This window comes from Phodopus roborovskii, unplaced genomic scaffold (assembly GCF_943737965.1).
Source record: "Phodopus roborovskii unplaced genomic scaffold, PHOROB, whole genome shotgun sequence".
NCBI classification, from domain to species: domain Eukaryota; kingdom Metazoa; phylum Chordata; class Mammalia; order Rodentia; family Cricetidae; genus Phodopus; species Phodopus roborovskii.
This window is the reverse complement of record NW_026126485.1, coordinates 1345321-1922036: the sequence shown is the minus strand read 5'-3', so window position 1 is coordinate 1922036 and position 576716 is coordinate 1345321. Positions and strand designations below refer to the sequence as shown.

Genomic DNA, 576716 nt, shown 5'->3' with positions numbered 1-576716 from the left:
GAGATTTTCCCCAATCGCATTAAAAAAAACCCAGCACTGGGCACATGATAAGTTTATAAAGGCTGTCCTAAACAAGGAGGCTCTGACAATATTGTGTAGATTTCAGGGATCTGAGAGTCAACCGAATTCATCTTGACCTTAGAACAGATGTTTCCACTTAATTTTTCAGAGCCATAGATGGTAATCAACTTACAGCAAATCTTTATCTCAAACACAGCCACCTGGCTTCCTAGAGCAAAACGGCAGATCTCTGGGCGGAAAAGCTTTGAGAAATGCAAAGAAACGGGATGCTTTGGAAGTGCCAGTCATTGGAGGTACTCAGAAAGGAAAACTGATTTAGATCATAAAGATTGCAAGAAACATTCTGTAATCAAAGACCTTAGAGGCCAAATGGGATTTGTGTACCAGGATACCCTTAGAAGATAAAACTCAGTCTCCCTTAAGTAGTGTTCACCAGATTTTAAAGCATGAAAATCACTTGTGTGGTGCTGGAGAGAGGGCTCCATGGGTAAAGGAGTTCTACTTTCCCTTCCAGAAGATCTGGGTTTGGTTCCTAGATCCCACAAGGTAGCTCACAATCATTTCTAACTCCAGTTCCAGGGAACTGAATTCCCTCTTCAGGCACTGTACGAATGTAGTACACATACATACACTCAGGCGTACACCTAGCATTAAATGCATTTTTTAAAACTAACCTGCAACCTTGTTAAAATGCAGGTGCTGATTCAGTGGTGGGGCCTGAGCATGCATTTCTATGTATCCTCAGTAATGCTGATGTGTCAAGTCCAAGTTCAGACTATAAAGAGACCCTCAGCCACAAACCCCTGATCTGGAGGGTCACTGCCCCAGAGACCATGACACTTTAAGACTGAGGAGGAATGTGGTCCTCAGGTCACTCCAGGGACACTGACTCATCCACTAAAAAGCAAACTAAATTCACATCCTCTTTCTGATGAGACTCTAGAGAAGCTCATGTTGACATGGGAGAGTTTGCTATTGTGATTAAGCAAAAGAGATTCTACATGATTCAATACGGAATCAAAAGCAATTCTCTTTCTGAGGAAATGTTTAATTCATGCTCTCCTAATTGGTTTGTGGGGGTGAGGGTGAAAAGTTTGAATACAAGGAAGTATTTTTTTCCTAGTGTGATAGGTGCTGGATGTGGGTAGGAACCAGGTGAGCATTCCTTCATAGCCGGTCCTCAGAACTCCTGTGATAATGTGCATTTCTCAAGTCTGGTTCAGTGTTGCCTTGCTTAAGAACCACTAAGCCCAGGGTTGGAACAGCTCACAGCAGGCTTGGTAAAACGGGGTAATCTACTAAGTGGTATGACCAGCAGGGAAAGTCAATTCAAATAAGAATGGGCTTCATTCTTACTAAAAATCTACATAGTGACATATCATTTTTTCAGGCCACTTCTTGAAGGGTGGAATCACATCTGGTCATCAGGGCCTTTCCCTCCTGAACTAACAAACCACATTCCATTGTTTTTCTACCATGCACTTTTTTAACAACCAAAAATTGGTACACATTTGTCTAGCAATTTTCTCAGTGTTTTCATAAAGATTATAATTCTAAAAACGTTGCTGACGTTTATGAGTGGAATATAGAACTCTTCAGAAGCAAGCTAGAAAAACTACCCTGCAGCCCATTTCTTGTCAGCATGCTTAAGCCAGATTGTTAGCACTTTCATGGTATTTTTAATAACCATTAAAAAAAAGAATTAAAGAACTCCACAATGTTCCCAAAGAATATCATTTGTAGCTAACAGCCTTCACAGTAAGGAAATTCTTCTGCCACCTGACTCTGTGTTAAGAATTTGAAAAGAGAAAAGGAAACAAAAGGTCACAACCCAATTGCCATGAACCCTCTTCCAGTGTCACACCTGCTCACACACATCTTTTGCAGCATGTCCCCTGTGGGCCCAGAACAAAATGACAAGACCATTACTGAGTATCTCAGACAAGCCCCAGGGAGAAAAGGAAACCAGCATGAGCTGGTACTAATAGTTTCCAGGCATTCTTTTTCAACCAATATAAATAATATGTATTTTCAAATTTCTATTCGCTAATATTTAGAATATAGGCTTGAACACTCAAAAAAGATACAGGATCATGTGGTCAGTGGTTATCTATATATAAATCTGAAGTCATTGAAGTCAAGTTATATTAACAATTAATTTTTCAACACAACAGCCGTAGTCCAAATGTTGAGTCACTATAAACAGCTAGAAGGTTTCATACATTAGACAGCATAACTCTACAACATTTCATGAGCACAGAGCATCCTACTGGACAGTAGCCTATGTGGACACACACAATATTAATCCTGGCAGCTAGCTCTGGAAATTGAGATCAGAAAGAAGCAAAAAAAAAAAAAAATGCATCACTGTTTTCAGTTTAGTTTTGTTTGCTTTTTTTTTTTACCACAGTGTCATATACTTCTCTTAAACATGCAAACCATGGAAAGCTTGAAATCTTGGCTAGAGGTCTCACTTTTAATTAAGCATGTTTGGTGGCAACATTCCTATGAATCTAGGAACAAGGGCCTTAAGCCAATACAAAATATGCTCATACAAATATTTGTTAAAAAGAAATCACAATGCTTCTAAGTTTCTTAGTTTTCCCCATTTCTATTTCCTAGGTAAAGACATGAAGTAACATGACCTTTGGAACCCATCCTCCCCAAGATAAGTTGTGTTTATCTTAATTTAACAATTATTCCTTGAGCTTGTTTACCTGGGTAGAGTTTGTGTTAGGCAAGTAGTGAAGCAACGAATAAGGCTCTTGGGGATCTTTACTGTCTAGTGAAAAGATATATCTATCAACAGATTATTCCAAGACAGAAGTGATATTGAAAAATCTGTGAGTAGTTTTGTGATTCAAAAATATCTGCTAGCTAACCCCTCATGAACATCTGAAAAATCGAGTTCAGTCACTTAGAGAAAGATACGTATTAGGACAGAAGAGATACTGGCTGTTCTTCTAGAAGATCTGGATTCAGTTTCCAGCACTCATGTGGCAGCTCACAAATGTCTGCAATTCCAAGGGATCTGACACCCTCTTCTGGCCTCCATGAGCACCAGGTATGCATGTGATGCATAGACACACATTCAGGCAAAACACCCACACACATAAAATAAAATAATGAATTCTTTTAAGGATAACTTTTAACCAAGTAGTCTCAGCACTTGAGAGGCACAGGTATGAAAACCAACTTGTGGTCAGCCCAGGCTGTAACATAATGAGACACTATCAAGAAATTAAGAGAGGGAAGGATGGGGAGAAGGGCAGAAGAGAGAGAGAGAAGGAGGAAGAGTAAGGGAGGAGAGGAAACAGTTGAAATCTGAGGAAAGGACCCTGCTTAAAAAGCCCAGATCAGCCAGAAGAAAGGTGTGCAGTCCAGCAAACCACCCCCTCTCCTGGAACCTAGTGGAACAAGCCACCCTCTGGTTGACGGGCTTATGTGCTCTATGTTTTCAGAAGGGAATACATGCTGTACTCTATTGGAAGCAACTGAACTATGGAAGCTCCTGGGTTTGAATCCTGGCTGTTTGTGTCCCAGTTGTTTGCATATTGAAACTGCCATCCATGGGTCTCTTTTTCCTCAATAAAGAGCCCAATGATACCAGCTAGCAGGATGGTGTGAGGACTGAATGAGATGAGGCACTTGACGTCCAGTATATTCTGGTCCAAATGCCCTGTGGGGTTCTTGTAATTTCCTTCTGCATCAGCTAATAGTGTCAATATCCACATCACCAACAGCTGCCTTATATTATAACCTCGATGTTCTCACTGCCCCAATTGATCTCACAGTACTATTTTCTCTCTGAACTAAGTATTGCTTCCCCATTCCATGGAAGGGAAGGTTAAGATGTGCAGAGGTGAGCCATCTTTCCCAAGATCCACACCCTCCTATCTCAGTGATGTCTGCATAGCCATGGGATTGCATAGCATCCTTTCTCTATGACTCTTCAAGGAAGCTGCCAAGGATCTTTGTGTTGTGGCTGAAATATTTGAGGAATAATTTGAATAAAGAACTGGCTTTGGCAATCTTGGTTGGTGAAGGATGGCACACAGGACTGTTTCGATAGATCACAGAGTTTCTCTGTGTAGCCTCCTTACATGACTTTATTCTTTTGTAACTCCAGAAGGGCAGTCTGATTTCAGCTGAGCCCCCAGTTAACAATCTTCAACCAAGCCTGTGCAGTCTTCTGCTTGCTTCTTTCAGCCCTGGGATCTCCTGATAGTTATAAAGTGTCTCCAAGGAGACACCAAGATTCTAGCCACTCACATTCTGATCCATATCTTAAATAATAATTACTCAAATAATAACTGTAAGCAGGTTCTCCATCAATGTTGAGACTATTTCAGACCTCTGCTGTCCTGTGTCAGGTGCTAGCCTAAGCTAGATGTGACCAAGTGAAGAAGCTGATGGTCTCTGAGACTAATGGATTTACACAAACTGCCTACTTCATCCCTGCCCCACCCCATGCCTGCAATGTCCTGCGCGTGGCTTCTCTGGGGCCCTCTGCTTCTGGCTAGTTGCTTGTTTAGAGAGAGAACAGAGGGAGCCTCAAACTGGGAAAGACATTTTTAATCAGTTACCAGACTCCTTTGAACTTTGACAAGAGTTCCCTCAAGGTGCGCTGCAAATTCACAGTGGAGGTTGCTGGGAGAAGCTATCTGAGATAATCCAAACCAGAGTGGCAGTGACCAGGACAGCACACATGTGTCAGCCAGACACAGGACCCTGCCCAGCTGCAAAACTGGGGACTGAACTCGAGGAGGTCCTTCTTCTCTTTCAGTTTGACTTAGAAAGTGACTAGTGTGCTGAGTGGGGATAGGATGAATGGTCCAACTCTGAGGTCCTTCCTTAACTGTATCATAATTGTACACAAGTGCATTGTTGTGCAAAATATTACTTAGAAACGCGTCCCTGTATAGTGAACACTTTACCAATAGCTCCACATTGAATCTTCACACACACACACACACACATACACACACACACACACACACACACACACACACACTGAAATTTTCCAAAATAAATAAAAAATAAAAAGATATAGGTTGAGCTTGCCTAATCCAAAATTCCATAATATGGTGTTTCAAAATCCAAAACTTGTTGAGTACAGACATGATTGAGAGCATCAGCTCACAGTCAAAATATAAGTACACCACAGATGTTAGATGAAATTATGTTGAGACTAAGTGAATAAGGTAAATATGAAACATAAATGAAGTTCAATTTGAGTTCCAGTCCCAAGATATGTACTCACAATTATTTTTTAAAAAGAAAACAATTTCTAGACATGGTGGTGTGTTCCTTTAACCCCAGCAGTAGGGAGGCTGAGGCAGGTGGTTGTCTCAGCATTTAAGGCCAGCCTGGTCTACATAGCAAGTCCAGGCCAACAAGAGCCACATAGGGAGAACATGACCAGAAAAGAAAAAGAGAAGAAGAGGAGGAGCAAGAGGAACAGGAGGAGGAAGACAAGCAGGAGAATGAGGAAGAGGAGAACAATGAGGAGGATGAGGAAGAGGAAGAAAAAGGAAGAAGAAAGGGGGAGGAGAATAAAAAGGAAGAGGAAGGAGGAGGAGGACTAGGGACCCCCTCTGGTCCCTACGGAATAGTCAAGCTTTGCCATTGTCTGCTGCTTAGAGGTTCAGAGGCTTAGAAAAGTGAAATTGCTCTATAGCTCCCAACAGGGCAAGATGGAACGTGTTGCCATCCTAGCAAATAAGGACTACAAAGCAGAAACCTGGATTGAGAGAAAGAGTGTTAACCGCCTCTAAATGACATCTGGGCAATTAGGCCTCATGTTGAACTGATCTTAATTTCCTCTGGGACACAAATGTTCCCTCAGGAAAATGGGACTCACAGCTCTGACCAATAAAGAACACCCCACTAATTAATTGAGTCATCTATATCCTGTAAGTGCAAGGTGAAGCATTTAAATGTGTCTGTTTCTTATTACAAATAGCACTGGACTAAAGGCATGTAATCTGCAGTGTGAGAGTGCTCAAGGGTTAAAATGCACTATCTACCCATTGAGCTTCGCCAGCTCAGGCAGAGCATGGAGTAGTCTGGAAAGCAAATGTAAATGACAGGGAGCTGCAGAGAACACATCTCCTCAGAAAACAAGGAGGCCTTTGTCTAATTGCCCATTTATCACAGTTTTATCTCAGTCTGCCGAGGAAAAGGAAAAGGTGGCAACTGATTTAGCTGTCTTTGTCCACAACTTTAACCAGCATGTGGTTCTAATGAAGTCAAGACTTTCTGCTAACTAAATGTTGTATCACCTCCCCTAATTGAAAAGTAATAAAAACATCACAAGCAGTGTCAATTAGCCAGTGAACGGCTGCTTGCCTCCTTTCAGGACACCAAGTGGCTATGGAAAATACTCTAAGGTCATGCATTTGATGTGCGTGTATGTGCGCGCGCGTGCGCTCGAGCGTGCGCACGCACGCACACACACACACACACACACACACACACACACAAACTTCCCCTCATTCTGACAAGAAAGACAATCTCTGGTTGGTGTCTAGCCACTAAATATCAGTTGAAATATCTAACTTAGGCTTGCATCCAGACATTCAAACACAGAATGGGGGAGGGGTGCCATCCAAATAGCAAGGAAAGAGGGTGTTGGTTAATTATGATCTGAGAGTCAATAAAGTCATCTGATGGCAGATTTAAGGGCACTCGTTAGGGGCTGGAATTCAGCTGCAGAGACCTGCTGGCTGCCAGTGCTCTGAAAGCTGCCCATTTCATTAGGGTCTTCAAACAGGATGAAGGAACCACCAGGGCCATGGCCCCTTATAAGCCTCTAGCACCACAGCTAGAAAAGGAGGCGGCCAAGCTGCCTAGACAGCAACTTTCTTTCCATTCCTCATAATGAAATCACAGGAACAATCAGCTCTCTTTTTAAGAAACCAGCCAAGACTAAATGGCAGCAGGACTGTTAGAGGTGCTAAGTCACAGGCTTCAGGGAGTGACTCGCATGACCACATAGTGTGATTGCTGATGGAAAATGGACAGAGAAAGGCTGCAAAAGATGTCTTCACCAAGTGCCCTGTGGACCCACAGGGTTCATTTTCTTGAGGATGAAATTGGTTTTGTGGGCTCTGGAATTCAAGTCCTCAGCAGGCAAGCAAATCTGCAAACAGAGTGTGATTACCTCTGCTTTCCTGAGGCCAGAAAGCTCTCTGTGGAGGAGGCCCTCTTCTCCCAGCTCTCTCGCCTTCATTGCTTAGGACAATACACCTCTGTCTCTTAAAAATCACAAGGTAGTCTCTTGGTTATCAAGTGTCCATCCTGTAACACCTGGCCAAACCTCAGGGGGTGATAAAAAAGAGGAAGCGAGTTAAAGTATTTGTACAGATTAAGATCATCACCTACTCTTTCTCAGTTATTCCCTAAAATCAAGCCCCTTTCACAAGCAAGGTGATCAGATCTGTGACACACACAATTTAGGCAATATCCATCTTTTCAGAAGCTCACACCAAGACTACAAAGCTTGTAAAACTGAAGCATCTTCTGAAACAGTCAGGGAAAGATGAGAAGAGAGGAACAAGCTATAAAAAATAAGGAGTTTGCACGACTGGATTTACTGGCCCTCCTGGCTGCCAGTCAAGCAGTCCCTGAAAGTCACATTTTCTCTCTTAAACTCAGGTGTAAAGAACTGGAGCTACATACATATCACAGCTCTTTCTTTCCCTCTTAAGTAGTAATATCACAAATCACAAATCAAAATGAAATACAGAGGCCACAATATTTTTTCAAAAACTGGCAAAGGAAGTTTGATCAAAAACATTTTTGATGTAAATGCCCAGAACACATTAAAAGAGAGGAGAATCAATTTGCTAACACTCACACAACTGTGAGTTGTCTTTTTTATCTACTGTTAAGGCTCAACATTGTTAAGGATCGGAAGGCTAGAACAGCTTGCTCTGGAAGTGCAAACTCCTAATCCAGTAATCATAAAACTGTTCATAGCCTTGGACCTGACCATTCTTCCAAGAATGCATCATTTAGGGGGGAAAACTAAGGTGCATTTGAAACTGAACCCAAAAACTTCCATCTATCATCCTCACATATGTCCATACTCCTTATCCAGTCTTCCTGGTGAGGCTTCTCCACCCTGGCAGTGCAGTAAGTGTGTCCCATTGCTCTAGATCTGCTACCCCCACCATGGAAACCATACTTTTCAAACACCCTGAAGGAATCCAGATGTTCTCCTGACCTCCACAATGTATAACCTTGTGCCCTTGTTCTTTTAACCTAAGTTCTAGTAGCAGAATTCTGCATGTGTTTCTGCACTTTGCCTGTACATGGTTCCTTTCCCACTTAGGGTGAGTCATGAGTTGGCCTTTTCTTTCAATTCATTCTCATCTAACAGAAATTCTTGGAGATTTGGTGTGCACATTTCAGCCTTCTCAAGTGTCAGCACTGGTACAGCTTTTTTTTCTCTTATTTTTGTATCTATCAGTCATTTTAATGGGGATCTGGAAGGAAAGAATTAGACACTTGTGCTGACATCACATTCTTAGCCAGACATCCTGGACTGTTTTTTCTAAAAACGAAAGACAGAGAGAGGAAAGGAAGGAAGGAGGCAGGGTAGAAAGGGAGGAAGGGGGAAGATACATTTATAACTGTAGCTAACTGTGTGCAAGATTGCTTATGAATGTGAGTTATTTTAAATGGTTTGCCTAGATGTTAATGAACAAAGATTTGGTGGGGGGGGGTATAGAAGGCAGAAAGAAACATAACTATAGAATTGTGGACTTGTTGGGAAGAGGATAAATCAGACGTAATAATAATGCAAGAGTCTGTTTGTTCTTCAAGATTTTCAAAATCTAGAGTCAAAAATGATGGTATTTGCAGAAGATATGAAGTTAATGAAGTATATTGTAAAGTAGAAGGAAGAATAAAACAGTGTAACTAGTATCCTCCATATAGTGCTACCTACAAATATGATGGTGGCAACAGCCCCACTTGCAATTCCTCAAATGGAAGGTTCACCTCAATAAACTCAGTTGAAACGTGTGTATATATAAAACTGCTTCCTCCAACATTGCTATAGTTAGTAATGCAGTCAGTCTGATCTCACTGAACATTGCATTAGTGATTCACCTTGGGCTTGTACTTGTGTTCTTGTCCATCTTCACTGCGGCATACTCCTGTGATCTGTAGGTGGTTAGCTATGTCACACCATACATAAGTAGAAAGTCCAGGGTTTATTCTGCTGTTAGTTTCAAATCATAGATAATGTTCACATAGATATTATTGTTCACTTTCACAAAATCTCATTGTAATATTAAAGAGATTTATGCATGTGTATGTTCATATATGTATAAGAAATATTTTTAAGCCAGGTTGATTGTAACTGGCAAAAAAAAAAAAAAAATGCCTGAGAAGAAAAAGATGATCAAGGAAATTTGGGTGATGTTTAACAGCTGTTTCATGGGTATATATCTGTTATATTTTTCAGGCCACAATTAAATGTGATTTTAATAATCATTTGGTATTTAAATAATATACTATGATTGTCAAATGGAATTTTAATTAAATGCACATTTTCTTCTAAAATATGAAGTGTTACCACTGCAAAAAGACCTTTTCTTTCCTAAGTACACTTTTTAAAATAATGCTCACTGATTTAGTAAAGGAAAAAAAAATTCTTTACAATGTTTTTTGCCCTTTTCATTAATCCAGCATTTGATGAGTCTTGAGGGAATTAAAGGCAAGAATTTAAACTAAGTAAATGTTCTCATAATGTCTAATGAGGATAATGAAAACAGCACTCAGAAGGATGTCTAAGATAAAACATGCTTCAAGTAAACAGAGAAAGCAAAGCGCAGTTTCTCCCATGCCGTCTCATTTCCTGTGTGCCATGTTTGGGAGGCAGTCACATTCCATCTCTTATACCTTTGTTCTTGCTTTCTTTAGGAAACTTTATATCATGTTACCCACTCCCTGCCCCCAGCACGCAAAGGCTGACTGAGCTCTTAGGCCTTAGTTAAAAGCAAGCTTCTGACTAGAACTCTTTAACTCACCAGCTTACACCGTTCTGTGTTTCACAGCTAACCAAACTGTAATTTAAAGGCTCTCTTCTTCCCATTGTTTAAAAGAATTATTTTTAGTAAAATATGACAATTGTTGTGATATGCCCCCTTTATCCTTACCTCTGCTCTCAAAAAAAAAAAAAATAAGCATTATGTGGACACTAACTGTAACAGGCAAAGGTAAGGATTCACACACTAAAAGGATGACAAATTCAATGGTGTTTTAAACTAAAAAGAAAAAAAACAAATTAAAATGCAAAAGTGTAAGATGTTCCATTTATGCAGTAGCAACAATTCTAATACCCATGTTTTATTTTATTTTTTGTTTTTTTTTTCTTTCCTCTTGTCTTTGTGTGTCAGTTTCATTTCTCATTAGAAACATTAACCACATTTCAGACAAGTTCAAGATGAAAGACAGTTTGTCACAGAGTAGTATAAGACAATTTGTTATTTTTAAAGGCAAGAGCTAGCATAATAAATAGAAAATATTGAGCCTCTACTTATGAAAATGCCAACAACTTTCAGCTATAAAAGCTATGGGAGGGCCATTTCCTCTAGAAGAAAAACTGTTTTCTAAGGGCTGGAAGAATCCCATTAAACATTATTGATTTTTATTCTAACTTCAAGTTTCAATCTATCTATGGATTAAAGATGGCAGAACTGTCACTAGAGATCTGCTACAGTTTGTATCTGGAGTATCCTCTGAAGGCCCCAGTGTTAGAGACTTAGTCCCATCCTTGGTGCTTCTAAGAGGTGTTGGTAACTTTACATGAAGAAGCCAGCTAGGCTCTTCTCCCTTTTCTTCATTGCATGGACATGATGTGAGCATCTTTGCCCTACCAGGCATTTCCTGTCAGATGTGCTGCCTGCTACAGGTTCCGAAGTGACAGATCCAAATGATCACAGGCTGAAAGTTCCAAAACCAGGATTTAAAACAAACCTTTCTCTTTTTTGTAAGGTAGTTGTCTGTGTTGGTTACAGTAAAGGGAAAGCAACCAACAAATACTCAGTGGGTAGTCAGTAAGAATAGCCAGTGGGAACTAAAAGTAGTTACACAGTCTGTTTCTACAACTGAGGGAGGGAATTACAGAAGGAAGGAGGCATGACAAGCAGCCTCATCTAAACAGAGATCCTGTGAGTTTCAGGTCTGGTTAAAGATTGACTCCCAAGACACAGGCTGAACTGACAAGATGTTGCTTTCTGAAACAAACAAGAGTTTTTAGTTCAGAGAACAAAACGGATGCACTGCAGATATGAACCAAGCACTGTGGCTAGAGAGACAAGACTGTGGAATCAAGCCCAGAGAACGCTAGTGTCCCCTGGGTCCAGAGTGGCAGCCTCTGGTCTGCACTTAGGAGCTCCAGAGTTTGGGAAGAGATTGTTGTGGGATATTTTGATTGCATTCTGACACTCCTGAGACTGTCAATAAAGTTTGCTTTGAATCAGAGGGTTGAGCTAGCTACTAGCTGACCAAAATTAGCCACAGAAGTTTTGGAGGACAAAAGTACAGGAAGTAGGGTGGGGCTGAGAGGAAGTCTTGGCCCTTTTGGATTGAGGACCACATGGGGGGGAACAGGGAGGGAGGAAGAAAAAGAGGGAGGGAGGAAGGGAAAGGAAGAGGGGGAGAAAAGGAGGGAGGGAGGGAAAGAGAGAGAGAAGGTAACTGGTAGCTTCTCTGCCACTTCTGTGATCCTTCAGGTTCTTACCCTGATATCTGACTCTCGAGTTTTTATTAATAAAGAATAATTTGATAAACACTTCAGGGGATACAGAAGATAGGATCAGCAATGCAATGGAGGGTAGTGTCAAAAACACCAGAAGACAGAGCCAGGGAAGTGATTCTAATACTGGGATGAACACAGGACTATATTTGAAGCATGGGCAGATGGTTCATGAATCTGAAAAGAGACACAAATAGAGCCCCTATTCTTTTGTGTTCCTCTTTTGCTTAAATGGGAGAATAAATATAGAAAGGTACAAACCTATTCAAATGAAATATAATATATTTTCATCTTTTAAAAGATTGTTAGCATGATCAGGATGGTGAAAACACATGCCTTTAATCCCAGCACACTGGAGGCATAGGCAGGCTGATTTTTGTACATCCACGGCCAACCTGGTCTACAGAATGAGTTGCAGGACAGGCTCCAAAGCTACACAGAGAAATCCTGCCCCCCCCCAAAAAAACAAAATTATTAGCATGAATTCATTGTACAAAATAATGAATCCCACAGTGATATTTTTATTCAAGTACATCATGCACTTTGACCATAAGTACCTATTACCCTCTCCTGCTCTTGCTGTACTTTCTCCTTCTCAATAGTACCAGTTTGGCTTTCGTTAAATATATACATGCATACACACAACAAAGTTGCCAATAGACCTTCTGCAAACAGAATTTTCAATTCTTCTCAACACAGCCATCTAAAGTACCAATGACTGGTAATTGTTAATACACAACTTAAACCAATTTACCATCTCTGCTTCACTCTACTATCTGAGATGTAGAAAAATTAACCTTGTGTCTTTATTATCTTCAATTATAGGAATCTCACAAGAATCAACGGTTTCATTTTCAAGAATCCTATGAGATGGTTCTTGAATCCAACAGTTATAAGTTGAATTATATAAATTTGTAGTGAAATTACTCTTCAGGGTTCTTACCTCTATTATGTGTGTATAGTGAAAATATCACGTGTTACTCAGCCACAACACTCTCTACGTCACCTGTACTCACTGACATTACTGATAGTTTGAATTTATTTGAAATGTAAAAAAAAAAAAAAAAAAAAAAAAAACAAAGCAAAAAAAGAGATAGTGCTGTAAATGAAAGGCTTTGTTCCCATGCAAGATAGTTATTACATATTTTCTAGTAAAGAATTGGGAAGAATACTTCTTCAAGGTATAGAAAAATTGGAAAAATGGAAGTCAGATGTTTGAAGAGATGTCCTATGGTGAGAAGATTCCTGAGACTGACATTTATGCTGTCATCACATTGATGGCACGGGGTGGGATCCATGGCATTTATGGGGTCAGTGAAAAGTCCAAGCCTCCAAAACCACCATTAATCTTACCAAATGAAAAAGTGCATCTCAAATGATGGATTTTTCTGCAGTCATTGAGAACCTTTAAGATGATTCTCACAGGAGAAATAAATTCAATACTGGTGGTCAGAGAAGGACTGTAATGCCATTTAAACCAGTCAAAAGTAAAATGGAGATAGTATCAATGTTATTAAAGAAAGAAAGAAATGATGAAAGAAAGAAAGAAAGGAAGGAAGGAAGGAAGGAAGGAAGGAAGGAAGGAAGAAAGAAAGGAAGAAAGAAAGAGTATTTGGAAGACATCAAAAATAAATGTTACATTAATTCTTTATTGAGATTTTGGGTATTTTACATTATGCACCCTAATCCCATTCACTTCTCACTTCCTCCATAACTAATCCTCACCTCTGCAGTATGCCCCCCCCCAAATTAATTAAAAAGAAAAGAAAACAACAACAAAAATCCACCTCACTCGTCCATCTTTCCAAAAACCTCTTCATTCATCCTAGTGGCAACAGAAGCTGTGGTGTGTCACATAGTATATCCTTTTCTCCATCAGCCCCACCACAAAATATGCATTGCAATGAGTCATTGGTCTGGTTCAAGGCCTCTGGTTTCTGGCACACCATCATCACTGGGCTGGGTTCTCAATGAAACTCCTCTCAGATATCCTGCCACTGCCGGAGTCATGGAGATCGTGTGGTTATCAGTCTATAGAACCAGTGCCTTTTTGCACTCCAATAGGTCAAAAATGGGGCAGCTGTTAGGGTGAGCCAACCCAAAGCCCAGGATATGGGTCTGAGGGTAGTTGAGCTGATCAGTCTGAGTCATTCGGGTCACACCCTCAGGTGAGGGGGCAGCCAGCTATTCTAGGCCTATGCCATCAGAACCAGCTCTGCCTCACATTTGGTGCCTGGTGGGGCTGTCTCTCAGGAGTGCTGGGGTGAGCTTTGCCATGTTGGTGGGGTCAGTGCCAGCTCTCCTGTTATAGTCCAGCAAGGGGCAAGGCCAGCAATCCTAGGGCCAATGATGGCTGGCCCTTGGTTTTCAACCTACTTGGTTCCCATTACCTCGTATGATAACATGAGCTATGGACATCAGCCCAGACCCTGGCTGCAGTTAGATCATGGACCCAGACAGGGCCCATGGCAGCAGCTTGGGCCCAGACCATATGGCTGTGAAGGCTAGTCACATTGGCCTGAACCTCATGGCCTTAGGTAGTGGACTAGACCCCCTAGCATCATCATTGCCTTTGATGATATCAAGTACCATGGAAATCAACACAGATCTTGGCCAGAGACCCAGGAATGTCCCTCAGAAACAGCCCTGGCTCAGAAGACACCATGATCCTTGTGGCAGTACAGCCCTCGGATACCAACATGGCCACAGGATGCAACCTAGACCCCAGACATCTATATGGCATTTAGTGACTCCACAGGCCATAGACATCATAGATCCTGACTGTGGTAGAACCATGGAACCAGACATGGTCCCATCAGTAGCCCAGGCTCAGATGTCATCATGGATCCAGGGAGTGACCCAAAGCCCTGGCTTCAGCATGACCTTTGATGGTTCCAAGAGACACAGACATGGATTCAGACCCTCTTTGGCTGCAATAGGGCCAAGTGATAGACCCTGTGATACCATTTGAAATAATAATAGTAGACAAAAGAGTAGCACACTTGAACTGACATCGCTTAATAATCCAAGGTTTACTAACTTAATGGTTTTTATGCTACTTTTTACAGTTTTGTTTTTATTTTTTAATCAGATGTAACAGGTAACCTGTGGTGAGAGATCCACCCAGCTGCACCTGTGGCTCTGACCATGCTCAAACGGGCATGGTCACAGGTAGGTAGGTGAGTGTGTCCCAGACACAGTCCCTCAATGCAGCCCAGACTCAGATGTCACCATGGCCCAGGATGTCAGCACACACCATCCATATTAGCATGGCCCCAATAGAAGTATGGCTCTCAGAGACCAACATGGACTCAAGTCTTTGACCAGAACCCAGTCATCTGCATGTCCTTCAGTGTTCACCGAAGTCCTGAACATCAACAAAAACCCTGGCTGCTATAGGGGAATGGACTTAGACATAGCCCCCAGGAGCAACTCAAGCCTGATGACATCATGTTTCCTGAGTAGAAGCAAAGTCCATTCAGACCAACATGACCCTGGTGGCAGCACAGCCCATGGATACTACAATGGCCATAAAGTGGTGCTCCACACCCCAGGCATCCCATGGCCTTGATGGCAACATGGATCATAGAAGTCAACATGGGCCCCAGCTATTACAGACACAGATATGGCCATAGACAGCAGCACTCTGGTCCAGGGTGACAAGCAGACAACCAACATCAGCCCCTATCTCATCGTTTCTTCAGACTGCCTCTTATGATAGCACTTGTACCATCCCACCTCTCTTTCTCTCCAAATTCACAACCATGTACTTGCTCATCATATTGACACTCTAATGCTGGGTGAGCATGTAGGTGTTTCAGGCAGCTCAGACCATAAGGACCATAAGGACACAGGCTGTTGTCCCATGGATGCCCACACACAAGGCACCAGGCAGGCCTGTGGTTGCTTTAGACAGTCTGCATCAAAAATAAATATTTCAGATGGAAAAAAAATGAAGCCTATTGCAACACTTTTGTGTGTGTATGTGTGTGTGTATGTGTGTCAGAGAGAGAGAGAGTGTGTGTGTGCGTGTGCGTGTGCGTGTCAGAGAGAGAGAGAGAGTGTGTGTGTGTGTATGTTTCGGGTTTTCAAGACAGAGTTTCTCTGTATTGCTTTGGAGCCTGTACTGGAACTAGCTTTGTAGACAAGGCTGAACTCCCAACTCACAGAGATCCACCTGCCTCTGCCTCCCAAGCGCCGGGATTAAAGCCATGTGCCACCAACACCAGGCTGCATCACTCTTTTAAAACAATGTTTGATGAATTTGACCAGTGGGATTCAGAAGAGTTTTCCAGATGGTTTGGACTTTAGGTCAGAATCAAGACAGGTATCAAGACTTTTCCCTGCCCGACATATTCACTGCACACTTTAAAACTCAAGTTAAAGTTTGTCTTTCTGTTCAATGGTTTCCTAAACTGGTGTAGCCATTAAGAGATGAGGATGTTGCTAAAGAAGTTCCATGTTTCTGCCACAAGAATATTATCTACACAGTCATCGGAAATACTATGAAAGGCCAGATGTGGTAGTGCATGCCTTTCTTAGGAGGCAAAGACAGGCAGGTGTCTGAGTTCCATGACAGCCTGGTATACAAAATGAATTCCAGGACAACCAGAGCTATACAGAGAAACCCTGTCTCAGAGAGAGACAGAGAGAGAGACAGAGACAGAGACAGAGAGAAACAGAGAGAGAATGCTATCCAAAATACATTTAAAGTATAATAACTGTAAGTGTTCTACTCCAAGATCTCAACTAGCACCATCTTTCACATGTTTAAAATCACAGTCTAATTGACAGTTATGATCAATCTACCTATAAAATGTGTTATCTTTTAAAAAAGTATAATTCATGTCCAAAGAGCTGGACTAGAAGAGGTCCAAACATGTGTATCTTGCAAAGTTTGACTCCCTGGGCTCCGTTGAAGTTTTTCTCTGTCTCTGCTGGCCCTGGACTGGTTTGTCTTCTGCCAGTGGGTCCCTGCAGCCAATATGAAATAATAACTTAGAAGCTAATATTAAATATAATTGCTTGGCTGATGTTTCAGACTTATTATCACAATTAATCCATTTAGTTTATATTTTAACATGATAGATACTTGAGTATGTTACCTTACATCTTGCTTCTCTGATGGCTACATGGTATCTCCCTGACTCTGCCTTCTTTCTCTTCACATCCTTGCTTGGATTTTCTACCTGGCTCTATTCTGCCTATTCATTGGTCAAAACAGCTATATTCATCAACCATTAAAAGCAAGACTATTTTCAGCATACAGAAGAACATCCCACATCAGTTTAGGGTGACACAATTGGATCAACACTTCAAAGTTCATCTAGATTCAATACAGAGAGTATATCAAGAGGAAAAAGAACGTCTATAGGAACTGAGGACACTATTAAAATAGCCCATTTTTAGTAGGATGTGATGTGAAGATATAGAAAATAGAAAAACATAAACCTTGGGCTATGTTTTAAACTTGGATAATCTCTCAGCCCTTTCCAAACTCAGAATAATGATGTTGAGCAATTAGCCCTAAGAGGGAATAATGACTTTTTCAGTGAACTAGATTGTTATAGACTATTATTTTGAGATTTCATTTGTTTATGCTATGGAACATTTATTTAATGATGCAAAGATGGGGTACAAAACTAAACAGAGCATTTTCAAAAGATGAAATACTAATGGCTGAGATACTCAAAGAAATATTAAACATTTTAGTCATCAAGGAAATAAAAATTAAAACTACTTTGAGATTTCCTCTCACCTTAGAATAAATAAAATCAATAAAATTAATGATAGCATATGCTGACAGGAATTTTAGGAAAGGGAAACATTTACTCATTGCTGGTAAGAGTGCAAATTAGTTTAGCCACTATGTAAATCAATGTGGAAGCTCCTCAGGAAGCTAAGAAGGGACTTTTATAAGGCAGGCTCTTATGGTTGGCCCAGTAGGCTTGGTAATATTCTGGTGGGCAGTGTCTCTGGAGCTACATCTTTAGGAGCAGAAGGACCAAAGGAGTAGAGATGAGAATGCTAAAGATCACTACAGAATACTCAACATATGCTGACCATTCCCAGAAATGTCCTATAGAGGAACAATTGGTCCAAGCCTTGTCTTTGGAGTGATGAATTTAATATATACCTCCTAACTGAGAGAAAGAGAATCCGAGCCAAAATAAATTCTAACAGACATTTACAAAGTAATGAACATGAATGCTCCTCAAACTTTTCCATAAGATATAAATGGAAGGAATGCCACAAAACTCATTTCATGAAGCTATTGTTACCCTAATCACAAACAGATAAAGAAGTAGCAAGAGAGAGAGAGAGAGAGAAAATTATAGGGTTATATCTCTAATGAACATAAATTCAAGAATTCTTAAACTAAATTCAAGAATATAACAAAAAGACTCTTCTCTATTATCAGGGATAGTTTGGCATACAAAAATCAATATGTGTAATACAAATCAATAAATGAGCTCATGAACAGAAATCATGTCATTATAATCAATAGTTGCAGCAAAAGTCTTCAACAAATTCCAACATACATTCATAATCAAATCCATGGAGAAATTGGAATGAAGTTAATGTACATCTCAATGTATTTAGGTTGTATCTCAAGTAACTTAAAATTGTATATAAAATTATATATATATATATATATATACACATTATATATACTATACATTGTGAATATGTATAGAATGTGTTGAGTATATACATATATTTACACATATTTATAAAATATATGTTATATACATATATACATATATGTATCATGCTAAATGGAGAAAACTGAAAATAGTTCCACTGAGAAAAAGAAATAAGACACAGTGTCCTCTTTCTTTACTTCTATTCAGTATAGTACTTGAAGTCTGTGTGGTTTGGATGTAATCAGCCTCCAATAATCTCATAGGGAGTGGCACAATTAGAAGCTGTAGCTTAATTGGAGTGGATATGGCTTTGTTGGCGAAAGAGTGTCACTGTGAGGGTGACATTTGAGGTTTCCTGTGCTCAGGATAACACCTAGTGTTTCAGTTTGCTTCCTATTGCCTGTAAGACGTAGGACTCTCAGTTAATTCTCCAATATCATGTCTGCCTGCATGCTGCCATGCTCCCTGCCATAATGATAATGGACTGAACCTCTGAAACTGTAAGCAAGCTGCCCTCAATTAAATGCTTTCCTTTATAAGAGTTGTCATAATCATGGTATCTTTCCACGGGAATAAAACTCTAACTAAGGCAAAGTCTACCAATAAGGCAAGAAAGGAAATGAGGATACAAATGGGAAAGTTAAAATAGCCTTGTTTCCAGGAGATATGATTCTACACATAAACACTATAAAGTCTCTACCAGACACTTGGGTCTGACAAACATTTTCAGCAAAGTGGATGGATTCAAAATTAACATTCAAAAATTAGGAGTCTTAATATATGTAGCAGCATACTGGTTGTCAGGTAGGAAATCTCTGAGATCACTACCTGGCATAGTCAATGAATTTTGAACTCTGGAAGACAGAAAACAAAGCCACAGAGAAAGGGAAAATAACTGCTTTACCCCTTTGGAATAAGAGGGGCCCTAAGTTTGGGAATCTACTAAACAGATTCTGGTTTGGGATTTGATAAGACTTCTGGCTTGTCCCCTTCTCTTAATGTTACTGTTTTGGCACCCACTCCTATGTCTTCCTACTGTTTCTCCTCAAAATGTCTCCTGGGATTCAAGAACCTTCCATCTCAGAAAGACTATTTTCACTTTCCTTGTCTGAGAGACAGACCCTGAATGAATGCTATTAGGGGAGAAGGGAATAAGCTTTTTAGCTGCTTCATGCTGAGAGGCGGTAAGGTCTAGAGGGTGTTGGTCCAAGAAGGAGGGGGTAATTTCTATGAAGCAGGTTTCTGTAGTCAGTCCAGGGAACTTTGGTAAAATTCTAGCAGGCAGTGCATCTTAGGTACCATCTGTAGGAGCGATAGGGCTAAAGTAGTGAAGAGGAGGTCGCTATAGTATATTGTCTATAAGAGTATATTGGAGGCCACTAGTATGCACTAGAAATCACTATAGCATATTCAACAGTAGGGTGACCCTTCCCAGAATTGTGTCAAATAGTAGCAATTGTTCCAAGACTGGTCTTAAGAGTGATGAGGTCAGGCTGGAGAGATGACTTGGCAGTTAAGAGCACTGGCTGCTCTTCCATAATACCCTGGTTCAATTTCCAGCTCCCATTTGGCAGCTCACAACTGTCTATAACTCCAGTTATAGGGGATTCAATACTCTCACATAGATATCCATGCAGGCAAAACACCAACGCACATAGAATAAAAAAAAAATAAAGATACCTTATTTTAGGAACTTGGATAGCTGTTAGAGTGGCTAACACAACAATGCAAGATCTCTCTCACAAGGCAGAGAGAAACATGTACAGAGAAACAGAGAGACATAGAAACAGAGAATGAGGGAAAGAGAGAGAGAAAAAAGTAGGTTTTAACCATATGGGTCTGAATCTTGGCTTCCAGTGTTGAATTGAGCCAATGCCATGATGTCCTATATCTGGATAGTATTTTTCTTATCAAGAACATTTCTAGTAAGACATAGTTGTCTAATCTTATATCTAAGATTATGATTCCCTCACACTCATAAAGAAACATACCAATTTGGTTATGCTGCCCTGCTTGTGTTTACGACCATGCAGGTAGCCAGAATTATTTACTCTTTTTTTTTTTTTTTTTTTCTGTCAAGGCCAATTGAGAATCTGATCCTCAGGAGTCACAGGAACCTCTGTCTCCTCTCTCTTTCCTTTTACAGTTGTTCTATTTATATGAGAAAATGTTAAAGGTCTTGCTTGCCCATGGTCTTTCTTAAATGCAAGGAGGAAATTTTTCCCCTGTATTAAAACTCCTCTTTCTAGACTAGACACTGGTTCGAGCTCACTGGATGGTGTCTCCATTGCCCCACCCCAAACAAAAGAACAGGTGATTCCTTACAATTACTGAATGTCTTGAGACATGCTTCACAGTCCCCTGAAACCTAGTTGACCTTGCAGAGCAAAGGTGAAAATATTCTCCCTTTTAATCCCTTTGGCCACATTATAGTATAACACAAGTATAGGCATGGAACAAACACCCAGAAAGTCAGTTAGACCAGTCTGGTACTTTTAGCTATCATGAAATATTTATTTAAAACTAGGGCAAAAAATCAAACAATAAAATAAACTCTGCTTTGACATAAAGTTTTGTTCTTTAAATTGATGTTGAGGAATATTATTTTAAGATGTGTTATATTTTTTAATGCTGTGGAACATTTGTTTAATGATGCAAAGATGTGGTACATTCTTTTATGTTGCATTTGTTTAACTCTGTGAAGCTGTGTTACTTTGCCTGTCTAAAACACCTGATTGGTCTAATAAATAGCTGAATGGCCAATAGGTAGGCAGGAGAAGGATAGTTGGGGCTGGCAGGCAAAGAGAATAAATTGAAAGAGAAATCCGGAAAGAAGATTGATGAGTGGGAGAAGGAGGAGAACTCCAGGGGCTAGCTACTCAGGTACACAGCAAGGCACAGAGTAAGAAATAAAGAAAGTTATACAGGGTAAAGATAAAAGCCCAGAAGCAAAAGGTAGATGGGATAATTTAAGAAAAGCTGGGTAGAAGTAAGCCAAGCTTAGGCTGGGCATTCTTAAGTAAGAATGTCTCCATGTGCATTTATTTGGGGTCTGGGTGGCAGACCCCCAAAAGAATAAAGAACTTAAAGAGTAAAAAAAAAAAAAAAAAAAAAAAAAAAGTCAGTCCTTATTATTGTTACTAAGGGCAGAACAATAATTCAATTGATTTAAGCAGAGGTTTGACATCAGTGTACTCAATTTTGACCTTTCGTATAACCTGCAGGATTTGCTCATACTACTACTGTAACTTAAGCTTTACAGCTTTCTTTTTCATTCTGTAAAACCTTCCAGCCTGCCTTATGAAACACAGTAATATTAACACATCAGCAATCAAGAATCCTAGCTGCAATGATCCTTTCCAGTTGGCACAGCTGATGTCATGACAGTTGTTTGGCTTAGAAGATAGTGCTGTGTAATGTCACCTTGAACCCAACTGCATACATTATAAATTAATATTACCTGTGTAAACACTGTTAAACTGTAAAGTTCAGTTAGTCCTTGGGTCAACCATGCAGAAAATGCAAGACAGTCTTAACTAGAATACACAAAGCAATCTACCATAGCTGAGCTTTTGGTCTTTGAAGGAGGTAAGTAACAGATGGTGACAGACCTTTATCTAATAAGTAATGTCACAACTTCTCTATTTGTTTTGTTTTGGTTTTATTATTGCTTGCCTGTTATGGAATTGGTACTTGAAGAATCAGATCCTCACTTTGGAAGATGTGGAAAGGTAGGATAGCATAGTTTCCATAACACACCAGAATTGGAAAAGCCCTGCCTGTGAGTTAGAGATGGAGCATGGAAGTCCACGAATTGCATCCACCCTCAGAGCCTCCAGAACCCTACCCTTGTTAGTACTGAATTCAGATGATGATTTCACAATAATCTTTTTTACTTTCATGATCTCAAAAGATTAAAGATCCCAGTGAAGGTGGGAAGAGAACTTCAAAAGTTCCTCTCACAACTCTTTTGGATCAAAGGAATTTTATTTTCCTGGCACTGGAGAACTAAAAGGTAAATAAAAAGGCACAATATTTTATAGGGTTCTCCATTGATGGCTATTCTTTAAATGCTAAAGAAGAAAATAAATAATACTCCTGACTATTTAATAATGTGTTTCTAAAGCCAGTACTCTTCTGTGCTAGAGGAACCTCAGATGTGGTAATGACAGGGTCAAAATCATTGCAGAAGGGCACCTTCACAAATAATTCATTAACTACCAGTTGCCTGTCTTCAGCCTTGTCTCCTAATCTCTAGGATGTATATGGTGTCTGAGCAAGCAGAGTCATTAAAGGTACCTGCAAGAACAACTGGAAGACAATGCTAGAAATTAAAATAATTTTTTGGGCAGGGAGAACAGTGATTTTCAATAAGTAAAGCTCTAAAGCAGAGTGATGACTACGTTAGGCTAGAGGAGAAACCAACAGGGCTGTAGAAGCAAGGATTGGCCTCTCAAGATGACCTCAGCCACCTTTCAGGAATATGTTTCCCATCCCTGTGGTCACCGAGCATAGGAAAAGCACTTGTGGACAAATACCTTTACATACAAAGCTCCCCTAGAAAAGAAAACAACATTGTCTTCAGTTGATCTACTCTAATTTGTGCTTCCATCTTACATGAGCCCTCTGCTCCCTAACTGAAATTGCCTTGTACCTCCTCCTCTTTGTCTTTGTAGATGAAAGGCTCTACTCATTTCAACCTCTGTTTGGCTTTAACAAGCAAACTCGTGAGAGCCTACTATAATATCTTCTCCTTGCTGGTTGCCTCAAACAGCCAGCCTCTGAGGATGAAGGGCATTCTCATCTCTGTGCCACAGAGATAATCCCTTTTGACTACTTTTATTCAATGTGCATGCTTTCTGACTGAAGAATCCAGGCATAGACTCAACTCTGTTCTTCTGTTAACTCTTTCCAGGAACTTACAGTACCTGTGACTTGAGAACTTGAGACATTCTGTCATTCTGAGCCACACTTCTTTACATAAATGTAAACTGATTCATCAGAATAACTGACAACATGCTAATTTTTAAACAGTACAATACTGGTAATGTGATCACGGGCGAAAGGTTAGTCACATTGCACTCCAGGCTATAATGAGATGGTTCTTCTTGCTTAATCAACTTATATAATTAACCTTATGTATGAGACTCATGTGGATAAGTCATTCTGGTAAATTTCTAAAGTAAAAGACTTCTAAGTATGATAAAAAAAAAATCCAGCTAGATAAAAATGCAGCTAGAAATGCATCCAGATCACAAGCTGAGGTATTAGGAAACTAACAAGTTATAGCTACTATGAACTGAACTGGTCCCCACAAAACTCATGTTAATCTCCTAAACTGCAGCAGAATGTGTATGCATTTGGATATAGGGAGTTTAAAGAGGTAATAAAATCAAAATAAGGTCATTAGAGTAAGGCCTAATCTATTATAACTGATGCTCTTATGAGAAAACAAGGACTATCTCAGAGCAAAGACCATATGAAGACACAGGTACATAAGACTAAAAACCAGACCTCAGAAGAAACAAACACTCAACCTCTTGATCCAGACCTCTAGCATCTAGACTTATAAAAAAACAAATTTCTGTGAATAATATAAAATATGATATTTGCCATGGAAGCCCTCTCAAGCTAGTATCAGGCAAGAAGAGTCTTCTTTATTTTAGGTTCAGAGTCAGTTGAGAAGCAGAAACAAGAGTGAGACATAACAAGAGGAAAGCACTGTTAATCCAAGTTCACCTTGTTTCTGTGGCTCAGTGAGTTTAAAATGTCTCCTTTCTAAACTGAACAAACATTCTTATTTAGTGGGTGAATGTCTCTATACACATGGTCATATAACCCCAAGCCACAGAAGGCAGTCAGGCCCCTATGAAGCAGAAACAAAACCAGAGCTTGTACTCCTTATAAACAGGGATATCTAAAAAATTGAGAAAGAAGGGCCCATTCTCTCCTAGAATATCCACCATTGAGGTAGGCACAGATGGTGTCTGGAGTAGGGACAGTCATCACTACAGAAGTCTCACCTCAAAATCAGAAAGTGAATAATATAAAACTGAGCTATGGGAGAGAGTGAAGGAAACTGGGAGATGTTGGTGAACACATACCTACATGAGATGAAGTCATATCAGTGACTCAATGTTGTGTGGCAGGGCCAGTATCACTGTATGTGTGCTAAGATCTTCCAGGAGTATGGATCTCCAGAACCTTCATTACATAACAGAGAGGCCTTTAAGTTGCTGGCTGCCTCTCTCTATGTACATGCCTAAAACAACTGAAAATCAATGAAGGCAAAGAAATAATTTAAAATAGAATGTCAATCTTAAAACTATGGGTGGGGGTGGGAACTCAACCATTAAAAGTCTTATATTAAAAAATAAAATGAACTCTGAGGCTAGAAAGATGGCTTAGAAAATAAGAGCACTGGCTGTTCTTCCGGAGGACTCAGGTTCAATTCCCAGCACCCACATGGTTGCTTACAATAAACTATAACTTCAGTTCCTGGAATCTGATGACCTATCTGGGCATGGACCACAGACCTACATGCAGACACAATACCCATACACATAGGTTAATTTCAAAATTTGTAAATGAAATTAAATGAAGGGAAAGAGGGGTCTATGTTTATTTACAAGTGAACAGGAATTAAAATAGCAAGGATCTTATGAGAATGCTAGAGAAAAAATGCATTTCAATAAGCATGAGTTTCAAATCTGAAATTCTGAAGCTAACACACCATCAGGGTTTTTCTACATTCCTGCTCTGAAAAGTGTTATTGAGGGTGGGCTATATACAAATGAAGCAGGAATCCATCAAAGAAAAGGCATAGAATGCAGTGTGTACCTATGCTAAAAGTGAAAAAAAGATCACAGAATAATACCATGTAGCCAGTGAAAGCTAGAAAATATGACAAGTCCCAAAAGTCACTTCAAAAAGGAAGTCATTAAGACACTTAGATCAAAGAAAAAATGTCAAAAGCTTGAGGTTTTTAATCTTATTTTTAGTTGTTAATTATGTGTATGCTTGTGTCTGTGAGAATTTTATACATTCATCCTGGTAACAGTAGAGGCCCAGGAGCTTTCAATCCCCTGGAGCTGGAGTCACAGACAGTTGTGAGCCACCAAACATGAGCACTGGGAACTGAATTTGGTCCCTCTGCAAGAGCAGTAAGCATTCTACAGAGGAGCTATCTTTCTACCCTCAAAAGTTTAACTTTAAGAAGTAAACTTTCACTAGTAAGAGCTGTTTTGTTTTTTGGACAGAAACTGAATGAGTGTACATGTGTCTGAAATGCTCAGAACAGAAGAGTGTAAATAGTTCTGGATATTGGTGCTATGACCGATTAATCTTACAATACTCTGTTTGGTCTTCACACCTGAAGATTTAACAGAGCATTCTCAGTGTTAAGGGGATGATATGGCATAAAACACATAGAAGCACAGGGAAAGTGAGGATTTGTTGAGCAGACAGATACGTAGATGATAGATAGATAGATAGATAGATAGATAGAAAGATAGATGATAGATAATAAAGAGATGATAGATATGATAGATGATAGAGAGATTGATAGATAATAGAGAGATAGATAGATAACAGATGGGTATATGATAGATAGATAGATAGATAGATAGATGACAGATGAGTATATGATAGATAGATAGATAGAGAGATAGATAGATAGATGACAGATGGGTATATGATAGATAGATAGATGGATAGATAGATAGATAGATAGATAGATAGATAGATAGATAGATAGATAGATAGATAGATGGAAGGAAAAAAAGTAGGTAATAGATAAATTCTTTGTAAGTTGTTTTCCACTCTCACTTTAATCCTCACAGTCATATTATAATGTACTTCCGATTATTGCCATTTTACTTAAGAGATGATTCAGTATCTTGTCCCAGATCATAGAACTGTATATGGCAGAATAAGTTTCCTAAACAGGCCCGCTTTTGTTGCTAAACATTCTTGGTTGGCTATTCTCTGCTGTACCTACATGAGGGATATAGAAATCTGATATAAGGAAGACTTCAGTGTTGATGATAGAAGGATGTAAAAAATCATCTTAACATTTTTCTCAAAACCAGAACCCACCCCCCCCCGAAAAAAAGAACATTTCCTTGTTTTGTAAACAACAACAATATTTCTTCAACAATTAATTGCATATATGTTAAAGAACACTCAATAAAATAAGATGTTTCCAGAAGAAGCAATTAAAAGTATCAGTGGGCTAGACAAACTACCACATAAACACAGACTAAAGGGATTGAAATAAATCAGTATAAAAATCATGAAGTCCATAAACATGAACATTCTTTTCACTGAGAAGATATTACAAACTGACTTTCAGTGTGGGAAAGGGATTTATATGGAGGAGGGAATGTTAACAGTGTGACAGATGAAAGCAATTAGAATGCATTTTATACATTTATGCAATGTTAACAAATTTAATTAGTACAAATAACTTTTTAAAAGGAAAAAGTTTTACTTTTTTGAGATTATAATTACATTTCTCCCTTCCTTTTCTTCCCTTCAAACCCTCCTATATACCCTTCCTACTTCTCTTTCAAACTCATGACCTTTTTTATTAATTATGATTGTATGCATATATGTATGTACACATATATTCTTAAATATAACCTGTTCAGTCTATATAAGGTTACTCATGTGAGTGTGTGTATATGTATGTATGTATGTATGTATGTATGTATGTGTGTGTATATATATATATATATACATACATACATACATATATATATATATATATATATATATTTCCAGAGCTGACCATTTGGTATTGGATAACCAGTTGGTGTGCTCTTCCCTGGGGAAGAGTATTTCTCTCACTCCCAGCATGCCTCAATTTCTTGTAATTCTTTGTGTAGGGTTGAGGTCTTGTGAACATTTCGTCATTCACTTTGGCATGTTCATTGATATGGTCCATGTTCAGCTCATGTTTATGCAGTCATGTTAGTGAGACTTAATGGGTGTAACTTCTGACATTACTAGGAGACACAGTCTTAAAACAAACTCCATGATCTTCTGGATCTAACAGTTTTTCTATCCCTTCTCCTTCAAAGGTTCCTGAGTCTTAGATGCAGTTGTTTTATAGATATACCCACTGGGACTGGGATGCTCCACAGTGCATTTTGATTGGCTATGGTTCTCTGTAATGGTCTCCATCTGTTGCAAAAAGAAGTTTCCTTGATGAGTAGTGAAGATAGCAGTTATCTGTGGGTATAAAGACAAGTGTTGAGATTTTTTTTGTATAAGGTTAGGGACTGTGCTATTTTGAGGACAGATTGTTGTTAGAGTTTGTGCTGGGTTAAAAAACAAAAACAAAAAAAAAACTGAAGTGAAAAAATAAAACTAATACAACTTTAAAATGGAGAGGTGATTTAAACATTTCTCCAAAGATGTGCAAGCAACAAATCTCACAAGAAAAGATCCACACCAGCAGTCCCTGAAGAGAGGAAAAAACAAGGTGTAATAAAATACAACTACACATCCATTAGGACACTAATAAAAGACAGAAACAAGATGTGCTGTTGAAGATGTAGAAAACAAGGGACTCTCATATGTCATCAGTAGATATATAAAATGATGTGTCCACTTTGGGAGGGGGAAATAGTCATATTGCAAAATGGGAACACACAGAGTTACCATATGATCAACATTCCATTTCCAGTTACTTGAAACCAATTTGGTCACACAGAAGTCTGTCCATGAAAGTTTATAATAGCATTATTTGGAATCACCTAAAAGTGAAAGAAGTTAAAATAGCTGTTAACTGAGTAAATTAATACAGTGTGCTATATCACACAATGGAATATTTTTGGGAAGTAAAAGTCAATAAACTATTAATAGATGTTACATGAATGAGTTCTGAAAACATTATGCCACGTGAAGGAAGCCAGATACAGATGACAACATAAAATGTCCAAAATAAGCAAATCCGTAGAAAGAGAAAGCAGAACTAAGGGTGATTCTGGCTAGGAGAATAGGATATGGGGGGGATTTCTATTGAAAACAGGTCTGCTTTAGAATGAGAAAATGTGCATAGTTCTGTAAATGGTCTAATACTAACTTGTACACTTTCATGTCTAGACTTTATAGGATGTGAGCTCCATACGTCTGTCTTTCTGAAAAATTAAGGCAATTCCAATGTCTATCCATGACTTAAAAATCTCTCTGTAAATTACAAGTAAAGGGGAATTTCCACACTTGGCCAAAAAAATTCTCTGTGTGTGTTTATAGCTGATATAATTAATGGTGAGGAACTAGAAACTTCCCCACCAAGATCAGAACAAGGCAAGTGTCTCTCCATCAGACTGTTCTCCAACATAAAGCTAGAAATCTCAGCCCAAACAATAAAACAAGAAAGAAGGTTTGAAGAGTACATAGATTTAGATTTGAAGCCCTTTAACCCCATCACTCAGAAGGCAGAGACAGGCAGACCTTTGTGAGTTGGAAGCCAGCCTGGTCTACAAAGCAAGTTCCAGGACAGCCAGGACTACAGAGAGAAACCCATCTCAAAGGAAAAAAAATGTCTTTGCCCGAAACTGACCTGAATATGAAGACAATCCAAAAGAATGAACTAAACTCCTGGAACAAGTATGGGATTGCAACAAGTCTAAATGATACAAATTAATGTTCCAAAGCCAAGAACTTTCCTGAGTACCAGCAATGAACAAATACATTTTGAGATGAAAAGCAGTTGTTGCATTAATACATCGCCAAAATAAAAATGTTTGTGTATAAATTTAACAAAATGTGTAAAAATCTGTCTACAAATAAAACTACAGGATTCTGATGAAGGAAATCAAATAAGTACTAGATAAAAGTGCAAGTATTCCAGATCTAGGGTAGAAAGACTCACCATGAGGCAGTAAATTCTTCCCAACCTAACCTATACAATCAATGCAATCCCAATCAAAACCCCAACAGATTCATTTTGTACCTGTCAGCAAATTGATTCTAAAAACCAAGGAGGGGCAAAAACATCAGAATAATAAGCATAACATTGAGAAACAACAGAGATGGGTACTGACTCTACTCAGTTGCAAAAGCTACATATAGGGCAGGATTCAAGACGATGGAGCACAGTTGAAAAGGATGGCTAAACCAACAACAGAACAGAGTAGAGGCCCAGAGGATAACCACCTAAGTATTACTACCTCATCTTCAACAAAGACACACAGAGAATAATGCTGGGATGACTGGATAGCAACACACACACACACACAAAAAAAAAAAAAATCTGTTTTAAAATGGTCAAGATACAGAACCAATACAAGTTGGTAGAAATGGACAATGAAAAATTGAGTATATATAGATCTAGGGTAGTATTTAACTTTTAAAAATGAGAAAATCTTGTCACTTGTTACAACATGAATGAACCTGAAAGATACCATATTAAGTTAAATAAGGCAGTCACAGAAAGACAAATCAATGTCTCACGATGATATTTGTATGAAGAATTTAAAAGCAGCCTATTCATAGAAGTGGTGAGTAGCATGGTAGATACCAGGGGCTGGAGTTAGGAGATGAGTTAGAGAGAAAATTCTAAGAGATTACATGTCCATTAGAGAGGAGAAGAAAATTTAAATTATCCACTGTACAGTATCTGATGATTACTTTAATAAGAATATACAATTTACTTAATATGGTTAAAAGGAGAGATTTTTTTCAAAGCTCTCACCACCAAAAAAAAAAGTCCTGTATGTCTGTTAGAAATCTTACTGTAATTTATAGTGTAGGACAGTATCTCATAATTACTCTGATTTAACGATCCTCAATTTGTCAAGTTGCACACCATAAACATAAGCAATTTTTATTTGTCATTTTAATAAATAAAGTTAATCTGGGTGTAGGCCTTACAATTCTTACAACAATTAATTTAAATGGACCACAGGAATAAATTTAAAACACACACACACACAAAATCTGCATGATCAGTGATTTGGCAATGACTTTCTAGTACAATTTCAAAGACATGATCTTTTGTTGGGGAAGATAACAACCTGAACCCTATTAAAACTGAAATTTTCTTCTCTGCCAAGGACTATCAAAGTTAGAAAAGGTAAACCTAGCAATTTGTGGCACATACCTTTAATAGGGTGGTAGAGGAAGGCAGATCTCTGAGTTAGAGGTCAGCCTGGTCTACAGAATGGGTTCCAGGACAGCCAAAGTTACACAGAGAAACCCTGTCAAAAAAAAAAAAAGCAAAACAAAAAATTAAAAAGGTAAGTTAAAGAATAGCAGAAAATATTGCAAAAGCCTGAGAATTGTGAGAGCATTGTAAAAACAAAGCAACAAAGCTAACTCAGTGCACACAGCACAAAAAAAAGTTGTTTTCTCCACACTGCTTGTAGTCCGAGCCCTAACTAAAACAAAACTCCAATAAGACTAAGAAAAGTCTTTTAAAAGAGTTTTAAAAGAAAGTATTGCAATCTTATCTTATGAAGGATGGATGGTGATGAACAGTTGCTTGCTTAATGAACATTTAGGTAGTGTAGCTTGCCAAAGTGTCTCACCACCCAGCGGTTTCATGTACGCAGCACAGCCGGAAGTAAAACACACCCAAAAGAGAAAAGGCAAACCACAGAGCTCTGAAGCTGGGGCAGCAATGGAAGCAGTCTGAATCCCCAAGCCTGTCTGCCCCTCTTTTCTACATAAAGATAACATTTGCTTAAATAAACAGTACATTCTTTGCATTTAAATAAACTTAATTTTTAAACAGCAGAAGGGAAAAGGACAATTAAACTAAACCAAATATAAAACAAAACCAGATATCAGTGAGAAGGGGCCTTCAAACCCAAGTCTCATTTTAATTAAGATGATACCCAACAACAGGAATCTGGGAAGAATGGGGAAATCTGTCTTCCAACCACAGAGATCAATCTGAGATGGCATCCACCCACCTACAATAGGGGAGAAGGTGCCCACACAGGCTCATGCACCCAGTGGAAGTTTTATTGCTTAGGAGTTGTGTTTTCTTATAAAAAGCCTTGCTGTCTAACTCAACTAGAACCAGGAGGTTATAAAAACAAACATTCTTCCAAATCTAAACAAACTTCTTTGAAGTGTCCTCCCACCACCGAAGACCCTCTGTCCTTTCTACACAAAGGGCATGGGAAGGTCACAGGAAGACCTCCAAGAGCCAGCACCATGTGTAGCATGCTCTAAGGATGGACCTGACTGGAGTGGTGAGAAAATGAAGGAAGGACAAGTCAATCTGGGTTGGAGTGTACTTGGTTCTTGGATAAAGAATCCTCAGCACCTAGGAAACTCAGTGTTATATTACATATAGTTGAACAGGGAGGTTGAGTTATTGCATACAGATAAACAAGGAGGCAGGGTTTATGGTGTGCAGCTGGATCAAGGAGATGGGTACAGCTAACCTGAGCAGGAGGAGGGAAGCAATCTTCAAACATAAATGCTTGGCTTGTGGGGAGTGGGGTCAGCTCTGGTGGGCATCTTCTGCACACACTATCAACACTTGGAGTACAGGAAGGCTTTGCAGACCCCCTGAGCCTCACCCTGGGGAGAAGGCTTTGCCTTTTCACATCTGCATGGCCATGGCCATGTTAACAGAACACTTTGGGACTTCACTCACTTGGAGATTCTGCTTTCCACAGTGCAGGGCCTTCATCCCCCCCCCCTCCCCACACACACACAGTTTAGAAACTCTGGCTTTTAAGGGAATGTTCATTACCCAAGATGCCAAAGCATGTGCTGCTTCCTAAGCTCTCGCCAAATCACCACTCTATCACCTCCTTCAGCACACAATTCCAGTACTAGTCAGAACAAGCTACTGCCACAATATGTGTTTTACCTTAAGGAAATATAACATTCAGAAACCAGACAGTAGTGGATTCTGATGAGATACCAAGAATTTCCTGATTGCCCCAACCACAGCAATGAATGCTAAAGGAAAGCAAATGTTTGCACAGAAAAGGGGTGGGTATGATTCCCCCCTTTAGATTTGTGGTTTGCTAACCAGCTAGACTTCTAGGTAGCATGGTAGACTAGAAACAGCTGTCCTGTGACCAGAAGGAGAGTCAGAAGAGAAGAGCTTCAAAAGATCCAAAAGGCTGTGATAGCATACCTAAAAAAAACGTGGGGGTTGTGATAAAAGGGGTGACACAAGGGAGAAAAGGAAGCCAAGCAGAACACAGATCTATGTGCATGGCTAGAAGGCTCCATGTGGGAAAGCAAGCTATGTTTGAGTGCAAGCCAGGCAGACATAGTGAAAAGAAACTAACCAGCAGTCCTACCCTCAGGAGAAGCACACAGGGATGGTAAACAATAAATTCAGTTGCAGGTTGCTGACAACCTTGATTCCTCCAGCAGAAGGCTTAGTAGTGGACAAGGATTCCCTGAGGTGGTTTGAATAAGAATGGCCCCCATTGGCTCATTTATTTGAATGCTTAGTCATCAGGGAGTGTCACTCTTTGTGAAGGATTAGAAAGTGTAGATTTGTTGGAGTAGGTACAGCCATGTTGAAGGAAGTGTGTCACTGGGTGTGGCCTTTGAGGATTCTAAAGCCCATGCCAGTCCCAGTTTTCTCCCTCTCTCCCTGTTTGCCTATGGATCAGGATGTAGAACTCTTAGCTACTTCTCCAGCAGCATGTCTGCCTGTGTATCTCCATGCTACCTGCTGTGATGATAATGGGCTAAGCCTCTGAAACTGTAAACAAGACTCCAATGATGTGCTTTCTTTTTTAAGAGTTGTCTTGGTCATGGTTGATCTTCATAGCAATTGCTGGATGGTAACTAAAACAAATTCATTTGGTCATCATGTGACTTGAAGGTCAGTGGTCTTGAACCATCTTGAGAGCAAATCTGGTTTTTAAAAATGAGCCACCCTATGTGCCTGAGAACAGGGAACAATGACAAGGCTGAACTGAACATGCCACAGCAATTCTGGTAGAATGCAAAAGGGCCAGTAGCTTAAATATATAGGTAGAAGAAGACTTGGCTCTGTCATTGAAGCACTTAGGAGAAGATGGCTCCACACTTGGTGGTGTTAGTAGTGTTACAGGGTGCCCACCAGATAAACAAACTATAAACCAGTCTCTAGAGTGGTGAGGGGTGTTAATCTCCTCCAGTGAGGTTAAGAGAATTGGTGGAGGTTTCAGTTTCTCTGGGCAACCTGATGGGCCAAAAGGATTCAGATTCCCACAAGAGGGCACAGATCTTAAGCCAAGAAGGGGGTTGATTCCCTTCAGAGAAAGCCAGAGAAACTGTCAGTTGCAGAGGCCAATTGAAAGTCTTTATTCTAACCGGCTAGGACAACACTAAGACTCAAGTGTAATGCCGAGCATTAAGAGTAAGGAAGTTTTTTGTTGGTGGTGGTGGTTTTTGTTTGTTTGTTTTTTGTTTTTGTTTTGGGTTTTTTTTTTTCCTTTGGTTGGTTTTCTTTTTTGTTGTTGTTGGTTTTGTTTTTTGGTTTTTTGTTTTTGTTTTTGTTTTTTATTTGTTTTTTGTTTTTTTGTTTTGTTTTGGGCAAAACCACATTCTGGGCCAAACAAGCAAGCAGTTTAACAGAAGCTAAGATAAGCAGTTAGCTGAAAGGGGGAAGTTTTGCACAAGTAGTGTAACATCTTGACTTCAGGTTCCCAGAATAAAGTTGAGTAATTTTCCATAAGCTTTCCCCATCAAGAAGTTCAAATTCTAGCTAAACCTAAAATGGCCTCAGCAACAATACCAGGTGAAGGAATTTCTGCAATGCCTTGTTCTGTCACAGTAAGAAAATGGGGATTTTCTCTTTGTAGTTCTTACTCTTGTTAATAGAAGTTTTTAAAAGACTCAAGAGGAAGCTCAAAGACAATTTTATCTGAGCTTCCTAGCAGCAGCCTAACAGAGAGAGATATAGAAGAGGGAATGTCATGCGTTTTGCAATGTAGAGAGAGACATCAGAGCATCAGGGAAGCATGCCCAGGCTTTGTCCAGCATCTACAAAGAAAAGGAAAAGTTAGGCTTTCTGGGTAACCTAGGAAACTGAGCACATTCTGAAATTCATGTGTTGGAAGCTTTGTCAGCACATGCAGGAAGAAGAGGTTTCCAGGGATGATAAATTCAGCAAGGGGATAATTATGCTTCTTAGCATAGCTTCTGATAAATCAACTTTCCTGGTGGTTGACTGGCCCAGTTGGTTGAAGGGAAAGGCAGTAAGTAGTATGAGTTGTTTGGGAAGCTTAGAATGCCCTACTCTTCCACCACCAACAGCGAGAAGTAGAATTTAGATTTTACTCTTTTGACCTAAGGAAGAAGCTTTCTCTTAATGATCCTCAACAAAGCCTTAGTATTTCTACCTTGTAATTGGTAATTTAAATCTAGGGATGGGCAATGTTTATCTTTATATTTTTACTAGGGAAACAGCAGGTGGAATTCAAAGTCCATCATGGATGGTGAGGGCAGTTCATCTTCAATGTCTTCCAAGTCTGTCAATCCATAATATTCCTGTATCTTAAAATCATTTAAGAACCAGACTAGAGACCCAAGTCTCCAAATTCTTCTAACATCTCTGGTTTCAAGATAAAATAAAGGGGGTTTCCACTTCTGACTAAGGACAGCCATGGCCATTTTCCCTAAATTACTTGTCCATTTCTATCTCCTATCCTTATCATTTCCCCATCTGAAGAGATAATCCTAATTGCCATTAGTGAATTTGAGTGACGACTGATCTGGCTTCGTCCTACTGGGAGGAGCCATCATAAGTGGGGCATCTTCCAGTGCCAATCTAGGAGACCTCAAGTGTGCAACAGCGCTTTTATTTGTATAACAGCCAGGTGCAGTGAAGAAAAAAAAAAAAAGCCTTTCAACTGAAGAGAGATCTGTAAAAGAGTAAAAGAAAGGAGAGTTGAGGAGAAATAGACACTGAGCAAATTAGAGAGCTCAGAGGGTTGGGTTCCTTGTAGACTTTCAGGGGTCCAACGTCAGCCATAAGTGTATATTTCATCCTCTCCAGTGGTCTCAGAGGCTGTTAATCCCAATAAGAGTGGCAGTGAGGACACCTGATTAACTGGAAATAACTGGAGTGTAAGAACTAGCTAAAGCAAAAAGGACCCTTCTAAAGATTTTTCTGCAACAGGAACACAGACACTAAACACTGTGAGAATCTGTAAGTGGTTTGTGTCTGGAAATAGACTTAATCACTGTCTCACTCCCCAAGCCCCTTAATTTAAGTAACATAACACCTTTCTAGGAGGAGACATATGATTTTAAAAATTAATATGTTTTACATATGTTTAAATATTATACAAGCAATGAAGAACTATTGAGTTATGAGAACCGACTTCCTCTTGGAAAATAAGCAGCTCAGAAAGTATGAAAGTTGGAGAGCTAAGGAGATAATTATGAGCTATCATGCCAGGGCCTTATTTGGATCTTGGTTTTATGTCCTGGATAATACTTGAAATAATGAAGTACAAGGAAAGTCAGCACAGCCATTGGAAGCAGGCTTTTATTGGAGGTCACATTCTGAAAACGAAGGAACTAGCCTGATGCTAATTAACATTTTTAGTGTCTCACGGAATTGAGATCTGAGTTTAGTGCCACTGGCTCACTCTCAAAACTTGACTTTGGAGCAGAAAGTGTTGATGTTAGACATAAGGATGAAAGGAGAAGCTGGAGAGATGCTCTGTGGTTAAGAGCACTTGTGCTCTTAAAGAGAGCCCAGGCTTGGTTCCTCGCAACCACATGACAGCTCATAACTGTCTATAATTATAAATCCAGGGGAAACATGCCACTCTCCTTTTTTCTTTTATGTATGAGAATAAAATATAATTACAACATTTCTACCTTCCCTTTTCTCTCTCCAAGCCCTCCTATATATCCATCCTTATTTTCCTTCAAATTAATAATCTCCTTTTTTGTTAATTACTATTGCATACACATGCATATGTTTGTATATGTATACAAATACATATATATTCCTACATAAAACTGGCTCAGTCTAAATAATGTTAATTGTGTATGTGTGAGTGTGTGTGTGTGTGTGTGTGTGTGTGTGTTTTCAGAACAAACCATTGATATTGGATAACCGTTGATGTGCTCTTCCCTGGAGACTATTTCTCCCTCTCTCAGAACTTAGCTACTTGTAGTTCTTTGTGTAGGGTTGAGGCCTTGTACATGGAATTTTCCCTGTTAACTTTGGAAACCTGTCCATTGGTATCATTCTTGTTCAGCTCATGTTTAGGCAATCATGTGGGTGAGAAATGATAGATGTAATTTCTGACAATACTAGGAGACATAATCTTGCAGCAAACTCCCTGCTTTTCTGGTTCTTGACAATCTTTCTGCCCCCTCTTCCTTAATGTTCCCTGACCCTTAGGTGAAGAAGTATTTTATAGATGTATCCTTTGGGACCAAGCTCCACAATTCTATATTTTGATTGGTTGTAGTTTTCTGTAATAGTTTCCATGTGTTGCAAAGAGAAGATACCTTCTTCTGACCTCCTTGGGTACCAGCCATGTACAACATGGTGCACATACATACAAGCATGCAGGCAAAACACTCATACACATAAAATAAAATAAATCTAACAAAATCAATAAAGAATGGACTTACAGAATAAGGTTTGTGTTATAAGTTCAATCATGACTGAATTCAGGTGATAAGCTAATACAAGTAAAAATGAACAGTAAATATTGGAATCTAAAATACATGTAATTTGAATTCAAAAGGAGGAAGAGAAAGTGGCTTATTACTATTATTTAAAAATTTAGTGTCGGTAAACAGGTTAAATATATCAAGCCTTCAGTTAAAAAAGCATTAGATGACCCTTTACCAGGATAGAAATATAAGGCTTCACAGTAACACAGAAAACCAAGGACGTAAGAAAACTTGTTGGGGAAACAGAAGTATGTATGGTCGGTAGAGTGCTGCTTTGACATCTAACTTCTAAAAAATGGAAACAGTTAAGATCTAAACTCAATAGAAAAATATACCTGAAGAAGCCAAGGAAGATAACCTCCAGGACATTAATAGTGGACAATTAGCCATCTAAACCTGAAACTAATAAAATTATACAGAATAATCATGAGAGAAAATTCAGCTACTATTAAATAGGCCTATATCACAAATATGGAAACAAACCATTGGGAAGCAAATGAAACCCTGAATCAAAGTGTGTGAACACAAGTCCCAGATCAGGATCAGAGAAATGGCACCAATGACTTCCATAGTTGTATATCTAGATCTTGACAGTGTATGCAAAAAGGATAGACTGCAGCCTCCTCCTTCTGAATATTTACAGCCTGATACTGCTCCACACTAGAGACTGCCTACTGAGACTAACTAACCCTGCCTCCTCATTCAGCCATATACAGTAAACCTGCCTCTTCCATTGTTACATATAAAATAAACACACTGAGTTCCCAGGCTGCTGTTGCATGTCCATCAAAGCACAAGCCTCACCCGATTCCAGATTTTCTGTATGTCTATAGTTTCCTCATTCCCTCCCTCCTTGCCCCAATCACATCTACCCCAAAGCTGTGAAGGTCATCGCAACAATCCCAAAACCTATTTGAGTATGAAATTAAAAAATAAATAAATAAAATGAACAGAAGCAGTACCAATGGGATAAATAAATAACAAATATATAAATGTATATTATATTACTTCACTCAATGAGTAAAGATTAATTAGAAAAAAAAACCACTCTCATAAGTTAATTTGAGTAATAAGTAAAGTTTAAATTAAAAACATTTCTCCCCGAATAAGTCCAGCTTTGATTAGAGAAACACAAAATAGGTCTGAGAGCTGGCTAGACATTGAAATAGTAGAAAGGAAGGGGAAAGAACCACAATGGAGGCTGGGATGTCAGGAAGGTACCACTTTGGGGTAAGTGGTACCACTTTTCTGAAAGCAATAGTTGTATTTTATAGTCTCAGTGGTAATGGGAAATAAGAAATGTTTAGCAGTGAAAATTAAAGGCTTTCATTAAAAAAAAAAAAGCACTCAAATTCAGAAAACATGCAAACTGTTTTCAGAAAGAGCACCTTTTTAAAATTATACTTTACCATAAAATCAAAACAGTGTTCGTAAGATACATAGTAAGTCACTTAAAGCTATCACTACCTGCCTACTTTTGTTTTGTTTATTAAAAACAAAACAGATTATACAGAGCTGAGGTGATGGCTATGTGGTTAAGAGCACTTGCAGAGTGTGGTTCCCAACACCCATATCAGAGGCTAACAACTGCCTGTAACTCCAGCTCCTGGGGATCCAGCATCCACTTCTAGCCTTTGTCAGTGCCTGTATGCTTGTGGTGTATATACATACACACAAGCACATACAACGTAATTAAGTGATTAAATAGTTAGGAAGAATCCTGGCTAAGGCAGTAGTAGCACAAATTCAAAGCCACTCTGAGCTAAATACTGAGTTCTAGGCTAGTGTGTGCTGTAGGGTGAGACTCCGAGTCACCTATCCCCAGGAAGCAATGTTCCAAAATACACAGAGAATACACTAATGACAGTCATGGTAGTAGAATAGCATATAATATCCAGACAAATTGACCCTGTAAGAAAACAGCTGACATACAGAAAACCAAAGAAGACCGTAGAATAAACTACTTATATTATAGGTAGAACATTAAATATTTTAAAAATACAGTGTATTATAAGTTTCAGGAGAGAAGACACAAATGACATGTAAAGACCCATCAGAATGACAGCTGATTTTTCAATGGAAGCTCAAAAGTGAGGATGGCATGGAAGAATGTATTTCAAGTCCTGAAAGATTACAACTGACAGTGTAGATAACTATCTGCCATGATATAAGTAGATAGAGAAATTTTCCATGAAAAAAAAAAGAGCAATTTATGTCATGTCTGCATGGTAGATATTGGAATGAAAACTCCAAATGGAAGAGAATGCTAAACATAGCAAAGAAGCTACAGGAAAATATTAAAGATATTAAGACAATTGTTAAGCAAATGAAGACCAAGAAAATACCACAAAATCAACAAAATGGCAGTAATTAATGCATAGTTTTAATTAATAACTCTGAATGTATACTAATAGACTCAATTGTCTAATCAAAAGACACTGAGAAACACATTGGATTAGAAAGCAGGATTCACCTTTTTGCTGCCTTCAGGTAATACCCTTAACAACTACAAGAGACAGGGTGAAAAGATGGACAAAGTTATTCCAATAAAATGGGATATTTATTCTCATATCTGTTACGTGTAGTTTTCCAAACAGCCTGGTCCTACAACTGCACCAGCCCCAAATAACACACAGAGACATTGTATTAGATATAAAGCTATTGGCCAGTTACTAGCATTTCTTATTCGCTACCTCTGTCTTAAGTATTAACCCACTTCTATCAATGTAAGTATTTCCACATGATCTTATCTTATTGGAGAGAGGGTCCGGACCTCTGATCTCTCAAGTCTCTATATGTTGAATCTCATCTTACCTCTCTCTCAATCCTCCTTGTCTCCTAGTCCCACCTATCTTGCTTTCCTATTGGCCAGCAGTGCTTTATTCATTAACCAATACGAGAAACATATTTATAGAATGGCATCTCCCATCACACATCTTCAATCAACATATATCAGATGAAATAATCATACTTCATACATATCAAGGAACAATACCTTAACAGAACATTTCCATTTTGAGCACATTTACACTAAACATAGATACACCCAATATTGTAAAACAAATACTACTAGCTTTAAAGTCACAGATTAACACAGCACAGTAATAGTAGGTGACTTCAGTACCCTATTGTCACCAATAGATCATACACGCAAAACTAAATTGAAAAATATTGGAACTAACTGATACTATAAATCAAATAGGCTAACAGACATTACAGAACATTTCATTCAAACACTACAGAATATACATTCATCTCAGCAGTCCATAAGATGTCTGTAAAAACTGATCATATATTAGGCTACAAAGATAGTCTAAATAAATGTAGGAAAATTTTAATAACTTCCTGTATTCTATATGACCACAATAAGGATTAATGGTAGATCTTGATAACAAGAAAAACCACAGAAAATATGCAAATCTATAGAGACTAAGCAACAGTATTGAATAATAACTGGGTAACTGACAAAAATCAAAGAAACATAAAAGTTCCTATAATCAAATAAAAATGAAAATACATTTTTATCAAGCATCAAAACATTCAGAAACATACAGACATGCTGTAGTTGCTTCCTCTGCTCTCAGTGCATTTAGAAAACACTCCAGCCAGAACAGGAGTTACCTCAGGGGTTACAACCTAAAGACTCTCAAGAGAGTGGAGAACCTGCCCAACCCACAGACTGCAGAGTAAAGCATTGTCACAGAGACCCTGGTGTAATAAGAAAGGATGCTACTAATGTGAGGACAGCTATGGTGATCACCAGACACTAAGTCAATACACACTCAGTACCCGCTGAAGTCACTTGAAAAGGGAAGTGTGCATGAGTCCAACTGAACACACCTCTCACTCCAACCCCACTCTATGTTAGCAACTTGCAAAGACTCAGAAAGGGGCTGCTCCAGTAGTTCGTTTTTATTTAGTTTTTGTTCTTATGTTTCTATTGCTTTACTTTTTAATAATATTTAGTAATGCTTTGACTTTACAATATTAAAAACTGTTTTTATTTTTTTAAGATTTATTTATTTATTGCATATGTGACAAGTAGTTGTAAGCCGCCTTATATGGATGCTGGAAAGTGAGCATGGGTCCTCTGCAAGGACAGCAAGTGCTTTTACCCACTAAATCACATCTCTCTAGCCTCATGTTTGTGTTTTTATTTTTTAAAGATGGATTTATTTGTGTCTTTTGTGCATGCATGAATGCCTGTGTGTGCACTGCCTATGGAGCCCAGAAAATGGCATTGGATCCTCTGGAACAGAAATTAACAGGTGGTTATGAGCCACTACGTGGGTACTAGGAACTGAATTCTCAGTCTTTGCAAGAGCAACAAGTGCTTGTAACCATTGTGCCATCTGTCTTTCCCTATGTTTTCATTTTTATTTTTATAAATATACTCATTAAAACTTGTTTCCTTGCTGTTCAACAACCTTCCCCACACCCCCATTTCTATCTCTCTCGCGTGTGCGCACACATGCTTTTTCTTTTTTCTGTATTGCCCCCTTTTTTCTATCATGCTGTATTTATTACTCTAACTTCATTTATTTAAAATATGCTTTTACTGCTTTCAGAATTTCCTACCATGTATTTTGATTGTATTCACTCCAAACTTCTCCCTTTAACTCCTCTCTGATCCATCCCTACCTACCAAAGCCCCCAACACTATGTCCTATTTGTTTGGTTTTTTTTTTTTTTTTAAACCCACCAAATCAAATTTGTGTTGTACATGTACTTTTGTGTGTAAGGTTATCCACTGAAGTGTGATCACCTACCAGAATCTACCCTTAAAGAAAACTACCTCTCTTTCCCCTAGAAACCATCATTGTCCATAGCGCATCAGTTAAGCATTGTAGCTCTTGAATGCCTTCTAGTGCCGTGCTGCAATGATGGCGTTATTTCCATGCAGGTCTTCAGCAGGCAAACACAGCTTCTGTGAGTTCAAGAGTGTGGTGCTCCTGCCATGTCCAGAAAACAATGTTTGCTCTTCAGCCTCTGACTCACTCTTACAGTCTTTCTGCTCACTCTTCTATGGTGGACTCAGGACCTTGAGAAGGGGTTGTGATACATATATCTCGTTTATTACTGCCACATTGATTTTCATGGAGGCTGCACCAGTTTGCACTCCCAATAGCAGTAAATGAGAGTTCCTCATTTACCACATCTGTCCCAGCAGGCATTATATTTTATTTTCATAATCTTAGCTGTTCTTGCAGGAATCAAATGAAAATTCAAAGTATTTTTAATTCATATTTCTCTGGTGGCAAAGGATGAACATTTAAAAAAGTATTCCTTGGGCATTTAAATTTCTTCTGAGAACACTCAGTGAAGTTCTATACCCCAATGTTGAATTGAGTTCGTGTTTTCTTGGTTCTCAGTTGTTTTAATTCCTTGTATATTGTAGACACTAATCCTCTGTCAAAGGCTCCCACACACACCCCCCATTCTGTAAGCTTCTTTTTCTCCATATATATGTGTACATATATAGAGAAAAACTAGGCCCTCCCTCCTGCCTCTAGGCTAAGGGAGTATCCCTCCATGAGGAATGTGCTCCCAACATCCTTTTATTCCCCAGGGATATATCCTGGTTCCATTGTCAGAAATCCCTTAGCTGCCCAGGCCTTCTAACTGAGACCCACGTTCAGGGGATCTGAGCCAGTCCCATGATGGATTCCCAGCTATCAGTCTCCAGGTCCATTAGCTTCCACTTGTTCAGGTCAGCTGTCTCTGTGGGTTTCTGTAGCCTGGTCTTGACCCCATTTTCTTATCACTCTTCCCTCTCTGCAACTGGATTCCAAGAGTTTGGCTCAGTGTTAAGCTGTGGGTGTCTGCTTCTGTTTTCATCAGCTTCTAGATGAGGGCTCTATGATTGCATATAAGTTAGTCATCAATCTCATTATCAGGGAAGGTAGCCTTTCTAGTGTCACTCAGATTGTTAGTTGGGGTCATCCTTGTAGGTCTCTGGACATTGTTCTCTCTCTCTCTCTCTCTCTCTCTTTTTTTTTTTTTTTTTTTTTTTTTTTTTGCTCTTGTCTATTCATCCCCAGACTCAATAATCCCACATGTTCCACTTGGCCTGGGGAGATGGGGCCAGCCTCCTGTGTGGGGTCTGATCAAGGGGGTCTCCTTGGTGGGCACATCCAAGACATCCAAGGTGTGTTTCTTTTTACCTCGGGTCTTTTGATGCCAAAAAGAAAAAAAATGTACCCAGGTCACCCATTTTTCTGGTCACCTGCTCGAGTCCACAGTAGGGACAGGGTATCCTGGTGTTCACTTGTGTCTGGGCTTCTTATTCTCTTGACAACTGCTGCTGCAGTATAAAACCTTTTCAATTGCATGAAGTTCCATTTGTTAATGGCTGGTCTTAATTTGTAACTGAGTAGAGTCCTATTCAGATTGACCTCCTGTGTCTGTATCCTGAGGTCTACTCCTTATTCTTTTTGCTAGAAGTTTAGAAGTATAAGATCTAACATGAAAATACTTGATCCATTTGGGATTGATTTGTGTGCAGAATGAGATAGAAGGATCAAGTTTTATTCTACATGTTATTCCATTTTTCCCAATGTAATTCATTAAAGATGTTGGGTTTTTTTCCAAAGAGGTTTTTTTTTTTTGTGTGTGTGTGTGTGTGTTTTGTTTTTGTTTTGTTTCTTTCTTTGCTTAACATGACTGTAGCTGTGTGAACTTATAACAGGGTCCTTGGCTGTGTGTACGTTTTTGCACAAATATCAGCTGCATTTACTACTATGGCCATGTAGAACATTATGAAATCAGGTATTGTGATACCTCTGCTAATGTTTTTATTATTTAGGATTGGAATCTTATAAATTTAAAAAAAAAATCAGCATCCTTAAAGAATTGCCTTAGAATTTTTTTTTTTTAATTAGGATTGTACATCAAGCTGATTCAGACCCAGAAACTTCCTTCTTGAGGACTAGCTCTCATAGTACTGGAATCAAGTTGTCAAGGGAGAAAAGCAAACAATAGTCCCATCCAGCTATGATACCTACAAATCACAGCAATGACTAGTAAAGCATGATATCCCCACAGGTACAGTAGTGACTATAACCAACAGCTATTTAATTGGATTTAAAGCCTTCTCAACAGAAGGGAACCCATGCCTGGTTCTGTAAACCTAGACAACTACCTAGGCCCTGCTCCAAATGGTGTGACAGATTTTGGAGATCCCCTGTGGAAGGCCTCACCCTCCCTGGGGACCAGAAAGGGGATGAGATAGGGAGTTGGTGGAAGGCAGGGGAAGAGGGGAGGGAGAGGGAACAGGGATTGAAATGTAAAACAAGACTTTTTGTAATATAAATAAAAATTTGTAGATTAATTTAAAAAAAAGAGGCCTGTTTACCTCCCAATGGTCAGAAAACAAAGGAAAACAGGTAGGGGTCATGGTCCCAATACTTCCTCAAGGGCTGCCCCTATGAACTAGCACTGTTCCACTATCCCCCAAGTGTGCCACAGACCAATGACCTGATCACATGAACCTTCGATAAGCTCTCACCCAAACAATGTTAATGTAAAAATCTTAAAATACTATGTTCATTTCAACAGAGGAAGTGTAGACTTGCTTAATAGAAGCAGCATTTATCTTGATTTTTAAACACACTTGCAATCACACAGAGTCCTTCAATTTACTAATTAAAATAATTTCATAATTAAAATAATTGAATTATTTAGATGCCTTACTTTTAAAATATCATAACTAAAACTGGGAAAGAAGGAAAGGGACCATAAAGGAGAAACAGCCATAGTGAAGCAGTGTACACAAGGAAATCAATATCTTAGAAATGTTTTAGTCTGAGTATTTATAAATATATTAGATCATATTCCTTTTAATAACAATATTAAACTGAAATAAATATATCATAAATTTCACATTTATTACTAGGATATTTAGATTGCTTTCAGTCATTTACCAATACAAATAATTCTGCAGTGAACATCTTTCTATGACTTTCAGTGATACATGAAAATAGACAAAGGTACATCTCTGGAAGAAATATTAATGGATCATCAGAATCTATTTACACCCTGCCAAGGGTATTTGAGAAAAAGGTTTCTGATATTCACATTCATACCCTATATTATTTCTTGTTATGGTCTTTGTCAGTTGAATATATAAAATCATCCTGTAATTTAAATTTATATTTCTTTTGTTGAAAGTGAATACTCATATTTATTAGGTCTTACCTTTATAAACATGATCTTTTTAATGAATTGTTCATTTATTGACTTTCCCATTTATATTTGGATTAGATAATTAATTTTCTTGGATCAGAAGGCAAAAGTTCCAAATAAGAATGATACAATTAAAAACTTATCTACCACCCCATCTTCCCACTGTTCAGTACCCTTTCTCATCAGTGACCAATTCCACTACCTTTGTGTGTATGTTTCCAAAGAAAGTGATGCATAATCATGAAAATATTTGCATGTGTTTATGCCTGTGTGTGTTTCCCTTCATTTTCCCCAAACTGGTAGCGTGTTTTACACATTCTTCATTTTTCAAGTTAAATGTTTCTGAAAACTTTTGAAGCTTTCTCCCATTCCACCTGACCAAGGGTAAGCGTGTAGCAAGCACCATAATTCTCATCAATTAAATACAGCCAAGGAGGCACCAACTTGCAGCAGGAAGAAACCAGGAGAAAGAGGTCTGTTTCTAAGACATGTTGTTCTTAAGTCTCTGCCCTGAAGCTATTTCTTCCCACCAGAAACCTCAGGATGGATAAACAGCCCCTCCCAAAGTGCAGAGAAAAGTAAACAGCAGATGTGCGGCTGCGATCAGAACACATCCAGAGGCGCACAGCACAGACCTTGGGGAACTAGGCAGCCAGGGAATGAAGGATGGTCCAAGCTGAGGCCACATGAGTGCGTCTAACATTTGGTGCAGACAAGCTGGCAGCAAAGTGGAAGCAGAATTCTGAACACCAAGCTGCTAGGCCTCTTTCTGAGGACAAGGTAATGCCAAGTCAAGAATGCAAAGGCTAGACAAGCCAGGACCTTGCTGTGGTGGAGGGACATGGACATTCACTGAGAAAATCCAAAACTATAGGTGAGGAGTGAAACAGTGAGGGTGGGGTTGAGTCCCACAACAACATACTAACAGACATGGCCTCCGGGGTGCTGTGACTAACCGGGAGAGATTAGTGATTAAACAAGATCTTACCTGTACTCTGCATATTATAATTAGCTTTGTGCATGTTTAAATTAATTAGGAGATAGATTTATATGTGCCTTGCTCATAGGATCATTTGCTTCTGTTTGACTCAACTCCCTTCCCTTCTTTTCAATATCCCTAGTCAAGGAGCCTCATGAGTTGCTTAAGAATGGAAATTTCTAAATAGTCAAACTCACTGTTGAGGTGCAGCCATGAACAATTGTGGCTGCAGTAGAATTAGGTGTACTTTAGCCCCTTTGTTTATCATCCTTCACACATAGAAAAACATTAAGTCCCTACTAGATTCCAGGCAAAGAAGCCTGTGACAAGAGATGTACACCAAGAGCCCCCCTCCCAACATACACACACTCTTAAGGAATCCAATCTAGTGTGGAAGAGAGAAAGAAATAACTAAGCAAATGCTTCATTCCAGTACAAACTGTTATGCCATAAAAATAACAACCAAGTGGTACAAAAGAAGCAGCCATCAGTACATCTGAAGTTCTCAGTAAAAGATTTCCGGAGGAAATGACATTTGAGAAAGATGGATTCAAAGGAGTTTCTAGGGATTGTCTTGGTAGAGAGATGAAGGCAAACATTTCTGGCTCTGGGAAGACTTCATATAAATACAGGGTCAAATGGAGGAAAGACTCTGAAGTTTATTGCCACTGAGGCAAGGCAGCAAAGAGAAGGTAAGAGACAAGAAAAACCAACATCAAAACTGCTAAAGCACTTGATATATGCAAACTATCCAATCCTAATGTATTTGAGTGAGCAGAACTAAGTATCCATGTAAAAGAGTATTGGAGTCACCACTTTGGAGACACATAAATTGTCATCTAAGACCTGAGATAAAATTTTGCAAGCCATCAACTTTTACACAACAAAGCCAGGAAGGAATTCCCTCTCCCACCACTGCCATGCCCTACTGCTTCCCAACCAAGGTTGAGAAGGGCAAATTTATCACAGTAGAAGGATGTCCTTCCATATAGAAAGTGGAGGCCAGGGAAGCTACTGTACACTCTACCATTCATGGAAAATCATCACAACAGAGTCAGTCAGCACAAATGCTAAAGGCGCCAAGTTTAAGAAGTCAGCCCTTCAGTGTAAGAACATTTTACCCACAAGTGAACTGGACAACAGTCCCATCCTTCTTAAAATCCAGTCTTCCCATCATTTACTCCAGCTCCTCTCCTTTATTGGGCTGGACTCTCAACTGTTACTTCAGTTAATTTTTTCTCAAGCTCTTGTCTTGGTGCTCTTTAATTTCCATAACACTGCTTGACATTTGTGTTCCTAATCTTATCTTTACAATGAAGTAAATATGGTGGCACAGTTTGTGTCTAGAATTCAGGCCTTTGTCTTGACTTCTTGAACCAGTGTCCTACACCTACTTGCACTCCATCATGGTGTCTCAAACTTTTTACTTGGTGGTTCAGAGCTTCCTTGAGAGTCTCATTACATGTGAGCTTGTTCATATTTAATGGACATGAGTATTTGTGATGGTTAATTTCAATTGTCAATTTTTTGATCAACAACTAGGGCTTTAAGGAGGCTCATTTTTAATGTGTGCATTAGGTCTTTGGAAAAGGATTAACTGAGATGGTAGTTGTTCTGGGTGTGAGAGGCACCATTACATAGGCTGGATTCCCAGAATGAATAAAAGGAAAGAAAAAAAATGAACCAGCTGAACACAGTTATCCCCAGAGTCTCTCTGTTTTTCCAGTAAAATGTGAGCTAGCAACCTTGAGTATGCACCACCCTGGAGACTCCTGTCATTCCCCCTGCCATGATGGACCATATCCTACTAAACCATTAGCCAAAATAAAATCCTCCCTGAAGCTGATTGTGTCATATATGTGCTCACAGTATCAAGACAAGTAACTAAAACAGTGTTTAATGGTTTGTTGTTGTTTGTTGTTTTAAGAAGTTGAGTCTGGCATACAAATCTTGTTACCCTGCCTGAGCCTGCAGAGTGCTAGGATTATAGACAGACATATGGCACCACATCTAGTTTAACTGTTTTTTATTTATACTCAGGTGAAAAATGATCCTTTCCTCTTTAACATTGCTACAACATTTTGCACTGGCCACATTTATGGATAGGATGCCTAATGAGTAAGTCTCTGGCCCCTGTTAGCTCTTGGTACCAGTAACTTATTCCCCTTATATTGTCAGTGCAAGCCCATATTTTGGAACCAAGTTGGAGAGTCAGAACCCCTTCCCTGGGATTTGATATTAAAGTATGCATAGGATTTAGTATTCCCACTGGTCACTGTCACAACCGTAACTAATAAACTTGGGAATTATTGGTTTCCAACATATTTTTCAAACATATACAGGAGGAAAAGCTAAAAATATAGCCTTCTAAAATAGGATTATAGAGTAGATAAAAATAAAATTTAATTTTTAATAATTTTTGATGAATTTTATATAAATTTGAAACTTGTTTCACATGTCAATCCCAGTTCCTAAACCCTCCTGTCCTCCACTGCAACCTCACTAACTCCCATCCCATCCCCTTTCTGCTACCCAGGGAGGATGAAGCCTCACATGGGAAGTCTTCAAAGTCAGTCATATCATTTGGAACATGGCCTAGGTGCTTTCCCATGTGTCTAGGCTGAAAGAGTATTCCTCTATGTGGAATGGGCTCCCAAAGTCCATTCATACACTAGGGATAAATACTGATCTACTACCAGAGGCCCAAAAGACTGCCCAGTCCTCCTAACTAACACGCACATTCATGGAGTTTGGGTTGGTCCTATGCTGGTTTCTGAGCTATCAGACTGGGGTCCATGAGTTCCTCTTTGTTTAGGTCAGCAGTTTTCAAAGAGTTTCTCCAGCATGGACTTGACTGACCCCCTTGCTCATCACTCCTCCCTCTCTACAACTAGATTCCAGGAGTTTGACTCAGTGTTTAGCTGTGGGTGTCTGCTTCTGCTTCTATTAGCTCCTGGATGAAGGCTCTAAGATGACATATAAGGTAGTCATCAATCTCATTATTGGAGAAAGGCATTTAAGGTAGCCTCTACACTATTACAAGGATTGTTAGTTGGGGTCATCCTTGTAGATCTCTGGACATTTCACTAGTGCCAGATTTCTCTTAAAGCCTATAATGTCTCACTATTATGGTATCTCTTTTCTTGTTCCCCTCCAATTTTTCCCTGGCTCAATTTTCCTGCTCCCTCATCCCCTTCTCTCCCCTCCTCTTCTCGCCATCTCTTTCTAACTCCCTCTCCCCTCACCTCCTGTTACCAATTTACTTGTGAGATCTTGTCTGCATCTTTGAGTTGGGTTTCTTCACCTTCTTCTATACTTATTATTCTTAGGTTTGGCCTTTTCACGGTGTCCCATATTTCCTGGATATTTTGTGTTAGGGATTTTTTGGACTCAAGATTTTCTCTGGTCAATGAATCTATTTCTCCTAGTGTATCTTCAACACCTGAGATTCTCTCTTCTATGTCTTGTAATCTGTGGTTATACTTGCATCTAATTCCTGATTGATCATTTACCCAGCTTTTCTATTTCCAGTATTCCCTCAGGCGGTTTTTTTTTTTTTTTGGTCTGCATTTCAGCTTTTAAACCTTGACAGTTTGAACTGAAGTTGTTTTTAGGATCATTCTCTTTGGCTTCATCTGTGTTGGGATATTCAGGTCTTGCTGGTGTCAATTCCCTAGACTCGGGGGAGGGGGTATCATATTGATCCTTCTGTTGTTGACCTTGTTTTTATACTGTGGTCTACCCATCCCTCTTTCCACTATGTACTGGTGGGGTCCTATCCTGGGAGTATAGCACCAAGGGTTCTATTCTTGTGGGTGCAAGCAGTTCCAATACTCCGATAGCTCTCCTCTTCTAGTGGGTGGAGATGGGGCTAGGGAATTGGCATACTCTGGATGGGGTGGTCCTCTGGGACAGGTTACCCAGTGTGTAGTCTGTAGTTCTCAGGAGGCTCCAAGTAGGGCGCTGGCCAAAAAAAAAGTCTTAAAATTGGATATTAATACTCACCAAGATGAAGCTAAGCTCTTATGTACTCCATGCACAAAATTTAATCAAATGAATCAGAGCACTGAATCTAAATGCAGAGGTGATTTTAAAAATTCTTAGACAAAAAGTTATTGCCATAAATGTCTGTGAACTTGGAGTAGAAAACATTTTCTTGAATATTACAACAAAAGCACAAAGAACAAAAAAAAATAGATTAAATGGTTTGCATTAAGTTTAAAGACTTTTCTGCCTTAAAGGACATCTGAGAGTTCAAATACAAAGCAGAGAATGAAATAAAATATTTGTAAATCGTGTATCTGACATGAGAGCTGCATCCAGAATATATGACAGGACCAGTAAGTGTCTATAATCTGCTTTTAGCCAAAACCTAAGAGATGAGTAAGAATTAGCCTACAGAAACAAGATATGGGCAGGAGTCCTGGCCAGAGGGACCCAGTTTTGTGCCATAAAGACAAGAATACAATCAAGCAGTTTGTAGTCAAGAGTGAAACTCCTAAGTTTGATGGACTTTCCGGAATAAAGAGCTGCACACAGAGGCTAGCTGTGCTACAGAATGAGAGAGTTACTATTAAAGCAAAAACTGATATTGCACGTGGACTCAGGAAAGTGTGGTCAAAGAAATGAGAAAGGAATTGATGACTTCATTATTTTTTCCCAGGAGTTGATAAAAACCAGAACAAAGCTGGAACCATGGACCTGAAGACCATGGGGATGCTGGAAGACCCTCTGAGAGGGTACTATGCAGGAGGGTTGTGATGTAAGCAAAGAGCTTTGACATTGACCCCCAATGAAACTAGCACAACAGGAGATAGTTTCACAGCTAAGGCTATCCTTTTCCAGTAAATACTACCAGGGCCATTTTAACTGAGATAAACCTTATACAATAAAACGCACGTGAATAGTTCTATTAATTTCAACTAATATAAACACCACCACAAGCACAGAAGCACAGTTTATTCACTCTAAAAAGTCTCTGTCACATCCTTGTTGCAGTCACCAGCACTCCCTACTCCAGCTTTGTTTCTGCTCTATGTTCCTGTACTTTGACTGCTCCAAGTGCCACATAAATGGAACTATATAGTGTCTGTGTACTTGTGTATTCTTGACTATGGCTTTCATCTTCAGAATGTATTTAACCTATGTCCAGGATTGTTGCATGCTTAGTTAGGGCCTTTGTTGTGTGTTAGGAACTTAAAAGAGTTATTAGGCCATGGGCAGACAGTAAGCGAGGGAAACTTAAAGGTGGGAGAAACCCGAGCACTTGGGGCAGAGGAGGGAGCCTCTTCGCAGAGTTCTGTGAGGATGGGGGAGGGTTCACAGCAAGAGCCCGGAGCCAGGCTCTCAGATTCCCTGGCAGGAGGCAGGGAAGGGGGTGGGGAGCAGGATGTGTCACATGCCAATAATCCCTTTGATGTTAACTCACTTCCCAGGTGAGAAATAATGGTGAGGGGATTGTCTGTTCACTAGGAACTCACAGACAATGTATCAGCAGGGTGCTGTCCAAGGAGGAGAGAAAGCAGCTGCAGGTATGACGGCCTGCTCATGGTCTAGATACAGGGCACTTTTACATTCCTACCATCACATTCTTACATTCCAGTCATTTGTTTACGCATTACACACAATTACACACACACACACACACACACACACACACAACAGAAAAATGATTTTACAGGAAAGAAGGCAAACCCGAAGCACAGTTGGTGGGTTGGCTCATCCAGCTTCTGATGGGGGTGGAACCTCCCCTCCTCTGGGTCTCCAGTACAGAGGCTGGCATTCGCATCTGCCTGTGAGGAAGCTGTAATTGAGTCCACGTGCTGTATGCTAGACAATATTCTGGGGAACTACATGAGAATGCAGAATAAAGAGGGGCCTACCTATGGATAGACTGAAAAAACAGTATTAAAGAACAAATCACATGTGCCAGGAAATCCATGGAGAATTTTGAAATCATTTTGAGTTGGAATTATTGAGAGAAAAGGGTGGAGGACAAGTAGAAGACATTTAATTTTCTCCCAGTCTTTGACTATTATGAATAAAACTGCTGTCAACATATAAACAAATTTTCTGTAAATAGAAATTCCATTTCTTTGAATAAATGCTGAAGGAAGAGTGGTGTAGCCGGGTAGCACAGTAGTTACATGTATGTTTAAGAAACAGTGGATTTCCCAAGACTTGCAACATTTTGCATCACCAGCAACAATAAGTTAGAGCTCCAGTTGCTCATAATTATCCCACGAAGTCAGTATTATTAACATGATTCATTTGTTTGTTTGTTCCTTGTGGGATTGTTTTTAGCCATTCTCATAACGTATGACAGTAGCTCCTATGCTTTTAATTTGCATTTCCTTAATGCTAATTATGTCTAACATCCTATCCTATCATAATTAGCCATTCATTTGCTTTCTTGTCTTTTTTAATATTGTTGTGCCTAAATTCTGAACCCCAAAATCACTAAGAGGCCCATTCCAATGCAAAAGCAAAGAGTCTTTTAGTATTAACTGTCTTTAACTTGGGCCCTTTGTCTGTTCATCACTGCCAATGGTGTGAAGAAGGACCCCAAGGGGCTTCAAGGCAGGGAATTTATTGGGAGGAGCAGCCAGGGGAGTGTCTAGGAGTCTCAGGATTGGTGTGCTTCTGGACCTGTCCTGTGTTGATTGGCCAACTGGTTGTCTATGCCAGAATCACAATGGGTTTGTTCACACCATCATCACCACAAACTCATGAGTCATGTTTTCCTCATGTTATCATCTATCAAGATACAATGGAACACTTACAGCTCCATCATAATTTTTAGAAATTTCTGACACATATTAGGTTTGACTGTTTTCCAGAGAATGAGATTGTTTAATGTAGACAGGTGTCAACTTACCCCTTTTTATTTTATGAATTATCATACTGTGCTCCTACTTTGTCTAACCCAATATTACAGAAACTTTGTCCCAAATTTTGTCCAGCTTGTTTTATAGTTGAATGTACTCATTTATGTTTATGCTCCACTTTAGTTTGTTTTTATACATAATGCTGTTAGAGTATTTTTAACTAAGGCCTGAAGACAGAAGTTTGCATTCATAGAAATAGTGCTTTCCCTACAAACTGAAAAAAAGAAAATCTTCCTCCAAACTGTCAGCAAACAGGACAAAAGTGGAAGGAATAATACTTGTCTAGTACCAGAACCTGCAGAAATACTTAAGAATTTTAAAACAGAAGATGATTGAATTTTCTAAACATTTTACTCTATATCTCTAGTAAATAGTGAATGACAGTAGCCTTGTCTCTGTAGCTTGTTTCTATGATTCCTATAAAAACATCTTGGGTTAATAGCTAGATTAAAATGACTCTTTAATTTCTGACCTTTAAATTTTCAAGTTTAAGTTAGACTCTAAGCTTTTAAATGTACCCAATGCTCTTCCTGGCAAATTGTTGGTAATTAAATATCATTTCTGACGTTTCTTACAAAAATGCAATGTTTTTTGTTGTTGTTTCTTTGGTTTGTTTGTTTTTTGTTTTTTGCCCCAAATTCTAGGCCCTAGTGATACATTCATTAAAAGTACTGCTGGCTGAAAGTGTTAGGAATGCAGTTTGTGCTTTGTGATTTGATGACTAACTCCCCCAACTTCAGCTAAACAGCAAAGCATAGAGGCAAGAGGTTTGCATCCTTTGGCCTCTGAAGGCTTTTGTTTGTTGTTTGTGTGTGTGTGTGTGTGTGTTTTGTTGCTTTTGTTTGTTTTACAAGAAGGAATTAGGCATTTCTAACTAAATGAGGTGACATTTGAACCTCAGGCATAAGTGGTATGTTTTGTATTTACACTCATACTTACTCTTTCTAATGTGTCGGAATTTATTGGCCTGGTCATTGCCGAGACTTTTAATTGGCATTACCATTAGTAGAGCTAGACTAAGCACAGGCCATAAGATGGCTAGTCTATAGAGGAGAAACAAAACAAAGCAAAAAACATTGTATAACCTCAGACCTGGTGATATAGAAAGATGTGGAGGAATCCTTACTATGTAAGGCTCTTCTGGGAGAAAAGTGTACGAGGTTAGACAAATTTCAATGGGCCTTGTACTGTTTAGTTTTTTTGTTTGTTTGTTTGTTTGTTTTTATCAATTTGACACAAATTCGAGTCTTCTTGTATGAGAGAATCTCAATTAAGAAATTACCTCCATCAAATTGGCTTTTGGGCAGGTCTGTGTGGCATTTTCCTGACCAGCGTTTGATCTGGGAGCCCGCAGTCTAACTGTGAACTGTGCCAACCAGGGGCAGATGGTCAGGAGGTTGCATTAAAAGCAAGCTGAGCAGCCATGAGCAACAAGCCAGTAAACAGTACTCCTCCATGGTCTCTGCTTCAGTTTCTGCCTGTAGGTCCCTGCTTTGAGCTCCTGCCTTCATGGTCATTAATGATAGACTGTAACCCATAAGCCAAATAAACTCCTTTCTCCATGAATTGCTTTTGGTCAATGTTTTATCACAGCAAAAGATAGCAAACCAAGAATGGAGTGTTGCTGTAGTGAATCTGATCATGTTGGCTTTCGTAGGATAGCATGGGTAAGATTATGGAAATGTTCAGAGCTTTAGACTAGAGAAACTATTGATTTCTCAGAATGTACTGGGCCTTTATGTAGGGGAGCTTAGAAGATGAGAATATTGAGAAAAAGAGAAAGATGGATTGTGAAGTTTCAGGGAGAAACAAAAACTATCACAGTTGTTTGTGTGGTATTTTGTTTTAATAATCTGTTGAGTTCTGGACAGTAAAGAATCAGTTGAGATTAACAAGAGATGATTACATCAAAATTTTTGCTCCATTAGAGCAATCAGTGTTAGTTAGCTGGGGCTGAAAGTCAGCTATGGTTAATAAGAGATCAAAATTACTGAAGTGAAATCTTCTGAGACATAGAAGCTCTGGTCCCGAGGAAGCCAAGGATGTACCTAAGGCTGGAAGCTGAACTTGACAATGTGTCAGTTTCCCAATTGGTACTGACACTGCAGCATTAAGGAGTCATTGAAATAACTGAGGTCAGTGAGGCTTGACACCATGAGAGGCTTGAAGTGGCCATTGCTGCAGGTGCAACCTCAATTGCAGTAGAGTCCCCAGTATTGAAGGGGTAATGTAAAGAAGCTGAGGCTTCCTAGGAGTGTCCACTGGTAAAAGTGCCATTTCAGTTGCAGTGAAGACTCTGGCATATTAGAGATGCTAGTATGATGGGATACCCAGCACAGCTGAAGGTGCATAGAGGAGCCAGGTTGAGCCTATTAGACAAGCTGTATGTGCTATGGATAGCAGAACCAAAGAGAAGGGACTATCCAAGTCCTTCAAAGCTCAAAAAGTCATGAATGAGTTCCAGAGTTGGATACTGAGCAATGTATACAGTTGGAGTTTGATTTGCCTTGTATCCAAATGTGTATGTGGCCTTGTTGGAATAAGAAGGTATGTAACTTCTTACTTATTCTAGACAAGCCTACAGCTAAGGGACTTTGGATTTTTTAAAAGAGATCTTGGATGTGTGTGTGTGTGTGTGTGTGTGTGTGTGTGTGTGTGTGTATGTGTTTCAAAAGACAACATATCACTATATAGTTCTGGCTGTCTTGAAACTCATTATGTAGACCAGGGTGAACTTGAGATCTTAAAATTTTAAAGTATGGAAATTTTTCAAAGACTATGGGACTTTTAAAGTTATATTGTACTGTGGTCTATAGTATGGTAATAATGAATGATCTTGAGGACAAGATAATGATACGTTTGTGTGTCAAGGTGACAAGGGGTCCATTGTGCTGGTTAGTTTGGTCAAAAACAAAAAAACAAAACAAAAAAAAAAACAAAAAAAAAAACAAAAAAAAAAAACTAGAGTCACATGGGAAAAGAAAACCTCAATAGGGAAAATGTCTCCATCCAATGGCCTGTGAGTACATCTATGTGGCATTTTCTTGATGTAGTAGGGCCAAATCCACTGTGGATGATGCCTGCCCTGGTCTGGTTGTCCTAGATTGTACAAGGAAAGCAAGCTGAGTAATCCATGGAGGGCAAGACAGTAAACAAAGTTCTTCCATGATCACTTTAGTTCCTGCCTTGGCTTCTACTAATGTTGGACTGTAACATGTATTGATTTAATAAACTTTTTCCCTCTACAAGTTGCTTTTGGTCAGTGTTTGATCATAACAAAAAGCAAACTGGTATAAACCTCTTTCAGGAATATGATCAGACTAAATTACCAAGAAAAAGGAAGAAGGTCTAATGGTACATCTGTAAATATTCTTCTAAGGTGGAAAATCAAACACTATCATTTCACATAGGAGGTGCTTATGTTAGACCCCTGTCCTTTAGCAATCCCTGAAAGCATTCCTTTTTCTCTTTACTTTTTTTTTTGAGACAGAGTCTCATTCTATAATGAAGGCTGGCCTCAAACTCCCAATCCTTCTGCCTCATCCTTCCATGTGTGAACCCACATGCCTTGTTCAAGTACTCTTTTTTTCTTAATGAAGACCTCTGATTGACTACCCCACTTGAGGACTCACATAGCTTTGGGTTTGTCCTGACCTTAAAAATAGCAGATAATAGTAACACTTTAATCTGGCAACCAAAGGACTTTGAGGTAAATTGTCTTGATTGGAGTTTCTATTGCTGTGATGAGACACCATGACCAAAAGCAAGTTGAGGAGGAAAGGGCTTGTTGTGTCTTAGAATTCCACATCACAGTCTCTCTCTCTCTAACAGGGCAAGAACCTAGGAGTAGGTTAGAAGCTGACACAAAGGCCATGGAGAAGGCCTCTTCTGGGTTTTCTCCACATCACTGGCTTCTTAATAGCAATCCAGCATCACCAGTTCAGGGATGGCACCATTCACACTGAGTTGGGCCCACCAACCTCAACCACCAATAAGAAAATTCACAGGCCAATCTGATGGAGGCATTTTCTCAATTGAGGCATTTTCCAAAATGACTCTAGCTTGTATCAAGTTGACATAAGACTAGCCAGCACAGTGATATAGTGAAGACAAAGTATGATTCAAAATCAATATGCAAGTCTTTGGAGCTTCTGCTTTGTAAGTATTGGTTGGGAGAAGCAGAGCATTTAGTTGATGTTGATTGGTTGATTCTTGAGAGTCTCCTAGTTGAAGGACAAGAAAGTTGCTATATTTCCAATCACCCCAAATTACTATATAGAAAGAGTAAGGGTGGATGTCATAGAAAGAACTGATGGAGTATAACCTAAGAGAAAATTGAAATTCAGGAGGAATTCTCTGCATCTCTCTGGAAATTGTAACTGAGGTACTACTTAGCTATCTAAGCCGTGGGTATAAGGGAAAGAAGTTGTTATTATCCCAATTTAGAGGATAGGAAAACTACAGAGGTGGCCCCTGCAGAATCTCAGCACTACCCAACTGTCCAAAAGTCCTCGCAAGTCCCTAAGGGAGGAAAGAGCTGATCCCTTCTGCTTTGCCCACTGTACTCCAGAAGTGCCGAAGGAAAAACAGCTTCCTGCATGAAAGCAGCTGCTTTAGTCAGCATCATATCACTGTAAAAATACCCGAGGTCACTAAATCTTTAAAAGAAAAATCATTTGGGTGAATGGTTTCAAAGGTTTCAAAGTTTGTTGTTGTGTTTTGTTCTGTTCTTCCATTCCAAGGCTGGTTGGTGCCATTATCTTTGGCTTGCAGAGAGGCAGCATTCCATGGCTAAGGGATTTGACAGGGCAAAGGTGTTTATCACATGAGAAGGAATTGAGAGACCAGAAGTAAAAGGGACTAAAATCTTCTTGTTCCCTTCAAGGACACACCACTAATAATCAGAAGACATCTCACCAAGTCCTACATCTTAAACTTTCCACTACTTCCCAATAGCACCCAGGTGACCAAGACTAACACATGAGCCTTTGGAGCACTTCTGAGCCCAAGATATAGCAACACCCCAAAAGCAAGCTGAGGGCTCTGACAGGTTTGTTTGTTTTAATAATTCATTATTAGTTTCCAGTCTCCATTCTATAGCATTTCCTTATCCTGATGGTAGCAAACTTAAACTGTTTCCGTTTGCTTGACACTGATCACATTTCTTGAGAAGAACTTAGAGAAATATCTGTGACAAATTTAAGAAAAAATATGACCTAAGCCATTTAGTTAGGGTGCAATCCATCACTGATAGAAATAGAAGGCAGCTTGTTGTTCCTACTTCCTGTCATTCTGTGAAGCAGTATAAAGCATGTACTAGTGTGTTATTATATGAATCATTCCCATGACAAGAATCTGAATGTGTTGCCAATCCTTGTCCTTCTAATCCTCAGAGACTGCCAGGGAGAGCAGCTACTGACAGCCTGAAGCTGAACTTCAGCAGATATGCACCCCTGATACTTTTTTTTTCTCCATTTGTAACTCCCGTTACCATATCTCCACACATGCATACACACCGAGCTTACTCTGAAGATAAATAACGTGCTGGAATCATTGGAAATGAGAGGTATAAAGAAACATAAAGGAGATTTAGTGAGCCATCTCCCACCCTGCAAACTCTACAAGTCTCAGAACTGAGCACCCATTATTTTAAATATGATTGTCCCTGGACAGGAGCCAGAGCACCCAAAACTCGTTCTGTAGAGCACCATTAAATGCATGAGAATCAAAAGAAGGTAATTTCCCAGCTATAATCAGACCTTCATTACTAGCCAGCTCTGGGGGGTAATTAGCCTCTTCCTCAGAATTGTTTCCTCTCCTTACATCATCCCACCTTACATCTTATGAATTACTCTCCAGGAAGCGCAGCTCCCAGCATACCCTCCCCCATCACCACAGACCTCTGCATTTCCACATTTCTTTACTGGAGATAACAGCTATGATTTACATCTGTCCTTTGCAAATAGTCCTCCAAGTGCCAACTGTTCAAGGATATCATTCCGCTTCTAGCCCCTGCATGCAAATGGATGTTAATCTGTAAGGAGGTTTTAGAAAGGAAAGAAAATGTCATTTGTTGGCATGTCGATGAGGCAGAAGATACTGAGGTCTTCAGTAGGAAAGCCATCCAGCCAGCTGCTCAAGAGTGCCTCCTTGGATGCCACCACCTTAATGGAGTCTACATGTTCTAAGAGCTACATCTCAGCAAATGAGGAATAAAAAGTGGATGTGACAGTTTTCCACAGTATATAGAGCTCCAGGAAAATAACTCATACTAATAAAACTCACACCCACACAAAAATCAAAATTCCTGCTCACTATTTTTGTTAAATAAAAGGGGAATTTCTGGATAGACCCATGTTTCCATCAGCTATCAAAACACATTATCCTCGTTTTAAAAAATACATGTAGGAAGACAATGGGTAAAATATTTTTCACTCACTGGGGCCGGAGAGAAGGCTCAGCTAGTTCAGAGATCCTGGACTCATTCAGTGATGAGTAAAGAAAAACAAATAGGCTGGAGAGATGACTCAGAGGTTAAGAGTATTTGCCACTCCTCAAAGGACCCAGGTTTAGTCCCCAACATCCACATGGTAGTTTACAACCACTTGTATCTCCAATTGCAGGTGGTCAGATGCCCTCTTCTGTCCTCTGCAGGCTCCTGCACAAAATGGTCCATGTATATCTTCTCAGGCACACACACATATACACATAAATAAGTCTTTAAAAACGACTTTAAAATGTTAATGCAGGGCCGTTCAGAGGCAGCTTCTGGAGCTCTGGGCAGCCTTTCAGGCTTCTTGTGCAGCAGGCCAGGCATCTACACTCTGACAAGCTCTCCAAGTGAGCCTTAAGCCTGCCAAAGCCTGAGAGCCACTTGGCTTAATGGGCATGGAGCACAGAAGAAGAGCTGCACAGAACATCCATTCATGGGAAAAACAGTTATGCATCCATCATCTGCAAGAACATGGACACAAACAAAGTCCTCCTCCTGAAGCTGCTCCCTTTACTAGGGAAGTCTGGAGTCACCTTAAGTGTGGTGACAGGTCTTCTACATGCTTATGGTTAGAAACCTGGTGAAAATCAAGGTCGTGCTATAAAAGAAAGTAAAAAAGAAAAAGGGAAGTTGACAAAAGGGTTCCCATGGAGATAAAAAAGTATCATGGAAAAGACTTTTGTATAAAGATGTCTATGTTGATCAGATCCCAATTACTGTAAGAGGCCCATCTTGGCTCACAGATTCAGATTTCTGTCAGTGTTTAGTTGTCCCTAATGTTTTGGGGACTGTGGACACATATCACATTCATGGTAGTTCAAAACTGCTCACCTCATAACCAATGTATGAAAAAGAGCAAGGAGGCCAGGGTTCCACAATGTCTTCTGAGGACACAACTCTAACAAGGTCTGTACCATCTGACAACAGCACCAAGGCTATTCAAATTCAAGACTATGGCCTGAGCACGTTGACTTTTGGGGATACCTATGAACCAACCAGTCTATAGCAGAAAAGTATGAACAGTCAGATAGACAAGATATGGAGGTGTTTATAGCAAGGTATGATTGGTGGCTGGTTAAGCCATGCAAATTGAAATTGCCAAGTTATCATTTTGTTGTCTAATCTATGGATTTGTTCTGTTATGGTTTGAGTTTGAAACGCTTCCCCCCATCCCCCAAGGGATCACAAGTTTGACACTTCATCCCTAATTAATGACACTCTGATGGGAGGTTGTGGAACACTTGGGACATGATGATAACTTGGCAGAAGCAAGTAGGTCACTTCTGGGCGTGCTTTTAAATGTACTGCTTTTGGTTTCAGGTGATGTTCTCTGCTTACTGGTTGGCCACAATGTGAGACATAGTGGTCACATGTTCCAGCCATGCCTTCTCTCCTGTGACAGACTTTATTTTTTGAAACTGTCAACCAAAATAAATCTTTGCTCCCTCAGGTGGTTTCTGTTAAGCATTTTGCTCTCATCTGTGAAAAGGTAGCTAATGCATTGTCTCCAAATAAACATTAAGCAGCCTAATGTAAATTTGTACTGACTAGACCACAGTGAGGGCTCCTAACCACTTACTGGTGTAAGTGACTGGTGGTCACTTACTCAGGGACTCTGGTCAACCTGAGTGTAGGAAGCCATGTGCAAGCACAAATCTTCACTCTGAGCTATTAAGTGAAAGGAACGTATTTAAGGCCCAGGAAGAAACACAATCATTAGGTTGTCTGTCAAGCTTATTTTTCCAGATCCCTCAGCCCAATAAGTGGACAAAGACAGGGACAATTTCTCCTGAGAAATAAAGGGAATGGCTCTAATGGTGATGAAATGGCAGGTGCACTGCAGCCTGAATTCACAAGGAATTGGCAAATCCATTTTGGTTTTTATTTTAAGAACATTATATGAATGGAATTACAGAGTATACTACTTTTGAGAATTTTTTCCACAACATAATTCATTGGAGACTGATAATAATATACATAGTTTGGGTTTTGTTTGGTGTGTGTGTGTGTGTGTGTGTGTGTGTGTGTGTGTGTGTGTGTGTCTGTTTTGTTCAGGAGGATCAAAGCCAAGACTCCAGCATCCTAAGTACATGTTCTAACAATGACTTAAACAGCAAGCTTTGGTTTCATTTTTATTGTTGAATAATATTCCATGATGGAGATATACTATGTCATAAAAGTGTACATCTTAAAGGACATACAGCTGTTCACAGCTAAGACCTTTTTTTTTCAGCTAAGACCTTTTAATTAACAACAATGCTATGAACATTCACATATGAGGTTTGTATAAGCTTTCACTTCTCTGGGATAAACACCAAGAATGTAATTGCCAGGTCACATGGCCATTGCATGGGTAGTTGAGAGGAAACTGCTGTTTTCCAGAGTATCTTCACAATTTTCCTCTACCAACTTTAAGAAAAAGGGCGTGGTTTTTATTTTGTGGGCTCTTGCTTATGTTAGGACATCTTTTTATTGCTTCACATGTATGATAAGCTGACAAGGAAAATATGCTTGTGCCAGAATAGATTTTTCTTGAAAATCTGTATAAACGCATCCAATATCTTCTTAGGATCTATGTTTTAAAGAGATCTGCTCCTAGCTTTTCTTTTGATCCTTTGCAGGCAACCAATGTGTACTGTTGAGATACTATATGTAATATTTTCTTTCCTTCGCTTAAATAAAAGTATTGCCAGATGTGCTTTCAACATCTGTCTTCGGCCATGTTCCATGACACCATTTGTTTTAGGCCTTGTCTTAAGTTCTGGTTACAGCTTCTGTGCTAAGCATCCCCACCCTTTCCTTGCACATCCTGTCTCTCTGTGCTCTGGAGAAATGCCTCAGCTCTTTCTTTGGCATCAAGCACCCTCTTGCCTGTAGTGTCAGTCTAGCTTTGGCCACTTTTAACCAGATTTAAATTCTTCAATTTTGATTCCATTTCAAAATTTCCATCTCTCATACAGCTTCCATTACATATTATCCTGCCATCCTTACCTCTCATTGCATCCCTCTGAAACCGCTTCAAAGATCACAACTTTTCATGTTAAAAGTTATTGAAAGCTTTTTTTTCAAACTATTTAAAATAAATCATTTTCAAAAGCAGTCTTCATCTTGAAATTTCAAAGTGGTATTTCTTTCTCTTGTTCTGCATTACTAAGTTGTTTTTTAATTGAAAGTTAGCATAACAAAAATTTTCACTAAATTGCCCCTTTCCATTACACCATCCAGTGGCTGTCAGCCCATGTAAAATTCTGTGTAATTTCTCCAGCCACTGTTGAACTTTGAACCATTTGCCACCCTAAAAGAAATCCTATACCAACTAAGTGCCTATTTACCTCTCCCCCACTGATCTGCACTCTGTCTCTGTGGATTCACCTGTTCTGGTTGTTTCATATACATTTCATCATTTAATATGTAGGTGATTGTATTTGGCTTCTTTTGATGAGCATGTTGTTTCTCAGTATTTTTATAATGGACATGATTCTGAGTGTAGTTTTAGGTTCACAGGAAAATTAAACTGAATACTCCAGACTTCTAGATAATACTCAGTCTTATCTGCAAGGGAAAATTTCCAAGATGTCAGGGGATGCTTGAAAAATCTCTCGTTACACACCATGCATCATGTTTTTCCCTACACATAAACTTAAATAAACCTCAGTTACAATGGAAAATTTATAGCTTCTCTTTGGCATATCAAAATTGCCAGCATTACTGCTCTTATGCTTTGCAGCTGTTATCAAGTTAAATAGGGGTGATTTGACCACAAGCACTATTAATAGCGTGATGTTTGGTCTGATGTGGAGGTTATTTTAAGTAACTAATAAGAGGGGGTTATGTACAACATGGATATATTGAACAGAGGAATGGTTTGCCTCCCAGGAAAGACAGAGAGGGAACTACTACTGTCCTTCCTGCTTCACCCACTTATAATGAGCTCTGGTAACAACATCCAGCACCTGCATGGTGTATTTACTGCAACTTTTGAACCTATACTGGCATATTTTTTATCATTCAGGACTCCCGGTTTCTTTAAGCATTCTCTCTTGCCGGTGAACTTTGTATGGGTTTGGACATATATGTAAAGATAAGTGCCACTATAGTATTCACCAGTGTACACTTGCTGTTCTAAGGACCTCAGTGCTACACCTGATATAGTCTGTTTATTTGCTCATTGTTGAAACAGACTCTCATTACATAGCCCAGGCTGGCCTGGAACTCACTGTGCAGACCGAGCTGGTTTCAAATCCATGGAGATCCATTCGCTCCTGCCTTCCATGTGCTAGAATTAAAAGCTCAAGTCACTATAGCTAGCATTATGCGCTCTGTGTAAACTTTAAGTTTTTGGGTTATCATTAGTCTTCAATGTATAGATTAATCTGGTCCCTATATTTGTCAAGAAATAGCAGAAGGGTCACCTGGATGCTGTTTGCTTGGCAGTGAAACACCTTCGCTACCCTGCAGTTGTAGTTTCTACAGGTTCCTGAGGGGTCTCAAGCTCATCCTAAGCGCTTGCTCTGTTCCTTGAACCTGCACATTCTGACTCAAAAGCCTGTCATGATTTAGGGAAAAATTAAAGTGAGTTTGGTTTTGTTGTTACCAGTTTAAGTAAATATTTTAGCAAACATCTTTGAAGTTAAGCTTCTTCTGAAAAGGTAGAAAGCAAAAATAAATAAATAAATAAAAATGTAAAAAAGTAAAAGCAAGCTTGTGAAGGAAACATACTGTGTTTGAGATGGAAGGCAGAACAGTGCAGGGCTTGAAATGGAGGCTCAGGGACTAGCAGCCTGGGTTACACTTTACTCTGTCATTTAGAGAAATAACACAGGCAAATTCTTGAACTGTTGTGTATATTAACAGGGGAAAATAATGATACCTCACAGTGTCATTTTGAGAATTAAATGAACGAATATTCATTTGTTAGCCAACAATACAGCACTTAGAACTACCTACATCAGCGGAGGAAGCAGCTCAGTTGTCAAGCATGTGGTTGCATGGAAAAGGCCCTAGGTTCAATTCCCCAGATCCAGGAGTGAGAAAGAAGGGAAAGCAGAACAAAGCACTACAGGCGTCATGGAAGAAATGATGGAACATATTAAATTTAAGCACACATTTCATCTACATCCTAAAACAATGATTCTTTGTGTCCCATATTGTATGGCAATTCAGAGAGCTGTTTTCTTTTTTTTAGATCTCTTTGGCTTTCAATATTCAATACATGAAAGCAGTAGCAACCTGTGTCTGCTTTCTTTCTTTTAATCTTTCTTCTTCTACTCTCAGAAGAAGAGTGCCCAATACTTGCCAGAACTATTTGCCCAATACTACTTGAGTGTCATGTCAGTTCCAGCATTCTCCACACAGCTCCATCAGAAAGGGCTCCTCTCTAGAGGCAGGCAGGTGGATCTCTGTGAGTCTGAGGCCAACCTGGTCTACAGAGTGAGTTCCAGGACAGGCTCCAAAGCAATACAGAGAAACCCTGTCTTGAAAAAATAATTAATAATAATAATAATAATAATAATAATAATAATAATAATAAAAGGTTTCTCTCTTTCTGAATCTTCCACATCAACACAGATGAGAAACAGGAAAATCAGTCCCAGGGGCAAAGCCCCCAAAGCTACAAGAGACAAAGATGCCTTGGAAGGATCAGTTCCCAATGGTCCTTCCAACCCTCCTAGTGTGTGAGGAAAACTTAATTTACTTCCCAGTTGAGCAGGGTCCTTGGCACTTGTAAATGAAGGAATGGGCCTATTGAAGAAGCTGAATTCATTCCTAAATTGCAATAAGACACATTTGGGAAAGATGTCAGCATGTATGTCTTTAAAGGGAAATTAATTTCCAGGACAAAAGTTGAAAATACTTGGAAATCAGAGACCTTCTAAAACTATTCTGGGAGAGTCCAAGCAGGCTATAGAGATTAGACATCCCCCATGTTACAGAATATGAAGTGTGAAGGTTATGGAGGCTTTTAGAGTTTTCTCATTAGGAAGGCATCACTTGTCCTCCTTACTAGATAAAAAGTCTTTTTTTTTTTTTTTTTTTTTTTTTTTTCCCCAGCATCCACATCTTTATTGAGGAAATGGGTATCTAGAGGGGTGGGCCCGGGGCTCTCACTACACAGCTTTTTCATTGGCACTGCCTCCGGAATCCTGTGGCTTCATCACATCTGGAAGCTCTGGAGGGCTGGAGAAGGGCTCAATGTGCAGCGCTTCAAAGGCACCATCTGCTCAGAAGGCCAGGCCCACTGTGGCTGGGGCCTGTGGCCTTGCTGTCTGTCTAGTGAAGCCACATTCGCCCAGAGTTTTTCCATCATCAAGGAGCTGGTCATCCTTGTACAGCTGCTGCTCATCCGGCGGCCGCTTGAGGATGCCCTCGAGGATGCGCTTCAGCTCGAACACGATACTCCACTCCTTGGCGTCGGTGAAGATGGTGGTCTTGTGGCGCCAGATCATGAGAAACAAGTCCTGAGGATGGCTGCCCGCGTCAACGCCAGTCCGTGGCCCTCGGCAACGCCAGCCCCGGCGCTCCCGCCACCCCCGGCCAAATGGTCTTTTATTGACATCAAGAGATGTGACTGGGAAGCAATGCTCCTCCCTGTTTAATATTTTGAAAGGTAAAAATAGAAAAATAATTAAATGGTATATATATAAAAGACAGGTACTATATGAGACCTATTCTGGCCCCTATCAATAGTCTGGCAGACTGATCAACCAGGCCTTGATTTTTATGAGACCAAGTCTCTGAACTCTTAGTTGGTGCTCATATTAACTATCTAATTCTGAAAATTAATGTATAGAGTTAAGTAATAAAGTTACCCAGGTACCATGTAATATTGAATACTACTGCTATATGCAAAGAACGCTGGAATTAATAGTTTTCTTAATGTTTCTTATTTTCATGTTGTGCAATCTCTTAAAAATCTTGTTTTTTTTCCAATAATGGTACATATGCCATAATTATTAGCCAATTATATGAGTAAGTAAATAAGATATGACTTGTAATTCTACCTACCAGTAAGGAATTTGACAAGGAGTATCTCATGATTCAAAATGTTTGCAAACTGAAGAATACCATAAAGTGGAAAATATTTTACTGTTACTAATATTAATAAAATCTGTAATTGATTAAATATGTAAATTCAAAAACCACTTTTTTGGTGCAACAAACAAAGTCACAAAAATCTAAGAAGGTGTTTCCTGGAGTACATTCAGAAAATTACAATATTAATCCTTTTACCAACAAAAAATTCCATATGTATTAAGAACATGTACTGAAATATGATAGTTCTCTACAGGGTAGTATTTTTAAGTTTGTATTAGAAGCAGCAATTTAAAAGGCTAGACAAAGTAGACTGCAAAGAAGAACAAGCTGACAGAAAGAAAGAGACACTGAAAAAGACTATTAAAACTCTATTCAGGGAGCAGATTCTGTAATTTAGAGACAAGTTTTCCACTCCCAGGAAACCCTGTGGCTATCATTTTATTGCAGTGCTTTGCAACAATTGATATCAATAGCGATGACAAAGGCCACTTAACTGATGTGAGAATGATCTATTTAAAAGGCAAAGAAATGATCAGTGAACATCTTCAGCATAATTTTCATTTAAAAATGCTTCTTTCAAATGTGGTTTTGGAAGAATAATGTTCAACTTACATTTTACACAATTCTCTGTCCTTTCCCTTGGGGGTCAAGTTTTCTCTGTCTTTAAAGTCGGTAACAAGCAAGGCTACTAACAAGTTGACAAGCCCTTCTAAACCTCCTAGAAAGGCATTCTAGTTTAACGATTCTCGAAGTACAGCCTTTAGAATCCTTCTTAAGTGTCCATTTGTAAATCCCTTTGGATAACGGATTGATTACTTCATAGAGTCTTACCACCCAATGTTCTGTCTGTAACTTCCTAACATATTAAATATGACTAACACCAACAAGCTCATTGACTTTATCAAAGATTCTCAGTCAACATTCTTATGGAAGTATGGCTGCTATCCAGGGCTCTGACTCTACCAAGGCCCTTTATGCATGTATATACAGGTGGTAAAATTTCCAGTTGGGAGGGGTAGAAGGATGTTATTAGCTTGTCCTTTTTTGCTGCCTTGAATCAGCTGAAATTTTTAAATGCTGCTAATTTTACTTTAGGAAATATAAATTATTCTATTACTAATATGTTGGTGCTGGCTGGTTAATCCTATAGAACGGTGAGACATATTTGCTTCAAGCAATATTTCTGACAGAATTTCCAGTGACTAAGCTGTGGCATGTACTAAATTCAAACATAATTCATTCTTTTCTCAAGATTTGTTTATTTACTATTTATGTGCCTGCATGAGTTTATGTACGCCATGCATGTGAAGGCCACAAAAGGTTTCTTGGATCCTCTAGAACTTGAGTTACAGGCAGTTGCGAACTCCCAGTTGTGGGTGTTGGGAAGCAAACTCAAGATCTCTGGAAAATCAGCAAGTACTCTTAACTGTTGATCCATCACTCTAGACCCCATGGCTCATTCTTTATCACTGAAAAGTGCAGAAACCAGTCCACACCTCACTTGGTCCAGAGCCTCTGAGTGTGTGTATTGTTTGTACTTTCAAAATAACTGAGTTAGTTGCTAGAATTTCTTACCTTCATAGAGCATAATTTATATCATAAAACATAGAAAGTGTTCACTTTAATCCATCCTATAAATAATAATTGTTTCTTAATAAAATATAACATTTTAAAAGGTGCATTATTTTTTTTCATGTGTACGTGTATCTTCATGAGTTTTTGTGTGCTACACACATGATGGTACCCATGGATATGAGAGGCCATGAACTCTCCCACAATTGGAGTTACAGGTGGTTGTCAGACACCTAATGTGGATGCTGGGAATGGCACAAGATCCTGGGCATTTTACTGCTAGGCCATCACTCCAGCTTGTGATAAACAATTCTTTCATGTTTCTCCCAAGTTTATTTCTGTATTTTATCATTCTTTGATTATTTACTATCCTAAAATTATCTTTTGTTTTAAAACAAGTAGTGGCAGAGTGACTAGGAGTTTCTGTTCCTCAAGAAGCTGGGGTCTCCGTAAAGGAGGCAAGTGCCTTTAAAAAGAGACAGGGGAGGGAGTCATAAATGGGTAGTGCTCTAAATCACCGAAGTCGTATTGTTCTCCAGAATGAATCATCCTGTGCAGATGCCAGATAACTAAAGCAGTGCTGTACATGGAGACCCATCCAAAATATTTCTGCCCATGAACTTCATAAACAAGTTGTCAAAAAACATGCATACATAGCAGTTTTCCCTGCAAAAGGAATCTCCCAGCTCCTCTGGCTGCTCATCTGACTCGGCAGAGAAGTTACTGCTGAATAATTTTAATCAGACCAAGCTTCTCTGTTGGCCAAAGGAACACAGGAATTTTCATTCCTCGGAAGAAGCTGTTCTGCCCTCGGCACAGGATGCTCCGAGCAGCTAGCTCCCCACCTCCGAGGTCTACTTTTAATGCTTTGCTTCTGTTCCAGACTGAGTCACAGGCGTATTTTCCGGTATTCTTGTTCTAGCCCGCTGTCTTCCGTTGTAGCATGCTGCATTCTGCCTCAGCTTCGTCTTTCAGTCTTCCCTCTTCTTTTTGATATTTTAAACGAAAACAAAACATGTTCTTTTTTATTTAAAGCCTTCAATTCAGCCTTATGCTACCTTGAAGATTTTCCATAAATAGTCCATTTAATGGTTTAATCAATTTTTATGCCTTCAGTAACAGATCTGTTTTGCGGGCAGAGTTTCCTGTCAGTTTGTGAGAGACATTTGTGTTCAGTTCAGCCCTGACACCAAGCCTGAGAGTCAGTCAGTCCTATAGCTGGTTCTCTGATATTATGAATCATGGGCATATTTAAAAAGAGAAAAATCCATCCGCTAAGATTTAGATGTAGCTTGAGGACATCCCTGCAGGTTCATTGCTAGCTGCCTGGTCCCTACTGTGGCACTGTTGGGAGGCAGCGGAGTCTGTAGAGGCAGAGACAAGAGCACTCAGGCACTGTTCTGGGAAGGGACTAATGAAGTTCTCATAGGAGCTCGATACTTCCTCCAAGAACAGATTGTTATAAAAAGAGCAAGATGGCTTCCGAACCAGAGCAGCGGTCTTTCTTACAAATCTTTTCTATGTATGCTCCAGCCGTGACACTGGGGGCCATGAGGCCCTCACTAGAGCATCCCAAACTATGAGTTAAATAAATACCCTTTTGTAAACTGGCAAGATGGTTCAGCAGGTAGAGGCAATTTCTCCTCAAGCCTGATAACCCAAGTTCAAATTCCAGAATCCATGTGAAGGTAGAAGGAGAGAGACAACTATAAAACGTTGCCCTCTGACCTCCACAAGCATACCAAGACATTCATGCCCCCTATCACACATTGCAGGCGCGGGCACGGGCGCGCGCACGTGCGTGCACACACACACACACACACACACACTAATAATAGTAAATAACAACAACAAAACAATAATAACCTCTTTTCTTCTTAAAGTACCCATATGCTATCATTGTATCTCCCTAGACCTGATTTTGCTATTACTCTACTTCTCGTCTGAAGCTTTAGGATGTGTTGGACAGAAATGTAGCAGAGAAGGACACACAGTAAAGAGATGGCTACCCAATGTTCCCAGAGTCAAATCTTGGTCCTGTGTCAGGGCCCACAGAACAAACAAGAAAGGAAGAAATGAAATATTTGCATCTTTACTTTCTGTCAACTGTTTTTTAGCAGAAATATTGTGTCTTTTGGAATGGATGAATGGGTAGGTGGTTATATTACCAATTCTCTTTCTCAAGTCCATCCCCTTTAACCTTGAATTTTATAAAAATTCTTCATGTGAGCTAATTGTAGGTATGTTTATATATTTCTATGTAATTTTTGACAGTTTAATAAGTTATAATGGATAGAATACAATTGTTTAAAAAAGTATATCTGGGGCTGGAGAGATGGCTCAGAGGTTAAGAGCACTGGCTGCTTTTCCAAAGGTCCTGAGTTCAATTCCTAGCAACCACATGGTGGCTCACAACCATCTATTGTGAGATGTGATGCCTTTTTCTGGCATGCAGGTAGATATGCAGACAGAACACTGTATATGTAATAAAAATAAATTTAAAAAAATAAAGTATATCTGACAAAATATCAAAGACCTTCAATTTTTAATGTTCATCCCAACATCCTGTCATAATAATCAGAAAACTTAAAACGGCACTAAAAACAAGGCTTGCATGTTATCTTTAGCAAATTTGAGAGGCATTCCTAAACATTTCCAACAAGCAAAACATTGGATATGAAATATAAGTTCCTCTCAGAAAGCAGGTAGAGAGAAGGTACAGGCTTCTTCCACAGTCCTCTCCTATCTGAGATGTAATAGTTTAAACTCATGAAAAAGAGAAAAAGAATAGCCATCTAAGGCACCAATATATGAGACACATATTTGCACTTACCAGGCACAGTGTTTTATTATTTGCACACATTTTCTGCACATGTCTAAAGGTTTCATCTCACTGAAGACAACAACTGTCTCATGAGCAGAATTTCCCCTGTGCTCACAAGAAACCATGCATCTAGTTTGGGTCTGACACAGAGCCATCTCAACCTATAGCTGCTTCTCTACCATGTGAATCAGAGGCAGAAAGAAAAGTCATAGGAGAGATTCTGCTTATGTCTGTTTGCTAAGTCAACAGAAGAAGCAGAAGATATTAGAGTTTGTATACATGTACATATTTTTTTCATGTAAACTGCTATAGGGTACTAGTAACAGAGACAATAAGAGTCCTGGGAGTTGTCTGTGCTGGGAGTTTTACCTGTGTATCTGTTGAGACATCCTTTATTTTTTATAGAATGTGAACATTTCCTTAATTCTGGGAAAGCTGATGGAAAGTGGGTGAGCATTCCAACTGAATCCAGGAGAACCAAATAGGAAATGCCTATCAGGAAAAGAGCTGGCTGAGTGCATTGGCTGCTCTCAACCCACAAGAAAGCTGCATGGGCTCAGAGAGACGCAGGTGACCAAGGTCTAGGTGGGTCTCCCTTGACTAAAGCCATTCTTTAACTGCCAATTAGATAGTGGCATGGGATTTACAGGATAGCCCACAAGGAGAAAAGAGCAATGGCTACAAGTGTTAGTGTCACAATTCAACTCTGAAGACAGCTAGGACAAAAAGCACAGGGAAGGTTGAAAGGCTGCCTGGGCTCCTCGGTGAGACTGGAATGTAGAGCTCCCAGGAAAGGAAGAAGAGGCTTTCCGATAAATATGGGACACAAACCCAACAGCCTAAGAAACTGACAGGTATGCACACTGCAGGCTGCACAATGGCATCTTCTTCATAGGATTCTCTGCATCCTGTCAGCACGGAAAGGAAAGAAGCAGCAGGAGTCCAAATGCTGTTGTGCGCTCCCGGGAGTCCTGCGTGCAGCTCTCACAGAAGAGTGGAACAATCCGAGTCAAAATACAAACAGCAAACAGCAGTACGGAAGGTGATCTTACTCTTCATTTTTTTCCTCCATTATCTACATTAAGTTTTGTGTCATTAATAGGAAAAATAAAGGTAATAGATAATACTCCTGTGTTTTAATTACAGAAGCAATATAATAATGTAACTTAAAAAAAAAACAAAAAACATTTTTTTTTTTTTTTTTTTTTGAGAAAGAGTTTTACTGTGTAGCACTGGATGTCCTGGAACTTAACTTTGTAGACTAGGCTGGCCTCAGACTTGGAGATCTGCCTGCCTCTGCCTTATGAGTTCTGGGATTAAAGACATGTGAAACCACATCTGGTTATAAAATCTCCTAATAATAAGAAAGATGTATGCCTTAACTACACTGTTCACATCTTGTAAATGCCCTAAATTCTTCTTCTTTTTTAAGTACTACGCATAAGTTTCAACATAAAATTTCAATTTATACTACTTAGGTATTTAGGTTCATTTTATTTTATTGCATATTCTTTTATTGTTCTTAGACAACTTCACATACTACTCAATGTAAACTGACCACTCTCACTACCTGCCTTCTCGCATCTCTATACCGTTCATGTTCATGACCCCTACTCCCCACAAACCTCTCTAATCTTCATGTGCATGTTGGTGGCTTGAATGAGACTGGTCCCCAGAGGCTCATATATCTGAATGCTTAGTTCTCAGCTAGTAGAACTATTTGGAAGTGTGGTCTTTCTGGGGGGGGGGGCATGTTGCTGAAGAAGGCTTTGTGGTTTCAAAGACTTGTCATTCTCAGTGTGCTCTCTGTTTCCCATCCGTGGTTCTAGATGTGAGCCCTCACTTATTCCTGCCTTCAGTCTGCCACGTAGATTCTAGCTCTTTGTAACTGTAAGCCCAATAGCATGCTTTCTTATGTAAGTTGTCATGGTCATGACATTTTATCCCAGCAGTAGAAACGTGGGGGGGGGGGTGTTTGAATCACAGAGTTTAAACTTCTGTATAACTGTAAGATTGGAATTACCTATTGGAGATGGGTGGGCTCAGCAATGGGCATACAACAGTGATTCCTCCTCTTCAAAAAACTATCAGTAGCCAATAGTTTTGCTCTGATGCATAGAGCACCAAAAGCCCCTCACCTTTCCATGACTGATTGTTGACAGGGCCAGTTTTGCTTGGGCCCAGTCATGGTAACTACAGTTATTGCACATAAACTATTGCAATGGTTTTATCAAGTCTAGAGGATGGCATTTCACAGCAATCCACATAGACAGCAGCAGAAAGTATCCAGGTTAGTTCTTACCTTCTGTCTCTATATCTTACAAAGTATGTGGTATCTTCTGCAATATGATCTTACCTTCTAGTTCTGGTAAGAAATAAAGAGAATTGACAGGAGTTTGTATTGTTTCAGGGCCTCTGGGACCCCACTGACCAAATCCTGTGGAGTTATCTCACTCCTGGGCCTGAGAACTATGTTTAGTCATGTACTGCTTCTAGGAATAGCACCACCAGCCATTACTTTTATAAGTGTTCACTTAATGGTTGCAAAGCATGCCACTGAAAAATGTATCTAGTAGATTGCCTAATGTTTCTATTATTAGTGAACATGACAGACCTTCAAATGTTTTAAATTATGAATGATGATAAATATTTTTACATATATAATATTTTAGTGTTTTAAATTGATTAACTTAGATCTCTAAAATAATTAACAGTCCACTGTAATCTTAATGACACCTCATGCACATTAGATATTAAACTCATTTCCATTTTCCAGAAGAGGAAATTTAGCTTTAGAGGTCATCATTGATGGGTGGTAGAGTCAAGCTCTACAAGCTGCCTGGAAGTGGGTTCACACAGTTCATTGACTTTCCAAAAGTGTCACTTCATTGATTATCATGGTCAGTAGACCTGTCTAATAGTTTCCACTTTGTAGAACCCTACCAGAAATGGGGTATTTAAGTTCTCTTTTGTGATCTATCAGACAGGGAAGAAAGGACACTACATTTTTGTTCTGACTGGCATTATTTTCTTTGCTCTCAAGATCACCAGGAGCAATGTCTAAACACAGAGCAATGCATTCCAAATGATGAGTAACTGGAATCATTCCTGTTTATCACACTGTGCACTCATGTAAGCAGGATCAAAGCAAGATGAAAACACCACAAAACTTAAAGGAATCCCCTTCTCTTATAATACCCAGTGAGCCTGAGGTGAATGACAGCTAAAACAAGAGAAACAATTCTCAATTCTCATTTCCACAGTAAGCTCTTGATACTGGATCAGAAATGATGCTTTTTAAAGCTGAATTCTTTGAAGTGCAAGAGGAAGAATTCTCAGAGAAGAAAAGGCTGGAGAGAACCAGAAAGAGCAGGCCTGGAATGAAAGAAGGCAGCAAGTATATCTATGCCAAAGGAGAGACTGAGCAGAATGTGGAGAAAGACCAGACTCCCACGCTCCACTCCTTCAACACAAATAGAATGAAATTCAACCAGACTTGAGGCTGGAATGACTAATCTAAGGAACTGAAGGAAGCCTTTGGAAGGGATCAGCTGGGAAAGCTGAACCAAGTCCTGCGGGCCATCATGAATCAGTGTACGATGTGCATGGAAGGCAGAAGGCAGCCATCCGCAGAGCTGCCCACACATAGTCCTGATAGATACCCATGGCTAGGGCACTACTGACTCCATTCTAAACATCCCTTGTCAGTGGATATATGATGTGGTAGCTGAGAGAATGATCTCACTAAGACATCCATGCATGACTTTCAACAATGTACTTAACCTGGGCCTGAGAGGAGAATTACACAGAATAAAGTGTTGGAAAATGGGGCTGTAGGAAGTAAGCAGAATAGGATGGGTTAGAGAAGATGGGCAAATTTGTATGTTAGTTGTTTGAATTGTGGCTCTGAGAGACCTCATCCTTTATCTAAGAGTAATTCTAGTAGATACCAAAAGGAAAGTGGCAGTGAGGCAAGATTTAAATAAAGTATCTTAGAATTTACCAGAATAAAGAAAGACATGAGTCTTCCTGGAAAGAGTATATCGCATGCCAGGAATATTCACAAGTAAATCCATCTCAGCAAAACTTCAGGGCTTCAAAGATTAAAACAAAAACATTAAAAGCTATCAGAGATGGAAAATAAAATAGTCGTTTTTTTTAAAAACTGCATATATGGGTTTAACAGTTTCCTTATAGGCAAGAACTAAGGGCAAAGTCTAAGAAGTAGCATCTTTACAGTGCTGAGAAGAAAAATAGGGTGGATGGAAGGAAAGAAGGGAGGCAGAGGAGGAGGGAGGGAGGGGAGAGAGGAAGGAAAGGAGGAAGAAAGAAAAGGAGGAAGGAAGGAAGAAGAAAAGAAATAAAGAAATTGACTTAGAAATCAAATTGTTTAGGAGTAAGAACAAAATTAAGTCATTTCAGTTCAAAAACTAAGGAATCACTAACTGTAGCTCTTCTCTAAGGGAAGCACAAAGGGGAGGAATTGAGCATGAAGTACAGTAAATCAGAGGAAAGAATGGGATGCGAGCAGCAGTGACAGGCTAATGGTGTGATACAGTGCGAAATTCAATGAATGGCTCACAAAGAACATAACAACATGAAGACTTATTTTTTATTAATCAAATAGGTAGGACCAGTGAAATGGCTCAGCAGGTAGCGTTGCCCACTGACAAGCCTGAGAGGCTGAGTTCAATCCCCTGAACCCATATGAAGAAAGGAGAGCACTGACTCCCACAGGTTATACCCTCTGAGCTCTCTGCCCTGCACAAACACAGTGTGAGATGCATTTGTGTGTGTGTGTGTGTGTGTGTGTGTGTGTGGCTGTGTATGTGCATAAATTAAAAAGTAAATAAATAATTTCAAAAGACCACTGGAAAGAATTTTAAATGTAATTATAGCACTAAAATGTTTAGTTTTCCTTAGTGGAAAGCTATGGGCACTAAATTGATTTACATAATATTTAATATGTTACACGCATTATTTAAATGTTTGTGCTAAAGCAAGAGAAATAGTCTTACCCTTGGATGAACACACCAATCTGTTATCTAATGACAAATGGTGAGCTCTAAAAAAATACACAAAAATAATAGTCTGCAGGCTGAGCCTGTTATATTTAAGGAGATATATGTATATGCATATTTGTTTATATGTCTACATGTAATAATAATTGATGAAAAAGGAAGGCCATTAGTTTGAAAAAGACAAAGGAAGGGCATATGAGAGGGTTTGAAGGGAGGAAAGGGAAAGAAGAAATGTAATTATATTATAATTTCAAAAGAAAATTTTAAAAAAAAACTGTAAAAACAGAATCCAAATTATAACTCTGAAAACTAGAAAGATGAGGAAAAGTGATCCAGTTTCACTAATCACAAGTAAAAATATAAGAAACAGAATCAAAAGAGAAAACACTAAAATAGGTGGCCAAAATAATTCTAATACATTAATAATCATAATGGAGGTAAGAAAGCTCATCCATCAAAGATGCAATTCAGAAGAGCTATAAAAGCACAAATAGGATGCAGGACATACATCTATGTTTCATTAGTGACACAATAAAACCAAAGTCCCAGATTAATAAGATAAAACAAGTGTTTAGGTCAGGTATGGTATATCCACTTGCAATCCCAGAATATAAAAGGCTGTTTGACAGGGTCAGGGGTTAAGGGCATCCCTGACTATATGAGATCCTATCTGGAAAAAAATGTTTTTATTTTACAATTTATTTTCTCTTTCAGATACAAAGGAGAAATGCATGCCAAAATAAAACTAATTTTAAAATGTTTGTGCTTGTTTTAGATAACAGAACTAAATAAGAAGTTGTAAGGTTGGTAGAAACATACTAAACATTAAGAAAATAATTTTTGAAAAGAACCAATAGCTGAGTCTAAGCCCTCCTATAAAGTAAATGCCTTCTCCACAGTGGAAGATTTTAAGATATATTTTTCAGAAAGTAAGGGATAAAGAAGCAAAAAAAAAAAAAAAAAAAATGGAGCCAGTCTATGCACTTGGGAGCCAGGACCAGGCTCTATGATTTCCAGGCATGCCTAGTCTATATAAGGAGATTTTGCTATTAAAAAAAAAAGAAGAAGAAAATTGAAGAAACTCTAAGAGTATAATAATGAAAATTATGATTATACATCATGGCTCTCGAAAAGAGAACATTCATTTCTTTTAAAATATTGACTAATTTTGAAGTCACCAAGGATGTCCTATGGATTTTAGGGAATTAGCAGTAATGTGTAAGTATTTTTAAGCAAAAGCAATTACATTACATTTATTTTTACAGTTAAAAGACAAGTGAAATAGATTGTAAACTCCATTTTAATTGGATAGAGCAGTCTCACGTAGCCCATGTTGATCTTAGACTCCTTAATGTCCCAAGTGCTGGAAAGAAAAACTAATTTTAGATAAGGTACAAATTACAGAGGAAATCTGTAACCCACATGCTATAAGGAAATCTTAAGCCACACTGTAAAGCAATATTAAGAAGGAAATTTCTGGCCAGTTTCCAGTGAGATCCCACTACCCTGCAAAACCTTCTCAAGTTCCAGCCCAGCCCTCGTCCTCTTCTGCCGGCTATTGGCCAGAGGTGAGTCTGGGCCCAATCGGGGCTGCCTGTCCCCTTCAACCTCTTTACCCCCTCCCCCGCCTGAACTCCCTGGATTGGCCCCTGATCCTGCTGCTCCTGTCTCCGGTCCCCTTTGAGAGCACCCTTGGAGCTCTGATACACCCCCACCCATCCCAACCTCCAGCCTACCCCCCCCCCCACCCTGTGCCCTACCCCACCTACGGTCCTGCCGCTCTGGTTGAGCACTGGGACAGAGGGTGGAGCCAACAGTCCACCCTACTTCGGAGACCTCTCGGAGCAACTCCGAACAAAGGAGACCTGACTATCCACGTGGGACCACCTGTAATTTCCACCGGCTTGGTCCCTGACCCCGCCTCCAGTCCTCTGCTGGAGTCCCAGGCCCCTCCCAGAGATCCGCCTATCTCTGCGGGTCCACTTGGAGTTCCTGCAGGCAAGATCCTTGACCCCCAAATCCGGGCCCTGCCAAAGAACGAGGTCTCAGCTGGAGAGCGCCAGTTTCCAGTGAGATCCCACTACCCTGCAAAACCTTCTCAAGTTCCAGTCCAGCCCTCGTCCTCTTCTCCCGGCTATTGGCCAGAGAGAAGCCTCCTAGAGAGCTTGGACCACACAGAGATACAGACATTGAATCTTTGATCCACATAAGCCCATCTGGGAAGGACCATAGAGAGAGGGAAGAGACACCACCAACACCTACAGGAAGAAACTATGGGAAGAAGGCAATACAAGAGAACACCTAACAACAGAAAGACAAACATGACACCACCAGAATCTAGGGAATCTACACCAACTAGAATGGAACACAACAACAAAGCAGAGGAAGCAGAAGGGTATGACTTAAAAATCAAAAAAAACAAAAAAACACAAAAAGAACACAAAAAAAAAAAAAGAAAAAAAAAAGAAGAAAAAACAAAAAAAAAAAGAAAAAGAGGAAAAAAAAAAAAAAAGAGAAAAAAAAGAAAAAAAAAAAAAAAAAAAAAAAAGAGAGGAAAAGGAAAAAGAAAGAGAAAAGAAAAGAAAAAAAGAGAAAACAAAAAGAAAGGCAAGAAGGGGGGGAGGGAGGGGGAAGAGGGGAAAAAACCGAAACCCCCCCCCCCCCCCAACCCCCACAAAAACCGGAGGAGGGAGGGGCGCGCCCCGCCGCAGAGGAAAACCAGGAAAAAATAGAACCAACCACCCCACCCCACCAAACCACCCACAACCCCCCCACCCCCCAACCCCCGGAAGGGGGGCCCCCCCAAAAGGCCCCACCCCACAAAAAAAGCCCCAGGGGGGGGGGGGGAAGCCCCGCCCCAAGGTGCTGAAAACATATTCAACAAAATCATCGAGGAAAACTTTCCAAATCTGAAGAAGGACATGCCCATGAAAGTACAAGAAGCATACCGAACCCCAAATAGGCTGGACCAAAGAAAAAAGACCCCTCGACATATAATAATCAAAACACCTAGCATACAGAATAAAGAAAAAAATATTAAGAGCAGCGAAGGAAAAAGGACAGGTAACATATAAAGGCAGACCTATCAAAATTACACCTGACTTCTCCATGGAAACCCTCAAGGCCAGAAGGTCCTGGATAGATGTTCTAAAAGTATTAAGAGAACACGGATGCCAGCCTAGGCTACTATATCCAGCAAAACTCTCAGTCAATATAGATGGAGAGAACAAGATATTCAATGACAAAACCAGATTTTCCCAATATGTATCTACAAATCCAGCCCTACAGAAAGTATTGGAAGGAAAATTCCAACCCAAGGAAGGTAACTACGCCCACAAAAATGTAGGCAACAGATAATCCAACTACACCAGAAACCTAGGGTGAAGCAGAACAAATATATTCACAATACCACTGCCAACAACAAACCTAAATCAAACAACCATCAACAATCAATGGTCCTTACTCACCCTCAACATTAATGGTCTTAACTCACCTATAAAAAGACACAGATTAACAGAATGGATACGAAGACAGAATCCATCCTTCTGCTGCATACAAGAAACACATCTTAGCTCCAAAGATAGACATTACCTCAGGGTAAAGGGTTGGGAAAAGATTTTCCAATCAAATGGAAATAAGAAGCAAGCAGGCGTAGCTATCCTAATATCTAACAAGCTAGACTTCAAACCAAAACTAGTCAAAAGAGATGAAGATGGTCATTTCATATTCATCTCAGGAGAAATCCATCAACACAAAGTCTCAATTCTGAACATCTATGCCCCTAATACAAAGCCACCCACATTCGTAAAAGAAACACTACTAAAACTCAAAGCTCATATAAAACCTCACACACTTATAGTGGGAGACTTCAATACACCACTCTCAACACTAGACAGGACCACAAATCAGAAACTCAACAAAGAAACAAAAGAATTAACAGAAGTTATGTCTCAACTGGGGCTAACAGACATCTATAGAACATTCCATCCAAAGACAAAAGAATATACCTTCTTCTCTGCTCCACATGGAACCTTCTCTAAAATCGACCACATACTAGGAGACATAACAAACCTCAACAGATACAAGAGAATAGAAATAGTCCCCTGTATCTTATCGGACCACCATGCTTTAAAATTGGAATTCAACAACAATACAAATAGCAGAAAACCTGCAAACTCATGGAAACTGAACAATGTGCAATTGCACCACTCCTGGGTCAAAGAAGAAATAAAGAAAGAAATTAAAGACTTTCTAATATTCAACGAGAATGAGGATACAACATACCCGAACTTATGGGACACCTTGAAAGCAGTGCTACGAGGGAAGTTCATTGCACTAAGTGCCCATATGAAGAAAACAGAGGATAGTCACATAAATGAATTAACAGCGCAACTGAAAACCTTAGAACAGAGAGAAGCGAATTCACCCCGCAGGAGCAGACGCCAGGAAATAATCAACTTGAGGGCTGAAATCAACAAAATAGAAACCAGGAAAACAATACAAAAAATCAATGCAACAAAGAGTTGGTTTTTTGAGAAAATCAACAAGATTGATAAACCTTTATCCAAATTAACGAAAAAGCAGAGACAGAACATGCAAATTAACAAAATCAGAAATGAAATGGGGAACATAACAACAGACACAGAGGAAATCCAGACAATTTTCAGGTCATACTTCGAAAATCTGTATTCCACAAAAATTGAAAATTCAAAGGAAATGGACAAGTTTCTGGATAACTATCACTTACCAAAATTAAATCAAGAACAGACAAACAACTTAAATAGACCTATAACCCGAAATGAAATAGAAGCAGTCATCGAAAGCCTTCCAACGAAAAAAAGTCCAGGGCCAGATGGATTCAGTGCAGAATTCTACCAGACATTCAAGGAAGAACTAATACCACTACTCCTCAAACTGTTCCACAAGATAGAAACAGAAGGTTTATTGCCAATCTCTTTTTATGAGGCCACAATAACTTTGGTACCCAAACCTCACAAAGACACAACTAAGAAAGAAAACTACAGACCAATATCCCTGATGAACATCGATGCAAAAATACTCAATAAAATAATGGCAAACCGAATTCAAAAATACATCAGAGAAATCATCCACCATGATCAAGTAGGCTTCATACCTGGATTGCAGGGATGGTTTAACATACGAAAATCTATCAACGTGATCCACCATATAAACAAACTGAAAAAGAAAAACCATATGATTATCTCCCTAGATGCAGAAAAAGCCTTCGATAAAATTCAACACCCTTTCATGATAAAGGTATTAGAGAGGTCAGGGATAACAGGAACATACCTAAACATAATAAGAGCAATATACAGCAAACCAACTGCCAACATCAAACTGAATGGAGAGAAACTTAAGCCAATTCCTCTAAAATCAGGAACAAGACAAGGCTGTCCTCTCTCTCCATATCTCTTCAATATCGTACTAGAAGTTCTAGCTAATGCTATAAGACAACAAAAGGAGATCAAGGGCATCCAAATTGGAAAGGAAGAAGTCAAACTGTCTCTATTTGCAGATGATATGATAGTTTACATAAGCGACCCAATAAACTCTACCAGGGAACTCCTACAGCTGATAAACACCTTCAGCAAACTAGCAGGATACAAGATAAACTCAAAAAAATCAGTAGCCCTATTTTTTTCAGACGACAAAGAGGCAGAGAAAGAAATCAGAGAAACATCACCCTTTACAATAGCCACAAGCAACATAAAGTATCTTGGTGTAACGCTTACCAAACAAGTAAAAGATCTATATAATAAGAACTTTGTGACTCTAAAGAAAGAAATTAAAGAAGATACCAGAAAATGGAAAGACCTCCCATGCTCTTGGATAGGTAGGATAAACATAGTAAAAATGGCAATCTTACCAAAAGCAATCTACAGATTCAATGCAATCCCCATTAAAATCCCACCACAATTCTTCACCGACCTTGAAAGGATAATAATTAACTTTATATGGAAAAACAAAAGACCCAGGATAGCCAAAACAACCCTATACAATAAAAGAACATCAGGAGGCATCACCATTCCTGACTTTAAGCTCTACTACAGAGCTATAGTTCTGAAAACAGCCTGGTATTGGCATAAAAATAGACAGGTAGACCAATGGAATCGAACTGAAAATCCTGATATTAATCCATGCACCTATGAACACCTGATTTTCGACAAAACAGCTAAAATTATACAATGGGGCAAAGACAGCATCTTCAACAAATGGTGCTGGCACAATTGGATGAGGGTGTGTAGAAGACTGCAGATAGACCCATGTCTGTCGCCATGCACAAAACTCAAGTCCAAATGGATCAAAGACCTCAACATCAATCCAGCCACATTGAACCTCTTAGAAGAGAAAGTAGGAGGTACCCTTGAACAAATTGGTATAGGAGACCGCTTCTTGAACATAACTCCAGGGGGCACAGACACTGAAAGAAACAATTAATAAATGGGACCTCTTCAAACTTAGAAGCTTCTGTAAGGCAAAGGACACAGTTGACAAGACCAAACGGCAGCCCACTGACTGGGAAAAGATTTTCACTAATCCTATATCCGACAAAGGGCTGATCTCCAAAATATACAAAGAACTCAAGAAACTAGTCAACAAAACACCAAATAACCCTATTAAAAAATGGGGTACAGAACTGAAGAAAGAATTCTCAATGGAGGAAATCAAAAAGGCTGAAAGACACTTAAGAAAATGCTCCACATCCTTAGCTATCAGGGAAATGCAAATCAAAACAACTTTGAGATACCATCTTACCCCTGCCAGAATGGCTAAAATTAGAAACACCAGTGATGACTTATGTTGGAGAGGATGTGGAGAAAGTGGAACACTCCTCCACTGCTGGTGGGAGTGCAAACTCATACAGCCACTTTGGAGATCAGTATGGCGGTTCCTCAGGAAAATGGGAATTAGTTTACCACAGGACCCGGCAATCCCCCTCTTAGGCATATACCCAAAGGATTCACATCAATGCAACAAAGACATCTGTTCAACTATGTTCATAGCAGCACTATTTGTAATAGCAAGAACCTGGAAGCAACCTAGATGCCCTTCAATTGAAGAATGGTTAATGAAGATGTGGCACATCTACACAATGGAATACTACTCTGCAGAAAAAAATAATGGTATCTTGAAATTCGCAGGCAAGTGGATGGCACTTGAAGAAACCATCCTGAATGAGGTAACCCAGTCACAAAAAGAGGAACACAGTATGTACTCACTCATATATGGATTTTAGACCTAGATCAAATGATCACCAGCCTATAATTCACATCACCAGAGGAAATAGGATACAAGTTGTATTCTAAGAGATTCATATAAAGTCCCTCACAGAACTGGGAAGGGACCCCCCCCCCCCCCCCCCCCCCCCCCTGGGGGGGGGCCCCCAGCCGGCGGGGGGGGAGGGGGGGGAAAAGGGGGGGGGGGGGGGGAAGGCATGTGTGACTAGGAGGATTGAGCCTGGTTAGGAATGGAAAATAGGAAAGAGAGAGAGAGACAGAGACAGAGAGAGAGAACATAAAAGAGGGAGCCAATATTGGTTTGAAGATAAAGTTGAACACAAAGAAAGGTCGAGGGAACTACAAGACTGCTCCCAACTAACAATCTCAGCTTCCGTGGAAAGGCTATCATAAATGCCCTTCCCGGAGAGTGAGATCAACAACTAACTTCTCCATGGAGTCCTCAACTAATGCCTGTTGAAAACAGGAGCAAACACCCATACATAAACACTGAGTCAAACTAGAACCCAGAAGCAGATGGAGAGGACAAGACCATGCGGTAGAAGTACATAGAGACAGCTTACCTGAACAAGGAGGAGCTAAGGGCCACTAGACTGATAGCTGGGAAGCCAACAGCGGTCTGACTCGGACCCCCCTGAATATGGGTCTCAGCCAGAAGGTCTGAGCAGTCTAAGAGACCTCAGACAGTGGAGCCAGGATGTATCCCTGGTGCACAAAAGGACTTTGCAAACATATCCCCCATGGAGGGATAACTGCCTTATTCTAGAGATAGGAGAGAAGCCCTAGTCCCTACTTCACAGGACCTGTCAGATCTACATGACCCCAACTGGATGGCATTCCCCTACATATTGTATTGTGGTGGGGGGTTGGGAGGGGAGGGTGTTTAGAGTGCATGGGAGAGGGTAGAGAGGGCAAAAGGGAGGGAAGGAGGGAGGGAGGGCTTGGGGGGAGGGAGGGGAGGGAGGGAGAGGGAACTGGGATCGACATGTAAAATAATAATAATAAAAAAAAAAAAAAAAAAAAAAACGCTTTGACTCCAAAATTTAAGTTGAAGAACAAGTTACTGGGGAAAAGTATTTCTATTTTTGTTTCCACAGAAAATGAAAAGATGTGGATTCCTTCCAGACTAATGTGGTTTGATCACACCAGACCGCCTGAAACAGAGTACATGCTGATCCTACATTCCAAACAGCTGGACAAAACAGCCCTACAGACTACAGCTAGGATATCTGAATCTTCTTCGAATCCCCCAAGACAGCGCCCCTTACCAGCAGGAAGTAGTTTGGAAAGAACGACGCCCAAATTCCCAAATATTGTGTATAAATGTTTGTTTTCATTTAATTGGACTTTGTTATATAAAATTAAATAAAAAATACTCTATATGCAAAAAAAAAAAAAAAAAAAAAAAGAAGGAAATTTCTGTCCTTATATGAATTTGTGTCAGGCAAAAACGAAGAACCATAAGCTATGTTTTCAACTGAAGAGTCTAGAAAAAAAACAGAGTAAATCCAAAGTAAATGAAAAGAAACAAATAATAAAGGTAGAAGTAAGTTTATGAAATAGAAAAAAATAATTCAGGTAACTGGAAACACTTAAAAGCCATTCATAGATATATCTAATGGAGTAACTACTTCCACATAGTTAGCAGGACAATAAAAATGAGGCTATAGAAGTAGAGGGAGCAAGAGAGAAATGCTGAGCAAAATCCTCATTCTCCTCCTACAATAAGCACTTGACTGAGATAGCTCAAACTTTGCTTCTTACCTGTAAGGAAGATGTAGCTCTTCATATTCCCTAGATCTTATTAATACAGACTCTAAAAGCAATCAAGTGTTCATTTTCAGTAACCACATTAGCTTCAGACTACTTTGCCTAGAAGGCAGATAGAACACAGTTTAACTCCCGTTCTTTTCCAATCTCCCCTGAAGTATAAGGAAAGAAAAGTTTCGTGGTTTTAGCACAACAGTAAAGGAAACACACACACATACACACACACACACACACACACACACACACACACACACACACAGAGAGAGAGAGAGAGAGAGAGAGAGAGAGAGAGAGAGAGAGAGAACAAAACCCATAACAACCCCAAAAATCTAAGGAACATAATTCCTGGAACACTGACCTAGCACACTAGTTGCCCTGTAGAGTCCCCAGGAACTTTCTATGAGGCTGTGCAGAAACAGGCACCTGGCAACACAGCATGGCTGAGGGCTTGAGTCTCTTGTAGCGCACAGAAAGGGACCATCCTGACCCATTCCCCTTTGTTAGGAAGTTTTATTTGATCTGGGTTGTGTTCTTTGGACTGTGTGTCTTAAAGAACAGACATATATTTCTCACCATTTTAGGGGCTGAAGTCCAAGACTAAAGTGCTAGCAAGTTCAAAGTTCATTTCTCCTATTAAAGGCCAACTTCCCAGCATCTCACTATGTTGTCGCTTGGCTGAGAGAAGATGTTAATCCCCTGAGAGGGTCTCCAGTCTCACAACCTCATCTAAACATACCCACTTCCAAATATCAGCACATTGTGGATAGAGTTTCAACACATGAATTTGGGGCACACAAATATTTAGTTTATAAAATGAGTTTCCCAGAATGAAAACAAGAGAACAAATATAATTTATCTTCTTCTGATTTTAATTAAGTTCAGAAGCCCTCAAACCCAAATTGGTTGAGAAAAATGATCCTTTGCCTTTTAAAATGAGTATTACACAAAGATTCCTCCCCCCTTTCCTGATTTTTCCCTTTAGCTCATAAACTAACAAAGAATTTTGCTGGGTTATGACCATGCCTGAGGGCTTTTTGAAAAATAAAGCTTAGGAGCAATGAATTAGAATATCCGGTGGAAAAACTATCTACAGCAAAGTGTTAAGGCTGCTGCCCAGGTGCTGCATGGCTGCCCAGGTGCTGCATGGCTGCCCAGTTAACCACTTGCATTAAGCTGTGAAAGAGGAAGTGATCAAGGGGTAGAATTTGTATGTGAAAGAAGGGCAATAAAGGGAGATTTAGAATGAAGCCCAGGGAATAGAAAAAGAAAATCTTTCCCTAAAATGATTGCTGTGGATAGTGGGAAAATGACCCTAAAACCATTGCCCTCAACATGCTGGCTCAGGGTTCCTGAAGAACAGAACAGACCTGAGCCGGCCTCTAGCTGCTCACTGCTCAGAGTGCCTCAAGTTACTGCTCTCATATCCCAGTGCACTGATATACAACCTTTCCCAAAAGGTCCAGGAGTGGCTCAACTCACTGTGCAGAAGGCATAAATACTAAACCTTGGCTTCATGGTTTCAATTCTGTACAGAATACAAGAGCTGGTAGAGATAGGACTTCATCTGGATTGAAAAGCATGGATTAAGCAACCAGGAGCCCACTCTGGAGCAAGGTGAACAGGCGTTGCTCCAGAGTGCATAGGAACCAGGGCATGGAGTCAAAAGGATGATTCTGGGCTTTAAGACTGAGCCACTTGTTCCAGGCTTGAGATTAGGCTTATTTGGAGCCTCTTACTTCTCCTTTTCCTTGTCTCGTTTTTGGAAGACTGTATCACCTAAGCATATTGGAAATAGACAACTCACTTGATTTTACAACCTCATGGTTGGAGTACTTCATCCAGACATGCTTGGAGTTTAGCCATAGCTGATCTAGATAAGGGCAGATAACAGCCTGGACTCTATGCTTTCTTGTTGTTGCTGGAAGAAGTTAAATGGGACCTACACCCAAGGCTCAGGGAACATGGTGGCAGAAGGAAGCAGAGGACTGCTGTGAAATTGTCCAGACAAGACATGCATTTCCAACAATATGCTTGCCTGCATACAATCATACAGTCAACATCTCAGCACAGATAAGAGGAACTGTATTTTATTGGCATGTTTAAATGATTGTATCAAATTGCCTTCTACTTATAGGAAATACATAAATACATATTTCTTCATATAACTGGCTATTTAGATGTATACTCAACAACTAAGCATAACCATCTTTCTTTTAGCTCTGCCTCAGAGCTTAAAGCAAACCCTTCAAATAAAATATGTTTTTATTTACATACTTGAGCTCTAGAAATCAACGGGTTATGCTCAAATCAACATGCTACTGTTCAAAGTATACTATCTATGGTCCAAGATGTAAGTGGGTCTCTATACAATCAATTATAAAATACCAAACTGCCTTTATCTTAATTTTATTTCTTTTAAAAAATGGTATTTTGTAGCATAAATAATAAAAACCCAGAGGCAGATATTGGGGTTCAGGCTGAAGATCAGAGAAGCAAAGCAGCCAAGTCACAGTGAGTTCTTACCTCTACCAAGGCTGGGGCAATCCTGACTTCAACGTGGCTAGAGACTAATTGGCCAAGACAATACTGAATGCCAGAATGTGAGACCCTTTGCTTCTTCCTTATATACTGCTCTAGTACTGGGATTAAAGGCATGAGCTCTGTTACTCTTTTAGACTAATTTACTCACATGTATCCCAGGGTGGTCTTGGACTCACAGAGATCCAATAGCCTATGTCTCCCAAGTCCTGGAATTAAAGGTGTGTACCACCACTGCCTATCCTCTATGGCTGACTAATGTGGCTAGATTTGCATTTTGATGCCCAGGAAAGCTTTGTTAAATCAAAAACAATGTATCACCACAGTATTTTTTGGAATTCGCATATGAATACAACATATTATCATCATACTCACTTTTACGAACTCCAACTCCTTCCATATGTCACTCCAGAACCCCTCTTAAAGTCATGCCCATCCTCTTCTATAATTAGTATGTATATAAATGCATATATGTGTGTGTGTGTGTTTGTGTGTACATATACATATTCACTTAGTGTTGCTTGAAAGTACATGGGTGGGTGTAGGCTGAACAGTTGGGCATGGACAAATTATTAGGGGACTCATCTTTGAAGAAACTGGCTGTTTCCCTTAGTGGTCATGGACTGCCTATAGTTTTTCAGCTAGTGGTGAGGCTTTGTGAGCCCTTTCTACATCCACATATTGTCCTCTGACCTCTGCACACATTTTCCTTCCCCCTATATGAATAACATATATGTAACTAAGGGAATAAGTAAGTAAGTAAATAAATAAATAAATAAATAAGATTCTCAGCTTTGACCCGCCTCATTTTTATCTACTATGGCTGTGGGATAAATTTGTTACTAGTATCAAAATTCTCACATGTGAATATTTTCTTTTACTTCATATCAATAGATTGAAAATTAGCCTTGTAACTATCACTCTCATGTCAATATTCTAACACGCTATACTCAGTTTTTCCCTTATGAGTCATCTCTCCAGACCCCCTTTTGTTTTTATTTTTGCTTTTGGTTTCTTGAGACAGAGTCTCATTCTATATCATAGGCTGATTTCACACATGACAACCCTCCTGTCTGAGTTTTCTAAGTGCTCAATTTACAATCAGAAGCCACCACACTTAGCCTATGCTTTCTGGGTAGAAAAATAAAGGATAGACTAAATCATGTACTCTGGCACCATGTGAAAGCCATTAGCATTGAGCAGGGGTGGGAAAAGATAGAGCTCCACTGATAGAGATTACATAATGAAACATTCAATGTTCTACAGATAGTCACCAAACCTAATTAAAATTATTTCTTACTCCCACTGTGAGCTCTTCTACACTATACATTTAGGACTTCCATCTCTTCACTTGAAAACATCTTATAATAACAGAAAGAATTTTTTCTTTTCCCAAGGTCAAATGAAGTCAGAGATCATGGGACTTCTCATGAAGACTTCGTTTTACAAACAAGAACCTCTGTACTTAGCTTGTTTGTTTGCTTATTTTTCACTTTGACAAAGTATGTGTCATGAACAGCTTAGGGAAGAAAGATTTATTATGACTTATGGTTCCAGAGATCTCATTCCATGACTAGCTGGCTCTGTCATGGTGGGCTTGAGATGAGTCTGAAACATCATGGAGGAGAGAATAGTTGAGCTGCTCACTTCATGACAGCCAAGAGCAGAGTGTTTGGAGGAGGCTGGGCACAAGATATACTACACCCTCAAGCATGTTCTCCCAGTGGTCTGCTTTCTCCCAGCAGTCCCTACTTCCACAGCTTCCCCATCTCAAAATGACATCAATCAATCAATTCAAGAATGAATCTATTTAATGAGTCAAAGCCTCACTATCCAATCACTTCCCCAAAGCTCCATCCCTAAACACAGGATTTTGGATCAAGACTTAAACACATGAATCTTCTAGGGAAATTTCATATCCAAACCACAAATGAACCACACTTTGTGGGCACTGGGAGTAAAAAAGGAAGTGGGTGGCTAGTGAATGGAAGAAGCAGATTTAGGCTACAATTTAAATGGTTTTGGTAATAAGAGGAAAGAAACAGCAAAGAAAATACATCCATATGAACACTTTTAGCCATTTCATTGTTTCATAGTTGCCAAATGCATGCACATTTAAATGACTGTCCACTGACTGTGAAGCAGCATCTCCCAGAAGGCCCAACAGACATTCTGGAGAAACTCTTTTCTTACATTGGCTGACTTGCAAAAAGGATTTTCTTCTGCCTTTTGAGCTACTTGTCCACTGGTGGCTCTTTCTTCTGCTCTTAGTCTATGCCTATGATTCATGCTCAACTGAGCATGTTGGTTTTAGCACAGGGCAATTTTGTCTATTCAGATATGTCTTTGTACTTGGAGTGATCAAACTGGAACTGACCTATGCTCAGACACACATGCAGGCAAAACATTAACACACAAAATAAAACTAGTTGACATGCCAATGTGGACAGGGGAAATTCTAAGTGGTCCCATCCATAGATGAAGAGCTACAGGTGGTCAGTGCCCATGAGACAGGAAGAATCAGTCTTCTTCAGGGAACATTCCTGCATAGATTGTCAATTCCCAAACTGTCAATCCTACATGCATGTACATACAAGCAAAGTTGGTAGACTCTATACATTGTGTATACATGTGTGCATATATATGTACCATGTAACAATAATAATTAAGTAGAAGAACATTAATTTAGGAGGGAGACACAAGGGAGGCTTGAGGGGAGAAAGGGAGAGGGGACAATGATGGAGATAATTGCACATATAGGTATCTTCACATAAGTGATGCATTTTCAAGATCAAATAATTTCTCCTCTCAAATCCTAGCAAAATGACAGTACTATCAACCCACATCTTCAAAATAGACAACTGAAAACTCAATAATCCTCCCTTCATCTCTATGACCTTGTCTCCACACTCTCAGGTCCTGTCAAAAACACACCATCTTTAAAGTATATCATCTGGTTTAAGCCATCATCATCTTCATGCACCATAGTTGAATGATATTTATATACTCAAAACCGAAGGTTAAGAAAATGAAATTTCTTAAGTTGGCCCACCAGAGGCTTGTGAGACCTGACCAGATCTAGATGAAATCAGGGCTGTCCTTTTGTATTTGCAGAGTGTGCAGTCAACTGGTGTATTTGTCGAAAATACCAAGTTCCATCACACTTGAGGGCCTTGAACCTGGGTTTTCTTAGCCTAGAATTGATATCTAACTTCTAACTGATCCTTAATGACTTCTATTTGATTTGTATGTCTCAACTGAAACACCCCTTGCTCCAAGTACAATCCCATGTTACCTTTCAAGAAGAGTTAAGCAATTCAATGCTACTAATTGAGTTCTTGTGGTGTCCTTTGTTGGCCTTCACAGCAACGATCACAGTTTTTAAGCTCCCATTTATTTATTTGGCATTGTTCTTCCCTACTAGAGTATAAGCCCTGTGAACAGAGCTGACATATAGTGTGTATTACATGAAATGTTTGTAAATAGGTGAACATGTGATTGAAAATAAAAGTGGAAATCCCTTAGCACTTAAAAACCTCAATATTGAATCCATAGCTGCATTCAGTTATTAAATAGGCTATGCTCAATCATGGATTTGGTTCACATTTGCTGAATAACAAGGGTGGGTTTTAAGCACTTCATTTGTGCTGTGTCTTACACATGAGCTTAGAAGTCATCAAATTCACATTCTCAAAAGACACAAGGTTCAGTACGGGATAAACTGGCTTCAAATCTAGGCACTCTGGCTCCAGAGCCTCCAGGCATTGGCACTACTTAATTAGAAACTTCCCAATTTGTGAACCATGAATGAACTACAGATGCACCACCAGTAATTGATTCGTTCAGTCCTGGAGCAGCTAGGCTGGTGACCCCAGGCTAGAAGCAGTCTAGTCCAGGGCACCTGAAAGGGTGGGTGATCAGCCCTGATGCTGTCCCTCTAAACAAGGATGTGGAGTCCTGACTATGCCTGATGCTTCACTGTCAATGAGTCATACACCCTAAACTTGGGTGTCTGTCATGGCAGCACGATGGACAAGAAACCTCTGGAGCTCCTAGAGAAGTTTTTATCCAAAGTGCATGTGTGACACAGACAGCAGCCCTAGGCTCCAGTTCCGTGGACAGAGAAGTAAAGAATGCCTAAAAAGGAATCTCTTTTCATATAATTGGGTACATCTGTCAGGCAGCCACAGACATGCCCTTCAAGGTATAAGTCAGCTAGCTGAAAGGTACTGGGTACTGCCTGGGTACTGTTCATGGATTCAGCTACCATGAGATACATCTTCATCTTGATTTATTTAAAATTTTTTAGTTGGGGAGCTGGAAATATGGCTCAGTGGTTAAGAATACAGGTAGCTCTTCTAGAAGACCCAAGTTCCATTCCTGCTATCCATTCAATGACTTACGACTATCGGTAACTCCAGTTTCAGGGGATCTGACATCCTCACACAGACATATGTGCAAGAAAAACACAAATGCACATAATATAAAATTAAATAAATAAATCATTTTAAAAAATTAAAGAAGTGAGTATTAAACTCTTTTAAGGGGCTAGAGAGATTGCTCACTTAATGCTGTTGCAGAGGACCTGGGTTTGGTTTCCAGTCCCCACATGGTGGCTCACTGCCATCTGTAATTCCAGTTCCAGGCGACATAACACCTCATCAGATCAGACCATCCTTTTGCTCCTGTACCCACATGGTACATATATAAACACTTAGGTTCACACATACACATACATAAACTGAAATTTATACATAAATAGTATAAAAATCTCTAAATCAGAAGCTCTCTGCATCCATTTGAAGCTCTAAATGCTGTTACATAAAGATATGATCATGGAATCAGGCTGAGGTTTTTTCAGCAAAAATGTTGCAAAAAGGTTGTGTCAAGGTTTTATATCATTATCTTTAATAGCTTTTACTTTATTTTCTTGCCATTGTTGGACATTAAAAATATAACTTTTTTTCTGGTAAGTCTATCCAGTTACAGTAAACCTGACCCATCCCTAGTTTGCTTCCTATTACTGTAATAAAGATCATGATCTAAAACATGGGGAGAAAAGAGTTTATTTGACTTACAATTCCCAGTCACAGTCCATCATTGAAGGAAGCCAAGGCAGAAACTCAAGCAGGACAGGAACAAGGGGGCAGGAACTGAAGCCACAGAGGAATTGGCTTGTTCCCTATGGCTTGGTCAGCCTGCTTTCTTATATAACCCAGGATGACCTGCCCAGGTTTGGCGCCAACCACAGTGATCTAGAGCCTCCTCTACCAATTAGCAATCAAGAAAACTCCCCACAGGCTTGCCAACGGGTGATCTGATGGTGATCTTTTCTGGCTTGTACCAAGTTGGTGAAGTACTAACCAGGACACCAACATACTCTCAGGATCATTTGTTATGTGGGTTCCAAAGAGAACAGGGCTTGGAATCCCCTTTATATTGACTTATTTAGAGAATGTTTATTTTGTACACATTATGGAAAGGTAGTAAGTAGGCATTTGTGTGCTGCAGAGATGCAGAACCATTCAGCACCCTAGACCACTTGCAACTACTTTGAAAGACACTGTGTTCTCTCTTGCTGTTTTCTCTTTGTGACAGGTAAGAGTGGAGACTTTGGAGATGGAATGCTTGGTTTTTAACTCCAGTTTACTACTTAGATGTCTGACACTAAGCAGGCACCCAACCTCTCCATTTTGTCATATAAAAGGGGATTGTGACAGGAACCAGCCCGTAATTGAAGCAAGGTATGTAAACATTCCCAAGTGATGCATGGCACATAGTAAGTGCTCCAAAATTTCATTTTTTTTTTTTTTTTTTTTTTTTTTTTTTGCTGCTTCTTATCCCCTCTTTCCCTCTCTATGTCCCACCCCTTCCTTGCTTTTTGCCTAATCCAGTATGATTCCTGGTGACTGTTCCATTGTTCTTTCATTTCCTATCTACCACGAATTAGACCAGAAACCCTCTTAATACCACACAGAGCCCAATGTTAACCTCATCTTAGCAGTTACCACAGAGCATGGCCATTTTCATTTTCTTGTCTGTTCTTTCTTATTTCCTCAGAGGACATTCATGGAAAACTGATTGGCCCATGAATACTTAGTTCCCACTATGGGGCCTTGTACTTAGGTGGTCAATGGATGATACTTGAATGGAGGAGACCATTCTTTCCCACTTCTGCAACAATCGCTTGGAACAGCAAAAGGAAGGCACTATGTTTTCTAATATAAATCAAAGATCTGATTACGAAGTGGGTAGTGGTAGTGAATATCTTTAATCCCAGTACTCAGGAAGCAAAGGCAGGTGGATCTCTGTGAGTTCTAGGCCAGCCTGGTCTACAGAGTGAGTTCCAGGACAGCCAGGGATGTTACACAGAGAAACATTGTCTTGAAAAAACAAAACAAAACAAACAAACAAACAAAAAAAAGTCTGATGCCAGAACTAAGTATAATATTTTCCTTCATTCTACTTTGTCCCAACTTCCTATTGGTCATGTTGCCAAGAAATATGAGTCTCTCCCCTTTGCATTCAAATCCATCCAGTTTCCCATTTGTCACCCTCAGAATTGTGGGTGTGTCAGAGGAAGGTTGGGTATACTTTGGTGGTGACAGTACGGTGGGCAACATGTTAGCAAGAGTTTCCTAATGTTTTATAATGTGTGGAGCTGTTTGTCATAAAACAAAACAAAACAAACAAACAAAAACCAAACTACTCCGATTGTCTGGAGATCAGCTGAGAGGGCTCCAGCAGAGCACTGAACCAATACCTTTCAGCAGATGACAGCTCCAATGACAGCTGAGTTTGTTACAGCTTTCTCATTCTTACCCCGGGAAGTCATCCAAAAGACCACCGAGTTAGTTCCCTGTTTCTGTTTTCTAAGAAAGAATACAGAAGAGAGCAAACAGGTAGTCTATATTACAGAGAATATTGATTTTTTTCCCCAATTATCAAAACATAGTCTGGGTATATACCTAGGTTGGAAAAGGAAAAAAAAATAAAAATAAAAAGGTTTAAAAAGTGTCTAGTGTTCCCTTGCAGATGTGCTTGTATGGGGGGGGGGGGAGAGAAGAAGAGAGTGCCAAGAGGAGAGGTAGCACGTGCGATATATCTGCTGTCCACAGAGTCCTCGGGCTTCTGTGGATGACTCACCTCGTTTTCACACTGCTAGATGAAACTATGTCGGAACACTTACGGATGGACAAATATGACAAAGTAGATAAAAGTTCAGGCATAAATATATTTTGAAGCTAGATATTTCTAATCTGAAACACTCCTCTTCTTTCAACCAAGGATGGGTAACAAAGCCCCAGGCCAAATTTGGTCCTCTGCCTATTTCCTTAGAGTTATAAGTTGTGGATTTTTATTTTTTTATTTTTAGGGAGTTGGAAAAGGATAACAATTTGTTACATATGAAAATTAAGGTAAATATATGAAATTTAAATTGCAGTCTCCATAACTTGAGGGTCAGTAGAACACAATGCTTCCATTCCTTACATGCTGGATGTTCTGACTCTACAACAGGCATGAGTAGCTGGATAGAAATGATCACTGGACAAGTTTACAGAGTTGCCTACAAATTGAGCATCCCTAATCCAAAAAGTTAAGATCCAAAATGTTCCTATATCTAAAACTTTCTGAGAGTTGTCATGGTGCCACAAGTGGGAAGTTCCAGAGTATGAATTAGTGTTTCATGCACAAAGTTATTTAAACTGGGGCATAATATTGCCTAAAGGACATATATAGAATGTGTGTATGAAACAGAAACCAATTTCATGCTTACACATTGCTCTTGTCTTCAAAATATCCCATTAGGTACATGCGAATACCCTGCAATCTAAAGGAATACCTATTCAAAGCATTTCTGGTTACAAACATCAGACAAGGGAGATGCTTCATCTCCATCTGGTCCTCCACAGAGATTTGTCGGCCCCTGCAGCAGTTTGTTTTAAAAAGAGAAAAGGAAATAATTTTGCTCTTGAAAACACTCTCTTGAATTCTAAGAAAGATATCTGAATTGATTTCATATCGAACATATCAATTTTCTGTCTCACATGCACAACACTGTTCTTCCCTTCATCATTTACCTGAACAATTTGCAGGGCTTTTTGCCAACCAAAAATTTAGCAGAGAGTGAGGACAGAGACAGCCCTTTCCTGGATTTTCTAACTAAACAAAACAAGTCACTTCATCTTCTCCCAGTTAAACTTCCTTATCTTCAATCTGTGACCCAGACAAGACAATCCCCATGGTCTCCCAAAGCAGTAAAATTATAGGCTTCTGTGACTTAAAACATCATTTTAGACTGTTAACTGAGCATACAGTTTGATAGCAGCTATGGCTTTGCATTTATGGCAGATCAGCGGTCATATTTGTGATTTATTTTACTCCAGCTCCTTAGTCAGTATCTCAACTCCCAATTATGTCACTATCCTTTTAGGAAATATGAGCAGCTTTATGGTAACTGGCTTCTTGGGAAAATTTCCAGGGATACATTGAGCAAAAACAGTATAAACTTCATAGTTCTCTGGTTTATCGCCGATTTGAAATTTGGAATTTTCTGGGAAAGGACAAAGATGTATGCTGGGATGTGTTTTAAATAGACATTAAAAAATTAAATAATAATACACTTTCAGTAACTGACAGGGACAATTTTGAATTTCTTTTCTGAAGTGTTTAATCCACTGACCACAAATCCAACTACAGATACAAACATACTCATTGTGTCTTGTTGTGGAATCTATTTTGAGCAGAACTCAGTCTCCTCAGACTGATGAATTCCTGTAGGAAGGCTCAAAGGCAGGACTACAATTCCATCTAGTGCACATTTATTCTATTCTATATCAGCACCATGTCACTCCCTTAAGACCACAAACTAATCTACAAAGAGAAACTCTTCCCATATGGAGATGGCCATAACTAGGACCCTGAGCAGATAATACTATATACCTGCCATCCCTGGAGAAAGAGCTGAGTTGTAGAATGCGTGGAGTGTCCTGTAGCCCCTGCTCAGTGCAGGGTCAGTGATTCCTAATTCCTTGTTAATGCTATGGGTTTCATGTTAACCAGCCTCAAAAGGAAGCACAAGGCCACATACTACAACTTTTTATGTGGAATATGAAGAAGCCTAGTGGTGGGCTGAAGAGAAATGGAATATTTCCCATTTTATGTACTCCTTGAAACCACAGATTTTTAAAGATAGGTATGACTTTAGTTTCTTGATCTATAGCACAAATTCTACTTGGTATTAATAATAAAAACCCAGAGACAAATACTGGGGTTAAAGCTGAAGATCACAGAAGCAAAGAGGCCAGCCACTAGAGAGTTCTTATCTCGATCAATGCTCAGACCAAAGAGGCCATCCTTTCCTCAGATGGCATCTCCAGATAGCACTGCTCCTACAACTGCACTGCTCTCCACAAAAATCTCCCTCTGCTCCTGTTTCTTCCCATCTTATATTCTTCTCTCTGCCCAGCCAGATCACTCCTATCTCCACCTCCCTAGTACTGGGATTAAAGGCATGGGATCCCAAGTGCTGGGGTCACCTTTCATGAGCTCTGTTTCTCCTTTAGACAGATTCAATCTCATGTAGCCCAGAGTGGCATTGAATTTACAGAGATCCATCTGCCTCTGTCTCCCAAGTGCTGGGATTAAAGGTATGTACCACCACTGCCTGGCCTCTATGGCTGACTAGTGTGGCTAGCTTTGCACTCTGACCTTCAGACAAGCTTTATTTGTTCCATCATAAACACAATATCAACACATTGGTCATGAGAAGATGACTGTATGTGTCATGGGCAGATAGTCTTCAGCAGTAAATTTAGACACAGACACACAAACCCACTGGGCTCAATGAGCAACTTAACTCCCACTCCCTACCCAGCTACATGCAGCTGTGAGCTGAAGAATGGGCATCATCACAGATGGAAGGAAGGAATTAAAACATCCATTCCTCTTACTTTCTCCCCAGAACACAGTGCTAATATCCCCCATAAAATTATGGAAGCAACTGTATTTACACACAAACTTAGAAGAGTCAGACACTCATGAGTCCTGCCCCTCTATATCCAGTTTAATAAAATCAATTAAGTTTTATTGTTTCAGACTAAATATACTAATTTTAGACTAAAAACAATTCTGGACTAAATCAACAAAACAATAACATATTAACCAATGGGTCCAAGAAATCAGTATCCCAGATTAGTCTTAGATTCTCAAATTTCAAGTCCAGCCTCTTTGTGTTTCTATGTTTAATAGTCATAACCCCAGGATAGAACACATTCTAAAATTCTAAGCAATATGTCTGACCAAGAATGCAAGGGCTCCCAGATCATCTCTCTCTCTCTCTCTCTCTCTCTCTCTCTCTCTCTCTCTCTCTCATACACACACACACACACACACTAAATGAATAAATTTGCAATACACATTTTTAAAAGGTTTCCATTCCTTTCATGTTGCTACAGTCTAAATTCTCACTCACTGGGTTTCATCTATACTCTGACCTCCCTGCCTTTCTTTCCTCCACATCTACTGCCTTCAAACCCTGCCTACAAGAAACTACTGCAAAGACACCAGTAGGTCCCCATACCTCACTGAGTCAGCTGACTCCCTGTGATGATCTATAGCATCATATTATCTGATCCTTGATGTCCAAATGAGGAAGCAGCAATTACCCAATAGTCTTCATCTCTTACTCAACAAGCCAATTACCAAGTGCAAACTCCTCCATCTGGGTGTACCAGGTTTCATCTGAATTGTGAGATGGCTCTGACTGAGACAGTGTCTTTCCTGGGACTGAGGCTATAAGCAATAACAATTTTGCCATCTTCATTCATGTTTTCTACCTTATGAGAGAACGAGTCCTCAGAAAGAAGTGCAGCCAAAGACCAAACTAATATGGATATGGGATGAAGAGAGGGTCCTGATGGGGGACTGATATGGTTTTCTATATATATACCATCCTGGGAGCCTGCTGTTATTTTTAGGCTTCTAGTGAATTACCCTTCTTGACTGCAACTCGAGTTCCAAGAACCCCATCTATATGAGAGACCACAGTCAGAAATCACCACATTTGAAGTCTGTGATTACAGACCGGCTTTCTTGGGAGTACTGGCATATAAAGGACTAGGGCATATTTAAATCTATTCTCTGAAGTTTTAAGAGTTTCACAAAGTTTCCAGAGAGTCCCAGAACTTTGTTTAACTACACAGTTCATTTGAGAAATGTTGGTTGAGACCTGATCTTGGAATGCAGACTCTTTGAAATGAGTGGCTGTGTGCACAGTGCAGAGCAAGTGTCATCTCATTCAATTCTCCAAAGACTCAACTTTAATTATGAGGAAATTTCAGCAGTTGAGTAGGGCAGTTGAGTAGCTTACTCAAAATATTTAGCCAAGAGTCTGGAGAGATGGATTAGTGGTTAAAAGCACTGGCTGCTTTTCCAGAAGAACCAGGTACAATTCCCAGCACCACAAGGCAGCTCACAACTATCAACTTTCTGTAACTCCAATTCTAGGGAATTTGATGCACTCTTCTGGTCTATGTAGGCACCAGGCATGCAAGTAGGGCACACAAACACACACACACACACACACACACACACACACACACACACACACACACACACACCGAAAAAACACTCAGACATATAAAATAAAAATTATTTTAAAAATATATGACCCAAAATGGCAGAACCCAGGCTTTACAATTAACAGAAAGACAACAGGAGGACAACTAAATATTTCTGTTAGTGGTTTCTATTACTGGGATCTTCTGGAAATGGAGAGGGTTGAGAAAGCTGTGTTCTGCACAGCAAAAACTCCTAGGAAGGGAGTTTCCTTCAGGTAGCATGAATCTCAGTGTCCATTCCTGCTACAAAATATGGTGAAGTCCGCAGTACCCTCCATACCTCTTAAAATCTTAAAACTTGTCCTTAATTGTTAAAGGTGCCTCCATCCAAGTGAATACTTTCTTTCTGGGTTTGGGATGCACATAGGACTTTAATTATTGCCTTAGTCTTTTATTTGGGAAAACTTGAATGGTTTTCATGGGTATTAGCTTTTGAGGAACTTTACCCTTGATGACTTTTTTTATCTGGTGCCATTTAATCAATGCTGTAATTACTTAATATTTTTAAAAGGAAAAGTGCTTCATTCTGAATTTTCCATGAAGCTGTCTAGTAACATCAGAATCCTGGATAATCCGGGCTAAATCACCAGCTTTTGCCCTAATTGCCTGGCCCATACTGAGTTGATTTACTAGATTCCCAGCTTCATTTTACATGACTAGATGAAGCCTGACTGTAGTTACTCAGGCACTGTTAACTCAAATTAGCAAGCAACCAAGGTTGTAATAAATTTGTATTTCAGACTCAGCTTTGATTTTTGATGGAAGATGTCATTCTTCAAATATGTTTCTCTTACTGGTTAATGAATAAATCCCTGTTAGCCAATAGGAAAGCAATATAGGCGGGTTTAGGAGACAAGGAGGATTCTGGGAGATGTAGTGGAGGAGATTCAAGATGCACAGACTTGGGAGAAGTCCGGACCCTCTTTCCTGTAAGATAGGACCATGTGGAAACACTTAGATTAATAGAAATGGGTTAATATTTAAGACAGAGCTAGCCAATAAAAAACACTAGTAATAGGTTAACAGCTTTATATCTAATACAGCCTCTCTGTGTGTTGTTTAGGGCTGACACAGCTATGAGACAGGATGGCAGGAAAACTGCTCATAACAAAATGTTGCTGATTTCTGCATCATCTTATGATCTCCAAGACAGCACCCCCTACTAGCAGGAAGCAGTTTGGAAAGAATGACACCTAAATTCCCAAATATTTTCTATAAATGTTTGTTTTCATTTAAATGGGGTTCGTTATGAATGATTAACGATTACAACCAAACTCTTTTTAAAGGTAAAAGAGGATTACAGTATAGAAATGAATACTTCATTTTGGAATGAATTTTCATTTAATGACACAAATTTAAAGTCATTTTTGTGATAAGTATATTTCTTCTCTTATCTAGGTATTGTGTTTATATAGTTCATCTAAAAATGTAATGTATAATTTAGTACAGATTATAGATAGTTAACTATAATAGTCAAAACTTACAGTTAAGTTAATTAGGTTTTCTAGATATACTGAGATATATTTCAAATGGATAGGCATTCTTTGAACCTTTCAAAGACCTACAGAATATGACATTTAAAATGATTTGGGGTTTTTCTTAACAGTGAGGCACAACTGCTCCTGGCAATACCACCTGTGTTAGAAAAGAAGATGGACAGTGAAGAAACTTGATATGGAGTTTACTTCCAATATGGCAAGACTGGCCATTTGGGCAAGATACTGCTCTTGTCTGGACTGTTTGACTTCATGCTGTATAAACTGGACATACAGGACCCACAAAACAGTGACTGCTGATACAAGATGGACACTGCTACAGGGTTTCTGCTTCATGGAAGAGTCTGCAGGACACAGAGAAAGGTGACTGACAAACTGACAACACAATTGCACAGTTTAAAGCTTCCTGTTTTGCTGAGATGTCTGCCAGACACACTATGGCCTATAGGCTGAAGGTGGAACATTACAGAAGAACTTCAGGTGACTGACTAAGCAGCAAGTTGTCATTGTCATATGTTATCCTTATGGTTTTTGAGGGAGTTGCAGACAGATGTTATGATTATAGTTTTCCTTAGATAGGATTAAAGATAAGTTACATATAACACTTTAGACTCACAAAGATAGGATAGATGATGGAATATTTTCTTTATATATTGCCAAATGTTAATGGACTAAATATTGCTAACAACAATTCTTATTTGTTAACTGTTTTGTTATATATTTTACTATGTTAAAGTTAAAACCCTTTTTATTTAGACAGAAAAGAGAAGATGATGGGAGATGTCATTCTGTAAATATGTTTCTCTTATTGGTTAATGAATAAATCCTTGTTGACCAATAGGAAAGCAATTTAGGTGGGACTTGGAGATAAAGATGATTTTGGAAGATGTTGTAGAGGAGATTCAAGATGTAGGGACTTAAGAGAAGAAGTCCAGACCCTCTCTCTGGTAAGATAAGACCATGTGGAAACACTTAGGTTAATAGAAATGGGTTATCCCCCCCCCCAGAGAACATGGGAATTAGGGGGGACAGGTGAGGGGGCAGTGAATGGAGAGAGAAGTAGGAGAAAGTTAAGGGGAGGAGAGGAAAGCACGTGCGACTAGGAAGATTGAGTCAGGGTAGGAATAGAAGACAGAAGAGAGAGAGAGAGACAGAGAGAGAGAGACAGAGAAAGAGAGAACATAAAAGAGGGAGCCAATATTGGTTTGACGAGAAAACAGAACCTAAAGAAAGGTCTAGAGCAATATTGAAGAGATATGTAGAGAGAGGGCAGCCTTGTCTTGTTCCTGATTTTAGAGGAATTGGCTTAAGTTTCTCTCCATTCAGTTTGATGTTGGCTGTTGCTTTGCTGTATATTGCTCTTATTATGTTTAGGTATGTTCCTGTTATCCCTGACCTCTCCAAGACCTTTATCATGAAAGGGTGTTGAATTTTGTCGAAGGCTTTTTCCACATCTAGGGAGATAATCATATGGTTTTTCTTTTTCTGTTTGTTTATATGATGGATCATGTTGATAGATTTTCGTATGTTAAACCATCCCTGCATTCCAGGGATGAAGCCTACTTGATCATGGTGGATGATTTCTCTGATGTATTCTTGAATTCGGTTTGCCAGTATTTTATTGAGTATTTTTGCATCGATGTTCATCACGGATATTGGTCCGTGGTTTTCTTTCTTAGTTGTATCTTTGTGAGGCTTGGGTACCAAGGTTATTGTGGCCTCATAAAAAGAGTTTGGCAATGAACCTTCTGTTTCTATCTTGTGGAACAGTTTGAGGATTAGTGGTATTAGTTCTTCCTTGAATGTCTGCTAGAATTCTGCATTGAATGCATCTGGCCCTGGACTTTTTTTGGTTGGAAGGCTTTCGATGACTGCTTCTATTTCATTGTGGGTTATAGGTCTATTTAGGTTGTTTGTCTGTTCTTGATTTAATTTTGGTAAGTGATAGTTATCCAGAAATTTGTCCATTTCCTTTGAATTTTCAATTTTTGTGGAATATAGATTTTCAAAGTATGACCTGAAAATTGTCTGGATTTCCTCTGTGTCTGTTGTTATGTTCCCCTTTTTGTTTCTGATTTTGTTAATTTGCATGTTCTCTCTTTGCTTTTTCATTAATTTGGATAAAGGTTTGTCTATCTTGTTGATTTTCTCAAAAAACCAACTCTTCGTTGCATTGATTTTTTTGTATTGTTTTCCTGGTTTCTATTTTGTTGATTTCAGCCCTCAAGTTGATTATTTCCTGGCATCTACTCCTGCGGGGTGAATTTGCTTCTTTGTGTTCTAAGGCTTTCAGTTGCACTGTTAATTCTCTTATGTGACTATCCTCTGTTTTCTTCATATGGGCACTTAGTGCAATGAACTTCCCTCGTAGCACTGCTTTCAAGGTGTCCCATAAGTTCGGGTATGTTGTGTCCTCATTCTCGCTGAATATTAGAAAGTCCTTAATTTCTTTCTTTATTTCTTCTTTGACCCAGGAGTGGTGCAATTGCACATTGTTCAGTTTCCATGAGTTTGCAGGTTTTCTGCTATTTGTGTTGTTGTTGAATTCCAATTTTAAAACATGGTGGTCTGATAAGATACAGGGGACTATTCCTATTCTCTTGTATCTATTGAGGTTTGTTATGCCACCTAATATGTGGTCGATTTTAGAGAAGGTTCCATGTGGAACAGAGAAGAAGGTATATTCTTTTGTCTTTGGATGGAATGTTCTATAGGTGTCTGTTAACCCCAGTTGAGACATAACTTCTGTTAATTCTTTTGTTTCTTTGTTGAGTTTCTGATTTGTGGTCCTGTCTAGTGCTGAGAGTGGTGTATTGAAGTCTCCCACTATAAGTGTGTGAAGTTTTATATGAGCTTTGAGTTTTAGTAGTGTTTCTTTTATGAATGTGAGTGCCTTTGTATTAGGGGCATAGACGTTCAGAACTGAGACTTTGTGTTGATGGATTTCTCCTGCAATTAATATGAAATGACCGTCTTCATCAGATTGAGCCTGGTTAGGAATAGAAGACAGAAAAGAGAGAGAGAGACAGAGAGAGAGAGAGAGAGAGAGAGAGAGAGAGAGAGAGAGAGAGAACATAAAAGAGGGAGCCAATATTGGTTTGAAGATAAAATTGAACACAAAGAAAGGTCTCGAGAACTACAAGATTGCTGCCAACTAACAATTTGAGCTTCCATGGAAAGGCTACCATAAATGCCCTTCCCGGAGAGTGAGATCAGCAACTAACTTATCCATGGAGCCCTCAACTAATGCCTGTTGGAAACAGGAGCAAACACCCATACATAAACACTGAGTTGAAGTAGAACCCAGATGCAGATGGAGAGGACAAGACCAGACGACAGAAACACATACAGACAGCTTACCTGAACAATGAGGAGCTAATGGGCCCCCAGACTGATAGCTGGGAAGCCAGCATGGGACTGACTCAGGCCCCCCTGAATATGGGTCTCAGCCAGAAGGACTGAGCAGTCTAAGGGATCTCAGACAGTGGAGCCAGGATGTATCCCTGGTGCACAAAAGGACTTTGCAAACACATCCCCCATGGAGGGATAACTGCCTTAATCTAGAGACAGGAGAGAAGCCCTAGTCCCTACTTCACATGACCTGTCAGACCTACATGACCCCAACTGGATAGCATTCCCCTACATATGGAATTGGGATGGGGGGATGGGAGGGGAGGGTGGTTAGAATGCATGTGAGAGGGCAGAGAGGGTGAAAGGGAGGGAAGGAGGGATGGAGGGAGGGAGGGAGTGAGGGAGGGAGGAAGAGGGAATTGGGATCGACACGGAAAATAATAAATTTTAAAAAAAAAATGCTTTGACTCCAAAATTTAAGTTCAAGGACAAGTTACTGGGGAAAAGGATTTCTATATTTGTTTCCACAGAAAATGAAAAGATGTGGATTCCTTCCAGACTAATGTGGTTTGATCAAGCCAGACCACCTGAAACAGAGTACCAGGTGATCCTACATTCAAAACAGCTGGACAAAGCAGCCTTACAGACTACAGCCAGGATTTCTGAATCTTCTTCGAATCCCCCATGACAGCGCCCCTTACCAGCAGGAAGTAGTTTGGAAAGAACAACGTCCAAATTCCCAAATATTGTCTATAAATGTTTGTTTTCATTTAAATGGACTTTGTTATGTAAAATAAATTTAAAAAAAGAAAAAAAGAAAGGTCTAGAGACCTACAAGATTGCCGCCAACTAACAATTTGAGCAACCCCGTGGAAAGGCTACCATAAATGCCCTTCCCGGATTGTGAGATCAACAACTAACTTATCTACCATCATGGAGCTCTCATCTAGTACCTGTTGGAAACAGAAGCAAACATCCATACCTAAACAGATGCACGGGGAGAGGACAAGACCAGGTTGCAGAAACACATAGAGACAGCTGACCTGAACAAGGAGGAGCTAACGGGCCCCCAGACTGATAGCTGGGAATTCAGCATGGGACTGACTTAGGCCACCCTGAATATGGGTCTCAGCCAGAAGGACTGAGCAGTCTAAGGGACCTCAGACAGTGGAACCAGGATGTATTCCTGGTGCACAAAACGACCTTGTGGACATATCACCCATGGAGGGATACTGCTTTAACCTAGAGACAGGAGAGAAGTCCTAGTCCCTACTTCAAATGACTTGACAGATGTATGTGACCCCACCTGGATGGCATTGCCCTACATGTGGAATTGGGGTGGAGAGATGGGAGGGGAGGGTGGTCAGGGTGCATGAGAGGGGGCAGACAGGATAAGAAGGAGGAAGGAAGGGAGGGAGAGGGAACTGGGATCGACATGTAAAATAAAAAATAAATAAAATAAAATAAAAAAAATAGAAAATGGTTAATATTTAAGAAAGAGATAGTCAATAAGAAATGCTAGTAACAGACCAACTGCTTTATATCTAATACAGCATCTCTGTGTGTTATTTAAGGCTGATGTGGCTGTGGGACCAGGATGGCAGGAAAACTGCTAGCAACAGATTTTAATTACAATTTTCAAAAGTATGTGCTTATTAGTATGCCTCCCTTTGAAATGCTTTCTGTAGGTAAACACTACACAAAGCCTTATATGTTTATGCTCTAAAATATATCTGATGTTTTATGAAAATAGCAGAATTAATGTTTTATTTTTGTTTGACTGGTAGATTCAGCAAAGGATCTCTAGATTCTTATCTTGTGAAATCTATGTAGTCAATGCTTTTGGATATAAACAAGCATTTATGGAAAGAACAATAATATGACATGTGGCTCTACTAGGAACAAAATTATAGCTTAAACAAATGCTGAGGGAGACAGATCTCTGTGAGTTTGAATGAGTTCTAGGACACCCAGGGCTGTATAGAGAGAGACCCTATCTTAAAACAACCCCTCCACACACAACCAACTTACCACCTGCCTACACACCCACCCACCCACCCAAACAAACAAACTAACTAACAAAGGAAGAGAACGAAGCAGGAAAAGGCAACTTGCTTCCTTTGGCTTTATGGATGCCAGCAGTGGAGTCTCATCTTCCTTGACATCATTTTCTTCTCACAGTCACTGTGAGTTGGAAGCCATTTATGAGATATGTGGGCAAACAGAGCAAATTGATTGGCAAATCTGCTAATGATGGATGAAGGATTTAAATCCAGGTCCATCCCATCTTATGTACTTCTGAGTCAGATTAAACAAATAGGACTACTTGTTATTTGCATAGAAAGTAAGAACTTCTGGAACTGAATAGAGATTTTCAAACAAGAGGTAGTTAACAAACACTTTGAAAAGTGTTCAGCATCATTAGACATTAGGGAAATTTGAGTTAGAACTACTTTAAGAATCTGTCCTACCTAGTCAGGATGGCTGTTAGTAAAAAGGCAAATGACAACAGAACAGATGCTTGCAATGTTGTGGGGCAAAGGAAGCCTTATTTCATGCTGGTGGGAATGAATTCTGGCATAGTACTGTGGAAATCAGCCTGGAGGCTTGAAAGAGAACTACCATATGACCTAGATAATCTGGGCATGTAACTCAAGGACTCTAGACTCTAGACATGCTCAGTCATGTTTATTGCTATCCTATTCACAATATCCAGGACATAGAAACAATCTAAATGCTCACCAACTGATGAATGGATAAGGAAAAGGTGGTGCATGTATACAATGTAATTTTATTTGTAATAAGAAACGAAGTCATGAAATTTGCAGGTATTCAAATGTATAGAAGTGGCGAATGTATAACTGATGAGATCATCTAGGCACAATGTGACAAATGCTGCATGTTCTCTCACATGTGGATCTTTCGATATGTGTGTTTTGTTTGGAGTACCTGTAGAAGCCAGAAAGAGAAATGGGTCTTGAGGTGCCCTGAGAAGAGGAGCTTTAAGATGTAACTGAGAGGAAAAAGTTTAAAAATCCATAAGCAAAGCTCAATTGCTTCAGAATTGTAACTGTATGGGAGTTCATTAGTTGGAAACATGATAAGTATTTTGTTTGCTTCACTTAAATCCTTGGAGTGATGTTTCTGTTTTTGAGCCAATCAGAAGAGAGAAATTTTAATTAAGTGATTTTAAAAAGATGGAGAAAGGCTAGTAAAGCATTGGTGGTATGAAAGGAGAGAGAGGGGATACTATGATGGCAAGAAAGGTTTAAGTGGAGATAGGATGGGCAGATATAAAAGATGAAGGGTCGAGGAAGGAGGGCTAACCAAAATGAAGTATGTCTGAAAAAGCCAAATAGGAAGCTACTATTTCCAAACCAACGAAACAAATGTAAATTTAAAAAAAATTAAAGACTTAATGCATGCATGCATAATATAGTTACTAGAAATCTTTGGAAATTAAACCAAAATCCTACAATACAGGCTCTTTTTTAAAAAAGTTTTTTTTTTTTTTTTTTTTTTTTTTGAGAAAGGATCTGACTATGTAGCCCCCACTGTCCTGGAATCTGCTATGTAGAACAGGGTGCCTCAAATTCAGTCTGTCTGCTTCTCCCTACTTCCTGAATGCCAGGATTAAGGGTGTGCATTACGATCCCTGGCTACTGTAACTGGCTCTGACCATTCTTCTTGGGTGCTCATCAGATCAAGGTGGTAACACCTGCCTGCTGAAGACACCACACACTTGGGTTGCACAATAAAGACAAATGAAGCTAAACTGAGCTGGAAGCTTCTTCTGTGGTAGCTAGCTTTCAATGTGCTGCAATGTGCCATGCAGGTTACTGGGGGAATAACAAGGCACCAGTGATATTACCCAACTGCAAATCCCATGAAATGTAATGCTAACCTTCCAGTCAAGGTATCCACATGGGTACAATAGTAGTCCAGCTGTTTTGGGTGCAGCCAATTGTTCTCACCTTGGATTTGAAACTCACTCTAAAGGAGGAACTACATGCTTGTCTGGGGAGGTCATAACCTCTAGTGGGGGAATTCACTCCCGTTACTCAGCTAACTTGACATGGCACCAAACTGCAGTCTAAATATTTATACTTATACCACAGACAAATACCACTTTTATCCTTAATCAGAAAAGGTTCTTTTTGCAGTGAACAGGAATGAATGGAAAGATGCTTAGTTGCTCAGGGTACTTAGAGCGACAGTTGAGGGCTCAGAACTAAACAAGACATCCATTGCTCCCTGACTAATGCTCAGAAAACACTGCAGAAGGAAGAGCAGGAAGAATGTCAGAGCCAGGAAATAGGGGAAAGGGCTATCTTCAGGGCATGATACAGCCATTACAAACATGATCTTACAACAGCCATGGTCCTCTGCATTGGGCATACACACACTGGGCTTGTCAAAAGTCAATCTTGGATAAGGAAGGGGCTCATGGGTCCCTATTCCTCCATGCTGAACATTCATCTATTGATACATAGTCATTCTTTTCAGTTGTGTAAACAACTGTATACCCGACAGTGTATGCCCAACCAGGCTCCAGTGGAGAGTTCCAAACCAGTAGTCACAAGGATGGTCCTGGTTAAACTCAGCAGCTCATAAAACAAAACAAAAGACAAGCAAGAAAGGGACCTGTTAGGGGGTTCTGATAATAGAAAAGAGAGGGAGACTAGACAGGGTGAGGTAAGAATAAACAAAATGTGCCATATATATATGAATGAAATTGTCAAGGAACAAATTTAAGTAATAAGAGAGTAGAGCCCTATGGACAAAGCTAGATAGACAGGTAGATGGTAGATAGAGGATAGCATTTTCCTATGTAGCTTATGCTTTTTTTTTTTTTCAGCTGCATTCCTCCACAACAATGTGTGACAATAGTAAAGATATAAAACATGTACCACAGCACCCCCATGGCCTTCTCTTCTCCTGCTACTGTTCTCTGAGCCCCCCCCCCATTCTATTTGGTGCTCATTAAGTTTCTCTCATGAGTACTACACACGTTAGTCTCTCACTAGTCCCACACATTCTGGCTGCTTTCTCAGCTCTTTAAGGGGTAATACATTGCTTCCCATAATTGTTCCTCTTAACCTCTTACTCTGACTTCAGGGCTTCTCCCCAGAATCTCACAGCACTCAGGTAAGATAGAACCTATTCAAATGAGCATTATAGTTCTTAAGCACGTGGTCACTGCCTGCCTAGCATGCCTTGTCCTGAAATTGCCTAGCTGCTAATTATATTCCCAGGTGTGTAGGCCTGGTATTTCCCAGTTCTTATGTAACAGAACACAGACAATTTTATTCCTCATTGGAAAAATGGCATTGGCAAATCCTTGGATGTGTGAGAGGAGGTGAGTAGTGGGTAAGACTCAAGACAATTCTACTTGAATGTGTCATCCTAAAGCCTCTTCTAGGAAAGACAGACCTAGCCTCCAGGGCCTTCTGCTTTGTTGTGTACCAGTCTCTCAGAATAATCAGTTTGGTAAGATGGGGTAAATTACTCTGCATAAGAGAGGAAAAATTAATGAGGTTAGGCACTGAATGGGAAGACAGTGTGAATAAAAACAACCCTGCAGAGGCATGGCTGGGGAAGGACCAATAGCAGCAACTCCAGCTGGAGAGACTGGATGTGATGGTGGTGATGTATTGACTTCACAACCTTTCTCTTGTAGCCTGGTTTTGGTTTTAAAGTCCATAAAACAGTTTGTGTAAGTGGGTTCTTCAGGACAAAAACAGTGAATACAGAATTCTCTGATGACAAGGCCCACTTTCTGAATGAGTGAAGCTCCACAGAAGACAGCAAGAAGTGACAAAGATTGTGGCCCACCAAAGAACCAAGGTCGTGGCTGGAGACATGTCTAATTTAGCACCACACATCGAATGACATTACCTGGAAAGATTCTTGTCCCAGAGGCCTCTTCTGAATTGCCTGAGCTTTAGGGAATGTAAAAAAAGGGGTGGAACACGGCTGCCAAGTGGATGGAAGATGATCACCAAGGTGGCAGAGCAGGCACTGGGCTAAAAGAGAAGAATCAAACAAATCTTACACGCAGTACACAAAAATGCCCAGCGAGGAAACAGAATGCCACTCACTGCTCACTAAACTGCTCTGCTTGAGAGCCAGAGAAAACTTGTTTCAGTAATGAAAGAGAGGGCTAGAAATATCCATCCCCTAGATGCCTAAATCATAACTTAAATCTACCAAGCTCCCTCATACCCACAGTGAGTAGTTTCCTGTGGTCCTAGCAAAGACTTTAGTGTGGGGCACAGTTCAGTGTCATGTAGCATCCAAAGAGCCTGAAGTTAGCAGAAATTCAAAGAGAGGGTTTTAGATCTTCCCAAGTTGTGGGATTGGCTGGAGTCCAAGCCAATTATAGCTACATCTCCAAGGTGAAGAAGGACACAGCCGACATCTGGGTTCCATTTATAATCCCAATGTTCCAGGAAGATGGAAGAACTAGTTACAGGGGTGTTGAGTGAGAAGGCCTCAGAAGGGCCCATGCACAGTGCCCTTAAAAGCATTTTCCTGTCTGGCAGCTGCCCTGTGACAGGAGGAGGCTGGCCCCTTCCATTGTGTGGTACCTGTAGGGGAGCTCCCATCCTGGGAGTGCTTCAGAAAGGACCAGTTCCTACTGCTCCTCAGTATCTTCCCTGCAATGGGTGCAGGGTGGTATGGTGCTTACTGAATCTCAATGACCAGGAAATGAGTGTGAGCAGTTGGAAAAATGAAAGAAATGAGTCCTGTAGTGTTGTAGGCAGTTTGCTGAACTGTCTAGGAATGGGTTATCATGGCTGGGGATGATTGCAGCAGTTAGAGAGAATGGACAGCTCAAGTCTAGTGTGATCAATTCTGGCTGAATTTTTACATGTGAATTTACCTGAACCCACTAAGATGCTAAGAACAGCAGCCACACTCTATGAATCCTCAAATCTTAAGCATTTAACCCTTTGAACATTTGTCTTAGTGGTTCGTTTGACATAACACGAAACTGGCTTTCTAGTAGCTAGACCTGGAGAGAGAACACTTTCCTTTCCTTTCTTACTGTCAGCTGGTTCATCTTTTGTTGATGTCACAGGAGTTGGTAGAAAGGTTGGGGAGGAGGAAGTGGAGAAATAGGGAAAGACAAAGAAGAGGGAAAAACAAATGTAACCCAAGGAGGGAGAAATGTTGGCCATACATATGCAGGCAGGATGTGTTAAGTAACTATAATGTATTGAGTGTCATGGAGGCGGCAATGAACTGAGAGTCTCATTCCCAGTAGGCAAACTCCTTGATGGGGCAACGGAGCAAAGCCATCAGTGCTGTATCACAGAAGGTGTCTACCCCAAACCAGAAGAAAATGGTGACCATTATGAAGGGTGAGTGATTTGGAAGCAAGTGGCACTTGTCTGACTGCATGCAGTTATTTTCTTGTCTAGCCGAGAGGAAAATGACTTTCTCTTGGAGAAGGTGGTCATTGCAGGGAATACAAATTGCAGGACAGACCATGTAAAATGTACTTGCCTCTACACATCTTCCTTGGTTGCCTAAAGAAAGTTCATATGCACTAAAGTAGGCTTCAAAGATGGGAATAGAGCCTGGCGGTGGTATCACACTCCTTTAATCCCAGCACTTGGAGGCAGAGGCAGGCTGATCTTTGTGAGTTTGAGGTCAGCCTGCTCTATACAGCTACACAGAGAAACCCTGACTTGAAAAAAAAAAAAAACAAGTAAAAAAAAACAAGTTAAAGATGGGAACAGAACCCAGCTGACATAGAGCACCTGGATCCTGTCTTGCTTGAAGCCTACAGACACATTTCTGGACTTTCTAGTTAACAACACACTGAAACATAACATTTTCAATTAGCTTAAGCCAAATTGAGCTAGAATTTCATTATTTTAAATCAGAAGTTTAATCAGTGTCCACGAACCATCTCCTTGGAATTTCCCAATGATTAGCTGTTAATAACTGTACAAGATGACAAAAAAGGCAGCATTGGTGAGAGCAAGAATATTTATGACAGGGAATATGAAAGAGAAAACTTGAAGAAGGCAGGAGAAGCTGTTTTCAGACTTAAAATTGTCCCCTCTGTTGTAGATTCTTTATTCAAATACACTTTTTGTCTCTATTAGAATGTTTCTCATTGATAAAACAAATGATCTGGCCTGGAGATTGCTCATGTGTTAAATGTGGGCACTGCTCTTGCAGAAGACCCAAGTTTGTTTCCCCAGGCTTACAGCTTACAAGTGTCTGTAACTGGGGCTCTGGGTGAGCTGATGCCCTCTTATGGCTCCCAATGGCACCCCAACACACACACACACACACACACACACACAGAGAGAGAGAGAGAGAGAGAGAGAGTGAGGTATCTACCCCCCCACAGACATATACATGTGAATAAAATAGATCTTACAAAATTATCTGAGGCTGAATGCTTTGTGAAATCAAAGGGCTTGTTAGCAGAGGTTTAGAAGCTGAAAATTCAAAGTTGAAAGTCCTCAACGGTTTGACCTCTGTTGGGGGCCTTGAGACAGACAGCTATATGGTGGGAACACACATTAGGCTCTCGCATAGTGAGATAGGAAACCAGAGAATTGGAAGGGATCCCACTTGTTCTTTTGTAAGTTTGATTTTTTGAGAACTAGGGCTATAAGAGCATTAACTTATTCTCTTCCAGAGGCACACCCCAATGGTTTAGCCAGCCCAAATCAAATCCAACCATCTCAACACCATACACTGAGGACTAAGCCTCCAAATAGATACCCCCCACCCCGGGGGCAATTTTGCTGAGCTGAATTTTGCCTTCTACTCCTCAAAAAGAAATGCTAAACCTAGACACTTCAGAATACTATCTTTATGAAATAGGCTGCAGATGCAATTAGCTAAAAGAAAGTCAGACTGAAGTAGTATAAGCCACAGCTCTCAGCCCTGTAAGAGGAGAGAGGAACAAGGAGAATGACTTAAGATGACCCAGGCACAGATAAGCAGAGTAACTGAAAGCCAAGGAATAGCAGATTGGTGACCCCACCTAGAAGCCAGTGAGGGCAAGGACAGCTTTTCCCACACTTTGCATGGAAACACTCTTCCTGTAGACACTGTGACTTAGGATTCTGGCTCTCAGAAATGTAAGTTAGTGCGTGCCTTGTTTAAGCCACTCACTACATAATAGCTTGCTAGAGCAGCACTGGCAAACCACCAAGAGGGTTGTCAAGTCCTGTTTCATTTTGAAAAATAAATCCATCTTAAAGGTTTAAATATTGTGAGATGTTTCAGTTAGTGAATCTGTTGCTGCTATGATAAAACATAATAGGGAGCAACTTGGGGAGGAAAGGGTTTATTTGGTTCATAATTCCAGATCACAGTCCATCATGGGCAGAGGCCAAGGCAGGAACTCAACTCAAGGCAGGACCCTGGAGGCAGAAACTGAAACAGAGGCAATGGGTTAGTGCTGGTTACTGGCTTTTCCCCATGGCTTGCTCAGCCTGCTTTCTTATATAACTTAGACCCATATACCTAAGAGTGGTACCACCCTTAGTGGTTGTTAATCCGGAAAATACAATACAGGCAAATCTTATGGAGCATTTTCTCAATTCAAAGTCCTCGTTTCAAAATGATTCTAGGTTGTGTCAAGTTGACATAAAACTAACTAACCTTGGGGAGCTATGACAATTTCCTAAGATATTTGCTTTTGAAATGATTACTGATGAGAAAAGGCAGGAGGCAATGTATAAGGATGGAATTCAGACACTACCTAGGAGCAGTGTCTTCCCTATGTATCCTTACATAATAACTGCTCATTAGAACAGAAGTTCCTCTACTGTGTTGGAGATGACTTGGGATCCGCTGCAGGACAGGAGGTAGGTGAAGTGTTAATTTCTAAGGCCCTCTCCACCTTTGAATAATTCCTCCTTTCATTTTGGAATTTGTACCCAAGACTTCCATGGGTAAAAGAGTTATGACGCTAACATGGTTTCAAAGTCTATGGCATTATTTAACTCCCAATAAGGCAACTTTTTTTCTTCACCGTTTCTGCAGAACATGCCCATTTTCATGTGTTTGTCAGCAAATCAGAGCCGCCCACCTCTACTAAGTACCCAAGGTGAGCAAAACAAACAGGATTCACAGCCCAGTTCCTCCGCCTTGTTCTCTCAGATTCTGGAAGTGTGATGGGAAGCTTCGCAGGTTTTCTGTTTCTTGGTTCCAGTCTTTTTAGAAACCCAAATCAAGATTCTTATGACTCAAAATGTGCTAGGAGACTGTTAGAAGTAAAAGTCAAAATATATAGTTTATACTTGATTTATGGGCTGTCCTTTTTGCCACTGGATAAGCAAAGCAAACTATCAGGATGCAATATTTGCATTCTCACAGTGGAGGCAGCAGCAGTCCCGGAGTGCCAGAAACAATGTGTCTGACACTGGAGAAATGCACAAGCCAAAGACAAACTTGCAATTCCAAAAGAACATGGTTTTCACACACTTCAACCTTTTATAATTTTACAGGTATGATCTCACTGGAAATCCACAGGCATCTTGGTTCTTATGAGAATTGGTGTTTCTTAAACTCACCCATAGATGGGCTCAGAGTCTAAATAGGTTTAGAGAAGGCTCTAGTTCTGAGCCCAGTTATTGAGGGGAGAGTCAAGGTTACCTCTATTTTCTGAGATTCCTGCATTCAGAGATGAGTGAAGAAGGGTGTCTCCCCCACCTGCCTTTATTTTTGTTTTAAAGAGAGTTTCAGTGGAGAGAAAGCTTAAAATAGACATACAGTGTCCAGAGTACTACTTTATTTCCACTGTTTCTGCCCTGAAAGCTTAAGCCACTCTCCACTTTTGTTTTTGTGATAAGCAACAAGTTCCCCGGAAACAAATAACGAATACCATTGTCAATCATGTTAAATTTTTTTCTTTAGTTAAGCATGCGAATCTCAAAATATTCTTCAAATTATAATAGCTATTCATACACCCACGCTCTGCCTTTAAGACAGCCGCCACAGAGCACCCAGAGCACCAAGGCACTTCTGGCTGGGTAGGTGGGCCGACTGTACTGTGGGATTCTAGAATGTCTCTCCGGTTTTCTTCTTTCTTCCTCCCCCTTGACATCCTCCCATTTAAGTTGCAGGTTGGGATGAGTACCTTGAAAGGAGAGAAAGATGAGAGTGGACTGGCCGGTTGAAGGACAGCAAAGCATTTTGAAGTAATATGGGCCCCGAAAGGAAATCAAGGACAGGCACTTGGCATCTTAAAGAAAAGCACCCCGTTCAAGTCCAGGCTCCCAGCTCGGGTCTTTGTGTCCTTTGCAAAGTGTCCTACTTGGGGGACAGCAGGCTGCGTGGTGAGACTTTTCACTTCCCAAACGCAGATGAAAGCAACGGGTAGGAAAGTCCTGAACTTTCAAAAGCATCATCCCGCGAGAGGAAGTTTCGGGCTTGGCCTAGGGAAAAGTACCAGGAGGTGTGCGGGGGTGGGGCAGTGGTGATCTGAGAGGTCCCCAGGGAACGATGGGGTGTCCAAGGCGAGAGCCGGGAAAGCCAAGAGAGAAGGCATGGGCGCAGCGCCGGGCAGCGCGCGATCCCCGGTTCCTCCGCTGCGCGGGAGCGCAGGCCCGGAGGGCTCGGGTGACATCACCCGCGGGCCCCTTCCTCCTGCCGGGTGGGTGGGGCCTGGCGCGCCGCGCGGGCGCGGGGTCAAGGAGGGGGAAGAGGAGGAGCAGGCCTGGATGTGTCTGTGTGAGGACCCGGGAGGGGCGGAGGCGGTGGAGCGCGTGGCTCCCGGCTGCCCGCGCCAGCCCTGCCCGGCCCGACGCGCGGCCTCAGTGGCGCCCGCAGCGCAGCGCACTGGGATCCGCACGTGAAGCGGGACCCCGCCGGGCGCGGCCTGGAAGGAGCGGGAAAGCAAAGTAAGGCGAGCAGCATTCCCAAGTTTTTCCCAACTTCGCCCCCTGCGGCGGCGGCGGTGTCCCGCTGCTCGGCGCGTCCCCAGCGCTCCCCGGAGTGGCGGAAATTCGAGGGACGGGCGGGGGTGGGGGCGCGCGAAGGAAGAAGGAGCGGGGAAAGAGGAGAGTCTGGCCACATCTGTGAAAACTTGGGGAAGGAGGGCGGGGAGAAGGAGGAGCGCAGGAACGCGCAGAGGGGAGCGCGAAGGCCGCGCGCAGCGGAGCTCAACTTTTGCAACCCCGGCGCTCGGCCTGGACGGGCCCTGATCGCTGAAAGTCGACTTGACGGTCGGGGGCTCCTTTCTTTCTCTTTCTCCTCCCACCCGCGGTTGAACCAAATCAGAACTGTCACTCAGGGCCGGTGACTCAGAGGGATCAGATTACAGGATCCCTGAAACTGATGCGCGGGCTGCAGCGGCGGGAGGGAGCGGACCGGGCCGCGCCGCCGGCGCCCGCACACTCGCCCGCCCGCCCGCCGCTCCCCGCCGCGTCCGCTCGCTCCGCTGCCCGCCTGCGCTACACCATGCCCGCCACGGCAGCACAGTGCGGCCAGCCGGGCCATCCACGGTAGCCCGAGCCGCCCGCCACTCTGCCCGGCGCGGGTCTGGATTTGGGACCTGACAGCCACAGCCGCAGGTACGTCCCGCCCGAAGTTCTTTGTTTTGCGGGCCCCGCAGCCCGCCCTGTCGAGCCGCCGCGCGGCGTCGGAGCAGCTTCCGTGCGCTCGCGCCTTCCCGCGCTCTTGGGGGCTGGACTCGGCGCTCCCGAGACGGACTGCAGCCCTCCTGCCGGCCCCAGGGTGTGCGGACCAAGTTTGCAGCGGCGGCGCCCGCGCCTACTCCTCTCCAAGTGCTGTGCGCTCAGAGCTGGGGCCGCCTGGAGCTGCGGCTGGTCCTCGCGCCGCCGCAATCCGCAGCTCCGCCGGCGCGCACCGCCTGGGGATGCGCGGGGCCCGCGGCTGCCCGGCTCGCCCGGGTCCCGCCTTCACTTCTGAGGGTGGGGGTGCGGGGTGAGCGGATGGAGGGCGCGCCTCCGCGGTGGGAGAGGAAAAGTGAAAGTTGTACCATCTGTGGGTGATTTGGAATTCTGTCTCTTCCTTTGCAGAGAGGTAGGGCAGGCAGAAAGAAAAGAGAAAGAAAGAAAAGTAGCCGTGGTCCTTGCGGCATTCACTTAAGAGCCCGAGTTTGCACAGAGCAGAGTTGGGTATGGATCACTCTACTCTGCTAGAGCTACTTTCTGGAGTTGCAACAGGGGCTGAGGATGTGGAGTTAATATTGATCCTAAACTTGAAAGTTGATGAAGCGACTTTTCAGCAGATGGCCACATGCCCTCACACCGGGACAGGCCTTTGCCTATTATCCCTCGGTGAACTTGGTATCCTTCCCTGAACTTCGTGCCTGTGTCCCAGAGTGCACCTTTTTGAGTACCACGCCATCCCTTAGGCTTTCTTAGCTGTGTGTGTAAAGACCACTTTAGGGAAGTTTGCTGCACCGCGTTTACCGCGTTTACCGCCCCCCACCCCCAACTTGGTTGTAGACTGTGAGATAGATTCTGGCCTCGGGTACAGTGCTTATGGCCCTCTGCCAGTTTATATGTACATATATTTATGTAAAACATTTTCTCCCAGCTCAGTGCCAGCTGTTCCACATTTTCCAGCTGCCACTTCAGTTTGAAATGATGGACTGTCGTCCTCAAGTAAAAGAACCCTTTAGTTCGAGGTATGGAGGGCCGGCCGCTGTGCAAATACAGGGGCAGTGCCATTAGCCCCGCTGGTATTATTAGTTCCAAAAAACACCTCGTACCCTTCTTTTCCTCCCCTTCTCAATTACAGCTTTCCATAGCCCAGTACGTGCACTGCTGAAAATTCAAGTGATTAGGACCCCTTTTTCCTAAATGATTTTGTGCAGAACTTGGGTGAGGCCATTTTCTTTTCTCTCTCACTTTTTTCTTTTTTTAGATTCTTGAAATATGTGTCTGGTGGAAATAACTTCTAGAAAAAGAGTTGCAGCTTGAGAGCATTGGCCATAGCTGGGGGAAGGGTGCTGTGCCGTGCCATCTAAAATCATCCTATTTTAGTCTATTTAAGGGGAAAGCCTTCCTTCATTCTCCACATGTCACAAGCTTGTACTGTTTGGTGTCTTCACGAGTTATAGACCGAATTCTTCAAGAACTGGCCTAAAGTATTAATTTTGAGTATTTATGTAATTGCTCTGTAATTTGAATAGGTGCCTTATTGATTGATTCCCGTAATTATTTCATTTGGGTTTTAAATTAAAAATTAATAATAGTCTGACAGTTTCTTAATTACATGTGTCAAGATTATTTTGAAGCAGGAAAATGCTATGTTTTAAAATAGTGAAATAACCTCAGAATCACTTCATTTTTCTAAGGCAGAGCAGTATTTCAGTTGAGAGGATATATTAAAGCAGTGCTGGTTGGTTTTAACAATGTAAACTGTGCAGAGAATCTACAGAATTTGTTTATGTTAGGAAATATTGGCTTTAACAATCTGGGCCACAAGCTCTGTGGCCAGTTAGATTATAGTCAGACCTTAAAACAAACATGAAATAACATTTAAATGAGCTGAAATTGCATATTTATACAGAGCAGAGAGTTTATTTTACACTAAAAGCTATTTAATTAGAAACTCCCTGCCTAAGGGGAGATCCTTTCAGGGTATGTAATTCTTAAAGTCAGCCTAGGGAAGCTTTTGGTTTAAGAGGCATGAATAAGTTCAATGTGAGAGGTGTCTAGTGAAATTTCACACAGGCAGAAACACTTTAAAAGATATAGATTGCTTTACTGCTAATAGACTGGCAGGTTTAGCTCCAATGCCTACCAATTCCCCTTGCTTTTCACATGTTCTTACTCCCTGATTGAACTCTGGTGTACACACTATTTTTATTGTGTGTCTGATTTGCCAGGGACCACAGACAGAAATGAGTAAATTCAGCACTGATGAAAAATGACCCTTTTGAGTTATTTCATTACTTACTTAATGAAAGAATTGTTCATTTAACAATTGGATTCCAAAGCCTAAAAGTTGGACTCTTCCTTTGTTTCGAAGCCCGTGAAGTTTTCTTAATTACCTGCACGCTGGAAGAACTACAGACTTCCTCTAGGCTTAGCCATTTAGAAGTGAGTCCTGTGTGTAAGGCATGCTGCTTGCTGCATTCCCCTCCCCGAGTTGCTTTCTGAGGACAGTTTGGAAGCCTATGAAAGGAAACACTTTAATGATCATTGCTGTATGCACTCACTTATATGGAGACAGTAATGCTCTAAGAAAAACCAGTCTCGAAGAAGTGAACCAGTGAGTCATGAAATGCTCAAGAAAACCTTAGTAATGGAATGTTAATGCTTTTAGACTATAGTAGATTATCTTAAAAGTCAGACTTCTTTTTTCTGCAATTGTTGTAAATCCCCAGCTGAAGAGTTCTTTGAAGGGGGTTTAGTTCTTCTGGCATTCATATATGAGGTGGGTCTGATTTGTTTTGGAAGATTCAAGGAATTTTCTGCCAAATTTTCTGTCGAGAGACAGTCAAAATGCTGAAATGGCTACAGGACAAATACACATATGTATTTGTTAAACAAAAGATTCTCTAATAATGATTTCAGGTTGTCTTCTTATTAAAGCCTGGGAGGATCTGCTGCCCTTCATCTCATGTTGTCATTTTTCTACGTGGAAATTGATCTGTTCTACTTTCAAAGCAAATAAAGGCAGACAATAAACAACTCTGGGCCCCAGTGCTGCTGCAAACTTTCTCAAGTACTTTCCAGTGTATTTTTCATCTTTACTTTTATTTGATGGGCCTGTGAAATAGAGCTGTAGACTGGTGAAGACTTTAAATGAAATTTCACACTTTGATGATTTTTTTTTAAACTTTGATATATTGACAGCAAAAGGAGCTGCAAAGCTTTTTATATAACTTGAGCAGTAACGCCAAGCAGCAGTCAAATGTCTCCATGCATTTGTGTTTAACTGCAGAAGAAAAACATGTCCATGGGCAGTGGAGGTTCTTATCAACCCCCTAATCCCAGATCCCAGCAAACCTTGAGGGCATGCCTCAGATCTTGCTGAAGTCACTGTGGACTCTCACAGTTTGCAGATTAAATATGCTATGTGTTCCTGGCTCCAGCAACTGTTTTATGAGCTCACTAAGCTTCTTGTCTTAGGATCCTTTTCTTAAGTTTTTAGGGCCTGCTGAAGGCTGTGCCGTCTGAAGTAAGGGGTCCTTGTTAATTTAGAGACTCTTTCCATATTTCATTCTCTCTTTAAAAATTGCCACATTTTACTATTTTTAAACTGCAGAGCTAATTCTGTTGGGGTGAGGGAAGAGAGTTGCTGGAAAGAAGCTGTGTGTGCAATGTCTTTATGAGCTCATTTGTTTGCAAACTTAGCGTGTTGCCTCCATCATTTTACACTTTCTCTTTGCCTAGCCCCAGAAAAGTACACTTTTTCCATTTGAAATTCTAAGTGCACAATAGTTCTGTATACATTTTTTAGCTGCCACTGTGGGGTATGTGTGTGTGTGTGTGTGTGTGTGTGTGTGTGTGTGTGTGTGTGTGTGTGCATGTTTCACCTGAAAGTGTTTTTTGTTCTGGTTGTGTATATTTCAACCCGACAAAATGTCTCAGAAAATCTATGGCTTTCTAAAGAAGCTGAATGAAAAAGCCATTACATAGTTAATAAGGTGGCACTGGGACATTTCAGCCCCCTTCTGAAAGGCAATATTGTATTGAGTTCCTTGTCTGCCTCTGTGGTATCTATAAGCTATATCCTCTTATATGGTGTGCTAGCATTTTGTGTACGAGTCATAATTAAAAAAGAAAATACTTACATCATTGTCCAGCAACATGTCATGTCATTCCCAAGAGAACCCAAGCCAATTTTGTGTTTAAAGGTTATTCAATGAATGAAATCGTGAAAGCCCATTTGTCAAAGTACTGCATGGTTTCTGTTCGTTTTCAAGCCCCAAATTCATTGTCTGCCCTAGCCCAGCCATTAGTCATCAGTGTATTAGTGCTGCCTTCAGGCCATGCTGCCCAGCACTTCTTCACACTATTACAGCTTTGAAAGTGTACTCTGTCGACTTGTAGAATTACTGCTCTGATTTCCGCTTGGCTGGTTTGAGGTAAGTCCCCTCCCTCCCTTCTAGCTGACTGTAATCCTTGCTTTCTTTCAAAGCTCCTTTCTAGAGATTTAGAGGAAAACTTTCTTAAGGACCCTGTTGGCATCCTACCATGGTTTTGTTGTAGCATGCATCATACATTTAAATTGTACCTGAGGTAAATTGGATTGGTTGCAGACCTTAAACAGTTAGAGGGGCTTTGCTTTGCTTGGAGGGCAGGGGTGGTATAACAGTAACTATATATAACATTTTTTGTGTGTCTGTAATTTGTATGTTCTAGAATTCAGCAATAAGAGACAAGTGCCATTCTTAAGTCCCTGTTGAAATCACTTCCAAATGTGTAACGTATTTTCTTATTTTTAAAGCAAATTTTTTTATAGACTATTGCATAAAATGTCTAAGAAGAATCCAGAGTCTTTTATGTTACAAACTGTCATTTAAAAAAACAAAACAAACAAACAAATAAAAAAGATGGAAAACTCACCAATTAGATGAAAGATAAGTTCAAATTTTATCAGTGAAGGAATGAGGCAGTTAAGCCGTGTTACTGATTGCATTTTGTGCATTTTTTAAAAGAACAGTTCATTGCAAAGATTTATCAGTGTGTGGAAAAACCTCATCTAGCAGCTTTGAAATGACACCAGAATGACTAGAGACCTATGGGAACCTGGAGTCTGCTGGCCAGACACGTGGGTCAGACCATGCTACTCCAGGACAAGGCCTCCTGCTTGAGCTGTGAATGCCCAAATAGAATTCCACTGCAAGGAGTTTCATTGAGGGTGTGTGTAGCAGTTGATTCAGGCTAGATTGACAATCTTGTATGTATAAAAGGCGGAGAACGAGTCAGCTGGAGAATGTTGTTTGAATAAGAAAATTTACAGGATAAGTGGCCCATGGGTAACTAATTGTTGTAAAATAGGCTCTACAACTGAAAATCTGTAAAGTTTGAAAATGTGACTTTTAAAATTGAAGATTTGACTATCAAAACTTTAAAAATTAGGAGAATAGTATTGAACGAAAAAAGCTGAGTCTTTTATCATTAGCTTGTCTGTGGCTGATTTTACAATCTAAATATGGGTGTCATTTGTGTGAGTTAATAGCCAGTTGTTGGTGTGGTGTGGTAGCTCATGCCTAGAGTCCGAACACTTGCAAGGCTGGAGCAGGATGGTCACAAGTTTCAGTTGAGTCTGGGCTTCATAGTCAGTTCTACACTGCCTGACCTATCATAACAACAACAAAAATGTCAGTTATTTAATTAGTCCTAGACCATGCAACTTGTCTCCTTAAGCTAGAGGATTCTAGGAACCGTAAGTTATATAAGTTCTATGAGAATGACAAGTTTTTTTTTTTCTGCTGCTATGCAAACATGCTTAGTTCTTAGAAACCTCAGCAAAGAACTCATGATTTTGTGACTCATATGAATGAAATGGGAGGATTGTTTATGTGAACTTACATATAGACTTAATACAGACGTTCGGATTTAGGGTTCTTTGGGAGGTAAGGTCTTCATCCAGCTAATGCACAGGAAATTCTGGTGTTACTTTGCTTCTTTCCCATTACTGCTTCTTCTGTAATGGCTGTAATGGCATCTGCTGTGCCCCCCCCCCAAATAACAGGAGGCTGATGTGTTAAGAGGTGTGTGGGGCTCAGAAGTGGTAGTATTACGTGGAGGCCTCCTACACCCCTCAAATGTTATAAAATACCTGTGGCAGCTGAGGTAGTAGCTTGTGATCTCTGGAATAAACCAGAAAAGGCACACACACACACACACACACACACACACACACACACACACACACACACACACCATTTTGTGATTTTAAGTGTACAATGATTTCTTTCTTGCTGAATAATCCTTTTAGTGATTGTAGTTAAATAGATAAATTTCTTTGTGTAGCCTTGTGTGTTTTGGAACTAGCTCTGTAGACCAGGCTGGCCTCAAACTCACTGAGATCTACCTGCCTCTGACTCCAGAGTGCTAGGATTAAAGACGTGTGCCACTACAGCCTGGTTTAAATATATACATTTCTTAGAAGTTTAGATGTAGTTAATTTATGAAAACCAAATTCATTGAACCCAGGCAATTGTTTCCCTCTTAGAGCAATTCCATTTTGGGATGTCTGTCAGTACTGCTTATATACAGTGAGAAGCATCAGAAATGGAAGGAAGGAAGGGTGAATATAATGAACAGCAGGTTTGAGGGTCCCTTGGTTTTTCCAAAGGGCAGCTTGGATAGATTTCAGCTTTCTTATTCACAGATGAGGTTTTCTGCTCTCTTGACCTTGGAAAGAGTAATCCTATAAAAGTGAAATGATTCCATATTAAAAAATACTATAGTTAAACCTTAATGAAGATTTCATTAAGAACTTACAAAGTTGGGCTTCCTTGTCTGCAGTACAAGGCAGTTCAGACAGGAAGGTAGGCGAAAGCTTAGAACTCTCGGGAAGTGTTGGTATGTCACAGAGGCTATGCATAACTAATTGATTTTAAGTTCAGAAAGATATTTGAACAGGAGAAAACCTCAAGCATATTATAGTCTGCTTACATTTCTTTTCCATGTGTGATTACACAAGATGGACTAAATTCTCTGCGTCTTGTTCATCGAACCTCAAGTCTACTTTTCACTGAGAAAATTAATGAAAAGTTTTAAAATCAGCATTAGCTTTGTCCTTCATGTTGGGAAAAGTTATCCCTCTCTCTGAAGGAATTATTTTCTTTAGGAAATGGGTTATTTAATAGCTCCAGGAAGGTATAAATATTAAATAGGATTTTTTCCCTAAATGGTTGCTTCTTCCATGATGTCTTGGTAGTAGATGAGAGAACCATCACTCTTCAGTGATGGAGGGGAAGGCTGTCCCTCAAATCCCTTCTGAGCCAGGTTCATTGTGGGATTTTGAAACATTAACATATGAGGGAGACCATTCAGCTTAACAATGTGCAGGCAGGTGTGAATAAAAAGCCTTACTCCCTGGAGCAGCAGATGCTTGAGCTACAGGGCGAAATTTCTCACATAGGCCTGCTCTTGGTGTTGCTCATAGCCTTGCTATGCATTCTGGAATGACTTTTCTTTCTGGTCTCTTAGGGCCTGTAGCTGTTCTAATCTATCAGAAACTGATCAGGTTATCATCACTCGAGTCTTGAGCTTAGTTGTTCTGAATCTTTAAGTGCATTAAGAAAACAAGGAAAATGCAAATGCAGACGTATTGCTAAACTTTAGGTAACTCACAGTAAAACACAGAGGATGGAGGAGATAGGGATGGGCGGTGTGCTGTTCAGAAGGGATGCTGCCCATCTGGAACCGCATGCAACAGCTCCCTTCCATACTAGGCTACAGCTGTTCAAGTGTTACCTTAAACTTTGGCTTTAGGCAGCACTGGTGCTTTCTTTCGAAAGAATGTTAATGTTCAAATCATAAGGGAACCTGGAATACCTATGGTTTGGAAGTGTTACTGCAGAGAATTGCAAGAGGAAAGGCTGGTGTATGCAGGTTTAAGAATTGGGATTTAAAAAAGAATATCTTTTCAGGAAGCTTCTGTGTGGCTAAGGTTGAGCTTTATACAGGGCCTTCTGGGAGACCGTGAGGGTCTGTGTGTGTGTCTCAGCCATTCACAGCACTTGCGTTTATTTAGTTTATTTATGGAAACTAAGGAAGGGTCCAAGTTAATAGATGTAGACTATTTTGTGAATGAACATATTTGTTTTCCTTCGTGCTTTTCAAGTGTTCCCCAACATTTTTTTATAGTGTAATACACACACACACACACACACACACACACACACACACACACAGAGAGAGAGAGAGAGAGAGAGAGTGAGAGAGAGAGAGACTCTGAGACTGTTATACCTCTTTGAATTCAGCTAGTTTAGACTACATGGAAGCAACAACCCCCCCCCCACCTGACTACTGGACATTGCTGGACTAACTATAGAGAGAGTTTGCAAGTGTTGGTGAAGTCTTGAAGTGTGCAGGATTAGCCAATCTGATCCAAATTGATAAGGGAAGCCTGTGTGTTCTGCAGAAGATTGAGGTGAACCCTGCTCCTGGGCCAGTTGACCCAAGGCTTTTTAGGGAGTCCATCCTGCCTGCAGCATCTCCTCACCTCTCCCTGGCCCAAGAGCCTTCCCTTGTACCTCTCCATGCCAAGATTGCAGCGACTCAGAGATGGAGCCAGGGCTCAGGGTTGCAGCTCCAGCGCCAGGATGGGCACATGCACAGAGTGCAGTGCTGCCAGCCAGTGGCCCTGGAGAACAGTGGGTGAAGAGGAATTAAGACTCAGCAGTGAAAGTAGTTAAAGGTGCGAAAGATGGATTGTGCTTGATCTGAGGTGTCATGACCAGAAATCTCCAAGAAAGCTTTCAAACTCAACGGGCCACAGCAACCACAGCCTGCTCAAAAGAATTCCCATAGTAAATGGGCCTGTCTTTCTTTCTCTCTGAAGATGATCAGTCACAGTGAGGCAGCCTGTCTCCCTGATGGTGACTCTTTGAGAGGGCTTGAGGCGTTTGTGTGAAAGGGCTTTGAAAACATAGTGTACTCCTCCCCTCCAAGAGTCTCAAATTTGGTAAATGTCACCTCCAAACCTCCTTCGCTTTCATAGGGAACATACACTACAAGCCTTATTCCTCGTGGCTTCAGGAAGCTTTTATTGCACAGTTTTAGGGAGGTTGAGGCAGGTTCACAGTTAGAGTTTAGAAAGAAAAGATGTACCTGCAGGCCAATCACTAGTAGAGGAGGGAGTAGATTTAAAATAGGGTCTGACATTAATTTGTGCTCCAGCCTATGGCCTCTGGGAAATTACCAAAGGTTTGCAATAGTTGAATGAAAAAAGCTTTGGTTGTTTCACCTCCAGGGAGGAGGAGCTTTTATCCCTCTTTTTTTTTTTTTTTTTTTTTTTTTTTTTTAAAACCTGTGAAACTTAAGACCTTAGAAGGCAAATGGTAGTTACAGGCTTCCTGGGAGGCAGGTTTCCCCTGTGTCTTTTGCTAGGACTCAGACTCACCCCCACCCCACCCCCAAGCACAACAACAACAACAACAACAACAACAAAAACCAAAACTAAAACCCAGAAAAAGTCAAGTGGGTTGCCTGCAATCCTGCTTGCATCTGTCAGTGCTGAAAGACTGAAGGGGACAGGCCAGAGCTGTGAACAGGAGAGCTGCCTCACGAGGAAAGTCTTGATTTCATTCATGTCTGAAAAATAGTGGCATGTGTTCTACAGAGAAGAGTATTTGAAGTGAATCGGAATTACTTCTCACCCTCCTTGATTCTTCAGTTACTCTAGGCTCTAAGGGGAATGATAGGGTAGTGCTTCAACCTGCCAGGACTTAGTATTCCAGCAGGGGTCAACTCTGGTCTGTATTTCCAAATCCCTTAATATTCTATGAGAGAGCCACCCTGAACGGAGAGGCAGTCACCATTTCAGCAGTTAGATGGGGTGTGGGCATCCCTGGTATTAAAGCTTTCTCTTTGTGACAAGGATAAAATTGTGTTTTTATCAGTACAATAAGCTGATAAAACTCACAGTGCTGTACAGGAAGCAGATGTCTGCCTTGGCAGGTTGCCATGTTATAGCCCTGCACCAAGCATTGACTACACTTAAATAATTAGTTGCTAATTAATGAGATCCAAAAATAAGTTGTCAAAATAGAAGAAGGGGGTAGACTCTTTAAGTTACCAACGGGCTAGTTTTTAAGAAATCTATTTCAAATGGGTAGGAATTAGTATTCTCCAAGACCATTAATTAGTAGCTTTCAGGCGGTGCCTCTTGGCACTTGAGCCCTTCTCTACCGTGATGAGTTCTGGGAGGGTTATCACTTTTTAAAAATGAAGTTCTTTGCCTTGAGGGGTACCAACCACTGCATAAAATCCAAGTTTACCAAGCAACTTTGATGACTTGTTTGTTCCTACTAGGACCCTCATCTCTTGATGGGGTGGTCTGGTTCCTTTGTGTATTTTGTTTTCTTTCCGCATTTAAACTACCCAAATTTGGATTTTAAACTTTGGTACACTACCCAAATTTGGCTAATAAAACTGTATGAGTTTTGTAGGAGATGGTTATAGTGGCCAAAGATTTGGGAGCTTTGATTACAGATTCCTAGTAAAAGTTTTAGCTTTTATATAATTAAGTTAGTTTTCAGTGAAACATTTAGTATAGAAGAAGTTATATGTAGCTAGCTCAGGGTTGTTTAAAATTCAAGACCCAGCAGATTTAGAAGTCATGGTGTCTCTGGCGAACCTTTATGTACCCAGTAAACATTTGTATGTGGATTAGTTGTTGGAAAACAGAAGCCTTTTCCTTATGAGCTCCCTCCAATCTGGAGTGGGGAGATGGATGTTCAGCAAAGACTTCTTTTCTAGACACAGTTCTTTATCATTACAATTGGAGCTCAGATAGGTTTGTGTGGGCTGTGAATTCAGTGTTGTAGGATACACTTCATTCATTCTGTGGTTAAGGAAGACTTTGAAGAGGTCCTTTCATGAATACTAGCACTGGACAAAAGTAAGTGTGCAGAGCAGTTGCTAGGAAGCTGTAGTGAGCATGACAATCACTGCTCCTTCAGTTACAGACCTCCAGTTGCTGTTCTTCATGACAAATGCATTGTGCCAGAAATAGGGCCGATAAACCAGATCTCTTGGCAAACCTATAGCAATGTGGGTATTAACGGTTACTCAGGGACACTTTTGGAGTAGAGGTGCTATGGATTAGGTTGAGTTGTTCTTATGGTATACTTGGTCTTTGGTTTTTTTTGGGGGGGGGCTGTTTTTTTTTTTTTTTTTTTTTTTTTTTTTTTGGGGGGAAGGAGAGACTGTGTTACTGTGTAGCCCTGGATGCCCAAGAACTTTATTTGGAGACTAGGCTGACCAGGAACTCACAGAAATTCTCCTGCCTTTGCCTCCTGAGTGATGGAATTGAAGTTGGGTGCCATCCCCCCCAGCCTTGTGACAGACTGTAAAGATGATATTTAAAGCTGGATATGCTGGTGCAGTTCTGTAATCTGACTGAGGATTACGCTGAGGGAGGAGGTTGAGGAAGGAGTGTTGGGAGTTTGAGGCTAGACTGGACTGTGTATTGAGACCTCACATGAAACAAACAAAATCAATTTTGAGAGATAGTTTAAAGAGAACTATTCTGAGTTTGTGGGTTTTTGTTTGCTTTAAATGGGATTTCATTCAGAGAATGACTTGGGGGTGTTGGTTCTCTCCTTCTGTCATGTAGGTTCCAGAAACCAACTCAGACTGTCAGGCTTGGAACAGGTGCCTTTTCCCATTGAGCCATCTCTGTGAGAAAAGCCACTTTATTCTGAGATTTTTGTTTTTTAAGAGGTACAAGCAACTATGGAAAATTTCTCTTTAGAGGTTTTTATTGCAGGTTATGGAAAAGTTTTTGAGGGTCTGTGATCTCTTTTACAGTAAGTGTAGACTTCTAGGCTGAAGAGTGGTTTTAGAAAGAAGGTCTTTACTATTTGATTTTCTCTCCGGAAGGAAAGCAGCTGAGTGCTTCTGTTGAAGTCTGTCAATTGAGACTGAGCACAGGTTGCCCAGGGTAGCACTGGACAGCTCCTGGGGCATCCTTAGGTAACAACTGTGTGGGTGCTGTCCAGCTCCTTGCTGTTGAGTTCTTATTTTTCATTGTGTTCTCTAAACATGCTTCTCAATTCAGAGTGGGTCTTACAATTGATAAGTACCTTTTTTTCTTTTTATTCTACAAAACATTTGGGTGTGTTAGAGGGAATGACAGTGGTTACTTTGGAAAGAGAAGGAAGTTAATGGAAGAATGGTGCCTCAGTGTTGTATTTGTAGTGTTTGGTTCTGAAGCCATCATTGAATGGCATGCATTCCAGGTCAAGGAGGATTATGGTGTATGTTAAAGAATTTACAGTTCCCTTGCAAGCATGAGTTAAAACTGACTAAATATATATCCTCTGGAATTTTTACTTTTGCCAGTTAAGCAGCTGTTTATTTTGTTTCACTAATCACTGTTTTGATTGAACCTTGTGGTGTCTACTACATGTAGAAAATAAGCAGATGACTAGACAGATGAAATGCCTTCCATGGGTGTTGCAGTCTAGAGCATTTGAAGAAGACATGCCTGAGAGTGGACTTTCCTTCTTAGTATTCTTTGTAGTTATGGAGCATGACTGTGAAGAAGAATGTGCTAGAGTGGAAATTGATGAATGATTAGTTGAGACTATTATCCCATGGATGAAGCTGGTGAAAGACAGATGACCTGACTTTGCCAGTAGTTGGGTTTTCATATTTTGTTAGTGATACCAGCCTTTGCTCTCCTCGCCTTTTGGCTTTTTTTTTTTTTTTTTTTTTTTTTGGTGGAATGGAACGGTATAATCCTATTACCTTTGTTCAGGAAATTAACACAAATGAATTAATATTTGCATTTTAAGAAAACTTAAAGAACACAGTTTGCATTAAGTTAAGAATTGCATTGCAGTTCAGGAGTTTTAGTGGAAGAAGCAGAAATCACATTCTACTTGGTTGAGTTATTCTCCAGACTGAGCTCTGGGGAGGGTTGCTAGGTGCTCTTTAAAAAGTCTAATTAGTAACTACAAACTTTCTTCTGAGTTGGAAGTTCTCTTAGTGCCCCTTCCTATAAAGGTGACCAATCCACCTGAAGAGAAATGTGCAGACATGGCCTAAGAGTAATGTGACACTAGGCTCTTAAATGTAGACAATTGAAATGTAGATCAGTGGTTCTCAACCTGTGGATTGCAAATCCTTCAGCAATCCTCTGTCTCCAAAAATATTCACATTACAATTCATAACGGTAGCAAAATTACAGCTCTGAAGTGGCAATGAAAAGAATTTCATGGGCTGGGGAGTCAGCACAACAGGAGGAACTGTGCTGAAGGGTTGGAGCATTAGCAAGGTTGAGAACCACTGCTTTAGATCATTTGATAATATGCTTAAGAGGAACTGAGGAAAAACTTGGCTATTGTGAGCTGTTCTGTTTTCCTTTGCAAATGGCAAAGGCTGGATCACCTAGGAGATGTGAGAACTCAACTTCATGCAACTTCAGCTGGCTTCTTAATGACACTACCAAGTATTTTTTTTGCCAGAAAAACCTTTGCATAAATGTCAGCCAGGTTTTGCTAAACCTTTAGCCTTTCTTCAGAGAGGATGCAGGAGGCTTATGAATTAAGGTTTCTCCTTCTGCCATTTTGAGAATTTGATGGCATTGTGGTGTTTTATAGGCATTCCTTTGAGAAAAAAAGCTGAAGGAATGAGAAGACATTATGGAGGCCCAGTCCCACAGCTCCACAACCACCGAGAGGAAGAAAGCTGAGAATTCCATCGGGAAATGTTCCACAAGAACAGATGTCAGTGAGAAGGCCGTGGCCTCCAGTACCACTTCGAATGGTGAGTGACCCCAGAGCTCCCAGCTGGCAAGCCACAGTCATCGCTGTGTTCTCTGTATGTCCTAAATTGAGTGTCAGCATCTGAACCAGTGATTGTCTTAGGACAGGTTAAAGTAGCAAATGGGTCGGAGGATGGCATATGGGGTGGGCAGGCTTCTTGTTTTCTTTAAGAATTCAAAATGCTTTGCATTTCCCATGGAAAGTCTAGCCTAGTCACAATAACACAGAATTTGTCGTTTATGGCAGGATTTCCCCCACCCGAATTTAAAGTTGTCTAATGGAAAAGACTTTAAAATTTAACAACCTTAAGGTAGTCTACCTTATGTCCATGGACTTTGTTACTGGTTTATGTAAACTGAATGTATGTAACTGTTTTCAGAGATAATGTATAATCACCGTTTATTTTTACATTTTAAGCATAGTATTGAGTTCAAACATGGGCACTGAATATTATATCCAGCATCCTCCAAGTGGGGAAACCAGGCTGAAGGGTTGTGGTGACATTCTCTTGGGCCATTAATGTCCTTGATTTTTGTAGCTTCAGCCATTCCTGCTCTCCTTGGATTACACTCTGCTTTTCTGTGTGCCCCTAGGAAGAATATGTTGGCCCAGTCTCCCAGTTCTTGTCCTGCATGACCCAGCTCATTGATCTGCCCAACCCTCTGTCTCCTCTGTGGTTTTATAATTTATATGTTCCAAGAACATTTTACTAGGTTGAACTTCTGTCTGTGTGTCTATTTATCTATTTTAGTTTTGGTTTTTCAAGATAGGGTTTCTCTGTGTGGCCCTGGCTGTCCTGGAACTCACTCTGTAGAGATCTGCCTTCCTTTGCTTCTCGAGTGCTGGAATGAAAGGCCTGTGCCACTACTCCCCGGCTGTTTTACATGTGCAATTTGTTTTACATGTGCAATTGAAGAATGAGCTTGATTTGGAAGCTTACTATAGCCCAGAACCCTCATCTCTGAGGACCAGGATTCCTGAGGAGTCTGGCTGCTGATCCATGCCCATCCATGTGCTCAGCTTTGCTTCAGGTCTACAGCCCTTTATCAAGGTCTTGCTGTAGCTTTGGACTGTGACATAGCCAGAGGGAGGTAGCTGGCTGTCAGTCTTGCAGGCCGATGAATCCAGCTTTCCATTGATCTCCAGGGAGATATATTTGTGTCTGAGTTAAAATAATGGATTCACTTTACCTGTATGTGTGTGAAAATTTGTCTGTATTGTTCCCTTTATTTGTGGCATTTAAAGCCAGGGCTCAAGCTTATTTAATACAACTAGAATACTTGTCTCTTGTTTTCCAGTGTTACAGAAAGCATTTCCTACTTCAGAAACATGCTATCTTGGCTTATTTATCTTTTTGATATATATATCATTGTTTTATAAGTAGGAGCAAATATGAAGTGCTGGTTATCTGATAGTTTTAATACTAATTTTATGAGAATAAGTGCTCTTGCCAATAAGCTTCATGAAACACCAATTTTGTTCAACACATGGCATGTGAGTGAGGATGCCAGTATACAACAGTATACGTGGGTATTTCAGAGTGTAAGGCCTGGCCAAAGCCAGTGCAGGCTGGAAGAGGATGGTGGTATACCATGTGGGGTGTTAGAAGCCACTGCCCCCAGCAGGGTCTCATCTGTGTCCCTTGTGAGGAAGAAGCTGTTGCTTTTGTGGATCTTGCTCCCACACTGAGACATATACTCTGAGGATTCTCCATTGCTGTTCAGCTTGTTGTCAATAAGTCTTTGACCACAGGTTTTTCTCATAACCATGTCAAAGGTGACTGGAACATTACGAACTTGAGCGCAGTGGTGGCCTGGAGGCCTGGAGCAAAAACCTAGTCGGAAAGGACAGTCAATACCAGTTCTGTACTTGGCATAATCACAGGCCTGTTTGCTAATTCGCACACACTTCTGCCTTTCTAACCTGATCAGCCTGCACTCTTGAGGCCCACAACCTGTTTAAACGCGCCTAAGTCCTACTCATTGGTCACGTTTGCGGGGCACATGTCTGAAGGAGAGCTGTGCCAGAGTAGTTTTTCAATATTCCTGTTTTAAGAATTCACTGCTTTTCATTTGGGGACAATAGAAAGACCCAGTGAAACAGAAGACAAAATGGAAATGTTATTTCTAAGACGTGGATTTCCACTCACCAGGCTGATTCCAAGAAACACGAGTGTATGGACTTTAGTCCTGTGCTACTTGGGTTAAAACTTTGTTAGGCAGCCTTGCAGAGTTTGGTGCTCTGTATGTGCTGGCTGGTAGTGGACATGGTTGTCTCTCCCACCTACCCATTTCTCTACAGTTTAGAAGTGCTCAGGTACCTACACTGTGATCATTCACAGAAATTGCAGCCATTGAGTTGCCACAATAGGCAGCACAGTGACTGGGCTCATTTCCAGTTGCTTATGCTTTCTTTACAATTGCTCTGACATTGAGGTAGTAACAGTTAAAAGATTTTATTCAGATATCAAGATTTGTGAACCAAAGAATGTAAAGTATATATTTTCGATTCTACCCATTTCATGATTAAAAGTGTATATATATAAAGTTTTGTTATTGGTGAAGTTATTGGTTAAACTGACTTAATTAACTTTTCCAGTCATTATGTGGTATAATTTGTTTTTGATTGTGAACATCCCAGCCAAACCACGCACATTCCACTGCGTGTCCTTACAGATCTGTTTTCTTACTTGTCTCAGGTGAGTATCTGCTTCTAGAGTTTTGTTTAAACATACACAGACACAGGCAAAATGTATGGCTACATGAGATTGAAATTTTAAATAACATGAGTGAAAAACTGCTCTCAATCTTATATGGAGGAAAGAAACCAAGCCAGATTAGATGTCTGTAGCATTTCAGGGTCCACATACATGCGCATGCATGCCCAATCTCTACTGATCTTCACATAGGAACCGTACTGTGTGCATAGTTTTCTGTGTACATACTTTAAGCATTTAGTGCTAGTCACGAAATGGAAATGTCGCAGAAGAAGGCATTTAGTTTTCTGAATTTTTTTTTTAAAGAATAATTGTGATTTAAGAGATTGCACTTGATAATCTGACAGGATGGCTACCATATATATGAGTGTGTAAGCCTCACATTAAGTTGAGGATGTCCAAGCCTGTTAATAAGGTAAACTGTAATTAGTGCTTATGTTGTGTGTTTTGGCAGTGACTCCTTACCTCCACTCTTCACATTGTGTTTTCTAAATAATGAGTTCTAAATACACATTTCTTCTGCTTTATATGTTCTAATTAGCCTATAAAATTTTTCTCTGACTTGAGTATTTAATTTAAAGTGTTTAGTCTCATTTTTTAAAAAAAGCAGTCCCTTGATAGCACACACTTTATTTGTACATCCATTAACAGAGGTAGGCACATCTTTGTGTGTTAGAGGCTAGCCTGCTCTACTCAGTGAGTTTTAGGCCAGCCAGGGCTACATAGTGAGACCATGTCTCAAGAAGGAGGATGGAAACTTTTCATAAATGATCCAGGCTGTGGTTTTGAGATTGTGGTAATTACAGAGATAATTTTTAAGCTGATAGAAAGAAAGCTGAAATTTCCCCAATTGTGATGAGGTGGGAAACCAAACCAAAGCTGATAGATTAACTGATAGGGTATTCTCTGTGGGTTTTTTTTTTTTTTTTTTTTGGTCCTTTTGCTTTTTTGTTTATTTGACAATGGTGCTTTCAAACTGTCCAGGTCATGGGTGTTAAAGGATGTGATGACCATTGGACTTGTGACTAGGAGTACATAGGTTTTAATGTATGTGATGTCTATTGGTTTTGTGACTAGGATTGAGATGATTTCTTCTGTTGAAAGTTTGAAGTTCATTGCTGTTCCCCAACATACACTTGTATCACCTTGACCTTTTCTCAGTGTTAAGTGTTTGTTTAGAGGCTGGTAGTTTATTCTAGATAGATCTTAAATTTTGAGTATTATATTTCTTTACATTTCTTTGCTTTCCATGTCTTTTTTTCACATGTAAGATGGATGGGAGGGACTTTTGGGTTCTAAAGAGGAAATGCAGGATTTGGAGTTTGAAAGTTTGGGTTGAATTTTGGTACTAGTTATGTGAGTTTAATATCTTGGTTTCCTTATTTACTTAGCAAGGTAATAATTACATCTATTTTTCCAGAACTTACCTGGAGAAGTTCCCTCCTTCTACTATGTTGGTCCCAGGGATTAAACACAGTTCATCAGACTTGGCAGCAAGCGCCCTTATCTAGCCTCTGAGCTACCTCACTTGCCCAGGTTTTCAGATGAAAAGGAAAATGTTTGGCAGAAATAATGATGAATTTGCTGTGTCTAAGATGTTTCCTAAATCACAGATCTAACCAAGCTTGCTCATCTTGAGGAAGGACGGATAAAAGAACAAAGTAAAAAAGAAAGAAAGAAAGAAAAAGAAACAAAGGTCTTTACCCTGTTTCTGAAAGCCCCCTTAACTCAGAACAGAGGAAGATAATGGTTTTGTGAGAACATAATTTTAAGAAAATTTATTTAGATTTCTTAACTCTTGGAAACTCATTGTGCTGATGGTGCATGTTGCCTTGGAAGTAACATGCATGTGTCAGTATCTTCCCATTGTTTTCTGGAGTGAGACACCTCTTCTGAATGTCACACTGCTTACATTGTAGCTTGTGTGCATTAATTACATTTTATTTATTCTACTTGAGAACCTTTTTTTTTTTTTTAAACCCAACTACCTGGTGATATGGTGATGATTAATCTTCTCTTAAGCATGCTGTCTTGGGCTCCAAACCCACTTATCCCTGGGCTCCCTTGATTTTCCCTTTTGGTTAACTACATTGTCTTTAGTGCAGTCATCCAGGCTTGAATCCTCACTGTCTCCTTTTGACCTCCTTCCAGGCTCATGCCTGGATTTCCTTCTGGTCATTCACCCATATTTTCCTGCAGCCCACCATATCATAACAATTTCAGTGGCCTTCTGCTCGTCACCTTGACCTTCTCATGCTTGGCACACGCTCCTGCCAGATTAACCATGCTGTGATTCTCACTGTTACGTTCCTGTTCTGGAATCTTCAGTGACTCACAGCTGCCTACAGGATGAAGCTCAGAGCCATTAGTTTAATGTGTAGATATTTTCTAAAATCTGACACCAGCCTGACTCTGATCTGCTCATTGATTAAGTGCAAGGGCTCTTTGCTTTGTTAATGTACTTCTCCACAGACTGAGAGTTTTGCTAATATCACCATGTGTTTGCTGTCAGTTCTTCTCAAACGTATGTCTTCAGTTTCTGTGTATTTTTTTTTCTGTCCTTTTGGAAATTGCATAACACTTAATTTTTAAATTGTTATTTTTTGATCATTATAATTTTAATTAATAAACTTTGTATGTTAGAGTAGGTTTAGGTTCATAGAAAACTTGAGCAGAAAGTTCCTTCCCCTTACTCTTCTTACTAATATTTCGCATTATGCATTGTCCTTAGAAATGGTGCATTAACCCCTTACTCTTCTTACTAACATTTCGCATTATGCATTGTCCTTAGAAATGGTGCATTAACCCAAATCTGTAGTTTGCATTGGGGCTCACAGGAGCATGAGAGAGGGAGAGAATCAAAGGTGACTAAGAGGTTTTAAGCCTAGGTGATTGCAGGCAAGGTAATACTCTTAACCACAACAGGTTTTGACATGTATTCCACAATTGTAGTACCCATAGAATAGTATCATTGCCCTAAAGATCCTGAGTTTCATGTTTGCACTCCTCTTCTTTCTCTTAACAATTTAAAATTTTCATTCAACTTCCAAAGAATAGCACCTCATTTATCTGCCTTGCCCTCCACCTTGCCCCAGCACAGTGTTTGTGGCTGAGAAGACCTTAGCAGATGGGGACTAATACTGGAAAGTCATTTGTGTAGGCCTGCCAGACCTCAGAGCAGGACAATTAATATTGGCGTGTAAGCTAAAAGCCAAAGTTTGAACATAAGCCCTGCCGCCCTGCCAGAAAAGTATTATGTGATCTTGGGCTAGGGCTACATGTTCCCTGACTGGCACAGTGGGGACACAGATCTTTCCACTGGCAGTAACTGACTAGGTATAATTTGGCAGGATTTAATTTACTGATAAATTTATTTCAACCTTTTCAATATAATAATGTAGTATCATTTTTTAAATCTAGGAATGGCTAAACTTTAATCTGATTTAGAGAATAACCCAATATTTTCTACATAAATTCTAGACATGTGGTCATGGGGTCCTAAACCAGCAGGTCAGTAACAAAGAACAGGGAATGGTCCTTCAAATTATTGTTTCTGATGTTGCCCAGGGTTTAATGAATCAGATGCTCATTTGTAAATACTCAGTGAGAATAGTGGATGGAGTCTAATTTGGTACTGAGATGCTGCATTAAGAGCATGTTCTCCTACTTTTGAATCTCAGTATTAAATTTCTTCTAAAAGAGCAACTTGTAGATGCTGAGGTTGGTCCACAGCAGATAGCACTCCCATCTTGTCCAGTTCTGGCACCTTGGTAGAATAAAGAGCACAGCATGTGGAATGTCCCTGGGTTGCCTGTGATTGCTGTGATCAAGTGGTGTGGGCATTTCATATTTCAGAAACACACTGGTCAGAATCAGAAACAACCACCAAATAGTTGAAGCTTAAGGGCCAGGAGGCCAATTGTGGGAGAAAACTCCCTCTGGGAGGTGGCTAGTGGCCTCCCGCTTCCCACTTGTCTGATGCTGTACCCAGGCAGGGGCCGTTTCATTTCCAAGAAGCTTGCAGGAGGCAGGGTGGTGCTGCAGAATCTCATATGCCCAAATATGCCCGCTTCTGCTTACACTTACTCCCTATATTCTTATGTGGAAAAAAAAATCACACTTTGTGGTGATCTTTCCATGACTTTGGACAGATCCAGTTTATTTAACCACGACTATAGTTAAAGGCAGAATAGTGTCCTCCTCCTTGAAATTTGAACACATATTTGAGCCTTAAAGCCAGCTTCCTAATTAATGCATTTGATGGAGTCACTGGCAAGTGATAGGATGTGTAAAAACTGCAGTAGTTATCGGAAAATGTGTTTCTTTTATGTTTTTACAAAATCCATCTTATAGGCCTGTGAGTAAAATTTACTCTTGGTCTTTTAATATTTTTCACATTTAATTAGAGCAGAACAGTTGAGAAATAAACTTCTTAGTACCTGTCAGCTTGATTCTGTTTTGAGAGCACAGGCCAGGTGTATTTTGGGCCAATTTAAAATTCCATTTTATGTTGACAACTACAAGGAGCCATATCGATGAAGACTTTTTGTTGTTGTTTTTGTTACTTTAAATTATTTGCATGAGGAAACTAGAATCAATATTTAAGACACCTACAACATAGAGGAAAAGTAAAAAAGTCTTCTAAGTCGAAAGGCCAGCCCTCCTTCTCTCTTTCTTCCTCCTCTACCACCCCTTTTTTATTTCTGGAAGCTGCTTTTTCTCCTTTGCTTTTATAGGTAGGACTTCATCTCAGGTAGAGGAATTTTTATATAAAGTTATTCCTGAAACTGCTATTTTTTTCCTATCCTGCACTCCCCACCCTTCCTTTGACTTTTTCCCTCTTCTTGGTCTTTCTTCTTTCTTCTTTTTCCCCTTCAGCTGTAGAAAGTTGAGTTCCATCCTAATTATGAAATCTTCGGAGACCATTCCCACATGGTTCTGTAAATGGTAGCTCCATCCCTGTTCTTTTCATCTCTCTCAGCTCTCCGGCTTGACAGCTGAAAAGGTCTGACTGTGCCACACAATGGTCTGATTGGTTTCTCTGGGGGAGACTTTACCCTGCCTCATCATTCGCCAGGCAGGTGGACCAGAAAGTCTCTTGATTCTTTTGTTGCCTCTCAAAGTCCGAGGTCTTTGACTGAATAAATCCGCCGTCATGGGATAATTTGCTAAAAGGAGACTGAGAGATGCCAGAGAAAAGCCTCCTGACTTGGGTGCTGCATTAATGAAATAACGGAGCCTTGGAGTTTGCGATTGAAAAATCACTAGGAATGCAATGGGTGGAGATGGGCTTCTTTTATTTCCCATAATAAACTTTGAATTCTACCAGTGAAAGCATGGCTATTGTTTTGCAGGCCTGCAGGCCTAAGTGTGTGTGCATTCGTACCCATGTTTAAATGGGCAGCCCTGCCTGACTTTGTTGGGGTGCTGTGTCTACTTAGTCACTAGATTATTACTAGTGGATAGAAAGAATTCCATGTGACAGAGCTAAGGCTGAGTTAACACAGGACGAAAAGTAATTTACAGATAGGCTGTCCCCAGCCATCTTTGTAGCTCCTGATAAGGTTTCATTTCAGAATGGATAGGCGACATTTCCACTTACGGGCCCATTCTGCGACATCTGTGATAACAGCTTCTGGATCCTAATTGAAATTGGTTTCAAAATGGATTTTCACTTTTCTCTGTCGTTGGAAAATATTGAATGGACTCCGAGCTGCCACAGAGAACCCTAGACCTTGGAAAATGGAGCAGGAAGCTAGGCTCATCTTTCATAACAGTGCCGATGATATGACAGTTTTGTTATCTGTCTTATTAATGAAATCATTGATCACCTGATGAGGGAGCTAATAAACTACATTCTACTGTATTCCTGAAGCTCAATTAGACTGTATTACAAACAAGGGTGGGAGAGGACAAACAACAGTGGGTTCAGTTAAACTTTTCATTTCCTAAGTAAGCAATTTGGAGGCAGCATTTGGAAAGCAGCTCAAGTATTGAAATTTGATAAATCAACACCATATTCAGGAGCTTTCTTTTGGACCCATGAAGAATGATTAAACAACTCATTAAGTAAAAAAATTAAAATTCAGAAAAAATGATTTTAAAAATAGTAGTTTTCATGAAGTAAAATCTTTAAGTAGAAATAGAGTTTCTGCGTTATATATTAAGTACTTTGAGATGGGAAAATGGCAAAACACATTTCCACAGGACACGACTTCCATAGGAGGGCTGTGGGGGTGGGTAGTCCTCGTTAGGTGTATTATTGGCTAAGACGATGAAGCCCGGGAGTTCATAACCTAGGCTCTTTGAAAGCAAAGTAGCTTATCATCCCTTCCTCTCTTAAAGCACTCTGAGAGTCCTAGTCAGAGGGCATTAGGCTTGGATTTAATGAGGGAGCTCCATTGTTTGGCATAGGGCAGTCCTGGAATGTCCTTTCTGTCTGTCCTGAAGGGAGGGGAAGGGATGCTGATGACTTCTCCGGTTTCACAGTGGGTTGTGCTCTGCTAGGTGTTTCTCCTTTCTCTGCCCCAGCGAGGATCAATGAAGCCCATCCCAGCTTGAAAGAAGATCTGTGATCAAAGGCATCAATGATGTCACTTATCTGCAGTGATTGATTAGGACCAGAAGTTCCAGAGAATTTGGCTTTTCCTTATAATTTCAAATTCATTCATGTTTACCATTAGGATTACTAGGGTTTAACTAGCAAAACTGCTAAAGTGTACCCATGGCCCTGCCACTGCTAAAGTGTACCCATGGCCCTGCCACTGTGTTTAAGCTTAAGGAAGCTATGATCACATTTTATAAGCAACTTTTCTTTTAAATATACTGTTAAGAAATATTGTCTATGAATTGGATCAAGGAACTTGGAATTCTGTGTGTAAACTGAGGCGGCCATTTGGAAGTAATGACATTCACCTTGTCTCTAAAGCAGTTTCGATATATAGCTAGGTACACACTGATTAGTTATCCCATAGGGCTAAACATTTTCTTGATTTTTGAAAGAGTTTCCTGTGCAGTTTTTAAGGTCCTTTGAGTTAGTTTTATGGGACGTGCCTAGCATTTCCCGTCTGCCTTTTGAGAGGATAACTCCTTTCTCTGTGTGACTCCATCTTTGAAAATGAAAACACATGCATCTTACGCGAGAAGAGACAAGCCGTAGCTGGAAAGGGAGCACAGGAGAGAGAGAGAGAGAGGTCACAGTGGAACTGTTCACAACTGCACAGAAGCCACTGGCTTGGCTCCACCTACAGCAGAGACCAGTGTGAAACCACGGGTTAAGGGTCTGTTTTGGAAAGCATTGATACCTAACAAAGAAGAATGAAATGGAAAATGGAGAATGTTCATTTTTATTAAGGGTTCTGCTATCTTCCACGGTTGGTTGTAGGCTGTCGAAGATGATTGGTATCCCCTTGGTACACACTAGGACACACTTGTTACACTCTTATATATAACAGTTTTATTTCCACAGAAAACTTCATTCTAAGGTCTCATGTAAGCAGGTTGAAAGTATGTTTATTGTCCAATTTTGGGAGGAGGGCAGAAGCGAAAATGAACCTTGGAGAGAAGATGATTCTGTGGCTATGTATGAGGCTACAGTGGCTGTCTGAGACTTCTCTTTGGTGGAATAGCTTTTACTGTAGTAGCAGTGATAAAGCCCTCGGTCTAGATGCTTACCTATAAAGAGAACCTCTACAGGAACAGAATAAACTAATGGGACGTCCAACAATGTAAATAATTCCTGATAAAATAGGACTCTAATCTTCGTTTGAGGATTTCTAGGAATTAAAAGGCACGTAATGACCCATTTCATAGTTTAAACCAAATCTGCCTTAAAAAACAAAAAGACAAAAAGCCCAAAACCCCAAATTAATATACCTAAGATTGTTTTCAAATCCAAGCTCATTTCAGAGCAGTAGAAAAGTTGCTTTCCTGGGGCTGGAGCAATGGTTCAGCAATTAAGAGCACTTGCTACTTTTGAAGAGGACCCAGGTTAGGTTCCCAGCACACATAACCATCTATAACTCCAATTCTGACTTATATGGGCAGTGCATACATGCAGGCAAAATACTCATGTACAATAAAATGAAATAAATAAATAGAAAAAATAAAATCTCCTTTCCTATAAATGTTGATAGCAGTTCCTATAGGCTAACAGTGTTTTATAAATAGTTTACTTAGCAAAAACCATATGTATGCCCAGTGAAATAATCTCACATTTATTTATGTTTTGATTTATAGAAAACATGTGCCCTTGACAAAGCCTTGGGCTTTTTTCCATAATTAAAAGGAATCAAGTTTGAAAACAATAGCTACCATCTTAATGGGAAACTTTTTTATATAAATTCAAAGCATTTTCTTTGATCTATTTTATACAAAATCAGAATGTCCATTAGTTTGACCCATAAAGTGGGTGGGAGGAATGCAAAGTGGAAGAAATGTGTATAAATTTATCTATCTGCCTGTCTGTCTATCCATCATCTCTTTCTTTCAGTGCTCTGTATTCATCACACATCACCATATTTATTTGAGTATTGGGCAAATGCAGAACTCAAAAGGCTGTATACCATGCATCTGGCACTGCCCAGCGCTACAGCAGAAAAGTCACTAAAAGTGTCTGTTGCTTGTTCTTTCTGGGTCTCCTTGGTTTAGCATGAGGTGGTAATCCTGTCACTTTTTTTTTTTAAAAAGATTTATTTTTATTGTTTTAAAATTGTTTGTATATGCTGTGTCTGTGTGTAGGTATGTGTATATGAGTGCAGTGGCCATGGTGTCTGGAAAAGGGTGTCAGAGTCCCTGTTGGTATAATTATAGCTTAGCAACCTGGCAGGGTGCTGGGAGCTGAACTTGAGTCCTTTAGAAGAGCAGTACAGATGCTTAACTGCTGAGCCATTTCTCTAACTCATTTCTCTTATCTTTCTAATGATTGCACCGGGGACAGAGATAATTATTAAATATGGAAACTTCAGAATGCTTGGGCATGTTAGCAGTACAAGTACTAATTATACATAGAATTATATGTTGGTATGGTTTTGTATTTATTTAAACTTGGCAGATTGTTTTTTCATTTTAGAAATGAGAGATTATATGTCTTATAGAACCAAAAAGAACAAGCAGTCTCCTGAGTCTTGGAAAGACCACCTCCTTTAGTCACGAACAAGAACTACTGACCTGGTTAGTAGCAACCTCAAGACTGATGTGGTATGTCAGAGAGAAGTGAGACATTGTAAAAACATGGAAGTTGTATTCACCATCCTAAAAGTTCATGGACAGGTCTCAGATATGGGGGGACCCTTTGCAACCTTCCCCCCATTGCTTTAACTTCCTGGAACCTTAAGGGGTTTTATGACTTATTATTTATTAAGAGCACTGGGTACTACTAGCTTTTCTCCAGAAAATACTGGTGGAGTGATGACAGCCTATCAGATTTTAGGCAATGTGAGGTTGAATCTTCCTTCTGTGCGGTGTTGCAGTGGTGTAACCCTGCTAATGCAGAGGATGCATTATTAATAGTTCAAGAGATTCATACTTGGACATCGCTTATCTCTAAAAATGAGGGACTTGGTCACATAGATGAAAAGAACTCTTCACCTCCAATCTTCTGTTCCAGTAACATTCACTTTAATTCCAGAGGAATTTAGAAGAATGCAGGAAAGACACCAGATATGTAAAAGCTGCTTGAGAAGAATAAATTAATAAGATCTCACTTTAAAAAAGTTATTTTCGAATTCTCTTTAAATTGAACAGGATAAACCCCAAGTTTAGGTCCATCTCAAGTTGAAAATCACATAGGATTTTAGAACAAAACAGACCATCACATTGTTAAGTCAGTTTTGGGTGTTTTGAAAGATAATCTCTAGATGTCAGTTTCAGTTACAAATCCAGAGGGATTGCCCCTAGTTCTGGCTGCTGTGTAGATGATCACAGTAGTGTTGCTGCTCCCAGTTGGGAACTGTGTGTTTCTCTGTAGCCTTGGCACCATCTTACTGACCTGGCATCCTGCACTCGCCTTCCCGGTGTCTGCTTAGAGGCCAGAAAAGTCATGGTAACTATGTGACTGAGGCTTCCAGCCGCAGCCCCTTGAACATCTTCATAGAGTATTTTGCTTTGTCATCTGGTTTTCTGCAGTTACACTTCATCATGGCTTCACTTAGAGTCTTTGAAATCTTCTGTGTTGCTAATTTATTTAGTTTCTTTAAACTTTTTGGAATGAACAAAAGAAACAAAGTCAAGAATACAATAAAATTTGATTACCAGGCTCCTAAACTGTGAACCTCTGAAGTAACCTTTATTTCTATTTAACCTTGAGCAGGAATTCATAGGCAAAGATGGGATAACACTGTGGCTCAACATTTAGGCATCAGTGCTCATACAGCAGGGGAGAGGCTCCAATGTCACTCCTCACAGGGATACCTGGAGCAGGGCTGCACTGCTCCTTATGTGGGAGTTGCTATAATAATTCATTTGAGAACACCTCTCTGCCCTAGCTGAGGATAGTGCCCCTCTATTCACCCCAGTGGCCAGGCACTGTAGAACCATCTGTGTTGGTCATTGTTCCTTGATTTCCTCTAACTTGGTTTATTCCATCAAATGAGTTCTTGCTCCTGGGGAAATTAAAAACTTCACAAAGACAATCATGGACATAATTTTTGCTATTTACTCTTGTTTATTTATGGTGTCTCTTTTCCATTTACTTTCTAACTGACTGCCTTTAGGTTAACCGATGAGGGAAGCATTTTCCTTATTATTGGTTATGTTTTCTTTTTCTTTTTTCCTTTTTCTCTTCAGTGAATGATGGGATGAAAATCATTCTCAACAAATCTGTTACTGTTTGAGTACACTTTACTGAATTAGCTTCAAGAAATGTATCAGCTTGCATTTCCATTCAGATGTTTGTGTGAATGGACATTTTTAGAGATACCAACACCAGGGAAATATCTTTTAATGAGATATGATTGGTTAAAACCTCAGCTGTTCATTAAACCATTAATTGAAGTATGGCGCACAAAATTATATGCTGTGAAAGTGAGCAGCTTGATGAATTTTCTTAAGGTGAGCACACAGATGAAGAAACACTGGCTTCTAATTCATCTGGGCACTGGTGGGTATTTGGCTGGTTTTCAGTGCTTGTTTGTTAGGAAAATAGGCTCTCAATGCCCATCTTTTGGTAGACCTGGCATGTCTTCTCTGTTCTCCTTTGTGTGTAAACTGAAGAATGGTATTACGGTGTCTTCAGGTGTGTGAATATTTAGCTTTATAGATGTTACCTGACCATTTTCTTGAGTGGTTCTGTGCTTTGTTGCTCATTCTTGCTAAAATTACTTGTTTCCAAATTTAGCCTTTCTGTTGTCCACACAGCACTAACAAGTTGCGGTCTCAATTCGTTCTTGATGAATAAAAGACTTAATTACCTTTTAAAACTGTCATTGGCCATGTCCACATTTGTCGTGTGAAATGGCTATGAAAATCTCCTGCATAGGTGAATTCATGATAGGTAGACAGTTAGATGATAGATAGGTTATAGCTCTTTAGGATAATAGTTACCAAATCTAGCACTGAATAAATAACATGACCTTTATCTGATCCTTTCTTGATATATCAATTTGCCACTTTTTCTGAATGAATAATTTTATTTTGTTGATCAGCCTTATTGCTCTTTTGTCAGTACTGTCCCCTCTCGGATTTTGTGTATGGAATATATTTTGTTAAAGAGTGTGCATTTTTCTGTTGCTATTTTCCCTTTTTAGATAGTTCATGACTGTAATTTAGCTGAACTTTAGAAAAACCTTTTCAGAATCATTTATGAACCTATAGTAAAAGTATAAAAATTTGGATTGATGCAATCAATATCAGCAATAGTTTGTAACTAACTGTGAAGTATAGAAAGGAAGTAAGATGAGGAGGGCTCACCTATATCTGTACCATTTTATTTCTTTGAAGAATAGTATTTCCAACCAATCTGAGTAAGCATTAGCATATATTAGGTCTTGGAGTCAGTGCCTGCATGCTTATGCTACCCTCTGAAAACAGTCATGGTACCTCTAAGATTCTTTTTTGGAATGATAGTAAGCATCTGTAGACTTTATTATAATTATGCCATCTGCAGGAAACAACCTTAGTTGTTTTTTGCTACATGTGCATGCAGTTGCTCTCTTCCTGGGCAGACATCAGAGCCACACAGGCACACACTTGCTTTGGTGTCAACCTTCTGCCTTCATCTTCACAAGAGCTTCTTTATTTATTTTTAAATGTCACTTATAAGAAAGTACATAAGAAATAATGCTGGCAAGACCTACCAGGTTAGCTCTATTTTCACCTGTTATATTTTAACATATTCTGGAAACACTTTATGTTTACTTTTGTCTCATCTGTCTTGACTTGAGTGTTGCACGTACATTGATAAGCACTTTCGCTGAATTGAATAACTTCTGTTCTCTCAGGAAAATGCAACACCACCCTCCACAGCCCCTCTGTTCCACACTGCATTTTTATCAGTTCACAGTAGCTACCTTGTGGCTTTTCCTTCTAAGATCTCCTAGGAATGGGAGCATGTTGAGGCTCTATCACTGTTGGAATTACATTGGCATCAACAAATAAGGCCAAAGAACTATTGGAATGGAACTTTCTCGAGCTTTGGGGTGACCTAAGTGGACCGGTGACTTGGAGATGCTAGTCTGAAGATTGTACATGTCACAAGCAGCCCGAAAGAAGCTCATATGAAGGGTGCAGCTTTCCTTTTGTGTGTAATACATTGCTGTGATTATAACTTTATAGAGATGGATCACACAATTCTTTGAGACTGCTAAGCAGCATCTGTCTAAGCTTTTGATGGTAAGAAGCATTGCCAACTAAGGTGTAATTTCTTAAGTCCCAACCTTGCAACCTGGCCCACAGTCTGCTCTCAGCTTTTGGTAATAATAGAGAGACATGACTCCTATTTATTCCAGATCATCTAGTATTTGGTTGGTCTTTTGTTAGGGGAGATACGAATTCACCGCAACTATGCCAGTGAGTAAGGAAGACGCCAGCCTGCAGAGAAATTCGAACTTCCTTCTTTCCCTGCAGGAGTGTCTCAGGGAAATCACACATAAAATAGAACTTTTCATGTCTAGACCATGCCCAGGGAATTTCTGTCTAATAAGAACCTTTTTTTCTTCTTTATCATACTCAGAATGAAACAAAGGCAAAGGTTGTGGATGGAGTGCAGGGAAAGAACATGTAGCAAAGCTTGGACCATCTATCTTCTTGACACCTCCACTCAGACTTACAGGCATGCTTGTGAGCATAAGGCTCAGTTTCACGGGTGTGCACCATACTCAACAAACTCTGTAAAGGTCATGCCAAGTGTTGCACACTGTGTGAACTCCATAGGTCAATAAACTATGGATGGAGTCTACTTTCATGATACATGTAATGGGATGAGTTAATATCCAAATCACGGCACACTCATTTATGCAGTGTGAATAGTATCTCTAGAGGGCAAAGGAAAGCCTCAAAGAACAGGTACTATGCAAGTTAGCATCTTTGTATGTCAGCAGTGAAGGCAGGGGACTTGGAACTGGCTGTAGAATAAGATGAAGAAGAAAGACATTCCAAATAGAAGCAACCATATAAGCAAAGACCTGGATGGCATTGGTAATTTACAGAAAGACTGATGCATTAGGTCTATGATCAGGTAGGTCAGAACTGGGAGTGGGAGAGGGTGGTGGTTGGAAATGTGTTTTGAAGCCAGATTGTGGGGTCCCATTCAACAGTACTAAAGAGGGTGAGCTCCATCCTTAGGAGAGTAGATGGAGGGCAGTGATGGTATCTCATTCACTTTAAAGCCCTTCAGTGTCGGTGGATTAAAGTGGAGAGAATGGAGTTTACATAGACACACTGGCAGAGTGGAAGACTAAAAGAGACAATATCAAACCAGTCTATTGAAATACTTCCCTACCCTGTGTTCCTTGTAGCATTATCAGTAGCCAGGAAATGGACCAGCCTAAATGTCTGCCCACACAGTGGGACAGTATACTGGCAAGTTATGCAGACTTTGAATTCTTTACTGTTTCTAACATTAAAAAGTATGTGCCAGTCTTTCCTCCTCTCTCTCCTTTTGTGTTTTGTGTTCTAGGTCTTTTCTTTTTTCTTTTTGCCAGAGGTGTGTTTTTTAGTGGTCAGAAATACCAATACACATGCCTGGTGGAGAATTCTTTTTAGAACAAGTCTCCTGGAGACCAAAAAAATTTCATGGGACTTGAAACATGCCCTTTTCTGTGTGTACGAACTTACTGGTCAGAGTCCTGGGATTGCTGCTTCCATCTTTCCTCAGCAGAAGAACTGCTTAGTGAAATTCACCATTCTGTTTCCAAGCAGTTCTATCCAGACCATTCTTCCTGGGTAGCAAAATGTGCCTTCCCAAAAACTTAGTACCATCTGCTGCTCTTTGCCCTGCTTCCTGTAAAAGCATTTTAAGATAGGAGTCAGATTGATAGCAGGAGCAGAAAGTGGACTCCAGCAAATCCTGACCACCCCCAACCCCCAATGTGCCCACAGTTTGGCTTAATTTACCATCACAACTCTGGAGGAATTTCAGGTACTGCACCCCACTTTGATCTGACAGAGAATCCCTCAAACATAATTATAGGATGGTCACCTTCATGAAGGCCAAGACACAGCAGGTCCCCAGTTTTCATTATGGAGGCAGAAAGCCAGCCAGTCCCATATACCATTACCTAGGCCAAGACCCAGCTTGTAGTTACTATCATTAAGGCTGAACCAGCAGGTTGGTCACTGTTCCTGTAGCCTTAGCAAGCTATGAGGCTCAGCAGCCATCTCTGGCCTCAGCACAGTTTCACCAAATTAGCATAATAGGTTTCTTATTTGTGGTGTCTGTAGCCAGGGACAAGACAGTCATTGCAGTGAATGTTTTGAGAGCAGTAAAATGTTTCAATGTTGATATAATTAACATTGACAGAATTTATCTTTATCCCAGACTGCTAAAGAGAAGGATAACTCCAGGAATTATCTTTACAGGGTATGAGATATAAAGAGACCGGAATTTGATGTTGAAGGAGAAAAAGACACAGAGGCACAGGCTTTGGAGTTCTAGTTCCAGGCAGTAAATGCATAGCAGACTGTAATCAGTATAGACATTATCCATATTATAAGGGCTCCTCCATACAATTTATTACCAGGAGAATTATCAGACTAGTGAGAATGGGGGAATAAGGGACTGGAGTGTGCTCCTGAAGGGCAGGCCAAACAAGACCAGTGCTTGACAAGCGAGGAAGGTACCTACCTTACTAGATGTGGAAACCTGATGAGTATGGCCCTGTGTAGGGGGGTGTGATGGGGACTGTATTCAGCCAGGGTAGCAATGTATTAATTAATGAGATAGGACATACTTTGGGTTATAGATGATTTTGCATGGGTCTTCCTTTCCAAAGGCAGCCTAGGGAGGATGGCAATGAAGAGGATAATGAAAACCAAGATGAGACCCGAGGTTAGTAGCTACTTCAGTGTAGTCTCTGATGAAACTTCAGTTACTCTCATAGATGCCCAGAGGCAACAGTAGCTATTCCACTAGCTGAGAATTCATACTGGTACTGTTCCGAGGTAATACCAAGTCAGTGTCCTGTCACTACTATTAGCCAGTTAAGTCATCTAACAAGAAATGATACAACATTCCAGCTATAGGAAATGAACAGGATTGGAGATGAAGATGTCTTGGACTTGCTTTCATCCATTGACCAGATCTACTAGACCTATCTGCATTGTCTATGTAGTATTGGATTTTAATATTTTAGCCTAAGGGTATCTCATTTGGAAATGATATTTTTTTAAATTAATTTTTATTTAAATTAAAACAACCTTATTTTACATACCAATCCCAGTCCCCTCTCCCTCCTGTCATCTTCCCATTCTCCCCACCATCCCCCATCCATTCCTCAGGAAGGGTGAGGTCTCCCTTGGGGGATCATCAAAGTCTGTCACATCATTTGGAACAGGACCTAGGTCCATCCCCCTGTATCTAGGCTGAGAGAGTGTTCCTCCACAGGAAATGAGTTCCTAAAACTCATTCGTGCACTAGGGATAAATAATGGTTCCACTGCCAGAGGCACCAGAGACTGTTCAGGCCTCCCAAGTGACACCCACCTTCAGTTCTGGAGACTGGTTTGGTCCTATGCTGGTTCACCAGCTATCAGACTGGGGTCCGTGAGCTTCCACTTGCTTAGATCAGCTGTTTCTATGGGTTTCCCCAGCATGGTCTTGACCCCTTTGCTCATCATTTCTCCCTCTCTACAACTGGACTTAAGGAGTTTAGCTCAATGCTTCGTTGTGAGTCTCTGCTCTGCTTCCATGAGCAACTGGATGAAGGCTCTATCGGGGAAGGGCATTTAAGGTAGCCTCTCCACTATTGCTTAGATTCTTAGTTGGGGTCATCCTTGTGGATCTCTGGACATTTCCCTAGTGCCAGATTTCTCATTAAACCCATAATGGCTCCCTCTATTAAGGTATCTCTTTCTTTGCTCTCCTTCTCTGTCCTTCCCCTAACTCAACCTTTCTGATAACTCATTTTCTCCTCCCTTTCTCCCCTCTTCTTTCTCTTCCCTCCCTCCCCTAGAAAATGTTATTTTCTTGAAAGCCTAATTTTCCCACAAATATCAAATTTAAAATAGTTTCACATCAGCTCAAGTTGAAAATTTTAAGAACTTCATCTGTAATTTGTAACAAGTTTACAACTTCTCCCCACCTAAAAAAAAAAAAAGTCAATAAATTATAATACCTGCTAGTAAAGGTCTTAAGTTTTAAAAAAAAATTAGAAGGTATAGGTAATTTTTCTGACCTCTTAGATACATGCAAGTTAATATCAATTCTTAAAAAGTAATAAAATATATGAGTACCCCTGTGTGTATAGACTTATATTTATATATGCTTATGCAGTGTCTGTGAGGCCACAAGAGGGTATCATCCAAAACTGGAGTCATAGGCAGTTGTGAACTTCCCATTGTGAGTCCCGGGAACTGAATTCTAGTCATCAGTAAGAGCAGTTGTAGCTTTTTAGTCACTGAGCCGTCTTCCTAGTCCCTCATGCTAGATATTTATCCCCAGGCATTTGTCTATCAGTATTTGAACAACAGGGCCCCGGGGTCTCTTTACCTTCTTGGGTGGTTGGCTTCGGGCATCTGCTGCTGTTCACTGGAGCTGGGTATACACTACTGAAAAATGTTCCTTTTGGGACTACACAGTAATCAATGTGGTATAGTGCACATACAGTATAGCACAGCACTGCTGCTACAGAGTAGCCTGCATTCTGTAGCTGATTGATACCTCACTGAACTGTGGCCCCAGGCATCCTTTCCCATCTTCTGCCAAGTCATATTTCCAGCACTCTGTGCTCAAAATGACTTGACTGGTTGTTTATGCTTTGGTCCAAACTGTAGGTCTTTGTATTTATCTTTATTAATATTTGCTTCTCAGTCTCAGCTCAGCGTCACAATAATGACATGTCTCCTGCACACAGAGTCTTTGTTGTCTAGTTCCAAGGCTAAGGAAAGAGTGCACACAAACATGTGCAACACAGTTGTTATCCACTTGTTTACTTGTATGTGGCAGCCATCCCATAGAAAAGCTCAATTGAAAACAAACTAACCCAAGTTTCTAACTTTCGATATGAAAATGAATGTTTAAGATGGTTTACTCGCCTCTAGTTTTGGTACAGGCAGTTGTGTGGAAGGGGAGATGGGGCATGGCCTTATTCTCCTACATTCAGCCAGTGTACATATAAGTGCATAAATACATGCATACATATGTGTATGTGTGAGTGACAGTGCCTTACTATGTTGCCACTCTGGCTGGCCTAGAGCTCCCTATATAGAGCAGGCTCCCTCCTTCATTCCTAGTGCTGGGATTAAATGCTTGCACCACCATGCCTGGCCTAAAGGAATGTTAATGTACTTCCTGTAGACTCATTAGAAATACTATTTTGCTTGATGCTTCTTATTTACCTTGCATACTATGTCTGTGTATCAACAGTGGAAAATTTTCATCTGTTCTCAAGCCGACTACAGGCCTGAAGATCATTTTCAGAAATTTTTAGAAACGTTAGTAACCAAAATCTGTGGTGAGAAGCTGAAACCACATCTAACATTTGGACCAAGCTTGGTTCGCTTTCAAAGCCCTGCTGCCTTTCATATGTCTGACTGGCGCTTTGCTAGTTCTCTTCCCAGCATTTGCGCATAGTCTTCCTTTCTGGTTATTGACCAGCTGCTTTGTGGATGCCATTTGCTATCTATCATCATCGCAAGTTTGGGAATAAAGATGCTTGGTCATTCCATCTGGCATCTAGAGTGTCCTAGTCTCTTCTTAGTAAAAAGTGGGAAGACAAGCTTTCAGAAAGAGGTTTGAGAATTTTATGCTATGTATTTCTGACATCATTGCTTGTGTTGTATTCCAGTTTTTCTAATAGCAGCCATTTAATTTTTCTTTGTTTTTCAGGAGAATTGGTGTGTGTGTGTGTCTGTGTGTGTGTGTGTGTGTGTGTGTGTGTGTATTGTCTGTCTTTTTGTATCAAGGTTGTGTCTGTACCACAGAAATGGACTGAAGTTTAGGTTATTTTTTTATTCTTAAAAAAAATTTAATTATGTCTAGGGTTTCCAGTAGATGTAGAAATCAAATAAGTCCCCTTTATAGCTTTGAGGTCTTTAAAAAAGACCTCGGGCATTTCCCTAGAAGGCCTTGCATTCCAAGTTTTGTCAAGGCTTGAGATGGGTGGAATGTCTTCAGAGAACAAACAGGACTTGTGGTAGTGTGTAAGAACAGTAATGGTCTTCTTCCATCTGGGGCTTAGCCCTTGCATGGAAATGGCTCAAGGCCACTCCCCAGGCAAGTGACTATGGTCTGGAGAAGACCACACTGCACTGAGCCTCCTCCTGTGCTTCTCATTCATGGTGCTTTCTGGGTAGTCCAGCCTCAGCCACCTGATTTCCGTCTGAAGCTCTCGTCCCCCAGCACTTCCCATTGAGCTTCTCTTCTCAGTTTTTAGTTAGCAATGATCACTTTGAAGCTCTTCCTTCCTTTCTTTCTTTTAAATTAATTAAAACATAATTACACCATTTCTTCTCTCCCTCTCCTTCCTCTAACCTCTCCCCTATCTTCTGTAGGCCTCCCTCTCAAATTCATGGCTGCTTTTTCTTTAATTATTGTTATATATATATTTACATATCTACATATACATATATGCAAATAAATATATAAATGTAACCTCCTGGGTTTGTTTAATTCTCCCTTTCTCAGCAGTCTTTAATTTCCTGTAGCTCTTCATCTAGGGGTGGAGCTCATGAAATTTCCCTCACCCACATTGGCATGTCAGCTGGTGGTATCCTTGTTCAGGTCTTGTTAATAAGCAGCCATATTTGAGATTTCATATTTAGAAGATACAATCTTGCATCAGACTTTCTTTCTGGTCCTTAAGTGTTTAACAGTTCACTGTCAGTCTTTCCTCGGGATATAAAAGGCAAACATTCTCCTGTCTCCATTAGTTTAGATAAGGGCATAGGATACTGGTCCAACCAAGGATTCAGTGCATACTTGCTGAATGAACTTGTAGTCTAAAAGTGATTGTAGACATGCTTGCAGAATTCTGGAGAGTCTTCATTCCCTTTAGAGAATACACGCTTAACTTAGCGGTAAGATGGCTCTACCTCATTCACAGAGTAGATGTATGTGCCAAAGCTTTTGGAAAGCTTTACCACTGTTGACCAACATTATTCTCTCTGCTCCTCACCTCCCGCCTGTGTTTACTATCCTTGGTTGGCTTTTAAGTGTCAGTGTAGTCTTCCATAATATGGCTGAATCTTTGGGTACTTGTACAGGTTCTATGACACATGCATAGTTTGTTTCAGTACAGAGTATGTAGGCAGCTGCTTACTCTCATGGCTAGGAGAGCAAAGCCAAGATGACCTCTAGTTAAAGGAGTAGAGTACTATCATCTTGATAGTCAGAACATTGTGGTGAATTCTACAGGTGACCACAGCCCCGTCTTCGCTGTGTATTTCCTAAGGGCTCTGTGCTTCAGTAGTAGGATATGTTTTGTCATTAAGTGATGAGTACTCAAGTGTGCATGGCTTCAAGCTTGTCCAGTGCCCAGCTTTCTCTGTTCTACAGTGAATGAGAGGTTTTGACTTGGATTCTTTTAGCTTGAATATTAAATTAAGAAAAAGGCATCCAGGTTCTGATTGTTGAGTTCTCTAGAAAGGAAATTTTAGGACTTTTACCTCAGTGAAGGACCTTCCCTGTTCAGCTGCACTTAGCTTTGCTGTGTGTCAGGTGGCAACTGTTGGTTGCCTTCATAAGGCCTAAAACTAGAGCATTTGCCACCTTTGTAATTTAGCTATGGAGATATTGCTGGTTCCTGATAGATGGCGAATACCTTGTTTTCTGGGTTCTAGGAAAGGTCAGCTATACATTATGACCTGAAGAGGGGCATGTAGTGGAAGGCTCTGTTGGGTAAAGGGAGGCTTTATAGTAAGCTAGGTTGGAGTTCAATAGAAGGGGAGGAACTTGATGTTCTTGGTTCTTATATGTGAAATAGAGATAATACTTTTTGAAAGGTTACTGTCAAAAGCAGTGGCTGTGATGTCTATGTTGTGTATGCATAATTATCTCTGATAAACTTCTTCTATTGGACAGTGTGGCAGTTGGGCTTCTGTTCTATTTTGTGCATGATTAAAACTGCTGCCAACCAGTATTCAAATAGGTTTATTTCCTTTTCTTCTTCCTTTTCTTTCATTTTCATCTCATTACTCATGGTTAGAAAGGGCCAGTGTTGTCTAACTCTCAGATGAGATAGAGCTCTAAAGGAGTCTCTTACCAGGGTTACTAACACAGCCTTTAAAGGGATCACAGATCAAGGAATCTTCATGTCAACAACAATGTAGGCTCTTAAGTCAGGCCAAGTTGGAAACAGTGTTAAATGGGCATGGCCAAGGTCCTGACATCTGCAAAGTACATGCCAATAAAATTTTAATCTTTTTAGAGGTGAATGCTGGCCGATGCGTTCTTGTAATGATTTTTATTGTTCCTTTTAAATGTAGGTTTTTTTTTAAAGCTCTTTTGGAGGAGGTATATCTTCTGCAGTGAAATGTTAATCAGGACTTACTTGTAGGAGGATCAAATTTTTAGTTTGTTACAATAAATGTCTCCTCCATTTCTTACAGCTTTCATTTCACACAGGTGGGAACAACTGGCTAAAATTGTGAAAGTAGAAAACTTATTCCAGTATAAATAATCCCATGTTTCCTTATCACTTTTTGATGAGAGATTGATAGTATATGTCTAGTTTTGCATGTAGATCCTTTAAAACCTTTCTCACATTTTAGAACCATCAAACATCTGTAGTTATGACTCAGTAAATGGAGTCAGGATTGTTTCCAAAGCATCCCAGGCTTCTAGCTTATTTATTTACTGTTTGATGTTAGTTAAAGCAAGAGAGGGTGTTTTTGCTTTCCTTAGTCCATTCATTTTTTGTTTAACTTTGCTTAGCCTTCTGGAGAGATGCCATCTGGACAAACTGGTAACATAATCATTTATGAGAAATGTCAGAAAAGGAAACACTTTGTATTGTAACATTCCAGTTAGGATGCTGATCTTGTGTCCTTGTTGGAAGATCCTAACCCAAATTCATTGAGTACATCCTAATTTAGCCATCTATCACCCATTCATGTATCCTCTTCTCCATTGATGTTAGCAAATGTTCTTTTAAACTTAATTTAGATGTATAGGCAGGTGCTTTTTTCTGCATGTATGTGCACCAACAGAGGCCAGAAAAGGGTATTGGATTCCTGGAGCTTGAAATAGATATTGTTTAGAGATACTGTGTGGGTTCTAGGAATTGAACCCAGGTCCTTTGGAAGACCAGTCACTGAGCTATCTCTCCAACCACTAAGTAAATATTCTTTTAAAATGCCCCATGTGGGGATGGAGAGATGGCCCAGTGATTGCAAGTGCTTGTTGTTTTTCCAGAGGACCTGTATTTGGTTCCTGGTATCATTTTTAGGAAGCTCACAACACCTTGTAACTCCAGTCCAGGGTATCTGACCCACTCTTCTGGGCTTTAAGCACTTGCATGCATGTGATACATATGAACACTTGAAGGCACACACACAATGAGTAAGTGAATGAATGGATGCATTTTTATGAAGTCCCATTTTCTTAACAGCGTGCTAAGTATTAAGGGAATAAAGTAAATAATCCATTTGTTTACTAGGCTGGAGGCAAACTTGGATTAGAAATTGACTTGCTTTGGTAAAGCAATACAACTAATGTGGTGGAAAGTGATTGATTTGGATGAAGCTGGTTAAGCGGGCTTTGGCTTATAAAGGTCTGAGAAGTTCTGCTCCATTTTATCCCGAGGGAAGCTATGAAAGTACTCATATATTCTTATCAAGGTAGGTATGGTCATATTCATTTTGCTATGTACATATCAGTAGATTAAGGTACCTTGCAGAAACTGGAAGACCTGTAAAAGTTCACCATCAAGTGTCAAGAACACCTATGGTGGCTTAGTCCTGACTGTCAACAGGAAGGGAGAATTGAAGACATTACTTTGAACTCATCAGGGTTAAGGGCTGTGGGAGTGAGAGAGGGAGAGTCAATGATGCTATCCAGTTTTGTCTAGCTTGGGTTCTTTGGCTGGTGTGTTAGTTAGCTTTCTGCTACTATATGAAACAAAATTCTTGAGGTAAATCAATTTAAGAAGAGGGAAAGCTTATCTTGGCTCACAGTTTTGGCAGTTTCAGTCCAGGCCTGTGTAACTCCATTGCTTTAAGCCTGTTAGCACAATACACACTGTTTCATGGTGGTTGTGTGCAACAGCGGAGACCAGGCTGAACAATCAAGCTTTCAATATAAACAGACTTCACTATATGGAGCTAGACATATTGATGGTAACTGGAGAAAAGATGAGGCCAGCAAGAAGGCCTGAGCTCCTTGAAACAGATAACAGATAGGTGAAAAACAATACTATTTTTGCAAAGAAATTTGTTAGAGTCATTAGTATGGTATGTTTTTTTGAGACTTTAAACCTTTTAGTTTGGGTCTGTATTTTCTTTATGGTAAATATTGACTCCCCAAGTAACTTTTCCCCAGGTTTGTTACCCTTATTTCAGTGTATAGGCAAGAATATATTTGTGATGAGGTTGAGCAGTATTGGAACCCATAGTGCTGGAGGTGACTCAGTGGTAGTATGTTCTTAGCATGTGTAAGGCTCTGGGTTTGGTCCCAAGTATATGAACCCATATACTGGGGGGGGGGTCCACAGGAAATAGCAACAGTAGTTTTCTGGAACAAGAGGAAGGGAGGATGGAGAGACAGAGTTTAGATGGTTGTTTCATTTCTTTTAAATTTTCTGAAGAAGTAACATGGCAGGAAACTGGTAGCATTTATTTATTTTTTAAATTATTTTATGTGCACAGGTGTTTTGCCTGTGTCCTACTTGGATTTCTGTTGCTGTGTTAAACACCATGACCAAAAGCAACTTGGGAAGGAAAGGGTTTATGAGAAGGAAAGGGGTTATTTGGCTCACATGTTACAGTCCATCATTTACAGGGGAGGCAAGGCAGGAAATAGAGCAGAGGCCATAGATGACTGGCTTGTTCCTCAGGCTCACACTTGGCTACTTTTCCTATGTCTCCCAGGACTTCCTGACCAGGGTTGGCACTATCTACAATGAACTTCCTCCCATGCCAATCATTAATCAAGAAATTTCTCCAGACTTGCCTACAGGCCAATGTGGAGGCATTTTCTCAATTGAGGTTCCTCTTCCTAGGATAACTTTAGTGTCGAGTTGATAAAATCTTAACAAGACAGTCTCCATGTATATCTGTACCATGGGCGTGCCTGATGCCTATTTGGAAGCCAGAAGAAGGAGTGAGATCCCCTGGAATTAAGAGTTGTGGGCAGCTGTGATCCACCATGTGCATGCTGGGACTCAAACTCCAGGTCCTCTGGAAGAGCAGTCAGTTCTGTTAACTGCTAGCCATCACGTAAGCCCTGATAGCATTTCTTAAATTTGGGTTGTAAGTAGTTGGGTAGCTTTCCTACCATACTTAGTACTTTTCTGCCCATTGGAGATACTTCATGTTCAAATTTGTAAGAAGAAATGGAAGTACAGTGGGATGGTAAGTGTTGGCTGCCTCCTTAGCAACTGGTGCATGTGGTACTAAATTGAAAGGGAACTGTACTTGCAGGCTGGTTTTTAGTGGATGTGAATGTTAGACAGTTAAGTGTAAGAATACAAAACCCCTCAGACTTTGCTGTTTGGCTCTCTGCAGGAGAAAGTCTCACCTGAGAGCAAATTGGGTCTTTGTGAGCCTTTAATTTTCTTATCCCCTTTGCTACCAATAGCATTCCTGAGTAATTTGAGTCAGGGTTTTCTTTCTTTTCTTTTTTTCATTCCTGAACTACTGATCAAAGGTTTCCCATTTCCAATACAGGCAGAATGGCTTTTTGGAGACTGGTGTTTGTAGGCGGAGAAAAGGGTGAGGGACACTAGGTTGTGGAGATAGACACTTCCCCCAGGGATGTTTTTAAACCCCTTTGAATGGGCTCATTGTTTATAAGAACAGTGCCTTAATGGAAAAACAAAAAGGCAAGAGGGTCTGTAATATGTTCTCTGCTTTCCTTTGCCGGCTTCATTGTTTATTTGATTTATCAAGTCTCAAGTAGTTGCACTGCCTAGTGACCTTCCTTAAGCAGCTTCTCTGGAGTATCCACTTACCTTATTTAGAAACATAATATTTAAAAAAAAAAACTGGAGCAGAGTCAAAAAATCATCACCTTTTGATGTGGCCAGTTTCCTGGGTTTTGAAATCTTAAACTTGCGGGAAGCTTTAAAAGCTGAGTTGCAGTCCTTAATCAGTAGGTCCTTCTGGGTGCTGGATGAAGGATTTGGGGTCCTTGGCCTGGGGGGGGGGCAGTGCATAATTAGAGGACATAGTGCAGATGTTTGGTGCTAAGTGGTGGAAAGAAGGGACTTCAAAGACATTAACTGGATCCTATGGGAAAGCCTCATTTTGGAGGTGGTTCTGCAGGGAGGCTGCAAGGATGGGCCAACGTGGTGTTATTTGTGAAGGGGTGACAATCATGGAGCATGCCTGCTAGCATTTTCTCATATCTCTTGGGGTTTTAATAGAGCTGTTGTATTTCCTTTGAGCCTTGCTCTTTTGAATATAACTGACTGTGAAAGGGATTCTTGACTGTAAAGTTTGAGTTCATGTCACACACCTTTGCTTCTGAATGTGTACTCACTCTTCTTGCTACATATGTTTGTTCTTTTGTACTGCATGCTTCATAGTGTCAGGAGGCCACCAAAGGAGAGCACAGACTTCTGTGTGGAAATTTACCATAGGGCAAGGAGCTGCTTACATAGACCCAAGCAGGGTGTTACTGTGGTACCCTTGAAAAGGACATGTAAAGTCCCACGATTAAAAGTCCATAGATGGCCGCCACTTTTCTGGCACTAGGTGAATTTCTGAATTACATTATTAAACTCGGCCTCGTCCCAGATGAAACATTCCCCCACAAAAGTCATACTATCTCCATAGACTCTGAATGAAACTTCAAGCAGTCAGTTTACTGTTGGAAGAGAAATGGGAATCTTTTTCAAGTGTAATAAAGTATCTAGTATGTCTATTTCCAGTAGGATGCTTTGTGGCGGTTGATAAAGGATTTCATTTTTAATGTCTTTGTATGAGGTGGGCCACATAGCTTCCCAGTTATGTTTATTAGCATTTTTGTTTGTGATCTTCTGATTAAATCTAGGTAGCACAGTGGTGGGATGGTTAGGCAGACTGCATTCAGTCACCAAATCCACCTTCTGGTTGTGGCACTTTGACACTAGGGAGATTTTGGGAAAGATATTGAGTTCTAAATCTTGATTTTTCTCACCTGTGGATAATGAGTGGTCAAAATAAAATGAGTTTGGCTGTTAAAGACTTAATACTTCCTGGAAAGTAGTGTGTTGTTGAAATATTTATTTATTTATTTATTTATTTATTTATTTATTTATTTGTGAAACTAGTGATTGCTAGCAAGTGAAAAGCTATTGATTTCTGGGTATTTTTAAATTGATGGCTTTACTGAATGTTTTATTTGTTTAGTCATTAGTTTACCTTCTGTGCTTTCAGGTTAGAATACTGTACTGCATGTCAGTGATAATATTTTCCTGTCCCTTCCAGTTGCTCTGTTTCTGTTTAATGTAACAAAGCTTTTCAACTTCTTGGATAGTACTGATGGGTAGTGGGTGTGAGCGTCCTGGCTGCTGACTTGGATGCTGTTTTAAGTCAGGTTGAGGAAGTATCTTTCTGCATTTGACTTAAGACTTGAATGAGTAGTGAATATTTTGAGAAACTGTTTTATGATCTTTTGTTTTTCTAATACATGGTTTTCCTCTCTAGTCAATTGTTGACCTTTGTACATTAAAAATAGTATATCTGATCATTGAGGTTGAACTCTGTTATGAAATGAAGTGGATTCTTTGTCCTAAACTCTCATAGTCTAGATAAAGATATTTTTATCAGCTAGGACCATCTGTCCCTGGGAAATTTGTGTTAACTTTACTCCTCAGGGGAAAAAAAAAAAAAAAAAAAAAAAAAACCAGGGCCCATGCCTTTACTGGAAGTAGCTCTGGAAGCCTTTACAGTTTCTTCTGTCAGTACTGGATCATTCGAGTTCCCATAAGTCAGTTTTAGTCCCATATGGAGTTTTAATTGTATGGAATTTTGGTAGCTTTATTAGAAAAGCTCCCCCAGCAAACAACTGCCCCTACTGTACTCTTGTCAGCCCATCCTCGTTCATCCCTGCTCTCTGCTCCTGAGTTCCAACTCGATTGCTCAAATGTCTCTTGCAGGTTATTGTGACTCTCAACTCACTGACCTCCAGGAAATTTGCTTTGGAGTGTTTTTGCCTTTTCTAATGCCTTTCATTTGCTATTGTCCTTATTTTCAATTCTTTATGTTTCACTTTATTGTTTTTGCAGCCTCTAAAAATGTAGGACACTAATCTATTGGATTTTATAAAAAATACGATGGTTTTCATGCTGCTAATTTTGCTAGTCCATGAAATGACCATTAGTAACTTTCTTTGCAGACACAAAACTTCTCAAAACAGGAAAGATTGTGTGTGTTAGTGTCCATGAATTCATATGCATGTCTCTGGAGCATGGATGTACTAGGTATCTTATGACTGAATCGATCAAGCAGCAAGATGACATCATATGGTAGCTTTTGAAAACACTTTTTCTGTGAGTTGATTCCGTTTTGCTTTTTATAAATCCAAGAAGGAAATGATTCGTTCTGTTGTCAGTAATGAGTCCTGCTTCTTTGGCTAATTTGCTCTAGAACTTGGACAGTTTTGGTCACAGCTTTCTCAATGCACCTAGTTATTATGTTGGAGGCTGCATCCTCTTCTGTACATTTCAATACATGTGAATACAAGGTGGGTTTTCTTACAGTCTTTCACATGCTTGGAAATACAGGGTAGATAGTATGAACTTGCTATATTTTTCCCCCCCAAGAAAACATTTTACTTTCGTTTTGGCTGATGGCAGTTCTCCTGATCAGGTTTTAAAGTGGAGATTAAGACACTTTGCTTTTATTAGGGTTTGACTGGTGATCAATGCAAGAAACAACTCTGAAATGTTAACTTTTGATTGGGTTGTTTACCTTAATGGTGATCGGATCGTTTACCTTCATGGTCTTATGTACATCTCTAACTTGTTCATATGGGGTAGTCTCTACACATGTCTCTGTTGTGAGAGTTCTGTTTATAGTTTCTATATATCAGGTATTTCCTTGATGATTATGCTAGCTCTGCCCTTCCAAACATCCCATTAGTTGTCTGTATAAAATTTGTTTTTGATTCATCTATTGTTATTTACCTAGGATGTTAGGTCCTCCCCTTTCTATTTTTTAGAGTAAATAGGTTTGTAGCAAAAGTGAATTGAAGGTACAGAGATTTCTATGTTTCTCCACCCCAATCAGTTTTCCTATCAACAATCAACCCCCCCAAAAAACATGCACACCAGAAAGATATTTTTACATCTGGTGAGCCTATATCTACATGTCCTTATTAGTCAAAGTCTGTCATTTATGTTAAGGCTCACTGTTGGTCATAAATGATGTTTATGGCACATGCTCACTGCTATAGTATACTGATGCTGAGACGGGTCAGCCTGGGCTATACAGCAAGGGCCCAAAGAAGCAAAAGCAGCATGAAAGACATGGGCTGAGCAGTTAGCGTGTTACTCCTTCTCTTATGTTGTCTCATCTTTAATGCTAGGCTTGATAAGCTCCTTCTGAGTGTTTCTTCTGTTATTAATTCATATGTTCAACCAACATATCCCCTGTATCAGCTTCATTCCAACATTTACAGGAATGTACAGGTTCACCTAGAATAGCTTCCTATATGTCAGTGCAATACTGTTTGTAACAATAATTGTTCTTTTGTTATTTTATGCAGGATAGCTAAGAAATACAGAATGTTCCAGTTAATTACTTCCAGAGTGAGATGTGGTAGTTCTCAAATGTTGATCTGGTGTAGAACCACTTAGGACAAATATAGTTTAGAGGTTTAGATTAGGATACAATCACTTTCACAGATGTTTGTCTGGGCTTCTTAAGTCAGTTTAATGGTTTGTTGTAAATGGCATGGGCCTTCTAATGGCTAAGCTTGGAAAGACTCTCTGTCCCTCCTCTGCAGTGACACTGATAGCCTGGGTGGTATCCCTGAGCCGGATAATTACCTTTTCTCTACTCCTTTTGGATGGCTATGTGGCTTTCTTGGTTTCTCTCTTTTGTGCCCTCTTGCTAGCACACGGTGTTGCTTGGAAAATGTCAGAAGATGTGGAAAGTACCCTCCACTCCCATCCCCCACCCGATTCCTCCCCTCCTCCAAAACACACAAGTACCATTAGCACATTGTTTTTTTTTTTTCCTGTAAATCATGTACCAGATTTTATGGTTGAAAGGCTCTGAACATATTTAGTGATCAGTTATTTGAATGGAGTAGGGTTTTGAGGGAAGTTGTTGTGGTCCTGGGTGTGACTGAGTTTGTTTCAGACATTCTCTTCTGTAACATAAACCTATGGTTTTCATGTAGCTGTTTGGTTCTGATGTATTGAACCATGTCTTAAGGCTGAATTTCATACCTGAGATTGCTGATGACATGCTCAGGCTTGTTGGGTCATTTGCTTAATGCATGGTGACAGTGAGACTAAATTCTTAGTCATTGCTCTGATTAGGCCCCTACACCCAGCTTGGAATGGCTGTTATTACCTAAGACAGGCAGCTGAGCATAAGGCCCCAAGACAGCACGGATACTGAATGGACACAGGAAAGCTATAAGCCCCTAGAAGGGGGCTTATAGAGTTTGTAGAGAAGGCAATCAGGAAGACAGGCCTGAATGTTGTTGTTTGTGTGTGTGTGTGTGTGTGTGTGTGTGTGTGTGTGTGTGTGTGTGAGAGAGAGAGAGAGAGAGAGAGAGAGAGAGAGAGAGAGAGAGAGAGTGTTGTGGTGGCTTATGGATGCAAAATGAGAGAACATGTAAACACTCTCAAGTGTGTACTTCTGAATTCTTTGAATGGGTGCTGGAAAAGATGTAGGAGAACATGATTTATATAAGAAAGCAGCTCAACAGCTTTGGGGTTGTGGTGGGAGAATCTTTTAGATAGCTTCTGGACCTTTTCCCATGAGTCAGGGGGAAGGAAAACGTATGCCTGTATTATAATGAGAATAGCACTTGCAGATTTCACTGTGTGGATTCTGATGCACTCTTGAAACACAGTTCAAAACTCAGATAGTAAAAGGGTTTTTATGTGAGCCATGGTTGTAAGGCCATCAGTTCAGGCAGAAGATGGGACCCAGTGGCAATGGGAATAAAGGTGCTAGGCGCATAAATACTTTTCAATGTGCTGGGTGTCCAGGTAGGGTGGGAACCAGTTTACTCCTTTGTTGGCATCTTAAATACTGCAACTTGTGCTTTCCTAGGGGCAACAATATAAAGGCTCCTGTGCAGGAGGGTTAGGTTACTAGGTGTGGTCCGGATTTGCATTTGGGGAAAGGAAGAACAGTATGCTAACTGAGGCAAATTCAAGATGCAATATAGTTTCCAGGTTGCTTGTTGCAGTTCCCGCAGGGAGCTGTGCAAGTAGAATAGACATGAAGGAGTCATTAGTGTTGGATTGAGATGGCTAGCTCTTCTCATCCTGCACAGATCTATTACTAGTTTCTGAATGTCCTGGAATGAATATGATGAGCAGTGCTAGAGTAGCTCAGATATCATTGACATAGGTTATTTGCTAAAGGACATTCATTGTCAGCAGCTAGGTGAACTAATTATTCATTTAAGGTAATTTGGGTAGAGAAGTGTGGTATGTTCCACAGAACTCACAAGATTGTCTTTTCATCCATGGAAGCAATCCCTTGTCAAAGTGTTTACTGCACACTGAGTAAGGCCAGGCACTGTTCTAGGTTTTAGATGTTGAGGACTCAGTGTGACTGATGACACCCCCATACTCTAGACAGGCAGGCAATAGTATGTAAGACTGTGGTCTCAGAGATTCAAAATTGATTGGGTACTGTGTTGTCCAGAGACTATTGGTGAGATGGTACCTGACTGATGGCTGGAAATACCAGGAGTCACAGGCAGGGGAGGACTTGTGAACTGAGTGCACAGTGCCAGAAGCAGAGAGTGGGTGCTAAGAGCGAGGAAAGGCAAAATGAGATGAGACCAAGGCCAAGAGTTTGGGCTGCTTCTAAGAATGATGGATGCTGTTAGGGAATTTGAAAGCAGGCAGGAACCTTCTAGAAAGGGCATTTCTCAGAGTTCAGGACATGCTCATCCTGTGTTTTGCATATTTTATGTAATTAATTTAATCCCTGGTAATCCTGCCAAGAATGTAGTGTTACTACCTCCAATTTATAGTGAAGGTAACTGAGGCACAGAGGTTAAATGACTATGCTGAGGTGACAAAGGGAGCTCTGGGGATCTATAGAGGAGGTCAGGCTCATAGGTCTCCCCTCCCCCCATCTAATATTTGCAAGGATAGCCCAGGTAACACTCGAGGCAAGAGTGTTCCCAGGAGGCCAGTGACAGCGGCTAAGCCCTGGAAATAGCTAGAAGAAGATGGGCTCACGCTGTGTTGTAGAGATGCATCTTACTGGATGTGGGAGGTAAGGAGAGCAGCAGTTTCTTGTCATTAACAAATGTGTAAAATAAACACAAATACAATACAGTGCTTCGTATGTGTTCTTCATTTAAGACTCCTGTAGGATTGTAGAGAAATCTTTGGGTAATGAGATATCCTTTAGGGACCTAACTTCTGAAGGAGTGTGGATGCCCAACCAGGAGCCCTGTTCTCCCAATGATGAGCGTTGCTGTTCTAGAAAGGCTGCTTCTTTCTCCCATACTCAGAATTCCTTCTTTGCTCCAAGGCTAGATTGGCCTCAACCCTTGCTGTAAGATTAAGTAATGACAATGCCTCAGGCCTCTCACCACCCCCTCCCTGCACACGAAAGCTAATTAGGATTTAGCTTGTTGCTGCCTGTCCTGATGCTGGTTACCAGCACTCAGTGAGAAACAGTTATAGAGACTGGCACCATCAATATGGTGGTGTTCATACTCTACAAGGGTGAGAATGCTCATGTTCAGTAAGGATTTCCTTGAATGCTGCTTGACAAAACATAAATCTCTGTACAGACAAAACAGAGTTTTCATTCCATGTGAGGCTTCAGTCTGCCACTGAAAGAAAGTTGGTTCATAGTACTGGTGGTAGGAAAGGAAATATGAGCTCCTTTGGAGAAATTCCGTATGAAAAATTACAGTAAGGAACACGTCTTTGCAGAGCCTGCTATTATCATTTCAACCCAAGGATTATGTAGCAGAAAGTTTGGGACTACTATTTCAAGCATTTCAGGCAGAAAAGGAAGAAGGAAAAAATTAATGCTAGTTAGGTTTGCTCATCCCCACCCCTTTTTCCTGAAGACTGACTGTCTAACTTGATAATCATTAACCAGATTCTGCTACATATTATGGTCAAATTTAAGTATGAGTGCATCCATTAAATACTGAGTTCCCTGGTCACACTAGCTGGTTTGTGTGAGCTTCCTCCCTCCCCAGGTATGGCTTCTGAATGGAGCCAGTTGTAAGGTGTTCACAGGACGTTGTATGTTCAGAGCATAGAATCTGAGATATGGGAATCTTGAGTCATGTTGAGAATTGCTGCTCCAGGAACCTAGGGATGAAAAAGGTTTGTGTAGAAGGGCTTACAGATGGATCTGAACACATGAAGAGGTTACCCCTTCTACAAAGATCACTCTGTAACCTATAGACTGGAATCTGGCCCAGTCCAGAAGTAGAATAGCAATTCCTGGAATGTTAGATACATGATGATTTTTTTTCCTAGCTGGTTAGTGCTTGTCTTTGTTTATTAAGATGTGTTTACTACCTTTTTCTAAGTACTTTAGCATGGGCCTTTCTCTGTTTGCCTTTATCTGCTTCAAATTGGTATAATCATCTCAGAGGAATGCTGTGTGGGGTGATGGAATGCTTTCATTATGCTTAGGATCATGGTGAAGTATGTTTCCACTGTTAAGCTAGAAGAACTGTATGAGCTAGTGTTTGGAGGATATTGACAGTGCTGTGCTGGAGTAACTGTATGAGCGAGTGTTTGGACGCTCTGCTGAAACTTGGAATTTAGATCCTGTTCCCATTAGGCTCTGTGCTCCACCGAGCCTCCTCTGGCAGATAGTAGTATTTGTAGTGTAATGTGAGGCGTTATAATTGTATAATCCTGAAAGGATGTCTGTTCTAGGTTAGAGGAGCTGGCCAACTATAGTTTAGGGCTTAAGTCCAGCCCTTTGCCTGTTTGTATAAAGTTTTATTGGGACATGGTCACACCCATTCATTTGTTATTTATTGTCTGTGACTGTTTTTTAGGCCTACTGTTGCAGAGTTGGAGAATCGCAACTGGGTAGCTGGCAAAACTGAAAGCACTTATGCCAGGTCCTCATCTAGATGCTGTGTGAATGACTGACCCATCTCAGTTAGGACATACCTGTGTGAGCCACCTTTGCAAAAACTTTACAGGAGCCTAGGCTTTCTTATGCTACTCCTCCCTCCGTCCCTTCCTCCCTCCCTTCCTCCCTCCCTGCTCAAAGATATAATATAGTTTCTTAGGCATCAGTTTCTTCCTCTCTTTTCCTATTCCATCGTTCCAGGAGAGGCTTGCATGTTTCTTGCTCTTGTCTTACCTCTTCATCACCTCTCCTTCCTTTTCCATTGGTACCCTTACTTTCTGCTTTTATTAATAAGTGAGTTGATGCAGCTGGGGGAGAAGCTTCACCAACTCTCACAATCTCATCTCCCCACTCCCTAGTGCTGTCCCCCCCAGTCCACACAGTGATCTGCTTGGCTGCTGTCTCAAGTCAGCTTCTTCAAATGTGCATGGTCCTCCCCTCCTGTTGTCCTAAGGCAATCATTCCAGCCACCCTAGTTCAGAGTAGCTGACTTTCAAAGACATCCTGACATCATGTTGTCAGACAGATCCGTTCTTTAGCCTTCTGCAGTGTTTTCTAGTTTTGTTTTCTTTTTTTTTAAGTTGTTCAGGCAGGCCCAGAATATTAAAATTGTATTTGCTCTCTCATTCTTTAGCATATATTTATGTACAGCCCCCTACCTACCTACACACACACACACACACACACACACACACACACACACACACACACTTGAAATCTAGGCTATCAGTAAATTTTTATTATTACTGATTGTGTGTCAGAGATTTTTTTCTTTAAAGTTAAGATTTTGGATCAATAAAACACATTTTAAGGCTTTGGTGCCTACTCACAAAGGTGCCCGCATTTCATCTGCAGTGTGTTCAGTTTTGTTACTAGCCTCCTCAGTATAGTGGATGAGATGGTGGAAGTCTGTTCGAAAATGGTTTACTCAGTCTTTGGTAACACTTCCTATAAACTGCATGTCCTTATACAGGCTACTAGCCTAGTATACAGTAGGAAGTTAATGTGATTTGGCTGAAATAATGAAGGGGCTGTAGTTCAGTCTGGTGGGATCTTTTAGTGTGCAAATAAAGGGTGAATTTCTCCCCTTTCCTGAGAGGAGCTGATGATCACTAGCCTGGTCTTTGTGAGTTTTTTTAAATTAATTTATTTAAATTTATAGTGGTAGAAATAGATTATCCCTTTGAAGACATTGAAGAATGGCCAGCGCTGTTTTTTTGTGATCCTTGTCTCTGCCCTAAGATGTTTCTCAGTAGAAATGGGATTAAACACCAGAGTCTTTGTAGCCAGTGGTTTATGTCCATTGACTGTTTGTTAAACAACACCCTGGCAGGAACTGCAAAGGTGAAACATAGTTAGTATTTGAAACTTTGTCAGCACTTTCTGGGATACTCATTTTCCCCCTTTTCACCAGACCTTTCTGTTCATGGAGAGCATTATGTAGGAGGCTTCTGCTGCAACATGTGGTGTGCACTGCCTTGGGCCAGCATTCCCTCAGTTGGGACACTTGGGCCCACAGGCAGGGCACCCATTTTATTCTTCCATTTCTTGCTTGTATAGCATCTGAGGTCTGTGTGAGCCAGTCAGGGTTCTATTCAGTTCTATATCTTCTTACTCAGCAAGAAGTCCCCAAAACCGATGGAGAGTGGCTTTACCTGATTTGTGTGCTGTGTGCAGCCTACCCCTTCCTTACAGATCATTGACATGTGTGGGAGAGGGATGTGTCCAAAGCGAAGCCCCTTTGGGTGTTAGCACCCATTAGCCGGCAATAGTTAGGCAATGTGTAACTGGATAGGCTTTGTCCCTGAGGTGTGGTGCACTCCAGTGAGGAACACAGCTGGTGCGCCTGGCCCTGCTCTTGTTTGGTCTGCTGTCTTTCTGGACTTTTAACACCTATTCATTCTAAAGTTTGTCCTCCTCCTTCCCTACCCATTGATAGCAATCTTTCTTCCATTGTATGTAGTAGTAATTAGTAGTAGTGGTGGTGGTGGTGGTGGTGGTGGTGGTGGTGGTGGTGGTGGTGGTGGTGGTGGTGGTGGTGGTGATGGAGGTATAGTAGTAGGTGTGTGCGCGTGTGTGCCTGTGTGTGTGTGTGTGTGTGTGTGTGTGTGTATGTATGTATGTATGTATGTATGTATGTATGTATGTAGATGTGCAGTCCAGAAGTCAGTGTCAGTTGTCTTTCTCAGTCCTCATCTACCTTATTTTTAGGACATTGAACCTAAAGCTTGCCAGTTTGACTTCACTTGCTAACTTGAATGCCCTGAATGCTCTTGTTTATGCCTGGCTTTTTTTTTTTTTTTAATGTGTGTTCCGGGGCTCAAACTTAGTTTGCAAGGCAGACACTTTACTGACCGAGCCTTCTCCTCAGGCTCCGATGTAATATTTTAAATATCTACATGTTATATCCCTTAGAATGTAGAGCCATAGAGAATCCCGTGCTCACCGGCTTGCATTTTGGTCTGTTTATTTTGTGTGTATGCGTGTGGGTATTCTTGAGTACGTGAAGATCTGAGTATAGTTTGCAGGAGTGTGATTCCCCTTCCACCATGTTGGTTTACTGGGCCAATGTGTTTTGTTTACACCTATTGGCGTTCACTAGTCCCAGCACTGCTGTTTCTTGGCTGTGCTTTGTGCTCGTTTGTACCTCAGTTTTCTCACCAGCAAACTGGTGCTACTCACAGACTCTGGTCCTTGCTCATTCCTCACTTGACCCTTTCCCTTTGGCTGACCAAAGGCCTCTGGGATAAAATATTTTGTGTGTCTGAAGTCTAGGAACTCTATATTTTTGTGTGACGCCTCCTGCTATGGGACTTTTCACTCTTTGCTGCCCCTGTCTCCTGTACTCCGTTAGCTCTGCAGGAGTTGATATTCCTTATTATTAAGACCGAGGGCCTCCTGAGGTCTTTACTGACTCCCCTTCCCACTATTCCCACCTACAGTGCACTGAACATGGCTTCTCCCAGGGGCCGGGAAGCCCCCTCACGGTGGAAATGGATTCTTAGCATCTGTGACAAAGTAGGTGCCTAGGAAACTGTTGAGGGGTTTGGCTTGTGTTTTGTGATCTGGATACTTAAGAGCCTGAGGGAAGAGGGAGGAGCACCTGGGCTCTCTAAACGCCAAGAACCTCCTGAAGTATGGAGCCAGGAACGTGTTGGGCTACTCAAGCAGATGATTTGTTTCTTTCCTTCCCCTAGGCTCCCAAAGAAAGTGTAAGCCAGCTCAAGATTGGTAGGGTACACTTTTGTGGACACACTCACTGAATTAAGTTTTAGACCTTTTCTTCTTCTCAGTCACCTAAAGCTAAAATAGATGATTGCCTTAGACATAGGAGAAGTGAGCAGATTGCCTGTGCTGATCAGGCTGGAGTGGGAGCCTGTTGTCTGTACAGGTGATGGAGTCCTGATCCTCTAGGCATCAGTTGGCACATGTGCATGTCTTTCCGTAATTTTGTAAGTGAAAAGAAAGAGAAAGGGAGAGAGGGAGGCAGACAAAAGACCAACAGAAACAACATGTTCACATGTGTTGTTCCCTTGAAGGATTTTGTGTATCCAGTGTGTTAGGACCTATGAGGATTGTAGAGGGATGTTCTCTGCATCACTGCTTGGAATATCCTCCTTTTTATGTCTTGATGAGTCTTGGAGATGTCTTTGAGTAAGCATCACCATATGTGGGTCACAAGTAATGGTGTTGAATAAATGTCTAATCAGATTGAGGAAGACGAATGGGCTGGCCCCTTTTTTGTTACTGTCCTCCTTTTGTGGCCATCTTCCTCCACAATTGTGTGACTTATACTCTTGTTGACAAAATCAGTCAGTTCAAATAATGGGTGCAGACCTGAAGAGTGCCATCCAGCCTATGATACATAATCCTATAGACCCTAGCTTAATCTTTGGCTTAGTTAAGTGATTTAGGGAACATTCTTACTGTTCTTGAGCTTTTACTGTTCTTGAGCTTTTGTTTTTCTTCTTGTATTGTTTTGTATTTTGATTAACAAAGTGAGAATAATAGGCAACTTGTGTTGAGCATTTAAGGATATCAGAAATGCAGAGGGGCTTGTGGTTTGAAGTGCAGTGTCTATACATTAAAGTATACAAGTTGAAGCACACGCACACACACACACACACACACACACACACATACACTCACACATTCTCATAGCAATGTATGGGTTTAGACATATACTTTCTATATGTGTTTTTATAATTTAGTTCATATTCACCTGTTTTTATAAGGGAATTTCCCATTGCATCTTTTTATTAAATTGAAACAGGATTGCAGGGGGTAGACTTCATTTACTTAGTTCCCAGAACAAAACTAGGTGTGGGATGCAGGCATTTAGGCAAACTGGTCCAGTGAGTCCACTTTCTTCATGCTGACCACTGTCATCACTAGCACATGGTGACAGGGTAAATAGCTGATTGAAGATCACACTCGTAGTATGGCTTGATCACAAGGTCTCTTTCCCAGGGTGCTGCTGTCAGGTACCAGGCTGTGTGTACCCTGATCAGGTGAGAACTGTACCCCACTTCACAGACAGACTTCCTGTCAGCATGGGGTCAGAGGCTATAATGCATACATATCTATAGCACCCTGCTTTGTATCCTCTTTTCACCCTCCTGGCAAGTCTGCTCCTGTCTCCATGGCCTGCAGACAAGGAAATGCACTCTTAGAGTTCAATGTCTGGCACGAGCCCTGTGCAGTGACTGCCAGGCCTTGAACCCTAGCAGCCAGACGCCATGCCCTTACTGTCACCCTCTGTAGAGCCTAGGGAGAGGTTGATGAACACAGTCTATCAAAAGGAGCTGATCTGGGGAAATGAAAGAAGAGGTCTGTGAGCACATGGATGCTCTTTTGTTAGTGAAATTCATTTTAGTTGTTTTCTGTATGTCAGTAAAGAGGCACTGTGAACTCCTAGTTTCTCCAGCAAAGGCTGATTTATGAGGATTTTCTCAGATCTACCAGCAGGTTAACAACGTGAAGTCTTGAATGCTTTCAGGGGAGGACATGAATAAACAGGCATTTGAGGTGAAGCTGGCCAAGTCTGTGGGGCTGTAGAAAGTGAATTAATTCAGTTGAAAAGGCTTGGACAAGAAGTACACACATCTCTTAACCCAGTAAATGATAGTTGGGAAATCTGAATTTATAGTCAGTTCCCTATTTCATGTAGATGAAAACTGTTAGAAGAAATTTTATGTTGGGGTAGATGTTACCTGGCTTTTATGGAATAACTCAGATAAGAAAAATAAAAGGAATTGCCCACATATAAACAGGTAAAAGACATGCTTACCTAATTTTGAGTTGGATTAAGTTGCCACTTGACATTTTTGAATAGTTATAATAGTTATATTTTATATTCTATCCTGTTCTTGTTTTGTATGTATTTATGCCTTTTATCCCATAGAGTACAAGAAGCAATGCTACAGTGATTTTTTTTTTTTAAAGACAAACATCAGCAGGTGTCTGCTTTCTCTGGCCTGTTTGGTCCTTTGGAATAAAACTAGGGTATTTTTTATATATTTAAAAGTGGGTCAAGATTTCTGTCATCATCCAAGCACTCAGAAATAAAAGGTTGGTGCTAAAGGTCAGATATGGCTTGACAAAAAAGTACAGGTTCAAGAACCAAGACAGACAACTGTGGTTCTTTTTCTGTGGAATTGTCTTTCTGTCTCTCCTCATTGTCTCCTGTGTCACTTGCCCATGGAGTGACAGGATTCTCTGAGGGCTAGTGGCTGCATTGCGCTGTTGATCATGCTCCTGAAATTTTCTGAAATTGTTTTTGGCTCAGGGGAATGAGTTACCTGCCCTTGTTCTCAGAGTCTTCTGCAGGTCTGTTTGGGATGTAAGTCTGTGGAGATAACAATTCTTAAGATGCCAAAAACAGGCTTCTAAGCAGAACAAATGAGAAACTTTTTCACAGAAGTAGACCAGGCTGTCAACCCCTCCAAACACCCTGGAGGATACCACCCACTCAGCACAGGTGGAAAGATTCCTTTGGCATCGTGGGGATCTATCCAGGAGATCTACTGAAAGCTGCTGCCAATACAGAGTGAGGAAAGTGTGTTTGAATGTCATCATCTATGGCTTTTCAGTTTAGAATCATTTATTCCCACGTTTGTTGCTGACAGCAAGGTTGAGCCAGTCTGGTTCTCATGAAAGTTCCAACTCTCAATATCAGCCAGGCATTGGGTATTCTATGAACACTTTCCATGTCTCTTCCCCAGGGAGGATGAGACACAAGAGAGTTGACAGTTTGACTTTCAAGGAAGAGAGGACCAAGTGGGCTTAACAGCATTCCAAAGCTCAGGACACAGCTGTTCTAGGCAAAGTTGCTGTCCTCTCATTCCAGGGCTCTTGCCTAAATGTCTGTCTTCTCACAGTATCACTATTTAGTAAATATCTTTCATGTCTTGGATCCTCAGTTTCCACAGCCATAAAAGGTGGCACAGTGGTTAGAGTTCATAAGGCTTCTGTGAGAATGGCAGGAGATAGGTTCGGAGACAAGACTCTGACAGTTACTGTATTAAATGGAAGTATTACTACTAAGTGAACACCTGTGTTCATTCTACTCAAAGAAAACTCTCAGGCCTTCTTTTAACTGCCTCACCCCACTCTCAGACAACAGTTTGTGAAGCCTCTGTCAAGGACTAGGTTAGGATGATGGAGAAGTGTTTGCCCTGGGCATTGCCTTTAGTTTGCTTCCCATTCCAGTGATACACACCATGACCACAAGGCAGAACGGGGAGGAAAAAGTTCACTTGGCTTACATGTCCAAATCACAGTCTATTATGGAGGGAAGTCAGGACAAGGGCAGAGGCCTGAGCCTTGGAGAAAAGCTGCTTACTCTCCAGGGCTTTCTCAGCTTGGTTTCTTATACAACCCAGGACTACCTCCCCAGAGATGGCACTGCCAACTGTGGGATTTGCATTCCCACATCAATTACTAATCAAGGAAGTATCCCAATAGACATGCCCTCAGGCTAATCTAATGTAAGCATTTCCATAATTGAAGTTCCCTCTTCCGTGGTGACTCTAGTGGCAGTTGATAAAAGCTCACCAGCTTACCATCCGAGGCTCCACCAATGGCTCAGCCCATTCCTTGGAGACCAGGAAGTGGGACACTAGAGGAGAATTGTATGTGGAATGATTTCTGAGACCATTTAATCTATTACAATGTTTATGCCTTCTCACTACCTAATATGCTCTTTGATAGAAATGCCACTCACCCATTGTCCCTGGGACATTCTGCGGTGACCATCCATAGTGTTCCATCTCCTTCCCTGGGGGCTGTGGTGAGCCCAGGAGGCTCCTTTCTTGTCTAAAACCGTTCTGGAGTTGTAGCTCAAAGGCGAGTTAAGTATGAATGGCAGATGTGAATTCTATAGACATGCTCTCTTTTTTGGGGGCGAGTGCTAACCTGCTTGTTTTCCCCCAGAGACACAAGGATATACTGTTTAATCTTTTTTTTTTTTTTTAAATAAAAAAGATACCCTTTACCCCCAAAGCACCACTGAAATGCATAAATAAATCCAGAAGCAGAACATGTCTCAGTTCTGAGTTTTTTCCTCCCCCATGTCTTCAGCCTCCATTATGGGTAGTGAATGAATGCCCAAGGTTTTCTGCTGGTGCCTTAGTTTTGACCTAGAGTTTGTAAGAAGCTTTTGAGTCTTGAGTGAGTTATCAGAAGCACCACAGCTCAGCTCCAGGGTCTGTGGTCTCCAGATGTTTCTTTTTCTTTCTTCACCTTTTCCTTGTCCTATATAAGTATTAATTATGGTTTTCTAATCCTCAATTTAGAAAAAAATCTGAAAACCGTCGAAGAACATTGAAAAAGAAAAAATATACATGTGCAAGAATAAATTGTTATCATTTTGCACCACACTTTAATCATTTTCTATACATATGTGCACACCCTTTTTTGTCAACTGACAGAGAAATAGAAAGTTTCAGATTCTCTCCTTCAGTACTGACATTCATTGTCTCCCACCCACTTCCCTTCATAAAAAGGAAAGGTCTTGTAGAATCTTGAAGTTTTCACCTAGGGAGAAACTATTTCATTTTACAGAAGGCAGAGTAGGGACGACATAGGGACGACTATGGCAGATAATTACTTGTGTGATAGAAAGGTCTATGAAATAATATTCCCATCCAGGCTTCTGAACAATCTTGAAAATGTCTCAGTCCATGAGACTGTTGAGTCTTCTACTTAGTAGAAGCTAAGGCGAGAAGCAGCTCTAGAGTTGGCACTGCAGGTCCGTTGCTGTGGGTACACAAGCAAGACGCTGTGCAGCTGTTTGTGTCCTCTAAGGAAGGGCACAGAGAGCAATGAATGTACAACTGGGTACTAAATCGTTTGGGTTGTTGCTGAAGGGAGAAGCCGCAGCTGAATTCTCCTAGGTTCTGTTTTGTCTGGGGGATTGGGTTGAACTGGGCACCCGCTCACCAAGTATCTTAATTCCTTCTTTCCATCTGCCATAGGGGATTAAAGAGAAAGTATATACTCAAGCAAATGCTAGATTGTGGCTGTTGGTTACTGGCTGCAGCCATGTTGGCATCTCTTACGTACCACAATTCTTTTTAACCATCCACAGCTTTCTGTAAAAGTCAGTGAGTTCTCTGTAAGAACTTTCATACTTAATCTTGAAACAGCACTGAAAAAAAAAAACCCACATTTATTTCTAATTGAAGTCTTTTTTTTTTTTATACAAGAAATGCTGCATAATTGCTTTCAGAGAGAGAGGCAGACTTCCCCTCCATATTCCATCTAGCTATGTAGGTGAAGATGACCTTAAACTTGGGATCCTCCTGCTTTACCTCCTGAGTGCTGGGATTTCAGTTGAATTACGCTTTGCTTGCTTGCTTTATGTGGTGTTGAGGACTGAGCCAAGTCTTCATACATCCTAGGCAAGGACCTGCAGTCCTCTGTTTTGTCAATGTTGTTAGTCACCTGTTGTTTGATAGTTGGGAATTATAAGCTTTGTTTCAGTGAACATTAATGTTGCTAAGTATTTGGATAGAATATAATCATTCATCTGTGTAGGTTCCTGCTGGGGAGGACTTGGTTACCCACATGTGTCCAAGAGGTCCTGGGCATTGCTGTTCTGTAAATTCATTATGATATGATATTAGTGCAAAAAAATGATGTTTCAGTTACACTGTTTATAATACTTATTTTCTTATTGTACATTTATTTTTGTTCTTCAGCTGATTGGCTCTGTGTGCCCCACAGCATTTGGGGGATTTTGCTATGGAGTGATATTTTGTTACATACCTATCTGTATTGGGCTCTCTAAAACACAGTTGTAACCTGGCCTGGTAACAGAAGTCTATCATCTTGGCAGCTTGGTTATCTGATGCAGGAGGGTCATAAGTTTGAAGTTAGCCTGAGCTGTAGAGAGAGTTCAAGGCTAGACAGAGCAGTTTAGAGTTGAGTATGCAGCTCAGCCTAGCAGACAGATGCTGGGTTTCTTCTCCAGCATCCACATATGTGCACAACCCTGAATTTCATATTAAGGAAGGTGACATTGGAGAAGATAAGAGTCATATCTTTTATTAATGAACATGTGCCCGTGGAGTAGTACTGACAGTATTAATTAATCCCTTGCTTAAGTGACTTGTTAGGAGTGAAGCAGATTTGTGAAGCTCAACGAAGTTAAATAGGCGCCTGCCACTTGTACCTTGGGGCCCTCTTAATTCCCAGATTGTAATAACATAGGTTCCTGATCATTGTGAATGTGCTGTTTTTGTTTTTTTCCTGTTGACACTGCCCTTAAACTCTACCCACTCAATGTGCAGTAGCAGATGCTCACTCTCTTGCTGAACCTGCCACAAATTACCAGTCCACTCCACTGTTGATGGATATTTGTCAGCTTCTTCTTTTCCTCCTTCTCTTCCTCCTTCTCCTCTTCCTCCTCCTCCTTCTCCTCCTCCCTCTCCTTCTCCTTCCCCTTTTTCTTTTTTTTGGTATGTAGAGTGCTGCCACAGATATCCTAGTCTTTAGTTCCTCTGGTACTGGGGATAGAGCTGACACTCTTCCGTGGACCATGTGTTTTTTTGTCTTCTTTGCCTAACTTTTTGAGTAAACAATAGGGACTTGGAATGAAAGGTTTGTTTTCTCTCTCCACTTTATTCTGTTGTGAATGAGAGTAATGTTCTCCTGTATTCAGGCCAGGCTGTGTCATGGTGAAGACCTACTCTTACATCCTGCTATCTTCTTCCTTACTAGCTCTTCTCATGTCCCCTAGTACACTGAGGTTGTCTTAGGAGGTTGATTGACTTTCTGACCTCATAAATAGCCTTCTTAGGTTACTAGTTTAATGAGAAGCACATCTTTAGAGTAGAGTAAGGGGTTGAGTTTAGATAATATGCATACACAAGAGGAGTTTGGCAGAGGCACCAAATCTGGATAGTGTTGCTGTGTGGCCCTTTGGTAGATTAAATAAAAGGCATTAATTTTTTTTATAGCTGCCTTTTACCGGTCCATGCCTCATTTTAGGTCTCCCCTCGCTCTAGATCCTTGAGTTGATATGCATTTTAAAGTTTTGCCTCCGCCTTTGGTCAACACAGTCCTCATCAGAGTTAAGGTTAAAAAATGAGGGGTGCTAATAGTTAACAGAGCAAACCAAAACCAAGGCCTCCATGTCCCATTTAAAGGATGGCCAGAGATGGCTACCTGCATTTCACTCTGTGTGTCTTTGTTTCTCTTAGTGTTTGTAAGTAAGGAAGCCAGAGTCTTTTTGCAGCCTGCAGGTCTGGCTGCATCTGTGTATAAAGGTAGCCAGTGCACCCCACATTGTGCTCACAGTGAGCGAGCGTCTATTGAGAAAGGAGGCCGATGTGTGCTGCTACATTGCCAGTTCAAACTACCAATCCCTGTGTACTGCTTTCATGTGCATGGGCTGGACATTAATTTTCACATCAACTCCCATGAGTATTGAGCAGATAAAACATCGATGCTGGGAGAAAAGAGTATAGTAGCCCTTGTCCATTTTTCTGTTATTCATTCCATCCCCATTGCTATGATATACTTTAACCTTAAGTTGGTGAATAGCATGGAATGTTCTTCTTGAATGGTAATCTGGAAGCCATTAGAGAAGGGCATAAAAAAAATCAGAACTCAGAGCTGTAGCTCAGTGCCAGAGCACAAGGTCCTGGTTCCATCCCCAGCACTGTAAAACAAAAACCAATCCTGGCAAAATGCCAGCCTAGGGGACTTCCTTTGGCCCTTGCTCAGTTTGCTCCCCTCTTATTTGGGGTTATAGCCTTTCACTTTGGCCATCAGCCCCTACTGTCAGGCTCTACAAAAACACTGCAGCATCTTTATCTTGAAACCTAATTCCAGCCCTAGGGACGCCTGTTACTGCTCACACTGCCTCCAGAAACGTCATCTTCTCTATGCATTTATTTATTTTTTCATCTTTGGATTGGCTTGTAGTGCCTGGGTGTGCTGGTGTAAAAGACAGGTTCTATCCCCAGCTCCCACAGAATGTGTGTTCTAATGGTGGATATAGGTATGCAGGCCAGCATAGCTCCTTAGGAAGATACATAGTGATGGGTTCAGCCAACCATAGTGCCTGACCAGGCTCAGAGGATGGGCGAGAGGGCTTCTCTCTGAGCTCTGACACTTGGGCTTCATAGGACATTTGTGAGTATGGAAGGGACTCTGAAGCAGGTTATGAAGAATACTGCCTTCTAGTTTATTGTCACTTCAGTCTCAAGTACTCCATGAAGTATTTGCTTTTGTACTCGAAATTAAGATATATTCTAGGTGATGTTTGGACTCTTAAAGCATCTGTGCCTCAGTGTGTTGGATTTTCCTCTGTGGTTTGAACTGTCTTTGCAAAATGAGGTTCCATCTTTTAGATGAGTCTCCCAGAATATTAATGTACTCAGTTTTCAGATCAATGGATTCATGTCTAAGGAGCCTTTTAAGATCTTTTTTTTTTTCCTGTGTTTTTAAGTAGGGGGAGGGAGTTCAAGGCTAGCAACTCATTGAGATACGACCGAGGCACACTCCAGGGAAGAAAGAGACCGCCAAAGACACCAGCATTGGACTGTGATTGACAATATCGTAAATATATTATTTATATCTTTGACCTAAGCAGTTAAATTAAGCTAATCCATTTTCTTTCTATTTTCTTATTTTTAAATGTTCTTATGGGAAATTGGCTTTGTATTTATTTGGGTTCCAGGTATAGGCATTTTTGATGAAGACATTTAAACAAATAATCAAATAAAACTCCTTATAGCCCTGAAAACTCTGACACACCATTTTATCCCTTGGGATCTTCAGTTAGGAGCAGACAGTTCTCAGTGGTTAGGGAGATGCTTGTCAGGCTTGTGCTTTTTCTTCTCAGGAAGGCTACTGTAAAGACATGAGTTTTCAGTAGACTTGGAATAGTTAGTTGTCAGAGTGGTTTAAAAGTCTGGTCTGTCATCCTTTTGTTACTGCTTTCTCTTGCCACTATGACAATGTTCTTAGAAAGATGGATTTCATCTGTAATGCAAACTTTTCTTAGATTGTTAAGCAGATTTAAGCACTGGTCTGGGTTAGTTTTAAAACTCACTTATATAGGGCAGAGCACTTTTAGGGCATGTTATCCTGCTTATTTCAATTAAATTGTAACTTATGCACACCTTGTTTGTTCATTCCCGAATTTCAAGTTTATCCATGTTAGGATTACTGAAGACATAAAAAGAATTTGCAAAAATCCAGAAATGCATGTACTAAAGCCATTCAAGTTTACGTGATAGGAAAGGACAGGCAAAGCAAAAATTACTAAAATGGAGTGAGGGGAGAACAAAGTAGGAGCACACCAGGAAGCCACTAGATTGGCCAAAGAACAGTCCTTGGGTACATTGTGGACAACTCCTTGGTCCAAGTCAGGCCACACAGTGTCAAGGAGAGACCCAGGGTAAAGCAAGTGATGGTTTTGATTCATTTTGAGTCATTTATGAGACATCTGACAAGGAAGATTGTGCTTTGACTCATTGCAGGAGATCACCTTGGCAGAATCAGGGTTTGGGTGGAAAGTCTGTAATTTGAAAATACAGTTTTTACTTGACTAGAAAACACAGCTCTGTGGTATGTGTAGTAACAAAGATTATATTGCAGATGGAAGAGAGTCCTCACCTTGCCCTAGACGCCTCCTCCCAGGATGGAAATTAAAAGGGAAGGAAATCAGAAGGAGAGCCTGGGAAGGCAGCCTCCCTCTGACCATGCCAGGCCTGGGTTGTCATAATTGCCAACTTTCTGCTGAATTGACCCAGAGGTAGATGCTGTCATTTTGTTGAGAGGGGCTGTGACATTTTGTCTGGACTGCACTTCACATCACAGAGTAGACCAGAGGGACACAATAGAATTAACAGAATTGTCAGGAGCAATAAAATCATGTGGATTATGTGTTTCAGTTGCTGTTTTTGCCAACTCTTCTTGAGAACTCTGGTAGAACTGGACCAGACGTGGAGATTCAGATGGAAGAATTCTTATTTGAATGGCTTGGCAGCAGCACTGTGTGAAATTATCTATTATTATTCCCCTGAACTTAAAACCTTTCTGCCAAGAAATGCAAGTTTCCATTTGTGTCAACAAGATGTGAATTAAGGATTAAAGAAAAATGAAAGGAAATACAGATGTTCTCAACTTAACCCAAAGGTGCTATGCCGCAGAGTCTCAGTTGTTTATATTGCTAATGCTGTGCAGGGCCCTGAACTCTATAGGGTAGGAGTTAGGCTGAGATTGGCCAATTCCTCCAGAATTCAAACTTGACATTTTCCCACATCAAATCTTATCAGTGCCTCCTCTCAGATCTATATCTACATTTGATAACCTGAGCAGAGAAGTCTTCTCTTTCTGTCCTTCTGACAGTGGCCTTACTATCCTTCTTTTGTCTACAAATACCAGTCTTGAGAACTTCAGGGTAGTGGCCATGCCTTAGAACAATGGCTCTCAATCCTTTGGTCAGGGTCCCTCAGGGTGTCAGATGACCCTTTCATAGGGGTGGCATATTAGATATCCTGCATATCAGACATTTACCTTACGATTCATAGCAGTAGCAAAATTATAGTTATGAGGTAGCAACGAAAATAGTTTTATGGTTGGTGGTCACCACAGCATGAGAACTGTACTAAGGGGTCGCAGCATTAGGAAGGTTGAGAAGCACTGTCTTAGAAGGTCAGGGTTTGTGCTGGGTGCTTGTCGAAGCCTTGGCTTGAATGTGACCTCGTGAGTTGATTGTGGAGAGTGGTCACCCTGGGCAGTCTGTTGTGAAGATGTTGGTGAGGCCTCCCTAAAACACAGCGGCACATGGCTTCACACATGCAGAGGCCTTACCTTGGAACTCTGGTTGCATTTGTACTTTGTTTGGCTATGAGCTTCCAGTTTGGTGGGAACAAGAAGTTTTAAAACTTTATTATCATATGCACTTCCTTGTTTCCTATTAACAAAGGTATATGCTGACCTAGATTATAAAATGGTCAGGTTTAGAATCTTTGGAACCTGATTTGATCCTTAACACAGTAGTTTTGTGACTTTGGGAGAGTCCATTTGTCTGTTTCCCTCATCTGGTGTGGGATGATATTATCACAACCTCAAACTTCTAACTTGGAAACGTTAGAGTTCTTCGGAAATTGTAATTGCTTCCTTTTTAATGTTATTTCCCAGGTATGTTTCATAGCTTTACTGAAGGATATTTTTAGCCCGTCCTGAGATGGGCACATTGGGGCCAGCATACTTTCTGCAAAAGGCCAGTCCTATTGTTTGAATTCTAAATGTCCTCTAAAGGCATGGCTCCCAGGGTGGTGCTATTGGGAGACTGGGATGTCTTCAGAACAGTACTAAACAAGACTGTAGGATGCTAGACTTCTTTTCTCTTCCCTTTTTGCTTCCCAGCACAAGGTGAATAGTTCAGGTTTGTCAAATACCCTGCCATGATATTCTTCCTTGCTATGGGCTCTCAAGAATCGTACAAACTGAATCAGATCAGAACCTCTAAACTTCAGACGGAATACCTGTTTCTTCAGGTATTACAGTGGCAGAAATCTGAGTAATTCAGGCTACTGGTTCTCACTACCAAATTCTTCTGTTGTTAGTACAAAATCGGCCCTTGACAGTATGAAATGAAGAAGACTGGAGATGCTCCATCACAACATGGAAACAATGGAATTTGAATTTCCCTTATTTGTGCTACAAACATATTATATTGTATTTCATTAAAACTGTAAAAGACAATCTTTGCTCACAATCTTTATAGAAACAGGCCGTGGTTCTGCTTGTCAACAACCATCCTTAGAACTTACTTGTATATTTTAGTAGAATTTATTGTCAAAGCTCATTGTAGAATACCAAGTGGAGTAGAGTTTGACATTTTGCAACAGGAAGTTAGTAAACTAGGCATACATATAGTAAATGTGGATTTTTGAACATGACCTCTACTGTGTCAGGGAAGCAGATGAGAGGGGACAGTATTAGTCTGAAAGAATGGAACTGACAGAACGAATATGGGATTTACTATAGTGTCTTACTGGCTGTGGTCTGGGTAGTCCAAAAATGGCTATCTCATGGTGGGAAGACCGAGAATCCAGCAGTTGCTCTGTCTCTGAGACTGGATGACTCAACAGTCTCTATCTGGTGCTGGAGTCCCAGGGAGGTCCTAGAGAGCTACTGGTCTTCAGTCTGCATTGGAATCTAAAGATGTAGGTTCTAACACCAGTGGAGGACTGCCCCAGGATTAAGATAGATGTACTTGCCTGTAAGAGTGAGGACAAACAGACAAAAAGCAAAAGTTGCTTTTTGCTGCTCTTTCATGTTGGCTGCTGCCCCAGATTTAAGGTGGGTCTTCTCATCTCAAATCCACTTCAGATTAACTAAATACCTCCCAGTCAACTCAACTTTTTCAAGCATGCATCCCAGCTTCTTAGGTTTTAGTTGAGTCCAGATGCAGTAATGTTGACGACCAAGATTAGCCACCTCAGGAATCAACTAGAACAATGGGTTCTTAGACTGTGTCATCTATTGGTCATAGGACAGAGCTCTTCTCTCCTGGTTGTTTGGTGAGCACTTACAAGAACCTGAGAGAACTTGGGGTAGAATAGATGGGTAATTGGTCATTTTGTGAAGTGAGAGGCAGCCACTCTGTGGCTTGTCCAAGGGTCAGCCTATCTCTTACCAGCACACTTCCATGCTGCCCCTGTATTATCACTGTTGTGGTACCTTGAATCCAAAAGTAGAGGCTTTTGTTTGCTGGTATATTTAACTCTCAGAAAACCTTATGGATTATAAGGCAGGTTTTATCGTTTGCTTTTGCAGAGGAGACAACTGGCCATCTGCAGTTTTTTGAAGGTAATTGGGTCACTGAAGAAGTGCTGGAGGCAAGGCTTGGAGCTGGGTTTTCTAATACTTTTATTGTGCCATGCTGCCTTATTATGCTTCATGGAACTTTATGTCATCAATACCCAAACATTTAAAAATAAATTGGGAAGGAAGTCACATCCTGCTGTGGCTCCAGCCCTTGGCACTGATGTTTTTAAGTAGAGGTTTGTGTTAGGAGAAATTTGCTTTCAAAATGCTGCATGTGCCTCCTATAAAAGGTTGAATGAAACGATTTTATTTTTGGTAAATGGCCTGTGTATATTTATTATTTATTTATTTTACTCCTTTTAAACTGCAGCTCCCTTGGCTAAATGAAGCACTATGTACTTTTATTGCATATGCCATTGTTAAAAGAATTGGGAAAGATGCTTATTAGTTTTAATATCATGTGTGGAAACAGCTTTTAAGAAGCAGTTGCAGTTCCTAGAAGTACATTTTAAGAAGTCACCTGGATTTGTATTTGATTGATTAAAGAGAAAACTCTCTTGACTTTGCTATGATTTGATAATTATTTTAGTTGGGGGTATATGTCCTGTGCTTTACTGATTTGATGCACATTCCTGGGGCTGGCAGTATGCTTTGAGGCCTTTCATTTGTGGGTAGATAATCCAGGCAGAGCTGCTTCTCAGTGCAAGTCTTTGCCCTTTCTCCATAAACCATATGCTGCTATAATGTTTCTGTATACTCTTTCAATAAAACACACATGGCTTTTACTGGTGCAGCTATTGTTAAGTTAAACACAAACCAAATAATCAGGCTTCTTGCATCTAACCCTGGAATACAGTCTCCCAGAAGACAGTGTTCAACATTTCGAAGATGGCTCAGTGGTTAAGATCACTAGCAGTGCTTCTGGAGGATCAGGGCTTGATTCCCAGCACCCATACGACACTTTATAAAGGGCTACAACTCCAGATACAGGGGATATGATAACCTCTTCTGGACTCCACAGGTACCAGGTACACAAGTGATATACAAACAAAACACCCATATACATAAAAAAATAAACAACAAATTTTGGTGGAAGGAGCCCTTACACACTACTAGTAGGGATGTAAACTGAAGTAAACACTGTGTAGTGAGTATGGAAGTTCCTCAGAACCCCAAAAACCTGTCATGCGATCTAGCTATAACACTCCAGGAATATTCTCATGGATCCAAATAAACAGAGATAACACAATATCCACACTGTAGAAATCCTGTTACTTCCATGTATACCAGGAGATTTTTCACAATAGCCAAGATATCAAATCAGCTTCAGTGACCATCAACAGATGAAAGGATAAAGGAAGTGTGTGTGTGTGTGTGTGTGTGTGTGTGTGTGTGTGTGTGTGTGTGTGTGTAGGAGTTTCATTCATCTACGAAGAAGATGGACCTCTCTCTGAGTTGGAGAAAAATCAGTGAAACTTGAGATGATCATGTAAGCAAAATAAGCCAGACACAGAAAACAAATACATATTTTCTGTCTTAGAGGAGTATCCACACAGAGCATGACAGTAGAAGGGAGACTTTGTTAGAGGAGAGAGAGGGGCTAGAGAGGATAATGGGGAAAATAAAGGAATCCATGCCACAGATACCAATTTGCAGAGATTGGACTGGAATCCAGAGTCTACTCACATACCCATGAGGCTACAGTAGCTCTGAACTTTTAAAGGATCTGTAGAAGACACTTGGGTGTTCTAGAGTATAGTTATAATTTGCAATTCAGTAGAAAGTTCAGCTCAGCTGGTCACTTGCCTGAAGAATAATGTTCTTGTCTGTTTTCTGTTGCTCTAACAGGTTTCTCAAAACTGGGTAATTCATAAAACATAAAGGGCTATTTAATCATGCTTTTAGAGACAGACCAGCCTAAGCATGCATGGTTCTGGCATCTGCTTAGCCTTTGGAGGGCCTTTTTCTGGAGTTGGTGGTGGAAGGTTTCCAAGCTAGCTAGAGGAAGTTCTTATTTTTCCTCTGTTTTATATGACAAAGCTACTCTCACAATCATGTCACCTTGGCCCGGTCATATCACATAATTTGTAACTCAGAATCACATCTTGAGAACCAAGTTTCCATCAGATTGTAGGGGAATACAGTCCCACTGCAGCCAGCAGCCTTGAGCAGTTTGATTCACCTTGATTAAGCCTCACAGTGGTGATGATGCTGCATACCTCTCGGGCCTGTGTGCTCCTCTGGAGCTTGGTAAGTAAAGGTCTTTTGGCTTGGAGGGCAGACCATAGTGTTACCAATGCACACACTTTTTATTTGTTGCAGGGTTGACTTGGTAAAAGCTGAATTAATTATTTGCCAGGAGGTGGAACATTATACACACTTGGTATTTGTTTGGAATGTTTTTTGTGTATGTATTTGAAATAATTGAAGTGGTCATATAACTTTAAATAAGTGAATTCATTGAAATATACATAAAACCTTATACCAGTGACAGCTGTTATTAATATGTGTAAAAGTAGCTAACTATATATTCACTGTGTCCAAGAAATTTAAGAGGTGGAATAAATAGTTCTAACCAAGGCTTCAGGACATAATTTTTCAATTTATGTATACTTAATTTGAAACTTTTGAGATTCATAGAATTGAAAGTAAAAGTAAAAAGATATGCCTTTCTCTATCCTAAAAATGAGTGGGAATTATAGAAACTTAAAGAAACAATCCATAGAAATACTTTCATGTTATGTCTTCACACAGCCTTTTAAAAAAATAGAAGTTTAGGATATAAATAGGCATTTACTCTCTTCCTCCTACCTTTCTTTATGTTAAATACGGTTTAGAAACACAGTAGCCTACTGGGTGAGTGGAATCTTGCCAGCTGGGTTTTCTTGCACAGCTATGTCCCACTTCTGTGTCTGTGTGACTGGATTGTCTTGTGAGGTGCTTTCAACTTCACCTACATAAATTACATGTAATGCGTGCCTATCGTATGCTAATGGGGATCTAGAAAACACTACACTTAAAGTCCTAATAGTCTATCATCTCATAAAACAATAAACACCATTTTTAACTCTTCTTATTGTGACTAGCACTGTGATGAGCTTTAAGAGTTCGCTGCCGGTGCTCTTGTGAGTGATCTGGGTAAGAAGCATGCTTTTTATGATGTTGCCTTTCTTATTTGGATGATGAGGACTCTGGCAACATCTTCCTGTAAACTACACTGAAGAAGGAGGTGAGAAGACAGGTGAGGTGCCTCCTACCTCCTTTAAGTAAATGTTTGCTGTCGTTAACTGGTGCATGGTTAATAGATTTTAGTTGGCAGCTGTCTGAGAAAGATGGGTAAGAAGAGTGAGGGAAGTGGATTTGTTTGTGTTTCAGAAAAGCAAATGAATTTAATCTTCCCTTTGTTTCCCTAATCACTCTTACTGTTATTTATTTTTCTTTTAAAATTCCCCTTATGTTTGAGATGTCACCTTTCTCCTGGATGTTTCTGGATCTCTGGGATAAAAAGAGGAGGGAAATCTGGGCTTGTGTCCTGCTTCCCAGTCTCGGTTGCAGCGGGGATGAGTCTGGTGTTGCTTTGACTCCTTGTCTGCGCTGCCCAGCTGGACTTTGCCTAGGGGAGGAAGGCTGCTGTGGTGGTAGCACATCCTATGTTGCCTGTGACTTAGGTGTGTGTAGAGAGAGGTTAGTCTCCTGGCCCTTCCTTCTCTTATACATAATTCCTATGCCATTGCCTGGGAGTTTGTGGTAAACTAGGATCTGACTTTTAAGGTATTTTTCACATCCATGTTCATTGCTGCTGCTCTATTCACCATAGCCAGGAAATGGAGTCATCCCAGATATTCATTAAGTGATGAATGCATAATGAAATGTGGTATACATACACAGTGGAATTTTATTTGGCCTTTAAGAAAATGAAATTTGTGAGAGAATGGAAGAAGCTGGAAAACGTTATATTAAGTGAGGTAACCCGGCTTAGAAAGAAATATTGCATGTTCACAGTGAGGGTCCCAACATTTAACTACTGTAAGTGAGGGTATGTGGAATTGTGTGTAGAGCCAAGAAAAGAAGCCCAGGATGGTGGAAGAAAGAAGCTTTAAGGAGGCGATGAGGATGACTAGAACATATGTTACATGTGAGTGAAAGAGAGAATACTAGGGACGCAAGCTTGCCAGTAGGAAGAGGGCAGAGTGTGAGAAGTTTCAAGCCAAACTAAGACATGTGAAAATGCCCCAAAGCACAGTTACTCTGTGCAGATTATAAAGTAAAATTAAACTTAGAAAAAGCCAAATAACTGGCAAGTGGTGTGTGCATTTGCATCTGAGATGCACATTCCGTAGTTGAGGTCACATAAGTAGCCATCACCAGAGGAGTGTGTTATCACAGACATCTGAGCTAGGTTGTACCTGGCCTTTGTTCAGAAGCTGAATCAGCATAGGTAAGGCTTACTTATTGTCCCTTAGGGTATCTTGGTGGCCTTCAGCTTATTTGAGTACAATAATGGTATTATTTTAATGTTTAAATTCAGTTTTCAGCAGGTCTGATTTTTGTAGCAACATATAAAAACGTATTAAAAAATGCAATGCTACTGTATGCTCATGCTGTTTCATTATGTAATTGAAAGAAAAAAACATCCAATATAAACACCCCACATATTACATAAAAGCCTTCTTTATATAAGGCCATAGATTCCTGAACTGCTATGAATTTTAATGCACGTAATGTTAACTTGCTGAAGATAAACTTTGAGTCAAATAGAACAAACACTAGCAGCATTTCTACTCTGTGTGCAGAGAATATTGCAGAGGTTTTGAGGACTGCTCACTTAGTGCCAATGTGTTCCTCAGATTAGGTCACCCAAGATGACGTTTGTTTAGGTGACTTAGTTGGAACTATTCCTGAATGTGTATACATGTTAGGTTGTCAGGATGACAGAAGTGACAGATTTTTGTCCTGTTTTTAAATATATATTTATGTATATGAGTGTTCTGTTTGCACATATGCCTGCATAATGGAAGAGGGTATCAGAAGAGGGCATCAGATCCTATTATAGATGGTTGCGAGCTACCATGTGGTTGCTGGAAATTGAACTCAGGACCTCTGGAAGAACAGCCAGTGCTCTTAACTACTGAGCCATCTTTCCAGCCCAGCAGACATTATTTTTAAAAACCAATTTGTTGTATATAACTTTTCAAATGTCCTTTATGCATATCAATGTTTAAACACAGTGTCTTTATACTTCTAAACTGGAAAATGTCATTGTTTAGTCAGATGGCATGACAGTAATGGAAGTCGGAGTTCAGTGGTTGGGAATACTGAATGAACTGTCTAGTTTGTCTTTTCCCTGAGAAGTGTCGTCAGTCTATAGTTGTATTAACAGAAGTGTCATGGGAAAAAAATTATATAGAGGACAACCAAAATCAACACAGCAGAACTTCAAAAACTGGGAAAGGGTGAATGAAATAAAGTACTTCCATGTAAATGAACCAGTAATTTCCTTAACTTCTTTTGACCATACAAAATATTACTTTGAGAAGTCTGGTCACCTTTATAATTATAATGAAAAGGCTTAGATGCAATACCAGAAGAGTGTGTGTTGGCAACTGACAAAGTATGTCTCAAAAACAATACATTAGGGCCTGGGGAGCAGGCTTAGCAGTTAAGACTGCTTTTGTCTTCCAGATCAGTGGTTCTCAACCTCCCTGATGTCACAACCCTTTAATACAATTCCTTGTGTCATGGTGACCTCCAACCATAAAATCGTTTTATAACTGTAATTTTACTGCTGTTATGAATTGTAATCTAAGTAACTAACATGGGGCCCCAAAGGGTTGACAAGCACTTTTCCAAGGATCTGAATTCCGATCCCAGCATCCACATCAGACACATTTGTCTGTTACACCAGCTGTGGGGATCCAGTCAGTGCCTTTGGCCTCCTCCAGCACTGACATTCATGTACACTAATTCCACACAGACACATTTTAAAGATGAAATTTTTTTTAAAAGTCTTATTTATTATGTATACAGTGTTCTGCCTGCATGTGTGTATGCCTGCAGGCCAGAAGAAGGCATCAAATCTCATTATAGATGGTTGTGAGCCACCATGTGGTAGCTGGGAATTGAACTCAGGACTTCTGGAAGAGCAGCCAGTGCTCTTAACCTCTGAGCGAGCTCTCCAGCCCTTAAAGACGAAATCTTAAAGAAAACAAAAACCCCAGCACTAGGGAGGCAGAGTCAGGAGGATCTCTGTGAGTTCAAGGCCAGCCTGGTCTACAGAGAGAGTTCTGGGACAGACTCCAAAGCAATACTGAAAAACCCTGTCTTTGGGGGAGGGGAGGGCAAAGAAAACAAAAACAACCAGAATTTATATTTAAAAAATTCCCAATATATCAAATATTTTTAATGTTTAAAATAAGTACTTACAGAGTTGAGGCTGTTGGATTTTATATTTTGGCCAATCAATAAACTAGATAATAAACTTGTGGGCCTTTAAATTCAGGAATTTAAACTAATTTTGTCTTAGTGAGACCCTTTTTTAAAAAACAAATAAAAAGCCAGGCAATAGTGGTGCATGCCTTTAATTCCAGCACTTGAGAAGCAGAGGCAGGTGGATTTCAATGAGTTTGAGGCCATTGGTCCACAAAGTAAGTTCCAGGACAGCCAGGACTGTTACAAACCCTGTCATGAAAAATCAACCATCCGTCCGTCCGTCCATCCGTCCGTCCAAGCAAGCAGGCAAGCAAACTAGTAAAACTAGTTAATCTTGTGTTCATTTCTACAGTTGAAAAAAGTAGTGATGGTTCAGAAATGGGACTTTGTTGTTGCTAAATAGATGAGGTTACTTGTTGCCTGGAAGGAAAACCAGACACTGTGCTTAACTTTAGGTGCTGTAGACAGCAGTGGCAGACTGGGTCCCCAGCCTGTGAGCAAACTCCTTGCTGGTCTGCGATGTTGTTGCCTGTGGCTCTCATCTTGAAGTCTTTATGCAAAAGAAGGGAGAAACTACAACTCTTTGCTTATAGAGGACTAGAACCAACTGAGTGAAATCCTCTGTTCTCTATGGAACATTGCAGAGAGACACAAATGCACTGTCAAGCAGGAGGAACAATTTTGGTTCTCCTAGGAGTTTATTGTAATGTTTTTTGATGCTGCTTAGAACTCAACACTGTAGGCAGAGAATGATAACTAAGAGCAGGCTTATAGAAGTTTCGTGATGTTTTAGAATTCTAATCCAAGGAAGGGTCTTCCTTGAAAATAAGAAAGCTCTCATCTCCCTCCAGGTCCTCTCAAGGGCAGTTTTAAACATAGTTTGCCATGTGCTTTCTTTCCAGGACTTTGAAAGTTGGTTAGCATCATGGGATACAAGTTTGTCTGGATCTTAGTGCTCTTGCAATCAGCTTTTAGGAGCATCTTCCCAAGGGCAGGGTTATGTTTGTAAGCCTCTTAGGCTGGAAAGCAGTGGCTACTCTGAAGGAGAGGATGCAGGGTGTGCTTGAGGACTCAGTCAGGCTCATAATGCTCTCTGCTCATCTCAGTCCTTATCTTTGGGAAAGACAGATGGCTGCTTGTTCTGAGCCCACAATCAGACCTCTCTGCTGCAGTGGAGGTGCCAGTCATTCTAGGGTCCTGTTTTCGTTACCTAACTTCTCTGTCTGCCTTGCTATCCCAGAGGCCTCTTTCAAAGTTAGAGCTGTGTAAATTAAGCAGTTAGGGACTGAGGTATGAATTTAGCTTTGGGCTGAACACAAACCTACTGTGTTTGCAGCAGACAGTTAGGGGGAGATCCAGTGCAGTGTTGGTTAATATAGAGCATTAGAGATGTTCAAACAATGGGGATATGTGCCTGTGATGGAGGACACTTTCTTCTTTCTCTCCTTTCACCCTGAGACCTCCTGGTTGATGAAAGGAGGAAGAGAGAGCTACCCATCACCTTGAGGGGAGGCTGTCACTTGAATTTCTCCAAAGCTTCCAATCCTGCTGTAGCCCTCTCCAGTTTGCTGGCCTGCCAGTGCAGTTTAAAGGTTGCAAACAAAGCAAGTGCTCCCTCTTGATCCATCTGGGCCCCTCCCTCTGTCATCCGTCATTGTCAATGGGAGATGTATGTGTAGCGGCACAAGGGCAAAGTCTGACCTCAAGGGTATTGGCAATGTTCTTAGAGAAGGCATTGTTTGTTCAGCGTCTTTGGAAGCACAGCTCCAGGCGTTCCTGAGCCCCTGGCTAGGACCTGACTGCAGTCTGCTGGGAGAGAGGGGAATATTCTGGTATTAAAACTACAGGAACTATATTTCCCTGTTCTACTTTTGAATACACCCAGCCTCTTCTTTTTTTCATTTCTGCTATCTTTTTGGTTCAAGTCTTATGCGCGATTCTGAAAAGCAGAAGCAAGGACTTGAGTTCTACGGGTTTTATTCAAAGAACATCGACATGTAAATAATGAAAGAAGGGAAAGTTGATAAGATGCAACAAATGCATAGTCAGGAAAAAAAAAATGAAATAATGTTCCTTTCACATACAGGGAGGCCTTTGCCTGGGAGGGAAAAGTAAAGGATGGGAGGGTAGCACCCCACCCCCACCCTGTGCATGCCTGGAGTAACACATAGAAGCCATTGGTCACTGGGTCACGATGCCTTGAGGCCTACAGGTTCCCTCAGCCATAGAGAAGATGGTGCATGTGTAGGTATGGCGTACTACCCCAATGCCCGAACATAAATTTGTCTGTTAACGCCCTCTCAGTGTTTCCTAGATGTGAACTGATAGTGACAAAATGTTAATGAAGAGTATCTGAGTTTTGTGAATTTCTCTGCAGGAAAACTTCTTTGTCCATAACTATTGGGGTAATAGTTTCGGGGTTGAGTTGTACATCCAAGTATCATTCCAAAATCATACCTACAAGTAGCTCCCGCAGGGCTGTGTGTGCTCAGTGAGGAGTGGCTAGAATGAATTCCTTATCACTTACTGCCTGGGCCCTCAGTTTCCATGTGGACTCTGGGCCTCATACCTTTTCTCCCCCTACCATATGGGGTAGAGAGTCAGGAGTGATCAGATGAGAGAGATGACATGAATGATGGCAGTGAAGGGTTATTTATTTCCCTGAAGAAGGAGAGGTGCTTGCTAGCCAGAGATCACAGTTATTCTCATTCATGTTACTGAGCTGCAGCTTGTGTTTTAACTCATTCAAAGATAAGTCCATCATTTCAGCATCAAAAGTGGGGGCACCAGAGACTCAGTCCTTGAACACAGTAGTGTTTTTTTCTGGTGAAAATCCCATTTGGTCAGAAATCTGAGTACCCACTCTTTTCCCTACTGCCCCTAACATTTTGGTACCTTCTCTCCACCCCCCACCCGCCCATCTTTTTGGCTTACTGCAGCCAGAGTGCTCCTTTTTCTGGGAAAGCCTGATATTCTGACTTCAGTTTTATAATTTAATGATAGAGAATTTCCTTAGTAAACCAAATTTAGAATCCTAGAATGCTTATCTTATATCCAGACCTTGAACATAAAAGACATTTTATACCCGCAATTGTTCATTTAATGAGCAATTGCAGAGTGCAGGCCGGTTAAGGGATTGAGCTATATGCACTATTATTGCAAGAAGTATTCCGAAATACCAGAAATAGGACGTAAGCTCTGATCAGGGAGACTGCGAGCACAATTACCTTCTTTTCAAATCCTTCTGTGACACTGCGGGAGGAAAAAGGACTTTGAAACTTGAAAGGAAAGAGCTTGCTTTCAACCTCAAAAGCTAGGAGGAAAGGGCTCTGAAATTTGCTCAGAATTCCCAATTCACCATTAGTCTGTTTCTTCCTTTAGCCTCAAGGCATTCTCCGCTTTTTGAAAAGATGTTAAGAAATTCAGTCACAATAGAGAGCCTAGTTTTGAACATGTTTCACTCGGTCCATTGAGGTCTGGGCTCCAGCCTTTGTGTGGGGTGAATTGAGCTGAGCGGCTAGCTGGTTGGAGAAGAGGTGAATGAGGAGTCGCTGTGCAGTGGCAAATTGTGGCAAAGAAAAAAAAGTTCACCCCTTCCTTTATTTTGTAATGTGCATTCCTGTGCAATCCTGCCAGTGGCAATATGTGGAGTCCAGACTGTCCCTAAGTCAATATGGAGTACTTGGTTTATAGCAACTCTTGTTAAGTTTGTCTTGTAATTGAAGCTGCTGTTGACCTTGCTTGGGGACCATTTGTAAAACCGTTTATTTAGCATAAACTGAAATAATAAACCCTCCTTCTCTGGGGCTGATTGTGATAGGGTGACATTAGTTTGATTTAATGATTACCCGCCTGACCCTTCTGCTGGAGAGGGAGTCTTGAATAGGGAGAGTTCACTTCCAAGCACTTGCAAAGAATACTAATGAGCTTGTTAAATTTAGCATGGCTCCAAACCACTTTTAATTCCTCTAATGGGAGCCGCACTGCCTGTAAGAGGGAGAGGGAGAGGCAAGAAAGGCCAAGAGATGCTGAGAGTGTTCATAGAGGGTCCATCGGCACAGCTAGAGAAGCTCACCAAGAAGTTTATAGAAAGTAGCTAGCCCGAGCCCAGGGACTGAGTTGTAAGTATCATCTGTTTGCTCTCCCATCCCACCCCACCCCCATCCATGGCTTTTATAGCTTGGGGGCAAGAGAGGAGCAATGGCATTAAAATGGGTTTTCAACAACAGAGCAAAATGGGTAGTAATGGAGAAAAGAGCAAGCAGGTGTTCGGTGAGCTCCCAAGCAGCCATGAATGGAAGTATCCTACCTAAAGATGCCTAGCGGAGTTCTGTTTTTGCTTGAAAAGACTTGTGTGAAACATGTCTTACATACCCGGTGAAAAGGGCCTTGTCTCCTGAGTTGCAGGAGTTTGTGGTCAGGTGTGCAGGAGTATGTGTCTGCGTCCTCTTTCACAGGGCTGGGGTGCTTTGTTCAGAACTTCCTGTGCCCTACACAGTGCGTGCAGCAAGGTAGCTCTTGCTCTTCTGGGTTTCTGGCATTAAATTCCGACTCCATGCTGGTTGTTTTTGGAGGGGTTTAGAAAATCTGGGACAGTTTCTAAAACAGTGTTCTTTGGGCAGCTCTGTGTTTGGGCATGAATTCCATTCACATTCATCCTCCACCTGAGCCCAGATGACAGAAAGAAGGAGGTACAAAGTGGGATTGTGACAGTAGTATTTGAAATAATTTTTTCTTGAAAGTTGTGAGAGAATTGTGTGTTTCACTTTGACCCCCAAGCTTGCAGCTTTTCAGCAGGGAAGCTCAAACAGTTGCTTGTATTTGGCTGTTAACGTCCATTGGCAGATGCTCTTGGAGCCATGGGCTGTTTGCTTACATTTTTGCTGCTGACTCCTGCTTGTTGCCATGGTGGACAGTATGTTTCTGTCAATAATTTGGCCTAGTGTAGCTTGTCTGCACTGACTCTCAAACTTTATTGAACAGCTCGACTCAGCTGAATGAGATGAGACAGCTTTCGTCTTTTGGCACGCAGACATGCTTGCTAGATTTATAAGAGCAGGCGGGAATATTGCTTGGGAGTTAGTTGTGCTCCCCTTGTATACATAATACTCTCAAGTCTCTTAGCTATTTGTATTTAGGAGTGTGTGTATTGTCAAGTTTTCATCTGAGTGCTCATCAAAAGCAATCAACACAGGAGATAAATTCATGAAGTATGTATCTTCTGGCATCTGGGGGCAGTGTGTTGTTGAGTAAAAAGGTCACAGCACCAACTGTGTAATAAAAGTTAAGGTTCCATGATGGAAGTTTCTGTATTAAAAACATTCTTGCCTGCATTTAACTTTATGAAGACTATGCCTTTATTTTTTCCATTCTGTATTGACTGTTTGAGCTTATATAACCTTTTCACACATGTTGGGATAGTTCTCATTAGCAAGGTCACTATGCTAAGAGGCACCCCATTTTTCTTTGCCTTCCTTCCTTCTCCCTGCAGGTTGAAAGGGCCTGGCAGTGAGAAGTTGGTCAGCCAAACTGACTATCCAGTTGTTGGTAAAGTTATATTTGCATGATCATTGTAGGAGGACATAACTACCACAGAACTTGAGTTGACCATAGGGATGCATTTTTAAGGAGAAAACATTAATTTCTTTTGGGAAGGTTAAGTTGAGGAACCCCCAGTTTAAATCTGGTACAGATTACAAGATCTTACTTGTTTTTTTTTTCCCAGAGAAGGCTAATTATGTGTCACAGCCCCTTGGTAAAAAGGGCTTCCCCCTCCCCGTTATACAGAATGTATCCCTCACTGTTCCAAGTTAACTTAGTTTGAAATTTTAAATAGGGTGGTTTTTTTTTTTTTTTGTTTTTGCTTTAAACAGCACAAATGAGTGGAAACTATGACTTTGGGCCATTTGAAGGTTGTAGAACTTTTTAATAAAACTGTTATTTTCAGTGTTTTTGACACTTATATGCTTTTGCAGAACCCTGAAGTCCTTCCTATAGCCTATAACCTCACTGCTATTGAATCTCCAAGGCCGACCAATTCCTGTGTGTATTAACAGTGAGAAGAAAAATGAAGGCTCTTTTTCTTTATTTTTGGTAGTTTGTCTTAAAATTACTAACGGCATGATTTGAAATACTTTTGCAAAGATCATTTTTTTTTGTGGGTCTTAGTTGTTATTTGATAGATTAAACTTGTAATTTACCCTTTAATTATGAGGTTTCAGGTGAGGATCTGCACAAAACAATACTAAAATAATACCTCACAGTTGCTTTGTAATGGTCAGCAGATTCCCTGCAAAGAGTCCAGCATACCTCATCATGTTTTGCAAGGCATTTGAGGTAAAAGAATTCATCGTTTATTTTCAAGCTTTAAACACAAATAAACAGAAACACTAAAGTTGGTGTTGGCATCAAGTTGGTGGTTGTTATCTCAGTTTGTAGTGATACATAGTATCCACAGCTCTGCTTTCCTCCAAAGTGAACAAAGAACTATGGGAGTGTTAGAAGTTAGCAGTGTTCCTGGTTTGAGGACACTTAGGTAGTTACATCTACTTATGGGTACTTTGAAGGGAAGTTTGCATATTTAGATGTGTTCAGACTGAGGTATTCAGCAAAATGATTAATACTACAGAGTTTCAGTTTTTTTTTTTTTTTTTTAATTAAGCATAAAGACTATGTAAGTTTGTGAGTTCACAGAAACAAAGCTGTCTGTGTATTTAAGCAGTATCCAGACAGCTTTGTTTCTGGGAGCTTTTTTTCTGCCAGGACAACAATTGGTTAAATGCAGTTTGTTTAAGGTGTGAAGCTTACTTTGTGTGATTCTAACAGGCAAATGAATCTACCTGCTCTGGGTTCGGATAGCAAGTTTGACTGAAGTTTATGCATGAGTTCTAGCATAGGTTATCCAGTCACATTCAGACCAAAGGGAGCTCAGGTGGCAGGGATCTGGAGATAAAACTGTGTGTGGGACTTCATCCTTCCGATTTTAGGTGCTTGAGGCATATCAGACTATGACTGGGAGCAGCATCCCTGGACTTCTCCTCCTTGCCTACATAGCCATGCTGTACTTTCAGTCTCACTGAGTTTCCTTCTGGGTTTCCAGGTTTGATGTATGGGCAGGCACGTGATATGTATCTTAGGAGGATCTATGCTGTTCCTGATTGACACCTTTATCCTTGTCTCCGGGGGTTTTCAATTTTATTTCTGATCTTGTTAAATTTCTTGGTAGGTTACAAATCTGAATTAGAAAAAAAGAAAAATCGAAACCCACAATATTTCTTGGATGTCTTTCTAATGGATCATCTGAGAAACTAAGGCCCAGCACTTCTAGAGCCACCCAAACCCCCACTGGGCAGCTGGACTCTGAGTACTCTGAAGATCCCGTTTCCTTAGGCAGGCATAGCAAAGCTGGACATCCATGATCCATGATCCATGACAGGAGGCTGGCATTCTTTCAGCCTCATGTGGGACCTGCAGGGTATTGGTGTGTTTGGAAGAGAAGTTCCATTGCATTGCCAGCCCCAAGCTAGTTTACACCTCAGGCTCACTTCCTGCTTTATTCTTTCATGTGTAACATGGACCATCATTCATAAACAACTTTGTTTTATAAATATCTCACCACAGGTGTGTAGTTTACAAAGTAGCCATGAAGGAGAAAGAGGCTTCTTTCTAACACAGAGACAGGTAGAGCTATATTGATGACTTTTTTTTTTTTTTTTATTACTTCTTAAAGTAGATTCTAAAGTCTTTCATTTTCCTTCTTTCTGTAGAGGATGAAAGTCCTGGACAGATCTATCACCGAGAGAGAAGAAACGCAATCACTATGCAGCCTCAGAGTGTGCAGGGGCTCAGCAAAATCAGTGAGGAGCCCTCAACATCTAGTGATGAGAGGGCCTCATTGATCAAGAAGGAGATCCATGGATCTCTACCACATCTGGCGGAGCCCTCACTCCCTTATCGTGGGACTGTGTTTGCCATGGACCCACGGAATGGTTACATGGAACCTCACTACCGTAAGTGCTTCTGGCTAATTAGTACTTGTTTTGGGATGTATGGGTGGGGAGCTGTGGATGGTGTGTGGGTGGGTGTGGTGTGTCTGCCTGCAAGTACATGCTGCCTGCTGTATGAATTGTTGACTCTACTATTTATAAAACTATGTTTAATTTTACATTTTTTCCTATTTCTGTTTCTTATCAACTCATCTTAGAGAGTGACATTTTCTTATAGTCTAGGCGGTTTCAGGCTTTTCAGGGTGTGGGGGTTCAGGAAGATGTTTTGTTCAAAAATCCATAATGATATTTGATTGGATTTGAACCAGATAGGTTCTGTCTGTGCAGACATGCTTTGAGAAAAATGGGTTGAGGGTAGGGAACTATTAAAGCAAGATATATTAAAAGACTTTGATGGCAGTTCTTACGTTTCATGATTTTTGCTATAATGGTTTTTACTATTCTTATGCTTAATGATTTGCTAAAACAAACTAATTTTATCCATTTAGTGCTAAATTTGTTACTGTGGAAGCCTATAGTGAGCCCTTCTCTCCTTACAAACCTGCATGAGACACTGGAAGTTACCTTTCTAGTCCTAACAGAATTAAAGAAATTGAACAGGACTATGAACCTAAGTATAGGGCAGTTCTTTTCAAAGGCAGACTATAAGGTAAATACATACGGGCTGAGTTTACTTCAGTCCTGTTTCTGGTTTAAGAATATAATTTGGCTCTGGAGTAATGAAAGTCATGTTGAGGTGGTGAAGCTGGAAGCTCCTGATTACAGATTTATCGCCTTGCCAGGATATAGTTGCCATTTAACCTCGTGGCACCAATTCCAGATGATCCATTGAGTTCCAGAGAGGGAGACTGGTTTGTGTTTCCCTTTTCCCACATCATTCAGAAATTTTAGTGTTTTAAGGCAAAAGGTCATTAGCCAGATGACTGATTAGTGAGGACAGCTGATTAGAGCATGTTATTTTGCTCAAGAAAGTGCCCAGGATAAAAGCTAATTTCATCCCTTCATTAGTTAGCTGGAAGCAAAGGGGAACACTCACTCACCAGATCAAAGCGTCTCACAGCAACCTTAAGTTCCAGCAACTGCTCCCCCCACAATATATTGTTGGAAAAAAAATGGGGAAGCAATACTTTTTAAGTGGAAAGGACTTTTTTTTTTTTTTTTTGGAAGAATCATGGAAAAATGATGGTTTGGATTTTTTTTCCCTCATCAGCTTTTTAAATAGTTAAGTACTTCTCTTGGGGGAAAAATGCCCATTGGTTCCATTACTGAAAAGGTGTCTGTAGATGCAGAAATAAGGACCGAAGTGTTTGGACAACTATATTTCCTTCCTCCTTAGGGCTTATTCATTTTATTTTTTCCTGAGTTTTACGAATGAATACATAAAATAATGTTGGTATGATTTTTTTCCTCTGATCACATTTTGAAGCCTCTTGTGTTTGTATTTGTGGTCTCTTGAATATCATTCATGCAGGAAAAATTGGGAATTCCTATATGTATATATTCCCAACCTGTATTTACACCTCCTCCAAGTCCTAGCTCCTTGCAGTGTTTTGTCTTTTTGTGTGAACACAAGCTTTTCCCATCACAGTGATGGTTTGTTTTGTTTTTTTTTTTTTTTCCAGATGCCCACTAATTAGTGAGGTGTTTAATTAGTCCAGACAGAGGATGAACACTTCTTTCTCTTGGTTGATGGTAGTGGAACCGTTAACTTTCTGTCCAGTTTGCAGCTTGTTCTTTGTTTTAATAGTTTCCCATTGAGTCGTCTCCCCATCATTTGAAGGGCTGGCTTTCTCTTCAGCAGGGATCCCTGTACTCTTGACTCACTCAGTGTCTGTGTGACCCAGTTCCTGGCACAGCAAAGTAGCATTAACGAACACTGTCTGGAGAGCTCACAGTAGGATGTATATGCATTTATTGTTTTTCTACTTTGAGGACTTAGTACTTATACATCGATTACTCTTGTGATTTCCTACTCTTATTTTATACAATCACGTTGAAGGAATATTCTAGTCTGTAATCAGCTACATCATCTGCAGGCTCATGGCAAATGAATTCTGTGCTATTCACCAATTGTTTCCCTAACTTGGGAACATGACATAGTAATGTGCCAGAAGTCTTGAGAACCACACAGATTTGGGTTCAAATTCTAGTGCTTCACTTACTAGCCCTATGACCTTGACCCCGTGTGTTGACTTTCTAGAATCATTTCCTTGTTCTCCAATATGTGTAATGATATTAGTGTCTGCACCTTGGGGTTCTTCTGCAATTGAGACAATATAATGAAGTCGTTCCTAAAATCCAGCACATGTTAAGTGCTTCAGAATTATGAGGCCATTCCGCTCTTCTTCCTTCTCCTTTCCCCTCTGTTTCTTTTCTTCCTCCAACACCATCATCATGTGGTTGGCTCTCTCTGTAAGTCGTGCCATTTCTGTGAGGGTGCAGTGTATTTTGTTTTTCTGACAGATCAGAAAATGAGTGGGCTGTAACTAAGAAGGAAGACTTGGGGTGGCAAGAGCTATGCCCTGTGCCTTTACTAAAAGCTGTCTTTCTCATGGAACCCCAGTTTATGCTGACTTTTGTCTGTTTTGTAAGTAAAGACACTGTGAAGCCTTTTAATTTGTTGAGGTCCTAAATTTTAAATTTTAGCAGGAAATACCTTACATAAAAAATAAAAAATATAGAAAAAGGAGCAATATTACTTGTTGATTTGAAATAATTAAAGTTTCTAAGCCTGCATTAGATAGGGTATGGATTTATTTTACTAGAACCCTGTTTGGCTATTTAGTCTTCTATTTACATCTCAAGTGGTTTTTTAGGTGTTTATGATCAGATCTGCATACCTGACATGGATTTGATTACCCAGGCACAGCTAATGATTAATATGAGCTAAAGGTAATAAATGTCCTAAGACTTTAAAAAATGAGTTTGAAAGAGGCATAAAATTTTATTTCATTTCTGTTTCTTGTGGGCAAAGCCTGTCTCCCCCTGCAGTGCTATCCAAACCCAAGTGCATTGTAGACGTTTGTAACTCATTGCTCAGGAACATCTTTGGACCCCTCATTCCGCTCTTCTGTGTTTCCCAGCTCTCTGAAACAGCTGGATACTCCACCAGTTGAGTGTGGCTGCCTGTGAATACTCAGTAATTCCTTCAATTATCCGTGGTGGTTGGAAAATGTAGACTTTTCAAATGCCTAAATTTGTGCTTCTATATATATATATACTTACTTTGTATTTCTAAAGTGTGGGTAGGTTTCCTGTAAGACCAGAAAAGGGAAGAAGAAAACAAAACAAAACATCTTTTTCCCTTCAGAAAGACATATGTAAAAATTTTATTGCATAAGATTTATTATACTTTGTGATGCATCTTCACAAATTGTAGTTAGGCAGAATTCAAAGTATTTTAGGTTTTGTGGGTTTGATTTTAAAAAGTCGAAAAGGAAAGAAAAAAGAAAACCCAGGGATAGCGGGCCGGCACTTCAAACATTCTCAACATGTGTTTGGAATAAAATACACACACTGGTTTGGGGTGGGGTGTTTTCTCATGAAGGGTAGCTGTGGATGGGCTGTATATCAGGGCAAAAAAAAAAAAAAAAAAAAAAAAGCACACAAGCTGCATGGCTCAGACATGATGTGGTGCTGACAACCTCTTGGCCACAGCATCACTCACGTGTTATAATTTGGAATACCATGAGTGGGGCTACATTTAGGGACCCTCTGAATGCTAATGCTGGAGTCAGGCTAGAGACTCCATGTCTTGCCCAGAGATGGATCAGGAACGTTTTCCTCCTCTTGCTCCATCTGTAGCCAGATATTTCAAATCACCATCACCCGCTGCTTCCATTTACTGCCATCCATTTATTGTTTTATAAACTTGGGAGGCAGGGGACATAGTAGTTCAAGCATGCTCTGTACCCTGACTGACACTTCACTTCTACTCTCTTCCCTTTTAGAGGAAACATGTGTTTCACCGTCTTCCTTCTCACTGTGAAGAGTGTAGTTTTGTAGCTGTCCCTCTAGGGTTCTGTGTGTGAAGTTTGTTGGAGTTATTAAGCATGCCATAGAAGGTCTCAGTTTTGTTAAAGGGAGCAGAAAGTTTTCTTCTTTTTCAAAAGTCTCCTCGTAGTTTTATAGTTGGGCACAGACTGCCCTCCTTGCCGCCCTGCTCCTGAGCAGTAATTCTTCATGGAAAATATGATGCGTTCTTGCATGCAAATGCTCTGATTGAAAACACACCACTGCTATTCTCCCTTATGTTCCCTAGCTCAAATGACAGAACTATTAGTTGCTAATTAGCAAAACCTGAGGAATTAGCTTAAAGAAAAGAAATGGAATTTTTAATTGGCTTGCATTTATTTTCTGTGGAAAGCTATTGTGCTGAGCCCACTTGTAGTCTTGTGTGCTTAAAAAAAAAGAAAGAAAGAAAAGAAAAAAACACACATGCAAGTCTTTTTTTCTTACCTGTCTATATTTGTGTTAGCTGACTTTCCACGGGCCTTAGAAATGTATCTTCTGACTGAGGGGGAAGAGGATATGTATTTTACATATTTAATAGGTGCACCTGCTCACATTTCTTCTGCTTTGCAATTGTCATCTTGAGACTGTAGAGACAAAAATGCCTACAAGGCACAAATGAACAGTTTGGTGTTGGCCAAACTGCAAAGGTAATGACAGTTCCCTTAGCGCACAGTTCCAGCTTTATCCACATTGTCTCTCTCTCTCTTTGGAGAACTGCTGATGAACCAAGTCAGGAGGTTTCATTACCCTTCTGAATGTGAGATGATTTAAGTAGAGCGAGTGATGCTGGGTCATTCTCTGGGGGCTATGCCAACTAGCTTGCTTCCTAGCTGTTAGTCTTGAGTTGGGGGGAGGAGGAATGAGGCTGTTAGAAAGTCTCTAAACCCTTGCATAACTCATTTGTGAGCTTAAGATACTTTGCTTTTCTTGTCTTTTCTCAGAAGTTCAATGTGGTGATGTGGCTTCCATATAGCAACCCATAGTAGAAAGAGCGAACCATTGCTATAGACTTTCACAGCTACGTTCCACAGATTTCATAGGTACCTTGTAAGGTGACTAAACATTACAGAAGTGTGGATAATTCTAGCATTCTGGGTTTGAACTTCCTGATGAAGGTTGAGAGATGGTTAGTGAAAATAGAAACCAGGTAACTGAGAAAAGTACGTTAGCATTTGGAGAAAAGTTAGTTCTAGCTGTAGATTTTGAAAGCAAATTTACTAGAAGGCTGCACAGATGAGAAAAAGAAGAGGAGACCATGTTTCTTGAGAAAAGAATTTAGCTGGTGGCAAGATGGCCAGCCCCTCCCATACCTCCTACTAGCATCTCCTTGCATCACTCAGAACTGGCTTCCTTTGTACCTTCACCCCTATGCTTCTTGCCTTTGTGTTTCTATTCATGTGGTTGCTTTACCTAGACCAGTTAGATGTGGCTCCTTTAAGTACCATCTTCCAAGATGCCTTCTCATCCTGGACATTGAGGAGCAGTGTGAATCTCATGTGGCTATACCATAGCCAGAACCCTTTTGGAACAGTGTGAATAGGTTGAAGATTGCACTTGGCTTTTATGTCTACTAGATTTCCCTGGGAAGGTTTGGGAGAAAACCCCTATCCTACCATAGCTGAGTACTGTTAGATTGCTTGAGATTAAAGTTCCACAGAGCCTGCTCAACAGAGGTTACTCTGTTGACATCGGAAGAGATGTAGGTAGTTGCTTCTGTTGTCATCTTGGAGTTAGTCATTATGTACCATGCAGCCCTCTCTGAGAGGTATAACATTGCTAGGCTTCACATGAGAGATGAATTGTAGCCCTTTGGAATAAGTTGACAGGTTAGTCACAGAAGGGATATGAAAGCTTTGTTTAATACTGTGGGACTAGCACAGAGCTGCCTGTGTTAGTTGACGTGACACTCATGTAAGATGGGACTGCTGGGTATTTTTCCTGAAGCTGGGGGCAGTGTAGTGCTTGCTTGCCCCTTTCTTCAATAACCCCAGTAATTCACGATTTTGGTAATATTGTCCCTAGTGATCCTTGTCCAGTCAGTGTGGAGCTCATGTTAATGAGACCTCCTGTCAAAGCTCAGCTCAAGGGCAAGGATAGTTTTCTAAGAGTGTCACAAGATTTGTATTTCCTTCTTAATTTGGCACCCACTCAAATGGCACTTTCTTAGGTTCCTTCCCCTCCTTGCCCATCTTTCCTCCTGTTTTGCTTTCTTCTTTCATAGGGTGAAGTGTGGAAACAGTGACTCCTGCCCTTTTCTAGCCAGCATCTAACAGCTCCCTTTCCTGCTTCTAATGGAGGCAACATTATCCTTGGCCCTCCTCCTTTTTCTTGTATAATTAAAGAACGTTACCTTTGAAGTCTCTTGAAAGCCATGTCTCCTATACTGCTTTAGCTTTCTTGATCTTGCATCTATAAATCTGTGCTGTGTCCTCACACTTCTCCATGAAAGGGCTTGATTTTCTCTTTGTGCCTTTTCCCTGTTTGAATTGATACAGAGTAACCGATTTGGTCTTTTATTGCAATTCCAGTGCCCTGATACAGTTTAGGCTTTTGTAGTGTTCTCTGAAAAGTATCAGACTTTGTCAGTTATTTAAGCTTTTAAATTTGGGTCTCTGCTTTGGTTTCCAGTAAATAAATGGGATGTTAACTTTTCTAGCACCTTCCCTTCTTTCATGGGCCCAGATTTTCCATTGGCTTCTATTACAGATTAATTTCTTCATCTTAGAATAAAGAAAAGAAAACAATCTTGAAATTTTATTGCTTAGACTGCTCCTCCTTTTGATTGTGTCAGTCATTTGTTAACTGAGCATGTACTTATGGAATGGCCCACATGCTACAAAACACTGAACAAAATGAGCAGTCAGTGGTGTCTTGTTTTGAGAGGTCAGGGAGACAATGTGGTTTTCTTTAGGAATATGCAAAAGAGAAAACCTTCCTTTATCCCTCAATTCAGAAGGCTTTGTGAAGGAGGGAACAGTCATGAAAGTCTAAGGCAGACAGGTAAGAAGACACATATTGGTCAAGGGGATGTTTCTGCTGGCCAGGAGGCCAAAGAAAGTGTGGTCCCTGGGGGAGGTAGAGAAACCTTTGTGGGCAGAGGGTGGATTGACAGTGGGAGAGACAGGGATAGAGAGATGCTGACAAGTCAGTGTCTTCAGGATCTGTTTGTTCTGCATCCAATCCAGGATGATCCCAGAGACTTGGTGCATCGATGTAGAGAATTGACAAGCCTCTGGGTTGCAAACCAAGTGCTTCTTTGCTTCAGATTTGACTTTATCTGCATTTGTGGATTTGCCAAGTCCTCACCCCTCCCTGGGCATGCTTCTCACCACCACTTGGGCAACATTTTGTATTTTCATATGAAGACAACATAATGGCATTTCCCCCACTTGTTGTCCAGCTGTTACTCTTGTCTGTACTAGGTGACCCCAATAATCACAGTATCTTGAACCCAAATTACAAATCCCAAACATGAGAAACCACGTGGCTGCTTCTGTAAAGAACTAAGTATTCTGTATAAAGACTCCCCCCTTTTTTTTAACCTTCAAAATCTGATTTTTCACAATGAGAAAACACAAACCATTGAATTCATTTTACTGGAAGCTCCTGAATCCCCACATGTCAGTCAAGCTAGAAAAAGTGTATGAAGGACCTTTGTTCAGCTGGAGATGGCGCCAGCAATAACAGGGAGATGAAGCTGGCAATCCAGTGGCCAAAATGTCAGGAAAAAGAAGAACAAAGACTCACATTAGTGGAATGAGCCTTCAATCCTCCTGGCCTGAAATAATCTGATGGGAGATGCTGGAACCCTGGAGGAGGAGACACTGGCCTCTCTGTGGGGGTCTTGGACCTAATCAGCACACATTGTACTGGTCAATGGGAGCCCACTCTAGGGAGCGGGTGTTTACCATGTCCACTGGGGGGACCCAAATCTACATGCTGATTGTGCTCTTGCTTGAGCGGAATCAAAGGAGGAGCCGTTTCCTAGGTAATGTAAAGAGGAGCAGAGAAGTGTACATAGAGGTGCTGAGAAACAAACAGCCCCTCTTCTTTTGACTTGCCTTCTTGGGCTCAGCCTGCTCTCAAATTGGGCAGGGTTTCAAGGCCCCTCTCCTTGTTCCTCTTTCCCCTTTGTAAGGAATACTTCCACCCCTGCCCCACCCCCTGCCTCATCCTCCAGTTCTCAGGGCCTAGAAGAGAGTTGCATAATATGGTGGTTTTCCTGTGGCCTTATTCCCTACCAGAGGGACTGTGACCTCTCCCAGATTTCCCCCTCCCCCTGAAATCTCTTCAGCCACAAAGGCTTCCCCTCCCATGGACCAGAACTTCTTTTGGTCTCTAGGCCTTTCCAGATGTTCCTTTCTCCTTAGATTTCTCTTCTAACCTCTTTGCCACGGGGTTGCTGTAATGTCATCTCCTCCAGGAGGCCTTCTGGACTATGTGAATGGACCATTCCAACTCTTTTCAGCTTACTTTTGTAACCCCCCCCACACACACACACACTCACAAACTCGAATCTAGGGAGATGCCTTTTTATATTGCCAACTTTGTCATTGATATTTTGACTGTATTATTTATCTATTACATTGTTGTAAAACTTAGGGCCTAGAGACAGAGTCAGTGAACAGTTGGAGACCCCAACTTTCTTTCTAGGACCCATACCCTCTAGTTTACTACACTGATGTGACCCATATAAGCATACATTACCTGACATTTTTCCCCATTTCAAAAACTCATTTTTTTTTTTTTTGAGAGTTGCTATAACTAAGACAGTGTTTCAGATACTTGGTGGTTGCCAAATCATGTCCTTGCTCTCAAAACTGGTGAGAGAAGACACATACCAAATACCTAGCCAGAACCCTCAAGAAAGAGTAACAGATGGTGTCTTGGGGATTATGCAACTGGAGATGTGCTGCTGCTGCACTTGCTGCTGCTGAGGGTGGGAAGGGGTCACCTTGCTCAGGGACCAGAAGGCAAAGGCTAAGATGAGAAGGGGCAAGTGTCCTGGCCATGGAGTGGGGTGATCTGAGGGAACGGGAGGTTCGCTGGGACTTGATTTTGTTTTAGGACTGTTAGTCTGGCAGGAGCAGTAGAATGTAGAGTGCTTAGCAGGCCGATGCAACAGACCATCTAGAAAGCCCCTCCTTAGAAACTGTGGCTACAGACATGGAGGCCTCTCTTTTAAACATTTTATATTCTAAATTCGTGCAATTTCATGAGATGTTGTCAAGCCCAAGTGGGCTGAGGAAGTTGCCTATTTTCATAAAGTTGAGAAACGACTAAACTGAGGTTTGAGCCCGGTTTTACTTACATACTGAAGTTCTTCTCTTGCGCTTCATAACTGACAATTTTAAATGATGGTCCAAACCAATGCAAGGGCCAGGTCTGATGGGTCAGGCTCTGTAACTAGGGGAGGCTCGGAAGTGGTGTCTTGAGGCCCTAGTACTGGGGGTGCTTTGTGTAAGATTGGGGATGAGAGTGCTTGGAATTGGGGAGGACACTTCCACTTGTGGCTCTGGGTGTTACTCAGTCCCAGTCCTGTCCCAGTGCTTGCGTGGCTGCTTCTGGTCATCTCTTACCCCCATTGAAAGATTTTAATTTTTTTTAAATAATGTGTTTGTGTGTGTGAGTTTGTGAATGTGGTGCCCGTGGAAGCCGGAGAGAAAATTAGATTCCTGAAACTGGAATTGCAGCCCATGGTACTGGAACTAAACTCAGGTCCCCTGCAGGAAGAGAATGGGTTCTCTACAAGGAACTCATTTTTACCATTGTGTTCAACTGGTTCTAATGTGGGTGATCATGAGAAGTTTCTAGTTAATACTTTCTCAAAGAAAGTTACACATAACATAACTGTAGGAAGGTTCTCGGTCCTCTCTCTGCTCCCGTTTAGGGAGGCCCCTGTGTAGAATCTGTACTTGTGCCAGTGCTGGTCTGAGGTCCCTATCATACAGATTTTAGTTTGTAAGGTATCATATTTTACCTTGAAGAAACTGAGGGTCACCCAGATCGTGTGCACATTTGAACCTGAGCTGCAGGCCTGGGGCTTGGGGTGAGGGAGGGAGCTCCCGGGTGCATGGCTTTTCTACTTTGTCCTGCCACCCAGTTCTATTCTTCTACTCTCAGTTCTCTTGATGGCGCAGAAGCACTTAGAACACACAGGCCCTCTCTTTGGATCAAGGTCCCCTACTTAATTATTTGAACTCCCATTTCTAAAGAGCAGGGAATTGATGTACTAGAAACTTTGCTGTATCAACAGATGGCACAAAATCTGGTGCTCACACTACCTGTTCTATACCCAGAGCCACCAGCACCAGAGATCACCGTGTGGTGTGCAATCTGTCCTTCTCCATGCCTTTGCACAGGGCAGCAACCTCTCCTCATATCAACAGGAGAGGAAGTGTCAGGGAGTCCATACCAACCTTAGGATAAACACTTGGGATTTTTATTTGAAGAGTACAAAGTATTAAGATGGACAGACAGTTCTTTGTTTCTTGACTTTGGCATAAACTGAAAGGCTCGCAAGCATGACTGAGGGATCAGAGGGACAATTTATGAAAAAAGATGAACAATATGGATGACAAAGCTAGTGTAGGCTAGAGCCAGGCATGGGCATGGCAACTCTCAACCAGTCATTGGAGAAACGGTTACTAAGGAGGGACAAGGTTGACATCAAGACACTGGTGGGGAATCTGAGGAAGCCTCTGGAACCTTCCGCTTACCCAAGAACCTGTAGGTAGGACTGATGTTTGCATTAAAGGCATCTGTGAGGCATTCGTCACCACCTATAAAAGCTGCATTCCAAGAAACTTCCCTGAGCTAGACCTGGGTCTGTGTAAATCTACATTCGTGTCATAACAACACTCATGTGTCTGGAAAGTGAGACAAGCGAACGTCGAGACTTTTCAGAGTGACTGTGATTCCTCAGAGAAACCTTTAACTAGAGAAGTCTAAAGATTATGGAAAATGATTACTAATGCTGCCTTTAGAGAAGGCAAAGGGATGGCTTAGATATTTCGCCCCTCCCCATTAATTGGTCTGTACTCATGGTACAATAAAAAAAAAAAAAAAAAAAAGTATGGCCCTAGCACTTGATTTTATATTTGTGGGAGAGAAAGTATGAAAGAACACATGAAAACAATTAAGTCTCACATATCGACAAGTTTGAATTGGTGAGATGAAAGGCAGGGCCCTGGTCTGGTGAGGGTGATTTCTGATTCCAAGGTTATTTTTTTTTTTCTTACAATAGAGCTTTGGCTCCATGGTAAAATTAAATCCAGTATGAAATTTCCCCTAATTAACATTTTCCTTCTTCCCTCCAAATATCAAATTTATGGACTCTAAGAAATTTGCGTAACAGACATGCCAGTGCTGGCTCTTTCTGCTTGATCAGTTCCAGCTGTTACTAACTTTTGTGTCAGACTATCATTAATTTACAAGGAGTTCTGAATGCAATCTGAAATGTTCCCTGAATTCTAGACATTTGAGGGCAGATTTCACTTGAGTTCATCTTGATACTTTTTGATATTTTAGCACACAGGTTCATTGCTCCATAGTAACCCTATCTAGGGGCTTACTGTTGTTAAGAGCAGTTTTCCCACCAGCCTGGACCCAAAGTCGTGTCAGCCCCAAATAACACACAGAGACTCTGTATTAGATACAAAGCTGTTGGCCAGTCACTAGCATTTCTTATTGGCCAGCTCTGTCTTAAATATTAACCCATTTCTATTAATCTAAGTATTTTTATGTGTTTTATCTTACCAGAGAGAGGTTCCTGACCTTCTTCTCTTAAGTCTCTACGACTCTGCTCTACTCCATTTCCCAGAATCCTCCTTATCTCCTTGTCCCACCTATCTTGCCTTCCTGTTTGCCAACAGTGCTTTATTCATTAACCAAGAGAAACATATTTACAGAATGACATCTCCCATCATACTGTGATGGCATTAGTCTTTCTGCTCCTTACCTCATTAGTTAAACCTGCACATCCTTTGGATGCCTGGTTGGCACATAGTACCTTCCCCTATAATCCAGTAAGGACAGAAGTAGTTGGTTTTCTGGGGTTTTTCTTTTTCTGCTTTCTGATTGCCTGTAGTGCAATTTCATTTTTTTTCAGTTTTATTTTCTCACCACAGCTGTTGGAAATGTGTTTTTATCTACACCTTTGCATGGCTAGCAGTAGTAACAGATTGTTGGGCACTTGCTAGTCAGGTTTGGGTCATCAATACTGGGTTCTCTTGTATGCTTGGCTACTTGACATACTATTTCCTGTGGGCAGCTGTGTGTTCTTTAGCCTGGAAACAGTGGTTGGACTGTTGGACTTTGGAAAAGCCCAATCAGGATGGAAGTAAGTGGTCCCCCAGTAGCTTTGCCTACCTCTTCTGTGCTGGCTAGTTTTTTGTCAACTTGGCACAAGCTAAAGCAGTGGTTCTCAACTTCCTAATGCTATGACCCTTTAATACAGTTCCTCAGGTTGTGATGACTCCCAACTATAAAATTACTGCATTGCTCCTTCATAACTAATTTTGCTAGGGTTATGCATCGTAAATATCTGATATGCCAAGCAACAGGTTGAGAGCCATTGAGCTAGAGTCCTCTGAGAGAAGACAATTTCTCCATAAGACCGAGCTGTAGGCAAGCCCGTAGAGCATTTTCTTAGTTAGTTCGCATTGTGAAAGCATCCAGCTCATTGTAGGTGGTTCTGTCCCTAAACTGGCAGTCCTGGGTGCTTTAAGAAAGGCAGGTTGAACAAGCCTTGGGGAGCACACCTGTAAGCAGCATTCCTCTGTGGCTTCTGCATGGGTCTCTGCCTCTAGGTTCCTGCCTTGTGCTGCTGATCTCATTTCCCTCAGTGATTGACTGTTATAACAAAGTGTAAGAATAAATAAATTCTTTCCTCCCCAAGTTGGTTTTGGTCATGGTGTTTTATCACAGCAGTAGTAACCTAACTCAGACAACCTTCTAGAGGAAGAGATTTTAGGGATGTGCCTCATACCTTCCTTTTGGAATTTTCTTCCAGTAGGATATTCTATTTTGTTGCTTTCTTCTAATCTTTTTCTTTTGATAACAGTTCAGTCTTGCTCTTTTGATACCACACTCTTGCTAGTCACCTGCAGTTTTCTCAAGAGGCCATTGTATAATGAGCCACCAGGTGTGTGTGATTTTTAAGGCATAAATTCTTTCGATGTTTTGTGTTCAGGATTAAGATTCCAGTTCCACGCTCCATTACATGGAGCTGGGTGATAGATAAAGTGGTGATTGGCCCTTGTTCTCAGGAGTTGCACTGCAGAGTGAAGGTGTGGTGTTAGAGCACAAACCAGCCCTGCTGTCCCTGACCCTAGAGTAGAGGTGACTTGGTGTCCATGAGTGAGACCACATGCAGATTGAGAAGCACGGTCCTTGCATTGTTCATCGAGTTTTGGAGGTTAATGAACTTGGCAGCAGAGGTAATGGCTGCCTCCTGGGTACACCATGTCCTTACTTGTGAGCTAATTGTATTGAGAACCAAAGGAGTATCTTTACTTATCCTGGAGTTCCTAGCTTTGTTTGGATGCCAACCTCCTTTTGCCAAAGAGTCAAAGGCAGCCCAAGGATTCCAAAGTGTCAGAGGCAGCCCAAGGATTCAGAGCTTTTTCTTCTTTTCCTTGAAACAGAGGGAATATGTTTTTGTGTCCTTTTTATGTTTTTAAGTAATTTTAAACTCACATTTGTTTATTTGTGTGTTAAAGGACAGGTTGCTGGAGTCAGTCCTGTCCTTCCACTGTTTCCTTAGGGTTGGACTCGGGTCTTTAAAGTTGGCTGTAGGCATCTTTATCCATCCCTTGTTCCATTTCACTGGCTCCACTGCTTGTGTTTTTAAAAACTGATTCTTTAAACCTTCCAACAAAAGTGTTTTTCTCTCCGTACTGAGCACCGAAGGCAGCCTTCCGTGTTTGAAGTATCAGGGAGGTTTTTGTACTGGGGTATGACAGTGCTAGTAACAGTGATGACAGTGATGTGACAGCCTCATCAGAGTGGCATGTGAGGGTTGCTTTTCTTTGGTGCTCACTTCCTGCTGAGGCATCTTTTAGGATCTCCTTCCAGTCTTGACCTAGTTCTCTGGAGCCCAACCTACTGGGTTGCCTCTGGGCACTGATGTAGGAACTAGCAAAAACAGTGGCAGCTGGTTTCCTGGGAGTCCTGAAGGTAGAAAGAAGCTTAGAGGCTGTGGCCTCCAGCCCACTTAATGAGCAGTAAGGACAATTTACTGTGATTTTGCCCCCTGGTATTATTTCAGAGAAGGAGGCTATGTCAGGTGAAAGAGAAGGTTTCTCTTTGCTTTTATTTGCAAGTTATCTTTTTTTGGTCCTGTGTAAATTCTCTTTACAAAGTGATTTTAAAGCATGCCCCATTTATTTAATGGATTTATTTTTATTTAATTTAAAAGTTACTTTGTCTTCATTCGCACATTTCTGCGCTTGATGGATTAATCCAGTATGATGATGCAGTCTTTTCTCTCTTGGTTTCATTCCTACTGAATCTTAGTAATGTTTCTCACTTTGTATTCTCTGTTCTTCCTTTTCAGGCAGGGTTCTTAGTTGAGTGCTGGACAGACATGCTTGGGTTACTTCTCTGTGCCTCTTACTTTTCAATCATATTTTCCTTTTCGTTGCCTTTCACTCTATGTTCTGAGGCATTTACTTGACCTTTTGCAGCCATATTTATAATTTTAAGTTATTTTAATCTTTGTACCCATAGTTCTTACTTTTAAAGACCATTGATCGATCCTTTTATTGTGCTTTTTCCCACCTAGATACCTGGTTTTTACCTCTGTATATTGTATTTTATCAAAATTCTATAAGATTTCCTTAAGATACTGTTTTGGTCATTCTATTATTTTTGCGCTTCTATTTGTACACTTTCATATAGTTCCTTGTGTTGTGGTGACCCCTAACCATAAAACTATTTCATTGCTACTACATAACTGTAATTTTTTTTTTAACTGTTATCAATCGTAATTGAAATGTCTGATATTCAGGATATCTGATATGTGACCCCTTCAAAAGAGTCCTTTGATCTGTATAAGAGTTGTGACCCAGAGGTTGAGAACCACTGGCTTAGAGTCAAGAAACTTGGGATCCAGTTCTGGCAGAATGACCTTAACCAAGCTCTAAAATCTTGGTTTCTGGCATGAATTGCTGTGATCAAATAACTGATGCCTAGTATTTAACAGACAGGTTTATTTAGTTTTACTGTTGTGGAGGTTTAAGCACAAGATGTTGTAATATTGTTCTAGTCTGGCTTATTTAACATACTACACTGGTCTTCGGTTCCATGTATTTTACACATGGCATGATTTCACAGTTCCTTATAGTTGAATAAAAGTCCACTGTGCATGTACACCACATTGCCTTTATTGGTTTGGCTGTTGGTGAGCACCTAGGCTGATTCATTCCGCAACTCTTGTGTGTGTGTGTGAGTAGTGCCACAGTGAACATGTATGTAATACACACTTGCAGTTATTTATCTTGTAGTTTAACTTAAACTCTTTGGGGGTACATTCCCTGGAGTGGTACAGCTGGCAGATGCACTTTTAGTTTTTCAAGTAACTTGCATGCTGATGTCAGTAGTGCCCTGCTACTCCTACCCCACCATCAGCCACAAGGGTCCTAAGGATTCCCCTTTCCTCCCCTATTTTTTTTTTTTTTTTTTTTTACAATTCTCGTCATGTTGTGGTAACTCCCAACCATAAAATTATGTTTGTGGCTACTTAGTAGCTATAGTTTTTCTACTGTTATGAGTTGCAATAAAAATACCTGATATTTCCAAAGGTCTTAGGTGACTACTGGGAAAAGATCTTTAATGCCCATCCCAAAGGGAGCTATGACCCCAGGTTGAGAAACACTGCTGTAGACTCTCTTCACTTAGCTGTGTTTCCTTTCGTGAAAATTCTATTTGTCACTTTTGCTAATATTTCCTGAGCTGCTGGGATCCTTTTCAAAAAGCCCTTACCTCCACTTACATATCGAAGCATTTCCCTTATGTTTTCCTCTAGTAGTTTCACAGTTTCAGAGCTTACATTAAAGTCGTTGATTCATTTTTAACTGCCAAGAGATAGGGGAATTCTGCTTTCAGTTTTTTACACGTAGATATTCAGTTTTCACAGCACACTGTTAAAAGAGACTCTTTTTTATAATCTTGTGGCACCTTTGTCCAAAAAAACAACAACAACAAAAATAAAACAAAGCAAAACAAAAAAACAAAAACCAAAAAAACCCCATGTGGTTCTGGCAGCATGGTTTGACTTAGGTAAGTGCTGCGTTCCCTGCTGTTTGTGGTTCTGTGGCTCTGTAGTATAATTTGGAATTGGATATTGTGATATTTCTAGTACTGTTTCTTTTGTTTAGGATTGTTGTTCCAGTATGAAACTCCATGTGAGTTTCAAGATTTTCCACTCACTCTTGTGAGAAATAATTCATTCCTGGAGTCCAACATTAATCTCGCCCAAGGGCAGTCCATTACTCTATGACCACATTAGTTTCACAAGGCTCTTCAAGGTTCCATATCTCAGCACCAGCACATGAATTTTGGTGGATACATGCAAAGAACACCCAAACCATCACAGGTACTATCATAGTTTAGTAAAAACATTTAAGTGAGATAGTGTGGCAGCTCTGAGCATGTAAGTGAACTTTTCCCACTCTGGCCTCTCATGTTACTTCTATTCCACAGAGGATGACAATGACACCCGATGGGGGCTGGCCTGGGAGCCCAGGCAGGCCACTGGGACATTTAGGTTCTGTTGTGGAAATGACCCTGAGTAAAAGCCATGCATAGTGAAATGTGGATGCCTGTGTATGGTGTATGGGGTGGGGGTGGGGTGGGGATCACAGTCTACAAACAGTTTTACAAGTCATATCTCATTGAGAATTGGAAGGTGGGCATTCTGCCCTCTTTATATTCACATGTCAATGGGTGCCTTTTAGCGATCACACATCCCTGGTGGTATAATGGGCTGTAGAGAAAACATCTATACCCAGCCTAGGAAGAAAGGCATAAGGTAAAATAATCCAAACTGAAAGATGTGGGGGTTATGCTCACATTTGGTGAGGCTATGCTGGGAGTGGGTGTGAGTTATTATGGGGCGACAGGTCCAAGTACTGACTCTGGAACAGTCTGCACCATGGGGGTTTTCTGTGCAATCTTTACTCTCCTGGACTGGTCAGCCTTCAACCAGTTCTAAGACAGCATCATCTTCTCAGCCCTTGATGCTGATCTTCTTCAGGGTCTGGATGCCAAACCAGAAGGATGTACTGGCAACTTATGTAGTGATCAGCTTGGCTCATGTCCAGGTATGTCATACATTCACTTAAACTTAAAAAACATTGCACAGAGAGAACATCAGACCACGACACAGAGCTCATGCCCAGGTAAGGTATACACTCGCTTAAACACCCAAAATATTGCAAAGAGAGAACATCAGGTCCTGACATAGTTTATATGAATTCCTGGAGGACATAGGAGGTAGGTGATTTTATTTTCCCCTTTTCTGTTGGCTCCCAAGAAACCCAAGTCTAAATTTGCCGTTCTGTGATTCCAGAGTCTTTGCCTTCTGCTTACCTTTCTCCTGGTCTTCGCTGTCCAGACTGTTCTCTGACTAGGTTTTTTCTTGACTAGCATTGTCTACATTCTGGCATCTTTAGGGAAATGAAGTAGAGAGTCAAGGTAATGGAGTTTTAACCAGGCGGATAGGAGTGTTAAGATGTCACCGGACATGAGCAGCATTGGCCAGGAGTGTTACTGAAGCCGTGTGTGAGACCAAGACTGTATAGGTAGGTAGACGAGACTGCTTGTGGATGGGTTTGATTTCAATGGCCCTCCCTGCCCTAATTGGCACCTTTTTTTTTTTTTTTTTTTTGGTGAGTCTCAGGCAGTGCTGGCCCTTTCAGTGTTCTTTGTTAGGAAGCACCAGACACTCCAGTCTCTCTGGGAGACCCAGAGGGAACTGGTTCACTATTTCAGATTTTAAGTGGCTCTTGCCTATAATGTTTTCATAATAATTTCTTCTCACAAGGAAATGTTTTTGTTTTTCTTTCTTTTTGTTTGTTTGTTTGTTTGTTTTTAAATTACATCAAGTTTAGGTACATGTGCTGGTCCCGGTCATCTCTCCAGGTCCCCAAGCGCAGAGAAACTATAAGACTGTTCTAACATTTTAGAATCTGTCTTCCTTCTGTTAAGAGATGTGGTTCTTAATCAAGTTCTCTGTGATATTTCCTGTGTTTTCAAGTTATCTCAGATATGCAGCTTTTGGATCTTGGCTCCCAGTTGCCTCAAACTCCATTGTAAAGTGCTGGTTGCCAGCGAGTTATACTCGAGAAAATAAGAGACTTGTCTCGGGAGGACAGCTACATATTACAGGCGCAGTATAATCCTGGACGTTGTTTTCTTTGCTCTCAAATGGCAGGGGACAGTGAGTCAGAAGTGAGAACTCCCTTTGTTTCATGTCCTGTGCATGGCAGGGGAAGAATGTCGCAGGGCAGAGAATGAAGAAAGACATAAAAGGCTCCCAGCTCAAGGAGGTCAGACCCATCAGAGGCTTAGCTTCGCCTTCAAAGATGCCTGGGACAGGTGGCAGTTCAAGACAATCCCCGCCGGGGTGTCCGCTGGAGCTGAGATAAGGGATTGCTGCCGAAACCTGCTATCTGGTGCCTGATGGCTTTGATGTAAGTCTGCGAACAAGACTCAGGGAAGCAGGCGGCTGCCTTCCTGCGTGGTCGGCTGCTGTTGTTCAGCCTTTTAAGGTCTTATTACAGCACTCCTTGAGGACTAATCCTCTTTAAGGTTTACATGGAATGGTTTTGTCCATTGACCCAGCCAGAGACCTTGGTGCCCACCCGTACAAGGCACCTCAAGCCATTTTTTTTCCTCTCTCTTCTCTGCAAGTTGTGAGCATTGTGTAGCATCTTTTGGAAGGAAAGGAAGCTAGAGGCCAGTGGCACTCCTGCTCCTGGTTCCCTGGCTTGGCTGAGTTTTCAGAGGTTATTTGTGTCCTCTGAACTCTCTACATTAAATGTCAGGCTCATTGTCATTGCTCCTCCTTGTCAGGATTTCTTCACTTTGGCTTCAACCCTATTCCTTATCTACTCCACCAGCTGTGGGGTTGTTGAGCTCTGTGGCCCATTGCCAACCCAGGCATACTGTTTGCCAGAAAGATTTAATAGGTACACAGCAATGTCTGCTCATGTTGCATCTTTCTAGAACACCAAATGTAAAGATACACTGTTTTTAGTGTGCTAAGTGCTAAGTGGGGCAGGGTGAGAGGGTTTGAACCCTAGGCAAGTAATTAGGTATTCAGCCATGGTTCTGTAGTCCCAGACTTGCTGTTCTTAACACTATTAGAAAAATAAGCTGGATATTTGACTCATGACTTGTTTGACACAGGGCCAGCCATAGCAGCATCAGAAACAACTAAGACTAAACTGTCTCGCAGATTTCAGAAGCTAATTTAATCCTGTCATTTTGAATTTTGGGTGACTTCAGTATTGGACTTTTATTTAAAACTTTCAAATGACTCAAAGGAAGGCATGAAGATACATTGCTTGAGTCCTGCATATGAGCCTGTTGGATGGTGTCAGATTGGTCTTGGGGCTTAGAGTAGCTCTGGAACTCTGATGGGACTGGACAATCTAAATCTCCCAGTCAGTGAATAAGGGTGACTTTTGTTATTAGTGACCAAAAAGTAACTGACATCTGACTATGTCATTCCCTGTGGTGGAATGAATGAGCTGTCCCCCATGAGACTTAGGCATTTAAGTACTTTGTCTACTTTTTGTGGAAAATTAGGAGGTATGACCTTTCTGAAAGAAGTGTGTCATTGGGGGTAGGTTTTGAGGTTTCAAAATCCTCCTGCTTGCAGTTTGAATTGTGAGCTCTCAGCTTCTGCTTCAGCCAGATGATGCATAAAGAGTGTGACTTCCACTCCACCATCACGGACTCCGATCCTTTGGAATACTAAACTCCCAATACACGTTTTCTTTCATAAGTTGCCTTGGTTATAATGTTCTATCACAGCAACTAAAATTACCAATACACTCGCTATTGGATCTATACTGAATACTAAGACTAGCCATCAAATCCCAAGTTAAGTGCATTTTCTGAATTTGAAATAATTTAAAAATAATGAGAAAAGCAGTCTCACTTCCAGTTGTCAATCCAGTGAAGCAAAAGATGTCCTTGGTCCACCTGCCAATTAGAGATAAGCTCATGTTTTGTTGTACATGCACTGACTGAAATTTACTCAATCAAAATAAAATCCCTCCTTGATGATTTTATTTTCCTTCATGAGAGTGTTTGTTGGAAAGCATGACAATGTGATAGGCAGCCATAGGGCATGGGGTATCATGTAACAGACAGATGCTTTGGTAGGCTTTGAAGGCCTTCCCTTGAGGTTGACATACTCATGATATCCAAGTCACCGTGGGTTCCTATGCAATCATGTAGAGTTCTGGACTCTTGCATCAGAATTTGTAGGAGCTAGATCCAGGATGCTGCATTCTTAGTAAACTTTCATGGAGGAGAATGTGAGACCTTCTTCTTAAAATGGAGAGGCCAGCCAGATGGCCATGTGTGTGAAGGTAGTTGCCCCACAGATCTGGTGAGCTGAGTTTGATCACTGGAACCTATGTAAAAGTGGAAGGCGAGTACTGACTCAAGAGAGCTGTGTTTGACCTCTACACGCAAGCCTGCATGCACACATATTCATCATATACACATACTTGAATATGAAATAGTATATATTGTCAAATGTGCTTAGTTCACTACCAAATAAACAGATTTAATACCAAATCCTAGCTACTGTAAATAGTTTTATTCATTATAGCTCAAGGTTTATTCTTAAACTGAAGTACCAATGGACAGTAGGGTAATTTGTATAATTATGTCTTGAGAGTCAGCTTTTATTTAAGAAATACCAATCAATGCATTATCCCCAGGAAATCACAGATAGTGCCAGTCTTGCCCATGCCCCACAAACTTGTTGTGGGTTTTTGTTTGCTTGTTTGTTTGTTTGTTTGTTTGTTTGTTTATTTATAGGCCTATTCTTGTAGATGACCATGTCAAACCTGGACATCTCTATATATACCAGACTGGCCTCCGTCTTTCAGTGCTCTCCGAATCAAGCTCCCAAATAACTAAGATTTCATATTTGATCACAATTTGAACCCCAAGTTAACATTTGCATTAATTAAATATAATTAACCTTGGGATAGGAGGCTAAGTTAACAACTGGTTGATAGAAAGGAACCACAGAGCCTCAGAGGGCATCTGGAAGATGTCGAGAGAAGCACCCATAAGTAGTAGAGAGGGATTTTGAGTGGTGCCACCTTTTTTTGTTTGTTTGTTTGTGTGTTTTGGGGGAGTGGAAGGGCAGGCTTTTTGGGAGATTCCATAAGGAGAGAAGGTTAGCCAGTTGCTACTCAACTTCTCTGAGCCAGCGGGTTATCACCCCAGCCTTTTAATTTCAAGTTTTATTTATAAATAGGATGATAGAGATTAAGTTGAAACTACCTTTAGCAGCAGCAGCTGAGCCAGCGCCTGTGGGAACAGAATTCATGTCAGGCTGAAGACAGAAACAGGCCAGTAATGTGAAGTTGCAGTTGCTGGCTGAAAGAGCAACAGATTTAGGGCATAGCCACTGTACAGATGTTAAAACATTATTACTCTTCTTTTTCCTATGCATACACACCCATGATTAAGTTTAATTTATAAATTGGTACAGCAAGCAAGCAATAACATGAAGTTTTGCTATGGAATAGTTGTAATAGTGGATTTAATACTGTGTCTTAAATTGCTTATTATATATATTTTCATCTTTTCAACCAGAGGCAGTACTTTATGGCTTCTCCTAGCTTATCTGAATCCCCTGCATCATTTATCTTCAGCTTTGGGACATACTAAGTGAAGTCATAGTTGCTTGAAGACTGGCGGGGCAGTGCCTTCTTGATTTAACTAATAAAACAAGAGGTCTACTGTTGGAGGTTTGGGGTAGTGTGTATAGCATGGATGCATAGAACAAAGGGGTGATCCACATCTGGGCTGTACAAGATTTCATCATGCTGCGAAGAATGTAGTAAAAATTTAAATCTGAGTTGCTTATTTCTGGAACTTTTCAGTTAGTGTTGATATTAAATGACTGTGTAATTGAAACAACAGAATGTAAAACTCTTCATGAGAGCAAGTACATATATACCACTATGTACATATTTTGACATGTACTGACAGCTAGAACACAAGCCTTATTAAGTGCAATAAGGCCATCACTTACTAGAGTAATTACCAAATTTGTTATTGTCTGCTAAGATTTCTTTTATCTGTTTTAAAGGAAGGTTTTAGTACTGTTACATCAAATATCAATTGAGCCTGACTCTAGAAAGGTAAAATTAGACATCACAGGTTTAGTTGCCTTGGTTTATCCAGTAGCCCCAGTGACCGAAAAGGCTCTTAGTTTAAGGAACTAATTATTCACACTTCAGACATATTACTGGTATTTACCAGTAATCAGCTGCTTCACTTTGTATTCTTTCTGATAGTTTGTTAGCATTTGTGATGACCATAACTAAACAGTAAGGCTATGAAGTACAATAAAAAATTTGAAGCTGTACATGTTTGTATTTAACATCTAAATTTATCCTTTTGTTCATTTTGTTTATAAAATCTAATAGATGCCCTGAGTCCCAGTCAAAGCCTTGCACATTAATCATTTCTGCAGGTTCCCAGAAAATTTTGTCGTCATATGCAGTGTGTCTTTTCTGATTTATCATTTGGTGTATTGGGAATTAGTAAGCTTGGGTTTCCCCTGTCAGTTTTAATAGCTGATTATTTTATAAAATGTACCTGTTTGGTTTATGCTTCTAAGAAAGAAAAGGTGGGTGTGGATTACTGGTTACTTAAAGAAAACCAGGTACAATTTGGAGATTGGATGAGGAGCCTAGTCTCACCATTGATGGGCTAACTTATTTACATAAGTTACTGAAGAGCTTGTTTACATTACCTGCCCTCACCAACTACTTCTCAGGCTTGCTGTGATGGCAGAACAGATCTGTACAACATACTGGTCACTGGGTCATGATCACTGTGGTTAGTGTGGAAACACAGAACCTGCCTGGAGTAGTTGAAGTTCAGTACCATCTAGATTCCTGTCCTGGTCATATCACTTTGGCCTTTTTGTGCTTTTGCACACAGACTTTACGATTTTTTTCTAATAAAAAATAGAAATATGATTTTTATAGAAGCAAAAGGTAATGGTTTTATAACAAAACAAAAAATCAAAGCTATGACTTTTTCCATAAAATTTTTTAATTAAAAAATAGGAGATACTAAAATATAATTTCATTGCCTGGCTTGTTACATCTAATAGCATTTTTATTTTAATATTCCTGTGTGGTCACTAATTTATTTGTCTTCATGTCACAGCCATTGGGAGATAAGTTTCTATGTTAAAGATACAGGTGTTGATGTAGGAGAGGGGTGAGCTGAACCCAAGAGAAGGTCTGTCTATACTGCCTGTCTCAGAAACCTTCTATTTGATGCCACTGCTTGGGTCCTTTTAATGTTCAGATCTAGAATTTGGTAATTATAGATACTAAAATTAAGCTAATTCTACTTGCTTTGCTGTGGAAATGTCTCCACTGAACAAAGACACCCTGGCTTCCTTTATGTATTATGATTTTATTATAAAGATCATTCAAAAAGGACAGCAACTAGTGTTCAGTATGATCTAATAAAGCCACAGGAAATCAGAGTGCAAAGCCAGCCACACTAGTTAGCTATAGAAGCTGGACAGTGGTGTCCCACACCTTTAATCCCAGACTAGAGAGGTATATAAGGAAGAAGCAAAGTCAGTCTTAGGCAGTTAGTCTCCAGACACATGGAGGAGAATGTAGCAGTCTAGAATTCTGAGGCTTGATGGAGCGCAGTGCAGTCTGGAGATGCAATCTGAGGTTCAGTGGATCACCCCTTCAGTCTGTGCATTAGTAGAGGAGATGCTTTGTTTCTCTGATCTTCAGCTTCAACCCCCAAATCTGTCTCTGGGTTTTTGTTATTTGTGTTACAATGTGCCAGACTTTTCCAGTGTGGTGTCACGTGCCCTGTGTATAATTATAACAATCTTCTAGATGTATGGACCCTGTTGATAGAGAAGCAGCAAGCATGGACATGAAATCTACAGTCTTTGGACAAGCAAATAGACAAACTGAATGCTCCCACACAGCGACTTGTCCCTCTCCTCCAGGCCTTTAGGGCACACCAAACAGAATCAAAACCAAAGCAAAGCCCACTGCTGAAGAGGTAGAATTGCTTGAAAACCCTACACTATCAGCAATATATTGGGAAGGGAGCATTGGTTAGGATTTGCTGGCTAGAATAACTGTGTCATGTGTGTGTCAAGAAATAGGATAAAGTGCCCTCAGGATGTCATTTGTGATTGAAAAATATGTTTTTGTTCATTTTTATTTTGACTATAGTAAATAATTTTCTCTGCGACTAGCAGCATCCACCTCCCTAGAGAACTTGTTAGAAATTAACATTTTGGGAGCTCAGGCTGCATCAGAAACCTGTGTTGACAAGCTTTTTGGGTGAGGATAATGGTAAAGACTTATTAAGTATCACTATCAGTGGCATTAAAATACTAAAGGGGGTCAAGAGCTGTCATCAAAGTCATGAGGGGAGTGAGTGTCACCTGTCATCTTTTTTTTTTTTAATGGCCTCCTTTCACTGACAGCTTAAGACCCAAAGCCAGCAGTGGCCCAAGGATTCAGACATGGGTGCCAGTGAACATAACAACTGCCTTTCTTGTTATTTAAATTCTTTCCTTATGAATCTGTAACAGTCTGAACCTGTCATTTGTCCATTTTTGTCAGCTGCAGTGTAGTAACAGCAGTAGACACTTTGTTGAAAAACCGGTAATTGTTGATCCCCAATTAATGGATCCCTGGAAACTTATCAGTGTTTTAAAAAGTTAAGTTTTGTAAGATTCAATCAGAATGATGATCTAGAGCCATGCTTGTGATTTGGTCCCAGGTTAAGAAGCAACATCCATTTGTGTGTCTAATTTCAACTTCCTCTTCATTTTCTTTGAAATGCTGTTTTGGCCCCTTAATTTAAAGAAATGGAAAGAGCCCTACACTTTATCCATTCTACAAGGCATCAAGGAGAGGGCAATAAACAGTACCTGCCTGATACATTTTAATAAATGCTGCTTTACTGCATCCCACAATAGAAAGCAAATACATGCAATTACTTGCAAATTTCTTCAGTGTTTGTACTTATAAATCTCTGCCTAAACCTTCCCAGCTGGGACTTCAGTTAGTCGTTCTGCTGTGGAACCGGGGCTTTGTTCTCATGTTCAGCCTCAGCTCAGTCTGGAATAATTCAGAAATGTATTAGGGAGGTTGTGTTCCCAGAAGGCATAAGGAAATAACCTTCAGTGCCGGCCTTAGGGAAATCAGTCCAATCAGAGTTTGGGCAGATTTCTCGATTAAACAAAGAACTAACTGTGCACAAATTGCACCTTAACAATTTGTAAAGAGTCCACCTTAGAAATGTCTTGCAGATGGAAAGCTGATATTTTTTTAATCAGGGCAGCAGGGCTGCTAAAGTCAAAATGTCGCCAGCGTTTTCCCATCACTCCATAATTAGCATCCCCCCAAATTAAATTTAAAGTTGCATTCATCAGCAATCCTTGGCTTTGAGACCCATGGCTCTGGGTTGTCAAATGCAGATGAAAACGGCTCCCCTTGCCCATGTGGGGGTTCAGAATTCGTACAAGTGTCTGAGTGAGGCCTTGCATCCTTGCCTGTGTATGACTCAACTCATCTGGAACACATCCCGGGGAGCTTTGGGCTGTCGAGTTTTATTTTAGTAAGTTTCATTTTAGGAACCAAAAGGGGGGTTGAAAGTTATTGCACTTAATGTTGTTGTGACTTCACTTGCTCCTATTCAGTTTGTTCAGATGTCAAAACCAGAGCCCCTGTGTCATTTCAGAACATGTAAAATGGGCTCCTCGGGGAGGAACTTAGTAGGTTTCTGCAGTTTATGAGAACCCTCTACCAAACCCTGACCCCATAACGTGTTTTAGTGAAATGACTATTTCTTGTAGGGAAATTTGGGATGTTTATTTAAGTTGTTTTGTGGTACTTCTGCATTTTACGGGCAAAAACAACCGTTCAAAGTGAATAGATATCTTTAGACCTTCCCACCCACAGTGAGGATTCCAACCCCTGTGCTGAGGTTCAGAAGGAAGTGCACATTGCCGTAAGACTGGTGATCTCATTTTTGTCAGCCTCACATCCTAAATGTAATGAAATAGTTCAGGATTGCAAGAAGTAGGATTTGGGGTAACTCAGTGTTTTGAACTCTGCATTTGAGAAAAGAAACTGCAGCCCAATTGATGGCATACAGCTTTGAGATTGTTTAGGTCAATCAGCTTCTTTATGAAGACTTTGAGTATGGTTTCTTTGTCATTTGGATGTTGCTTCCTCAAGTGTTCTTTTTCTTTATTTAGAAATGCAATCACAAGGGACACATGGGTTGACAGTGTTCCTCTCTTTACTAAAATATAAATGAATGAATATGCCACATAACTCAGGGACCACTCACCACCTGTTGAACTATCCACTACTGATGGATTCTGGAGTCCAGGAAGTCATTGCCTTTACTTGTGTACCCAGAAGTGAGCCCATCATATTCCAGTGTGTAGCTGAAAACCTGGAGCTAAACTCAGGGGGTTGGCTGGGCACTGGTGGCAGACACCTTTAATCCCAGCACTTGGGAGGCAGAAGTTGGAAGATCTTTGAATGTGAGACCAGCCTGGTCTACAGAGCAAGTTCCAGGACAGCCAGGGTTACACAAAGAAACCCTGTCTCAAAAAACCAACCAAACAAACAAACAAACAAAATGCCAACCTCACTGGCTCACAGAACAACAAAAATAAAAAGAAGACATGGATTTGAGAAAAGGGCTTGTAAGGAGGAGGGTTGCAGAGATGGGTGGGAGGGATTCAGAGTAGGAAGTGATAGTAATGCATTATATATCCAACCCTAAAGTTAGATGGTCTGTGTTGGAAGGGCTGTGAATCAAAGGCCAAACTTGATGCTCATCTATACTTATCGATGGTTCTTTGTCCCAGCTTTCTTTGTCACTTGTTCAAAAAGGCGTTCAGATAAGCCTTCAGATAAGTTAAGTCAACCTCAAGGTTATGAGGCAGTTTATATGGGAAGGTAAATGAAAAACCCTTTTTCATTGGGAGAGTGGCCAGAAGAATGACATTGGAATAGCATTCCTCGTAAGTCATCAGGAAACTTTCACAATGCTGACATTTACATTTCCTTTTCTTAACAGTAGTTTACTTGAACCTGTATCCATCTGTCTTAGGGTTTCTATTCTTCTGAAGAGACACCATGACATTGGCAACTCTTATAAAAGAAAATATTTAATTGGATGGTTTGCAGTTCAGAGGTTCAGTCCATTATCACCACGGTGGGACATGGTGGCATGAAGGTAGACATGATGCTGGAGGAGGATCTGAGAATTTCACATCGTTCATCTACAGGCTACAGGAAGTGAACTGAGACACTGGGTGTGCACTGAGCCTACCTCAGTAGTTACTTCCTTCAACGAAGCCATACCCACTCAGAGCCACACCTCCTGGCACTGCCATTCCCCATGAGTTTATGGGGGCCAAATACATTCAAACTACCACAGCATCTTAAAACTATAGAGACTCATCAACAGTGGTGACCAACATCTCTGTTTGTTTCCAACGTCAAATGAACAAGGTCAATGGGTAGAAACTTGACTGTGGGAATCAGCAAGTTGCCACGACCCCTGAATATAGATAGTTGCTTCATTTATTTCCTCTTAATGTTTGTTGCTTTGAAGTTGGGTGTAACTGTGTTGACTTCTCAGATCTGCTGTGGAGATGAAATGAGAAATGTAAAAATTGTTCAGTTTATAGGTAGGTATTGGCTCAGTGTTAGGAGTAGTCAAAGGTACTGTGCTGGCGAGTCTTATGTAAATTTGACACACAAACTAGAGTTATCTGAAAGGAAGGAACCTTAATTGAGAATGCATTCATATAATCCAGCTCCAAAGCATTTTCTTAATTAGTGATTGATAGGGGAGGGCCCAGTCCATTGTGGATGGAGCCATCCCTGGGCTGGTGGTCCTGGGTTCTATAAGAAATCAGGCTGAACAATCCAGAGGGAATAAGCTAGTAAGCAGAATTCAGCATTCACCCATGGCCTCTGAATCATTCCTGCCTCCAGGTTCTGCCCTGTTTAAGCTTCTGTGCTGGCTTGCTTCAGGGATGGACTACAATGTGGAAGTGTAAGCCAAATAAACCCTTTATTCCCCATCTTGTTTTTGTTCATGGTGTTATTTACTTAGGGTAAATAGAAACCCTAAGTATGATAATATTTGAAGGTAACACATACATCAACCCCCCCCCCCTTCAAAGGCACTTAATGGTTAAAAGTCTTGAATAACACTTTTAAGCAAGATTCTTAAATTTAATAGGACATGGAATTTTCACATTGGTGTTAGGGGCTCCTTGTTTAAAAGACTGAGTAGTAAAGGCAAATTCTTCCTTTTCCTTCCCTTATATTTGATAGGATCTTTTGATAGCCACTATCATCAAATACATTCTTGCACTTGCAGTGTTATATATTGAACTTTACCATTTGCGTGGACATTTTATCAACTATGGTGTTGGCCAGCTGTGGAGACAGCAGCCGACAGCCCCGGGGCTGTTTCTCCCAGACTGTGGAATCCACAGTGGCATGTGAGGCTGGAAAGCCCCAACCTGGGTTTCTTTTAAAATGGCATGTAAATGTACACCAGATCCACATCCATCACTCGAATCTAAACTGTACTGTAAATTAGCATGCATGGCTGTTGAGGTCACACTCTTTACCAGAACAGCTTTAACGTAACTTGGTAGCTTCACCTTAAAACATCATTTGCTCAGTTTGCCAGCAAGAGCAGACGAAAAGTAAGTCAAAACTACTTTCAGTAATCAGTCCTGATCTTTTTAAAAGCTAGAGTTTCCTGTGTCTCCTTCACCCATTTTGTGATTTTCCAGGTAACAGAGTCAGGATTGTAGTGAGCCAAGGGAAATTTCGTTTGCGATCCTCAGCTGTTGATCTTTTTTCTTAAATCTTAGTTATGGCATTAGTGTTTGTGGGACTTTTTATTCTCTAGACTTACTAAAAGGCTTTGTAACCCAGTACTTCAGTATGTAAGACTACCTGTCAAAGATGGATGGGATTATAAATAAAGGCCTGAGCCATATAAGGGTACACCTAGGTGGTAGGGTGGAAACATTTCTTAAAAAGGCATCCATGGAATCAGAAGCCCTTCATGTAGCTGCCATCCCTTGCTCCTTTCCCAGCACGTAGTCTCTCTTTTCTCCCTCTCCCCTCTGGCCTTTCTGACCAGTTTATCGAATAGAATCCCAGCAAGCCATATTTCCTGACATGGTAATATTTGAATGCCAAGATTAAAAATTAGCATTGGGCTAAAGCACTGGGGTGCCCCAGAATGGCACTCTGGTGGTAATTTTGGCATTTGCCTACCATTTATTAAAATTGTGCACCAATACTATGAGTCCTTTGTAACCACAGGGAGGAGAGTTGAGATACATGGTGCCTGCGGGACATGAATGCTGCTAAAAGTGACCATGCCCAGTTTTGTTGACTGCTAAGAATTATTCTGTGGTATAGAGATAAAAGGGACTTCAAAAGGACATGCCAGGAATTATGGGACCACAGACTTAGCTGGCTTCTATATCAGGATATTGAACACAATGACGTTTCATCTGTCTATGCTTATGCCCTGTTAGTGTCCTATGTGTTAATATTCTGAAAACATGGAAGAGTGACCTGCCACACTTATTGGGTGTATAGATGGTGATGGCTAAATCTGGTAACAAATCCCTACCCTTCACCCCATGAAAGCATTTACCTGGCTCTTTAAAAACTGTTCATGTAACAGAAGCCAATGGACAAGTTATAAAATAATTCCCTCATTTAGAAAGGATAAACAGTTTCAATTTAATTTAGCCTTTTTCTAAATTCGAAACTTGAGCCTAACGCTCTGGATATTAATGAAGATTTTCAGTTTAATCACCCAATTTCAAAGCATGGGATTTATTAGCATAGTATAGTTTGTCTTTTTTTTCTGTTCATTAGAGAATGCTAACTCATATTCACATTGGCCACAGCAGACTAACTTGTATAAGTCCGTGTTTTCTTCTTTGAACCCCTATGTGCAATTTAAGTCAAACATTTCAGTAAGAGACCTGTACTTGGGCAGGCCACACAAAATTGCTTTCCTCCACATTCAAATTTGAAATTTTTGTAAATATGATGTGTCTGGGATCCAGTAGTTTCTGTCAAGGCAGGTTTGCCAAATGGAATGTTTCATAGGTATTCTGCCCACCTACCTTACTGTGGTCCATGACCCTGGGACTGCTAGTAGGTGAAGACTGCTTTTCATGTTCAGTTTGCATTAGTTTCTTCCTCCAGGCTTAGAGAAAACTCAAGACAGCCCACAGCAACCTCTATTTCAGTCGTATTTTAATGTAGTCGTGGGTAGATATGACAGTTGTTAGCACTTTTCGCCAACCCAAAATTATATAATGTTCTATGAAAATAAAATCTCCAAGCCAGCTCCTTCCCACTTTCGAGTGGGTTGAGAAATCACTTCAGATCACATCCACCTGTGATCATCATTAAAAGACTTCTCTCAGAGAAGAAATTTTATTTCTTTTTCCTGAGCAATTGACTGGCTCTTCAGGCAGCATCAAGTTTCACCTTTGGGCAACTGTGACAATTCTCATAATCCAGGGCACCTGTTAGCAGCTGGAGGGAGGGTCCACAGAACTTGCACAGCCTTCACATCTCAACTGTCAGGTGCCTGTTGGGGAAAAACAGTGATGGTTTATGCAGCATTCCATTGGAGAGCTAAAGATGAGATGATACGGGTCCTGGATGGGGAGGTGTATCTTCTCCTTTGTCCTTGCCTTCACTATTACAAGTGCTCTGTAATCCGTTTAATTATGCCTCTCTCTAGCATGCTTCCTTGCCTGCCTTGCACTCATAGAAAATGGTATTTTGAGGTTATAGCCTCTGTTCTGTTCTTGATGTCCTGTTTCTTCGTACACTTCAGAGTAGCCTCCTGTTTCCATTCTTCCGTTTGCTGCTTTGTTAATCTTCTGGAAATACCCCTTACCACTTCTCAGTGGTGTTGGTTCTCACTCACAGCCTTCCTAGCCCTTGGTTTAATGTACAGCTGCCCTGCCCTGCTATTCCAAACTTACCAGAGCTCTGCTTTCCTCAGGCCTTGGCTTCTTTAGTAGATGTATTTCTAATAATCAGTGTCAGTCATCCACTGTTTAGTGAACAACCCAGACAGAGGTGAGGTTCACCCTGTGGTTTCCTAATCCTGTCTGGTGTGTTTCTTCCACTGTCCACATCTGGAACATGTGCAGATTCTAACACAATATGTAGATGGGTATGTAGAAAGGCCCTTATTAGGCCTTTGTTAGTTCACACCTCCCAGAAGCCCTTCCCACAAAACTTGGTTTGGATGATAGTTGGTGAGATGGTACTTACTCTGCTAACTCTGCAGTGGTTCTCTTCCTGCTACAACAACTATAGGAAAACGGGATTGGAGATCACAAGTAGCTTCTCACCATTTCCGTAATTCTCAGTGAAGTTGAGATGGAATCCAGGTATGAGAAGTTTATTCATGTGGAGGAACTGTAAATTTTGGAAGAATTTGGAGGACAGATGAAGACAAGCTAGTCAGTCAGTCATCCTCTTTCTGTGTAGTAATCACTTGCTACCTTCAGGGTTCAGACTTGATTCTTACTGTTAGACTATAACAAGGCCTTAATAAGGTAGCTCTGCACGTGCCATACATCTCATATTACCAGAGAAGTAATACTCAGTTTTCTATTAGAAAATAAAGTAGCCCAGGGAGGCAGGGCTAGCACCCTGTAGTGAAACTGCCCTCCAAGATGTCGACCAAAGGAGCTGGTTATCATGAGGATTGAGGAAGGTGACTTTGCTGTGTCTACAGACTGCAATATTTTCTTAAGCAGACACTTTTACTGGCTCAGCAAACATTTAAGTCTTTGGAAGCCCTGGGAGACTTGAAGTTTTCAATTGTCATCCAGATGCTTACATCATGTGGGCATCACCTGTGTGTATCCTCTGACCCCAGGAGTCCCGAGGACCTTTTGTTTCATTTTCCAACCTTTGAGTCACCGAATCGGTGGAAAAGCAGTGGAGGATCTACAAACACAAAGCACAGGAAGCCCCTCTCAGCCCTCAGGCTTGTCCCGATCAGAGCAATCAGAGCGTGCTTAGACTCGTGAGAGGTTAGGACGCAAAAGAGTCTGTTGCACCACAGGCAAGAGTCTTCATTTTTTAAAATAGCAGTAATAAACAAGATGAAAACAAAGTGCACTTCAGGTTGCTAATTCTGAGTAGCCACTCTTTGAACTCAGAGACAGGCAGTGGTTGCAGAGTGTTTGCAAAGTGTCCCCTGAGACAGTTTCCTAAGCTTTTCTCCCTCACCCTCAGGCATTGCGTGGTTTCATCCTCTTCTGGAATGTGGAGGAAATACTCCACACCTCCCATTCACAAAAACCCTGGAGCACTGCCACTTTCCCTCTACTTTTTGCACGTGCCAGCTGCTGCTTTGTCCCCTGGCTCCTCAGGCCTCCACAGCCACAATGCATTTCTCAGGCAGTAACAAGTGAGGCTTCCCTCCTGTGCTTATGTTCAAGTTGACACATGAATTGCTACAATTTTCTAACTACCCTAGCAATTTTATATTTCATTTCCCTGCATAACTCCTCATTGTTCTTGATTACAGAATTATTGAATGCCAGGTAATTCTTAGACATTTGACAATCAAATTAAAAACTGTATGCCTCAGAAGAGATGACTATCTGAGCATGAGGCTGGGCGAGGGTTGGATCCTGGCAAACAGTGACCCAGAACATCAGCTCCGACTCCCGTCTCCCAGCAGAAAGGCAGCCCTCTCACAGGTTAGAAAGAGGAGTAGACTTGAATACAGGTGTCTGCCTTACTTTGCTCTTTGTGAGATAGAGTCTCAGGTAGCACAGGCTGGCCTCAAGCCTCGAACTCTTGACCCTTCTGCCTCTACTTGCGGAGCATTGGGGGTTATAGTAGATCCCTTAGCCCAGCTTGAGGCCATTGTTTTAAAGTGAGTAACTCTGGCCGTATGGAACATTCATCACTTTTATCCCCATTTTTTCTCATTTTGCCTCTGTTCAGTCAACATAATTATAGGTTTCCAACCAATGTTTGGAGGTCATTACTGCAAAGGAAAGAGTGACCTTTTCCTGTCAGCAGCAAAGTAGGTCTAAAACCCACAAGGGAAACCCAGCTTACCTGGGTAGGAGGCTTGCCAGGTGACTTGCCCGGGCCCTCCCCTGCACAGGGGGCTTAAACTATGCTGTGGTTGGAGGATTGTGTTGCTGCAGCTGTTGTGACCTCAGAGGTGGCAGCCTGAGGGAAACTGAGAGGTTTAAGAACACCGGCCAGGACAATTTTCCGGAAGCTGTTGAGGTGAGAAACACAGGAGCTCTGGCCCTAGTAGAGCTGAGAACTTGTGAACTTGATGAACCTTTGGAATTTTGGGGGCAGGGTTGAGATGTCCTTGAATGTCCTAGAACTTACCCTAGACCAGGCTGGCCTCACACTCACAGAGACCCACCTGCCTCTGCCTCCCAAGTGCTGGGGTTAAAGGATTGGGCCACACTACCACCTAGCTATTTCTTAGAGTGCACATAGGAAACTTAAATACTTGGAAATTTGGAGAAGAGTCTGCATGAGTAAGCATGTGGTGGAGAGGAGAGCCTTTCTGCAGGGCTCAACAGGACCGCCAGTAATAGTTTCCTGCACCTGCCTGGCAGCTCCCACCTCTGGCTCAGTCTGCTGCTAAAGCTTTCAACTTGCTTGGCTGAAAACTAACAGTAGGGTCCAGAGAAAGCTCAGCACTGAGGTATATCCTGAGAATTTGATTTCCCCTGTGGGGTGCCTGGGTTCCTTGCATAAGCTCATACAACTTGGCCATGACTTCATTCCTCCCTCATTAAAATTAGGCTGTGTGACTGCTGATAGGAGGTGCTCAGCCATGATGAGGCTAAGCTGCCTCTTTGCTGGAGGAAAACTCATTTCAATTCAGCAGTGGCCTGCTGAGAACTGGTTCCTCCCAAGCAGGCCTGGTGCTGGACACCTGGGCCTGTAAGGACTCAGACCTTTCCAGAACTCCAGAACTCTGCTGCCTGCTGCAAAGGAAACACGGTGCTTATCTTTCACTGGACATGTATTTCCTGAAAAAGGTTTTCTGCCATTTCTGTTTGTTTTTGTTTTTAATCTCTAACTTCCTTAAGGACATATATATAATCTAAAACAGTTTCACTGATTTTCTTTCTCCATCCTCATTGTCCTCCTGTGTCTGCACCTTTCACTTTCTTCATACCGTCGTTTACATCAGGGTTCTTGTTCTTGTTGGTGGTTTTTCTCTTTTCTTTAGGATGGAGTTGTGCAGTTGTGCTTTTCTTCATAGTGATGAATTAAGTCTGTGCTTCCCAGAAACATGGTTCCTTCTGGGAAAAATAATTCTAAAGATAAATAAAATGTAAACTAGATTTTTGTTGTTGTTTTTAAACAAGAGATAGAATGGGAAGCAAGGGGGGAAAAGCAACCATTCAGAGCGTGATTGTCATTCTATGCTAAGATGACAAAGTCCTGGCTCTTACCTGGTAAACACATACCATATTGTGACTTATAAAACAGAATTTCAGACCTGCTCCAGGCAGGTTATTGATTCTATTGAAACCTCAACTTTCTAATAGAAATAGAGATAGAGTTTTACAATATTACATTGGGGGAAATCAGACTAGTTAAAATTTCTGGCAATTGGTCTGCCTAATCTAATTAGGTTGCTATACCAAAGTACCACAGACTTGTTGGCTAATAAAAAGTAGAAATTTAGTTTTCCCAATTCGAGAAGCTGAGGATTTCAAAATCAGGGCAGATTTGGTATCTGGTCAGGTTCACTCTCTAACTTGAAGACTGTTTACTCCTTGCTCTGTTCTCAAGCAGGGGTGGGAGGGCCTAGAACCCTGGAGATCTCTTTTTATAAGGAATGATGTTTGTGAGGATTCAGCCTTCCTTATTCAATCAATCAGAATACCATCCCCTTGAGATACTGTATTGATACAGATATTTTCTAGTGCTGTGGAGAGACACCATGACCAGTGCAAACTTACAGAGGAAAGTGTTCTTGGAGGCTTACAGTTTCAGATAGTGAAGCCATGGTGGGGAGCATGGCAGCAGGCAGGCTTAGTTCTGAAGCAGTAGTTAAGAGTTTATATCTTATCCATAGTATGAGGCAGTGGCAGGGGTCACGGAGTTGGGGGGGTTAGTGGGAGGGGTGTAGCTAACTAGGAATGGTATGGGCTTTTGAAATCTCAAAGCCTACCCTTACCTTATCCAGCAAGGCCACCTCTCCTAATTCTTCTGAAGTAGTTCCACCACCTGAAAACCAAGTATCCAAATATATTTGCCTATGGGAGCCATTCTCATTCAAATCATCACAGGTACCAACGTGGGGATGTATGGGGGCACAAATTTTTAGTCTGTACCAGTCTTGTAACTTAAGTGTTTGCCTGAATCCATCCATTTTTAAATACTTGGAAGTCATGAATTTTGGTATTTTGAGATGTATGTTTATTACATGATAGTTTTATAATCTTATGCCCATTGACTCATTGTAATCAGGAGTGATCCATTAACTCAGCAAGTGTTTGGAAATGCCTGCTTAAAAGCTAGATTTTCCCTGCCCCCTTCTGTTTGCTATATATTATAAAAATGGAAAGTGCTAGAAATGCTGTATGAGTAAAACTCAGGGGGGAAACTGTCAAGTCATGCCTAACTATGGGGTTGGATATTAATGGATATTAGGTAGTGAGTATGTCCAGATAATTTCTACATGATACACGTCACATCTTCTTATATCTGTTTTTTTATGTAGAGTCAACTGTCAAAAAAGCCAAGCTCAAGGTTTCAGTGAATATGATACATTCTTCACTTGTGTTCTGATTGTTGCCATTTTACTATGTAGTGGTTTTCCTCATCAAGCAGAGTTCATAAATATCTTTATATACATGATTTACCCCCTCAAAAACATACAGTACTCTGAAGAATCTACAGTGGGCAATAGTATCCACCTGTAAGTATCTGTAAGTATCCACCAAAGTCCACATGTCAAAGACTTAGCACCCTGTGGTGCTAATGGGGGGTAGTGACACTTTTAAGATATGGGACTTTGTGACAGATGTCCATTGCTGGGAGCATATGCTTGAAGAAGATACTGGGGTCATGGCTCCTTTCTGTATTTTGCTTCCTTGTTGCCATCATCTTTCTGTGCTGAGTCCTTCCATGGTGCACTCATTGCCCTCACCAAGCCACAACCATGCGCCAACCAACCAGGGACTGAAACCTCCCAAACTGAATCATGATGAGTCATTTCTTTATAAAAAATCAATTTACCTCATATCTGATCATTATTCACACAAGGTACACTTCTGTGTTGTGGCGCGCTCTCTTTACACTACCTATACTGTTACTTATGACTAGGGCAAGTTCTTTATCTTAATTTCTTCTTTCTCTCCACATGCCCTTCTGTCTTTGAAGCTTGATAAGTAGATCTAGAGTCCCAAGCTGGCCCCTGTGTGATTTTGGATAAAGTACTTATCCTTTGTGCCCCAGTCCACATTTTAAGAAATGAAGATTCAAATGTCTGTGTCATTAAGATGTGAAAAGGACCCTATGAGATCATGTGTGGTGTGTAGTGCTTGGCTAGAGTGTAATTGCTGAAAAACGGACTTGCCGAGATGCCCCCCAATTATCTTGCAGAACCAATTATCTTGGTTCCCCAGTTACCATATTGAGCTGCTATCGGAACTTGGATCAAAGCACCATCTTCTGGCTCCTAGCTCTGCTTCCATCTTAATAGGATCCATTTGATCTTTGAGTCATTTCACTGGATAAATTGGAGATTAGAAAAGAAATTCAGTTATTTATGGCATTACAGGCAGGTTTAAGAACAGGCCTACAAATTTTTAATACTGTAGCCTTAAAAGGTAGGACTTAATTCTTCTTTTCTTAAGCCCATACTTAAAATAACTTACTTTTAGCATATAGGATGGCAGAGGCAATGGGTTGTCACTTCTGAAATTAGGTTATAAAAGGCTTGTGACTACTGTCTTAAGTGGCTCTTCTGCTTTCCCTGTGAGTCACTCACCCTCTGGACAGATAGTGACGACATTGCCAGTATACTAAACACAGCTTATGGAGAGTAAGAACCTACATTTGAATATACACCTTTCTAAGTAAGGCCTTGAGAGGACTATGGCTTCCTGGAGACCATGTGCCATAATTACCCAGTGAAGCTGCTTCCAGAAAACTCAGATAATGGATATCTCCTCTCTAAATCTGCTACCTATGAGCTGGTTCCTGACTATTGCAGCATTCATTGTGTAGAATATAATTCAAAGGCTTTTAACTTTGGAATTTAATGTATATTGTACCATGTCCCACTTAGTGCCTCTGTGCTGGTGTGTTGCTAAGTAGCTGCATGCAGGTACATACGGGTCACACAGGCACATACACCCTGGTGGTTTTCAGAGTTGAAATCTGAAAGACAAGTTAACTCCTGGATCAACTATTCATTTTCCATTTGGTTTGACATTTCTACATTTTCGATGACCAGCTGCTTTGGCTGAAACTCTTAAAACTGCAGACATCTTAATCCTAGGCTGAGGAAGAAAGTTAGATGTCCCTTTCCTGATGCAGTCTTAACAGGTTGAGTGATTGACCCCACATACTGCTGTTGGCTTTTATTTTGCATCACCTTAGACTGTTTAAATACCACCACCACCACCACCCCCAAAAACCTGCCTCCAATGCCATCAATTGGAGTAGCTGGGATGAGACCAGGGCTTGGGACTGTCTCAAACTCTAGAGAGGTCATTGCCTGCAAAAGCCCAGACATAAGAGACATGATCTGGCTGGCAGTGAATCAGCTTTCTCTGCTATGTGCTCCTTCCTTTCCCAGGGTGCAGCTGTGGTGAAGGCCTTGCCTGCTAGGTCTAGGTGCTCTGGCTGTCAAGCAGAGTGAGGTAGGGGCATGGTATTGTGAGCAGTCCTCTATAGATACTCAGGATAGCACTACAGAAGGAATGCTGCCAAGTGGCGCAAATGCAGTGGGAAGAGGGCATGGCTGCTTCACAGCCACGCCACACAAACAAACTCCTAGACAACAACAACAACAAAAAAAGAGGGTTCACTGCACACATTTCTTTCCTCAGATTTTCTGAGAATGTTTATGTCCTTTCTTCTAATATTCATTACTGACTCTGCCACAGGAGAGGATTACATAGTCTCTCTCCATTAGTTCCATTGCATGTTCCTTCACAAGGCAGGCTCTGAGGAGGAAGCCCAGGAATATGTGCTTACTAGGGCTTTGATAAGGAAGAGCCATGAACAGGGTCACTTAAAAACAGACAATTATTTCTTTTTACTGTAAGATACAAACCCGTGGTCAAGGTGCTGGCATGGTCTTTGTCCCTCTGAAACTCCTAAATAGGCTTTTTTGCCTTTTCCAGCTTCGAGAAGCTCCAGATGTTCCTTGACTTGTGGTAGCTTCACTCTGTTCTCTGCCTATTTTCTTGTGCAGCTCAGTGTCCAGTCATTAAATTGTTGGCACAGAGAATGGAGTTGAATGAATTCAGAGGATGGAATCATTCAGCATTATGGGTCAGTGTGAAGTATTGGCTTTTCTTTGCATTTTCTAACACCAGTTTCTAGTTCTAAGCTAATTAAACCTATCAGGACTGTTAATAGAGCAACAGGTTTCTCCGAAATTGGCATTTGCAGAAATTACTATGCTGATAATTTGAGCACAGGCTGTCTTAGTCCAACTTCTGCTGCCATTAAAAAAAAAAAAAAAACCTTCCAGATTTGCTAAATTTTAAACAACAGAAGTTTATTTGGATTGTGATTCTGCAGCCAAAGAGATCTAAGTTCGAGAAACTAAATGCAGCAAGGCCTGTCTTCTGTATCAAATGTGGCAGAAGAGCAAGCAAGCAGGTGTTGCAAGAGAGAACACTAGACCACGAGACGGGCTTGAACTCATGGTAAACCCACTCTGTCATGTAGAGCCTGTTGTGAAGATAACGGTGTTAGCCCCTGGCTGGAGGGAAGGCCTTAACTACTTAGAGGTCCTGCTTCCAAACATTGGCTGCTCAGCTCCAGGATGACTTTTGGAAGACATTCAAGCAGCACAAGGAACCTGAAAGCTGAGCATAACTTTATTCCCTGTGGATTGATAGTGCTGTTCTTTTCTCAGCACCAGTACTCATGGGTAGAGAGCTGCACAGCCGCATCACTAGAGGCGATGTCTCCCTGGATGGGTGTCCATGCTTTTAATGAATGTCTCAGTTTGTGAAACCCAGAGTCATCCTTGGTTTGTCATGTCTAGTTACGTCCCAGCCTTAAAAAAGGTGAGAGAATGGATAGAAAGGGCATTGCTTCTGGTATTTGTCATCCATACTGTTTGTACACAGACAAGATGATGAAACTTCACTGCTGTTACCATGATATGTGCACTGTCAACTTGGAATTTTCCTGGGAATTGCTTAACAATTTCATCCATTAGGAAATTAGGGGCATTTTGAAATTAAGCAAAATGTATCTCTAAAATTGAAGGAGGTACTGGCAGTGTGGCTCAGTGGAGGAGCTTATCTAGCTTGCCCAAGATTCTGGGGTCCATCTGTGGTTCCACTAAACACAATCATGATGGAGCTTCATGGGTGCTCTGTATACTGGCCAGGCACCATCTTCAGTTGATATAGTGCTTTCTGGCGTATAGAACACACTTATACACACGGTGCCATTTGCTTTTGACTCTTGAAATGAACTGGGGGTTAATGTCAGATTTTGTATATAAAAATTCTGATGTTCAGAAAGAGTGAATAGCTTTACTAGGCCATCCTGGAGACTGGAGATTGATTTTCATAGTTCCATGGTTCTCAAAAGAATATCACAGGCTCTGGGCCTTCCCTGTTCTGCAGCAAAGGGTTGATTTGGAATTGTCTGGATACAGTTAAGATTACTTTCCTCTTCCACTTCTGTAGCATCTTTTCCTGCTTTTCTGATAGGCATAGCCATGTCCCCCTCCTCTGGTAACGGAGAGGATTCAATGGAAAATATGGGTGCTTTGCCTCCCTAGGTTCCAGGTTTCGATCACCCCTCCCGTGATCAGCTGTGAGACTTTGGACCTATTGCTCACCCTCTCTGAGCACAAATCTTCAGGCCTGTAGAAAAGAAGTCAAGAGCACATGACTCCTTCATTGATTGTGGGATTTAAAGGGTTCTGTGGATGATTTTCATTTCCCTGCATGCCTGGACTGACCTATAGCATCAACTGCTAAAGGTGTCCCGGAAGGATGCGGCAGTAGCGGCACTGAGACCCTTCACTAAAAGGGTGCCATGAGGCCAGAGGGTATGCCTGTCAGGATGGAGAGAGTGGTGTGGTAATCTTCAACAGGTAATCCTTTTGTCTTCGGATGTATTAGGAAGATTTGGATCGGTAAATAAAACTTGCCAAATGACATCCAAGAGCTGAGGCACAGCCATGACCCGGAACATGAAGAACTCTGATGGGGTGCAGGGCTCCTGGCAGAGGAGAGGACAATGGTGGCCTCTGAGCGGCACCCGCTCTTCTCCCACTGGCTCTCCTCTTGTTGACGTAAGCTCACCCTGCCCCGGGTCCAGTCCTGCTGGCTTTCATGTCACACATCTCCCACTCCAGCCTCTCTATCTTCTGGGGAGAGTAACTGTCTGTAATAGGGTGGCTGTGACAGATGCTGTGGGAATTCTGAGTTTGGGATAATGAGCTGTCATATGTCATTTCACTTAAACACAATAATACAAATATTTTGATCAAACATTTTCTCCAGCTGTTGAGCGAAAGCAATAAAAGCAGCAGGCGTGCCAGTGAACTCGCTGTTTCTTCTACACACTTTCCCCTTCAAAGCTATCGCCTATTAACTCTTCTGTCTTTGTCTCCCCTTGCACCTTTTCCAGCCTCCTTGGAATTTTTACACCGCATTCTACCCCGGAGTATAAATAAAGAAACTGAAGGTAGAGATGGAAAGGGGTGAAATAGGCCACAGCTATATTTTGGATTCTTTGTTACTTGAACTGACTTCAGCCGCAGTAGGGTTTGTAAAATCATAAATCCAGCTTGCTCTCTCTCTAGTCCTTGCAGTCAGCTTTCAGTCACACACCAGCTTCTACCTCCTAGCCCTGGGTGTAAACCTGAGCTAGATAGTGGTTAGGGCATGGTCTTGAGACGTCTTCCAGACTGGAGTCTGCTTTGGCTGGTTTCTGAGGTGGATTTCTCTAGCTCCTTGTTCCCAACTTTTAGACCCCCTTCCTTCTCATTAGGCAAAGAAAAGCATAGTCCCCAGCAAGTATCTCGGTGCTGACGGCAGGCACATATATCCCTTCTGCTTTCTCAGGAAGACAGGATGCAAGCATTCTGATGTCTCAGACCACTGGGACAGGAAATGGCCTATCCTCTTGCCCCTTGTTAAAGAGCTCCAGTTCCCATTGCGAAGAAGGAAGTCTCTCTCTCTCTCTCTCTCTCTCTCTCTCTCTCTCTCTCTCTCTCTCTCTCTCTCTCTCTCTCTCTTGCATGATTTCTCAGCTTCAATAGTGTGAATAATACTGCATCAATATGCTAATAATTGTATTTGTAGGATGAGAGGAAGAACCAGCAGCATTGCTCCACTGATAAACAGTAAATGGAGAGAGGACTTTAGCTAAGGGACTCTGTTCAAGTGCTGTTTAGAAGGTCACCACCCATGATAACTTTAAGCAGTAAGCGATATTTAATCTCTTGACTCATCCCTATAATAAGCCTCTCTGGAACAGTACTCTGGCACCCACTTTAGAGCCAGTTCCTTCACTATTTGTCTTTTCGTCCTTCCCTCTTTTTTGGGGGGCTGGAGTTGGGGTGAATGCTTCCCAGCTAGCTAATCTACATCCTCTCTGGAGTCTAGAGCCCAGGGTGCCTGGCCCCACTCAGACCTGTCACTAAGTCTTCAGACCTCCAGTCTCACCTCGGCATCCTTGTGTGCAGGTGCAGTTCACTTCTGCTGACAGCTGTGGCTGGGCTAGGCCCGCCAGAACACTCCTGACCTCACATCTCTCGTGTCTAGGCCTTCGCTCCCAGTCTGATTTCCCAGGTCTGACAGAGCATTAGTCCTCTTCAGCCCTCTTCTCGCCACACACTTCCTTGTAATGAATGCAAAGCCTTCTGTGAGGAACAGCCTCCTCTCTCAGCCCTTGGTATACTGATAACTGCTGCTTCTTAAGTGCCTCAGTATTTCTGTCTATTCGTGCCATGCCACAGGCATACCTGGAGGTGTCCTCTTGTTATTCTACACTCTTTGTGGACAGATTTCACTCCCCTGTTCTCATACTACTCCCCACCCGCAGGGTGCCTCCTTTCCCTTGGTTTGGAGGATAGGCTTGGCTGTGGAGTTCCTGGCCTGGATGTGCCTCTGTGGGGTGTTTGCTTGCAATCTGGATGGCAGGTTCCCTGAGTTACCACGTACTCCAGACAGAACCCACTCTTTGCTGTCCCTGCCTCCCAGGAGAGCGTGTATGCTGGCCTGAAGTACACTCGTGTAAACCACACAGCCTTTATTTCTTTTGCCATCACTATTCTTTTTCTTAATACTCGATGGCTTTGCACTCCATTGACCTCTGTTCTCACCCCTGCCTGAATTCTGAGCTTTTCCTTCTCTCGTTCTCTATTTGAATGTCATCCCTCTGCAACAGTTCCAACGTATTAGCCACTAAACAGTACTTTGTAAAAACACACTGGTCATTTGGGTCCTCTGACTGGCCAAGGAAGCTTGGTGGCTGATAGTCGTTGGACCCTTCTGCAGCCTGCTCTTCCATGTCATACCATCTCGGTTTGAATTGCATTGCCTCTTGGTGGCTTGTGGCTCAGGGTCATTGTGCTCTTGGGACACCTGGAACCATGCCTGGCCCTTTGTCCCTCCCCCCCCCCCCCACCTCCCCTAAGAACCAACAGTTTTTGAGACCTGGGAGTGCTGATAAGTCTGTTTATGACACTACTTTTACTTACGTATTTTTTTGGATAACTTGAGTTTTCAGGTATTTGGACTGAAGCAGCCTAGAAAACAAATGCATTTCCAATTGTCTTTTTTTTTTTTTAAATCAAAAATCTTAAGATTCAAAGTTGGTGAATTGTTTGCCATTCATGATGGTTAATACTTATTGTAAACTTGACCATCTACAGTCACAAGGGAGACAGACTTCTGGGCATGCCTGTGGGGGAGTTCCTAGCTTTTGTTAATGGAAATGGGAAAGAATTCTCATCTTGAATGTGTGTGGCCATGCCCATGAGCTGGGATGGGATGAAGAGGGTAAAGGAAGCTGAGCAGAGCGTTCATTTCTCACTGCTTCCTGACTGCAGGCGCAGTACAGGCTCAAACTGTAAGCCAAATATCCCAACCCTTCCTTCCTTAAGTTGCTTTGGGTAGATATTTTACATCAGCAACCAGAAAGTAACAGCATGACTAGTAATTCAAGCTTCGGTCACCAATATTATGAACATCCCTGCGGTTCTTCCATGAAACCTCTGTGCAGGCCTATGCTGCTGCCTCCCAGCTCTGCTTCTCTGTAGTCTTCCTATGAGCAAGCGGAGCAGGTCTCTGATCCTGTACCTTTGTTTCTCTTAACATGATAAAGCAGGGGTGCCAGCAGCTTTAGCTATATTTTGCCCTCAACCCTGAACTCATTTAGGTGCATAGCCTTTTGTTTATGTTTACCGCTCGCTTTGGAAAGGGAAAAGGGCACAAAGATTTTTTTTTTTTTCTCCCAAGTTCCCTCATGGAAGCATCTGCTTCTAACATTCCCCACTATTGTATATTTTTTTCTTTTGTGGATTTATTACATTAGCATTTAATTACTCTTCATGACAGTATTAAATTTCACGAGTGATTTATAGTTTTAATAGAGTCTTGTATTATTTATTGTACTTGGCATTTAAGTTTACCAAATTCTAAGGTTCATGAGTACTGGAATTACTTAGGTCCAGAACAGCGGCAGCGTTGGTGGGACTCCAAATTCAAGTATAAATGGGACAGCTGCACCACCACTCTAACTTTATTTGATGCCTGTGGTGATGTGTGTGGCAGTGGCAGCAAATGTATTTGCAGTCTTCAAAAAAAAAAAACTCAGTGTTCATAAGAGTAACTTTCTTTTCCCATCAAAGGTAGCTCAGACAAGAGCCTATATTCCTTGAATATAATGGATGGTGTCAGATTGTGAGCTCTCACTAAAAGGCCGAGATGTCACCCCGAGTGAGGAATTAAAGAGCAAAGTTGTCTTGGCACTATGTCCTCATCAGCCCTGTTTGGATTCTGGAGACCATTTTTTGCAGAAAGAAATGACCTTGCTGAGTTACTTCTGCTTTATCTGTGTGTTTCTTTATGTGGCAGAGTGGGCAGGGGGAAGACATGTACTAAGGCTCTTAACTAGAGGTCGGAATACAACCTGATGGAGTGGGAATCCCTTTCACCACAATGGAGCTCAAACTTTAGTCCTCAAGCTTGATTTCAATTATCCTCACCTACTGAGTCATCTCACTGTTCTACACTTTTGTTCTTTGCCTTTTGTGAATTCGAGATAGGGTCTCATTATGTGTCTATCTGTCTGTTTATCTTTCTATCTCAGTCTGGCCTCCGACTCAGTTCTGTCTGCTTCAGTTTCCCATGTTCTGATACTGAAGGCCCCAAGCAATAGAATGTAGCCCATGTGGGATTTAAAGATGTGAACAGTTCCCTGAGTTTTAGACCACTAGGTGTGATTGGGCGTCTCTTGTTCAGGAGCCATTCCTGCTCGGTGGTCTTAAGGCATTCCCGAAGATGCCCAGGGATGGAAGAAGTTGTTCCCATGCCTAAGGCTCTGTCTCCCTCTGTAAAGGGCCTCCAAGACGAGGGTAGGGTACTGAGTACCCTACTGCACTCAATAGGGCTTTCCTGCTTTCTGGTACAACTCCAGGCTTCACCGGTCTGTTGATTCCGTTCTATTTTAGGGACTCTTGCAAAAACAACAAAATGCAGACCCAATCCTGCTCACAATCTGTCCTTCGGTGTGTTAGTGCGTCCAGGACCAGTGACTTCCTCCTCCTGCTTGGATCCTTTGAATACACTACAGGCTCTGTGCTCTTGTCTGTTTGCATTATTTTCAAGGAGCTTTTGCTTAATTTTTTTTAAGCGGCGTACAGCAAGAGGATTGCTTCTCACTCTCCTGTGTTCCTAGGTGACTTTTATCAACTTGGATTTACAGGAAAGAAATAAAGTGCTTGTGTGTACTCGCACACACTCTTGGGCTCTGCCTTCTATTCTCTGGTGGTGTGGATAATCCTGGAGGGCCCTTGGCCCTTAGGGCAGATAATCTCTTCAGGGTTATCTGTTAATTACCACTGAATGTGTGAAATATTTGTGAAAAGGCTTTTGAAGTGAGCCCTGCGCTCTGCTGCTGCCAGGGCTTCTGCTCTGGCTTCCCAGGCAGAGGTCTCTCTCTCAGCTTGGTTCCCCTCAAGTGCAGAGGGTATTCTCTTCTAAACTGTTTGCTTTTCTAATGAAGTGAACTGTTTGTTTGACTCTGTGGCCGAAGGTATTTAACTAGGGACTAAAGTAAACCTTGGAGAGATTCAAATAAGCCATGCATATCTGCTTTGTGAAGGGAAGGCAAATAGTTTGGCCTCCCTCACCTCCAGGAAGAGTCGTTAAGGAACTGTTTAAATAATAAACTGAGCAGAGTAAGCAGCTATTGCCTCAGCTTGTTCTAGGGCTTTTGTGCTAGCCCAGCTGCCTGGCCTGGGAATTACTCCATAGTGGCCACAAGGGGAGGAGAGAGCTGCTCACTTCCTGCAGTTAGTAATTATGATTTATTTACGTATAGAGGGACTTCTGTTTCATTCAGTTTTGATTGAAACAAGCCCTGCTAGCCCTCAGGATGGCAAGTGAATGGTAGGGCAATATTGTCAACAATAGCCAAGGTCCTACTTACATTGTGAATGTTGTCCTGGATTGTGTCTTGCTGGCCCGGCTGAGGGTTCCAGAACAGTTTCTTGTTGAATTGTCTGAGGTATTGGCATGGCAGGACAGGAAAATGCATGTTTAAAATAGAACCCCTGTGGGCATAAGGACACCAATCCCTGCTTGTCTGGGCCTTTGAGTGAGGGAGGTATGTAAACTAGTGGCATACCTCATGACAGGTAGAATCTAGTTTTTGTTTTAGACAAGTGATGAGGCAGACTAGGTGGAGAGTTGGGGTGTTTGGGAAGGAAGAACAGTTGTACTCTGTTCAGTTAGAGATGCTTAGGAAACCTGGAGTCCTCCTTCAGAAAGTAAGAATTTTAAGATGGAGGCAGCTTGGGCCCCTATGAGTAAGGATAGGGTCTCTAAGGGCCCCTTAAAAGCCAGTTTTACATAGATTATTTGTGGAGAACTAAAATCAGGATGAAAGACTAACATTTTGCCTTCATTTTGTGTTCTTCTACCTCTCATCAGCACAGATATAAGGCACCACACACCTTGGCAGTATTACTTAATTAGGAATACCTCTTGTTCTTGCCCCAGCTCATGTCAATGCCCGGGAGACACAGGGGCCATTGGACACCTTTATCTATTTCTCCCTGCAGTATGGCCACATTGAAGAACTCTACAGTTTTCACCATCACTCATCTCTTTGTATGTTTAGATGGTTAGATGTTAGAGCTGCCAGAGTGAGAGTGTTTGCTCTGATAACTGCACTCAGATTACAGGCACAGGACCCCGGCCAGGGGAGCCAGACAGTAGTCAAGCAGCCAGGTCAAGTTCTGTCACTTCATACCTGACTGAAGAGTACTTCTTGTCTTCATGGATCTCTTGCTTTCTCATTTATAAAGTATGGATATAAACACTCATTTTCCTGAATATTGTGTAAACATGAAAATGCCTGAAGACTGCTTTAGCCTTTATGGATGCTCGGTAAGTGATAGTCATCACCGAGTGTGTACCTGGATATAGAATTGTTTCTCATGTAGTTGAGCTGAGGATATTGTGTGGCTGTTTTGAATCTCAGGGACCAGAGTTATGCCCTGGTCTCAGAACTTACTGAGTGACAAAGATGTGGAGAGCCCTTTGTGCCTTAGGATGGGAGTGAGCAGAGGAACATTGCCTGAGCCACCAGACTGTCTGCAAAGCTGTGGATATCCACACGCGTGTTTCCTGTCTTGTGAACTGGGACACTGTGTCAAAAAGACTAAGAAATGAGCCCACTCTGAGATTCCTAGATTCCTTTCCTATATCACTTGTAGCCTTGAACTCCTATGGGAAGTAAATAGGACAGGCTCATTTTGGCTTGACTTTTTAGATGAAAGAAGTATGTTTCATGACTGTAGTTGTTATTGCAATTTGTTTATTAGGAACTATGGTTTAAAACAGAGAGTGTTTCCAGCTGCCATGGATGCGATGGAGAACAGATGGATCATTCTGGCAAGGGCACCCCAGTTAAGGGTCATGTGTCCTTGAGGTGCTGAAGCTGAATTTTGGAGAATGGGAAACTGAGTAGAAAAGACGACATTTCTAGGGACTCATACTGAAAAAAAAAATGATAAACTTGGAGCCAAGATGATTGGCAGGTCACTTTGTATAGTGGTAGCTGCCATTAATCCTAGCATCCAGGAGGTAGAAGCAGGTCGACCTCTGTGTGAAGCCAGCCTTTTCTATGTAGAGTTCCAGGCCAGCAGGGGCAATATAGTGAGACCCTGTTTCATACAAAAAGAGGTAACTGACACATCACCATTCACAGGGTATGTGGATTTCTCCCAGTCATGAAACCCATGTTTTGTTTTAAATGAATTAAAGATCTTAGCTTCTCCTAGCTTTAGCCTTTAATAACACAAATGGCTAAAAGTTGTAGGAAGCATTCTTGCTCTCTGGAAATGTGTAGACTGTGCTCCTTGGCAAGTGGCAGCTCACTGAGGAAGTAAGAGGAAGGGTCCTTTTTGTGAGGTTGTCTCTTTATTCATAGCACAGGGGAACATTCATGGCTCACTCTGCGGGCCCTGAAACTCTAGTTGCACTCAGGTGAAACAGACAGATACAGACTCTAGAAGAAGACTGGGTTCTTAGGAGTCCTTGGAGATAAAGGGGTACCACCGAATTTAGATGTTCACAAACTAATTTATAAAGATTGAGTCCATGAAGGTTGTCTAGAAACTAGGGGTTGCTTTGGGAAGAGTGAGGAGAGGATAGAGCTAGAGAATTCTGGAGAAGTTGTGGAGCCTTTTTAGATGAGGTAAGTAGTTGCTGAGCCTTGCTAGAGGACTTTGAGAGGAGCTAGCCATCAAGATTACCCACCCGCCACAATTAGGGAATTGGCGGATAATCTTGTGACCTCAGATAGCATAGATTCTTTATAACCAAGGACTTCTGTTCCCAGCAATTAGGTCCAGGGTCAATTAACTTCCAAGGAAGGAGTGTCTCCAATTCGGTCACCAGCCGAATAGGAAAGTTTGTTGACACCCCCTAAGAGCAGGGCATGGTCCTTTGCACTCCTCTTGGAGTTTCTGAGCACTTCAGCTTGTACGGCCTTTAGGAAACAGGGTGAGAGAATGGAAATGAATACCAACTCAGTGGACACTGCTGGTTTGGGAGCCTAGGTGAGGTATTGAAGGTATTCAAAGGCTTTACTATGGAGTTGGTGCACTGGGAGGTGACAGATTGGAAATAATATGGGATTTATTCAACATTCCAGATGGAATTCAAGTAAGAATCAAGATGGGAAGCCACATGAGATAGTGATGGAAACTAGCCAAGGAGGCCATGTGTAGAACTTTAGGGGTTGGATGTTGGAATTGCTGGAACCATCATACAAACCCCTGTAGACTTGGCATGTATGTATTCAGGTAACTTTGGAGTAGCTATTGGCTAAATATAGGGGACTAGAGAAGTTGTTCTTATGTAGAAAAAAATTAGAATGCCTTAGATGATACCATTTTGCTATAAGCTCACGTGGCTAACATCTTTGAGGATGTCTGCAGAATATGTGACTGGAGGCTGATTTAGAATTGCAGGGGAAAGGAAATTAGGAAGTGTTTTCCTGCTTGCATTCTCACGAGCCAAGCATGTGAAAGGGATTCCTTTCCCCTGAGCAGTGGGGGATTCTTTCCTTTCTCTCATTTCCTTCTTCATCCTTGCAAAGCAGCCTCGGCTGGGCTTTATTATTTTACAGTCACGGTGAGAGAAGCTCTTAAAATAAACTCATTGCTTAAAAGCTTTGTGTGTTCTTGCTAGACAATGAGAGTTCAGAGTTTAAGAGACAAGAAAGTGGGGCCTTTTAATGCTCCCAGTATGCAATCAACATGCTGGAATTTCAGTGGAATCCAAAGGCATACAATACTAGCATGAAGAGCAGGCTGTAGGACCTTTGATGTTATTGACAGAAAGAGGGTTGGGGCAAAGGGGCCCCTGTCATTTCTGTCAGGAGCCTTTAAACTTTCGACCTCCAACCTTTTGTGTCAAAGAGCTCCTTGCAGATGGGTATTAGCAGCCTGGTCAAGTATCCTGAATGGCCCGGAGCATCACCATTTTCTTGGTAGCAAAGGGGTCCTGAAAAGATCTTAGTGCTCACTGTGGCAGTATGATTACTGAGTGCCCACCATAATCAGGCCTGTCCTGTGGATGTGGAAGGGCTGGGAATTGCAGCGCCCATATGAAGTCGTACTCTGCCCAACAGGCTAGAAGTTGAATTTTAGTGCCCTAGGGTTTGGATCAGGATGTATAGATGTGAGCTGAACATCTGGTCCCGGAATGCTCTGAGTTTAGGTAGTATGTGGAAATGTGCACAGAATTCTAAAGGGAACACAAGTGAGCCCTGAGGGCTCCCTCCTCTTGCCTGTTGCTGGAGCCCTCTTAGGTAGATGGATGTATCCTGCAGTGCCCAGGAGGGAGATCTGCCTCCAACCACTGTTGCCATTGTGTGGCCTCTTTTCTCTGTTGTCTTTCTCTTTCCTCTTTGAGTTGTTGTATAGTAAACATTTGTGTGTTCCTGCTGGCTACTAAAGGATAAGTGAGTCCTTGAGGCTCTTGCAGCCCAGGCAGTCAAGATGGGACAGCAGACAGTTTTGAACTAGTGCTTGTGTTGGAAATGGGATGTATGAGCACTATGCTGTACAGTAGGGGCAAATGTTCTACTAAGCACACAGAGGCATATAGAAATAATGCAGCTAGGACATGATACAGCCCTTCTTTGAGGACCACATGTATCAGTAGCATTAATTCACTTGATTACAAAGAACCGTGGAACCACCAGTAGGCTGCCTTAGGAAGTGTCATTCTCATTCTGTCATTGATAGTTGCTAAGACACAGATGAGAACATGTATATTCTAGTTTTGTTTCTGTTCTAGTTTTCCTCGGGGACTCCGACCCTTCTACACTGCCAAGCCTCTGTTAATCTTCATGATCCCTTTATACCTTCAAAACCAGCACCACTGTATTTGCTAAGTTTTGCTGCATGCTCTAAATGCATTCTGTCCACTTTGGACTAGACCTGTGCACTGACTCTGAGAAAGCACTTTCCTATTGTTCTGTTGAAACATGGAAGATTGCACTCAGTGGCACTCCTAATAACCACAGCTTATGCTTCAGCTCAGCCCTATAAGCACTGTTTTCCTGATAAAATCACACACAAGATTTCTTTTCAACGGTGCTGATTTCTTGTTATTAATAACTGATCTTCAGCCCCAGCTGATCAGCATATACAGATTCTTAATCTAAAACGTTTCAAAAATGGGTGCAATCCTAAGACTTGACACTTTACTCTGAAACCGCACAAGCCAGGTTACTACAGTCCACATTTTCAAATTTCCTCAACAAGGTGCAAAGTCCTAAGCTCCCAACAGCTTTTCTAGCCTCTCGTTCCAAAGTCCTTCATAATCCTCCAACAAAGTAGTGTAATGTCATTAAAAAGTCAGATGGTCAGTCAGGTCTATCACAGTAACACCCCACTCTTGGTACCAATTTCTGGTTTACCTTCCTTCTGTAGCTGTGCCAAGTACTATGACCAAAGCAACATTGGGAAGGAATTATTTGGTTTAATTTTCAGGTTACAGTCTATAATTATGGAGCAAGGGATGCTATCTCAAAGCAGTAACGTGAAGCAGAAGCTGTGAAGGAATAATTCAGGATCACCTGCCTGGGAATATGTTGCCCACAGTAGCAACAATCAAGACAATTCTCCACTGTCATGCTGACAGACCAGATTGATCTGGAAAATCCTTCAGTTGAGATTCTCATCTCAAGTGACTTTAGGCTTACAGTTAAAACTAAGTAGGACAGTGTGTTAGCCTTTTCTCTTTATGACGAAATACAGGACAAAAACCATTTAAAAAGGAAGGCTTAATTTTACCTCATGGTTCGGGGATTCAGTCCATGGTCCTTTGATCTCACTTGGTTAGAAATAATATCATGGCAGTAGGAGCTTGAGGTAGAAGGACGCTCTTCAGTTCATAACCAGTCAGGAAGTAGCCAGGGAAAGCATTCTTCTAGCTCTGTCCTTTAGTGAACTCCTTCCTCTAGTGAAGCACTTCAGTTTCCAGAACATGTCTACAAAGTACATTGAATATTCAAAACATGAATCTGTGCATAGCATTGCATACTCATATTTCCAAAACAGGAGAGATTCATTACCAGCTAATGGGGTAACATATATACAGTGGACACAGATGGCTGTCTGAGGAACACCCACTGCCAGGCAGTGATCCTGAGGGTTGGCTAGGCTGTCAAGGCTAGAATTCCTCAATGCATATACTGAACTGAGATGGGTAGGATACTTTGTACACTACATATTTGGCAAAGGTCCATTCCGGACTTTAGGTAAGATTGGAGAAAATAGTTAACCCCCCTTCCCATTCATGGAGGATACAATGCATGGCTCCTTATGGAAGCCTATGGTAAAGTATAGTTTATAAATTAGGTGCTGTGATTGATAAACAATAACTAATAATACAATCAAACAAATATAACACTATTTTAAATGAAATTATATTTCATTTAATTTATTTCATTAATTTAATTTCATTTAAATGTATTATATAATGAAATGTATTATATAAATGAAATCTCTGTCAAAGTATGTGCTATTTTTCTAGGTAGCTAAACACTGGATAATATGGATCCTATATAGTTTAAATAAGAAATGATGAACAAAACCTAAACTCTGACAGTGTTAAGTAAACTGTCTAAGAGCATTGGCTTTGAAGTCATAACAATACCCAGGCCTTGTACTCTTCCTCATATGGCACTGACAAATACCCTAACTGGTTTTTCCATCTATTTGCATAGAACTTGATTCTCAAGGTCAGGGCATATGAGGAAATAAATGGCATCAGCTGTCTAAAGGCTTTAGTGCTTCAAACACATAAACATATTCTGTAGATTCCATTCATTTTCACTATCATTTTGGTTATTGTTGTTATTGAGGCATACATTGGAAGAACTTTAGCTCATCGTTGACAGGAATGATAAATGGGATAATGGTGGAAATTAAGCTGAGAGGAGAATAACCCATTCTTTAAAAACTTGTCTAATTTTGAACAAGAAGAATGCATATGTCTTTCATTTCTTTTTTAATTCTCATTCTCCACCCCCAGCATTGGGAACTAATTTAGGTATTTCTGCATGCTAAGCACGTTCTCTACCACGGAGAAATATGGTTGCCAGCCCGCATACTCAAGATGTTGGTGGTTTTCCATTGACTGCAATGATGCATGGCTCTCTGGCTAGTAAACATTATTCTCTTTGGTAGACCTGTGGAGGCCAGTGTCAACACCCAGAGCCTTGTGACAGATCTCCCCAGGAAGGCTTGGGTGTGAGTTACCTGGTTGTTCTCGAGGTTCCTGCTTCAGATGTAAGGTTGAGAGAGAAGTTGTGGACTTATAACTGTGCCTGCATTTCTGTCCACTGACAGTGATCCTGTCTCACCTGTGTTCTGGTGGTAGATTGACAGACTTTCTCAGTCACTTCCCAGGCCTTGTTTTATGGAACTTGGGGTGGATCTGAACTGCAATTTCCTTTCATCTTGATATTGGGAAATACAGACAGATAAGACATGGGAACAATAAAAATAAAAAATAAAAATAAAAAAAGCTTTAGAAATGCTGCTCTCAAGGTGGCTAAGGATATCCATGCATTCAGATTCTAAATTTTCAGTGTTAAATGTGTTTGAGGTCTTCTCTGTTTGGTTCTTTTCTTGTAGAGCACAGCTCCAAGACATCACCTTTGCTGATCTCTGGGTTTCTAACTAACTTAGGCCGCTTCTGAGTACCTTAACTCCATGGCCTCTGCATGTGGAATTAAGATTGCTGGTCACTTGTCATGAACACATCCCAGTCTCTGCTTTTTACAGAATCCAAATACATATTTTTGTAGTTATGGGTTTGACTTTTGAACTGTGCTATAAAAAGTACTTCTCTTTGTAAAAATATTGATGAAAGCATTTGTCACTAAGAACTAACTTATGTTTTAGCTTTCAAGATCATTTATTATCAGTAAAAACCCATTATTAGCATATTTCAAGATAATAGAGTTGTATGCTTTCATGTGATTTCCTTGGGTGAGTGTGAAGATTAGGTATAATAGCTGTGTGTCTTCTCACACTTCTCTTAGCTGCCTCTCCGGTTATTTTCTTCCTCCTTGTATTGGCATGGAAAGCTGAAAATCAGAACTATGACAGATTATATCTGTATGAGGGAGCATAGACTAGACACATTCCAGAGAGTCGGGGTGGCCTATTTGGGGGTATGGTTTGTTTTATGCCTTTGGGCATCCAATAGATGGGATCTAGAGATGGGAAGCCTTCAAGTCTGCTGACAAGAGAAGGTAGAAGTTTCCATAAATAGACAGAAACAACCATTTCTTCCTTTCCAAGAACACAGTTGAGGTAATAAAATCTGATGATTCTTTTGTCAAATCACATGTAGAGTTTCATTCATCACTTTCTTGTAGAAAACTACTATTATGTCTATTAAAGGTCATAACATGAATTGTAATGTGATAAAGAGTGCCGTGGTAGGGAGCAGTTAGATCTCCAGTATCAGTTAAATTAACTTCATATTCCCTAAATGCTTGCACAAAAGAAATAGTGAAGGATTGGCATTTGAGCAACTGGGTAATATCCATCAGCATTAGTGAACTTAGTCAGAAATAAAAGTTACTTATTTCAGGTACTTGCCAGAAATAAAAGGTTATTGGGTTTTGGAAATAGGTGGTTTGTTTGTTTTAGGTTTTGCTAATCAACCTTCAGTGTGAACCTGTGCCTGTTTTGCTTAGTTTATGATTGAAACTTGGAAAACTAAGTGGTTTTTGTGGTTTGATGGGTTTAGCATTGATTGTGTTCTTTGTATTTATTTTAACAGTTATCCCTTATAGATTTTGCCAAAACCAGATGTGTATTGCTGGCATGAACAGCTTCACTCTAAAAATCTTCCTGAACAATGCAGATGGTTTTCTGCCTAGGTAGTAGCAGTTCACTAAAGTAGATTTCCATATGTATATAAAAATTGATGAGCCCATCCCACATAGAGGGATACTCTCTCAGTCTAGATACACGAGGGAGGGCCTAGACCCTGCTTCACATGATATGACAGACTTTGAAAATCCCCCATGGAAGGCCCCATCCTCCCTGGGGAGTAGAGAGGGGATGGAACAGGGGATTGGGGGCAGCAGGGGGGAGGGATGGGAGAGAGAACTGGGATTGAAATGTAAAACAAGCGTGTTTCAAATTGGAATAAGGGGTTGGGGTGTTGATACCTGTTTTCTGAGCTGTAATATTTTGAAAACTGCTTCATGATCTCATAACAGGTGTTTCAAACCTTTCCTGTAAATTTCAGTTTTGTGGACCCTGTGCTATATCTAATAAGGTTGTACCATTGTTGTGTGAGTGTGGCTAACAGGTGTATGAAGGAGCAAGGCAGTATTTCATTAAAACTTTAGTTACAAAGGTTGAACTGTATGATAGTTCCAGATCCTTTCTGCCTTGACTCTCCAAGTTAAGCCTCTGTCATGCTTGAAGTGACAAACAGATTCTTTGGGAACACATACACAATTTCTACAATAAGTAGAGCCACGATTTCTTAAAACTTCCATGACATTGTATCCTTTGATCATAAATAATATTATCACATAACGCTACATCTGCTGGGTGCATGTGATTAGTTCTTCTGCATCACCTTGTGCTGTATAAACATGAAACTTCTAAGTTTCAAACTCTATACAGCATACATTTAAGAACAGGATCTTGGGGCTTCATGGGAAGTTCTGTGAAGTGATGCTACAGGGATACTGAACAGGCCTATTCTATCCATATGCAGTTGGACTCCTTAGGTTTCTCTCAGCAGACCATAGAGAAACAAAGACTGTCTTTTTCAAGACTTAAGGTTTGTGGTAAAGTATCTAGAATGTCTCCTGAGGGGCCACATCAATTTCTCCTTGGTGCCATGGTGTCCAAAGGCACGAATAGCAAGACTCTGAACTAGTGAATCTGTCTGGATCCTGAAGTCAGTTGTTACAATGTCTGTGCCATTGGACCCTGGAAGAGATGATGACTGAATATACCTCAAGTTCAAACGAAACTGTGGTAAGGTCTGGGGTGCTTCTATCATTCCTTTGCTTTTGTTTTTCCTTCCCTGATTCTTCCCTCTTACCCAACTTAAGACCTTATTTTATATGGGGTGGGGATTTTTATTGAATTTAGTACAGAGGATTTCAACACAGAAGCCTGTGAATCCCTTTAATGATCTTTTTACTGACAGCAAGTACAGGGGTGACTAATATCAAGTATAGCATTTTTAGCTTTGGTCTTGAAAGTCCCAAGCCAGACCACTTTGGTATCTATATCAACCAGGAGGACTTCTGCACCTGGCCATTTACTTCTGTTGATTTCTCATCTACTGCCTCCTGGGCAATCAGGCCACTCTGGCATCATTTGGTGAATTACTCCTTCAGGGCACGAACTGAGTTGACTTTGATCTCTCTTTTTTTAATCTACAATTTTTGTATGTAAATTTCAAACCTTAAAAGACGGTTTCCCAGGATGGCATCCAAGAGATCTGATAGCCTGAGGATACTAAAATTTATTTCTTGGGAGAGGACTGCAACTGAAGTTCAGTCTCCATGTATCTATCCTTGGTTATTCCCTGGCGGTAGGTTTTATGCTCAACCCATGCTCTTATGAAGAGACCTCAAACTCAGTGCCTCTCATTTCGAATGAACCTCCTAATACTTTAGCATGATGACAGGCAATGTGAAGCTGAATACTGACAACTCTACCCAGCTCAAATATTTTTACCATGCACTTCTATTTAAAGGTATATACGCCAATTACATACCCTTTACACTAAGGACTCTGGTGAGACACACCTTTCAAATCTATGTTGAGTATAAGAGGCCTCTGGTACTACAGTCAAACCTTATGCAAATCTGTAATAAATTATCTTTGCAGCCATGCTTGTTTATAGTGCACTCCACTGCTCACCACGGCTCTGGAGACCCACCCCTACCTGCTAGAATTTTAATTCTCTTGGTAAAATTGATTCTACCAGTTCGCCGCATTATTCTCCCTGTCTTCCATTTAGCGCGTTAGTTTGCTGACAGCAGAGTACACAGCACTTAACAGCTGGTTTGTGGAACCATCAGTCAGGAAATTGTATGATAAATAGGAGGTAGCCAGGTTTAGTGGCACTTCCTTCTGCTTCAGCAGTTTTCGCCTGACTTTGGAGAAGTCATCACAGAGTGTTTTGTCACATCCTAGGGCAAAAGATGGCTATGGTGCTATAACATATTACACATATATTGAGTTATGATGCAGCCTAGCTGCACTGCTCATGTGTAAAAAAATAAACCTCAAGGTGGCCGATTATGATGGCTGCAGGCAACGGGAACCTTTTCTTGTGTTGTGGGTTTTCTTGGATAGCTTTTTGGGTCTGTGATGGAATATGCTGCTTGTGCATAGAAACAACAGACCAAGATGCAAGGTGAGGCCGGAGTTTTGGACTCAGGATGGTCTTCTGAGGAATGTTGGGGTCACTTCCACATGTTAGAGCGGTGCCTGTCCTTAATTTTATTCTTTATCATTTCAGGCTATTTCAAGCATGCTTTGAATCAGAAGAGGGGTTGTCTTTCCCAGTTGCCAAAAAGTGGCTTAGGAGGGTGATTTCCATGAACACACAATAAAAGTTCAAACTGTTCACATGGGCTTCAACAGTCCAGAAAATTCTGTTTAAACTAAATCAGTAGGAAAGCATATGAATTGCAAAGCACTAAACACCAGCCAATTGTCTTATGGTCACATTAGCATCACATCTATTAAGTTTCTGTTCTTTATTTAGACCCAATTCAGGAATGAATAATTCTTACGTTTCCTTGAGCTTAATGTAAACAGTGCTGCAAGATGGACTTAGAATTAACTTTCATACTTGCAAAACTCTATAAACTTAACAGGTGAGGATGTCATCTGTTGTGTTTGATATTTTCCTTCCATGACTAAAACTGCAATGAGACTTTTGAAAGTGACAAGATGGGAAAATGCCATCAAGGTCAGTAGTCCGAGTTGTACGCTGTCACAGGGAAGGAACTGTGACACTCACTTGGTACTCTTAATTTTATTGGGTTAACTGTTTGGTCCCCTTTCCTATGTACATAATCTCTGCAACTTCATTATACATATTCATATAAAAGGTAATGACATTTTGCTTGGATATGGGAGGTATTTGTTAAATATGGATACCTTTACACACTTCATGTCTCTGTGTGTGAAACACAGTGTTGAATTTAGACATAATTCATGGTTGCTACCCACATGGAAACAACAAAATGTACCCCCTTATCTGGTGGGTTAATGTTAACGGTACAGTCAGGAACTGAAATGTAGGGAGTAAAACTCTAACGTTCCAACTCCAACACAGTTGTCTCAGTGCTGCCCTAGATAGGCACATCTGAGAAGCCCTTCAGATGAGCCATTCCCACACAGTTCCACTAAATGTGTTCCTTTTGTTTCCAAGATTGATAACATGCACAGGGTGGGGTGTTGCAGAGCCAAGCCTGTTTTGGTGTGGATAGGAACAGGAGACTGCCTATATTTGTTGGTCACCTGTCTTTATAGGTTTGATTGTGATTATTGTGGGTTTGTTTGAAAATTCAAAGTCTCAGACACATTCAGTGAGAATGAAACTTTCCAATGAGTCTCAAAGACTGTTCCATGTTGTCTTAAGGAGGATGATAAGACAGCTTTCATCAAAACTGTTTAAATAAATTAGGGTGTTTTGCCTTTCCATAGGGTGGTTTTCATCTCAGGATTTCTGAGTTAAGCGTGACAGTAAATTTGCCACATGGCTGAATAAACTTGTTTGATAAACTCAAATTTAGCAAGCTTAATGATGCTTCCATCATTAAGGAGAACTGGCTTCCATCGTTGAATACTAATTGTTAAAACACAACCGATTTTTTTTTTCAATCTGGACTTATGCCTTGTGTGAAACATGACAAGTGATCAGATGACCCCATCTGATACCACAGTGACACTGATTTGATAATGCCAAATTAATTCCTTCTCTGCTTCTAAGCTGTTCACTCCCTCCTTGCTTGATACTACAATAGAAACTCATTGAGTAAGTGGCATTGCTCGGTCCATAGACCCCCTTGTACTATTTTCTAGGTTTCGACCATTGTGGGATACTAGCGAAAATGCAGTTTGGGGCCTCTCCGTAGTGGGCCACATGTGTTCAGTCAGTGCACACTCACAGTTTTTCTCTCCTGTTTTTTTGTAAAGTATACTTAGATCTTTAAAGGAATGCTGCAAGGAGATTCCCCCACCCAAAGGGGGAGCACAGCTTACATTCTAAAAGAAGGATTGAGAAAAAAATGTGAACGAGGTGGATCTAGAGGGAATAAAATTAGATTCCTTTGGATTCTATAGTGTAATAGTCACCATGTCCACTTAACTTTTATTACTTGGCATTCTTAGTCAGTGTTCATCGTTGCTGACTCAGGAGGTCCATTTCACACACTTGTCTGCTGTACTTGGCACAGTTTCCCAGACCTTGTTACCTGGTTTTGTACCTTCCAGTAACTGATCTGGTTGCACAAAACCTGCTTATTGGGCATCTGTTTGACTTGCCTTTAAACTTGCTAATTGTAATTTCAGAAACCTTGAAGTAGCTGGGTACCATTCTAAGGTTTATTGCTGTGCACGGCAGTCCCTAGGAATGCTCTGCTGTGTGTGCCAGTGCTCAAGGGCAGTATTTAAGGATCATGTTTGGGCATATTTACTGTAATATCACTTAGCACTGGTGCTAAAGGGACAGGTTTTGGTGTCTTTTATTTAATTCCTTGGAACTTAGACAAAACAGTACAAACTATAAGTCATACTTCTTGCTATAAAACCCATTCGAGTTCTTTTCAATTTATATAGCAGGTCAGACTTGCAGAGACAAGGAAATTTGAAGGCATAACTTAGGCCAAAGAAATATACATTTAATTTTTAAAACCATGTATATGTATGTGAATGTATATACATAGATATCAGAAGAAACCATAGGAAGAACACCTTTAAAAAAATACCAAGGGCATGACACTAATACATTAATATGTTGTAGTGCATTCATTTAAAATTTCACTTGACAATATAATTTTCTTCCTGGTTTTGTGTCTCCTGCTTCTCTTCTCTCTGGGAAACCTTCCTTCCAGAGTAGGAAGCCAGGCTTTCCCTCTTATTCTTGCTTTTCTGGTAAGGGTTAGGTACATTCATAGTCTCTACTTTCTCTAGAGCATGTTTGTATTATTTGCCTAGTCATATTTCTATAGTATGGCAGTGAGTGTTTTCATTCACTTTCCAATAACTATCCTAGAAATTCACTTTTAAGGTTATATTTTTAATTATGTGTAAGTGTGTGTCTGTATGGAGCTGTGTGCATAAGATTATAGGTTCCCATGGAAGCTACGCAAAGGCATTAGATCCTTGGAAATGGAGTTTCAAGGGGTTTTCAGCCACTGGACATGGGTGCTAGGAATCAAACTCCGGTCCCTCTGCAAGAGCAGCAAGTTCTCTTGATTCATCTCTTTGGTCTCAGCTCTTGAAATTCTTAAAAGAGATTTCATGCAGTGAAGTTGTCTTGAGTTGAAATGCTATCACAAAGTATTCGTTTTATGTAAGGTATACTTTCTTTCCTTTTCAGACCCTCCTCATCTTTTCCCTGCCTTCCATCCTCCTGTACCAATTGATGCCAGACATCATGAGGGCCGTTACCATTATGATCCATCTCCTATTCCTCCATTACATGTGTAAGTATTAAAATGTTGCCCATTTATTAAATTGACTCTTAATGCATGTCCTCTGGGCTTTGAAAGTGTGATAACAGTGTAAGATTTACACTTAAAACCTGGGAAAGGTCTGTCTGTTCCTAGATATACTGAGTCAGACCTGTGCTTTTTGGGGATGCCTGTCACATGCTTTAGCTGGCAACTGTTGTCTAATATTTTGCTGTCTTCAAATAGCTGTGAGTTGTAAACTTTAAGTGAAAGGGTTAAAGCTAAACCTTAATGGAAGTTTACCACTTATAATATGTGTATGCTTGTGATTTAGGTCTGAAGTTCTACGTGCTAAAATTTTTGTTATGTGAAAGTTCTGATCCAGTGATTATAATGAATAAAAATGGAACATTTATGGAGGATTTTCAGAGTCCCCATGGTGTATATACCAACAGTCATTTGATTGATGCCAACATCACCCAAACAAAATGGCAAATGTAATGGAGCACATGATTCACACAAGATAAAAGAAAAGAATGTGTATAAAATGTATTAGACAAAGAAAAAGCAAATTTCATAGAAATAAATATTATCTCACTTGATTGAGGGGAAAGAACAAGAACCGTGGATTTACAAACTAACAGAACAGTGTTCTACAGTACCATCCAGAAAACTGTCATATACTATAATAATTGGCTGCACTCTCCACAAGGGGCTGTTCCCTGCTAATGGCCTTGATACATATGTAGTCATATGTAATAATCACCTTCTGTTCTGAGACAGTGGAGTTAGAAAAGCACGAATAATACTTTGAAGAATAATGCTGGTTATATAGATGCTAGATTGCATCCCTCTGACTATTAGTTACAGCTGTGTAATTACATGGTATGCTGAAGAAAAATGAAGTTGTTTTAAAACAAGTCCTCCTCTGTGAGCAGAATTAATTGATATTAACAGTTCTAACTGCATGCCCAAGTACACATATAATATTTTACCAACTGCTTTTTGGATCCATCCGCCATTACTGAATTGTAATTTCAGTTCGGATTTGCCTGGAGGTGAGTAATAAATCTGCATTGAGACCTCTGTGAGCGTTGCAGAAGAAGTGGGTATTTACAGAGGGAAAATGCAAGAACTTGTGACTTATTCTTCTGTTGACTTTTACTGGAACACAAGCAAGTATTTACAGGGTTTTTGAAGCCTGCTAAAAGTACACTCACATAAAACCAAAGGATCAACTGAAGTTCTCCTACACAAAGGGAAGTGGATTTGTAATTGTGAGTTTGCAAGATGACACATAACTTGCCTGGTCTTACAGAATCTGTTTGCTGTGGACGGGACCACATGGATCTTAGAAGGGGTTCTATGCTTGTATCTAGATCATACATGCGTTAGAGACAAAGGTGGCTAGCTCCTCTCAGATTTGAGTCTTTCTGATGAAGTAATTTAATAAGATTTTCTGCAGAATCTGGGAGTCCTTCACTCTTTCAAAAACCATGTCCTAGAGATTTTTTTTTTAACTGACCTTAAATAATATGCCAAACTCTTTCCTCTGGACTTATTATAGTTCATTTTAGAAGTAAATTCAAATAGAAAGTTATCAATTAAAAACTCCACCTGTTGGTTCTCTAGCAGAATTATGGTAATAGCAAAGCCTCCTTTAGCCCCTGCTGTATGTTCTAGGCCCTACTTGAGTTCATAGTAAAGACGACACAAGTCGTCTGTAGAGGAGCTGTGAGTTGACCATGGACTTTTCCTTCAGATATAACTCTGAGCTGGGCTTTCTGAGATTCCCAGTGCTTTGTTATTTTTCAGCCAAGTTTTAAGATACTTCAGCAGTAATTGACTAAATTGTTCTTGAACACCCTACATGTATAATTATCACACAGTTGTGATACAGAGGTTGGTTGACAGTACCAATGGTTGAGAGAATGTTGTGGCTGTGGGTGTGGAACATGGATCTATTGTTTGTAGTTCTCTAGGATTCTTCCACTTGAGCTTGTCCTAGCAGATCCTTGGGTGAATAATGAGCTTATAACATTGGCTGTAGAATTTAGAGCAAGTCACATCTCCACACCTTTTGTAGCATGACACTTATTGCATTGTCTTCAATGCCTTTGCATGATGAGCCGTGTCTCATGTTCATATTATCCCAGAGTCTGTGTCTGTAGCGTCTCATGTGTACCTACTTATTGTTGTGGCTTTCTTTTTGCTCTTTGCTAGTTTGTGGAAAGTTCTCAGTGTATGACAGACATATAAATGGTGTTCAGTGGACAGTCAAGCTGGTCCAGTCTTTAAGGTGGTGGCAGAGCTATCAAGATGCTTGAATTATCCTTTGGTTTTGCCTCTCACTTGTGCTGTAGACTCTGGCAAATTCCCCTTGGTATGGTCCTTTCACTTTTTTGAAATGAAGCAATCTACTTTCTAGGAAGGACTCAATAAAAGAACAATCATGCATGCACTTTGCAAAGGTTAGCTCTCTAAATGCATGCTCAGAGTTAATGTATATGGGACCCAAAATTTCTTCTGGTCTTAACTCCATGATGACCCTAGCTGCCTATACCCCTTTTGACAGGTGATAAGGGTGTACCTGTGATTGTTAAACCTGGGTATTTTGATAGCAAATGTGGCCCATATTCCAAAGTCTTCAAAGTAGTAACTGTAAAATATAAAAGTATCTTTTCCAGAATTTGAATTCCAAAATGCTTGCCTTTAAATTGTCTTCTAGAAAATGAAATCAAGTGAGCTTACTAAGCTTTTAGAGTGAATATTTTTAATTACAAGAAGATAAAACTTGGAGATATTCTCATTATTTTGTAAACACAATTGTCCTTCTGGTGCCAACTTTAGAAACTAAATTATAAGTCTCTGCCAAACAAGGATCTGTGTTGTTGGAAACGCCGACAGACCAGTGTTTAGAAGGATGGCAGGCACTACGGTAATTATGCTATCATATTCCATCATTAAAGATTCTATTGAAAAGGTTTATAAATTGCCCCTCTTTTTAGATAAACCACCCTATATTAAGGCATCAATGATATGGTGCAGAATTAAATTAAAATCTCATAAAATGAAATATGTTCTGTATTAGCTGTTTGACACTTAATTTGCCTCTGAATGAGTAGAGGAAATCACAAATTAACCTGCTTTTGTTTTTCCAACCGTGGCTTATTAGGTGTTAGAACAACTGCAATTACAGCCTAATAATAACCAAGAAGCCTTATAAATATGTACGGAAATATGTCAGCTTATGCTTAAAAGCTGAGTTTGTCATATGAAATGCCTTTAGCTTACCTCCTTGCTGTCACGTCGTTACCCCCACTTTATGGATGAGCAGGGTAGCCTAAGTATAGAAATTTAAATGGCTTATAATACAGTACTCAAAATAATGTAAGATTTCTTGGAATTTCTTTTAGCTCAAAACTATGAGTTTAAATTTAAAAAGTATAATAAGTGAGTCACAGTATAGGTATCATCTCTGTCTGTAGATTGCCGCATTAAATTGTTTCATGAAATGGATAATTACCTTATCATGTTTACATCATTCAAATAGTTCTTACACACTAAATACGAGATCTCCTTCCCCGTCTCCTGAGTTGTTCTGAATAAATTCACCAGGGCTTGAGGCCAACTAACATTGCAATGTCTCTTCCTCTCCATGTTGTTATGATCACAGATTCTGTGTGTAGAGAAGCACAATGTTTTAGAGAAGACACCAAAGTTCACTCAGCATATTACTGAGCTAGTTTGGTGCATCAGTGAGTGACATACCTGAACACAGACACAGTGAAGCAGTGCTCATATGGTTTCTGTTGAGTCTTCTCTCTGTTTCTTGGCTTGAGTTGTTTACATTGGCCTGGGTCATTCTGAGGGGTCTTAAAGCCCTCTAGCCTACAACTTTACTACCAGTTTCTTACACTTCTTTGAAAATGTAGCCACTTGGTCGAATATATCTCACTCCTCAAGAATACACTCACATTTTAAAGTGACTATTTTCTACAGCAGTGAAGACTGTGCTTTTGCGTTTTGAGTGTGTGTATATTTTAAGTGTTGGAACTTACTTGATCAGGCCTCTTTTTCAAAGTACACATGATGTATTTTTAGAAACCCAAATTATAAAGTGTTTTGAATTCCAGTATGATTTCATTCACGTTCATTGTTCCCAGGATGTTTTGGGGTCTATTCTGAATGTAAAAACTCTTTTGAGCCAAGTTTTTCTCATTCATGAAGCAGTATGAATTAGATTTTGGACTCTCCCTTGCTTTATACTAAGATCGCAATTCATTTTCCAAAGCTGAGTCCTTAGTTACTAATCCATTGCAATAATTCAAGCCCCACTGATCTGATCTTCTTGCCAGTGGAACTGAGCACTCTGCTTGCCTCGTGCTGTGGGTGAGAATAGCACCTCACTAGGTCGCATCTCCAGCCAGCACACACATGCTGCTGTAAGTCACCTTCCACTTTACTCATACCTTTTAGAGAAGCTGCTTTCTCTTCACTGTCTAGTGAGAAGGGAGCTCTCATGATTCCTTTCCTTGAGTCAAGGTGGCTCGCATGGAGCTGCCCAGCTCACTGCAATCACTGTAAGAGGGGCTATTCTTTTCACAAGAAGTGGCCCACCTCCCGCTGCCTGGAGAGAAAGTACAGGGAAGAGCATTAATATTAGCTTTGAAATAGAGTACACTGGGACAAGGAAGACTCCCCCCCCCCCACACTTCCCATTAGACAGCCTTTTAGGCTTGAGAGCAGAAGGTGAGCAGCAAGTTTGGAGAATGATTGCATGCATTACTTTCCAGAGAGAGGAAGTGCGAGAAAAGACACCATTATGGTAAATATCTAGAGGAAGAAACAGTAAGTATATATCCAGGGCTGCTATTCTGCCTGCTAGTCTCCCTGCATTCCACTGAATTCAGTGTTAGTGCTAAATGTGTTTATTGGGAGTGTATATAATATTTATTCAAAAGAAGCCTTCAGCCTATCCCCTTACTTAAAACTTTATGATGGGTGCATATGCAAAATAGTGGTTCCACTTCATTCAGAGGGAACTCTTCACTAAGATATGGTGATTTAGAAAGAATCATATTTGGAGCATAATTGGTTTGGAATATTTTAATAGCATAATTTAAAATGAAGAAAGAAAAGTATGTCCTCCAGTGATCTACCATACATGCCTCTGAGACTAGCAAAGTGTAATAACACCAGATTACATTGAGTAGTGTAGCAACACGAATACCCCTACCTTCTCACATAGAAAAAGTAAAAAACTACATTGTAATTACATTTCTCAAGGCAAAAGACTGTTAGTTACACATATAGAGTCTGTGCTGTACATCCTGTGGCTCCTAAGTAATTGTAATTGTTTTTAATGATGGCAATAGACTGGTGTTTGTTAGGCTGCTGTCATTTTAATTTTCATTTTCATTTTTCATTTTGTTGGTGTATGTTTCCCCATGCTGATAAAGCTAGCACACTCAGGAGTGAGAAAATCAAAATTCTTGATTATTAAGATTCTATTCAAAGTTCCTATTGCAATGATAAAGCCAAGTTGATCACTCCATAGTAAATCAGCTACTGTTGTAGAGATTTGTTGTCTCCTTGCAGTTGGGTACTAGTTATACTACGAATATCAGAATTTCATGGAAAAAGAACAAAAAGAATTTACATGGGAAAAATACATAATAATGACCACAGCCAATGCTGATGACTTAAAGTTTTAAAGGCTTTCTATAATTATCCAATGTGATACTTAAAACAATCCTGTGATGGAGGTTTTATAATTAGCCCCATTTTAAGCTTATGGGCATCCAAACATAAGAATGTATGCAGCTTTGGAGAGGGCCAAGCCTATATTTTATTTAGTTTAGGGATGAGATTCCACACTCCTTGATAGGCTACTAAAAATGAACACCATGCACTTTGTAGGCCTGGGTTTCACTTAACTAATTCTATCAGCACTTGTGGGAAGGGGTGGGCATCTGATACTGGCTTCTGCAGCATGCCAAGATGAAAACATGACCATACAGAGGAGTGCTATAAAAGCTTCATACATGTCGAGCCTTTTGATTTAAAAGTTTCTCTAGAGCTAGGAAACTTGACATTAGTGTGCACTGCTGTAGAATATGAGGCTAATGGGGCAGTTTACATATCCAGCCACAGGTGTGGTACCTAGTTACTTTTGTCAAGTCTGCATTAAACCATGCATAAATAACCAGCACTTACTTTGGTATATCCAGTAGAATTCAAGCCTCCTTAACTTGGTCTCAGTGTTTATTTGCCTGGAACCTCTTTCCTTCAGACACTCTTGCTTGCTTCCTCATTTATGCCTTCCTGCTTGGATGTCTTCTTACCAGAGTTCTAATGAGAACAACCACCTAAATTAGTGTGCAGCCTCTAGGCCAAGCCTGACCACCATCTGTGTTTCCCAGTACAGTTTTATTGGAACACAGTGACATCCACTGTGTACTGTTTCTACAGCAACTTTTAACAGTAAGGCATAGGAAACTGCCATGGAGAAAAGTATGACCTGGGGACAGTAGATGCTAAAGTTGTCAGCCCCATTTTAAAACAGCACTCTCTCCAGCCTCACCCGACTACAGCTGTGCATTGTAATTTACATGAACTTGCAGTCATTTCCACACTGTTCTGAGAGTTTTCATTATATGTCTTCTCAGTTCAAAAAAAAAAATAAGTTAAATGTTGGGTTGTAATTTTTCAAAATAAACAGAAAATTTCTGGAACCTTCAGGATAAGTTTATCATTGACATTCACGGACAGCCCCCACCATTGGCTTGAGGATGGGATTGTCACCTCCTAACCTTTTAAAAATTTGATGGGTAGGCAGCATAAATTTTGATCAACCAGTACACATTTTACTTTACGTTAAACAGATTGTATAATTCTTCTGCTTTGCAGTATTTCTAATGACTGAATTATTGAATCTGCTCCTCAGTTGCAGAGAAAGCAGTCCCTAATTACAGCTCACATTCTCTGAGCCTGAGCAGCAGCTTCTTGGTAAAAATTCCTGTGTTCTTTGTGCTGCGCTCAGCAACACGGTCTGGAGCAGATATTGACTGAGGCATTCACGGTCACTGAACCGGAAGCTGCCGACTCTATAGAGGCTGCTGTCAAACCTGTTGTGGGGGCCTGGGAGGTACTGGACTGTAACCGACTTTTTTCTTTGAGTACAATGCTTCCACTCATGTTAAGGCTGCCTTCAAAGAAAACAGAAATTTACTGCATTCATTTATTTATTTTTCAAAATATGAGTTCTATAAAATTGAACATTAACAAAATTTATCCCAATGGGAAGACACTTAGAAGTGAGTTTTACAACACAAATACTGCTCCAACTGGAGCTGAGCCCAGCGCTTCTGTGTGCCCATCTTTGTCTTAGGTATAAGAGTACACTTTGCACTAACCAAAGACAGGCCATTTCCTCTAGCCGCCCAGCAAGTTCATTTAAGTCCTTTCTCCAGGGAAACAAGGACCCAGAACACAGGGCTGCCTGCCATTCATTCTTATTACTGCTATATCTCCATACCTACCCCCAGGGAAATTCATTCACCAGGAAAATAAAATGTTAGCATATATGATTCTAGTAATGGTTCGTGAACTCTTTGAATACTAAATGCCAAATTAGCTAGAGTTTTGCCTCTTGGATAATCCAAGCACACTAAAAATGAACAGATAAAAAATGTATAGTGAGGTAGCGTGTTTTCACAGAACATTTGTCAGCTAACCATGCTGGAAAATTTTGATACCTAATCTTTGCCATTTTTGTTTTGCATGCCAGAACAGGTATGGGCATCATTACATTGCAGTTTTGTTGTTTTGACTTAGCTGGAATAGTGACAGTCAATGCACCAAGTTTTAAAACTCTGGAGGAACACAGACAAGAACATTAGACTCTGAGGTGGAAAAACATCAAGTACAAAACTAAATCTAGTGATCCATCGCCCCTTGCCCCTCGCCCCTCTGTACTTATTTAAAAGAACTTTGTTTCTAACTTTAAAAATGTATTAGTTCTTTGAGACTACAGCGTGACTGGATTATGTTCACTCCCCTTGCCTAACTTCTTAGGTCCACCCCCATTCAACTTTGTGTTCCCTCCTCCCTCAAGACCAATTTGTGCTGCTCAGGATGTGTGATTGATTTACCAGGAGTTACTCTTAAAGAAAACTGTGTCTCTGTCTCCCAGCATCTAACAGTTGCTTGTAGCTCCACAGCAAGAAGTGGGATTGTGTGCCCAACTCTTTTCTCCATGCGGGGCTTTAGTCTTGTTTGGTATCACACGGGTTTTGCTATGCTGTTGCAAAGCTGTCCTGCTTTGTCCAAAAGCTTTTGCTAGCTGTAGTCATACATTGGCTCTGCATTCACTCTATCTCCCTGTTTCTGCAGTGATCCTTGAATCTTGGATGGGGCAGGGGAAGGCAGGGGAGGATGCATATGTTCTCTTTAGTGCTGAGAATTCTGAAGTCTCTTATTCTCTACAGTTGTGAGTTGCTATGTTAAATGCCAGTTACTGCAAGTAGAAGCTTCTCGGATGAAGTTTGATAGATGCATTGACCTGTGGGTATAAAGATAAGTCATTAGGAGTCAGTTTAATGTTGTGTCTGTTTAGTAACATAATAGTAGTTAGGTTCTCCCTTAGGGCCTATGACTCATTTGGCCATAGGTTCGTAGATTGATAATGTGCCTGGTATGGGTCTCATCTTGTTGAGTGGGACTTAAATCTAATCAGACTCCCATGATGTTTGCACCACTGTTGTACCAGTGGGCAGGTATTGCCAGGCCAGGCATTATTGCAAATTACAGGAGGTGTGATTGATGCTTATTTTTTCTCCTCCAGGAGCTTATATTTTACTTTCAGCACTATGAAAGCTAACCAGTATTGAGCCATCTCTGTGGCCTGAGTTCTGTGTCCTTTTTGTCTACATAGCAGGAGAAAAGAAAAGATTGTAGGGCAGGAGCTGCCATAGAGCACAAAGGTGCATTTTTAGGAAAGAACGAAGTCCTATGACCCATAGCCACAAGCTGCCTAATATTGTGGATTAAGTGGCATCTCAGATGTTTAAAGTCACAGGTACTGGAAACTTTGTTATACAAGTAGAGGGATGGATTCATGACCAAGTTCTCACTTGGGACTGTTACAAGAACACAAGCTTGGCTTCAGTCTAAAGATCTGAGCAAATGCTAGAGTAAATCACATATGCCAATGCAGTAGGACAAATTGTCTTCATTTTCAGAGAAAATCATATATTTTTGTTCACATCTTTCCTCTTCTCTTCTCAGATACCCTACCAACAAGTTCATGTTCTTTCTTTCTCTCAAAAAGAAAGGGGAAAAAGGAAGAAAAAACTCACATAGCCAAAACAAACAAAAAAGCACATTAAACAAACAGATAAAACAAAAACAAACAAACAAAAAAATCCTGATGACTGCTTTGTGTTGGCCAACCACTCCTAAGCATAAGGCTTGCCCTGGAGTGTGTTATAGCCAGCATCACTCCATTGGATGTTCCCTCTCCCAGCAGGTGTCAGTTGCAAATGGCTTCTTGGTTAGGGGTAGGACTTTGTGTCCACTTCTCCCTGCTGGGGCTTTGTCTGGCTAAGCTTCTTGCTATTGATGGGAATTAACACAGAGACCCTCTGGTGAACAATGGTGGAGAATGAGAGACTTTGGAGCACTGAGTCCTAAATAGGATGTCTTTATCACAGCTCCTCCCCTCCAGGCTCAGGGATCTTTGTGGAAGAAAAGAGAAAAGATGGTTAGGGCTAGAGGTGGAGAGAAGTCCAAAGAAAAGGTGTTTTCCCAGCACAGCAGGACTGATACACAATTACACCCACAGAAAGTGTGACCTCATAAACTACTAAAGGCATTTTAGAAGGTTCATCAATAGAAGTCCTTCAGTGCTAGGCCCACACCTGAAAATTGTTTCTAAGGTGCCTGGTGCTCTGGTTTGAGCCACTCCAGGTAGCAAGGGCTAAGCTTACAGCTATGTCACATGCTATATGCATCGTTTATTTCCTGGGAGGTAAGTTAGACACTAAAGGAGAGCCAGTCTCATTGAAATGTGTTCTAATAATATATAAAACTGCCAAATGTACAAGAGAGCAAACAGTATGTCCTATCATGATGCTGGGAGGTGGGAGCCACATAAATGTTTTCCTCCATTGACAATAGAAATCACTGAAACTTGTTACTATGATTTATGTTGCACACGAGGAAAGCTCTCCTAGCTTACTATAAACTGCTTTTTACTGATAAACTAAACTCTAGCTCCTCCAAAGAGTAAATTCCCCATATTTCTAGCCTGAACTGTTTTCAGCATGCTCTGTAAACATCTGGGGGAATTTCCAGGAACAGTTTACAACCTAAGTCTTAATAGGCTATCTAACTTCTCACGAGTCTTCATTATATTACTACACACACACACACACACACACACACACACACACACACAGCCCACTCAGAGACTGCATGGTTTTCCATTTTAAAGGAAGTAGTCAGGAAAAGTAAAGAGATCAGCTTGAACTGTTTTTAATCTTGTTTAAATGACCAAACTCTGGGCTCTTCTGATTTTGTGGATAGGTCTGTAGTAGTACATACTACCATTGCATAGAGGGAATGAATGTTCCCCCATCTGAAGATGCTCTAGGAATTGATGGATTGTGCAACTAAAGCAAGGAGGAGCTGCTTCACGAAGCTGCTCTGTGCCTTGGCGTATGGCATTCACCACTGCAAAAGTGACAGTTGTGGATTTCATATACTCTCTGCAAGTCCTTGTACATTTCAGAAGTGGCTTCTCATTCATGAGAGGTAGGCAGCATGCTGTAAGTGTCTGACCTGACTGGCTCCTTTTTATGCTCACTTTTGTGGTTTACTTCTGTGATCTGAAGCAAATGTCCATTGCGTAATAATAAACTTGGGCTGAGTTCTACACCTTTCCACCTTTCATTCTAGGCAAAGACATGGTTGTGTGGGTCACTGTTTGCAGCTTCTGTTTGTGGGGAGGAGAGGTTTCCCTTGAAAGAAGTGGAGGTTGAATGGGAAGGAAAGGCAGAGTGCAGTCCCTCCCGCAGTGTGTCCAGGGAGGGAAGCCTCCTTCCTAGGTCTGTTTGCTTTGCAAGGATCTTCTTTGATGCAGCCTTTTCGTGGGCACCCACTGAAGTCTCAGTGTACTCAAGCTTTAGAAAAGGCCATTGGCCAGTCTTTGTTTTCTTTGTTGAACTGTTTATTTTGCTTTCTTCCCACGAGGTTCCCTGGCCCTGCTCTGACAACGCTTTTCTGCATGAATTACATTCCTCAGAGCCACAAGTCTCCTAGTTCTTCCAGTCCATTTGATTCTGGCTTGTGTGTTCAGTCTATAGCTTCCATCTGCCTGAGGTCTTTGCCAAGCAGAATACTTGCTAAATGACTCTAACGTGGGGACGTAAAGACATCTTTTAAATGTCATTAGTGAGGAGAGTAGAGATTCATTCAAGTTTGTAACCTGGTCATTCTGCAGTCATTAAAATCAGTGAAGGAAGGGGCTGCTAAGCCCTTTCCTTTCCTTTGAGTGTGGAGAAAGCAACTGACTGCAGATAGTGCAGGTTGTTTCCCTCATGACCAATTAGTAATTGTCAGCTCTCTGGGGTTGGGGCTGGGAGCGGGACACACACACACACACACACACACACACACACACACACACATCCATTCCATTTAAGTGAAAACCATATATGAGTTATCTCATCATTTATGTTTCTGTCATCATTTACAAAAGCATATTTCTTCTGTGTAGAAATAGCAAAAATAAATAATATGCAGATATCTCAGCCATGGCTATTTCCTTTTCTTCTGTGTATTTTTTTTTTTAATTTTCTGAAGCATAGCTGATAATGGAAACAGAGAAAACTAACTCCCAAATTCAAAATTATGCTTTTAAACTTCCATTAATAAATAGCAGATTATTGATTTTTGAACCCATTATACCTCATTGCAGGTGTTGGTGGCATAGTTATACAGTTTGCGAAATTCAGCTGCCTTAAGAGCAAACTTCCAGGAGACAAAATTGGAAGCAGATATGACTAGGATACATTGAATATATTAATATATGTGATATATATACATATATATACATACATACATACACACACCTTTAAGACAGTTATATACCTGTGAGTTTCAAAAGATAAAAATGTTTTAAATTTTCAGAAAAGTAATTGGGGAATGAGAACAAAAGTATTACAAGTGGTAGTAAACGAATGTTCATAGTAAAAGAGGGTTTCCAGGACTCTGGGGTAAAATGTGATGCATTTCTTGATTAAAATTTTTATTGGCAGATTAAAGCTAAAGTTTAGACAATCCAGCTTAAAAATATATGTTTATCCATCTGTTCGTCCATCTATCTACCTACCTGTTATCTATTAATCATTTGTCTATGTGTGTATGCATGCGTGCAGACCATGTCATATGTGTGTATGTCACAGGACAACTTGGAGTAGGCACTCTGCTTTCACATGTAACTTCTTGGAATCAGATTCAGGGTGTCAGGCTTGATGGTAGGCCGCTTCACTAGCTGAGCCATCCCATTGGCCTCACCTGGTTTTGTTTGTTTTAGTCTGTGATGTTTGTTTGTTTGGTTGTTGTTACTTGTGTGTGCATAGCAATCTTGATTTTACATGAAGCTTATAATGCCAAACCAGGAAGAGACTTACATAGTGTCTCGGGGGGCTGCTTTTGCTCTCTCTCTCTCCCTCTCCCTCTCCCTCTCCCTCCCTCACTTCCTCCCTCACTCCCTTCCTCCCTCTTCTCTCCCTCTCCTCCCTCCTTGGTATCTTAGCATTAAGAGTTCCCTAAATGACTGAGTATTCTCAGGGCACAGACTTCTGTGACAATACGAATGATCCAGACAGCAACTGTGAGGTTTAGCTGTTTTGAGCCAGCAGAGGTACTTCCTGCTTCCAGCGAGCTCTGATATTTGGTTCCTGGTGAGCTAAAACACAGCACCTGATGATACCTATGCATCACAGGTAATGGTTCTTGGGCATAGGTCTCACTGAAGAATTTATTGTCTCCAAGAATAGGCCCTCTCTACCTGACACTATGTTTGCTACATTGGTCTATGGTAATGGTAATGTTGCTTTCCGGGGTTTCAACATATACTTCTGAAAATTCAATCTGAAAATTCAAACATTAGTCTGTGGATTCTGATTATCCTCTTTGATTGGGGATTCACTGGGTGTCCTGGGCTGACTTGGAACTCACTATGAAGACCAGGCATATGTCTTCGCCTTCTGAGTGCAGGGATTAAAGGTGTGGGCCATCATTCCAGGCCTGATTATCCCTTAAGACAACCAGTCTTCTATTCTTGTGGTAATGGGGCCTGAGCCAGGTTCCATTCTCAGCTCTACCACAAGTTAAGTGGGTCTTTGAGTGTTTTCCCTGACCTTTGTTTTCAGCTGCAAAAGCCCCAGAGAATAGACTGTTAAGGAATATCTAGGTGTGTTCCTTGCTTTTTTTTTTTTTTTTTTTTTTTTTTTTTGTGCAGACACACTGAAAAGGATTTTGAAAACATTGTTCTACCCTGTGCATGCCCACATGTCCTTTTATTTTATTCCATGAGCCATAGGTTTCTGTCAGATCACTTCATCTTTCCAACTCTGCTCCCCATCCCATCCCATCCCACCCATTTTCTATCTAGGAATCAATGGCAGGCTCACATAGAGCATCTAGCAGTGTCTTACACAACATGGAGATTTGGCAAATAGCAGATTGTCCTCTATGTATCTAATCCTAAACATAACTCGTATTTGAGGTTCCACATCTTTCCCCCCACCCTTGAACAACTCTGAAATTGGAGTGTATTTTATAATCTGTAGTATTGTCTTTATTGGTGAAATGACACCCATTGGGGTAGCTTCAGGTGTCTCTTAATAAGATTGTTTTGTTTTCCTTTCCTGTTTTTGTACTTGGACTATAGTGATAAGCTTTTAAAATAAGAACTATATTTGAGTCTTTCAGAGTTCTTTTAATAACTAAAGCAGAACCTGAAAGCGAGACAGAAGTATTTCTTTCTCAAAATCCTGTATCTTTAAAGTCATGTCCCTTCAGGGTTGAAAATGTGTGCTTGTTCATCTTTAACAAAAAGGAAAAAAAGTTCTTGGTCACCCTTTTTCCCACTAAGATCTCAGCTGCCATTTCCTAAGTTTCACAATAGTGAACCTACTTAGAAAACTGCAAAGTTAAAATGTAGAGAGAGTGTTTTCAAAATGCTTCTGCTGCCTACATCTTAGAAAATGAAAAACGAGGGGTTCCTCTGCCTGGCAGGGGATAAAGAGGAGAGCATGTGCTGTGAGCTGGCTGAGCCGTGTATTTGTGAAGATGCATAGCACAAGCTCTGAGAGGGTAAGGCTTCATGATTAATGGTGTTTATTCTTGACAGAAGCCTCCTTTATTTATCTGCAATACAGTTTAGTGATTTTATCAGGCACCTGAATGAAAAATATTCAGTCATACCAATATTGCAGTGTAAATTGAGTAGAGTCACTTTTTATTATATCTTTCTGCCTTATCATCTGCACAGTAATTTTCTAGCAGAGGTTTGATATGGAAAGGCTGGATTTAGTCGTACTTGACACAAAGCCTCTTCAATTTCCTCTAAAAGTTCAGGCTTTAGAAGTGTGTGTGTGTGTGTGTGTGTGTGTGTGTGTGTGTGTGTGTGTATTGAGAGAGAAAGAGAGAGCCTTATAAGCACACCTCTCCTATCCAAGCCATTTAAAGATTTGGAGGAAAAAAGATAAAGTGTACAAACCTGGACATAAAAAAAATTACTCTTACTGTAAGACTATGCAATAGCTGGAAACTTCCCTGGTAAGGCTCCTGTGCTGTGTGAGCTCCTGGTCTTAGCTCTAGAGCTTTGTTTAGCTGCATAGCCCCTATTCTTCTAATCAATCACCATCCAACCTCATCAGCATAAACCTGGGCTTCTTGTTTCTTCTGGGAACATCAAAGATGAGGAGGACAGTGCCCCAGAGAGGACATCAGTAGCTGCAAAGATGGCAATACCATCATATGGATGAAGAAAGGAAAAAGAAAGATTCCTTTTCTGGTAAATAATAGAGCCGCACTTTTCTGGCTTAGAATTCCACATTCACCTGTCTTTGGTGTAAATGTCTTTCCTCCATGTCTGAAAGAGGGCTCAGCTTGAAGTCAGGATTAATTTCTTGGACTCTAACATGTTTTTAATCATTGATTCATACCTAATAGTGACTTTTCAAACAAAACAAATCCACTATTATTGCTTCTAGTCTTTTAAAACTGTCTACTTGTCTAAAACTATCTAAACATCCAGGTAAATGTAAAAAAACATGGTTTGATATTTTTTAATGCTTATTTTAAATTCTTTGAGAATTTCATACATTTTTTTTTTATCATTTTCTCTCTCACCCTGCAAGTTCTCTCTGAGCCTCTCTCCTCCCTACCCACCCAATTTTATTCTTTCTTAGAACAAAAAAGAAAGTAGCCACAAAAAAAAAAAAAAAAAAAAAAAAAAAAAAGGCAGGGAGTCCAATTTCTCTTGGCCAACTGCTCCTGAGCACTGGAGTGTGGTTGAAATGCCCAGTCAGTGTCACTCCATTGAAGAAAAGCTAGTTTCCTCCTATTCCAAGGGCTATTTGTAAATAGTTATAGTTTCTCGCTTGGGGTGGGACTCTGCCCTCTTCTCTTCCTTTATGCTGGGATTCTCTGGTTTGAGCTTTTGTAGGTCTTATGCATGCTGTCATACTCTCTGTTAGTTCATATGTGCATCAGTGCTGTTGTGTCTCGAAAATGTGTGCATAAGAGACATTTCCCCCTTTGGGGATTTCATGTCTCAAACTCTTGTTTTCTACAAAATGTGAAGGGTAGGCTTCCTCATTATTTGGAGGATGTAGCGCCTAGACAAATGTCAGATCTCCAATTGTAGGTACCTCTTAAGTGGGACTTGCCTGTTTACTGACTAACTACTTGACAGTTTTAAAAATCAAAATGTTTATATTTTGATGTCCGTTTTCTTTTGGACCCAGGGTATTATTTTGCTTTTTTTTTTTTTTCCATTTTAAATAAAATTTCCTACGGGCATGTATTGGATATATTTTGAACATATTCTCAGTTCTTCTTGTCCCAATCCCTCTCTATTCTTGGCCTGCTTCCCCTTGGTGGAGTACTTTGTTCGTCCGCCTTTCTGTGTATGCATGGGTGAGTGCGTGCATGCGTGATACTATATATCATCAGTAAGTACTCTGAAACTGTTACAGAAAGGCAGGAAAAACAGTTCAGGATACAGGCATAGGCAAGGACTTTCTGAGCAGAACCCCAGTTTCTCAAGAAACTTTTCTACTATTATTTTGTTGAAAATGTATTGTCTTTAAAATTAAATTCCTCACTTGGTGGTGGTGGTGCATGCCTTTAATCTGGGGGCAAAGCACTCTGGAGGCAAAGGCAGGGCTATCTCTGTGAGTTCGAGGCCAGCTTGATCTACAAAGCTACACAGAGAAACCCTGTCTCGAGGGGGGTGGGGAACCAACATATAAAATGAAATTCTCCTTTTTGTAATGCCACCGATTCTTAGATTTTGTCTTTTCATAGTGTCCTATCTATCTTGAAGTTAGTACTCATATGTTGTTATTAATTTGTCTCTTCTTTGTTTCAATGTTACATTTCCTCCAATATTCTATCCTGTCTTCAGACCATTCCATGGCTGAGGGGTTCCACATTGCCGTTTATTTAATGTATTTTTTGTTTATATTTTTCAATTTGTTTTCTTTTCAGTATTTATACCTCTCTAGAGTTCATCTTTCATATCTGATACCGTCTTTCTTACCTTCTCAGCTGTTTGTGGTCTGTGGGGAATCATTCAGAAATTTATATTTCCTTCGATTTCTTAGAGCACACTTGCTCACCCTTTGAGCACTTCAGGTTGAATGTAGTTTACTGGAGGTCATTGCCTCGGGATTAGTAGTCTTGCAGTTGTGCTGCTCAGTTTCTCCTTCATTTGTGTCTTTACATGGAAAGTTGTACATCTGGAGTTAGATGACTAACTGAATGCATTTACTCTTTAAAAGTTTATTCATTTTTTATTATTTTATTTTAAAATACCCTGAACGTTTCAAAGGGAATGCTTGCTCTGTTCAGTAGGGATCAGGATTTTCCAGAATTGAGGTGTTATTTTGCTATGCTAGAGTGCCATTTGGGACTCAAAACTCTAACCCCTGTATCACTGCGATTGAAGCCTTGTCTGCAAAGACAGTCACAATCAAAGGCAAGCCAGCAAGGACTATACAGTAAGAGTCAAAAAGTCATCTTATCAGCACCAGTAATTTTAGGGAGCAAAGGAGAGCTAAAAGTACCAGTTGCACTAATATATTACTTATTGTGGAAATGCACGTAGGGAGCCAATACCCACAACTGCAACAGAGAAACTTAGGGTTAGACTAATGGTGCTGGTTTTAAAGAAAAAGCGGAGGAGAAAAATACATTGAAGAGGAAATGGTTTGAGGGAAGAAAGGGCAGGTGAGCCAACCTAGGCTGGAGGTTGACTGAAAAGAAGAGTAAAGCTAGAGAATTAAATGTAGAAATCCACCCCTGGTTCTTGATGACGCTTAGCTCAGAGGTAGTCCATGCCTCACTGAGTAACTTATGTTCTCTAGGGTAGAGGAAAACAGAGTAGGAAAGAGCGTTTGCGAGACTGCCTTCGTTTAGTTGCATGACTCCCACTCCTCAGTAGCTCTGCTTTGGCATCTGGACCTTCCTTTGGGACATCTGGGTGGCTGCCAAGATTCTAAGCAGCTCACAGTGTAACAGAGTCACATAAGAGGGCCAGCACTAACAACTGGAGACCAGTGTTGTGGTCAGCATCAGAAACCCCACTTGGGAGGCACTGTCTCCTGAACTGATTGGGGTTTTTTGTTTGTTTGTTTGTTTGTTTTTGTTTTTGAAAATCATGTCCTTCAGTTGTTCCATGCTGGGTCTGCTTGTTCTGGTGGCCTAGTTTCAGCCCTGTTCCAAGCCACTCAGTCTACTATTCTAACACTGTCTAACTCCAGAACCCTGGATCTACTCTGTGCCCTGTGCCCCATGCCATGGTGGCCAGGTGACTGTGTTACTGACTCAGTAGGGGTCCTTTGGACATGACCCAAAGATGTATCACGAATGAAGCCCATAGTATCTACCCCTTGCTGGATTCTCCTTTTTTTTTTTTTTTTTTTCCCCTCTCCTCTCTTTATGATAGCCATGGCTAGGGCTACTACCCAGATTTCTTTAGCCTATCTGTCTGTCATGAGCTGTGTCTCTTGGAGATGCTGAGCTGGAGCTCTTTTTCACTGTTCCCTGGGGGCTAGACTCTGAGTTTTCTCTGTTCTTGCAGAAGTTCTGGGTTTTGTTTGTTTGTTTTGTTTTGCTATTATAGATAGACATATTCACATGCTATTAAACTTTCCTCATCATGTTTGTCCTTGAGATTCTGGGAGTTTTTAACCATCATCCTCTCCTGTTTTGAGTATTATATTTTTTAAATTTTTTTTAAATTTATTTTATATAACAAAGTCCATTTAAATGAAAACAAACATTTATAGACAATATTTGGGAATTTGGGCATTGTTCTTTCCAAACTACTACCTTTTATATGGATTAGGAAACTTAAAATTTCAAAAAACGTAGGTCTGTAGAATGAGGAGTCTGTTGGTAGAAAATTATTTAAAATTCATGCTTTTTTTCTTTTTTTTTTTTTTTTAAGACAAACAGTTCTAGGACTAGAGTGATGACTCTGTGGTTAAGAGCACTGGTTGCTCTCCCAGAGGACCCTAGTTTAATTCCCAGCACCCACATGGTGGTTCGCAACCACCTGTAACTCCGGTTCCAGGAGCTCTGACTCCTGCTTCTGGCTGCTGAAAGCACTAGGCACATTCTCGAAGAACAGCCACACATTACTGGCAAAACACCCATCCACATAAAATAAAATAAAATGTTTATTTATAAAGTACCTTCTTGTATAAGTGAAAGAGAAGCTATTGATTTAGAGTTAGAAAATAGCTCTGCCTACTTTAGGAAACACACATAAAGTCTTACTTAGGTTTTATCAAAGTACCATGAAAGAGGTGAGATGTGGGTACTATTAGAGAATTCCAGTGGTGCCAGAAGCTGGACTTACTGGCTTCAGAGCAGCTCATGCCCCATGGGAGCCAAGAGGAAATCAGAACAAGCAGGCTGTGGCAGTGAGGCGGCTGTCCTTCCCCAGGCAACCCTTTAGTAGCAGTAGCAGTAGCAGCCACAGACATGAGGCTTGTAGGGACCAGTATTACTAAGCACTTACCATGTGACAGGTACCAGGTTAATTGCTTTCTGTTTTCACTAGCTCTCTTTATCTGTGCCTTGCTTTCTGAGATTCAAAAACAGAAAATAGATACTTTCTGATGTAAACAGACCATATGTTTTAAGTAACTTCTACTGAAGTATATGCTTACAATTGTCCCATTTTATAATTGCTTAAAATCTACTATTTACTTTTGGTTTCAGGCATTCACAAGGGGTCTTGGAATGTGTCCCCTGCAAATAAGAAGGAAAGCCTGTGATTTCTTGGTAAATATTAGAGTAAAATATTGCCTGCCTTATCCATTGAGGCCAAGCAGTTAAGTAAAACAAAGTTTAAAAATCTTATTCACTCAATGAAAAATCTTGAGCCCAAGATTTTTCTATGTCTAGAGATGCCTAGAAGTGAATAAGCCAAGGGGAGTAGGAAATTGAGGCAGAGAGATACAGAGAAAGAGAGAGGCCCCTATGACCTTGTCTAGATTGGCCTCCTCAGTGGGGCTTAGACACATATCCCCATAAGAGGAAGAAAAATCCATAGGAAAAGAATGGCAATTCTAAAAGAGCAGACTATTGGTTCTGGAAAGGAGGAGACTGCTAGGAAGGACAGACTGCTGGGAAAGCTTCTCAGAAACCACTGAGATGCCCTAGATTCCAGCTCTGGAGAGCCTCCCACACCCTTTAGTTCACAGCTCCAGGGCTAGGAAAGGACTTGCAGTTAACAACATACTTTTCACCTACACATTGGCCACTGTGTATAATTCAAGTATGTCTGTGTGGGCTTTATCACACAACTAGAACACAATAATTGGTCATCATCCTTCTTTTATGCTTGTGTATATTTCTGTAATGTAAAATGCACAGTATATTAAAATATATTTTGTTTGTTTGTTTGCTTTAAGGCAGGGTCTCTATGTATAGCCCTGGCTATCCAGGAACTCGTTATTTTTATTATATAGCATCTGTTTTGTTGCTCTGATAAAACACCCTGGGATCGATTGATTGTTCTGGCTCACAGTTCAAGAGTACAGTTCATCATGACAGAGTAATCAAAGAAGCAGCTCGCTATTTGGCATCCAGGAAGTGGGGGGGGGGGTCATGTTATGGCTCTTACACTTTAGATTTTTTTCTTTTTACATTTAATTGCTTATTTTTATTATTTTCTGTGTGTGCACACACATAAATGCAAGCATATGTCGTGGTGCACATTTGGAGGTGAAAGGACAAATAGTGCCATTCACAGTGGGTGGGTCTTGTCTCCTCAATTAGCACAATTAACACAGTTCCCTATAGGCATGCTCAGAGACCTGTCTACTAGGTGATTCTATATGCTGTCTAGTTGACAATTAACACTAATCATTACATGAACTCTATTGCTCATTACACAGTACTTTTTTTTAAAGAGAGAAAAGAATTCTATTTTATTACATATTGCCAAAATTGAAACTTTGTATACTCTATTTTTCAGAAGTTAGACTTATTAATGTTGTAATTTTGAGTGTAATATTCATGTATGAAAATGTTTGAAACTTGCTATTTAGACACCATTTTATCAGTGTCATCTAAATGAAGTCTGCTGGCTTGCCCCCAGCTTTCCTGTCCCGCCCTTGTTTCTAAAGTGTTAGAGGGCGGGCAAGATGGCAAGCTAGAAAAGGTACACGCCACCAAGCCTGCTAGCTAGAGTTCAATTCCCATTCCTAGAACCTATGTGGTTGGAGAAGAGAACCAAACTCCTCCACGTTGTCCTCTGACCACCAACTGTGCACCATGATGTATGCTTATGTGTACTTGTATGTGCACACACAAAATAAAAAAATACATAATTAAATGTAAAGTTAAATCTAAAGGGTTAGATTTATTCAGCTTTTGTTGTCCCTGTTTCTTGTTAAATGATTACCTAGGCAGGAAGAACTATGAGATTCCTATTGTCTTCCAAGGACTTACTTGAAGCAGTAGCCTTTATAAAATCTTTTTTCCACTTATCCCCCCCCCCAAAAAAAAGTCACTGTGCATCATAGTTGATTTGATGGACTTTTATTTTTTAACCTTGGAATTTTTATCTCTTAATAGAGATAATTGCAGTAACATTTTCATCAAGTTGATCTTAGCAGTTTTCTCTGGGCAGAATAAAGTCCATTTTGCTATAAGCCATCACACCAGTCCTATAACATGGTACTTAGGTAGAAGGACTTGCATCTATGTGTGATGTTTCTTGACTTTTCCCTATACAAGAAATGCCTCTGATTTACTTTAGGAACAGCTTTCTCTACTCCCAGAGTTCATATATACTCTATTCTCTTGTCTACTTGGCACTTAGGCCACTGACTTAACAAGTTTATCTTTGTTCAGTAATAATATTATATTATTTATTCTACCTTTAAAAATCACCAGACATTTTTGGGCAGTGGTGGCACACACCTTCCCAGCACTCTGGAGGCAGAGGCAAGTGGATCTCTGTAAGTTTGAGGACAGCCAAGGCTATGCAGAGAAACCCCATCTGGGGAGTGGGGGTGGGGATAAATCAACAAATATTTTATAAATTTTTAAAAATATTGTATTCTGTACTGTTTTCTAAATTTAAATGAGACTACTATGAGAAATTTCAATATGTGTGTCACTCAGAAAATGTGTGTATCTTTTTGAAAAAAACTGAGTAATGTGTGCAGAAGAGTACATACCTGCAATGCTTGTTCAAAAGTAAAAACATCTAACAATTACAACTGGAAACAGAACATTCCTGCACACCTTGTGTCTATGTTGGACATCATCATGCAAGCAGAGCTGGATATTCTAATATTCTTTTCTTATAACATTGGTTTTTAGCTGTTGTCAAACTTTGTTTAAATGGGATCTTAGAGTATCTTTTAGCTGCTGTTACACTTTGTATAAATGGGATTTTAGAGTATCTTCTAGATAGGATGTTTCCATTCAGCTTATTGATTTTGAGAGTTTCTCTTGTAATTCACCTAATAGTTTGGTATTCTATGAATTATTTGTTCATTATTCTGTCACTAGATAGCCATTCCTAATTTTATAGAAGACGAAAAATGCTGTTGTGGTCTCCTATTTTGGGCGTTATGTCACTGGATAGTGAAGTATGTATCTACTCAAGCAGCCAGTCAACGGTTGTGCTCTCATAAGGTTAACAGTAGCTGAGCGTTCTTGTTGCTGCACATCTTGACCATAGCCATTCGAATTGTTGTTTAATGATAACTCATTGTGATTTTAATTTGCTGCACTATACATGATCTTAACAATGATTTTTGATTAAATATTCAAAAGTGAAAATAAGGTAGAGATGATGTTTCACTTATAAAATAAAAATTCATACTCTCCCTTTTAAATAAATCATAATTAATTCTTAAATTCTAAATTTAAGAAAACAATTATTGCCTTAGCACTAATGTATACATATATTACACAGAATTTGAACTTAACTGTTGTGGTTGCTATCTGTCCTGTCTGTCTCAAGTCCTGGTTAATGATCCATGTTTCAGAATCAGTACATCCTAATGTTCTATTAATGTTTTTGTGCTCTTCTACCTATCAGATCATGTTCACTCAATCATAAACACTGGGAAAGGGGACCATGTAACTTGTGACTGTGTGTCTTGTAATTTCTCCAAGGATTGAAATCATAGTAAGAGATTCACTGATAAAATATAATTCAATGAAGCTGTCGTTGAAACATTTCCTTGTGCTTTATAGATGCCATTAAAAAAATTAAAACCCAAAGTGATCAATCTGTAAAAGATGTGAAAGTTTGTTATGTAGTCATAACATAACTACCTTCAGATGGTGCTGGGAATGGATCTGTCAGTTAGGGTTTGGACAAGTTAATGGAATGATGTTGAGCAGGGGTAAGGAAAGGGTAATGGATATTGGCCAGAAAGTAGTAAAGACCTCCAGGATGAAGAGAATTAAGAAGACAAAAGGGAATTCAGTAAAGGCTGCAGCTACAAAAGAGGGCCGTACAACAACAGTCAGAGCCTTGGTGTAGGAATGGGACCCCAGACTAGAATGAGCAGGGAAATGGAGAAATGAATACCCTGACTTCTTACTCCTGCTTCCAACTCAACTAACATACCGCGCATCTCTTTTGTGGAAACTCAATGGGAGAAAACCATCTGACTCAGACCTTAAAAACCAGCTGCCCTGTATACTCCAGCGGCAAGAATAGAAGAAGCCAATGCAGAGCCACCAAACTACCAGCTACCTCAGGTCACCAAGGGCTTCTAGGTCAGAGATAATAGAAACACTTACCTTGTTTAGAAGAAATGAAGTGTCAGACTACAGACTTCTGACCGTGTCTCGCATATTAGCTGTAGATGTTTTTACTATTTGTTTTCTCTACTATATAGAAAGCAAATATGTAGTATAATTTTGGTTTATTAAAACTATCTTATGGGGAGGTCAGTAATATGGCTCAGTGGGTAAAGTCACTTGCCGTAAGCCTAATGAGTTGAATCCCTAGGTCCTACATGCTGGAGGGAAAGGACAGACTCCCACAAGTTGTCCCTCAACCTCGCTACATGTACATGTCATGGTACACATGCCTAATTAAAAATAAATCCAAATAAAAAGTTTAAAAGTATACTTTCATTGAATAATTAACTGGCTGAAATAAGAATAACCCTTCTTTGGTCCCTCTCAGGGTACTGCTTGGATATGAACGCTCTCTATTGCTTTATAAAGAACCAAGTGAACCACAAAATAGACATGTATAATAAGCCACAGTTTAGACTCCTTGAGTTTGGAACCCTGGTAAAGAAGCCAGTGTTATAGTGATACATTACAGGTATCTCTTGCAGTGTGAGAACAAACTGCTATTCTGCATGAACCTTGCTTAGTGTTTTTATCATAGATGGTGCAAAGTATTGCACACTGTGGTTTTAGCAACCCAGTCGGACAGATTTGATTATAGAAGCATATTTAACTCTAAACAAGAAGTCCAGCCATTTCTGCAGTGGCTTTTTGTTGTTTGTGTTTGCTAGTGGCAGCATATCTTAATACACTATATAGAAATATTATAAAAATTTCCCTCCCTCCCATTCATGACAGTTTATAAAATATATAATTTATATGTATTTTGTGGCTGCTTGTGTATTTCTTTATATAGAATTCACCCCTCCTCTAGCCAGTATTTTGATGAGTTCCTTCAAACTGCAATGTCTGCTAAGTTTAAAGAGTTTAACCTTCTTGCACAGATGTGTATGCCATTATAGACATAACAGACAAATAATCGAGTTACCAAGACTTTGGAAGCGATTCTGTTAGGCAATGTTAGAAGCAGCTTTAGTGAAAGCCTGATTTATATACAGTTACATATACACATATTGGCTGTTTTAGCCATTGTAGTTCAAGGATGGATGGATGGGGTCTTAGTATTACTGTTTTTGTCAACATTACAGAAGAGTCATCTAACTCAGCTTATTAGGGTGTCTGTCTTGTCAGTGTTCCATTGCTATGAAGAGACACCATAACCACGGCAACTCTATAAAAGAAAGCTTTTAGTTGGGGCTAGCTTACATTTTCAGTGGTTAGTCCATTATATGGTAGAGAGTATGGTTACTCACAGGCAGACATGTACTGGAAAAGTAGCTGAGAATTCTGCCTCTGGAAACACAAGCAACAGGAAGAGACACTGTGCCTAGCATAGGCCCTTGAAACCTCAAAGTCTGCACTCAGTGACACTTCCTCCAACAAGGCCACACCTCCCAACTCTTCCCAGGCAGTGCCATTCCTGATAACCAAGCATTCAAATATATGAGCCCGTGGGGACCATCCTTAGTCAAACCACCACATAGGGTCTGATGTAGAAGTCCACCTTAGATAAACGGAGACTATGAGATGTGGACCCACAGCCCCTGCAGTGCTTGGAAGCTAGGTTGTCATCTGGACATTGTTATTGGCCATTTTAAAAAGCCATTGGCATCAGGGGTGTATGTGTGGCTTCCAGCTGTCACAGCAGGGAGGAAGCTGCTGGTGTCCCTGTGCATCCATCTCATGAGTCAGGAGACTGGTGTGAGTAAGAGGAGTTGTAGCCAACATTCTGGTCCTTTCCTCTGAGGCCCTGCATTACATTAGTGAGTTCATAAGCTTAGCCACCTCATGCTATGTGGTTCTCTGACTTTACAAAGAGAGACCTGGGAAATCCAAGGAGGTTCTTAATGGAAGAGGACAAATGCCCTCTTATCTGAGCTGATGTTGTGGAGACTATAAATAGATGCTTATAGCAGCTGTAATCGTAATTGCCACAATTGCAATTGGCCACGATACATTCAGTAGTGGTATGGATAAGTAAACTATGACTCATCTTATTAGTAGAGTATTGTATGGTGCTGAAAAGAAATGAATTTTAAAACACAAACAGGATTATGCCACTTTCAAGAAGATGGAGGGAATGGAAAATTATGTTCAAACAAGAAGGACTCAGAAAAACAAATACGCATTTTCTGTCATGTAGAATCCAGTTTTTGTTTTGTTTTTTAAGATATTGAACTATTTGAGATGGTGTACATGAGGAGGGGAGATAAAAGAGGATAATGGCAAATGGATAGTATCAAAGATCCTTTATATGCACGTGTAAGCATTATAATGAAATCCATTGATGCACAGAGTGAACGAACACACTACAGAGAGAAAAGAAGCTTTTCATCAGTGAAAGGACATTTAAGGAAACAACTGCTTGTCACTAAGTGAATAAAGCCGAGTGAAAGACTGTGCTCCTAGAGAACATTCAAAGTGGCAAGAATCTATCTGTGTGTGGTTTGGGGTATCAGAAGACTGCTGCAGCTTGGTTATGCTGAGAGAGAAAGAGTGTATCTCTCTCCCTCTCTCTCCTTCCCTCCTTCTACCCTCCTAGTTTAACCAGGCCCACCTCAAACTCAGAGATCACACACTTCAGGAGTTCTTGGATTAAAGGATTAAAGGTGTGCACCACCATACCTGGCTAGAATGTCTTTACAAACAAAAGCTCTCTACATTTAAAGATTTGAAATTATGTAGCATTCCATATGTGCCAATCCTGATATATGTGCTTGTTTGTATGTTGTTTTATAGGATTTTATATGTGCCGATGTATAGAAGCCTTTATGTATTATGGGTAAGCCTGTGTAGTAGGCAGTCATGGGACTTTTATTAACCACAAGTTAGATTACCCCCTGACCTCCAACAGCAATGCACAGTGAGGATGGAGACTGTCTAGATTATACAGCTGCCAGCCACTGAGCTGCCTTCCCCCTGCCTTCCTCTACTGACAGTCTGGTGCCTGTCTTCGGGAGTCCTGATGAGCCCCCATTGAATCACATTGTGAAACACATTCCTGTTCATGCAGGAGAAGTGGATGGCTTGAATTTACCAGATGGCTTGTTTCCTGAGGGCAGTTAATAAGCAGTGTGCTTATTTTGCACTCTTCTCTGAAGCCTGTCCCAGTCACCTTGTTTGTAAACAGTGATCGAGTATCTCTGAGTGCATCTGTCTGGAAGGGACCCATTTGGCAGGTGGTTAAAATCTACCAGCTTTAGCTCCGAATCTTGGCGTAATATCCTTTCCGCTGCTACTTCTCACTTGTACATTCATGGCCTTGAGACCAGCAGCCTTGTCACAGATGAAGTGGTAGGTCTAGTGTCCTTTTGGGAAGCTCCTGGAGTTCTTCAGTCTTCCTGTGTCAAAGGCTCAGAAAGAAGCCAAAGAGTTCCTGAAGCCAGTAACCTTGGAGCCTCTACTTCCTTGCCTTGCCCTGGGATGAGTGGCTGCCCCAGCCCTCCTTCTCTGCTTTCCATGTATTTCTGAGTATGCATTTGTCTTCCCGGGCATGGTTGTCCTAAGTGGAATTGGGCCTGATAAGGAGAGAATGTCAGAAACAGAAACAAAATGACCCACCAGGATGGTTGACATGCTCCAGAAGTTTGTATTTCTGATTGTTCAATCTACTGGAGATTACCACAGTGTTTCTAGGTGGTTTCTACTGTTTGTGTGTCTGCTGGTATCCCAGTTAAAAAAACAAAAACATTGAGAGGTTTATGGGTTTTGTTTGTTTGTTTTTTTTTGTTGTTGTTGCTTTTGGATTTTTGAGATAAGAGTTTCTCTTCTAATAGTCCTGGTTATCCTAGAACTTGCTCTGTAGACCAGGCTGGCCTGAAACTCACTGAGATCCACTTGTCTTGCTTCCCAAGTACTAGGATTAAAGGCATGCACCACCACCGCCTGTCTGGGGTTTGTTTTATGAGGATTATTTTTGAGTCAAATTGGAGGGATTAGTCATTCTTTCTGGCAGAAATGAATGTGAGCTTCCTGTGTACTCTGTGACATGTCTGAATGGAGCTTGGTTTAACCAGCACCTGAAGGCCACGTGGAGGTTAGAGAATGATTTTCCAGAGACATGAAGCAAACGCCTCTTGTAGTAGAGAGCTGAGGTAGACTGACAGCTTCTGCCAGTTTGTTTATTTTTATTAGGTGGAACAAAGGCCTTTAGGTTTCCAAATTGATACATAAACAGATAGTGTGCATAGCATGCAGAAGCTATCCATGTATGCATGTTATAGTCACAATGTTATTTATTTGTAATTTTGCACATTACTAGGTGCTAATAATGTTCCATTCTCAGGAACTGCCTTGTTAGAGACTTTTTACATTTTGTGTGCAAATTTAGGAAACTGAGTTTGATTGTACTTCACCAGAATTAGCATCTGAGTAACAAATACAGACTAGAAAATCCTTGCAATCTCAGAACCTTATTGCATCTTATTTTCTAGGAAGAGAATATTGCATCTTTGCTTCACATGCCCAGCACACTTGCTGGAGCCCTTTCCATTATGATCCTATTCTGACAGGATGACAGGGCCCAGGGTCCAGTGGCAGTGTCTGTGCTTCTCCAGGGGGGAAATGGCATTTTACTTTCTTTCATTTCACTCCTAAGCATGTGCTCTCAGGACTATGTCTCTATCGGAGCCTGTTCTTCTGATTGTGGCCTGTGCAAATGGGACAAGCAGGGAGTACGCAAGTCTTAACTGCCACAGCTAGTTCCCTGAATCATCCACTGGAGAAACAGTTTATTAGGGAAGGAGCACAGAGGTGCAGGGTTCTCCAGACATACCATTCAAGACATGGCTGTCCCTGGGGTTGCCAGGAGTGGCTTAATGTATGTGTGTGGTGAGGATGAAGTTACAGACAGGACTCTCTGAGATCAAATACATAGGGAGCACTGTAGAGTTTGTACTTCAAGAAACCAAACCTTTCCATTAGCTCATTGCTTACCAAGGCCTGAGCTTGATGAAACCCAATGATGCTCAGTTGTTGGTTCCTTACTAAATGAATTTTATAAGGATCCAGCTGAAAAATAAGCAATAGCAGAATTCTTGGCACTGCCTCTTGTAAAAGAGAAGTTGCCTTTAAGCAGTGGAAGTCAGTTTTCCTTACTTGCAAGCCCTCTGGAAGCATGTGCACAGCTATAGAGACTACTTTGGCATCTCTCACAGATTGTTTCTTCTGTCTCATGGGCAGCTTTGCCATCTACAGGCTCAAACCAGATAAATTCTGTTGTGTTTAATAAGGAAGCACTACAAGAAGTAAGTTTCAAGGGGTGTTATTAATATTTGGATCAATTGGAAAACAGAGTCATAGTTCATTGGCTGCTGAGGATTTTCTTCACGGGGAAAATTAACGGCTGAGTGTGTGTGTGTCTGTCTGTCTGCCTGCCTGTCTGTTTGTCTGTCTTACAGCAAGGATCAAACAGGTATTTTATCACTGAGCTGAAACCTTATCTACTTTTTAAGCCAGAGTCTCTTAGGCTGGCCTTGAACTAATAACTATATTATAGGCCTTGAACTTATTACCCTTCTGTCCCAGCCTCCAGAGTTCTAGCATTACAGTCATCTGTTACCACACCTGACTAAGGCTGGCCTTTTTTCTTTTTCTTTTTTAATCCATCTTCAGAGTGCTGTGAAATAGATCAGAAGTGAGTTTTCTTTTTCAGATAATTTCATAGTATTCTTTTACCTGGATTACACCATCCTAATATAAAGGTAAGAATGCTAAACATTGGTTTATAACTGACTAACTGACAGATTTTTCCAAGGCATATTTCTTCACATAATGTGAAGAACATATATATGTTCCTTCATGTATGGGGGTGCATATCTCATGTATATGTGTCTTTTTCTCCCTTTCTAGGCCTTCTGCCTTATCTAGTAGCCCGACGTATCCAGACCTGCCCTTCATTAGGATCTCCCCACACCGTAACCCCACTGCAGCTTCAGAGTCCCCCTTCAGCCCCCCACATCCTTACATCAACCCGTATATGGACTACATCCGCTCGTTGCACAGCAGCCCATCCCTCTCCATGATCTCAGCTGCCCGAGGGCTGAGCCCTACAGATGGTAAGTCTCAGACAATTCTTCCATAGACCACCTGGCTATTACATTTCCTGTGTGGCCCTCTATTAAGCAGATCTAGTATATCCTGAGGTTTTCCACATGACAGACATGGGAACAAACTTGAAGATTAAATTCCCACTTACAACACTGCTTCCTTGGGTGGTAGTGTCCATATTTTCATGTAAGGATAGCAGTTGGCAGAGGAATTAAGTAAGTTGGAACTCAAAGCAAGGTCTTACTGACTCCCCTACTTGCTATTATGTCCTTCTCTTCGGCACTCCACACATGATTAGGTAAGTCCTGCAGGTATCCCATGCTTGTGTGAATTCACTGAGTGCTTTGACCATCTTCTAATGAATGCACTTATGTTCTGTATGTTGAAAAGACATGTTTATGTAAATGTGTCTCTGAGAACAGAGCTTGACAAACTCTACTGTGCATATATATGTCATCTGGGGATCTTGATAGATGATGGGGACGGGAAAAATGTGGAGTGGGAGACCTGAGTCTTTGTGGTCATAAAAGCTTCTATGTGATGTTGATACTGTTGGTCCATGGTGGGCCACACTGTAAGTATCGAAAATTGAGAATGGGAGGTGGGGTTGTTAGGTGTGCCTTCAGTTCTTGAACATGCCACATAAAACCAAACAATGGGCAAAGAAAAAGAGATAGACTTTATTCTTTATTCCTGTAATCCCTGGAGCTCATTTTAGGCTTAAAATGTAGGTTTCATCCTCGGGTAAAACTTTCCCACATTTTTGTAAAATTGGAGCTAGTTATTCAGACCCTCCTGTTAAGACTTGGGGAAAATATTCACTATATCACACACACACACACACACACACACACACACACACACACACACACACACACACACAGAATGAATGATCTTTTGCCTACAACTGCCCAGCTCTGCATTAAGCCACAGAACTGCATAAGCCTTACTGTTTACTGGTGAGGCTATGCGTGCTTCACTGCAGAATATACATCAATTCTTCTGGTTGCAGAGTACAGGAACATCATGCAGACCATTTCACTGAACTCTTTGCTGTGACTTCCTGTCTCCTAATTCTAACATGGGAACCATATTCTGAGGTTGTTTTTGCACAGTGGCAACATGCATGACGTTTCTGAGGAATCATCCATTCTGTGTATTTCTAGAAACAGTTACCACCCCCCATGTGTCTTCCTTTTGGTTTTTTTTTTTTTTAAAGTATTCAGTGCAATGGCTATTTTTGTAAGGTACCCAATGGATTTATCTTCTCATTTGAGTAATATTTACATTTTTAAAACCAGCAAAAGGTAAAACATGATTAAGAGTTTTGCTTGGAACTTTATTTTGTGATAAAGGAGTGGATGGTGGTAAAAATAACCACTAGGGGTGCAGGTAAAGAGAGTGAGGAAGAAGCTTGTATACAGCTGGCTTATAGAAATTTGATTGGCTGAGGGCATGGTAACTTGTGGCTACTTTATGGAAATCAGTCTCATTGTTTGCATTTAATGAGTGTGAATAAAATATCTGTTGATTGATTAGTGGGTCTGCCTTCCCTTCCCTGACTCTACTATTCCAGTTAGTAACTGTCTTAGTTACTTTTCCATTGATTCGATGAGGCACCATGACCAAGGCAACTTACAGACGCATTCATTGGGGCTTACAGTTCCATAGGGATAGATCTATGACCATCCTGACCCCAGGCAGGCAGGCATGACAGTGGAGCAGTAGCTGAGAGTTTCCTTATCCACAAGTAGAAGGCAGAGAAAGAGCCAGTTAACAATGGTGTGAACTTCTAAAACCTCAAAGTCCACCCCCAATGACACATCTCCTCCAATAAGGGCATACCTCCTAATCCTTCCCAAACAGTTCCTCTAACTAGCAGCGAAGTTTTCAAACTTGTATGCTTTTGGTGGGTCATTCTCACTCAAAGCACCATAATACCCAACCAAATAATTCCACTAATGTTTTCCTTTTGTAGTCTTATATTTTTAAAAATACCCCTTTTTGCTATGTAACACGCATAAAAAGTATTGCAAATGTATACAAATTCAGGATACCTATTGCCAGGATTCTTCTGCCTATTGCTAGTCATTATAAACCTTTACTTTACTTTTGGCTCCCACATGCCTTGTAGGTCTTCTTTTAATCCAGATTTCTGAAAATCTAGAGGCCACCCTCAGAACTGCTACAGTATCTTCCTGCTCTTGCATGTAAATTGGCAGGTGGAAACCAATTATTATCCTACTCATGTGAGGCTGACTCTTGCCGGTAAATTGTTCCAGATTGATAGGTACATTTTCTTTTTGATTTTGTAGTGGGAGAAAAAAAGGAAAAAAGGAACTTTTAAACCCTGGAACATGAAATTGCAGCTTATCATTCGGTTGTGTGTCATTAATGCTGTGCTTGCCCTTTTTTCTTTCTTGTAAACTCTGACTTCTCATGTTAGTGAGTGTTAACTTAGACACTTCTGTCAGGAGCCTAGGGAAGTATTTTAAGTATGTCTGCAAAGATATCACAGTTGTCTGAGTTGTCTACTGTTGTAAGAAGTATGAGCATGCAGCAATTGTCTATAGGCAACTATTTTCTTTGCAGAGAGAGGCAGTCAGTCATGACCATCTACATACAGCCATCATTCTGGTACCAACACTGGGGCAAGTTTGTGTATGTTAGAATCCCCATAAATTACGTTGTGTAGTTGACATCATTGTCTTCTTATTGTATACATGTCTGCTCTGTGATCCCAAAATGACAAAATTGCCTGAATGACACATTTCTCAGAATATGTCTCATCTTAAAAAGATACATGACTCTCTTTCTCTCCTTTCATATATGTATATATATAATTTTGAATTCATGTTTGAATTCATGTTAATTTCTTTAAACAAAGAGCAAAACTTTTCTAATGTATTTTTAAAATTTATTTTATATAACCAAGTCCATTTAAATGAAAACAAATATTTATAGACAATATTTGGGAATTTGGGCATCGTTCTTTCCAAACTACTTCCTGCTGGTAAGAGGCACTGTCCTGGGGGATTCAAAGAAGATTCAGAAATCCTGGCTGTAGTCTGTAAGGCTGCTTTGTCCAGCTGTTTTGAATGTAGGATCACCTCGTACTCTGTTTCAGGCGGCCTGGCTTGATCAAACCACATTAGTCTGGAAGGAATCCACATCTTTTCATTTTTCTGTGGAAACAAAAATAGAAATATCCTTTTCCCCAGTAACTTGTCCTTGAACTTAAATTTTGGAGTCAAAGCATTTTTTTTAATTTAATTTATTATTTTACATGTCGATCCCAGTTCCCTCTTCCTCCCTCCCTCAAATCCTCCCTCCTTCCCTCCCTTTTACCCTCTCTGCCCTCTCACATGCACTCTAACCACCCTCCCCTCCCATCCCCCCACCCCATTTCCATATGTAGGGGAATGCCATCCAGTTGGGGTCATGTAGATCTGACAGGTCATATGAAGTAGGGACTAGGGCTTCTCTCCTGTCTTTAGATTAAGGCTGTTATCCCTTCATGGGGGATGTGTTCGCGAAGTCCTTTTGTGCACCAGGGATATATCCTGGCTCCAGTGTCTGAGGTCCCTTAGACTGCTCAGTCCTTCTGGCTGAGACCCGTATTCAGGGGGGCCTGAGTCAGTCCCATGCTGGCTTCCCAGCTATCAGTCTAGTGGCCGTTAGCTCTCTAATGTATTTTAATATATATACATATATGTATGTATACATATATATGTATATATATAGCTTTCAAATAAAGACAAATACCAGTGAATGCATACTTAGAACAGCTTTATTCCACGGAGCCATAAGAGAGATGTGTTTGTAGGACAAATGGTAAGTGGACTTGGGACACTTAAAAAAAAGTGGCTACTTGTCCTTTTGGTAACTGTCACCATCCTGTTTCATCTTGCAGCCCCCCATGCTGGAGTCAGCCCTGCAGAATACTATCACCAAATGGCCCTGCTGACAGGCCAGCGAAGCCCCTATGCAGACATCCTTCCCTCAGCTGCCACCGCTGGTGCAGGGGCCATCCACATGGAGTACCTTCATGCCATGGATAGTAAGTGACAAGGCTGTTTGATGGAGCCCTGGGAGAGAACAAATGCTAACTAGGAAATGGAGAGAAGCCTACAAAGGTTTCCATAGATGAAGCCAGCCTTGAGATGGCCTGTTGTCTCCTGGTGAACTAAGATATGTAGAGAACTGTAGTTGGTGGTAGCTATCCTGGGAATGAAACTGATCAACAAATTATCCTGCTGTTTCTTGTGATATAAAAATAAAGGAACAGGTTTGCTACCTGGATGGACTTTTCATGGCCACTCTAATATTGTAGATTTTATTCTTTTGAAATTAAGCATTTTTTTAAAAAAAAAAAATCAAGAAACTATAAGACATGTTTATTTTCATTCACATATCCTTATATTTAAAATTGTGTTTCATGAAGACTCTTTGCAGCTGCTAAGAACATGAAAGGTTCATAATAGTTCCACAAAGGGGGGAAAAGTCCAGAAACATTTCCAAATTCTCGCATGTGGCAATGAAGGAAACAAAGATCATGTGATATGCGTGTCACTTGAGGGGTGCCTAGAGGCGCATTAGGATTCCTTTGGTTCACAATGGGCCTATAATGGCTTTTTAGAGTACCTCAGAGCTCTCATCTCTGACAAGGACCAGTTCAGTAAATATCTTTTTACAGGGCCTTGAAGAGTGAAGCTAAAGCCAGACTAAGGAAAATATGGTTTTTCTAGCAGTGATGTTTAACCCTTGTGTTTCCAACTAGAATCTTATCTGGAGTCATCCTGGTCAGGGGTGTGTTTTTGTGAATCTAAACCTCAGATTTTGGATAGAAAGAGATGGTTGGTCCATACAGGAATAAAAATGGACAATCTGAGTCTGCTAATCACCCAGGATGACCTTGGTGCACCCCAAAGGAGTGTGGCCTGGTGCTGGCCTCTATTGGGCAGCTTGTTACCACACACAAAGTAAAAGAACTGTGTTGCACACTCTGTGGGGTTTTGTTGTTAGGCTTGGTAGCATAAAGAGCTTAAGTTTCAGATTCATCATAACCACATTTCAATTAGCGATTGTTGAGGGGGGAACAGTTCACCGTTATTATGCAAATTAGTTATTTAAAAATCTGCAAATAAAGAATTAAAATAACAGAGACTCCTTGGAAGGTCGGCCTGCGTTACTTTCCCTATTTGATAAGAATATGTTTAGTCAGGCAGCGGCGGGTTTTTTATCTAAATAAAGGATGAAGCTACCCTTTTACTTTGTAAAAACTAATTAAAGGAATTTTAATTTGCCAGAGTATATGGTAAATTGACTGTCATTAAGTAGGAATTTAGATGTCCTATCATTCATCACATGAAAAGAAAGCTCCTCTTTCTTTGTCAGAAATTTTTATTAGAACGGAGAAACAAAAACAATTAACAGAAACTAGGTTGGAACTCCCTGTGCTGGAGCAGTAAGAAGGCTCTGTGGCTGGGCTTCTAGCTCAGTGGTAGAGTATTCACCCAGCACTTACAAGGCTTTGAGTTCAGTTCCTACCTCTACAAAATATAAATAGGGCTCTGCCTTCTATGGGAAAATATTCCCATAGAATTTCCTGACTTGTCACTTTTTCTCTAAAGATTTGCCTACTACTATAATTTTCCTGTGTAAGGCCAAATTGCCATGTCTCTGAAAGGAGTTGTACCCATGCTGGGAAACACAAAATCTTCTTTTTGTATTGAAACTTATTTGTAATTGATTTGCTTCTTATCTGGCAGGATTACCTCTCACACTCTCATTAAGCTTTAGTTTTATGACTGACTAGATCTTCCAAAAGCAAGCCTGGACCAGTGGGCAGCGTTCTGTACTCTGCCCTGACTCAGATCTTGACATCTAACAATTTCAAATGCAAATCGTATTTAATTGACACTCCTCCGTTAGAAACCACTGTATTAAGTGGGCATGTGTTTACATTGAGTTGCTAACCTCCAGATTAAGAGGCCAGGAGAGGGCTTTTCTTGACATCTAGAAACTGGTCTTTAATGGTGAAAAAAGGTCCGTTTCAATATCCGTAGGTATTTCGGGCCTTGCTCACATGTGTGCACAGTTTATGTCTCCCACCTTGGAACATTTGTAGAGCACCATGACCAACAACATGGAATGTACATGCTTAGATGAGAAGGCTTTTAGGAGAGGAATCCCACATTTTGACAGCACTGAATCCAAGGTTCTATATAGTGGGACTGCTATGTGAACTAGAGAGATCTGACAGTATTCTGGCCTCTTCCTACTAGATGTCCATAGCATGCCCTGAATTATGACAACCAGATGTTGTCAGATGTTTTATGGGGTTCAAAATCCCTCCATTTTGGGTACCCCTGGTTAGGGTGATGCCTTGTACCTTGTTTTAGTGGTGCTGTAAGTTTACCAGGGAACATTTAGCTGCTGGGATTACGGAGAGGCAGGCATAACTACACCAAATTCCTTACTTTAGCATGCTTTCATTCGGTTTTTGTCATTCACCTCATTGCCTTAAAATGGTATGTGTTAGAGTGGAGAGGGCATTGTGTTGCAACTGTGGGAACCTCTGTCTTTGTCACTTGTGGTGAATTAATGATGGGAATATCTAAGCAGCTGTCAGATTCATAAATCATTAGAAATGAGAAGGATAACACATAAAAGTCTCTCCCTTTTGTTGAGCAATTTATCATTTTGCCTGCACATTAATAAACAGCTCTCCTCTGAGGTAAGCCCCTGGAAGATAAATATTTTGCCCTAATTTCCTCAATTGTAGCCAGTACATCACAAGGGGGAGGAGAGATACTTGTCACCACAAGTTGCCAAGTTCTATCCCTCTACTTTTGCTCTGAGAAGTAGTAGTCAATAACATATAGATTCTGGCTGTAGGTAATCAAGTTCTGTTTTGTTTTTGTAACAGGCGCCAGATTTCCTAGCCCCAGGCTGTCAGCTAGGCCCAGCCGAAAACGCACACTGTCCATATCACCACTGTCAGATCATAGCTTCGACCTTCAGACCATGATAAGAACATCTCCTAACTCCCTGGTCACAATTCTCAATAACTCCCGTAGCAGCTCTTCAGCAAGTGGTTCCTATGGGCACTTATCGGCAAGTGCAATCAGGTTTGTATTTTCCCGAATCCATTATGTGTCTTTATAATAAAACGTTAGTGCTCAAATGAACTAGTAAGCCTTTTTTCAGAAACCAGTGATCTGAGAGGAATAAAGAGCCACAAGGCTGCTGTACCTGTACCAGGATTCAGGTTAAATACCACAACTGTGGGCCAAAATTAATTTGTTTGTATGTATTAGTGTGGAGTTCTTATATGGCAGTTTCTCAGTTATAATGCAATCTACTTCTTAGGGACAGAGAGTTTCAGATCTTTTTACCCAGGTCTATAGAATAAATCCACCTCTGCCTGGCTACCTGGCTTGTGTACAAAAGAGGAACAAAACCAGACAAACTTACCTCCCAACTCTCAAGAGAAAGGGTGCATTGAAAATGAAAGGGTTCAAAACAATGCTTTTAGTTCAACAGAAAATAAATGTATATGGCTTGGGGGCACCAACTGGGCCAATCACTGGTGAGCTAACAAGAATAAATTACACATTTCCAGCTTACTTTTAAAGATAAAAAACATTGACCATCTTTTCTGTACAGTTAAGTAATTTTAATATGCCCTTACATGAATGTAAGGAATATAAAATGGTTATTATAAAAATGCTTCTGTTGCTAATGATCAGATTTGAAATGTTATCACTGAATACAAAAGGAACACAAAGAAGCAATGTTAAGAATTTGTGAGATATTCACTCTACCTTTGTCAGCTAATCACTTTGTTTGAACTGTGCTGGTTATAAATAATAGAGGCAGAATTAAATAGTATTCTAATAGTTAATTAAATAATCCTGGTTATATTCACTAGCTCTTATTTCCACTACAATTTTCACCATGGTTTAAGCATTCACTTAGTAATAATCATTGGATTATAGTTTGCAGACTGCAGATGATTCCTTCCTTTGAGAATAAATACTGGTGAAGATGGCATGATGACAGGAAACTTGGGAAGGGAAGAATAGGCTTCAGGAATTCAAGGCCAGCTTCTGCTACATAGTGACTTGACTATTTGGGGCTACTTAACATCCTATCAAAAACAAACAAAAACCTCTAGAAAACACAATAAATAAATGGAACATACAACTTAATGACTGTTTTTATAAACCATGCTTTTTAATAAGAATTATTTATTTTCTACGAATGGGCAAGAGCTCTAGTTCTTAATTGAGCTTTTCATGGTGACTTTAAAATACACATAAACAATAATATTCTCCCCATATTTATTAAGAATAGCTAAGACTATTGTTCCACTAGAACACTTTCCAGTGAAGTTTTGATTCTTTTCTAGTTCAATTATTATATCAGTAATTCTCATTGGCAGGCAAGCTAACGTTGTTATTATTATAAATAATGATTCTCATTTTCTGCTCTTCTTTTCACATGGCCAATAAAAAGTAGAAGCATGAGACAAAGCAAGCACCTGCCTATGTGACTATAGTGTGGGATCTGTGGTCTCTCAAGTTCAGCCAATGTAACAAGTAGGTAGAGTGGGGTCTCTGGTGTCACAGGGTCAGCCAGTATAGCCACAAGTGTAGGCTTCAAGCATCTGTCTGTAGTCAAATTTCAGCTTTGACCCTAATCTGCATATTTAACAGCTTCATGTAAGACGTTCAGTGTGTTGGAATGGGTCATGTTTTATTAAAGGTGGCATGGGTTCACAGTGGGACAAAATTCTTCCCCATTGGATAAAATTTATTAAAAAAAAAAAAAAAAAAAAAAACAAAGGTACTTCTTAATGACACCATCAGTGATGTTTCAGCCTGTTGCTTTCCAACCAAGGCAAGTTATTCCTGTTCTCCTAGCTTGTGTTCTTAGGTCATCTGCTACCATAAATTATATCTTAATTTGTAGTTATGTGACTTGACTCAAATATCCATGTAGAAATGTAGCATACTGTGATATTTGTACAAATGGTATTCACATAGATCACCTTGTGGCTTTTGTGGAGGGGTGGTACTGGACATTGAACTTAGAACCTCTACCACAGAGCTATACCTCTAGCCCCAGAATTACTTTGTGCACAATTCTTTCTTCTCCAAATTATCCCCAGTTGCTTGCTTTACTCTTTACAGTATCATAGGAGGCAGATTAGAATATGACACTTAAATGCCCGCAATAATGTCATTTGTTCTTACCTGTCATCTTCTTGACATCTTACAGTTGCTCAGAGAAGCAGGTATAGCACTTCAGAAATTGTTGGTATCCTAACTTAAAATATCATTTCATTAATAGTGGAAGAAGAGATTTACTTTAAATGCCAGTGAGATTTCAAAAGATCCTATGAAAGTTGGGGGACCTAGGACCATCACATTTTTTTCTTGCCTGTGAGTGTTTTCATGCATGTTCTTCCTTCCAGAGGGTATCTTAGTCTTTGATATACGTCCATGGTATATTAAGATAATAGGTCCCTCCTTTTCCATAGAAGCTAATCCAGTATGTGATGAGCTGCTACTTACTGTTATAATGGACAGTATCATCTCCACTTGCCAGAGAAACTTTGGTACATTGTTTTCCCTAGACCTAAGTAAACCAACTCAGCAATAATCAATGAGTAATAGGACCAGAAAAATGGCAGGCAAAGGAGAGATGCATGTGAACACGCTGAGGGCAGGTGCCTTTCTTAAGCGTGAACTGTGTGAGAGCAACGGAACAGGAAGTACATTTGGTGTCTGTATTGAACCAGGTAAGAGGGTACTCACATGGAAGGAGTAAGCTGACCAATTACCATGCCTAATTAGTACCACCAACATTCTAGTCTGCTGCTTATTTACCCCCGACACCCTGACTTTGACACCATTTTCTAGGGCCTAATTCACTGTTAATGTTAGCAGTGCAAAGGGTCATTATAGCATTTAAGTTTGTAATGCTGCAGTTACATAATAACCCGGACTTCCGGTTTCTATTGCTGAAGGGGGAGGACCCCAACTCTCCTCTCACATATCTGCATCTCTGTGTCCTCTTCCATTGACACAGTGCCACAGATAGTTATTGAATGAATAAATTAAGTAGCCCTGCCTAACAGCAGTAAGCCACATAAATGTCCTTCAGCCTCTTTTATTGAGTGGTTATGATTTTCCAGAAGTTAAGAGTATATGTGTGTGTGTGTGTGTGTGTGTGTGTGTATCAGAAACAACGAAAGTGATACAAAATAAAAGAGTTAAAACAGCAAATGTTCATCTTGCTACTATATTATTTTTATATTTTTGAAACATGTACTTAATAATTCAGGTTCCTTTAAAACAAATACACTTAAGAGCCTGTTACCATATTATCCATAGCACTACCTGGGCATGTCACACCATCTGTGAATTTTTTTTAATCTCATGGGTGCTATAATGAAAAAAAGCTTCACATATATTCTAAAGCGTTTCATTTAAAGAAGTTGTTAAGTTCTCTATCACTTGAAGGTTTCCACTGAAGACCACAGCATCAAACAGCCTGTGGTCCTCGATCAACAGTTAAATCTAACATTGTTAATAACTGGTTACTCATTTGATTTAAAAGTTTATTCTGCTCATACCTCCCCCCACCCAGATATTAAGCCATCATAGGAAGAGAAGACATTTCAAATGACCTTTCTTTTGCCAAATGTAAATGGAATTGAGAAGTGACTAGTAAATGCATTCCCAGTACACCAGGTGTAGCTTTTTCACTGTCAATGTGGTGGTTAAAGAAGAGGGTTTCCTCACATTAGTGGTTTAAGATCTGGCATGGTTAAGAAAATGATATTTCTTGTTCTACATTACAAATCACCTACCTGAGTGCCAAGATCTCCAGCTTCACAGTCATTGCAAGTTTTTCTATTGTCTGTACAGACAAGCTCCATCTTGGACTATTGTGTTCTCTGCCTTCTTTTGTATACTGTCATCTTCCCCTGTGGTGCCAGGTGTTGGTAGCACACACCTTTAGTCCCAGCACTTGGGAGGCAGAGGCAAGCGTAACTCTGAGTTCAAGGCCAGCCTGGTCTACAGAGCTAGTTGCAAGACAGGCTCTAAAGCAATACAGAAAAAAACATAAAGAAAAAAGAAAAAGAAAAAAAAAAAAAAGAACTCTGTGACATGACTGTATTTTCCAGGGAGGTAGGATGATAGGAGGTAGGAACAGTACAATTCCACAGCTCTCTGGCCCTTTCTGCTAATGAGAGCATATGTCTTGCTTATGCTGGAAAACAACACACATGCACAAATTAAACATACTGGAAATAAATGCTTACAATGCCAGTATATTTAAAAATCTCTGATCACATCCTCTAAAAATTATGAGGTATCCTTTTTCCTTCCTTAATATTAGTAAAGTTGTTAATAGAATCTTTCTTAAATGATAGTTTACCTTTGAATTCCCTAAACACTTGAATGAGTTTAACTACAGGCCAAATTCGGAGACTGAAGGATGAGTGGAACTTACATGAAGAAAAGGCTCCAAGCAGAGGTGTGTAAATGAGCAGATGGTTGAATGAGCCTGCATGGATGCTGGTCATTACTATAGAGAAAGTGACCTGGCTATCAGGAAACTAAGATCTATAAGCTAAAGGGAAGTATCACAGGAGGAACTTGCAATGACTGTCTAAGGAGAACTTTGAGCATATAGAGCCTGAGATGTGAGGAGCAGGGGCATCTGGAGAACTGGCATTAGACCAGAGTATTAGAAGACAGTAAGATATTGGCAGCTGGGGCGCAAGTTTGGGAATATAGACAGAGATAGATTATACAATATCTGTAACCAATGCCATAATAACAGTGGGAAACTTGGGCCATTCTGAGAGAATGTTTAATTCACTGGCTGTGGAGACATGATCAGAGGGGTTGGCGGACTGTTAGAGGAATGTAATCACCACAGTATCAGGCTGGTGGGTCCTCATCTTCCTCCTGCCCACCATGTTGAGTTTCCCTGAGAAATTCTCCAGTGGTTCTGGGAAATACCACTCACATCGGAGAAGTAAGACTAGCTAATGTTGCTCATACAAGCATGAGTTTTCTAAGTATCTGTTCATTTACTGCTTTGAGGTTTGCCAGCAATCCCACTGCAGAGCATGCCACTGCTATTCTTGTTCATGGCTGCTTGGTGGCAAGTAGCTTCTTAGTTTTCTACAGCTCCTTCACAATAGAAAGCCTAAGCCTAAGCACATTCTCCAAGACTCTTCTACCTTGAGAGAACTGGGCTTATCCCCTATCCTGATTTATAGGAGTACTCTGTAATATGATCAGTTGAGTTTCTTTTCAGAATGTTTTATCTGAGCCGAGTGTGGTGGTGCACATCTTTAATCCCAGTACTCTGAGGTGGCTCTACATAAAGAGCTTCAGGGCAGCCAGGGTCTGTCTCAAAATACACAAACATTCTTCCGATCTGAAAGTTAAACTGTCATGGCAAGTTAGAAAGTGCTTGTCTATTAGTAGTCACGAAGGAGAGTGCAGCTTACATTTAAAACAAGGCATTTCCTTTTAATCTAGAGGAGCCATCCATTGTGTACACAATCCACTGGACCTAGGAGCTGGGCCTGTATGAGTTGCCATCCGCTGCAAAGCTGTCCTGTAACTTCATTCTCTCATTATCCATTTTCTGACCAGCTCTGCTCAGCCCACTCTAGACCACTGAGATTTCAGTGATGAACTCAGAAGCCTAGGAAGCTTTCTGCTGCATCCATGTAGATCAGAGGTCAAGAGCACTTAACTGCCTGGCTATCCGTGACCCCCAGGTTTGTTCTGGTTTGACACAAGAAAGAAAAAATTAACACCTCTGGCTACCATCATGTAGGAATGGGAAATGCTGTGGTCACTATAAGGAAAAAAACAATCTTCAGCTTTTTAAAAGTTGACACAAAAATAAGAAATTTTCTGTTCCTGTAATATATCTCCAGCTTTTACCTTTGCATGTCCAGTCCTGGGTATCCTCTTCCTTGTTTTCATTTTAATGTAAAGACAGTCAGCTCTTTCAGTGTAAAGGACTGCAAATTGCTTTACTGATAGCACAGTTACTAAGAAATCTAGCATCATTATACATGAAATTACTGAAAACTTTAAAAACACATTAGAGGGTCTTTTGTAAGCTCCTTTAATGGAGGTTTTCATATGCATAGGAGTGTTTTGCCTACATGCATGTATATGTAACTAATATGCTCTTGATGCCCACTGAGGCCAAAAGAGGACATCATATTCCCTGGAACTGAAATTATGGTTGTGAGTTGCCATGTGGGTGCTAGGTACTGAACCCTAGTCCTCTGTAATAGCAGCAAGTACTCTTAACTAGTGAAAGGTCTTTCTGACTCAAAGGTCTTGTCTTTTAAGCCTTTGGGAAAATGAACTGCTTTCTAAATAGAGGACTATGGCTCACTCTGAATTCCTCTCAGCTTTGTGTGAGTGATGGACCTGACTGAGCAGCTCTGACTCAGGTTTGCCCAGGATTCTGCCTATCAGTCATGCCATCCAGAGCTCTGGTAAATAAACTATAAGTTGGTTCTGATCAGTCACCTGTATAAAATCCACATTTTCCCACTTTTTTTATTCTTTAATAAGTAAAATCCAGTTAATACTAACATTGGTTGTTCAGGGAGCCCCAATCTCTATCTTCTGTATCTGTGCTGGTTCATTTCTGCCAATTTGACATCACCTAGCAGAATCTGGGGAGAGGGAATCTCAGTTGAGAAATCGCCTCTGTCTGATTGACCTTAGACAAGTCTATGAGCCGTATTTTTTCTCTCTCTCTGTATGTCTCTCTCTCTGTATCTCTCTCTCTCTCTCTCTCTCTCTCTCTCTCTCTCTCTCTCTCTCTCTCTCTCTCTGTTTGCCTGTCTCAAAGAATTTTCTGGATTTTTCTTGATTAGTGATAATCAAGCAGGAGCACACAGCCCTGGGTTATATAAGAAATTTCAATAGTATTGATAATTTGCAGTTGTAGAAAATTGTGGAATGACTACATATAATATTTTGCAAGGGCTTTTGAGGGAGGCGCTTATGTACAACTGATCTTTTCTCTCTTCTTTTGTTCTTTGTAATCAGCAAAGCCTTTGTTATGTTACCAAAGTGGGAAAAATAAAGTTAAATGTTAGCTTTGATGCCTTAATACTATTTGATGCATACAGTGTCTGATTGGAGTTTTCAGAGGAATATTCTCTCTCTCTCTCTCTCTCTCTCTCTCTCTCTCTCTCTCTCTCTCTCTCTCTCTCTCTCTCTCTCTCTCTCAGAAGTGACACTATCCTGAAGATGCTAGGCAGAATAATGGCCCCAAAAGAGGTACTCACATCCTAATTCCCTGGATTCTGTAAGCAAGTTACCTTCTATGTAGGTGTGGTTAAAGCTGCAGATCTTGATTTTATTTTGAATTTTCTGGGTCATTAAATTAAAGACCAGGGTCCTGTGAGAGAAGAGCTAGTGTCCGTGAGAAGAGAGAACCAGAGTGAGATGGTGACTGGAGCCAGGGAATGCCAGCTCCCTCTAAAAGCAGTGGAAGAGGCAGGAGCGCAGAGCTTCATGCTTAACTAGGGCAAAGGGATCTGGGTAGGGAACACAGAAAGTGCCAACTTATAGAGTGGCCACCTCTGTACCGAGAAGCCAAAACTTCAGAGAGCAGCACTCCTTTTCTATGACCCTGCCTGTTTAGACGTGACCATAAGCTTGGGCTCCCTGGCTCCCCCTCAGGAATCCAGAAGGTTCTCTGTACACCTTTCTCACCATGAGAGTACACATAGAGGTATCATTTGTTAGATAGTACATTTGATCTCTCCTGGACATGGCTGCCATGCCCAGTCTTACTTGGGCCATGTTCTGCTTTTTCCTTAAGAACTCAGCCTGTGAACTATATAGGCAGTGTTCTGAGCTGCACTGACTGCAAAATCTGACATTGTGGATACTGTGACATAGCCTAGACCTTCCTGGGTTTTTTTTTCTTCATTAGATTCTGAATTGGTCTGTGATTTGGAGCTGAGCAGCCCTTCTGCAGCTTTTCCTAGGAACTGTGTTAGTTGCAGAAGGGCATGGCCAGCTGTTCTGAGCTCATCAATGCCATCTTGGTAGTTTGCAGTACCCAGATCATGGCAGACAGAGAAGAGATCAGATCATGTGTTTCTGGCTTATAATAAACTACAAAGGCTGAGAAATCATCTGTCTGTCTGTCAACCTGCTGCCTAGTAGTTCAAGGAAATTTCAGAGCATATGCATTTCAGCTACCTGGTTTCACTACTGAAAAGTAAGCCCCAGTGAGCTACAAAAGTATGCTAAAAATCTCAAATTCTCTGTGCCCATGGGCAAGGAGGACTGTGGAACTTCTATAGGAGGGCTGAACCTTGACTCATCTACTCTGATACTTTGAAAAATATACCTATCTTGTTCAGCATTCTGTATACAGTGGTTTCTATTGAATTGCTTGTATATAACAAGCAAGGCCATTTTCTGCTTTGTGAAGTATTATTCTTTAGTAGTTTTGACTCCTAATCAAGAACTCCATTTTTAAGCCCTGACATCTAACTGATGTCATCCAGTTAGAAGTGTCAGTGGCCTCTTTCTAAGTTTCCTTCCTTAGGCCTTTTGGATAGTTCAGGCCCCTGAGAAACTAAAAGTGTGTATAAAGGTTAATGCAGGGACTATTGACGTTCTAATTATACCTGAAGTGGGTCTTTGGGTTTTGTTTTTTAATGAGTAGAATAAGGTAGTTACACTTAGTAACACCCATTCACCCAAAGGAGGGGGAGGTGTTAAATCATCGTGGTTTTTGATGAATGGCTTGTACACTGAAAAATAAATTGGACAAACTGGCACAGAGCTCAGTGAACATGAAATCAGCTATTAGAAGAAAGCTTGTGAACAAATTCTGAGGTAGATATGCATCTTTTGATTAATGCCCTATCAATCATCCACACAGCTACCTTAGGTGAGTCTTGCTGTAATCATTCATGGTTGCTTACAGAAATACAGGCAGGAACTATACCAATGCAGAAACAGAATATTACTACTGATTCTTCTAACCTACTGTGAACAATCACTGTTTTTTCCCTGTTTCTGCTTTCCTTTATTAAGGAAATACAATGTAAAATGAAAGGAGAGTTCCTCAAAGCCTGCTGGATTTCTCCAAGGGTATTCTTAATGGTATTCAGTCTTAAATGGGCAAGCCATTGTAAAGGAAAACTCTCTGTAGGAATAATAGTAATGAATTCCCATTGAAGCCGCCCTTTTATGGGTTATAGTCAAATAGACAAAAATGTAGAGTCACATTAATGAGGGGAGTATATCTCTGATTATTACTTAAAATAGTTGAAATGGTTTGAATTTTCTTATTGTAATTATTTTATTCTCAGTTAATGTGCTTAGCAGCAATAGTAATTAACCCACCAGATTGGAAATTTGCATGAGTTCTACTTTTAATATTATGAGAAACTCTGGTTCTTTCTGGATGACATTATAGTTGTGTGGGTGTGTGCTTTCACACATGTGTGCATGTGTGTGAATTTATTCTCATTTTTTATAGAGGGTAATTTTCCATATATGGAGTTATGATTCTCCATGCATTTTTAGGCCACTGGAAAAGTCCTCCAGAGCCTGCTGTTGCTTTTAGAGGATTTAATTCCTAAATTGTGCTCACACAAAAATCCTGTAGCCACTGCCTGGAGTATCCTGCAGGATAAGTAGCACTTCCTGGAAAGTGATTGTGGCCTGGGATATAGGTGGCAAAATAAAGTGGTGACAGGCATTAGCATGCATAATGGGCTGTAATAGACACTCAATGTCATTGTGCTGGAGGAGGGAGCTGTGCTCTCCCATTGGAATATCCCCCCCATCAAAACCCATTGATCACTGATTTCAGTGGGGAGAGGTTAATCCATCAGCTTCTGTAACCAGACGGCACTGATGGAAATTCTTTAGGTGGCATTCTGGATGAACCAAGCTTTCCATCTTTACAAACAAATGAGTGATATGACAACCATGGTGTTCAAAACACATTTAACCAATTGATTTTCTTTCCTCTTGTAATAAGATCTGGAGACATATGAAAGCGATCGGTGTGAGCTAAGATTAAAGGAATTGTTCCATGCACAGAACAAGTGGGACCCAAGGCACATAAAAGTACTATAAAGCATATATTCACCCATTCTCTTTTTTATATAAAGTTTGTTATTGCAATAAATAGTTATTATTGAGCCAGTGCCCCTTATTTCCACTTTCTAGCATCTTGCATCAGGGCTATGATGTAGGGAAGATGTGGGCACACATCTGCTTGTAGTGTTCTGTTTTTTCTTGGAAGTGTTCAAGACACTTGGCAGTAATTGTTTCTAACTTCTCACAACAGACAGACCTGGTGTGGTTTGGGTGGCTTCAGTCAAAGCTGTAAACTTTGTGATGTCAGCATAAGTGACACTTTTCCTTTTTATCTTCCTCCACAGCCCTGCTTTGAGCTTCACCTACCCCTCTGCCCCTGTGTCTCTCCATATGCATCAACAGATCCTAAGCCGACAGCAAAGCTTGGGCTCAGCATTTGGACACAGTCCTCCACTCATCCACCCTGCTCCAACATTTCCAACACAGAGACCTATCCCTGGGATCCCGACAGTTCTCAATCCTGTCCAGGTCAGCTCTGGCCCTTCTGAGTCCTCACAGGTGAGAGACACAACTTTGGTCAGCAGAGGCCTTGTCATTACACTGGCTGTTAGTGCCATAGAGTTCATCATTATGGAGGTTTCAAACGGACATCTTGTCTTCTGTCTCCGAAGGTGTATTCAGCTTTGATGAATGTGAACCAAAACATACTGCATCAGAACCATTTGCTTGTGATTTAAAAGTGGGATGCCTGATAATGCCCTACTCCAGCTGTCTGTAGTGTACATCTTCTGTTGATAGTCTGTTTTTAGACTATCAGCCTCTGTCCACTCCCTCCACTGTAACCAGGCTACTGCCCAGCACTGTCTACTCTAGATTAAACATAAACCTCCCGTCTCTCTACTCTATTGCCAGCCAGGTGTGATTTAAAGAATCTAAAAGCTATAATTGAAGAACTTCAGTAATAGTTTGTACTGATCTCCCACCCAAACTCAACTTTTTGAGGTATAACTATAGCTTCTTGAAGTCTAGGGCTCTTGCTCTAGTCTTCAAGCTTTTGAAAGCCACAAGCAATTGATACTCATGAGTCAAAAGTGAAGAATTCTCCGTGAAGGCATTATCTAGTTTTGATCATATCGTGTGGACTCTCCTATGGGTGATTGCCATTATCAGAATAGGTGCCTTGTCATCAAATAAGCTTGTTTGTTTTCAGTAACATTTTCATTTGTGCTCTAGTTATTAATCAATCCTCATTTTTCCCTCGCCCCTGCAAATATGGCCAACAGAACAAGCCCACGAGTGAGTCTGCAGTGAGCAGCACAGGTGATCCTATGCATAATAAACGGTCCAAGATCAAACCCGATGAAGACCTACCCAGCCCAGGGCCCCGGGGACAGCAGGTGAGACAGCTGGGCTTCACAAACCACCTTTTACTACTCGCATAGTAACTTTGGGTCAGTCCCCCCTCCTCAAGACTCATACACATTTTCTTACTTACTGTATTCTTAACATTGACTGTGTGTTTGAAAATGAGCTAGTTAGGGATCGATTGAATTCATTTCTCTAGTTCAAAAGTAAATACCAGCAAGGAAGGAAGTTCTACTGGGTACATGTTCTTGTTAGGTGAGACAGCTTAGGAGTTTAAATCATCACAGTACATAGAGTTGCTGGCCATACTCATCTGTTGCTGACCATAGGTATGATTAGGCTTTTGATCCCTGACCTTGGGCCACAATCACCAAGCTTCTGAATCCATGCTTAAGATGAGACAGAGCTTGTGATGTCTACTTCATGGATTGTGTCCTCCACTTTTCTGCTTTTCAAGGGGCTCAAAGAACCAAGAAGGATTGAAACATGGCCAGATAGATTCTGAACTGTATGTATTGCTGCTGGTCACGTAGGTCTGGTTCCACTGAAGAAAATGTAGGTTATATCCAGTTTGCCATTTCATGTGCTCTTGAGCTAGACAAGATGAGTTTAATCAGAGGTGTTTCCCCCAAATAAGACTGAACCTTGCTATCAGCAGTATGCTTCCACCCAAGCCTTAGGGAATGAGGCCTGACTCCCTTGGTGAGAACTTAGAGAGTAGAATAAAGTTGTCATAGGGCATCTGAAATCTTCTTTCTTACAGTTTGATAGACAACAAACAGCCTTGCTGATTATACCATGGTGTGTGCATGGATTGTTTATCAGATAGCCCTTGATCAGGGCGTAGATCTATACATCTAGATATTGCCTGGAATACTGGAGATTCTTTGACTCACATTTACTGTAAAGCTGTTGTGGAGGACTAGAAAAGGCTGTGTGCACAGCTTCAGGTATTCTCTTTCCCTGGCCTCAACTGTGAGACAGACCAGCATCCCCCTGAAAACCAGAGGCTAAATCCAAGAAGGCATGATCCCTGAAAGAAAAGTCCACAAAGTACCTCTCATAGTATGGAAAAGAACTGAAAGTGTTCAGAAGCCATCCCCTTGCATTATAAAACATTAAGTAAACATATTGAAGGGAATCAAAACAACCAAACAAAATCGGGCCAATTTGGGGGAGGGTAAATACTTGATACTTTTATGGGTATTGCTTAGGTTTTTTTTGCCTCAAGTTTGCTTTTTGTTGTTTTTATTTTTAAGATGTCAGTTTGGTTTATATTCCAGGAGTAGGGTTTGGTTTTCGGCTTTTTGTCTTTGTTATGATTGACCTACTCTTACCTCACAAGTAAAAATGATTTCAGGATATCAGAATTTTAAAAAACAGAACAAAAAGAAACACAAATGCTAGACTTCTTTATTCCACAAGACCCAGCTGATATACCTGGCTTCCCTTTCTTTTCCTGAAAAGTGGAGGTCAGAGGAAAGCGAACAAAGTCCAATGTCTGCTTTCTTGGGTCTCCCTTCCCACTGGGCCTGATTTTCCCTCTCTGCTTCCTGCCTTCCCCTACGACAGGAACAGCCTGAAGGAACAACCCTAGTCAAGGAGGAAGGGGACAAAGATGAAAGCAAGCAGGAGCCTGAAGTCATCTATGAGACAAACTGCCACTGGGAAGGCTGCACAAGAGAGTTCGACACCCAGGATCAGCTTGTGCATGTAAGTGACTGGTGCTCAGAGACGGGGCTTCCCAACTCGGTGACCTTTGCATGAGGTCAGCTTCTCTGACCCTGCACGGAGTCAGGTTTCGTAGCTGGCAGCACTGAAAACTGGAGAGGGCTTTATGATTTTTCTGAGAATAAAGAAAACTCTGAGCCACGGTGCTTGACCTGTTCAGTCAGCTAAAGCTTAGTGTAAAATTCAATAAAGTCTTCAATAGAGAGTGTAATGACTCTGATCCTGTAAGCCAGAAAACACTATTTTGAGTTTGAGGCTTTGATGGTTATTGAGTAATAGTAAGCTGGACATGAATTATTATTAACCTTTTAACTAAGTTTGATTCCCCTTCCAAGACCCAGTAACAATATAAAAAATTACAGAAACAGATGGTTCCTTTTTTTCCTCCTGTAGACTTCAAAGTTTAAAGAGCCTCCCATTACTGTAGCAACTGGTGCTTTATTTTTGACCCAAAGGCAACATTGTGGGTTAAAACTTGCATGGAAAAGAATTGTGTTAATGATGAAAACCCCACAATACTCACATTGGGGCGTCTTTCCTTCTCTTGCCAAAGCAAGGCCAGATGCCTTTTACTCACTTTCTAGTGTTGTTTCAGGTAACATGGTATACCCATGTGTCCTTTACCAAGGCATGCTTGGCATAGTCTCAAAGGCCAGTAGAGCCTTCTGGATAAATGAGACCAAGAATAACTGACATGGAAACATCATGTAGAGTGTCTGGAATATGAGGACACAGGCTCAGATCATTTCTATAGAAGCATAGGTCTCTGTTCTGGCATTAAAGGTGGTTTTACCAAATAGGACAGTTTCTTGTGCTTCTACTGTGATACAGTCTGACCAAGCATCCCTGTAGTGCTTGGCTTCTTTCTCTTGAGCACATGCAGGAAAGAGACATTAATACTCACCTCTTACCTCTCTTACCTTACAGTATCTTCACCTCGTAGGAGACCTGTGTTTATTGTAGCCCTCTTTTTTGACTAAACTCTAAAATTATAAAATCTCTATATGTTGTGTGAACTTTTAAATTGTTTTTGCATCTTAGATCATTCTGTAACATATCTTGCATAGTTACCTAGTAGCACAACAGCACCACAGATTATGAGAAACCTTATCTGCAGACTATTAGATTTCACACCTCACCTTCAGAACCTTCTTCTCCTTTTCTTTTTAAATTGCACCACTTTGTATTTCTATAAGTAGAATGATAGATTTCTCAAGCACAGCCAAAACTAAATAAAATGTTTTTAATTAAGGTATATTTTCAGATTTTTCCACACATGTAATTTGATTGGATTTTTTTCCTCTTTGGTTTTTTTCAAGTATGTCTTAATGAAACTTTATATGTGCTGACTCCTTTAATGGAAAGTACATAGGCCTACTAAGAGGGGAGAAGTTAGGAATTCTCCCCCCACCCCCATGAGGAATTATTCTCAGAGAGTGGCATATGCCTGGAAAACTCCCATGGAGGACTGGGATTGGCAGCACCTTAACCTTTTCATTGCCTAACTCATGTAAGGCTGGCTTTGGTTTGGGTGTTCCCCTTTTTATGTCGTAAGGGCATTGTAAAGGCAGAGACTGTTGTATTGTTTTCTGTAATCTTGACACTGAGATTCCCCTGTTGTTCTCATAGCTTGGAATCGTTTTAAGGAGGCTCCAGGAGCTGCAGCTTGAATGGCCACAGCATTTATGATTACATGAAAACTATCTTCCTACATCATGACTACACACATGCACAGGGGAACTTTAAATCAGATAAAAGAGACTGGCGTCAGGATTTAGTCAAATTCTAGTGTGCTACCTTTATGACAGTAATTTTAGTCTATGTGAAATTACAAGAGTAAGGAGATTGAGTCAAGTTCTCCCATTCTTATTGCTCACATCCCATCTAAAGTGTAGAAATTCCACATTTATGCATTTCAGTGGCCTTTTCATGGCCCATACACAAGTATGTGTTCCTGCTCTGGGTGCTACTGGAAGCATTAGAGGTGGCCCAGTGCAGAATGAGGGCTTTATATTTTGATGATTAAAGTAACAGGTACTTCAAGTCTACCTAATTACTTTGGTGACAGATGGAATATATACCAGTTGCAAAGCCTGTTTTTAGAGACAGAGGGAGGCATTAACCATTTTGGTTCCTGCCACTTTCCTTCCTGGAGAGCAGACATTTTCTGATTAGTTGAATTTCCGTGCCACATACAACCAAGCGGCAAGGTGTTAAACCATTCTGTTGCTCTGCCTTATTTATAGCCATGACCCATTCTTTCCCCCCTCTTACAGTTAATAGAAAGATTCATGATTCTTCATGGTTGTCTATCTAGTGTCTGACAGTCCCGACTGCCTGCTAAAGCAAGTCACTATCTATAATTGATATCCTGCCGTGGAATAGGGTGCTGGCTGCAATTGAAGGGCTTTGCTGAAAGCCCTTAAATCCTGACAAGTTCTCCCCTTGTTCTGCTTCAGTCGCTGAGCTGCAAGGTTGGAATTCCAGAGCTATTTGAACTTGGTGCAAAAGAGAGACATGTGTTTCACATTAGCAAATCGCAAAGTTGAAGAACTTTGCCAGCCAGTAGTCTCATTTGCAGTGCAGTGTACTGCGTGTTCTAGGGAGCAGATTACCTCCTCTATTACTCTCTGAACAGATAGACAGAATATTGCCTTTTCCTCTTTCCTTATTTTCCAGACCCCTTTCCTTTCCCAAATGATTGTTATTCTAGGTGTGCTGCTGTGGGATCTATTATCACAGCAATGTGTAATTAATTTCATTTCTCAGCAAGATAATTGTAGCTGGGCCTAGTTGCTTTCCAGCCAGGTAGTCATATATTTACCTTTATTACCAGAAGCTAGGAAAATAGACATACATTTTTGTTCACCGGGTTTTTGTTATGCTTTGTCCATTTCTTAGTATCAGTTAAAATAGAACAAGAAAAATATGTAGTAAAGTTAATACAAGTACTTCTGACTGGTTGTATGTCTTATATTGATTTGTCAAGATCCACACCTGACTTCTGAAAGGCACATATTCTGTGTTTCAGGATAAGCTGCAAGCTCATATTTCTCTTCAGTTTTGAATTGGCGACTCTGCTGTGGTCATTATGTTACATAGGACCCACATTTTAAATGTAAATGTGCTTCTGAAGTTGGACAGTGTCAGTTCTCAGTGTGTGCTCTTGCTTTTGCTGCTTCTTGCTTACATGACTTGGCTTGTGTTGTGGGAAGAGGCTCAGCCTGGCTTCCAGGCTTTGCTGAGTTCTGCTTCTTTCTGTGAATTTTGTTTTAGAAGGGAGTTGGTTTTAACTTTGGTGGTAGAAACATTTGACATCCCCATAGCACAAAGGTCAGGGTCATCTCATATCCTCTCAAACCTGAACATTTCAATGGCAAATGAGGCTGTCTCCACCGATGTATTGCAAGGCTTTTTAAAAAGAAAAAAAAAGTGTGTGTGTTTGTGTGTTAGGGGTATTGTGAAAATTGTATATTTCAGAGTGATGTTACCACTGCTACATGATCATCTATGCTTAAAAACATCCTTGTTGAGATCTGAATAAAGAAAAATGGTGTAATCATTGAACCTCTTGTTCACCTCATCGTCCTTGGTTTGAACAAGTCAACTCTCTACTCTTGTTTAGTAACTGATACACATAAGATTTTTCCCAACTGTCTAAGAGCAGTTTTATTCTTCAGTATAATTCTAAACAGCATGACCTAGGACAGAAGTTCCTTGGCAATGGCAAATGGGGATGGTGTCTTTAAGACTGATCATCAGAGATCATGAGATGTATTTATGATAACACCCAACTTCAACTGGGTGGCATTTAAGTAAATGTAATCCTCCTTATGGATTTTTTAAGCATGGTGTCAGTTTTTTGTTTGGGGTTTTGTTTGGTTGGTTGGTTGGTTGATTTTTGGTTTTTTTTTTTTTTTTTTTTTTTTCTTTTTGAAGAGTGAATAACTACCTATCTGAATTATTAATGCTTTCATATGCTGCAAATTTTGATCTTCGAAAGTATGGTGAAGTTCCCTTATAATCATTTTTGCTACCAGTTGGAAACATCCTATACATTTGCAGCATAAAAATCAAGGGCTTTGATTTTTAATATCAGAGGTTTAGATGTAAAGAAAGTTCTTCTAACTTGGGAAGAATTGTATCTGTAAAAACACAGGAAAGGTTTGATGCCAATATATATTGTTTTCATATTAATGCCTTCATCCTAAATTTACATTTTATGCTTTCTGTCTAATTTTTATCACTATACTGAACTTTCATTGTCCATCCTTGCCTAAGATAAAATTGAGTTTAAGATGTGAGAATGGTCTTACACATGTGCACAAAACATCTAAAATGAACAAGTAAAGATTTTGATCTAATTTCCTTCTCCATGGAGTTGCTAGTTAATTATCTTGCTCCAATTATTTGAAATATGGCATGTAAAGTACAGACTAAAAAACTACAAACTTCAAAGTCACTCTGCAGTGACTGTGCCTTAAGGGTCATATTCTTTGTGATGTTGCTGACTAAATTTCACCTGCAGAAAGCATTTCTGTGAAAACATATCCAAGAAATTGGTCTGAAAGGTCAGGGAATGAGAGCTTTGTGGTCCACTGCTAAAGCACCCATCAGGCCCAGCTAGATTCTAAGTGGCAGCCTCATCCCTGTCCTGTACTCTCAGGATGCCCTCTCAGGCACCCTTTGACAGTTTCAGACATTATTTTCTCACTTATCAGACTGTGAAACAGTCATGAAAATAATACTGTCCACAATATCCAAGGCCAAGCAGAGATCACATACAGTGGGCCTAGTGAGAAACAGACATCAGGTCTAAATGAGGCAAATTCCAACTTGGGTTTGGTTTTTTGAAGATTAGGTTGGGGAGGATGGTGGGATGATTCTGTTGGTCTTTTGGGCTTCTGTGTCAGTTCTAAGGCTTATTTTATGTTACTTGATGCTAGCCTGGCCAGTAATATGTTGTATGGGCTAGAGAGTGCCATATACTTACTACTCAGTCCAAGCACTGGCATAGCATAAAATCTTCCTCAATATGTTAGTGAGAAAAACGTAAGGGTAATTAGAGATTGTTATAACCCTGAAACCTGCTTTAAATTGCTCTTTGGCTGTGTTCATGTAACAATATCAGCAGGAAACCAATATCTAAAAGTTGGTGACCAGACACCGGCTCCCCTTCCCCCTTCCCCCCCCCCCCCGTTCAGAAAACCCCCTCAGAGAACCTGAGAGGGCTCTGGGTCCCTCCTCCTCTTGCTTGTGTAATGATGACCTTTAGAGGCTTTTTATATGTTCAGTGTCCTGGGATGTTTTTTAAGACTCTCCTAAGGGTACCACTAATCCCAAGTGCCTTGTCCTCAGCTCTGGAGTAGGTCATTCTCTGTTGTAGACACTATCTTACATACTATAACATGTTGAAAAGTGTTCTTCCCACTGTGTGCCTATAACACCTCATCCCTCACTGGGATAACCAGAATTGTCTACACATACTATTAACTGTATACTAGGAGGCCTGTATTTGTCCCCCAAACTGTCCTACTTTCAGTGGTCATTGAAGAAAAGTTCCTCCTACTTGGGAATGATCTGATTAAAAAGTAAGGGTGGCTTGACCTATTTTGAAAAATCTGCAACCAAAAAACAAAAACACAGATCTATGTGTTGGCAAGTGGGGGGCCAGGTAAGAGTTCCCGAGAGAGAGAGAGAGAGAGAGAGAGAGAGAGAGAGAGAGAGAGAGAGAGAGAGAGTGTGTGTGTGTGTGTGTGTGTGTGTGCGCGCGCACGTGCAGAGCTTCTTGGAAATTACACTTGCTAAGATTGGTCACTCAGTAATTCTCAGCAAGGCTCACTGCCAGCCAAGCCTCTCTTCTCTGTGGAAGAAGGGGGAAAAATCTTTTTTTTTTTTTTTTTTTTTTTTTTTCTGCAGACACAAAGATGTGGCTCAAACTTTAGGCTCTGAAATTATAGCTAGTGGAGTTACAGATCACGTGACTGCTTTGACATAAACCAGTTCCAGGAGCAGGAAGCCATTTCTAATGTAAAGACTTTGAAGATTCAGGGACATTTATGTTTTTCTGAGGTTAGCCAAATGCTGCCAGGGATGAATTATTATTTCTACAACAATTAATGTCAGCAAGAAAATGTATAAGAGCCTTACACTCAAAAGACTATATATAGGCCAAGGCCTTAAATGTAAGCCAGCCTACCCCACTCTAACTTGCCCAGTCACCAGAGATACATTCTGAGAACTCCAGAATAGTGTGGTGGAGAAGTTCCTAAAGCTGCTCCAAAGCACGTTTATCCCATTGCCTACAGCTTTAGTTCCCATTTCTCATCTCTAAAGTGGTGATGTGATAGTATTAAACCCATCTCATTTGTTTTCAAGTTTGATTTTGTTTGGGAGATATGATAAAGTACCATCCATCGGTAATAGGTTTTATTCAGACAAGGAAAACTGAATCTATTAGAAATAAAGTTAATAAACTCAAGTAAAGTGAATGGTTAGGCCTAGGAAACCTTTGACTTTTGTTTCATTAAACATAAACAGTAAGTAGTCAGTTGATTCTGCAGTGCATGCTTCCTGTGTGGAAGTCATCCTGCTGATGACTACTATATAGATTCTAGGCAAAGTCACTAAAAGGAAAAAAACTATGTGAGAATCAGACCTGGATGGCTGGGACTCAGGGCACACTCAAGGACCAGAGCTGACACACTCATCTTGTGTATGACTTCCAGTAAGGAAGGGTAGATTGTTTTGAAGTATTATCCATATATAATCAGGATGAATGGAAAACAAGGTAAAGGTGTTGAGGAGGAAATGGAAGGTCTTATGGGGATTGGGTGTGGACACTCTCTTCAACAAAAAAGTAGACTCAAACGGGGAAAGATTGTTGGATACAATACAATACAAATACAAGGTGTTTAGTATTCTATGTTAAGACAGCAGGAGGGAATTAACCGTATAGTAAAATTTTATCCATAAATATACCTAATGCACTAATAGACTGGGCTCTTTGACATTTCCATCATTTTGAAATAAAACCACAGAGTGGTTCATCTTACAAATTTTGAACAGAGTGCCAAGCATCAATCTTCATGAAGAGTAAAAGGGTGGTAGGAGGGGAGACCAAGGACCAAGGGGATGGGACTATAGGTGTAGGCATCTTGTCTTCTATTCTGGATGAAGTAAAGAGGGGACTTGCTTTCATCTCAGAGATCTTTAGGAAGTCTTGCATTGAGCTTAGCTCTGCAGAACCCTGGTTGTGGTGTATCTCCCTACATTGGAGAGGGCAGGGTTGTTGCAGGACAGAGACAGAAGTGAGGCCTAAAGTGCAGATTATTTAAAATTCTTTATAAACCTTAGGAGACAGTTTCAAGGTATTTCACGGTTCCAAGCAACGAATGTGGTTATTATAAATGACAGGCACAAAAGAGTCATGCCGTGGTTGGTTTTGTGGACAGACTGAGTCCTTATCTTTGACTCATGCTTATTACTTGAGGGCCTCGAGAGTCTGAGACTTCTTAAGTTGTCTTATCAGGGATTGGAAGAGCAAATGATTGTTGATAAAACTTTTAGCAGCTGCCTACTATAGTAATAGTCATATTTTTAGTGCCAATAGGGTTTTGTACGGATTATTGATACATTGCATTTTTCATTGTTTCTCTTCTTGGTGTGCCTCATTTCCCAGTCTGAACTTATAACCTTGAGTTCTGAGAATGTCTTGTTACTGTTCAGGATGCTGTTGATGTCTCCTAAGGACATTCACCATTTCCCTCTACCCCACCCTGTTTTTTTGTTTGACATGTGTGGTGCTCCTGGCTTATGAAAAACAGGTCTTCCTGGTAGCTGTTCCCAGAGGTGTTGAATGTTCTCACACCTTGCTCAGTACAGCTTCCATAGTAAGATAAAACAGTCAAGCCACAAAGGAAACAGTCAAATGGTTCTCCTCCTTGTGTTTAGCAGAGATAAACTTCAGTGCTGAGCCATTTGGCTTCTGGCAGCAGCTTTAATTGGTAAAATGCAGATTTGATTTTATTTTTCTTGATCAGGAGGGGATTATTCTTGTTATCAGCTCAGAGCATCTTATTTGAAGATGAAAAGCCTTTACGGAATTACAGATTCCGGTGCTTGTACAAAGGTTTTGTTGGCAATTGACAACTCAAAGAGAAAATATGATTTATTAGCCTATAATGGCTAACCCTAAGCAATGGTCTAGGTCCTACAGATTGTGAAATTGCTTATGTGAACTGCCTTTTTATGCCACTCAAGCCCCAGGTTACGCAAATAAATGTGGAGTCTACATTACACAGAATGGCCTAAGAGGGAAAAAAACGAAGGTGGGGGTCTGAAAAAGGTGGTTTCTAATATCCATCTTGGTGGTGCCTTTTACAGTAGTTTGGCTGATAAGCCAGCAGAGGAAAGATTAATAACGAGGCTTGTCGCTATCAGTACCTGTTTGTCGATTCTCTGTAACAGGGCTGTCTGTCCAGCATGGAAATTATTGATTAAATAAAAATTGCTATTAGATTGTGATGTGATCCATAATCACAAACAATGGTGGACATTCCTCTTTCAGATCCTCAGCCATGCATCAAGTTGTTGCTTTTTCCCCCTTGCCGTAATTTATATTGTGCTGACATTTGGGCTCATTAGGTTTATCCTTTCTGCTTGAGGCACAAGCAGTGTGACTGCGGGAAGAGGGGGAGGAGGAGGCAGATGAGGACCAGCCTGAGCAGAGATCTGGCTGCTGTGCTCTCTGTGCTAGTATGGGACTGCTTAAACTTTATTTTCAACCTCATTTTGACCCCAGGTATACAGGTATATGAAATAAGTATACAAATCAGTATTTACTGATTGTAAATCATAAGGAAATTTATATTAAAACAATCCCTTAATAAAATATAATTTTACCATTTATTACAGAAGAAAGTAATTTTTTTCCGTAATAAATTCATCTTGGCTGCATATTTGAAGCTCACAGAATGTAGAACATCTTCAACATTTGATATCTTGAATTTGTAATAATCAGCCATGAGAGTCCACTTTGCATTACCATATATTACAGTAAGTTAAAAGTTTTGTTCAGGGCCAATTCAGACTTTGTTGGAAATTTCTGTACTAATTCCAAGCCAAATTTGCTTAATATTTTTATGCAATTCAAACAGGAATTTTTAAATCAGACATTCTATTACTACAAAGATACAGCAATTTTCTGGGTGGAAAAAGATAGTAGGAAAATATTCCAAAAGTTTTTTTATCTTTTTAAATAAACCATTCTACATTCTATTCTTATAAGAAAATTTTGTGTTTGGTTTGTAGCATACAGTACTCTCACATCTGAGCTGAGGGGCTTCAGGCAGTATGCTCATTGTGTGATGTGCTGTGGCCATGTACTTTGCCAAGTGAAGTGTCCTCTGTTCAGAACCAGGGCTACAACGAAGTTGCATAGTGGGACGTGGGTGACCACTGCCACAACGCTTTGGATTCATCTTGTGTTTCACTCTGAATTAATTTTTTTGGTGATTTCATATTACAAAACCTTTTGCCGGTACCAATATTTTGTTACCCTCACATTCAGTTTAAAAGTTCAGTAAAGAGCATGCAAACTGGAGTGAAAACATGGAGCCCATAGCCTTGCCCATTTGAGAGTGCTCAATTTAGTGGCATTCCTTACATTTCAGTGTTTGCAACCATTACCACTGTTTACTTCCAGAACATTCTCACCACACCACAGGGATGTGTGTATCTACCAGACACCTTTTACCCCATTCTCTTCAGCCATGGAAAACTCAGAATCCACTTTCTATTTCAATGGATATTTATTCTGAGTATTTCATTTAAGTGGATTTATGCAATATGTGGTCTGTGTCTGGTGTGTTTTATTTTGTTTTTGATGTAGAATAAAGTTTCTGAGGTTTATTCATGCCATGGCCTGCATCACCACTTTATTCTTCCATATGACCAATGAATATTCTTCTGTTTGGCTCTAAACACATTGTCTTAATGCATTTGCTGGAGATAGACATTAGTGTTGTTTCCTTTTTTTTTTTAACTATTGTATTGTTATGGATATTTTGAAGCAAGTTTTTTGTTGTTGCTGCTTAAATGTCTGTTTTCAGGGGTTTTTTTGGCAATAGATTTCACAAGTGGGAGTTACCTCAAAAAAGAACTGCCAAATCAATGGCAGTTTCTAAGCACCTGGTATTGGCCCTAGCTTCTTGGGTGGTGTCACTTCCAAGGTCATTAGCCTCTTAGATGCAGTCTATCTTCTACCTCCCTGGGATTGTACATTTCCTGGGCAATGGGCCAGGTAAGTTGTATGCAACTTGTATAGATGCTACCATCTGAGTTTCCAGGCATCGTTCAGCATAAATCACAACACATCCACCATGGCCACTTTCCTACAACAGGAATGAACTGTATTGAACAAATACAAAGACAGTATTCAAAATATTAAATGTAGTGGTCAGTGATAGATGAAACACACAAGTACAGAAACGGAATATTGATTCTAAGTTGTGATTCGGGTGAGGGCTTGGGTGTGGAAGAGTTCATGCTCTGGTCAGTAGAAATGACCATAATTTGTAGAAGCAAGGTAGTTTGTATGTATGTCTCAATGAATCTTAAAAGAAGTGAAGTCTAGAACATCCCCTAATTTGATAGTGAGATGTTTAATATTAATAAATTCTTCATTGATGCACAAATCCTCTTTTATTAATATTTATTTTAATATACTATTTATTAAGTTATCAGTATGGACAGTCTAGTATGGAACATTACAGATGTTATTCAAAAACCAACAAAAAGGTACTCTGCTGTCTAGCAAATAAGATGGCATTAAATGTAGCCTGAGAACTTACTAAGAGGAGAGCAGCCAAGGTTGTTCACTTCCATTAGGGTTTCAACTTCAATTATTGCTGTTTATGATGAAGAGCCCAGTAGATCACCCACCATTGTATGTGTGTTTCCTGTTAGGGATGAAGGCATGGCACACACACCCTTCTGTGCTGCAGTCTTCTGTTAGACTTGAGTGTGGAGAAGGTTCCTGGATCACAGGTTCCTCATTAGTGCAAGTTTGTATGTTAGAGTCTAAGCCCATCGGTCAGTGGCACTAGAGAGCACAGGATATTTTTCCAAGGAGATTCTATTCTTCTCAAAACTGAGAATCCCACAGGTCTTAGTGAGAAAAAAGAGGTAGAAGTTTTAGTTGTAACTATTGTGAGACTATCTGCAGAAAGTTCGAGCTTAGATATTGAATACAGGCTGTCTTCCTTCTGTTGTCTTCTGTTGTTGCCCACTGCAGAAAGTAAGGTTTGTCCCTTAGACTTTCTACCAAATGTGGGTATTCTCTTGTTCCCTATTTCTCTTCAGGCTGCCTCAGGTTTTCTATTTTCTTTACACATTTGTTACAAAGTGTATCCCATTGAAAATAAATAAGGCCCTTCATCACATACCCCAGAGCCTTTTAGCAAAATACAGGTAACAGTGGCTACCTTGTGTAGGACAACACCTGCTAACTCTGACTAAATCATAAGTAGAAAGCATGTGTCTGTCCTTAGCTTTTATGAGGATGTTCGCTATTGATTGCATCAAATTTAAATCTTTGGGAACTTGAAACTCTACTCCCATTCCCAAACTCCACTCCCCACCTCTGCTGTTACTTCCTAGTTGTGATTTAAGCACTTGCTTGGAAAGAAGCTAATGTGAAGCTTCTCCAGGGTTCAGATAGCAAGCAAATCCAGGCCACAGATAAGTAGGTAGTATCTACTACAGCGTTGCATTTTAGAGGGTAAGTACAAGCTTCCTGGTGGGCTGCCTGGCTGTCAAGAAACCTGAAGAAATGCACAGCAAGAGAGTTGAAGGGTGCTAGCAAGTACAAAGTAGAAGACAGTAAGTTTCAGTGCCTTTGTTGTGATAAAGGGTCTAAATCATATATACACAGGTTGGAAAAGTACATACATTGAAATGAGAAAGTGACAGAGACTTGTCCAGCCACACTTGCTTCACTACCAGAAGTGCTGGTGTGGGGTCTCAGATGGGAGCCATATCCTTTGGAACATACTGTGAAAGCAAGTCTTTTGTCTTTGGCATTTGTCTTTAAGGACTTGGCTCACTCAGAACATGAACGGGATACAGCCTGTCTTCTCCGGGCTTCTCTGGCTTACCTGGAAATAGCAGCGAAGGGAGGGGGAATGCCTAACCAGCTGAGCTAGCAATAGGGGTCGTTGACTGGCAAAGGATATAGAGGCCATTTGAGTGGCAACATCTCTTAAATAAGAATATTCGCTAATCCCAGATTATTGAGACTCCTTACCAAAGGAGCCATGATTCAGTATCAGAAAATTCTAAGCAATCATTAACAATTGGCACAGTGCTAAAAGGAGAAAGGCATTAAAGGTAGTCTATAATAAGAATTTGATATCCTACTGTAAGATAAAATAGCAATCAGTAAGACCATTCTCCCTGAACTTTCCAAGAAAAATTGACACCAGACCTGGTTCACATTTCCTTTGACAACATCATTAAACTGGCAGGTCAGGAAAACACAGTAGATATCGTATATAGCAGCAGAATCACTGTATAAGCAACTATGGCCCAAACAAAGGAAGATGGCACTGTAAAAGGCAATGAGGAGAATCAGTGTTGGGTAGATGGTAAGGTTTGGGCTTAGCATTAACTGAGAAGACTGTTTTTAGAAGACTGTTTTGACACTCAGCCCTATTTTGCTGAACAGCCAGGATGAGGCTATGGGATATACTTGTCATAATTTATAGGGATTTTCCACATCCAGTTAAAAACTGAATTGGGGTCCTTAAAGACCTTGAAGTATCAAAATCCTGAAACAGCTCTAATATTAAAATTTATCATTGCTAGAAAACACTTTGAATGAACTCTTCATTTGGTGTTACTAGGAAATGAGATATTCCACCTAAATGAGCTAGTGTGAGTCTCAATTGCAGAATTAGAAGTGTACCACCAGAGTCACATTCAGTTTTTTAGAAAAGCACGCTCACATCCTGAAGGGATATCACCTTATGGTTATATTGGGTGGGTTACAGAAAGCCAAATATACCCATTAGATGGACTGATTAAAAAGAAATAAAAGATTTGTGAGGGGTCTTGATGGTGGGCATGCTAACTGATTCCCTGTATTTGAGCCAGATTGATCTTAATGAAGTTGATCTTCATGGCATCTAGCATGTGGAACATAGGCCCAAAATATATGATCCTTACGGAGACAATTTTATCAACACTGGATGCTGGTAAGAAAGCTGTCCTTGGCAGGGAGGGGCACAATATTCATGTGCTAGACTCATGAGTGCTGAGCACAGAGGGCTGCTGAACGCCATGAACTCTCAAACCTGGATAAAACTGTTTTATCCTGAAGAAGTACCTTAGAAGCTATTTCTGTGCCTGTGTCCCAAGGAGGAACAGGATGGCATTCGTCCTGTTTTATAACATGCCCGATGGCATCTTTTCTCCATTGGTTCAAGACTACCCATTCCTATTCGAGTATGTTTGATTATGAACAAATGACTAATTGGTTAAACAGATGAGGCTGTGCTTTTGTACAGAACACATCTGGGTGCCTAAGACAGAACTTGGGTACTCTGATAACTTTGCTGTCCCTGCTGTCTCATAGCTACACCACTCCACTTTTCTCACTTTATTTTGATGTGATTTGTCCACCTGTAGACCTTACATATGGAAATCAGTCCTATACACCTAGGATGTTTTTTAAAACCTAAACATTAGTCCCTCAAACTTTTCCAAAAAAAAAAAAAAAAAAAAAAACTGACATTATTAAGCCCATGCATTCATAATGCATTTTGAATACTGAAAAAGAGGGGTCCCCTCTTTATTTCAATTCTTTATTGAGTTTGCAGTGTGGAATCTAAAGTTATGGGACTTCCAGGATGTCTGATACAATTCTTTTAAATCATTTTTGATTTTCAAATTGCAGTCCTTATCAGCATATGCTTCAGTCTTGCGTTTGTACTCATTCAAACACATTCAGGATTACAACTCTAACTTTACTGAACTTGTTCTCATCTGTTCTATGTATAGCAGCTTTGAGTTTCCCTCAGGAGATGCAGACAAACCAATATTAACCCTAGATTGGTCCTGACAGCAGACCAAAGAAAGTGACTCACAAGTCTAGCTTCTAGCTAGTGATCCAGTGAGCTTATTGGGGCCACTGACAAGAGCATAGAAAAAGGTTAATTATGGGAGCATGGGTGACAACTCAAGCTGCATCCCTGGATCTCCTTGTACCTTCAGCCAGCCAGTCTCTTCCCAGAAGTTTCCTAAAGCTTTATAAATTTTGGGGGTGGCTGTGTTAGTCCCATAACTTTCACTGGCTTCGTGAGCTTTGTAATTTCCATTTTGTCCTTAAGTCTCTATGTACCTTCACCTTCCTTCCAGGAAAGAATGTTTGCATTTTGAGGAAATAGCTTTCCAACAGCAACATGTGTTTATTTTGGTTCCCTCTCTCTCCCTGTTTCTTTTCTTTCCCTTTGCCTATGTGTGTGGCCCATGTGCTTATATAAAGAGCCCAAACATCAAAGTCAAACTTGGTTAACATTGTTCAGGTGCCATCCACCAGCTAAGCTAGGCTGGTTGGCTTAGGGATCCACCCATCTCTCCCCCCAAATATTGAGAAGGCAAACATCACTGCACTTGGCTTTTTCGCATGTGTTGTGGAGATTGAATGCCTTAAGTCCTCACATTTGCATGGTTATAACCATCACCCAAACCCAACCCTCCATTCCCTTCCCTCCATCCTAAGTTTCTTCCTATTTTTTTTTTTTAATAATTCATTTGTGTCCATTTCCTGTTTTCTGGACAGTGCTATATCGGTCCTATTATTATTATTCTATGGCTAAATGCCCTTCATTTTTCAACTTTCTTTTCTGGATCATGGGATGAGAATTAATGTTTGGATGTTTTGCTTTGAGGTAGTCGAGGTAGAAATGAGACCTTTTTGCAGATTATCACTACCCAGAAACACTTCTGTGCCCCAAGAAACAGCTGGATGCCATTATCAGTTATATATTCCATCATCAGGAATCTCTGAAAAGTTGAGAAATTGGGAAATGGAAGATCCAAATAACTGTTTTTGAGGCAGGGTCTCACTGTGTAGCCCAGGCTGGCCCTGAATTCAGATTTTGACCTGCCTTTGCCTCCTGGATACTAGGGTTAAAGATCCAGGAACCGGACAGGGGCACACAGCTTTAATCCCAGCACTTGTACCTTTAGGTGCTGAGAATAGTCTGACTACACTAGGTAGTTGATTCCTTGGTAGCCTTCTTCTGGGATTCAGCAAGTGCTAGGGATGCTTCCTTGAGCAACTGGTCTGTGTGCTTGGCCAACTTGGTGAGCCACATTTCTAGCTTTGGACCCTAACATGTAAAAATTCAAATGGATGGCCACATATAGCATGTCTAAATGAATAATGAAGCTAAAAAAAAGTTCTTAAATAAAATGATTTATACTTTGAATTTATCTAGTAAGTCTGCCATGATTGTGGAGACCTGAATTAATAGAGGATTCTTTTCCTTTCCAGAGTTCTGGGCAGGAGTGTGGGAATCACCTCTCATTTTAACCCCTTTTCTTCCCATGCTGGACTCTGAAAAGTTTAATGGATTCTGGCTTCTTTGCCCCCCTTCCCTGCCCTCCAGTCACTAGCCTTGGTCTTGGAGCACACCTATCACAGACCGTGGCTGCCGGCTTTCTGTTCTGTTTGACAAGGAATTCCCAACCTCTGATGTCTGGGTGTGCTCTGAGGGATTTTATGTGTTCCTGCTCTTTCTGATTTTTTTTTCCTGGAGAGGTACATGGCTAGAATAGGTGCAGTCAACACTGCTGCAGCTGACAGCTTACTCTTGGCTGCTGTGCTGTAGTGAGGAGGTAGGCAGGATAGTCCAGGTGGTGATAAGACTGGCTCTTTCTCAAGGCAGCATTGCTCTAAAGAGCTGCCTAGTTCGCTAGGTTTGTGTTCCATCCATCACACCTGCTTCCCCCAACAGGAAACTTGGAAGTTCAGGCCTGGACAGAGCCTTTCTTGGCTGAGGCTAATAATCAAAATGCTCAGTGAATTTTGATTTCACTGTTCCTATGGTCCTATCTGAGACAGCATCCTTGAGACAGCTAGCACCTCCTTGTATTATCCTCACTGGTGATTTGTCCTCCTTGGTGGTCCTGGTTACACATGATGCTCACTAGCTCATCAGTGATTAGATTCCCTCAGACCCCCCCCCAACTTGTTTCTGAGTCCTATCCTAGACCAGTTAAGGGAGGCTCGGGACTCTGCATTTCTACCCAATACCTGGGTTATCCCTGGGCCTATGAATAGAGAACTCCTGCCCTTGCTGGATCTCTAAACCCAGTTAAGCATCAAGAACCATGTACAGTGTCAGACCTCGAGGCTTGCAAAAGTGAGACTTGTTGGCAACACATGCTTCCAGCCCTGATGGCAAAGACATTCTAGCAAAATCTGTTTGTTGTAAAATTCAGAGTCCCACACTCACATACCATGAGTCCGTGTGTGTGTATTTATGTGTGGTAGGAACTGAACCCAGGACCTCTCTTCTGACAGGTTAGTGCGCATCACTTACTACAGAGTCTTATCTATGAGTAAAGGATGAGACAACAGTTAAGTTGCTTATGGTGACAACAAAACAAAGTCCACATCTAAGAGATGTCACCATTGTGTTGGGGTGAACATACTGCATTTGGGAGTGTGGCATGGGAGTTACAAGGGATGAATTCTTCATCCCTCTCCCAACACTCTCTAACACCCACTTCCCTTCTTCATTGTTTGCTACAAGATAGGGTCCCCTACATGATTCTGTCTTTTGACTTTTAAACTGGAGATTATTTTAAAATATTATTTTTAAAGGAATCTGGTGTCATACAAAGTAAATATTCTTATTTAACTTTCTGCCCTAGGCAGTGGCTTTTGGAAGGTCACTGGACAGTAGTAAATGGACAGGAAGAGGCCTGTGCTGACAAGACACTAGGCATTTCTCTAGCAATCAGACATTGGCTGCTTCCTGGTGCCTGCCAAAGAGTAGCTCTATTCTATCTCCATAGCCTCCAAGACCTAGAGGAGGCAAGTCCCAAGGCTCTGATGCAGCCTCCACTCTCCAGAACCATTGGAAATTACCCATAGGGCACAGTTTAGGACTCTGATTAAGTGTGAAGTGCTTCTCCTAAGGGTAACTTCTTAGCTTTTTGGCACCATCTGCCTGTGTCCCAGAAACAGCAATGTAGAGGCTATTCATGAGTTCTTCGGGTTTTTTTTCTCTCTGGTGAAGGACCTGTTAATGCAGTGAATAATTAGAGAGATGATGAGAGCCTCGGTGTCCAGGATTTGATTTGGGTTCAGAGCTCTTGGCAGCCTTAGAGCTCCCCATCCCATCACACACATGACTTTTTCAGACCTGTAATTTGGCTGTTGGGATCAAGTGGTTTGTTTGTGCTTATAAAATGCTTTAAGCCACTGGCCTCCATGGATACATTGAAACTCAGTTAGTTGGCTTCAACATGCTGGAAATTTCTTTTCAGTGTTTAATTGCAATGCAGTGTAAAGTTAAGAGGATTTAGGGGGAGTAATTAAACATATGCAATTAATTAACTGTATGATGGCTTTTCTTATTTTCACAATTCAAATATTTTTTTCTTGCATACCTTTTCAAGCCCAGTGTGTTTCTTCACTATTAACTAAGACATCCAAGCCATGCCCTATGTGGGACCTTGGCACTTTCCACTGGATTTGATCATCGAGCAGTGTTCAAGTACTGTTAGCTTACCATATCTGAGGGCTTCCTAACCGGCCTTCAAAAAATACCCATCATTACCCTTTCCCAACTTAAACATTTTTTTTCAGATTATATTTATTTGTTTGTTTGTTTGTTTTGTTTTGTTTTTCAAGACAGTGTTTCTCTGTATTGCTTTGGAGCCTGTCCTGGAACTAGCTCTGTAGACTAGGCTGGCCTTAAATTCACAGAGATCTGCCCACCTCTGCCTCCTGAGTGCTGGGATTAAAGCCATGCACCACCAACACCTGACCAGATCAAATTGGGGAGGGAAGGGTATATCTCACACTCGTAGATAACAGTCCATCAATGAGGAAAGTCAGAGCAGGAATTCAAACAGGACAGGAAAACAAATAAGGTAGGAACCTGGAGGCAGGAGCTGATACAGAGGTCATGGAGGGATGTTGCTTTCTGGCTTTCTTAACCTGCTTTCTTTTAGAACTCAGTACCATCAGTGTAAAGAGTCAGGTTTTTCCTCCAGCCGCTGGTCTGGTCTCACCACTGCGCCAGCCCCAATTAACACACTAAGACTCTGTATTTGATATAATACTGTTGGCCAGGTACTACTTTCTTATGGGCTAGCTCTGTCTTAATTATTAACCCATTTCTATGTATTTCCACGTGGTCTTATCTTACCGGGGAAAGGCGGTTGGCGGTTCTCAGACTCTCCATCTTGACTCCTCCTTCCTACTTCCTCTTTCTTCCTTGTCTCCTAGTCCTGCTTATCTTGCTTCCCTATTGGCCAACAGTGCTTTATTCATTAAACCAGTATGAGAAACATAGATACAGAATGACATCTCCCATCACATCAGCCTAGGAGTACTCCCACCCACAATGGTCTGGGCCCTCCCCCATCAATGACTAATTAAGAAAATGCCTTACAGGCTAGCCTACAGCCCAGTTTTATGGAAACATTTTCTCATGGAGATTTCTACCTCTCAGGTGACTTTAGCTTGTGTTAAGTTGACATAAAAATAGCCAGCACAAAGTAGATACTGACTTCCTTCAATGTATTGGATAGGCAAGTATGCTCATGTGTGGATTCAGAATGGAGAGTTTTCTCCATAGGGCATTTGGTCACCCATTAATGCATCTAATGTTAAGATGGACTCTTTAGAGTTCCACATATAGTGAACATGCCATGCAGATTATAGCCTTTAAGGAAACCACACTCACTAGTGAATTAAATACAGGGGAAGTAGGGAGAATATAACCATAGCAACAAGGAAACATTCGACTTTTTTTGGGTTTTGCATTGTGTTTTATAACTCTAATTTTAGGGAATCTTTTACCCTCTTTTGGTTCCCAGGGGAACTAGAGAAGCACATCAAGGCTAGCCCAGACAATATAAGTTTGTTGTTTTACTTTAAAAAGTTTTGAGATTATAATTCCACATTTCTCCCCCTTCCTCCTGCCAAAGCCTCCTTACACCTCTCCTTGCTCTCTGTCAAATCCATGACCTCTGTGTTCATTAGTTGCTACCACAGGCATATAGAAAAAGTGACTCAAGAACCCAAAAGCAAGCCTATGATAGTCATTGTACACCATTGATTTCAGACTGCCATAGCCCCGAAAGCAGGAGGCAAACATTTCCCATCATTCACAGAGTAATAATCACGAGCGAAGCAACCTGCTGCTGCAGTGTCAGGACTGGGCAAAGTGAGCTGCTGAGGAAAGAGTAGGTGTGGAGACACTGGCTAACGCTAACTTGATCTATGAACTCCAGACACTTAGCGTCTGAGGTCCTCCTTCACATCTTCAGTGTGGACTGACAGTGTCCTCATGCTCTATTCAAAACTGTCACTTTTCTCTCTGAATAACTGCATGGTAACTTTGAGCTGTGAAATGTTTTCAAAGTGAAAAATAAAGTTTGATGTTTATTTGGATGCCCGTTTTCTTGGTCTGTTTTTGAAAACTGAGGCTGTCCTGGGTCGATACATCAATTTATACTTAGTATGCTGCTTTTAGCCATAATCACCCCTTTTTAGACTGGTCTCGTGTCCCAGGCTGACTTCACTTGTTGTGTAGCCAAGGGTGACCTTGAACTACTGATGGGTTTTGCCTACACCCCTAGAGTGCTGGAATTACAGTCATGTATCACCATCCATGCTCAGTTTATGGAAGCTAGTGCTTTCTGTGTCCTAAGTATTCGATCCACCAACTGAGCTAAAATCCCCAGTCCCTGTTTATAATCACTTAATCTTTGTCATTTAGGAAGAATTTCCCCAACAGTTTTCACTATTAGAAGTAACAAATATGCTTGTCTAAAATGTTTGTTCCTAATGTTCATTGTTCTCTTCTGCTGTAATCTGTAAAGCACAATAACTTAATTTGTGATACTGTTATTTTAACCAAGGTTAAATGAATATATCACTGGGATTTTGCCTGGGGTTTGATTCAAATTTTAAATTGAAAAAGAATCTACACTGTAAAAACATTTTTTTTTTTCACATTTGGAGAAATGGCTCCATGGCTAAGAGTGTTGACTACTTTTCCAGAGGACCTAGGTTTGGTCTCTAGCACCCATGTGGTGGCTCACTCCAGTCCCAGGGGATCTGATGCCCTCTTCTGGCCTCAGCAGACATACATGGTGCACAGACATACATGCAGGCAAAACATGCATACACAAAAATAAAAGTACAAAATAAGTTTTCTATGTATTATTGAGATGTATTCCATTTTTGAGCTTTGTAGTGTACTACTTTTCTGCTTTTGTTTTTCCTTTCTGTCTCTGTTTGATTTTAGTTTTCTGGTTTTGGCTTGGGTTTGGGGTTTGGGACGGAGTCAAAGGTAACCTAGGCTGACCTCAAATTCAGCAAGTAGCTGTAACCAGCAAGAACCTTGCACCTCTGCCTCTCAAGTGCTAGAATCATGAGGCATAGCCATCATGCCTGGCTATTGCCTTTCCTTGGGAGAACTTTATGTTTATTTTCTTTGACACATCCCAAGAATTAATGGCTCTTTAGTTTTGATTTTCCTTGTTTATTTTCTATATCTGGTATTTTGTTTATTTTGTGTGATGATGGGTAGTAAAAATGAGCATACTAAGTAATCTTAATCACCTGGTTCTGTATTTTATTACCCTAGATTTTCTATTGTAAATATGCATCTGATATTTATGTGTGGTGAGAATTTTATCTTGTTTTGAATAAACATGTATTTGTTTTGTTTCTTATGGTATAGAATAGGATTTTTTTCTTTTTTCTTTTTCTTTTTTTTTTTTTTACTTTATTGACAGCTGTGTAAATTCCAGATGGCTGTTTGGGTCTTCTGTTTTATTCCATTGGACTACATGTATCTTTTTATACCAGTACCATACTGTTTTTATTATTATAGCTCTATAATATGTAATTTTTAATCTGGAATGGTAATCTCTCCAGTATCAAGCATTGTTCTTTATACTCAGGACCTGTCTATCTCAGATCTTTTGTGATTCCATATGAATTTTAGCTTTTTTATTTTCTTTTTGTGAAGAATGTTGTGGTGATTTGAAATGGGGTTGTATTGCATGTAAATTGCTTTTGTTAAATGGATGTTTTCATAGCATTAATTCTACTTATTCTTGAACATGGGAGATCTTTCTGTCTTCTAGTGTCTCCCTCAGGTCTTCAGAGAGTTTTCAGTATAGACCTTTAACCTCCTTATGTTTATTTCTGTCATTTATTTTTCTATGAGGATATTGTGAATAGGAGTGTCCCCATGTTATCTTTCTCATGTTTGTTGATGACGCTACTATTTATTGTAAGGTGAGTTTGTATCCTGCCCCATTGCTATAATTGCTGATTATTTCTGGAAGTTTTCTGGTGGAGCTTTGGGGATCTCTTATGTATCATACATCACCTGCTAATAAGGATATTTTTATTTATTTTCTTATTTTTATCCCTTTAAGGCCCTTTTCTTGTCTTAATCACTCTAGGTGGTGCTTTGAGCACTACTTTGAAAAAGGATGGGGATAATGAATGACCTGGTCTTAGTCTTAATTTCCTTCAAGTATTTCAGCATTTAGGATAATGTCATCTGTGGGTTTGTCATATATTCCCATGATGAGGTGTGTTCCCTCTAGTCCTAGTCTCTAGGACATGCATCATGTTGAATTTTGCCAAAGTGATTTTCTGCATCTGTTGAGATGATCATATTTTGTTTTCTTTAAGTCCACCTATATGATTCATTACATTTATTGTTTTATGTATGTTATTATGTTATACTATCCCTGTATCTACTGGATGAAGCCAACTTGACCATAGTGGATGGTCTTTTTATGATATGCCTATATTCTGCCAGTGGATACAACATTGAAAATTTTTGCCTCTATGTATATCATGGTTTGTAGTAGTAATTGCTGATATTGTATCTTTTTGTTTCTTGTGGGGTTTTTTGTTTTGTTTTGTTTTTGAGACCAGATCTCTCTACGTAGTTCTCTACAGAGATCTACCTGCACACCTCTCCTCCTGCCTGCCCAACCTAAATGCCACCATGTCACACTGCAGAGTCTTTACCTGACTTTGGAATTTTGAAGTGCTCCTTCTATTTTTTTTTTTTCTTTCTTTTTCAATTAAAAACTATTTGTTGTAGATCTGTTGTGAAAGTGGTAGAATTTTTGCTGTTGATATATCTTGGACTGTTTTTGTTTGTTTTAGAAGGCTTTTTATCAGTGTTTTAATCTTACTTGTTACAGATCTATTTAGGTTATTGATTTCTTTTGGTTTAACTTTGGGGGATGGGATACATCTAGTGAACCATTATTTCCTTTAAATTTTTCTAACTGGATGCAATATCGGTTTTTAAAGTATTCCCTTATAATATTCTGTATTTCTTATTATTTATTATACTTTTCCCCTGTTAGTTTCTGATCCATTTTATTTGGGATCTCTTTCCTTTGGTTAATTGGGCCAAGGATCTGACTCAGAGCTCAGGGTGTATAGGCCCTGCTAGGCCTGCAGATGGGAAAAAGGTCTATCCAGGTCTACCCAGCTGGCTAGTCTAGCACAGAGGTCTAGACCTGGAGTCTGGGAGTTGTGGTGCAAGTCTCACCAGAGTGAGGTGGAACTTAGTATGTGCAGGCAGGAATGGCCTGGAGGAGGATATAGTGTAGATGAGGCAGACACCATGGGTTGCGCTAACACAAAGGATGTAGCCCAAGTTTGTTATCAATTTAGTGTTAAATAATAAGTGCACATAAAGATATTCATATACAACTTAATCAATTTTGGACTCTTAGAAACATTTCTTTGATACTTCAAGATATCCTACAGTTGAAGTTTGTGGTCCTTATGGTTCACTATTTTTTTTAAACAAACAAATATTTCTTGAACTTTTGCTGTCGTACAGGCCCTGTTCTAAGTTTTGGAGGTACATCACTGCTCAAAGCAGAAAAGATCCGTGTCCTCATGGAGCTTGCTTTCCAGGGGCTGTGCAGTCTTCTGCAGAAAGCATCCTGAAAACACTGAGTTTGGTGCCATAAACTACATTCCAGCCTCTGGCCTACGGGCATGGATCCATTAAGCTAGTCTACTCAGTAGCTCTCACCAAGAGCTTAAGTACCTTGATCCTTATTGCATTGCCAATAAATGACAGAGCCAATTGGCTTCTTAATAACTATGTCAACAAATAAACTCTCTTTGTTGTAGTCCTAGATGTAGAAATTTGATTAATGTTTTAAAATTCGTCTTTGTTTCATAGATTCATCTTGTCCATAGAGATTTAAATAGTTTATTGAGATTTTTATGGTGTGCGTGTGTCTTTATCTGTCTGTGCCTATCTGTGTGATATGTATGATTTTATTCATTTCTTTAATCTTCTGTGGAAAAGATAAAGTAGAATGAGGCATGAAATGCTGTTCCTGTTCCTTTTGTCTGTGTTTACTCCTTTATTTGCTCATTCTGTCATAAATTGTTCCCAGTATGGGGACTTTCATGTGTTTAGTTTACACTAATGATCATTCTCATTTTCTTGGCTGTTGATGTATTTGGGTTTTCTTTGCCTTGTCAAAATGTTACATTGTCCACATAATCATATTTCTATCAGAAAGCAAGTACAACCTTCATTCCTCCAATGGATGTCCTTTTATTCTAAATTGAAGGGTTTAGTACCCCATTCATTCTCATTAATGTGCCCACCTTTTTTGTTTCCTCAACAGTTTTTATCATCTTGTTTTTCACTGTGAACATATTCCCAAGGTTTAGAGTCATGTTTATTACTGTCCAGTCATGACCATGTTTGAGTCATTTTGTTATGAATGAATTTTATGTGTGGCCTCGGTTTTTCTTATTTGTTTGTGTGTTGGTTAATAAAACAATGAAGTGCAGGCTAGGCAGTGGTGGCACACACTTTCAGTCCCAGAACTCACAGGCAGAGACTCTGAGTTTGGTGGCCGGGCTGGTAAACAAAGTGAGTTCCAGGACAGCCAGGGCTAAACAGAGAAACGCTGTCTTGGGGTGGGGGGAATGAAATGCAAAGACAGAGAAATAATCCTTTTATTCCTGATGAAATTTAATTACTACTGAGTTGTCAATTATTATCACACAGCTGTTGGTTTTACCATACAGATTCATTTGTTTCCTGCTTTGTGTATTTGTTTTATGAGTCTTTTGGGCCATTTTTCAGAAGTTCTGTCTATCCAATACTTAATTCTCTTGTGTAATAGATCCTCTTAGTCAACAGGAAAAGCTATATTAAGAACAACACGAGTCAAAAATTTTGTGGAGAAAATTTTATTTCTTTATGAAGTGAACATTTTCCACAATGTTTGCTGTGGAGCACAGTTCTGCAAGACAGTTGCTGGAGGCCAGGTGGGGAGGAAATGGAGACAGGTACAGGCAAATACTTGCTGCAGGATTTCATCCAGCTCTTTCCATGCCCTATGGCTCTTCCAGGTGGGTGTGGTGAGCCCTGCCCCCTACCCCAGCTACAGAATGCTATTTTTTATTAGTATGCAGTAAAATCATCTGAATGTGTGTTTCTCCTCTTTAGAAGGATTCTGTTTTATTATGGTCCTGTTTTATTTCCTCGGAGGTGTTGTTTTGTTTTCTTTTTCTTCTTCTTCCTTCCTGAATCTGTGCCAGTCATTTGCCACTTTGACAAAATGCCCGTAGATAACTAAAGGAAGAAGGATTTCTTTTGTTGTTTTTAGTTTCACTGCAGTGTTAGCTGACTGCATGGCTATGAGCCCAAGTCAAGGCTAAAACATCACCTATGAGGAACACTCTTTTCCCTAGGAAGTTCGGGAGAGGGGGATGGGATAACTGTGCTTTGGGCCATACTAGCCTTGACCCTATTGTTTCCAAGGCCCCATCTTGTTTCCATCACCTCCCAGTATTGCCATGAGAAGTTTGAAGCCACTGTTGGATTAATCCAGTGATTTGGTCACAGTCCTCATGACCCCGCCCACTTTCTAGGAGCCCCACTCTTGGATATTTCAGTGGCAACCAAAACTTTCACAATGATTTTTGGGGAACATTGTCTATCCAAGCTGTAATTGCATCTATGAAGTTCAAGTTTTGCTTGTATTACCTTAATTTGGCTTACTTGATCTCAGCTGTTTCTGATGGTGTGTGTTTAACATAGCCTCCTTTCCCCTCAACCTTCTTCCCGCTACTTGATTTGGGATTTTAAACAATACTTGTATTAGTTCTTTGAGAATTTTAATCAGTTCGTTTTTAACATTTACAACCTTCCTGACTCCCACCATAACCACCCTCCCATCCTTTCCCACTCAACTTTGAGGTATCTTTTTTTTTTTTTTTTTTTTTTTTCCTTTCTTTTCCCATCAAGTCCAGTTTATGTTGCCCAACTAGTCTTGGAAGTGGGGCCTTCTTTTGCATATTGTAGCTTTACCAAAGGTCTTATCAGTAAAGAAAACTCTCTTAATAGCTTTTAAGTGCCATCTTACCCCTCTATGCTGGCATTTTGTCTCGCTGGAGTTTCCACAGATCTTGTGTATGCTGTCTCAATCACTGCCCTTGAGTCTATTATATGATGTTTACATTTCTTGATTTACATATGTTGAACTATCCCCATGTTACTAGGATGAAGCCAACTTGATTGTGGTAAGTTCTCTCTTTGATGTGTTAATTCAGTTTGCAAGTGCTTTATGAGAACTTTTACATCTGTATTCACCAGGGAAATAGATCTGTAGTTTCTTCCTTTTTAAAAATGGCTGTGGTATCAGCATAATATTGGCTTCATGAAAGAAGAAACATTTTCTTTAAACATCAGTTACAGTTCTGCAGTGAATCTTTCTGGAGTTTTTTTTTTTTTTAACATGGAAAAATATTATTTGTTGCTTCAGTCCTGCTGCTTTATGTCTAAAAATTGACCAGTTTCTTTTAGATTTTCTAGTGTAGTGAAATGTTAGTTTTTAAGAACTCTCTCCAAGATGTTTTGAATTTGACTGGTATCTGTTGTGGCTCCCTTTTCATCCCTAATTTTATTAATTTGAATCTTTTAATTTTGGTGAGTTTGTCTAAGTATTTATCATTCTTGTTGATTACCTTTTCATTGACCTTGGTCTTTGAATTCCACATGTTTTGGTGTATGGTGTTTAATCAATGATTTATTTTAGTCAAGGTGACCTCTTTATTGCTGAGAGTGATGGGGTATTATAGTCACCCAATATTATCTTTATTGTGGTTAATCTCTGACTTTATATCTACTAATACTTGTTTTATGGAACTAAGTATACCGATGCTTGGTGCATGCATATATATTTAGAACTATAATATCCTCTTAATTATTGTTCCTTGAAGTGACCATGTCTCTTTGCCTAGTTTTGGATTGAAGTCTGTTTTGTCAGATATTAGAAACATGACACTTGCATGTTTCCTAATTTGATTTAATGGGAATACTTTTTCCATATTTTACCTTAAGGTAGAATCATTTTGACAATGAGCTATCTTGCTTAAAGGCAACAAATGAATGAGTCATGCTTTGTAATCCCACCTGCTAGCCTGTGTCTTTAAATTTATTTTACTTTATTTCTATGTGTGTGTGTGTGTGTGTGTGTGTGTGTGTGTGTGTGTGTGTGTACATGCATATCTAAGAGCAGGCACAGATAGATGCCTGAACATACATGCAAGGCCAGATGACATACTGAGCCACTGTAACATAACAGTCCAGTCTGCCTTTAGATTTGGCAACTGAGACCAGGTAGGTAGGTAGGGGTGTGTGTGTGTGTGTGTGTGTGTGTGTGTGTGTGTGTGTGTGTGTGTGTGAGTGTGTGTGTGTGTGTGTGTGTGTGTTTGGTGCTTTCTTCTTTTGCTTTACTACGTACTATTCTAGTGTTTTGTTCTTCAGTGGTCTATTAAATGTGTTTATTTTTATTGTCAGAATTATTCCTCACAGTATCTTCTAGAGCTGCCATGGTGGTAATGGGTTTCTTTAGCCATTTTTTATTATGAAAATTTTTCCTTTTTCTTTCAACTATGACGGATAGTTTTGCTGGATATAATAGTCTGGGTCTGCAGCTCTGATCTTTCAGAAATACATGGTTCTGAGCCATTCTCCTGATTTAATTTTTCTCTTGAGGTACCATGTTTTCCTGAGGAGCCTGCTTTTATATATGACTTACTGGTGTTTCTCCCTTGTTGCAGCACTTTCTTTGTGTCATGTAGTTGGTGTTTTCAATTGCAATATGTGGAGAGTTTACTTTCTAATCATTTATATGTAGTGTGCATTGGTAAACATCTCTTCACCCATATGTGAGACTTTTTTCTCTTTTACTGAAAATGTCTTTCTATACCTTTGGCATGAAATTATTCTTGTGTTCCCATAATTTGTAAATTTGACCATTTCATAGTGTTCCAACATGCTCTGTTTACTCATGAACTTTCCCATCTCTCTTCTGTGTCTCCTAAGATCTATCTTTCTCATGATCTGTTCTTTTGGTGGAAATGTAGGGTATGAAAACTAACTGGCCTGACTCAATATTCTCTGGAGTATGCTCCTAGTTTCTAGAAGCCTGTTTTGCTCCTGGCAGTTCTGCAATAGGCAGCTCTTCACTCCAGAATTACAGATTCTGGTCCAGTTTGTGGGTGAGTCCCCACATATGGTACCTCATATACTTTTGACACTCTCTTTTCCTTTATGGTTCTATTTGTGAGTATTGGTCCCATCCCGTCAGTTCTTCCTACCATCCCATGTGCTACTTAAAATCTGCCTGAAAGTAGATTTTCAGTTTGCCAAATCCTCTACAGATCTGTTTCAAAAAACTCCATTCCCTTGTTGTAACAGTCTTCTTTTGGCCTGGTTTCAGTTTATAGTTCTCAGGCAGTTACTCTGAGTTTGCTGAGAGTATGGTTCACAGGTCTGGGACTGTGGACCAGGATCTCTTTGCAGTGGAGGTGTACTTCTGCCCTGTGGGTTGCCAGTGCTGTGGAGTGCTGCCCTAGCTGTGGCCTTTGCCCCAGCTGTTTAGTGTCTTTTACCATTCTGTTGCTGCATTTCAGCATTCCCCAGATTATTACTGCAGCCTAAATTTGCTTGAATGCCATCCCTGTTCTTTTCTTTATAGTTTTCCTTTCTATAATTTCACATCTATTGATAATAATGTCCTCTCATGAAGTCACAAAGTCACACCTAATCCAAAGTGAAGAATGTGCTCTTTTCAAAAAAAAAAAAAAAAAGTACCCACACAAATGCCATCTTTCATGGTTATCTATGGTTATCTACATAGAAATGTAGAAAACTTCTTAAAATGCCCACATTGATCCTACCCCATATAGACTAGAAAGCTATGTGAGAAAAATGTATCTAAATTGGAAAATGAAGGAGTTTGGCCTGAAAAGTAAAGAGAAACAAAATAATTGAAGGTTTTGCCTCATATTACTTACTACCTTTATGTAACAGAGAAGTGCTTTCACTGTTGATGTCCAAGACTGATGAATACTTTGTTGAGTAATGTAGAAGTAAAAATATCCATTGCTGAAGCATTAAGTCAACTGAGTGAGTTTAATTTCTTCTACGCCAGTATTATGTTAACACCATCCAAAGTCCCTGCCAATAAAGCTAAGTTGTCCTTTGAAATGCCATGATTCATTATTTTACTTTCTTCCTAAGAGTAACACATTTTGTGCTTTATGGTCCAGTGAGAGCATTGGCGTTCAAAATGAAATTTATGTTTGAGGCACTAAAGAAAGGAGAAATTATTTAACCCATGGCAGTGGAATAGGACCCATTAATGTTTCATTGGCATTTTTTTTTTTTTTTTGACAGAACTCACATCCTGTCACACTAAGAAGCAGCTGTTTACAGTACACCTTGGACATCTTTTGAATGGGTTACAAATCTTCCTAGATAATAAACTTAGGAGCTATTTTTCATAAGCATGTCCTAGGAAAACAGTGCCCTTTAAGACAACTTGGGGGATTTACATCTATGCTGAGAATACCTCTGAAGAAATATGCAAAGTGAGATTACTTCCACTGCTGTTTAAGAGTAGTCTGCACTCAACTGTTCAAAGTTCTAAATGACTGTTTCCATCATCCATCCCCTCTTTCCAAACATTGGTCTAGAAGAGCCTGAGTGATCCAGTTTAGTGACCTCCTATGTGCTTAGAGGATTCCTAATTTTTGTTTCTCATAAAACAATTAAATGACCTTTAAATTAAAGAAAAAAAAATCTCTGTTCAGCAGGCCTATGGGAAGTGTTGTCTACCTAGAGTTCATGATCTGAAGCACAGGAATAAAATCAGTGTTTTAGTTAGTGGAGGTGATCTTGGAGTTCTGGCTCTAACAGAGAATATGGAGCATGTTACCAAGTCACATTCTCCATTCTTGTTGTTTTGGGAAACACAACTCCATGAGCTCCTGCTGATAGTAAAGGCCCTGGGGTACCAGAGTGATGAGATGCAATGTCCATGGCCAGAAAGCCCTGTAAAGGCGATTAAAGCTATGCACATTAAAACCCCATGCAGAATATAGAGCAGAAAGCATTGGGGGGGGGGGGGATTTTGATGCTCAACATGAGGGCATGATAGCCAGCTACAGCTACAATGTCCTTGATCACTCACTCACTCTGAATTCCTGTTTCACCATGTATGTTTTTCACCTTTGCTAGTCATATGAAAGCAAAGCAGAGCCTGAGTCTCTGTGTTGTAAGCACTGATGATGTAAACACTGAAAATAATCCCATGTCACAGGCAAACCTAGTGTAAAAATGTCAGTCTGTGAAGTTGGCAGAACTCCCACTTTTAAGGTTGTTGTAAATTTTCTTCCATGTGTAATATTAAAGAAGGGAAAGTGTAGCAGAACTACCCAGATATCAAGTTTATCACTTGAGAGACTCAGAGAGAGAGAGAGAGAATCCCGCCATGCTGGCAGCTGAGAATATGGCAGCATCTCTCCCAGCAGCTTTCCTGTTTACACAAATAAAGATCACTGTTCTGCTATCCATTGACTACTTGGCCACATGGACTTGCACTGAAGAACCATGAAACACTGACTTCAGAGGATCCCGTTCCCTTACCATACTTGCCACATGCAGATGCATCAAATCAGAACAAGATGCGGTTTTACTGAGAAGGAATCCTTATAATATCACGTTACCTCCCTTCATGCATAAAATCCAGAAGACCTACAGGAGAATATTGAAGGAGAGTCTCTAAGGCCCCAAAGCAAGTTGCCTTACCTTTCTCGTATCATACTGTAAATACATCTTACAATTATGTCAGCGATTAAAGCATTGTCATGCTGCATTATACTGTGTTTTTATGTTTAGGATTAGGAAACTGTCTTCCACTCTTTTGCGGGTTCCTTTTATGTCCTACAGGCAAATCCTTTCTCTTGGGTCAGGAATGTAATAAGGTAGGCTTTCCTCTCTGGGGTATTGTGCCTGTCTTGCTGTGTTTAAATTGATGCACAAAGCTCTTTGGAGTAAAAGACAGTATTTTCTTTGTATAGGAGCCAGCAGTTGAATAACCCATGGAGGATTCTCTGTTGAGCACTTTAAAGATATAGTTTGTGCTGGGTGGAAATGCTGGTGCTCTGTGAAGTCCCTGGGGAAGGAGGATTGGCTCTGGCCCTGGGAGTGGAGGCCTTTTCTGTCTGTAGTCTTGAAGAGAAAACAAATAACCAACAACTTTAAAGAGAGAGGAAAAATTCAGGGAAGTTATCAAGCTCTTTTTAACAGTGATGGTTTAGGAACAAAATAAAGAGGAATTTATTACTTGAATTACAGGAGAATTTTCCTAAAGTTTGATATCTACTTACAGACTATCAGTTACCAAAGGTCAAAGCCATGTTAATCAAGGATCTCTTATTCAACCATTAGTGTTAGTAATTAGCTTTGAAAGTTCTTGGTTTGTCTTCAAAATATATAATCAGTTCTCTCTCTCTCTCTCTCTCTCTCTCTCTCTCTCTCTCTCTCTCTGTGTGTGTGTGTGTGTGTGTATACGTGTGTGTATACGTGTGTGTGCCTGGCTGTCTGCTATTATTGTTGTGTTTTGTTGTTGCTGCTGCTTGTCTTTGTTAGGGTTTTATTGCTGTGACTGGACACTCATAAAGGAGAACACTTAATTAGGGCTGACTTACAGGTTTAATCCATTATTGTCATAGCAGGAAGCATGGTGGCATACATTCAGACATGATTCTGGAGGGACAGCTGAGAGTTCTATATCCAAATCAGCAGACAGCTTAAGCTTCTGAGACCTCAAAGCCCACTCTCACTGACACACTTCCTCCATCAAGGCCACATCTCCTAATAGAGCCATTATGGGCCTGTGGGGGTCATTTTTATTGTAACCACCACACTGTTTCTATAATGAAATACCTAGAGCAGGCTTGTTTAATTTTTTTAAGCAAAGGCTAATTTTACTTACTTCATCCTCCAGCTCTAGGAAGGACTCTCTCATTGGCTGAGTCATATCAAAGAAGACAGAATATATGTTTTTGTAGTTTTTGTCTCTCTCCCTCTTTGGTAGGACCACTAGAATGCAGTCATAGGACTGCTACCCCATTGACCTGATCTGACTGATTTCTCAAGCCCCGTTCTTCTCAACACTATAACCACAGTTAAGTCTCCATTCCCCTTAAAACCAACCCTTAAACTCCTACATGAGTAGAAGGGACAAGTAAATCACACTGTTAGAAGAAATTTGGGGGAACCCCTGTAAAGAATAGCTTATGTTACCAAGGAAATCAAGGTCCCATCTTGGAGTTAATTGTCAGAACTCAAAAGGAAACTTGAGTGAATTTCTAAGAGAAAAGCCCCAGGACAGGCAAACTGTAAAGGCAGCTCCATGGAAGAGGAAGTTGGAGAAAGTGAGTTGAGCTGGCACAAAAGTCAACCACTGGTAAGAAGAGCTTTAGAGACGAGAGTGGATATACAGAGGATCAGAGAAAGTCCAGGCTTGGGGTATGGCCTCCATTCAAAAGAAAAATCTAGAAGACAAGAAGAGGAGATGATCATGCCTGAGTCAGGACACTGAATGGCTCATAGTGACTGCAGTAGGAGTTCTGGAGAAAAAAAGTACATTATCTTATTAAAGTGCTGAGTATCCCTCCTGTGTCTTTAGCATGGCATAAGGTGAATGCCATGTCAGGTGATTGACCAGCCCAACTGGATTAACTCTTAAGGGAAGAGAAACTGGCATGTCTCCCCAGAGGTAGAAAATATATATATATTAGCTAAGAGGCCATGACTTTCTCTTTCTCTTGCTCCTATTTGTCTGCCTTGTCATAGGTATGTGTCATCCTTTTATGTCTGCACGTTTTTTGTAATGTCTCACTAAAAGAAATTTGAGGCAATTTCCTCTTCTGGTGAACCCCTTGGTTCAAATGAGCAGACTGAGTCTACATTCTTTTTTCCTTCACTCTCTATATAATTGGAGAGTTTTGGCCTGGATTCGATGCCAGGCATTCATCACATACACTGCTGAGTAGCTTTTTTGAGATTCTCTTCTATGGGAGATAAGAAATTAGAAGAAATAGCCAGAGAAAAACATTAGAGAACCAAGTGAGACAGCAGAATTGATAAGAACAGAGACACAGTGTGTGTAACCTGTGTACCAGGTCCCCAAAAACTGAGACAAAAAGCAATGCTAAGAATGACTGATATTGGTTTGGTCTTGTGCAGCTGATGGATATCCATCCATTGTGGATAGGAAGGGTCTGGGTACAGAGGGCGCACAGCCAGATGCCCACCTTCCCTTAGCAGAATATTGTCTGGATGTCTGTATTGTGTTTGTGCTGCATAACACATGAAATAACTCAGATGCCACTTTAGACTTAATTTAGATTAAAACAAGGATAAAATTAATATCCTGAAGTATTGAAGCAATGAAGTTCAGATATCTTGTGTCTGGTTTATTTTGTAAATGCATTCACTGTTTTCTACCCTGGAAAATATTATAATTTACCAATATATGACCACACTGTATTAATTTTCTGTTTGTGCGCAATGTGGAGACCATTATGAAAGCCTTCTATATTTTGAATGCATGTGCTTGAATACTCCAGTGAAAGTTTGAGAAAGTTGAATGCTTTACTCGCCAAATATTCCTATGAAAATATGCTTGTAAAAGTAAGTTTTATGGACTTGTTCTCCAAATTTAAAACATACTTTTAAGAATAAATGGGGGGTGAAATTCTTGCTTTGTTGAGGAGGTAATGGCAAAATAAAACAAAAAAGAGAGAAATGGCTAAAAATTAAAAAGTTAGCTGACCCTAGGAAGGATTTTGCCACATGAGGGTTGATGATGCCCAGCTCCAGGCAAGCTACCTTGTCAGTTCTCTTAGATGAGCTGCCACCTGCACGACACACAGCCTTCACTACTGTTTTTTCCCAGTTGCTAAGTTTCAGCCTTATCCAATTTCAACTATAGCATTCTATGTAAAGCACTTTTTTCTATTATTTCTCCAATGGAAATTTATGCAACTAACCTTACTTCCTGATTTCTCTTTCTTCAAACATTTTAGTCATGGTGAGGCAAAATTTCCATGACATTAATGAGATTTCCACAAGCAAATTAAAGAGAAAATATGCCCTTTGGTCTTTTGTATTTAATAGCACAGCATGGAGAAGAATTCTTGGAGTAAAGTGTGGGCAGGAGCCATAGCCAGGGGACAATGCCAGGGTAGCTTCATGCAAGTAACTGGATCTTTTATTTTTTACTCTCCTCCATCTAAATCTTTTAAATTATTTCATGACAAACTTACTGTAAAATATCAGATAATTTGCTTTCTGCTGCCAGCTGAGCATAATTCTGACAGTACAGATTAGCACTTCATTGCCAAGGCCCTTAACTTCAAATTGTGTTAACTTTACCATAGTGGGCAAAAATAAATCTAACCTTCTTTTCATTGGTAACAAATAGGAACTAAGTAAGATAACTGAATTGTATCTTTCTGAACCCAAGATTTCATTCTACACTTGTAATATTAAAGGGGGCTGTTCTGTGGAGAGCCTCACAGTGTCTCTGCTAGACCGTTTCTCAGATAGTTGGGAGCAGAACAATGACAGAACATTGTTTTCCTTCCTGTGGCTTCTGGTTCTCCAAGCAGAGCTCTTTGGCAATACAGGATGGTAGTATTAAAGTTTGTTCAATAGCACATTCCTCTATCAGATATTTTTATTGAGCTTTTGCTATGTGCTGGACATTTTTCCAGATACCCACATCCTTTATTTTGGTTATCAGATTATATAAACATTATACCCCAATAAACTAGAATATCTCCAGGATTCTCACGTGGGGAAAACAGAAAGTCAAAAGTCTGGGCCAACCAGAAAGGAACTTTTTTTTCCCAAAAAGAGACCTGCAAGTTGTCAGACCGCCTTGCTTCGAGGTAGAACTGAATGAAACACTGATAGATGAATGGTGGATAGGACTACTGCTTCACTAGAGACTGCTTGTGTGACCTTGGCCTCCTACCTAAACCCACAGCTCAACTCAGGACCTGAAGATGGACTTGAGGCTCATGGGATCTTTCTCCCCCTCTTTATGGCCACATGAAATAATTCTTCTTTTTCTGTCTTTCACTACTTCATTTGGCTCTTATAATTGGCTTCCGGAGAGCAGAACCTGGTCTACAAATTGTGGCCATACATCTGGTAACAATTGGAATACCTCATTTAAACCAAACAGTTAAAATCTTTGTTTTTACAAAATTCACTTCTAGTAAGGGTCAGCAGAAGCTGTAATAAGTGAGTAAGTTGTGCTGTATTGTGTTACAAGTTATAGAGGCCATGGGTAAATGGGGAGCAGCAGAGTAGCAGACTGAACTGTAAAGGAGTGGTCAGGACCAGGATTGTGTGAGAAGTCTTGGTAAGAATGTCATGAAAATTTGGAAGATGCACAAGATGGCGGTCAAATACTCTTGGCTTATCAGCCTATGGAGAGGCATCCTTAACCACACTAGCTCCCATGGGAAGTCAAGTGCAGCGCCTTCTTCAGGTGGTCTTCTCTTTAACATTCACCTTGTCTGAGTTCCATAGACAGCTACCACTCCAGAATATAACACAGGACTGAATTTCACAGGCAGCTTAGGAGAAACAGAAACAGAAAACAAATTACTTAAAACGAGAATGCCTTGGATGTCTGCAATTCCTAAGTCCTTCCAGCACAGGGAATCCTAGAGTAGCCGATGCCCTTCCTTAAATCCCTAACACGAAATGCTGCACATTTCCTCTTTGTAATCCCTCCAGACCTTCTGGAACCAGGCACCTGAGTGACTTGCTCTATACCCCTGGTTGGCTTGGAGCTTGTATATGCCTGACTGGAATGGGATTTGCAGTCTTTGCTTATCGAGTGTGATCCCAGGCTGGTACAAGTGCCCCAGCCCCATCCTTATCTCCTCTTCTTTCTGTTTTTGTGTTTCATATCCACCATGGTACATAGTTTCCAATTGCTGTGCCTTTAACCCCTAGGCACAGTAAGCATAGGTTAGGAATTTTGAAGTCAGTTTTATGAACTATTTAAAATTCTCTGTAGGAGCTTTAAAGGACTCAAAGATAATAATGGGGAGGAGAGCAGACTGCAGTCTTCACTAGTCTTTGAGAGTATGGCAGGGGAGTTTGGGGGGCTCAAATCGGGACCTTATGCACACTAGGCATGCTACATTCCTGCCACAGATTCATTAAACCAAGGCCACTGTGTCTTTTCCCAAACAGAAACAGTCTGCGCCAGATCTGCTGAATCTTCAGCGCTGATATTGTCTTGAAAACTTCAAAGGCAGAGATTACAGTACCTTTAAGTCTTTATCCACAAATTATTTCAAACTACCTCTCAAGTCTCGTGCTGTCTCTTCATCTTCAAGGCCACAGAGATCTCTTGGGTGACAGAGCGGCTCCCTGAGTGACTATACTGCCATGACGTGATTCAATTCCCCGGTGACACTGCCGGAGCTAACCGTTGAAAGCCCATCTCATAACAACCTTGATTAAAATCTTGGTTGGACAGCTGAACAGGTGGCTCAGCAGTTGAGTTTATGCTGTTCTTGCAGAGGACCTGAGTTTGGGTTCACACGGCACACATCAGGCAGCTCACAACCACATGTAATTCCAGGTCTAGGGGATCTGATGCCCTCTTCTGCCCTCTGTGGCCATCTGCTCACATATGGCAAACACACAGAGAGACAGATACATACATAAATAAAAATCATCTTTAAAATACTTGTTTACCTGAGATCCACACACAAGCACACCCATGCGCACGTGCACACGCACACACACGCGCGCGCACACACACACACCTTCACATTACATTTGACATCACTTCCCAGCATACTGTGCTCCTTTTACCTTGAGCCCCTATTTCTTCACTCTGGATCCCCTCAGTTACAGACTACCCCTTTTGTTTTTGCACATTTCCCATTCTAATTACTTGTTCATTTCAAGTGTCACTTCAGACTTTTGCTGTACTCATGGTTATTGTCCACAACACACAATTAGTGCATGTAGACTAATGACTAAACATGCATTCCTCCTACAAACTTTGATTTCTTCTAGGATGGTAAAGAAAGTCTAATGATGAAGTTGCTACTTATATTACTTAAGGGATGTTACAAATCTGCTTGGACATAGCACTAACAGATTGAAACATTTATGAGTGGTTGGTTGAAAAAAAATAATAACTGCTAAAGTCAAGAGCCTAAGTGGTTAAAGCATGTGTGGCACAGTGTCCCAAGGTCTCCCCCACACCTTGATTTAAGGTTGGAACTTGAGTAGCCTTGCTCAGTAAGCATGTTCCTTTTTCATGAGGTGAAGATGCAGATGCAAGAGAGGAAAGGAACCATGCATTCACCCAAGTGGCTTACTGTTTAGTTGCAGAGCATGGGTGTCTGTGATGCAAAGGCTCATTTTTAGACATCATTCCTTCCTGCATCCCAGGACCTAGTGTCTGATGAGATCTAGTGGGCGTGTCTTATCTCATCATGCCTCTTCTATGCTTAGTATGTAATTGTTACATAATAAACTTGGAGTTAGTAGCGAAAGCATGAGTCAACACAATGGAAAACGTGGGCAAGTTTCAAATAGATTACCCTGATTTCATATCTCCTCCTTTTCTTCCTGTCATTTATAAGATTTGTCTGTGTTTCTGTCAGCAGTCACTGCCATCCTCCTGTACATACATGTGTGCATGCACACACACACACACATACACATGTTTAATCTCTTATTAACTGCTCAGTGTTCTCCCAACACTTCCTCCTGTAAGATTCTGTTTCAGCAGTGTGATTGGCAGGACATTTTGAGGGAGAATACTGCCCTGGAATGTATTTGGTATATGAATTTTGAAAATGACTTTTCAACCCCTCTCTAAAAAATTTCACTTTTCAAATTCTTGGGCTAAGGAGATGGCTTAGTGTACATGAGTACTTGCCGAGCTTCAATCCCCAGTACCCATATGAAAAGCCACTTATGGCTATATGTGTCTGTAACTGCAGAATTGGTGTAGACAGGTGGATACCAGGAGCTTGCTGGCCAGCTGGCCCCACCCAAACAAAAGCCTCAGTGAAAGATCCTCCTTCCAAGCAGTAGAGGGAAACACCATTGTCTTCTTGTTTCCATAGACCTGTAGAGGTGTGTGTCTCAGTCTCTCTTCTCTTCGCTCTCTCTCTCTCTCTCTCTCTCTCTCTCTCTCTCTCTCTCTCTCTCTCTCTCCCTTAAAAGGAAAGAAATTCCTGACTTTCCCTAAATTATTAGAACTAGATTTTCCAAATCTATTTGAAACCTAGGTATTTTTGAACCTATTGCAATTTTAACAAATATTTCAGTGATCAGATTAGGTTATAGAACTGGACTGGTGGTTGTGATGTTAAGAATCAAACTTAGTGTGGTAGAGGAAGCCTTGTTTTATAGAACAGTGAATAGTGCAGCTGCCTGTTAAAAGCAGGATCCCATTTTTTTCATTCACATTTAAATTGTTGTGATTTATATATATAATCACATATAATTGTTATGATTATGATTTTCTCGTAATCATACTCTGTGTTAGCCCTCTAACAGTGCCTGTATGCCTAGTTCCATATGGGTTCCTGCTATCATAGAGTAATTAAAGGTTAACATTCTGTGTACTGTGTACTTTTACATAATGGACAGCTTAACATCTTGCATTTCTGTTTCTTTCTTTCTTTCTTTCTTTCTTTCTTTCTTTCTTTCTTTCTTTCTTTCTTTCTTTCTTTCTTCTTTCTTTTAGGTTTGTCAAGACAGGGTTTTTCCCTGTGAAACAGTCCTGGCTGTCCCGGAACTCACTTTGTAGACCAGGCTGGCCTCAAACTCACTGAGTTCCGCCTGCCCTATCTCCCAAGTGTTCAACCCTTACTAGCTTACCCCTAACTGTCTTTCTTTTGAATAGTTAAGCCCAGATCAGATTTGCTTTAAAAGAGATTGTGATTTTGCCATCTTCCCTACAACAAAGTAATAAGAGGATAGGGTGTAAGTAGATAAATGTGCTCAGTACCTTGCAGAAAGCAGGTCCAATGTGTAGATAACATATTAATGGCATTTGAATGTTGGCTCTTGCCAGAATAGAAACTAAAAGTTTTTTTTTTTATGTTTTAAAAATCGGTGTTGTTATTATATTGTTGTTTTGTGGTACATTCTCACTGTGTAACCCAAGATAGCCTCAAACTTCTAGTTCTGCCACAGCCTTTCAGGAGCTGTAATTACAGGTGCTCTCCCCCATGCCTGGCTAAGAGATTGAAAACTTCTTGTAGAACAGTCTCCTCATTAAACAGTAACTGAGGCGAGTGAGGAGTTATGTTTCAGTAAACCAGCTAGGGATTCCCAGCTCTAGAGAAGTCCTGGATCCTTAGCTGACTGGTGGGAGTTTCTCTTTGCCTAGTTTTACTAAACAATGTTAGTAATAAGGATTTTTGTTGTTTTGTTTTATGGGTGTTTCTTGTTTGTTTTGCTTTATAGGTGTTTTTTTGTTTGTTTTGCTTTATAGGTTTGTTTGTTTTCTTGCTTTTTAAAACTATCATTTGTGGGGGCCTGGTGGTACAGTTCAAGCTAATTAGGAGGCTATGGGACAAAGATCCAAGGCCAGCACAGGCAACTTAGCGGGAACCATCTCAGGGGACTTTTTGCTGTTAGTTAGTTAGTTAGTTAGTTAGTTAGTTAGTTAGTTAGTTAGCTAGCTAGCTAGCTAGCTAGTTAGCTAGCTAGCTCTAGGTAGTTTAAAAGAAAAGGTGATACAGCATGCTGACAGAATGCTTATATAGTCAATTTCCAACTCTAGAAATAAATACATTTTTTTAGGGCTCAAAGATTTGGTTTTCTTTAAGTTTAAGATAACTTACCTTTAGGTCAGTAACTATTACCCTACATGAATCTAGACATTCATAGAGTTTGGGTAGAGAATCAAATAGAAAACCCTTATTATACATCACAGGTTGATACCTTCTTGGATATTACATAATTTGAAGTAACTGCAAGCAGGCCTGTGAGAATCTGAAATTATGGTGCTTAGTGACTAGAACTGTTAGTGATATTTGGAGGTTTGCTTTCTTAATAACTCAAGTTTTAAAGTTTCCCTCTGTTTTTCCACTCCCCTTTACAACTAGAAATGTGTGGAAGGGAAATTTTTAAGAAAGCAAGTGTGATTCCCATGCAGTTCGTAGGTTGCTCACTCTAAGTCCCTTATGGAATCTACCAGGAAATACTATCCTCAAAATGTTCTCTTTCAACTCATCCTGCGGGGAAATGGGGACTGGGTCGGGGCTTCCATGGAGACTTGAGCTTGTGTGGGAAGCCTCTTGTCAGCCCCTGGTCTCTCTACAGAGAAGGCCTGGGAGGTCACATCCTACCTACTCTTTCTTCTGTTGCTTTTCCCGTTTCCTCACATCCTCCTCAGATTCCGTTACACAGTAGGTTTTTGTGATTTTTTTTCCCCTTGTGTGTATGTGTAAGTGGATGATATCTTTATTGAGGTATAATTAAAGTATACAGCAATTTTGCCTGTTGAATCCATTTTTATCACCCCATAGTTCTCAGTTAACATTTTCCGTTTTCTCTATGAATCTCACCCACAGGTAGCCATCTACTTTCATTCTGCATAGATTTAATTAGCCTGGAGGTTACATTGTTACCGTGCACCCTTTGTGCTTTGCTCCTTGGCTTCCTTCACTCAGCATGTCTCCAGTGTTCCCATGTATCATAATGTGAGCCAGATCCTTACTCTTCCCTGTCTATTTTTATTTTACCTGTAAATGGTAATGGGTTTCCCCTTCCCTGGAATGTGTCCAGTTTACCTCATTGTTGAATGGGGTGGGATTTGTATTTTAATCCCATTCATTTCTGTTCTTAATGCAGAGCCCCTCATTCACAGATAACGTTTGCCTTGTTAAAGAACCTTGATTTATTTTTCACCCATAAAAGAAATGATTGTGTTGCATAATTGTGTCACACATGTCAATGGGGACCCAGCAAACATGGTTCTCTGAGTCTTACCTAACACTAAACATTCACAGACCAGAAATTGGAATGTGTTGTTTCCACATTCTTTATGTTTTCCCAGTTGCTTTTACAGTGTGTCAGATGGCTGTGCATGAGGCAAAATTTTTTATTAACCAGCTAGTACCGCAGCGGTTGTTCTGGAAAGTCTTTGGAGAAGATCCCTCCCAGTGAGCTGCAACAGCTTTTTAAATAATCTGTTTGCAAGATTGACAGGTGCCACCAAAACAATTTAAATTATTTTGTTTATCTGAAATTAAAGTGTATATTGGTATATAAGGCCTATTTCAGCCCTGATAGTTTTGATAGTTTGCGATTTGCTCCGTTTTTCTATTTCTGCTTCTTGATGCTTTAAGGAATCCAATCACAATGTGTCCCTAACATAATCCACACCGTGACAGTCATAGAACTTTTCTGAAATGCTGCTTATCAAGCAATGCCCACAAGAAGATGTCAGCTAAGCTCAGATGTAAAGTGGGAAGGATTCTTAGGGAATTTGCTTTTCTTTTAGGTACATCTGGCCCATGTTGGTTTTATTGTGAATTAAACATTAATGGAGTCTAAATCACTTTCTCTTTTCCCTCCTTTCCACAGATATCTCTGAGAACCTAAATCAAGAGATAATAGATGTATAAATCCAGGAAGCAAATTGAGATTAAATTTTTTCTTAAAATCATTTACTTCTTTATGCCTCGCACCAGGATAGAAAGCTGCCCTAGCACAATTCTTCACCAAACCTGAGAAGGGACTACTGTTTGTGTTCCTTGACTACACCCCACTCATGAAATAGTCTAGCAATGGGAAGATGCAGGAAGCATCAGACAGTTCCAATCTGACATTCTGTTGTAAATGTTTCTGTTTCATTCCTACCTTTTGAAAACACATTCATGGGACAAGGTTTGGCTCACACCTGCTCGCAGGAGGCTGAGGCAGGGCAGCTGCCATGGATCCCATATAAAAGTGATAATGGCATCTGAATTGCATGTTGGTGGGTCTCGATACAAAATATGTGGCCAGAGCATTTACAGTTAAGTAAAACCTAAGGGACAACCAGTGTCCCAGTCACAGAAAGAGACTGTGGTGGAGCCTGAGAGCTATAGGCCCATGCTTCAGTACCACTTCCTTTGGTATTTATTCATGGAACACTATTGCGTACTCCCTTTTCTATCACATCCATAATTCTGTGTGTGTAAGAAAGACAGAGAGAATCACATACACTTGTACAGAAGGCCCATATGTTATGCTTTCACATATACCTTGTACTGTAGACAACCTGACAACACCCACGTTGGTGGAAATGCTGTGTTACTTGGGAAACAGGAGGTGACAGTAAATAAATGCAAACGATAGAATGGTGCTGGCTGTTGTTTTAGGGGTTTGAGGTTTGCTTGTCCCACCGTTGCTGCTTCTGGGTGTGTTTGACAGGGACTTTTTCATGGCAGCAGTGGGAGGAATTTGCTCGTTGCTAGCAGGATCCTGCCGACTAGAGAAAACAGGCTTGGGAGGCAGCCGGTGTTTGTCTGCTGATCAGTGAGTCACCCTTGGCAGTAGGTGGCAAGAGTGAATGTTCTGCACAGCTCTAGAGAGTACTACAACTTCTCCTCTCAGGGAGTTACTAAGAACGGGGCCTTCTTATCTAGAGAGCTGTGCTTTCCAAGTGGAAATTGAATCTGGCCAAGAGAGAGGGACACAGAACAAAAGCAGACCACACCTCCCAGCCTCGTGAAATGATTGAATAGCAGCTTTATGTAAGGTTGTGCGAGCACCGCGAGTGGATGGGCCACATGTGTGCTTCAGCTGAAGGTTAGGCAAGCCGCCTGCTCTGAACTCATTCCCATAATGAAACGAGAAGAAAGGGCCCTGATTAGCTCACTGAAGTCCATTGTAGGCTTCCATTCTACTGCTGCTAGGGAAAAGAAAAGCTTCCTCTTCCCTTTTCCTTCAAGTCTCTCTTCTGTCCCTCTCCAAGTCTCCTCAGTTGGCAATTGGGCAGAGCTCCCCAAAGGGAATCCCTTGTATTGTAGGAAAGAGCCGCCTTCCACTTTTCCCATTGGCCAGCAAGCTGTTGAGTTGTCTTTCTCTAGGCTCTCACAGACCAGAGTGAGTGGGGAAGATGGAATTATGGGCCTTGGCCCATTCTGCTAAAGGCATGCTCACAGTTGGTAAATATTGACTCCTAGTTTGATCACTATGCCGGTTATGTTAGTTTCATTAACTACTATATCCTAGGCCAGATGCCGTTCCAACTTGCCATGCCCCCACCCCCTTGGACTTAGCCTTTGTTGGGAATGTACATGTCCCAGTGTCCTCTGTTTATTCAGACAGGGATCATTTAGAGTGGTTTGCGTACACAGCATTGTAATTTATACCATCTATCTCCTTCTGGTTCTTGGGCCTCTGGCAAATTGCATGTCGTGGTGTTGGATTAGTTTAGAATTTAATCATGCATTATTTTCCCTTCAATTAAATTATTTATATATTTGATTAACATTGTCACTGTTAGGAAGTCAAATTTTCAGGGAGACCACAAATAAACTCACAGCCATTGAATTTCAGGCCAGCTTCACATGGAACCAGTTTGCCTGTTCAGTGTCAATTGTCTATTCATTGAGTGTTACTCTCAGTGACCTTAGATTTTAGAGAGAGAAATGAGTGCACTTTTGACCCAAACCTAGGGAAAAGATGACTATAGTGATCTACTTGTGGCTGAACTCCCTTTCTTAGTAATTTTTTCCCTAGCAACCTGGTTTTTATTCCTTTCTTGATTCTTTTCTTTATCATGAAAACCTACCTCTTTCTTCTTGTATTTTTCATGTATGAGAAATAACCTGTCAAGTATTAATATGAGAAGGAAGCCTCTGAAATCATCTCATTTGGGGCCAAGCAAATGATGGAGCCCATAGGTCAGAGCCAGACCACTGCCTAGTTTGGTGTGTGTGTGTGTGTGTGTGTGTGTGTGCACGCGCGCGCGCACGATTCTGTCAGTTAAGGTCACTTTTATGGCTTAAAATAATTGAAAAGAAAATGTTGAGAAATGTTTTTGGCCTGTGAGAATTCTGGTATCTATAGGTAAGTAGCTCACATCCTCACTGAGTCTGTACCTGGTGATGGACGTGCTTTGACCACAGGGCCTTGGTATGTCCTGCCTGGTTTTATACAGGAAAGACATGCTAAACCCTTATATATGTACAATTTGTCGCCATAATTTTACAAACAAGATCATTAAAACCCAAATTGGTAAATGATCTGCCCAAGGCACACGGTATCCAACTGAGGCCACCAGTGTCTTCCTGTCCTTCTGAGTGCTCACATGACCAATAGCCACAAAGACCAAAGAGTTACTCTTAAAGGAAAATGACTATTTAGAACTTATTATCACACGAGATTTATGATTCCTTAGAATTTTAATTTATAAATAATTGCTAGATCTTAAAAATCTCCTAAGTGTTAAAACACATTTGAACATCTTACATAGAAAGATGCCTCCCTCTTTCCTTATGGTACGTGACTATACCCTGTGAGAAGAGCCTGTTTACTTCCCCAATAAGAGATTGGATTCCTTTATACAAAGGGTGGGAAGAGTTATATTAAAACATATAGAGACATATTAAAACATATAGATATACTCTTAAGGGGGCAGAAGGAGAAAATCCCAAGAAGCTAGTCTTGCAGAATATGGATTTTTAATTATCCAATACAAATCTTCCTTGCCCCTCCCCGTACAGAGATGACAACACAGTTTGGCATGCCCCTCTGATGCACCTTGAACATAGCTCTCATTCCCTGCCACTGTACTCTTTCGCTTGCTGCTGGATCTCCCCGCTTAGAGACAGATGTCTCAGTGCTATTATAGGGAGATTCTTAACTTCCTGGCCGCTTTCAGTACCTAGGGTATCCAGCCTAGACCAGTCCCATAGCTGTCCTCTCCCTGTCACTGTCCTTATTCTTCTCCCACTGTTGGCACCTCCTATGGCTGCTCAGGGGGCTCCCTGTGCAGCTCCAATTATTTTATCCTGGTGTCCTCTATGGGGGTAATTATGCAAGGCCTGTGTTGTTTGGGTACTGCCTAAACCTTATTGCTGGAGACTTGAAGAAGTATGCTGTGTTTGTGTGTGTGTGTGAGAGAGAGAGAGAGACAGAGACAGAGAGCTGTGCTCAGCTAGGCCATGCCTGAGCTGTTTCCCTTTAAGCCATGGGAAGTTTGTGCCTTCTTACCATGCCCAGCAGCAGCAGGAGCACCTGGAGCTTGCCAGGTATGCCTGGCAAGTTCTTTCTCTCTGTCCGTGTATATCACCAGCATTCTCAAAGACATCAAGAGCTAGCATTCCTTGAGTGCTCGTCTGTTGTCTGTCTGCTGTAGTCTTTGCCCCTTTCTCCACCTGCACACCTGGTGGTCTTCATTCAGCTTTCAGGTTCTGTTTTCAATGCAGTTTCATTTGAACTGACCCTTGATCCTTGATGTGCCGCACTGGTCTCGGACCCCTGTTATGTGTTTTTATGAAGCCCATTATTTCCCTTCATAATGCTTATCACAACTGTAATTATACAGTAATTTAAGTTATTATCTGTTTTCCTCCAGGAGACTGTAATTTCCTTAGGGCAGGAATTATGTCTGCCTCACTCCCATCTCTGGGCCTAGTGCGCAAGGCTTACCGCACACCACCCTGAAGGCATGAGAGGAGAGAATCATTGCCATCGTCGTATCCCTTTGCTTCCCTGGGGAAAGAGTGGGCCATGTTTGGATGTCTTAATTTAAAAAAAAATTTTTTTTAATTCTTAAGAATAATTTTATAGTAACGAAATACTATACGTTAAATACCAGGTGAAGAAGAGTTGTGTTAAAATAAACAAGTGTTCAGGGTGGCATCTTTTGCTGGTATTATTTCCTTTGTGCACCAATCAGATCAACTCGCCAAACAATGTGTAACTGCCAAGCACCAGGACAGTCTGTGGGCAAGTATATGAAACTAGGAGGCCATTCTGCACAAATCGTAATCTCTCCCTTCCCTCTCTCTGCATTTCATCCTCCTCCCTCCATTTCTTTCCTTCCTTCCTCCCATGTTCCCCATCTTCCTTCCATGTATTTTATGACAAGGGCCAATTTGTTAATTTCCAATAACTGGAGAAAACTGAGACAATAGCCATTTTTTAGTTGGTCCTATGTTCGTGTCTATTTTTTTTTTTTTTTTTCTCACAGCAAGTTGTATGTGCAGACTTTATCTCAGAAGCCCTTTGGGTCACATCTAGGACCATCCTTGGTAATTTTCAGGCCACTGTGACGGACTCAGACCAAACAGTGCAGGATTGCATTTCCTGTGATTCACATCTTTATGGATTGTGTGCACAACTGTAATGTCTGAGATACTGCTTCCTGGGACAGCTGGTTCCTGATAGGAAGCCCAGCAAGAGAACGGTTCTGCTGTCACCCTGGTCTTCTGCGCACTGTCTCACGTGATAAGATTGTCTCCGTGTATGCTGTCACATGCCGCTCCCTGCAGTCCATCAATAATTCTGACCCCTGCTTAAGGAGAGGAGAGCAATGAGTCTTTTTCTCTGCCTTTATCCACCTCTACTTCTAGAAACAATACAGAAAACTATTTTTTTTTTCATGCAAATTTTCTATCCTCAGGCAATCAGCTATCTAGAAGAATAATCAAGAAGGCCCATTCTGGTGGCAGAAAATTACCATTAGGTCTCTGAGCTGGAGCGTTCAGAGTCACATATCAAATGCTGTGTCACTACTACACCAGAACACAAGAGAACTTTAATTGCCGGATGAATTCTAACAGATGAATATCTATATATTTGAAAATGTGTACTTGGTAGCCTTTAAATAAGACAAAAATATGGCTTGGCCAGAAAATGAAAACAAGATAAAAAAAAATATCTCTAATAGTCTAGAACTGGACATATGAGTAGTGTACTAAACTTACTAAAGGAATTAATTGATTTTGATTTGGATCACACAGGTCTCGCTGTGTGATCCAGTCTGGTTTTTAGTTGGCAGTGTTCCCCACTTGGGCTCCCAGGTCCTGGCATTGCCAGCATGTGCCACTGACACTACAGGCATTCCCACTGTGGTTGTATATTAAGCTCCTTTGCATGTCCCCAGATGTCGCTGTATGTTTTTCATGTCTCCTATTGGAAGGCACTTTATATGTCCTTCTAAAGATATAGATTAAAACTGATCCTAAAGCCTTGAATTAATGAAGAATTTTGGGAAATTTACCTTCATTTAAAAAAAAATGACTGATGGTAGATTGGTTCCATTTACTTGAAAGAATTTTTTGTCCCTTATTTATTTATTTGTTTGTTTGTTTGTTTTACATGCTGATCCCAGTTCCCTCTTTCTCCCTCCCTCACTCCTTCCCTCCCTTTTACCCTCTCTGCCCTCTCACATGCACCCTAACCACCCTCCCCTCCCATCCCCCACCCCAATTCCATATGTAGGGGAATGCCATCCAGTTGGGGTCATGTAGATCTGACAGGTCATGTGAAGTAGGGATTAGGGCTTCTCTCCTGTCTCTAGATTAAGGCAGTTATCCCTCCGTGGGGGATGTGTGCGCAAGGTCCTTTTGTGCACCAGGGATACCTCCTGGCTCCACTGTCTGAGGTCCCTTAGACTGCTCAGTCCTTCTGGCTGAGACCCATATTCAGGGGGTCTGAGTCAGTCCTATGCTGGCTCCCCAGCTATCAGTCTGGTGGCCCGTTAACTCCTCTATGTGTTTCTGCAGTCTGGTCTTGTCCTCTCCATCTGCATCTGGGTTCTAGTTCGACTCAGTGTTTAGGTATGCATGTTTGCTTCTGTTTCCAACAGGTATTAGATGAGGGCTCCATGGATAAGTTAGTTGTTGATCTCACTATCCGGGAAGGGCATTTATGGTAGCCTTTCCACGGATGCTCAAATTGTTAGTTGGCGGCAGTCTTGTAGGTCTCTAGACCTACAACTTTCTATTCAAACCAATATTGGCTCCCTCTTTTATGTTCTCCCTCCCTGCCTACCCCCCCCCATCTTCTATTCCTACCCTGACTCAATCTTCCTAGTCGCACGTGTTTTCCTCTCCTCCCCCTCTCTTTCTCCTACTTCTCTCTCCATTCACTGCCCCTCCCACTTCCCCTATGCTCTAGGGGACTTGTCCCTTCCCCCTTCTCTGAGGGACTTTATATGAATCTCTTAGAATACACCTTATAAGGTGGGTGATTCTCAACCTGTGGGTTGCAACCCTTTAAGGTCAAATGACCCTTTTACAGGGCTCAGCTAAGACTATAGGAAAATATTTATAAATATAAGATTTATATTATGATTCATGACAGTAGCAAAACTACAGCTATTAAGTAGCAACAAAAACAGTTTTATGGTCAGAGGTCACAACACAAGGAACTGTATTAAAGTCACAGCGTTAGGAAGGTTGAGCAGCACTTGTGGTTAAGAAGCACTTGTGGTCAAGAGCATTTGCTGTCTTGCAGAGGAACTGGATTCTTGGGTTCCCAGCAACCATGGTACCTCACAATTATCCATAGCTCCTGGGGACCTGACCCCCTTCTCTGATCTTCACAGATATCAGGCACACACATATGAGCAAGTGAAACATCATATGAGCAAGTGAAACATCATTAAAATAACATCTGGGGGGGGGGGGAATCCTATTAATAGAATTCTAAAGCTGGACGGAAACAATGGCTGAGAAACATCGAAACATTGGATGATCATCACAGAGTATCTTCCTTAGCATCTAATTCTCTGTGGTTATTATCCAAGAAGAGACTGTTCTCAGTCTGAACCAAAGCTGCATTTTCTTAAAGCCTTGTTATGGAGTCTTGGATGCATCTGTGTTCCTGTGCACTAGGCCCTTACCCTGCCCCCTCCACACACACAGAAGAGTGAGAGAACACCTCCAGTCCCATACTAAAGACCAATGGAGTATAGAGAACACAGAGCAAGCAGCTCATCCTGTTTTACACACACTCTTTGTATAACACAGGCTTAACCCGTACTCTTCAGATTTCAGTCTCAAGTAATTTTTCTGGATGCCAAGCCTACACCTGATAGTGTCTCCCATGCTGGCTATACAGTTAGCGCATAGCAAGTCTCTTAGAAATGTATGTATTAGATTTTGTTTATTTGTTTTATGCGACAGGGTTTCTCTGTGTAGCTTTGGAGCCCGTCCTGGCACTTCCTCTGTACACCAGGCTGGCCTCGAACTCACAGAGATCCCCCAGCCTCTACCTCCTGAGTGCTGGGATTAAAGGCCTCTTAACTGTGATGGATCCAATTTATTCATTTGTCTTCAAGGCTTAAAATTTCAATTTTTTTTCACTTCCTTTTGTTGCTTTGAGAAATGTCTAATACATTTTTATGTTATTTCTCTTTTCCTCAACCCACAGCATATCAATAATGATCACATTCATGGAGAAAAGAAGGAGTTTGTGTGCCGCTGGCTTGATTGTTCAAGAGAACAGAAACCCTTCAAAGCCCAGTACATGTTGGTAGTGCACATGAGAAGACATACTGGCGAGAAGCCTCACAAATGCACCGTGAGTACATACCTGGGCAGCCTCAGTGTCCCCTCACACAGGCCATTATGACACTTCACTCTATAGATCTTTCCTAGTGTCCTCAAGGGTTTTGCATGCTAATGACTCCAGGTCCTGAAAGGGTAGTTGGGCAATAGGGAGAAGAGAGATGGCGCCCTGTCTGGGCAAAGTGCCTTAAAGTTGAGTTTTAGACGGAACATCTATGCATAGTGGCAAGCAGGCTTAAGGTGGCTGGCTGAGTGTACTCCTGGCTTCTGTGTTTGCCATATCCCCACAGTTCAGCACACTGCAGGACAAAGACAAAGTTGATGTGTGTTTCACTTTAGTTTTGTTGTTTGTGTGTGTAGTAGTCAAAGGACAACTTTGTGGAGTTGATTCTCTCCTTGCACTTTTGTATGGGTTACAGGTGTGAAACTCAGGTAGTCAGGGTTACACTTTGACCTATCTTACAGGCGCTGTATCAAAAACAGAGTCCAAAATGTTGAGTTTGGGATGTAGCTCATGGAAGAGCACTCAACTACTATTTACAAGGCTCTAGATGTTAAAACCCCATTTATACCATTTGCAGCCTCTTTCCATCACCACACAGGTGCACCCGAACTGCTTTATGACATTATTATTATTCTCTGTGCATAATATATATATAAAACATAAATGAGCTTATTGTCTGTCTCCACTGTGCCTCAAAATGTCTTCTGAAATTTAAGAAATCTCAAGTGTCTTCTTGTCCCAAGCCTTTTGGGTTAGACATATGCAGCTACTCTTAGCTGTCACTTCTCTTCCCTCTGCTCGGTCTCCATGGTGGAGTGTAGGCCTCTGGAGTGGGCTGTGGCTGCAATGAGCCTGCACTTTCTCTCAGGAGGTGCTCTGAGCGCTGCACAGGCCTGGTACTTTACATCTTAAAGGACCTTTACAAACATGATCAAATTCCATGGCTTTGTATAGACACAAAGCCATATTAATGAACTTTGTGCTGCATCTGAAATCAGTGGGAATTGGAGGAGATCAATGAACAGATAATGAAATTCATTGTCCACATTGAGCTGTCTATTAAAAAAAATAGGAAAGGGGGGAAAAAGCCTTCAGGAGTTTTACAGGCACTGACAAAGCTTTGTCTTCAACGGCCCCAAGCCACATCTGAATCCCAATAAATGCAGAGTTTAGTGGGGTTTTTGTTCCACGGTTTTGAAAAGCTGCTGACCCTTGAAAGGTCAAGTTTTTATCCACTTGGAGAGGGGGTTAAGCACAAGCTGCAGCTGCTATTGTGTAGAGTGGTCCAGATTTACCTGTTGTCCTCAGTTTGAAGGTTGCACAAAAGCCTACTCAAGACTAGAAAACCTGAAAACGCACTTGAGATCTCACACTGGAGAGAAGCCATACGTCTGTGAGCATGAGGGCTGCAACAAGGCTTTCTCCAATGCTTCAGATCGGGCCAAGCACCAAAACAGAACACATTCCAATGAGGTAAGCCTCCTCCATGGATCCAAAGCTACAGGCAGAAACAATGAGCCTTCTTGTGGAATATACGTGGTAAAGTAGGTGTGTTCTGTTTTACTTCCCCTGGGCTGTTCTCACTATGAGTGGTCTGTAACCCTGCAAGTGAAGGTTTGGGGCCTCAAGGATAGACCCTTTTGGATAATAATGCAGATGAAGGGGGATTTTATAAAACCCTTTCTGATCTTGATTTCCTGTTGCTTGGAACTGCCACCTACTGGCCAGACAGATTTAACTTGGAATTCAGCCTGCCTGCTCTGCCAAAACAGCCTGAATCCACACAATGTAGGGCCCTGTACTAACTAGAGACCTAGAGCTATCCCACTGGCAGGTGACAGCTCACTGCTGAAAGCATACACTCCTAATTTGCTTCCTTGGAGGCAGAGGTATCATCACATACATCATTAAATTATTTCCGTGGAGCAAACAGCTTAAATAAAGTTTATAGACAGTCTAGATTCCAGAGGATCATGGAAGATTTAGTCTTAGAATGCCAGATAACACTTAAGTCGGTTATTTAGAAAGCAGTGAGTGAAGTCTCATCCTAGTACCTGGTTTTTGTTGCATTGCTATTATTTTTAGGTTATTGCCCCCAGATAAGTGTAAAATGAAAATAGTTCCAGATTTGTTTTAGCTAGGCTTCAATACATATCTGCCTGCAAATGTATAACTTCTACTTGGAGGTGTAGCTGAAATACTGGCTCCTGTAAACTATCCCTTTAATAAATAAGAATAACAAAGCTCCTCTCATTTGGGATAGAAATGAGATAGCTAACAACACATAGTTCAGGCCTGCAAAGTGTGTCTTCAGTTGACTTGAAATGTTGGAAAAGGAGTTTACATGTGCTTGACTCTGAGTGGCTGTTACCACCTCATCAGATAGAGACCAGTCTCACCTACAACTTTGTGGTCTCTAAACCAAGTGAGTCACATTGCTTAGGAGCCACTTGGCTTTAACCAGAAGAAGATAGTCCTGGTGAGAGAGTAAAACAGCCTTTCTTGAGATCATCTACACAGTTGAAATGTGCATTCAGATCTGGTCACACTCAAGGCTCACATGTGTGTGTTCACGAACACCAGCTCTTTCCAAAGCTCATGGTGTGAATCTATTAACGACCTGAGAGACATTGGGGGCAGTGACACATTTTCTTTTTTCCATGGTGCTGGAGAAAGGGTTCAGTGATTAAGCAAACTGAGTGTGCTTACAGAGGACCAAGGTTTGAGCTCCAGCACCCACATGGCTGTTTTTGTAACTGTCTGTAACTCCAGTTCCAGGGAATCTGACACTTCTTCTGACCTCTGTAGTCACTACATGAAAATGGTGCAGGGACATAAATTCATAATAATATAAGGTTCATTTTAAAAAAAGGAATGCCTTGGTGGACATTTTTTAAATTTTCTGTTTAATAGCTACCATGTCATTTGATGATCTTGTTTTGAACATTTTAGGGATTCTAGAATGGGCAAATCCATGGAGACAAGATAGATTAGTATTTGCCAGCAGCTAAAGGCTGAGGCAATAGGAGACTGCAGATTTTGGAATGCTAAAATGTTCTAGCATTATTGTAGAACATGAAAAATGTCTTAAGTGAAACTTAGTCTTACAAGTTGTTTGTTTTTGGGGGGGGATTGTCAACCCCAATTTATTTCAGTTTATAGAGTTTGGAAAACTTCGCTTAGAACTTAATTAACATAGTAATTAAATTAGCTATATCTCATATACAAAAGTAAAACAAGGCATTCATGTAGGCCAACCTCTCCTGCTACAGAGAAATCTGGTCAGTGAGTATATTCAGACAGAGATGCACAAATATCTACTAATGTAGCTTTCCATCTTTTATGAAGTTAAAACGTGTACATGTCTGCTTGCTTTAGGTATGTCTTATTTATTGAGCAGGTTTTTACTGCGGGTTACCCACAGTTGCAAGCACCTTATGTACCCATGAGCTGGGAATTAAACCCAGATTTTAATAACTGACATCTAATTATTGCAACCAAAACAAAAGTCTTCATTTGTCTGTGTCTTTAGGATTCACATTTTATATTGTAAAAAAAATTGCATGGTATGATTTTTTTTTCTACCAGAAAATAAGACTCCATAAACAAAATATAAAGGATTACATAAAGGATTTTTATATTCATCAAGGTTATACATCTTTGTGTGCAAGGAATCTTGTATATAATAGGATACATTTGATGTTTGGTGAAAAACAAAATTATCTGGGAAGTAGCTCAACCCTAGAATACCAATCCTATAATCCCAGAACCTGGGAGGCTGAGGTAGAAGAACTATAAATTCACAGGTGGTATGAGCATTAGAGAAAGAAGGTGTGTGTATACGCGTGCGTGTGTACATACATACATACATACATACATACATACATACATATAATAGTCAGGAGAAAATGCCTTGACAGATTTCCAACAGTATCTGAGTATACAAGTCAAAATGGTAACAATCATGTCAGAAGTTAAAGACCCAGGACATGAAATGCAGACCACTCAGCAAGTCTGCCATTTGTCATGGCCTGTTATTACTTTTTATTACTCTCACATAATCTTAATGTCAAACTACACAGTTGTATTTATGTTTTTTTTTTTTTAGCATACACTTCCAGAATCTGTGTTCTTGTGGATTTTTGTAGGTCACTACTGTGCATGTTCACATGTACGGAAACCTGGTTACAGGTATACTGATGTGTGCCATTGGTCTTGAAAATGCTAGTTCTGATGAACTTCTCTGAGGCCATTGCACATCAGCTGTGTCCTCATTTCCAGGCTAATCTTAGTATTCACATGCATGTGTGTATAGGAAGTGTGACTCTTCAGGTGTGTCCAGTGCCCCCTCCCTGTGCCTCTTCCCCCATGCCCATGTGTCTGCCTCATGCACTTTGCCGATGTAACAGCCTATCCCATTGGTACCCTGAGCAAGCACGAGGTTGATGTACAAACACCTAAAGGTAATGGCACCAACTATCAGAGCCATTCTTCTGTCCCTAATGCATGGAATCCTGTACTTTCATTTCATCATGTGTATCTGACAAATCGCAGAGCCCCTGAGTAGACATAATTTATAGTTAATGGGAATCAATTCTGTCCAACAGAATCGTACATTTGAAGGTGAAGTCTCTCAGGATAATGTTCAAAATCTCGTCTCTACATTACAAAATTTCAGCAGTTTAGGTTGCACTCAGTCTGGTCTTGGGCTTTTAATGGAAAAAAAAAAAGCATCTTTTAGACATGCATTCTACAAGACAGGGTCTTTAGCAAAGATTAGAAATACATTACTTTAATCATGCTTTTTATGGTGATTTCTTATATACTAGTCTACATTGTGGTACACAGAGATGGAAATACATGTTACCTTTATGGCATTCAGCAAGAAATTATGCTTAAGACCCCTACACACATGAGAATCAAAGAATGTACAGTCTCCTCAGTAAAATGCTGCAGTATAACCTGTGTATAGCTTCTTCTGATTTAGATTATTTCTAATGCCCAATACATTGTAAGTGATGTACAAATAATTGTTCTTTTTTTTTTTTTTTTTTTTTTTTTTTAAGAGACTAGCAACAGGAAAAGTTATCTGTTCATGGTCACTACAAGTATGAGGTTTTCACACTACAGGTGTGAATTTAGTGTTTTTGTTCTGAAGTCAGTTGTTTTGTGTACATAGAGCCCTTGGGCAGGTGCAGCTGACTTTAGTCATATAGACATCCCATAACTGTATTATTTTGGAAGTCAAGGACACAAAATCATTATTCTGGCATTGGTTAAAAAGGGGGAGGAGTTCTCATGTGTAGACCTGTAAAGTTAGAAGAAAGCGGACTGGGAGTCCTGGTTTTCTGTAAACCATTCACCAGCCCTGAGAAATGTGCGGAAAGAAGCAATAACTTTAAAGACCAGAGACCTCTGGGGATTTTAAGTCTTGAACACCAAACAGTTGTAATGCAACACAAAGGAGCACATTTTAGTTAAACGACATGAGAATAGCTCTAGGCAGTTTGGTTTTATTCCTTATTATTATAATACCTGTGTATAATATGTGTCCATCAAAGAATTAATAGATCAGAACCAAGATGAAAAAAATTCCTTCACACAAACTGTCTCCTACAAGATGTATAAAAAGGTCTTGAAACTCTACTTGCAAGCCTCTCTCCGTTATCCTCATCAATAGATGGAAAGTTGTGATACTTCTACTCCCAGTGTAAACATTTCCAACACTGTAAAGGCAATTTACACACTTCTACCACTTTTGGGGCTCCATAAAGTAATACTCTATTAAGCTAGAGTCTATGGACACTGAGAAATGTCCACTCAGCCCTTCTAAGTCATTAGATCTGAAAGGTATCTGAATGCTGTAGAGCTTTTTGAAAGAATTAGAATTGTAATAAACAACTGTTAAGTCATAATCACTTTTATAATCATCCATCAACAATTCATTTTTGTGGCTTTTGATAGAAACCATATGTATGCAAAATCCCTGGCTGCACCAAACGTTACACAGACCCCAGCTCTCTCCGGAAACATGTGAAGACTGTGCATGGTCCTGAGGCTCATGTCACCAAGAAGCAGCGTGGGGACATGCACCCTCGGCCTCCGCCCCCAAGGGACTCTGGCAGCCACTCACAGTCCAGGTCCCCCGGCAGGCCAACTCAGGGAGCCTTTGCTGAACAGAAGGAGTTGAGCAACACTACCTCAAAGCGGGAAGAATGCCTCCAGGTGAAGACAGTCAAGGCTGAGAAGCCCATGGTATGTCATTCACTCTCCTGCTCTCCCAGAGCTGACCAGGCTCATTGAGAAAAACCCAACTAAGCATGTCAGGGGACAACATGGCCCCCTCTTCATTGCATCTGGCCACTCCGATTTGAGGGTTATGAGCCCAGTGAGTGAGACTACTTATTTGAAGTTAATCCGCTTAGAAAATAACTTTGCTCAAAAGGAATTTCTAAGATTCTCACCTGAATTTTAAAACTGATGCAGGGCCTTGACACTTGTGGTAGACAGGCATGGCTGCCAGTCTCTTCAAAGTGGCTACTCTGTAGGAAGACATTCCTTGAGCCTTTCTGCAAATATTTTTTCTTTCTTCCCTGCCCTGGTGACCCCAAGGTGAATAAGCTGAGGTCCATATTCTTTAGGGGCTTGCTTACAGTTCAGAGGAATACACAGATGGAAAAACAAATACAATTCAGATGTTGGGGCTCAACCACAAGTCTGTGAAAAGCCTTCTAGAAAAAGAGAATTGGCAGTGGGCTCTGAGGGCAGAGGCCATGAGGAAACAGTTAAGCACTTAGTTCAGGGAGAGCAAGTGGGTCCTGGGAAGGGGGAAGAGAGGACAAATCCAGTTGTGGGATTTGCCAGAGCAAAGGGAGACAAGGGCAAAGGCACGGTTAGTGGGTGACAGTGTTAACAGCTCTAGTATTAAGTATTGCAGTGCAGGTTAGGGACAGTGAAGATGGTCTACACACACCCAAAACTGTGATGCCTCTCATTGCTAAGTATTATTTGTAGCGGTTTATCTCAAAATGACTTGATATGTGAATATTTGTATACAAATTAAATTATAAAGGTCATACTCGAAGAGATGAAAACTGAACCATATATTTACAGGTGAGAAAATCAAAGTTCCTCGAGGTTAATCATGTGATCACATTTCCACAATAGATGCTGTGTGTACATGAACACATTTAAATACCAGATGCCTTTGTAGACATTTATTAATGAGCATTATGTTACATTTCTAATATAATTTCTTTTGAAACATGTCTTTAATTTGGTCATCATGCTATAAATTAAATTCTTTCTTCTTTTTTTCTTATTAATGCAACACATCTTCTGTCTATTGCTCCCAAATGTCTTGTTCTCACTTCCTAAGGACAGTGGGTAATAAGGTGAGGGGATTTTGGCTTCTCTATTCTTTTTTTGTTTTCATTTTAACATGCAAGTTCTCTTCTCATTCTATCTTTCTTTGGTTCTAATGGCTTTGTGATGCCTTTGGTGAACATTACTCAGCTCTGTGCCTTGCACATACATAGCATGTGAAAAATGGGAATTTAGGTGATAAAACTCATTGATACTTTTTCCTAGGTCTTCATAATAAACCACACTGGGACAACCAAGCTGTCGTTCTCAAATTCTATTTAATTCCTGTCCTGACTATCATAAATTCAAGTATAGGGCAGACGTGTACTGTTTACTTTGAAGACCTAGATAAATTTGTTAGCAACTTAACCTCCATTCAATTTCTGAATGCATATAAGTAGTGCACATGCCTTTTCCCATGCTCTGTGGTAGTGTGTTAGCATAGTCCTGTTCAAAGATCCATGTACATATATGTCCTGATTATTCTGTGAAAGAATGAAATTTACCCAAAGCTATAAAAAACTCTTAGTACCTTTGGAAGAGCTGGTATCTCAAGACTTGCTGAGACAAAATAATTAAGTAAGAATCTACTCATGATCAGATTTACATATCTTCTTTAGCTCTACTTGGTTTCCCAGGGTGAAGTCACTGTATCCTATGGCAGTTGCTAAGAAAGTATGTATTTGCTTAGATTTATATGCTGTGAAAGTAATAAAGTTGAAAGGATTCCCAGAGAGAGAGAGTTACCCTTACGAATACCTTCTTATCAGTGTTGTACATCCCACCCGAGAATAACTGGGTGACTTTTACTTGTTGTTAGTTGCTCCAGTTTCTATAGGAACCCTAGAGAAGGTACTGCATGAGCAAAGATTAGCCATCCTGGGAGTCTAAAGATTGTGATTTTCAGTGGTCACTGAACTTCTCTGAACATCACTTTTCATGTTCTTACAAAGATATGACTTCATCAGTTGGTACCCTTGCAACTTTACATAGATTGTTGTGCAGAGTGAGAACTATCCTGTGTGCGACAGGTCTATTCTCATGGTGCTTCCCAGACCCTGAGATAGTTAGGCTTTTCACCTTCTATCCCAGAAGCTCTGGTGTGGACAAAGTAGTACATTCTTTGAGACTAGTCAGTAAGATTAAGTTTCAATTGTTTACAAAATTTTCTTTCAGTGTCTAGTTGGTTAGGATTTGGAGACTACACTAAGAAACAGTAAAATCAATATACAAATTCGGGACCACAATCCATTGCAGCCTTTCTTCCCTTCTGAGTGTGACAGAAACAAGTAATTGATGCTGTACCTATTACAGCTGTTTTGACCCATACCCTATTGAAGGTCTGTAATGCCAGCAAAATATGCCAGGGAAGAAAAGATAGGATGATTTGAGAACCAGGTCTGAAGAGCCTAGAGGGACCTTTGTTGGAGGGAGATAATATGTCCTATGGAGAATCCCCTATATATGTATATTATAACTCAACAAAATGAACTCAGTTGGAACAATAATTAATAAGTCCTCCTAACCTAATCTTTAACTTAACCAGGTCTTTACTTAGGTGTTCTCGAGGGTTTACATTAATTTCCAATAGCAACCATTGATAATTGAGCCTATTAGGTACATAAAGAACTGCTGAGATGAATGGTTAAGAAATTTGCCCAAAAATAAAATCCTGGAGACAGAATTGAAAATAAGGAAATATGTCTGCATAGTTGACATTTGGAACAGGATCCCAAGGCTGATAACTCTGATCACACCACATCTAGCATCTTCTACCATCTATCATCTATCCTTGTGCATCAGCCTGGTGGGCCATTATCATTTTTGCCCAAAGGCTACTTCATCCACCAGCACATATTTTTTTCTTCTCATTTAACCTGCTGATAACATGAAGGTCTTGACTTGCATGAGCTGTCATTTTGACTTACTTTTCTGTACCCTTCCTGATGTCATGTTGTTTCTTTTTTCTTGACCCCAACAGACATCTCAGCCAAGCCCTGGTGGTCAGTCTTCATGCAGCAGCCAACAGTCCCCCATCAGCAACTATTCCAACAGTGGGCTCGAGCTTCCTCTGACTGATGGAGGTAGTGTAGCAGACCTCAGTGCCATCGATGAAACCCCAATCATGGACTCAACCATTTCCACGGCAACCACAGCCCTTGCTTTGCAAGCCAGGAGAAATCCGGCAGGGACCAAATGGATGGAGCACATCAAACTTGAAAGGCTAAAACAAGTGAATGGAATGTTTCCAAGACTGAACCCTATTCTACCCTCCAAAGCCCCTGCAGTGCCTCCTCTTATAGGAAATGGTAAGTTCCACCTTAGACCTCACGTCTGCCTGCTCATGATACTTCTTTTCCTTTAAGTGAGTCCAGAACATGCCAAGAGGACCTGGAGCTCTTGGTTTTGTATTTATTAGTTTCTCCTCAGATCCTAAACTTATGTTAGAACCTGTGTTGATATTGAACCATTCACATTGATTTTTCTGGGTGGTCCATATTTTGGAAATAATAACAGAATAATGCTGGAACTAAAAATGTGAAGACTCAGATTTTGATGGAAAAACTGTAACTTTTTAAAGTCCAGTGGGGCAAGAGAAACCTCAGCAATAGGTGCTTTGTAGTTAGTGCCCAATTCTACTTTCCAAAACATAAAACCAAGAGAATTTTATCTGTTTGCCCAGTTCAAGAAAATACAAGCTAATTGACTGCTTGGGGGAAATGCTTGTTGTTAGCTGACTTACAGCATTCTTAACTTTCTGTCTCTCCTTCTCCCTCTCTGCCTTCCCTCCAGGCACACAGTCCAATAACAACTATAGTTCAGGTGGGCCCGGGACGCTTCTCCCGAGCAAAAGTGACCTGTCTGGTGTAGACTTCACTGTGCTGAACACACTCAACAGGAGGGACAGCAGCACCAGCACCATCAGCTCTGCCTACCTGAGTAGCCGCAGATCCTCGGGCATCTCCCCCTGCTTTTCCAGCCGCAGGTCCAGTGAGGCATCCCAGGCTGAAGGGCGAACCCAGAATGTGAGTGTGGCTGACTCCTATGACCCTATCTCCACAGATGCCTCACGGAGGTCCAGTGAGGCCAGCCAGGGTGATGGGCTGCCCAGTCTACTCAGCCTCACACCTGTGCAACAATACCGCCTCAAGGCCAAGTATGCTGCTGCCACCGGTGGTCCACCACCTACACCCTTGCCCCACATGGAAAGGATGAGCCTGAAGACAAGAATGGCCTTGCTTGGGGAGGGCAGGGACTCAGGGGTGACCCTGCCTCCTGTTCATCCTCCTCGGAGGTGCAGTGATGGAGGAGGTCACACATACAGCCGGCGTCACCTGCTGCCTCATGATACACTAGCAAACAGTGTGAGGAGAGCCAGCGACCCTGTGAGGACAGTCTCTGAGAACATGTCACTTCCCAGGGTTCAACGCTTCAGTAGCCTCAACAGCTTCAATCCTCCAAGTTTGCCTCCATCGGTGGAAAAGCGTAGCTTAGTGCTACAAAATTACACCCGGCCAGAGAGCAGCCAGCAGCCCCGATACTTCCAAGCATCCCCTTGTCCTCCCAGCATCACAGAGAATGTTGCCCTGGAGGCCCTGACCATGGATGCTGATGCCAACTTGAATGATGAAGATTTCCTGCCAGATGATGTGGTACAGTATTTAAATTCCCAGAACCAAACAGGGTATGGACAATTACAGAATGCCATCTCTGAAGATAGCAAAGTAGCCCATGGGCCAGAGGACTTGGACCTACCAGGGCTGCCAGACAGTAATGTTGGCCAGCAGTACCCAGCTCTGGAGCAGCCCTGCTCTGAAGGCCGCAAAACCGATTTGCCCATCCAGTGGAATGAAGTCAGTTCTGGAAGTTCTGACCTGTCATCCTCCAAGCTGAAATGTGGTCAGCGCCCTGCCGTACAGCAGGCTCGAGCCTTCGGGTTGTACAACAATATGGTGGTACACCCACAGAATCCATGGAAAGTTGGGACTGGTTCCACTGGAGGATATCAGACCCTTGGGGAGAATGGCAGTACCTACAGTGGCCCAGAGCACTTTGTCATCCACAGTGGGGATGGACCTGGCTCAAATGGAAGTGCTTTCCATGAACAACCCTATAAGACCCAGCAGTATGGGAGCCAGCTCAACAGGCAGCCACTGACTTCCAGTGCTCTTGACAATGCCTGTGTTGCTGGAATTCAAGGGTCCAAGCTGAAAGGCAATACTGTGCAAGATAATGGGGGTTTGCTAGATTTTGGGCTGTCCACAGCACCAAATGAATTAGCTGGCAACACAGTGAATGGCATACAAACCCAAGATCAAATGGGACAGGGATACATTGCTCATCAGCTACTCAGCGGCAGCATGCAAAACCAGGGTACCAGCCGCCCTGGTCAACAGATACTAGGGCAGGTCGGTGCTACCTCACACATCAACATCTATCAAGGGACAGAGAGCTGCCTGCCAGGGACTCAGGATAACAGCAACCAGCCATCGAGCATGGCAGTTGTTAGGGGCTACCAGCCCTGTGCCAGCTACGGAGCCAGCAGGCGCCAGGCGATGCCACGGGGCAGCCTCACTCTGCAACAAGGACAGCTCAGCGATGTGAATCAGACGAGCAGAGTGAACAGCATCAAGATGGAGGCACAAGGGCAGTCCCAGCAGCTCTGCTCTAATGTGGAGAATTACTCTGGTCAGTTCTATGACCAAACCGTGGGCTTCAGTCAACAAGACAGGAAAGCCGGTTCCTTTTCCCTTTCGGATGCCAGCTGCCTGCTCCAAGGGGATGGCACTGAAAACTCTGAGTTACTTTCCCCAGGTGCTAACCAAGTGACAAGCACAGTTGACAGCTTTGAGAGTCATGACCTAGAAGGTGTGCAGATTGATTTTGATGCCATCATAGATGATGGGGACCATACCAGCCTGATGTCAGGGGCCTTGAGCCCAAGTATCATTCAGAACCTTTCCCATAGCTCCTCCCGCCTCACCACACCACGGGCATCCCTCCCATTCCCCCCCATGTCCATGAGCACCACCAACATGGCTATCGGAGATATGAGTTCTTTGCTGACCTCCCTTGCAGAAGAAAGCAAGTTCCTTGCAGTTATGCAGTAGGCAAGGAGGACCACAAGTAGAGGTAAAACTTTAGGACTTGAAAGATTGAATTGACTCTGGACTCCCCCCCCCCAAGTTCTGTATGTATTTTAGCAATCTCATCTCACCTGACTGGGATGTGTCTCAAGTATATTCCTTTTATGGAAAAGGACTCTGAAAAAACCCTAAGGTATTCTAGGGGAGAAACTGTCTTCCATTTCAGTTCTGAATCAGTATTGTGACATTCAAATCGCCCTCTTGTGTTAACCTGTAAGCCTGCCCTCTTTTGAGTAAATGTGTGATGTGCGTGTTCTTTCTTTTAGGAGGGAAGTATTCAAATTAAAAGATTTGGCCTGCTTCTCTGCTATCCCAGGAACTAGGAATTGATGTACCTGTGACCAAAGGGTTACAGGTCCACCTTTTAAACTTTTCCTGAATGCTTACTCAGTGATGTGTGTGTGTGTGTGTTTGTGTGTGTGTGTGTTTGTGTGTGTGTGTGTGTGTTCTCACACTGAGTACAAGAATCGAAGAATGGTGAGTTTGAAAATTGTGGATGCATTATAGTTAGTATAAATAGCAGGTTTTTATGTGTTCCCCACCTTGATTCAGTTCAGGGCATACTTTTAACAGCTACACAAAAGTGAAAATTTGGGGATCCTACAAATTAAATAGTTTGTATTTCATTCAGAGATTTTTTTTAGAGGGTTAAATTCTGTAAGTATCCCATGCATACATCTATGTGGTCAGTTCTCAGTCACGTCCTTTGTGTCCCCTTGACCTTTATAAACATTCAGCGTTATTTAGCACTGCCAAGAGAGAATGGACGGGTGGTGGATGTTCAGACAGTCACTCTTTTAGCTCTTTGTAAGAAGTTAGACCAATTATAGATTGAAACAATTGGGTAGAATTAGTTTGATAACTGTTTGTGGACTTGCTATAATTGATTATTGGTCCCACCTCTTTCCTCTTATCATAGATAACTGAGAATTGATTATATGTAGCTCTAAATAGGTATTTAAGCAACCCACTACTGGATGTATCGTTACCATTTATTAATTTCACTATCATAAGGGACTATGTCTACTCTTAAGTGCTCTATTTTAAGAGATGTGTAAAACTTAACTGTAAAAGGCAAAGTTCACATACACTGACATTGGAAATAATTGCTTTAACCATTTTTAGCACTGGAGAGCATGAAAGGTGATATTTCGTAGCCATGGACTAGTCCTTTTGCTTTGGATTAAGATCTTAAAGATACACAATGCAGCCACTCCTTGCAGCTGACACACAAAGCCATACTATGTGTACATAGAGTACATGGATTATTCAGCATATTACTTTAAAATAAATGCTAACCCATCAACCCCCAGCACTGGATTTCCCCCCAAGTAATTCTTGGCACAGTTGTGTGGCTTATTCTCTTAAATCCTGCCATTAGAATTAGGAGTAAAAAGATGAAAACCAAGTAAGTGTTAGTTAACAGCAAGAATGTTACAACTAGCCAATTTCACTCATGCCTATTTTCTCCCACTGGAGCACTGATTTCAGCAGGGAGGACACTTTGCCATTCAGGACTTTGTGGCTAAGGTAGCTAGTTTGCTTCCTGTTAGACATCCCCAGGACCAGTAGAGCAGTTTAAGTTTTCCACATCCTGCAGCCCTCTCCCAGCAGACCATGAGCAAGAGGGAACTGCTGGCCTGGGTTCGGGAGTAGAAAGCAAGGCCTCTCTGTTCTAGCAGGTCACTTTTGCAATCCGAAACACCGATGGAGTCCATGAATTTCACTTGTCAAAACTTTCTGCTCTGGGTCTTACCTGGCTTGCCTTATTATCTGGCCCAACCCTTTTATTACTTTTAATTTTAAAGGGGGGGGGGGATTCAGGATGCTCCTCTTTGCTCAGCAAGGAGAGTGAGCCTGGTTCCTGGTCACACCCTTGTCTTCTCCGGCAGAGCCCTTTCTAGGTGTGATCCTTTCAAGTGGCCTTGAAGTCTCAAGTGTCATGATTTCCCACATTGACTGTCCCTCCCAGGGCTTAGGCAGTGCAAAGAACAAGACTGCTGCCACCTTACCTTCTGGCTTTGCTGCATTCATTTCTTCTTTCTCGGCCTTATTTTCAAGCCCCTGCCTTTAGCTTTGTGGAACCAATGTTTCAACTCTGACTCTTCTCAATATGAAAATTTCAGAAGGATACAGGTTAAAAACAAAAATGGATGGTGGAAAGTATTCTGTCCCAAGATTTCAATGATCTGTCATGATGTCCAGTGCAAGAAGGATCATTTGGTCGCTAAAACTATTCCATGGGACATGAGATCTCTGCAGGCATGTCATTTTCTGTCACAACCCACTCAGTCTGCCACCTTTTTCTGTTCTTTGGATGTTGCGTTTAGGAGAGACAGTTTTGATGCTGTTGCCCCCTTTGCCTTTTAATGAAAGAACAGGCCCATACATGGTACTCTTGTTTCGCGTCTGTGTTAAATGGTTTTTGTTTTTCATGCCTTTTTTCTAAAGAATTAAGTAACTCACTCCCCTGCTTCTCACATGTTGGCTTGTTGTGAGCCGTGGGTTTTGATTCTTGCAATGTATGTGCCTTATTTTATGTTTCTCTTGTCAATGAAAAGGACCAGTTGTTGTTGTCCAGTCAGCACTCCAAGGCTGCATGTCCAGACAGTGTTACCAAGAAGCGAGCCCAGGATTGTAGCGGTCTGAACTGTCGTGTGACTGATTTCCTGTGTTGTTTGAAGCTGATAGGAGGATGTTCTCCTCTGACAAGTTACCCTTGTATATCCTGCAAATGTGTAAGATAAACTATGTTCCTTTTCTCCACCTTTTTTTAGATTTTTAAGAAGAAGATGTGTAATCCTTTTTAAAGAACAACACATGTAAATACATTCAAGTATTGTAGGTGTAGAGTTGGTACGTGATGGCCATGGGCCTTCCTTGAAAAAGCCTGTGGCTGCTCAGTGCTCATAGGCCACAGGAATGGCAGCCCAGACACATGAACTCTCCCTTGGCTTTCAGAACCACTTAGTCCTTTTGTAACAAAGAAAAAAAATAAACAAAAATAAATAAATAAATAAAAATGTTTCTTACAGTGTCAATAAAAAAAAACTTTGTACTGAAATGTTTTACTGGATTCTTTTTGTTTTCTTCACTTAATCCCTATAAGAGTAAAAGAATACTTTCTCTTGAAAAATCCCCTGGCTATAGTTGAATCCAGATTGGACATACAAATTAAGTTAGAGTTCTCTAGAGTGGAAGATCTTATAGGGTGTGTGTGTGTGTGCGCGCACACACACGTGCGTATGCGTGGCATAATAAAATGGCTTACTGGCTGTGGTCCTACTTAATCCAATGATGGCTGACTATGATCAGAAGATTAAAGAACCCAATAGTTGTTCAGTTCATGAGGTTAAATGTCTCAGCTGATCTTCAGTATACTTGAGAATCCCAAAGAAGTGGTCTAATGCCAGTGAAGAAATGGACTTGGTAGCAAGAGCTGGCAAACAGACAACTTCCTTCTTCCTTGCCCTTTGTATGGGCTGCAACAGAAGGTGTGGTCCAGATTAAAGATGGATATTTCCACCTCAAAAAATATGGATTAAAGGATCTGGATTAGACATGTGTCTTCCCACTTCAAATAATTTTATTTTTATTCCTCACAGGTATGGCCAGTCATTTGGGTATTCCAGATGTAGTCATGTTGGCCACTAAGAATGACCATCATTCACTATATGGAAATGAAATTGCCGGCACATTCATTGGCAGTGTGAGATGTATACTTCACATACACAAAGCTGTGCAGAGCATGGCCATGGCCCTTGTGTTTCTTAGTTTTACTGCTTTGTCCAACTCTGAGGAAAAGTGATAGGGTTTCAAAGCTAAGAACTTGTCTCCCTTTTTTATACTATCCTTTTACCTAGAGATATACTAACACAAATGGAAAGTCTGGCATGATAAAGACTTACTTTATTCCCCACACATTTTTTTCTTTAACTTCTATTTTATTCTATGTGTATGGGTGTTCTGCCTGCATGTATGGCCACACCATGTGTGTGTCTGGAACCCACAGAGACCAGAAGAGGGCATCAAATCCCCTGGAACTGGAGTTGCGTTCAGTCATGAGCTACAATGTGGGTGCTGAGAATCAAACCCCAGTTCTCTGGAAGAACAGCCTGTGCTGTTAACCACTGAGCTGCCTCTCCAGCCCCTCGAGGCTTTAATGATTAGCTTTAGTCAGAAATGTATTTGTCTCCTTTGCTTTTTTAGCCAGTTTGCAGTAGTGCTCTACATGTTACCATCACAGATCTACATTCCATGTTGTCAGTAGCAGCACACGTTGGAAGCCATTGTTGCTGGGAAACATGAGTGTTGACTGGGTATCCCAAGCCTCAGGACTAGTGCACCTCTTAAAGGAAGAGCATACAGGAACTTCAGTATGCCTTCCTGCCTAAGGGAAATTTCCATTGGCAAAAATGCTTTGCTTTCCCAGTTAGGTTTTTCAAAAATGTGTCCAAATGAATTCAGGAAAAAATAAGAAAGCATGAATTTATATTCTGTCCAGATATAAATTACCAGCTCAGAAATATTTGTGTCATATAGCATGCCAGAATAAAAAGATCTCTCTAAGAAAAAAAAAAAAAACAGGCAAACAATCAAATCAGAACTAAAAAATTAAAAACAAACATAGCACATATACAAACAAAACTCATAAAAACAGCAGGTGTGATGGTTCACTCCTTTAAACATAGGAGGCAGAGGCACATGACTACATTCAAGGCCAACCCTGGTCTATAGAGTTCCAGGACAGCCAGGGCTACATAGAGAAATCCTGTCTCCAAATTAGAAATAAATCAAAACTTGTAAAAGCAAAGTCAGAAATCATACAAACAAAAGGCCAGTAAAACATGTATTTTTTCCTCTCGCCCATGACTTACCTAGTTTCAGGTTCTTGGTCACTGGAATAGAGTTAGGGATAGGTTCCACCTTGGAGAGTGGCCTTGAATCCAATGAGAAAGTGGTTGGTTACTCCCACAGCATTTATGCCATTATGCCACCAGTGTATCATGTGGTCATGTCAATGTTTAGATCACAAGGTGGTTCCCTTTGCTTCTTCCTGTGGATTCCCTCAGCCCATTCCCATTCCCTGGGTTAACCCCTGATACCTAGAGCATTTTTTCCCTGGGATTCTCAGTGGCCACACCAGGCAGGGACTCATGTGTCTCCATTACAATATCCATTCCTGCCCCCAGCCCTGTAACAAGTGCCCTTCCTCCCATGATCCAGTCACTGGAGACTCCAACTGTCAATACAGTGTCCCTCTAGTCCTTTCGTACCTGTCTCTCCAGATTATTTTTTGTCTTCAACCTATTTAACAGGAGGCCCTCCTCTCATTATACCTCCAACTCCCTGGGAACTCTGCCTCTCAGTGTGGATGGGATCCCCTTAGTTCTTTCCCACAGCCCCTCTTAGCCTTTTTTCCTAGCCCATGTGTAGTCTTTTCTGCCACCCACCAACTGCTGAAAGCACGGTCTACTAGGGAACCCACAGTCACCACACTTTCCTAAAATCCAAGAAATGGAATACCCAACAAAGGTTAGATCAGATGTCAACACCTAAAATCACCTCAACCATCAGAACCCCAGATCCCTAGACATCAATCCAAAAACACAAACATTAACAGACAAGACAACATGTCTCTACCACAATGCAGTAACCTTTGGTTCCAAGAGACCTTCAAGGCACAGTGAAGAAACTGGGCAGAAGAGAAAAGACATGTAAGGAAGGAGGAGGGAATGTAGTGTCAGTGTGGTTGGAAATAACATCTGGATCTAGAAATTCATGGACCAAGTTGCAAGGCACCATGAGAGATCTATTTTCTGCAAAATGGTTGAAAAGGAGAATCAGATCAGGAAATTGAATGACAAATGATGCAAAGATGAATTTAGTGACTTCTTCCCAACAGCACACCACATTCATTCCATGTAAGGTGTTAAGATGCCATTCGGTGGTGAGACATTACATCATGTTCCCAATGTGAAGAGGAAGTACCACCAAACTAATTATCATGAGCTGAAAGACAAGCATCCTAAAACAAACAGAAAACCACATACTTTGAATAGTTACCAAGGTGGAGAAATACATACTTGGCCACCATGGCACACAGTGTGTCCTCAGGGGAGGGAGAAAGGGTTTTCTTATGCTTGTTTCTGCCTCTCCACTTCCTTCTCCCAGTGATTCTCCTCCCTTCTCTTCTGAAAGGGACTTAACTGTTAATTAGCCACTAGGAAAGAGGCAGGCAAAAGGCATAAGGGTGTTAAAGCAAGCAGAAGTACCAGAGCTGCCTGTACCTCTAAGAGAGCACACTGGCCCAGGGCTAAGGAATTCTGGCTAACTCTTGAGATGTGCTGGATGGTACAGTTGAGTCTGTGCAAAGGCAGCTTAGACTTGTGAAGACAGAAAGCACACAGTGTGTCTGGAAGGCCACTGCACTTGAACTTTGAAATGAGTGGAGAATGAGGATGGAATTGAAAGGTAAGAGAAACAGCATGAAATGGGGACTGATAAGCAATGTTTACTAATTGTTATCTCTTTTTGAGAAATGTTTAAAATACCATTGGGCATGATGGTAGATGGCCAGTGGTGGAGTGCTAGACAGGAAATGATGGGGATCAGAGTGAAGGGGGTGCCCTTGGCTCCTCCAAGCTGAGTTCTTCCCTTCAGAAGCAAGCAGGACAGCAGGCAAGAAGGGCATTGAGCTATATAGCCTGCCCTGCCACAGCCTCCAGCGTGGCAGTACTAGGAAGAACCAGAATCAGAGATAGGACTTTGTGAGTCTGCAAGAAACTCTGGGTGTGATTCTGCATTTTAGTCCCTGTAAGTTGTTTCTCTCACATTACAGGGATACTTTAAAAAAAGCTACTTCCTCTTTGAACATTCTGCTTCCCATCCTGCCGCAGCTCAGTTTGGCTCAACTCTGCCTGCTCTCCTGTTCCTTGCTGCTTTGGCTTGAGAAAGCTATGTGAGTACCTGCAGTGAGAGGTGGTCTGGCCAGTGAGTGAATCAAACAGGCAAAGAGCAGCAGGGAGTAGGTCTCACCTGTTGGCCTTGCTTTATACATGGGCTGGCTGCCATTTTCCTTAAGTGAGACCAAGGCAACATTTGTGAGTGATAAGGATAATTCCCCCACTGCTTCTATCTAATGGGGCTTCCTTCTCAAGTTCCAGCTAAAGAATGATTCACAACTAAAAGCTACTAAAACTTGATTGGATCTCTGCTTTTGGAAAAGGTCCAGCCTCAGAATGTGTACTTCTTCTGCGGGGATAAAAGACAGATCTCAGTAGTCATGGCCCTCTTGGTCCTCAGTTTCCAGGCCATTTAAATAAAAGCCCTGCATAAGCATTTGGCTGTATTTCTAGCCCAAAGCATCACTCTTGTGTTATGCTAAGGTCCCACAAGATGATGAGCTTACAGAACAGACTTTTTCCAATGGTCATTGAGGAAAGGAGTTGGGAACCCTGTCTATGCTTTCTTTTCTTTTCTACCTGTGAGACCCTCTGCCTGGCCCAGCTTGAACACTCCCTGCTTCTGGATTAGCACCCTTCCCCTGCAGCTGGGAAACCTCCTCTACTCAGAAATTCCAGGGGCCCGACATGATCCAGGCACAGAAATTAGGCCTCAGCTCCTCACTGCTGGCAGACTCAAGGCTCCAACCCTCCCGGGCTTGTAGGAGCCAAATGCACTGTGGAGGTGTGATTCACTGAGTTCCCAGAGGAAGGGTACACAGCCAGCTGGCAGGGACTTACTGCATGTCCAGGCCAAGGAATTCCATTGCTGTTAGCTGGAAACAAGCAGCCAGCTACCTCCCTTCTCTTCCTCGCTGGCTGATGCTTAGAGCTGGAGATGAGCCAGGGATCTGGGGAGAGGAAAAAAAAGAAAACAGGATCTGAGCTGCTCATGACCAAGATAAGTCTGTGGTTGGGGTCCTAGGAGAGTTAAGGCAAGAAGTGTTTGTATCTCCATTTAAAGGTGATTCTTATGCTGATTTATACTTGGATACATTGTCCAGAGGTGAGTTGTTTTTTTTTTTTAATAAGCAGCCAATGGGAGACAAGAAAAATAACATATATGCCACAGCTCAGGGATGGTCTATGTTCTGAATAAGAAATTTCCCCCTTATATCTTGGACACTTTGGGGCTTCTAGGAGTGATGCTACAGACCCATTGATTAGCTCTTCTTAAGCCTTTTAGTCTTAAGAGATTATGGTGTGCATGAACCCAGGTCCCCTGACACTTTCCATTTGACCCACATCCTTCCAAAAATGAGATCATGGAACATCATGATAAACTTTTCCCCTGAAGTTTATACCAAGATTGAAAACCAAAGACCCTGTCCAAGCAACCTCCCCTTCATGCTTAGATCAATGTGTCACTTGAATTGAGGAAACAGCTCAGATCTTTTTTACCTGCCTTTGTGCCATCTCAGGGTCAATAATAAACACCCGTCTACAGCTTATCCTCAAATCAGAGGGCAAAGAATACCACCTCGGTCCACAGTGCAGAAGGTTAAGTAACAGCCTTTGCTTTTCGGTTGCCTTGACCCAGGCTTTCTTCACATCCTGTAAAGTTTTGAATAATTTAATATCTCTTTGCACAATTCTGCCAAAGCATCCAAAAGCTTCCAACATAGTGATGACTCCAACTAGTTTGAAATGCATTCTGAGGCTGTTCTAAATCAAAGTAGATGTAACACACAGCCAAAGCTAAGCTTTTAAAAACAAGCTGATTCTAATGTAGCCTTGCCAACCACGTGCACTAAAATTCGAGCTTCATTCAGTCAAAGGGCTTTTCTCTTAAAAAGAATGCAAAATGAATAAAGAAAGGGTGTTGCTATGGTGTCAACACCAACTGATGTTCACTTCTGGTACTAACCACCTGGATAATAGCATGAGTGGGGATCCCACAAATTGAGAGCTCAGTTTTCTACAAGGCTGCCTACAATTCAAAAGGAAGCCACAAGTTTAGAGTAACCTGGGCCATTGACATTTCCTAGAAGTCACAAATTTGGGAGTTTTGATGATCTTGTAGGGTTAACATTTTCCCAGATCTTTACACAGAATTTAGAACAGTACCATCCTTATGTTTAATTTCATTACAAACACTACAGCTGAGTAGTAGCCCAAGGTGACACATAGGCCAAGGTCTGAAAATGCCTTCTCTTTGTAGAGTCAGGTATGTCACCTTGTAGGCACAAGTGTGACCACTAACTAGAGAACTTGGCTTAGTTTTATTCTTGTTCTGCAGATGTTTAGTGGGGTGTTGTTATTCAGGCATAACTGATTAAATCAATTGGTCATATGATCTAATGAAATCCCCAGTTCCTCCTGCAGAAATAAAGCCAGCCCTCCAAGCACATACATGGCCTTCTGGTAGCCAGAGCCTATTGTGATGTTATCTACATGGCCACTGTGACTCATATCACTGGTATGGGTTCAGGTGTGACTCTGTGATCTTTTAATTGTAAAGTAGTCCTGTTACTGGGGTAGTTGGAGTGGGAGTTAGAATATCTGTCCTAATAGCCAAGAGTAAGGTCAGTCTTCATCCTTGAAATGGTAATTTCTTCTGGAATACAAACAGGTCCAAGACTAAGATCAAGATGTGCTTGGAGCTCTGAGATTCCAGGTTTCTGGTAAGGCCCTGATGTGGGCTGACATTTGGACACTATCACACCATCAATAGCTGAATGTAATACTTGTATCCTGGAGCCCCAGACTTTTGGTGAGGACTCAAGACTGTAGTTACAAAATGCTTGTCCATACAACAAGTATGAAGTGCACAATGAGCTGGGCTGTCGTGGCTCACATCTTTAGTCCCAGCACTTGGAAGGCAGAGGCAGGTGGATCTCTGTGAGTTCCAGGCCAGCCTGGTCTACACAGCAAGTTCCAGGACAGGCTCCAAAACAATACAGAGAAACCCTGTCTCGGAATAAAAAAGTGCACAATGGAAACTGTTTGAAGAATTTTTCCCCTGTCAATATTTATTTTGTTAGAGATGTTTTTGTTTCAAGGCCTCTCAGATCTCCCTATTAAGTCCATTTTCCTCATGAAAACTTCATCAGAAACCCTCCCTCCTTAAATCTCACCCATGGTCTAACACTATGAAGCTGTCTGTATGTACTTGATTTTTGTTGACAGGGCTGAAGTAAGGGTAATCTGGAATTTAGACAGCTTCTTTATTCAATTTCACTCTCCCAAGTAGGCTTTTCTTTCTCTCTTTCTTTTCTTTTCTTTTTTTTTTTTTTTTTTTTGAAGCTGAATTTTATTTTTATTTTTATTATTATTACTTTTTCCAAGTTGACTTTTCTAAGACCTTTACCCTCCCATTCCAGCCTAGCATCCAACTCCATACAGTTAGTGTGAAGTCCAGACTTTACCCTTTGCCCCTTCATAGCTCGTGAGACCCTAAAAACAGGTATGTGGGCCTTAAAAGGATAATTTGAATTAAATTAGAGCCATTGGGGAGTAATACATCCCTTGGGACTTTGCAAGGAATTATTTGATGCATCCTGAATCCCTCTTCTAAAACTATGTTCAGATCTTTAATAAAGTATAGGCCAAGGCAGAGAGAAAAAAAACTATAGATGTTGGTGGAAAGTTTTAATCCTCATATTTAGTAGATAGCCTCAACTTATTCCATCTACCGGAATGCAAAATTTATATAAAATTATAAAATGATGCAAAGAACAACTACTATGTTAACTAGTGAGTTTTACATTCCTCTCTTAATGTGGGATTTGTAGCTAAAATTTTAGAATGAAAAGTATAAAATTGCATCTGAATCTATATATTTATAAAGATATATATATTTTATAGGCCTATGATATTGTCCTGGTTTGGGTGGTGCTACCAAATTAGCTAATAAAATTCCTTAAGGAATTCTATTTTCACAAGCTTACAAAGAAATAAACATTTACATAAAATAGTCTATATGGATATATAGGAACAGTCAACAATATTAGTTAGAGGGGGAAACCTCCACTGAGAAAATGCTTTCATAAGATAAGGCTGTAAGCAAATCTGTAGAACATTTTCTCAGTGATTGCTAGTGGAAGGCCCAGCCCATTGATGGTGGTGACATCCCTGGGTTGGTGGTCCTAGGTTCATTTAAAATTTATATTGAGAAGATAATGTCAATTTATCTACTGACAGTGCAAAATTTATATAAAATTATAAAGCAGAACAAAGACAAGGACCAACTCTTACATTAACTAATGAGTTTTTCATTCCTCTCTTAATGAGTGATTTGGGACCAAGACAGGAGTGTAAGTTATTTTCCAATTAGTATGATAAAACATCATGGTCAAGGCAACTTACAGCATGAAGGGTTTGTTTGGGGCCTACAGTTCCAGAGGGAGAGGAGTCCATCACCAATACGGTTGAGGAGCATGGCAGTAGGCAGGCAGAGATGGTGCTAAAACAGCTAAGAGCTTTTATACCAATTCACAAATAGGGAGCAGAGAAAGCAAGACCCAGATGTCAGTTTACAATTCCTTCCTTCCTTCCTTTTTTTCCTTCCTTCCTTCCTTCCTTCCTTCCTTCCTTCCTTCCTTTCTTTTTTTCTTTTTTTCTTTTTCCTTTTTACAAAGAGACTAAAGATATTTGGGTCTTACAATAGACTTTTCTGGTAGATGATGTTCCTAATATTTGGTTCCCCAAGAGAACTTTTCCCCCTACCCTCACTCTCCACGAGAGTTTGTTCCTGTCTTAGCCAGGGCTACTGTTGCTGTGATGAAACACCATGACCAAATCAATGTAGGGAAGAAAGGGTTTATTTGGTTCACACTTCCTTATCACTGTTCACCTTGAAGGAAGTCAGGACAGAAACTCAAATAGGGCAGGAATCTGGAGGCAGGAGCTGATGCAGAGGCCTTGGAGGGGTGCTGCTTACTGGCTTACTTCTCATGGCCTCAATGGTTCTCCATAGCCATGGAGGAAGATTCTACAACTCCTTTACAAGTACCCTTCCTGACTCTAAAGCCAAACCCACAAGGATGACCCTCCCAGGTTTGCATGGAACCTTGTACCTTTGGATCACATTAGTTGCAGCTTGGGTTCCTTGTATTTTTTTTTTTTTTTTTTAGGAGAGAATTCTTTGGCCTTTTTCTTTTTACAATTTGAAAGGTTAGCTGGATGGGGTCTTGCCCTAAGGGCATCCCTCCCTTTCTTTCAATGCAGATCAGGCTTCACCTGGATCCCCTAATTACTTTCAATCTGAGCTCCAACATCAAATTTTCTTGTGCTCTTTTTCTCTTTAAACTGTACATTGTATATTTCTTTTTGCCCTACTTACTCATTTTCATTGTAGACATTCATACAAGTGATCACTAACAACCACACTAACAGTGTTGTTATTTCTAGGCTGTATTAATCTCCTCCAACAACTAAGTTAATCCATCACTTTTCAATTTAGGCTCAGGCAAATTCTTAGGAAAAGGGAAGAAGCCACCCACAGTCATCACCAAAATAGCACAATAGTCTCAAGCCCAGCTGCTAATGTTTTTCCACTCTAAAACCTCTCAAGCTGGACCACTACTCTCCTCATAGTTCTCAGCATTACTATCTTCCAAGCTCCTACTGGGCTGTCCACCATATCAACTCTGCTTACAGCATTTAGCTACTTTCCTCTTCCAAAGGCTCAAGATCTTCCTCATTCCCTCCAAAATAGCATGCCAGATTCTTCATGACTGTAAAGATGATTTCCTCATATGTACATGTTATGAAAACATCAGGCAATAACTTAAGACAATGGGAGTTGTGTTTTAATATCTAATGGAATTTTCATTAATAACCCAAGTGTAGTTAAAAATATGAATTAAGTTGATGGACTTTTATATAATCACTGTTTTATAATTTGTATGCTCAAAATAATTCCCACAATATATTAATGACTTCCAATTTTAAACTTATACCAAGTAGTGGACATTTAGGAAATAATTTAGATCATTTCCAAGTAAGGAAATGTTAAAAATATCTGCTACTAAACATAAATATAAGCTTACATTCTTTTTACTTCTTCCTATTTTAGGGAATCTAAAAATATTTTGGTTCAATTGTAGAGTGAAGGGACCAGACCCTCACCCAGCCCCCTGCTTTAGCAGCCATGACAGGCTGCAAAAAAGATATGTAAGCTTCTGACTCACATATGTCTGACCTTGTTGGGCCTACCCTAGTCACTAGGAGATCAGATACCCTCCTCATGGCAAGGATCCAATCAGAAGGTAGCTGGCAGGACTCTGGATGTGCTTTACAGCTCTGGGCATGCATTATGGTAAATGTGGCATCACAGTGACATGCAGAGTATAGCAACCGCCCTGGGAGGGCCTGTAGGCCATAACAACCAGTTGACCAATCAACATAGGGCAGGTCACCTGAGCCTGAAAGTGCATCCCCTAGACACTCCCTTTACACTGCCCAATAAGTTCCTAGCCTCTCAACTTCTGGTCCTTCTCACACCAGGGCAATGTTGGATGGACTAAGGACCTGAGTTAAATGGGGTTAGCTCATTAAACAATAAAAGACTCTTTGCTTTTGCACTAGAATGGGTCTCTTGGTGATTTGGGCAGTTCAGAATTTGGGACAACAAGAGTTCTGGTTATACTGAAAATTATAAAGAAGTATACAGACATTGTGACAGGATGCTTATAAACTTTGTTGTCCTCTATAGAGTGCTAGTATGTAACAAAATGTCACAACACAGTTGCTCATGTGCCAACCTTCTACAGAAGTTAAGGCCACTAATGGTTGAAAAGAATTATAGGAAAAAGAAACCACTAAGGATTAATAAAATGACACTATATGAAAAGTACACAACTCTTAGGTCTATAATAAAGGGCTCTAAGTCAACCCACTTCAGCACATTTTGTAAAATAGCCAGATCAACCCAGATGCTCACCAACAGATGAATTAATTATGTGCAGTCGAGTTTTATTAAGCTATAAAAAGAATAACTCCTCTCATTTTCAGGAAAATGAACAGATGTAAGGAATGAGTGAAGTCCTGAGTGAATGTATGTTGCTGGCATTGTCACAGCCATGTCAAGGACCTCAATGCCTTAGACCCATAAGAAACTGGCCAAGCCTTCTCTAGGCAAGGCCCAGAGGTATGACAAAACCTTCCTCTGGCTGAGGGCAAAATGTTGACAGTGTGTATAGAAAATGTCCACCACAGCCTTTTCTCCTGGAGTTTTTATAGTCTGAGGGATGCTCCCCTACAAAGAGTACTGAGATTAGCTGTATCTAATAACCCTGCCTCCTTATTTATCGGTATGTAATAATACTACCTCCTAGTTCATGTACATTGCAATAAACCCACCTCCCTGTTCAACTGTGTATAATAAACAGGCTGAGTTTCTGGGATGCTGTGCTTCTCCAGCAGAGACCCCAGACCACAAGATCACATTTTTCTAGGTGTTCATGTGTTTCCTTACACTGCCTTACTGCTCTCTCTAGTCAGGCCAATCCTTGGATCTGTGCTAGATGTGTCAGATAGAACTGGGGGTCTTCATGTTACTTAAAGTAAATCAGACTCAGAGACAAATACATGTGTTTTTCAAATATGTGGAATCTGAATTTAAATATGCAGACACACCATGTATATACAGATGAGAGTAAAACAGAAGGATGACATATCTAGGTGAAGAGAAGAGAGGTTCCAGCAAGAGAGGAAGGAGGAGCAAGAGGAGACTGGAATGAGCAAAGTATGATATATATGTATGAAATGTCACTTGCTGATTTTTCCATGCTAGCTAAAAAAGCCTTATAAATCCAGAACGCATACAAAAGGGAAGCATGCAGTTGATTTAGGGTGTGTTTTCTAAGAAGATAATGTTGTTCTAAGGTGATGAGTGGTATTTCCAGAATGATAAGGAAAGACTTGGAGGATTAAACCTGAGTGGATGTGGAAACCTAAAGGTTTCCAAAATCAATTGTGTTTTATGTAGTCCAAGCTGTCTGAGGCTGAATCCATTTACTTGTTTGGTCCTTCTTCTTTTTAAATGAGTTTTAATACATACGGTGCTGGGATGCAAAGTGAAAAGTGTAGTAGTGTGGTCCTCTACTCCCCGTGTTGCAAGTTTTCCTGGGTTATTGATCTGCTTGTAATAAAGTATTGTAATGTTTTTATATTCTGAGTATTCTGTCTTGGAAACACTGTTCAGGTTTGCTTTTTCTATTCTGTAGAATAGAGGATTATTCTGTAATAAAGAGTCACCACTGAAAACAACTTGAGGAGGGAAAAGTCTATTTATGTATACACATTACAGTCTATCTGGCAGGGAAGTCGGGCCATGAAATCATGGCAGGAACCCGGAGGCAGGAACTGAAGCATAGGCCTCAAACTGGCTTCCTTCCCCAGGGCTTGCTCAGTCTTCTTTCCTATACAACCCAGGGAAGGCCCCCCTCACATTAGTAATTAACCAAGAAAATGTCCCACAAACTTGCCTATAGGCCACTATGATAGAACTATTTTCCTAGTTGAGTCCCTATTCCAAGATGACTCTATCTTGTGTCAAATTGTCAAAACACTAACCATCACAAAAACAGATTTTATTTCTCTTTATAATAGCATGAATAATTCCTTGTCTGCCGTGCTGACAAGGAGAATTGAGTTACCTCATTTCATGAGACAGGTAAGATTCTAAGTTTTTATAAACATGTTACTCCCAAACTTATTTTTAAAATACTTTTGTCATGCCAGGTGGTGATGGTACACACCTTTAATCCCAGCACTCCAGAGGCAGAGGCAGGTGGATCTTTGTAAGTTCTAGGACAGCATGATCTACAGAGCTAGATCTACAACAGGCTCCAAAGCAACACAGGGAAACCTTGTCTTTTAAAAAAAATATTTTTTTTCCTGTCACTTTGCTTAAATAGATAATAATGTATTATTTCATAGTAGCCTATGATATTATGAACTCAAAACTCAAACCTCTAGATATTTTTTGACATTTTGGTGTTATATAATACAAACATATTGTATACATTTGAATATAAATATATTGGTATTTGCTTTCCCCCAAATCAAGCTTTATCAAAATATTGATTGTAGACTAACTTTAGAATTTCTTAAAGAACCCCTGAAAAGCTTTAAAATTCCTGTGAAACATAAATATTAAAGGGTAAATACAAAGGTTCAGCAACATAGGAAGCATTTCCCCATAAGGAGAGCTGTACAACCTTCCCTAGGTCACATGCATACAGGCAAAAAATGTTCATAGTAAATATGTTTCCAGAATTATATTTCATTTTTCAAAGTTTGCCAAAGACTTTAAAAGTGAGAACTGGGAACAGCAACCAAACTGCCCCTTCTATTTGGGGACATGGCTTCATTATTGAGAAACATGTTCTGTCCAGTTGGCCTTCTCAGGTGGCTGTCCTCTGGACTCAGACCACTGTCCACTCTAGTCCTCCACCTTCTATTTTATTTTTCACTCTAAGCCATGCTCATTTTTTCCTGTGCAGATCTCTCGCCCCTCAAGCTCTAATCTGTGCCTTCTGTCTCCAGCACTCAACCCAGATTTTTCTCTGAAATTTCTTGAGAAGCTTGAAATGTAGGAAAAGTAAAGGTTTTCCAAAAGGACCCCAAACAAAAACAAACAAACGAACAACAACAACAACAACAAATCAATGGTGGGTGCTAACAATAACAAATAGAATAGTCTCATCCAAAAGGCTTTGTCTAAAAGAGAGGCAGGCGCTTCGACCTTCCTCCCACACAATCTGAGGATTCTCTAGGCAGGGAGGAAGCTGATCTCTGGCTTTGGGATGATGGAAACAAAACAAAACAAACAAACAAACGAAAGAGGTGCTAACAAACATTATTCAGTTCTCATCCACCAAATTTTTGTCTTTAGCCCTTTTGTTAACATGTTAGCCTTTACTTCGGGTTCATCGACGAGTTACTCATTCGTGAGGGCTCCTGTATGTGTGAACAAGCTGTCTTTCCTTCTGAGACTCTGTTCATTGTTAATCTGTGGCTTCCAAATCCTCAAACACAAAAGAGAAACTGAAAACTTTTGCCCCCTCCATGGTTTCCATATCTCTGAAATCCTAACAACCTTCACACAGAGCACGAGATACAGAAGTGGACAAAAGCTACTAAGCGTGTGATGGCTATTTCTGAAATCGGCAGTGATGAAAAATGTGCAGTAATGCTGAAGGATATGCAATGAAGATGGAGTCAAAAGAGCGCAGCCTTCAGAAAGAACCGAGTCCAGGTCAAACTCCGTAGGTGGCTACAGTTCAGTTCCTGGGCTCCGCAGGAGACAGACAGGGATGTGTTCGGATGATAAATGAACTCTCAGTGCCGGCTTGTTGTGAGGACAAGATGAATGGTCCATGCAGCGCGTAAGTCTCAGATCCCACAGCATGCAAGCACTTGGCTGTTAACGACTGTTATTGTGAACTTGCTCTGTAACCCTGAGCAAGCTAACTGATCTTTCTGAGCCAATTTACTATAGCAGGGCACATAAGGATATTTGAAAATTGCAGTAGCAAAATCTAAGAAAGGTTCTTTCTGATTGACCCTTTAAGCTTCTCTGTAGATCCCAAGGGCTAAGGAGATGAGTTGTGTGTGGGCTGGGATATTCTCCCAGAAACATGGCACATGGCTCTTTTTAGGATGGAGATGTTGGAGATAGCCTGAAAACCTCAATTAAAATTTTACTGATCTGTTAATGGTTTTCTAGACATGCTTCCTCTCAAGACCTGATCTAAACTCATCTCTGAACCCTCATCTCACTGCTCATTTCAGCTTTGTCCGGGTTGGTGAGATGGTGGCCTCCAGTACTCAAGTTCTCCATCAGAATTACCCGAGGAAGCCTGTTCTCTCTCAGCTCTACTTGTACAATTGCTGGGGGAAGGTTTTGGCTAGGTGTAGATATTGTCAACATCTGAGTCCAGGGTGTGGGACTGAATCATACAAACGAGGCTTTGGCAGAGCCAACCCAAACATGGGCCGAGGGGAGAGACACTGCCATAGGCACACACACTGAAACCAACCTCATGGGCAAACTGAAACGGAATAGGTCTCTCATTCTTTGAAAACTAGAGGAAGCGCCTTGGATCCCAACTTCCACCTGGACTTGAGGGGGCAGGAATGTGCCAGGGCCATGGAAATTACCTCTATTGGGGCATCGTCAAAGAAGGCATCTCTTTAATGTTTCTTAGTAATGTTTAGTCCTTCAGTTCCCTGGATATTTAATGTCCTCAGCCACATGGTTTTGAATTGTACTGTTTATTTAGTAACCTCACATTGGAGTTTGGCTGCATCTATTTCCGTTTACAGAATGAGTAATTGTGAGTTCCTGGTAACAGGCAATGCATGGAAAAGGGTAATAGACACCACCCCTTTCATGAGCTCTACTACAAACGGAACACATTATATATTTTGTATCTATTCTTTAACTCCACAAAAATCACATTTTATTAACAAGTTTAAAACAATGAATGAAGGGAGCTGTAGAGATGGCTTAGCAGTGCAGAAAGCTTGCAGTTCTTCCACAGGACCTAAGATCCCCAGAACCTACAACCAACTGTAACTCCAGCTCCAGGGAATACCATGCATGCCATTTCCTGGCCTTCAAAGACATGCAGATGTGTGTGTGTGTGTGTGTGTGTGTGTGTGTGTGTGTGTGTGTGTTTGCCACACAAATCTTTCAAATGAGTGAGAGAAGAGAGAGACCAAGAGATGAGAGAAGTGTGTTTTGGGGGATACAGAATCATTTGTCCAGAATCTCTCAGCAGCTAAGCATATGCCTGGACAGGGATTCACCCTTCTTAGGAAATGAAGTCCTGGCCACAACTGGTGGCAGAGTTTCATGATGACAAAGCCACCCTCCTCTGGGGGTAAAAGCAAGTGTGTTAGTTACCGAGTAGTCCTGACCACTCACAGCTGACTTCAGCTTTGGGACCACAGTGTTCCCATCTACCAAACAAATGCTCAAGGCAGAATGTAGTATGTAGGGTACCAGTGGGCATCAGGATGAGGCTGGACATTGTGATTCTGATTCCAAACACAGGGAGAGTTCAATGTTAAATACTGAGACTAGACAGGCAGCCCTTCAGAAGATAAAATGGAGAGGATGACTAGGAAACACACCCTGTAGGTGGGGGTCAGGACGAGCTGTGCTTGGCTGGAGCAGAGGCTGTACTGATACTTGGGCTTGTGATGACTAGATAGGACACACAGCCCACACCCACAAAGGAATCTGGGCTTGGGGTCCCAGAACTGGACTTGAAGAGTAGTTAATGGGACGTGTGCTTTGGAGAACATGGGAGAAAGTGGACAGGAGGCTATGAAGCCAAGTTCAGATTGTAGTTTCTGTGGCGACTAAGCCTCACATGCAGTGGTAACAGCTTTTGAATCCAATCACAGTTTCTGTTGCAGGAGAACGCTTCCGGCTCCAGTGTTGGCCTGAGAAAGAAAACTAAAATACATCTCCAGAACATGCTACCACCACTCTTCATTCTTCTGGAACCCCGCTGCCCTTCTTCCTTCCGGGCGACCCTTTGCACACCGGGGAAGCCCCTAGCTCCTGGGACATCGAATCGCGGCTTTTTATTTTTGCTTTGATTCGCTGTGCTGCTTCCGCCACCGTGCGGCGACACGCGGAACCGCCGCCCACAGGTTAGGGCTTTGCCTTGGCTCGGACCCCACCGGGCAGCTGGTCCCTGTGAGGTGTTAGCGAGGACCCACAGGAGCAGAGGCGCGTCTTGGTTCAACTAATCCAGGCATGCCGCATTTAGGATAAGTATGAAGCTTCTTTAAAGGGGCGCCGCTCCGCGGAGTGGCTTTCCTGGATCTGAGCCAGTCTCTTCTTCGCACGAAATACAAATAAACAAGGATTCCCGGGAGGCACAGGCTGGATTGGCGGATCTGTGGTGACAGCAGTGCTGCTGCTGACAGGGTGGGTCAAGGCCCAGTTTGGCATCTCTACTGCGCAGCAGCAGCCGGCAGCATCCCCGCAGAGAGCCAATCCGGCTTTCTTAGTGTCATTTTTCTCTTTTAAGACAGAAGTTTTTTCTCTCCCTCTTTCTATTTTTTTCTTTTCTTTTTTTCTGCAAAAGCAGTTTCCCTCGGGTCCTTTTGGGAGACAGGGCATGGGGCCTGCCCAGGGAGCCTTGGGTTCAAGGGGAAAGTAGTTATGCCTTTTGCAAACCTGTTTCCTCTATGTCACAGCAGACAGTGTCTCTTCCACAGAGACGATGAAGATGGAATGAATCTTGTTTGCCTAACAAGACCCTCTTTTCTCCATGTTCCCTTTGTTCAAACCGCCTTATATGTATCCGGGGAACATCTAAAAATGCATGTAAAGGAAATCATGATGGCCAGAACATGTTACCTAGACATCCACAAAGCCAGGGAGGGCTGGGGTTGTAGTGACTACAAGTCCTGGGGGATGCCCAAGGAGGAAGTTGGGATCTGAAAAGCAGAGGGGAAGAGAGTTGGGGTTAGCTGGCCGGTGCCACATGATTGATTGGCCAGCAGCAAAGCTGGGCCAATGTGAAGGCACTGTCCAGAAGGAAACAAACCAGCAAGAAAGGCGCCCTCTTCGGGGGTCCTGGATTCAGGTTCCTGGGTGAAAGAGAACCGCAAAAATCTGGGAAAGGTCAAGACACAGTCTGGGTGAGGGAGAAGCTTCCAGGCAGGATGACAGGAGGGGAAGGGAAGGAGATGGGCACGTGGCAAGAACGCCAGGAGAAAACTGGCTTCCTCTGATATCACATGCAAGCGAATCGAGTTCATGTGAGTGGGAATCTCAGAGTCAGAATTAGTCTCCTGGAACCTTGATTCAATTTAAAAAATTATTTGAGAATTTCATGCAATGTACTTGCATCGTTTGTTCTCTTTCTGCACATTCCAGCACCTTCTCTGTGTTCCAACCCCTCTTGAATCCTTATCTCTTCTTTTATATAGTGTGTGTGTGTGTGTGTGTGTGTGTGTGTGTGTGAGTGTGTGTAACTTACAGAGCCCAGTTAGTACCAACCTTTTGTTCATGGGTTTACATCTGATCATTTAGGATTGGAGCCTACTTCCTGAAAAAAAAAAAAAAAACAAATGACAACCTGGTTCTTCGTTCCTCAACAGTCCCTGACTGCCTGTAGCTCTTCATCTAGGTTTGGGGCCTTGTGAAATTTTCCTTCATTCATATTGACCTGTTAACTGGTGTGCTCTTTGCATGTTGCTATGGGAGCTCATGCATACAACATCACTGTCCTGTCCAGAAGACACTATCTTGCTCCAATTGTCCTGATCCTCAGGACCTATATTCTTTCCAACTTGTCTTAAAAGATGCTCCCTGAACCTTAGGTATAGAGTTATCGATGTCTTAGCTGGTACTGGGAACCTTAAGGCAATTTATAATGTGCATTTTGATCAGCTGTGGATCTCCCTGTCTCCATCTGTTATAAAAAGAAGTGACTTTGCTGTGAGGGCTAAGAGCTACATTTATCTATGGTATAAGGGTAAGTATTTAGAGGGCAGCTGGAAACTACATTAATTTAGTAACATGGTAGAAATGTCTGAAGTCTATGATTTCTCTATCCATGGGTTCTTGGCTGGGTTCATAATATAAGGCATGAGTTCGTTCCTATTGAGCAGGCTTTAGGTTTCATTGGATAGCTGTTGGTTACCCCCAAGATACAAGTGTCACTATTACATTCCTGGGAATGCCTTACTGGTCTGGTCATTGTTATGGTTAATATGATTTAGAGTTGGGTAGGACTGTTGATAACTTTCATAGCATTTTCTGATACTATGAAAGATAGCCCTAAGGAAGAGGTTTTCATGTCATTACCAACCTCATTTCTGCAATTTCTGTGACCAGAATGCATAGTGTCTTCAGCAGAAAGGTCTTATGTAGAGCGCTATCGCCTTGCCTGCAAGAACGACGCTCAACAACAGGATTCTTCTGCAGCTATGTTTATTGCATGGCTCATTACAGCAAGTTGAGGGAAGACCCCGAAGGAGGAAAAAGGCACTGCTTATATATGCTTTAGGGAGTCGTGTCCTAAACTGACAGGTGCAGCCCGCAATGCTCGTAACGGTCACCCCATGACGTGGATCGCGCATGCGCATTGTCAAAAACAACCGCGCCTTGCTGGCTCAGGAAACGGGCGCCATCTTCGGGAATGGCACCAGTGGCTCTCTACAGTCTTACCATCATTTAAGACAGGCCAACAGAAGCAATGGCAAAGGCGTATGTTTTGGGGGGATCACTCACCATCCCAACTCAAAGGAAGAAATCACTGCATGGTACTGATTTTGTTTTTCTTTGTTGTTATTATTGCTGGTCATTCTTTCTTCCTTTTTTCTTCCTTCCTTATTTCCTCCCTCTCTTCCTTCCTTTCTTATTTTCTTTCTCCTCTTTCTTTTTTCCTTTTTTTCTCTCACTTCTGGGAGAACATTAACCCATCATCAAAACCACATCTATTTTTCTGTCTGTCTGTCTTCTGTATATCATGGCTTGGATTTAAAAAAAAATGCCCCAACAGTCATGGGTGTTTGAGAATGTGGTCCCCAGATGGTGACCCTGTTTGGAGAGGTTTCGGTGATGCAGCCTTGCTGGAAGAAGTATGCTCCTGAGATGGGCTCTGAGATGGAAATACCTTGCCTGCTTCCAGTTTATTCTTTCTGCTTTCTGCTTGTCAAGATGTGAGCACTAAGTTTTCTGCTCCTGCCACCATGCCTGCCATTTGCTGCCATGCTGTCCTCCCAATTATGGCCTTTCACCCTCTGGAACTGGGACCCCAAATAAGTTCCACCTCCTGTACATAGGCTCAATTGTGGGCTTTTATCACAGTAACAGCAGAAAAAGGTGCAAACCATGTGATCCTGCTTTCTTGGAGTTCAGGCAGTTCCTTTCATTCTAAGTTCACTCAGGTGTTTGTTCATGTCCTCTTTAAGCTTAACTGGTCCGTTGATCATGTTTACAACTGTCCTTTTTGAAGGACATGTGCTGAAGTGAACGTTTCCATAGGATTGGTATTGTTGGGGAGGGAGCCATGCTGTCTTGGTCTTTCATGTTGTTTGTATTTTTGTGGTGGGACCTGGGCATGTGGATTCATTTCACTGTTTGTGTGTCTTCTGTGATATGGGAGTCTATCCTGCCAATGTTGAGTGGAAGTTTTGTTTTGTTTTTGCTCTTGCCAAAGCTTGGTTGATTTCAGGTTAATAGGAGGAGTGATTCTGTCAGCCCTTCAGACATTTGGTATTGAATTTTTGTTGGAGAGACTGGGTCATTCCCGTTCAGTGGTAGCTGGTGTGTCAGGAAGCTTCTGGCTGGGTCTGGACCATTTCATTCAATTCTTATAACTGAAATTACCCTAAGGTGAATGAGAAAGACAGAGTAGGAAAGTATACTCTAACAGAGCATTCCAAACAGAACTCAGTGATGTTGTGTGTTCCTTGTTAATAGATGGTTAGAGGTCTGTTCTTTGAATGTTTGCTTTCATGCATGCAGCAAATAAAATATTCTCTTGTCATTTAAGAATTGCTCAGACTGATACAGATGCTTACATCACTGATTTCAGCACCATCTCTGGAATGAATTCTTGTGGGAGAGAGTCCGAAGACCAAGCATAGAAACAACAAAGAGGTTTGCTTTATTAGGGGGTGGAGGGTAGGTAAATTTCACTACCAAACTGTTAAAGGAGGAGAATGGAAATGGTGGTTACACATTGCCCCCTGGTGTTCATAGGTGCTTATTGCACCCAAGCCTCCTTCAAAGGGCTCCACAGTGTAAGTTGTTTTTCAAAATGCATTACTTCTTCCCAGGTGTTAGAGCTTACAAGTATTCTTAACAGTAAGTGACTAGAGTCATAACCCTTGTTTACCAGTGTTCTTTCACAATCCTGGTCACACAGACCTACAGAGGAAAAAAGTAACAGAAAAGGCAAAATAGGGTCTGTCTTCTCACCATGTTCTCTACTTCTGGGTTCTACTGCAGTAACTAGAGAACTGGTTGGAATTGTGATGAAAAGCTATATGTCAGATTAACATGTCATTAATTTTTAATTAATTCCTTAATATTTAGGGGCTTTGCAGACATCGAGACATCGATGCCTGTCACATGACCAGGAGGTGTGTAAGTCACTCAGCCTGGATATGCTCCCAGCACTCATGCTTGGAGGATTACCTAGACATCCCTGATGTGATCTCGAGTGCTGGGACTGGAGTTGAGGACTCAGGCTTCAGGGATGCACTGTCAATCCACCAAAGCTTTGGGAGAAGTCAGCACTGGGGATGCTTTATGAGAAGTAGGGAGGCTGTGAATGCTGTTTCATGGGTATTTCTCAGGATCAATGTGAGGCAATAGGCAAAGTGTTGAGAGCAGTGTTTGCACAAAGGCAGCAGCCAATGGTGAGCAATGGGACCCCAAGGGGCTTTGATTTAGTCAAGGGACAAGATGGAGAAGTGAGTGACATCAGTTGAAGGACTGACCAGTGGAAATTTAGTGCAACTACAAATTTACATCACAGATATACTTTAAATTTTTCTTACAGCACCATTAAAGATGTTTTGTGGGAGAGAATTAATCCCCTGTGCCTGATGTATTATTCTCAACTGTGTGATCAATGGGAAATATGGTTAACTAGCACTTTGGCATTTTGCATTCACACTATGTCTCACTTTAGTTCAGCCTTGTCATGGATAGCTACAGTGTTCCCAGGATGAAGCAACCATATTAATGACCCAGTTAGACCTGAGTTTTAAAGGGTCACCTTGGCATTGAAAGGGGGTGTGCCATAAGCTTGTGATTAGCTGGAGATGCAGTATACTGACTCTGCTAGAGCAACCTTTGCATATCAAAGGACTTTCTGAGACCATGCTTTCAAAATCACCTGGCTGCTCTTTACACAAAATCCTGTATTTCTTGGCGCTATCCTGTCCCAATCTTAGAAGACCAGAACTCTGCATTTTTGAATAAGCCCAATTGAAGTTTGTCATCTATGCTGGCTAGTTTATGTCAATTCAACACAAGCTAGAGTCATCAGAGAGCAGGGAGCTTCAGTTGAGAAGATGCGTCCACAAGATCTGGCTGTGGGTCATATTCTTAATTAGTGATCAATGGGGAGGGCACAACCCATTGTGGGTGGTGACATTCCGAGGCAGATGATCCTGGGTTTATAAGAAAGCAGGTTGAACAAGCTACGAGGAGCAAGCCATAAACCGCAAGGACTCTGTATCAGCTCCTGTTTCCAGGTTCCCGCCCTGCTTGAGTTCCTGTCCTGACTCTCCAAAGTTTTTTGTCATGGTGTTTCATCATAGCACTAGTAATCATGCATTGGAAACTTCATCCCAGTGCAGATGTGTTGGGGATGAGGTCTAATGGGAGGAAATGTGCCACGAGGCTCTTCCCTCATGGCAGAATTGATGCTGTTATAGAAGAGCTCAACTGTGATTGAAGTCTATATTTTCTCTGTGAGGACATCACAATCCTATGCAACACAAGGCACGGCAGAAAGGGCCTCATGATCTCAGGTGCAAGTATCTTGTGCTTCCCAGAATCCAGAACCCCAAAAGATAAATTTGTATTGGTTTATAAATTAACAAGTTCTCAGCATTAAGTTATAGCAATATGAAAAATGCTAGGATACTAGTCTACTCTCATATTTTGCATTCACCCTACATAAATCTTGGCCCAAAAGCCATGGGTGCAAAGAGAAAGACTGTTCTATATAAAGCAACATCACTCCAAATCAAGCGTTTATAGTATAAACTTATCATTGGGTTACTGTGTTTTTGATGCTGTACTAGTTTGGTTTCTATTGCTGTGATAAATTCCATGACCACAAGAAATTTGCAGGGAAGAAAAGGTTTATTTGGCTTACAGCTCACCACTGAAAGGATCCAAGGCAGGAACCTGGAGGCAGCAAGTGAAGTCGAAACCACAGCTGAAGCCTGCTTACTGGCTCACTCAGTTACCTCTCTTATAGGTTCACCTGCCCAGAGATGGTACTGCTCACAGTGGGCTGGATCTTCTCCAATAAGTTAGCAATTAAGAAAACTCCATACAGATGTGCCCAGAGGCCAGCCTGATGCAGAGGCAGTTCTTCGGTTGTTGTGCCTTCTAGGTGTGTCACGTGGCAACTAAAGCTAACTAGGAGACAGGTACTGAGTGTTTAGTTATTTACTCTAAAAAGAACTGTAACTATACTCTCCATCTGTTCCAGCCAGCACACTAAGATGTAGCTACTTTATCCCATTTTACAGGCAAGCAAAGTGAAGCTAAGAGAGATGTAGCAACCTTTTCAAGCTGACACAGTGGATAAACAGTGAATTACTAAATCCAGCAAAGAAGGTAGAGAAAGGAGCAGTAAACGGGTGTGGTACTACCCTTTTGTGAAACTACACATCTTGTGACTTATACATCTTTCACTCCTTGGAAACCATGTTTCTTCTCATGAATATATATGAGTTGAAGCAGGGAAGACTAATTTTTTGCATATTCATTTGCTAATTTGTTTTATTTCAAGTCTTCTAGAAAACAGAACCCAGGGCCTGGAGCTCTTGATTGACCATACCTATGGAGAGATCGCTGAGCTGCTGAAGGAAACAGCCTGGGAAGAAGGAGAAGCTGAACTATTTGAGTTTCAATGAAGGTCTGAGAGCACTGGACCCACAATGGGACTGAGAATCATTTCAACAGAGGCCAGGGAGCTAGTCTTTGTGCCCCCTGATTGACCACTCATGGGTAGAAGGAGTTCCTGGGGAAGTGGCCCAACCTTATTTTCTTTTGGCTGAAAATGATTTAGGAGAGAATCCTCTGTGTGTCTTAGCCGTGCTATGCTCCCACTACCTGCTGGGGTGCATATTCCAAAATGGAAGAGAGATTTGGCTGCAAAGTATAGCATCTACTATTGCTCTTACCCTGTACTATTCAAACTTAAATACATCATCTAATGGGTTTACCATCACATAGGAACAGCTGTTCCAGAATTTTGATTGGTTTGATTTGTTATAGAAATTTACAAGAAGACAAACGCTAATAGGAGGAAGCCACAGCAGGATTGCAATCGCAATGTGTATCCCTGGAACCCCTCCCTTATTACCTATTCTAGATGACCCTCCTCATCAGTTAGCATCTCAGCTTGTGTTCTGTTGGGTGGCAAGGCCTCTACTCCTGATAGTCAGGGCCCCTTATGCCATGACATTCTCAAGTCATGAGTACAACATATCTTACCTAACTGAACTACAGAGTATGAGAACTATGTTAATAGATCACTAGAAAGTCACATTTATATCTTGAGTTTATTGGACAGCAGTAGCCCCAGTTCCTCTTGCAGAATAGTCAGAGACTTTCACAAGTGAAGTTATGTCTTGACTCCTGGATTCTTGACACAATGAGCCTGAACTCATGAGGTTTCTCTAGCCACAAAGGAAATATGTCAATTCCTTTATTGGAATTAGGACTCTGGGTTAGGTGGAGCCCGGGATGGGAAACACTGATTCCCCAAGTGGATCTCTGAGGAGGAAGGCAAAAACAATTATTATGTTTCCGTTTCTTAATTCAAAGAGACCTTCCCTGTCTGATGCAGTGACATGAGGAATCTTGTGTCAACAGAACAAAGCCATCCATAATAGTGTTAGCTAAGACTCCCTCAGTCAAGAAAGGCATACCTGGACTTAGAATAATTTTGCTTCAAGTTAAGATGAGTCTCTATCAACTCAAGTGGTCTGGTGTAATCAATAGACCACCAAATAGCTCAGCATTGGTATCTATTGCCTTCACATTGGACACAGGCAACAGCAGTAACTAATCCCCAAACTCAGTGCTCAGGAAGCCAGCTGTAGCAGCCATCTGTCGCTTTCTTGTCTGTGGCTCTGGAAACATTGTCCATGAGCCCAATGAATATATGTGAGAGGACAATGACAGGAAGCTGATATTACTTAAGGTCATTCTAGTTTCTTGGCTGTTCACTGGCTATCCAGGGGAGACTGCTTTCTTTGGGTATTAAATATGACATAATAATTTCCTTACTTTGTGCATTATAGGCTCACCCATGTTCCTTTTCTTTTTTTTCTTTGACAAACTGTTTATTAACTTTGTATCAGTATGAATATCTTTTATTATACCCTAGAATACTAGGATTCAGGGAGGTGGTAAATTAGCAATGGTGAATTTGGGTATCTGGTCTCTCAAAAGTACCTGCCGCTCTACCCCTGATTCTTGAATGGCTGCCAAGCGGATCACCCCTCCACTGGAGCCATCTCGTTCCATAGCCAAAGCAAGTGCATTGGCAGTGAATTGCAGACATTCATCCTTGGTCATTCCTTCCCGATAGCCATAGATATATGAGCTTCCAGAACCTCCAATGGCAAAGGACTGCCTTACCATCATACTCCCTATGGGAATTGAGTACACCTGCCCTTTTTCTTGAGGGTCCCAGCCTGCAATGATGATTCCTGCCATCAGATCTTCTCTATATCAGTAACACATCTCCTTAAAGAGGCTGGCGGCTGTATGTAATAGTGGAGGCTCATTCAGTTCGATACTGTGGAAACCGAGCTGGTAAGTGACAGCATCAGCTACTGCTTGGGTATCAGCTGCTGAGCCTGAGCGGCAGCAGAAAATATGATCATGGATAGGCGTCAGCTTGTCAGTCACTCGATTGGCAATGTAGGACCCGGTGGTTGTTCTCGAGTCTGCTCCTAGAACCACGCCCCCATCAAACTACACAACCATGATCGAGGTACCTGTGGAGACTTCCTGGTTTTCCCAGTCTGGGGTGAGAGCCTCCGGCCCAAAGGCTGGTGCAGAGGTCCCTCCATGAACACCTAAGGTGGCTGCCATCTTCCTCTTCTACTCCCATGTTCCTTTTCTATACAGACTTACTTCTTGCCAATATTCCAAACTTTCTCCTTCCAGAGCTGTGATAGCTATTCTTGGTTGTCACCTTGACTACATCTGAAATGAACTACAATCCAGGAATGGAGGGCACATTTGTGATCAGGATCTTGAAGCAGGAAGACAACATGCCTTTGAACTGGACCATGAGGCTGGAAGACACAGACTTAGGATACTGAACTTGAGGTGGGATGACACACCTTTACTGGAAGCCTGTATAAGAACAATACAGCTTTGCCAGCTTGCCTTTGCCTTGCGAGCACTCCATTACTTCTTCAGGATTCTAGCATATACAGAAGATCAGCTGAGACTCCCAGCTTCATGGGACTGAGCAACTACTGGATTTTTGGACTTTGTATTTATAGCTAGCCATCCATGTATTAGTTGAACTGCAGCCTATAAGCCATTCCAATAAATTCATGTATTCATTCCTTAAGTTCTGTGCCTCTACAGAACTCTGACTAATACAAGTGACATAATCAACAACAAAGCCATTCACTAGAACACAAGTATTACTTCAGGTTACTAATAGGAATGACAAGGTTACTACATTGGGAGTATTTAGGTCTACCATTAACTCACAGGGACTATTCTCTGTGTCAGGCTATATTTCAGGATAGTCTATTTCCAACTTGTACCTGCATTCTTACTAATCCATTTGTGAGGCAAACCTTCTTCTTTTTCTGTTTATTAGATATAAGAACTTAGTAACAGATTCTAGCACAGTAGATGTTCATGACATTAGGGTATGACCAGCATGCCCATGTATTCTACTTATTCCCTCCAGACTTTATGGCCAGAGGGTTCAACAACATGGGATCTTGTTGAGCAATTGTGGCTGCATGATACCTTCATGACTGTCCAGAAAGAAAACCCATCAGTAGCAGCTATTTTTCAATGAATGTCCACTCTCTATTGGGGATAGTATGGGTTTGATCCAATGAAGTTAGGGATATAGCTTTTGAATGTTCTATAAGAACTTGTCTAAAACATGGCAATATGGTATTTTCTCCATCACAGGAACCACTAAGATAACTGATTCTTGATGTCCTAGAATTCACATAAGAGAACCATTTGCATTATTTAAGTATATATTAAAAGACCCTGGTCTCCTCCTACTTAAGAAACAATGTGATATGATTGGTGCAAAACTGTTAAATAAATTAGCTTCAACCAGCTACTGTATGTAGGATTGCTTACTAAAGACTTTGTCCATCTTGAAAATGAAAAGAAAAAGATCATTTGTTTACTTTCTCTTCTGATGCTGTAATGAAATCTTTTGACAGAAGCAACTTATGAGCAAAGGGTTTATTGTGATTCACAGTTGAAGGTGCCACGGGGAACGCAAGGTATCAGAAGTCTGAAGCAGATGCCCACACTGTGTCCACAGCCAGGAAGCAGAGCTCTGATGGATGCTTGTTGCTACTCAGCACCTTTCTCCATGTCTATAGTCCAGGATACCAGCTGGGACACACTGCCAGTCAAGGCGAGCAGGGCTTCATGCCTCAGTTTGCACAATCAAGATAATCTACTTTAGGCATGCCCAGGTGTCTTCCAGATGATTCTAGATTCTGTCAAATTGTTAATCAATACTAACCATCACCAATCTACCCCTTGTCAACTTGACACCCAATCACATGTGTAAATGAAGTTCTTAACTGGTGTAAATAATAAAAATCCAGAGTCAGATATAGAGGGAAATGCTGAGAGCTCAGAGAGAAGGAGCAAGCCACAGCACACCTTAACTCCTTAGTGTCTCAGCAGACAAGAGAGTGAGTTCCTGTTTCTCCGTGCTTATATCCTGTTTCTGTCCAGCCACCTCACTTCCTGTCTGTCTGTACAGATCTCCAGACCTCTATGGTTAGCTAGTGGCAAGCTCCATTCTCTGACCCTCCAGACAGGCTTTATTTGTACAAGTTAGATATCACCACACAAATGACTTGTCCCCCAGACTAATGGCTATATTATAATGTAAAATCCAGTCAGTCCAATGTTAGTGGTCCTCATAGGTTTGAACAGTTTTAAGGCTTTGTGTGGTGGTTTTAATGAGAATGTCTGCTATAGGCTTATATATTTGAGCACTTGGCCCCCACTTGGTAGCACCGTTTGGGGAGGTGTTGGTGCCTTGCTGAAGGACGTCTATCACTAGGAGTGGACTTTGTGAGTTCACAGAGATTTTATTCCAAGGTCATTTGGCTTCAGTGTTTCTGGTGTGATAAGCTGGAACATCAAGTCAAGCAGCACGTGGTAAAATAGAGCAACTTACCTCATGGTTGCTAAGAAGGACGAGGGATGGGGTGTAGAGAAGACAGAAGAGGAGTAAGATGTATAATTGAATCTCATGTCTTCGGTGATTTACTTGCTCTAATTAGTCCTCTCCCTCCCAATAGCCCATTCAGCTATGAACTCATCAGGGCTTACTGCTCTCATCATTCAGTCACTTCACACTGATGTCTATGGTGAAATCTAAGCATTCAACATAGGTCCTTGGGAAGGGCATTTCATATGCAGTTTATAAGCAGGTAACAGGGTTTCTTTTTTTTTTTTTTTTTTTTTTTTTTGATGTAGATATTTTCTCCTGTGGATTTATTTTTTTTATGCATATAGAGTATTTTTTATTTAATTTTATATAACAAAGTCCAATTAAATGAAAACAAACATTTATACACAATATTTGGGAATTTGGGCGTCATTCTTTCCAAACTACTTCCTGCTGGTAAGGGGCGCTGTCTTGGGGGATTCGAAGAAGATTCAGATATCCTAGCTGTAGTCTGTAGGGCTGTTTTGTCCAGCTGTTTGGAATGTAGGATCAGCTTGTACTCTGTTTCAGGCGGTCTGGTGTGATCAAACCACATTAGTCTGGAAGGAATCCACATCTTTTCATTTTCTGTGGAAACAAAAATAGAAATACTTTTCCCCAGTAACTTGTTCTTCAACTTAAATTTTGGAGTCAAAGCGTTTTTTTTTTTTTTTTTATTATTATTATTTTACATGTCGATCCCAGTTCCCTCTCCCTCCCTCCCTCCCTCCCCCCAAGCCCTCCCTCCCTCCTTCCCTCCCTTTTGCCCTCTCTACCCTCTCCCATGCACTCTAAACACCCTCCCCTCCCAACCCCCCACCACAATACAATATGTAGGGGAATGCCATCCAGTTGGGGTCATGTAGATCTGACAGGTCCTGTGAAGTAGGGACTAGGGCTTCTCTCCTATCTCTAGAATAAGGCAGTTATCCCTCCATGGGGGATATGTTTGCAAAGTCCTTTTGTGCACCAGGGATAAATCCTGGCTCCACTGTCTGAGGTCTCTTAGACTGCTCAGACCTTCTGGCTGAGACCCATATTCAGGGGGGTCCGAGTCAGACCCCTGTAACAGGGTTTCTTATTTGAGAAAATATTCTAAAATTATTATTGTGGCTGTACAATTTTGAATATGCTGAATTCAAATTGAACACTTTAAATAAGTGGATTTTATGATAAGAAAATTATATCCCAATATAGTTGTAAAGGTAATAGAAAGAATGGGTAAATTCTATAGTTGAGTATCTAGATCCTCTCCACAGAAAAGATAAGAATAAACATATCAGTGTAACTGATAAGGAAGTGATTAGGAAGTTCATCATAGATCTATCAGTGTGGAAACATCCTGAGTATTAGCCCAGCCTTTGTCCCCCATCGCCAGGCCTTGGCTAGAGGTGAGTCTGGGACCAATTCTGGTGGAATCTCTCCTACATCCTTCCCCGGGGACTCCCTGGGTTGGCCCCAGATCTCGCTGCCCCTGTGTTCTGTCCCCATTGAGAGCACTCTTGGAGCTCTGATACACCCCCACCTACCCCCACCGAGAGCCTGCCCTCCCCCTACCCTGTGCCTTACCCTGCCCACTGTCCCACTACTCTGGTTGAGCACTGGGACAGAGGATGGAGTCAACAATCCAGCCACCTTCAGGGAACTTCCTGGAGCTTCTATGAGCATACTAGACCTGCCTATAATTTCCGGTAATTTCCACCTTCCTGGTCTCTGACCCCCACCGCTGGTCCTCTACTGGAGTTCCAGTCCCCTCTCAGAGATCCGCCTATTTCCGCAGGGCCTCTCTCAATTCCTGCGGGCTAGATCCTTGACACCCCCCCCCCACCCTGTAACAGGGCCTCTGCCAAAGAGGCCTCAGCTGGAGAGTAAGCTCAGCCTGGGTAAGCCCAGGCAAGATCTGCCTATCGGCTTAAGGAACTTCCTGAGTCCCAGACTTCCAGATCTTTGACTCCCATCACCAGTCTTCTGCTGGAGCCTGATCTTTGACCCCCATAGCCAGGCCCCTGCCTATGGAGAGACCTCCTAGAGAGCTTGAACCACCCAGAGCTATGGACATCCAATCTCTGACCCACCTAAGCCCACAGGGGAAGTACCATAGAGAAAGGGAGAGACCCTACCAAAACCTACTGGAAGAAGCTATGGGAAGACGGCAATACAAGAAAACACCTAACAACAGAAAGACAAGCATGACACTACCAGAATCCAGGGAATCTACACCAACCAGACCAGAACACAACAAAGCAGATGAAGCAGAAGGGAACGACTTAAAAATTATCATCATAAAAATGATAGAGGCCCTCAAAGAAGATGTGAGGAAATCCTTTAAAGAAATGGAAGGAAAAACAAACAAAAAAGTGGAAGAAATGAACAAATTTCTTAAAAAAAAAAAAGTACAGAAAGCCAAGAAAAAACAATTAAACAGGTGAAGGAAATGGTTCAAGATTTGAAAACTGAAATAGAGAAAATAAAGGCAACACAAACTGAAGGAATGCTGGAAATAGGAAAACTGGGCAAATGATCAGGAACTATAGACGCAAGCATAACCAACAGAATTCAAGAGATGGAAGAGAGAATCTCAGGTGCGGAAGATAAACTAGAGGAAATAGACCAAAGAAAATTGTAAATCCAACAAATCTTAACACAAAACATCCAGGAAATGTGGGACACCATGAAAAGACCAAACCTAAGAATAATAGGCATAGGAAGGTGAGGAAACCCAGCCCAAAGGTGCAGAAAACATATTCAACACAATCATTGAGGAAAACTTTCCCATTCTGAAGGACATGCCCATGAAAGTACAAGAAGCATACCGAAAACCAAATAGACTGGCCCAAAGAAAAAGACCCCTCGACATATAATAATCAAGACACCTACCATACAGAATAATGAAAGAATATTAAGAGCAGCGAAGGAAAAAGGACAGGTAACATATGAAGGCAGACCCATCAAAATTACACCTGACTTCTCCATGGAAACCCTCAAGGCCAAAAGGTCCTGGATAGATGTTCTACAAGTACTGAGAGTCCATGGATGCCAGCCCAGGCTACTATACCCAGCAAGTCTCTCAATCACTATAGATGGAGAGAACAAGATATTTAATGACAAATCCAGATTTTCACAATACATATCTACAAATCCAGCCCCACAGAATGTTTTGGAAGGAAAAGTCCAACCCAAGGAAGTTAACTACGTGCACAAAGACATAGGCAACAGATAATCCCACTGCACCAGAAACCAAGGGCAGGACAAATATATTCACAGTACCACTGCTAACAACAAATCTAAAACAAACAAGCATCAACAATCAATGGTCCTTACTCACCCTCAACATTAATGGTCTAAACTCACCTATAAAAAGACACAGGCTAATAGAATGGATATGAAGACAGAATCCATCCTTCTGCTGCATTCAAGAAACACATCTAAGCTTCAAAGATAGACATTACCTCAGGGTAAAGTGTTGGGTAAAGATCTTCCAATCAAATAGACCCAAGAAGAAAGCAGGTGTGGCTATCCTAATATCTAACAAGTTAGACTTCAAACCAAAATTAATCAAAAGAGATGAAGTCGGTCATTTCTTATTCATCGCAGGAGAAATCCATCTACACAAACATCTATGCACCAAATACAAAGATACCCACATTCATAAAAGGAATGCTACTAAATTTCAAACCTCACATAAAACCTCACATACTTATAGTGGGAGACTTCAACACACCACTCTCACCACTAGACAGGACCACCAGTCAGAAAGTCAACAAAGAAACAAAAGAACTAACAGAAGCTATGTCTCAATTGGGTTTCACAGACATCTAGAGAACATCCCATCCAAACACAAAAGAATATACCTTCTTCTTTGCTCCACATGGAACCTTCTCTAAAATCGATCACATACCAGGTGGCATAACAAATCTCAACAGATACAAGAGAATTTGAATAGTCCCCTGTATCTTATCAGACCACCATTCTTTAAAATTGGAATTCAACAACAACGCAAACGCAGAAACCCTACAAACTCATGGAAACTGAACAATGTGCAATTGCACCACTCCTGGGTCAAAGAAGAAATAAAGAAAGAAATTAAAGACTTCCTAAAATTCAATGCGAATGAGGACACAACATTCCTGAACTCATGGGTCACCTTGAAAGCAGTGTTACAAGGGAAGTTCATTGCACTAAGTGCCCATATGAAGAAAACAGAGGATAGTCACATTAAAGAATTAACAGCACAACTGAAAGCCTTAAAACAAAAAGAAGCAAATTCACCCTGGAGGAATAGATGCCAGGAAATCAATTTGAGGACTGAAATCAACAAAATAGAAACCAGGAAAACAATACAAAAAAATCAATGCAACAAAGAGTTGGTTTTTTGAGAAAATTAACAAGATAGACAAACCTTTGTCCAAACTAACGAAAAAGTAGAGAGAGCATTCAAATTAACAAAATCAGAAATGAAAAGGAGGACATAACAATGGACACAGAGGAAATCCAGACAATTTTCAGGTCATACTTTGAAAATCTGTATTCCACAAAATTTGAAAATTCAAAGGAAATGGACTAATTTCTGGATAACTATCACTTACCAAAATTAAATCAAGAACAGACAAACAACTTAAATAGACCCACAATGAAATAGAAGCAGTCATCGAAAGCAATCCAACCAAAAAAAAAAAAAAAAAAAAAAAATCCCAGGGACAGATGGCTTCAGTGCAGAATTCTACCAGACATTGTAGGAAGAACTAATACCAATACTCCTCAAATTATTCCACACAATAGAAACAGAAGGTTCATTACCAAACTCTTTTTACGAGGCCATAATCACCTTGGTACCCAAGCTTCACAAAGACACAACTAAGAAAGAAAACTACAGACCAATATCCCTGATGAACATCAATGCAAAAATACTCAATAAAAAACTGGCAAACCAAATTCAAGAATACATCAGAGAAATCATCCACCATGACCAAGTAGGCTTCATTCCTGGGTTGCAGGGATGGTTTAACATACGAAAATCTATCAAATTGATCCACCATATAAACAAACTGAAAAAGAAAAACCATATGATCATCTCCCTAGATGCTGAAAAAGCCTTTGACAAAATTCAACACCCTTTCATGATAAAGGTATTAGAGAGATCAGGGATAACAGGAACATACCTAAACATAATAAGAGCAATATACAGCAAACCAACAGCCAACATCAAACTGAATGGAGAGAAGCATAATGCGATTTCTCTAAAATCAGGAACAAGGCAAGGCTGCCCTCTCTTGAAGTTCTAGCTTAAGCTATAAGACAACAAAAGGAGATCAAGAGAATCCAAATTGGAAAGGAAGAAGTCAAACTGTCTCTGTTTTCAGATGATATGATAGTTTACATAAGCAACCCAATAAACTCTACCAGGGAACTCCTACAGCTGATAAACACCTTCAGCAAACTAGCAGGATACAAGATAAACAAAAAACAAAAACCCAAAAAAAAAAAAAAAAAAAAAAAAAAAAAAGAAGCCCTACTTTATTCAGTCAACATAGAAGCTGAGAAAAAAATCAGAGAAACATTACCCTTTACAATAGCTACAAACAACAGACCTATATAATAAGAACTTTGTGGCTCTAAAGAAAGAAATTAAAGAAGATAACAGAAAATGGAAAGATCTCCCATGCTCTTGGATAGGTAGGATAAATATAGTAAAAATGGCTATCTTGCCTAAAGCAACCTTCAGATTTAATGCAATCTTCATTAAAATCCCAGCACAATTCTTCACTGACCTTGAAGGATAATAATCAACTATATATGGAAATACAAAAGACCCAGGATAGGCAAAACAACCCTGTAGTATAAAAGAACTTCAGGAGGCATCATCATCCCTGACTTTAAGCTCTACTACAGAGCTATAGTTCTGAAAACAGCCTGGTATTGGCACAAAAATAGACAGGTAGACCAATGTAATCAAATTGAAAATCCTGATATATCCCCACACACCTATGAACACCTGAGTTTTGACAAAACAGCTAAAAGAATATAATGGGGAGAAGGAAAGCATCTTCAACAAAGGGTGCTGGCAAAATTGGGTGATGGTGTGTAGAAGACTGCTGATAGACCCATGTCTATCACCATGCACAGAACTCAAGTCTTCAAATGGATCAAAGACCTCAACATAAATCCAGCCACACTACACTGAACCTCTTAGAAGAGAAGGTAGGAGGTATCCTTGAACAAATTGGTATAGGAGACCGCTTCCTGAACATAATTCCAGTAGCACAGATACTGAGATCAACAATTAATAAATGGGACATCCTCAAACTTAGAAGCTTCTGTAAGGCAAAGGACACAGTGGACAAGACCAAAAAGCAGCCCACAGACTGGGAAAAGATTTTCACCAATCCTACATCAGACAAAGGTCTGATCTCCAATATATACAAAGAACTCAAAAAACTAGTCAACAAACCACCAAATAACCCTATTAAAAATGGGGTACAGAACTGAATAGAGAATTCTCAGTAGAGGAAATCAAAAAGCCTGAAAGACACTTAAGAAAGTGCTCAACATCCTTAGCTATCAGGGAAATGCAAATCAAAACAACTTTGAGATACCATCTTACTCTTGCCAGAATGGCTAAAATTAGAAACACCAATGACAACTTATGCTGGAGAGGATGTGGAGAAAGGGGAACACTCCTTCACTGTTGGTGGGATTGCAAACTTGTACAGCCATTTTGGAGATCAGTATGGCAGTTCCTCAGGAAAATGGGAATTTGTTTACCACAGGACCTGGCAATCCCCCTCTTAGGCATACACCCAAATGATCCACATCCATGCAACAAAGACATGTGCTCAACTATGTTCATAGCAGCATTATTTGTAATAGGAAAACCTGGAAACAATCTAGATGCCCCTGAAGAATGGATAAAGATGTGGCACATCTACACAATGGAATACTACTCAGCAGAAAAAAATAATGGAATCTTGAAATTCACAGGCAAGTGGATGGCACTTGAAGAAACAATCCTTAATGAGGTAACCCAGTTACAAAAAGAGGAACATGGTATGTACTCGCTCATATATGGATTTTAGACATAGAGCAAAGGCCTAAATTCACACCACTAGAGGAATTAGGATACAAGGTGTATTCTAAGAGATTCATTTAAGGTCTCTCAGAAGGGGAAAGGGACAATACCCCAGAGCATATGGGAAGTGGGGGGGCAGTAAATGGAGAGAGAACTAGGAGAAAGGGAAGGGGAGGGGAGGAAAGCACATGCGACTAGGAAGATTGAGTCAGGGTAGGAATAGAAGATGAGAGAGAGAGAGCATAAAAGAGGGAGCCATTATTGGTTTGAAGAGAAAACTGAACCTAAAGAAAGGTCTAGAGACCTACAAGACTGACTCCAACTAACATTGTGACTAACAGTTTAAAGGCTACTATAAATGCCCTTCTCTGATAATGAGATCAACAACTAATTTATCCACCATCATGGAGCCCTCATCTATTACCTGTCAGTAACAGAAGCAAACACCCATAACTAAACACTGAGTCGAACTAGAATCCAGATGCAGAGAGGGAGGACAAGACCAGGCTGCAGAAACACATAGAGACAGCTGACCTGAACAAGGAGGAGCTAATGGGCCCCCAGACGGATAGCTGGGAATCCCGCATGGGACTGACTCAGACTTCCTGAACATGGGTCTCAGCTGGAAGGATTGAGCAGTCTAAGGGACCTCAGACAGTGGAACCAGGATGTATTCCTGGGGTACAAAAGGACCTTGTGGGCACATCCCCCATGGAGGGATACTCCCTTAATCTAGAGATAGGAGAGAAGACCTAGTCCCTACTTCAAATGACCTGTGGAATGGGGTGCGGGGATGGGAGGGGAGGGTGGTCAGGGTGCATATGGGGGGGGGAGAGGATAAGAGGGAGGGAGGGAGAGAGGGAGAGGGAACTGGGATCGACATGTAAAATAAAAAAAAATGAAAGTTCATCATATTGTTGAAGGCAGATATGCAATGTTTTGTGTTGCATGATAAATTAAAGGACCCAAGCTTCAAGCTGAAGACCAGAAAAGCAAAGCAGGTGGGCACTAGCTCTCACTCTAGCTCAGACTTCAATGCGATCCTGGTTCCACCAAACCTCAGACCTCTCTTCAGTGTGGTTGTAGAATTTTAGTGCCTGAACTAGTCTGTTCCACTAATCAGGTGAAGGCCTAGAGATTTTAATAAAAACAAGGCAGCGGGTCATTGGTACAACAGGAATGCTGTAATGCTGGATGCAGTTTATTGAGGGGAAGGAGCTGGCTTATATACTGACTCACAGCACAGTGGAAAACAATCAAGGGTCAAGTGTGCAAGTTCTCGGGCTTAGTTCCTCCCCAGCAGATGTGTGTTAGCAAATCAGGCAGAGTACTAGTAACAATCCTGGGGCAAGATGTTTTAGCCAATAGCTTCAGGTTTGCTCAACATTCCTTGGGGGTCTATGCAGAGCCCTACAGAGAATTCTGACACTTCAATGTCTTCCTACCCTCAAAGTGGCTAGAGAATGAATGCCTGAGACTGACTACTGAAGATCCTGCTCCTATCTTTTATGCCCCTCTAGGGATTAGAGGTGTGTGATCCCAGGTGCTGAGGTCATCTTTGTATGAGCTTTAGGACTGGATCTATCTTGTGTCGATCTGGGTGGCCTTGAACTCACAGAGATCAGTCTGCCTCTTAATCCTGAGTCCTAGGATTAAAGGTATATATCACCTCTGGCTGCTGGGATTAAAGGTATTTATCACCACTGCCTGATTTCTATAGCTTGAGGCTGACTTTGCTTTCTGAATTCTCAGGAACGCTTTAATAAATCACAAATAATATATCACCATGGTTTTGTTTCACAGTGACCTTGGTTTTGTCTATTCTTGGGACAAGGTAGACTGACTTTTGTGTTCTCACTTTATTATGATCTTGTTTGATGGTAGTGGTGTTCTCCTGAGACTATCTATGCCCAGCAAGAGAATAACATCCTGAACAGCAGGAATTTTAAAATTAATTAAGTTTTCTTATTTTACATATTGATACCAGTTCCCTCTCCCTCCCTCCCATGCTTCCCCACCACCCTCCCATCCCATCTCCCCCTACTCCATCGGGAGGGTGATGCCTTCCAGGAGGGGTCAACAAAAATCTGTCAAGTTCTTCCTGAGGCTAGGTTAAGGGAGCATCGCTCCATGGGGAATGTGCTCCCAAAGTCCTTTTGTGCACTAGGGATACATCCTGGGTAAACAGGAGTATTTAACAGCCCTGAGGTCTGGAATTTTGAGCCACATGAGTTCCTATGTGCTGGAGTTGCCTACTTACTCTCACACGTGCATCTTCTGCAATGTTATAGAGACACATAGGTAAGCTTGCATCTTTGAGGTTGCATGTAACATTTCAGATGTGAATATGAATCCTATAGTAAGAAAACACAGGTCTGTTATTAAAAATGATTAAGAGCCACTGCCATACTTAAAAAGTGAAAGAGACTAGATATGAAACTATGAGACTCTAGGGCAGTGATTCTCAAACTTCCTAGTGCTCCTCTGCAAACCTTTAACACTGTTCCCCATGTTGTTGTGACCCCCAACACTAAAATTATTTTCGTTACTACTTCATAGCTATAGTTTTTCTGATGACCTTAGGCAACCCCTGTGAAAGGGTTATTTGACCCTCAGGTTGAAAATCACTGCTGTAGAGATCCTGTAGGGGCAGTGAGAGAAGGAACAAAGGCAGCAAGAGGCCATGATGAGTGCATTGGTTATTTTTCTATTGCTGTGACAGCATGACCAAGGCACCTTCTAGAAGGAAGATTTTATTTGGACTTACAGTTCCAGAGTGACAAGAGTCCATCACCAACATGATAGGGAAATGTGGCGGCAGGTAAGCATGGTGGCAGAGCTGGAAGCTGATAAGTGAGAGCTAACATCTCAAAGCATGAACCAGAGAGTAGAATAAGAATGGTACATGGCTTTTAAAGCCTCAAACCCGGTGACATACTTCCTCTAGGAAGGCCAACCCTCCTAGTGCTGCCAGCTAGGGAACCAAGTGTTAAAAGATCCAAGCCTATGGGGGGGGGGTTGTGCATTCTTACTCAAGCCACCACAGTGAGAAACAAGGAAAAACCAGTAGAGACCAGCTGGAACCTACATGAAACTGCTATAAGACGGTTTCAAGATGATCTAGTATCTAGATCATAGAAGGGGAAAATGAAATGACTTGAGGTAATCAAACAGTCAGAAGCCAATCATGAGAATATATGACACACTAGGAGATATTTTTGTAAGAAAGTAGGCATTCATTTCCTGAGAGGGGATTCATCTGTTCTCACTGCCTTATGGATTTGGGTCCATGACTTTAAGAAGTCATATTTCTTTGTCCCCCAATCATCAAAATGCCAAGGTTACTGATCTCTGTAAGCTGCTGAGTAAGCCAGGCATAGCCTACAATCCTCCCCCAGGTCTATTCTACCCAAACTGTTTCCTGACTCACCCCAGCCATTCTGAGTGAGCTTGGTGGGTGAGTGGGTGGTGGCAATGAGTGGAAAATTTTAAAATTCTCAGTATCATGCTTTCTGAGGCATTCACCAAGAAAAACAGGAAGCTGTATACTTCATCGGTGAGGGGCTCCAGCTTACAAATGCATGTCCTCTCTCATCCAGGAAGGGTTGCTCACAGCATTTGTGAGATCTGAAAAAAAGCCAGTGATGAGTTGCCTAAAATGCAGTAGTTTCTTCCAGTTCCTCATCACTGGTGACATGGCTCTCTGCTTCTATCAGAATGTACTTTACATGGGAAAAGCACTAATGGGTGGAGGAGGAAAATGAGTTACTTCCATGACCATATTTGGAATTTTTCATTACAAGCTAAGAGATACTCCTTATGCTAAGAACCTAGATTTGTAGTGAAAAATCTAATACTCAATACCCAATTTTGTTTTCCTTCAACTCAAAATATTGAAAAGATTCTGTAGAAGATGATTGTAATCACTAATATTTACTAAATTCTCACTCTTTAGTAAGTGCTTTACATATATAAATTCATTTAATGCACATATTCTGTTATTGACTAAATGCTATCCTATTAACAGTTTACAGAAAAGAATATAAGTCATGCTAATTATTACCTAGCTCTTAAATGTTGTGAAAATCTGTAAGATGGGAAACATCATTACTATAAATATTCTATTATCAACTCAATAAATACCAATATTCTCTTTTTATAGATAAGAAAGTAAAACACAGAGAATTTTCCCAGTGTGATAGTGTTAATTGTCAATTTGATGGGATCTAGGTTACCTAAGAGATGACTCTCCTTATACATTTGTGGGGGATTATTTTCAGTAGGCTAGCTTTTGGGCATGCCTGTGAGGAATTACCTTTACCACATTAACTGAAGTAGGAAGATCCACCCTAAAGAACAGTGGTACAATTCTTTGGGTTTGGGGTCTGAACTGAATAAAAAGGAAGAAGGTAGCTGAACATGAACACTCATGTCCTGTTTTCTGGCTGTGGATGCAAGATGAGTAGGTGCCCCAAACTCTTGATACAAGTTCCAAATGATGATAGTATCCTAGAACTGTGAGCCATAATAAACCATTTCTGCTTTAAGTTGCTCTAATCAGAATATATAATCATAGCAAAGACAAGAAACTAAGAATTGTTGCCAAGAAATGGAGTCATTGCCATGATAAACCAAATCATGTGGTTCTCAGGTACTTGAATGTGTTTTGTGGCTGGAATGTGGAAATTTGAACTTGAGCTAGAGAAGTTCTAAAAGCTGGGGACATGGCCAAAGAGGCCATTCTGGTCTGGAAGACAAGACTAATGAGATACATACAGAGAGTAGAGGCCCAGCAAACAAAGTTTCAGAGGGGAAAAAGGACTCTACCAGGAATTAGGATACTTTGTGTGATACTTTGGTTAGTAATCTTTCTTCATTCTGCCTGTGTCCTAAGAACTTGAGAGAAATTGAATTTAAGGATAAAAGATAATCTGTTTAGTAGAGGAAATTTCAATACATATTAGCGTTGTGTTTCCTTTTATTGCATTTATCTGGGTCTACATTGAGATAAAAGCCAAAAGATACAAAAAAAAAAAAAAAAAAAAAAAAAAAAAAAAACACACACACACACACAGCTTAGGCAAGTTAAACTGCAACCAAAGTGTGTGCTGATAGACAGACTATAGCTATGAATAAGAAACATCTCACCCTTAGGGATCCTAAGGGAAGAAAACTCACTCAAGGCTCCCACTTGTGAAAATATACATTTGTTTGGAAGAAAACAGTTTGAACTAAGAATGCAGCTGAGGAGATTCACTGTTCTTCAACAACAACTGCCTAGGAAAGTATTTCCTTGGGGCAGTACACAAATGTGGTCCAGGGGGGCAAGGGCAGTAGGGACTTAGTAGGATTGTCCATATGGCACCTGTTTCATTGACATAAAAGTTGCAAGACTGAGGGCATTGGAGAGTCTTACACCACCATTTTTAAAGATATTCAAAGCTAGGCAATGTATGGCAGCAGCAGAGTCCCTAGAAGGAAACCTGGAGAGGCCACTGTGTAAAGTTGTGAAGGAGAAGCCCAGGTTGGAATGGAGACCCTAGAATCTTGGATATTCCAGAACCACAGGTCATATGTTGAGGAAAACTGTGTACATGGAGAGGATGTGGATTAAGTGATTGTCTATGCAGCAATCTGCAGAGCTGGAGGGATGGGGCTACCCAATGCCTTTGGTTCCACATGAGTCTGTCATAAGTCCCATGTAGATGGAAGTTTCTGTTCTGCCTTGCCTACCGCCTTCTGTCGAAAATAAACACACAGAGTCTTATATTAACTATAAACTGTATGGCCTATTGCTCAAGCTTTTTATTGGCTAGCTGTCTCTTATTAACCATTTCTATTCATCTACTTATTGCCACAAGGCTGTGGCTTACCCATAATGCTCTGACATGTTACTCCTTCTGCGGCTACACAGTGTCTATCTGGCAGCTCCTATCTGCCTTCCTCTTTCCAGTATTTGGAGAGGAGAGCATCCCGTGGATCTTGCTGGTGTTCGTCTGTCTAGGTTGTAAGTTATTTCTCCATGAATAAACATATATTCGGCCTATTTGTTTATCCTGATCCTTATTAAACCGCAATAGTCCTTAATTTCATTTCTGCATCAAAGTTGCTAATAATGATTTGGCCTGAGTTGCAATCTCTAAAAGTCTAGGGGAAATCCTTGGTTTTCTATGGATGGTGATGGGATCTGTGCTTTCTGCCTGTGTCTTAAATGCTGACAGAATCATTTAGGAGACAGGTATCCAAACATACCTGTGAGAATTATTGAGTTTATGGTGTTTTTTGACATGTTTTATCTTGATAAAGTTAATTAAGGTGGTGAGATCCATCTTATCCCTTCATTTAGAGTAGAGTGATGTCATTTCTTGGCCTTGGTTCTTAGACTGTATAAAAAGAAAGATGCTAGCCAAACACAGGCATTCATCTCCCTCTGCTTCCTGACTGTGGATGCAAGGAGACCAGCTGCCTCAAGTTCCTGCTGCTGATTTCCATATGATGGAGAATACCCTGGTACTAGGAACCAAAATAAACCCTTTCTTGTTTAAGTTGTTTTTGTTAGGTAAGGAGACAGGTAATTAAGATTCTTAATGTCACACAGATGCAGCTTTAATAAGAAGGTAGCTGCCTTAGACTAGCAAGATGGTTCAGTGGAGAAAGGGTCTTGCCACCAAGCCCGACACCTGAGTTTGATTCTTAGGACATACATGGTGGAAGGAAAGAGCAACCTCCTGTAAATTGTCCTGTGACTTCTACATGCAAGTTGTGGAACACACATCATGCCCCCCTTCCAGGAAAACACACACACACACACACACACACACACACACACACACACACACACACACACGATGTTATATAAGTTTTAAAAAAGAAGACATCTGGGATCCTTTGGGTCCATCATTAACAGATAACTGTTATACTGTTCTGCTCTTTGCAGCAAATAGTAGAGTCTCAAAACAACCATTCGCTCATGGTGGTTATTTTATTTGGTTGAATGGAAAAGGAATTTGTATGTAATCTAAGGAGGATTCTTGGGTATTTGAAGAGTTAGAAAGGTCTATGGAAGGCTCGGTTCATGGGATAGCTGAATTGAGAGAGAAGCTGTATTTGCTCAGAATTTAATTTATAGATATACAAATATAAATATGAAAATGCAGATAGTATACAAACCCTATGTTGCTTATTGAAGTCCAGAGCCACAAGCTCTGCAGAGCTGTGCTAAGAGTTCATGGTAAAGATAGCAATGATGGATGTAGGTTTTCTGGTTTCTCCCTTGGGATAGCCTGAAGCTTGTCAGTCCCTATTTTGAGCAGTGTTGACTTTTGGCATTCTTCCTATTTATTGTTCAGCATCTCCTGAGAAAATACTCTCAACTGGTAGCAAATTTCAGCATTTGAAAAAACACTTTACATGAGATAAAGTAGTTTGGCCTCTTCTTTACTAGACTATTAGTCTTATATTTATAGTTGTGAGCCTAGCCTTTAATGGCTGAGCTATCCCTCCAGCCTAGACTATTAGTCTTAAAGCATGATTCATTCAAAGGCATTCCTGACCCTCACAGAGGGGTCCAGCAGTTATCTGTGATGCAGTGTTGGTGCTGAGGAGTGAGGGTGGGAGGAGATGCTTCAATCAGGGATCCTTGTAGCCTCCTCGTTTACGCCTCACATCCTGTCATCTTCTTGCTCTGCATATCACATCCCTGTGTGAGTAGGAGGAGGATGGTTATCATTCCAGCAAAAATTTCCTTCTATATTTTAATCTTCTGAATGTCCCAATTATGTAAACTTTATCTTTGCATCTAAAATCTGTTGTTAATAAACCTGCCAGACACATATGCATATATCAATCAAGATGGAAAAAGCCAATGTATCCAGCTAGGTCTGAAAATTCTGTGAGAGTCATCATGGTGTTGAAGGGGTTGGTGGGATTCAGGATGTGAGTGACACTCTCTTTGGAGATCAAGGGCTTGGGGGAAATATGTTTATGTAGGCTGACATTAATTGTGGAGGGAAAGGAAAATACTTTTCCTATGAGTAGATGAGGAAGCAAAGGAGATGTGTGCTAAGCAGAAGGAAAGTTGTGTAGAGTGGCTGCAGGCTGAAGGGGAAGGCCATTTCAATGGAAAGTGAAAGCAGAGAAAGGACTCTTCCTAAAATGAAGTTGCTGATTAGAACAAAAATTTCAGCTGCATCGAACTCAAATGACAAAAGAGAGAAAATATGATTCCTTTATGTATTATGAGCTCCTACTTTTTCCAATGCATTTTTTTTCTGAAAGAAGTATTAGCATAGAGTTTGATCTAACTAAATTATACACAAACTGACATTGATCACAATAGGCTATGTTTTGTTTAGAAACTGAGGCTTTAAGATGTGTGGTTTGGACCCTCAAACATAGGAGAAAGCTACTACCTATGTGCAGTTAATTTTCTGTTGCTGTGATAAGACACTGTGATCAAAGCAACTTCTAAAAGAAAGAGTTTATTTGTGGCTTAAGGTTTCAGAAGGTTAGAGGCCATGATGATGGAGCAGGGGTAGTAGGCACCAGGTGACTGGAAGAGTGAAAGCTCACACCTTGAATCACTAGCCGGAGGCGGAGGAACTAATAGCAAATGAAATCTTTTGAAACCTCCCAGAATGACATAGTTCATCTATCAAGTCCACACCTCTCAATACTCCCCAACCAGCTGGGGACCAAGCATTCAAATGCTCAAGACTTATGGAGGATGTACCATGTGTCTTGGGATTTGTATATGCCTTGGAGAGAAGAAAGAGGAGGATTCCTATCAGGTTAGAGGGTAGGAGCCTGGAGGTCAGGTTACTCTTATTAGCAGACACAAAAAGTGTTCCCAATCTTGAGAAGGTACTGTCAAAATATTGTCATATTTAGAGCATCACTCGGTCCTTACCACAGAAGCTGCTTCTTGCAGTGGATAGGAATTAACACAAAACCCCAAACTGGAAAATGTTCAGGGTGAGAAACTTTGGAGCATTCAGTTCTAAATGGGATGTCTTCATTAGCCACACCTCCCGAGACTCAAAGATTGAGTGGAAAAGGAGGCAGAAAGGTTGTAAGAGCCTGAGGTGGCGGATGACTCCAAGAAAGCAGCATCTTCCAGACACAGTGGGACCAATAAGACATATAAACTCACAGAGACTGTGACAGCATGCACAAACCTGCCCAGATTCTAACCATACAAAATCCAAGCACTGAGAAGGTGAAGTAGATACAAATTTTCACACATAACTAAGAAGCTATTTGTAATTGATCTCTTCTGGGAAAATGAAAATAAGTTTACTTCAGTGAAATCTGACTAGGAATATAAGCCATACTCAAGGGAAGACTTCATGTCCAGGACTCTTTTGTGTGTGTGTGTGTGTGTGTGTGTGTTTCTTTTGAGAGACAGGCAGAGAGAGAAAGAGAGAACATGAAGTTAGATGGGTAGAGACATGAGAAAGATCTGGAAGGAGTTGGGGGAGGGGAAAGAATAAGTTCAAAGTATATTGTATTAAAATTTCAAATAAAAACCTACAAATGAGTATTTTGCAATCAAAAGATCATGTCCATGTCCAGAATAAATTAAAATGATCAGTAACATGAAGCAATAAACAAAAAACCCAGAAAAATTAAAATGAACATTAGAGAATAATATGTCAGTATTCTTTATTAAATTCATTCCATTATCCCTATCCTTCCTTCCTTCTTTCCTTCCTTCCTTCCTTCCTTTCTTCCTCTCTCTCTCTCTCTCTCTCTTTCTCTCTCTCTCTCTTCAAGACAGGGTTTTTCTATGTGTTTCTGGCTGTCTTGGAATTCTCTCTGTAGACCAGGCTGGCCTTGAACTCAGAGATCCCCCTTTCTCTGCATCCTGAGTGTTGGGATTAAAGGCATGTGCTACCACCACCCAGCTATTTTTTTCATCTTTCAGATGTACACTCCCTTACAGTTCTGGTGGGAACTGTTCAAAGTTCAAAAATCTTCACAAGTTTGAAAATGTTTTTAAATTTCTCTTATTCATTCAAAACAGTTTGTTTGAATATGAACTGCTAGTGCCATTACTGCTTTCCCCTCCTGTTGGAAGACATCTTTAATTAAGCTATTGTCTCTCTCTATTAGCCTCAGTGTCTAAGATTTTTTTTTTCATCTAGTTTAATTATGTTTATATGTCATGACACCAGGGCTTATGGGAGGGATCTATGTTCATTCATCTCTTTTGGTATTTGGAATCCATGTCTGATCTGCATTTGTTGGTCTTCATTTCTGTGAACATCTCTTCTAATTTAATTTTGTTACTGTCCTTCCAGTTCTTTTAGTGAAACTTCTTTCCAACATGTTGATTGTTTAAATCATCTTCCTTGTCTATAAGCTGATCTATTGTTTTCTTTTTACATCTTGTGTTCTTTTCAGATGTGTTCTTGAACATTAAATATTAACCTTGTTAGATGCAGAAGGCAGTATCATGTCTTTAAGGACATGACACCAGTACCCTTAAGTCTTCAATTGAGAATTGGAGCTACAATACAAACACTGAATTGTGGTTTTTAGTGTACCATGAAGGAACCATTCTATTTTCCTCTAAGGTCTCCAGTCACACCTTTCCTACTTTCTTTAGTGTGTAGTCTTAAAATGCAGGCATCTGAATCTAAAATATACAGAAAAGTTAAAATTAAAGGGATGAACTAATTGTCCCATAAAACCACTACCATATTAGTATCGGGCAGGGCTGTGTGAGGAGATGAAGAGAAGCAGGTAGAGACTGAAGACAAAGGAAGAGTAAGTGACTTTCAGACAAAGGAGTGAAAGCAGAGAGGTCACAAAGGAATTTTTGCACCGAAATCATCCCCAGATAATTGAGGCAGATCAAATTATCCAGGGCTTCCTGTTGGCTTTACATGACATATGCTGAACACTTCTATTGTACATGTTTAGGTTCAGAACTTGAACCAGCAGATGTTGTGGACTGAAGGGAAGCAGCTGGTGGAGGGAGGAGAGAGGGAGGATATTTGGGTGCAGTGGCTGATTGATGTCTGTTGTCACCAGCACTGGGCTCTTGGTAATTAATATGTCCGTGTCTGTCTACTTCACTCTTTTCCAAATGGAATTTCAAGCAGCAGACATGGAAGTAAGAATGAGTAGGAGTTAGTGAGCTGGCTACTGAAAAGGGGAAAAGACTGAATTTGGAGAAAATCCATTTTGGCTGAAGTGGCAATTTTCCTACCTATGGAAAATGTGGCATTGTGGGCAGACTGTGTCTTTCCAACCTTAGTTGGGGTAAGTACATAGTCCTCTGCATATCCTCAAATAGAGTTATTTTCCTTTACTTTAATCTAACTTTGTATCATAGCACGTATACATTACTTAGGACACAAAAATTAAACCCTGACCTTAATGACAACAGTCCTGATGTATGCCACTAATGACAATGTTCTAGTAGAAAAGCTTTCTTGACCAGTTGATATCCTATGTAGTTTGAATTTATGGTGAGAGTATATTGCAAGATGGAGTAAAATTCACCTTCCCATTTTATAGTTAAAGAACTGTAGTATAGGGAAGTCAAGGAACCTTTTCAAGATTGCAGAGTTTATACTGTGCTTCAGATCTGAATCTGAGCCCAAGTTGTCTGGCTCCAGAGAATTTTCGCTTTTTCAAATGTGTAATTTGGATATTTCCAGGTGTGGTCAAGATGACCCAGAACAGTGAAATAGATTCCCATAAACAGAGCTCCATGAACCTAAATGGACTTCAGAGGCAGAAAGGAAGCAGAGACATTTGACTTAGAAAAGCTGTGTTCTAATACATTTGTTACACAGCTATGTGGTGTTCTAGATGTCACTTTTAATTCCTTTAGTCTCAAATTTCTTAAGTTGAGGCAAGAAATCTCTTTCCAGACTAACATTTTGGTGATATCAGATGAAACCAAGTTAGGCAAGAGTCTGACAGGATATGTGCACATTAGTAGTTGCTATGGTGGTTATTGTGGTATAATGAGTTCTCAGCCTAGAGTAAGCCCATCGTAATGCCGTCACTTCCAAAAGACGGCATATTAATTTTTCTATGTCACTGGGAAAGTAAAAACAGGAAGCATCCCAGCCCTGTAATAAAGGCCTGTAGTAATCGACTTAGGTCAAGGGGCATATTTCCCCAGGCCATCTGCAGTAATTACACTATGTTTGGGAAAGACCATAGAAGGCTAACTTGGAGATGACAAAGAGTGCTGGTGAATGTCCATGATCTTTGGGTTTAGTATATTTCATTCCTTGTACTATCTTGCGGACTTCCAAAGAGACAAGTAATGGTTGAACTCATACGTCTTATTCTAAATGCAGTCAAAGCCCCACAGGGACACTTTTTTCTTCAGAAAGCTAAAGTGAACATGTCTGAGGTCTGAGCCACAAGTTTAAATTCAATTCACATCAGGGTGACTTAATCTGCTCCTAATGACTCCTCAAATGCTGAAGAGGAAGACATAGGTCAAGTTGGGATTGTCCCAGGAGATGCATCAGTCTCAAATCACAGCCACAGTAGACACTCTATGACTGGCTGGAAGGTTCGTCAGTAGACACATGGAAGACATAAGTCATAAAGCGTGCAATGCAGGGAATAGAAGGTGAAAACATATGTTTAAAAGAAATATTCCAAGGAACATTCATTTGCCATTTCAAAGTTATAACAGTTAACAAAAACAAAACAGAAATAAAAACATGTGTTCGTATCTGCTGGCTGCAGGACTTCCAATTAGATAAATTCATGATGCTTGATTTCTTGTTATTCACTGTGTAATTGTTCAAAGAGTCTCTCTTCTACCTGGTGATTTATAGGTTTAAACTCAATTGCTGATGTAATTAATGCTAATCTCTTTGCTATTTGCTATTATCTCCTTATTTTAATTTAAGATTTCTGTATTTTGAATAGTTTTGGCTGGACACATGCAAATTTGTATAGCTAACAAACTCTATTGTAAATATATCATGTCTACTATTTATTCTTATTAAAATGTTTTGTTTGATGTAACTTCTATCTGATACTAATACTGTATGTCACCTTGTTTTGAATTGTGGTTTTACAGAATGTATTTGTTCCTCCTTTAATTTTAGCATTTCTGTATACTTAACATATATTTAAGATTTAGGTGCATATCTAGGGTAAGAACCCTTCCTTTTGCATTAGCACACTTACTGATATTGCCATTGTTGTGGTTTATTTTTTTGTGGAATATAATTTTGTAATTATATTTATATAAATCTTAGTAGTGTTCATTTAACCCAGTTTAATGATGAGTTCTTTGGCCTTTACCTTTTCCAGCTTGGCAATTCGAGGCACAGATTTAGGACCTAGGACATTGCCTCCCCAGCGGTGGTAGATCTCTCATATCTGTCATTGTAATTGATCCCAATACCTCAAGCAGCTTACCCAGAGTATCCTTGTCTTCCAAGTTAACCTGTGTGAAGGCAACAGTGGAGAATGTCTTCCTGTGGATCAGCTGCCCCAACCTGGCTTTTCCCTTGATGATGCAGTAGGGGACTCCCATCTTTTGACACAGGGCAGGCAGGAAGACCACCAGCTCAATGGGATCTACATCGTGGGCGATTACCACCAGCTGAGCCTTCTTGTTCTCCCCCAAGGCGGTGCTGTATTGATACTGATCAAAGGACAGATAGTCTCTGAGTTGGGACGTCCCCTTTGCCAGCAGCCTTCTTCTCAGCATAGGCCAGGGGCTTTTACTTCTGCTTTGTCTATGGCCTGTTCCTGTGGGCAAGCTTGAGCAGCTGGGTAGCTGTTTGCCAGTCTAGGGCCTGGGGGGGGGGGCTGGTTAATGGCAGGCCCTTTGCCACTGCAGCCTGAGATAGTGAGACCTCTTTTCTTTTTCTTATTTTACATATCCATCCCAGTTCCCTCTCCCTCCCTCCCACTCTCTTTCCCTCCCATGTCCCCTGACCACCCTCCCATCCCATTCCACACCCCCTCCCACTTCACAGAGAGGGTGATGCCTTTCAGGAGGGATCAATAAAATCTGTCAAGTCATTTGGAGTAGGGACTAAGCCCTCCCTCCTGCCTCTAGGTTAGGGGAGTGTCTCTTCATGGGGAATATGTTCCCAAAGTCCTTTTGTGCACCAGGAATACATCCTGGTTCCACTGTCAGAGGTCCCTAAGACTGCCCAGGCCTTCTAATTGAGACACATGTTCAGGAGGTCTGAGTTGGTCCAATGCTGGATTCCCAGCTATCAGTCTGGTGGCCCATGAGCTCCCCCTTGTTCAGGACAGCTGTGGGTTTCTGAAGCCTGGTCTTGACCCCTTTGAAGAAATTAGTTTTAAGACAACTATTTAGTGCATACATGCTTTTACCTTTTTCATTTTTCTTTTCTTTTCTTTCTTTCTTTCTTTCTTTTTTTTTTTTTTTTTGAGACAGGTTTTCTCTGTATTTCTTTGGAGCCTGTCCTGGAACCAGCTCTGTAGAACAGGCTTGCCTTGAACTCACAAAGATCCACCTGCCTCTGCCTCTCAAGTGCTAGGATTAAAGGCCCCCAATGGCTGGCTTTACCATTTTTTAAGTCAAAAGCAAATGTTTACATTAAGAAGGTGGGTATACCTTGTTTATTTTCACATGAAGAACTGAATCTTGGCTGGATACTTGATGCTGCTAGACATAAGGCAACTCTACTGTTAGAGTCAATCAATATTTTATTTTTGATTTTATAATTGTCAGTGCTGAGATTTCTGGTTTTTGTTAAGTATATAGTACAAAAGATATCAATATATTTAAGGTCATTTCAGAAATTGTTGGAAGAGAGCACTAAGCCAAAATTAATAATTTTTTTACAGGGGACTTACCCAAAGATTTTAAAAGCCAAACGTTCTAACACACTGATGTGATTCTGTAAATACACAATTATGTTTCTGCAAGAGCAGAGAATAAATGTGTGGTAAAAAGCAATGCAAATTATAGCACACAATCGCCTGGAATCTGAGCTGAGTGTTTAAGGCATTGTCGCTACAGGGTGGGCATTGCCGAGGGTGCACGTCGTGAGTTCAGGACAACAATCAGGAAGTAACATGATGTCACACTGCATACTGACATAAACACCTTGAGTTTGTTATACATTCATTTTGAGTTAATATTTTTGCCATTTCATGCTCAGAAAATCTACCATTGCCAAAATTTTTCTACTCTACGTTTAGCCATAGGACCTTGTAGGAGGCCACGAGCATGCTCTGAGAAGATGAGCTCCAGTGGACTACAGGGTAACGAGAGATCAATAGTGCACTTATTTCCTGGCAATATTAGAGGAAAGATTTGGAATATTTTTATGGCAAAGACATTATTACTATTTGAGGAGTTAGCTGTTTAGTCTGATCTGAACACTATGTGTAGTAACACCACAGGGAACCGCATACATGTTCGAATTTTATGTGTTAATTAAAAATTAAATGAATTTTACAAAAGCTCCAACAATTCAATTTTCAAGATCTTTCCCATTCTCACCAGAATTAGTATTCCCTTTCTTGTTGCCTTGAATTCTATAACATTACAATGCATAATAATTATCTGCTTATGGCTCCAATTCCTCAGGGAGTACTTAGGAGCTTTTGGAGGGCAAGAAAAAAATGTCTCTATACATCAAATATTCAGATCATTGCCTGTCAAAAGTAGTCATGAAATGCATCTTTGGGTGAATTTTCAATGACAAAGAGAACTCATTATGTTTTAAAACGAATCTCTTTCTCCTTTGAAAGTTTTATTCTGGGCCACCCTTCAGTGACAGTTGGAACTCTTTGATTTGGTATTGTTCATTTTTTCCCCCTCTTTCTCTCCCAGAAGGCTGCACACATCCTGCAGAAAGGGACAGGCAACTCCGTTCTGGCCTCTCGTGCTCTGGGCTTTTTGACAAGCTTTTGAAAATGACAGGGTTCCGCAACTTCTCAGGGTGTTCAGCAACGGCACTTAGCCTGCTGCATTTTGAAGCCAACATGGGAAAGACAATCTGTCTGTTTTTGGTTGGTTAACACTTAACTCGTCAGAAATATGTTTTGTAACACATAGTCCATGTCCAAGAGGTCTTGCAAGATTTCCAAAGCTTTTCCCACACTCTTTTTCTTCTCACCCTCGAAAAAAGAAACAGTGTTTTGCCAAAAACAAATTATCCCACTTCTCAAAAGGGGACTGCTGTTGCTCGGGAATCTTCAGGCCGCAAGAGTTCACTTCAGGCCTGATCTTGGCCAATACTGCTCTGGACGCTGTTAGTCTCCTGCTACAGTGCCTGGCAGAGCTGAACCAAGCTTCCCAGCTTTGAGTCATTGCAGACCGCATAAGGCCGCTGGGCGGCAGCCTGGATGTGGACAGTGTTGCCTGGCAACCACTGAGGTCAGCTGCTCTTTTGGCAATGGGGCAGACAAAGATTCCTTAAGGAAAAAAAGTGTAATTAGGGTTTTGTTGGACATCACCACAATTTTATTTTTTGTTTCCCGAGGAAGAGAGGAGCAAAATTCTTAAGAATCTTCCGGCACAGAAGAGCTGTAATAAAACTCTTTCGTTTAAGAAATACCTCAAGTGGTTTGGGAGGAGAGAAATACAAATGGAGGTAAATTCATGTCCAAGGAACTTAAAAAAAAATAAACAAACAAACAAAAAAAAAGAATTTGAAATGTGTTTGATTTGTAGAAAGAATTAGCTCAAGAGTATTTTAACTACTACAAGCAGGCTGCTGAATGCTTCTTTTCCTTATTGAACTACTAGGAAAGAACCTTTTCTGGAACATTCCACAAGCCTCCTGGAACCCCCTTTGCTTCCTCTGGGCCATGCACCTACTACTGTCAGAGGACTTTCTCTAGATTGTACAGTTGGTCGTTCTGGCCCACTGCAGAACTGGTTAGTAGCTCCCACTTCAAAGGACTACTTTGGCTTTCAGAATCCACCACACACAGTTGCTCTTCATCCCTATAAATCCAACAGAAGGAAAGCAGCTACTACATAGAGTAATAAAAAGTTGAAACTGATAAGGAAAGAACACAAAAATAATTAAAAAAAACTGGACACTAAAAATACCAGTGTTCAAGGAAAACTTGGAATTTTAGAGTCCTCTATCCTAAAGAATCAGTTGGTGTGACAGAGAATTAAATTCTCTTTGCTCAGAAAGGTCTTTCTCTTTCACTCTGACTGTGTTCTTTTCTTATTAATACCAACTCAACTTTTATTGGAGGTTTTCAGTTACTACTAAAAGTCAGTAAGCCAATATGTTTTGGGCCTGTAAATATTTGTATTACCAGGTTCTGGTCAATGTTGATAAACTGTTGAAAGAATAGTAGCAGAAAATTGAAGCCAGAATCAATGAATTCCTCTAAAATCTCTCTCTCTTTCTGAAATGCCCACATCCTGGCTAGTTAGGAAGATTGCACGAACCACAGTCTTCTCATCTGGAGAGTGTAGACAATGACTGTTTTTAATCTGAGTTGTGTTGATGACTAAGGAGACTGTCGTATGGGTTCTTTGTCTCGGTCACACACCATGTGAAAAAGAGAGAGGTGACTCTAGGATTGTCACTTGGCTGTGGAGAGTGCATAGATTAATGATGCTACATGTGTTAGTGTACAGCTCTCCTGTAAACCCTTTTCAAAAACCCTGGTGATTCAGGTCCTCAGGACTGTGTCACAGGCCACTTCCTTCAAGTTTCTCTGGGATCTAAAGCATAATGTTCAGTCATCGAATGTACCAGAATTGGCCTCGTCTGGAGTGAGTGCTGGCAGAGAGTTCCTGGTCATACACATCTCCTGTTTCCCACTGCCTGAAATGTATCAGAGAAGTGTGGCTTTCCTTTTTCTACAGTTTCTCTGACAGTGACTCATGAAAATAGCATGCATGTTCCTCTCACTACCCTCAGTTATACTTTGCCTAATCTGATGGATAAAGTAAACATTTGCACTGTCTGGACAAGAAGAAGCACGTCATCAAACTAATTTAATATAGGAGGAAGGCATTTTTCCTGGATTACCTCCTTGAAATATGCAGGAGAAAAAGGGAGAGAAGAGAACAGTGCAGGGTGCTCAAATATGCATTGTGCAGTTTTTGCCAGACAGTGTGGAAGACCCTATTGGCACATACTTTACAATGGCAGCTCAGATATTTAGAGGTCAAATCCAGTCACTTTCTTGGTGCTATTTGGTTAATTTTTAAAAACATTTTTTTCCTCAGTGCCTTTTTCCTTAGCAGCATCCAGCCTACCAAGAAAGGATGTTGTGTTAACTGACATTACTGACAGACACTAAGACTAAACACTGTAGAAGGTCCAAACCGTCTTTTCTTTCTCCCACTGAAGACAAGGGCCTTATGTTTCTACTTCTGCAGTTAGTTATCGGGGTAGTCTTAGCAATTATCAGCACTGATTGATGTACTGGTAACACAAGACCAAAAGTGCAGGCTGACTGAGAAACGTCTGGGTACTCGCACTGCGGCAATACAGAATTATGTGAGGAGGCTGAGAATGGTTTTGGGAAAGACCAGAGTGTGCACAAAGAAGAAAGAAAGGAAGCAAGGAAGCAAGGAAAAGAAAGAAAAAATAAAGGAAGGAAGGAAAAGAAAGAAAAATGAAGGAAGGATGAAAGGAAAAGAAAAGAAGGAAAGAAAGCAAGGAAGAAAGGAAAAAAGAAGGAAAGAACAAATATCTGGGTTTCAGGGCTGGAGGGATCCCCACTAAATTTTTCTTAAAGACCTAGCGATATGGTTCAGTGGGCAAGGGCCCTTGCTATGCAAGTATGTGACCTGAATTTGGATACCTGACCCGCATAAAAGCCAGAAGCAGATTGGAGACAGGAGGATTGCTGGGGCTTTCTGACAGCCAGCATAGCCAAGAGAAACAAACAAGCAAAAAGAAAAAAAGAAAAAAAAAAAGCAGTGAGATCCAGGTTTAGCAAGAGTCTATTTCTCAAAGCAATAGATGGGGAGACATTTTATCCTTCTTTTGCCTTCACATACACACACCACACATGCATATATCACACAATTCATACTTCATATTCAGGCACACATGACACATCATGCACAAGCAAACACACATACACAACAATATGCATATAACATACATTGCACATACATGCCTATATCATACATATGACTATACCATACACATATACCACACATACATACACTGTGCACACACTCCACATACATACATCATACACATGAATATACGATAAATATCTGTATCATACACAGAAATATACTACACACATGCCTACATCATATGCATGTATATATCACACATGAATATAGCACTTACATGCATACACTACCATATGTGTACACCAGATATATGCATACATCATATACATACCTATTCTCTCTCTCTCTCATACACACACACACACACACACACACACACAATTTCTTAGAACCCATAATATCCTTTTGTTTTGTTTTGTTTTTGTTTGTTTTTTGAGGCATGGTTTCCCGGTGTAGCTTTGTAGGCCAGGCTGGCATTGAATTAACAGAGATCTGCCTGCCTCTGTCTTCTGAGTGCTGAGATTAGAGGTATGTGCTATTATTGCCTGGCCCCATAATATACTTAATGATAAAAATAAAATCTCAAATTGATATTTGAGAAATACAGAAAGCTTCATTCCTCTGGCAAATAAATGTTAGCAAATCAGAGCTCAAATCATTTGATATATCTTATGTTAGAAACACATTACCTGGTATTTTCCAAATATAATTAGAGGACTGAACACTACTTATCATCTTTCAAAGTTGATGATATAGAGAATTCATTTTGGGAGTCACAGACCTATTCTCATTTCTGTATATCACAAAGACCGAACCACACCTTCTGTGAGCTAAGTGGGCTTCTTTACAGACAGAGACAGAACCTTAGAGATAACTACTGACATCTATAAAACCCACTTAGTTTATGATGTGACCCTTACCATCTTATAATTAAAAAACATATATGTATTTTTTTCATGTAATAGGATGCGATACTGTGTATCTAATTAAATTTATTCACCAAAGCATCATACTCACACATAGACTTAAGGAAAATAATCTAGAGCAAAACATTTAAAAAGCCTTTAGTCAAGAATTAAAGCTCTTTCCTGCATTTATCTGGAAACTGAGATAATTGTTTAAGTGAGCTTGTTTGGTCTCTCAACTATTTCATTTACATGATATATACATATATCACCTATATAACTTGGCATTATAAAGTTATATAATGCTGTACTTGTGGCCTGATATTTGAGTGATCATGTGAAGGGCTTTGTATGTATCTCCTCAATGAATTCTAAAGAAGTTTTTGTAAGTTACTTGGTATCATTACTTATTATTTACTTAATTATTTGTTTATTTATATTAAGCTAGGATATATGGCCCAGGCTGGTGTTGAACTTGCTATATACTTAAGGATGAGCTTGAACTTCATATCCTTCTGTTTACTCCTCTCAAGTGCTATGATCACAAGCATATCACCAAGTCATGCTTTGTGTGGGGCTATAGATCAAGGAATCAGGGTCTGTGCATACATGAGAGTCACTCTACCAATGGAGCTTAAGCATCTGTCACTCCATTTAACGTCAAAGAAGTTGAAACTCAGAGAGGTATGGAAACTGACCAGAGCCATCCAGTTTGTGGAGGTATGGTACTGAGTCTCTGACACATCCCTGAATGAATTAGAAGTTTATAATCTTAACCACTATGTTTTCATAATATTTAGGAAGCTGTGCGGATTTAGAAGATCCCACACTGACATCTCAGAGTGTTCCAAATCAGCATCCCCTATTAGGAAAAGCAAGTGACTCAATGGTTAAGGAATTCATACTAAGGCGGTGACAACATGTTGAGCAAGACTCCAGCCTGATATTTATTCTACAGCCCTCTCTAAATCATGAAGCCTTCAGAAAAAGGCAAGGCTTTGTATGGTCAACTTTGAGAAGGATCACAGAGACCTGAGTCACATCGTAAGGTCAGGTCTGACTGTACTTGCTTGCTCATCACTGGCCAATTGAGTCAGATCTGAGAAGACAGCAGGAGATGTCAGACCCACAGGCACATATACTGGCATGGTATTCTTTACCCCCTCTTGTCTTGGTGACCTCTTATGGAATGCTGTGGGAAAACAGTTCCCCAAGTTCCACTGACTACAGAGGCAAGGATATTTGAAGTGACTCTAGTTAAAAACCATAATTGAGGGTGGCACAGATTACGTGGCAATGATACTTGTACATTTCATTTTGCTTTCTTTCTGGTTTTTCTAACAGAAATTGTCTCAGAATATTGGAGGAGTTATTGTGGTTAAATAAGGATCAGGATAAACAAATAGGCCGAATATATGTTTATTCATGGAGAAATAACTTACAACCTAGACAGATGAACATCAGGAAATTTCACCGGATGCTCTCCAGTCTGAGTCCCGACAAGAAGAGAGCTTCCCCCCCACCCCTCTTCCTCCGACCTCCTTCCACAGTTCACTTCCGCCCATGGCTCCACCTCCAATGGGCGTGGTCAGTGCCACAGAAGGACTATCTCACTACAAGGAGTGTCTTGCTTTCCATGTTTAGAATTTATTAGCTTTGAATAGAATTTGCTAATCACTCCTATACAGTTATAGGTGGAAATATGCAGTTAGTTTTTTTTAAACCAATGAGAATATAATAAAAGGTTTTACTTTATTATAGTGCTCAATACCTCAAAAGTTGTAGGTACATTTTTTTTGCTCTTTCTAATCTTCATAAGAGACTGAAACATAGCAGGAATGTATAGAGGCTTTTTCATATTTAATTATTCTTCAAGTAGACATTAGGTGCCTAATTTATTCCAGGAAGATCCAATGTCCTGAAAAACAGGCAGGTAAGCTCTTTGCCTTCTGAAAGCTTCTATGCTACCAGTGTGGCTAATAATGAAACAATAAACAGATAGTGATTAAATCATGAAACAATAAAGCATCCCAATTACTATTCAAACAATCAGGTATACAAGAGCTGATGACCTGCAGTGACCATTTTGGATGGGATGCTAAAAAAAGAAAGGCTTCTCAGAATAGGGGCCATGTTAACTTGAGACTAAAATGATAGGAGCTATAACTGGAAGGACTGTGGGAAAATAACTCATAGATAATAAAACTGATCAGAGAGACTCTATAACTGCAACTCACATAGTTCATTCATGATGGACTTGGACTTCATTCTTAACTTCAGTTTTGGACTCAGAAGTCCAAAACCAGTGTTGTCAACCATCTACTTCAAAGGTACACATGGGAGACATGGATAACTCACTAACACTTCCTTTTTAGCTGAACAGCTAAGCTGAATAGATGGTCACTTTAATTTATGCTCATGCTAATGTTTCTCAGTGTGTGTAGGGTCTGCACTCTTATTCATTCATGCTTGCATGTGTGTGGGCACATTTGTGAGGGGGCCTGAGGCTGACATCATATGACTTCTCAATCATTATTTACCTTTTGTGTTGAGACTGGGTCTTGTGAAGGATCAGGAATTCACCATTTAGGCTGTCTAACTGGTCAACTTGCTAGAATTTCCTGCCTTTGCCCCCATTCTCACTGGAATGGCAGCAGGGCTATAACCTCTTGGTTTTACATGGGATCTAGTCCTTGAATGTACTTTAGGAAAAAGGAAACTGTCCTTTGAACTTTTGAACAATGTGTGCGTAATAGAAACATGTATGGATCATTTTTAGTTAAACCTAATGATGTTTGGTCAAAAGAGATCCATACCAAAACACATATACAAACTCCACCCCACCAATCTCTTCCTCCCTCTCTTTTGTTCCAAGGAATGAAAGGAGTCTTGTGCTGTCCTTAATTCCTAGGATTTAAGATTCCCAGTTTTTTCCCTGTGCTACTAGCATGCTGGATGTTTCTAAGTACTTAAACATCTTGTTGAAAATATTAGCATTATTCAGAAAGCCCTACTGGTTGAATAATGTCATTACTACAGTTTATACATGAATGATTAAGGAATGATTAAGAAATCTTGTTTGAGGAGTGCTGGAAGAATTCTTTCTAGACTTTATTGAAAGAAATCTCATTAAATTATGAAATTGGCACAGAAATGAGTAGAGGTAAAAATAATCATTCTGAGTGACATAAACCCAGATCCAGAAAGACAAATGCCACATATCTTTAGATATGTGTGTTTCATTTGGAATACCTGAAGGCCAGGAAATTAGTAAGGAGCCATGGGGATGGCTTTCAAGGGAGAAGAGATGGAATACATAGTATACAGGGTTAAAGGGGAATAGTGAGAGGTAAGAAAGAGTAATTGAGGTGGTAAAATATTGTATTCATGTATATGAGTTATTTTAAAATAACATTTTATAATTATTTGAGAATTTAATAGTGTAACTTGATTACATTTATCATGAAACTCCATCTATGTCCACCCTTGTCTCCCTACTCACAGAACTTTGAGGATGAGGAGTTGCCTTTCCTTTTTTCTTCTTCCTATTCCTGTTTTCCTCCTCTTCTTACTTTTCTTCTCCTTCCTTATCTTCCTCTTCTCCTCCTCACATTTCCCCTCTTCTCCTCTTGCTCCCTTCTTCCTGCTTTCCCATCATCATCATCATCATCATCATCTGACCTTTAATTCGGTTTTTGTTGTGAAATACTTTTGGGAGTGGGGCCTGTCCTGGAGAGTTGTAAACCTACAAGGGATGGCACCATTAAAGAAATCTGACCCCTCCACTCTAAACAGCTATCAAATGCCAATAACTTCTCAGCTAGTGATGGGATTTCATGCCTGCCTCCCTACCTCTAAGCTGGGATTTTTGTATGTCTTGAGCTTTTGCAGGTTGTATTCATATTGTCATAATCATTGTGAGGTCTTTTGTGCAACTTCCCTGTTCTATACAGAAAATATGATTTTAAGTTCTTCCACCTCTGATTCTTACATTTTTTTTCTACCTCATCTTCTGTGAAATTCTCTAACCTTGGGGAGAAGGGTAAGTCATGTTCATTGAATTTATAGAAGAACACAGTAAACCAACAGCCAACATCAAACTGAATGGAGAGAAGCTTAAGGCGATTCCTCTAAAATCAGGAACAAGACAAGGCTGCCCTCTCTCTCCATATCTCTTCAATATTGTACTTGAAGTTCTAGCTAAAGCTGTAAGACAACTAAAGGAAATCAAGGGGATACAAATTGGAAAGGAAGAAGTCAAACTTTCTCTGTTTGCAAATGATGTGATAGTTTATATAAGAGACCCAAAAAACTCTACCAGGGAACTCTTACAGCTGATAAACACCTTCAGCAAACTAGCAGGATACAAGATAAACTCAAAAAAAAAAAAAAAAAAAACTAATAGCCCTACTTTATTCAGTCGACAAAGAGGCTGAGAAAGAAATCAGAGAAACATCACCCTTTATAATAGCCACAAACAACATAAAGTATCTTGGGGTGACACTTACCAAAAAGTGAAAGACCTATATAATAAGAACTTTGTGGCTCTAAAGAAAGAAATTAAAGAAGATAACAGAAAATGGAAAGATCTCCCATGCTCTTGGATAGGTAGGATAAACATAGTAAAAGTGGCAATCTTGCCAAAAGCAATCTACAGATTCAATGCAATCCCCATTAAAATCCCACAACAATTCTTCACTGACCTTGAAAGGATAATAATCCAGTTTCTTATATTCTGAACATTGATGATTTGAAAAGCTCTATGTTAATTGTTGTCAGTTGTAAAAAGTAGCTTCTCTTATGAAAGTTGAAAAATGCAGTGACCCATGGATATAGCAACAAGTCATTGGGAGGTCATTTTAATAGTATGTTCACTAGAATAATAGTAGTAGGTTCTTCCTTAGTGTTCACGACCTATCTAACCACAAGTTCTTGGCCCCACTAACAGTACCAGAAATGGATTCTATCTTATGGATCAGGCCTTCAATACAACCAGAAAGTAGTTGGTTACTTCCGTAACATATGTACCAGTCATTATTGTACCTTGCAAGATTTGTAGCTTGATGGCACCTGCATTTAGTTTTCCCTTGGGGTAACTTGGGTGCTATCATCTAGCACTATGAAAGCTAGCCAGTAGGAATCAAGGGTCTAAATGAGTACCAGCATAATTTCCATGTTCTATGATTTAAGTGTGGGGTATCTTCAGCCTTACTTTCCATCATGTTCTGGAGGGTAATCAAAAGTGTTTTCAATAACCTGCAATACTTGGAGGTTTATGGGATTCCATTAACCAACAATTCACAGAGGTATTGGGATTTGTATTTATTAGCAATTTGTGTCTAGTTTATCCTTGGTACAGTACCTCCACTAAAACTATATATATATATATATATATACATATATATATATATGTATATATATATATACATACATATATATATATATATGTACATGCATATGTTCTAGGAAGCTTCTCCAGATAAAGTTTTCATGCCATTTAAGGAAGATCTTTAGTGTTATGTATCCCTCCCAAAAGTCCCACTTCCAGCCTGCCATCCCATCTCCCACCCCAATTATTCCATCCTGTCCCGCTATTCGCCTCTAACCCTGTTATTTCATAGTATTATATCTCTTCTCCCTTAAATGTCATCCCCATGTCTCTTTACTAATTTCTGGACTTCTATGGCATTCCAAATGAAGCACACATATCTCAGAAGTCAAAGCTAACACTCATAAATTAGGGAAAGCATGTGTCATTTGTCTTTCTGGGTCTGAGTTATATTACTCCAAATGACTATTTCTATATTTGTCCATTTACCTGTGAATTTTATTTTTCTTAGCAGCTGACTAATTTCCCATTGTGTAAATGCATGACATTTTCATTATCCATTCATCATTAGATACTCATCTTGACTGTTTTCTTTTTCTGGCTATTATGAGTAGAGCAGAAAAGAACATGGGTGAGCAAGTGTCTCTGTAGTAAGATATAGAGTATTGAATATAAAACCAAGGAGGGGGGAATAACTGGATCTAGTGGTAGACCTATTTTTTAACTTTTTAAATAACACCTACACTTATTTCCATAGTGGCCGTACTGGTTTGCACTCCTACCAGCAATAAGTGTTCTCCTTTCTTCATATCCATACCAGCATCTGCAGTTATTTGTTGCTTTAACATTCACCATTCTGACTACGGTATGAAATTGAAAACATTTTTAATTTGCATTTCCCTAATAGATAAGGAAGTCAAACATTTAGTAATTTTTTTTCATCCATTTGTATTTCATCTTTTGACAACTGTCTGTTAAGTTCCATTCTCAATTTTTTTTAATTGGGATGTTTTGCTTAATGTCTAGTTGTTTTTATTTCTTTGTATATTTTAGATATGAATCTTCTGTCAGGTATATAATTGGTAAACATTTCCCCCATTTTGTAGCCTGACTCTTTACTCAAATGATGATGTTGTATACTATCTTTTGTCAAGGCCATGATCCATTTAGAATTGACTTTTGTGCAAGGGTGAGAGGTAAAAATTAACTTTCACTCTTCTACATAGTTTGACCAGCACACATTTGTTGAAGATGCTGTCACTGTCTTTTTTTACCTGTGTACTTTTGTCTCTATCAAAAATCAGGTGGCCATAGGTGTGTGGACTTATAACCGGGTCCTCAATTGTATTCAATTTGTTTTCATGTTTTAAATACTGTAGTTCTGTGGCATAACTTAAAGCCAGGGATGGTAATGCCTCTATTTTCTTTTATTGCTTATGGTTATTTGGGATATGCTCTCTCTCTCTCTCTCTCTCTCTCTCTCTCTCTCTCTCTCTCTATGTGTATGTTTCTGAATGAAATTAAACACTGCTTTTCATTTTTTTCCCAAAGAGTAGTGTTGGAAGTTTGGTGGAGATTATGTTAAATTTGTAGACTGTTTTTGGTAGAATGGCCATTTCCCCTCTCTTTACTGGAGGTTGGAGGGGCAAGATAGGAATGGCAGCTGATACTGGAAGCTTTGTTCTGCCTCCGGGTCCTTCTGGGGGATTCAGTGGCAGGAAGGGTCTGGCTGCTGCAGGACAGCAGTTTGGGAGAGGGAGAGGTGGGGTTGAGGTGGCCCAAGTACTCACTTCTCTACTCTCTACCTGAGGATGGAGGGGCAAGGTAGCAATGGTGGCCCAAGCTAGCTTCTTTGTTCTGCCTTCAGGTCCCTCTGGGGGATTCCCCATTTCCACAATATTAATACTACTTGTCTATAAGCATGGGAGATCTTTCAATTTTCTGCATTTTCTGGTATCATCTTTAATTTCTTTCATCAGTGTCTTAGTTTTTATTTTACAAGTCTTCCATTTTCTTAGATTTATCTCAAGATACATTTTTGAGACTTTATCTCTTTTTATTTTATGTTGTAAATACATGTAGTGCCTATGAAGGCTAAAAGAAGGAATTAGATACCCAGGACTGAAGTTACAGAAGAGCCAATATGTGGGTACTGGGAGTTGAATCTGGGTCCTCTGGAACAGCACCAAATGTTCTTGACTATCTTTACAGCCCCCCAGGATACATTTTTGAGGTTATAATGAACAGGATTTTTCCTGTCTCATTTATTTATTGGTATTTCTCCCATTTGTATATGGCAAAGCTACTGACTTTTGTGTGTTAACATTGCATCCTGATACTTTGCGAAAATATTCATTAGTTGTAGGAGTTTTTCTAATGAACTCTTTAGGATGTTTTATATATAGAATAATTTTATCTGCAAAAAATAATAATGACTTCTTTTCATATTTCTTACCCTTTATCTACTTTCTTTGTCTTATTGTTAGGTAAGATTTCAAACACTGTATTGAATATGGAATAACAGAATAGACATTTTTGTCTTTTCTTGATATTTTTGTTGAAAGCTTTGAGGTTTCCATTCTCTGGTATCTTCTTCATTGTCTTAGTTTTTATTATGCAAGTCTTTGAATACAGGAGACATATCTCAACATAATAAATGCAACATACCACAAGCCCACAATCAATACCATGCTAAATGGGGATCAGTTCATAATTTTGTTTTTGTGTTGGATATTTTTCTAGTTTTGTTATCAGGATAATATTGACTTCATAAAGATTTTCGAAATGCTTCTTCCCTTCATATTTCATAAAACAATTTTATGAGTATTAGTGTTTCCTTTTGAGGAAAACTCTGGCCTCTGTGCCACTGCACATAAGTGGCACACTAACCCAGGTTTTATTTAGAATGTTGTTAGTTATGGGCTTGTAGTATGTTGCATTTACTATGTTAAGATAGAGCTCCTATATCCCTACATTCTCCAGGACTTTTATCATGAAGGGTTATTGTATTTCTCATTTTGTATTCTGAATCCAACCACATAATCAGGTGGTTTCTGTATTTGACTTTTATGTGGTTGAATGCGTTCACTAATCTGACTATGTTGAACCATATCTGCATTGGTGGGATAAAGCTGAGTTGATTGTGATTGATCATCTTCTTTTTGATGTGTCCTTGAATTTGGAATGGAAACATTTTTATTGATAAGTTTTGCATTTAGTTCATTAGAAAGATTGGCTGTCAATTTTCTTTTTTTGTTGGCTCTTTGTATGATTTTGGTTTCAGGGTAATAAAAAATTTTGCAAATATTCCTTTCTTTTACATTTCATGAAATAATTTGAAGAGTTTTGGCATTTCATTTTTTTTATCTGATTTTGTCAATTCAGGCCAAATTAATGGCTAAAGGTTGTCAATCTTACTAATTTTTTTTCAAAGAACCAACTATGTCTCATTGATTTTTTTTGTAGTGTTCTTATTTTTTGAGATTTATATATTTTCTTTTTATTTAATTTATTATTTTACATGTTGATCCCAGTTCCCTCTCCCTCCTTCCTCCCTCCATTTTACCCTCTCTGCCCCCTTACATGAACTCTGACCACCCTCCCTTCCCATCCCCCACCCCATTACACATGTAGGGCAATGCCATCCAGGTGGGGTCATGTAGCTCTGACAGGCCATTTGAAGTAGGGACTAGGGCTTCTCTCCTGTCTTTAGGTAAAGGCAATATCCCTCCATGGGGGATGTGTTTGCAAGGTCCCTTTGTGCACCAGGAATACATCCTTATTCCACTGTCTGAGGTCCCTTAGACTGCTCAGTTCTTCTAGCTGAGACCCATATTCAGGGGGGTCTGAGTCAGTCCCATGCTGGCTTCCAGCTATCAGTCTGGGGGCTTGTTAGCTCCTCCTTGTTCAGGTCAGCTGTCTCTATGTGTTTCTGCAACCTGGTCTTGTCCTCTCTGTCTGCATCTGGATTCTAGTTCAATTCAGTGTTTAGGTAGGGGTGTTTGCTTCTGTTTCTAACAGGTATTAGATGAGAGCTCCATGGATAAGTTAGTTGTTGATCTCACTATCCGGGAAGGGCATTTATGGTAGCCTTTCCAAGGTTGCTAAAATTGTTAGTTGGCGGCAGTCTTGTAGGTCTCTAGACCTTTCTTTAGGTTCACTTTTCTCTTCAAACCAATAATGGCTCCCTCTTATATGTTCTCTCTCTCTCTCTCTCTCTCTCTCTCTCTCTCTCTCTCTCGCTCTTCTGTCTTCTATTCCTACCCTGACTCAATCTTCCTAGTCGCATGTTTTTTCCTCTCTTCCCCCTCTCTTTCTCCTACTTCTCTCTCCATTCACTGCCCTCACCCCACTTCTCCTGTGCTCTGGGGGACTTGTCCCTTTCCCCTTCTGTGAGGGACTTTATAAGAATCTCTTAGAATACACCTTGTATCCTAGTTCCTCTGGTGTTGTGAATTATAGGTTGGTGATCCTTTGCTCTATGTCTAAAATCCATATATGAGCAAGTACATACCATGTTACTCTTTTTGTGACTGGGTTACCTCATTCAGGATGGTTTCTTCAGGTGCCATCCACTTGCCTGCGAATTTCAAGATTCCATTATTTTTTTTTCTGCTGAGTAGTATTCCATTGTGTAGATGTGTCACATCTTCATTATCCAATCTTCAGTTGAGGGGCATCTAGGTTGCTTCCAGGTTCTTGCTATTACAAATAATGCTGCTATGAACATAGTTGAACAGATGTCTTTGTTGCATGGATGTGGATCATTTGGGTATATGGCTAAGAGGGGGATTGCCGGGTCCTGTGGTAAACTAATTCCCATTTTCCTGAGGAACCACCACACTGATCTCGAAAATGGCTGTACAAGTTTGCACTCCCACCATCAGTGGAGGAGTGTTCCCCTTTCTCCACATCCTCTCCAGCATGAGTTGTCATTGGTGTTTCTAATTTTAGCCATTGTGGCAGGAGTAAGATGGTATCTCAAAGTTGTTTTGATTTGCATTTCCCTGATAGCTAAGGATATTGAGCACTTTCTTAAGTGTCTTTCAGCGTTTTTGATTTCCTCTATTTAGAATTCTTTCTTCAGTTCTGTACCTCATTTTTTCATAGGGTTATTTGGTGTTTTGTTGACTAGTTTCTTGAGTTCTTTGTATATTTTGGAGATCAGCCCTCTGTCGGATATAGGATTGGTGAAAAATCTTTTCCCAGACTGTGGGCTGCCATTTGGTCTTGTCCAATGTGTCCTTTGCCTTACAGAAGCTTCTCAGTTCAAGGAAGTCCCATTTATTAATTGTTGCTATCCGTGTCTGTGCCCCTGGAAATATGTTCAGGAAGCAGTCTCCTATACCAATTTGTTCAAGGGTACCTCCTACTTTCTCTTCTAAGAGGTTCAGTGTGGCTGGTTTGATGTTGAGGTCTTTGATCCATTTGGATTTGAGTTTGGTGCATGGCGACAGACATGGGTCTATCTGCAGTCTTCTACACACCATCATCCAATTGTGCCAGCACCATTTGTTGAAGATGCCGTCCTTGCCCCAATGTATTCTTTTAGCTGTTTTTTCAAAACTCAGGTGTTCATAGGTGTGTGGGTTAATATCAGGATTTTCAATTCGATTCCATTGGTCTACCTGTCTGTTTTTGTGCCAATACCAGGCTGTTTTCAGAACTATAGCTCTGTAGTAGAGCTAAAGTCAGGGATGGTGATACCTCCTGAAGTTATTTTATTGTACATGGTTGTTTTGGCTATCCTGGGTCTTTTGTTTTTCCATATAAAGTTGATTATTGTCCTTTCAAGGTCAGTGAAGAATTGTGGTGGGATTTTAATGGGGATTGCATTGAATCTGTAGATTGCTTTTGGCAAGATTGCCGTTTTTACTATATTTATCCTACCTATTCAAGAGCATGAGAGAGCTTTCCATTTTCTGGTATCTTCTTTAATTTCTTTCTTTAGAGCCACAAAGTTTTTATTATATAGGTCTTTCACTTGTTTGGTAAGCATTACCCCAAGATATTTTTTGTTGTTTGTGGCTATTGTAAAGGGTGATGTTTCTCTGATTTCTTTCTCAGCCTCTTTGTCATTTGAATAAAGTAGGGCTACTAATTTTTTTGAGTTTATCTTGTTTCCTGCTAGTTGCTGAAGGTGTTTATCAGCTGTAGGAGTTCCCTGGTAGAGTTTATTGGGTTGCTTATGTAAACTATCATATCATCTGCAAATAGAGAAAGTTTGACTTCTTCCTTTCCAATTTGTATCCCCTTGATCTCCTTTAGTTGTCTTATAGCTTTAGCAAGAACTTCAAGTACGATATTGAAGAGATATGGAGAGAGAGGGCAGCCTTGTCTTGTTCCTGATTTTAGAGGAATCGCCTTAAGCGTCTCTCCATTCAGTTTGATGTTGGCTGTTGATTTGCTCTTATTATGCTTAGGTATGTTCCTGTTATCCCTGATCTCTCCAAGATCTTTACCATGAAAGGATGTTGAATTTCCTCGAAGGCTTTTTCAGCATCTATGGCGATGATCATATGGTTTTTCTTTTTCAGTTTGTTTATATGATGGATCACGTTGATAGATTTTCGTATGTTAAACCATCCCTGCATTCCAGGGATGAAGCCTACTTGGTCATGGTGGATGATTTCTCTCAGATGTATATGTTTGAATTCTGTGTGAGTGTACATGCACCACTTACGCGCAATGCCTATAGAGGCCAAAAGACGGCATTATATTCCCCAGAACTTAGTTAAAGATGGTTGTGAGCTGTCAGGTTAGTGCAAGAGACTGGGTCATCTCCAAGAGTAGCAAGTATTCTTAAATGCTGAGCCATCTTTCCAGGCCCTCATGTGTATTTCTTTAATTCTCCTGTCAGTTCTTATCCTTTACTGTTTATTTTTTTGGGGCATTGTATATTCTCCTTTTTCTAATACCTTGAGCTGCAAAACTAAACTACCTATTTGAAGCCCCTCCAGTTTTGTGGTTTTGTTTGTTTGTTTTGTTTTTTTATGTAGGCATTTAGTACCACAAACTTTCCTAACAGGACTTCCTTCATTGTGTTCCACAGGTCTTGGTACGTTGATTTTGATTTTGCTTTTCATTTAATTCTAAGATGTTTTAATTTTTGTCTTGATTTCTTCCTTAAAAGATTTTCACTGGGAAGTTCACTATTTAGTTTCCATGAGTTTGCATAGTTCCCGTAGTTTCTCTTTCTATTGATATCTAGACTTATTCCATTGTTCTGACCAGTTCCCTACGAGCTCTGCAAATGTCTTTCATAAGGATGTTTCATGATGTTTCAGCCTTTTTGATATCTATTTTACACTTCAAAAGCCACTTCATTTGTCATTTTAGATCCTCAAGACATATGGTGGGACTCACTGTCACTTACCACTCATTGCCACTACTTCAGGATGATTTTTTCTCTACAACTTTATTTCCCATGCACATTTTTAGATGGTTTGTAAAGAGGTGCTACTCTGTGTTTTTCCAAATTTGCTCCACTTGTTATATTTTCCTTGCAGGTCTTCCCATAAACTATTACAAACATTCCTTGTGGAAGATTTACTGGTAATGTTTTGAAAAGCCATACACTACCATATTAGTCAGGAAATCCAAGTGACAGAAACCTCACTCCAACTCAACCAGGCCCTAAAGGGACTTTCTTGGCTCACATAATAAAGAAACACAGGGGTATAGTTTGGAGCACATGGTGGGCCAAGTATTTTGACACAGCAGCATCTTTGTCCCCTTAGATCTGCTCCTCTTAATAAGAGCTTCATTCTATTATACTGCCAAATAGCTTTTGTTTCAATGTGGGAAATATGAAGAACACATTAATTGCTGTATAATTTGTCCTAGTTAGGATTTCTGTTGCTGTTGTAAAACACCATGTCCAGTAATAGTGTGGCAAAGAAAGGATTTATTTCAGCTTATAGTTCCACATCACAGTATATCACTGATAGAAGTCAGGGTAGGAACTCAAATAGGGCAGGAACCCAAGGCAGGAACTGAAGAGGAGGCCATAGACGATTGCTGCTTACTGGATTGCTTTCTAGGCTTGCTTAGCCTGCTTTTTTTTTTCCTCACTGTTTTTCTTTACAATATGGCAAATTGTGTAATTTTTTAAGTAAATCTCCTCTGTCTGCTTTACAGCAATACCTATATGTCTAACTGGCATATTGGGTTTAAGTAGTTAAACCTTGATTGTTGGAGCTGCGGTAGCCTGGATTCTGCTTATACCTAAGAAGCAATTATATAGTGATAAACTATTATAACAGAACAGTGTTCCTAGCCTGAGCCTTGCAAAGCTATGTATTATAGAGAACAAAAATGTAGGCCTTGCATTAATTTTTAAATTATGATTTAACTGTATTATCCATCTAATATGCCTTTACTAGTGTTTAATGGTTTATCAATTTGAGGTATTTTTCCTCCAACTAATTGCCACTAGAGTTTGGTATTTATGTGATTCCTGACCTTCCTATGTATTAAAAAACATATTTTGCTAACATGATCAAGACTGGTAGTTGATAATTTTTTTAAAAAGTGGAGTAAAACAAGTTACCATTAAAAAAGTACATATAAGGTACCACCATCATCTCCATATCCACAGGCCTAACTCCAGATTCATAGATCCTGAACTGCCTTTGCCTGGTGAGTATTCCCACTTGTATTCAGCACTGCTAGCACCTCTATACCCAAACTTGTATGTCCCTCCTCCTCTCTCCCATCTTTCCAACTGCCATATACATTCCCATGAGTCTATCCTCAGCCTGCAGCTCTGACTTTATATGATCAGTCCTTTACCCTTACTGCTATCTACTCCCTTCTCCATCTTCATACCTACAGGCCTAGTACCAGACCATGGCTCCTATACCAGCTTTGCCTAACATGGGTTCAATTTAGTAGATTATGTGGGTATAGAGGGCCCCACCTGATTCTTCTGGATGTAGAAAAGTGATGCAGAGGATGTAGGAAAAAAAAAAGCCCGTTAAGTAATAGCTTTATCCAGTTTATCTTTGGTTATGCAGCTTCTGTACTGGCCCAGTCAAAGGAAGACTAGAATCTCACATCAGAGATACTATCAAAGAAAGCAGTGGACTTCATTGTCCTAGTCACATCACAAAAACAATGCAAAAAATCCAATATAGTATGTCTCCCATCAAACCAAATAGTTCTACAAAAGTGTTCTCTAATGACAATTACTTGGATAAACCCCAGGACAGAGAATTTAAAAGAACAGTATAAACTTTATCAAAGAGTTCAAAGATGTTAAAGAATATACATAAAGAAAAACACATTATTGAACTTTAAGAGGATAACAATAAGCGCCTAAGTGACATACAAGAAAATACAGAGGAATGAAATGATGAAGGCAGTTCAGGATCTGAAAACAGAACTCAGGAATGCAATAGAAATATTGAAGAAAAGTCAAGCTGAAATGAAGATGGAGTTGAACTCAATAACCCAACTAGAAATTGCAACAGAAAATCTTACAAGTAGAATGGATAAAATAGAAGGAAGATATATATCAGAACTTGAAGACAAAGTAGAGGGATTAGACAATACAAGCAAAGAATATGAAAAAGCTTTTTTTTTTTTTTAATGCACAGAAAAGGAACATGCACGATCTGTGAGATACCATGTGAAGAACAAATCTTTGAATTATAGGCATAATTGGATAAAAAAAAATGTGGTACATTTACACAATGGAATATTACTCAGCTATTAAAAGCATTGGCATTGTGAAATGTGCTGACAAATGGATAGAACAAGAGAAGGTCATCCTGAGTAAGGTAACCTAGACCCAGAAAGTCAAATATGATTTGTACTCACTTATACATTAATATCATCCATAATTAAAGGAGAACCATGCTACAATCCACAGACCCAGAGAAGGTAAGTAACAAGGAAGACTCAAGGGAGATGGATGAATCTCACTGTGAAGGGGAACTAGAATGGACATCATCATTGGATGGAATGAGGGTTCTGGGTGGAGGAATAGGGATGGGAACAGGAGGGATAAGGTAGATAGAAAGAGTACTGGCAGAGACAAATGGAATCTGGGGGCAAGTCTGGGACAAGCTAGAAACCTAATGCAATGGAGACTCCCAGCAATCCACAAGGGTGACCCTAGATAAGACTCCTAGCAAAGGGGGATATGGATCTTGAACTGGCCATCTTTTGTGACAAGTCTTCCAATGGAGGGATTAGGACACCAACCGAGCCACAAAAACTTTGACGTACAATTTGTCCTATATACAAGATGTGTTGGAATAAAGATGGTGCAGAAACTGTGGGAGTGACTGGCCCAGGCTGAGACCCATACCCTGAGAGGAAACTCATACCTGAGGTCCAGGACAAGACACAGGATAGCTCAGAGAACTAGGATAGAACAAACATAACTGGAAAAAATGTCAGTTAAATGATTCCTATGAAATTCTGCTATACACAGATTGGTGCCTAGACCAATTGTCATCAGAAAGCCTTCATTCAGTGACTGATGTAGGGACCCTGATGCAGAGGCTCACAGCCAAATTTTAGACAGACCTCATGGTGTCCTGAAGAAGAGGGAGAAGAAGGATTGTAGGAGCCAGTGGGGTCAAGAGCACCACAAGAAAACCCACAGAACCAACTCATGGAGAGGGGACTGACAACCAGGGAACTTGCATGGGACTAACCTAGGTCCTCCACATGTATGTTATAGTTGTGTAACTAGGTCTTCTGTGGGACTCCTAACAGAATGAACAGGGGTGATTTCTGCTGACTCTGTTGTCTGATTTTGGGACTTTTTCCTCCTCCTAGATTGCCTTGCCTAGCCTTAATAGAATAGGAGTTTCCTAGTCTCATTGCAACTGGATATACTATGGCTGTCTGATATCCATGGGAGGCCCACCCTTTTCTGAAGAGAAACAGAGTAGGAGTGGATGTGAGAGGGGGTAGAGGAGAGGCTGGGGGAGGGCTTGGACGAGAGGAGGGAGGAGGAACATTGGTCAGAATGCAAAAACAAAACATAACAAAAAATAAATAGCCCCAAAAAATAAAAAGAAGAAAAAGAAAACACCCTAATTTTTTCTGCATCTTTTTTCAACAGTTTGTGTCTTGATCACAGTGTTTGTGTGTGTCCTCCCAGAATGGCTGGAATCCCAACCCCTAACTAATCTGGGTTATGGGCCCTCCCCAGACACCAGAACCACAAGTGCTTTGATCTTGGATTTTCTGGAACCCAGAACTATGAGAAATCAGTTCCTGGCATTTGTGAGACGCCTGGGCTGCAGCTGATGTGACGGAAGCCCAATGGATGAAGATAGTTTTCATTATCAGGTTGATGGATTGACTTTCATAGCCATTCTCAGAGGTCTGTAGTCATATGGTATTGTAGTTTTAATGATAGATGATTTCTTTTTCCGTTTCTTCCAATTTCCATGTTCCAAAACATCCTTTCTTTCCACACTCTCTATTTATCAATTAGGTTTTCTTACATTTGAGCTCAATGGGTTTCTTTTAAAATAATTTCTGTGAAAACAAAATACAAATGCTCATGGGGCTCCTCTTTTGAACTTTAACCCCCTACTGCCATGCCATCATGTCATAATTTTCTATTTTCTGAAATAATCGCTAATGACCTGGTTTTGATTTAGAGGTTATTCATGATGCTGAACAGCATTTAACAAAAGACAGACAATTACTACTTATTGAATTTTATACTCTGAGGATTTGGTTGACTAGATAGATACTCCTCGTGTCTATTGACAGTTAAGCAGTATTACTTTGAAGTACAGAACCACAAGGTTGAAAGCACACAGTTTGAGCTCTATGCAGCTTCCTTGCTCACAGGGTCTCCATATGAGCTTCACATCAGGACTACTGTAAAAGCACAGTGATGAGAAGCCTCAACTTTAGAGATGCTGATGCATCTGATGTGTGATAGAGACTGAGCATCATTTAAATTTCCCATGCATTCCCAGAAACAGAAAGAAACACTCTAATTATGCAATGTGTTTCATGGGCTTCCAGACTCAGCAACACCAACATTTTTATCTTATGAAGTACAAATTTGAAAACACCAACAAAGTGCACTGCCCATTATTATCACTGCTTTGTTAAAATGCATTTTGTTACCCCAAGAGAAAAGTAAATAATTAAGGAATAAAACGATGGTCTCTATATGGAATACATTGGGTTTTAAAATACCTCTTCAGTTGAAAGCATATTGTTTTATTTCTTACTGCACTGAAAATGGTTGCCAGTTTTCCCACAGGTCATTGCTAACCCTTGGAAAAGAAATTGAGAACTTTGTAAAACTTTGAAACCAGGCATAGTGATGGCCTTATTTTCCCCTATGAGAAGAACTATGGGTTTGTTTCTCCTTCCTTCCCTCTCTCTCTCCTTCACTCCTTTCCCTCTCCTAGTATCAAAATACTGCAAGTTTGGAAGTAGTAGGCAATCACAGATTGATTATGAATATACCATATATTGGTATAAAGCTTCAAAGATATTTATGCCCACCATGTGAGGCTGATAAAAGTCGACATAGTAGTGGGTTTAAGACTATGAAGGCTGAGCTCTCTTGTGTCTAACTTCTTGGATGACAAAGTATATATTTCCTCTGCGGTAGACCTTAATATGATGACACAATCAGGAAACCACAAATGACCCTCTGAGATGAGGGACAGGAAAAATATCCTTTGTTGTCTTTGCTTCATCCTAGATAGATACCCTTGGACACTGACCACTATATATGTGGAAGTCGCAGAAAATTCAGTACTTAAAAGCAAATTCATCAGGGAGCACATAAAAGAAAAACAATTTTGGTTTGTTTGATCTTCAGCTTCCTGTCAAAGCTGACATCTCAAATTTCCCCAATTTGTTTCCCACTGGTCTGTTTTGGTGACTGTTTCTGGTTTTCAGAAGCACTGGCTTAGCACCTTTATGCTGGTTGTCATTAAATGGAGAAGTAAAAACAAGTTTTCTTTTATAGTGACAATTGCCAAGAATATCTGGAAAAAAATGTAGCCTCAATGAATAGTTGTTCTTGATTTTGGAAATTAAATAACAAACCATTTTCTTTTCAATGTGTGCCAAATACATTAAATCACCTTTTACTATTTGCTAATTTCTCAGTGAATCAACAGCAAAAAAAGTAATTCAGAATTTGCAATACAGGATTTTGATGAAAAAGGAGATGCAGCTGCACCATTTTAACACTGCTTTGAACTCTACCAGAAGAAGGTGTAGATGCCTATTTTTATATGACCAGACAGTGTTTGAGAAACCATAAGCATGTTTTCAAAGAGACACTATCATAATTTATACATTGTTAAAAAAATGTAAATACTGTTGTTAGGAAAGATATAATACGTTAAATTTGGGTATACAGCTATTTAAGAAGAAATGATAAATTAACATCATGAATATCAAATCAAATCAAATCCTAGGGATTCTCTAGACATCTCCCTGTTGGGGTCTTTTAGTGTGCCAAGGGAAGAAACCATCCAAAAGATCAGTGGGTAATGACAGGTTACAGTGCCACCACTGTAGCCTGAGACACAGGGTTTCAGTTTCCACATGAACTTTGGCTTCTCTCATAAATCCAACTCCATTTCTAAATTTAACAATGTCATTCCAATTGCAGTTCATGGATCACTTGATATCAGTCATTCTAGCATTTTACATTTAGACACATTTCTAGAATGGTTATAAAAATGTCTCTCAGGGGATATATTAGTTACTTTTCTGCTTGCAGAGACAAAATACCTGACCAAAGTAACTTGAGTAAAAAAGGGTTTATTTTGATTCGACATTTGAGGGCACTGTCCAGGTGATTCATGGCAGTAGGGACTTAAAGCATCCTTTCACACTGTTTCCAGGCAGGAAGCAGTGAGGAATCAGTGGGGTGCTTAGCTCACTTTCTCCTTTTTGTTTAGTATAGAACTCCAACTTAAGACATGGTGTCACCTACAGGGAAGATAACTTTTCTCACCTCAATTAGTCTCATTTGATTATCCTGGATCACCCCAGACTCTCTCAAGTTGACAATCCCATACTACCTATCGTATAGACTTTCCCCCCTTTACTCCATTTCAGTAATAATCAGGATAAAAGTTCTGTATCTGAGGAACATTTGTAGAGTCTGAGGTAGATTTAAAATAAGGATGGATATTTTTTATAACAGAAGTTGATAGATTAGATCCACAGAACCATCAAATCTATTCACATGTGTCTTAGGGTTTGTATTGCTGCAATGAAACACCATGACAAAAAGCAAGTTGGGGAGAAATGGGCTTATTTGGTTTACACTTCCACAGCACTGTTCATCATTGAAGGAAAGCAGGACAGGAACTCAAACAGGGCAGGGTCCTGGAGGCAGGAGCTGATGCAAGGGCCATGGAAGATGCTGCCTACTGGCTTGCTTCCCCTGACATTCTTAGTCTTCTTTCTTATAGAATCCAGTACCACCAGCCCAGGGGAAACTCAACCCACAATGGATTGGGCCCTTGCCCATTGATCACTAACTGAGAAAATGCCTTACAGATAGCTCTCATGGAGGCATTTCTTCAGTTGCCCCAGACTCCTTCCTCTCTGATGATTTTAGAGTGTGTCAGTTGACACACAAACCAGCCATGAGACGTTTATTGTTAGAGTGTAAAGGAAACACATTTTTTTAAAAAATTAATCTACAGTTGCCCCTTTCTGTGAAAATGGGAAGAAGGACTGGATTCCATACTGACTTGTATTTCCCTCTCAGACATATCTCAATGTGTATCTGAGTTTGGCCTTGAACTTGAGGTTTTCCTGCCTCAGTTTCCTGGATGTGTGTCACCATTCCTGAATCCTATGCTGACTCTGTAGATTGAATTTCCACATTCAGACTTGTTAATATGCCACTATTTCAGGGATTGTTACCTGAAAACCCACACACAATCCCAGATCCAGGGGTGTAGGAGAAACTGAGGTCAGCCTACCCAAGCTGAGTTGCCCTGACCCTGGTGCCCAGGCCAGCCCACATGTGCAGCAGGGGCTTCCTCCCTGAGCCAAGCCGCCAACCCTGCTTGAGTGCCCAGAGATGCTGACAGAGAGATCCCTGACTCAGAGGCACCAATGAGAAAAGGACACAGCAGAGTCAGCACCGGCGCCAATAGGCCTAACTTCCTGAAAAAAGGAGTCTGCAGTAAGCTCTGCTACCCTCTGATTCCTGGTGCCTGAGTCATTGATACCGTGTCTTCTCATCCCCTCTCCCAAGGGGTGTCTGAGTAGGGTAACCTGAAATACAGGGGCATTGACTTAAATAATAACAGTCTGAAAAAAGGGGGGAAAGGTGGACATTTACAAGAATGATGCATGTGGATGTGGATATGGAGAAATAGATGTTGGGATGATATTAATTTGGAAAATATTTGAGTGGATAGCTAGATGGATCTTAATGTTTTATACTGTTTAGACACAGCTGAAAGTATTAGGGCAGAGGAGTTTGCATCACCCTGTTCCAGGGACCATAATTTTTTGTTCTGTTATTAGTTACAAGGTTTCTGTGATGGTTTGAATAAGAATGGTCCCCATAGATGCATATGTTTGGAGGCTTGGTCATCAAGGAGTGGCCCTACTTGGGAAAGATTAGAAGGTGTGCCCTTATTGGTGTAAGTGTGGCCTTGTTGAAGTAGGTGTGTCACTGGGATGGGCTTTGGGGTTTCAAAGCTCAAACCAGGTCTAGCCTCTCTTTCTCTCCCTTCCTCCCCTCTCTTCCTGCTGCCTGTGGATCAGGATGTAGTACTGCCAGCTACCATGTTTGCCCTCAAGTCACCATGCTCCTTGCCATAATGATAATTTAATGTAATGAAATTGTTTTTTTTTTAATTTTTATTATTATCTTTTTATTTTACATGTCGATCCCAGTTCCCTCTCACTCCCTCCCTCTTACCCTCTCTCCCCCCCAACATGCACACTGACCACCCTCCCCTCCCATCCCCCCACCCCTATTGCACATGTAGGACTATGCTATCCAGGTGGGGTCTATAAATCTGTCAAGTCATGTGAAGTAGGGGCTAGGACTTCTCTCCTGTGTCTAGGTTAAGGGAGTATCCCTCCATGGGGGATGTGTCCCCAAGTTCCTTTTGTGCACCAGGAATACACCCTGGTTCCACTGTCTGAGGTCCCTTAGACTGCTCAGTCCCTCTGGCTGAGACCCATATTCAGGGGGTCTGAGTCAGTCCCATGCTGGATTCCCAGCTATCAGTCTAGGGGGAGGGTCATTCGCTTCTCCTTGTTCAGGTCAATAGTTTTTATGTGTTTCTGCAACCTGGTCTTGTCCTCTCTCTCTCTCTCTCTGCATCTTGATTCTAGTTCGACTCAGTGTTTAGTTATGGGTGTTTGCTTCTGTTTCCAACAGGTACTGGATGAGGGCTCCATGATGGTGGATAAGTTTGTTGTTGATCTCATTATCAGGAAAGGGCATTTATGGTAGCCTTTCCATGGTTGCTCAAATTGTTAGTTGGAGTCCATCTTGTAGGTCTCTAGACCTTTCTTTAGGTTCAGTTTTCTCTTCAAACCAATAATGGCTCCCTCTTTTATGTTCTCTCTCTCTGCAGAAAAACATAATGGAATCTTGAAATTTGCAGGCAAGTGGATGGAACTTGAAGAATTCATTCTGAATGAGGTAACCCAGTCACAAAAGGAGGAACATAGGATGTACTCGCTCATATATGGATTTTAGACACAGAGCAAAGGATCATCAGCCTATAATTCACACCACCAGAGGAACAAAGATACAAGGTTTATTCTAAGAGATTCATATAAGGTCCCTCACAAAAGGGGAAAGGGATAAGTACCCCAGAGCACATGGGAAGTGGGGGTGAGGAGTGAATGGAGAGGGAACTAGGAGAAAGAGAAGGGGAGGAGAGGAAAGCACGTGTGACTAGGAAGATTGAGTCAGGGTAGGAATAGAAGACAGAGATGTAATGAAATTGTAAGCAAGCCCCAATTAAATGCTTACTTTTATAAGAGTTGCCATGGTCATGGCATCTCTTCACAGCAATAGAACACTGACTAAGACAGTTTCTAAAGATTTATGGAGTGTTTCTATGATCTAAAACTTGGATATGGATCTTGTCTCTGGTATTTAGGAGTATTTTCATCTGGAAACACCAAAATGGTATGTTCAAGAATTTGTATGCACATTCTTAGATGGCTACACTCTTTGTTAGGATGCAATATATGTGTTTGATTCCACCAGAGAGTTCTGGGTAGTCGTTATCCCATAGGAACCAATTCATTACAGCAGTGAAATCATTGTGTTAATATCAATGACATTTCATATGGATCTATGCACAGGGGAGGGAGAACCAGGAAAGCTAACTCTACATAAAGCTAGTTGTTTATATGTTTGTCATCTACAAATGATATTAAAAAGCATTATTTGTTCCTACAAGGTAGAAACATTCTTTTGATTTTATTTTTGAGAAAGTTTTTCCATATGCATCTCTGGCTGACCTTAATTCTCTGTGTAGTTCAAGCTTATCTTAAATTTATATAATTTTTTCTTTGCCTCTCCAGTGATGGGATTAAGGCCTACAACACAATACCCAGCTAAAAGTGTTTTGAATATGATAAACATCATAGTATAGAGTACAACAAAATTATACTCAGAGGGGAGTTTAGCAGATCAATAAATCTTGCTTATAATGATCAGTTAAAATTCCCTTAGAGCACAATTTTGTTGATTTAAATTAATGGGGCTATGGAGGGCACACAGCTATGATGCAGAAGCCATCAGAAGTGGGAAATAGAGGGAGGCAGAGATACCTACATTCAGGCACACTGCTATCTATGGCTTGGTACATATTTCTATGTGAGAAACAAAAAGGCATGACAGGGTCAGATTTTATTTTGAGCCTATGTCCTATTTTTATTTGTAAGAAATTTAGAAAATAGAGGCAATACTCCCTCCCCAAATATTTGAATATTGGTCCTATTTCTTCCCCTCCTAGATACTCCTTTTCCCTACACACAGAACTTCACCTTATTTCTCTCTTTCTAAACAAAATAAAATACAACAATAAACGAACACCAAAATCAAAATAACAACTTTAAAAAAGCACACAAAAACCTCGGAGTCCATTTTGTGTTGGTCAATTATTCTTGAGCATAAGGCCTGCCCTGGAGTGTGGCTGATGTCCCCAGAGTACTTTGTTAGTTAAGACAAATCTTTCCTCTCCCAGCATCTATTAATTGCAAATAGCTTCTTAGTAAGGGATAGAACTTTGTGATCACTTCCACCTCTCGATGCTGGAATTTTGTCTGGTCTTGTGTCTGCTGCCACAGCCTCCATGAGATCATACATGTATCAGCTCTATTGTGTCTAGAAAATGCTATTTCTTTGAAGTTGTCCATCTCCTCTAGCTTCTACAATCTTTCTGCTTTTTTTTTTTTTTTGCATAAATCCCTGAGCTTTGAGGGGAGGAGTATGAGGAAGACATCCTATTTAGGGCTGAGTGATCCAAAGTCTCTCACTTTCTGTATTGAATACTGGATCTCTGTGTTAATTACCATTTACTACAAGAAAAATCTTCTCTGGAGAGTTGAGTCAATTTACTGTCCTACAGGTATAACATGTCATTAAGAGTAATTTATTACTATGTTCATTTAGTAGAATAATAGTGATAAGTTCCCTTAGGGCATGTGACCTGCCTAGATTCAAGTACTTGACCCCATTAACAGTGTAATGTATGGATTATATCTCACAGAGAAGGCCTTAAGACCAATTTTTAAAAAATGGTTGGTTATTTCTCTGCATTTGTGCCACTATTGCACAAGGGGACATATCTTACATGCAGGCTGCTGCTGTAGTTCACAGGGTTCATATTTGTGTGAGTTAATGATTATATTTCTCCTTTGACTATATACATACATACATACAAACATCCTTTCAGCACCAAGAATGCTCATCAGTATAGAGCACCAGTTTGATTTCTCTATGTTTGGTTACATAATTATGTGGTATCTTCAGCAATAGGTCTTACCATAAGCTGTGGAGGGTAACCATTGGCAATATTCCATTATGCATAATGTCAGGGGGTGTCTATGCAATACTTTTGTCCAAAAACTCAAAAAAGATGCAACCCATTTTTGGTACTGGAAATTTCAATTGGTAGCATAAGATGTCTAGTTAAGATATTGACTACCCTATTATATGATAACTCCACTTAAATGTCTTTTTTTATCTGTATATATTTTAGGAAGACTCTATAGTAGTAGGATTCCATATGGCTTTTCAAAGTAGCCTTTAGTATGAATTATTCCTCCTCATATTTCCTCCTTTACCCTATCCTTCCATTCCATTTTCCATTTAATCCTCCTGTTCTAGTTTTCCCTATATTCTTTTGTAATATTATATTTTTCCCCTTCCTTGAAAGATATGTTTCCTGACCTTGGCCCCTTATTAGATAATTAATTCTGTAGATATTCTAAAGGAAACACAGATATTTGAAGCTTAAAAGTGAGAACCACATATAAGAGAAATCATAGGAGGCATTGGAAGGATGACATGGAAGGGTGAGGTGATACCACTATAGTTAATTTAAGACTTAATACAACTGTTCAATGAGATCTCAAAGTTGCAGAGGCTTCTACGTGTCTGTCAAATGTGTTTTCTCATTTCTGTACAACATAAATGCAGATTCTCTGAAATCAGTCCCAAATAATATGTTATACATCTCTTAAAAAGAATGTGGGAAAACAATAACAACCTAAACACAAATGCAGTAGATGGCCACAGTGAACCTCTTAGAAGAGAAACTAGGAGGTACCCTTGAACAAATTGGTACAGGAGACTACTTCCTGAATATAATTCCAGTAGCACAGACACTGAGATCGACAATTAATAAATGGGACCTCCTCAAACTGAGAAGCTTCTGCAAGGCAAAGGACATAGTTGACAAAACCAAAAGGCAGCCCACAGACTGTGAAAAGATTTTCACCAATCCTACATCTGACAGAGGGCTGATCTCCAGAATAAACAAAGAACTCAAGAAACTAGTTAACAATACACCAAATAACCCTATTAAAAAATGGGGTACAGAACTGAATAGAGAACTCTCAATAGAGGAAATCAAAAAGGCTGAAAGACATTTAAGAAAGTGTTCAACATATTTAGCTATCATGGAAATGCAAATCAAAGCAACTTTGAGATACCATCTTACTCCTGCCAGAATGGCTAAAATTAGAACATCAATGACATCTTATGCTGGAGAGGATGTAGAGAAAGGGGAACACTCCTCCACTGCTGGTGGGAGTGCAAACTTGTACAGCCATTTTCGAGATCAGTATGGTGGTTCCTCAGGAAAATGGGAATCAGTCTACCACAGAACCTGGCAATCTCCCTCTTAGGCATATACCCAAATGATCCACATCCATGCAACAAAGACATGTGCTCAACTATGTTCATAGCAGCATTATTTGTAATAGGAAGAACCTGGAAACAACCTAGATGCCCCTTAAATGAAGAATAGATAAAGAAGATGTGGCACATTTACACAATGGAATACTACTCTGTGGAAAAAAAACCCCAATAGAATCTTGAAATTCACAGGCAAGTGGATGGAACTTGAAGAAACCATCCTGAATGAGGTAACCCAGTCACAAAAAGAGGAACATTGTATGTATTCACTCATATGTGGATTTTAGACATAGAACAAAGGATCACCAGCCTATAATTCACACCTCCAGAGAAACTAGGATACAAGGAGGATTCTAAGAGATTCATATAAGTTCCTTCACAGAAGGTGAAAGGGACAAGATCTCCTGAGCACATGTGGAGTGGGGGGAGGCAGTGAGTGGAGAGGGAACTAGGAGAAAGAGAAGGGGAGGAGAGGAAAGCATGTGGAACTAGGAAGATTGAGTTAGGGGAGGAATAGATGAGAGAGAGAGAGAGAGAGAGAGAGAGAGAGAGAGAGAGAGAGAGAGAGAGAGAGAATAAAACAGGGAGCCAGTATAGGTTTGAAGAAAAAACTGAACCTAGAGAAATGTCCAGAAACCTATAAGACTGACCCCAACTAACAATTTGAGCAACAGTGGATAGGCGACCATAAATTCCCTTCCCTGATAATGAGATTGACAACTAACTTATTCACCATCATGGAGCCCTCATCTAGAAGCTGATGGAAACAGAGGCACACGCCCACAACTAAACACTGAGCAGAACTGTAATCCAGATGCAAAGAGGGAGGACAAGACCATGCTGCAGAAACACATAGAGACAGCTGACCTGAACAAGGAGGAGCTAACAGGCCCCCAGACTGATAGCTGGGAATCCAGCATGGGAGTGACTCAGATCCCCTGAACATGGGTCTCAGCTAGAAGGCCTGAGCAGTCTAAGGGACCTCAGACAATGTAACCAGGATGTATTCCTGGTGCACAAAAGGACTTTGGGGCCACATCCCCCACGGAGGGATATTCCCTTAACCAAGAGACAGGAGAGAAGTCCAAATGTCTTGACAGATTTAGATGACTCCTCCTGGTAGGCATCATCCTACATGTGGAGTGGGGGTGGGTGGGAGGGGAGGGTGGTTGGGGTGTATGAGAGAGTAGGAGAGAGGGAAAGAGGGAGGGAGGGAGAGGGAACTGGGATCCATATGTAAAATAAAAAATAAATTAATTTAAAAAAGAAATAACAAAAATAAGAGTAGAAATTAATGAAATAGAAACAAAGACAAAAACAATACAAAGCATCAACGAATTTAAGAGCTGGTAGTTTGGGAGGGTAAACAAGATGGACAGACCTTTGGCCCAACTAACCTAATGGAAGAGATACCCAGGTTAGTAGAATCACGAATGAAGAGGCAAACAGGAAAAAAACCCAAAGAAATTAAGAATATTATAAGAGAATGCTTTAAAAAACCTATACTCATTAAGTTTGAAAATCAAAAAAAAAAAAAAATACAAAAACAAAAAAATGGGAGGTCTATATTTATCCAAATTACTGAAGTCACAACATGAAGAGATCAACAACCTAAATAGATCCATAACAAATAAGGAGATTGAAACATTAATCAAAAGCCTCTGAATAAAACCAGTCCAGACCTAGATGGGTTCACAGAAGATTTTTACCAACATTTTCCTTTCCTTTCTCTGTTTTTTTAATTTAAATTAAAAATAATCTTATTTTACATAACAATCCTAGTTTTCTCTCTGTACAGCCCTCCGATGCCCCCCATTGATACCCATCCTACCAAATTCCCTCCCCAGGGAGGGAGAAGGCTCCCATTGGGGGATCATCAAAGTCTGTCACATAATTTGGGGCAGGGCCTAGGCACTCCCCCATGTATATAGGCTGAGAGAGTGTCCCTCCATAGGGAATGGACTCCCAAAATCTGTGCACTAGGGATCAATACTGGTTCCACTGCCAGAAGTCCCAAAGACTGCCCTGGTCTCCCAACTTACACCCACATTCAGGGGGCCTGGTTAGGTCCTGTGCACTCCCTCTTGCTCAGGTCAGCTGGTCTCTATGGGTTTTCCCAGGATGATCTTGACTCCTTTGCTAATCACACCTCCCTCTCTACAACTGGATTCCAGGATTTTGGCTCAATGTTTAGGTGTGAGTTTCTGCTTCTGCTTCCATCAGCTACTGGGTGAAGTCTCTAGGAGGCATATAAGTTAGTCATCAATCTCATTATAGGGGAAGGACATTTAAGGTAGCCTCTCCATTATTGCTTAGATTCTTAGTTGGGGTCATCCTTGGAGATTTCTGTACAATTCTCTAGTGCCAGATTTCTCTTTAAACCTATGATGGCTCCCTCTATTCAGATATCTCTTTTCTTCCTCTCTTTCTTTATTCTTTCCTCGCCTTGATCTTCCTGATCCCTCATGTTCTTCTCAGCCTCCCCCTTCCTCTCCCTCCCTCCCCCTTCCTCCATCTGTGCTCCCAGTTTGCTCAGGAGATCTTGTCTCTTTCCCCTTCTCAAGGTGTTGATATATGTCTCTCTTAAGGTCCTCCTTGCTTCCTAGCTTCTTTGGGGTTGCTACCACATTTTCAAATTAATCTATAATCAATACTTTTTAAATTGTTAAATATGAAAGAAAACAGAAGGAACAAATTCCTTCTATGAAGCCAGTATTACTCTAATGCCAAAACCAGGCAAAGATACAACAAAAAAGAAAACTACAGGTCAGTATATTGAAGAACACAGATGCTAATGGATTACAGGCACATGCCAAGAAGAGTATCAACCATGATCAAGTTGGCTTCATCACAGAAATGCAGGAATTGTTTAATATACATAAGTATACATAAGTCAATGAATAAAAATAAATCACATAACACAAAAATTGCATGATTACCTCAATAGATACAGAAAAAAAAAAAACCCTGACAAAATCAAACATGCTTTCCTGAAAAAAAAAAAAACTCCTAGGATGAGTGGTACTGGAGGGAACATATCTCAACATAATAAAAGCTATCTATGACAAAACTATAGTAGCGGCATCCTAAATGTAGAAAAACTGGAAGTAATCCCATTCAAATCAGGAATGCTATCAGGTGTGCCCACTGTTCCCTCTTCCTTTTAATACAGCTTAAAGGACTTGCTGGAACAGTAAGGTGTGAGAAGAAGTGAAAGGAATACATATAGGAAAAAAAGAAGTTAACCCTTTTAAAGATTATGGGATATTATTTGTAAGAGATCCCAAAAATTCCATCAGAAAACTTCTAAAAATAGTCAACACTTTTAGCAAAATGGTAAGATACATTATCAACCTAAGAAAATGGAAGCTTTTCTATAGATCTCCAACAAACACACATTCCCATTCACAATATCCTCAAAGGCAACAAACTATCCAGGAGTCCTCCTCCATCATGTGCTGTACCATTTGCTGATAGCTGAGAATCAAAGACAAAGACTCAAGACAACTTACACCCTCTTTTCTCTGAATCAAGTGCCACAGTTCTCTGCAATGCCTGTGGAGTTCCTTCCACCTGAGTGACCTGTGATGATCAGCTGTACCTCTAAGGCTATGCTATTTGAAGAGTCCCAAGTGTTCAGATTTTCTAATAACTAACACTTAATTCACTAACGTTTGCTGTTAAGTGGATGAGAAACTGGGTCAGGAGAACTGAAAGATGGGAAGGCCAGGTAAGATGGCATCATGTGGATTTACTGGTAGCATACAAATTTAAAGGGAGCCCTGTGAGAGCTTTCTAAGAGTATATTAAATGTGGACATTGCTTAGCCTACACTGCTCTCTTGTTTATGAGCCTTTGGGGGACATAGTAGACAGCAGAGATAGTGCTGCTGGCTAGCCAATGTATGGGTGTTTCTCCCTCCCTCAGACCTGCAGAAGAGCACTCTGTGCTCCATATATGTAGGAGCCATGTTCCAGTGGAGAGGGGTCCCACACTGATACTCCATCCATTTTGCCTCACAGTACCCAACTTGGATATATGGTCTACAGGGAAAGTGGCCTCCACACAAACTGCCAGCAAGTCAGCCTCACTTCATTCATATTCTGCCTGGAAAAACACTTACATTTTTCTTCTGCTGGAGGGCGAACTTTTGAACCCAATAGAAGTGTTTTTCTATGGGAGCTCTTTGCATTTAGAGTCTAGAATTTTGAGTGTAACTTAGTCCCTGTCTGGCCATGAGACTTTTAGTATGTTAACTACTTCTTGTTCAGTTTTTTTTCTTTTGTAGTTTGACTGCACACATCCCCCCCCCCAAGGATAAAATCCTGAAAAGCAGGATAGAAACCTCAGCACAGACAGTTATTTGCATCCAGAAAGCAGTATGATGGGTTTTGCTTGGTCGAAGTACTTCAAACCACAGGTGATCTAACACTTATGTATTTAATTAGCCACTGCTTAGATAATGCTTATGGATGAAGGAACCCTTTCCTTAACTCTTACAGAATTGCAGCAGCTCTGTTAATTCTCAGAGAGTGGTTCCGGAAGACCCCACGTTACACTGACACTGAGAACTCAGCAGACATGTGTGTTTTCAGTGTTCTCAGCCACTTATATATTTGTGTATGTGGCACAGGATGGGTATGTGACATGGGGACAACACTTGATTTCATGTTTATCTTTAAAAAGTGGGATATGTGGCACCCCATTGTCAGCTGATCACTGCACTTTGACTGTTATGATCTGGCCTTAAGCCTAATGATACAGCTGTTGGCTTCTGCCAAGGTATGAGTGTCTCTATTGCACCTCTAGGGTCATCCTACCAGGCTAGTCACTGCTGTGATTCATAGGCATCACAGCTGGCTAGGACTATTGATTGCTTCCCTACCTTGGCAGTTTGCATAGTGTCTTCTAGGGCTATGATAGCTAGACCTCAGGGAGGAGTCTTTCATGTCAGATGTAGCTAGAATCTTTGAAGTCCTATGGCTAGTATTGCCTTTATCAATAGGGACTTACCTTCAACCTCTGGGAAGTAAAAGACTATATTATTTTTTTGAGTCTCTTGTATTTACCTGATTAACAACTTTAAAGGGGGTTTCTCATGACTGATACTGGAATTTTTGTTATATAGTGTAGGGATCCTAGGGGGAACATGATTTGCCCAAATGGTGTGTGTGTGCATATTATATGTAATATGTGTGTATTATATATAAAATAATATGACTCCTTAAAACTTCTTCATTTACCATTAGTGTTATTTTCCTTCCTCCTTCTTTATTGACCTTCCTCCAGTACCTCAATTAAACTCCTTCATCCCCATTTTTTTCCATTTACCCCTTTACCTGTATCTTGCAATGCCCCTCTTTAATCCCTGTCTCCAGTGGTCCCATTTTGCTTTCCCAGTTTCTGTGGTTTATTCCAGGTTATATGCTCACATCTGACTATTTGGAACTAGGAACAGGCAGATGAGGTAGAACATGCAGCATTTATCTTATATCTACTGCACAACCTCTGCATACCTACAGCTCAGGGAACATTGTGGAAAAGGAGGAGGAAGGACTGTAAGAGATAGGAAACAGGAAGTCTGCTGTGAGGTTGTGTCTCTTGGAAACATCAGGAAAGCTGTACTCATGATGGTTCAACAATATGGTTGCCTAAAGAATACCTAAATAATAATAATACCAAAACCATGCTAATGTGGAAGGAGGAACTTCCTTTGGGCCCTATTCTAAACAAAACTACAGGCAACTGATTGGCAAGAAAGAGAGAATTAACCTGTTCCAGAGATGAGACCCACTAATAGATTATCTAATATAAAGTGGTTAGACTTAAAATCATATACATAACAAAAATGGACTCAAACAGATTGTATTTATATGTTTATACACACACACACACACACACACTTAACAATAATAAAGAAAAAGAGGTTATCAATGAGGCTATGGGGCATCGGAAAGGCTGGAGGGAGGAAATGGAGGTGTGAAAATATATAATTATATTAAATTAAAAACAAAAAGTAAAATTGCTCTTAGAAAAGGACACTGTTAACAGTATATAAAATGAAAATATGTAAACAAAGGTGTAAAATATGACTTTACTTTGTTTTTTTGTTTGTTTGTTTTGTTTTGTTTTGTTTTTTGAGACAAGGTTTCTCTGTATTGCTTTAGAGCTGGCCCTGGAACTAGCTCTGTAGACCAGGCTGGCCTCGAACTCATAGAGATCTGCTTGCCTCTGCCTCCTGAGTGCTGGGATTAAAGGCACACATCACCAATGCCCGGCTTAGTTTGTTAAGAACTTTTAAATAGCTAGGTGGTGGTAGTACATGCTTTTAATTCCAGCACTATAGAGGGAGAGGCAGGCAGATCTCAGCCACAGAGTGAGTTTCAGGACAGCCAGCACTACACAGAGAAATCCTGTCTCTAAAAACAAAAAACAAACAAACAAACAAAATATAAATAAACATTTGTCTGTCAGGAAGAAACATCCAAATTTACAAAACCAAGAAAATGATGTGGTTAGTGAGAAACCAGGATAAGAATCTTTTCCCCTTAGCTTGTGAGGGCTTAGCAAGTTTTCAGGTTCAGTGTCCAAAGTCAATAAGTATTAGGTGTAAAGTTGTCTCTTGAAACAACATCTGTGCCCTTCAGCACAGGGTCAGCAAGGTTCAAGAGTGAGCTTGGTGCTGTGACCTGGGAACACTCCACCTACGGAGTCCAGCAGATCAGAATGATCACCCAGTAGGTCAATAGCTAATTTTTTGCCTGTATAATAAAATAACACAGGAGAACCCTAAATATATAATAGAGAACACAAATATACTCCAAACAGCAAAGCAAAACTAAGGTAAACCAGGCGAAAAAAATGTGATGAATGGAAGATAAAACAGGAGAGGAAGATGAAGCCACAGGTGAGGTTTGTATTAAATGGACAGTGGAATTTTCTGGGCGTTGGCTGAAGGCAGACCCAACATCTGGCTCTGCAGGATATGACAAAATCAGTAAAACAGATTCTCAGAATCCAAGGACTAAAGGACCTTAGTCTGTGGTAATAAGAAACATCCGCCTACAGGGGGCCTCTTGTTCAGGACTGATTTTTTGGGCACTTCCTCTTTGCTGAGTGGTTGACTGTCTATCTGAGAGGAGGCATGGCCAAGAAGCCAGGACATGGCAATGAGACCGCACCCAGATTCTCAGGCAGACAGGTCAGAGTCTGTTCCCAAAAAGTTTAAGATGTTTTGCTCAAAGTGTTTTAGGATTTGAAAACTAGGACTTTTCTGCCATCATCTTAGTTTTGTGAATGATACTATAAGTTAAGGGTGAACAGCAGGAAATCATTCTCTTTTTCAATGCCCCATTTGACTGCCCCTATTTTCCTTGCTCCTTAATATCCCCCTCTCTCAAATGGAAAGAGTCTCCAGAAGCCACCTAAGGAGGAAGAATCCACAGTGCCAAGGGGGCCCTCATCTAGTGCTTGACTGAGCAATTGCACACTTCCTGAGTAGCCTGCTGAGGCCATTTTCCCTCAACCATTGCCAAAAGCACTTACCTTGACAGCCACTGCTGTGTCACATGATCTGAGCCATCCTTATGAGGCTGAATACAGATATGCTCTTTGGTAGGCCAGCTGCCAGAAGGGATCCAGGAGGGGTGAATTGTGGGATACTCCTCAGATCCAGAACTTGCAGAATTACACTGGGGTCATTTCTTGTATCTCTGCTGCAGATGGTGATTGGCCTTCCTTCCTTTCTTCTTTACTCCCTCCCTCCCTTCCTCTCTCTTTTCCTCCCTTCCTCTTTCCTTCCCTCCCTCTCTAACTCCCTCTGTCCCTCCCTCCATTCCTCCTTTTTTAAATTTTTATTTTTTTTTATTTTTTACTCTTTGTCTTCAGCTATACACTAGTAAGGAGATGGGTCAAACTGAGGTAGCCAGATGTTTGTGTGTTTGTTGTAACATCTATGTCTCCAGCTAAATGGAAAAAAGCTGGAGTTAAGGCTTTAGGGGCAAGAGTTCATTTCCATTTCACAGGTGGCAGTTTAGGGCCTGGTAGGTAGTCAGAGCACTGACTTTCCTCAGACTGAGTGTCATATCAGTGTTACAGATCTCCTCCCCGGGGTGCAAGTTCTCCAGATGTCACTCACATAGCTGGGGGTGGAGGGGGAAGGATGGAGAAGTGAAAAAAGGAATCAGGGAAAAGCTGGAGGAGCAGAAAGTCTGAAGAGCCCCACCTCTGCTGTTACATAGAAACCTAAACTGGGCAGCTCTATCTTCCTTATCATCATTATCCCAAACTGCCGCTTCTCTATGAGTGTGGTCCCTAAGTCCATAATCACATCTATCCTTGCTTCAATTCTCAGGCCCTGCTGGTATCAGAGCCTCCATCTCCCTGCCTGTCCCAGCTCACCTGGCCACAGTTATCTTTAACTGCTTCCTGCAGATAACTTTGCTATTTCTTTCTGTGTCCTGGACAAGGTGAGAAGCCCCAACAGACTGTGGCAGAGAACAGAAGGAGAGCTGGTACTGCTAACCCACACACCCATCTCTGCTTCAGCTGGGATCCTCTTGCTTTTGTGTGGGGGCCTCTCTCTCTTTCCACATCCCCTCTCCATGTCATGCACTTACACGTGTGCTCCGGGGCTTCCCACAGAACTCCTTCTGCCCAATGAATCATCCTCCTTTTTGTTTAGCTAGTTCAAATGTGTCTTTTGTGAGGGGGCAGGATTTATTGCTCTCCTGAATTTCTGTAGTCCTGTTCAGGACTGTAAAGGTAATGGCTGCTTTCTAAATGTTTCCTGAATGAATGAGGGAGTGACTAAATACAATAGAGTAATTCAGTCTCTGGCAATCACAGTCAAGTTCTGGTGTCAGGAAAAGTGTTTAGGCTCTGGAATCAGACCAAGACATATTTGAATCCTAGATCCAGTAATAGTGGCTATGTTAGAATTTTCTAACTGGTAGTTATAGCACAAACACACACAACATATGCAGGTCAATTTGTCAACTATCTGTGTCTATTATCTCCTTATATCTGTCTTCCTTCTGTCATTTCTATTACCTGTCTCCAATCTGTCTACCATCACCTATCCTGATCATCTACCTATCAAGAGACCAAGAGTTTGTTCAAGAATTGGCTCCTATTTTGCTGTGGGCCAACAAGTCTGGAATCTACAGAATGGGCCATTACCCATTACTCAGAGAAGTACTGATGTTGCAACTAAAGACTGAAACAGTCAGCTGGTGGAACTCTCTCTTCTTGGGTAACCTCACACTAACATTCTATTCATTTTCAACTGGTGGGTTTTCTGTTTTGTTCTCATTCTATTGATTTAAGTGTTAATATCATCTCAAAAATAGCTCAACACTAATATTTAGACCAGTAATTCTCAACTTCCTTATCCTATGACCCTTTAATACTATTCTTTATGATGTGGCGATCCCCCAACCATAAAATTATTTCATTGCTACTTCATATATGTGATTTTCCTACTGTTATGAATTGAATATTAATGTTTTCTGATGGCCTTAGGGGGTTGCAGCCCACAAGTTGAGAACCACTGATTTATTAGAGTTTTTTTTCTTTAAATCAATCACAATATCACAACAATGCATTCATAAGAAAGTTTTGGTTAATAACTGTAAAACTAATGACAGTGGTGCCATGAGATTATAATGCCTAAAGACAGTTAAGTCACCTGGGTTTGGGGAAGTATACTGAATGATGTTTTCACATAGTGAAATTTCCGAATCGTACACTTCTTAGAATATAATCCTGCCATGAAGGATTCATAGCTATGTTTGGGAATTCTCCCCCCCCCTCCCGCCCCAAACTTCTCTACTTCTCCACTATACAAGGCAGAGAAGATGGATTTCTTTAGGCCTCCCAGCCTCTGCTCACTTCCCACTGATGACATAGCTTAGGATCAACCTCACCAGCATGCACTGAAGGTTAAAGAGGACCATGCTGCATCATAGCTGTGGCTTTACCTGTCTCTTGGTAGTGAGAGTCTCCTCCCACGAGCCTCTTATTCTGAACCTGCTTCACCTTAGGAAGAGGTTCACATGGTAGCAGAGGTTCTGAGTGTAGGTCTTTTTCATTCCTTCTGTCCCTGCCTGATTTGGGGAGAAATTCTAAGGGAAGAAGCCCTCCTTTCTGTTTCCAGAGGCTAGCCATGAGTGGCAAAGGGGGTATAAGGAATTGAATATATGTTGAGGTCAAATTTGCTTATAGACACCTGACTAGAAACAGAGAAAACACATATGGGTTGAGTTGTATCTATAAAATTTACTATCCTTGTTAAGGCTGCTTCCACTCAAGCTCTGGAATCACAGAAGCCTAAAAGCAAGATTTAATTTCTACTGAGGTCCCACTGAGCCCCTCGTTATCCACAGATGTTACTATCGTTTGTATATGCCTCTGTAGGTTTGGCTTGGTTCTAATTTTCTTTGAAATAAAGATAATTTTACATGATAAAGCCTGCTTGTTTCTTTGATAAATGCAAGGCCCATAGCCTTCTTTCTATTTTAAGCAAAATTAGCTCTTTTTCTGTAAAAGAAAATGAAGAAAAAATATTGCCCATCCTGTGTGTGGCCTGAACATAACCCTTAAAACATCTTAAAGGTTATCCATCAAAGTTTATAAAAGGAAATATATTGTTCTTAATTGTTCTTATCTTGTTATTATGTAATACTTTGTGGATTTATTTTTTAACCTATAATCTTATGCCAAAAGAGTCTGCATAGGCTTGTTCCTACTTGTAGACAGAAACAGAAACAAAATATACAGGGGTATGTTTACCATTTCAATTCTAATCTCTGTTACTTTCCTTTCAGCTTGGAAAGGCCTGTTGTGTTACAGATGGTTGCTTGGCCCAGGGTCACTGCTCTTACCAAGGCTGCCGGGGAAGGCCTGAGAGAGTTCTAGGCCAGCAGGCAGCCATATATTTCTTCCATAATCCTGTGTGCGTGGGCGAAGCATCAGGCCAAGGTATAAATAAATTGTTCTGACTCCACATATGGTATTTTGGGTTTACAAATCCATCCCCATCAGCAGTTTTACTCATTACGGGACGTCCAGCATGTCTCCTTTTGGGATTATTTGAGAAGCAGCAAAGACGTCCTGAGAAAGGAGCATGTTTGCTATAAAGTTTGGGCAAAGATTAAGTACCTGTGGGAGAGCAGGCTCCGTAACTGATTTCAGCTTTTCAGTGGGGTTTGCTTAGCATCGGCTTTCATGATTTCTGGACCCTGCGGTATTGTAGCCATTTTCTTCCAGCGTTCTAGGGTGGGTCATGGCTGGGATTGGGTGATGTTCCCCCCCCCCACTTTTTTTTTTTTTTTGCCTGTGTTCTGCCATATTTTCACTGATTAGAGTCTAGACTGGGAAATCAGGCTCCAAAGGGCGTATTTCCCAGAGTACGAGGTGATCCTACATTCAAAACAGCTGGACAAAGCAGCCTTACAGACTACAGCCAGGATTTCTGAATCTTCTTCAAATCCCCCATGACAGCACCCCTTACCAGCAGGAAGTAGTTTGGAAAGAACAACACCCAAATTCCCAAATATTGTCTATAAATGTTTGTTTTCATTTAAATGGACTTTGTTATGTAAAATAAATTAAAAAAAAGAAAAAAAACTAAACAATAAAAACAAAACAAAACAAAACAAAGGGCGTATTTCCAAATTTTAAAGCACAAAATACACTCAGCATGCCCCAAACAAACCTAAAACATACTCCTGTTTTCTTACCTCCCTGTGAGACTGGGTTTTGGCCAGGTTGTAGAAAATGTATGTCTTGGATTAAAAATAGCCAATAGACAGGCTTGTCTTGGGAGGCAAAGAGTTTAAAGGCATCTTAACAAATGGTCTCATGCACAAGAACAAAGAGAAAGACCCCAGACCTCTGAAGAAATGGAGAAACAAGTGGCTAGGACTGAGCTTGGCACAGGGAGCTAGAGGATGGGGATGAATGGTCAAGACATTAATTTCCAGGCCTCCATCTGTTTGATGGCCATCTCTGTACCCCACACCGGAACTGAATATGAGTGTTAAAGCTGAAGGGTACCTGCTGGGTTAGATGGCGCCATGCTCCTTTCATTTCTCTATCCCTGTTCATTGCTAGTCATCACAGAATCATCCTGCTTTTACTGGTTAAGGGCTATTAAATATATCCTTTCTAGTCCACAGACACCATGGTTGCTTTCAGTCACTCTTACCACTGTTTACAAATTGGCATCCCAGCCACAATCAATCAGAGCCCTGAGAAGGCCCTGCCCTGCAGCTGATCAGCAAATAAGCTTGAGCTGGGACCCTCTTAGCTGCACAGGCTTCTTCCAAGAGAAGGGAGGGGCTCTTGCAATGTGTTCCCATGGTTGTATGTCCTTGTAAAATCTATTACAAATGAGATATATTTAGCTATGGTTGCTTAAGACTGTTTTCATTTTCAGTTCCAACTTCCCCTACATGTTTCTCCTGCTGGAGTGGGGTGTCCACAAAGCGATGAGCACTTGGGACTGTAGCTAAAGAGAAGTCAAAATGGGAGTATGTTTAATTTGTGTTAAGTAGGGGCTGTTTTTGTGGTTGGCAATTGTTTCCGAGTGCTGGCCCTCCTGGGTAGGAGCAAATGGCTTCTAGGAATCCCCCTAACAGGAAGCAGAACCCCAATGCTCATTTCATGACATCAGCGTGTCCCACAGCTTCTGATGCCAGGCATTCAGTTCACACAGCCTCAAGGAAAGGTCCCTTTAAACAGCAAAGAGCAGGAAGCTGTTCTAGGAGCGGTCCTTCAGAAGTCGGATGAGTCCTATTGCCAGTAGATGACATTGTTTCCAGTAAGAACTTGTTGGAGGAGAGGTCCTGTCATTTTAGGCATATAGTGAGCATGCTGTAAGAAGCCTACACAGAAGAGTTTCTGTGCTTAGTCTTGAGCACTGGCAATCTTTCTAAAATTAGTACTTTGTCTAGGCATATTTTTTTATTTTGAAAAATTGTTTGGTTTTATACCTAATTGTACATTCTTAGTTTGGAGTTATTGTTCTTGCTATTGTTTTGCTTATAGTAATGGACATCTCAAACTGCATTATCTTCAGGTTCCAAGTAAATCTAAACAAATCATGGACCATTATAGGCACATTATAGGCAATCAGAATTTTTCAGCAATTTTCCTCCTTTCCTGCTATCTGCCTCTACTTTTCCTTTCACGTCTTCTCTCTCCTTCCAGGGCAGCAGAGACTCATTTGCTTCATGTGCTTTGCAAATGTCTACTTATAGTCTTCAAGAATATTTTACTATTTGCTAGTTTGATAATCTTTTTTACTCTGTAAGACAAAGTAAGGCAGAAAGTCAAGCAAGTATCACAGCAACTGTCTGGACTAGAATAACCTGAAGGGACCCAAGTGACTGTAACTGAGCTGGCTTTTGGAAAGTAGCAGGAAAAGCTTAGAGGGCTCTGAGTATCACCATCATTTGGCAGTCAGCCTCATATTCCTGGAGCTTCCCCTTAATGGATAGATACAGACAGATGCTGGACGAATTCTGGTTGTTAAAGGCTGTTAAATATAGGCTGTTATGTTGTAGACCATGGTTTCCCTCTTTTCTCTGGCCCTCTGATTCCTCGGACTGTGTCACTCAGAATTCCCTTATTACAGAAGTCTACACATGGTATATTTCTTATTACACTTATCCTAGCCTTATACCTCTTGGTATTCCTTTGCCACTTCTTTCAAGGCCAGAGCTGTGGGAACACCTTGAAGAGAGCTATTCACTTAATTATCTCTTTGTTCTTAATTGGTATCTGCTACAGAAATAGTATCTCTAAGCTGACACCATATCACATTTGTAACTAAAGTATTCAAATTGGCAAACAGTGCAGTGAGTTGTTGGAGATATACTTTGATTTAGTGTGATAGTGCCACCAGTTGCATTTGTAATAAAACAGAGGGCAGTGTTTGTTTACAAAATATATGGAAAACCTTTTTCATCAAGTACTTCATCATTTGTTGTGAGCTTTAATGTCTCACAGTGCTATCAAACTAAATCAAGTTAGAGCGTTATTAAAATGCACAGCTCCTTTTTCTTTACAGTTTATTTTCTCCTTGTGTGTCACCCAATCAATCCTTCCTTTTAATTCAGGGATTTTTTTTGTGCTAAGCTGTAATTTCCCCTCTGCCTCCTTACAGTGTCCTTATGAATGGAGAAAAAAAATGTAAGGGAATTCTTGGAAATTTCCAGGCCAAAGACAGCAAGTGTCTAATGGAATGTCTCATTCTGTGAGAATACCCTTGGACAGGGCCAGAGCTCCTGATTTAGCTTGTAGGGGATATTGGAAATTTTTTTGTACCCCCAGCATTATGCCATTTATTTTACCATCCACATATCTGACTATCTAGTGTGAAGTTCCAAGTTGGAGGCAAGCAGAGTATTATCTGGGCAGTTTGTTTATTTGAAACTCAAGAATTACAAATACACAGAGATAAATGTGCTATCTCTCAGCTCACTTCATTCTGAGGGCACAGGCAGGAACTTAAGAACAGAATTTAGCATGCTAGTATTCAGAGTGAAGTTCACTGTTAGTTTTGGTCTTTTTTTTTTTTTTTTTTTTTTTTTTTTTGTTACTTCAACTTTATTCCACAGACTGAATAATTTATATGGAAAAATTTTACTTTTTGTAGTTTTGGAGTCTTGGAAAGACTTCAGATGGAGAGACTGACTCAGGAGAGACTATCTCTGTGACTGTTCCTTGTGGGTAAGCCTCCCCTTCTTGCAGGATCTCAGGTTGGTGCAGAGACCTCTTATGAAGATAGCACAGGCTGCCCAAAGGAGGCTGGGAAGTTCCTCCCTTCACAACTCATTAACCCACGAACTGATTAATCCATCCCTGATGTCGGAGCTCTTGTGACCCAATCACTTCACTTCTCACAATGAGAATGGAATTTCAACATGAAATTTGTTGGGGGTCCTTATAACCATTGTGCCAATATTATGTCAGTTTGACCACGAGAAGTGACTCAGAGCACCAAGCCTGTCCCCAGTTCAATAGCTTTAAAAATGAGATAAGGTTGAAAGGCACACTATATTGTACCATGTTTAGCTGGGGTTGAGGAGTCCTCCAGACCCTCAGGCTTCCTCTACATCCTTGCCAGGCACAGGGAATTTTTAAAGTAGATGACAAATTCTTAAATACAATCTCACTCAGCTCTACTTCAAACCAAACGTCAAGTCCGGGAGAAGACTAACAACCCAAACAGTCTTCAAAAATTAGATGCTTCCAAAGATACTGACTGTTATTCTAAAATCAACTAACATTCCAAGCTAAATACAATTCGGATCTTGCTTGCATCTCTTATAAGTAATAAGGGCGAGAGAGTGATCAAATGTAGTCTGGAATGTGAGATAGATGGCAGCTCTCCACGCCTTCTAGAACACACACACAAAAAGAGAGTATTTATTCCGTGCAAAATAGTTATAACTCTCATGTATGCTCAGATCTATTTTTCCCCAAGAGAAAAATTAGAATTTTTAGATTGTAACAGATAATTAATAGTTTGTTTTATCTATATTTTCATTGTCCAAATTAAGCTGCCAGGCAGAATAGAAGAAAAGCATGGGTGTATTCAGTATGTTAATTATACGGGTAAAATGGTATAGCCCAACACATGGCCTTAAAGATTCTGAAATCTGTGCCAAATGTGAATCACCAAAGGACAGAATCACTACAAAATCTTCCAGAAGTCACCATTGTCATCCATTCCTTATGCAGCTATTATTTGTTTCAATAGATGTTGTCTTTTCTTCCTTCCTTCCTTTTTTTCCTTTCTATGTATCTATATCAAATTTCCCATCCATCCATCCATTCATCCATCCATCCATCCATCCATCTGTTTTTTCTTTTTATTGACTTTATTTGTCCATTTGGTATATATGATGTAGTTGGGTATAGGTGGATTGGCTTGGTGATGGGGAAGAAAAGGCTTCTCTTCAGAGATGCCTGCATCTGTTCCACATTTGTCTCTGCTGCTGTCTTTAATGCAACTGATTTCTTTGCTGAACCACAACTTCTGTCACCCTTTCTACTCTTGAGTGCTCCTAAATACATATCATGGGCCTGGGCTGCACCTACATTTGTTACCCAGTGCTGGGCTTGCATAGAAGCTCCTCCTGGCTGATAAAACTATACTTCTAGGGTGTGGTATGTAATAGATAGGATTACTTCAAGTGGCTGGTCTTTGGAAAGTCCCAAGTTGTACTTTGCCAACTGCCCCTTTCTCCCTTAATTTTCCATCCCTTGTATATTTAAAGATGAAATTTAATACATTTGGTTCATTTTTAATTATAGTAATTCATCAGAAACTTTGTTGTAAGACTCATTTGATGTTCAAGAAGCCTTATGAACTTTTCCACAGCACTTTGAAAATATTCTTCCTAGAACCCAGAAGCAGTTTTTGGTCAGTTATAAATTAATTTCATCATGACATTGTGTTATTTTAGTCCAAGACCTCCATTAGTTAAAAGGCCCATTATGCAACTATTTAGATGATAGTCTGGTTTGCGTAGTACACATGGATACACTTAATTAGTTGAGATCACATGTACCTGGAAGGCAATGTCTCATAGTATGTGGCCAGTTACAGGGTGAAGTGGAGTGGGAAACTTCCAGAAGATGAATTTTTAAACTATAACAAATGAGAAGAATCAGGTGGCAACCATCCTGCTTCCTCATAGGAAGAATCATACATGCACGTCATTAAAGATAACCCGTAGAACTGGCTTGTGGCTACACAGGGGTTGTTTATGAAATGATGATTTGGGGGATAGAATTCACTGTAAGTAGAGCTTACCTATGGGAATGATGTGTAGACAACTGAAATTAGAGTTTCTATTCCAAGAAAGTGAGAGAAGTGAGACCAGATTCAATATTCTTCATTGAACACAGCTGTGAAATTCGAGGCATAAACAAGGTGTTGAAATGTCTGGACTCTCTTTCCTCTGGGTAGATAAGAAATTAGCTATAAGAGGAAAAACTGGCATAGTTAGCATTGCATGCTTGATATGCAGCATGCACTGGCATTCTTCCTTCTTGGTAACTACACAGGCTGACTTAGTTGTTACTTTGTGGTCTTCTCTTTTGATTTACAATATGTAATCCTGTACACAAAGTTTTCAGGGTATAAGAATAGTGACAAACACAGGATACTTTGGATACAAAATATGTGAATTCCACTAGGATGAAGTATGGGGCCAAAGTCATGGGAGGAGAGATTATAAGGGGGGAAAAAGTAGTAGAGAATCCCAGTTATATTATGGTTGGAAGTATAGCAACAGACCACCCTCAGACATATACAAGTCTAACTCAATGCATGCATGCTGAGATTTGGGTACTGTGCAGGCAGACACAAGCCTTTCTCCAGAGAATGAAAACTGCTTGAGGTGGTCACTGTGACAGCAGGAATTGGAGAATGGAGATACACCCTGACAAATGAAAGAGGAATTAGAACACTCCTGCCCCAATCATCTGGACCTCATCACACCTATAAATACTATACAATCCTTGAGCCCTGTCTTTCTACGAAGCCTCTGTTGGTCCCTAAGGTCTGTGAAGTTCCTCGTTTAGTGTTCCAACAGGAACTTACAATCCATGAGGGTTCTTTGTTTGTTTATTATTTTTTATTTGTTTATGTTCCTTTGTATAGACAATCAGTCTCTTCACTTAAGATGACTATGAGTATACCATCCAGGACTAGGATTGTATTTTTATGCTTTGGTTCCTTCATAATACCCAATTGAGAACCATCATTTATACACAAAGCTCTCTGTTGCTGGCCAGATAACACAAGACAGCCTGAAATGCCATCCTTCCTCCTTAGGGCTTTTCCACACACCACTGTATATCATCAAAATGAGGACAACTCAGTGGCATAGCAGACATTTGATCTTATTTGCCCCACCTCTTTCTCTCACACAGAGAAGAACAAAAGCTACTCTAATGACTAACACCATAATTTAAAACAAACTTTGCTCAGTGTCTACGTTTTTTTATGAGATGAAGTTTCCCATTCTTAAGTCTAGGATAAGTTTCAGTCCCAATCTAAGGCTTATGGTCTACAATTGATTTTTTTTTTCCTTTCCTCTAATTATCTCATGTGATTTTTATTGCATCTGTAACTCTGCATTGTTTCAGTGTCAGAGGTCATCTCTGCACAGCAAAGAAAAGAGAAGATGCCTGAGCTGAAGAAAGCAGAGCAGTTAAACGGGCTTTACCAGAAAGGGGGAGCAGAGGGCTGCACTGGGAACTGTCTGTAATGCCACTTTGAGGTCAAGTAAAATAGCAGAGGTGTAAGTGCTTGTTGACTGCATTAGCATTTATTGGCAGTGAGCCCATTCAGGTAAAATCCCAAAAGAGTTAGTTTGGAAAGAGAATGAATAAGTATGCAGAGGTTTTACCTACTTTGCATCATTTTCCCCCCTTAACCATCTTTTCACCCTGTTGCTGGACTCACTCTTCTTACTCAGACCTTAGTTCACACTGTCCAAACATTTGTTCTCCATGCCAAGGAATGAAGCAATCTCTCAGTCTCCATCTGGGTTACCTACTCATAAGAACTGGAAAATTCAGAGGAAACCTTCAAATTTGAATTTTTTTTGGAATATTTCTAATTAAATATAAACATTCAGCTGTCTTCACAATTCTCTGGTTGTAAGATAAAGCAGTCGAGGATGTTATTTTCCTTGTGTTTATCAGATGACCAAGGTCTCTTAATTGTGTACATGTGTATGGTATGAGAATATGTGTGTGTGTATGTGTATGTGTGTGTTTGTGTGTGTGTGTGTGTGTGTGTGTGTGTGTGAGAGAGAGAGAGAGAGAGAGAGAGAGAGAGAAGAGTGAGAATGAGAGCAAGAAGAATGTAGATACTAGAAAGAATGAGCAGAGAGTCAGAAACACATGTCCTTATGTAATTATTCTGGTCTCTAGTTGCATTTCCCACATACTTATGTGGAATTTTTCATCCTCAGATTCTATTTTAGGCCTGAAAGTTACTGAGAAAGATACAATAGCTGTGTATACCTCTTCCGTAAATATTTGTTTGCTATGATCTTTCTATTATTTAAGACTTTTCTCATGTACAATAATATGTATAATATATCTTTTCAAGAACTTTTGCTAATTTTAATTTCATTTTCATGTCTAATCTACTTCAGAGCAATGCCAAAGAGAATAAGAAAAGTGAGTGTCCTTGGATGTGAATGTTCCTTCTGCATCAGTGTTGCTAACTATTAATTTACTTCTCCATTTCATTTCTCATGCTGCTGAAGTTTCTGTTTATTCTTAGAGTTGTTATCTGCCATTCAAGGAATGAATATTGCTTCTTCATTAACTATTTTAATGCTAGTGTGATTTTTCTTCTTGAGCCTACTATGATGACATGAATGGAGTTTCTAAAACTATTCTTTTAAAAAGAAATGTTTCTATGTGTGTGTGTGCGTGTGTGTCACACAGACACGCACACACACACAGAAAGACACACACATACAAACACAAACAGAGAGAGAGAGACAGAGACAAAGACAGAGACTTTGGCTACCTGAAATCAACCACAGGAAGAGTATTTATTGCAGAAATTGGCAAGTGGTTCCCATCTTCATTCCTCTTTTACCACCATCCAACTGAATTGCTTGCTAAGCATGTACATCAGAATGCAATCACCTATTGGATGGGTCTTTTGTCATTCCCTGAACCAAATGATGACTTAGGAATCTTGGCCCTTTCCACCACATTGTTCTCTTCTTACAGAATCCATCAACAGGAAGCTACAAGGAATGGGCAGGAGATCACAAGATGACTGCTATACCTTCTATAGTTAAAACATAGAAATGTGTTCTTAGCTTCTGCTGATGTCTTGTTGACCAGACCTTGTCACAGGGTCCTTTTAAATATAAGGAATATAAAATATTCATGTGTATTATTTCTGCTGAGCTATTTCATTTTTTGTTTACTGATGTATTGTGAGAATAGGCTTCTATTTTCTTCTCACTTCTTATTTCACAGATGTATTTCTCCCCTCGTTTTTCACCCCAAATAATTTGTTTTGTTACCTTGCATTTACTTTCTTACGTCAATTTTAGATATCATTGTGAAGTCTTTAGGGAAAAATGTTTCTCTTTTACTTTATTTAAGTCACATTAAGATTAAAGAGTTTTGGTATGTATTCTTTCATTGCTGCTGTTTTTTTTTTTTCTTGAGACAAGATACTTTTGTATAGTATACAGTGGGTATACAAAAATACAGTTATTTTTTTGTAGCACAAGGAAGACTCCAGGATCTCCCTTCCATGTGCTGTGATTAAACTTGTGTGCCACTATGCCCAACCAATTTATAAATTTTGATTATAAAGTTGACAAGTTAATGGACATGTGAAATGATGTAGTTAACCAATAGTAAATAGCTCTTTCCTTTCCAAACTCAGTTTATTTATTATTATATATTGTTGAAATTGTGTAGGTACAATATGACTTGACTTTTTATATGTAATCATCTAATGAAATACTTCTAGTCTTCTCTCTCTTTTTTCTCTCCCTCATCCATTCCTCTGTAAGGAGTTCAGTTTTTCTGCCCGCCGCCTGCTCTTGTTCCGCCGCCACGCCAGCCCCAAATAATACACAGAGACTCTGTATTTGATACAATACTGTTGGCCCGGTTACTTGTTTCTTATAGGCTAGCTCTGCCTTTAATTATTAACCCATTTCTGCTGATCTATGTATCTTCACATGGCCTTCTCTTACTGGGGAGGCAGCTGGCGTCCAGCTCTCTCCTGACTCTCCATCTTGACTCCTCCTTACTACTTCCTATTTCCTCCTTGTCTCCTAGTCCCTCATATCTTCTTTTCCTATTGGCCAACAGTGCTTTATTATTAACCAGTATGAGAAACATATACAGAATGACATCTCCCATCATTCCTCCTTTTTAATATCCTTGTCAGATTTTACTTCCAACTTGAGACATTAGTTAAGAATGGTTTAAGTAGTCCTATTCATCACAGGAGTTCCTGGAAACCCTTCCTTGAACCATCTGACATTGCCAACTTTTCAAGTGTGTTCTGTAGTTTTTGGTTTACTCAGCTTTTCTAAAAAGTTAAGTTATTGTAATAATCCTAGTTTTAAAAAACCTTACATTTGTTGGAATTTTAAGGATCATTAATGCAAAGCAGTCACGTACTAGAAACTGGCTGAAAATTTTTTGAGATAATGCTAAGTTCAATATCTTGCTTGTGGTATGATTTAAATCATGTATACACCTGTAAGAAAATTACTGAAATTTCCTTTAAATTAGTGCATCTTTTGAAAATATGTTACACCTTGGCTAAGCTCATTTCTTTAAAAAGTCTTTTTTATATTAGGTTGTTTTCAATATGTCAATTATTTGTAACACATAGCTGAATTTTTCAACTTTACATTTGTTTTTATAAGAAGGCTCTTCTATATTTATTTATTTATAAGGTTTCTATGCTGCTTATTTTGTTTCCAGATACTGTTACATGCAGTGTTTTCTTTTATAATGTTTTCAGTAGATACTCTCCCCCCCCCACTTTTTAATCCTGTTTTTTCCAAGATTGGTTTCAAGAATTAATTAGCATCAACATATCAGCATGATGGAGAAAGTAAATATTGTTAAGGTCTTCATACCTCTTCCATTGTCATTCTTGCTTTAATATACATTGGAATCAGAGAAAATGATCAACTATGAACCAATGTTTCAATAAGTCAGCAGTTTAGGAAACAAATGCATGTGATTAATTAGTCACCACTGAACATCGATTCTATCACATGTACATTAATATATGTTGTGCCTTTGAGTCAATTGCATGAAACTTCTCATCTGAAATGGTAAGTCCACTGATATAATGTCTACTGTAGCATCTATCTCCAAGAGGACTCTGTGTGTACATATAAAATGTGTATTGCTCATGAGAAAAGAGACATTTTATTGGTAGGACTACTAAGAGATAAAATGCTTGGTCACTTTGACATCACTCTGTTGCATCTTATGTACTATTAATAGTAAATGGGACTTTTCATCTTGCCCAACACTGACTGACTCAAGTATCAGTTTCACAAATTATATAAATGAGGAAAAAATTGAACATCCTGTTAATATCTGTTAATATCTATGACAAAGCAAAGCTTTTGAGTAGTCTCTGGAGATGAAATATTAGTCTTCTTAATATATCACCATTTTCTCCCCACAAGTTACTGTTTGCTGCATGCAGTATAAAAACGTGATCACATTACTTTGCTTTACTATAGATTTAGAGATGTCTTAGAACTAGGAAGAAGGGCTTTCAGGGCTAAACTCCAAAGTTCTTAGCAAAACCCAGAAAGTCCTATGCAAGTCAAGATGATTGATCATGCTGAGTATATGGCTGACACACACGAACACTATATCATAGAGCAATGGAGAAGTAAAGCATCTGGACATCAGGTTGACATTTTTGGGGTCACTTTAGCACAGTCACAATAGCAGGTGGAGTTGCACACAAAGGGATTTTAGACTTGATCTGAGGTTATTGTTAGACAGCCCAATTTCTGTTATGCCTGTGAGTTTTGAGACCAGAGGCTCACTCTTGCGGTGACAATTGCCCACTCATACTTAAGAGTTTGGAGTATGTGTAGAAACCTACAGACTCTTTTTATTTTTCTTTTAAACTCCTGTTTGCTCTCTCAGAAATCACACACATTTAATAAAATGTAAAGTCCCTGGAGCCATGAGGTTAGTTCATTTGAAAACAGAACTGGACTTTTCTACCAGAATCAAAAATGTTGAAAACATGAATCAACAAAAATCTGTGGTGTATTTGCAAACCCCAAGATTCTCACTCTGATCTAAAGCAGACCATTTTCTCCTGGCTTCCTCTCCGACCCGTAATTAAGCTAACTGGAAAGGCAAGACTTTCATCAGAGCACGACTGCAATCTTCCTATCCAAATCTCTAGCATGAAACATAGACCGCTGCAGAATTGAATTTGAAATATTAAAGAAAAATGATCACCAGCTCACTGCTGTCACTGTTCTTTGTTTATTTTTTTTCTTTTGTGTCTGATGTCAAGGAGAAAATAATTTCATCTGTTGGAAATTTGAGCATGTTTGCATTTTGAGATAATTAGAATTAATGTTGGAGGGCCAAATAGCATCAGGCAGCCCCTATGCTTCTCATTCGTAAAGCATTTTGTGATGACTTCTACTTATTTTGGGAATCTGGCAGGATGCCATAGGCCACCTAGATCCGAGCAGCAAAGTTTCTTTTTCTAGAAGGGAAATTTATAGACTGGAATTTAATAACTAGGGCATCAGTGAAACGGAGTTCTGAAAATTCCTTTATCCATTTGGGTTTCTCTTCCATATGTATTTCTTCCTTTTGCTGCCTGGATGGCAGGGCTTCCAGAAACATAGCAGTGAACCTGCATCACACAGCTGTTGTAAAGTCAAGTTCGACAGAGGAAAGGGCAGCAATGAATTTTCTTGAAGGCAGGCTAAACCCCGGGAACTTGATTCTGAGACATCATCTGTGAGACTCGTTCAGGGAGGAGACCCAGACACAATGGTTATTTGTTATGGGCCAGGCAGTAGTTGACAGGATGTTTGACTTTCCCATAAACTGTTTTGCCAACTGAACACACAGTCTTTGTGATTCATGCATACGAATCTCTTGCTTAAAACCTTTCAGTAGCCTCTCATCACCCACTGAGTGAAACCCAAGCCCCCGAATCCCTTGGCATCAGACCCATGGCTTTTCTGGAACTGGGTCATCTTCAGCTGTCTAGCTTTCTTTTCTCCTGCCTAGTTCACAAGCACCAGACACCAAATGCCTTGCAGTTTCCTGAACACACAATTATATTTCATGAACATAATTCTCATCCCCTGAGAAACCCTATTTATCTTCATACATGATCTGGATCTCTGTATCTGGTAGATACTCTTTTAAAATATTTTATAAACTTTGTTATATGAAACAAACTGCAAATAAATAAACACAAACACACCAAAATTAACCAGACCCAAAGTCTATACTATTCAATGAACTTCTCTACTCTTAAGGGAATAGGTTCTTTGGAAGGATAGCTGCGGTGCTTCACATTAAATTGAATACTTTTAGTACTGAATATATTTTATGCTCTTATCCATCTCCCTAAACAACAACAACCAAAAAAATGAACAAAAAATGCACGACAAAATTAGAACCAGAAAAACAATTAGCTTTATATCCTCTTGTATAACTTACTTCTTTTTTTCTTCACATTATGCTGTAGGTACTCACTGTATCTGTTGAAAATGAATTTCAAAACTCAAGGAAAGCATCCATAACTTCTCCGTATGGGCCAAGGACTTCATCCTTCATGCTCTAACACTCTTGGGTTACAATTTATCCCCTGGTTAGAAACTAGGCCTGAGATTGCCTCTTAAGACTATATAAAAATTTAGGGAGATACTTTTGGTTGTTACCTTGATAAGATGTTCCTGGTACCTAGATCCTGGCAAAGTTATTAGGTAGAGATCAGGGGATGTTAAATATTCAACAATGCACAGGGCAGGCCCTACAACAAATAAATACCTAGTTCAACATATAAATATTACCCAGTGGGAAAATTGCTTACCAGAACTATTCTTTTACAATAGTCATATTGGTGTGTGTTTGTCTCCACTGCTACATAGAAAGCTCCTTGATGCCTATATCCCTATTACCTCCCCACCTCAGTAAGGTGTCTGGTATTTATGAAATGCTCTGTAAATGTTGCATGAGATGAATGATGGAGAAGGGGCATTAAATGCATTGAAGGAGTTCTGAGTAATCATCTTCCAAGGAATAATAAGAAAGAAATATGGCTTATTTCTGTGTGTGGCAACTGAAGACCAAGGAAGTTGCCTGTTTTCAAGCAAAAGACTCCCCAGCTTTTACACACCATAGGATGTTTCACAATGCCACCAGCAGTGCCATGTTGGGAAGTACCTTCTGCTTGGGAAAAATAGCTTCTGCAACATTGCCTTTTCTCAAACCCCAAGTTTACACTGAAGGTTGGCATTCCATTTTCATGCCAACTCTCAAAAACATGGTCTATTTGTAATTGGTCTTAGCTACAGCGTTTTGGAATGCTCCATAAATAGGCCCCATTGGGGAGCTTTGGGAAGTGCTATTTTGATACTTCCTCCATGCATATTCACTTGGACTCTAGCCATTTGTCAAGGGAACACTTTGAAAAGGCACCTCAGAATCCTACCCACATGATTTCAGCCCTTCTTTCTTCTTGTTGATAGTATTAGGCTAAAATTGGCCTGGTTTTGACTTTATCCACCCCTCTCACTAAATAACGAGATTATGTTTACAATAAGAACTCAAAGCACAATGGATTGACTATGAAGCTTGTGTTTCTCAGAAGTCTTAGCAAGAACCTCCCTCTTGCATTGTAATTTCTCCATAGAATTGTGTTTTACTCAGAAACCCTGAAAGCAAATTATGGTCAGAGTTGGTGTTTGTCATAATGAAAATGTGAGGGGTAGGATTTTCATTTAATTTATCCTCCCTGGAGCAACTGGGACCTTTAGGAAGAATTGTCCTTCTCTACTACACATTTGAGGGTGAGAGTATCCTTAAAAGCATGTATAATTCTGCATAGATCCCTATGAGAATTAAGCTTATTACACATGGGTAACATTTTTCCATCTTACCCTCAGAGAATTTTACCAAATAGTTGAACTATGAATTTATTACATTGAAGATTATGTATCTGACTTAATGAAATAATTTACAAAGCTTAATGAGCATGTTTCACAATTGTTCTTTGCTTTTTTAAAAAAGTTAACAAATAATTATTACATACAATGCCATGTAAGTAATAGATGAGGATTTAGAGATGCATGCTTCTTGAAGTTGGCCCTATTGGCAAGAAGCTTCCTGTGGGACCTGTGAATATAAATGCAAAAGATACATTTGGACCAGGACAGTGACTGGGTTGACAGATGTTACTGAGGTGGTAGAGAAAGTTAAAAGCTAAAAGCTTCATCAATTAAATAGACTCTATGGATGTTTTTCATACTCTTTCAGACCTTCATGTTGTTTTCTTTCTTTCTTTTGGATTTGTTTATTCTGTGTCTTCTCTTTCTGATATCATCAGTCTCTGGAAACTAGAGGTCTTGGTCACTATATATCTCTGGAGCAGACACAGGGTCTGCCTTTGAGGAGACTTTAGTAAAGTCTCAATGAAAAGAAAGTGACAACTACCAGTGTGTCTTTCTTATTTGTGCTGGGCAAATGTGCCCATCATAATGAGAGTCAGAGGATGTGGAGGGCTACTGAGAAACATCTTTGGATGTAACAGAATGCCTGCATTCATAAATTCATAACAGCTGTTGTTGCTTACACAGGATCTGTTCAAGATCAAGACAGCAGCAGTCTAGCATGGATTGGGGAGGAGTTCACAAGTCTCCACCCATACACACAGGAGCTATTGGCCGTTGATTGCTCCTTGGAGAGAGATAATTAATTTCCTTTAGAGGTGTGGCCCACGGGAGATTGCATGGTCATACTCCACACCCATAAGCATATGGGCACTAACTGGACTCTGAGTTATAAAAATTAAAAGAGAAGTGAAGCAGACATGAAGCTGGGAGACGGATGTTTTCAGGAGGGGCTTTCAGGGGGAACTAGAGTTCGAGAAGGAGGAGTGAATATGATCTAAATACATTGTGTACATGCATGAAATTATCAGAGCCATAACGGATGTGCTGTAGTCCTTTGTGTCAAAGAGGGGGCACAATCACATGCGAACCTTGCAAATTAATGCAACACAATTCTCTGTTTTATTTTATTTTTGCACTACACAAAGGTCTAATTGCTTTCACCTTCCTCTGGGACTCTAATGGAGGAGACGGTGACCTATGTACCTACTTAATAAGGTTTATTTGGTTTTATTTTCCCATTCACATCCTTAGATGAACAAACTTAAAATAATTTAAAAACCACACTTAAATAAAATTAAATTCTGTGAGTGCCTTCATCTTTGTCATGGCCTAATTCACAACTTCTTTAGAGCCTGGAATTTACTCTAGGGCAACTACAAATATTTTGTATTTAATTGCAGTTTGTAGATCAAGACCATTATTCATGTTCATGAACTGCATTGATTTTACACATAAATTTTACTTGTCCAATTCACTAGTTACTGAGGAGGATAAAGTGGTGGTATCTTAATCTAGGAAAAACATCTCAAATGCTTCTGTACATGTTTGCATTTGGCATAACCTAATACACATTTCCTCACAAAACTTTTCCCCTTAACTCTTAAGCCCCCGAGAATTTCAATGGAAACCTAAACCTTTTTATCTGGATTCATTTACACTCTCTTTTACTCATCAGCGTGGTGTTTTGTAAGAGATATTTAATATTCTCCAAGAGCCATTTTTTCTGCACATTTCAAAGTTTTTCCTGTAGGAAACTCTGTGTTGCAGGCCATAAATTTGAGTCTGAGTCCAGAAAACAGGAGTTGTGGGAAGCCGTAAATTCCAAATGATCTGCAAGTGGTACTTGTTTTAACTCCTCATTATATGCACAGTGTGGTTGCTGAAACCAGGCCTGGGTTCTCCGAGTAAAGCATGCTTTGAAAATTGATGGCACAATTTTGCATCAGCAAAGAGAATCCTTGCTCTCACTGTAGTGGTTGAGGACAGTTTCTTTGTCAGCAGACAGGTATTACTACCAAGGAATTCTCTCTGGACATAATCTACTTCCCACAGAGCAGCAAGTTGTCTGTTGTAGTGGCCAAAGTGTACCCCCCCCCACACTGGACTGCCCCAGAAACCATAGTTCCCTCCCCCATTCCTGCAATGAATTCATGGATGGCAGTTAACTAATGTGTTGTATGTATTTTTATTCTGAATCTTGGAAACCAGTGCTACTGAGATATTTGAAAAGGAAATTTGTTGGATGGATACCAAAACCATCCCTAGAATTTGAGAAGAAAGTGGAAAATCCAGTGTCTTGAGATACATGGCTAAAGAACTAGCATTAAGAAGGCTGCTGGGGTGCCTGAGCTGTGAGTGAGACATGTTAAGTCAACAACACGATGAACAGATTGAGCGCACACGCAGGTAGTGTCTAAAGGCAAATGTTCGAAATCAATAAATTCTCACACTCTGTTTTTTTTATTCTTTTCTTCAGCAGAGAAATTGTGAACCCCCTATTTTTGTTATTTACAAACTTTTCTTTATTCTTTGATTAATCAATTTGTCTTAGTGTCAATTACTTTGTTATCACTTAGACATTTTATGTTTAAAACTTCTATTTTCTGTACATAGTCTTGCTTATGGTGTTTCCTAAAACTATGGGTTTCTCAAAATAATTACACAAGGCTTATAACCTATGCTAGTCTTGAAAGTCTGGTCTCAGTATATAAATAAGTGAGTCTAAAAATTATCTCCCCACATGAATACTTACAGTGGTTAGATTTTTTTCCTTTTGTGATAAGCTCATCTGAATTTTGAAGGAATCTAGCTCCAAACAGATTTGGTGTTGTTTTGTTTTCAAATATTTAGTTTCCAAATAAAAATGATTTTAAACATTATTTGGTCATTATGTCTCTCTAAGTGTATGCAAATGACATATTTATTGCTTAATTATATAATCATATAACAGTTATATAATTACTAATTAAAGTCATACATTTGTTTTTCTAAAATTTAATAAGATTTACATAGGTATTATGGTGAAAAAGCAATAATATCTATTGGGTTATTTAAACTAATGAAGTTTAAGTTTGGTTGACTTTCTTCTCAGGTTTCCAGATGGCCACGTGATTGGAAGGGTCAGATAAAACTTAGCCCTTCTGTCCAGACCTTGCGGAAAGGCTTGTCCCACATGTGAGAAGCAGATCTAGTTTGAGGCTGTAAATCAAATGCAGTCTCATTAAATATAGCTCCTCTAGCTAGGCTCTCTGATGGCCTGCTTGCCAACATGAAACCAAAGTGTTGGTGTTGGGTTGTCATCACAACATTGGTTAAGGTTGAAAATATTTGCAGAGAGGAAAGTCACTGTGGTCTTTTTTGCTGGTTTTACTGGGTCAAAGAAGATCCTGTAAACAGAGCTTACTTTAATCACCTGTCAAACACATGGGCCCAAGGTTTCCTTTAGAAGGAAGGAGGTCTTATCTGAAAAGAGACATGATCTACAAGGAGCAAAAGCACACTTGAATGAATACCTTATGCTTATGTGACACATATGCACCCTGTTAATTATCTTGGAAAAATATTGTCAGACTAAAATAGCTGTTTGTGAGGGCATTGAGGCAATACAATATTCAATCTATGTTCCATATGTCACACCATTTACTTAGGTTGACAGGGGTCTAAGAGAAAATCAGATTTCATTCAACTAAGATTTGAGCTGATGATGCATTAAAATGAATTTTTAAGCGATTGTGATTTTTTATAATACAAATTTCAGGAAGATACTATTATGGCTTGGAAATACTTATAATTAAACAGTAAACTGGAAAGGCCCTTCAGAGACACATCAATGTCAAATCCCAATTTATAGATACACACACATGCGCCCGCACACACACAAGCATACACACACGCGTACAGAGCAAGCAGGAGGAGGTAAGAGAATTCTTCCCTAAGTGAGGTGTGAACTAAGTGACAACATCCACTCCAGGCACCATCATTCAAAAAGTGTGACATAGAACATTTCTCATAAAGTGAAGTAAATGGGTTTGGCTGAATAGAATTTTACATTCACTACCAAGTGCATTCAAAGAGAAGTAAGTTGTTCAGGCTTAAATCCTTCTCTTCATCGTAGGGAAAACAACTGCTACTCAGCCTTCTTGGTAGGGACTTAAACTCTGTAGGCAGATGACATCTTCTTTGTAATGTTTGCTTCTTAGATTAATAGTATGCATTCCTTCAGACTATGGAGACCTTCCTGAGGTTTGCTTTGCAAGTCTTCAGGAATGAAATGCAGCATCAAACTACTGATACACAAAGAACCCAGAAATGAGTTCAGGGACAGTGGTTCAGAATATACACAGTGATCTCACTGCTTTTCTGTGCCCTTGTCAAATGACAATGTGTTGTTTCAGATTTCCAGCTCTTTTGTGTTAGTCTTTTATTATTTTATTTTACTTTTGTTTTTTTTTGAGACAGGGATCTAACAGAGATCCGTCTGCTTTCTGCCTCCAAGTGCTGGGATTAACCGTGTGTCACCACCACCAGGCTAGTCTTTTACTTTTTAAAATATATGTGAATTAAAATACAATTTTATCATTTTCTCCATTCCCCTTTTTTCCTAATATCCTCTGAAGTTTCCTCCCCATCTCCCTCTCAGATTGATGTGCCAGTCTCAGATGAGTTCAGCTTTCATTCTGTGCTCTTAGCTTTGCTGTTCCCACTGATATCCACTTATCTGACTTAAGTAGCATCTCTTCAAATCTGTGCTGACCTGCTGTGTGTGTGTGTGTCCTTATTGTTTGGGTATTCTTGTTTGTTTGTTTATTTTGATCTTTCTTGTGGAGAGAACAGGAAGTTGAGTGGGTAGGGAGGTGAGAAGGATTAGTTGGGGAGAAAAATAAAAGAATAACATATATTGTATGAAAAAGTGATAAATAACAAATATAGAAACAAAATATAAAACTATCATAAATCATAAAGTTGAAAAAACAAACCCCACCGAGATGAGGCCATACTGCTTGCAGTATGACTAATTTCACATGAACAATGAAGAGAGATGCAGAAGATACAAAGGGAAGATGTATGAAATCGGAGACAGAATTTACACAGTCTTAAGCCAAATCCAGAGTTTCTAGAGAGCACCAGAAAAGAAAAAGATTCCTTCCTAGAGGTTTCAGGGAGAACTTGTTTCCACTGACTCCTAGATGTCAGGCTGATGGCCTCAAGCTGTGGGAGTGCCTGACTGAGACTCCCCCATTCACAGGGCAATCTGTTAGGACAATCTCACTGAAGAGCTCCAGGCATCCAGCAGCAGTGTTGAAAAGGCTGTGTACTGTAGCGCTTAGACTGAGATTGGAGTGACCCAGCAGAAGTGTAGGATTTAGATTTCTGCAATCCACACCATGCTTAGGCTCTCTCTGGGATTAGACAAGTTCCTATTTCTAATGAGGTGGAGAGCTGCAAATTCTGGAAAACCTTGGAGAAATACTGTTAATGAGAAACTCAAAGCAATAGGGGATTTTAGGCCAGAGTATCTGTGGTTAGTTGATCTGGCGGATATAAAAGTGGGTTTTAGGATTTGGGACTTCCCTTTGTGAACTTCCCCACAGGCCTCATTCTGTAGTGAATGTGTATAAGACATGATGTAAGAAGTGGATTCTGTTCACTGGAATGCATTTACTCCTACAGGGTTCTCAAGTTAATGTTGGCCCAAGCAAGTATGTTCTGACTAAGGTAAGTGTGACATACTTGGCTTCAGTTACATGATGTTAATGTTGGAATTCAAGGATAAGTACCTTAAAATATAAAAGAAACCATCTCTGGACTTACTTGCACATAAATGTGTAAATATTAGTTAACCAGTATACTTCTTCTGACTCTTCTATTACATTTACTCCATTAATAGATTTATGGCAGTCATCCTTCGATTGAGCCTCTAAGTCTCCTATCATTGACAAGGTCCTTCCAGTAAACAAAGCTGTGTACAGTCCTGAGAGAGAGAGAGTAATTTCAAAGTGAGGGCAAGATTCTCTGTTCTTCCTGTTTGAGGATGATATTTCTGTAAAGGACAAACATGAATACACACATGTGAAGGTAAACAAGTACATTTTTAAAGATGTAAAGGGAATAGGAAAAGAGAGAGATACCATAAAAGAGTGAGCCATTATAGGTTTCAAGGGAAAACTGACTCTAGACAAATGTCATTGACCTACAAGACTGACCCCAACTAACAATTTGAGCAACAGTGGAAAGGCTACCAAAAATGCCCTTCCCTGATAATGAGATTGATGACTAACTTATCCACCATTATAGAGCCCTCATCTAGTACCTGATGGAAACAGAAGCAGATATCAACAGCTAAACACTGAGCCAAATTGGAATCCAGATGCAGAGAGGGAGGACAAGACAAGACCAGGTTACAGAAACCCACAGAGACAGCTGACCTGAACAAGAAGGAGCTAATCGGCCCCCCAGACTGATAGCCTTGAATCCAGCATTGGACCGACTTAGACCCCCTAAAGATGAGTCTCAGTCAGAAGGCCTGGGAAGTCTAAGGGACCTCTGACAGTGGAACTAGGATGTATTGTGGTACACAAAAGGACATTGGAAGCACATTCCCCCATGGAGGGAAACTCCCTTAACCTAGAGGCAGGAGGGAGGGCCTAGTCCCTACTCCAAATGACTTGACCCCTCCTGGATTTTGTTGACCCCTCCTGGAAGGCATTACCTTCCCTGTGGAGTGGGGGGATGGGATGGGAGGGTGGTCTGAGGGGGGGCATGGGAAGGAAGGAGAGTAGGAAGGAGGGAGAGGGAACTGGGATTGATATGTAAAATAAGAAATAATAATAATAATAATAATAATAATAATAAAAAGGATATGCAAGAACAATGAACTCTTTACAAAGAGGCTAGTTGTCTTCAGGACTGGTCCTAGGAAGTGAGCTGGTGAAGGGAGGAGGCCTGTGACTCTTGGCCTCAAGCTCATATGTTTCCAGCAGCACCTCTTTTTTTTTATCGTATCTGTTTTCAGTGACCTCTATCTCTGTCATCCTCAGTTACATATTGGTACCTTTGCTGGGTCTTAGCCAGCAAATCCTGTTTCTATTTTATTCCTGATCCTTCTCTTTCATTCTCTGCTCCATCTGCACAGTATTTCCTAGGGCCTTGCCTCCATGGCTCTAGGATTTTCATCTTCTCTTCTTCTCTCTCTGGTGCCATAGTTTCCAAAGCCAGCTTGGCATCAGCTCCTTCAAAATTCTCCTGTCTTTCAACTAGCATCTATCTTCATGTTGTCAAATTCACCATGCATTCCTGTCTTGCAATTTGTACTGATGGACTGAATCCATCATATTTCAAAAATTCTTGCTCCCTTTGTATCCACACTTGTCCCTCCAGGGTATTTGATGACTGTAGAAGTGGCTAGAAGAATGTAAGAGAGGTCATGTGCCAGTTTTGTGCAGAAATTAATTTATGTTGTTCCCCGTGGTACTGCCATGACCTTAGATACCCCATCAAGGCTGCTCCTTTAGCCTGGTTCCCGGAAGGAATGGAGCATGGAGCAGGAGGAGTACAACTAACCACAAAAGACTGTGACAGCTTCCAAGAACCTGTGGTTGTGTTGTCAAGCATAGTCTAGCATGAGATAATTTATACAATGGTTCTTGTAGTTAGCCATAAATTCTCACCAATTGTATGTGTAGTTTTTCTTCCCCTCTGGGGTATAAGCTTCTTACAGGATCTATGATGATCCAGTTTTGGATGTATCATAGTTTTCTTGTTAAATAATAATTTATTATAATTTTTATTGACTCCTTGGGAATTTCACATCATGTAGTCCAATCCCAATTATTTCACAGTCCTTCCATGTCCACACTCTACCCTTGTAACCTTCCCCCCCCAAAGAAATAGAAGTAAAAATTAAAAAATATCACCTCGTTCCTCCATCTTTCTTGCCTTTCCATCACTAATTTGTTCATCTTAGTGGCATTAGGAGCTACAGTGTGCCACACAGTATTCCCGTTTGCCCAAACAGCTATACTTGTAAATATATATCCCAACTTTGGTCTGGTTCAAGGCTTCTGGTACACCATCAATACTAGACACACACCATAACTCTTTTCATATATCCTGCTGTTGCTCTGAGTCATAGAGATCCTGTTGCTATGGTCCCAAAGGACTGGTTCCTTCAAGCATCCTGGCAAGTCATAGATGGGGTAGATGTTGGGGTGAGCCAACTCAAAGGCCTGAATATGGGCTTCTGTGGTAGCAGGGTTGGTAAGTTAAGGACCCCACTGGGACACCTCGACCCTGGTGGTGTCAGGCCTCTTCAGTATTTATTTATTTTTTTGTTATTGTAAGTGGAAAAATGATTTCAGGAAGGGTACCAGGATAAATACCAAGATGAGGACAGTTTGTGATGGTGATGGAAGAAGCTACCCGTTTTCTAACTTTTTTTCCTGGTCTGACTGTTTTTCCTTAATAGCACTCTATTCTGCTGGATTGCATTATAAGAGGGTGAGAAATGCTGTTTATTGTTTGTTTGTTTTATTCCTTCTCTCCCTCCCTCCCCCCTCCCTTCCATCCTGTCGTCCTTTCCACTCTCTTTCTTTCTTATTGAAGACTGGGTTTAAACAATCAAGTATGCAGGGTACTATTTTGGGATGATAGCCTTTAAAAAGGGTCAAGTAGTTAATCTTAGCTACCAACCTGATTGTCAACAAAGAGACTGCCTACCCCTGGGTAGGTCTTTAAAGTTTTTCTAAAAGGATTAACTGACAGGAACTTCTGGTGGGCCAGAGATAAAGAGGTCCTATGAGAAGGCAGGCTGCTTTAGCCTCCTCATTTTCACTCCTTGCTATTAGTGCATCTATCCCATTGCTCCCACTGCCACTGCCTCTGTCTCCAACTTCCATTGGAAACCAGTTTATTTGGTCTTTTACTGTGGACTAAAAATCAGCAGTTCTCTGGGAATACTGCAAGATTTTAGTGACAAACTGGCACTGATGAGACATATAGCTTCTTTCATGCAGCAGGTACTCAGTCTTTCCAGTGTGTAGACAGACATCGTTAGATGATTAATGCCATAGAGCACAAGACTAATACAGACTGGGATACCAAAGGTGGTTCTTGAGTAGACTCAAGCAATGGTCTTACTATTAGGTTTAGTTGTATCTGCGGCTCGTTCTCTAACTTGGTTGAATATACAATGATGAAAGACTCTCTTGGTAGCATATAGAGTTCTGGTGATCCACAGAGTGAACTATTTAAAGAACAATGCAAGATAAATGCGTTTGATACTCTCCATTCTCCACTTGTGAGGAGCAAGGGATTTAGTAACCTGATATTAAAATTTATGAACATTTTGGTTAAATAAGGATTAAAATTATGCTGTCTGTCTGCTTCTAGCATTTCTAGATAAAGTAACAATGGAATATAGGGAGATGAAATTTCTCTATGACTGAGGTACACAAACAATCTTACATTTAATAAGTTCTTTGAAAATGTTACACAATGTCTTTTTTATCATATTAACAGCCCTGCTCCTCTAAGACCCACTTCCTCTTCCCTACCCATCCAGCTTTGTCTTCATGTTCTCCCTTTCTCTCTTTTTAAAGCCCATGGGTTCATTTTGTGCTGGCAGTATATTTTGAGTTGTATGAAGCAGGATCCATCTACCTGGGGCCATAACCTTGAAGAAAACTTCTCTTTCAGAAGCTGTCAGTCATCAATAGCTAGCTAAGGAGCTAGCTAAGGAGACTGCATCCCTACCTCCTTTCTACATGTTGATTTTTTTTCTGACTTGAGCTTGCATAGGTCTCATACATATTGTTATAACCTCCATGGTTCCATATGTACAAGTGCCTAGCTGTGTCTGAAAAATATTGGTTCTCACACTTATCACTGCCTTTGGCTCTAACTATTTTTATGCTTCTTCCAGAATGATCCTAGAGACTTGGAAAAGTTGAGTATGATACCAATGTGCAATTTAGGGTTGACTATTCCATAGTCTCTTATTTTCTGCACATTGACCAGTGGTAGGTGTCTGTGTTAGTCACTGCCTACTGCAAAAAGAAGCCTCTCTGGTGAGTGCTGAGATATGCACTGAACTTTGGGTAGAGCAATAAATCATTAGCAGTCAATTTAATACTATGACAATTAGCAGAGTAAAAGCAGTAGATACTTTGTCAGCACCCATGACCTGTCTAGATACAGGTTCTTGGACATGGTAACAGTGACAGATATGACTTTTCTTTTTATAAATCAGGTCTTAAATTCAATAAGAAAGTGGTTAGTTACTCTACTAACATTCATGCAATTATTATATCTGTGGGCATGTGTTGCCAGGCCAGTTACTATAGCTTGAAGGTTTATAGATGAGTAAGTTTGATTATTTTTCTCCTTTGGTAGTATATATAGGACCTTCCAGCATTAAGAAAGCTGGATAACAGTGATGAAACTTCTAGACTAGTACCAACTGAATTTTCTATATCCCAAGTATGAGGTGTCTGGAGGGTCCTGGAGGATTACCAAGAGCATTGACAAAAGTCTCTAATGTTTGACAATTTATGGAAATTCACTGGCCAACAATTCCAAAATAAGTAAACCATTTTTGGTACTGGACTTTTTGATAGCCTGTGGTATCTAGTAGGGGCATTGTTACAGCAGATTTCTATGTAACTTTTCTCAAAGATCTTTAGTGTTATCCTAAATTCTCTCCTTCATTCTGCTCCCCGACTCCTCTATCCAATTGTCTTTACTTGTTCCATTATTCCCCTTTAGCCCCCCACACACGTATATCCATATATATCCACATATATATGTATCTTTTTATATATGTACACACACACACCTTTATATCTACCTTGAAAATTCTCACCATGGTTCCTTATTTCCTGACTTCTACAGCCCCTATAGTTTCAAAACGAAAAACATACACCTGAAGATTTAAAGCTGACATCTACAAATGACAGAAAATGTGAAATGTTTGTAATTCTGGGTCTGGGATCATCCACCAGCAGTGAATACGTGTTCTCCTTTCCCCATTTTCACACTAGCATTTGTACTTAAAAAAAAAAAACAAAAAACAAAAAACGAAACAAAACCTCTTAGCTATTCTGACTGGGATAATATGAACTCACAAAGCAGTTTTAATCTGCATTTCCCTGGTGGCTAAGGATGTTTCCCTGCCATTTATATTTCATCTTTTGAGAACTCTTGTTTAGTTCCCTGTCCTATGCTTTAACTGGTTTTTTCCCTTGATGTTTACTTTTTGAGCTCTTTATATATTCAAGATACTAACTCTCTGCCAGAATCATAGGTGGTAAAGATTGCTTTTCATTCTGCAGGGAGGCTGTGACCAGGTTGTAAAACTAAGCAAATGAATAAAAAAGAAATGGGTTAGTTTAAGTTATAAGAACTAGCTAGAAACAAGCCTAAGCTGTCATAATTAGTAGTAAGTCTGTGTCATTATTGGGGAGCCCATGATTCCAATGAAAAGGTTTGACTACACTTCTCTCTAATGACTATGAGAAAACACTTCCTAGAAAATTTCACCTTGGTGATGCTGGTCTCTTCTTAATTACAATTGATTCTTCAGTTACAGCTGACCAGTTTCCATTGGCTTTACTTTAGAGGTTCTGATCTCTTGCTAAACACAGCTAATTCTTCACTTCCAGTGGACAAGACAGCATTAATTATTCACAGTGGCCCAGTAGAGTCTTTGCTTCCCCCTGAAATGTCATAAGACTGGCCTCCATTGTCTTCATTTTTCTCCACATTCTTTTTTTTTAATTCAATTTATTATTTTTCATGTCAATCCATTCTTATCTTTCACACTCCTACAGAACAGCTCACTGAGCTCTCAACAGTCAATGGCTTTTACAATCCTCCCCAAAACAACATGGTCTGGGATCTATAGACTTTTGTGCCTGGCTAATTAATTATGGTATTTTCATAAAATGAAATAGATATGAAGCTTACTAAGTCCTAACTTAATTTGGTTAAGAAGAAATAGTCTAGAACAAATGAACCAAAGGATACTTTGAACCACAGCATGCTGGAAGCCTTGTTCCACAGGTGCATTTGTGTACCTGGGATGGATGTGTGGAGTTGGTGCCATAAAGAAATTGTGACCACCTATTGTCATTCAAACAAGTATCCTTGGATAGCTTGTACTGTCTTCATTTATAGTTTCAATGGTTTGGATGAATAGTTTTACAAACAGTTTTTATTTCCTAAGGTTCTAAAAATGATTACAATATTTACCAGGTTGTTCCTTGCTTCTTCCCCTTTCTGTCTCCCAACTCTCCCACTGGTAGCTGTTACATTTGATCTATATCTCTACTGTTAGAAGCATAAGAAGTCTTGCAAGCTACAAATGAAGTTTTATAACTAGGCATACCTATAGGTACAATGATGTGCCAAGTTAGCAGCATATGTGGTTATAGCATCTTGCAGGGTAAGAGACAGTTTGTCTGTTGTGGTTAATATTTACATCTGGTAGGGTCTGAGTTCTTATGATCTAATCGCCAGCCAAAGCTGGATCAATGCATTCTACATTTTCTACTCTGGGGATATACCAGGTTTTCTCACTTATCTTATTGGCAGCATAACTAGGAAACTTACTCTTAAGAGTTGGCACTGCTTATGCCTTGTCCTTATGCCTATCTTAACTTCTTGAAGTATTGCCACAGTTATTAGAAATGGGGGAACTGTGGATTTCTATGATTCTGCTTCATTTCCTGTTCCTAGAATGCTCCCATTAACTACTGATATCATCTATTTAATAACATTCTTTAAAAACTGTTGTGGTTAAAATCATTCTTTCCAGAACAGTTATGCAAGCATGTAATATTAAACTGCATGACCTAAGACTCATTCAGGCCAGCATTATGGCTAGTGTAGTGAAGGAAAGGATAGCATATAGCACACACATCCAGGATCATGGGTCATGCCCAGAATCATGTAGTGAACTGTATTCACGTCCTTGCCAAGTGGGTCAGGGTCTCCAGGGCTTTGCTACAAGGAGAGTCATTTATGTTATTCTCAGGCTTTGTCTCCTGCCAATAGGAACAGAGAATCCAGGACCTCAACAAATTTCTAGACACATACAACTTAAAAAAGAAAAGTCCAGATTTCTTTCAGGAAATACCTTGTAGCAACATAACAAAAGTTCATTATTAATCTTTCTACCATCCTTCCAAAAAAGACTTACAACGTTTTTCTTGGGTAAGTGTACATCACAGAAAAATAAATAATCAAGCTTCTTATAAATACTGGCTCTGCACTGATCATGACCCCCCCAAAACAAAACAAAACAAAAAACAAAACAAAACAAACAAACAAACAGAAAAAAAAAAAAAACAAAGTCACGGTCTTCCAGTTAAGTGATCAATGAATTTTAGCAAAGGTCTGACTCCTTTGGTGGTGGAGTTCCTGAACTCATTCTGTAGTTACTCCCCCAGTTCTAGATTCATACTTGGGATAGATACACTCAGAAGTTAGTAGAAGCCCCATATCGTTCCATGGCCTGCAGAGTGAGGACTATTATGGTTGGAAAGGGCAAAAAGAAGCCATCAGAGTAGCCTGTACCAGGGAAAATAAGAGTGAAATGAAATCAATATCTCAGTTCTGGAGGGATTACAGAAACTAATTCCACTAGGAAGGATATGAAAAGTACAGGATTGGTGACCCCACCAAGTCTCCCTTTAACTCTCCTGTTTGTACAGAAGACTAGTTTCCGTACAGTTGGGGCTCTAAAGATAAGGAGGGAAGATCTCATATGGAATGAATTTGGCATTTTAATTACATATTGGAATACTATGACTTTACAGTTAAGACCATAAAATTAATGCAGTTGAGGGTGTAATGTGTTCACCATGTATGAGATCCTGGGTTTAATTCCCAGCTTTTAACAAATTAATAAATAAAGCTGTATTACTTAGAACATATTGTCTATTACCTAGGATTAAGCAGAAACTTCAACTGAAGTTTTCATATAGGGATCATTGAGGGTAGCATTCTTAAATAATTACCAAAAAGAATAAGGTATAATAATAAGTTGAATTTCTGTTATATAATAGCTATTTTTTTTTTTAAAAAATCTCAATAGAAGAAAACGTAAGTCATGACAAAAGATAGGCTTACAACATGGAGATGGTTTCAGGAGGAGGCAGAGGGAAGGTATGATGCTTGGAAAGCCACATTGAAAGTTGAGCAGGTTTGGGATTTACTGAGTGAGTCAGGGACCAAAGGCAGGTTGTTTATGTCAAAGGAGGAAGGCTAGGGCAACAACAGTGGTATTCTCACCATGGTTCAAGTGTTTCCTGGCCTTGACTGTCTGCCTTTCTGATGGGGATGGGGAAGGTGGATGAAAATGTCTGGATGGAACTAGAAGAAACCATCCTGAGTGAGGTAACCCAGCCACAAAAAGAGGAACACGGTATGTACTCACTCATATATGGATTTTAGACACAGAGCAAAGGCTCGCCAGCCTATAATTCACACCAACAGAGGAACTAGGATACAAGGAGGAACCTTAGAGATTCATACATGATCTCTCACAGAAGGGGAAAGGAACAAGATCTCCTGAGCATATTGGGAATAGGGGGGCAGTGAGTGAGTGAGTGAAGAAGGAGTTAGAAGAAAGAGAAGGGGAGGAGAGGAGAACATATGGGACCAGTCAGGGACGAATAGATGAGAGCAAAACCAAAAATGGACAAGAGAGAAAGAGATAGTGATAGATAGATAGATAGATAGATAGATAGATAGATAGATAGATAGATAGCTAGATAGAGGGAGCCATTATAGGTTTGAAGCGAAAACTGACTCTGGAGAAATGTTCAGAGACCTACAAGGATGACCCCAACTAACAATCTGAACAATAGTGGAATGGCTACCTTAAATGCCTTTCCCTGAGATAATGAAATTGATAACTAACTTACATGCCATAATAGAGCCCTCATCTTGTAGCTGATGGAAACAGAAGCAGACACCCACAGCTTAACACTAAGCCAATCTCCTGGAACCAAATTGCAGAGAAGGAGGAGTGATAAGAAAAAAGGTCAAGACCAGGCTACAGAAACCCACAGAGACAGCTGACCTGAACAAGGGGAAGCTAATGGACCCCCAGACTGATAGCTTGGAAACCAGCATTGGGCCTACTCAGACCCCCTGAACATGGGTCTCAGTTACAAGGCCTGGGAAGTCTAAGGGACCTCTGACAGTGGAACTAGGATGTATCCCTGGTGTACAAAAGGACTTTGGGAGCACATTCCTCCATGGAGGGATATTCTCCTAGCCTAGAGGCAGGAGGGAGGGCCTAGTCCCTACTCCAAATGACTTGACAGATTTTGATGATACCTCCTGGAAGGCATCACCCTTCTTGTGGAGTAAGGGGTTTGATGCAAGTGGGGTTTGGAGGATGTGGGAGGGAGGGAGAGGGAACTGGGATTGATATGTAAAATAAGAAAAAAATACATACATACATACATACATATATATATATAAAAGAAAATGTCTTTCTATAACCTTAGACAAACACATTGTCTGAATTTCAATATACTGATGCAAATTCAATGTTCATTTTAACATTTGATCAGCATCCCTAGATTCTTTTCTCCTCTCTTTTCACCTTAGAAACCTTCTCCCACCTCTATCTGCACATACCACTTGTTATCCATCATGTTATCCCTCTCTGTGACACCCTCATCAGAGATCTTAATCCTCCTTTTTATATTCTCAAGCCCCACTCTTTCCTTTTTGTCATTGATCACGGAAAAAGGAGTAAGAACTTTATGTGGTGGAAAAATGGAAGAGAGGCTGAGATACGGTTAATCCTTTAGAATGGAGAAAAGCAGATGGGTTCTCTTTCTGACCATGAAAGGAGTCCTCATGTTTTATGTATCGAAAAGAATGAAGATTGCAAATCCACCTCCTTTGTATAATAGAACCAGTTTGTCACAGAAATAGAGCATCACAACTCCCACTGCTTTTTGAGAGGATAGTACAACAGAGCAAGCACAGGCTTCAGTACCTGACACATCCTGTGAGAATTACAATTTGAGCATTTGATGCATTTCTAACATTTATATGCTCAGCCTTGTCACTACAGCACCAGTTTCTAAAGCACCTGCTCCATGTGTTATGTTTTGGTGACTCTGTAGACTCCTTGATCCAGGAGAAGAATGTTTACTTTAAAGAACTCAGTGTCCCAAAGCTAAGGGACATTGTTATACATGACTAGTGTGTTTAGCACAAATGTGGAGGTAAATGACCTTCCTATTCATTATGTGTAGAATAATGTCCTGCCACCCCATTGGAGTGGAAGCAGATGATGGATGTGAGTTTTGAGGATGGAGGGGGCAGGGTAATTATTTTTTAATCTACAAGAAATTGGAGTGGCATGGTGCATCTGAAGAGTGCACAGCTGTCCATATGAGCTTAGCACAAGATGGTATCAGGGACATGTGGGAGGTAAAGATGGAGAGGCAGACAATCAGGATCATGAAAGTAAGGAAGACTGTGTAACCTTGTCAAAGAGTGTATATTTTGTTCTATACGTGATGAGAACCCATTACAAATTTCAAGCCAAGAAATGCAGGAACCATTTCTGTTTTAGAAATAACTCTTTGTAGGAAAGTTTTGAAAGGACAGATTAAAGCTGAAAGAGAAAACACAGGACATTATTGCAATCATTCAACTGGCAGAAATGAATCAGTATCAGAGACCAATATTTGAGTGTAATTTATTTAGATGAGCCCCAAAACAGACTAATAAGTCAGGCAAGTGGCAGAAGGATAAAGTCAAGGGTGGATGCAAGAGTTATTATATTATAGTAGCAGAATTAAGACTGCATCCCGCCAGGACGCTATAGATTGTTGATAGTTACCCCATCAAATTAGGGGCGATGAGCTTATTTCTTTTCCCAATCTCATCTCTCAGATATTGAAAACCTTCTTAAGGACATTAACTCCCTAGCACTCTAGGCTTGCACTATTCAGAAAAGGCTTGTGTAGAAAACAGAAGCCCGAAGGCTGCGATTGAGAGACTGAGAACCTCTGATCAACTGAGGGATGATAAGTGTCCAGGACCTACAGGCAGGGAACCTACTTGTTGCCTAGGAGAGGCCATAAGTTAGGAGGCAGAATGAATAAGATGTTTATGGTAGGGAGAGTGAATTGGCTGGAAAATTTTCCAATTTTTTGAGAGTAGAGAACAGATAAACATTTATGAAACTTGACTCCTGAGGGTGGAAAGGATTGGAGACTTTGGTTTGAAAACAAAAGTGAATTTGGAAAGTTCCTTGATCCTTCAGAATATAGTGTTTTATAATTTGAGACTATTTGGATAAAGAGTTGGTAAAAGGGTTAAAGCCGCATTAGTAGTGCTAAAAGTCTCTAGCATTAAATTGATGACCAACACATACAATTTACCGAGTGCTTGTTGTGTGAAGACAAAAAAAAAAAAAAAAACAAAACAAAACAAAACAAAACAAAACAAAAAAAAAAAAAAAACACAAACAAACCCAAAAAACTGTGTGTGTGTTTGACTCACATAAACCTACAAGTATAGGTACCACCACTGTTCTCACTTAACAGACAAGGAGCCTAAACACAACAATGAAGCAGTATAATACTAAAGAAGTTATGTGGCAACCCACTGCATTTTGATGAACAACGATAAACAGAAATTTCTAAGATTATGTTGTGTTTTTTTTTTCCTCTCTGACCATCTTGTTTATTGAGTATCTGCCATGTATCAGGCTATACTTCCCTCACCGATGATATTTTCCCCCGAAGTGAACTACTATAATTATCCTTTCTCTCTCTCTCTCTCTCTCTCTCTCTATATATATATATATATATATATATATATATATATATATATATACACACACACACACACACACACACACACACACACATACACACACGTGTGTGTACATTTAAATTCCAAGGTAAGTGTCAAACATATGTAAAGAAAACACATACGAACCCACAGTGGTTATGACAGAATGCAAAATCCCAGCATGGAGAGGGGAGTTGGGCACTCAGTCCCACCCGTAACTGAGAAGCTATTGGGAATTAGTAGCTACTAAGAAAGGGAGCATCTGTCTTGTTAAAGGTGTGGCTCTTGGCAGGCGATCATGTTCTAGTTGAAGGCTACTAACTGGACAGCACAAACTGATCTTGGTGAGTGTAAAAAGGAGGGGCACACAAAGTTGGGTGAGTTGGGGCAGTGGATGTGGGATGCACTTGGAGGTGATTATGATTTAAACACAGTGTACAAAAACTTCAAAGGATTAATAAAAAATGGCAAAAAGGTAAAATGTCTTTTCAAGGTTTCCTACAAAATTAAAAACAAAAATCTTGTCTAACCACTAACATATACACACATTTTCAGTGACTCTTTGTCACTGATTCCATTACAATGATGGGTCTTCTGTGGCCTCTTTAACTCTTTTTTTTTTTTTTTTTTTTTTTGCTATCTGTAAGCTACCCATATACACACAAACATTTACCTATACATATATGTGTCTACACATACACACACACACACACACACACACACACACACACACACACACACACACCACTGTGTGAGGTATAATACATGATGCAAGAGTTAATATTGGTAGCAAAAACTGCAATAAAAACACCTGTGTTTGCCAATGATCAGCTACTAGGGATGTGAACTGATGTTCCTGAGAAAAAGCTGTATTTATGCTAATAGACTGTATAGGGGGTGTATAGGGTGTAAAAGAGGGAAACCTTGTGCTTTTTGATCACTTGTTAAACCTGGAAGACTTACATGTTTTTGTAAATACTGCTAAGCTTAGTTACTTCTTGATTGTGAACAGTCAAATGTTACAGATCCAAAGCTAAAGTTTTCTTGAGGTATCTGTAATCCCCTTAGTAGGTTATTTTAAGTATCAAACCAATAAATATAGAATGCCATTTATTTACCAGTGTCTTTATTTCCCCATCAAAATAATAGTTTGATGTGTGTCCTTTTATATATTAGAATAAACTATCTGTAAGTGTTTTATCCCACCAAATGCTGCCTCAGTTGAACTATTTATTTATTTTTACAAATCTTTACTGTGTGTAGGCACACAGCTTCTTTTTGACTCCCAGTCCATCTTATCAGTACTTGGCTGACCTTAAACACATTCCTAAATCTCTTGGAACCTCAGTCTCCTCATTAAACAAGATATGCTAAATGCTTTCTAAAATTTTTCCCTTCGTGAAATTCTGTGATGTTGCATACATATTCCATCCCTTTAATTCTACATATAAGGAAATAAATTCAACTTTCTAGTCACAGCTCAGAAGCCAGAGGAATTTGAATAAGCATCTCTAAGTGGTGTCTGCACTCCACGCTCACTGAATCATTATTTCTATCTTAGACACAGAAGCAAATGCAGTGCCTAATGATGAATGAGTGAACAAAAAAAATGTGTTAGATAAAAACTGAAATGTCATTTAAACTTAAAAGAGGGAAACCTTGTGCTTTTTGATCACTTGTTAAACCTGGAAGACTTACATGTTTTTGTAACTACTGCTAAGCTTAGTTACTTTATTTTTGAAACAAGAATGTTAGCTATTCAATTTATAAGTATGAAGACTATTAGATGTATGCTTAAAGTATCATAATTTTGAAAATGCTGAGACTACCTGGGAATAATGATTCATTGTTTCTGAATCTCAAAGAGTAACATGCCAGGAATTGAAGGCAATGATAAATGTATTTTTTTCTACAGTATGTTATAATTATAAATTGTATCATTATTAGTAAAGAAATGTACTCATAAAAACATAAATCCTCAGCAAAATATTCCTAATAAAAACTAACAATACATGTGAAGAAACCTGCACTGCAATGGGATTTATCTTGGGAATGCAGAAAAGGCTGGCTCCAATTTAAAAATCAGCTAGTATGTAGAAGACTGCAGATAGACCCATGTCTGTCACCATGCACAAAACTCAAGTCCAAATGGATCAAAGACCTCAACATCAATCCAGCCACATTGAACCTCTTAGAAGAGAAAGTAGGAGGTACCCTTGAACAAATTGGTATAGGAGACCACTTCCTGAATATAAATCCAGGGGCACAGACACTGAGAGAAACAATTAATAAATGGGACCTCTTCAAACTTAGAATCTTCTGTAAGACAAAGGACACAGTAGACAAGACCAAACGGCAGCCCACAGACTGGGAAAAGATTTTCACCAATCCTATATCCGACAGAGGGCTGATCTCCAAAATATACAAAGAACTCAAGAAACTAGTCAACACAACACCAAATAACCCTATTAAAAAATGGGATACAGGACACAAGAAAGAATTCTCAATAGAGGAAATCAAAAAGGCCAAAAGACACTTAAGAAAATGCTCCATATCCCTACCTATCAGGGAAATACAAATCAAAACAACTTTGAGATACCATCTTACTCCTGCCAGAATGGCTAAAATTAGAAACACCAATGATGATTCATGTTGGAGAGGATGTGGAGAAAGGGGAACACTCCTCCACTGCTGGTGGGAGTGCAAACTCATACAGCCATTTTGGAGATCAGTATGGCGGTTCCTCAGGAAAATGGGAATTAGTTTACCACAGGACCCGGCAATCCCCCTCTTAGCCATATACCCAAAGGATTCACATCCATGCAACAAAGACATCTGTTCAACTATGTTCATAGCAGCACTATTTGTAATAACCTGGAAGCAACCTAGATGCCCCTCAATTGAAGAATGGTTAATGAAGATGTGGCACATCTACACAATGGAATACTACTCTGCAGAAAAAAATAATGGTATCTTGAAATTCGCAGGCAAGTGGATGGCACTTGAAGAAACCATCCTGAATGAGGTAACCCAGTCACAAAAAGAGGAACACAGTATGTACTCACTCATATATGGATTTTAGACCTAGATCAAAGGATCACCAGTCTATAATTCACACCACCAGAGGAACTAGGATACAAGGTGTATTCTAAGAGATTCATATAAAGTCCCTCACAGAACTGGTAATGGACAAGTCCCCCAGGGCTCAGGTGAAGTGGGGGGGGGCAGTGAATGGAGAGAGAAGTAGGAGAAAATGAGTGGGAGGAAAGGAAAACATGTGCGACCAGGAAGATTTAGCCTGGTTAGGAATAGAAGACAGGAAAGAGAGAGAAAGAGAGAGAGAGGGAGAGAGAGAGAGAGAGAGAGAGAGAGAGAGAGAGAGAGAGAGAGAAATAAAAGTGGGAGTCAATATTGGTTTGAAGATAAAATTGAACACAAAGAAAGGTCTAGAGAACTACAAGACTTCTGCCAACTATTTGAGCTTCCGTGGAAAGGCTACCATAAATGCCCTTCCCGGAGAATGAGATCAACCACTAACTTATCCATGGAGCCCTCAACTAATGCCTGTTGGAAACAGGAGCAAACACCCATATATAAACACTGAGTCGAAGTAGAACTCAGATTCAGAGGGAGAGGACAAGACCAGGTGGCAGAAACACATAGAGACAGCTTACCTAAACAAGGAGGAGCTAAAGGGCCCCCAGACTGAGAGCTGGGAAGCCAGCATGGGACTGACTCAGGCCCCCCTGAATATGGGTCTCAGCCAGAAGGACTGAGCAGTCTAAGGGACCTCAGACAGTGGAGCCAGGATGTATCCCTGGTGCACAAAAGGACTTTGGGAACACATCCCCCATGGAGGGATACTGCCTTAATCTAGAGACAGGAGAGAAGCCCTAGTCCCTATTTCACATGACCTGTCAGACCTACATGACCCCTACTGGATGACATTCCCCTACATATGGAACTGGGGTGGGGGGATGGGAGGGTGGTTAGAGTGCATGTGAGAGGGCAGAGAGGGTAAAAGGGAGAGAGGGAGGGAGGGAGGGAAGGAAAGGGAACTGGGATCGACATTTAAAATAATAATTTAAAAAAATGCTTTTACTCCAAAATTTAAGTTCAAGGACAAGTAACTGGGGGAAAAGATTTCTATTTTTGTTTGCACAGAAAATGAAAAGATGTGGATTCCTTCCAGACTAATGTGGTTTGATCAAGCCAGACCGCCTGAAACAGAGTACAAGGTGATCCTACATTCAAAACAGCTGAACAAAGCAGCCTTACAGACTACAGCCAGGATTTCTGAATCTTCTTCAAATCCCCCATGACAGTGCCCCTTACCAGCAGGAAGTAGTTTGGAAAGAACGACGCCCAAATTCCCAAATATTGTCTATAAATGTTTGTTTTCATTTAAATGGACTTGGTTATATAAAGTAAATAAAAAAACATAAAAAAGTATCAATAAAATGACATCTAATGATAAAAAATCAACTAGTATGATCTATCACCTTAATACATTGAAGAAGTAATATCCCATGATTTTGTCAATAATTGCACAAAAATCTTTTAACAAATTCAGCACACGTTCATGGCATAAACTCTAGCTAACATAGTATGTATGCACTGATGAAAACTAGAAACTTTACCAAGTAAGATGAAGAGAGAGGCAAGGGACTCCCATCCCATCACTCTCCAACATCACTGCCAGTCTTAGCTAATTTAATGAGATGAGAGGGGGAAAATGAATTTGGAAATGAATAAAACCGTTTTTACTTGTAGATGATACTTTATATAAAAAGCTGTGAAAAAAGTCAGAAAAAATAATCCTAGACCTAGAAAGTGCATAAGGTTGTGTGAGAGAAGGATAATCCATAAATGTCAAACACTTTCCTAAATATTAGGATTGAGCAAGTCAAATGAAATATACAATATTATTTACATTAGTAGTGAAATACATAGTTATAACGTTGACAAAATAAATACAATGCAATATATGAAGAGAAACTATAGTACAATCTTAGCCAAGAGCTACAATGATACTGACCTGGTGGGATAAGCCTATTGGTGCAATAGCGACATGGATGTTATGGAAGTAGCCAACAACTTTCTGATTGGATTTCAGGTCTATTCTCCAAGACAAAATCATACTTGATGCAATTCACTGGGGGGAAAATCCCATAGCTGGCTAGGTCATAGACCCTAGGGAGAACTTAGAAGTTTTACTTTGCTAAAAGGACATAGTATCAAGCTTTTCCCTAAAATCTTATCTTCTACACATAAATTAGTGCATCCCTTATCAGAAAAGCTTCTTTTTTGCAGTAGATGATTATTAATGGAGAGCTCCACAATGGTCTATGTGTAGAGAATAAGAGACAGTGGAGTAAACACCTCTAAATGGGGCATTTGTATTATACCACTTTACCACAAGGCTCAGGGATCATGGTGGAAAATAAGGCCAGATGAGAGTAAAAGCCAGAGATACTGAATATCTAGGGGAAAATCATTTGCTGCACATGCCAAGGCCACCATGTGCATGAACTCATAGCAGTTTTGATTGCATGCCCAAGATATCTGCACAGTGTCAACTCAAGTCAATTCCTGGAGAGGGGAGGAGCTCATCAAGCCCACCTGTAGCTGTGAAGCTCCTGGCAATTGGTGGATGTCTTGGGAACAAGAGAATAAATTTTCTTCAGGAATTTGTCTCCTGAACACTTCAGTACATGATTCCACACCCATGCACAGAAAGCACTAAGTGGGTGCGGTGGGGAGGGAGGGAAGGGGGGAAAGAAAGGGGGAAAAGGAGGGAAAACATGCATTTGACAGCAAAAACTCTTTGGAGGACAGCAGAAGAATTGGAAAGCAGGGAATAGGGACACATTTGATCAAAATACATTATATGCATGCACAACATTATCAATAAAAGGAAAAATAATATTGATAATATTGATGAATGAAATAAGAGAAGTCAGTGGAATGTAAGCTATTATGTTTAGGGCAAGAAGACTCAATACTCTCTATACTTCATGGCATCAGTTCTTTATTCCTTGATCTATGAATTCAGTACACTCCAAGTACAGCCATGTAAGAAGATGTACTTAAAAATTTGAAATCATACATGTAAAGTTGGTAAAAATAGTAAATTTGGGGTTGCATATTTAATGATAATTAGGAAACCTTTCCTCTACAGATAAGAAGGGAAGAATAGGACATATTAGTGCACACACAAATCACATTTGAGGTGATGTCTTTAAAACACAAGTTGAGTTTATTTAAAATCAGACCAGCTCAATGACGGCAATGCAAATCTTTATTAACCCTGAATGTCATGAAGAACAAGCACTGCAGAGCTATAGGAAGCAGCACTGTGCCAACTCTTTGCTCTACTTATTTCCTTTTTATAGTTCATTTATTTATTTAAATGTGTGCGTGTGTGTGTGTCCGTGCGCACGCACACGTGGGCATGTGTGTGTGAGTGTGTGTCTATGTGAGCATAAGTGCGCTCACGAGAGGTCAGAGGATGCTTTTCAAGAGTCAGTTTTTCCCCTCTATTCTGTGCATTCTGGGGCTGGCACTCAGGGTGGCAAGCTTGACAGGAGGTGCCACTGAGCCATTCTTTCCCTTTGGAAATGTTAGCCTTTGTGTTTAAAAGAGTTCTACTAAAAGAGATGGTAAAATGAACTAAACGTATATTTGGAAAGAAAATAGTACAATAAATAAATTAAAGAATAATTGGGAAAAAATTGAAAAGATATGAGCAGAGATAAAAATAATATTGTAATTTTCACTGGGTGTATTTTATTATAATGAAGGTAGTATAGTTCTCGTGGATAACACAATTGTTGGAAGAATGGATTAGGAATGTGGGAGAGAAAAACACAAGAAAATGTAGTTGACACATAATTGAATTTGGTTAAAATGTTTATGTATAAAGAAATGGAAGAAAAACAAAAATATGAAGAGTGACTGTATGTAATTTGAGGAATACCCATGGATTTTATTTTTCTGCTCACATGTCTGTGTTTTGCAAGTTTTTAGAAATGATCAATATGTATTTCACTGTCAAGAAAAGATATATCCAAAACAGAGGGGCCAAGCAGAAGCCAGCCTCCTGTGAGGCCAGTTTGCTCTTCCAAGAAGCCCATCCTGTTCCATTCCATCCCCCGCCTTACTCCAGCTCCATTAAGCAACTCTGCAGCCTTCCCTTTGTCTTCTTGCTCCTGCTTTCAGCTCACTGTGTGGGCAGAACTAGAATAAAATGCTGATGTTGGGAAAACAGTATGCGATACCATCGGGAAGAAATTAAGAAGCAGTTTTAAATGAAGATTGGAGGATTTGTCAACAAGTTGGAGAGCATCCAGAGGACCAAGAGATGACTGAAGGCCTGAGGATGGAGGCTGGCTGGAGAGGAGATGAAAAGACAATGTGTTTAACTTGGCTACACTGTAAGCAATGCCTGTAAAACAGTGTTGGAGCTCAATCAAACCACCACCAACTGCCAGGCAGATCCCCATCCTGAGTGACCCCAAGAGGTCAGAGCTGACTCTTAAAATGTCCAGTGCTTTTTAGTTCAACCTGAGGTTAAAGACCATATCTTCCACAAAGCACAGACTGCTTTGCATGTGTGCCAAGAGCTTGTCTTCAGTATGCCTTCAAGATGCAAACATTATATAGAGGAAACAAGCCTCTAAAATTCTTGGTGACAGAAAACGCTGACACAGCCAGATAAATGCTGCCAGGTTTATTCAGTACAACTGCTCTGACCAAAAAAAAAAAAAAAGGAGTTTTTTTTTTTAATGGTTCACTTTTTGTTCTTTTTTTGTGTTTATTTGAGGAGGCATCAAGAAAGTGTGATGACAGAAAATAAGAGAAAAAGAGATAATCTAAAAAAAAAAAAAAAGTGTCTCTGTGTGTTCAGGTGAGTTCTGCAAGTGAGAGTGGTCATGGAGGTGCCTGCAGAGATGGAAGCTCATCCACAGCTCCAAAAAGCAATTACACTGACATAAAAGCCAGGAAAGAGGATGGTAGCAGGTCTCCACAGGTGGAGAAGAGGACTCATGTATCCTGCCCTGGAATGCAACTTGGGATCTTGACACATTTGCATATATCAGACTGTCAAAGTGCACATTATAGGCTTTGCAAGGCCGCTCTGCAGCAGCTTTCTTATTTAGTTGCAATAGAACCATGTCATTTTCCACCTTTTTTTTCCTCCCTCCAGTCCCTCCCAGGTATACTCTCTCAAACCATGGCTTCTTTTTCTTTGATATTGTCACACACACACACACACACATGTTTGTACATGCAAACATGTGCATGTGCACACATATATCCTGCTGGGACTGGTTTTGTTCCTGTGTACTTGGTTTCAGGGTTGATGACTCTGCTAGAGACCTATTCTCCAGGCGGTCATTAGTTGCCTGTAGTTCTTTGTCTGGGGGTGGGAACGTGGGAACCTGGCAAAGTTTTCTCCCTTCCACTTTTATCTATCCATTGATAATGCCATTGTTATGGTCTGGTTTACGTGGCCAACTCTAGGAAAGACTGACTGGTATTCTGGCTCTTCCATGAATAGAAATGGGTTAATATTTAAGACAGAGCTAGCCAATAAGAAATGCTAGTAACAGGCTAACAACTTTGTATCTAATACAGCCTCCTTGGTGTTATTTGGGGCTGGCACAGCTGAGGGACCAGGCAGGCAGAGTGGGGGGGGGAACTCTCCCAAGCGGGCGGGGGCGGGGGAACTCTCCTAACAAAATAGTGCCACAAGGTGGACCTGAGAACTTTCACTTAATACTTGACAAAGGCTTAAAAGGTGGTTTTAGAAACAAAAGAACAGAGACAAGCAAGGCTTCTTGGTAGCAGCATTTTTCTTGGTTGGGCTCTGTTTTGCTAGAGGTTTCCTGACTCATCATAAGCAGCAAAAAAGGGCATGACTTTAAGAAGCAATGCTAACAATTCATTGGTGTGTATGAGCAGCTGGATGTAGTGGCACACACCTTTAATTCTAGCACTGGAGAGGCAGAGGTAAACAGATCTCTGTGATTTCAAGGTGAATCTGGTGTATGGAATAAATTCCAGGACAGTCAAAGTTACACAGAGAAACCCTGTATCAAAAAAAAAAAAAAAAAAAAAAAAAAAAGATTCTGGATACTGTATGCTATTATTGTATTGTCTTTAAATTGTTTGCTGAGGAAATAGCAACAACTGTTAAAACAAATGTTGCTGGATTAATCCAATTTACATATTTTAAAAATGCTCTGACTTCAAAATTTAAGTTCAAGGACAGGTTACTTGGGAAAATAATTTCTATTTTTCTTTCCACAGAAAATGAAAAGCTGTGGATTCTTTTCAGACTAACATGGTTTGATCAAGCCAGACCTCTGGAAACAGCATCCCAGGTGATCCAACATTAAAAGCAGCTGGGTCAAGGCACCCTACAGATGATTTCAGGCAGGATTTCTAAGTCTTCTTAGGATCCTCTTGACAGTGCCCCCTACCAGCAGGAAGCAGTTTGGAAAGAACAACACCCAAATTCCCAAGTATTGTCTATAAATGTTTGCTTTTATTTAAATAGACTTGGTTATAAATGGTTAATGACCACAACCAATCTCTTTAAAGGTTAAAAAGGGGATTATGGTATAGATACGAATACTTTGCTTGGAATGGATTTTCATTTGTTGATACAATTTAAGGTCAATTTTGTGATATGTACATGTCTCCTCTTGTTTAGATATTGTGTTTATATAAATCATTTAAAAATGTAATGTATAATTTAGTACAGATTATAGATAGTTACTTATAATAGTCAAAACTTATAGTTAGGTGAGTTAGGTTTTCTAGATATATAGAGATGTATTTGAGATGGATAGGCATTCTTCAAACCTTTCAAAGACCTACGAATATGGCATTTAAAATTGTTTAGGGTTTTTCTTGACAGTAAGACATAACTGCTCCTGGCAATACCACCTGCATCAGAAAGGAAGATGGACATTGAATAAACACGTTATGAAGTTTGCTTTCAATATGGCAAGACAAGGCATTTGGGAAAGATACTGCTCTTGTCTGGACTTTTCAACTTCATGCTATATAAACTGGACATGCAGGACCTACAGGAAAGTGACTGTTGATACAAGATGGACATTGCTACAGAGTTCCTGCTTCATGAAAGAGTCTGCCAGACATTCTGCAGGACACAGAGAAAAATGACTGACAAAACAAACAAACAAACAAACAAACAAAAAACTGCCAATACAGATGGACAGTTTAGTTTCCTGCTTTGCTGAGGAGTCTGCCAGACACACTATGACCTATAGGCTGAAGATGGAACTTTATAGAAGAACTTCGGGTGACCAGGTAATGAGTTGTCTCTGTCAATTCCAGAGTTTATATATTATCCTTATGTGGTCTTTGATGGAGTTGAAGACAGAGAGTTATGGTTATAGTTTTCCTTAGGATTAAAGGTAAGTTACATATAGGACTTTAAACTCACAAAGATAGGATGGATGATAAAATATTTTCTTTAAATCTTGCTAAATATTAATGGACTAAATATTATTAACTATGGTTCTTATTTGATAATTGTTTTGTTATATATTTTGCTATGTTAAGGTTAAAACTCTTCTTTTTATTTTAGACAGAAAAGAGGAGATGATGGGAGATGTCATTCTGTAAATATGTTTCTTTTATTAGTTAATAAATAAAGCACTGTTGGCCAATAGGAAAGCAAGATAGGTGGGACTAGGAGACAAGGAGGTTTTCGGGAAGAGATAGGAGATTCAACATGTGGGACCAAGAGAACAGAGGTCCCGATTCTCTCTCCCGTAAGATAAGACCATATGGAAACACTTAGATTGACCCTACTGGGTTAATATTTAAGCCAGAGCTAGCCAATAAGAAACACTAGTAACAGGTCAACAGCATTATATCTAATATAGCGTCTCTGAGTGTTATTTGGGGCTGGCACAGCTATGTGGCCAGGCCAGCAGGAGTACATGCTTGTAACAAAATGTAAGAGCCATGTGTGATACAGATACATACCTAGAGCATGGCCTCTCCATGATCTGTTGATTTATGTACTGTGTCTAGTTGTGGTTTTCTGTGATGGTCTCCATTTGCTGTGGAAAACTTTCTTTGGTGGGGTACTTGTAGTTATAAGGATAAGTTTCAGAATGTAGTTAGGAATTATGTTGTTCTAACAAAGTGACTGTAGTAGGCTTTTTCTAAGGTCCATGATCTCACTAGGTCCAGGAAGCTGACCAGATTTCTAGTACTAGGTATGATTACCCTTCTGTTGAATGGGCTTTAAATTCAATTAGACAGCTTCTGATTGCTACCTACATGTGAGTGCCACTTTGTGCACATTAATGTATATCTTGCCATACTGGTCATTGCCATGGTCCATAGGGAGAGCAGCTGGGTGGGACTGTTTATTGCTTCCTCTCACTCTCAGCTTGCATAGTGGTTTCTTAAGCCATGGAAGCTAGACCACAGGAAAGAGATTTTCTTGTTAAACCCAGCTCAAATCACCTGAGTCCTGTGTCCTAAGTGTGAGGTGTCTTCAGTAACAGGGGCTCACTCTCAATCCCTAAGGACAACTGAGGTCTGCACCAATAATCTATATTGTTTTGAAAACCAGCCATTTTGAAAGGAAGTTTTCCATGTCCTGCACTAACTTTTTTGTTAGTCTACTTTTTCTTGTGGGGAACATTGTCAGCTCAAATGGCTTAACTTTTATATATAACATTTTTATATATAATAATAGGATTCATTAATGCTTTATCAAATAATCTTGGTGTTATTTGTCCATATCTTTCCTACTCTTTCTGTATTGATCTCCCTCCCTCCACCCAGTTGGAATCCCCTCCCAAATTATTCTATTTCCTACTTAAGTATATTAGTTGTATCTTGCTATTCTCCTCTCAGTATTCCCTTATTTATGGTCCCTTTATGCTTTGTTGGTTTCTGTGGTTACACCACGTTGTACACTCACATCTGAATACTTGGAACTAGGAACCACCGATGAGAGAAAGAGGACAAAGCTTTTGGCTTTCTGGGTCTGAGTTATATTACTCAATATAATCTTTTCTAGGTTCATCCATTTACCTGAAATTGTCATAACTACATTTTCATTTACATCTGAATAGTATTCCATTGTGTATCTGTACATTTTCATTATCAATTCATCATTTGAAGGGCATTTAAGATGTTTTCATTTACTTGTTATTGTGAATAGAGCTGCAATGAACACTGCCAAACAGTATTTATGGAGCAGGAGTCAAGTTCTACAGACATTTATCAAGAAGGGGTCATATGGCAGATTTACTTTCAGTTGTTTAGGATTCCCAGAGTGGCTGCAGTAGTTTGCATTTATACCAACAGTGATTGGGGGTTCCTCTCTCTCTACAATCTCACCAGCTTTTGTTGTCAGTTCTTCTGTTGATCTTAGTCATTTTTACTAGGGTGAGATGAAATTGCAATGCTGTCCTAATCTGTATTTCTCTAATTGCTAAGGATAATGAATGTCATTTGAGGCATTTCTTTGCTATTTTTTTCTCTTATTAAGAATTCTCTTTTTAGATAGTAAGCCCATTTTTAATTAAATTTTAATTTAATTTTCTGAGTTTTTTTTTGGTAAATTCTGTATATCAGTCCATTGTTAAATGTGTAACTGACATAGATTCTTTCCTATTCTCTGGATTTTTCCTTCATTTGTGTGATTGTTCCCCTAGCTATGTAGAAGATTTATGAAAGTCCAGTTTTCAGTTGTTGGCCTTAAATCCTTGGCAAATGGAATCTTGTTCAGAAGGTCCTTTCCTACACCTGTATCCTATGGGGTACTGTTTATGTGGTCTTCTAGTAGTTTTGGTGTTTTGTGTTTAAAACTGAGGTCTTTGATCTGATTGCATCTAATTTTTCAGCACAGTGATAGACTTGGGTGTAATTGCATCTTTCTGCATGTGGAAATCCTGTTTCCACAGCACCATTTGTTGATAATGCTGCCTTTTCTACAGAATATGTTTTTTTCCTCTTTGTCAAATATTACACACACACACACACACACACACACACACACACACACACACACACACATATTTTGTTCCATTGATCTACATATTTGCTTTTGTGCCAGTCCTTATTACATGTCTATAATGTGTCTTGAAGTCTGGAATGGCAATCTCTCTCACATTTCTTTTTTGCTCAGGATTGCTTTGACTATTTGGGGTCCATTCGACTAATTGTCAATATGCCACTGTGTTTTGATAACAGACAGGAAAACAAAAACAAAGAAAATTTAGGCTGGTGCTTTAGAGTTCCACATTTCTTCTTGAAAGTCTCTCATAGAAAGGCCATGGCTTTCCTATGTTGGAGGAGTTCAGTTTATCTGATAGGGAATGGCTGCTACCCTGAGCTCCTCCAGGAGAGTTCATTCTGGATTCATTCTATTCATTCATATTCTTACAAGGATATAAGATATTATTAGAGGTTACAAGAGTTTTACTTTGTCTCCTTCATTCTAAAGCACTCAAACACTATCAATAAGAAGGATATGATTTGAAGGCTTTATGAATTTGGGAACTAATTTTCAACTTTCTCATCATACACCAAGGCTCTAAAGGTACTGTTTGGCTCTAAATCTTGTGGAGTGATGGTCTGAGGCATGTACCTGTGCTAATTATTTCTTATTTCTTTACAAACATCACTAAGATAATATAAAATAAATATTCTCTCATCTTTTCATGGCTTGATTGCAGAAATAAAATGTCTTAAATAAAGAGCTTAAACATTCCCAACCCATACAGATTGATTTTTAATTTCAGTGGGAATGTTTAATTCTGCTTGTTATGCCAAGACAACAGAGACTAGAGTACTAACAATGTGGTGTGAAGAAATACCTAGATCTGTGATATTAACTCTAATTGTGGTCTACCTATTCTCATTATTGGAGATGCCTATTCCTTGATTCCTACTGAATTATTTTCTTGCTTTTTGAAATGAATTATGTTAGATTTAAACATTCTTTTGATATATGATGCATTTTAGGCATGTGTCTGCCTGAATATAGAAATAAAGAAGAAAGTCACAGATAAGCCAAGGCTGAGACAAGATCAGAAATTTTATGGATTTAAAAATGATATTTATTTTCTGTTTTATACTAGAACCACTAAATATGAACTCTGTTAAAAGCCAAGAAACTCTTTTTAAAATGCCTTGTGTGTAGTGATTGCAATTGCGAACAATGAGGCTGGAGGGCCTTCAGTTTCCCTGTGTGTCTGATTATATCCTTTGTGTAACTATAAATGTAATAAAATCAGACAGCTAATTACATCTTTTAATGGCAGCTAAGATGATTGCCTCTATGTTGAATTAGACCATTTTCCTGCAGTGATTTGATCACTAACTCCATTAAATGACTGGAATCACATAGTTGATTATATAGCAGATACAACCTAGATGTTCACATTGCACTGATCCTACTAGTATTTTAATGTGTCAACTTTATTAGGGTAAGATAACATGAAGGCCTATTAATTTTTCCTTTAGACAGTATGTCAACATGTAGAAAAATAAGGCTTCCACAATTCTTTGCTGGTATAAGATGGTTAAATTGTGATCACAAGAGTATGGACGACAGGAAGAGAAAATGGGAGAAAAGAGCAGTCAGTGGGAATTCTAAGTAATATTCCAGCTTAGCCCTCAGATGGTAGACTGGAAGATGATGAGAAGACAGTCATCAACTCATTGTTGCCAGCTCCAGTGAGACAGACATCTGACCTTTCAGTGTCTTTGTGAATGAACCAGCAGTAAGGAGCAATGGGAAAAAGCAGCATGACCAAATTGGCCACGAGATCTCTTAGGTAAACACATGATGATATTGGCATTCAGGATTCTTATGACTTTCTGTGGCTTCTTCAGACTGGGGAATTGTTCTCATTGCGACAGACAACTCTGTCATTTCATTCTGTGGTAATAAGGAAACCACCTCTGGAGCGAAACCCTGGCTCACTATGTGACTAAGAAAAGGGCAGTTATTGCATCTTCTACTACCAGTTACTTCCAGGTCTGCTCAGAGCAATCTTCACAACAAAGTCAGACAGGCTACAGTTAGTGTATTTCTTCTAATATAGTTTATATTTCCTTAATTTTAAGAAGGTAATATATTAACATAACACTAATTCTAAAAGGTATATCAGTAGATTAATCATCTGTTTTATAATATACTATAGGATACTCAAAAATTCCTTTAAATTGTGTGTGCATGTTGTAGATATAAGTGCCCACACACACCAGAAGAAGGTATCAGAACTCCTTCAACTGGAATTACAGACAGGGGTGAGGCATCTAACATGAGTGCTTGGAATCAGACTGGGGTCCTCTGCAAGAACAGTATGCACTCTGAACTACTGACCATTTCTCTACCCCTTTCCTTTAAAAAATTTAAAATATACTGTATTCCCATCATTGTCCCCTCCCTATCTTCCCTCCAGCATCTCCTGTGTTGTGGGTCACAGGTCAAGACTATTGATTATTAGGTACCAACTTGCAGTACTATGAAAGCAAGTCCTTAGAGGAAGCTTTTATATCAGATACAGAGCAACCCCTTCAAGTCTGTGTCCAAAGTGCATGATGTCTTCAAATTCTGAAAGGCAACCAAGGGCAGCAGCAGTAGCATATATTGTTTTAGAGTCTCTTGGACTCCCTTGACCAACAATTCCATTCCAAAGGTTTTTCATGCTTGGTCCCTGTTCTTGGGATATCATCACCCCAAGTGGAATAATTTCATTTAAATACATTTACATATATTATATGTAATGTTAGGTAAACATAAAATAATATGATTCCCCTATGGCTTTTCCAAGAACACTTAGTGTTTTTTTGTCCTTGAATCCTCTCTTTCCATGTGTACTGCTTCCTTGCCCCCACCTTTGACATCTCCTACTTTCTCAACTTCCCTTTCACATCACCTGTATCCCACTGTTGAGGTTCCTAGCATGTACGCTGTTTAATTCCCTGGTTCCTGTTTTTGCTTTCGGTTATACTCACATCTAGAGATTGGAACTAAAAATCATAAATGATTTATCTTGTTCAGTAAGGGTTACCCCAACTCAATATGTATTTTTTTTTTAGTTCCGCCCATTTACCTGCACACTTCATAATATTTTATTTTTTTGTTTTATATGGACAGGTTTCCTTTGTGTATATGCACAGTATTTCACTAAAAAAAAATAAATGTCATTGCACACTGTAGTTTGAAGGATTTGCCATTTTCTCTTCTAGCTTCTGCTGTTTGCTAGTAATTGTTAGCTGCCCTTGGCTTGTAGACACATCACTGTAATCTTTGCCACTGTCTTTATTTCAGTTTCTCTTCTGTGTGTTTCTGAAAAGAACAGTTGTAATTGTATTTAGGGTTCATATGGTTATTTAGGATGATCTCATTTCGTGACTTTACTATATCTGCAAGGTCCTTTTCCAAAATAAAATCACATTTACAAGTTCTGGGAAGACATATATTTTTTATGAGGTTATCATTCAACCTTCTACCCTGTAGTTGGTGATAGGGTTCTTGGAAGTATATTTTAAAGTGGGCTTTGGAAACTGAACCAACTACCAGCCTTCAGACAATAAAGGACTCTTCACTAGGATTGAATGGAGCACTATAGAACACCCAGGGAAGCAGGAGAGGGTGCTCAGAGGTATAAGAAAAGCAGCATCAGGGCAATGGATCTAACTACTATTATATTGGGGAAAGACAAGGAAAAGCTGACTGGTGACCAGTTCCTAATTAGAAGTAAGATGTAAAAGCCAAAGGGACCTTCCTGACAACTGGAAGGTTATAGCTTCTGAAGATGGAATATAAAAATGTTTAGAGTCAACCTTTCATTTAATAAAAAGGGCAATAAAGTTGCACAGAAAGCTGTGTATTGATCCTGGGTAGTCAGTTCAGTTTAGGGTAGGCACTTATTGACAAAGACTGAGATCCCTAAAATGCCAATGGTGCATCTAAGCTCTTGCACCATAACTACTTGGAACTTGCTCTGGAGTCCCTTGTCACTTCAGAAATGTCCACTTTACCTTGCAAAAATCTAGACCTTATTGTTGCTGGAGTTTCTTGTCCTGCCAGGTCTTGCCGCTTCAGCCCCAAATGAACACACAGAGATGCTAAATTATTAAACTGCTGGCTGATGGCTAGGGCTTCTTATTGGCTAGCTCTGTCTTAATTATTAACACATTTCTATTAATCCAAGTATTTTCACATGGTGTTATCTTACCAGAGTAGGGTCCAAATCTGTTACTTACTTCTTCTGGGGCTACATGGTGTCTCTTCATATGGCACATCTCTGCCTCCCAATTCATTCTCCTCATCTCCTACATTCTCTTAAAGGCAGTGTACTGGATTACTCCTAATATATTATTACATCCTCTTTTATTAGTGTCTGCTGATCTCCTGCCCTGGTTAACTTGAACTATAAACTTGACAGAATTTAATATAATCTGGAAAGAAAATATCAATGAGAGGATTTTTAGTTCACATTAGCCTGGAGAATTTCTGGGGAAGATTGCCTTGTTAATTGGGGATGGTCTAGCCCACTGTGAGCAGTACCTTTACCTATCCAGGTGGTCCCGAATGGTATACAAAAACTAGCTGAGTACAATCCTGCATGCCTGCCAGTCATGAGCATCTTCCATGATTCTTGCTGCATTTCTTTAGCTTCACCTCTGTTCATTGGTGACAGGAAGACATGGGAGTTGTGAGGAGGCAGCGTAGGTGCATTCAATTCTTTTGGTTCCTGACTGAAAAGAACATGTCTAGCTGCTTAATTTCCTGCCTTGACTTACTATCAGTGATGGGTGAAAGCTAGAATCAGGAACCAAACAAGCCCCTTCTTCCTTTAAAGAGATTTAAAATTTTTCTTCCTTTTGGTCAGGATGTTTTATTACAGAACCAAAAAATGAAACTAGAACACCTCCCTACTTTGCCACCAAACCAACCTCTGATCTTATAGGATAGTACATTCAGGCTGGAAAAATGCTAACACAGGTTAGGAAGAAGGAAGAGACAATTCCAAAGATGCAGATTTAGCCACATGTAGTGCCAGGAGGCCAGCGGTTGGGTTGGAGGCTGAGGGTGCTGGCTCACAGAACATGCAGCATAAATTTGGGTAAGATAAGAGTTTCTTACTATGTAAACTATCTAGATGGAGAAGATGATCATGGCAAGGACCTGAATGATGTTGGTAAAATATGCTGGCCTTTGATTTCTAGGATTTCACCAGATACTTCTTCTTAAACATTCCAAAATGCTCTTGATTAATATCTCACACTCTTTAGAATAATTCTAGAAATGCAGCTCTTGTTTTTTCCAGTGCCATACAATTAGAGTATCATAAACACATAGTTTTCATTCACTATTCATCATTTATTTATTCGAAGATATTTGTTAATTTTCTTTAATTTTTAGAACAATCTTACTTTAAATACTAATCCCAGTTCCTTCTCCCTCCTGTCCTTTTATTCCCCACACCATCTCCCCAACCCCCCCCTCCATTCAATCCTCAGAGAGGGTGAAGCCTCCTATGGGGAATCATCAAAGTCTATCACATCATTTGGGGCAATACTGAAGTCCTCAGCTCTATCTAGGCTGAGCAAAGTATCCCTCCATGGGGAAAATGGGCTCCAAAAATCCAGTTCATGAACTAGGGATAAATAGTGGTTCCTATGCCAATGGCCCCATAAAATGCCCAAGCCCCCAACTAACACCCAAGTTCACGGGGCCTAATTTAGTCTTATGCAGGTTTCCCAGCTGTCAATTTGGAGTCAGTGAACTCTCACTTGCTCAGGTCAGCTGTTTCTGTGGCTTTCTCCAACATGGTCTTGACCTCTCTGCTCACCCCTTCTCCCTATCTAAAACTGGACTCCAAGAGTTGAGCCCAGTGCTTAGCTGTGAATCTCTACTTCTACTTCCAATGGTTATTGAATGAAGGATCTATGGTGACATTTAAGGTAGTCATCAATCTCATTATAGGGTAAGGGTACTTAAGTTATCCTCTCTACTATTGCTTAGATTCTCAGTTGACATCATTGCCATGGATTCCTGGGAATTTCCCTAGTGCCAGGTATCTCATTAACCCCCCACTATCAGGGTATCTCTTTCCTTGCTCTATCATGGAGTACAGTAATTATCTTGCTTAAGAACAAAATAAATAAATAAATAAATAAATAAATAAAAATAATTTTTTTTTTTTTTTTTTTTTTTTTGTGAGTAGTGCCAGTTATCAGGCAAGAAGTGATGTTAGAGTCGTGGGTGATTTGAATGGGGAGACCTATGCTGCAGGGTGGCAATCTAGCAAAACCTAATGCATGGGAAGGAGGTAAAATGAAAAGAGCAAGGGTAGAGAGAAAACCACAGTGGAAGGGTCTGATATAGTAAAGAACAGAATATTCTAGGACAGAATTCAGCCACTGTGGCTGGAATACAATGAGAAGGGATTGATAGAAAATAAGATAATTTTGCTTTTTTTTAATGTGCCAACTGGAGCAGTTTAGTTGGTAGAATGATGTAATGTGATTATGCTAGCATCACAATGTTAATACTTATCTATGCTATTTTTTACTTTATAATTTTATTTATTATTTTATTTTTGCATTTTTTCTTTTTCTTATTTTACATATTGATCCCAGTTCCCTCTCTCCCCCTGCCTACTACCTCTCTCCCACCCTCCCATGACCCTCTACAACCCTCCCATCCCATTACTCCCCCACACCACATGTAGGGTGATGCCTTCCAGGAGGGGTCATCTAAATCTGTCAAGTCATTTGGAGTAGACTAGGCCCTACCTCCTGCCTATAGGTTAAGGGAGTATCCTTCCATGGGGAAGGTGTTCCCAACATCCTTTTGTTCACCAGGGATACACCCTGCCACTGTCAGAGGACCCTTAAACTGCCCAGGCTGTCTAACTGAGACTCATGTTCATGGGTCTGAGTCAGTCCAGTGCTGGATTCCCAGCTATCAGTCTGGGGGCCCATTAGCTCCTCCTTGTTCAGGTCAGCTGTCTCTGTGAGTTTCTGTAGCCTGGTCTTGTCCTCCCTCTCTGCATTTGAATTCCAGTTCAGCTTAGTGTTTAGCTGTGGGTGTCAGCTACTAGATGAGGGCTTTATGGTAGCATAAAATTAGTCATCAATCTCATTATCAGGGAAGGGCATTTATGGCAGCCTTTCTACTTTTGCTTATATTGTTAGTTGGGGTCATCCTTGTAGGTCTCTTGACATTTCTCTAGAGTCAATTTTCTCTTCAAAACTATAATGGCTCCTTCTTTTATGCTCTCTCTCTCTGTCTCTCTCTCTCTCTCTCTCTCTCTCTCTATATATATATATATATATATATATGCCTCTGACTCTCTCTGTCTCTGTCTCTCTCTCTCTCTGTCTGTCTATCTCTCTCTTTTTCTCTCGTCTATTCCTCCCCTGACTCAATCTTCCTAGTCCCATGTGTTTTCTACCCCTCTCCTTCTCTTTCTCCTAGCTGCCTCTCCACTCACTGTCTCCCTTCCCCACTCCCAATATGCTCAGAAGATCTTGTGCCTTTCCCCTTCTGTGAGGGACCTTCTACAAATCTCTTAGAATCCTCCTTGTATCCTAGTTTCTCTGGTGGTGTGATATATAGACTGGTGATCTTTTGCTCTCTGTCTAAAATCCATATATGAGTGAGTACATACCATGTTCTTTTTGTGACTGGGTTACCTCAGGTAGACCAATGGAATTGAATTGAAAATCCTGATATTAACCTACACACCTATGAACACCTGATTTTTGACAAAACAGCTAAAAGTATACAATAGGAGGAAGAAAGCATCTTCAACAAATGGTGCTGGCACAACTGGATGCTGGTCCCATGTCTATTGCCAGGCACTTAACTCAAGTCCAAATGGATCAAAGGCCTCAACATAAATCCAGCCACACTGAACCTCTTAGAAGATAAAGTGGGAGGTACCCTTGAACAAAATGGTACAGAAGACAGCTTCCTGAACATAACTCCAATAGCACAGACACTGAGACCGACAATTAATAAATGGGACCTCCTGAAACTGAGTAGCTTCTGTAAGGCAAAGGACACAGTTGACAAGACCAAATGGAAGCCCACAGACTGTGAAAAGATCTTCACCAATCCTACATCTGACAGAGAGCTGATCTCCAAAATACACAAGGACTCAAGAAACTAATCACCAAATCACCAAATAACCCTGTTAAAAATGGGGTACAGAACTGAAGAGAGAATTCTCAATAGAGGTAATCAAAAGGGCTGACACTTAAGAAAGTGTTCAACATCCTTAGCTATCAGGGAAATGCAAATCAAAACAACTCTGAGATACCAACTTACTCTTGCCAGAATGACTAAAATTAGAAACACCAATGACAACTTATTCCTGCCAGAGAGGTTGTAGAGAAAGGGGAACACTCCTCCACTGATGCTGGGAGTGCAAATTTGTACAGCCATTTTGGAGATCAGTATGGCAGTTCCTCAGGAAAATGGCAATCAGTCTACCACAGAACTCGGGCAATCCCACTCTTAGGCATATACCCAAATGATCCACATCCATGCAACAAATACATCTGTTCTACTATGTTTATAGCAGCATTATTTGTAATAGCAAGGACCTGGAAGCAAACTAGATGTCCCTCAACTGAAGAATGGATAAAGAAGATGTGGCACATTTACACAATGAAATACTACTTTGTGGAGAAAAGCAATGGAATCCTGAAATTGGCAGGCAAATGGATGGAACCTGAAGAAACCATCCTGAATGAGGTAATCCTGATCTACTCTAAAATAACAAAGTTGCAGGTCTTCTAGTCCTCCAGTTTTCTTTTGTACCAGACATCTATGGATATCAGTAGTATGTATATAGCTATATAAGATTTCTGTCTTAGTTAATGTTCTATTGTTGTGAAGAGACACCCTGACCACAGCCACTCTTATACAGGAAAACATTTAATGGGTGCTAGCTTACTGTTTGAGAAATTTAGTTCATGGCCCTTTACAGACTTGGAAAAACAGAACGAAAAGAGAGTTTTATGTTTATAATTGCCTTAGGGGAAAATTATTATAGTAAATGAAAGGGCAATTTCAAAACTACTTAAAAATATCTGTTATGCCAAATATAGAGATTACTGTTCACAAGCATGTGAGTGACATGGCTTTGCTATGTGTGAGCTCTAGGTGTTTACCTTATAATCCTCTAAAGTTTGTTCCCAATTTAACATTGTGAGCCTAACAAAAACCCAATTATTTATCCAAAATATTGTTTTCTAAATGCAAGCTCTTATTTAATTGAACAAATGTTAAATGATGTTAATAAAATTCCACTGTGATAGCTGAAATGGAGGGAATGTTTTTACAAGCTTAGAGGACACAAAGACATTTTCATAAAAGTTTTAGATGTCTGAAAAATCAAAGGAATACCACAGTCTCCAAACACTCTAGATGTGGCTTACTGAGGAGATGATTCACAGGCCTTCCCATGCTAGCTTGGAAGAGTTTGTACTTTGTGTCCCCTGAGGGTGACCTAGACCAAATAGAAGGAGTTGAGGTTGATGCAAAGTAAGCCAGTCTAAGAGTAGTGAGGCCTGAAGTTTGCCCCTCAAGGAAATCACTGAAGTGATTCTCCTTCATCACCCCTTTCTATCATTTCTTTCTTTTTTCCAGGTGTGTGTGTGTGTGTGTGTGTGTGTGTGTGTGTGTGTGTGTGTGCATGAGGACGTGCGTATGTTCTGTAATCAATCATCCTCTCCCTTCCTCCCTCTCTTACTGTATATAAATATATGTCTATATGGGTATAATTCTGATTTTATTATATAAATTCAGAAACACTAAGCTAGTATTATGGAGAGGAAAAACAGGATCAGGGCCTTTGAGTTTCTGGTCATAACATTTTCAACAACTCACTAATGCATAATTCATAATTCTAATTAAGTATTTCTGTTTAAAAGTTATACCCCCACATATATATATATATACACATACATACATATATAAATACAAACATACATTCATATGTTTAACATTAACTCATGTAAACGTCTGCCAACTTCTTTCCCAAATAAAGCTTATCTAATACATACATACATACATACATACATACATACATACATACATATTTTTCAGAAGACACATCCCACAGCCTTCTTGTGTTTATAGGGGACCTTTAAACACTGAAATCACCAAAAAAACTATAAACAAGCAAAATGTGTGGCATTAGATTGGCAGTAAAAAGATACTTGCTTACAACACAAGAAATGAAGCAGGAGAGCAGAATGTATCTCTCTGTGTTTAGTCTCTGCTGGAATCATTGTTGTTAAGCTAGTCATATCTCCACCAGTCTGCACATCTGTAAATGTCCATGAAACAACAGGAAGAATTTATTTTGGGTTTGCAAATGGTAAATTCAAACAGAGTTATAAATTCTAAGTACGTAAGTTCTAGAGATATGGAATTTGGTAATGTGATTGTGTATATGCAAATATATATTACATAATTCAATTCTTTTCTACTCAGTTCTTGTCAAATGTATTCGTACACATGTACCAAGGAAGACATTAGGAAACTACAGTCTATTTAGATGGATACAAATTGTTCGTGGTTGTATTTTAAATAGGGTGGAATTTTTGCTAGTTGAGATGTACTTGTTTGTGCTCGACACAAACAATTTATGAATCTGAAATATGACCCAGTAGGTAAACTCATGTGTATCATGAAAGATGTAAGAATATTTAGGATGTCAGAAGATGGCTGACAAAATGTCTGCTTGGCAGACGTCAAAGGCGACTAAAAATAGGACAACTGAATATAACACATCCTACCTTAAAGCCTTAATATGTAACCCAATTGAAAGAGGAGTTCCACATGATAGGAAAGAGGCAAATCCAACCTCATGGGCAGCCCAAGCTAGTGTGGAAGAGACAGCAAGAGCTTGAAGTCCAGGACAAAAGACTGACGAACCAGGCAGGTTAAGAGCAAAGACAAGCTTTATGTCCCCTTCACCCACAAGAACAGAAAGCTGGAATTTAGCTTGTTTGTACTAAGAATCCTGAGAGCTGGCATGACTATGAAACAAAGTGAAGAAATTTTGCCCACAAGAATTGAGAAGCAACAAGATTTGTCATAATTAATACATAAAGACTAAATTGGCTCTGAATGTAGTAGTAGCCCAAACTGTATGGAGCAGTCCTGAGTGAATGTGTGTTTTGACATGAGCAAGGCCTGTTCAGGACCCCAAGACCAATTGGCCTACATGAAACTGACAAAGTTGTTATGCATATGGGCCAAGTTCAAAGGAAAGGCACAGCTTTCCTTGGGAGCTGGAGTATGAGTGTTTAATGAATAGTTGATCAATGTGTGCAAAGACTAGCAACTGTGGTTTTCTCCTGGCAGATGTTTATGGATGGAGACTGCTCTTACAGAGACCTCCTACAGAGACTAACCAACTGCTTTTGCTGTGCTGCACATGGCAAACTTTCCAAGGTTCTGATTACATCAGTTTTAGAAACTCATATTATCCCTGCTTCATTGAATGTGTGTTTGTGTGCATGTCCTTTCTTGATTCTCTTGCTTCCTTTAGCTGGGGACCCAAGCTATGTGGGACATGGCACCAAACCTGTTAGACATACCATGGAGATTTTTGGGAGAGATTAATAAACAAGCTGATAAAATTCTCGTGGCTCAGTTAAATCAGTCATTTTGGTGATAGTAGCAGAGGCAATAAGGGTTCTCACAGGAACTATAATCCTTAAAAAGGATGAACTCTAATAAAATAAACTATGATAGGAAAAGCCATTAGGAAGCCATAACAGAAGTGGCAAGCTTAAGAATTAGCACTCTGAAGTTTAATATAAAATTTGAAAGATAATAGGATATTTTTTAAATTAAAAATGCAAAAGGTCCATAAATTATAGTATAGGAAGAGATAATTCCTAACAAAGAAGTCTAATTAAAAAGGACCTTGAAATTCTAGAACAAAGTTATGATTTGTTTGTGTAAGAAGTATGGTTTTTCCGCCTGCCGTCAGTCTTGTCCCACTGACGCGCCAGCCCCAATTAACACACAGAGACTCTGTATTTGATATAATTCTGTTGGCCAGGTACTAGTTTCTTATCGGCTAGCTCTGTCTTAAGTATTAACCCATTTCTATGTATTACCACGTGGTCTTACCAGCGAGAGGCGGCTGGTGGTTCTATTCTTCCAGACTCTCCATCTAGACTCCTCCTTACTTCCTACTTCCTATTTCCTCCTTGTCTCCTAGTTCCTCCTATCTTCCTTTCCTATTGGCCAACAGTGCTTTATTCATTAACCAGTATGAGAAACATATATACATAATGGCATCTCCCATCATCTCCTCTTTTCTGTCTAAATAAAAAGAAGGCTTTTAACCTTATCATAGAAAAATATATAACACAACAGTTATCCAATAAGAATCATAGTTAACAATTTTTAGTCCATTAACATTTAGTAGGATTTAAGAAAATATTTCTTCATCTATTCTATCTTTGTGAGTCTAAAGTCCTATATGTAACTTATCTTTAAGCTTAACTAAGGAAAACTATAACCATAACTATCTGTCTTCAACTCCTTCAAAGACCACAGAAGGATAGTATATAAACTCTAGAAATGACAGAGACAACTCACTGCCTGGTCACCCGAAGTTCTTTTGTAATCTTCCATCTTCAGCCCATAGGCCATAGTGTGTCTGGCAGACTCTTCAGCAAAGCAGGAAACTTTAAAGTGTCTTCTTGTATTGGCAGTTTGTCAGTCACTTTCCTCTGTGTCCTGCAGACTGTCTGGCAGACTCTTCCATGAAGCAGGAACTCTGTAGCAATGTCCATCTTGAATTAGCAGTCACTTTTCTGTGGGTCCTGCATGTCCAGTTTGTACAGCATAACGTCAAACAGTCCAGACAAGAGCAGTATCTTGTCCAAATGGCTAGTCTTGCCATATTGAAAGCAAACTCCATAACACAATTCTTCAAGGTCCATCTTCATTTCTGAGGCAGGTGGTATTGCCAGGAGCAGTTATGTCTCACTGTCAAGGAAAACCCTAAACCATTTTAAATGCCATATTCTGTAGGTCTTTTAAAGGTTTGAAGAATGCCTATCTATCTCAAATACATCTCTGTGTATCTTGAAAACCTGACTAACTTAACTCTAAGCTTTGACTATCATAGGTAATTATCTATAATCTGTACTAAATTATACATTACATTTCTAAGTGATTTATATAAACACTATATCTAAACAAGAGGAGAAATACACATATCACAAAATTGACCTTAAATTGTATCAATAAATGAAAATCCATTCCAAAGTAAAGTATCCATATCTATACCATAATCCCCTTTTTACCTTTAAAAAGATATTGGTTGTGATCATTAACCATTTATAACCAACCCCATTTAAATGAAAACAAACATTTATAAACACTATTTAGGAATTTGGGCGTCGTTCTCTCCAAACTACTTCCTGCTGGTAAGGGACGTTGTCATGGGGACCCTAAGAAGATGCAGATATCCTGGCTGTAGTCTGCAAGGCTGCCTTGTTCAAGGTGTTTTGAATGTTGCATCACCAGGAACTCTGTTTCAGGGGGTCTGGCTTGATCAAACCACATTAGTCTGGAAGGAATCCACAGCTTTTTATTTTCTGTGGAAACAAAAATAGAAATCCTTTTCCCCAGTAACTTGTCCTTAGACTTAAATTTTGAAGTCAAGGCATTTTTAAAATGTATAAATTGAATTAATTCAGCAGCATTTGTTTTAACAGTTGTTTCATCAGCAGTCAAACAATACAAAGACAATATAATACTGTACAGTATCCAGATTCTCTCCATCTTTACCACTTTTTTTATTATTCTGTTTCTTACCTATTTTTTGAGACAGGCTTTCTCCATGTAACTCTTATCTGTCCTGGAATTTACTCTGCATACCAGGTTTACTTTGCAAATCACAGAGATCTGCTTGCCTCTGTCTCCTGAGTACAGAGATTAAAGGCATGTGCCACAATACCCAGTTCCTCTTTGTCTTTTTAAAACCATTTTATTTTATTTTTCCATGTCTACGTATATTTTAAAACACACTGTAAACCTTTAGAGGTTTTTCTTAATATGAACCTGTCTTTACTATAAATCTTTATCTTTGTCTGGCCTCAAGTCTTTATCTGTTAAACAACAACATTACTAAAATGAAAGTCATAGCTGTGTCAGCCGCGGTTTACCAAAGATGGCGGCGGGTACTTTTACCGCCAGCATGAAAGCTGTGGTCACTGCTCTGGTCAACGCTGCCATCCAGCAGGCATGCTGCCAGCTTGGAGATGTGGTCACTGCCATTGCCATCTCTCATACACACCAATAAATTGTTAGCAGAGCTTTTTTAAAGCCATGTGACTTTTTGCCGCTTATGATGAGTCAGGAATCTTCCCTTAAAGGATCTGTGCGAATATCTGCTTTTCTCTCGCAAAGCAGAGTTCAACCGAGAAAAATACTGCTACCAAGAAACCTTGCTTGTCTCTGTTCTTTTGTTTCTAAAACCCTTTTTTAAGCTTTTGTTAAATTTTAAGTGGAAGTTCTTATTAGCCACGTGGGCGCCATTTTGCTGTTAAGGTTAAAACCCTTCTTTTTATTTAGACAGAAAAGAGGAGATGATGGGAGATGTCATTCTGTATATGTTTCTCATACTGGTTTAATGAATAAAGCACTGTTGGCCAATAGGAAAGGAAGATAGGTGGGACTAGGAGACAAGGAGGAAAGAGGAAGTAGTAAGGAGGGGTCAAGATGGAGAGACTGGGGAGACAAGTCGCTGGCCCCTTTCCCCGGAAAGAAGACCATGTGGAAATATTAGATTAAAAGAAATGGGTTAATACTTAAGACAGAACTAGCCAATAAGAAACAAGTAATGGGCCAACAGAATTATATCAAATACAAAGTCTCAGTGTGTTAATTGGGGTTGGCGTGGCGGTGGGACAAGACCGGGCGGCAGGTGGAAAAACCATACTTCTTACATGTTTGAATGAAAAATTTGGGGTTGGTTTAAATATCAAGTTAAACACTTTTGAAGAGAGATTCTGTAGCCTGGAAAATGTTTTTTTTTAAAAACTCCAAAATGTGATAAACATGTATATAGTGGGAGTTATGTTACAGTCAAGTTATCTAACACTAGGTCGTATTTACACAGAACAATGAAGCACAATGGAGTTAAATATTCACAGTTTATGATTTGGAAAACAGTTATTGAATTGATAACATTGAGACTTTGTTGAGTCAAATATTCTGGCTACTTTTTAAATTATAAATGTAGTACATGAAGCAATACTTTGAGAGCAGTAACGCAGCCGGCTGTCCGGTAAGAGGAGACCACATAGAGATTAGCAGAAATGGGTTAATAATTAAGACAGAGCTAACTGATGAGAAACTAGTACCTGGCCAACAGCATTATATTAAATACAGTCTCTGTGTGTCATTTGGGGCTGGCGCGGCGGCGGGACAAGACCAGCGGCGGGCAGAAAAAACCTTACTCCTTACATTAGGTACATAATATCAGACCAACCTCTGTGGAAAAGAAACTAAGGAGGCCAGAGATTGAATTCAATCATTACACTAGGAAGACAACTCATACTGTTGTGTGATGACTTTCCAACAAATCCTATGGTCCATGAAGTTTGTCAAATTCTGGAAGACAGAGAAGCTGCATAACTGGGGCACTCCCAGCCTGCTCTGAACATTTTCTCCTAGTTGATCTTTTTGTTTTTATTTTTTTAAACTACACTCACTGGCTATTTATTTGTGTTTATTTATATGCATATGTGAAGCATATTTATGTAAAATACAAGTATGATGATTTATATATGCTATTATACACACACACACACACATATTACTTAGCTTATGTTTGGTTCTTTTTTTATTATTATTTTACTTTTTGAAGTTAAAGAACTCCAGATTCTAGGTTAATCTGTTGTCAGACATAGTTGGCAAATGTTTTCTCCAATTTTGAGGACTGCTTCTTCATTCTGCTCATAGCTTCTTTTGCTGTATTTAGAAGTTCTAAAGTTTCTTGAAATCTTGTTTGTAATGCTTACAAGTAATTCCTGAGCCCTGGGAGTCTTTTCCAGAAAGCCCTAACACTCTTATGATTTCAGTTTCTACATGAAGGCTTTTGATCCATTTACTATTGATTTTTGTACTGGTTAAGAGAGGCAGGTACATATATATATATATATATATATATATATATATATATATATATATTAGTCTCAGCATCATTTGTTGAAAAGTTTGTCTTTTTATACAGTGTATGTTTTTTTTGACATCTTTGTCAAAAAACTTGGTTGTTTTGCTGAGTGGTTTAAAATTCTATACCATTGGTACCTGTCTGCTTTTGTGCAGGTGCCATGTTGTTCTTGTCACTATGGCTCTGTAGTACAATTTGAAATAAGATGTATAACACAGCATTGTTCTTTGTGCTTATGACTGTTCAGGGTATTTTTTAGTTTCATGTGGGTTTTATAGTTTCCTTTTCTAGTACTATGACAATGTCATTGGGATTTTGATGAAGATTGGTTTGAGGCCTGTGGATTGTTCTATGTAGCACAGCCATGTTCACACCAATTCTGCTGATCCATGAACTCGGGTAGGGGAATCTTTCCAAGTTCTAGTATTGTCTTTCATTCTTTTCTGCTGTGTTTTGAAAGCTTTTATTATAGAGGCCTTTCACCTCCTTGCTTAGTTTTCTTTTTTAGGTGCTATATTTTACTGAAGCTATTGTGAAAGATTGAAGAGTTGACTTTTCTGCTTCAAACAAGATTGTCTTGAAGAATAAAGCTACATGCTTTCAATTAGAGAGATATTAATAGAGATTTGTCAAATTTCTACATCATACTTTGTGAAATGATTTTATTTCCATGAAGAGGTATGACATTTACTATTTTATTATAGCATGCCTGGGTAGTTTAAGGAACTAGAAATGAGACCCAGAAGAAAATATCCTCTTCCTCCTTATGGTTAGGCTTATATCTGCTTGGGTTTTTTTCCCTTTTTACCCAATTATAAATAGCATCAATATCATCCTCCTTTTGACTCAAACCTGAACAATAACATTTTCTTCAGTGAATTGAAATGAGGTAAGATAAATGACTTGTGTATAATCAATGAGCTCAATAGCAAGCTGAGTGTGTGTCATTTAAAATAGATTTTAAATATAAATGATTCCAAAGCTGTGATATAGGTGGTGTGAATTACTTGGAATGTTTCTTCAGTATTCCTCACATAAGTTGTAATGATGAATAGTAAACCAATCTTGATTTTCTAGGAAGATGCCACATTCTAGAATGCTGTTTTTAAGAGGGCTTCTTTTGACACAGTCGACAAGACCTAATGGCAGCCCACAGGCTGGGGAAAGATCTTCACCAACTCCACATTTGACAGAGGGCTGATCTCCAAAATACACAAAGAACTCTATTAACCCTATTAAAAGGTGTGTTACAGAATTCTCAATAAAGGAATCCAAATTGGCTGAAAGACACTTAAGAAAGTACTCAACATCCTTTGCCATCAAGGAAATGCAAATCAAAACCACTCTGAGATACCATCTTACTCCTGGCTAAAATCAGAAACACCAATGACAACTTATGCTGGAAAGGATATGGAGAAAGGGGAACACTCCTTCACTGCTGGTGGGAATGCAAACTTGTACAGCCATTTTGGAGATCAGTATGGTGGTTCCTCAGAAAAATGGGAATCCGTCTATCACAGGACCTGGAAATTCCCCTCTTAGGCATATACCCAAATGATCCACATCCACGCAACAAAGACATCTGTTCAACTATGTTCATAGCAGCATTATTTGTAATGGAAAGAATCTGGAAGCAACCTAGATGCCCCTCAACTGAAGAATGGATAAAGAAGATGTGGCACATTTACACAATGGAATACTGCTCTGTGCAAAACAAAACAAAACAAAACAAAACAATGGGATCTTGAATTGGCAGGAAAATGGATATAACTTGAAGAAACCATCCTGAGGGATGTGACCCAGTCACAAAAAGAGGAACATGGTATGTACTCATTCATATATAGATTTTAGACATAGAGCAAAGGATCACCAGCTTATAATTCACACTGATAGAGACATTAAGATGCAAGGAGGATTCTAAGAGATTCATACATGGTCCCTCACAGAAGGGGAAAGGGACAAGATCTCCTGAGCATATTGGGAATGTGGGGGCAGTGAGTGGAGAGGGAGTTAGGAGAAAGAGAAGGAGAGGAGAGGAAACCAGGTGGGACTAGGAAGATTGAGTCAAGGGGGAATAGATGAGAGAAAAAAAGAGAGAGATATATGCCATAAAGAGGAAGCCATTATAGGTTTCAAGAGAAAACTGACTCTGGAGAAATGTCTAGATATCTTCAAGGATGACCCTAACCAACAATCTGAGCAACAGTGGAGACGCTACTTTAAATTCCCTTCCCTGATAATGAGATTGATAACTAACATATATGCCATCATAGAACCTTCATGTAGTAGCTGTTAGAAACAGAAGCAGACACCCACAGCTAAACATTGAGCCAAACTCCTGGAATCCAGTTGCAGAGGGAGGAGTGATAAGAAAAGGGGTCAAGACCAGGCTACAGAAATCCACAGAGAGGGCTGACATGAACAAGCGGGAGCTCATAGACTCCCAGACTGATAGCTGAGAAACCAGCATTGGATAGACTCAGATCCCCTGAACATGTGTCTCAGTTAGCGACCACAGACAGTGGAACCAGGATGTATCCCTGGTGCAAGAAAGGACTTTGGGAACACTTTCCCCTTAGCTTAGAGACAGGAGGGAGGGCCTAGACCATATTCTAAATGACTTGACAGATTTTGATGACCCATCCTGGAAGGCATCACCTTCCCGGTGGAGTGAGTGGGGAATGGGATGGGATGGCAGGGTGGGTGGTAGGTAGGCATGGGAGGGAGAGGGAACTGGAATCAGATCGATATGTAAAATAAGAAAAAAAGTAAAATGTTAATATTGGTTAAAGAAAAAGAGGGCTTTTTTTCATATATCTCACATTTTTTGTTCCCCAAGTTTCAGGAAACAGGTTGTACAAGCTGATTTGAACCAATCAGTTTTCCAACATTTCATTAGCTTTTGCTTTAAAATACTTTCCTATTAAGTCCCAATTCAGTTTCTTCCAGCTTGCACAATACAGATTCTTTGTTCTCATTTCAAAGTTTTGCCCATTTTTTACAGGAAATCCTTGGGTATGTCTTTTATGAACTAGCCAATGGCTCTCACATATTTGTCTAAATTGAGCCCTTTTGTTATTCACGTGTACTTGTAGAGATGACTAATACTGGCAGATATTGACCAGACACCAACTGTGGTCCATCAGACATTCAGAGGCAACCCCTTCCTTTATCCCCAGTCTCCTGGGTTTTGGAGGATATTGCTTAGTGTTTATAATGTTTCCTTATTCTTGTAAACAGAAGCCTGGAGAAAAATCAATGCTTAGACTCTTCCTAAAAAAAAAAAAAAAAAAAAATCTTGCTTCCAGTTTATTTTCTTTGACTAGAGATTTCAAAAATTACTTCTCATCCTACAAGAGTAGCCTGAAAATGGGCAAGTAGACACAAATGCACTCAGATTGAAGACTTTGTTTGAGTTTAGTGGGTGTTGGTGAGGTAGAGAACATCCTTATTTTGTTGATAGTGGTTTAGCAACCTGTTGTGAAGCATGAATGAATTTGAAGTATCCCAGTGATTTACCAGTAACTAGAGCATCAAAAGCATTAGCATACATGACTACTTGATGTCACTAAATTATTTCTACATCAGAAAGTAAGAATGTGTTTCATCATACATACAGGGTTGACATAACAGATCACTGTAGTTTGGAACAACATATTAGAAGACTAGATATTAACATTCACAGAGGAAGGTTTGTTGAAGTATAGGTAGTAAAGATTAATCTCTATATGTCTTTCTTTAAAATATGATTTGTGATTTCTTTAGTCTTATAAGTCAGAGAAGACATAGCAGGAGGGATATTTTGTTGTTGTTTTTTTGTGATGTTTTCACAGAAAAAAGAAGGAATCTTTGTTTCTATCTTCGGTCTGGCTCATGCACCTGGTTGAGATAAGTTGTGTCTGCCTATAGCCTATAGATGGGCAAATTATTCAATGCTTTCTTTGCTCTTATTTCAAGTCACTAGAACTGGATTAAAGGAGCAGGAAAATAAATTTAGAGCAGTAAATACATGCCCTCAGTGCATATTGTTTGGCTTACTGTTCAAGAATAAAATGTGTTCAACTGACCAAGAGAAATGCTGATAACACTTAGGGATATATGATCTCATCATTTTCTTGGCAAGAGCTTCTCAAGCTTTAATGTGCACACACATATCACCTGGAGAAAGAACTTGTTAAAATGTAGATGTAGTAGTTTTATTGGGAACCAGAATTCTGCATTTTAACATGCTCACAGATGATGCTGTGATTTGAGTCACACTTTCAGTGGTACTGCAGATTGACCTTAAATGTCCCTAAAGGCTCATGTGTTGAAGGTTTATTCTGTATCACATGGCATTATTGAGAAGTATGGAAGTATTTAGAAGGTGGGGCGTTTAGAAAGGAAGTTATGTGATTTTTGAAATCACCTAAAGGGGATACTGGAACCTTGAACCCTTCCTATACCAGGCTTCCTATACCAGAGTTACAGGCTCTCATTACAATGAACTGAGTTACCAGATGCCCCAAACCTAATGGAACCAAGTGATTATGGAATGGGCCTTTTGAACAATCAATCCCAATAAACGATTACTCCTTGTTATTTTCCTTTGTAATTCTGGGAATTTGTATGCGAGATGTGTGTTCTTCTACCAAGCTACTCCAAAGCCCTAAACCTTTTTGCCTTATAAGATTATTATCCTGGTTATTTTGTCACAATAATGGAAAACTGATTAATCAAATATTCAGGAACAAAAATCATTTTCCTTTACCTTTCCTGTTATTCTTTATATGGATATATAGCCAGACATTAGGAACTCTGAAAGTAAGAGTTGAAAATAAAAGCAGTTGTAGCTTAATATTTGATAACTATTAGCCATTGTGGGAAAGACTTACAGGCAGGAAGCTGCAATCTTGGAGATGTTCTGGGTATTAGTAACTTCTCTCATTGCTTTGACCAAGAGTCCGACAAGAAACAACTTAAAGAAAGAATGGGACCAGCTATCATGGCTGGGAAAGCGTGGTGGTGGGAGTACGAGGTTTCTTGTTAATATTTTAGTTGATTAAGAGCAAAGAAAAGACTGAAATAAAGGGCTGGACTTTAAAACCTTAAGCCTCACATCTCAAGATCTCACACACTTCAGTTAGACCCTACTTAGTCCCACAATCTCCCCCAAATAGTATCTAAAACTCAAGGACTAAATACACCACTTTTGGGATATAGAATATAGAAAAATCATGCAGAAACTGAGTTGGAAGCTTCTTATTTGCTGGGTAGGTTTCATGGTGCCAGAAGGCACATGGGATCTACTGGGAGAGAAAAGTCAGCACATCTTTACCCAACTATGAATTCTGAGAGCCAATACTAAGATATGGCAACTGGTGCAATTGTGGAATGATTGCCATAGGGTCATCCAACTGCCTTCTGATTAGAGGCCCAAAGGATTGAAGGCATGTATGTTCTATAAACCTGGGTAAAAGTTTATGGCTGGAGAGATCACAGACCTTAATGGGGAAACAACTACTATTATTTTGCTGAATGGATGGGGTGCTAAACTACCTTTCAGATTTTGTTTTGTTTATATCATAGATTAGTGCTGGTTCCCAGTTTTGGTCAGGAAAATTTCTCTTTCCAGCTGGTGATAGTTAATGCAGAGACATATAACTAGTCAAAATGCTGAGAATGAATGACTTCTTACATAAGAAAAGAGGAAATAGAAAAATGCAAGAGCCAGAGGATGGGAAGAATGCTGTGGAGCAATGGCTTCTAGAAATGAAATGGCCATTGCAATCATTAACTCACAGAAACTGTGGTTGATAAACCACAGTCTCATGAATAAGACATGTACTACACTGAGCCTATCAATACTCTCGCATCTCCAAGAGAAGCGAGAGTTAATGGTTACTCATGGAAGATGAGTGATAAAAACAAAATTCTAAATTATTGAGTCAGGGGTAATGTTAATTACTCTGATTTGATCACTATATGTTACATATCAAATATTTTTTGTGTACCTTATAAGCATCTGAAAATATTGAGGGCTAATTTATGAAATGCAGATTCATATTCAATGGTAGAGATGCCTGATGTCTAAACTGCCTTTCTAACAAGCTGTCAAGAATCACTCAAGCATCTGGTCTAAGACCAAACTGGGCAGCCTCTCCAGACAACAGAATTTACAACATTTCTCCCATCTTTTCTTTTAATTTGCTTTTTTGTTGAATTTTCTAGAGAAGAATGAGATATGACAGAATTCTAAATTTATTTAAATTGGCTACTCACTGAGATTCTGGAAATGGAAACATGGAGGAGAGTGAGATGTGGAGGGTTGGTGTAAGGATGAAGGGGGGCAGATTAATGGAGGGTAAGGGGGAGGACAAAGGGGGGCAGATTAATGGAGGGTAAGGGGGAGGACAAAGGGACCTGGGTTCTCATTGAGTTTAACTCATTTCCACATGGGTTCACTTGCTCATTAGTTCATTGTGTCTGAGCCTGTCCATTAATCCTAAGCCACAGAGGTGTCCATTCTGATCATTACTCTATTGTTCATCTCAGGCCACGTAGCAGACTGAGATGAGCAATTTTAACTGGGAATTCCGGACATGACCAGAGCTCTCCTTTTCAGTCTGCACTGAGCACTGAGCGAACAGCATTCAGCAGGACTTCTGTCACACCTCACTTCTGCACAATTCAATTTCCAGTCTGCATATGTTAATTGGAGACAAATGGGAAGGTTTTGTTCCTTTAGTACCCACTCCTGGGGCCTCTTCATTGCCATTGGCAGTGGCAATCCTGTGAGTGTCCCAAACACAAGTTAATTTTCACTTTATCTTCACTACATCCTTACTCACTGTCACTCTGCCCTGCCATTTTGGTGCCACTCCTGCTGCCCTCTGGGTCCTTAGTGTTGGATGCTGACTCTTAAAGGCAAACCATGGAGAACAAGCCCCATCTCATTTTAATCAGTATCTGTGAGATTGCATGTATTTTCATACATATTGTGCTCCCATAGATTTTCACAGGAGCTTGGGTTTCTGTGCTGAACAAATCCAGAGGCTTTTCCCATTTGCTTTTGAAATCACATTGCATAAGCATGAAAACTGAGAAACATTCTTATTCCTTACCAACCAATTGAAACTGTCCCAATGACAGTCCCAAGTAACCACACGGGCCATGAGCCAATGTTTCAGTTGGGAGATTTCCCCACCTTCCTCTCCTGTCAATGAGGCAAGTAGTTTCCAGCTGATTTCCCCATCTAGCCCAGTGGTTCCTGGAAACATGTTTCTAAAGAAGTCAAGGGCAGAACTGCCAAGGCAGAGGAGTTGTAGGTATATGTAGGAAGCTAACACTTTCATGAAACCAGCTGAAGAAATCTGCTACTGTGTGTGTGTGTGTGTGTGTGTGTGTGTGTGTGTGTGTGTGTACATGCCTATGTGTATACATGAGTGTGATGAAATCTGGAACACACTAGGATAGTGCTATTTTCAGCCCTAATTATCTATTTTTAAACTCTTTTTTTTTTAAACTCATTAACTTTCTATAGAGATAAAATCCACAAATACAAATAAGAGAGAAATTCAGAGGCATTTTCATAATGAAACTATCATGGAGTGATCTTATACATAAAACTTAACTGATATTTGATAAAACATGTCACATTCCTCTTTTATGTACATATGTGTTCATACTCACATATATGTGCATGTATATAAACTTCTCAGTATTGAAGATCATAACCCCATCATGTGCTAATCCTTTCAAGACTTTATCCTCAGGCATTGCTGCATGGTCCAAGAGAAGAGATCAGTAACATTTCCAGGAGCTAGGTAAGCCTTTAGATATTCAACACTGCATGAGAACAATTGTTAAAAGTACAATTACTTGTGAGTCCTGTTATGATGCTAGATAATGTGACATAATTGTGTAAAGCAAACTGGCAATATGAGGTAGAGAATGAGGACTGTAAGCTATTGTGGAGGAAAGAAAAGACCAAGACTTCTCATGGCCTTCTTTCCTTCCTTCCTTCCTTCCTTCCTTCCTTCCTTCCTTCCTTCCTTCCTTCCTTCCTTATTGGGCAGAAACCATTCAGCACAGAATCCCAGCAATCCCAAGAAACATAAAATCTATGACTATACACTCCTAATACCAACACCCAAATAGAATGGGCACCAGTGACCATCACATCTTCTTATTATTACAGCAATAATTCCTTTACTTTGTGGCCTTGGTGACCCACCTGCCTTTTCACACAGCTTTAGAGGAGGTGCAACTTTTATGATATCTCTAGTTGGGATGAGAAGGCTAAACAACATCACTGACCCACTCAGCCTCTGACATTCTAGATGGTGTGGGAAACTTACTGTGTACTCCATGCTTGTCAGGTCTAGAGCTAGGCAGTTCACGTGTGTTACCTCCTTATGTCTTTTCAGTGTGTCTTCTAGGTAGGTATCAGCATGCAGATTCCAAGGCTCTTCTTTGAAGCCAGGCTTGTTCAGTAAGCCAGCTGAGCGGCTAGATGGCTTATTCTTGTAGAATGCCACTGGGTCTCTCAATTGTTCTGAGGAGACATTGAATCCGTATGAAACTGAATGACATCTACTTTATGTGCAAAACAATTTTGATTTTGAATAATTTTCTAAATTGCCTCACTAAATTGTTATAATAGACAAAAATTTTTCTTACTGACAAAAATTAACAATTGGTGAATTCAAGGATTCAATGGCCCAAATACTTAGAACATTATTTAAATGACTATCTTTTAGATTTTCAAAAAGGTTCCTTTTTAAATCAATCACAAAAATCAAAGCTACAAGAAAAAAATGCTTAGAAGTTTAACTATACACAAAAGAGAAAATTTCTGCTTATCAAATAATTTTATGCCCTTGAGAGTCATGCCTTCATCACATCAACTAAGAATGTGTGACGGTATATAAAATATTACTATAAATACATGGGGGAAAGATGATAAGAGAAAATTATAAGAACAATGATGTTGACATTTTGCTAAAAGAACTGCATGCAGTCAAATATTTGACAGGGTTCCACTTTCACTTCAGGCAGATGGCAAGTGAAGGTTAAAACATGGAGGAAAAAAGCTCGAACACACAGCTAGGATGTGTTTTTCTGTGGGCTTCTGACATGCAGGCAGGCACAACACCATGTTAACAGAACATTTCATATTAGCAGCGAGTCTTTAAAATTTTATACCTTTTGAAAATTTGATATATGAGTAACTGTATTTACATAATTCGCATACCTGGCTTTCCACTTTCCAATTCCTCTAGTGCCCTAAGGGACAATTTTCTCTAAGAGTGTAGACCCTTAGGGAAAACTGACAATAACTAACAACTGTCAAAAACTCTGTGGCTAGTGGTATGATGGGAGATGTCATTCTGTAAATATGTTTCTCATATTGGTTAAGGAGTAAAGCACTGTTGGCCAATAGCAAAGCAAGATAGGCAGGACTAGGAGACAAGGAGGATGCAGGAAATAGTAGGGAGGAGTTTCAAAATGTAAGACTGTGAGAGAATAATTCCGGGCCCTCTGTCTGGTAAGATAAGACCACATGGAAATACTTGGATTAATAGAAATGGGTTAATATTTAAGACAGAGCTAGCCAATAAGAAATACTTATGATGCCTGAATATTGGGAGAGTCTGTTTGATATGCATATTCCTTTTAGGGCTGAAAATTCAACAGTTTTTTACTCATTGCATCTTTCTTAACTGTGGAACACTGTTAATCACTACTGAAAAGAGATACTTCTCAGGAGAGGGTGGAAAGATGAATTCAGAACAATACATCTTTAGGAGTTAGTTGGTTTAATACAGTGTCCATTGAACAGTATAATAGTAGTAGATTCTCCTCTAGGGCCTATGACCTATCAAGCCATAGGTTTATCCTCAATAATGGTGCTAAGTACGGGTTTTGTATTTTGGCATGGCTCTTCAGTCCATGCAGAAAATGGTTGGTGACTATCATGAGATTTGAGCTTTGTGCCACTATTTACACCACTGGCCATGCCTTCCTAGGACTGTCACTATTATAGCTTACATTGCTCACAGTTAAGTATACTTAAATATTACTTTTATCCTCTGGTGACATGCATAGCATCTTCTATCAGTATGAATGTTAGCCAGTAGGGACAAAACTTTTATATCTATACCAGCTTGCATGTATCATGTACTTATGATTCAAACATGTCATATCTTAGCAATAGTGTCTTATCATCAAGTTCTGACAGGTAAACATGAGTAATTATGAGAATTGCCCATAACATTTTGGTGTTAATGGATCATCATTATCCAGTAGCTCCAAAAGAAGTAGTTTAGTGCTGCACAGGATTTGTTGTTGTTGTTAGCCTCTAATGTTAGTAGGGACATTGTTGTCCTGTTATTGGGTAACTCTATTTTAACTCTTTCACTCTCTCCATATATGTGGAGGCTTCTGTAGAAGTCAGTTTCAATATGTTTTTTTGAAATGTCTTTTGTGTTATTTATTCATATTCATACTCTTCTCCACCTTCCATTCCACCCTTGTATACCCCTTTGTGTTCATCATTCTCTTTAACCTTTTATTCTAGGGTATTCTATTTCTCCTTCTTTGAAAGCCATTGCCTATGGGTAATGTTGGATAATGTTCTTGTTCACTGTAAAGATTTGCCACTCATATTGGTTTAATAAAATGTCAATTGCCCAGTAGCCAGGCAGAAAGTATAGGTGAGGCTACCTGACTAGGAGAATTCTGGGAAGAGGAAAGACGAAGAAGTAGTTGCCATCCAGATGCAGAGGAAGCAAGATGAGAATACCATACTGAGAAAAGGTACCAAGCCATGTGCCTAAATATAGATATGAATTATAGGTTAATTTAAGTTGTAAGAGTTTGTTAGTAAAAGGCCTGAGCAATAGGCCAAACAGTTTATAATTAATATAAGCCTCTATGTGTTTATTGGGACCAAATGGCTGCAAGACTGGACAGGACAGAAACTTCCATCTACATATAGGTCCATAGTAATTTCAGTAACCTTTGCCAAGTTTCCATGGTAACTACATGCACACACACACACACACACACGGGGGGGAGAGGTAGGGAGAGGGGGGAGGGAGACAGAGATAGAGAGACAGAGAGGAACAACTTGGGTACTTTCTCTGATGTCCATTTCCATAGTTATTCTGACATGTCTCCAATAAATAGACTGTTTAGCTATTTTGTATAGATCTCACTAGGCAAGATAATGATCATTAAGACCCTAGTTTTACAGATTCTATAGACTCAGAAAGACAGCATTGCTCTTTGAGTTGAACAAAAGTCATGACATGATGAAAATTGACCTGTTTTAAAATGGAGATAATCTCTCAAGAGATAACTGGAGTCCAGAGAGTATGTCATTTGTCTTTCTTAATGACTTAGCTGTTGAAAGTATATGGCAAATTTCTATTTTTTCAATATAACAATAAAATAATTTTGCAAATTCTGAAAAACTTTTGATTGAAATTTGGGATTGGTGATGAAATCATTTTAGAAATTGGCAAATTATGTTCATTGCCTATTATGACAATTAACAATACCTTTGATTAAACAACTTGAGTGACAATTTAAACTCTTGTATTATATAACTCCTCTCTCATCTAATTTTCTGGTAGCGTCACTGAAGGAGAGAAGAAAATGATGTTCATTAGGAGAGAGGGGACAGTGGTGACACTCATCCTTGCTAGATTCCAGGTTCATTTATTATCTTAGATGAACTGATCATTTGGTCAAAATGCTCTTAGGCTTAGTCAGGTGAGGTTGTGTGAGTCTTCTCCTTTTAATAACCTGACTGTTTAATTTCAGGAGGGGGCGTGCCCAGAAGGTATTGAACTCTGTTTCAGGGATCATGCACATTGTTTTCTTTGTCTCTTGTAGTTTTTTTCCCCCACCAGCTTTACTTGGAGGCCTACAACACTGTGGAAGTGGCTTTCTGATGAATCAGGTAGAAAGTAGAATCTTAGCATGGGTGTGCCCTTTTGATTTCCACTACAAATAGATCAGCCACAAATCCTAAAATTCAACCCAGAATAAAGATTACTGATATTCAATAAATCCCCAACTGGTTGGAAAATGTGTTCAAATATTTTATCCCACCCACAGGAGCAGCTGTAATAAAGTGCTTGGGTATAAAAACCATGCAGCATGTAATTATTGGCATTATTGTGCCCATTTGGTCTCTCATTTTCTCTTTTTGGAAACAAAATTCTTTGTTTAAAAAACAACTTTCCAGTGGAATTTCCTATTCTGCATTATGATGATGTGAAATTTAAGCAAAAAATAAAGCTTAGGTCATGATACAAATGAAAGAATATCTTTTTAAAAATAAAAGATCCCAAACTATAATTATAAATGACTCACTGTTGATTAATATAATAATAATTTTCTCAGGGAATTTGCTATAACATATATAGAAATGTCTTTATGGAGACTCAAAAAAATATTACAGTTTATCAAATTTTAGATTCTTTTAGAAGAAACAACAAACATGACTGCAGTGTGGAGATACCTAGTTTCTGCTGACCAAGATTTCAGTTCCTGAAGTCCTAAGAAGTAGTCATTTCTTTCTTTGGTGCCAGCCCTTGTCTAGGCATTGCCATTGTTCGTCTCTTCATGACAGACATTTTGTTTTTAAAAATCCTGAGGTAGGCATGGAATCTATTCCACTCTGAAAGCATGAACATTATATTTGCTACCTCAGTTAGATGCTGGGAATATATATTAGAAAAATAAAAAGCTTTTCAAATTCAATTACATTTTTGAATGTCTTACTATCATTTAATTGATTGCACCTATAATTTCAATCTTACTGCATAACAAAGGCCTTGTCCTTGCAATGGTCCCTGCTAGGCTGTATCATCAGTCTATAGTCTGAGTGACTCTGTTCCATGTCTCAACATCTGGGAGCCATGCTTAAGTTATTTTGTGGGCACTTTCCTATATAAATATATTAAAGTCTCAGAGTATGTCTAGAGTAGATGAAAGTTCGGATCAGGTTAGTGGCAGTAGACAGCCCATGATGAAGTGGGAAATCTATATGAATGTAAGGTCCAAATGGACTTGCAACATCTCTGAAGAACCCGTAAATCAAAGACCAACACAGATTTCACCAATGGGACCCAACACCTCCTAGGTGTTGGGAGAAGTGTGAAAATCACCAGCACCTCTTAAAATGCCTTCATATACATTTCAGATGTTAAATCCTTGGAGCCCATGGTATGAGATTTCCTTGCTGTTTCTTAATTATGTAGAAAGAGTTTAAACCACAAAGAAAGGCGAGACTTAGGAAAGATGTGGGAGAAGCCCAGTTAGAACCTTGGTGAGACTGGGAAGCTTCTGTGTCTTTAGTTATCTTTTGTCCTTTTCTAGAACAAGACAAACTGGTAGGTAAAGAACTGAATTTTCAACAATAGCAGGTATCTCCATTGTACAGAGTGAAGGACTTTACTGTCACAGGGCATTATGTGTCTGATGAAGATCAGTGTGGTAAATATGTACAGGTCATATGACACAGACAGCACACACACCTGAGAGTAGAAAGATACATAATATATTGTTATACTATTTTAAGTAATGGATTTTTTAATCGACATTCCTGAAGGCCTACATTCTATCCATTCCATCCTATATGACTAGTCTATATCATTATTTTTCTTTTTAAATAGTTCTTTGAGAATCTTGTATAATGTGTTTTGATCATATTCACTGCCTCTTCCAACTCCTCTCAGATCCTACATACCTTTACCTACCTACTCAACTTTGTGTACTTTTTTTTTAAACCCATCAAGTTCAATCTGTGCTGCCCATATATTCTCAATATGTGACCTTCCACTGGAGCATGGCTGACTTACCAGGGACTACACTTTTAAAGAAACTGTCTATCCTTTTCTGAGCATCTAACAATTGTCAATAGCACCTCAGCTAGGCATGGAACTTCATGCCAAACTACTCATTCAACTGGGATTTGATCTAGCTTGAGTTTGCATGGAACTTGTACATGCTGTCATAATCACTGTAAGTTCATATGGGCAGCTGTCCTGGTGTGTCCTGAGGACACTATCTCTTGGTAGTCATCTACCACCTCTTTCTATTCTAGTCTTTTTCTTAGTTTTGGTTATTATTGCTATGATAAAACATTGTAACCAAAAGGAAGGTGGAAAGGAAACAGTTTATTTTTCTTATGCTTCAATATTCATAGGCTATCACTGAAGGCAGTCAGGACAGGAACTCAAAAGGCAGGAACCTGGAGCCAGGAACTAGGGCAGAGGACCTGGAGGCAGGAACTAGAGCAGAGGCCATGGAAGAGTGTTGCTTACTGACTTGTTACCCAAGGCTTGCTTAGCCTGTTTTCTTATATGACTCAGAACTACCAGCCTAGGGATACGACCCACAATAGGCTAGGCTCCCCTATGTCAATCATTAATTAAGAAAAGGCTTATAGGCTTACCTACAGCCCCATCTTACAAAAGAATTTTCCTAGTTGAGGTTCCCTCTTTTCAGATGACTTTAGCTTTTGTGGCCCTCTTCCAAAATGATCCTCAGGCCTTGGGAAAGTGGGGTATGATCTAGATGTTCCATTTAGGGATGAATATTCTGAAATCTTTTATTCTTTGCTACTTGGTTAGTTATGTGATGGGAGATGTCATTCTGTATATGTTTCTCATACTGGTTAATAATAAAGCACTGTTGGCCAATAGGAAAGGAAGATAGGAGGGACTAGGAGACAAGGAGGAAATAGGAAGTAGTAAGGAGGAGTCAAGATGGAGAGTCAGGAGAGAGCTGGATGCCAACCACCTCCCCAGTAAGAGAAGGCCATGTGAAAATACATAGATCAACAGAAATGGGTTAATAATTAAGGCAGAGCTAGCTGATAAGAAACAAGTAAAAGGGCCAACAGCATTGTATCAAATACAGAGTCTCAGTGTATTATTTGGGGCTGGTGGCGTGGCGGCGGGACAAGACCAGCGGCTGCGGGCGGAAAAACCCATACTCCTTACAGTTATGGGTCTCTGTTAATTCTGAGTTCAAGAGTGCAATGGCGGTGCCATATCCAGAAGGCAGCACCTTACCCATGTATCCTGCTGCTTTTTCTGCTTTGTACATTCTTTCTGGTCCAGAGGAAGATATTTTATTTACCGTAACCACTAACCTGGACTCAGAATAAAGCTGATCTTGACATGGATTAGATAGGAAGGTAGAAATATATAGAGCTCCTTCATGGGTGCAAGAGCTCCTTCTCCAGTCTCTTTCTAATGAGAGTGAACACATTTTCTCATTACATAAGCCAGTTTGAATTAGTTTCCTATATTTTCAATAAAATTATGATTAGTGGGACTTTGGATGTGGTTCAATGTAGAACACTCTCAGTGTATAAACCCTTTTCAATACACAGCAACTCTAAGAAAATTCTTGTTAGTATGACATTTCTCTCGTATTACTTTTGGTTAGCTGTTACATCCCTCATGTGTCCCATCTTACCTCTGCCTGATGATATAGACTGACTGAATCACCTGGTACCCTTGTTCTCTGGTTTCTAATTTGTTCCTACAGCAGTGGAAGCACTATGAAGATATGGGATGGTAGAGAAGGACTTGGGGGGCATTCTTCATTCCTGCAGGACTACAAGCTTTCTTTTTATCTGTTCCTGTAGGTTAACTTTCCCACCCTGCTTGGCAGTATTCTTTTCTGTCTTGCCATTTGAGCCTCAAGGATAATATAAAGTCCCATGTTGTCTTGTTTGTTGCCTTAATTTTGTTTTTAACATTGAAAGTGGCCCTTCATTTAAAAATCTCTGCACTTGAAAGGTAGGTTCTTTCTTTTTAATCTTTCAGGAAGTGACTACCTTCTGCTTCACTTTCTAAGTTTTATTTGTTTAAAGATATGCAATTCTCCATCTCTGGACTGTAACAGCAATAATTCAGGGCAGAGGTAGTTTGGTCAGTAGGAGATCAGGGATCTTTTTGCTCAGTGGGTCACTTTGAATGAGAAGAAATTGGGAAAAATTCTGTAAATATTTCAGACATTATGAGACATACAGACATGCAGCCACAAATTATGACACTTCTACATAAATGGCTGTCTATGTATCTCACTACAACTTTATTTACAAAAATAAGTGATGAGCCAGACTTCATTCTGAGCCTGTTGTTTATTTACTTTGCTTAGTTCACTTGTACTGTCTGCTCCTGAGACCCAGATAGATTTCTAGGTCTAGAGGAAGGCTCCAGCTGTAAGATACTGCTTATTGCTTTGTGTCTAGTCAGGACAAGAATTATGAGGGTGGGATGATGCTGGTGGTAACCCTTGACACTGAGACAGCACTAGTTTCTACTTTCAGACTCTGTGATTCTAGAGCTACATAGGACCTTTCCAGGTCAAAATCTACTTCTTTCTAGGGTTCTTCCATAGGACTGGCTATACAACTGTGGTGGAATTGTGATATGTGCTGTGTGTAAAAGTTGACAGTGTCTGTCTCTGCCCTTCACAAGTAGGTAGTAAATTCTGGGGACAGACAGAGTACTTTAAACTTTATAACTTTGTGGACTATAAAACTTGCATTATGTATTTTTACAGGCACTTACTGTGAACTGAGCTTAATTTTGAAACAATTTATAGTCATCTATTTAATATCTCAAGGGTCTGGGACACCTCACCTCCACAGTTCCTTTGACCTGGCTATGTTCTCACCCCGGCACTGCAGCCAGATCATCAGACACCAACCTTGTGGTCTGTATAATGTTCTTTCCTGGGCCAGTCCTTAGCGGATCCATTGTTTAGCCATCTCCAGGCCAGAGCAAGGAACAGGGAGGCTCAGCTGGGCTTAGGATTTAACCCTATCCTGAGTAAGCGGGGAGGGGGTGATTTCTGCTCAAACTTCTCTGGGAGATGGGTTGAGCCACTGTTTTCCCTCGACACCTCACTTGTCTGACTCAGGATTCCTAGGCAGTTTGAAAAGCCTCTTAGAGCTACCTCATTTAAGTGAAGGGAAGAACAGAACTGGTGTCTAGGGAACTGGCCTGCAAAATTCTGCTTTGGGCAATGGGGGCAGCCAACTTAAACACAAATAGGCAGTCTCTCACTCTACTCTCCCAGGGCAGAGATATTAATCTTATCCCTTTCCCTGTTTCCTTCTCAGTCTTGCTTCCAGTGGCTTTCTGTTTTTTTTTTTTTTTTAGTTCTCATTGCCCTTTCTCATAATGGCCATTCACTTACACATCAAAATAAGAAGCATCTTTTGTTGGAGAGTTTGTGAGGTCTGGGGTGAATCGAAGGGCATTCCTGGTAAACCTGCCTGCTGAACCCCCCTGTGTGCATTAGTGGTCAGAGTCCTCTGCAGGACTTTTGAGTCACATGCTGCCTGGGCCCAGCCCCCATGTACTGTTCCTCTTTTAGTGGCTTGGGATTGATGTGTCTAGCAACTTCCCAGGTGGTTCTGCTTGTCTGGGTCCACATTACCATGGCTGTGTGTACTACAGTTAGTAAGTACCTAAAATAGCCATAATTCTCATAATTCCACAGGCATGCCATGGGTTACCCAGGCTGCCACTGACCCCAAGATATTGTTAGAAACTTGATCTTTAGTAGCTGGGAAAAGAGGGGAACATTTAAAGCTACATGCAGTTTCTAGTCTCCAAGGGTAGAAACACAAATTTACCTCAGAGGCAAATAGTTGCTTTTGGTCTGGGAAAACCACTTGAGTTTACCATTTATTTACAAAAATGTAAATCAAACATTCACTCACTGTTCTAGAGGGAAATGTGAAGTCAGCATTAACCCAAACACAGATGTTTTAGACTGAGAGGTTAAGTGTTCTTGTAACATAAATTTTTTTGGGGAAGGACTGAGCCAAACTCTTGTCTGAGAGCCATGGTTGTCAGACAGAGAGAATGAATGTTCTAGAATTTCTAGAATTGTCCAGTTTTAAGGGCACTTTTTCACAAGATTTTGCCAATTGTGGGAGCTCAGTATACATAACTATAGTTGGAGCTGTTTTTCAGAATGCCGGCACTGAGACCTGGGGAGTAGGGCAGTGTGAGATTATTCCAGGTATTTTTTTTTTTACAAGAGTGGAGCAAAGAAACAAGAGGGTCTAAACTAGAAGGAAAAGACAAGTTATATGTCGTGAGGGTGGGTTAGACTCAAGGTTAACCATGATTTTGAAGCTGTGGCATGTATGTTGAGACAGTAAATGAAACAGAATTGCCATGTTTGGTTATATACTAAAGAGAATTTGAAAATAGGAATTAGATATGAATTCCCACCTTAAAGATCAGGCACAGGTAGAAAGAGTTATGTTTCATTAGTAGGATAAAAATCATTCAAATATATCCAAGCTGTGTCAGAAGAAAATGTAGTTCCATACCTGCAGACTGTAGATAGCAAGTAGTCTCTTTATTTGAGTTTCAAAAGCCAATTCTAATTACAAATTATGATTTATATCAACTTCATTAATGTCTAATGGCATATATATACAAACCCCTAAATATAGGGGAAATAAATATAGAGGAAACCTAAGGGACCTAATAAGAATAAGAGATCACCAAAGGAGAATAGCTCACCTATAATTTACTTGAGAGCTCCAAAAAGTCACAATCAGATATCAAGAAACCAGATTCTTTCCTGTTCCTTCACAGCTCCTTCATAGATCCAAGATCAGCAGACTGGCCAAGGCCATTGGCAAGGTGGGTTATCTTGATTTTTACCAAAGTAAGCATCCTTGTGAAGGAATGCAAAAACACATAACTGATTCAGTGAAAAAGTGGGCTGATATTTACTGTACCAAGGGGCTGGAATAAGGATGATATTAAATGAATGCAAGGCTATGATAGTGACTACTAACAACTCACTCTAGAAGAAATGTTGCTAATATGAGTGGTGGTCATTGACTGAGACAAGTGATTTGTCATCTGTTCAAGGGCTTTGTGTATCCATTGGCTATTTATTTTTCCTGAGACAGGGTCTCATATACCATCAGCTGGCCTTGAACTCACTATGTAGCCAAGGATCACTTTGAACTCCTGATCCTCCTGTCTGTACTTCCTGAGTCTTGATGTTACATGAATGTACTACTATCCATGATTTATGTTGTGCTGGGAATCAAACTTGGACTTTGTACATACCAGAGAAGCTCCAGCTTCTTTATTGTCCTCTATCTTAAAAGACTCAAATGGGCATGCTACTTCAATAGTTTGGCAGGAATGAAAAGTATTACCTCTTTTAATGATAGTATTGATTGGGAGAATTATAATAACATTATACCAGAAGGGTCATGTTATGTTGTCTATAAGTTCAGATATTGCATATAGAAAGGTTCATAATTTTTACTGAAGTATGTTTTTTGGTTTCAGTGTCTCCTTCTGAAAAGGATTTGTAGTTTATTTAGACTGTGGCACGTTAATTATTCCTTGATCTCATTAATGTGAGAGAAAAGGTAACATTATATTTTCTACTTAGAATATGCTATGAACTAATTGGCATCATACAGTATTTCTTGACTGTTCAATTTTTCCTTGTTTGCGTAATTTCCTTGGGAAAATCTACTGGCATGTAATTATGTTTTGACCACATTTTTTGAGTGGATATTTCAGAGTGTTTTACCAGAATTTTCCTTCATCTCCTGCCTTTCATTTGTGCAACTGAGACCATAAAAACCATCCAGCAATCAACTAATATGGAGCTGCATGGTGAGTCACCTACACAGTCAGAAGGATCTTAGCTATGGGTCCCTACTAGGGGCATATTGAGTTTTCTAGAAACTCAATTAAAAATTGCGAATCTTGTAGCCATAGATTCTGGAGAGTATAGTGTCACTAAAACTCTATGGAGAAGCACCTGTTTCTGTAATGCCATCAAACTGGCATGTGTTAGAATTCAGGAACACCTGAGAACTGATGACAGTAGAGATTAGGGGACATTTCACTTCAATAGGATCTTTTCTTTTCCACTCAGAATAGGATAGGGTTATTATTAATGTCCAGTCATCCATATAATCCAGTTACATCACTTTATAAAAGGCACAGACACACAAATAGAATTACAGTGTATGGAAAATATTGTGAATATACAAATGCTATAGACTTTTCAAAGAGCTCTACCTTTAGACATAATAACAAATAAACTATTTTCTTGAAGTTAGCAATACTCAGCAATATCTTAGAAACCATAGGTTGCCACATAAAAAACTTAGTTGGTTGTTAGAGGTGTCTCAGTGACTCACCTGGACACTCAGGTGTCCAGTAAGACTCTGTTGCTGGAGACACCACACGTATTGGTCACAGTCCATGGAGAAATTAAATTGGCACCGACCCAGGAGCTTCCTCCCTGCCGAGTAGTTCTCGGCTAGAAGTTGCTATAAAGGCTATGTGTGTGGGTGTGGGGGGAGCACATCAACAATCTTACCCAGCTGTGAAAAATGTTAACTACAGCCAGGCATTGGTGGTGAACTTCTTTAATCCCAGCACTTGGGAGACAGAGGCAGGCAGATCTCTGTGAGTTCAAGACCAGCCTGGTCTACTAATTCCAGGACAGCCTCCAAAGTCACAGAGAAACCCTGTCTTGGAAAAAAAACTATAATAGTTAACTACAATAATGATCATTATAGAAAGATATGCCCATGTTTACAACTATAAATATTATGGGGAAAACAAACCACTTTCTGATTGCATTAAAGTCTGTTCCACAGGAGAAAACAGGTCTACTGGGCCAGAACCCATGGTTGGGGATCTCTCAGGCCTCCGGAATGAACTTACTTTTATAATGCTGTTGGCCAGTTACTTGTTTCTTATTGGCTAGCTCTATCTTAAGTATTAACCCATTTCTATTAATCTAGTATTTCCACGTGGTCTCATCTTACCAGGGCATAGGGCCAGCGTCTGATCTCCCCAGTCTCTCCATGCTGACCCCTCCCTACTACTAAATGGACACCGTACAAACTAGTCTCTAAATGTGTGTCTCTTTACCTGTAGTTTAGTGCAGCTCTCAGAGCTTATTAGAGAAGTTTCTTTATGCATGGATTGTGGTTAATGCAGAAACTAACAAGTGGTCAAGTTTTGTTGTCTGTTTTCTGAGTCAATGTATAAATGGGCCTAATGTGTTCATTAAACCTTGTAAAAAATGTGTGTGTGTGTGTGTGTGTGTGTGTGTGTGTGTGTGTGTGGGTGTGTATGTATGTGTGTGTATCTGTGTGAGTGTGCACATACATTCACACATACAAATCTTTTAGGGAGTATTGTGATTTATTTTGGATTCATCCTCTGTAAGGAGTAGGTTTTTCCGCCTGCCGCTGGTCTTGTCCCGCCGCCGCACCAGCCCCAAATAACACACTGGGACTCTGTATTTGATATAATGCTGTTGGCCAGTTACTTGTTTCTTATTGGCTAGCTCTATCTTAAGTATTAACCCATTTCTATTAATCTAGTATTTCCACGTGGTCTCATCTTACCAGGGCATAGGGCCAGCGTCTGATCTCCCCAGTCTCTCCATGCTGACCCCTCCCTACTACTTCCTCTTTCCTCCTTGTCTCCTAGTCCCTCTTCTCTTGCTTTCCTATTGGCCAACAGTGCTGTATTCATTAACCAGTATGAGAAACATATTTACAGAATGACATCTCCCATCAATCCTCTTCTACTTGTGTATGGTAAAAGGTGCAAGGAAAAGTTCCTGTCAAGAGATCAAAAAGCCAATTAGTTTCTAAGTATATAAATACTTCTGCAGATGGTATTTGAATGAAGCTTTTGAACTACAAGAATGGCTAGCATGGAAAGATATACTTAATAGTGCAATACTGACACTTATATAAAGTGTCTAATTTGGCTTAAGGCCCATTTAATAGGTGGGATTTCATGCCAGGTACTGTAAAGCTAGCAAGCTACTTGTTGCTGGAAAAGTGGATCCTTGAGGAGAATCTACTATTGCCATTTCCCAAACCAGTATGATTTCTAACTGTATTCTAAACACTTACCCTTATATCCACAGTGTAGTTTTGTTTCAATGCTCAACAAAGAAGCTTCTTTCTGAAGTTACAGCAGAGATGAACAACTGGGGTGGTATATTATTTATGATTTAATTAAGCCACTGGAGATCAAAATGCAAAGTTAGTCACAGCCACAGAGCCAGGCAGTGGTTATACACACCTTTAATCCCAGCATACTAGCTAGCCATAGAGGTCTGGAAGTGGTGGCACACACCTTTAATCCCAGGACTTGGCAGACAGAGCCACATTGAACTACACCATGTTGATCCAGTCTAAAAAAGAAATAGTTCACACAAAAGTGATCCCAGCATTTGGGATTAAACATCTTTAATCTAAGCACTAGGGAGGTGGAGATAGGAATGATATGGCTGGGTAGCTGGGTAGAGAAAGGAATATTAGGCAAGAGGAGACAGGAACTCAGAGGATTGAATTCTGATGCTTGGTGGAGAGCAGTGCACTCAGCATTGCACTCTGAGGATGCGTGGAGACAGGATTGCCATTTCAGTCTGAGGTAGAGGTAAGAGTTGGTGTCTGGCTGCTTTGCTTCTCTGATATTTCAGCTTGAACCTCAATATCTGTCTCTGGGTTTATATTATTCATGTTACAAGCAACTAGTCAAAATGAATAGAATAAGTGACCATGGTTGCTCAGTCCCAATTTGTACATCTAATACCTAAGGCCTAGGGAACATCATGGAAGAGTCCACAGAATAAATCTAAGAACTAAAAACCAGGAAATGACAGTGAAGCTGAACCCATGCAAATTAAATGATATTGGTGCCTAAATAAAGCCTGTATAAAGACCACAGTGATCAACATGCCCAAGAGGATGGGGGAATTTTTGATATTGCTCTACTTTCCTACTGGATGAGCAGCTACAGACAATCTCTGGCTGTTTCCCCAGGAAAAAGTCTCCTTGACATACTACCCAATCTCAAGTTATCATATGTATGTATGTATGTATGTATGTATGTATGTATGTATGTATATGTATGTATATATGTATCCAGCACTCAGGAGGCAGAGTCAGGCAGAACCCTGTGAGTTTAAGGCCAGCCTGGTCTACAGAGCTAGTTCCAGAACAGCCAAGACTATACAAAGAAACCCTGTCTCAAAAAATTATTTATGTATGTATGAATCTATGTATGCATACATGTATGCATGTATATAATACAATACTAATTAAAGAAAAAAGGCCTTGAGTTTTAGAAGGAATCTGGGCCTAGGAGGAGTTAGAAAGGATAGAAGGTATATAAATCATGTAGTTATGTGTAAAAATTAAAAAAAAAAATAAAAATTTAAAACTAAAACAATAAACAATGAAAAAATACCTTGAAAATCTTCCTGCAAAGAGATCATAGTTACAGATACATCTAATAATGAAAATGAAAGGCCCTAGCAAGGCAGCCCATTTCTCACATCTTTATGCCACATGCTGAGCTAAAATAGGGCACAAAAGTCTGGTATGAGAAACTCAATACAAATAATTCAAGATCAGTTTTCCTCTGTCCACGCATATGCACAGCATGTGATTACTAAGAAGTGGTTTACCCTTCGGAATTACTATTAAGCATAACCTAGTTCTACAAATATACAATGGAATGTATGGGGCTGATGACTTGGAATTGGACAATATATTCAGGGCTTGTTCCTGTAGAACCTGATTCTCCCTCTCTCATCAGCCATTTACTGCCTACAGCCCTTTATCCCATGGGAGGAGGGGGCAATATGAATAGGAATAGCATGAATAGGTATAATAAGTGGACACATATTGGGAGATGGGCATTCAGCACAAGAACACTCCTTTCTCTGTGTGGACCAAGATAGGTAGAAGAAAGTGGTTTGGTATAGGTATGACATGGCAGGATAGATGCCTGTGGCTTCCCACTCCACAACAAAACAACCCACTGGGTCCATAAGGCCAAACTCCGGAACATAGCAATCTCTGGGCTAGAGTGCAAGCTAAGGATTCCCCTCCATCCCAGTTTTCATTCTATCTTTAGTTACATTAGTCACCCTCATTTGTTTGTTGTACTTTACACCTAAATAAAACCTTGCATTGTAAGTGTTTTTTGGTAGATACATTTTTAATTCATTATGTTTTGATTTTGCTTAACTTAAGGTGAGGATGGCATCTTTACTTTTAACTATTATTGAACATTTCCAAAATTGAAATTGAGGAATCTGAAAACTGAAGTGGATCATTTCCAAATTTGAACTTTTGTACTGTGGAATTTCATTCATGTTATGAAACTAAGTAACATTAACACAACAAATAACTGTAGGAAGTTACTAGAATGACACGGAATGAATATATATATATATATATATATATATATATATATATATATCATTGATGTGTTCTCCCAATTCCTTACTAGAATTGTTGGAACAGGTGGCTTAAATTAAAGGACTTTTTCAAAGTTGACCCAGTGATAATCACTTAATTAGACTCTGGTAAAGTCAGTTTCCTCCAGAATTCTTGAGAGTACTTCAAACTCCAGGAAGTGTTTTAAACATTAAACATAACTATAATTTTCTAATGTTATTAGTCTCTTCTCTCTTTTAACCAAGGGTCCTGGGGAAAAGAGCCAACTTAGTCTTGGGAGTTAATAAAACCTGATAACCTTAATATTCTTTAAAATAGCTGTGGCATGTGGTCCATCTATTCTATCCAAGTGGAACCATAAAATAATGGAAGAGTCAGAAAGTTGTGGTTAGCTCATTTCCTACAAGGTTAAGAGTGAAGTGTCATCTGAGAGGCTTCCTCTGGCAGCAGATGGGAACAAACACTGAGACCCACAGACAGTGTGTGTGTGTGTGTGTGTGTGTGTGTGTGTGTGTGTGTGTGTTGGCATGTGGGTGTGCAAGAGAAAGGAGAGAGAGAGAGAGTCTAAATGGAGGTTGACAGCAAATTCCTCCCCTCAGAGCTCAGGGGATCCCATGGGGGAGAAAACAGAAAATATTGTAAGAGCCAGAGTGGATAGAGGACACCAGGAGAACAAGACCCACTGAGTCAACTAATCAAGATATATATGAGCTCACAGAGAGTGAAGTAACAAGCACAGGGCCTACATGGGTCTGCACCAGGTCCTCTGTGTACATATTATAGCTATTAGCTTGGTATTTTTATGGGACTCTCAACTGTGAGAACAAGTGGTCTCTGACTCTTGTACCTGCTCTTGGGATTCTTTTCTTCCTGTTGGGTTGGTGTATCCAACTTTGGTGTGATAATTTTTGCTTTATCTTATTATATTTTGTCATGTTTGGTTGTTATCTCTTAGAAGCCTGTTCTTTTCTAGTGAGAGCCAGAAGGGGAGTGAATCTGGAATGGAGGGGGAGTGGGGAGGTAAGGTGGTTGAGAGGAAAGGAGGTGGGAAGGTGGGGAGGAGGGAGTTGGGGAGGTAGAGAGGAGGGGAAGTGGGGAGGTGGGGAAGTGGAGAGGAAGGGAGGTGGGAAGGTGGGGAGGAGGGAAGGTGGAGAGGAGGGAGTTGGGGAGGTGGAGAGGAGGGGAAGTGGGGAGGTGGGGAAGTGGAGAGGAAGGGAGGTGGGGAGGTGGAGGGGAGGGGAGGTTGAGAGGAAATGAGGTGGGAAGATGGGGAGGAGGGGAGTTGGGAAGTGGGGAGGTGGGAAGGTCGGGAAGTGGGGAAGAAGGGAGAGGAGTAGAGGGAATGTGAAACTATAATTGGGATATGTTGTTTGAGAAAAAGAATCTAATAACAATTAACAAAAGAAGTAAAGTGTTTATTGCAAGATAAAGCTATCAAGGGAGAAGATGCAATGTAAACCAGGCTTTTAATTGATTATGCCTCATAAAAGAAAAGAAGTACAAAAAGAAAGTAGAATATACTATTTCATAATATAAACCTTTGCAAATCAGTCCTCAATAATAAAAAATTGACTAATTAGTTAAATTCTCAGAGAAGCCAACAGTGAAAAATGACATCAAGTAGTGATGAAAGACAGACCAAAACAAGTGGGAGTAGAAAGACAATGTAAATGGGTCTCTGTGTTTTCTTGTAGGGATGTAGGGAAGATGCTAAGAGGTTCTTCATGTGGATGTGCTCACTCAGTTTACCAAGCTCCCTCTTTCACAGGAAGCAATGTGTCTCATAATAGCAAGCAGCTCACTGATCCTCTACTCCCTATGCCGCCCATAAGAAGGTGAAGTTCCCACCAATGCCTTACCTGTACCTGTATTCTAAATGCCTCCTTTGCCTCTATATCTGTCCTTTAAAGTTCTCAGACCTCTCTTGGGAAGGTTGGTGAAGGCTATCTCACACAGTTTACTGAAAGTTTTAATCTCTCTCCTGGCTCCTCTGTAGAATGCAACATGTTCTCTAGAATCTCAGCAACTTAGAAGCTAATTTGGAGACAGAAGACAAGTTTGGAGGTATGAACCCATTGAGTGCGATGAGGATATTTCTCCTTAACTGCTAATTGCTATAGAGGGAAAACCAAATAGGTCCTGCAGGCTGCTGATTTAATGGCGTCACAGGACAATGAGGCCAGAGCAGTGACTTACCATTCACTGGAGGTGGCATATTCACATGTGAAAATGCAGAAAGAGAGCTGAAAGCATGAGGCTGGACATTTTGACAGTGTTGGGATCTTGGTTTTAGAGAGAGGGGCGATGGATTAGGATATGTTACTGCTTTATTTATTTTTAAAATAATTTTTTTTAAGATGGGCCTCACATTATTATTCAGTCTAGTCTGGCATTCAGGGTGATCATCCTGCCTCAGCACCCTGAGTGATAGGATGAGACAGGATGCCAGTTACTTGCCACATCATTTCTATCCAAACCATTAGGTATGAAAGACAAAAAGCAGTAGCATGAGATTTAAAAATTGACCAAGGGTGTGTTGAATTCAAATACAGGTTCCAGAGTCAGAGTAAACACCAAGAAGAATTTCCTGAAAATTTGTGGCTAATGGCTTCCATATACTTTAAATTATCTCAAAACCTGAAAAAAAGCATTTTTCCTATGAGAAAGGGTGTGTGTGTGTGTGTGTGTGTGTGTGTGTGTGTGTGTGTATGTGTGTGTGTGTGTGCGCGTGATCCTTGCTATGTGCTCATGAGTATATCCCTACATTTGCTTCTGTGTGTTCATCATAAAACTTGACAGAAACACAAGTTTTACCTGAGGAAAAACTTCTTATAGATTATAAATCCCAACAAAGTGGGATTTCAGGTAAGTGTTGACAACTTATGAGATCTAATGAGGCATGCCAATCAAAGAAAGCTGGCGGCCAGCCCAGTCACTTCAAATGGAAGTGATCTGTTCTTGGGAATGCCACATGAGCAAGAAAGATTGTGTGTTCCTGTCATTGTCTTTTTGTGAAACTTGAAAGAGGTGTTACTATGATATAATGTATGATATCAAACCTGAAGTAATTAAGTATATATATGCATTGGTGCATAAAAGTGCCTGGTGGCTATTAATATATCAATAGATCAATAAATGATCTATCTGCAGTTTCTACTCTAAATAGTGACTATTGTATCTCTGTGGCATGCTGTAACCTTTCCCCACGATACTGTGAGAACTAAAAGCCTAGAGAGAGAGAAATAGAGAGAAATTAATATTAAATCTCTCAAATTAGATGTGGAATCTATTGTACAGTAGAGTGGAATGAAGAGGGGAATGGAATTTTTTTTTTCTGTTTTATATTGTAATAGCATAGTCTGGGTAAATCACAAAGGAAATAGGTTTATTTTTCCCAAGATCCAAAGGCTGCACATCATGACAGACTTCTTGCTGGTAGAGCCCAGAGGCTGCTGCTCAGTAGAGAGTGCTCCAAAGCTCTGGTCAATCTGACTTTCATGGTGAACCCACTTTGGAGATAGTAGTTAATTTAATAATTCCATGAGTGTATTCACTCAACCACGATGAGTGCAGAATTCAAATCACTTGAGGGTCTTTCCTGGTTCTACTTCTTCATACCTTTTGATGAACAATTCATTTTGATATGATTTCAGCAAGAAAAGCCCCTTTTAAAAATACACCAAGAGGTAGAAAAAGCTACTCACAACAGGGCATTGAGAATCTTCTTTGTGAAAGATATGGAGTGATCAGGCTGTGAAGCATCAGTTATGAGCAATGGAGAATACACAATGTCAGGACTAAATAAGAACACCTCTCAAATCTCTCTTTCAGCTCAAGTGCCAGTGTGAAGGAACTGAGGATGATAGCAAAAGTGACAACATCTTCATGACATCTCACAGCTACAGTGGCATGCTCTCAACTGCTGTGAAAGAGTTCTGGGGGAAACAGCACACTCAAAAATATAATATGCTGCCAAAAAATTTTTGCCATATTAAATATTTTATGGAAACTTAGGTTTCAAAAAGAGTTTATTTATGGGAAAAAAACAAATCATGTGCAATGTCAATTACAGCCAGAAACAGCTCCAGGAAAAGGATTTGGGTTCTGGATTTTCTCTGTTATTGTAAGTATGCCTGTCAGGCATGAGGAGGTTGTCTAGCCTTATCCTCTCAGGAGACTTCACCATCACACCTATGTCCTTCCTTTCAGAAGAGGAACAGAAGTCAGGAGTGTCCTCATTGTTTTCTGGGTATTTGGTAATCGTCATTCTACCTCCACCTGAGATTTTCCTCCTGCTTTTTTTCATCCAAGGCCCTCCTAATAATATGAATTAATGATTTCCTTGATTAATTTCATGTAAGCGTTAAAAAATGCCAAGTAAATGGATGCATTTAAAGAGCTAAACTTGTGAAATTATCGCAGTCATATCTTTGAAAAACAATTTCTTCTTCATTTTACTCTTTTATCTATATAGGTTTTAAGTTAACTACGTTATTATCCATGTCTTATGTGTCTGTGTAGAATTTGAGTAAATCAAGAAGTGGCCATAATTCTCATCACAGAGTTGAGGGTCTATTTTTAAATGTTATCATATGCAAATATCCAAATTGGTAGACTTTCACTGATTATCACAGCCAAGATCCTATTGTACAGAACAGGCAAGCCCAGATAAGCAGCATCCTCTGCAGCCCCTGCTTCACTGAGGCTTATTTCTGTCTGGGAATGGCTCCACCAGATGGAACACTTAACACTATCAGCACCCCCTTCCTCCCCAATATGCTGCTGTGTAGGAGAGAAAGCCACTCAATAAATGGGGATGAAAGATGAGCAGGGCAGGGGCTTCTTTCAGTAAAAATTTTAGCATTTGCAACCAGGAGACAGGTGGTTTAATTAAAACGTTTTGAAATGGACATAGGTGCCTCATAATTTGCCTGGGCAGTTCCCTTTGCTGTCATACAGCAAAGTTATGAGTGTTCTCACCACACAGCACCCTTCCCACTACCACCTGCTCTGCTAATTCCAGTGACTCTACACCAGTAATGTGAACACGAACATAGCGGCGCTTACTCCTCAAGTATTGCTGTTTACCCTGAAGGACATGGAAATTCCCACAACTGGTCCCACACCCATTTCCTTTCCATGTTTCCTGCCTCTGACAAAGAATCTTAATTTTGTAAATAAATGAAGGAACGTGCTATTTAGTTGCAGGACTATTCCCTCACGTTTGTGCCTAGTTTTAAAATAGATACTGTTAGCAAAGTCAGCCACCTGCTTTCTGCCTCAGTCTGCTCCCATCATCTAATAATGTCTCCAGAATCGCTTTCTCTTTTCTTCTGCAAAGTCGTGTTTCACATCCATGCCCTACTGTATCATTCTGTCTGTGCACTGCATGGTGTTCAGACACAGTCACCAGGAAGTTCTTCCTCCCCCAAGCAAACCTTCTGGCTCACATAAACTGGAGTGCCTATAGACACTGCTCAGATGTTGTTCATACAGTAAGTGTGAAAGCATTTCCCCACTACATTTTTCTTTTACATCAATGCACTCAAAATCTGTGATAACATTTCATTTAATGAAACTAACTTATTTACTGTAAGGCACATATGGACATGAACATTGTCTTTCACAAATATTATACCACAAGCACAGAAATCAAAGGAAGATGATGACAACTATTTTGCCAGCTAACAATATATAAGATTGGGCAAATCTGGATATGGTACGTTAGGGAGACCTCCTATGACCATAGCACATATTTGCAAAGTTGCTGGCTGGCTGGTTTGGAAATATGGTGCATAATATCTCTCTTCTTCTGTGAAGCTAAATCATTTGTTTCAGCCAAACTTGTAGACAATTCATACTCAGGTACTTTAAGAAGAAGAACATGGAGTAGTTAACATTGGGCCGTGGAATCAGGATAGTCTTGATTGGAGCCTAGGCTCTGTACTGAATGAGTAGGCTTTTATTTATTTATTTATTTATTTATTTTTTCTTTTGCAACTTGCAACTTCTGTGTCTTCTTGGAGCTTCAGTTTTCTAACCTGGAGCAACCATCAAGCCTATTCAACATAAGCTGTCTTTTTGTATATAAGAATAAGGAATAGCAAGTTTGTAGCATGTTCAAGGCCCTGGATTTAAACTTCATCATAGAAGAAGAAAGTGGAGGAGGAGGGGAGTAAGAGAAGGAGGAGGAAAAAATGGGGAGAAAAAGTAGGAATTGTGCTGCCCTGTCTGTACTTGTAGACTTGTGCTGGCAGGGGCATGGTAAGCTCTGGTTGGTATGTGTACTGTTAGTATCTGGATGTCAGTATTTCCTTCTAGGCCCACATCTAAACTTTATAGAAATTAGTACAAAGGTGATTGGACTTGTTATTTTCAGTTTAGGTCAGTGGTTTGAACATTGGCATCTATAAGCTTCAAAGATGGATTGTTGGTTATTGTCAACAGCAGTTGCTGGTGCTTGTCAACAGCAGTTGCTTATGCTTGTCCCGTGGGTTTTCTGATGGGTTTGGGAGCTGAAGTAGGTCTGTGAAGTCCCTCTCTTATGCTGGAACCATCTTGTACCTTTTGTGTACTTGCTGCTTCTCCAGTCACAAAATGTATTCCACCTACCCAACTATTGTAACTATTTCCGGCTGGACTGGCAGTGTTTTGTGGGCAGAGCTCTGCCCTTTCCATTCATTGCAGGTTCCTCACAGTCTGTACCTGAATGTTTTTAAATAATGGATTGAATAGAGCTTATAAAAGCACAGGAAAAGATTTGTGAAAAGAAACTTGTAAAACAGTATGAGTTCTAAAAAAATGAAATAGTGGAATTTATTATTGTCATTTAACTAGAACTTCTCAGCACCTCCTTTGTATTGGTATAATATAATAATTTGTAGTATTAAGAAATAAAATTAATAAGCTGGAGTCATTAAATTTACATTTTTCTGTTCTGTGAAAGATGATACAAAGGAAACAAAAACAAAACAACAAACCCTAATTAGAAAACTACTTGGAAAAATATATATGAAAAGGGATGATTAACCAAAGCATCTCAGTATCTGTACAGACAACTTATCAAGGAAGCTACACAACTGACAAACACATGAAAAGATACTTTACATTAGATATTAAAAGTAAAATGGCAACTACAACAATGAAATTGTACTACACACTTTGTGAATGACTGATTCCAGAATTCCGACAACACTGAATGTGCCAAGGATATGGGGCAATATGAACTCAGATGTACTGCTCTTATGTAACTGGACGTGCTCACACTATAACAATCAAGGTCCTCAGTATTATCTCAAAGGAGTTTAAACTTGTGTTTACAAATTTCTGGATGCATATTTGTACATTAGTTATATTAATACTTATCAAATTACTAAGAAACCATGAAATGCTCTATGGGTGAATATATAAGTCAACGGTGGCACATTTAGACAATGAAATGTTTTTCAATACACATAAAAATGCTACCAAGTGTAAGGCGTACGGTTTTTCTGCCTGCCGCCTAGTTTTGTCCTGCCGCCATGCCGCCAGCCCCAAATAACACACAGAGACTCTGTATTTGATACAATGCTGTTGGCCCAGTTACTTGTTTCTTATTGGCTAGCTCTGCCTTAGTTATTAACCCATTTGTGTTAATCTATGTAGGTCCACGTGTTCTTCTTACCGGAGCCGGCTGCCACATACTGCTCTCTCCAGACTCTCCATCTTGACTCCTCCTTACTACTTCCTATTTCCTCCTTGTCTCCTAGTCCCTCCTATCTTCCTTTCCTATTGGCCAACAGTGCTTTATTATTAACCAGTATAAGAAACATATATACATAATGGCATCTCCCATCAACCAAGTGATGAAAAACATAGGGAATACCTAAACATGTGGAGTTGTCCTCATTTATTCCTGAGAAATCCATTTCAAGATAATCAGTAAATACTTGAAATCAAGCATATATATTCCTCATATATACAGATTTATGATAGAGTTTGATTCATAAATTAAGAACAGTATTTTTAACATAACAATAATGAAATAGGAAAACAATATACCATCTTTCCCTCTCTCTCTCTGTGTTTTGAACACAGCATTGTGATGCCATGACAGTCCATGCAATGACTCAGATTATTACTAAATGACTAGTAGATGGGAAACTTAGAAAGCATGGATAACTTGGACAGTGGGACAATTCCCATTATTGTAGAGTGGAAGATGATGTCTTGATTATATTACTAAGAATAGCAGGGTGTTAGCTGTCTCTGAATTTTTTCTTTTTACTCATTTTGAACCATAGCTGACTTTGAGTAAATGATACATAGAAAATGAGCTCAGAAATGGGCAAAGGCTATGTACTTCTAAATTAAAGAAGCTAATTTGAAAAGGTTAGATACTGCACAGGTCCAGCTAAATAATAGCAATATTTTCTTCTGATAGTTTCTGCACTTCTAGTTTCATATTGAGACCTTTGATCTGTTTAGAGTTTATTTGTGGGCAAGGATGGATCTAAAGTCCCAGTTCTTTGTAAAAAGCTACAGGGAATTAACAGATAGAAAAACAGTCTTCTCCATGGATGAGTTCCCTGATCCATTATTCAATCTTGAGTGGCCAAGCTTAAACATGTATACAAACAAGCAGCACTAAATTGACCTAGAAATTTATATATTTATAAATGTATATAGACATGTGTATTTATATAGACATATGCATTTTTCTGCCTTGTCTCCACTCCTAAGTTTTGTTGTAAACCTGAATAAAATCATTTAACAACAGCCATGGCATAGCTAGACTTCTGGGCTGCCTTAAAATTTCCTCCATGAAATTAAGAAGCATGTCCCTTAGAGTCTTAAATATCTTGAAACATGGAGAGTACAGGCAAACTTTTTGCAGGAATATAACATTAATGGTCTCTAGTCCAACCCCCAGAAGCCTTCATTCTGTCAGTGGCCTCATTAACTATTCATATTCAGGCAGCATTCTGCTTTTCTGATCTTCCTCTTAAATCACACTTTGGCTCCACGTAACAACATTCCTGATGCATTCTAGCCTGCATCCCCAAACTCTTCCAGATTCTATCCAGAAAACAGTTGTAAAGGCTTCTTGTTTACTTTCTACTGCTGTGATAAATCCCATGACCAAAAACAAACTGAGAGAGCAAAGGGTTTATATCATTTTATAGCTTACATTCTATCATGAAGGGAAGTCAGGCCAGGAACCTGGAGGCAGAAATTGGTGTGAAGGCCATAGAAGAATGCTGCTTGTTTGCTTGCTCCCCATGTGCTGCTTAGCCTGTTTTCTTATACAACATGGGACCATCTTCCCAGGGATGAAGGTAAAATGTAGAAAACTCAAATAAATATTTCATGGAGGAAAATACTTTTTACTTTTCCTAACTATATATTCATATACTGACTGTTTTAAAAATGTGAATGTGTATGTATATTTCATAGCAAATTAAAAGGTAATTGTAAAACTTACCTTAAGAAAATTATGGAAGGTAATGCAATATAATGTAATAAGGTAATATAACAGAGGATAGACATTCATTTTGGTTGGTTTTTATTCTTTTCTAAGAGTGGATACACTTAAAGGAATAAGGACATCATTTCCATTAAAACTCTTGAAGGTGCATGCCTTTTATCTCAGCACTCAGAGGGCAGAGACAAATGGGTCTCTTTGAGTGCCAGACTATTGTGATCTATACAGTAAAAACTGGTCTCAAACAAACAAACCCATAAAATACAAAAAAGAGCAAAACCAACCAATCAACAAACAAAACCCTTTTTATGACATTCATTAGGTTGACGATAATTGAAACAAAATGAAAACACGTACTAATAAAATTGTGAAGCAACTGGGCCATCATATGTTTCTGATGTCTTATTTTGTCTTAGTTTTTCTTGCAAAAGACAGGATTCCAGGTGACCATTTCTCTCGTATGTGGATGAAACAATTTCACTGGCTCTGAGTGCACTGTTACAGATGAGAAAGGCAAGAGAATTGTGAAATTTGGATTGTGGGTCTGTCAGTTAATCATTTCTGAATCTTGTTTATTTGTGTTTGTCAACTCCCTAAAAGTGCAAATCACCCTAAACCCAATAAAACAGAAAACAATAGGGCAATTTTTTCAAAGTACGGTGTCACTTACCACCCTAGGAAACAGTGGAGGAACCAAGGAGGTCCATGAAAGAGGTGTGGTGAGATATCCATCCCTGCCCCACACCTGTTGCACTGACCATGCCCATTGGGGTATGACAAGTGGGGTCTAGGTCTGGGGTCCTGGACCCCAGCTTGCTCTCTTATTTCCTGGTTGGATTTCAGAGAGCATCTGGGCGATCCTTGGAGCAGGATCCACTGCAGTCATCTGTTTCTGGTGTAAGTGATTTCTCCCTGAATAAACATCAATCAGCCTATATTGAGTCCCAGAAACTTATTTCCCACAGAATACTTTTGTGCAGGCTGGGTGGATATCTCACTACAAAGAGGACCTTTGTAAAGTCAGAAAAGAGAAAATGTATAGCAGTTACATGGACAGAAAGTATTGACTGAGCTTGGAGCTTCCCGCTAGGAGTCTCATCAATTTATTGGAGAAAATGTTACTGTGAGGCTAGTGATCTGGTGAGAAAATATGTATGTATACATGGAATATTTGCAGGAGAGATGGCACCATGGTTAAGAGCACAGGTTATTCTTCCAAGGGACTCTGATTCAATTTTCCAAGATCTACAAGGTGGCTAAGAACAATCTACAACTCCAGTTTCAGGGGATTTGACATCATCTTCTAGACTCTGTAGCACCAGACACACATGTGGTACACAAACATTCAGGCAGGCAAAATACTCAAACACATAAAATAAATAATAATAACAACAACAACAGTAATAATGATAACAACAATAATATTATCCCCATTCATAGGAATGTTAAAGATAAGGTTTGTTATGGGAATCTGTGCATAAGTAGAAATTTATGTGGTTTGTGTGTTGAGAGTACGTCTCTTTGGAGCTTGAAAAACATCCTTAAGGAAGTTATCATCTTATGAGATCTCCTGGCTAAACTGGGAGCAGCAGGGTGGAAGGGAGCTGATGGAGAATGTGAACATGATGGAATGGGATGGTCAAATTGGGGGAGGAATGGAGTGAGAAAACAATGAAAGAGATATCTTGATAGAGGGAACCATTTTGGGGTTAGGGAGAAACCTGGTGGCAGGGTAATTCCCAGGAATCCACAAGGATGACTCCAGATAAGACAAATAGCAACAGTAATCACATCGGTGAATATCCTAGCTGTCATCATAGAACCTTCATCCAATAATTGATGGAAGTAGATGAAGTGATCCACAACTAAGCACCAGAACAACATATGGGAGTCCAGTCAAAGAGAAGGAGGAGGGATTATGTGAGCAGGGGGTTGAAGATCACGATGTGGAAATAGAGACAGCTGACCTGAACTCTCAGCAGTACACAGACTCTTGACTCAAAGCTGAGAGCCTTCATGAGACCAAACTAGGCCCTCTGCATGTGGGTGACAGTTGTGTAGTCTGGTCGGTTTGTGGTAGCCCCTGTAGTAGGACCAGGATCTATCCCTGGTGAATTAACTGGCCTTTTGAAGCTCATTCCCTATTATGGGATGCCTTGCTCAGCCTCAATACAATGGGGATGGTTTTGGTCCTACATCAACTGAATATGCCAAGCTTTGTTGAATACCCATGGAAAGCCTTACCCTTTTTGGGAGTGGATGGGGTGGTGGGTTGAGGTGAGGTGAGGAGAGAGGGAGGGCGGGAGGGAGGGAGAACTGTTTGTAAAATGCAAAATGAATAAAGAAATTAATAGGAAAGAAAGAAAAAAAAAACAGGCTATCATCTTAAGCAAGCTCCCATGACTCCTATTTGATCTGAATCTGACCAGAACACTCATCTTGCTATCATTAATATTCACTATTTAAAGATTACATATTAAATACACAACTTTAGTTCATGTAGAGTGAATGTCTGCTGAAGAGTTTAATTTCTTACTAGTATGTGAATCAACAAGTATTTCAAAGTAAAATTCACACATGTCACTAAACATAATACCCAGAGTTGAACACTTTACCACACATCAGTGAACATATTACACACAGAAAGGGAAATGAAGATTGCTGGAATGAATTTCAAAACAAATGGGGAAATCTAAATAAGGCCAGTCTTTAATACATTTCCCTGGTCATGCTTAATTTCATTTTATATATCAAAATAGTATTACTGGTTTCTGGTTGTTGCAACTTAGTCAATATTTTAAATAAATTGAAGAGGATAGAATTTGGAAATGGCTAAGATGCTCATTAGATAAAACTAAGGAATTTTTATTTTGGTCAATTTAAAATATTTTCACAATTTCCCCCCACACTTATCTCTGTTTCATTGTTGTGTATAGTATTCTTAATTTCCAAAGCAGCTGGTGGCTGAGTAGAGAAAAACAGTTTACACGTCTGAATTTAGACTGTTAATAAAATTGTCAAAGTGTTGAAAATAAAGACTAAAATCCAGAAAGAAAGAAACAAAAAGGAAACATGGCAGCTAGGTACCCTTTTTGTGCCATGCAAACATTGCTCAGTGGACAGGATCTTGCTTTGGGAACTACCATAGTTTGTATACATGCACCTCTGACTCCATTGTGTTGACATCTATGGAGAAGCTGACTGTAAAAAGGGAATAATCCTGGTCCACACAAAGCAACTAGCCCTGTTTGATGCTGTTCAAACTTCTGCAAACCAATCTCATTTTCCCCAGTTTTAACATCTTACTATTTCTTGTTGATGGCTCAATTTATATTTATTAAGTTATTATACTAGTATTTAAAAATTACCTCTTAGAGATATTCTTGGATTAAGTAATACAGGGCGATAAACATACCCTTCACTTTCATAATCTCATGGAAACACTCCAGAATCTCCATCAAGAGGGTTCAGTGTTGCTTCTGAATGCCTTCCTGGAAAAGAGTAGGGTGACCCAAAGCAGTTCCTGCATTATGTTGTCCTTTCTTCTGTGGTTCTGACTTAGTGCAATCTTTAGACATGAATGTTCCACACAGGCCAAGAAAATCCTTGTTATTCTCAAGATGCCTCTGTTGGTCCTATAATTACTGTTCAGTGGGCAAGGCTGGAAGAAGAAACCATGATTCCTGATGTCACAGTTCTTCAGACTCAAGGTTGTTATAGACAGTTGTCAAAGGTTCATGATGACTATCAAGAGAGAGCTGTTTATTCCATTTCCTAAAAACTGGACTCCAGAGCAAAGTATTTAGCAAAGGAGGGCAGGGGTCTGCAGTCTTTTAGAATTTAGTCCTGTTTCTAACGTATAGCAAGTCAGATGTCTAGGACCTTTCTCTAAGCACAGCGTTAATAACTGGAATATTGCTATGTTTTATTAATCATTCCACAGTTCCACAGTTATCCTTTTCCATATTTCTACAGTTCTATAATTCCTCCCAACACTCTGAGAATTCTTGTGAGCCTGCCTCTCTCTCTCTCTCTCTCTCTCTCTCTCTCTCTCTCTCTCTCTCTCTCTCTCTCTCTCTCTCTGTGTGTATGTGTGTGTGTGTGTGTGCCAATATGTTTGTGTATGTTAGCACATGCCCAAGCACACATAGAGGCCAGAAGAGACTATCATGTGTTTTTCCTGTATTGCTCTCTGCCTTATCCCTGCAGACAAAGACCTGCTTGCTGTTATGCTAGTCTGAGCTAATCTGATAACCAGTGAGCCTCAGAGATGCTCCTGTCTAGGTCCTCTGGTGCTGGGCTTCAGAGATGTGTGCAACCATAGCTGGCTTTTTACATGGGTGTTATACACATGAGAGTCCCAGCTCAGGTCTTCATGTGAGTGCAGCAAGTCTGTTTACTCATTGAGTTGTGTCTCCAGCCAGAGAGTTTTGGGTTTTGAGGCAATTCTCTCCCACTTTGTAAGGCATGAGTTTGATAAATATTTTCCCTGTTGATCATTCTTGCAATAAGAATGTCCCAATCCTCATCATTCATAGAAAGTTACGTTTTCTCTTTACAAAGAGAAACTGTTTTATGAGATACTGGCTTGGTAGAAGCTTCAATACTCTCTTCATGTCCTTACCACTCCGTGGTTTATCAGCACATATTCACTGAATACTGACCATGTATGTTCTAGGCCCTGTCATTAACAATTAAAACATTTATTTGTTATTATTTTCATTTTAATTAAAATTTAATCACATCATTTTCCTCTTCTTTTTTCTCCCTCCAACCACTTATTTATGCATTTCTCTGTAGAACTTTCTCTGTAGATCAAACTGGCCTCAAACTCACAGAGATCCACCTGCCTCTGCCTCTAGAGTTCTGAGATTATTTAATTCAGCATTATAAATTTGACTGAATTGGTGAGTAGACAGGGGATGACAGTGACATTTAATATCACTTTTACTGTTTCTGGATTCTTGTAATCTAAGTTACACATTTTTTCTTGGCATTATTTGCTTAAAATAATTTTAGTTACTTTCTCATTAATGTGTCCTGTTTATAGACACTTGTTTTCTTGTTTTATTTTTGCTTTTGTTTTTGTTTTTTGTTGTTTTGAGCCAGGGTTCCTCTGTATATAGCTCTAGCTGTCATGGAACTTGCTCTGTAGACCAGGCTAGACTTGAACTCAGAGGTCGACCTGCCTCTTCCTCCCAAATGCTGGGATTAAAGTTGTATGTCACAAACACTTGGCCTGGTAATTTTTTTTTAACTGGAGATTTATTTCTATTTGTAAATTTCAAAAGTTTTTCATATTACAGCCCAAGGATTATGCTAGGATTCTTGAGAAAATTGCAAAGCTATTAATCAATGTTGATGTTGAAGCCATGATGTGTGTTATATGATTTTCTAATTCATGAACATGGGGCACCATTGGAGTTGACCCATGTACTTGAAGAAGTAAGGCAGTTTTTCTATAAATTCCAATTTACACTGTACTATTCATTGATAATCTCCATTATACATTTTTTTCTTTTAAAAATTTATTCTTTTAAATTTCATTTACCATTCCAACCACAGTTCTCCTTCCCTCTCCAGTCACTCTTACCCCCTCCCCCAGCCCACCCTCATTCCACTCTTCTTCATGGGTAAGGGCTCCCATGAGGAGTCAACAAAGTCTCCCACAATAGTTGGGGCAGGGCCAAGTCCCTCTCTCATGCATTAAGGCTGAGCATTGCATCCCATTATAGGGAATGGCTCCACAAGCTTGCTCATGTACCAGATTTTTTATCATGCCCTACTGCCAGAGGCCCTTCAGATAGTCCAATCTTCACAACTGTCTCCCAAATACAAAATGACTAGGTTGGTCCCCTGGAGTCTCCACAGCTGATGTTCTATATAGATCATGAGTTTTCATGAGCTTGGGTTAGCTGTCTCTGTCTCTGTAGATTCTTCCATCATGATCTTGACCTCCCTTGCTCATATTCTTCTCTTCTTGCTCCTTCTTCTCTTCAACTGGATACCCAGAGCTCTGCCTGGTGCTTGATTGTAGATTTCTACATTTGGTTCCATTACTGTATGAAGTCTCTATGATGATAGTTGGGGTATTCACCAATCTTCTTGCAATGGAAGAGCAATGAAAGGGATATCTTAATAAAGAGAGAGCCACTATAGGAATAGGGTAATTCCTAGTGAGAGTGGAGAGAATGCCCAAACTGGTCTAACACATTTTTTAAGATTGCTAAGCCCATTTATTGATAATTAGTTGCAATTAACAATCATGAACTATGAAAAAGAATACATAGTGCATGGTCAAACCTGAGTGAGGACCTCCTAAAGATGTGATAGAAATTTTCTCCCTCCTCCTCTTCTCTCTCTTTCTCTCTCTCTCTCTCTCTCTCTCTCTCTCACACACACACACACACACACAATCCTAAGGAACCTGGTAATTTTAGGGAAGACACTGATTCAAGAAAGGTATCTTTAAAGGAGATAGCAAAGCATTAGCAGTTAGAAAATAGTATGGGGAGATAGAAACTAAAGAGATGATTAGAAGAGAAATTGATTCTTTAGTCTTTGATGTAGGCAGTGGATGGTTAGAGTGAAGGATATATAAAATCCCAGGGTAGGGTACAGACTAAGACACAAAGGGACAGGAGGCAGACTGACAGAGAAGCCAGAGACAGGCATCCAAGGGAACAACAAGGAAGGGTTCAGACCATGTCAAGAAGCCAGTCTAGGAGTTAGTGGTTAGGACAAGAAGGAAAAGAGTGGGGGACTGCCCATGTGAATGAAGAGAACACAAGGCATTGGGTATTAAGAAAAAGATGGGGAAAAACTTACTAGTTAGTTACTATGAAGTGCCTCAGACACTGGTGACCTGGTGTCCAGGTAAAAAAGGGCGAGTAAGAAGAGAGCCTGTCTTAAGGGAGGAGGTGGTCAGATCAGTCTGAATTCAGGGGACTCTGGGTTCTGTGTCTGAAGTGCATGGTATCTTTTACAATAGTCACTTCGTTTCCACCACTGGGGCAACCAAGGGCAAGAGCAATAGCCTGTAATATTTTCAGATTCTCTTGGACAACTCTGAGCAAGATTCTCAAGCCTGGAATTAGGAGTGTTTATTAGAAAGTCATTGTCTATTGAAAAGAGCATTGTCAGCCAAGAAGGGAAGTTTTCATTTAAACAATATGCATACTTAGATACAGACTTCAGTGTATTATAAGTATTATAAGTAAATACTTAATAGTTTGCTTCCTTATGACTTTTCCCAGACATCCTTACTATTATTTTGCTCTCCATTCCTCTGTATTTATTCCCCCCTCTAATTAGAGCACTCACGTTTCCTATTTCCATGATGCTTATGAACCACAACAATAAACAGCATCACATAATAGCTCTAAGGATGCAGTAGTGGCATGAATTCCTTAATGGTAAGCAGAAGCTCTGTAAATGAACTTAAGACTACCTCAACAGGAGGGAAATCATGCTTGGCACTGGAAAAAGCAGTCAACTATCTATAGTTATGCAATTGCCACTTTATTAAACTAGCAAAATCCTTAACTGCATTCTAAATATGTGTCCTCACACCCACAATAAGTGTACTCTTCACCTTGATCAATGGAACTTTTTTTTGCAGCAGACAATGGCCCTTACACAAGACCACAACCTAGGATTAATACTTGCTTTGAAAAGCAATTTGCAATAGTTCATGTGTGATCTATAATCACTCAGTTTGTAAGCAAACTTTTTGGGAATATAATTTGTTTCTTTCATATTCAAACAAAGAACAAATACCATGGCAGTAGTCTTACCAGGTATTTCTATTTCTTTGGAAATGTTTGCTCTTTCACCTTTTTGGAACTTTAATAATATTTAGGCCTTAAATCTTCAACAACTCTTCACTTTATTAGCATCTCCTGGAGTTAATACTCTTACATACAATTAGTATTAAAAAGTGGTTATTGTTTCTTAAATATGACATCATTACAAACATGGGATAGTTTAAATCCTGTTGAAAAAGTGGTTTTATTTATATGGTGAATTATTGGGACTAATGATTTTATTTTTGTGGGAAGCATGTGCTGATGAGCCTTGCAGTTTCATAGTTGTTGAGTGAACAGCAATCATGTTATAAAGTGCTAAAATAGCTATGTCCCATTACATGAGCTGATCTGAGCTGTAGTCCCACTCATCAGATAAGTAAACTGAGGCCCAGGAAGAAAGAAAATGTTTTGCATTGAACCTTTGATTTTACTGTTAGTCAAAACCAATCACCTGAACAATAAACAAAAACTCCTGTCTTTAATTCCCCCTTCCTCCTTTTTTCTTCTCTTCCTTCTCCCCCTCTTTCTTCTCTTCTACAGTTCTATTTTTTTTTAAAATTATGCTTATATGTGCCTGTGAGTGGATAAGTGCACATGAATCCAGGTGCCTGGGGAGGCTCGAGGCATTAGGTTTTCTGGAGCTGGAGTTACTGGCAGTTGTGAGCCACCTGATGGGCACTGGGAAGTAGGTGTGGGTCCTCTGCAAGAGCAGCAAACACAATTAACTGCTGAGCTAGCTCTCCAGACCCAGGTTTACATTTTTTATTTTCTTTATTGTTACAGAACATTTTTCAATTTTTAAAATTAAGCACATGATTAACATCTTTAAGATGCTTCTTGGAAGCAAATTAAAAGCATTGTGAACTGTATGGGCATAGGCTGGCTTCATGGCTGATCAAAGAAACTCTTGGTGAAGACATGGAGACAAGGTCCTATTGGCTGCAACTATACTCACTACTAAAAGTGGGTACAATGAGAAAGTGTCACTGCAATTATGTTTTGGTAAACAACTTACTGAGTATGAATATTTACAAATCAACATAAAGAAGGCTGTGGGCCTTGCTACAGAGTGATGCAAATCTAAGTGAATTTTACAGGCAGTTCCACATAATTTGATTTCCTTTACTCTTTGGTGATGTGAGTTGCACTTGGACTCTCCTTTCAGGGAGACAAGCGCAGAGACATTTAATAGTACACTTAGTACAGAAATGAATCCAGAAGGAGAGCTGAAATGAAAACCTAGGGCATCTGAGGATCCATTTCTGATACCTATTTAGCCATAGAGAGGATGAACTGAGTCACCAGTGAAAATTCTGGGGGAGGGGGACCCTAAAATAATTTCTTCTGACTATGCTCCATCTTATCTTGCCACACTGTGGGTGACAGAGCCTGTCCTCATTATCTTATGCCCAACCATGAGCCCTTGTGTAGGAGAAGTGAGAAAAGTGAAGTCTGTGGTGTGATTTTGATTGTCATGTGGGAAGAGGATGAAACGACTCCCTCCTTGGGGGCCAGGAATCTGAGTGTGCAGGCCTTTCGCGATGGATCCAGGGCACACAAGGCACTCTCTTCTCTGCCTGACAGCTGAAAGCCACCTCCTACTTCCTTGGCCACAAACACACATATTTAATAAGACATCAGTTGAGCAGCAGAATAGAGGATATGGCTTTTAATTGCATTATGCTTTCCTTAAACTCTGCTCTTTGCTGTTAAACAAAATTAATACTTTTGGGTTCACAAGGTAGCCCTTTCCATAGACGGCCTCCAAATTTCACATTAAAATTCTGAAGTAGCTATCTCCCACATTACCAGCTTGCACTGCAAAATAAGGCCTCCTTTCTCCTGGGATCCAAACCTTATTGATCCAAAGCTTTTGACCTACAAATGAAATGAAGGAGTTGCCTCTATACTAATTACTATACCCAATACAGTAATTAATAACTCTTTGAAGAAAAGGACATTGAGTGCTTGACCATCCTCATGAGGAAGACTCCAGTTTCTAGACTTTCAAAGGGCATTGTCATTGTATGGTGTTGCCACAAAAACATGGATTTAAGAATTCTGTGACAAGGCCAGAAGAAACAATGTGCTAAAGTCAACTGGCCCTAGATATGAATGCAGCCAGCTTTCCTTTGTTCTTTCCAATGTCCATACAAATTCAAGTCTAAGTTAAAATTCTGTTGCTAGACACTTCAATGAAGACATTCACTGCAAAATGCACCATTGCATGCTGATTTATGAAAGGTCTTAGAATGTGCTTGGCCAAAAAGAGCTCTTTCTGCAGTTACTCAGCTCTGTGTTGAGCTGATAGTCACCTTTCCTGGGAGCCCTGCCTCTCCTTCATCTTTGGCTCCGTCCAGAGCAAAATGAAGCCACCAGATACTGTCCACAAATTTAGAAACTATTTTGGTTGCTTCTTTCTATATGGTCATTCAGACACTAATTTGAATCTGTTGATGTAAATAGTATAAAAAGAAGGAGAGTGCCCAGTGTTACTCACTAGTAAAACCAACTCGGTGACTTGTTACCCTGGAAAGAGACTACAGCACAAGCACTTCTCATGCCTAAAGGCCTGCAACTCATCCTAGTTTAGGGAAAGTGGAAGCATATCTAGCATGATGCTGGATTGCAAGAGCAGCAAACAAAGCAAGCACAAAATTATTTGTTTGTTTGTTTGAAAACAAACAAAAAACCTTTTTTTTCAGTATGCCTATAGGTTGAGAGTGTATTTCTTTGTGGGCAGATCTTCAGTTCATCACACATAAATTCTGTTCTTGGGCACATGCATTGCACTGAGATCCTGCAGCATCATCCATAGCATTGTAATGTCCTCTCTTTCCTCTAAGTGGGCATATAGTTCAATCCCACACATCAAATGTGTATACACTACAACTCTACCGTAAGTGGGAAAGTTATGAATATGGGAGGTTTCATCTCACAAGGAAGGACAACATTCACCAGGGCGTGCAATGAAGAATTATACTTCTAAAACTAATTTTGTATCAAAAAAGAAAAATTGCATGTTCTCAATAAGATTCCATGGAGAAATGAAGTCACAACATCTTTAAAAGGAGTGGGAGAAGAGAGTGACAAAATTTTTGAGACACTTTATGAAGTTTTGTTAATACTTACTGTCTTGGTAACTGTTTTTACTCCTATGGCTCTAGACACCATATGTACCCTTATGACTTTGCGTATGGGTCTACAGCCCAGGGTTTGATTTGTATATATCAGTTGCCTACCCAATATGTTCAATATCTTAGGCAAACACATCTACTTACATCATAGTTGTTCTTTCAGAATGCCCACAATTGTCAGTGGTGTAACATCATCCTGGATCAGGACACTGGTTTCTTTCCTGAACTATAGACCACCTTCTCTAACAGTTTTCTCTTATATTTCCCTCTCATGAGCTCCTCTTTCCTTTATGGTTAGAGATATCTTCTAAGGAGCCAAAACAATACTCTCCTGTATTAAAAAATATTCAGATAGTTTTCCACTGTGTCTAGGCTCCCAGTTTTTCTAATGGCTTTCAAGATGGCTGTAATCTTGTCCCTGCCTACCTCTTCAGCCACATTGTATGGCTCTGGGCTCTTTTTAATGTCCTAAATCACTCTGGTGTCCATTATTTCCTAGAACCATACTAGATTTTTATCCTCACAGCAATATTTTAATCTGCTATTCCCTTAAGCCTGTAACCACCTTCTCCAGTTTTAATTCAGCTGGCTCCAAGCCTAAAAAGCTGTGCACACAGAAGAGGGAGAATGTAATTAGAAGAGCTAACCAAGTCTTACTTCACACTTCAGTTCTACACTGTGGATGAAACCCACACTGGGAAGGAGAGAAAAGTTGTTTAAGTAAAGTTTTTGATTGTACATTTTATCTGCAGGCATCTCAGCAAAGCAAACACTGTAGAATTTGATCTAATTTTACTAAAAGATAAAGCTAGGCAATCCACCATAGCATAGTTTAAGACAAAAGGTTGGAGATAAATTAGAAGACAGAAACATTTCACGTGTATAATGTCTCCAGCTGAAGCTTCTCAACAAATCAGATTCTGTGGTCAGGGAGGACCACTGGTGCACGGTCTAGTCAACAAGTGCTTACCCCTTCTAAAACACTCCTTTCCTGTAAGTTCTCTCCCTCCCTTCCTCCATCCCTCCTCTCCTTCCCTTCCTCCCTTTTGTGAGTGGTGCATGCTTGTATATATAATGTGCTCTCACACGTGTATGATTATATGTAGAGTTTAGAAGTCAGCAATGAGTGTCTTCCTCTATTGCACCCCTCCTTATTTTTTTTGAGAAAAGGTCTCTCTCTGAGCTTGGATCTTACAGCTTTAGCAAGACTGGCTGGCTGGTCAACAAAGCTCCTATGTTCCATCTGTCGCTATCTTCTTAGGTATTGGTTACAGGTGCACATTACTACATTCAGACATTGCATGACTGCCAAGGATCCAAATTCAGGACCTCATACTCACATGCTTGTAGCTTACCTACTTAGCCATCTCTCCACACCCTTCTCTAAGTGTATTACAAGAGTATCATATACCTTAATCAAGAACATTAAGTGTGGGACAATAAAATGACTTTCAAAATGAGAATAGCCAGGAACTGGAGATATTCATGCCTTCACTAAAATAAAACAAAATGAATGTATGTTACTGGTGAAGGTGAGAATTTGCAGCTTGAGCAACATAGGCATGGAAACATACTTTGAAAACAACTTTATAAATAGTATCAAATCCAGAAAGTCACAGAGCGATGTAAATACTCATAAATAAGGATTGGAAGTCCAATAGCATATGTCAGAATAATTCCTACTATGAAACCCATCATAATCCGTTCACACTAACCCAGCTCAATTAGTAGCAACTAAGAAACAGAAGGATTGAAGAGAGAATAAAGTAAAACATAGCTAAGTTCTTCTTGGAAATATGTCTGGGCTCAAATGTATAGAGAATTAGATGTGTCTTATTTAAAGTGCATAACTGATATTCCTTAAGATTCAACAAAATAAAATTATAACTTGTAACTCTCTATAAAGAAGAAAAACCAAGAGCTTCAGTGTTAATGTGTCTGTAAAGAGATTGTTATCTGGAAACAACATAACACTTTTACTTTATATAAGTTATTTACCATGTAACAACAGTTAATTTTTAAAAAGGAGGCCATGAATTTGAAAGAGAGCAAGAACAGTATATGAGAGGGAGGAGAGGAAGGGGAAATGATGCAATCGTATTATAATATCAAAAATAAAAGAAATCATTTAAAAAATACAAAAGCTGTTTTCAAGCATAGATTAAAACATATCAGTGGTTGACCAGCAACTGATGGTCTCAGACCAGAGACTGATTCCCAGGAACTACATGAGGAGGAGAAAACTAACTCTCTCTCTCTCTCTCTCTCTCTCTCTCTCTCTCTCTCTCTCTCTCTCTCTCTCTCTTTCTTTCTCTCTCTCTCTCTCAATAATTTAAGCAAAAATAATGTTCAGTTACCAAGATAGACTCCTTAGTAAAGTAAATGTTTTCTAAAAGTGACAGTAATGGACAAATCATTTCTGCCGCTTTTCTGTTTTTTTAAAAGCTTGGGCACATATAAGCATAATAATATTCATAGGATAAACTAGTGTGTATTTTATTCACTTTTTACTTTAAAACCACAACTATGCCTTTCTATGTTCATAAATCATTTAGAAAATGTGTAGTGTATATATTAGGATATGAAGTTTCAATAGTTTCAAGTATTAGATGTTATCTGTAAAATACCAAATTAAATTCCCATAATATGAAAGCATTCGTCGCATTTTGAAATCTCAATCTCATTAAATTTTTTCACCGTTATTCCTGTGTGAAATTAGCACATGCAGAACTTAATATACCCAAATGTCATTTTTCTCTTTTTTCCTCAGTAATAGAACCTCCAGATTTTTAACTGATGAACTAGTATAAAATCTTTTATGTTCCAGTTTCCCATGCAGCTAGGTTTAGCCGTGTGACTGTGGTCAAGCCAGTGAGATTCCAGTCAAAGTGCGGAGCACTGGTAAGTGTTCTATGAAGGAGGCATGACTGGTCCTTTCCTTTCTCCCTCTTCCTATGGATACAGTAACAACTTGAGGGAGGAGACCCTTGGTTTTACCTTGTAGCAACCAAAGCTTGAGTCCACACTGGGTTTCACGGGGTGTATGTGGCTGTGAAAAGCAGAAGGCAGAAGAACCACAGGCTGGGGCTGGCTTCTGGCTGGGAGTCCTGGCTGGGAGTAGAGGATAGCACCGAATATTTCTACGTGTGAGTATAAGAAAGAATTACCTGTGGTGGGGTGAGCAATATTTAACAAATTCCTGGGCTAAAGGTTAAGGCAGACTGTAAGATTCTAGCACATGAAAAAGAGACTATCTCTTGTGGCAAAGCAAACAAATTTAGACGTTTGGGATAGGAAAAATTAAAGCTGCATTTCCCCCAAACCTTAAGCATATTCTGATCTTTAGAGTCTAGGAAAGCAAAGGGCAAAAAGGACGTGCACCACTGAGTATCCCCAATATTCATCTGAAGCAGGCTCTAAGAGTATATCACTGGAGAGTGAGCCATACCAGATGACAGACTCCAGCAGGGCTTGGCAGCATGGAAGTGAAGTCCATTGGAATGAATCATCAGGTTGTAGGAGAGCAGACTGCAAAGCCATAGAGAAGACCAAAGCTTTGGTGGAAATGAGTGTGTTGCTGAGATTAGTTTAGATATTAAGGCACGTAGTCCAGATAAGTTAGGAAATTGAAGCAAAGGGGATTGAAGCCTGATTGAACAGAGGGTTTGCAAAAGAGGATGTGCTGGGCTCATCATGTTGAGTGTGGGGAGAGCCAGTGTGAAGGTCATGTGGCAGAGAGGGTATCTAGCACTCTGTAGGGAGCAGTGTATATGCAGGAGGTCGGGGGTGGAACAGGTACCTGGGATAAAGTTTAAACAAAGATGGAAGGAAAAGGTTAAAAACATCAATGGCCTGTAGGTCTGACGTATGGAATGCTTCTTCGCAGTGAAAACTGGAGTTACCCAGATTTTGGAAAGAAGCTGATATAGCTCCCAGCCTGGTTCCAGAGACCACAGTTGTAAGCAGTCTCAATACAGAGACTGGGAATGACCAAGCAAGGCAATCAGCTGAAGCACTTCTTGCCAGTATTTCAGCACTTTTGTGAATATAAAACCCACACACTGCACACTATTAGATCTATTTAAAGTGATTTTCAAATTTTGTTTTATTACTGTGAGTGAGATATGATGAGTTCTTAATGTTATTGTTTTCCTAAAGATGATGTGATTTTTGTTGTTGGGGCAAGACCCTTCCAAGGCCTCTGTGCTATTGATTTCTTACGTTTTTCTTGTTCCAGTAGAGGGCACTCAAAGCTCAAATAAGTGTGCACAATCATTTTTCAAGTGATTGTTTTCTGTAATTAAACTATATATTACATCACAAAGGAGAAATTCAGGCCTAGTAAGACTTAATTACTAGTCACACATGCACATTTTACAGGACGAGAAATGATCATATGAACAATTGAATGGAGACTGGTCTCCCTAACATACTTTCATGTGCTCACTCAGCATGCAAAGCATGAAGGAAGGTCCAAAACACAGGGTAGACTTTCCAAGTACCACGCCTGCAAAAGACACCTAAGGCTCATGCTCTGCTTCAGTTTTATTTAGACTTCTCTAAAAAGGTTTTCAATAAAACTAAGAATAATCTTGCAACGACTGGACACTCCATCAGAAGAACTCATCCGAAAACTCCCTAAAAAAGAGCAGTATGCACTAAAAAAGGCTCATTGTGACAGGTAACCCTCTAGTGAATGAGTTCCTTGGCAACATGGATGAAGCACAGTGGACAGTGCCCAGGAGAATTTCCAGAAGACTATGTGCTTTAGAGGGCTGGGAAAATACTGGAAGGGAGACTGTCCCCAAGCATATGATAGCCGTGCCTGCTCTGAAGTGGCTCTATGCTGGCCTTCTCCAGATGTATTTTAGACAGGTTGATTTTTTCCACGATCAGCTTATTAGCATTACTGGGATTGAGGTCTGAGCAACTATGCAAAGAGAACTTTTCAAAAGTGTATTCCTAATAACAGGGCATTGTAGAAGGCCCTGAGGATGTTCAAACATCAATAATGAAAATTAATCAACTTTGGGGTGGTAGATTAAATACAGAATTGAAGGAACTGTTGAGCATGACCAGTCTTGCTCTCTATTGTTGGAAGACTAACAATACCTATGTGCTGTTTGTTCTTTTGCTCAGATTTCTGTATTAGTATAATTTATACTTATAGATAATAAACTACAAGACTGAATCAGTTTCTAACCTCTGGCTAAATATTTCCCCTTGCCTAGTTAAGGAAGCTAAGTGCCTTATTTAAAATAATAGCATCAGTCTTAAGAAAGACAATAGAGATCCTGGCACATTCTTTAATCCCAGAACTCAAGAGGCAGAGGCAGGTGGATCTCTGTAAGTTCGAGGCCACCCTGGTCTACACGAGCTAGGTCCAGGATAGCTAGTACTACACAGAGAAACCCTATCTTGAAAGAAAAAAGAAAGAAAGAAAGAACGAAAGAAAGAAAAAAAGAAAACCAGCCAGTCAAATGTAAATAGATACTAGTGGAAAACAACAACAACAAAAAACAAAAAAAAAACAAAACAAAACAACATAAAAGCAAACAAGCAAATACACATAATAAAAACCCAACCAAGTCCACATGAGACAGCTCAGCTAAATGCAAATAAGATATGGTTCTCTCAGGGAATCTGATTGATAATTTTAGCGAGTGTTTGTTTGTTGTTGCTTGTTTTGTTTTATTTGCACTGTAAGTCTCAGTAACTCCCTCTCCACTTCAACCAGATAATCTTCTCCACAGCCTGTGCCTTTAGGGAAGGATAGCTATGTTTCTCTGAGGACACATTCTTCTGTCATGACCAAAGACATGACTACAGGCTGAAGAGGTGGATCCCTGATTAAAAGCATGGGTTCCTCTTCCACAGGATCTAAGTTTGTTTCCCAGGATTCTCATGGTGGCTCACAGCCCCTTGTAAATCCAAATCCAGGGGACCCAATCCCCTTTTCTGGTCTCTGCGGGCATCTGCACTGATGTTTGTGTACCTGTGTACCCCCTCTCTCAAACAGACATGATTTAAAATAAAATCTTTAACCAAAAGACCTGGATAGAGAGAATGATTGTACAGAACCAGAAAACTGAGTGTTGGGTGATTTCAGAGGAGTTCAGCCATAACTCAGGGATGTCAGCTGCCCTGTAACATTCT

At 40.3% G+C, this 576716-nt stretch overlaps 1 protein-coding gene and 2 pseudogenes across 2 annotated transcripts; 1 reads left to right on the top strand and 2 right to left on the bottom strand.

Annotated features, from left to right (window-relative positions):
• Nucleotides 1–116386: 116386 nt before the first annotated feature.
• Nucleotides 116387–369487, top strand: Gli3 (GLI family zinc finger 3). Of its 2 annotated transcripts, XM_051194720.1 has the most exons (15): nt 116387–116649; nt 130350–130515; nt 196778–197020; nt 257490–257595; nt 287062–287267; nt 291173–291319; nt 294191–294392; nt 304754–304967; nt 305693–305806; nt 307347–307487; nt 356588–356737; nt 358037–358201; nt 362693–362983; nt 366075–366402; nt 366887–369487. In XM_051194720.1, exons 2-15 carry the CDS (start codon nt 130392–130394, stop codon nt 369202–369204), a joined length of 4749 nt encoding a protein of 1582 aa, XP_051050677.1. In that variant the 5' UTR covers nt 116387–116649; nt 130350–130391; the 3' UTR covers nt 369205–369487. The 2 variants fall into 2 exon arrangements, with proteins under 2 accessions (XP_051050677.1, XP_051050678.1); XM_051194721.1 differs by lacking the exons at nt 116387–116649; nt 130350–130515 and adding an exon at nt 192978–193132.
• Nucleotides 369488–397258: 27771 nt separating this feature from the next.
• LOC127229750 (proteasome subunit beta type-6-like) lies at nt 397259–398031 on the bottom strand (annotated as a pseudogene).
• Nucleotides 398032–420704: 22673 nt separating this feature from the next.
• LOC127229726 (60S ribosomal protein L7a-like) lies at nt 420705–423753 on the bottom strand (annotated as a pseudogene).
• Between the last annotated feature and the right edge of the window lie 152963 nt (nt 423754–576716).

Coding starts and splice junctions, on each gene's coding strand:
- Gli3 (XM_051194720.1), top strand. CDS start 130,392: ATGGAGGCCCAGTCCCACAGCTCCACAACCACCGAGAGGAAGAAAGCT. Junction 358,202..362,692: donor ACAGAACACATTCCAATGAG/GTAAGCCTCCTC, acceptor GGCTTTTGATAG/AAACCATATGTATGCAAAAT. Junction 366,403..366,886: donor GCCTCCTCTTATAGGAAATG/GTAAGTTCCACC, acceptor CCTTCCCTCCAG/GCACACAGTCCAATAACAAC.